Source organism: Crotalus tigris, unplaced genomic scaffold (genome assembly GCF_016545835.1).
Source record: "Crotalus tigris isolate CLP2741 ecotype Arizona unplaced genomic scaffold, ASM1654583v1 scf7180000018485.2372832, whole genome shotgun sequence".
NCBI classification, from domain to species: Eukaryota; Metazoa; Chordata; class Lepidosauria; order Squamata; family Viperidae; genus Crotalus; species Crotalus tigris.
In genome coordinates, this window is record NW_024097033.1 from 1,638,881 (window position 1) to 2,066,767 (window position 427,887).

At 38.4% G+C, this 427,887-nt stretch overlaps 6 protein-coding genes and 1 long non-coding RNA gene across 33 annotated transcripts; 2 read left to right on the forward strand and 5 right to left on the reverse strand.

Moving 5' to 3' along the window:
* Positions 1-8,654: 8,654 nt before the first annotated feature.
* On the forward strand, positions 8,655-193,867 carry UNC80 (unc-80 homolog, NALCN channel complex subunit). 14 transcript variants are annotated; one of them, XM_039352938.1, is made up of 66 exons: positions 8,655-9,036; positions 11,761-11,809; positions 21,006-21,162; positions 21,997-22,301; positions 24,641-24,764; positions 26,155-26,228; positions 27,656-27,786; positions 41,879-42,140; positions 42,492-42,626; positions 44,044-44,260; positions 45,497-45,616; positions 46,085-46,353; positions 49,812-50,225; positions 54,979-55,110; positions 55,791-55,938; positions 56,270-56,418; positions 56,901-57,070; positions 58,628-58,729; positions 59,230-59,438; positions 59,815-59,921; positions 61,625-61,781; positions 81,755-81,927; positions 86,933-87,145; positions 92,185-92,356; positions 104,055-104,188; positions 104,964-105,129; positions 118,269-118,472; positions 119,942-120,042; positions 121,975-122,172; positions 122,754-122,861; positions 123,857-123,995; positions 124,362-124,543; positions 128,400-128,531; positions 134,376-134,562; positions 135,337-135,468; positions 137,004-137,147; positions 138,528-138,628; positions 141,048-141,134; positions 145,364-145,547; positions 146,718-146,812; positions 147,391-147,480; positions 150,165-150,266; positions 151,841-152,021; positions 152,525-152,793; positions 153,012-153,146; positions 154,341-154,479; positions 155,695-155,791; positions 156,464-156,634; positions 157,814-157,906; positions 159,561-159,596; positions 159,931-160,149; positions 163,305-163,505; positions 166,624-166,747; positions 171,052-171,177; positions 172,489-172,612; positions 173,408-173,614; positions 173,786-173,970; positions 174,279-174,444; positions 174,973-175,152; positions 175,440-175,578; positions 177,619-177,675; positions 184,400-184,481; positions 184,691-184,802; positions 187,791-188,002; positions 189,345-189,413; positions 190,849-193,867. In XM_039352938.1, exons 1-66 carry the CDS (start codon positions 8,945-8,947, stop codon positions 191,119-191,121), a joined length of 10,164 nt encoding a protein of 3,387 aa, XP_039208872.1. In that variant the 5' UTR covers positions 8,655-8,944; the 3' UTR covers positions 191,122-193,867. The 14 variants fall into 14 exon arrangements, with proteins under 14 accessions (XP_039208872.1, XP_039208874.1, XP_039208873.1 ...); XM_039352940.1 differs by having other exon boundaries at positions 135,340-135,468; XM_039352939.1 differs by having other exon boundaries at positions 119,945-120,042.
* LOC120312333 lies at positions 21,066-118,356 on the reverse strand. Of its 2 annotated transcripts, none has more exons than XR_005557861.1 (5): positions 118,214-118,356; positions 118,044-118,123; positions 49,797-49,918; positions 45,592-45,667; positions 21,066-21,174 (listed from the first exon to the last, which is right to left on the reverse strand). It is a non-coding gene; the product is annotated as an uncharacterized LOC120312333 (long non-coding RNA). The 2 variants fall into 2 exon arrangements; XR_005557862.1 differs by lacking the exon at positions 21,066-21,174 and adding an exon at positions 44,665-44,945.
* A 3,673-nt stretch (positions 193,868-197,540) lies between the features above and the next one.
* RPE (ribulose-5-phosphate-3-epimerase) lies at positions 197,541-221,940 on the forward strand. Of its 4 annotated transcripts, none has more exons than XM_039352955.1 (6): positions 197,541-197,701; positions 206,163-206,242; positions 216,876-217,015; positions 219,321-219,455; positions 219,625-219,711; positions 220,062-221,940. In XM_039352955.1, exons 1-6 carry the CDS (start codon positions 197,580-197,582, stop codon positions 220,182-220,184), a joined length of 687 nt encoding a protein of 228 aa, XP_039208889.1. In that variant the 5' UTR covers positions 197,541-197,579; the 3' UTR covers positions 220,185-221,940. The 4 variants fall into 4 exon arrangements, with proteins under 4 accessions (XP_039208889.1, XP_039208890.1, XP_039208892.1 ...); XM_039352956.1 differs by having other exon boundaries at positions 197,559-197,690; positions 220,062-220,184; XM_039352958.1 differs by lacking the exons at positions 197,541-197,701; positions 206,163-206,242 and adding an exon at positions 206,265-209,032 and having other exon boundaries at positions 220,062-220,184.
* On the reverse strand, positions 220,666-281,054 carry KANSL1L (KAT8 regulatory NSL complex subunit 1 like). Of its 5 annotated transcripts, XR_005557864.1 has the most exons (18): positions 280,654-281,054; positions 276,641-276,945; positions 272,352-273,457; positions 260,385-260,526; positions 258,744-258,938; positions 257,609-257,730; positions 255,567-255,771; positions 248,808-248,958; positions 247,453-247,563; positions 246,729-246,866; positions 244,163-244,284; positions 242,081-242,205; positions 240,106-240,231; positions 239,474-239,528; positions 237,534-237,643; positions 225,059-225,224; positions 223,411-223,699; positions 220,666-223,299 (listed from the first exon to the last, which is right to left on the reverse strand). XR_005557864.1 is itself a non-coding variant. In XM_039352953.1 (16 exons), the coding sequence occupies exons 1-16, from the start codon at positions 280,441-280,443 to the stop codon at positions 223,466-223,468; spliced, it is 3,156 nt and encodes a 1,051-aa protein (XP_039208887.1). In that variant the 5' UTR covers positions 280,444-280,497; the 3' UTR covers positions 220,666-223,465. The 5 variants fall into 5 exon arrangements, 1 of the variants encoding a protein (XP_039208887.1); XR_005557865.1 differs by lacking the exon at positions 276,641-276,945; XR_005557863.1 differs by lacking the exons at positions 276,641-276,945; positions 280,654-281,054 and adding an exon at positions 280,396-280,497.
* Positions 281,055-287,207: 6,153 nt separating this feature from the next.
* Positions 287,208-312,079, reverse strand: ACADL (acyl-CoA dehydrogenase long chain). Of its 2 annotated transcripts, none has more exons than XM_039352959.1 (11): positions 311,741-312,079; positions 306,631-306,792; positions 304,379-304,516; positions 301,912-302,076; positions 300,695-300,761; positions 295,686-295,850; positions 294,926-295,027; positions 293,247-293,360; positions 291,166-291,293; positions 287,972-288,058; positions 287,208-287,490 (listed from the first exon to the last, which is right to left on the reverse strand). In XM_039352959.1, the coding sequence occupies exons 1-11, from the start codon at positions 311,875-311,877 to the stop codon at positions 287,397-287,399; spliced, it is 1,359 nt and encodes a 452-aa protein (XP_039208893.1). In that variant the 5' UTR covers positions 311,878-312,079; the 3' UTR covers positions 287,208-287,396. The 2 variants fall into 2 exon arrangements, with proteins under 2 accessions (XP_039208893.1, XP_039208895.1); XM_039352961.1 differs by having other exon boundaries at positions 306,631-306,742; positions 311,741-312,078.
* An 11,596-nt stretch (positions 312,080-323,675) lies between these two features.
* MYL1 (myosin light chain 1) lies at positions 323,676-350,826 on the reverse strand. Of its 3 annotated transcripts, none has more exons than XM_039352962.1 (7): positions 350,565-350,826; positions 334,264-334,291; positions 329,619-329,762; positions 328,170-328,343; positions 325,837-325,914; positions 324,764-324,818; positions 323,676-324,040 (listed from the first exon to the last, which is right to left on the reverse strand). In XM_039352962.1, exons 1-6 carry the CDS (start codon positions 350,688-350,690, stop codon positions 324,790-324,792), a joined length of 579 nt encoding a protein of 192 aa, XP_039208896.1. In that variant the 5' UTR covers positions 350,691-350,826; the 3' UTR covers positions 323,676-324,040; positions 324,764-324,789. The 3 variants fall into 3 exon arrangements, with proteins under 3 accessions (XP_039208896.1, XP_039208898.1, XP_039208897.1); XM_039352964.1 differs by lacking the exons at positions 334,264-334,291; positions 350,565-350,826 and adding exons at positions 334,522-334,546; positions 335,321-335,449; XM_039352963.1 differs by lacking the exons at positions 334,264-334,291; positions 350,565-350,826 and adding an exon at positions 334,522-334,552.
* Positions 350,827-370,511: 19,685 nt separating this feature from the next.
* Positions 370,512-401,417, reverse strand: LANCL1 (LanC like 1). 3 transcript variants are annotated; one of them, XM_039352967.1, is made up of 10 exons: positions 401,298-401,417; positions 400,781-400,874; positions 396,363-396,480; positions 386,396-386,603; positions 378,368-378,503; positions 375,359-375,505; positions 374,467-374,649; positions 373,957-374,133; positions 372,845-372,917; positions 370,512-371,780 (listed from the first exon to the last, which is right to left on the reverse strand). In XM_039352967.1, exons 2-10 carry the CDS (start codon positions 400,859-400,861, stop codon positions 371,704-371,706), a joined length of 1,200 nt encoding a protein of 399 aa, XP_039208901.1. In that variant the 5' UTR covers positions 400,862-400,874; positions 401,298-401,417; the 3' UTR covers positions 370,512-371,703. The 3 variants fall into 3 exon arrangements, with proteins under 3 accessions (XP_039208901.1, XP_039208900.1, XP_039208902.1); XM_039352966.1 differs by lacking the exon at positions 401,298-401,417 and adding an exon at positions 401,036-401,198; XM_039352968.1 differs by lacking the exon at positions 401,298-401,417 and adding an exon at positions 400,974-400,992.
* Between the last annotated feature and the right edge of the window lie 26,470 nt (positions 401,418-427,887).

Below are 427,887 nucleotides of genomic sequence, written 5' to 3' on the forward strand. Positions count from 1 at the left end.
TCTTTCCCCCTTTCTTCCTGCTTTCCTGCCTTCCTGCCCTCCCTTCTCTCTCCAAAACTGTAGTTTTGAATTTGATTATTTAAAAATATCATTTAGAATAATTATTTTGTCCTACCTTAAAAAACACTGAAGTACAAGTGATGTTTTTAAATTATTTATTTTTTCTTTTGCTAAAGTTGAAACTCCAAGAAACAACAGGGAGTCTTTTCAGAAGTGATTTCATTTTTACAAATTACATCTTTGCATTGATGTACTTGGGCACCTCAGTAGAACAAGGCTCTAGAGAGTTGCATTCATAACATATATTGATTCCTGATATGTAAGCTCCCTAGGTAGGATAACCAAGGTGATGGACTCATAATCTTCAGAAACAATATAAAAAGTATATGACAGTGTTTCTAATAAGAGAAAAGGCACTTAATTTGGAGTGTATGGGATTTCCAGCATTACTACATGGAAATTAAAAGGACACGCAAGATGGTTTGGTAATGTGATGCATAAGTGGACCACTGTCTACTCATGTAATATATGCTAGTTTTGACTACATGATAATTGTTACCTATTTTACCCTGCAGTTTTATGGCATTTTCCTTAAAATCACCTATATTACATTTGCATGTTCTCAAGCTGACCTGTATGTAAATGGTTCATTAGGATGGCTTTGTGTGTTGGAACCTGTTGGACAAGGGCTACCTCTTAAACATTTTAATTTACCTAGTATGTCTCAAGAATGATGCTTCAATTATTTTCAAAGAAAAACATCAACAATGCAAACAAACAAGAGGCTCATATCATTATAAAAGCTAACAAATGTATCACTGTGTACAATCTCATAAGATGCATGGAGCTGGCTCTCATTAGATCTATTTATTAGATGCAAAAATGTGGTTCTTTGCACTTCTCCAGAATTGTTTTGTAATAGCTATAGGGTTATATTGGATCCTAATTTTAAAATAGAGCCTTAATGTCAAGCTCTTATTTGTAAATGAATGGGAACAAGTAAATTTGTGTACTTGTTCAGATGATATAAGGATAGACTAATGCATAAACAGTCTGACAGGTTACATCTTAGAAGCTGCCTCATATTAAGAGCCTGCTGCTTATAATGCAGTCATGTAGGCTTTTTCGTTTAAAGTTAGCCTGCAGTTAAAAGGACTGTTTTACTCCATGATTGCTATGATATTTGGAATAACTGTATAAGTTCAAACACATCATTGATTACAGATATTAGAATACCCCTGCTGGATCAGAACAAGAGAGCCAATCTTGCTGTGGGCTCCATGCCATTGCTTTAAAGAAATTAAGTCAAAAAGAGCAGTATTTTTAATGAAATATTGTCACTCTGACTCTGTGCTGTTGGTTCTTACAGAAGCCTGAGTTTTTATGTCTTTTTTCCAATCTTAGAGCAAGAGAGCATCCAAGGCTCTACTGAATCTGAGGTGGACAATGCTAAGTGTCAGCCAGTCAGAACAGTGTTTAATCTGTGACTATTTTGTAATCTGCTTTTTTGAGATATAAACACATTCTAGATGATAAAGTTGCTTACCAAGCATATGTGTCCAAAGTCATTAATTCCACGTTGCAGTTGTATCTTACCTTGAAGCTAAGTGCTTGTAATCATAATTGTCTTTCCATAGAAAGAATAGCAAAAGCTGATGAACTTGTACAAGTTGAAGAGGCAGAAGAGGACCATGCTGTAATATAAGAAATGCATGTACTCTTGTTACAGGACTCTAGATTTTTACTGGGGACAAGGGCAGGCCTTGGCTGGCTAATAATCCCACTGAAACTTTAACTGCCAACTGTAGGTTTGATTTAAAAACTAACGGTACAATGTAAGCCCTGTAAGGGACATGGTCACACAAAACATTGGATCATCTCTACAGAAATTCTTCTTTGCTTGTTCCCTACTAAAGATAATTAAAGCTGTTAAGCCATGACACAATAACTTTGACTAGTAAGCTCTATGGTCAAGTATAATAATTTAATACACATTTAGCAATTCACAGCAAAGGTGAGGGAAAAGTCTATAATCAAAACTATGTACTAAAACTGTCCCATAAGAAGGCAGGATTCCCCTCTCCTCCCTGTCTACAATACTGTAGTGTTTATTTTTGTGTGAGCCTAGGCACGAAGGCAGTGGTGTGCTGTAGCTGGCTTGTACCAGTTTGCAAGAACAGATTGTTAAATTTTCTGGAATTTTGCAAGCCAGATAGGAGAGTAGCACTGCAATGCCTAATACACTGATCAGCTGTTTGGTAGCAGCTAGCAGAGCCAGTTGCAATACATTGATGAGCATCTCAGTGCATGAAGGGTACAGAAAAGTACAGAGGCTGTGCCTATCAACTCTGAACCAAGCCGGTAGTCACCTTGCTTACTGGATGGTACATAAGTGTAAATGTGTATGTGCATCTGCACACATACCCACACCTAGATGTTGTACATTTATAATTACAACTTCCCCTTCTTTCTGGCTGTTTGCAAATGAGTCTCTTTGCCAAAAAAAGTATCCAAGAAGGATCAATGTGTATTGTCACAACAGATATGCTAGGGGTCTTTCTATTTTACTAGGCACTAAAATTCCTTTAAATATATTAGATAGTGAAATAGTAAGCCAAATTATCAGCTAAATCCAGGCTTGTGATTTATGATAGACAACTGAATGCAATGCAACACATACAGAGTACCCTGAAGTTGCTGGGCCCCAGGAAGACCACTGTGTAAAGTTGGTTGGTCATCAACAACTTTATTTTAGATTTAAATAATTCTTGAAATGCAAAAGCAAATTGCCAAAAAACAAAAACAAAAAACAAATCCAGAAAATCATCAAGAGCACAATTTAAAGGAGACTGTATCCATCACTACTAATGGAATAATCAAGCAAAGTTCCTTATATAAAGAATTATTATTTTGCAAATCTGGTAAGGTCAAACCTAGCAATCACTTCAACTTTAGCAAAGAGAAATACAAAATCATTTTTGGAGTACTGGGAATTTTCCTTTCTCTCTCTTTCTCTTTTAAGATATACTGTGGGCTGTGAGAAAGCCTGTGGAATTCTTTCCTTTCCTGGTAATTCTAGAGCCTGTTATCATAAAAGAGGCATTTCTTGAATGACTGGTGGTAGGTAGTTCATGTTTTTCAATCCAACTTGCAGTTGTATTTGTTGCTGTATAGTGATTGTTTTGCAAAATAAAATCGCTTGTCATCAACTTGCTTGCATCCCAAGTTTCTGTTTCTCCATTATATCCTCTGCTGTTCCACATTGCAATATTAGGATAATTTAGCCTAAAGAAAGGAGTCTCCCATGTCTCCTCTGGAAAAGGATTGCTAGGGCAATTTCTATCTCCTAGGAAGTCAACCTGATAATATACCTTGCTGTGTTTATTTGCTTCTTGAACCTAGCAGGTTCCAATCCATCCAGCTGAGAGTTTGTGCTTAATACATGCCTGATGTTTCAGGGGCATGTATTAATTTCCTGGTGACATTCCAATGGTGATACAAGGTAGGAAGGTGGGAGTAGGGAGGAATGATGGTAAATGTATACAGTAATCATATGCCCCAAATATTAGAATGCATCTTATAGTTCTCCTTTGAGATTGTCTTTTGTACGTATATAAACAGCTTTCAACTGGTAATGAATAAATATACCTCCTGCTTCTGCCACATAAACAAGAATATCTGGTACTGCCAGGACTGTCTGCATTTTGGAATACAAAGTTTTCAGGTAAAATGAAGCCAGACTTGACATCTCAACTATTAGGTATTTCCCCAGAAACTGTAGTGCAACAGACCAGTAGTGTCTTGTCACCCTGACAGTACCTTGCTGGTAACACTGGACAACAATTTTTTTTCAGAAGTTTTGCTTCATCAAAACCTTTTGGTGATTATATTAGTAACCTTCAAACTGAAAGCAAGTTTAATTTAAGAATGACTTTATCATATAGGAATATTGAGAAATATGAAATTAAATTTTAATGACTATAATGTATTTAATTGCATAATGTATTCAACTTGCTGCATGAGCTCAACAAGACTAAAAGTATTTTGATTTTTATTTGTACTCAGTAACTGATGCATTTCACTGCGGTGTCCAAAAATAGCCACCATTGATGGATTCCAGTTTCCCTGATACCATTTTTTCCATTGTGTCAATGCCCTGGTGAAACCTTTCACCATGTTCATCACTGGATGACTAGATTTTCAGGAAAGAAGTCCAAGTATGAATGCAGAAAATGAATTTTCAGTGACATGTTGCACTTCATGGTCTTCTATACTAGAAAACCAGTTGAATGTAGTTTGGTGCTCTTTAGTTGCCAAGAAAATTCTTAACAATATTGAATGCTTTCCATGTGATTTTTTTCTGGCCCCGCTAACAGAGTTTTGAACGCTTGTTGCTGATGACTTTATCTGATCTGTGGACCAACAAAAATGCCTTCCAAGTGACTTCCAAGTTCCTCTGAGCCAAGCTTTAAGATCAACAGCACATCTTGCACAATAAATGTGAGGAGCACAGGCCTTGCCTTGATCACCAGTCCTACAACCAAAATACAGTCCATACATGTTGAGGCTGAAGAAGCTGCTTGGATGGGCAGTGAAGCATCTCAAAACAACAAGAATATAAGTCCAGTTGCCATGACTCAACTGCCAGACAATTCTACCTGGATGACTGGAAATCTTTGACATACAGTTCATACACTTTCTTAACAAGACCAATCATGGTGTGTCTTTGAGGTTTAAACATCTACTCACCACAAATATAACAGAATGTATCAACAATTGCATCAAAATACATGGAAATTGATATCAGCAAAATGAGTAGCATCTATGCATGCAAGCTGCTTTTACAGTATAGCCTTTCCAGGCAGCATCCATTCACAGCCTAAGCATGCCTAAGCATGCCGAAACTGTACTAATTTTACAAATGTTACACAATAGGCCCTGAGTGCATGCCTGGGTATGCATGAACTACACAAAACATAATGCAAGTGAAATTTAGTAAACAAAATTATAAGAAAAAAAAAGCAAAAACAGAAGGTTTCTATAAAATGGTACAAGATAGATTACTGGCTATTTTCATGATTAGCAGCCAAAAATTTATAAGATAAGACTTTTGTGTGTAAGTGCTCAGGAAGCAAACTCTTTGCTGTCCAGTGTAATTATTGTGCCTGGATCCAAAAATGACTATATGTAGAATTGGTGGAAATTTGAGATAGGGGAGCAATTGGAGTTATGGAGGGGTTCTTCTGATAACTCTTTCCTACCATTCCTCTTTATTGTATTCCAAACTGTATCAGAGAAGAAAAAGATAACCATCTTTTTTTATTTGGGAAAAGACCCCGCTTTCTTATGTCTAGGTGAAAACTGACAAGTGAGAAGGCCGGATTTAAATAGTCAAGTTACATTTTCTGCCTATGTCCATCATTCTCAGGTCCAGGGTGGGAGGGAGAGGGAATGAACCTTGTTGGAGGTAAATGGCTTTCATCGAGGGTCCATGAAAATTTGGCAGCTTTAATAAATTCAGTGGGTGGGAAGGGGGTTTGGGATGTCCATAAGATATGTCCTGTTCTGTATTGCTAACACAATTATTTCATAGCTAAATCAAATTCTTATTGAATTAAATAGGTACAAACATCCCTTTCAACAATTGCAAACAATTCCAAACTGGTTCTTTAATATGGAGCCTTTTACATCAATATGTTGTGTTTGTGTTAAGAGAAGAATGAGATGAACAAAAGAGGATGTTTTTGTAGAGAAAACTTTCATAGGCATACTTTACAGGTGCTGCAAAAATGCAAATGCCCACTAGATGATAGCCAAGAGGGTTTTCTGTATCCCTTTGGTGCCCTCTTGTGGTTGGCTGAATAATGCAACCAGGCATTTTGCCTCCATGAGATAATAGAAGTGGAGGGAGGGTATTCTTTTAGGAAAAGTGTTTTGCTAAAATGGCTACTTTTCAACAGACAAGCTGAGTAAATTTCTAAAAAACCCTTTTGTTTTCTTTTTAAGAGATATAACCTGACTCACTTCCTGAAAGTGCTGAAATTAACTGCTTCTTTGTTACAACACATTTTCTATTCCCTATTTTAAACATGTTTCTGGGAAGTTGGGTAGTGTATAATTTAAGCAACAACAGCATCACCATCCTATCACTTCTTTGGCATTTAGTGTAATGGGGGTAGGACTGTAGTTTTGAAGTAAGGATTTACAGTGGAAAAAAGCAAGACAAATTGCTGGTCTTTACCAGAGGTTTATTAACAATCCAAGGCTAGTAAAATAAAGGGATCTTCATATAGCCTGCCTCAGGACAAAATTATCCTCATGAAAGATCCGTGATCAGGATCTCTTGCTTCATTTCTTTTTCAATGTAAACATTTGTGTGCAGCTGCAAATTTGATTAAAATGGTGCTGACTAGGGTATGAATGTGTGTATTAATCCTTGTATTAATCTCTTCCCCCCCCCACTAACAGCAATGGGTGATTATGTTTGTGTGTGTGCATGTTTTAGAGAAGGTGAAAAGCACTCAGAAATTCAGCTTATTAATATCATTTCTTCAGTCTCTTTACCAGCTCTGTACAAACCTTTAGTCCATGGGTAGGCAACCTTGGCTCTTTTATGACTTGTGAACTTCAACTCCCAGAATTCCTGAGCCAGCCAAGCTAGCTCAGGAATTCTGGGAGTTGAAGTCCACAAAAGAGCCAAGGTTGCCTACCCCTGCTCTAGTCTAAACTCATGCAAACATCCAAATGTCTTCCCTCCAAAATGAAGAACTAAAAAAGACCCTTGATGCATTTTCAGAGTTGAAATGCATCTTGTTCTTGCCACATTTACTGCAAAGTAGATGTAATATGGAGTTTTAACCACTAGATGATGCTGTATACTGAATGGAGACCTCAGCTGTATAACTGATCTTAATAACTTCAAGCAATAAGGTGGGCCTACTCAGCATCCATTTTAAACTTGGCTTAGTTTCTAGGACAGCACCAGGATAGAGGATATTTTGATTTTTATAAAACATTATTTAGTGAAATAATAAAAATTGATTTTTTTTCCTGTAATTTTTTTGCATGTAGATAGGGATCTATCTAAGCCACAATTGTCTGACAGCAACTGCTTTCTGCAGAGGGAATTAAAAAATGATAAGATGGCAGCCTTGGAAACATGATCCAAACCATCCATTTTTTGTGGGTGTATCAATGTTGCATGCACAATACAAAGGGTTGGGCCTCTGATCATGTTGTTGCAACTACCATCTTGCCTTTTTGACAAACATACACACACATTGCAGATGCTGGTGATAACGTAGTCATGTTGGAGAATGCACAATCCAAATTCTTATGGAATATATTTCAAGTTATTTGTTTTATTTCAAAGAGGGTCTCTAACAGGGAATAGGCATCAGTAAAGTTGAGACTGGCCTCTGGCTGAGCATTTTTGCACGTGGGCCAAGGCTATCCTTTTTTGAAATGATTTGGTCTTCTCATATTAACTGATACTTCTAACTCTAGCTGAAAAAAAAAAAAACCACTTGCCAAGAAATAGGACTCTGAAGGCTTTTCCACTGAGATGATCTTGATACTGGGCTATGACCAAGCCATGCTTGCTTGGGGCAAAGGTAATGGACATGGCAGGCCAAAATTAGTAGGCCTTCTTGCCAGGAGACATACTTGCAAATAATCTGTTGTAAAATTAAAACCACCTCAATATCTCCAATTATATCACAATTCCTCATCTGCAGGGCCATTAACCTTAGCCCACGTGAATACTCTTCCTACCTGAGTCAGAGAAAGAAAAGAAAAGCTGCACGTAAGCAGATGCATCATACTGAAACTGTGCCCACCCCATTGCCAGCAATGGGGAAAAAGTTGCCATATGTCGCGCGACATCATGTGACGTTGCGCGTTTGACATGCCTACTCTAAACACTTATTCAAGGGATAAAACTCAAATGATAGAAAATTGAATTTTGTTTGAGTGAAACACATTTGTTTGTTTACTTTTTTGTTGGTTGGTTGTCTCTCATAGAATCCCATAGTCTTCCTGTGGATATATGGTGTTCCACAGAATACAGTTTGGAAAACTCTGCCCTATCTATGGGATGGGAGTGGGGACTAGGAAACCTTTTTCATCTGTGCCCTGGAGAGCTGCTGCCAGTCACTGCAGACAATACTCAGATGGACAGCAATAAGGCCAGGAAAGCTCTCTAAATGAGCAGCTGTCCTACTTCACAGGGTTGCTATGGGAATAAAATAGGAAGAGGAATGTTGTGTATGCTTCCTAGATCTGTTCCTGTGATTGTGATACTGGTTTGCTTCAATTTCAACAGATACTTTTGATTAAGGAGGAGTTTTCAGCATTTACTTTTCTCATCTTTTACCCTTCCGGAAATAGATTATCTGAGTCTATCAGCAAGTTCCTGTATGCCCCCCTCGAGACACGATTCGAAACATTACTGCATAACCACAAACTCAGTTTCTGAGTCCCTTGAAGGGGCCATTCTAGGGAATGAATTAATTAGAGTTTATGGCTGTGAAGGAGAGAGCTGGAAATTCGACAAGCCCTAGCTGCTCCCCAAACTTTCCACTTCAGATCGGGGAGTTTCTATCCGTGGGTGGCGCCACTCCTCCCCATCGTCGCCTCCCTCCCACCCCCGCATTGGTGTCCCCTTGACACATCACGCGCAGGTCCCTTCGCGCTGGTTGCTGTCCACAGAAGGAGGTTCTGAAGGAAGGGAGTCATGCGGGGCGGGGGGCGACTATCCTCTCGTCCTTGGCTGCTGCCGCCGCCGCCGCCGCCTCCTCCCCGCAAGCTGCGCTGATCTCTGCCCGCTTGACTGCGGCCGCTGTTTTTGCAGCCATTTTGCACCAGCGGAGCCGGAGGCAGAAAGGGCTGCTGCGGCGGACCAGAGACATGGGCTAAGAGCTGTTGCGGCACAGGAACTGGCACCATGGTGAAGAGGAAAAGCTCAGAAGGCCAGGACCAGGAGAGCGGCCGAGGGGTTCCGCTGCCTATCCAGACCTTCCTGTGGAGGCAAACCAGGTAAGGGAGAATAGGGGGCGCTGCCGGCTAAACCTCGCTGGGATTCGACGGCCGGGATTCAAGTAAGAATTGAGTGCTTTTCGCTCGGCTGTAGGTTCTCGATTCCAAGGGACCGAAGTCAGGGCGATGAGAAGCTACCTTTTTCTTTAAATAGTCCGCTCTGCTTTAGGGGGACAGTATTAGATAGCACCAGAGATACGGAAACCTCGGACTCTTTGCTGCCCTCTCCTGGTGGTCTCTATTTGGGGGCTCAGTTAAGATACATCTATGCTCTTTCCATTCCCTCAGCCTGCAGCCTGGTGTCTCTGCTGGCCATGTGCCAGTCCCGCAGGCCATGAAACCACTTCCTCAGTGACCTCTAATAAGTCAGGGTTGCAGCAGGTGTCGGGGGATGTTGTGCTATCAGAAAATGTCAGAAAATCCATTTTGCAACTGGAGTCAATTGCCAGCATTGCACAAGAAGATGCAGTCAAGCAAACTGTACCTGACCTCTGGAAAATCATCTCAAGTCCCATGAATAACCTCCTTCCTCCCATCTTACTCCCCAATTGGGTGTGCTTGGAATTGCAAATTCAGTTTCCCATCTTCACGAAGGTTGAGAAAAGCCATAAAGTAATAATTGCTAAAATGGTTCAGCAAAATAATAAATTAACTTTTTTTATTAGTTTTAACATTGTCTGTATATATGCATTGTCTATCTATGAACATGCCTTCTTTCCAGTTAAAAATGAACATTAACATCCTATAGAAATTTGCCCCCAACTATTAAAAACTATATTTACCAATAATAAAACATTAACAATGGCAAGAATGGATCACAACAGGTAATTCTACGTTTCTTAGAGATGTGATTTCCTAGTGTCTTTCAACTGACATAAATACAGTTCAATAAAAGATTTAGCTATTCATCTAATGTTTATGATAATGATTATGTATGTACAGTTTAAAGGATTTCTGGGAATAAAAGTCACTGTATAACAAGCACTTTATATTGCATAACAGAATACTCAGCTCATTCTTGCTGACAATTACTTTAGTAACATAAGATTAGTTATGTTATATATCATAGAAGATAATAAGGAGAATTAAGGATCTCATGACTCACCTCTTCAATAATTACAGGCTATACCTCCTCAGACTGTGGCCTGTGAACTGAACATTTCTTTGTTTCATGATTAGTAGGGATGGGGACACATTGGCATTATGTTATTGGAGGGTGGACAAGGATCATACTTTTGGTACCATCTAGTTTTGTCATTCCCCTCCTTGCATCAGACTTAATTCAGATGCTCATCATCATTTTCCAATGTTGGTGGGGTATTGGATTATTTCTTATTTGATGAAATTAAGTATTACACAAATTAGCTCAATTTAGGCCATTCTTTCTTTTTAAGGCATATGATAGACATCTTAGACAGCTGAATGATTATTCACTTCATGCTGTTGGCATTTTGGGGGACTTTTGCAGCCCCTGTCCTAATTCTTAAAAAAAATTAAGTGACTGCAGAAAAAACAAAATAGAAAAATTTAAAAAAGGCAAGCTCAGAGCTGGTGCTGAGGATCTTGGGGTCCTGACAATGAACAACCTTACCAGTTTGCCTTGACAATTTTGTGACGGGCTACATTTGTCATGACAACCATTTTGGGAGTGGGCAAGCACCATCCTATGGCAATCAGCTTACTTGAGCATGCAAAACACATGTTCAAAATCTCCAATGTGCCTACAGGCCAGAAAATCTGGGATACTACTATTCAATGATATCACTTGTTGCAGATCTATTAACGCTACTAATTCCTGCTCATATAGAACCTGGAGAACCCAAGGACTCAATTAGTACCTCTTACTGAATAGGACGTTTTTTGTTTTTCTTTAGCTTCAATCCCACCCCATATCTATCAGGATATATATCACGTACAGGGAATGGCATAGGGCAATGGTGTGCAACTTCCTTGTGGTAAGCAAGCAAGAAAAAAATGCCTTTCATTTTCAAAGGCACAGGGGATACAACTAGTAATGCCATTATAATTTGGACTGATTATAACATAAATATTTAGCCTTTGGAGGACGGGGTTCATGGGCCTAAACAGGTATAAACATTTTTCACTATTCAATTCCTCTATAGAAAAAATGGCTTTATTTTGGCTGATTTTTAAATGGTAAAATGATGCCTTTCTCAATCCTCTGCTATATTTAAGCCATCCTTTAGCATCTAACTTTTCCTTTGAGATCCTAAACTTTATTCAAAATGGATGCTGAAGGTCACATATCAGGTTCTGTACTTATGATGTACATTTGCTTGTTATAAGAATTGTATCTTGGAAAATGTTCTCCGTAGCAGTCACCTAAAGATATTTGCTAACTTTATAGCATTTCAAGAGCCCTGGTGGCACAGTGATTAGAATGCAGGAATGCTGGCTAACTCTGCCCACAGCCTGGAGTTTGATCCTGATGGGCTAAGGGTTGACAGCCTTCCATTCAGTGAAGGCCCAGATTGTTGGGGGCAATATGCTGACTCTATAAACCACCAAGAGAGTGCTGTAAAAAGCACGATGGGGTGGTATATGCTATTGCTATTTTGAAATGACACTATCTGACATCTATTGATTTAAACACACTTATACACTTACAGTATATAAACTAAATAACTGTGCCAATAAATCAAAATATTTAATTGTATACTATACTTAGAATCATATGTTAACAACATCTATGTCTTTTTTCAGTGCATTTTTGAGACCCAAACTGGGAAAGCAGTCTGAAGCTTCTTGTGTGGTATGTGATTTTTGATGTTCTTGATTTACTGATGTGCATGAATTGCTTGCTTGTAACATGAAACTCAGGAAGCTATGTTCAACTCAATAGGTCAAACATACTACTCGTTTCACTATCAATAGTTAAATGTTTGATTGAGGCAAGGCTGGATCCACATTTTCTCCTTTGAATTGTGTACTTTTTACTAAATGTAAATTTTAAGATTTTCACAACGATACTTGCAGGAAGAATACATATATGACAAACCTGATCAGACTGGATTTGTCCCAAAGAAATATATGAGAGACAACATTAGATATATATCAAATGTTATTGATAAAACAAATCCAACCAATCAAACAATGGTAGGATCTTTTTTGAGACAGAAAAAGATTTTGACAATCTAGAAAAGTCTTTTATGTTTGAAAAAGATGAGTTGTGGTTCTTACTTTTTAAATAGCTACAAAGCATTTTTAAAAGGAAAAATGCTAAGGTATTAATAAAATATTTTTATTAAATAAAATATTTAATACCATGCCAAAGGGGACAAATTAAAGTTGTCCCATCTCTTTTATTATTTTTACTAACAATGGAATCATTGGCAATGAAAATATATTGAGAACATAATATTTCAGAAATTAAACTTGTCTTTCTTATTGCTGCTATCACAAGGAATATTTTACCAAGACTTAACTTTCTTTTACAAAGGATTGAAAATAATAGATAATGAACGATTTGGATGAAGGGATAGATGGGGAACTCATCATATTTGCAGATGACATCAAGCTGGCAGGAATAGCCAACTCTCCAGAAGACAGGCTTAAGATACAGAAGGATCTGGACAGACTTGAACACTGGGCACTAACTAACAAAATGAAATTCAATGGTGAAAAAAGCAAGGTTCTACATTTAGGCAAGAAAAACCAAATGCAGAAGTACAGCATAGGTGGCACCATGCTCAATAGTAGTAACTGTGAGAGGGACCTCGGAGTCCTAGTAGACAATCACTTAAATATGAGCCAGCAGTGTGCTGCAGCTGCCAAAAAGGCCAACACAGTGCTAGGCTGCATTAACAGAGGGATAGAATCAAGATCACGTGAAGTATTAATACCACTCTTCAATGCCTTGGTAGGCCACACTTGGAATACTGCATCCAGTTTTGGTCACCACGATGTAAAAAAGATGTTGAGACTCTAGAAAGAGTACAGAGAAGAGCACCAAAGATGATTAGGGGACTGGAGGCTAAAACATATAAGGAACGGTTGCGAGAATTGGGTATGTCTAGTTTAACGAAGAGAAGGACAAGGGGGGACATGATAGCAGTATTCCAATATCTCAGGGGCTGCCATAAAGAAGAGGGAATTAAGCTATTTTCCAAAGCACCTGAAGGCAGGACAAGAAGAAACGGGTGGAAACTAATCAAGGAGAGAAGCAACCTAGAACTAAGGAGAAACTTCCTGACAGTGAGAACAATTAATCAGTGGAACAGCCTGCCTCCAGAAGCAGTAAATGCTCCAACACTGGAAGTTTTTAAGAAGAGACTGGGCAGCCACTTGTCCAAAATGGTGTAGGGTTTCCTGTCCGAGCAGGGGGTTGGACTAGATGACCTCCAAGGTCCCTTCCAACTTTATTACTATTACTATTACTAACTACATATACTCCAGCAAGACAAGATTATGTTTAAGATTTTACAAGATTGGAAATAGAGTTGAACAGGATTCAGTAGGATTGAAATAGCACAATAGTTGGTGGCTCTAAATTTTAAATTGTATTAAAATGCCTTTTGCTTAATATGAGCTATAGAGTGGATTGTATCTGCTGATGATCCAACAAGTTCTATGAAAGGGGCAGGACTTTCCTGTGTTCTGTCTAAATATCTTTTTGAGGCAGCCAGTTTCGTGTAGAGGTTAGGGTGGAAACCAGGAGACCAGGAGTTCTAGTTCTGCCTTAACTACAAAAGCCAGCCTGGTGACCTTGGGTTGGGCACTTCCTCTCAGCCCTGGGAAGGAGACTAGGGCAAACCACTTCTGAAAAAACCTCACCAAGAAAACTGCAGGGACTTCTCCAGCTGTTTGCCAAGATTCACCAATAACATACAAAACAACATAACAAAATCTAGACTGATACAAACAGAAATGAATAGTTTATAAGGTATTATGCAATAATACTGAGTAACTTGGTTAAATAAGACTTCCCCTCTCTCGCTTTGATATTAAATGATTATTTTTATTAAGAGGAAAACTCAAAGAAATTTGCTCATTGAAGAGATAACAATATGTTTACATTGTAAGATTAATAAGACAAAAGATAAAATCTTTAAGATTTTTTTTTCTCAATGACCTTATTATCTTTGAATATCATGTTTATCTCTCCTCACGTCTTCAGGCCAAAACTAACATGAAACTAACACAATTATTCATTCTAAATACAATTGGTCTTAATTATCCTTGATAATTAGAATAGCTAAGGGAGAGATGCTCTTCAGTATTGTATATGCTTCAGTCATAATCTCTTATATAATTTACAACAACAATAACAATAATAACAATTTATTAATTTATTATTAATAATAATTTATTATTAAACCCAGAGCTTTATATATTTTCTAGTATTTCCTTCTGCATCTTTCTGTGTCCTGCCCCTTCTTCTTGTACACCTACCTAACGGAGAAGAAATTTCTTGTATTCTTCATATTTTTATAAGCAGTTTATTGTTTAGTGTGAATTGTACAATGAAATCTTGTCTTGAATGCACTCATTCTTGAAGCCAATTTAATGTCTTGTATTAACTGGCTTATATATAAATGCTTCCTTTAAAGATATGATCCATCTCTTTCAAACATTCATTTGATTATTTTCATTTAATTGATAACCTCTAAGAGGATAAATAGATTCATTATTTTGCTCCTCATATTCTCTCTTTTTCTAATTTCTCAAAACTACTGTATTATACACTGGTAAAAATTGTAGAAAGTTACATAAAAATAAGCAAATATTGGACAAAAAGCATATTTGGGCTAAATTGTGTTTAAATATATAAGAGAGTAGGAAACAAATAAATATTTGAGGTATTGATATATTGTGAATAATTTGCAAATTTCAGAATAACATGTAAATTGTAAGAAAAGTCAGGCAAAATCCATATACCAGTTACTGGATTTTTGCTGATTTTTTTTAAAGCAAAAAATCATATAAACATCTTCCTCTTAAGATTTTGCTGGTCTCTTATATTATTGTTCTTTGAACAGTCCAGTAACACAGTTTCCCCAAGTTTATTTAGCTTTTGGCTATTGCCATATTTAGAATCAAGGTTTTTTTTTTTTCCAGGATTCATCTAATATAATTTAGCCAAGAACAAAAGGTCTAGGAGTAATTTGAAGGATTTAATTCCTTTGGACATGAACTCATACTCCAGTTACTGGATATAACCGTTATTTCATTTCTATTTCCAAATATGGAACCAGAAACATCTGCCATCCACTATAGATTCTTGGGTGTCTTTATCCCAGTGAAATGGGAGACAGTTTCGGGTACTATCTGAAAAAAGTCATGGAGGAGGAGATGTGAAAGCAATGGCTGGCCAATTGATAAGAGGACGAGGGCTGGGGACTAAAGGAAGGAGGATAGAGCAAACCTGTCAATTAAAAAGAAAAATCTCTGAGCAAAAAGCTCTGAGTTTCCACAATTGATCAAATTCTAGCAAGTCAGTGTCCACAAGGCTTTAAGCAAAGATCTCACTAGAGGAAACCTCAACAAGAATTCAATGAAAGTCCTCTGCAATTATAGAAAATGTGAAGATAGGAGGCAGAGAAAATTGGTATTTAATTTCTAGTTGTGAAGATTGACTGGTCTGAAATATCTGATCAGACCTGCTTCTGAACAGGTATTTAACAAGGCTGTGTAGCCTGAAAAATGAAGTTAATTGATTCAAATAAGATGATTCTTAAACCAGCATGCTCTTTTGGAGAAAAAAAGGGGGGATTAAATTTAATGAATAGCAGAGACATAAAACATGACTTTCTAGTTATTTTCAAATTGTCATCCCTTTGAGGTAGCCCAAGGCAGGAAATAGACTCCATATGAAATACTAGAACTGTACTTTATTGGTAAAGGCTATAATAACAAAATCTTGAAAAAAACTGATAGTGTGTTCCCTTTCCTTCCTCTTATACTAGAGTTAAGATAGAACCAAATTATTTTTCTTTCTAATATTCTCACGTTTTCTCAACCTTAAGCCATGTTTGGCTAACCATCTCCTTCCTTCCCAAGGTGATCTCTGCAATTATCTACAGAAAGTTTTATATCCCAGGGAGTCCACAGAGATTTGTTTATTATTTATTTATTTGCAATGTTTGTAACCTATCTTAACTTGAATATTCTGGATGATATATAAGAAGAAGAAATAAAAAGAACCGAAGATAACCCACCTCAAAACAATCCTAGACAACCAAACAGAAAATCAAGAACACATAGAATAACAGCTTTATAAAATGTCAGGTGTGTGTGTGTGTGGACGGGTGCTGTACAAGGGGAAGCAAAGTCCATGATGGTTTTTTGGATGATGAAATGTGGTCATTGTGCATTTTGTTGCATGATGTTGAGCCAATGGGGATGGTGGTGGCATTTAAGTCCTCAAATTCCTGAAAATAATTTTTATATTTACCCCAAATCTGCCTTTTCTGATGAAGTCAACCCATTACTAAAAGATTACCAGCTAGTTACTCAGGAAAATAAGTTATGATCCACAATCAAGATGGTTGCTGATCTGGAGAAAAAGGCAGAATAAAAATTTAGAGATTGACGAATACTGCAAGTTTTCAGCAAATGCAAAATATTATAGGAGTCATTTTTTCCATATTCTTATCCTTTTTCTTATTGTTATAGCTTTCTCCTATTTTGTCTTCTCATGGTTTGGGCCTGTCTCCTGGTCTCAACTTCTGTTGCATCTGCAGAGAGAAAGGTGCTGCTTTGTCATGGACATGACCATCGTATCAATATTAAGCCCCTTCAGGGTAGGTTAAGATGACCTGCCCTGTTTTCCAGGACTGTTGTTCTTGTAATTTTTCCAAGGCCAGGGAGAAATAACCATAAACAATGAGGATTACATCAGTTTTTAAAAAATTGAGTGTATCCTGTGTATTTTTATGAGTTGCCGAGCTAAAGCCACTGAAGTATGTGATGGTGCACTATTTTTAGAATATCCCTTTTCTATTTCTCATATTTGTCACTATACTTGCATCATTTAAAGGTCAACTGCACTTCCCCAGCAAGACAGGATACTGTTCAGAACTGCCAGTTGCAAGGACAGTGGCAGTAGACCAAGGGCTGTGTAATCTGGGCTGCAGCCCTCAGATCAGAAAATGATTAATTGAAGCTTTAGATAAAGGATTGTAGAGGGAACTGTATAAAAATATGAAATGGGCCTGCCTTTGTCTTAAAAAAATTGCAGTTAGCTAAATGGTCAGTTGTTTTTCTGTCATTATTTTCTGAAGAAGGGAATACAGATCTAACGTGATATATTTAATGCCCAAACCATTGCTAAGAGATTTTTCTGGAAAAAACATACAGTAGAAGATTGATGGCTTGCAGTTCCTATATTACTAAAACTTACAATCATCTGTTTCTACTCAATGATAACAAGTAGATAAAAAGGTATTCTCTTGCAGTAGATAGTCCTTCTACTAGTGAAGTAGTCATCACTTCTATGGCTTGCCTTCAGAATTGGGTGCTCCATCTCTGGAGGTTTTTTTAAAAACACTGGACAACTACTTGTCTGGAATGGTATAGAGTCACCTGCTTGAGCTGGGGATTGGACTAGAAGACCTCAAGGTCCCTACCAACTCTTTTATTTTGTTATCCCTGCACTGAATCCAACATGCACTAATTGGGAACACATTTAGTTAAGGGGAGTCCACTGTTTTCTGAGTAAATGGTTCTGCTGTTAAACTAAACAGGATTTTACCCCATCATTCAGTCAGAATTTGCCATCCTGTAATTTAAATCTCTTTCTACATATATTGATTCTTCATATTGGATAAGATAGAACAGAGTTTGATTTTCTTATGGGTGATAAGTTTTCTGGTATTTGAAGAATGCTATCAATACCTCCTCCGCATGTTGTTGTTGTTGTTTTCTCAAAGCTAAATACTTCAGTAGGCCTTTCTCAGAGAAAACATACCTACCCATTCCATCATTGTTTGTAGGACTTAGTTCTAGTTCCCTGGTCATATTAGTTTATTTTTGTGAACTTGATCTAGTTTCTTTGAATCCTTTATAAAATATGATGCCCAGAATTGAATACACTTCTTGATGTTGGAGGATCAAGTGGAACTATTGCTTCCTATGAGCTGGAAATTATATTTTTTAAAAAACATTTTTTTTGCATCTATATCATTTTGCTGGTTCATATTCAGTCCTATTCTACTATAGGACTACTCATAACTGCTCCAGTTTACTTGACTGGAGACCATTTTAACAGCTTCCTCATCCATCATTTTTTAAGTAAGTAGCTGTTTCTGAAAAATTATCAAATGCTGCCAAACTCCTACTGATTTTTTGCCTTCATAGGGTAACATGATTCCCCTACAACTTCATATTTCACTTAACACTTTTAAACTATCTATCAACTTGGAGTTGAGTGAAATAAGAGTAACTCAGTTGATCAGGAAGATAAAAGTAGATATCTTTGTGACAATGTAGGAAGGTTTGGTCCAATTACAATGGATTGGTTAGCAAATGCTCAATTGCTGTTAAGGAGTCATCTGTGTTAATTACAAGCCATGATGAGTCATTGAGATAGTAGTTAAGACATGTCTTAGGCATGAAGCCAGATGGATGTTCTTGGACTGTCACTCTCTCAGCTCTAGGAAGCAGGCAAGGGCAAATCACTTTGAAATTTTGCCATGAAAACTACAAGGACTAATCCAGGCAGTTGCCAGGAGTCAAAAATTGTCTCAAAGAAAAAAAAAATACATATCAACACATTAGAATATGGACACCAGTAAATAATAGCACCCTGCTGAAAGAATATGATTAATATTTGTGGGAAGATATGGAATTGTTTCTTAGAGTCCACTTGCCTATTTGCAAGCTCCTTTTTATATTCAAAGATACCATCAAAGAATATTTTGTAAAGGATTGCTTCATGCCAAGGATGAATAAAATGGTTAACACAATCTCTCCCAGTTCTATTTCAGTTCCATTGATTCCAATAGAAGACTTAAATGCATTTTAAATTCTGTTCCATTAGAGTTTCTTTTAAAGTTGACTAGACTATTGCCCTCCCAGTGTGATAGGAGGCTAAAACGTTTCATGGAAATAGTACAGCTTGACCTTCCTCAACCTGGTACAATCCAGATGTATAGGAAGGGTCTTAGTCATGCCCCCCTGGAAATGTTGGGATTGGTAATCTCAGCATTTCATGAGTTCATCAGCTTGGAGAGAACTGTTACAGTGTTAGAATGTTACTTTAAAATAATACTATGTTCTTTAATATTCTATTTTTTTTAAGTTTTATGATAGTATGATACAGTTACATAGCTTGAAATAACCTGCAAATCTTTTAACAGTTCAGTTTCTTGTTTAAAGATTCTACAAAACTGGAAACAGGTAAGATATTGACCATGTTCATACATCCTTGTCCATTTTTACTTTGGGAGAGAAACAGACAAGAAGTGATTCTTTTCATATGTTGAATGAAGAACATAAGGAAGTTCTTGCCCCACCCGTTGATGGCTGATTAGCTAGATGATACTTTTATAAGCCACTCAAGGTCATCCTTAAAGACTTTCCGTATCTCAGAGGTTTTCTGCCTAGGACATACCAATTACACTCCCCCCCCCCACAAATACATACACACTGTCCTTCAAACCCCTTGGTTGCAATTCCAAAAATTCTCTAACAGTTGTCACTAAATTGCCAGTTTCAATGGAATAAAGTAAGAAAATGATCAAATATTTCCAATTAAATGGGGGAATAAATATTGTAATTGTTTAATTACCATAATTTTAAATAAATTGAAATTAACAGATTGCCTATTGTCCCATGCCTACCATTTCTTTATCCTAGTCCCATCTGGTTATGGGAAATTACTCTTCCACATATGACCCACTCAGTCTGAAAATAGATGCAAAACCTGCATTGCAATTGAATGAATTGTCTTGCAGTTCCTGCCAATCATAGTTGTAACAGTGTCCAATAAATCTTTAAATAACTTTTGAAATTACTGTACAAAAAATATCCCCTGATAACAGGATTAGTTTGGAGGATTGCACAAAACCATACATATTATTAATGGCTTTAAGAACCTTTACCCAAGGTGAACCACTTCCTGTGTAGAAAAAGAAAAGCAAACATGCTTATATTGGAAAGATATGGAATCTGATGGATTAAATAAATGTGATCTAAAATGTGATCTGTTGTCCAAATAAGTCCTAAAACTAGGCAAGCAGAACCCAATTTAAAAAATGAGTCAAAACATTATATCTATTCAGTGGAACAGTTTGCCATCAGAAGCTGTGGGTTCTCCATCACTGGAGGTTTTTAAGAAGAGATTGGACAGTTATTTGTCTGGAATGGTATAGGTTCTCCAACTTCAGCATGGGCTGGACTAGAAGATCTCCAATGTTGCTTCCAACTCTGTTGTTCTGATTTATTGGGGGAAATATCCAAAGCTACATATTTGTTTATGGTAAAACATGTGATTCTTTAGGATTATCAGTGCATTTGAAGGGGAAAGCACCACCAGATTAATTTGTGAGTCCATAAGGGTAGCAATGCCACCATTAAAATCTTCACTGCTTACTTTATTCTTTAGAAATATCCTTGACCAAACAATAAAATCATGAATGCGAGCATAAGACAAAATTGAGCAAGTGTAATTGCTGGGATTATAAAACAAGCACTCAAGCAAGGATAATAAACATATGTACCATTTAACACATAGAGCCATGGGTCCAAAGCCATGATCCAATCAGTTCTCTGATATACCTACATAAAATTTAAAAGATAAATGCATCTGCTCTATTCTTTGCTGATATTTGCTGCAACAAACAACAGGGGGAAATGTCACATGAGAGATCTGCCTATAGTAGAAAGTACTTAATTCTTTTAGTATGTTTGTGTTTGGCCGAAAGCAGCAAAGTGCATAAAAAAGAGAATATAATAAAAGTTTCAAAAACCTAAACTAAGGTTTTTTTTCTTCTCTCATTTCATTTTAGTCCTTTGAAAGAGTTTTGGTTGAAAACAAGCTGCATGGCCTTTCACCAGCTCTTTCTGAAGCCATCCAGAGCATTTCACGCTGGGAATTGGTTCAAGCTGCCTTACCACATGTCCTTCACTGCACAGCCACTCTGCTTTCCAACCGGAACAAGTTAGGTCAGTGCACATCTGAAATTTTAAAAACAATTGTGGTTAGACATTACTGTATCTCATCAATTATTATCAAAACTGACTAAATAACAGTTCAGATTAAAGTTCTATGACTTGCATTTCAGTTCATGCACATTTGCTTCTGTGCAAATTATGACAGTAAATTGTGAGGGCAAGATTAACTAATGGTTATATAGGAAAGGGACTGCAATGATGAAAGGAGAAGAATAGTGTCTTGAAGGGTTTGATCATGGAGAGTCTTGTCATAGGAAGCAGCTTCTGGAACATGGGAGGATGCAGTCAATTGCAAAAATGTGATAGAAAGACAGCTGGATTTTAAAGCCTACGTGATAACACTAAAAATATTGTCAGCAGTAAAAGTCCTCAGGAAGCCAATAATTGCTTATATTTTCACAGGAGAGATTAAAATATAAGTAAAAGCATGTTTTCAATAGAAAGCACATGTCTTATCCATTCATCAATACAATGCAATGTAAATACAAGATAAAGTCCAAGAAACATTGTTTAGATAGATACCTTCTGAAATATTAACTGGGTTTATCAGAGCATAGAAAAAATTGAGATGTCTATGTTTTAGAAGTAGCTTTAGGAACGATTTAAAGTAGAACAGTTCATATATTACCATGTCAAAGAAAATGTAATAGCCAAGTACAATGCCTTTTTAGATGATCAACATGGGCAACAAATAAAGAGATTTATTTAGCTAACTGCTGGTTACGTACAGTAGCATGTCCTTGGCATTATGGTAAACAAGTTGAGCAGAGCTTCTTTTTGAGTTGCACCATCTAATCATAGTCCTCACAATCTTTTTTCATCTAGGCCATCAGGACAAACTTGGTGTTGCTGAGACAAAACTCCTTCACACTCTGCATTGGATGTTGCTAGAAGCACCTCAAGACTGCAGCCATGACCACTTTGGAGGATCAGGAGACAGAGGGTCAAGCTGGAGAGGAAGCAGCAGTGCCTTTATCCACCAGATTGAAAACCAAGGATCTCCAGGGCAATCAAGATGTGATAGTACCAATGAAGAAGAAGAAAACAGCAGAAGGAAGTTCTTTCAGAATTCAATGGCCACTGTTGAGCTTTTTGTGTTCTTGTTTGCTCCTCTGGTTCATAGGATTAAAGTGAGTGCCTAAAGTTTAACAAGTGGTTGTAAGGGGTGTAAGGGAGATGGAATATTTTGCTATCACAAGTAACAACTACAATTTTACACATCTGTTGTCTTGGTGTTTGATGGATATAATATATGGCATGCAAGAAACTCTTAGTCTGATTTTTTTCTACTATCATCTTTCCATCTGTGTTGTATTCATTAGGGAATTTATTTATTTATTTGATTTATATATGGAAGAGTGTGAGGTGGTTGAAAGATTTTTTTTCTTTTAGTGTAGTCAACTATCTAGCTTCAAACTCATCCAGCCTCCAGATTTTCTGCCTGCCATAAACAGAACATCTTTAGAAAAAAATGGTATCCTTTAGTCGTTGAGGCCACTTGGAATTGTGTCTGTGTCCTCAGGGTCACCTGAGTAGTGCAAATGGGTGTGGAGCCTTCTTGGAACTGCTGAAAGGACTGTGTTGTGGAGCTGTACTTTCTTCAGGATGTTTTCTGCCCTGTATCCCTTCACTGTGAACACACGTGCAGGCTGTGTTGTCTCCATCTCAAACTGAAACCATAGTGAAGGGACACAGGGCAGAAAACATCCTGCAGAAAACACAGCTCCAGAACATAGTCCTTTCAGCAGTTCCAAGAAGGCTCCACACCCATTTGCACTACTCAGGTGACCCTGAGGACACAGACACAATTCCAAATGGCCTCAATGATTCTCTGAAAGAATACAAATGACCAGCTGTCTGCAAGGAATATAAATACTTCCATTTCCCATCATCCAATCAGAGCTGAAGAAGCTTCTTGAATGAGAAATGAAATGTCGTCCAGTTGCCTCTTGAAAAAGCAGCTTTGGGACAAAAAGATATTGATATTACTGGACCTATGTTCTTGTTTTCCACAAACAGCATCTTGATATTCTTGCATTATCTCTACAACTGAGCTGTGACTATTGTTGCTTCTTCCTTATTATCGAAACTAGTGTGGGGCATTGAGAATCTGCTGCTTCTAGTGCCATCATCTTCATACAAGACCCTCCCCCCCCTTTTTTTTTTTTCTCTTTGGGCTCATTCATGCTATTCATATGGAGACTGGAACGTTTAAATTCAAGTGTTCAAAGCATGCTGACGATTATGAAAAAGCCACAAATTGTTCTCTGTTTTGCCTCTAAAGAGGACTCATTCTTTTTTCCACAGAGCCTTAGTCATAGTTGAGACATTTAAAGTGACAAAATACCCTTAGAGCAGTGGTTCTCAACCTTTTTAATGGCACGACCCCTAACCGGTCGTAAGTCGAGGACTACTCAACTGGTGCAGCACTGTTTGCAGAATGGGACTTTTGGCGGGCTCAGCAGGGCAGAGACAGCCTGGACAATTCCTATTGGCTTTTGAAAGCCAATAGAATTAGACTCTATTCAAGAGAGTCTATTCTATTGGCTTTCAAAAGCCAATAGAATAAAAGGGAGTAGCACAGCTAAGGAAAAGGGGAAAAAATGGCGGACTTGTTGTTTGGCGACCCCCGTGAAATGGTCATTCGACCCCAAATGGGGTCCTGACCCACAGGTTGAGAACCACTGCCTTAGAGCTTCTGATCATTTTTTCTGTTTCTGGTTTGGAGGATGAAGGCTATGCAACATAGCCTTGTTTACATGACACAATTAGCAGTGCCAGGATGTCCATAAACTCCCACATGCAATTAACTGATCCACTGATTACTCCTTAAGTAGTTTGTTTTAGTTCCAAACACACTGAGACTAAAATAAGGTCTTCCAAACTTCTCTGTCTTTTTTGAGTCCTAAAGTGGGTCTTGTATAGCTATTCTATCTCTGCTACTGTTCTGGCTTCCTCTCCTTCATTGGAGCTGCATAGGAGATCAAAATGGGCAGAAAAGACTGAGATGAGCACCACTTCCATGAAACTCTAGTGGCAGTAGTGGTCCCATGCCTGCTTTCATTTTTAATCAGTAAAAGTTTTGCCTTCCAGAGGATGCATTGCCTGTACTGAAAGACTTTGCCAAAATATGAGCATTACAGGATCCACAGATTTTTTTTTTTTAAACTGGACAATGTAACTAAAGTGGGGAGAGTGAGATGGTGGAGTAATCTTGCTTCATCTTAATGTTTAATTTTTGCTTAAATTTTAATTAATTACAGTAGGTTTTAGTTAGACTATCTAATGAAAAGGCTAGCTAATCTGGCCTTTTGCTAAAGTCAGATTAGCACTTTATCTGAATGCTAATTTGGAGCCATGTATAGTTTATATGTGAAAAAAAATTAATCAGTTTTAGAATTGGAAATATCTACATATATATCCTTTTTCCTTAGAATAATTCAACAATTTGCTGTATTCTTATTTTTAGGAATCTGATCTGACCTTTCGTCTTGCCAGTGGTCTTGTCATTTGGCAGCCAATGTGGGAACATAGACAGCCAGAAGTCACTGCCTTTACTGCCCTTGTTAAGCCCATCAGGAATATAATCACAGGTTTGTGTGTGCATACATGTTTGTGTATGTCTGTGCATGCATATATGAGTGCACACTAAATCAATATCTTTTCCATCTATATGTACACTGCAGTTATTATGACTGTTGAATCAGTAAAGATTTACAATATTATCTGCATTTTTTTAAATTGACAACAGTGAAGAGAGGCTTTCTATTGCCTACACTATTTTTACAAACAGAATTCCTAGCACTAATAGTCAAGCTATTTTGCCTCTCCATTTTTAATATATCATTTTCCTGGTAAGAAGAAAGAAGTCAAAATTGTTGAGAAAACTATCTCTCTAGATTTTTTTTAATAAGTCTAATGACAGAGGTGGGTTGCAATTAGAGGATAAACTTACGAGATTTTAAAATATAAGTGCCCTTATATGTTGCCCCATTCCTAGAATTTGACAGGGAACATGTTTACATTCTTTATGTACTCATACTGATGGCATGAGTATAGCTTTGCTGAAAACCTTGGCAGAGTGCAATACTGTATGGGAATTCATTTGACTTAAAGGTGTAGTGGAATAATTGTATTTCTTTAATTCATTGATTATAGCAGTAACACGGAGGTCTTTGGCCTGGCTACTCCATGAACTCCCAGAAATATAGGAGAGCATAAATACTCTCGTGGTTAGCTAATATTAATGTTGAAAATGAGTTAAAAGGGGCCCCCTCATTTCATATAATCAATGGGGTTTTCTTCAAATCCATTGCATGAGTAGGTAGCAGATGAGCTTAAAGGACATGGGGCAAGTTGAGGAGTACAAGTTCTGCCAAGCTCTTACATGCTGCAATATCTTCCATCCAAAGTAGCTATCTCATTTAGCCTAATGGTGGAGAAATATATGGAGGACCAAAAATGGGAAATACCAGGATGCTATCAGCTGCTGTCAGTGATCATGTCCCAGCATCTTAAGTATAGTATTAATAATGTAATGTAACTTGTAATCATAATAAAGGTGTTTCCTAGCTTCACCCAAAAAACAGAGACAAACTTCATATGCAGTGAACCAATGTTTATTTTTTATGGTAATATTAATAAGGCCCAGAACTTATATCTAACAACTCATCTCCTCAAAAATCCTAGTTACCATAAATCACTTCTTATAGATCTTAAAGAAGCTGAGAATGGCACTTTTACCAATTTTAACTCTGATCTCACCCACAATACTCTCTGTGCAATGTTTACAATAAAATGCAATTAGAATTAGAATCCATAATCCTAGATTCTCTGATATGTAGTTCTGTATTGATTAAAGAGAATAACTAGTTACTCATATATGATTAAGAAGTGTGGGTCATTTAAAGTATAGCCTGCTATCAGAATTGTTAAAGCTTGATTCATGAAGCTTCTGTACTAACAAGCTGTTGAATTTGCCAGCAAAGAGGAGTTCTCCAATCAAAAACCAGGGTCTTACATGCGAATCTCCTAATCTGGATGCTGAGCATACAGAGGTAATCACTGAGGCTATATTGTTTTAGGGGGAGTAATGGGAATAAATGGTGGGAGCAGGGTAAGCAGATAGAACAAGCTTCCAAACAGAAGTTGCCACCTGGGCTCTTGATTAAGTGTACATTAAAAATGGCAGTTCTATTGTAGCAATTGGCAGAAAATTCAATATAATGTCCCTGTATAAATATTTATTGAAAGTGGAACAGCAATATCTACCAAAAAGGAGGGCATTTGTTTATATGGCTCCTTGGCTTTTTCCATGAGCCAACTTTTGCTACTGGCTCACTGATAGGACAACACCAGGAACTATGAAATAAATTAAGCAAGTCAGTCCTCCCTGCTACCAAGAAATGAAGATTTAGGGAAAGTTGCACACATTTTATGTTGAGGTGCTGAAGGGCCCATAAGCAATTTCATTCAGTGCCTGATGGTTTCCAGGGCACCGAGTACTTGTTTTATTTTTGTTTTACCACTTGTGTTTTGTTGCACCTAGGATGGCAATTTTTCATCTAGGTTATATTATCTCAGAGTACAGGTAAAGGGCTTATAGCACAGAATGCCTTGCTGTCATAGTGGTAGGAAACCTGGCACTCATATGCACCAGTGACCCTGTAGAAATTCCTTTGAGGCTTCCAGGCTCTGTATCTGACATTAAAACAAACAGATAAATAAATGGGAAGCTGGAATGCTATAAAACACAGTAGCCGTCACTAGCATCATCTCAAGCATTCTTGGAAAATAAGAACGTTTAGTAATAAAAGAATGATTGACTGCACCCCAGTGGGTGGCATGCAAGTATTCCCACCTAGCCAGAAAAAAGGAACAAGTTAACCTGACTGTCAGAAAACATCTTGTGAGGGTGGAGGGGATGACAGGGGGCAAGCATAATACCTGGCCTTCCTGTAAGAATTTGTGACTGGTCATGCCTGCTGCCACTTTGTGAGTAGTTTGTCCTCCCCCATTATATGAGCATGTTTACAATATGTTCTCCAAAGAAAATGAGTAAGCGTTTGAATATTTTATTTAAAAATGGCTTTCTCTTGATGGTTTTGTTTTTTTAAGTGACATGTAATAATTATGCGCATTCAAAATACAACAAATTACATGAGCCTTCACCTGCTGTTGGAAGTGATAGAGCATAAGCGTGATTTAATAATCCCAGGGAGAACTGGGACTTGATGTACAGTACTTACCAATTCTTTTCTTTCCATGTCTCACCATGTCCATTTGTTTTCATTCTACAAGCTCTAAAAATAATTACAATTTACCTCTAAGGCTAGGAGATGCAATTTTTCTTCGATACTAACTTACAGAAACTTTCAAGACAATATCTGGTGGTTTTTTTCCTTGAATTAGTAGCACAATGGGGTTGATTTCATGATGTATCTACACAATCTACATTTTAACCTTGTCTCTTCCTGGCCTGCAGATAGTGTGTGAATCAACAGAACCAGACTCCATTCCACCAAGACGAGCCTTCCTGGGCTGCTACCATGGAAATTCCATTGATGGGAGCATCTCATCCCAAGCATCTCAAGAGAAAGGAACCCCCTGTCCTCGGTAGGCATTCTTCTACAAGGCTGAAATTAGTCAGTTTCAGTTCAATTGGTTCAATTAGTTACACAGAGTAAGTTATGAAATCAGAAAGATACTTCTGTTAAAGAGAACCAGTTTGGCATAATGGTTAAGGCACCAGGATAATTCTGTGCTCCTTTGCTTTCCTTTATTCTATATCATCTTTCTCTCCAAAAGTCCTACTGGAAACCCTAAGATTATAACGTGTTTAAAGTGCAGGTTTTTCACTGTCTTTTTTCATTTTGAGCACCGATTGGCTTAGTACAGTAATTCAGCTGTATTCAACCAAATGTCCTGCCAGGGGCATTGGACTATAATCCTTAGACACCTCAATTGCCTAATCGTTGTGGAATTGTAGTCTTGAACACCTTAGAACACTTTGTCACACTTCAAAAGCTGAACAGAAAACATTTTGTTCATAAAATACTTAAAAAAAATAAAGATAATGGTTTGTTTTGTATGAACTGGGGAAATGCTTTATATGGAGGCTGAAATGAAACACATCTAATGCTTACATTTCCTGCCTTTATCTATCCAGTGGATACCTTATTTGATAGGACAAATTTGTGACCAATCCTGTTTATTTGGTTCCAGGACCCATAGTTAACACAATGTTATTGATGAAATTGTGGAAATGTGGCACCTATCGTTTTCTAGTGAGAAGTCAAAAGACATATTCATTGTGCCTTACAAACTGTATATAGAAAGGAACAACATACACATGCCTGGACAGATGGTTAAAAAAAATCAGGAAATCAAATTGGTATTTTCTATGTTTTGGGTCCTTCCCCCCCCCCAAAAAAAATATGCAGGTTCAAAATACAGCAAGGCATTCAGTGTCTGAAACTGAAGTGGGTGGTCACTATGGCAATGAAGCTGCAGGCAGGGTCTCTAGCCTGCGTCATTAATTTCTCTTCATTTGCTGAACTCATTGATCACTCCAAACGGAACTGGAGAGGGTGTTGCCTAGCAACAAGCAGGAACAGAATAAATGTTGTTTGCTCTACTTACCGATCCAGCTTTTATACAATTATTTCTGTCCTTGAAGATAAAATTCAAACAATCATAACATTCTGGCCTTTGGGGAAAGTGTGCAATCATTGACTCAGTGAGCTTAGTGTGCAATTAAAATTAAGTAGAAAAAAATTGTACTTTTAAAAAATTGCTTTAAGAGGGAGGGGGGAAGAGAAACCAAAGTGGAAAAGCAGAGATTGAGGGAGCAAAAATAATTTAGGAAAAACCAACACCACTGACTCAAACCAAATGGCTTCCAGACCTACTTTGTTGTATTTAATGCAGGAGACAGAACAGAACTATTGCTAAAAATGAAGCCAAGACCCTTCCCATAATTTCAGAGGAATTACATAATAACTTACTACTTGTACTAACAAAGGTGTGTTACCAGATTGCTTGTGCCCCATAGAAAGAAGTCAAAACATATACCAATGATAAAGCTGCAAGTCAGGAAGATTAAAACTGTCATCATCATATAATTAATTTAGATAACTAAATTGTAGGAGTTTGTCCTTGCCCTATACAATTTCTTAATATCTTACATATCTCTTTGAAATAACATAAGGATAGAAATGCTGCTAAGTAAATTTAACAATGTTGAAGTAATATAAATATTTACCAAATGTATTTCTTCCAGTAATTCAGCTGAATTTTTATCCATCTGTTTATGCTAATTTTTCTTTGAGCTAAGAATCTGATATATTTACAAGAACACATAAAAAAAGTTTCACTGAAATAATTATTTGTAGATTTTAAAGAATTCAAGCAATAAGTGGGATACCTATTTTTATAAATTTCAGTAAACTTAATAGAGTTTGTAGGAAGCATAGAAATATATGACAAAGAATCATATATTGACAGTCCACTCGTTCATTGACTGTTCAAAGTTGCAACAGTACTGAACAAGGAGAATTTACGACCAGTCCTTAAAGTTCTGACCATTTCAGCAAACCTTCGGTCATGTGATTGTGATTCAGCCAATTAGCAACCGGCTCACATTTACAAGAGTTATAGCATCCTCCAGTCTCATGAGTACATTTGTGACCTTTCCTGCTGGCTTCACACAAGCAAAGTCCATGAAGAAGCCAGTAGGAGGTTGCAAAGACTCTCCAGCAATTTGGTCCTGCCGCTTTTCCTCCTGAGGGATCTCATACTCCATTGCAACCCCTACTTCCCTGCACTGTAATGCACACCTGCCTGCAGACCCACCTCCAGAGTGCCTGCACACACATCCCACACTCCTTGTATGGGACTCCTTTTGCTTAACAATCCACCCAGTTCTGGGGTTATGATGGCAATGGGGACTGCTGTGATTGCCATCACTAAGGAATGTAGTCATGTGACATTGCATTTTATGACCACATTGCTTAGCAGTAGACATTCTGGTTCCAATTGCCATTGTAACCCAAGTGCTAATATTGAATATTCTTGCTTTGACACCAAGGACTAAATGAGTTTGTCATGCTATTCAGTTAATTGAATACTCTCTTAAATTGCCAAATAGCTCTTATTTTCATAGATTTAATGTTATCTATTCTTTTTTTAAAGAGATGCCTAGTGGTGAATAAACAAGGCATTAGTCATAATGTTAGGAACAGTTATATTGCATAAAAACACATCAATTTCTTCAATATTGACTAAAATCATTATGTATTTTATCCTGCTAATCCTTAATAGTAAAAATAAGATGACATTGTTGTAATCTAGGTTTATCTAAGGTATGTAGGAAATAGGTATCCTTTTTTTAACATATTGCTATTACATGCATTTGCAATTTGTTTATTTGTATTGTGGACCACAAATTTGTAGTTGGCTTGGAAAACATTTTTTTTTCCTGCATAAGGCATGTCAGAAATTGGAACATTGAATGTAACTATTTCAACCAACAGTCATTTATCTGATCTTTCAACTTGCTCAAAAAGCCTTTGCTGTACAATTCATTAGGTATTCTGTTACAGGGGCATAACAGGAATCATTCTTATTTAGCACAGGAAGTAATTTGGAATGTCTGCCTAAAGATGCCTTAGCTTTCTTCTCCAAATAGTCTCACTGTTACATTTTTCTTACATTTTTGTTTCTCTGTGAAAGATAATATGACTGTATATTTATCTTACATTCTATTTATAAGGGGAAAAAATTTCAAATTTTCTTTCATCTGTTCATCAGTTTGTATCCGTTTCATAATGAATCATATATTATGCAGAAAAAAATGGAATGACTGTTTGTTACAATAGTCACAATGAATACTTAAATTTATTCATCTGTTCAATGTGTGAGATATGAATAAATAAGCTAGTTGAGCACAAGTTAGTTTCTAGAGTAGCTATCCAAGCTTTCATAGAATGGTGTGTTTAGGGCAAATTTGGGCTCTAGTTGCTTGTGACATACTGACTCAAATGTACCACACTGGCTAGTATTATCCATACCATTATCAGAGAATATTATAAAGGACATGGATACAACAAAGTTTGCCAACCTTCTTTGTAGTTTTTCTATCTTAGTAAAAAGTGTTGTGTGAAAGCTCTGATTGATCAAAACCATGAAGAGAGTGGAAGTCAAATCTATGTACTTAACTGGTGATAACTAAGCCTTACAGATTATTCAAACTTGGAATAAAAGAGTACATTGTAAATAGCATTAATTAATGAAATGAAAATAGAGAGATTGAGCATCTGTGAAACTAATAAAAAAGGAAAGGTGTAATAGATCTGAATGAAGTGACATTCGGAAATACATGCTAGGAAGTGAAGGTGTAGGTGTAATTATGGGGGGGAGTGTTAAAATTTATGTTAGGAAATACGAATTAATGCCATCTAATTTGTTATGGGAGCATATGAAAACAGGAATCCATATGTTGGTGATACTCGTGTGATATGCTGCAATGAATTGTGATAATAGAAGAACCAGAACTGAGCAGCAACATTGTGAGTGAACGTGTACATGGGGAAAATATATTGCTAGTGACATGAATGGATGGGCAGGATCAAGATGATAGCATTCAGAAAATATGAACAGGCCGTTTGAAGACACTCCAATGAATAAGAGTGGTAACTATTTGATGAGTTTCTATTTAGTTTCAAATACATGGCCTAAACATAACTTTATGTTTAAGTATACATAACAAAAATTGATATAAAACTAAAAAGCATTATTGCTTTAATTGTTTGTGATGAATGATTAAGAGAATTAATGAAGAATTCAAGCGTGCTGAGAGGTTTGGAATGTGTGTGAGACAATTTTATTGCAGTATTGAGAATAGATTTTGGAGGGAAATGAAAAATAAAGGAAAGGAAAAAACTGGAAGAAACCAAAGTGAAAGGAAGATATTTACAAGGATGGAGCTCCGTATGTTAGGTCTATGTTTACAACAATATAATTTTATATATTTGTATAAAAGTATTAAAAGATATATATATACCTGCACCCAGGCCCATGCATAACCAAAGACCTACATATATATATATATATACATATGTAGGTCTTTGTTTGTTCGGGTTTTCTCCTGCGTAAAATTGGAAGTGTCTTGGCGACGTTTCGACGAAGTCCCATTCGTCATCTTCAGGCTGGTGCTTTCAGCTTCGTGCACAAAGCTGAAAGCACCAGCCTGAAGATGACGAATGGGACTTCGTCGAAACGTCGCCAAGACACTTCCAATTTTACGCAGGAGAAAACCCAAACAAACAAAGACCTACATACAAACACCCGCGAAAACCTCAGAAAACACATATACATATACATATACATATACATACATACATACATACATACATACATACATACATATATATATATATATATATATATATATATATATATATATATGTTTTCTGAAGTTTTCGCAGGAATTTGTATGTAGGTCTTTGGTTGTTCGGGTTTTCTCCCGTGTAAAATTGGAAGTGTCTTGGCGACGTTTCGACGAAGTCCCATTCGTCAACTTCAGGCTGGTGCTTTCAGCTTTGTGCTTCAAGGAGCACGAAGTGGAAAGCACCAGCCTGAAGATGACGAATGGGACTTCGTCGAAACGTCACCAAACACTTCCAATTTTACGCGGGAGAAAACCCGAACAACCAAAGACCTATATATATATATATATATATATATATATATATATATATATATATATATATATATATATAAAAATTTGGATTGCTAGCAAAGAATTAAGGGAGAACTGGAATAGCTATTTTGAACTCTTTAGCTCTTTTCAACCAGACATACCCTTCTGAGATTCGAACCTGGGCTGTCTGCATGTTAGGCAGCTGTATTAAACTTCTAGGCCACAGGCTCTGTCTCACTTTTGCCAGCTGTGTTAGGGAGGGAAGAAACAGGGGAGGAGTTATCTAGAATGCTGTATGTTACACCCTGTTGCCCAAATATGGGAGAGAGAAATCTTTTGCTTTGTATCAGCTCAAACTAGAGCCATCCACAGGCAGCAGTCACAACTGTGACATCATATACATTTCTAAAATTTGGATTGCTAGCAAAGAATTAAGGGAGAACTGGAATAGCTATTTCGAACTCTTTAGCTCTTTTCAACCAGACATACCCTTCTGAGAGTCGAACCTGGGCTGTCTGCATGTTAGGCAGCTGTATTAAACCTCTAGGCCACAGGCTCTGTCTCACTTTTGCCAGCTGTGTTAGGGAGGGAAGAAACAGCGGAGGAGTTATCTATTTGGGCAACAGGGTGTAACATACAGCATTCTAGATAGCACAGCCAAACCCCTAACCAATCAGAATACACCTCCATCCAATCAAAACACAGCCAAGCTCCCACCCAGTTCATACCCCCACTGGCAGTTCAAAGGAAGAAACAGCTAAGACCACACATTGCTCCTCGAAGCACGAAGCTGAAAACACCAGCCTGAAGATGACGAATGGGACTTCGTCGAAACGTCGCCAAGACACTTCCAATTTTACGCGGGAGAAAACCCGAATAACCAAAGACCTACATACAAACACCCACGAAAACCTCAGAAAACACACACACACACACACACACACACACACACACACACACACAGGTAGGTCTTTGGTTATTCGGGTTTTCTCTCGCGTTAAATTGGAGGTGTCTTGGCGACGTTTCGACAAAGTCTCATTCGTCATCTTCAGGCTGGTGTTTTCAGCTTCTTGCTTCTAGGAGCAATGTGTGATCATAGCTGTTTCTTCCTTTTAACTGCTAGTGGGGGTATGAACTGATTGGATGGGAGCTTGGCTGTTTCTGATTGGGTGGAGTGTGTTCTGATTGGTTAGGGGCTTGGCTGTGCTCTGATTGGATGGGTGGTTGGCTGTGCTCTGATTGGAATGGGGAGTGTTCTGTTTGGGTGGTGGCTTTGCTGTGCTAGTCTGAGTTGCAGGGGGGTTTAAAATGGTAAGCTGCATTGCTCTTGTTTGGCTTCGCATTCGTGGTCGTGCCTCATCTTCATGGTGGGTGTCAGTTTGTTTCATGTATGGATTGGAGGGGTTTAAAGTGGCTAATGATGCAGCTGTGGTCTGGCTTCTGGTTTGTGGTCATGCCTCATCATCGGTGTGGGTTTGGGTTTGCTTTTTGCGTGGATGTGTGGTGGTGACATCATGTGTGATTTTCATGAGTGTGGGTCTGGTGTCATTCTTTGTGTTAGGGACTCGTTCGTCAATAAGGGTGGGTTTCCAAATGGCTGGTAGGTGTGGGCGTTTTTCTGTTTCGGTGGCTTCTCTGATTATTCTGTTATTAAAGTGTTCAGTTTTGGCGATAGTTCTGGTTTTTTTAAAGTCAATTTCATGTCCTGTGGCTTTAAGGTGTTGGACAAGGGAAGAAGTTGGTTCCTCTTTTTTGACTGAGTTCTTATGTTCTTCAATGCGTGCACTTATTCTTCTGTTGGTTTGTCCGATGTATGTGGTGGGAAAGCGGTGCATGGGATTTCATATACTCCTTGATTTTCTAACTCAATTTTGTCTTTGGGGTTTCTTAGGATGGTGGATATTTTTCTGTTTGTGCAGAATGCTGTCTTGATGTTGTGTTTGTTGAGGATGTTGCTGATTTTGTCTGTGGTGCCTTTTATGTATGGGAGGAGGGCTTTGCTGTTTTCTTGTTCTCTGTCTTGGATTTTAGTGGGGGTTTCTTTTGGATTAGTTTGGTAATCTTATTTCTTTGGAATCCATTGGATGTTAGTACATTAATTGGAGTGTGTACTAAGTGTTGTTTTTAAGTGTTGTTCATCAGCTAAGCATTTTGTTCTGGAGATGAGTGTCTTGGCTACGGAGTTGATCTGTGCTGGGTGGTGGTGTGAGAGAGCGTGCAGATAGTGGTTTGTGTGTGTTTTCTTCTGGTAGATGGTGTGTCCTAGGGAGTGTGTCCTAGGGAGCCATTGGATTTCTTGTAGACTAAGACATTCAGGAAGACACCTTCTAATGCTGAGATCCTGAGTGTTGTGTCCTGAGCCTGCTAAAGCATTCAGCAGGCTCAGAAATGTTGCAAATGGTCCCGGGCAGACCAAAAGCTGCCCGGGACCAGACTGGCTGTTGCCAGCCTTGCGCATATGAACAAGGCGCAAAAACAGCCGGATTTCTATTGGCTGACACTGTCCGGGTTTTGGACAGTATAAAAGGCCTGCGCGCCTTTTGCTGGTTGCTGGTTGTGAGAAGAGATCAATAAAGGAAGCTTGTTCACACAATGTGTCTCTGCTTAATGCCTGGACCCTGTAAATATAAAACTGGCAACGAAGGTGGGATTACTGCAGGCAAGAGAAAGATTTACAACAGAATTTAGGACTTAGAAGGTCTGGAAGCTTGGGAAGTCGGTGTCCAGCATAGCAACTCAGCCTGCCAGTACAGCATCGCTGGAGGTGAGCTCAGCAAATGGACCCCTTCCCCCAAGACAAGGCTTGCAGCGAAGACATTAATGAGACTGTAAGGCTTAAGATGTCTAAGATTGGCCAGTTATCTGATTTTGATGTGTCCCACCAGAGCACTGGAACTCATACGTGGCGCGGGTAGAGAATTACTTTAGGGTCAATCAGATAAGGGAAGACGGCCTTAAAGCGGTAACCCTGCTGTGTGTCTGTGGGCAAGAAATGTTTGACATAGCAGAGAATCTGGTGACCCTAGCGCTTTTGGAGTCAGTAATGTATGCTGACTTGAAGAAAATGCTTAAAGAACATTTCTGCCTAAACTTTCTATAATCACTTGGAGGCACGCATTCGAGCGGAGAGACCAGAGGCTGGGTGAGTCTGCTGCGGTCTTTATTGCTGCCTTAAGACAAGCGGCCAGGCCTTGTGAATTCAAGGATCTGGAAGAGAGGCTGCGGGATCGTTTCATTTGTGGCCTAAGGAGCCGGGAGCTGCAACAAAAGATCTTTGCCAAGGAAGAAGTTTCATTCCAAGATGCCTTGAGAGAGGTTGCAGCTGAAGAAGCAGCGGGCAGCGCTGTAAAAGCTTTGCATCTTGCCAGAAACCTTCCAGCCACTGTGACTGTCCATCAAGAGGTCGCTCAAGAAGATCCAGAACTGGATCCTGAAGAGGAGGTGGACAGGCTACACCAGCCAGCAGAGAGAAGGTCGAAGGAGTGTCCAGACAAGGCCTCAGCATTTCCTCAGTGCTTCAGGTGTGGAGGACGCCACAAGCGCACTGACTACAGATTCCACTCCACCATTTGCTGGGCATGTGGCAGACAATGCCACATTGCCTCCATCTGTTTGGGTCGCCAGAAGGTCCAACCTTGGGAAGAATTGCTTCAGAAAGGTACCAGGGTCCCCAGCCAACACAGGGTTGGTTTCTGCGCATCATGCAGGAGTATTCAGAGGACAGGGACACACAAGCCCCTTAAGAAAAAGTTTTGCATTGACATGAAGTTGCAAGGGGTTCCCTTATCAATGGAGTTGGAAACAGGGTCCGCTCTATCAATCATTTCACATGACACCTTCAAAAGGATTTGCAGCAGTAGTGGCCTTTGAGTCAAACTCGGGCCATCTAACTTAATTCTCACTGACTTTCAGAATTCTAGAGTCAGTGTGAAGGGGGAGGCTATGCTCAAAGTGCAGCGTAAGGCTTTTGAAGGCCTACTAGATGCGGTGGTAGTTGGGGGTGATCACACGAATTTCATTGAACTTAATTGGTTCGAGGCCCTTGGAATCTAAGTGACTGGGCTGCACAGCCTGCAAACACTAGGTCTTGCAGAAGTTTGCAAGGAGTTTGCTCATGTGTTTAGCTCAGAGCTTGGCTCCTACAAGGGGCCTCCCATTTCCTTACACTTAGACCCAACTATCACACCCATTAGGATTAAGCCTAGAAGGGTGCCTTTTGCTCTCAAAAGCAAAATTGATGCAGAGCTGGACAAGCTGCTCCAGCAGGGCATCCTAGAACCTGTAGACTCTAGTCCATGGGAAACCCCATTGTAACGCCTTTAAAGGCTAATGGAGAAGTCCGAATTTGTGTGGACTATAAGTGTACATTGAACAAAGCGCTGCAATAGCATGCACATCCAGTGCCTGTGGTAAGTCACATTCTGGCCTCCTTCAAGGGGGGGGCGGATCTTTGTGAAGCTTGATTTGGCACAGGCCTACCAACAGTTACCTGTTGATGAGGCAACAGCTAAGGCTTAAACGATTGTAACGCACAGAGGAGCCTTTAAAGTCAAAAGACTATAGTTTGGGGTTAATGTGGCCCCTGGTATCTTCCAAAGTGTAATGGAGCACATGCTCCATGGTATTTCTGGGGTCTGTCCCTACTTTGATGACGTCCTCATTGCTGGGGAGTCATCTCTAAACTTAGCTGAGAGACTAAGGGCTGTCTTGCTTCGTTTCCGCCAAGCGGGTCTGAAACAGAAGCAAGACAAGTGTAAAATTGGAGTTACATCGACTGAATTCTTAGGATTCAGAATTGATGCTCAAGGCATCCATCCTGCTGAATCCAAGCTTCAAGCAATTCAGCAGGCCCCAAGTCCCAAGTCCAAAAGCGAGCTGCAAACTTTCTTGGGATCTTAAATTTCTATCACACATTTCTTCCCCACAAGGCTGCAGTGGCAGAGCTGTTACACCAGCTCTTAGATAAACAAGCTCCATGGCAGTGGACTAAGGTCCATGACAGGAGTTTCAATGAGGTTAAGGCCTTGCTCTTTTCAAATGCTGTATTAGCATATTTTAATGAGCAATTGCCTGTATGCATCTCATGTGATGCATCCCCTTATGGGGTGGGAGCAGTACTTAGTTACCTGAAGGCTGATGGGACCCAAGTCCCTGTGGCCTACTATTCAAGGACTCTGTCATCTGCAGAGCGTAATTATGCTCAGATTGACAGAGAAGCCTTGGCCATAGTGACTGGCATAAAGAAATTTCATGATTTCTTATATGGCTGCCACTTCATGGTCTACACAGACCATAAGTCTGTGGGGTTTGTTTACTACAAACAAACAAACACCACACATTATTTCCCCACGTATGCTGAGATGGTTTATCTTCTTGTCAGCATATGACTACACTTTAATTCGCAAACCTGGAAAAGAAATGGGCCATGCAGATGGCCTCAGCAGATTACCTCTAAAACAGATAGAGGCAGCTCCTGCTCCTGCTACTAACATTCTCTCCATTCTGAATCTTCCCTCAATGCTAGGGATGTGGCTGCAGAGACTGCCACTGATCACACGCTTACACACGTGCTGACATGGGTGCTATCAGGATGGCCTGACACATGTCCAAATACTGAGTTTCAAAGCTTCTGGCAAAGGAAGCACGAGTGATGTGGTTCCGGATGATGAAACATTCCAAAGAACTTCCAGGCATTTATTTTCCTAAAAGTCTTTGATTGTTACAAAATGTCGGCACAGGCACAACAGAGGGATGCTAGGATCTAAATTCTCTTCCTCTGAGCAGTTAAATTATTAGCGTGTTCCCTCCCTAAATTAGCCGTCATATCTCACACTATCCAATTAGTGTGAAGGTCAAATGTTTTCTTCCTCTTTCTTTCCCGGGCTTTACCCCCAACACCCCTTCTGCTCTTTATTAACCCCATATTTATCAGACAATTCTGCATATTATCAAAAGCAAGAATATACAATATTTGCAGCATTGACAACGAGCTTTCCACTTTCAGAGGGTGCCTGTTATGGGGTAGTAGGGTAGTCATCCCAGCCTCATTAAGGTCTAGAATCTTGCTCTCTCTGCATGAGGGACATCCAGGCATAGTACAGATGAAAGCGCTTGTGTGCAGCCATCTCTGGTGGCCTGGACTCGATAAAGCCATTGAGGCCCAGGTGCATGGGTGCCAAGTGTGCCAACAGTCAAGGCCTGAAATGCCTCAGGCCCCAGTACATAGGTGGGAGGAAACACAAGCCCTTTGGTCACGGGTACATATAGATTATGCTGGGCCCTTTCAGGGGCAATTCTTCCTTCTCCTCGTTGACAGCCATTCCAAGTGGCTAGAGGTTGTTCCTGTTTCCTCCACTACTACTGCCAAGACCATCCAGGTGTTGAGAGGGATCTTTGCCTCACATGGACTTCCAGATGTCCTGGTTTCAGATAATGGCCCCCAATTTACCTCTTTTGAGTTCCAGGCTTTTCTTCAGGCCAACTTGATCTGGCATGCGACTTCTGCTCCATTTCATCCATCTTCCAATGGCTAAGCAGAGAGGATCGTGCACACTACCAAAGATGCTCTCAAAAAACTCACTTATGGCAGCTGGCATCACAGGTTGGCAGATTTCCTTCTTGCACACTGCACCAGTCCTTGCACAGCCACAGGAAAGAGCCCAGCAGAACTCCGCTGGGGTCGCTGCCTCATCACCAAACTAGACAAGTTGCACCCAGACCGGGTGGCTTCACAGGTGTCACAGCCGCGGGCACCTAGGAGACTACAGGTGGGCGATCCAGTCTGGGCAAGGAACTATGGTCCTGGACATCTCTAGGTCACAGCAGTGGTATGCAAGGTCTCTGGGCCGCTGTCATATGAAGTGGCCTTGGACGATGGATGTGTCATCCAATGACACATCAACCAACTGTGCTGGAGGCTACACAGCAACACGTCCGCTCCTGGCTCTGCTCTGGGGGGGGGGAGGAGGACCATAATCTTCATTCTGGACCACAGTCTCCCAGCTCCAGCGGGTTTTCACATGCTACCGCACATGTTTCTGTGGGGATATTCACAAGATTCAGTTATTGCTCCAGAATGGGGGTCATACCAGGCTTCCACAAGTGCTCCAAACAGGGAGTCTCCAAAAACGGGTTTTTTTGAGGTGGCTCCTGACTCTGGCACCTCCGGCCCATACACGGGGGCTATGGGGTACTGGGGCACTTCCGCCACTCAGGCCACTCCAGCTGCTGGTCTTGGGCTCGAGGGACAGTGCTCCCAAGAGGAGTCCATTGTGGATTTGGGGAATTCCACCCCTCCACTGGACTTGGGGAATTCCACCCCCCCAAGGAACTCTGGTTTGGATTCAGAGGATCCAGCCAGTCAGCAGCTGGGTGGGTCACCTGGGTCCTTGGGGCATCAAAGTCCTGGTCTGCCTAGCTTGGCAGGCGAGCTAGCGGCCAGGCACACTCACCGGCCATTAGAAGGTCACAGCGGGCCAAGGGCCCACCTAAACTTCTTTAGGACTATGTGAGGTTTCTGTCAATTCTAAGGGAACCTTACTAGTCCTTAAACAAGATGCAGAACAAACACTCAGTGAAGGAGTGTTATCTTCAGCTTATTATTTGTTCTATTTTCTTTCTGAATGATTGTATACAGTATGTAAGAGTGCTTGCCTGTGTGCAGGGTATTGTGATTTCCATTAACCCCCAGTCCCTTGAATACCTGTACCTGTGCTTGTTACATCATAAAGTATATAGTTTTATCTAGGGGGAGGGGTGTTGTGTCCTGAGCCTGCTGAAGCATTCAGCAGGCTCAGAAATGTTGCAAATGGTCCTGGGCAGACCAAAAGCTGCCCGGGACCAGATTGGCTGTCGCCAGCCTTCTGCACATGCGCAAGGTGCGAAAACAGCCGGATTTCTATTGGCTGACACTGTCCGGGTTTTGGACACTATAAAAGGCCTGCACGCCTTTTGCTGGTTGCTGGTTGTGAGAAGAGATCAATAAAGGAAGCTTGTTCACACAATGTGTCTCCGCTTAATGCCTCGACCCTGCAAACATAAAACTGAGTAACCAGTATAGAGGAATAGCCCTTTTCAGTGGTTGTCCTCCACCTCTGAAGTGATTCTCCCGGTATAATTGTGTTCTCTTTTTGGCACTAACCAAAGACACTTTTTGTTTGTCTGTATTTTACTCAATTATTGATTTAATTTTTAATTTTTGTATTGTTTAGAATTTTTAAAAATACGTCGGTGGCTGCTGCTTATATTATTTTATTGTTTCAGTGTAAAGTGTTTTAATTCTTGTGTTTTGTGCATTATACATTTTCAAAAATTATGAGTTTATGTTGTTATAAATATAGGAAGTATGATCATGTTTATATTCTATTTTATGAATCTTTTGCGGTGGGATTTTATCCCCAAAGAGTGGCCCATTGGAGTGTAGTCCTAAAAAGCCAACAATTCTTTGGCAAGCTAAGAAGAGTATATTCATGTGTAAATTTAAGACCAGTCCTTTGGTTGTGTTTGGGACCTTGGTTTTCAAGCATAATTTATAAGCTAGTACTTTCCAGAGTATCATGACGACCTGTTTGAAACTTAATTAATGTAATTATCACATACATCAAGGAGATCTGAAATGTGTGCCCAGTGGAGATGGCAGGAGAATTGGGCAGGTTTTCACGGAATCCAGAGAGGAGCTGTTTCTTCCTTCTGAAACTTTCCCAACAATGCTGAGTTCTTAAATTCATGCTCAGGATCAAGTGAGCCCCTTTCATTCTTCTTCACTCTCTTAAGTCTTGGAATAAAAGCTACATTTCATATTTAATAATTTGTGCTCCCTTTTTCAAAATAACGGGGTTTTGGTCACATAATATACCACATTTGGGGATCGTCTGTTAAGATCATGCTGATATTAACAACTCTATCCTGGATGAAGACACAGATTGTTATCTGGGGGCCCACATCTTGATTGTTGCTTGACTCCTCAGTTGGTTGGATTAATGTGCTTCTTTTTGCTCTTTGTAACAGGGTGTCTTTGGTGATTCCACCATGCCAAAAGTCTCGCTATGCCACTTACTTTGATGTTGCTGTATTACGATGCCTGCTTCAGCCACACTGGTCTGAGGAAGGCACACAATGGTCTTTGATGTATTATCTTCAGCGGCTGCGCCACATGTTAGAAGAAAAGCCAGAGAAATCATTTGACCCAGAACTCCCACCATTGCCAAGGCCACGCAGTAGTTCCATGGTGGCTGCTGCTCCCTCACTAGTCAATACTCACAAAACACAGGTAAGGCCACACCTGGATTACTGAATCCAGTTTTGGTCATCACATTACAAAAAAAATGTTGAGACTTTGGAAAAAGTGCAAAGAAGAGCAACTAAGATGATTAAAGACCTGGAGACTAAAACATATGAAGAATAGTTGCAGGATTTGGATTTGATTAGTCTAGAGCAGGAGTAGGCAACCTTGGCTCTTTTATGACTCGTGGACTTCAACAGTTCAAGCACTGCTACAAAGTTCCAATTCTCTATCATCCAAAGGAAACAAATGGTGACAGTGTTTACAAAAAGGAAAAAAAAAAAGTACCTGTTTTCCTAGTCAGGCTCACGTTTTTCTTGTCTCTCTTGGGGAGTGTAGGATCTCACAATGAAATGTAATGAGGAAGAAAAATCATTAAGCACCGAAGCTTTTGCCAAAGTATCCTTAACTAACCTGCGGAGACCAGCAGTTCCAGATCTCTCCTCTGATTTGGGAATGAATATATTTAAAAAGGTAAAATCATGATGTTTTAAAGTCCATGTGTGATCCCTTAATGAAACATCAACTCCATTTTACTAGAGGGAGATCTAATATTGCATCTGGATTTAGCCTTAAATTTGGGGTTGCTCCTTTCACAATGGGGCACAATTAAGATCTATGACCTAGTACAGTCTGTGGCCAAGAAAAGATGGCAGACCTCTGCCTAAAGATCAGTAAACACATTGCTTTTCATTTTGAAAAAAACCTATTGGGAAACGATGAAACAAACTCCCATCTAATGAAACAAACCAAACTAAAAGCAATTGCAAGGAAATTGTTATTTTTTCTAATCAAAGTTGCCTTCATGATGCCATCTCCTGCAGTTGATAGGAAGAACAACTTGGGGGGGGGGGAGGTTTTTTTAAATAGCAAAATGGTCTTCAGGGAGATCATTTTCTTGAGGCTGTTTTTCATTAAGAAAAAGTCAGGAGATTGTTAAGTGCAACTGCTGTATTTTCTCTAACTTGTCACACAGTCTTTTGAATATCCTCAAGTATATTTTGGTAATTGTTTGTCATAATGCAATGATGCCAAAATGAAACTGGATATTTAAGAGTGCTCCAGAGGACAACGTTACTTTGAGACATTGTGGAAGTATTCTTATGCTTCCATGCAATATAGAGAAAATCACAATATTTTCTTATGTGTTAAAAGTTCTGTGCACTAATTTCACAAATACATAATCAGTTCCAGTTCCAATTACTCAATCCAATTTCAGATGCACTTAACCTAATATTTTCCAGTCTTATTGGCACTAGCTCCATCTTATATACTAAGCACATATTCCACTTTAATGCCATGGTCACTTCTCTATTTCACGACATCATTTGCATCCCAAACCCACCCTCCATAAGTCTAAAACCCAACCATTTCTAATGAGCTAAAATTCACTTGTAATACTATTATTAATGCAACACACACCCTCTCATAGTTACTTTAAATCAGGATTGGGCGAATCATGGCTCAGAACTACCTGCAGCCCCATACTGTATGCCCTGATTACCATTGTATCCAGCCCTTCTGAAGTAGAAAAAACATGAAAATAGAATAGGCTTTTGTAATGACAAGTATCCACTCTCCAGAGAAACTGTGAGGTAATGTAGTTCTTTGGGAGCTTCAGCCTTCTGGGGAAAAAAAACTCTCTTTTGGACACCTAAATGTTGCCTGCCCCTACTGTAGTTAGATAAAACAATATAGGCCCAAAGAAAAAGCAAATGAATTCCAAGTTAGTTTCAAGAATCAGAGCCTCAGAGAAGAGATTTGTTGTTTGTTTATTACATTTATATGCCACCCATCTCACTGTTAAAGCAACTCTGAATTCTTGTTTTATGCTTTCTGCAATTCCCTTATGAGTTGTCCTGCATAGATTTCTTCTACATTTTCCCTGCAGTTCAAGAGCCGCAAGGAGGATCGTGAGCGCAAGGGCTCTATTCCTTTCCACCACACAGGGAAGAAAAGGCAGCGGCGGATGGGAGTGCCCTTTCTTCTCCAGGAAGACCATTTGGATGTATCACCTACTCGAAGCACATTTTCTTTTGGCAGCTTCTCTGGGATTGGTGAAGACAGGCGTGGCATTGAGAGAGGAGGGTGGCAAACCACTATTCTAGGTGAATGAGAGGCTATTACTGAGGACAAATCACTTTGCTGATAACCAGAGTTTTTTACTGGTTGTGGACATCAGTTACTTATAATCATGAAGTGTGCACAATGATGTCCATCTCCTGATAACGACATGAACAACAACAATGAATTCTTCTTTCCTATTTTACGGTTTGTGTTATTTGCACTGTTCACACATCCTCCAATCTCCTCTGGTGAATTAAGGGATCATCAGACCAGATTGGAGGAGAAATGAGGAATAAAGTCATGAAGGAGGTACAAGATTGAGGGAGAATCCATATACAACATTTAATGTAACACTTATGAACATTTTTCTTTTAATCTTACATATATGTTTTTTGCTTAGTCTGGATAATTATTCAACAATTATTTTCTGCCCACTAAAAGCAGATTGCTTCCAGCTCATTTATCCATTCTAATCGAATTCCTAATGCTCTTAATTCACTTAATGATCACTCTGCATTACAACTACAGATACTCATTTTCTTGTTCTCTTCACCTCACATGAAAGAAGAGGGGCATTTTCATTTCTTTATAGTACTTTCTCACTCATTTGTATCCATTGTAGTAAGAAATGTGATGGCTGTGTTCCTCACTGCAGTTTTGCTGCCGTTTCCAAGACCTCTCTGATCTGGAGATGCCCAGTCATTTCCAGCTTTTGAAGCTGCTCAACTTTTAAGAATCATGATCCATGAAAAGAAAATAAGGGATATAACTTTTCATGAAAACAAAATCGAACACTATGAGCCACAAAACTGATGCATTAGAATAATAATAAAAAAAGCTGGTGTTTGAGCAAGAATGGAAGGCCAAATAACCCTCCCTACACATCACCCCTACTCACTGGTTGGCAATGGACTGAACAAGGGAAAAATCCCATATTATTTATAACTGGCCCCTGTTGAACCCAGTTCAGAGTAAATGAGTTTGCCAATTTGGTTTAACCCATCACTTCAACCAAATGACTGTGCCTCATTCAAAGTCTCTTTAATTAGTGGACATTATAATGATCTGAAATTTATGTTGTGACAGTCCACAAAGGTACAGGTCCCTATGAATCCTAATCCTATTTTTTTTATTTTAAATATTATGCAGTTTGCAAATGATTCCTGGGTAAATGATAGAATATCAAGATGGGTGACAACAAAATAATAAAATAAAAATAAATTAAAATTGAAATGCAGCACTAATAGCACAATGCATGTCTTTTTTTTCTATTCCAGGGAGATTTACTAGGCGGGGCAGCTCCGATACAGCTACCGAAATGGAAAGTCTGAGTGCTCGGCATTCTCATTCCCACCATACTTTGGTTACTGACCTGCCAGACCACTCCAACAGCCACGGTGAGGTGATATTCAAGAGCACTGAGCAAGTGATTTTCCAGCACAGAGTTCCTGAAGAAACCCAGATGACAACTAGTTAGAATTAGAATATGGGTACATTAATTCACTTTTCTCCTATGAGAAATCACAAACCTTTGAGTTACCCAGGGTTTTTTCAAGACTATGTGTGTGTCTTCTTATTAAATCAGAAGAGGGCAGTGTTGCAGGAATTACTGTAGATAAAGATGATATATTGTTTGAACTCTTAACAGCTAATATTTTCCCAAATGTTGCTGATCTTGCAAGGGTACCAGAATAGACTAATAGATTCTCTTTCCTCTATTTAGTTCAGCTTCTAGTTATTATACACTTAATTAGTTATGAATAATCGTTGTAATGTTCCAGAATATTGTACTTAAATGAATCATCTTACACCTTCATATCAAGTGCTCTGTCCAATGAACTAATATCTGTAATGCTCTCTTGCAGTACGTTCCCAAATTTCAACCATCACAGTGGCCACCTTCAATACCACGCTGGCCTCTTTCAATGTGGGCTATGCTGACTTCTTCAGTGAGCACATGCGCAAGCTCTGCAACCAGGTGCCCATACCAGAAATGCCCCATGAGCCCCTGGCATGTGCCAATCTCCCTCGAAGTCTGACAGATTCTTGTATCAACTATAGTTGCCTGGAAGATACAGATCACATAGATGGGACCAGCAACTTTGTCCACAAGAATGGCATGCTAGATCTTTCGGTAATGATCAAGAAAAAGGAATATTCCTTTCTGTGCTAGTTATTGTATGATGGAAATCAAAATCTCTTAAATATGCAATCTTGTTCCATTTCAGCTCTGCATAAAGGTCATTCCACCAATTAATAGTAAAGTAAAATATAAAACCAATTCTTGGTGAAAAGAATTTAATACAGCATTATTAATAATTAATAATTTAATACAGCATACCAGGTTCCTATAGGAAGTTCTGGTTAAAAATGGAAATATTATATGGAAAACATGATCTTCTTTAGTGTGAGTCACATATTTTATTTTATCCTGTGTTATGCACTAAAATTTTTGTTACCCAGATTGTATTTATAGGATGGAGTAGGTTAAAAATGCAAATTGAGAAGTTCATTTTCCTATTTCTCAGTGAGTAGAAGTATACAGTTTAGTGCCACTGACTGACCGGCAGGCTTAAATCTTGTTGGGTTGTTTTCAAACTCCATAAAGTGCTCAAATAAAATTGCTGTCTTAGGGGGAGGGCTAATTTCTAAACTTCCATAAATTAAGAGCCTTTAATTACAGTGGAGGAATACATTTCGGTGAGAGAGACTTTATGTTAATTCATTGGTATCTTTTAGGTACCAGCTACACAATGCTAAGAATTGATCTTTTTCAGGGTATTGAAAGAGAAGGAGAGGCAAGATACTTAGGATAGAGACGAATATCTGTCAAACCTGGAGGATGTTAAGTATGCCAACATACTGTGTGTTCAGAGATAGACCTTTTAGCAACATCTTCATCTTTTGAAAATATTTTCCTTCAGAAGGTGGAGAAAAACATGAGTTTGACTTAATTGTAGAAATACAATAGTAGGAACATTTGGACAATTATGGAATGCTAGCATTCTTGATTTTAAGAGCACTAATTTGTCAGTTATCAAAACAATGATAACTAGATTCCTGCAGCAGAAGAAAATAATGGGAAAAGAAGCCAAAGACTAGTGGAACTTCCCAAAAAAGTATAGTAGCAAACAATTCCAGGTGGGGAAAAAGTGGAAGGCAGCAGAAGAAACCAACCAGTTGCACAATCAAGAGGAAAGACATATGAGGTGAAAAATGGGACAATCATCATGCAAACATACATAAAAGTAGCCCTGATTTGAAAAGATGATGCAACAAAATATATATATAATAAATCAAGGCTAATGAATTATGCTGAGAAAAAAATATTTTCCATGTAAGTTCACAATAAAAGAAGAATAAAAAGAAGAACAAAAGATAAAAACTAACAAAGAGAAAGTAGAACAATTCTATTTGGCATCAGTCTTCTTTCAGAACAGGATATGCATTCCATCAATTCATTATGAAGAGGTTGTTCAAAGAGCAGAATTTCAATTCAAGATTGATGGAGAAACCTAATCAGGGAATGGAAGCTTGTATGAGTTCAAATTTTATAAAGGTTTATAATGAGGTTGAAAGAACTGCTATTAGAGCTATGTGATGCTTTGGATCCAGCCTCCAGAAGGTACACCAGAGTGGATGAGAATACAAGTATAGCATCTATAGGTATGTGCTGCACTCTTTCCTGGCATGGCACCAATTGCAATTTTATGGAGATCCCAAGAAAAACAGCTGCTTTGAACTGTTGCTGACATGTGCTACATTGGTACTCCCATGTATTCTGAAGCACCTTTTGCAGACTGGATCCAAAGTCCTAATGGATATATTCAGCCTTGACTAAAGACAACCAGGTGGGAATATTTAGATGAGGGAATAGAAGGGGAACTCATCATATTTGCAGACACCAAGCTGGCAGGAATTGCCAAAACCTCAGAAGATAGCCTCAAGATCTCAACAGACTTGAACACTTGAAGCACAGGTTTTACACTTAGGCAAGAAAAATCAAATGTACAAGGACAGATTAGGTGAAATTTGGCTCGATGGCAGTAACTGCAAGAGGCATCTTGGAGTCCTAGTAGACAACACTTACATATGAGTCAACAGTATGCTGTAACCCTCAAAAAAGCCAATGCAATCCTAGGCTCCCTTAACAGAGCTATAGAATCAAGATCACATGAAGTGTTAGTTCCACTTTATAATGCCTTGGTAAGACCACACTTGGAATACTGCATTTTGGTCATCATGATATAAAAAAGATGTTGAGACTCTGGAAAGAGTATAGAAAAGAGCAACAAAGATGATTGGGGTGCTGGAGGCTAAAACATAAGAAAAATTATTGCAGGAATTGGGTTTGTCTAGTCTAGTAAAAAGAAGGAATAGGGGTGACGTTATAGCAGTATTCCAATATTTGAAGGCTGCCACAAAGAAGAGCGGGTTAACTTATTTTCCAAAGGCCCAGAAGACAGGGCAAGAAGGAATGGATGGAAACTAACTAAAGAGAAAAGCAACCTAGAACTAAGGAGACATTTCCTAACAGTGAGAACACTCAGCAATGGAACAGTTTGCTTTCAAAAGTTGTGGGTGCTCCATCATTGGAGGCTTTTAAGAAGAGATTGGACAGTCAATTATCTGAAATGGTATAGGATCTCCTGCTCAAGCACTGGACTAGAAGAGCTCCAAGGTCCCTTTCAATGCTGACATTCTATGAATATGAGAATAGTGTTCGAATATCTGAAAGGAGGTCTATTATCCCATAATGTATGCCCAAGAATAATATTTCCAAACATAGAAAGGCAAATACCGTAAGAGTTTGACAAAGGAAATACAGGTAATCCTCAACTTACAACACTTCACTTAGTGACTGTTTGAAGTTACAATGGTACCGAAAAAGCGACTTATGGCCATTTTTCACAATATGACTGTTGCAGCATCCTCATGGTCATGTGAGTTACATTCTGATGCTTGACAACTGACTCAATTTATGACAGATCCAGTGTTCTGGCGTCATGTGGCCACTTTTGCAACCTTCTGACTAGGAAAGTCAATTGGGAAGCCAGATTCACTTAATAACCATGATACTAATTTAACAGCTTCAGTGATTCACTTAACAAATATGGCAAGAAAAGTCATAAAATAGGGCACTTAACAAATTTCTGACTTAGCAACATAAATTTGGGGCTCAATTGTGATCATAAGTTGAGGACTACTGTAGTACTATAACTAAGGGAGTGGCAAGCTCCCTTGACTAGGTGTGTGCAGATAGCCATCTTTCAGACTAGGGACTTGAAAATCTATGATTTTATGAAACATTGTTTTTGTTTTATATTCTTTCAGCAATAAACTACTTTCTATCAAAGGCGGATTTGTTTTAGATCAGCTAAAAAAGCACTGCTACCAGAAAATTGACCTGGATTATGCTTAGGGTGGCTTATATATATTTTTGTTCACTTGCTATTATGCTATAATTGAAGATGTCACCTTGTTGTAGGATATCACTTTTGGACCATTTCTTTAGAAACCCATAGTCAGTTTTTTTGCAAACAATATGCAAATATAGTGCTGCCTGCAATATCTCACATTTCTTCTTTCAAGGTGGTTCTTAAAGCAGTTTACTTGGTCTTGAATCATGACATCAGCTCCCGAATCTGTGATGTGGCCCTCAACATTGTGGAATGTCTGCTTCAGCTTGGTGTGGTACCCTGTGTGGAGAAGATCAGAAGAAAAAGTGAGAACAAAGAGAATGAGACCAATGAAAAAAGACAAAGTGAAACTTCCTTTCAACTCAAGGGGGCTTTGACTACCTCAGCATCTGGATTTGGGACTACTCCAATCACTGGAGCAGGAGATGACAGTGGAGAAGGAGGAGGAGGAGGAGGAGTTGGAAGTGCTGCTGGAGGAGGAGGAGGAGGTGGTGGAGGAGATGGAGGAAGTGGTGGTGGTGGTGGAGGAGGAGGGGGAGAAGGTGGCGGAAGATCTTTTGAAAAAAATGATAAGAAAGAAGACAAGGTATGTTGAAGCTTTTATAGGCTCATTATTTGCCAATCAATACTATTATGTTAATGTTGAAAGGCATTTTTACAGAAGCTTCCATATTGATGTGATAGTCCATTGCCTAATTTAATTTCTGATATTGTGTTTTGAAAACTGTTAAAATTCCAGGGTATGAATTTATTTATTGTTATTAATTGCGAAGTCGTGTCCGACCCATCGCGACCCCATGGACAACATTCCTCCAGGTCTTCCTGTCCTCTACCATCTTCTGGAGTCCATTTAAATTCACACCTACTGCTTCAGTGACTCCATCCAGCCATCTCATTCTCTGTCGTCCCCTTCTTCTATTGCCCTCAATCTTTCCCAGCATTAGGCTCTTCTCCAGTGAATCCTTCCTTCTCATTAGGTGGCCAAAGTACTTGAGTTTCAACTTCAGGATCTGGCCTTCTAAAGAGCAGTCGGGGTTGATCTCTTCTAGGACTGACCGGTTTGAACGCCTTGCAGTCCAAGGGACTCGCAGGAGTCTTCTCCAGCACCATAGTTCAAAGGCCTCAATTCTTTTGCGCTCAGCCTTTCTTATGGTCCAACTTTCACAGCCATACATTGCAACTGGGAAAACCATGGCCGGACTATACGCACTTTTGTTGGCAGGGTGATGTCTCTGCTTTTTAGTATGCTGTCTAGATTTGCCATAGCTTTCCTCCCCAGGAGCAAGCGTCTTTTAATTTCTTGGCTGCAGTCCCCATCTGAGGTGATCTTGGAGCCCAGAAAAATAAAATCTGTCACTACCTCCATTTCTTCCCCATCTATTTGCCAGGAATTGAGAGGGCCGGATGCCATGATTTTGGTTTTCTTAATGTTGAGTTTCAAGCCTACTTTTACACTCTCCTTCTTCACCCGCATCAAGAGGCTCTTTAGTTCCTCTTCACTTTCTGCCATTAGAGTGGTATCATCTGCATATCTTAGGTTGTTGATATTTCTCCCGGCAATCTTAATTCCAACTTTTGATTCATCTAGCCCTGCCTTTCTCATGATGTGCTCTGCATATAAGTTAAATAGGCAGGGCGACAGTATACAGCCTTGCCGGACTCCTTTTCCAATTTTGAACCAATCAGTGGTTCCGTGTTCAGTTCTCACTGTTGCTTCTTGACCCGCATATAGGTTTCTCAAGAGACAAATGAGATGGTCTGGTACTCCCATCTCTTTAAGAACTTGCCACAATTTGTTGTGATCCACACAATCAAAGGCTTTTGCATAGTCAATGAAGCAGAAGTAGATGTTTTTCTGGAACTCCCTAGCTTTCTCCATGATCCAGCGTATGTTGGCAATTTGATCTCTGTTCCTCTGCCTCTTCGAAATCCTGCCTGTACTTCTGGTAGTTCTCGATCCACATACTGCTGGAGTCTAGCTTGTAGGATTTTAAGCATAACTTTACTAGCATGTGAAATGAGTGCAATGGTGCGATAGTTTGAACATTCTTTGGCATTGCCTTTCTTTGGAATTGGAATGTAAACTGACCTTTTCCAATCCTGTGGCCACTGTTGAGTTTTCCAAATTTGCTGGCAAATTGAGTGTAGCACTTTTACTGCATCGTCTTTTAAGATTTTGAATAGCTCAGCTGGAATACTGTCACCTCCACTAGCTTTGTTGTTGCTCAGATTTTCTAAGGCCCATTTCACTTCACATTCTAGGATGTCTGGTTCGAGGTCAATGACCATCTCATTGTGGTTATCTGGGATGTTAAGCTCATTCTTGTATAGTTCTTCTGTGTAGTTTTGCCATCTCTTCTTAATCTCTTCTGCCTCTGTTAGGTCTCTGCCATTTTGGTCCTTTATCATGCCCATCTTTGCATGAAACGTTCCCTTCATATCTCCAATTTTCTTGAAGAGATCTCTAGTCCTCCCTGTTCTGTTGTTTTCTTCTATTTCTTTGCACTGTTCATTTAAGAAGGCATTCTTATCTCTTCTAGCTACTCTCTGGAATTCTGCATTCAATTGGGTGTATCTTTCTCTTTCTCCTTTGCCTTTCGCTTCCCTTCTTTCCTCAGCTATTTGCAAAGCTTCCTCAGACAGCCATTTTGCTTTCTTGCATTTCTTTTTCTTTGGGATGGTTTTAGTTGCTACCTCTTGTACAATGTTGCGAACTTCCATCCATAGTTCTTCAGGCACTCTGTCTATCAGATCCAGTTCCTTAAATCTATTTGTCACCTCTACTGTATATTCATCAGGAATATGATTTAGTTCATACCTGAGTGGCCTAGTGCTTTTCCCTACTTTTTTCAATTTAAGCCTAAATTTTGCAACGAGAAGCTCATGATCTGAGCCACAGTCAGCTCCTGGTCTTGTTTTTACTGACTGTATAGAGCTTCTCCATCTTTGGCTGCAGAGCACATAGTCAATCTGATTTCTATGTTGACCGTCTGGTGATGTCCATGTGTAGAGCCGTCTCTTGGGTTGTTGGAAAAGAGTGTTTGTTATGACCATCGTATTCTCTTGACAAAATTCTATTAGCCTGTGCCCTGCTTCATTTTGTTCTCCAAGGCCAAACTTGCCTGTTATTCCGGTTATCTTTTGGCTTCCTACCTTAGCATTCCAATCCCCCATGATGATAAGGACATCATTTTTTGGTGTTAATTCTATAAGGTGCTGTAGGGCTTCATAGAACCGGTCAATTTCATCCTCTTCAGCACCAGTGGTTGGGGCATAGATTTGGACTACTGTGATATTGAATGGTTTGCCTTGGATTCGAATTGAGATCATTCTGTCATTTTGGGGATTGTATCCCAGTATTGCTTTTCCTATTCTTTTATTGACTATGAAGGCTACTCCATTTCTTCTGAGGGATTCTTGCCCACAGTAGTATACCTGATGGTCATCTGAGTTAAATTCACCCATTCCTGTCCATTTTAGTTCGCTGATTCCTAAGATGTCGATGTTCAGTCTTGTCATCTCTTTTTTGACTACGTCTAGCTTGCCTTGATTCATGGATCTTACATTCCAGGTTCCTATGGAGAAAAAATCTTTACAGCATCGGACTTTCCTTTCACCACCAGATATATCCACAGCTGAGCGTCCTTTCGGCTTTGGCCCAGTCGCTTCATTCTTTCTGGCGCTACTAGTACTAGCCCTCTGCTCTTCCCCAGTAGCATATTGGACACCTTCCGACCTGAGGGGCTCATCTTCCAGCGTCATATCTTTTTTCCTTTTAGTACTGTCCATGGGGTTTTCATGGCAAAGATACTGGAGTGGTTTGCCATTTCCTTCTCCAGTGGATCACATTTTGTCAGAACTCTCTGCTATAACCTGTCCGTCTTGGGTGGCCCTGCACGGCATAGCTTATTGCTTCATTGAGTTACGCAAGCCCCTTCGCCACGACAAGGCAGTAATCCATAAAGGGGGGTATGAATTAAGATTTGTTTTTATTTCTCAGTTTGCCTTCAGAGGTATTGTCATCTGATATCCCTGTTCAGATATTCACATGAATGTGTAAATATTGAAACTCAATATGGGATAGAGGAGCACATGGAAGAGTTATCCAAGTCATGTCAGTCTATGTGGCATGCAGTGTAAGATCTTGATCTTATTTCCAGAAGCAAAAATTAGAAGGATGTTCTTACACTCCCATCTTAATTTGAAGAATTTCTTCTAGTTAAATTTATATGCCTTTTGCAATAACAGTATTTTATTAGCATTAGCATGAGTAAAGTTGTAATACTTTACTGTGTTAGCTACAAGTAACAAATGCAAGAATACTTGCATTTGGAAAACTGCGTATTATTCTGAATTCTGCCAAATCAGCAATCGTACATAATAAAAGATTCAGAAAGTTGCAACTGGCTGATCAATTGTCCTCAATGTGTAGTCCTCAGAGGTTCTACATTTAAATGGAGCGTAGCATGCAGGTTTCACTGATTGACACCTGACTGGGAAAGATCTTGTGATGTGATGAACAAATGTCAACTTAATAAATAACTGCTACAAAGAAGACAAATTCAATGTTGGAATTCATTAGGAGCAGAACCGAAAATAAAGCTGTTTATATTATTGTACCCTTATAAAATCTAACATGCAGTCATATGTGGAATGTTATATTGCAGATTAAAGTACTAGAATCCAGAGTAAGCCAATTAAACTCAGGGTGAGAAAATCAGATTAGACTACATGAAACATGTGTGCATGTAGCACACTGTTACTCAATTTTCCAAGATGCCATAATGGCCAACAACATAGACAGCTTTAAGGGGGGATAAGAAAACATGGATAAGATCACCAGTAACAAAAGTACTTCCAGGATCAAAGGCAGTTTACCTTTTAGAACTGGCTTTTGTAGAAAATTGGTGTGCTTTGTGAGGTTACTATATTTATGTTCTCTTGGTGGTCTTCCCAAGGTCATCTGGTTGACATTTGTGAGAAGGGGATGCTGGATCTGGTAAACATTTATACTATGTGTTCTTACTTCTTCCAAGATTGTAAACAATAAAGAGAATTGCTTCTCTCTGTGTTTCAAAGTCCTTTGATCAGACCCAGGCAACCTATCCATCTAAATCTGATCTTTTTGTTTACCAGCATTAAAGCTGTCTCCTTTAAAGATACCTTTAAGACTTAATGGTCTCATGTTATCATTTGTAGAAGAAACTTCTGTGTAAGATTTATTCTGTTAATAGATAAACTGGCATGCACCAGTTTGATATTATTTTTCTGATTCTGATCATAAACTGAACAGCTTTCTCTCTGGTCTTTCTGGTTTCTACAAATGTTGTGCTGCTAAGGATGAAAATATTCCAGTAAGCACTCATAGGCTGGCTCTGACAATGCTGATAAAAATAGTGAAGTCTCTGGGCTGTGCATATGGCTGTGGAGAAGGTCACCGAGGACTCTCTGGGGATCGTCTGAGACATCAGGTATAAAACTTCAGAAGGATGGAAAAGAAGTTGGTTCCAAATCTCTCCCCTTTTAAATCCATACTGTTTGGATTTCAGTGCCTCTCCAGTTGTTAAGGGTACAGTGTTTGGTCATATACCAACATACTGATTGTTATGGTTTAGCTTCAAATCAACCATGAATGTTTAGAATAGTGTGAATAGTGATAGGGCAAAAGAGGGGCCCTTTAGATCTAGGAGAAAAGGCCAGGTTATCAAGGGGACCTGACACCACAAAGTTAAGTGAGAATTCCAGCACACTCTTATCAGACTCCTACTATAACAACGAAGTGGAACAAAAACTTGATTTTGTACTATAGCATCTGATCATTAAAAATATAGCAGCCTCACCTAGTTCCTTATATATTGCTAAATAACTGCCTATGTAATTGGCTTCTAAATTGTAGTGCACATGTATTAAATTTTAAATACTTGTATCTTATGTATTATCCCAAAATCTTTATTCCCCTAGAAGCTTTGGGTCCAGTAAGTCACTGTATTAACAAACATAGGAATTGTTTAAATCCTCTCCAATTATTTTATGAAGTTCGTTGGGTACTGTTTTTAACTATTCAGGAACTAACAGATTGAATTCACTGCAGTCCTCTGTGATTATCATCAGCAGAACCTAAGTTTGGTGTTCTTAAAACCTTTCTTAACAGGCTCAGAACTGCCTTACAAAATTATATAAACTGGATAAGATGCAGTTTCGTCAGACAATGAGAGATTATGTGAACAAAGATTCGTTGAATAACGTGGTGGATTTTTTACATGCTTTGCTAGGATTTTGTATGGAGCCAGTTACTGATAGTAAGTATAGATTGCCATCCTTAGTATTCAGCTTTCCTGCAGATGTGTGCCTGAATGTATTCATTTGAGTATGTGCAATGTGTGTGTGTTTAACTTTTTGTTTGTTTTAATTGAATGAGACATGGACTCTTTGTCTTCACTCCTTTTTTATACTGCTAGGCTCATTTTGGAGTACTCCTCCCCACCCTATGTGGTTGCCCAAAGTAACAAATCCTTCCTCTGGATAAAGAATGCTATTGCAGATCAGGAATTGCTGACTTCAGGTGTTACAATTATATATCTTACTGTTTTTCTGAAATTTAACCATGCAAATTTACTTTGCATTTTGTAGACAAGGCTGGTTTTGGAAATAACTTCACCACTGTGGACAACAAATCTACAGCCCAAAGTATTGAGGGCATTATTGTCAGTGCTATGTTCAAATTTCTAATCACCCGCTGTGCCTCTACTACGCATGAGCTCCATAGTCCTGAGAACCTGGTAAGGGCAACTTTCCTTTTCATTCAGTCATGACATAGGTTTTTAAGTATTATCTTTTCTATTCTCAATATAAATTGTTGAATTGTGCCACCTTCTTTAAAAAAGGGGTGGAAAGACAAAATATATATTGTTTAAAATTAATTTTTTAAATTAATAAATGTTGGCAGGTAAATTTTGGAAAATGTCATGCAGTTCAGTAAAACATGAGAGAACCAAATTTCCTTTGAATTTGCATCTAGCCATTAATTTGACTTGAAAAAGTCATCACTGTGTTGTTCAAGATGGCAACTCTTCAGCCTTTCCTTTCAACATTTCAGGCAGTTTCTGTTAAATTCATTACTGAAATTTATTTCATAGCAACAGAAGGCCGGAAACCTAGACTGATTTTCTTAAGAAAACAGAGAAAGAAAATGTTTGTATGTTGGAAGCCTAACAAACTGTTTTTCCTCCCTCCTACAAAAACGACATCCTGCTGACTTCAGGGTTTGTACTGTGACATCCGACAATTGGTACAGTTTATCAAGGAGGCTCATGGAAATGTTTTCAGAAGAGTAGCTCTTAGTGCTCTTTTGGACAGTGCAGAAAAGTTGATTCCAGGAAGAAAAACAGAAGAAAATACTGAACAGGAACCCAAACCACCAGGGAGTAAAAAGTATGTATCTGGACTGGAAAAGCCATTAAGATGATATGAATGATATAGTAAGGTCAGCCATATCCAGACTTGTCAGCTTCGCTTTTGGGAAGAAGATGAATCATGCTAATACTATTTGCTCTCAAAATCCTCCCTTCCCCGATGATGTCTTATGATATTCATATACAGTAGATTGCAGTGAAGTGTGCTTTAATTCCATACAAATGCACAGGATTAAAGCAGAGTTAAGAACTGTGTTTGGGTTACTCAGCTGAAAAGTTGTTCTAAAAAATATCATTCTTACACAACATAGGAGAATAAGATGCTGGATTAAGTACAGTAGCTATCTCTGTCATTTATCTGTGAGGTGGGATGATCTGCTTCAAGTCAATATGGCATCGATTCAGATTATGGATCCATATTCTGCATCATGGCTGTAATGCTGCTTCTAGCTTTGCATCGCATCTTGCCAGCCTGACATTTGCAATGTGGGGGAGGGGGGAAGGAAGAACTTGGAATGTGAGGGAAGGGGAGGGGGTTAGGAATGAAGCTGTGCTGGCCCTGACACAAGGTCAGCCAAAAGAAATGTGGAGATGGTGAACAGGCCATTTCCAAAACAATCTGAGAACGTCTAATTGGACATTGATAACAGGGGTTGGCCAGGGAAAAAGGAGAACTGAATTGCATTGTTCTTGTTCCAAGCCAACAGATTCCGCCTTGCAAAAATCTGTAATCACTTTGTTCTTAGTAAAGTATACTCTTGGAAAATAAAAATGTGCCAGGAATCTTTCTTTGCTAATTAATGCAAGTGGGATAGATAACATTCTCATTCCCCCCCCCCCTCAATTAAACGTGGAAGAAGTATTTTTTTTCTAACAACTACTTTTTCTGATATACCCATTATTGTATGGAATTAGCTCCAATACATACATACATACATACATACATACACCGGTATATATATATATAGGCTAATTCTATCTATCTATCTATCTATCTATCTATCTATCTATCTATCTATCTATCTATCTATCTATCTATCTATCTATAACTTCAAACAAATGTGTGTGTGTGTGTGTGTGTGTGTGTGTGTGTGTATTGTATTATATACAACTGTCCAAGGATATACTTTGGTAGACATTTTTAAGCCAAGGCGCATTTACAGCAGCATGCCCTTTTTATCATATATCTATCCATGTGTAGAGAAATTCCAATTTGATAGTATACACAATTTTTCTTGAAAAGAATCTTTCTGAAAATTTTTGTAACAGAATCCTATACATATTTACTCCCATATAATTACATGCTAATTAAGATCTATTTAATTTCATGAGAAACATTTCTGAATTTACATTAAATAGACTCGCTTACAAATTAGATTATCAATTTGGTATATTTTCATGTCCTTGACTGCTGTTACCATTCATGATTGATATATGAAGTACTGATGGGAGACTGCAAGAAGAAATTTACCTGTCTTTCTGTTTTGGAACTACTTTTAAAAATAATATTAGGAAGCTAAACAGGAATAAATACAATATGTTATTGTTTCTGTGACTAATAGCTTTGTCTTTGTAGATCCGAAGTAGGAAGTGTTGTTATTGATAAAGGACAGCTGTCTTCTGCTCCTGATGAATGTCGCAGCTATGTCTCAGGCCGTCCAATGCAAACTCCTGAGCAGTAAGTAAATTAATCAATACATTTTATTTTAATCAACAATCAGGTTGCTTACAAACATAATTTAAAAAGCAAAAGCAACACTGTTCAGACTTGAATCTGCTGGTTTCGTTTTCATTGTAGCAATGTAGAAGTTAGCTATCCTAGCTGAGAGAAAAAGGTTCACATAATTATGTGGAAGTTGTTTCTCAATAACTTCTGCTCTCTGCAGTGCTAGCAATATAGAATATTGTATTCTGCCTAGCCTTAGGCAAATCATATTCACCATCTCAACACCTTCCTAATTTACTACATAAAGATTATTATTTTATTGGAAATATTATATACTTTCCTCCTAGTGCTTTACAAGGGTTACAAATCCAATTATTGATATTTTTCAGTATATCATTTTTATGATGATAGGTTTATTGCTTAATCCCTCTTTTAAAATTAAAATGCTGCCCTATTTTTTCTTTCTTTTTTTCATTCTGCTAAATTTTACAAGCCATGTCATTCCTTCACAGTGATGAACAAATGCAAGGAGCAGCCTTAGGCCGCAAGGATTTCTGGCGGAAAATGTTTAAATCTCAGAGTGCAGCTAGCGATACCAGCAGCCAGTCGGAGCCAGACACTTCCGAATGCACAACTGCACACTCAGGAATGACCACAGAGAGGCGCTCCCGCTCCCGCTCCAGACGGATCTCCCTGAGAAAGAAACTCAAACTCCCACTAGGTCATTCAATTATTGGTTTGTTAGATGTTGTGCTTTTCTCCAGGAGCATGTAGGGATTTATCTTCCTTTTTAATCCCACAACATCAGCCATGAAAGCGATGGACATTGACCCAAAGTCATCCAGACAGATTCCACAGTTGAGGGCAGACTTGAACAGATGTCTCCACTGATTCTCTCCACACAGGAAGCTTTATACATGAAAATACTTTGCCATGCTATTCAGTGTCTTTGAATTTTTCCCCATCTTCCTTTATATGACTCCTAATATTTTGTTCAGATGTTAGGAATTGAGTCCTTTGTAGCAGTAATGAGAGATGTGCATTATTCAACTAGTAGTATCAGAAAGATATTCACACCTACTCTTTCTGTATTACAGGGAACTGGCTGAAACGTTCATCAATTTCTGGTTTGGCAGATGGTGTAGAAGATCTTCTGGATATTAGCTCTGTGGATCGTCTTTCTTTCATCAGGCAGAGCTCCAGGGTAAATATGCAACCCTTTCACACTTTAAAAAAAAAGCTATCTAATATTGAATGTGCATGTTTATTTTTCTGTGCATCCTTACCTATATCTTCAACATCTATATTACTTTCTTCCTGGACTGAAATTGTCACTGCATATTGTTTCTAAGTTTGTGCATTCTTCCAAGTATTATCAGTCTTCCATCTTAAAGAAATGATTGGGACCATGCATGCTTTTACTTTCATTTCTTGCTGCAGAGTCTCCTTTCACATACACATACACACTCATCAATACAATAAAGAGAGCAGAATCATTTCCAAACTTGTGTCGTACTCTCAGCAGATCTGCACAATACATTTCAACAAAGGGAAGAACACTTACTTCTGAAGGGGGAAAAATAACAACCAATTAGCCAACTGCAGACTTTCATTTTTAACAAACATACAGTATATACAAACCTATTAAGTGGCTAAGTGCAACAAAACAAAAACAAATAAGTGAAGAGATCAAGTCCTTGCCATCCCAATACCCAATGCTATATTAATTATCCTTTAAATGAGATTTGAAAAGCCACAGACTAAGAAATATATTTTCCAATGGAAAATAGAAAAGAGCAATAGGTTGCTATACATCTGTGATGTTTGCATGCAAATAAAAATTGGACCGTGGGGCTAAAATAGATTGGAAAGGGAAAATATATAGCCCAATTGATTATATACTCCAGAATAATATGGACACAAACAAGTTTGTCAGGTCTAATTAGAAAACACCGTGGGCACAAATTCAATGTTTCTGCTTTTAAATACCCATTTAAAATATGTGAAAGCCTTAGGTTATTGAGCATCAGAGAGCATATCACTCAATAGTGTGATGTCCAGGGGAAAAAAAAAACAAATATATGAAATTAACTGGACTTTAGAGTGCAGAGGTTTGACTCTTACTATAGGTTCTAGAGTTAAAAGAATTTGGTACAAGAACAAATACTTTTAATACAAAATTTCGCATCAAAACCAAACTAAGCTGAAGAAAATAACAGAAAGAGAAGGACTGAAAAAAGGAGAGGAGGGAGTGAAACCACTATATCTAAATATTTGTGCAGAAGACTTTAAACATGGCTAAATGGTTGGAATTGAGCTACAGCTTCAATTGCATTTCTCAAGCATTTTAATTTCCCATCATTATTCTCCACACTGCCAGCTTATTGGTAAACTGCAAGGAACCTAAATATGAAAGTATGGACTTTACAGGTTTTATTGTTTTATTGGAGCTAAACTTTGCTTTACTAGAAGCTAAAACTTTCTTTCTGAATGAGTGTTTTTCTGAACAAAGCAATAAAGTAATTCCAAAAAATAAATGGCACTCACAAAGTATTCCTACAGGCAGAGAAAATGAAGCCACTGACAAGCTTTCTTAGCCTTCTCTCTTAAGTGACTAGTTTTCTTTAGAAATCATGAGGTAGAAGAATAGCTATATTAAGCACTAAGGAGAGAGGAGGGAGGAAGGGAGGGAAGGAGAGGAAGGAAGGAAGGAAGGAAGGAAGGAAGGTTGTTTTGCTCCTGTTTCCTATCTATTCAACTGTGATTCCTTCAACATGGTTCTCTTTATGGAGGTATGGGCTTTAAAATGTTACTAATAAAGGAGAATATTTATTAAGGAGAATATTTAAAATGCTGTGTTTACTTCAGCAATGAAAACAATGAAATGATGCTTCTTTTAACATTTAGGTGAAATTTACTAGTGCAGTGAAGCTATCGGAAGGTGGGCCTGGAAGTGGCATGGAAAATGGGCATGAAGAAGAGGAGAATTTCTTCAAGCGTCTTGGTAAATGGCGCACCTGCCGAAGACATCCATCCAAGCTTCATCACACAGAAGAAAAAGATGGTTAGAAATCAGGGTTCTGTTTCTTCAGTCCTTTTTTAAAACTTTTATCTTTTTCTTTGTTCCTTCTTTTTTAGAAAAAATATTTTCTTTCTCTAATTCACCCTTTACCTTTAAAAACATATTTTCTAGACCTATTTTGTTTTCTATGGCTTTATATATTTTATAGCCATTACTTTTTTTCTTTTCTTCTTATGTCATTTTTTATTTTCATTCAGTTCTAGCCAAGAAGGAAAAGCATATATGGGCCAATGCATTTAGATAAGGCAAAATTGACCTTTCAAGAAATCAAATTCATCATTTGGAAAATACGAAATTTGGAAACAGATATCTGGGTTCAAACATAGTATGCTAATATTTCACTTGGGTCCTTGATGTGAAATGTTGGATGTGCCCACCAGCTTTTATTCCCCATTATTGATCATCTACATTTTCAGTAAAATTCAGCACTGATGAAATGGAAAACCCTGTACAAATGTGTTTTAATTATCTCTTTTCTTCTGTGTTTGCTTGTCTTGTGTCTTCATGCCATTTCTTATAGAGATGCTGTCCTTCATTCTTAGCAAAATTATAAATGATATTGAGAACAATTATATGACAAATATGATTGATTACTTTATTATTTTTAAGGAAACAAGTCTTTGCCTCTAAACAAGGCTAGGTTTTAACTGCTTTCAAATATTTCAGATATGCATATGTGAGCTTCTCGTTACCAAAGAAACAACCTTGCATCTTGTTATTTTCCTGTTTTTGCATTGAAAAAGGGACACAGCATCCCCTCTCAATGTATTTAGTTGCCTTTTCCACAAAACTTTACATGACCCAACGTTACATATTGCTTCATTAAACATGGAAGTGATGTTACTACCTCATTTAGCCATTGCTCCTTCATGAAATGCCTTTTTATATAAAGAGAATGATATTTCAGATGAAGACATATGACATATGATTATTGATATCTCTTACTATGGTAATACAAGTATTAATTGAAGTGTTAATTTCAAGTAGAAAAAAAATTATTTCAACATTCAATTTTTTAAATTGTACAAAATCTGTTTTTAAAATGGAATGGCTTATCCAATAGTGATGAAAATACCATTTTGTTTGGCTTTTGAGATCATTATGTGAAAATAGCAGCTAATGAATAGTTTTAGTTCATAATTCAGTAGCATGAAATATAAAGATCTTATTGATGTACTAAGGAGTAATTTGTTTTAAAATAAAATGCAGAGGCAATACATATAATATGCAAACGTTCTTAGGTTAGGTTCAGCGCAGCGTGGCAGAATATGAGTAACCTCAGGACTGCAGCCTTAATTATGTAATGCAATTAATCTTACTCAATCTTACTCAAATGTTAGCTCATAAGTACAGTATTTATGGTACAGAAAACTGAAACAAACCAAGTAACCCCAGCAATGAGTTGTCGCATCATTCATTGAGTGAGCAAGGGTAGAACTGATAGAAATGGAACTAAAATCGAATTGAAAAAAAAAGAAAAGAGTGAAACTATACGCTTTGAATCATTTTTTTGCTGAGCTGTGAGGAGTGAAAAAGTCATTTCCTGAATTACTGCCATTGTGGGTAATTGGTTGTCTTCTTCCTATTAAGTAAAAAGACTGTAGAGCAGAGGTTCTCAACCTGTGGGTCACGACCCCTTTGGGGGTCGAACGACCCTTTCACAGGGGTTGCCTAAGACCATCGGAAAACACATATTTCCAATGATCTTAGGAACCAATTGGCACGGCTCGAGCCCAATTTTTGAAAAGCACTCAAATCAAAGGCGGTGACATCACAAAAGCAAAGTTGGCGGGGGGCAGGAGAGGAAGAGTCAGCAAGCCCCAGCCAGCGAGTAAGCTGAGCCAGCCAGCCAGGCTGAAAAGAAAGAGGCGGGGTCTCCCAAACCCCAACTTTTTCTCCCTCCCCTCCCAGACCCCCAGACTGAAGCCGGGGAAGGCTGAAGAGCTTTACGCGGGGTCCCGATTCCCCTTTGCTCTACTACCAGTACTGCCGCCAGACCAGCTAGCTGCTGGGGAGAATTTCCCTTCCCCCCCTTCCCTCTCCCTCTTTTTTTAATGCCAAAAAAAAAAGTCCTAGTCTCTCTTTTTTTTCTTTTCTTTCCCTCTTCTCGGCTTTTTAAAAATAGCAGCCGGGGGATCTTCAAGCCAATAGTTGTTGCTGGGGCATTTAAAAAAATAAAAAGTCCTTCCCAGGTGGGGAATCTTTCTGCGTTTCTTCGGCTTTTTTGAGCCAGGGGAGGGGAGAGCTGATTGGGGGGGAGGTCCTAGGAAGAAGGCAAAGACCCACCAGAGAGGTTCAGCTGCTTTTCTGCTCAAGCAGCCAGCAAGGAAAAAGCCCGGAGGATTGGGTGTCCGGGTTTTTCAATCCCTTATTAAATAGGCAAAGGCTTGTCTGTTTAATAGTTTGCTCAAACTTTTTAACTCCTGGATTTATTACCTTCAAATATCAACGAATAAATGGCATATTAAAAAAAAGAAAGAAGTAAATCATAGGAAGAGCCTGTTTAGGAATGCGAGAGAAATAATATTCAAGAGGAGAAGATCAGGTGAATTTGATGCCCCCTAACAGAAGGTTGGGGAGAAAAGTTGGAGAGCGGCTTGTTTTATTTGCTCAAAATGCTTTTCAAAGGCTCCAAAGAAAGAAGGGGAAAAAAAAGAGATTTAGAGGCCTAGGACGGCTTTGCAGAAAGGAAATCTGATCACCTATATGCCATCGCCCTTAGTTACACATCTACAGGAAGCAGACAGAAAGTGCAGATCTGGTGGTTTTGATTGACAGCTCCTCGCATTGTTGGGCAGCTTTAATAGAATTTGTTCCCGGCCCCTCCAATATGCAAAAGAGGGGAGGGGGGTTGTCAAAAGAAGGAAGCATACCCAGACTTCTGCCAGATTCAGACTGTGTGATCCCCCTCGTTTTTTCCAGTCCAGGCTTTCCCCGCCTTACTTTTTCTACAGAGAAAAACCAAGCCTACTTTTTTTTAGAAAATAGTTTCTTTCCATCAGGAAGAGAATGTAAAATGAGAAAAAGATCTCATTTCAGGAAAAAAAAAACCTTTGGAGAGGTCTGAGGGTTTAAGATTGGGAGGCTTTTGTTGAAATTCCCTCTCCACACACCCCCAGCCAAATCTATCCCACCTGGAGACCTATACCTAAGGCAGAATCTCATTATCCTTGAGGATTCCCTGGTAAAAACTGTCTTTCACATTAACCCAATTGGTCTCCATCCGCGACAGGATCCTGCTGACTCTATTTGTGTTATTTGCTAAAGTTATTGGCCATCATTTTAGGCTTTGGGTTTTTTTTTCTTTTGCAGGGAGGGGATTAGATGCCTTGCAAAGCCAGCCCCCTCCCCTGCTTTAGTTTACTGCTGGATGCATTAAACCAGTGGTTCTCAACCTGTGGGTTGGCTTTTTATGCATACTGTCACAAAATGTAGCAATGTAGTTTACTGTTGTTATATTAAGACTGTTACCCATGCTACACCATGCTTCAAGACAAAATTTCATTTATTTGTAATTAGAAATAAATATTTCACAATATATAATTACATATTGTTTTTGTGATTAATCACTATGCTTTAATTATGTTCAATTTATAACAATGAAAATACATCCTGCATATCAGATATTTACATTATGATTCATAACAGTAGCAAAATTACCATTATGAAATAGCAACGAAAATAATTTTATGGTTGGGGGTCACCACAACATGAAGAACTGTGTTAAAGGGTCGCGGCATTAGGAAGGTTGAGAACCACTGCTGTAGAGGGAGTATAAGGCTGACTGATTTCAGAGAGTCAGCTGATTGAGGAAGTTAAGCTTGGGAGCAGGGCTGCAGACTATGGCCAAAATTCAAGATGTTCACCACAAATGTGCAATTGATGTTTTGCTTTTTTATGTGAGTTGCATGTACAAACTGGTGGAGCTTCCATTGCAACATTATGGCTGCCATCTTGACTATTTTGAGCTTACCCTGCCTACTCCCTTGTTAGGGAGTTTACTTAGAAGAGTTTGAGGTGGAGTCCCTAACAAATTTTCTGACAAATAAAGAATCAAGTTGAACTTGGCTAGCAGAAAAGGAAGGAAGGAAGGAAGGAAGGAAGGAAGGAAGGAAGGAAGGAAGGAAGGAAGGAAGGAAGGAAGGAAGGAAGGAAGGAAGGCGTTTACTCTAAGCTAAAGTAGGCAGGTTTGGTGCCATAAGTGGCCACACTAACTGAATGAATTGCTGATACTTTGGCCAAATCCAGTTCTGGAGAACTGATGAAGTGCTAGATGACAGAAGAAAAGTAAATGATGTCCACATTTTCACAAAGGGGGAGGGGAATATTATAAAACAATTTAACAGGAATGCCTGGGAACATTCTACAGCAGATCACTTCACTAGCATCTTGAAACCAATGCAGTAATTACTAGAAATAAGCAAGTTTGTCAAGAACAAATCTTGTCATACTAATTTTATCTCCTTTTAAAAAGAAATTAAGCAGATTCCTTAAAAGATTGTGGGAATCTATAGTTAAAATTTACTTTGTCTTCAGCGAAGCATTTGATAAAGCACCTGAGGATGTAACCACCTGAAGATGTATCACAGGGGTGTCAAACTGGCGGCCCGTGGGCCGGATGTGTCATGGGGAAACCATGCCCACCCCATTGCTGGCAATGGAAAAAAAGTCGTGATACATCACGACACGTCACATGATGTTGCAAGTTTTCACCCCTGATATATCACAAGCATGACCTGAATAAAATGACAATGACATGGATACATAGTTGTCTTGAAAACTGTACTCAAAGAGTATTCATCTATGGTTCTTTGTCAGATTAAAAAGTAATGAGCTGCTGCAAAGATCAATCCTCTACTTTTTATATTTTCATTAATGATTTGGATAAAGGAGAGGAAGCTTTTATTCTTTTATTTTATGTTCAAATAATATAAAATTGAAAGGAATTAACACTAAATCAGAGAATATGGATAAGTTAAAGAAATGGGCAACCAAGATGACCAGAGACTAGAAATTAAGCCACATGAAGAAAGATTGATGGAGTTGAGTATGTTTAACCTCAGGAAAAGATTATTGAGGGAGATATGATAGCATTCAGTGTTTTTAAGTAGAGAACAGCTATTTGCCTCGAATGCTTACATTTTTTTAATAAATATTTTATTGGTTTTTAACTATAACAATCTCCAGTGCCTGGTGTACACTGTGTTGTCTTGGTTTATATTTTATCAAGAAAAAAAGGAAAATAATAATTAACAATCAATAATGATTAAATTTAATAATTCCATAATTAATATATTAATTAATGATATATTTCTTTGATCTTCCCTTCTCCCATTTATATTCTCCTTCTTCAATCTTAACCAAAATATAATTCTTAATATTTTCAATATATAAATGATTAGTATTCTGACACAAACTTAAAGTGATCTCTTTTAAATGCTGTCAGATAGTTAACTCAAAAGAAACGATCTTATAATAAACAAAATATATTTTAATGAGAAAGATTACTTGCGTTCACGTTGTGATTGGTGCTGCTGGAAATACATCTTTGTTCATCTTTTAGATTGGCCATAGAGCTATATGGGCCAGAACACTCCCCGCTTGGAAATTTATATTTCCACTACTAAAATAGTAAAAACATAGCATCAAGGCATGCAATACTCATTGTGGTTAACTTGTAACTAAATAGGTAAAATAATGGTATCAAACATGCATAACTATAAGGTAAACATAAAACATGCACAATTATGAAAAAGGCAAGTGTTACATCAAACAATGCATAAGACAATACATAATTTGAGGTTTAATCTTCTGGTTCAGTCTTCATCAGCGATGGACCAAATCGGTGATCAGCCTGGTACAAGTGTCTTTGAGTCACGACCAGACTCACGTGGCTTCACGATCTGGATCTCAGCTGGGTAAACTAGTTCATCAAGTGGGTGGGCCCGGTGTGCAAGAACCGTGGGCCAATAGTTCTGGCATGCAGTCTTATCTCCCAATGAGACAAGGTCTTCTTCCTGTGAAGGAAACTGGAACCAAATCTGGAACAGAAAAAACTGGAACCCAAGCTTCTCGGGAATGAGGGGAACTGGATTCACAGGATACTCAGGAACTGAAAAATCTGGAAAGACATAAACAGCTGGATCTGGAAACTCAGGAACAGCTGGGGCTGAAGAATCAAGATCAGGAACATCAGGAAACTCAGGAACAGCTGGAGCTGGAAACTCAGGATCAGGAACATCTGGAAACTCAGGAACAGCCGGAGCTGGGAACAACAGCTGGGACTGAAGGGTCAGGAACAGCAGCTGGAAATGAAGAATCAGGAACAACAGCTTGAGCAGAAGACTCAGGATACTCAAGAACCGAAGGGTCTGGAGCCACCGGTGGAGTACTGAAGAGGGCTGCTACTGTTGTCGTCAGGGTGAGGACTTCATGTGTGGGTGTCAGTGTATTTAATGACATGGAGTCCATGAAAGGCAGTAAGTCTTTGCAGGCTTCTACAAGGCTAATTCTTGGGGTGCTGAGACAAATGATCAAGACGATCAAAACTATGCCTAACTTCAGTTGTCTCCGCTTAGACAGGGTTTTGAAGCGGATTGGTTGACGTTTACCGGGTGTCTTGGTTGAAGGTTGGCACTTTGATCTGAAGCTGGAAGTGCATAACGTTTTGGTCTATGTGGCATCTGTCTATTTGGACAGGCCAAGAGCTGAAGACTTTCTAGCCAGATCAGTTCTGTTATCTGTGTGGCAAGGTTGGGCCACTTTACTTGGTTGACAAAGTTCTTATTTGTTGGCACATGTTGCCATTGTTCAGGGCTTAAGGATGTTTCAATCCTTTTCTCTCTGTTGCTTACATGGACGTAGAAGTGTCCACTTTGTTTGCAGATGTAGCTTGACATCACCTTGCTGTCTGCGTAGAAGGTGGTGGGCTGTAGTTCAAGGCACAACGTCTTTGCTGTCAAGTTGGTCAGCTTTACAGCCAAAGTGGTGCCATATAGCTGTAACCTTGGTACGGTGTGGCCTTGTTGCATTGTTAGTCTTGCTTTTCCAAAGAAGACACCAAGACTGCAGCACTCCCCGCTGTAGACTCTGATACATCTTATGGTCACAAACAAGATAACGTAAGTGTGGCTCTCGCCGCTGTAGAGTGAGACGTATCTTAAGGCTGCAGACACCTTCGTAGACACATCTAAGGAAGCGTACAACTCTTTCTTCTGCACTGGGGCAGGTGAGCTGGAGACATACGTGTGCTGCACTTGCATGCTTTGGAGACATTTTGGGAGTACGCTCCATGACTCCCAGTCTTGGGGGCGTTGTTTGTCTTGTTTGTCCTTTATGGACAAAGCTAAATTGTAGTAAGTCTTACTTGTCTGGAACACGGTTGCTTCCAAAACAGGTTTGGTTGTTACAAACGTTCGATGCTCTAGGTGCGGTTGGAGCACTGTGTCAGAATCCAATTATATTTCATCTTTAATTATCAAACATAGAAACTCCCAATTCTGCCTTCTCTGGATTCTGCCATAAGAGGGAGAAAAGGGGGAGAGCAAAGGAGCTTTATGGCCCTCACTTCCTTCAGCACACTTCAAAGGACTGAATGTGTGTTTATTGTGGCCTCTAAGCTTTAACATATCAAAGAAGAGTAATTGCCTTTCATGTAGTTATCTGAAGTCTCCATCCAGACGGAAGAAGAAAGGGGATGGAATTGTGATACTTGAAACTATCACTGGAAGGGGGGTTGATTGGGTGGGACTACTGGGGAACCCCTTAAAACCTTGAATGGGAGAGCTTGAACCCCAAGTCCTGTCTAGCATGCCTGCAACCATTTTCTCTTAATAAAGGATTCCTGTTGGAAGAATTATTCCAAGAGTTCTGTCTTCTTAAGATGCAAAGTGGGGTGGGTCCTTACATTAGACAGGACTTGCAAAATTAATCCACCTGGAAGGAAGACCCTTGCCGGGGGATTTTGCAAAAATTTACCATGTCAGACAATGGAGCAAAGAGGGGGAAAACTCCCTGGAAAGAGAGCCGCTGACCCAGTTGGAACCTTGCCAGATGTTGGGATCCGAGAGGCCAGATTCCTCAGGAGAAGAAGTGGTGGAGACACAGGACCACAAGCCTCGCTGGTCGATGGGCGTTGGAAAGAAAAGTGAGTGGGGAAAGGAATCAAGAAAGGTGACCCTGAGACGGGGGACCAAGCAACCAGAATGGAAGCAGGAGATGGAGAAATCCCTGCACGCAAGTGAAGAGGGATAAAGCTGGGCACCGTACTCAGACTGGATCCTAGAGAAAGCTATTGACCTGATGAAGAGAACTCTCAGCTCCCTAGGAGAGGAGAATACTGAACCCTACGGCTGCCCCAGTTCCTGGAGCCGCAAAGGGAGAGACACCGAGGGGAACGTGGAACCTGCAACCCCAGGGACATCTACTGATCCAGGAGCTCCCACCCCCTACCGGACCACAGATGGCAATCTGGACGGAAGGCACTACCACCCACAACAGAGGCACCGATCCATTCCAAGACGTCCACCGTTGGAAGTGAAATTCAAAGGGGAGCCAACACGCTTGGGATTTTTCCTAACCCAAGTCCTCAGCTACATGGAGGAATATGGGCAGGACATTCCCAGCGACAAAGCCCGCATCCGGATCGTGCAATCTGCCCTGGATGGACCAGCTGCGGATTGGGTAGTGAACTTGCATGACTCCAATGCCCCAGAACTCAGTAACTTCAACCGTTTCATGTCCTCTTTGAGAAGACGATTTGAAGACCCCCTGGCTGATCGCAAAGCCCGTGAAAGAATAACAACGATGAGGCAGGGCAAACGCCCAGTGGCTGAGTATACACAAGAATTCCGGGCCATTGCCAGCAAACTGAATTGGCCAGAAGACATCCTCCTTGGCCATTTCAAAGACGGACTAAACTATGATCTATATGATGCTTGCCTGCCCCGAGGGGACCCACATCGACTTGAGGAATGGTACGTCTTGGCAGAGGAAGCAGAGATCGACATATTGAAGAGGCACCGCCGAGGAAAACAATGGAGCCGCCCCCCGCCTGAGCTGACACACCAACCGGTGAAATCATCGGATACAGCCAAGAAGCAAATGAGATGTTTCAAGTGCGGAAGAGAAGGGCATCGAGCTGTAGAATGCCGCTCAAAGGCCCCCCAGCACAACCCAGACAGATCCCCAATCAACAAACCCGGAAAGTATTCAGCTAAGCCAAAAGAAACGGCCATGAGAATGATGGAAATTGCAGAAACCCCCACCTCTGCTCACCAAAGGGAAAGGACTCCAGCCTACACCACAGGGCCGGTGGATGCCTCAGATGACAGCTCGGAGGGCGAACCCCTGGTAAGTGGATGCATCACACCCATCTTCAAAACAGTGACTATATTAATCCCCCCCATGCCCGAAGCTGTGAAGGTGAAAGCCTTAATAGACTCTGGCTGTACCCGCTGCCTCATTAGCCCAACACTAGTGGGGAATCTGGGCATCCCATCCAGGAGACTGGAACAACCAATCTCATTTGGCCAGCTAGATGGATCCATAGCAGGGGGGGTGCCAGCTACCCTAGCCACTCTGCCAATACACCTCTCCCTGGGCAACCATGAAGAGGACTTAACGTTTGTGGTGACCCCAGGTATGGAATGCCCAATGATTCTAGGGATGGAATGGTTGAAAAAATGGAACCCCTGGGTAAATTGGAGGACGACAGAAATCAAATTCCCGAAGGGGGACCCTATGGACTTAAAACCCCAAGGGAGGCTACCAGAATCAAGAATAGAAAAAGCATCCATAGGAGAGGAAAAAAGATTAACAGAAATACCAGAGGAATATAGAGACCTTGCTGAAGTCTTCAGTGAGGAGAGGGCGAATGAGCTTCCCCCCCACCGACCCACAGACTGTACCATTGAATTCAAGCCTGGGGCAAAACTCCCGAAGCCCAGATTATACTCCATGAGCCCAAAGGAGAAGGAGGAAATGGAAAGATTTATAAAAAAAAACCTGGAGAGAGGTTTCATTGAGCCAGCCAAGCCTAAAGTGGCTGCCCCGGTCCTTTTTAGAGAGAAGAAGGATGGCTCTTTACGTTTATGCGTGGATTATAGGGCCCTGAATACAATCAGTGAAAGCAACCTATACCCGCTGCCCCTCATGAAAGACATGCTGTCACACCTATCGAAAGGGAAATTTTTTTCTAAACTAGACTTAAGGGAAGCTTACTATCGAGTGAGAATCAAGGAAGGGGACGAATGGAAGACTGCATTTAACTGCCCCATGGGGTGCTATCAATTCAAAGTCTTGCCATTTGGATTACAAGGGGGCCCTGCAGTCTTTATGCAATTAATCAATGACGTTCTAAGGGAGCACCTGTTTAAGGGGGTCCTTGTTTACTTGGACGACATTCTTATCTTTACCGAAACAAAAGAAGAACACGTCAAACTTGTCAGAGCGGTTTTAAAGAAGCTGCGAGCCGCTCACCTATATGCCAAACTCTCAAAATGCGAATTCCACCAGGAAAGGATAGACTACCTAGGCTATCGCATATCCCCACAGGGCATTGAAATGGACCCAGAGAAGGTCAGAGCAGTATTAGAATGGGCACCACCCCGCACAAGAAAGCAACTACAAAGTTTCCTGGGCTTTGCAAATTTTTACCGCCAATTCATCCCCTCATTTGCACAGATAGCCTTGCCCCTCACTAACTTACTAAAAACGAAGGGAACATCCTCAGTAAAACCTAGCCAGCCACTAAAATGGACAATGGAGTGCCAAGCAGCGTTTGAGAGACTAAAGAGACTTTTTTCTGCCGAACCAGTACTAAGGCACCCAGACATGGACAAACCCTTCATAATACAGGCAGATGCAAGTGATGTGGCAGTGGGGGCTGTGCTATTACAAGAAAATGATGATGCAGTATTGCAACCCTGTGCATATACATCTAAGAAACTCACGGAAACAGAACAGCGCTGGCCCGTATGGGAGAAGGAGGCTTATGGGATACGTTGGGCATTACTCACGTGGCGACAGTTCCTGGAAGGCAACAAAATCCCCTTCCAGGTATGGACTGATCACAAAAATTTAGAAGCCCTGAAAACTTCCAGGAAACTCAATCCCAAACAAGCCCGCTGGTCCCAGCATTTTCACCAATTCCAATTTAAGCTCAAACATTTACCAGGAAGAAAGAACTTCCTGGCAGATGCACTATCTCGCATGCCCCAATATAACAGCGCACGAACCACAGACTCTAGACCAATAATGGCAGAGTCACAACTGGCAGCGCCAGTAACCACAAGAACCCAAGCCAAAATAAAACCACAACTGGACAGCCAAACTGGGATTGAATTCAGAAAAAGTTTGGAAACAGATGATTGGTTCCAGAAAAACAAACATGTGTGCACAATGAGAGACGGATTGCCTTGGGTAGGGGAAAAGTTATATATACCAACAACTCAAAGACTAACTTTCATGCAACTTTGCCATGACACAAAATCAGCAGGGCATTTTGGATTTGTAAAAACTTTACACTTAATTAAACGGCAATTTTGGTGGCCATCAATAAAAAAGGACATAGAAAGTTATGTTGCCAGCTGCCCAACCTGTGCATCAGCAAAGAGGTTGCAAGGGAAATCGCCAGGGCTGTTACAACCAGTGGCAAGTCCCTCAGCCCCCTGGAGGGAAATAGCCATGGATTTTATAGTGGAATTGCCTGAAAGCAATGGGAATACTGTTATCTGGACAGTCACGGACCTATTTTCCAAACAGGTGCACTTTATCCCTTGCCAAAAAATTCCCACTGCAAAGGCCTTAGCAAAACTTTTTATCCAGCACATTTACAGATTGCACGGGGCACCCCAACGCATCATCTCTGATAGGGGAGTGCAATTTACGTCTACATTTTGGAAGGAATTTTTATCCCTCTTAGGGACCACTCAGGGACTGACATCTAGCCATCACCCTCAGACAGATGGACAAGCGGAACGCTGCCAGTCGGTACTTGAGCAATATTTGAGATGTTTTTTAAATTTCCAACAGAGTGATTGGACGGACTTACTTCCTTTTGCAGAAGTTGCCTACAATAATGCAGTCCACTCCAGCACAGGCTACACTCCTTTTCAAATAGCCAACGGCCAAAGTTTCAACCCTATGCCAGAGTTAACCCCAAAAGAACCAACGATCCCTTCACTGAAAGAATGGATGGAAAACCTACAAAACACCTGGCCAATAGTCAGAAAATCACTAGATGAAGCTAGGCGGGCATACAAAGCACAAGCCGATAAAAAAAGGGTTGAGCCTACACCATTCATTATAGGAGAAATGGTGTACTTATCTACAAAATACCTAAAGTCCCTACAGCCCTGTAAAAAACTTGGACCAAAATATATAGGACCTTTTCCAATTAAAAGGATCATAAATCCAGTAACAGTAGAATTAGAATTACCCAAAAACCTCAGGCAAATACACCCAATTTTTCATTGCAGCTTGCTGAAAAGAGAGCATCAGTCACCTCTACGGCCAAAAATCCCCCCCCCACCACCTCCAATCATGGTGGAGGGGGAACAACACTTCGAAATAAAAGAGATCCTTGACTCTAGGAGATATCGTGGAACAACTCAGTACCTAGTTGCCTGGAAACACCTCCCTGCCTCACAAAATGAGTGGGTCCATAAACGTCACGTCAGAGCCCCGAAGCTATTGAAGAAGTTTCACACAGAGTATCCTAACAAGCCTAACTAAATTTTTTTACTTGTGTTTTCTTTCAGGTGGATCTCTCTTATTGTTAAGAGGGGCCGGATGTCAGAATCCAATTATATTTCATCTTTAATTATCAAACATAGAAACTCCCAATTCTGCCTTCTCTGGATTCTGCCATAAGAGGGAGAAAAGGGGGAGAGCAAAGGAGCTTTATGGCCCTCACTTCCTTCAGCACACTTCAAAGGACTGAATGTGTGTTTATTGTGGCCTCTAAGCTTTAACATATCAAAGAAGAGTAATTGCCTTTCATGTAGTTATCTGAAGTCTCCATCCAGACGGAAGAAGAAAGGGGATGGAATTGTGATACTTGAAACTATCACTGGAAGGGGGGTTGATTGGGTGGGACTACTGGGGAACCCCTTAAAACCTTGAATGGGAGAGCTTGAACCCCAAGTCCTGTCTAGCATGCCTGCAACCATTTTCTCTTAATAAAGGATTCCTGTTGGAAGAATTATTCCAAGAGTTCTGTCTTCTTAAGATGCAAAGTGGGGTGGGTCCTCACACACTGTTGCTACCAAAACAGGTTTGGTTGTCACAAGCGTGCAGTGTTGTTCCAGGCACGGTTGGAACACTGTTGCTACCAAAACAGGTTTGGTTGTCACAAGCATGCAGTGTTGTTCTAGGCGCGGTTGAAACACTGTTGCTACTAAAACAGGTTTGGTTGTCATAAGCATGCAGTGTTGTTCTAGGCGCGGTTGGAACACTGTTGCTACCAAAACAGGTTTGGTTGTGACAAGCATGCAGTATTGTAGGTGTGGTTTTATGGGGTTCAATGGGGTAATAATGGTGGAAAGATCTTGTGGCACTCCCCGCTGTGCAGTCATTGCCATCAGGTTCGATGTGGCAGCAACGGCAGGAGGATCTCGTGACCTAGGTGTCGTGTCATCAACTCTGTGGTTGACCAGCGAATCAGGTCATTGAGATTCCTCTGTTTGTCTACTCGGTCTTGGGGGGCTTGTGGCTGGCTGAGGTGCTCTCATCTGTGCATTCTGGAGTGCGCTTTGGTTGTCCACATAGGCCTGTACACGGCTGTGAGAACTTTCCCTTCCTAGACTTTCCAAATTGGGCGTTGACATGGCATCTTCTAACTCTCTCCGCAGGATCGCTTCTATTGCGGCTGCCTCTTTTGCTCTCTGTTGTCGCTAGAAAATCTCAAAGTTGGCCTGAGATTTGGCCAAGTCTTCTCTATGTAGCTTGTCGTCTACTGCTGCTTCTGCAGCAACGTTGGCCATTGCGGTATTGATCCGTGCTTCCCTGAGACGGGCGGCAATACTCTCTGCTCCTGAGGCTCGAGATGCATGGCTCTGGCGAGAAGATGCCTTTGAATGGTGGGAGGGTCCTGTGATATGCGAGTGTTGGGACACGCTGGCGTGTGCCTTGGACATGTGGCGAAAAGATGAGGCCTTTCCAGACACATGGGATGGATCTGCGTGCGACCATTGTGATGGTGCATGTGAATAGCGGGAAACTTCGGACTCGGCTCTGTTGACCGGTCTGCCTTTCTGGTGAGGTTCGGGCTGTGGGGAACCATGTGAGCTCACTAGAAGCTTTTTGCGTTCCTTGTTTAGTACCTTGAGGTTGTGCATCTTGCTATTGATTCTTGAGTCTCTTAATTGTTCCTGAATATCCTTTAGTTGCCATTCAGAGTCCATCCATTGCACATAGGCGTCTTCCTTATCTCCTTCTACTGCGTGTGCGCGTTCTGGGGAGAGTTCCTCCTTCTGTTCATGGTAGAGTTTGTACAATCTCTCCCAGCCTCTTTCATGGCGCTTGTAGATTGACTCCCATCTTTCCATCAGATGTGAGTGCATGGCTGCAGTGGGCTGGTTGGTATATCTCAGCTAGGCTGATAGGTTGAACCCCTTCTGCTAGACGCTCAGCTATGGCTAGGATAGGTTCAGTGTCCTTCTCAGCTATTTTGAAGAGAATTTGAAGAACTTCTCTCTTTGATCACTAGTGGTCGCTACTTGTAGATCAGCTTCTGAGGTGCTGTCTGTGGGTGGAGATCCCACTGGGTGCATTCTCCTGTGTTTGTGGGTACTTCAGTGCAGTTCACCCCTTCACCACTAGGGGTCACTTGCTGTGGGTCAGCTACCAGGGTGCTCTGCTTCGAGGTTCACCCTTTGTCCACTAGAGGGGCTTCTCTGGGTGCGGTTAAAGGCTTGCGTGTAGAGCTTCCTTTAACCACTAGGGGGCGTCTGGAGAAAGGCTAGCCAAATTCTTCCTATTGCCACGTTACTGCTAGTGAGCCACTGAGAGAATGTAGAGGTACAAACTCCCACCTGGCGAGTTTCAGGCTGGAACTCCGGGTCATCAGCTGTGATAATAGGCGAAGGCAATTGGCTCTTGCTTCCTTTCTCTCAAGCTGGAACAGCTTAGCCTTCAGCTTGAGTGAGTGAGTGAGTACTTTTGGTAAGTTCACTCTGTGCCCTCTAGGGGGTGTTAAAAAGGCTAGCCAAATTCTTCCTATTACCACATTACTGCTAGTGAGCCACTGAGAGAATGTAGAGGTACAAACTCCCACCTGGCAAGTTGCAGGCTGGAACTCCAGTTCATCAGCTGTGATAATAGGCGAAGGCGATTGGCTCTTGCTTCCTTTCTCTCAAGCTGGAACAGCTTAGCCTTCAGCTTGAGTGAGTGAGTGAGTACTTTTGGTAAGTTCACTCTGTGCCCTCTAGGGGGTGTTAAAAAGGCTAGCCAAATTCTTCCTATTACCACGTTACTGCTAGTGAGCCACTGAGAGAATGTAGAGGTACAAACTCCCACCTGGCGAGTTGCAGGCTGGAACTCTGGGTCATCAGCTGTGATAATAAGCAAAGAGACTTGGCTTTGATTTCTTCTGCCTAAGTTCCCTCAAGCTGGAACAGCTTAGTGCTCAGCTTGGGTGAGTGAGTGAATGCTTCTGGTAAGATCACTCTGTGCCCTCTGGGGGTGTTGGTAGCTTGGGATAACTTTAAGTAGCTTGCACTTTAACTAACAGATTTGCTCTGTTGTGTGCTGAATTAATTGTGGCTGTTGTGACTCAGCTAGAAAAAAAATTGCATGACCACCAGGGGGTGCTTCTGCGATGATTCCTCCTTATAACATTGGCTGAAATTCCGAGCATACCTAGGGCTGTCACTATGGCAACAGATGAGTTCATTGAAAGGCAATAAACCTTGCTTTTGTCTGAACTTTAGAGGCAGTCATTAAACAGTTCTTTGTTTCAGGCTGTGTGATTCACTGGCAAAGAGGGGAGGGGGGAAAGCCCAAGCTCCTTTTGGTGTTAAAATTCAAACTTTTCATGCAAGGAACAAAAGTGTAGATTTTTTGTTTTTCTTTCTCCCTGCTATAAACATTAATTTGAGAACAGGTCCAAGGTACTTTTTACTTTGAAGGTTAGCTAGCAAGCGAATTAGCATAACAAAACCTCTGAATCACTCCTTGAAAGCTGTTTTTTACACAGACACGCTGGCTTTGCTTTGCAGGCTTTTAAAGGCATCAAGAGAATTTTTACTTCCTTGAAGGTTAATGTAGAGAAAGGGCTAACCAATTTGATTCTCTTTCTTCAAACTGTTGCAGCTTTGAGAGGAGAATTAATCTTTGCCAATTTACTATTTGCTTTCAAAAGATGGCACAAATTATGAAAACACTTTCTTACTATTCTGACACAAACTTAAAGTGATCTCTTTTAAATCCTGTCAGATAGTTAACTCAAAAGAAACGATCTTATAATAAAGAAAATATATTTTAATGAGAAAGATTACTTGCGTTCACGTTGTGATTGGTGCTGCTGGAAATACATCTTTGTTCATCTTTTAGATCATCCCTTTAGGTAAGAAAGTGTTATTGCTCTTCACACCATCTTTATGCTTATAGGGAGACCTTCCATGGCCCATGCTTCTTACAGACAAAGTGATTCCCGTGTGGCTTGTGTCCAGGAAGTCTCCCAAAGACCTTTGGAACTCCTCCACTGACCCATCCACATACCTAGCATTTAACCCAATAACTGCCAGACACTCCAAAGTAGAGATGGGCCATAGAGCTATATGGGCCATAGAGCTATATGGGCCAAAACAATTAGATATAGGCATTTTTATATTTATACAAATAATAATAATGTCTATGTATAACATTTTTTTCAGCTTATATTATTCTTATAATCATCATCTCATTAGTTCAGCATGCATCCTATTTTTATATTTTTTGTTTACACTTAATATCCCTTATATTCAATCTAATTCTTATCAGTCATAATTTCTTCATATGTTAGTCATCTAACTGTCCAAATTTTCCCATTTAGGTACATCATCCCAATATTTTATGTCATGCATTATAAAAATACTATACTTTTTATCTATCTTATAATATCTAAATATAACATCCTTATTAATCAGTTTATATTTCACTTACATTAATTAAAGTTACATCAACCTGCTATTTTTACATTTTGTATATTATAGATCATACTATATTACTTAAATCTCTTATCCTTCTTGTTATAAGGGCCCTCTTATCCTTCTTGTTATAAGGGCCCTTTATGTTCAAATTTCTCTATTCTTTTAGCCATATACAAATGTTTATTCATGTAATAGTCCATCTGGAAGGGCGAGTCAAATCTCTTGTATCTGTCTCTGGTCCTCTTCTTTTACAAAATAGTTTTCCAAGTTGATGTAATCCGCTTACCCGGCGGTTCCTGTATTTTTACAAATGTTGTTGGGAATACAAAAGATGAAGTAAGTAAGATGAATACTTTCTGTCTCCAAACGTTGATAGTTCTCCTGGTAATTCTATAGTCCATTCCATTTTTCTTGTTGTATCAGAACGTTATAGATTTTTTTTCCTGTTTGTATTAAATTGTAATTCTTTTCATTTGTTATTTCATCAATTTGATCATACTCTTCTAATTTTTAGTCTGTTATCTGATTTATTTGTTCATTCATTGTTATTTCCTGGGTGTTTTTTAATTGTAGATTTAGATTGGAAATATGCTTATTTAAATCATCAAAGTTCTTTCAAATTTCCTCGTGGTTTGAATCTATTATTATTTGTATTTGTCCTAACATTACATATATTTCCTCCTGGAAAGTATTTATCTTGCCTTGAAGTATTACTTCTGGAGGCCCTTGATTTTCCAGGCTAAGTCCTTCAGGAGAAAATATTGAATGTAGCATCCTGTCATTTTTTGATACGTATGTGATATCCATGTTGTCTCCCCCCCTTCAAATAATCTTTCATCAATGTTTTAGTTCAAAAGTCAATTTATCAGTTAGTCAAAATTACAGTTCAGTATGTTAAGCCACTTTAAATCCTTCCTGTAGATTCTCCTCTAAAAGATTAGCCAAAAGCCAAGGTTTTTCTTTTCCATAAACAGTTCTTAGATTTAAGCAACACTCTAGGTGTTTTTTTTTCTTTCAGACACTTTTTAATCTTATATCTGGCTCTTCCTTTGTTCCCAGCTGTCTTCAAGGTATTTGCAATTCAAAGGAACAGCTTTTTCTTTGTTTCTAGGCATTCTGCCAATTTCTGAGTCCTTATTGTTAATATTCTATTCTCTGATTCCCCACTAGATGTCAGCAGTTATTTTTTTTTTCATTTTTTTTCAATCAAAAAGCTATTTTTGTTATATAGTTTTATAATTCCATCAAAAACTCTTTAGGGTATAATCCTGATAGTTTTTTAGTTCCTAGATTTATCCAGACTGTAGTATTTTAAATCAAATTTTAGTATATCTCTTTCCTCCTTAATATTAATTCGCCGCTTCCATCTGTAAGGGAATGGGGATATAGTCCCCTCCCTTCACTTCCAGAGGTTTTCTTGCTTTGGGAATCTTTATCAAGGATTCAATTAGTAGATAGAAGAAAGAAGATCAGTACTCTCACCAATTCCAAGCACGCTATTCACCGATGTTCAGGTTTGTGCTCTGGGACTTTGACTGCAAGTAGCTTGGGCCAGATGCTGATCTCATGCTAGCCTTTCTCCTGTCGGGTTCAGAGGGCTTCCCCTGGATCAAATGAAGCAATTGCTGTCGCTTCATGATCAATGGGGTGCCCCTCCTTCATGGTCACCTCGTCAGGGAGAATTTGGACCCATCTAGAGTCCCCCTGGCAGGACAAAACTACCCATGGGGAGCAGAGGTCTGCTTTCACACAGCCATGCACTACGGGCACAAAACTGGAAGTCTACATTTTGATTCCTGCATTGAACAGGAAGGTTGCCTCTTCCAGTTTTATGACTCTATGAATCAGTTATGCAGGAAATAACATAGAAAACAAGGCTTATCCAAGTTGAGTTCTTTTTATAGATTATAAATTTATTACAAATTCATAACTAAACATAGATATTAGCTTTTGTTAATATTTTTTCTTTTCTTTTTTATATGTGTGATGGTTTGTTGTGACTTGGTCTTATTCTCTCATGCTTCCTAAGATTGATATTTCTGTTTTAAAATGTTCTGACTGGTCAAAAAAGTTGAATTTAATAAATGCAAAGTTTTACACAAAGTGAAACTATTTTCTTAAGCATGAAATGATGCAGCAGGTTATTTCTCTTGTTATAATAATCAATCAGTTATGGTTGTGCCATCCAGAAATATTTATTAATTACGCATGTCTTCGGTTTTTCCATTAAGGATCTTAAGTTTGGTACATGTCATTCCTCATTTTAATACCAGTCATGCAATCTATCTTCAAAAGTCACTTATCACTTATCTTCAAAAGTGACATAATCATGACAATTCATAAATCCATAAAATATGGACTCAGGTTTCAAGCTAACTCCTGACCTCAATGTGTAACTTCTTTGAAATATCCCCATACCTCTTCTTGACAATCTGTGAACTTCCTGCACATTTAGCAGTGCTTCTTTCATTCCCTGTCCCAAGTGTAGACTAAGCATAATTCATTTATGGAAAGTTTTAAAATCAGTGTCTATACCCACTGTGATGAACTTTGATCCAATCCACTCTTGCATAAACCTTACCCATTTTCTCTGGTGCTAGGTGAGATGAAACATATCCTAAAGACTACATAGAGTTTGTTGTAGTCATAGATATTTTGAATATATGCCTCTCTCATTCTGTCACGGTTGATGCTCAAGGGCAGGACAGATCAATAGAAGACATTTACTTCAGAATTGTCAGTAGAGTCAACGAATGTTTAAACATTGGTGGGGGCTTTCTCTTTCCCCTCTCTGCCGCCCTCCCTTTTCGATTTTATTTTAAGGTTGTCAGACTTATGAAGATCATCTGGCTTCCAACCAAGAGGGAAACAAATCCAAGAATGTGGTGAATTTGGGAGCCATTCGGCAAGGCATGAAGCGGTTTCAATTTCTCTTAAATTGCTGTGAACCAGGAACAATCCCTGATGCTTCTATCCTTGCAGCTGCTCTTGATCTTGTAAGTACCTATGCACTTATTTAAGGGTTCTGTTTGTAATACTGAAAACTCTGTTTTGTGCTGAAGTATGGTAACTGCTGGAAAAGATGGGAATACTAATGCTAAGCACAATGACAAATAATTTTTTATCCATCTGTAATTATGTCTTTCATTTCATTTGGATTTATGCTATGCCTAATGAAAACAATTCTTTTCTTATTGAACCTTCACTTGTCACAACTCCACTTACTAAGCCTCTTATACAGATATGTCATTTATAACTCCGGCTACAGTAATTCCACAGAGTTCAGTTGATGTTATCAATAATTAGCGCATAGCTATGAGTCTCAAGTTGTTCTCTGGGAGGTAAAGGGATAGCGATTTGAGGAAGTCTTCACTGTATTCTGCTTTAGGAATTATTTATAGCCTGGGATTTGTGGATCCAAGGATTAAATAATCCATCTCCCGCATAGATTGGGATCCAAAGAATCATTGTGCAAGTTACTTTTTGCTTTTGTCTCATCTCATCCACCATTAATACGCCTCACCAATTGCTGATTTTACACTGATTGCCATTTAACATAGTGTTTTGATGTTTAAAACCTTTGGAGTTGCATGATATATTTTGGTAAGTAATTCTACCTATGCATACATGTTCCCAATCACTAGCATCCTCATGTCAGTAGTTCCTCAGAGATACTAATAGATACAAGTTCTATTAGGAAGTAGTTAGATTTACTTAATTTTGGAAGACACTGGAAAAATAAGGTACAAATTTTCTCTTTTGTTACCCTCATTCCTCCTGACTGTGCTTTTATTGCCTTCTGTGTAATTGTACCAGTAGTCTCACATCTCAAGACATTACAGTAAGTAGTGCAGAGGATGCTGTAGTATAGAGTAGTAATATAAACTACTCCCATAAACTACTCCCCCTCCCCCCTCCCATCCAGGCCATCTTAAATAGCAGCATGAAGGCTGGGCCTGAAGTTGAGGCCTAACACCACTATTGCCTCACAGTATTCTGGGAGCCAGTTTTGTCTGTGATTAAGGCACAGACTAGAAAATGTGAGACGGTGAATTCTAGTCCCACTTTAGACATGAAAGAAAGCTGGGTGACTTTGGGCGTTCAGTCTCTCTTAGCCCAACCCACCTCACAGAATGGTTGTTTAAGGAAAAGAGGAGGAGGGAGGAGTATTAGGTTTGTACCATGTCTTCAGTTGTTTAGAAAAATCTAAAGTTAGGATAATAAACAAACAAACAAACATCTTCCTGAGGCACAAGAGCCTTGAGCAATCTCCCTGAGGCACATGAGTCACAATTGTTCCTGTGACTCAGTGCTCCGCAGGATCTGCTGCAGACCACTTATCTTCAGGCAGTGTTCTCTTTCTGTTGACAAGCCTCTGTGGCCTATCTGAGGTGCCTCTAGGTCAAATGAGGCCTTTGTTCTTGAAGAGGATCTGTGCAATCTCCAAAAACTATATAAAAGCATGCCCTGTTCTCCTGCAATTTTCAGAAGCTCCAGAGATTGTGCAAGAGCACAGGCCATTTTCATGCAGCCTTCACAGCGTCCATCTTTGACACACTTGTCATAGATGGATATTTGTGTTTCAATCCCTTTGTTTGAGGACACAACTAGACTTTCCTCTGTCCCTCTTTCTTGGCCTTAATTTCATGTTGCCTTCTACATGTGGAGAGCCATGAAAAAAGGCATGCCCAATATCTATAGAAGAGTTTCCAGAAGATTCACTAAGGAAACCCTCTGCAAGTCTCCTAGTATGAAAAAAACCCACATTTCTGATTACTTAATATTTTTCTTAGAGAATACTTTTTTTGTGATTTACAACCTTGTTTTTCAGTGCCTAGGAGGTATACATCAATAGAAACCTCATTGGTGCAACTACCCAGTTGGTGCAACTATCCAGCAATTATATTTGAGGGGCAGGGGGAGATCAAGTACCCATATATCTAATCCCTCTCCTTGTATGTACAGTTGACATCTGTAGAGGGTTAGTGCTTAAATGAAATCACTATGAAGAACATGAGTTCCCACCACTTCTGGGATATTGATATCCCTGATCACATGATGTTTGTCCTTTCTTTCTGCAATGCAGAATAAGAGGTTCCACATCCTTCTGGCTTCTTGAGCATATACATAGGAAATGCCAGCAAGTGGAATTCAGACTCTCTGGCTTTAGGTTTTCAAGAGAACATATTACATAAGAAGGCAAAGATCTGTGTCCCAAAGTCCAAATCCTTGAGTTTCTATGGGATACCTATATCCACTCAGAACACTGCTTGTTTCATTCCGAGCTGATTCTCATTAGCTCCAATGAATGCTGCAATTCTCTCACAAACTATATAAATTCATATATTCTGAAGCATGAATTGCACATTAATCTTAACTAGTGACAATCAACTCTCCCTCCCCTCCCCAAATTCCGAACTTTTTATCTATCCTTTGATCTATGTGTTGAATTCATTATTCAGAAGCCTTTTGCCACTATATGAAACTGTCAAAGAAAATGGTGATTTTTGTTGTTGTTATTGTTTTCACCATCTTTAAACTACATTGTACAAATACTGTAATAGCAGCAGGACGCAGCTATATAAGCAAATTATGAGGAAAATGTGCATCTTATTTTGAATGTTGCAGCCATGTGTCGCTTTGTTTCTGTGGACAATGAAAGTGGTAACTTATGGTTCTTTTCAGCAATGCATCTTGTGGCTAATTCATTTCTCTTCATTTGTGATGTGTTTCTCTGTGGTGTGAATTCATCCTTATCCATTCTGTCAAACATCTTCATCTTTCTCTTGCTGCTTCTTCAGATTGCTCTGGGCATAAGGTAAGCTACTGCAATGCCTTTGCATAATGCTCTGAGATTCAGCATGTTGACTCAGTGCAATGTGGATAACATTTGTTTCATATGAAGTTGAGCCAACAGAAAGCTATATCATGGCTCCTCGGTTGAGATAAGGCTTGAGGCATTAGATGTAACTGAAATAGATCTTGCAATAAAGGTCCAAGGGCTGATGTTGCCAAGCAATTAACCCCTTTAGAGCTATAGAGACCAGCCAAGCATTCCAATCAAAACTATGTTCAACTGAACAGAGCTGCCTACCTCGCATTTGTTAGAAAAAGCAGATATGACTCCCTCACAGTCCACTTTGGATCTGTGGGAGATAGATTTGCATTCAGAGTTCAGATTTATTTTCTCCATTTAATTTTAAAATTCCATATTAAACTTTTAAGTGCATATACATTGATAGTTGCAGATTCGATTGGTGAGCTAATATGGCTGGCTCAACACAGAATTGTAGATATAATGCCCTCTTCTGGTTGTATAACATGATAGAAGAGTAAAACAATAATTAATTTTATATTTATAAAAATATAAACATTAAACTCACTTTTCATCTTACTGCAGCTAAGGAGGTATAAGAGAAAAGGAACTTGTATTTGACCTTGTTTACTCCAATGAAATTAGTTAACATGAAACAAGAAAAACACCTTCTCTGGGGGGGAGGGAATCAGCTTTTTGGGAGGCAAGAAGAAAATTCTTATGTCAATCAGGGAAGCCTAGTGAAAAAAAGAAATATAATGATTATTTACAATGTTAGTTCATGTATTAATTAAAGAATATTGATTTCCACTTGGTAATAGCTACATAAAAATTCAGGGGTCAGTTGAATATATGTATGAAAGCAGACAAATCCGGCATCGTGTTATTTGGATTAAGTAACAAAAAGCTACTGTACATGTATGAAATTGGATAATGTGATTGTTTGGTGTGATGTGAATAAACCTTAGATCCCTCTTCTCCCCATGTGTGCTGTGTAATTATATATTACCTTGTCTGTGCCATAGTTTGAACTGTGCTCCATCATTTGCCAATATAGATTTACTTGCAAATTCAATTTGTACAAATTTTGAAAAAAATATCTCTATGGATTATAGAGATTGGAGAAAAATTCTTCAGTTTACAATTTAATCTGAAGCTACCTAATTTGTATTTCCCAGAACTATACACAAATAGAATGTGTGATACGTTAATACCAACATTTTTCCAGATAGTTCTTTTTTGTTTTTGCTTTATGAACAGGAACAAAAAGTCATACTGAAATGTGCATAGTGATGGAATAATGTTCCAAAGCTAATTATAATTGAAGTATTATTTGAAAATGTATATATTTTGGAAAGTATGTACAAAAATGTATATACATACATATGAAAATGCAAATTAATTTTCAGGTTATTTTAATTAATAAATAAATACAGGCATGAGATATTACAAATTAACTTTCAGCAGACAGATTAGTCCCTCTGTAATAAAAGAAGGGAGGGGAGAGTAACCAAAGTACCTTTTGATGTACTGACAAATCATGAACTGGTATTACATTGGAATGAACTGATATTTCATTATCAAGGAAGTGGTAGCCCTGTGTTGAGTCTGAAGTACTACACTTATTAGAGCTAAATCCCTACAAAAAGTTTAGATGACTTAGGAATAGTTTATGAAATTCTCATTTTTATAGAAACTTATGTTTCTTACAGCCAAATGTATTAAAATTTGAAGAATTTATTTATTTTTACTCTTTTCCTTGATTTATTTTTAGCAATCTCATTTATATTTTGTGTAAAAATAGTGTAAAGATTTTAGTATATTTTTAGTATCCTATCCTTTAGTATCTCTTGGGATGCTAATTATTGTTTTAGAATAGTTTTTTCTTGAAAAAGTCTTGTCATGTTACACATTGTCTTTTTCAGTTTACATGAAGCCATTACTGTGAGCCTCATATCAAAAAATGTTGAAGCATTCCTCAAGTACCAAAAGAGCCTGCCCTCGTCAACTGATAAAAAGCCTGAGGTCCAAGCAATCTATGATATTTGCTTCATTTACATTTGCTTGAAACAGCATTGTACATTTTTTATTTTAAAAAATTGAAACCTGACCCCCTGAGTCTTTGACATTTTTTTTCAGCTTGCTAGTTTTCATCTTGTTAAGGACATTCTGGTAATGCATTTTAGGAGGCACCAGTAGTGGCGAGGGCGGCCCTTTTCTTGGAATGTGCTCGCTTTGTGCACCGCTGCAATCGGGGCAACTGGCCAGAATGGATGAAGGGGCATCATGTGAATATTACTAAGAAAGGCCTTTCTCGTGGGCGTTCTCCAATCGTGGGGAATAAACGAAACCAGAAGTTACAGTGGAATGCAGCCAAGCTCTTCTACCAGTGGGGGGAAGTAAGTTTCACTCCTTCCTCTCATCTTCCGTCCCTCGTTTTCTTACCAATCAACACCATCTAAGTTCTGTTCTGAATAATCCATTAGCTTTCTGATTTATACTATTCATGTAGTATTATTCATGTGGTATTATTCATGTAGTTTTGTTAGACACATATTTTAGGTAGCCTGAACAAGGTTACTTAAATGATTCCACTTTTCTGCAATAATTTAGTGATCAGTTAAGATCAGTGGCTCAGATTGTTTTCCAGGTTTTTTTACTATTAAAAAGAAACAAGATTTGTTCAGGGCTGATTTTGTGGTTCTAAATGTTTTTGCTTTTACTCCCTCTCCACAGCAATGAAACAAGCTCAATTTTCTGTTTTATTTAGTAAGTTATTCATAGATTTACAAGTTGCTGTCAAAAAAACCACTGATCAGAGTTAATTAAAAATGCAATACAAAAGTTTGGCCATTGCTTTTGCCTTAGGCAAGCCATTTTTCATTGGGGATAGTAACATTTATCCAATATACATGGCTGTGGAAAGAATTACAGAAAAATGCAGACTTCCAAGGAAGCAATGGCAGACTTAATATACCAGTAGCTCTGTAGAGAAAAAGCTAATGACCACAGTGGAACAAGGAGCCAGCAAATGGATCAACTCCTCAGAATCTCTCTCCAGATAAAGGAGAGAGATTGCCTACAAGTACTCCATATGGTGCCTCCCTGCAAGGAGACCATGATATAGCAGTCTTTGGCAGTGTCAAGCCCCTAGGCTTGCCATGAGCCGGTGGGACATGGGGAGGATGCAGCCAGCAGCTGGCCGATGTTCACAGGGGGGCCATGAGCACCACCCGACTCCCGACAGTCAGCTGGGAGTGGGTCGGCATCCAGGCGTCGGTGGGGAGCAGGCGGGTCCGCTACACACCACCCAGCTCCCAACAGCCAGCTGGGAGTCGGCCCAGCTGGGAGTCGGCAGCAGGCCGAGGACAGCTGACAGGCAGGTTTTAAAGCTCTGGCAGAAATCTTCAGAAAGGCAAATCTCATTATATTGGGTGCATTCCCTTCAATCCTGGTGAAAGAGGTTTTAAGCAAGGACTTATTTTTTTTTCTACTTTTGCAAATATTATTTTATAAAATAAAGAAAAAAGAAAAAGCAAACTAACATTTTCAAACACTAACAATAAAAAAACATGTGTATGAAATAAAAAATAACAAATATAACTGGTCTATAAATAATTAGAAAATACTATATTATATAAAAAGATGTCCCTGATGTGGAAATCTATTTATCTATCATTCAAATTGACCCACTGTAACTGTTCACTATATTAAAAAAGTAATTAACAGGTAACCCCAAAAGTAAAACTAATCTTCAAAGCCCTCTGTAAGCATCTGTTATTATATTTAACATGCAGAAAGTCCACAAATGGCTTCCAATCTCTTATAAACTTATCTAATCTATTGTCTCTAATCAAAGCAGTTAAATTCACCATTTCTGCCAGTTCAGTCAATTTTTAAATCCATTCAGTTGGTGTATAAACAATCCTTGGAACTATTACCATGTAGAGAAACAATGTCCCAAACTGTTTTTCTATTGATTTATCCATAATACCTAGAGGAAAGGCTTCCTTAGTAATTGTATTTTAAATATTTTCTTTTGTCATTATTAAATTTATCCAATATGATTTAGCATACTTACAAGACCACTATATATGAAAAAATGTATTTGAAGTTTGATTACATTTCCAGCACTTGTTGAGAATCCCTCTGTACATTTTTGCCAAAATATCCAGAATCAAATACTATGATAAATCATTTTATAAAAGTTTTCTTTTAAACTTAAATTCAAAGTAAAATTTAAATCATTGGTTCATACATTTTCCCACTGATCTAACATTATGTTACAACTAATTTTCATCTTAAATGACATTTTATAAATTTTAGTAATCAGATGGTCATCTCCAGAGCATACGTTCCTACTCAGTTAAGATTTATCTCCTACAAAAACACTTTTTATCAAATTTAAATCTTTAAAAAATTCTATAATAGTTAACTCAGTCACAATTAAATTTTTCACATACTAGATTTTCTCTTGTTTTTAATCTTAGGTCCCTCTTCTTCAAACATCAATAAATTACAATATGTCATCCATTTAGATTCCAGTAGTATCTCTTTTCTGTTGGGGAACTATATAGTCTGAAAAAGAAATAACATTCTAGGTAGTACATTCATATTGACTGAAATTCTTCCCATTCATGACAAATCTAATTTTTCTATGCAAGTCCAACATTATCTCATTTGATGTTTTAACATATTTTTTATATATCTAGAATTTTCATTAGTAAGAGTCACCCCAAATATTTTACCTTTTCATAGCTTTAAATCCTGTTTTTTATTTCCATTTTTTCTGGTCATCTTCATTCATATTCTTTGTCAATATTGTCGTCTTTTGTTTACTTATTTTCAAACCCGCTGCATCTCCAAATGTTTTAAACTTCCTCATAGCGTATTCAATATTCTTCAGTGGGTCTTGCAAAATCAAAATCAAGTCATCGGCAAAGGCATGAAGTTTATACATATGAGCTTTGATTTGTAATCCTTTTACTCTTGTCTTGTCTAATATCTGTGTTTAGCAATTCCAACACCAAGATAAATAATAAAGGAGATAAAGGACAACTGTGTCTTATTCCTTTCTGGATTTCACACAATTCTGTCAAATTTCCATTCACCATAATCTGAGCCTTCTAGAGTGCATAAATGGATTTCAAAAAATAAGTCCAAAATCCATCTTTTCAACTACTATAAACAGAAAATCCCAGATCAAATTGTCAAAAACTTTTTCTGCATCCCAAAAAAATTAATGAAACTTTTTTGTCACTGCGTTGTTGTAAATGTTCTATTATGTCCAAGACTATACTCACATTGTCCTTTAGTTATCTTCTGGGTAAAAAAACCACATTGATCTTCCTATATGTAATCTCATAATTTTTTTTAAGTCCTTCAGCTAAAATGGATGTAAATAATTTATAATCATCATTAAGAAGTGAAGTTGGTTTGTAATTTTTCACAGAAGCTAAGTCCTGCTCCTCTTTGGGTATCAAAGATATATGGCTTCTTTCCATGAACCAGGCATAGAGTTTCCTTGTAAAATAGAGTCCATTAAGTTCTTCATTGGAAGAAGTAGATGATCTTCAAATGCTCAAATCCACTTGATAGGCCATTCAGTCCTGGAGCTTTACCTGTCTTAACTCTTTTAATTGCCCATTTATATTTCAAATAAAAATCTTACAATCCATCCATTATAATAAAGAAGTTTCAGGTATTCCATTTCCACAACCTTGATCCATACCAGACTTCTTTTTGTCTTTTTTTAAAGGCCAACTTCTTATAGTAATTAATTCTTTGTCTTTTAAGAAATAATGCAATTATGATCTATACCTTTCCAGAAAAACTTGGCTGTGCTTTGGTGCCGAATTTAGTCTAAAGCATTGATTTCTAATTCGAATTTATCTCAGTGAAAAGTAATGTTGTTCTGCTTTAGAAGATCTGTCAGGAAGGAGTATTCTTTATTTTTCTTTAATATTGTAATTGGAATTTCTCTAAATATTTGCACCTTTTTCTCTGGAATCTCTGTTGGTAATGTTTCTGAATCATTTATTTTAAAGTAGATTTTACAAATTGAATCATGACATTTCTTGACAGCTGTCTTCTAATTGCATATACTTAATTTTACAAATGGACTAAAGGGCCAGGTCAATTTGAAATAAGATTTTGAAATTAAATATAAGACATCTTCCTGTGGGAAAATGCTGTTGATTAGAAAAGAATATGATGAGAGGACTTTGAACATTGGACACAAGGGGAAACCAGAAAGAACTAAATATTACAATTAAAAGAGAAGAGACCCAAAAATAAATAATGGAGCAAAATATTCTAACTTTGGAAGAATTTAAGGATATTTTTGGAACACTGTACTAAGAAATTACTCTTAGGTTTATCTGTTATTATAAAAATTGATTTAAAAGATGATATAGAAGAGGATAAAGTTTTTACAGATAAAACAGTGATGCTGATTCTAATGTGGATATAAAAATGACAGGAACAAGACAGATGTGGATTTATAAATGAAGCAGCTGATGTCTTAATATTCACTGGATTTATAAATGAAGCAGCTGATGTCTCAATAATTAAAAGGAATGCACAAATAAAAACCAGATTCGGATATTTATTGTAGATTTACAGAAGAGATGTGTTACACTTACAAAGGAATTTCTGAGAAGAGACAAAGAGAAAATAAAAGGACACTATTTAAAGAGATTAAAGATCAAGATCAAGATTCAAAGAGAAGGAATACAAATGTGGATGATTTGATCAGGGATAATATATATATTTTGTTTCTGGTAGCTTTTAAAGGAGGCTTTAAACATTTGTTTATAGATAAGATGTGGAAAAAAGAGAACTTGTATTTTCAGAAAATGTGATAAGTTACTGTGTTAAAAGCAAATGAATAAAAATTTGGTTTAACTTTTAATGATCTGTTGCTGATTACAACTGAGTGACAAAATTGTTTATAGGTAAGAGATGAGATATGGGAAGAGATCTTATATTGTTGTATCAGAGGTGATAAATTTCTGAAATTGTTTATCCATATATATATGTGTGTGTGTGTGTGTGTGTGTGTGTGTGTGTGTGTGTGTAGTTTCTTCATATATTTCTTTTTTCTTCCTTGCATTTTTTATTTTTCTCTTTACTTTTTATATCTTTCTTAATTAGTATTAATTTTTTATGTTTGGATCTGTACATTTTAATAAAAATTATTATATATAAAAAAAGAAAGGATTACAACAGGTTGCTAGATGTTGAGGTACTTTGAATGTTGTAAATTATTACATAAAAGCTCTACTTTGTTGTGGTATTTTTCCCAGATTTTTTTTAATGACATAATATAATCAACATGAATGCAAAAGAGGTCTTTATTTGCAAACTTCAACATTACAGTTGAGCTTTCTCCTTTAAGAAACCTTTATGACCCTTTGTTAATTCATACTTTTGGCAGGCAATTGGAGTCCGTCTCAACGAACTTTGCCATTGTGAGAGTGAGAGTCCGGCCAATCTGCTGGGCCTTATTTATGATGAGGAGACCAAGAGGAGGCTGAGAAAGGAGGATGAGGAAGAAGACTTTTTAGATGACAGTAAGGAGACTCCCTTTACTACAAGAACCCCCACTTGTAAGAACCTCTCCTTTAGGAACACTTATTCTTTTTTCTTTTTAAAAAATTATTTTTCTTTTTTTTTGTTCCCTTTCCACCCAGTGTTTCACCACATTTTCTCTTTTTTTTCTTCGTTGACTATCTGAATCTAGCTCTCATACATTATGTAATAGTAGATGCATTAAAAATTAGAGGAGGAAGAAATAATTAGATGTGCTATCTTTTATATAAAGTTTATATAAATAAAAATTTAGCCACCTGCAGAATCTTTTGGACCTATTTGGGTTCATCTTCTCATCTGCATCCAATAATTACTTCCAGTAGCTCAGTAATACCAAGGTAAACTTATAACTCAAATAGAGTAAACATCTACTTGAATCTGCACTGACTGTTTACTGGGGACTGAGAATGCAGATCTGAAATTTCAGTTTCCAATATGATCCATTACTGGTTTTTAAATTTATTTTTAAAAATTCTGTGCTCAGAGCAGTGTACACAGCAAAGCCTAAAGATTTAAAACAGTAGTAATAAAATATAAATTACAATAGTGTTGATCAAGATACTAAATTCTAACATCCCCCAAATAGTCTCTACTGGTACCCAATTTTTACTTCTTTATAAAATCTCATTAGGGAGAAGGTATTTTGTATATATGAGGACAAGATTTTCTGAAACAGAAACACCACCATGAAGAAGGCACTGCTATGGGCCTCCCTGGGGTGGAGGACTTACATTAGGACTCTTACCAGATTTACTTCTGGGTAGATGGTCTTAGAAATAACCAGGTCTTGAGACATGTGAGATTTTAAAGGTGATCGCAGCACTTGAATTGCACCTGGAAACTGAGTGTTTGCACTTAAGTGTTTGCACTGAGTGTTTGCACTTAAAGTGGTATATAAGTCTCATAAATAAATAAATAAATAAATAAATAAATAAAATATATGGGTTAGATTATATTGCATTAATCCAAATTGTGTAGAGGTGAGATTTCACAAAGCCTTAAACTACCCATTTTCTCACTTAAATGTTTTCCTGCCATGAGAAAATATGCCCCAGGTTTGTGAGGATTTCAGGTTTTTTAAAAAAGTGCTATGCATGACTTATGCTTCTGCTAGCCATCCTAGTGTCCTCTAACTCCAGTGGGTTGGTGAAAAGGAGGGTTCTTTTAGATGGTTCCTGTTATGTCCCGAGCCTTGCAAACGGCTCGGGCGTTTGCAGGCAGTCCCGGGCAGGTGCAAAGCTGCCCGGGACCAGACAGGCTGTCGCCAGCGCCGTGTGCATGCGCGGGTGCTGGCGCGGGAAAAGTAACCCATTTACCCGGGAGTTGCCTATATAAGAGGCTGCGAGGCGTTTGGGCGAGGCTGAAGCCATCTTCCTGTAAGCTGAACGCTGAATAAAAGAAACTGAGAACTCCAGCTGCTTCTCGTGTCTGTTTCCCGCCACGGACTCAACACTAGCGACGAAGGTGGGATGCCTTGCACTACCTGGAAAGGAAGAAGTGTAAGCTTACCCAAGGAGTCCTGAGCGGCGGAAGAGGAACGACGTCGACTCGGCAGCTGCCCGCCAATCCGGTGCGCATTCGGGGGTAGGCTGGCTGATAGACCCATCTCCTGAAGATCCGAAGATGGCGAAAATCGGAAGGATTTCAGAATTCGACGTCTCACATCCAGAGCTGTGGGAGTTCTACGTATCCAGAATGGAGAACTACTTCAAGGCAAACCAAGTGAGGGAAGATAGCTTGAAGGCTGCCACCCTGCTTTGCGTTTGCGGCCAAGACTCCTTCGAAATCGCAGAAAACCTTGCAGCACCTGTCCCAGTAGAGTCTGTAAGCTACGCAGACCTGAAGAAGCTGCTGAAGGAGCACTTCCACCCCAAGGTGTCCGTTATCTCATGGCGCCACACCTTCGAACAAAGGGATCAACGGTCCAGTGAGTCAGCCAAGGAATACATCGCCGCGTTACGGAAGGCCGCCAAGCCCTGCGAGTTCAAGGACCTCGAGGAACGACTGAGGGACCGATTCGTGTGCGGGTTAAGGCATCGAAAGCTACAACAGAGACTTTTCGCTAAGGAAGAATTATCCTTCCAAGACGCCTTAAGGGAAGTCACCGCAGAAGAAGCAGCAGGCGGCGCCGTCAAGAACATGCGGCCGATCAGAAGCAGTGCAGAGGGTGCGTCCGTGCACCAGGAAGACGTCCAACGAAACTCCGAGGAGGATCCGGATGAGGAAGTCGACCGTCTACACCCCGCGAAGGAAGAAAACCAGAAGGGAAGCTCTTCGGCTCCGCTCAAGTGCATCGGCTGTGGAGGTCGCCACAGGAGAACCGACTGCAAGTTCCGCTCCGCTACCTGCCGGGCATGCGGCAAACAAGGGCACATTGCAGCTGTGTGTCTGGGCCGACGAAAGGCACAACCCCAAGAAGAACGCCTGAAGGGTACCAGACTCCCCAGCCAGAATAGGGTAGGTTTTTGCGCTTCGCGAAGAAGCATCTGTAGGACAGGCACACACAAGCCCATGAAGAAAAAGCTGTCACTCAACGTGAAGCTACAAGGGGTTCCATTATCTATGGAACTAGACACAGGGTCTGCCCTTTCCATCATTTCATTGCATACATTTAGGAAGATTTGTTCCAGTAGTGGGACTAAGGCCAAGTTAAGGCCTTCTGATATTGTATTAACAGATTTTCAGAACTCAAGAGTGTGTGTTAAGGGGGAGGCCACCCTTAACGTGCAATACAAGAGTTTTGAAGGTCCACTAGACTTATTAGTAGTAGGGGGTGAACGAACGAGTCTCATAGGACTCGATTGGTTTGAGGCCCTGGGGATACACGTCACAGGACTCAACAGCTTACAAACACTCGACCTACAGGAAGTCTGCAAAGAATTTGCAGATGTTTTCAGCCCCCAGCTGGGCACATTCAAAGGACCACCTGTGTCCTTAAAGCTAGACCCCACTGTCACTCCCATTAGGATTAAAGCAAGAAGGGTCCCTTTTGCTTTAAAAAGTAAGATTGACACTGAATTAGACAAACTAATCCAACAGGGAATCCTAGAACCTGTTGATTCCAGCCCGTGGGAGACCCCCATTGTCACGCCTCTAAAGGCAAATGGGGACATTCGCATTTGTGCTGATTACAAATGCACACTCAATAAGGCATTGCAGCAACATGCCTATCCTGTTCCTGTGGTCAGTCACATCCTGGCCTCTCTCAAGGGGGGGCGTGTTTTTGCAAAGCTTGACCTAGCTCAAGCATATCAACAGCTGCCTGTTGATGATGATGCTGCTATAGCTCAGACCATTGTGACCCACAGGGGAGCCTTTAAGGTAAAAAGGCTACAGTTTGGAGTGAATGTCGCTCCTGGGATTTTCCAAAGCGTAATGGAAAACACACTACGAGGTATACCAGGGGTCTGCCCCTACTTTGACGATGTCTTGATTGCAGGAGACTCCACACACATTCTAGCTGAAAGGCTTAGGGCTGTCCTGTTAAGATTCAGGAAATCAGGCCTCAAGCTCAGAAAAGACAAATGCAAGATTGGGGTGCCTTCTACTGAATTTCTGGGATTCAAAATTGATGCTGCTGGGATTCATCCTGCTGAATCCAAACTAACTGCTATTTTAGAAGCACCCAGGCCAAAGTCTAAGGCCGAACTTCAGGCCTTCTTAGGCCTCCTGAATTTCTACAATTCTTTTCTTCCACATAAAGCTAGTGTAGCTGAGCCTCTTCACAGGCTACTAGACAAACAAGCTGTGTGGCTGTGGTCACAAGCACATGAGGCTTGCTTTAAAGAAGTCAAGGCCTTGCTCACTTCTAACAGTGTTCTTGCACATTTCAACGAGTCTCTTCCTGTGTGCATCGCTTGTGATGCGTCCCCCTACGGGGTTGGAGCTGTCCTGAGTCACCTCAGGTCTGATGGAACTCAGGTTCCTATTGCATACTACTCCAGAACACTGTCTTCTGCCGAGCGCAACTACGCTCAGATAGACAGGGAGGCTCTGGCTGTTGTTGCTGGAATTAAAAAATTCCACGATTTTCTATATGGCAGGCATTTCACGGTCTTCACTGACCATAAGCCTCTGCTGGGACTGTTTACCACACGTAAGCAGACTCCCCACATCATTTCCCCTAGAATGCTTAGGTGGTCTATTTTTTTGTCTGCATATGATTTTTCATTACTCCACAAGCCTGGGAAAGAAATGGGCCATGCTGATGGCCTCAGTAGGTTGCCTCTGCCAGTAGTAGAAGCTGACCCCGCGCCAGCTGTCAACATTCTATCAATCCAAGCCTTGCCCGAGCTCCCTCTTAGTGCCAGGGATGTTACCGCTGAAACGGGTACAGATCACACACTTTCACGTGTCCGCTCCTGGGTCCTGTCCGGGTGGCCTGAGCACTGCCCTAGTCCTGAGTTTCAGAGTTTCTGGTCCAAAAGGAACGAACTGTCCCTTTCTCAGGGTTGTCTGCTTTGGGGAAACAGAGTTGTCATTCCCACCTCAATGAGGACTAGGGTCTTAGAATCCCTCCACGAGGGTCATCCTGGCATTGTTCGTATGAAGGCTCTTGCACGCAGCCACTTGTGGTGGCCTGGTTTAGATAAAGGTATTGAGGCTAAGGTACACGCATGCCACCTGTGCCAACGATCTCGCCCAGAGATGCCCCAAGCTCCTGTGCATAGATGGGAGGAAACACAGTCCCCATGGTCTAGGGTGCACATTGACTACGCTGGGCCCTTTCAGGGCCAGTTCTTCTTGGTCCTTGTTGACAGCCATTCAAAATGGCTTGAGGTTGTGCCTGTCTCATCCACCACCACTGCAAAGACTATTCAGGTACTGAGGGGGATTTTTGCTGCACACGGGCTGCCAGATGTCATTGTGTCCGACAACGGCCCTCAATTCACCTCCTCCGAATTCCAAGCTTTCTTACAGGCAAACCTGATTCATCATGCCACGTCTGCGCCTTTTCACCCATCCACCAACGGTATGGCTGAACGCATGGTGCGCATCGCAAAGGACGCCTTGAAGAGACTCACCTACGGGGACTGGCATCACAGGTTGGCTGACTTTCTCCTTTCTTATCGCACCACACCGTCCACTTCTACAGGGAGAAGTCCAGCTGAACTTTGTTGGGGGCGCCAACTTACTACTAGACTTGACCGGTTGCATCCGGACAGACTGCCTTCATCTACCTCACATCCTAGGGCACCTAGACAACTACTTGTGGGTGCCCCGGTTTGGGCTCGCAATTACGGGCCTGGTCATACATGGGTCCCCGCTTCTGTGTCCAGGATCACAGGTCCTCTCTCCTACGAGGTTGCCCTGGACAACGGTCGTGTCCTGCGTCGGCACATCGACCAACTTCGCTCTAGGCGATACTTTTCTGATGAGACTCCTGGGTCTTTTCCAGGGGGGGGAGGGGGACCCTTTGGAGCAAAGGGAAGGGCAAGAGCTACTGCCCATCTCCACTGAGGGAGCCACAAACGGCCCATCCCAAGATTCCGCAATTGCTCCGAAAAGGAAGTCATGGAGCTTACCCACACGAGCCCGAGCACAGAATGGGGTTCAGGGAATGGACAGCCTCCTGACAGGTCTTGGACTGACCTAGGAGGTTCTACAGAGACGCCCAGCAGTGGCTATCACTTCAAGGGGCCTGAGGGTCTACAGCTAGGTAGGACAACCAGGTCACAAAGCAACAGAAGCCCTGGCCTGACGAGCCCGGTGGGCAAGCAAGCAGGCCAGGCATCGGGGCACAGTCCTTGGAAGACACCAGGGCACAATAGAGAGAACAGGCTCACGCCTCCCTCCAGTCAGGGAACTTATGCCAGTAACCCAGAGCTAAGAAGGTCACAGAGAGCAAAGAAATCTCCTAAGTACCTAGAAGATTACATAACATTGCTGGCAAGGCAAAAGCCAGTAAACAGTGGGAGCACTGGGGAGCAAATTGTCGTATAAAATAAATGTTGTATGTTGGTAGTAGTTTTAGCCCGGGGGAAAGGGGTGTTATGTCCCGAGCCTTGCAAACGGCTCGGGCGTTTGCAGGCAGTCCCGGGCAGGTGCAAAGCTGCCCGGGACCAGACAGGCTGTCGCCAGCGCCGTGCGCATGCGCGGGTGCTGGCGCGGGAAAAGTAACCCATTTACCCGGGAGTTGCCTATATAAGAGGCTGCGAGGCGTTTGGGCGAGGCTGAAGCTATCTTCCTGTAAGCTGAACGCTGAATAAAAGAAACTGAGAACTCCAGCTGCTTCTCGTGTCTGTTTCCCGCCACGGACTCAACAGTTCCCATCTGTTAAATGGAAAATTAGAAAGCAGGCTAAATGAAAAGATTTAAATTAGAGGTCAAATATTCATTGGTTGAAGTTTTTGAAATTTTTTTTATGGCAAACAGATTCTAGAAAAACCCTTCCCAACCATCTACACTTCAAATGGGGGACTACCACATTCAGAACTCACCATAAGTTACTAATACTTCTGTGTCAAAAGCATCAAAGTGCTTGCATGGTGAAAGGATTTGCTGGGGACATCTCCATTGCCCAGGGCATGCCCAGGTGGCAGCTCTTTTTGCATCCCTGTGAAGTTGCCCACCAAAGTGGTACCCATTTATATACTTGCAGAGTTGGAGCATGAGATGGGAGCTCATGGGTCTCGAACACAGGGCTGCCAATTGTCAGCCCAATGTTCCAACCTTGTAAGCTACCACATTCCTTAGTAAGGAATTAATTAATCTTGATTGGTAACCATGGGAGTTGTAGACGAACAATCTGCAGATCATGAGGTTAATCTATGCTTTAATATTATGCAATGTAGCAATTAGTATCATACCATTATTTTAAATGGCAAGAAGACTGTATGTTAATATGACACTTGTGTCAACAAAATGTAGGTCACTCTAACAGAACAAAATGTTTCAAAATACCATCTACATGTTTGTCTACTGTAATACATTGATTTATATTTATGTGTATTTGTAATGTTGTTTTTCTTCCCCTCTAAGCATGCTATCCATTAAAGTTTCTTGTAATTTTATTGGATTACTTATATAAATTTATATAAGTAATTTATAAATATAAATATAAGTTCTAAGGACATCTAAGCCACCTAAATTTGGATAGAACATATTGTGGGCATCTTATTTCAGTTACCAAGGCCTGGCAATATATTGGTTCTTAACCAGCTCATAAAGAGCCTGAACCTTTTTATCTCTGTCAGTTGTCTAGAATTATTCTGCTAATTGTGTGGCTAAATAAATAAATAAAAATGTATATGTATACATGTACATGTATAAGGACATACCTTTATACCTTGCTGCAGAGTAGAGTTAACGAGATTAGGAAAGTCTGCTTTTCAATGAAGAAATTAGAGAAAGAAGAATTTGTATATCAAAGAGGAACGGGACACCTCAGTGACTGTATTTTAACTCTCATTCAGAAGTTCGGTAACATTTCGTAAATTTATTTTGATAATTAAAGGGTATAGAGAATTAACTCACTTGCTATTAAGATATACATTGTCATCTTGTCCCATTGCACTTCTTATAAAGCAATGTGGCACACCGTTAGACTTATTAATTACTTATTAACAGTTTTAGTACATATTTTATCTAGAATGAATTCAGTGGTGGGATTCAAATACATGAACAACCGGTTCTCTGTGTGGATGCCGCTTCCTGGGCCTGGCCAACAAAAAATTAGCTACTGGTTCTGCCGAAGTGGTGCGAACAGGCTGAATCCCACCACTGGATGAATTATAGCTTCTCCTAGTTTCTTATACATTTCTAGGATGACTCTGAGAGAATGTTGAAGAAACTAAACTCTGTACTCTCTAGATGAGATATGAAGAATTTGCAATTCCCTCCCTTTCAATTCATGGTTTCAAACTTGAAATTAGCAAATTTGGTGAAACCTACTATGGTTACTTCCATTTATTATTTTTCTAAGGTGAAAATATTTACAGTAATAATAAGATGAACATAATAATTACAATGTAAAAGTGCATTTATTGAGGAAATAATAGTACGAAATACAGATATGTGCAACTAATCAGTTAAGCTAATCTTGATACTCTGTGTTGTGTCCTGGGCCTGATGAGGAAACTCAGCAGGCCCAGAATTGTTGCAAATGGTCCCGGGCATTCTAAAAGCTGCCCGGGACCAGACAAAGTGGCGCCAGCCTTGTGCGCATGCGCAAGGCGCGAAGAAAGAAGACATCTTATTGGTTCACTCTGTCTGGGGTTCAAGCCCTATAAAAAGGCCTGCGTGCCTTTTGCTTTTTGCTTGGAGTTGGAGTAGGAGAATAAAGCATCGATTAGTTGTCACCATGAGTCTTCATCATTCGCACGCGAATGGAGAATACAATACTGGTGACAAGGATGGGATCCTTTGCAAGCTGAAGAAAAAAAAGTTTTAAGGACTCACCCAGGAAGTCCTGAAGAGGGGAAGACAGCGTCTGAATCAGCGTCCCAGCCTGCTAGTATAGCCTCTGGTTCTGGTTTCAGATGTTCTGGTTTCAGATAATGGCCCTCAATTTACCTCTTCTGAGCTCCAGGCTTTTCTTCAGGTCAACCTGATCCGCCATGCAACTTCAGCTCCTTTCCATCCATCCTCCAACGGAATGGCAGAAAGGATGGTGTGCACCACCAAAGATGCCCTCAAGAAATTGACTTATGATAACTGGCATCACAGGTTAGCTGACTTTCTTCTTGCACACCGCACCACACCTTGCATGACCACAGGGAAGAGCCCAGCTGAACTTCGCTGGGGTTGCAGACTCATTACTAAATTGGACAGGCTGAACCCAGACTGGGTGGCTTCACAGGTGTCACATCTGCGGACACCAAGGAGACTCCAGTTGGGTGATCTGGTCTGGGCTAGGAACTACGCTCCTGATCATCTGTGGGTTCCTGCTGTCTTCTGTAAGATCTCTGGACCTCTATCATACGAAATGACCTTGGGAGATGGCCACATCCTGCGGTGTCACATCGATCAACACTGGCGGTTGTCCCCCGTAGATTCCGCCCCTGCCTCCGCTCTTGGGGGGGAGTGGGCCCAGGAATTAAGTCGCACTTCAGGTCAACTTCCTGAGACACAATCTCACACTTCAGGTAAACCTTATGAGACACAACCTCACTGTTCCTGGGACGTACCGCAGGTCGCTAGGGATTTCCCAGGGGAGGTGCAAGGATATCCTCAGAGTTCAGCTATTGTGCCAAACAGGGAGTCATGCGTATCTGCAAGAGCTCCAAACAGGAATTCACCTGAGATGGGGTTTGCCATTGAGGCGGCTCCTGACTCTGGCACCTCGGCCACAGGGGACTGGGAGTATTGGGGCACACCTGCAACGCAGGTCACTTCCGAGATTGGTTGCGGGCTCGAGGGACTAAGTTTCCTGGAGCCATCCAGAGTAGTTGGGAAATCCTCAGCCAATTCAGAGGGTTGGGGAATTTCGGCTGCTCTCACGGAGCCTGGGGAGAGCTCTGGCAATTCTGCCGGCACGCCTCAGCAGGGGTCATCTGCAAAACTTGTGCATAAAAGTCCTGGTCTGGTGAGCCCAACAGACGGGCCAGTAGGTCAGGCGCCCTTAAGAATAAGTCCTGGTCTGCCTAGCCAGGGAGGTCAGCTGACAGGCCAGGCACCTTCCCTAACCTTGCGTAAGTCACAATGGGCTAAGGCCCCTCCTAAGCATCTAGGAGAATATGTGAGGTTCTTGTCAGTACAAGGGACTTTACAGGTCTAGGTTGAGGAGATGGGACCTTTGTGGGGTAGAAGATAGACACGCGAAGTCCACATTAGAGAGTGGGTTGGTCGGCTAACTCTGTTAGTAGAAGAAGGGTGTCTGCATGTGAGCAGACTATTATTTTCTTTTGATTTATTTTATTATGATTGTAAAGAAATTGGAATTGTGTGTGTCCTGGGCCTGATGAGGAAACTCAGCAGGCCCAGAATTGTTGCAAATGGTCCCGGGCATTCTAAAAGCTGCCCAGGACCAGACAGAGCAGCGCCAGCCTTGTGCGCATGCGCAAGGCGCGAAGAAAGAAGACATCTTATTGGTTCACTCAGTCCGGGGTTCAAGCCCTACAAAAAGGCCTGCGTGTCTTTTGCTTTTTGCTTGGAGTTGGAGTAGGAGAATAAAGCATCGATTAGTTGTCACCATGCATCTTTATCATTCGCACGCGAACGAAGAACATAACACTCTGTACTCCAGCTTTTCCTCTTCTCTATTACTTAATCTATTTTCTAAAGAAATGTTTTCATCTAGCAACTGTACACTTTAGTGAGAAGCAATTTGGTAATAAATTCTATTTTGGTTCTATTTTCCTTTGGGGCTTCTGTAATACTTGGGTTGACATATTGAATTTAGACGCAGAGAGAAATTATAGAGCTTCTAAAACCAGGAAGAACAGCCCATCAGATTTGTAAAAAACCCACCTAACACACACTGATGGTCTCAATTTATTCTTCCAATCCAAGAGAAGTCCAGCACCCAGTGCAAGTCATTCCTATACTCCAGTTGAAAGCTTTACAGGAAAGGATTTAGATTATGTTTTCAATTGTGCAACTTTCATCTTCTTGATCCCTTTGTTATCAAGTTGTGTATCTGAAATTTGGAATTTGAGATTACACTGGGATTTGCTTAAATTCCTTCTTCTGTAGTCTAGCTTCTAGAGAAGACAACTGACACCATTAATGATGAAGAAAGAAAAGATGGAAATAAATGTAGATTAGGCCTCAGCTCAACTCATTTCTTTGGAAACAGCAGCAAATATTCTGGGAGAAATCATATGTGATCAGTTAAAATGCTTTCATGGCTATGATGCTGTTGTAAGCATGCTGCAGAACATGAGGATGAATACAGCATGCATGTGTGAGGGAAGCTATGAACCTTCAACACCTTTAGTACATAACCTTTCAAATATTAATATCATTCACCATGTGGTGTTCTATCCAATGTAGAATGAAATGGCTCTAAGCAAGGAAGATTATGGAGTGTGGGTGAACTGGATTACAGAATGGCAGGGCTGTTGCTTCAGCAATAACTGATATAATAATATGGCAAATGTACATAAATACATTACAATAATAAAAGTATGATGAAGTCTTTCTCTTTCATCTAAATTGACTGAAGTTTTGCTATTGTTTAATCAGTTCTTCAAATAAATATTCTGTAATTGCATCAAGTGTGTATCAAGGCCAAAACTAAATATGACATATAGCTTCACATGCTTTTTCCCTTATAATTTTTCAAACAAACAACAGTTGCTGTTTTTCTTTCATGTAGCAGAATTAATAATATAGAGAGCAGGAGGGGAAAGTTAGGATTAATCTGTCACCAATTAAAACACACTATTATTCCACTCAAACTGAATCTTTAGAGAGTGCATTGGTTAAAGGGGGAAATAATGGAACAATAATATAAGAGTGTGTCATTTATAAAACAGATCTGAATTATAAGGTGAAGAATTCCTAGAGAGATTTCATTCATAGGAATTATATCTATAAGATCATTGCAGTGGTACTGTTGTAGAAGTATCATAAATCACAGTGACTATGAAACAATAAGGTAGCTAAATGTGACTGTGACATCCCCCCCCAAACAGAATAATCATACAACATATTGTTCCATACACAGTTTGCATTATGTACTATGTCTGGTGGTGTCCATTATTTTAGAATGATCTTTTTTCTTTGCTGCTCTTTTTTTGTAACAGAACGTATGTATATTTTCTTTTTTAGGTACAGTAAATCCCACCAAATGTTGTTGTCCTTTTGCGTTGAAGATGGCAGCATGTCAGCTTCTTCTAGAGATCACCACTTTTCTTCGGGAGACCTTTCCCTACATGCCCAGGCCACGTACTGAACCTCTTGTGGTACGTGAGAGGAAGGAATGGATCTGGGATGTAAAAGAATAAAGTTGCAGAAGTAGAGGAAGGTCCGGGTAGGGCAGGGAACCAAAAACCAACTGTGTAGCTAAAGAATATATTGATGAGATAGAGTAAAAATATGCTTTCCAAAATGGCCAAAGGGTTAGTCATAGGTCTTGAAAAAAAAAAAAGATTTCTCAGGATGGATGGATGGCAATTTAGTCCAACCATTCTTGACATTCTGAGTTTAGTTTAGATACATAGAGGTCTCTTTAGGGGAAGTGAGTAGTGGCAAGCAAAATATAAAAGCAGCTTCTTACTGTTGCTCTGAAAGCTCTGCCTATTCCGCTGTGCTTTGTGAATATCTCGTGGTCATAAAAAAGAGGCAAAGCTTGTGCCACAATGATGTAATACTGTTTTTGTAATATTGGCAAAAGTTTTGGACCCTACTTGGTAATATTTATTCCAGCATAAAATCACTGAGAACAAATTAGTGGTTTTTTTTTGTTAGCTATTTCTATTTAATCTTTAGAGCACCTTCCCCTGAAAATATTTATAATAGAATTATAAGAGCAGCATATAGAAACCAGCTATAAAGTCAATTATTTTCAGTACAGTCTACTTCTTTCTTGGGTTCATTACAAAACAGTAGGATAAAATCTAATGCAACATTTACATTTCCCTTTCAGTTTGAACTCTTCTTGCTTCAGAAAAAACTTGAAGGCCTGTTTTATTTATATACTTGTTCTTCATACACTGTTATGTTTATATAATATTATAGGATCTGGAGAGTTGCAGGTTGCGTTTGGATCCTGAGATGGATCGACACAGGTATGAGAGGAAGATCAGCTTTGCTGGGGTTTTGGATGAAAATGAAGATTCAAAAGATTCCTTACACAGCAGCAGTCATACCTTGAAGTCTGACACAGGTTGTGAAGAGAAGAAAGGTTTGTTACCCACTGAAGCTTTTGTTTTATTGCAAATTCTAATGTCATTGTGCACAGCATGTCCTTGTTTTCCCCCAAATAATATTAGAGAATACTAAGCTGAATCAAATATGTTTTGTATTTAGAAGTATTTTTGGCACTTTAGTTTCAATGTTATCAGTTCCATATTTGAACAGTGGGTGGAATTGTTGTGCCTAGATATAGTCTATCAGACAAACATCTCCGCCTCCTCCTCCTCCTCCTCCTCCTCCTCCTCCTCCTCGTCTTTTAATTTTTAATTCTACAATGCAGATTTCTATAAAAGAGTCATTGCTATGAGATAGATCATTTAAATATAAATTAAATATCTCTGTCAGTTTTTGGAGTACTTAAAATCATATTTGTCTGCACTAGGTTATGGGCAAATTTAGTAAGTAGTAAATAGACATTACATCAATATTTTAATGTTTAAAGTACTTTAATTAAGTGCTTTAATGTTTTGTTTTATATATGAAACAGCCAGAGGCTCATGTATATGCATTTAAAAATAAATCAATAACTTGCTCCCTCTAAGTTAAACCAAAATTAAAATATGCTTAAAACTCATCTGCCATGTCACTCTTGTTTACTAATTCCAAATGTGATGTGTAATTTCAAAGCTTACATTTCCATATTTACTACAGGCACTAGAATATTTATCATTGTAATGCCATCTCATGCATAAAACAACCACTACAAATCTAATACTATTTTAATATTTAAGGTTTCAATCCAAAATAGAGCCAGTAGCTACTTAATTTATTATTACTTATTATAAATAATAGTCCAACCTATCAATATAACAGAGAATAACTCATAAAGTACACTGTTTTCTTTTTGTAGTTATAAAATAAATAACAGTAGTTTTAAAGAGATAAGGTACTATGATTTATGAAATTATAATAAACTATAAGTTAAATGATGAAGAAATTTTTCCTGGCTGATTCTATTTCATGGGAAATTGATAAAGAATTGATTTTTCATTTTTGGTATTGCGTTTGTTCCTTTTCTGAGTATTGAAGTTTAGATGCTTGATGTATAGGATTGTTTAAACAGTTGTATTTCCTGTGAGGAGATTGGACTTCACTTTGGATTATACAGCTGGTCCTAAATCCACTTCCTTAGCAGACAAAATGGGATATATTCAATGTTTGGACATTTAAGTTGCATAAGCCTGTCATAGCAGTACAATTCTCAATACAGTTATGTGAAAATAGGAATTAGTGGTATATGAAAATTGGTTGGGGAAGATTGGAAATATTTTCAGGAAGGTACTAATTTCATCAACAGAACTGGTAAGAATAATCTAAAGCTCTTCATATTGAATATTACTTTTTATTGATTAAATTTATCTCGCCATGCATCTTGCCATCAAGAGTGACTCTAGGCGGCATACAATGCATATCCTTCCTGGAAGTTGCTGTATAAGTAGTCCTAAACTTACAACATCAATTGGGACTGGAATTTCCAATGCTAAGTGATGTGGTTAAATGAGAATGTGCAAGAAGTGCCAGTTGAGAAGGGAATTCTACTTGTAACCACTATTCAGTGCCATTGTAACTTCAAACAGTTTCTTAATGAATGATTGTAAGTCAAGAACTGCCTGTAACATGTGACTTGGTACTTCCATACCAGGGAGATGCCTCTGGTGATGTGTATGTACATGGCAGCCCTTTTTTACTGGCTGTATCTATGCATTAGCAATGCCAAACAAATATGAAAAAGCTGCACCAAATGTTACTTCCTCCATTTAACTCTGTCCATATGAATTTATCTCTTGTTGCCCACTCTCAAGGATCAATTTAAATAAGATATGGTTTGCACAGAAAACTTATTGAAGTTTAAAAAAAGAATATTTTTAAGTATAATATGAACTCATCTCACTTTTAATTTATTGTTTTATGTTAATCTGTTTACTTGTTAGTGGTTTAAAAGTATGTTGTGTAAAGTTTTGGGCTGCCTTGCTATTTTTTTTGGCTTCACGTTCCTGGTCGTGCCTCATCTTCATGGTGGGTGTCAGTTTGCTTCATGTATGGAATGGAGGGGTTTAAAGTGGCTAATGATGCAGCTGTGGTCTCGCTTCTGGTTTGTGGTCATGCCTTATCATCGATGTGGCTTTGGGTTTGCTTTTTGCATGGATGTGTGGTGGTGACATCCTGTGTGGTTTTTGTGAGTGTGGGTCTGGTATCATTTTTTGTGTTAGGGAGTCGTTTGTCAATAAGGGCGGGTTTCCAAATGGCTGGTAGGCGGGAGGTATCATCTCGCTTGTTCATGCTGTGTGGGCGTTTTTCTATCTCAATGGCTTCTCTGATTATTCTGTTATTAAAATGTTCATTTTGGCAATAGTTCTGGTCTTTTTAAAGTCAATTTCATGTCCTGTGATTTTAAGGTGTTGGACCAGGGAAGAAGTTGGTTCCTCTTTTTTGACTGAGTTCTTATGTTCTTCAATGCGTGCACTTATTCTTCTGTTGGTTTGTCCGATGTATGTGGTGGGACAAGTGGTGCATGGGATTTCATATATTCCTTGATTTTCTAATTCAATTTTATCTTTGGGGTTTCTTAGGATGGTGGATATTTTTCTGTTTGGGCAGAATGCTGTCTTAATGTTGTGTTTGTGGAGGATCTTATTGATTCTGTCTGTGGTGCCTTTTATGTAAGGGAGGAGGGTTTTGCCATTTTCTTGTTCTCTGTCTTGGGTTTTAGTGGGGGTTTCTTTCTGGATTAGTTTGGTAATCTTATTTCGTTGGAATCCATTGGATGTAAGTACATTAGTGAGAGTGTGTAGTTCGGTTTTTAGGTGTTGTTCATCAGCTAAGCGTTTTGTTCTAGAGATGAGTGTCTTGGCTACGGAGTTGATCTGTGCTGGGTGGTGGTGTAAGAGAGCATGCAGATAGCGGTTTGTGTGTGTTTTCTTCTGGTAGATGGTGTGTCCTAGGGAGCCATTGGATTTCTTGTAGACTAAGACATCTAGGAAGGAAAGTTGGTTATTAGCTTCTGTTTCCATGGTGAACTGTATTTTGGGGTGTAGGCTGTTGAGGTGTGTGAGGAAGTTGTCCAGTTTTTCTTTCCCATGTGGCCAGATTATGAAGGTGTCGTCTACGTATCTGAGCCAGAGTTTGGGTTTGTGATCCGATTTTTCTAGAGCTTGGGTTTCAAAGTGTTCCATGTAGAGGTTGGCAATGACAGGTGAGAGGGGTGATCCCATGGGTGCTCCTTCTATTTGTTTGTATTTTTGTCCGTTATAGATAAAGTATGTGTTGGATAGACAATGGTTGGTCAGATCTAGGATGTGTTTTGGGGGGTTATATTTGTTTTGGATAGCTATCAAAGCTTCTTTGACTGGCACTTGGGTGAACAGGGATATGACATCGAAGCTCACAAGTAGGTCGCTGGGCTGTAAGTTTTGTTTCTTTATGATCTCTAAGAAATGGAATGAATTTTTTACGTGTGAGGTGATGGATTCTGCATAGGGCTGTAGTTGTTTGGTGAGAAATTTGGATAGGTTTTGTAGAGGTGAGCCTATGGAGCTGACTATGGGTCTAAGTGGGGTTCCTTCTTTGTGTATCTTGTGTATCTTTGTGTATCTTGGGGAGATAAATCCCCCTGCAACTGAGACTAACCTGAGCACAACAAAGCCCCCACCCAAACAGAACACTCCCCCAGCCAATCAGAGCACAGCCAACTCCCCAGCCAATCAGAGCACAGCCAAGCTCCTAACCAATCAGTTCATACCCCCACTGGCAGTTAAAAGGAAGAAACAGCTAAGACCACACATTGCTGCTTGAAGCACGAAGCTGAAAACACCAGCCTGAAGATGACGAATGGGACTTCGTCGAAACATCGCCAAGACACTTCCAATTTTACGTGGGAGAAAACCCGAACAACCAAAGACCTACATATATATATATATATATATGGAGGGGTTTAAATTGGCTAATGATGCAGCTGTGGTCTGGCTTCTGGTTTGTGGTCGTGCCTCATCATCGGTGTGGCTTTGGGTTTGTTTTTTGCGTGGATGTGTGGTGGTGACATCCTGTGTGGTTTTTGTGCATGTGGGTCTGGTATCATTTTTTGTGTTAGGGAGTCGTTTGTCAATAAGGGCGGGTTTCCAAATGGCTGGTAGGCAGGAGGTATCATCTCGCTTGTTCATGCTGTGTCTATCTTGGGGAGACCATAGAGTTTGGGGCATCTGGATGATTTCTCTCTGGGAATGATTCTTTGCTGGATCTCTTCGCTAATGGGAGAGGCTTTTATTTTGGATCTGGTGGTTTTTTCCAGGTAGGTGGTGGGATCTGTATTTAGGGGTTTGTATGTGGAGTCTTGGAGTAGATTGGTTAATTTGGTTTGGTAGTCAGATGTGTTCATAACCACCGTGGCGTTGCCCTTGTCTGCTGGTAGGATTATTATGCTGGTGTCTTCTTTCAGGTTACGTAGTGCTGTCTGTTCTTCTTTGGGTAAGTTGCTTTTGGGTGGCTTGCTGGTGCAGAGGATGTTGGTGATTTCGAGTCTGATTCTGTTAGCATCGTCGGGGTTGATTTTGGTCAGGCTGGTTTCAACTCCACATATAATGGTTTCAGTGGGGATGTGTTTGGGAGCGACTGCAAAGTTCCAGCAAAGAATCAGTCCCAGAGAGAAATCATCCAGATGCCCCAAACTCTATGGTCTCCCCAAGATACACAAAGAAGGAACCCCACTCAGACCTATAGTCAGCTCCATAGGCTCACCTCTACAAAACCTAGCCAAATTTCTCGCCAAACAACTACAGCCCTATGCAGAATCCATCACCTCACACGTAAAAAACTCATTCCAGTTTATAGAGATCATAAAGAAACAAAACTTACAGCCCAGCGACCTACTAGTGAGCTTCGATGTCATATCCCTCTTCACCCAAGTGCCTATCAAAGAAGCCTTGACAGCTATTCAAAACAAATATAACCCCCCCAAACACATCTTAGATCTGACCAACCACTGCCTATCCAACACATACTTCATCTATAATGGACAAAAATACAAACAAACAGAAGGAGCACCCATGGGATCACCCCTCTCACCTGTCATTGCCAACCTCTACATGGAACACTTTGAAACCCAAGCTCTAGAAAAATCGGATCACAAACCCAAACTCTGGCTCAGATACGTAGACGACACCTTCATAATCTGGCCACATGGGAAAGAAAAACTGGACAACTTCCTCACACACCTCAACAGCCTACACCCCAAAATACAGTTCACCATGGAAACAGAAGCTAACAACCAACTTCCCTTCCTGGATGTCTTAGTCTACAAGAAATCCAATGGCTCCCTAGGACACACCATCTACCAGAAGAAAACACACACAAACCGCTATCTGCACGCTCTCTCACACCACCACCCAGCACAGATCAACTCTGTAGCCAAGACACTCATCTCCAGAACAAAACGCTTAGCTGACAACAACACCTAAAACCCGAACTACACACTCTCACCAATGTACTAACATCCAATGGATTCCATAGAAATAAGATTACAAACCTAATCCAAAAAGAAACCCCCACTAAAATCCAAGACAAAGAACAAGAAAACGGCAAAGCCCTCCTCCCATACATAAAAGGCACCACAGACAGAATCAGTAAGATCCTCCATAAACACAACATCAAAACAGCATTCTGCACAAACAGAAAAATATCCACCATCCTTAGAAACCCCAAAGATAAAATTGAATTAGAAAATCAAGGAGTATACGAAATCCCATGCACCACTTGTCCCACCACATACATCGGACAAACCAACAGAAGAATAAGTGCACGCATTGAAGAACATAAGAACTCAGTCAAAAAAGAGGAACCAACATCTTCCCTGGTCCAACACCTTAAAGCCACAGGACATGAAATTGACTTTAAAAATACCAGAACCATTGCCAAAAGTGAACATTTTAATAACAGAATAATCAGAGAGGCCATTGAGATAGAAAAATGCCCACACAGCATGAACAAGCGAGATGATACCTCCCGCCTACCAGCCATTTGGAAACCCACCCTTATTGACAAACGACTCCCTAACACAAAAAATGATACCAGACCCACACGCACAAAAACCACACAGAAGGTCACCACCACACATCCACACAAAAAACAAACCCAAAGCCATACCGATGATGAGGCACGACCACAAACCAGAAGCCAGACCACAGCTGCATCATTAGCCAATTTAAACCCCTCCAATCCATACATGAAGCAAACTGACACCCTCCATGAAGAGGAGGCACGACCACGAACGCGAAGCCAAAAAATAGCAAGGCAGCCCAAAATCTTAAACCCCTCTGCAACTCAGACTAACCTGAGCACAACCAAACAGAACACTCCCCCAGCCAATCAGAGCACAGCCAACCCCCCAGCCAATCAGAGCACAGCCAAGCCCCTAACCAATCAGAACACACCTCCACCCAATCAGAACACAGCCAAGCTCCCACCCAATCAGTTCATACCCCCACTGGCAGTTAAAAGGAAGAAACAGCTAAGACCACACATTGCTGCTCGAAGCACGAAGCTGAAAACACCAGCCTGAAGATGACGAATGGGACTTCGTCGAAACGTCGCCAAGACACTTCCAATTTTACGTGGGAGAAAACCCGAACAACCAAAGACCTACATATATATATATATGTATATATTAAAAATTAACCTAAAAATTGAGGAACGTAGTCTCCTGGGTGTATACATATTCAAAAGATAAAAACGAGCACCAGGAGGTAAAACAATTAAATGTTTAATAAATAAATAACCTAGCTTTCGATGGCTATATTGCTGCCATCATCGTCAGGGTGTTAAAAGCCAGAGGGTGGGGGAGCTCGTTTATAAGCACAAACGCGCCTGCACACGGCTCATAGACCTCGTTATGGGGCCCAGTCGATTGATCCTTTCATCACTCATGTCAGAAGTATTTCTGAGTTCTAAGTTCTTGCAGCTGATTACTTCTCTGTTGCGTGCAGCTCCTAGGCTGGGAGGCGAGCATTCCATGTCACTACGCACTAGAGTAACATGTGTAACTGCAGACCGATCCTGCGAAGAAATCCCAGATCTGGCTATCTTCCTCCCCCGTGTCTGACGTGTCACTCTCAGGGGGCATGCTACCCCATGCGTGCTCCCATCTTCCCCTATAGCCCCCAACCCGCCGCCCTTCCGTGCGTGGGATGCACAGCAGTTCGTTGCGATCTCCGTTCCTGTTAGTTTGGCGTCCGATTCAACTCTCCCTTTGGAGGAAATTCCAACTGCGATCTTCGTGCGTGCGCCTTCACGTTTCCACCGTACTACTTGGGAACGCGTGATGGGACCCTTAATGGAGCGGTTGCAGTCAGTAGGTCGGACGCAATATCGAGGAGAGGGAGGGGGAAGGGGAGGAGTGTTCGGGGCATCCAGGGCACTAGGGGGTGGGTTGCTGTTGTCAACGAATTCTTCATTCATCAATGGGTGCGCGCAGGAATTGCTAATAGCCGGGGGCACTCCGGATGGTAGGATCGTCCTTACCTCGTTGTCTATCTCTTCGTTGGAACAATTGAGATTGCAAACAGTGGGGTGCTTCCTCCGTCTGGAACAAATGCGTGCCTCCCAAGTTTTCATGACCTGGTGTGCAGGATGTAACTCCACACATCGATTAATAGAGTTACAGTCTGAGAACCAAGCCTCTTTGAGGAGTCTGCCGCTCTTGGAGGCATCACTAGCAATAACCTGCACCCCATTGAAATCAAACTTGTGTCCAAGCTCTACCATGTGAGTGAGGATTTGTGAATAGTGCTCCCCTCTTTTTATTGCCAGCTTGTGTTCCTGTATTCTTGTCCTTACTCTTTTAGAGGTTTCTCCCACGTAATTACCTGGGCAATCTATACAATGGATTCTATAGATCACCCCAGATTTCTCAGTAACGGGGAGTGGATCTTTCAACCTCATGATACAGGAACGCAATGTGCAGTCTGGTCTATGTGCCACCCTTATTCCATAGGGTGACAATAGCCTAGCCGTGGCTTCAGAAACATTACTGACATAGGGGAGAGTAATACGTGTAGTCTGTGGAAGTAGCTCCCCAATAGGTGGGTTATGGGGAGGTCTGGATAGAGCACTGTGGCGCCTGATAAATTTATTGGGGTATCCATTACGTCTACAGGTGTGGAACAGGTATTTCCTTTCTTCAGCCTTAGCTTTGGCCGTGCTGCAGTGTGAGTCAGCTCTTTTAAACAGGGTTCTAATACAGCTGACCTTGTGGGCCACCGGATGGTTGCTGTTAAAATGCAAAATCCTATCGGTGTGCGTGGGCTTGCGGTAGACCCTAGTAGCAAGGGTCCTATCAGGCTGGCGATGGACCAAAACGTCAAGGAACGCCAGCCTGCCTTGATGTTCCTCCTCCTCCGTAAACTGCAAGTCCACACACACCGAATTAAGTATTCCCACAAAGTCAGCCTTCCGACTCTTTTTGATGACAACAAAGGTGTCATCAACGTAGCGGGCCCAGAATTTGGGACAATACTGAGCCATCGCTACTTGTTCTATCCACTGCAATACAGCCTCGGCAACAACGCTGGAAATGGGTGACCCCATGGGAGTACCCTTTATTTGTTCATAGGTGTTACCCTGAAACGTGAAGTAGGTCTTGAGGCATAAACCCAAAAGGTCCACAAGATCTTCCGGGTGACAGGTGGAAGTGCGGGTGAATCGCTAAACGCAACGGCCTGCCCATACATCAAAAGAAACATCATGGCTGGTCCGGAAAGGAGGAGAAGAACCCCCCATGCAGCCGGAACGATCAGCTCTAATGAAGACAAACCACGGGAGGTGGTCGACGAAGAACTCTCGCACGCCGCTATGGAGGAGGAGGGAAGATCGGAGAGCGGCAAGGTGCGGAAGATCGAGCCGTTACACCCCCTGCCTGACGATCCTGAGGACTCCCATAGAATACACGCGAATGCTTTTAATAACGTAAAAAAGGGGAGAACTGAGGAAGAGCGCTGCAACCAGGAGGGACGCGGCTTGACCGCTGTGCACACACCCCCTGGACTGAGTACTCGGAGTAGGACACGCGCAAGACAGCTGGGCATGATAACGGACAAGAGACGATCCCTCTGCCTTGCGGAACACCCCCCCATGCTGCACCAGACCCGTAGTAATTTACGAGATCATCAGGATGACGGACACATTAAAAACGAAAGTATTGAGACCGGAAATGAACGCGACCCTAGAAGTAACAACCAGACAAGATATGGTGGAGAAAGGAATGCAGAATGTGCACTACCACCTGAGCCTGAGGGGAGGTTAGAATATAAAGGCAACCGAAATAACTGGAATTGCCATCTAGCTAATTCGGAGTTGGGAGAATTGGAGACGGATGAAGATAAAAATGCAACCAAAAAGAGAAAAGAAGTACAGGTTAATTGCACACAGCTGAACCAATTAGGCCCGATGACAAGATCGAGGAGCCGGGCGCAGATCTCGACACGCCTATAAAAAGACCTTCTCATTCTCTGGCGCGCCAGCCCTGAGGATGCCGGCAGGTGACGGCGAAAGCTTGGCGCTTTTTAAAACTTTTATAGTTTTAATTTATTAAAAACTTTTAAAGTTTTTATTACCCTGGTGTTCATTTTATATCTTCACTATGAATATTCCCAGGGTTCATATTTTTAACCTTTTTAACCGTGTATATATATATATATATATATATATATATATATATATATATATATATATGTCTGTGTGTGTGTGTGTGTGTGTGTGTGTGTGTGTATATATATATTTCTTTTTCTGACAAAGAATTAAAGAATTAAATTGGGAGACTAAGATGGCCATTTCGAGCTCATTCTGCTCTCTTCAGTTAGCCACACCCTTTATGGGATTCGAACCTGGGCAGTTTACATACTAGGCAGTGATTTAACCATCAAGCCACAGGCTCTCCTCCCTCTTTGCCAGCTGAGTCAAGGGAGTATATTGACAGATGTCTAATATACTCCCTTGACTCAGCTGGCAAAGAGGGAGGAGAGCCTGTGGCTTGGTGGTTAAATATATATATATCACAACATTTAATTATTGATTATGGCTTATTATACCAATTAACTAAAAGTATCCAAGAAGATGTGCAACATTAAAATAACAGAAATAACAACAATTAAACTTTAAATAATAGAATAAAATAAATCAGCCAGTGAAAACATAATATAAATATATTAAAATTGCAGTAAAAGCAATATTAGTGATTTTGAAAAACACATTTTCCCTTATAAAAACTTTACTCAAAAGTTAATTCTATATTACATATGCCATAAGGTATTTTTCTGTTCAAGAATAGATTGCAAATGTTAGATTGCTGCTATGTCAGAAAGGCTATGGAATGTTACCAAAATGTTTTTTAATGAAATATATTTCCTTTTGGCAAAGGTCATTTTGGTTGGGATTTATTACTATTAAAACTACAGATATGAATACAAATATCATATAGTTTTATTTGTAACTTCTACAAAACTAATATCTGGTTTTCTAACAAGTTAGAAAATCAATTTGGAAACAATAAACATTCCCCCCTTTTATTTCTTTTCATTGTATTTAATAATAGGTTTTTAAAATTAACTGAACATTAGGCTGAAACAATTGATCAGAATTAAAATCTGTTATTGATTGCATACATTGTCTATTGTAGCTAAATACATCTTGAACTGCTGTGCTGAGTTTTAGCAGATCATGGAATTAAAATCCAGTATTCAGAAGACAGATTTCAATAGGTTAAATAATGAATTCCTTTTTATTGAAAACTATAACTGATTTCTGGTTAATCATATGCTAAAAGTGATCACTTGCAAAGTAAATTGTGCATTCACCATGATGGAGTGCAAATGTGTAAAAATCAGGATATTGCACCTGCATCTAAAATAGAGAAATGAATGTTCCTTAACAATGCCTAATTACTTATTATTGAGAAGAAGAAATCTTTGTGATACAGGACCAATACATAATTAAATTCAACAGTATAAAGCAGGTTACGTATACAGTATATAAAGAACAACTATAAAAAGAACAAAATTCAATAATTATATGTTACTGGAAATGTGCCAATGGAATTAATGTAGTGTTTGGCATTGTTTAAAACAGTGGTTCTCAACCTGTGGGTCGGGACCCCATTTGGGGTCGAACGACCATTTCACGGGGGTCGCCAAACAAGGCTGTCCGCCATTTCCCTCCCCCCTTTTCTTTGGCCACGCCCCTGGCACCCGGTGATGTATAAGTGGTTGGGGGTCACCACAACATGGGGGACTGTATTATGGGGTTGCGGCATTAGAAAGATTGAGAACCACTGGTTTAAAACAAGGTTTTCATTCTCTCTCTTTTCAGGAGGGGGGTCAGGAACAACAATAACAATGTATTTTAAGGAATTTTTAGAATGGATGAAATACAAATCTATAAACTCTTTAGTTCCTATTCAAAATTTTTGTACACTTCAGTGAAACCTCTACGGAATACAGCCTAATTGTTATTGTTGCTGTGTTACGTAATAATAAATTATTCTCCTTTCTTCTTTTCATTCTTCCTCTGTTCCTTTTTCCCCTTCCTCTCCTTTCAGCTTCTGTAACTGATTCCAGTACTGTAATATGTATTTTAGAAGTAGTTTTCTATTACAGGAATCCTTTGCCCGCAGTTAGGTTATAATTTAATCATAGAAACAACAACAACATGCTTGTAGCACATTAAAAATTACAAGATGCATTGAGGTGTAAGTTTTTTAATACCAAGTAGATTTTTAAAAAGTTACTCTTAATTCATGCATCAAATACTCTAGTCCCCAGAAGCTTATTCCACAATTTATCTCCTATCCTTTAAGAAACAGTGCAAAATCTTTCACTGATCTTGTCAGAGGAATAATATGATATTTCTCTGATAGTTTGTTACACAATATGCCACTTTCAGGCTCCTTGATAAAACTACAAAGCCAAGTAAATACAAATATGATTTCTGGTTAATCATATGCTAAAAGTGATCACTTGCAAAGTAAATTGTGCATTCACCATGATGGAGTGCAAATGTGTAAAAATCAGGATTTCCTCCCTCTCCAGCTGTTTAAAGCCTAGATCTTAACAAATTTAGATATTTCCTATTTCATCATTGCCCTTTCTTCTGGCCCCAAGCGACAACTATCATTTATTTGTATTGTGACTTGTGCTGTGTGTTCACTTTTAAATAGATGTACAGCTGAATGTTGCAACATTTGGACATGCATATTGCCCATGTACTACCTTAGAGCTGAGTGGAGAACAACATGCCAGTGACTGGTGCTTCAAACCATTCCATGTATTTGTGCTCATTACACACACACACACACGCACACACACATACACACACACAAACACACCCCCACACACATGCATACACTCAACATATACACAGATGTCTTTAATGCCTGAAAACCTCTGAACTATCTGAAGAGTGGGACCACATGTTGTTGCTTTTTCTGTAGAATTCTGGTGAAGTTTAATGTGCAAAGACGACGATTTATACAAAGGTAACATTCAGAGTGGATAAGCAAATGACATGCCTAGCTTAAGCAAGCAGGCCACCTACTATACTTACTACATGATGGAAAGTTATGATTCTATCACAAAATGTGATCAGCCTTGGGCTAGCTGGAAAACAGCTCTGTTCCAATGCCTTGATGGAACTTGCAGCTCAGTCATCGATAGCCAGTGACGAGTGTTCGATGGAACGGCAAAAGTCTTACCAGCAAACATGGAAAGATAACTATTCTATGTAAATAAGAGCAAATTGCTTGGCACTAAATATAGCTTTGTGATTCAGCTGTGGGGTTTCCAATAATGCTGATTGTAAAGTATTTGAATAACACTAATGGCTGGACTGAGGTGTAATACAATCTGAATAATAGATTTGTCTTACCTTTCACTAAGGCATCCCATAAGGGATGATTTCTAGAGCCATCTTGATGTTGCTTTGGAGGGAGCCTCTTGCTGGTCTTCCTTGAAAAAATGAAAAAAGGCATTGAAATGCAGGCGGAGGAGGGGGGAGGGTGAAAAGTATAATTTTATACAAAATATACATCATTATACTTTAAAATGGGGAAAAATAAGGGGGAAAAAGTCCTCTTTTATTCTTTTAATACAGTTCCCAGCAGGAAGATCAGGATAGGAGGCTCCCGCTTGCTCCAGATTAAAGGAACACGCAGTTTCCGGGTGAAGAGAGGGGGTTCCCTGTCCAGCATTCGCCGGGCCGGCAGCCTAAAGAGCACCAAGTTATCCCGTCAGGACTCAGAGTCTGAGAATGAGGAGCTGCAGCTGTCCCACAGCAGGGACACTGTCACTGACATAGGTAACACAGATGAGCTTGGTTAAAAAAAGGGAGAGGGATCTTGAGGTAGCAGCCTCCTTAGCTTAGGAGATCTAGGAAAGGGGCTTGGAGGCCAGGCAGACCTCCCATGGCCCAGGCTTGAATCAGGAATTCCCTTTCTTGCATGGACTTCACATTTGGCAAGGACAGAGCTTGAACCCTGCCAATACCTCCTGAAGTAGTCAGTGCTGCTCCACTCAGTGAATGCCAAATTTTAAAAATAGAAATGTTTGATGTGGACTCTGTACAGGCATTTTCCTGACTGCCAAACAAGTGCATGCCGGGATTAGGAAGGTATATATAAAAACAACATATATTATATATCAGTGGCATATATAATATATATGGTATTGTATATATACACTCACTCTCTCACACACATACACATCTCATTGCAATAGTATGTACTATGCATATACTTATATATACAATATGCATATATTTTGCTTTCTATGAGATAAATATATGTGTACTCGTCAATCTCCAAAATACTTGTTTCTAGAGATTTATTTTAGAGAAGAACTCAGAGACAGATACATCCTAAACCAATCTTTTTTTTTTCCGTTGTGGGTCTCAGTGGTATTGCCTGTGCTCTTTCTCTTCTGTGTAGACATCCAAGTCAATGCATATTTGCTTTAAGGGTGGGGGAAAGATGTAATTGGAAATACTGCCTTTTTTTAGCCTCAATACAATCCTATGCATATCTCCTGAGAAATTTCTCCCATTGAATTCAGTGGTGCTAACTCCCAAGCAAGTGGATATAGGATTGCAGCCATAATATCACAATACAGTAAACAAATTGTGTGCTAAAGTTCTGTCTGATTGGAAGGCCCATTGGCAATAAATGCATGCAGGAAACTCTGGGGTTTGAGAGAGCATTCTTCTGCCTTTTATTTTAAAATGTCCATCAGGATTTTTCTCTTTCTTCCCCCAGTGTTCCTTAACCCCTCGATGGGACCTAACAAGGCAGTAATTGTAACAAATTGCTGCCATTGCTGGAATATATGTATTATCTTTCTTTAACATGGAGCCCAGTCAATGCAGATCACTGAAACCAACAATTGGCAGAAGCATGATTATGCAAGAATTTAGTTTCTACTTACTCTCCCTCCCCTCTTCCAGAAAAGGGAACAATATTTATCCCTGATTAGTGGTCATTTCCATGGTGACTATAAATTATGCTTGTAATGATCAATCTAGCTAATTATTGGGACATGAAGAAAGGTTGGAGGTGACATTTTTAACTCACATTTCTTCCTGAATGTGAATGGCCTATTAAGAATTGTATGCTTCTGGCATATTATTCTGTTCTCTCTAAAAATATATATATAAGGGAGTAAAATCAATTGGTTTCATAACCCTGGTCTGGCTTACAAGCATATATATTAGATTCAAAATATTAGCATCAGAAGACAACTACTCTTGGATGTGTGTGTGTGTTTTTTTTTAAGAAGGAAGTCCTTGGAGTGCAAGTGAACCTAGTATAGAACCTGAAGTGCTCAGCAGCACTGGAACAGAAGATAACTATCACCGGAATATGACGTGGCTACATGTAAGTAGAGATTATTTTTGTTTCCCTAGAATTATATAACATTCACAGTTTGTCATCAGAGCAGAGGGGAATTAAAGTTGTTCCTTTTTATGAATAACAAAGTTTCAACTACTCAAGAATGTAATTGTCCTATTTCTAGAAATATTCAAAAGCGCCATTAAACAAAACTAGAAATAGAAGCTGCTATATTATTCAGTAGAATAATTTGCATTGGCCTTACTTTTGCCAAGACTCCCAGCACAAGGTATTTTAAGACTTAAGGAATCAACTGAGGCACTATAGCTGTTGAGTTTTACTGGTAGTCCTTGATCTATAACAATTTGTTTAGTTACCATTCAAAATTACAATGGCATTGAAAGTGACTTATGACCATTTTTCACACTTATGACTGTTGCAGCATCTCCATTGTTGTGTCGTGGGAACAGTGAGGCATTGAAGACACAGAGTTGAGATAACAGCTCTTTATTTAGTTCTCACAGAAGCAACTCTCGCAGCTGCTTGACTTATATTTATATGGACCGCCACTAGGCGGCGGCCAATCAATTTAAAGTACTCATTCCCGCCTAAAACAAAGGCTTAAAGTTATACAGACAGTCTATAATTCAAATAGAACAAGCAGTTAACCATTTTTTATAACAGACCTTATGAATTGCTTAATACATAACACCCATGGCCACATGATTTACATTTGGATGCTTGACAATTGGTTCATGTTTATGATGGTTGCAGTGTTCTAGAGTCAGGTGATCACCTTTTGCAACTTCTGACAAAGACAATGGGGAAGCCAGATTTACTTAACAACTGTATTACTAATTTAACAACTTCAGTGATTCACTTAACAAATGTGGCAAGAAAAGTCATTAAATGGGGCAAAGCTCACTTAACAAATTTCTCACTTAACAACATAATTTTTGAGCTCAGTTGTGGCCCTAAGCTGAGGACTGCTTGTATTTCCTAGAGCTATGTGAACGCAAAAAGTAGTATTTGATTAATTGCAGTTCAGTTGGCAGATCTTTCACTGGGATAATGTTTGGTGGACTTTGAAGATCAATCAGAATGGATAGATGAATGAATCAGAAAAAAAAGTGTAATTAAAATAATACATTTACAATGTGTCTAAATCCTATATCCTGAGCCAAATTAAGATGATTTAGAGAGATTCAGATGTCCCAAGTTAAAAGTGGATTTCTCTGATGCAATCTAAACTCTTTCAAGCTCTTATAGTTGTTTCCTAGATTAGTAATAACAGCATACCTCACAATCTTTCAAACATAAATCCAGAAGTCAAGGGGAGTAACATAGACAGATTTTTTAACTCCTGAAGCAAAGCACAATCCAGTCTAATCTAGCTATATTTACAAATCTCCATAATGCTATGGCCCTGATCTGTATTGGCTGTTTTTATTAAAGCTGTTTCTTGGCTCATCTGATGGCAGGGAGAGGGAAGGAGGATTCAGAATTGGCAAGCGTTCCTTCAATTCGAAATGTGTTTTGTGGTCAAGCAAATTGAGCCAATCAAATTTCAAGCTAAGCTTTTGCCATTTAAATAGCGAGTTGATATATTAGTAAAGAATACAATAAAATGTATTACAAAATGAAATGTGGAAAACTCTGCCATGGCCTTTGGAACAAAGGAAAAGGGTATTGTTTGATCTCACTTTGCACTGGAGCATTTCATTGATCAACTGCACAAATATGTTTAACTATTAAGGTTAATGAGTTGAGATATTTGCTTTATCTCTCATCCATGAGTTATTTGTCAAAGTTAGTGAAATATTAAATTGAAGAGAATGGGGAAGGAGACAAATAGTTTGAAAACATTTCAAAGATTTTGTTCTCTATGGTTTCTGATATCTAAAAAAGGAGGTTCACATAATTTTCTCTTGGCACAAGGACTGCAATTCTATAAACATTCATACTTCATGCTTCCAGGTGATGGTCTTGCTGTGCAACCAGCAGAGTTTCATTTGTACCCATATTGATTACTGCCACCCTCACTGCTACCTCCACCACAGTCGTTCGTGTGCACGTCTTGTTCGGGCCATCAAACTTTTGTATGGAGACACTGTGGATTTGCTTAAAGAAAATAACTTATTAAATGGTGTGGCCAGAGGCAAAAAACAAAAAGAGGTAAGAGGTAATGAATAAATTAATTAATTGCTCATTTTTCAGCTGCCTAGACATTTATTTCAGACTGTCACACTTGGCTGCTACTCTCTCACAGGTGAACAGATGTGAGAGGAGTTTCTAAGAACTATGTTTAATATAGGATCCTTCCCTTAGTGAAATAATTTATTTTTATTTATTAAATTTGTTTGCTGCCTATGTTGCTGTGATTGTTTTGGTACAGGGAGCAAAGGGGCAAATGAATGATGAAGCAAGCCTCATGGCATAGGCCCCATCCTTTTTGAGCATGTGTTATACAAATGTTGTGAGGGGTGGAGCTGACCTCATAATATTTGTTTCAACATTCTGATGAGACTGTTAGATCCTATGAAACCTGCATTATTTTGGATGATGCATCATTTTGGAAACAGGCCAAGAAGGAAATGTCAGCTTCTCTAATTATCAGTGGTTTCTGGTCAACAAGGGAAAGCTGCATTAGTTAAGTGTATTATTATCAGAGACAGAATTAGACCCCCCCCCCCAGCTTCCACTAATGACCTAACTTCTGAAAGCACTCAGAATTGTTTAGGTCAATTATCTTTCAGTGTTCAGACAAGTCATGCCTCAGAACACCGTCCCTGAAGAAAAGAGTGATGGATTCTAATCTCGAAGGAAAAAAAGACTCTGGAATGCTGAAATACATAAGGCATCAGGTAATGTGAATTTCATTTACTTACAGGAATAATTCACTAGTGTATATATATATATATATATATATATATATATATATATATATATATATATATATATATATATATATATATATTTCTCCTTTGACTTCTGTTTAATTATCTATGGTGTCTGGTAATACTGTACATGTGGTAGAATGTTGGCAATGCACAGTTTGCATTGCATGTAACATGTGATGGAAACATGATTCAGCTGCCCTACTGCCTTGCGCCTAGACACTATGTGCCTAGTAACATAGGTCTCTGTGAAGTCTCAGCACTATAGGACTGTCATATTCACTGTTGATAATTCAGATTATCTAATTTATCTATAGGTAGTCTTCAATTTACTACCATATTTTATCCTAGAATTACTATGATAACTCATGGTAGTTGTTAAATTGGTTACCACCTGACAGTGCTCAATTTTACAAGCTTTTTTTGTACTGCTTATTAAACAAAAACTGTAGTTGTTAAAAGAATGCCATTGTTAAGCAGACACTTAACAACCCATTTTCTTCAATGGCTGTTTTTTGCTAGAAATGGAAGTAAGCACCAGAAACCATCAAAAACCACTAAAAATCTCAGTCATGTGGGACATTGCAAATGGCCCTAAATGCAAGCCAGTTGCCGGTGCCCAAAATGTGATCAAATGCCCTCAGGGTATATGTATGTATGGCTACCGGAACTCCAGAACTAGGTTGAAAGTAATTCTGGGGAAGTCCATCATAACTTTGAAGAATCACTAAGTGAGGACTACCAGTACGGTAGAAGCTATCTAGATAAGTGTTCCCTAATTTTTACTTGCATTTTCTTCTCGGATCAGTTTTCTATAATCTCTTTAAATAATAGAGATCTCTGTGAAGAAGGCTCCAGTCTTCAGTACTCTTATTCTGTGTGCTACATTCCCCTCAGCAGAACATTAATATGTTTGTGAAGGCCCTATTTTATATTACTTAAGGCATGGTTTTCTTTTGCAGGTGATGAGCCTGTCACCAGCACCACTTTCACTGTTAATCAAGGCAGCTCCCATCCTCACAGAAGAGATGTATGGGGACATCCAGCCTGCAGCATGGGAGCTGTTGCTTAGTATGGATGAGCACATGGCTGGTGCAGCAGGTAAGAGGCTCCTCTCACATTCTAAGAATGCCCTCAAGAGTGCAAAAATCAAATCCTAAGGAATTGGAACTAACATAGTAGTTTTACCCAGCATTGGCTTCTGAGGATTTTCAATCTAATACCACAGAAATCTTCCTCTGCACTTCCTATGCAGCCTACATTTATATGCATTGCCACCTTGTCTTCTCTTCATGATATTTCTCCCCTTGAAATTCTTAGACAATTACCTTCTCCTTTTGTTATCAAGTCTGCTTATCAGCTTAATAAACAGACCTTCCACCTCCCAGCCTCAGGTACATCAGTAAAATAATAATGCTCCAGACTGTAGAAAAAAAAGATGTTTCATGGAATATTTGCTTTCTGCAGCTGCCATGTTCCTTCTATGTGCTGTGAAAGTACCAGAGGCAGTTTCAGATATGCTGATGTCTGAATTTCATCACTCGGAGGCAGTGCAGAGATTGAATGCCATTCTCAAGTTCCACACTCTCTGGAGATTTAGATATCAAGTATGGCCTCGCATGGAGGAAGGAGCTCAACAAATCTTTAAGGTGAACAATGTACCACCTGATATATTTCCATATAGTAAGTATTATCACTACAGTACTTGAGTTAAGTGACACTTAGGTCAGGTAATAGATATGTGTTGGAACCTAAACTTTCATAATATATTATGCTAATTCAAAATTTATAAAACAGCATGCTGGCTTTCAAGTTTTCAAGAACCTTTTATCAAGTTTAGTCAAGTAAAATGACTAAACAAATAACAACAATTACAAAAACTCTGTCAACAATTATGAACAGAACCAAAAGGACAAGAGATGAAAATTTAAACTCTGGTGTCTTGAATCAACTTCCACAGAATGAGGGAATATAGCTCCTTTGAGCTATAAAATGATATTAGCCTGTATCAAGGATTCACATAGCAATGCTCTTAATTTTTTTCGCGCCAAATATAAATGGTCTAATGTTCTATCTCCTTAGATTGAAATCCTTATGAAAAAAGGTTTATAAAATCTTTATGATTTTATCCTAAACTACGTGATTCAAAATCTGCCAAATTCAACTTACAGTCAATATTACCAATAGAGGAGAATATTTGTAGTTCAGAGTTGAACTGTGGGGTTCTTGCTACTGTCTGAGCTTGGTAATAATCTAGGTAACATCATCAATGCTAGAAGGGAACGAGGTTTGCTCTCTACTTATATACTAGAGACTTGCCCTGTCAGTGTTGATGGGAGTGTTCTTTGTGGTTATTTGATTAGGTTGTTGTTTACTGTTGTTTGTCTGAGTTTGTAGTTCCTTGATTGGAGTATTGTTTATTTTTTGATTGCTGGTCTAATATTAATCTTCATGTTAATGTCTGCTTATTTGGAGGTCGATTGCTGTGAGGACGTGTTTTGGTCTTTTTGTTTCATTTTTAGCTTTTTCATTTTCTCTTTTGAATGGTATGTAGATGTTATTTATTTCTATGAGCCTGTTGATGACTGATTTGCCTGAATGGCAGGCTTCCAGGAATTCTCTAGCATTTTTTAATTTGGCTTGTCCTAGGATGCTTTCCAGTTGAAGCTGTGATTATGTCTCTTCATGTGTTGTGAAATTAAGGAGTTTTCATCATATCCTCTGACTGCCAGATGGTGTTCATGATGTGCCCTGCTAGTCTTCTGTCTGCTTGATCTACATAGTGACTGTTACAGTCTTTACACTGCGTATCGTAGATGACTCCTGTTTTTTTTCTTCTGGGGCTGCTGGGTCTTTGTGTTTACTTAGGATATTTTAGAGCAAGGGTATCAAATTGCCGGCCCACGGGCCAGATGCATCATAGTGAAACCATGCCCACCCCATTGCTGGCAATGGCAAAAAAGTCATGATACATCGCGACACGTCACGTGACGTTGTGAGTTTGACACCCCTGTTTTAGAGGGCTTTAGTTGGTTTGCATGCTATGATGATGCCATGTGGTCGTAATAGTCTATTGGTGGTTTCTGAGATGTTTTTGTTGTATGGCAGTGTTATCCTTTTCACAGCTTGTGTTGGTTGTAGTGGGATGAGTGATCATGCACTTTTTAATAAAATTTCATGGGTATCGATTATGTTGAAAGATGTTGTATAGATGATCTGTTTCCTTTTCCTGATGTTCATGGTTGCTGCAGTGTGTTTATGTTTGTCTAGTATTATTATGGAGCTTCTCTTGTGGCAGGTTGGGTAGTTAATTTTGTAGTGGAGTATTTGGTTTGTTTGGGCAGATTTAAGATAGACTTGTGTTTCAAATTTGCCATCATTGCCTCTGCTGATTAAGATATCCAAGAAGGGTAGCATGTTGTTATTTTCTTCTTCCCTTGTGAATTTTATTCCTTTGATGATGTTGATAGTTTCATGTGTCTTCTCTAATTGTTTCTTTTTTATTATAACAAAGGTGTCATCAATGTCCTGGATCCATATTTTGGGTTCTATGCATGGGAATCTCATAGATTCTAGGTGTTTCATCATGGTCTCTGTTATGAGTCATGAAAGCAATAGCACTTAGACTGAGACTTATATTCTGCTCCATAGTGCTTTACGGCACTCTCTGAGTGCTTTATAAATATCAGCATAATGACTCCAACAATTTTACTCATTTCAGAAGGATGGAGTCTGAGTAAACATTGAGTCCCATTAGGATCAAATTCCAAGTTGTGGGCAGAGTTTGCTTGTAATACTGCATTCTAATCACTGTGCCACCAATTTTTCCATCAACTCTGAATAGAGTTTGATCTAATTGAGTACCATAGACCACACCTGTGATAAGGTCGTTTTAGATCACAGGTATCAAACTCGCCAAGTCCCATGACGTGTCATGACACATAATGACTTTTTTTGCATTGCTGGAGCTGGGGTGGGTGTAGCCTTCGTATGATGCAACCGGCCTGCAGGCCAGCAGTGAGACACCCCTGTTTTAGATTCTCCGTTCTCCTTCTTGATTCTTCTGATGACTGATTTCACTCTGCTTTTGCCTTTGTAGAAACGTAGAACTAAACTTTCCCTGGATAATAATGCTAAAATTATAAATAATCAATTGTACTCTTGCTCAATTGGTGGGAAAGATAAAGCAGTGGTTTGTAAGCTGTGGAAAACACTAGAAAAAAACATTGTAGAGAATAAATCTTCGGAGGTGGAGTTTTAAGAGATTTTATCAGAAGCCTTAACTATTAAAAAACAGTCAATTGTTTAAAGCAGTTTCTAACATAGTGGATCATACAAATTCTCTATTAACTATGCCATATTGAGTTTCTGAGAAGATTTAATCTAGTTGGAGCTGATAGGCAAGTTCTAGTTTTTGGAAGCACTGAGAGTGAAATTCTAGTATACATTTTTAAAGAATGCTATGAAGTAAACTGCACATTGTAATCCCAAAATAGCCTGGTTCCTTATAGTTGTTAAAGTGTAAATGAAATCATTTAGAGGGTCTTGTCATAGCCCTTTGAGGTAGGCAAAGTCTCAAAAAACAGGAAGACACAACATGGAGTCTAAGGAATGAGCAAGGTATTTAACAGGGGAATTTTAGAAAAGATGACTCAGCCCAGAAAAAGCAGAAAGGGTGAGAAGGAAACTCAAAATATTCCCACCTTGATTTTCTTTGGTATAAGAAAAGAATAAAGAATATTGTACAGAGAAACTCTGACAGACTTTCAAGATTGTGATATTTCATCCCAACATGGATTCCAAGAGTCATCTTTTCTAAAAATTCCCCTGTTAAACACCTTGCTCATTCCTTCTCCCTCCCCAAGGCCAAGTCCATATTCCTTCACATTTGCAGATCTATTGTTCTCCCATGTGAATAGCTATTTTAACCCTATACTTTATAGATGAAAGGAAATAATATATTAGTATTATGCTTGTCAAGAGATATGGTAAGATGATATAATGAAAGAAAAATGACCAAATTCATTGGCCTTCAAATCTCCATTTCCTAATACTAGTACTTTTTCTGGATGCTCTATATTGAGAAAAAAAGAAAAACAGTACAGAACTTTTGGAATATATACCAATGCCGATGAACACTGACTTCCCTCCTTGATCAAAGCTAATTTTTTTATTATTTCAAGCAGTTCTTATAGTGCTTGGAAAATGCTTGTTTGCCTAGATAAGAAAAAGTTTGCTTTGCATTTTATTTATGTATTATAATTAAGTTTTAAAAAAATAAAGGAATCCTAACTTAACCACTCAAAAATTTCAAGAAGGAATTACTTGCTTTTCCATTGTATTGTGTGAGGAAAAATTGTATTTTCTAATTCTTCTTTATCTCAGGATAGAATTAAATAAATTGACATATTTTGACATTTCCTTGTTCCTGGAAAAATGCATTTTCAGGAGAGATATACAAGAGAGATTATTATTATACTGAATCTTCTGGGCTTATTTTTACAGATTCCTCCACCAAGTATTAACTTCACCCTGCCCTCTCCAGTGCTTGGAATGCCGTCTGTCCCTATGTTTGACCCTCCATGGGGTCCCCAGTGCAGTGGGAGTGTGCAGGACCCCATCAATGAAGATCAGTCTGTAAGTAGGACATTCTTTGGAATGGGCACCTGTATTTTAGAAATGAAAAGCTAACTGTGGTAGAGGGTGAAGCCAGGAAGAAAAATATATACCGGTAAGACAGCTTAATAAATCCTCAAGGCATCTTTCCTCAGGCATCTTTTAGAAATAGGATTGGTTTATTCATGCTTAGTCTTTTGTTTCTTAATATGCAGTTTAATAAGTTCTAATTATATCCTTTTGGAACTGTTTTTGTTATCAGCCTTATACAGCTATTCTTTTTTATGTATTGTTTTATCATAAAGAATAAAACACAAAACAATAAAACAAACAAGCAAAATGAAACAAAACAAAAGCTTACATTCAACCCTAACAACAAAAAAGAAAAAAAATCATGTACAAAAGAAAAAGTGGTCAATTAAATTTAACATTTAACATGTAGGTTCCGCCCTGGCTGGGTGCTAAGGTGAGCACCAGGGTGATAAAACTATAAAAGTTTAATTTAATTTAAAAACGCCAAGCTTTCGCCGTCACCTGCCGGCATCCTCAGGGCTTAAAGCGCCAGGGAGTGAGAGAGTCTCTTATAAGCAAGCCAAAGTCTGCGCCCGGCTCCTCGATCTTGTCATCGGACCTAATTGGTTAGATTGTGCTCCGGTGACTCGTTTCTCCCTGCACCCCTTTTTTTCGCGTGTGTCCTCATTTGCCTTCTTTTCTTTGAGCTCTAAAGTAGGTGGAGCAGCCTCTGTTCTCTGTTCTCTCCCTCAGGTTTATCTAGTGGTTTGCATTTCTCCTTCTCCTTCTCCCAATCCACATTTGCACGACTATTCTCTCTCTGAATGTTTTCCCTTTCATCCCTAGTACCTCCCCCTTGTGCCCAACTGCTGTCAAGATGGTCACATGTACCACTCTGGGTTAACTTGGGTGTAGTAGTAAGCTGGGATGATTCAATAAGTTGTTTGTCTATGCAGCCAGTCTCGTAGATGCGGTCAAACCCATTTAACATGCTCCCCCCCTTTTCTTTCGTCTCCTGCACTCTTTTTCCCCGCGTTATAAACGGTGGTCTCGGTCTGGGGGGAGGTGGGGTTACGATCTTTCCGAACATCACAGCATTCCTCTTCCATCCTCCTCCTCGCTCCGTTGCCTCTCATTCTTGCGTGCCTGTGACAAGGATCTTTGGAGTCGATGGGTGCTGTTGATGTGAGGCGCGGTAGGCTGATCCTGCAAGCTCCGCCCTCTTGCGCATTCCTCCATCCGGGTTCGCTCTTCTCTCCGCTCTCCAGAGTGTCCATCGACTCGCAGTCGCTCCTAGAGCTATCCCACACCCCATACATCCCCAATTCGGTTGGCATTATAGAACGGAGGGGTTGTCCCATCTTCTTCGGATCGATCATCCTATTCCTCTCAAGCCGTAGATGAGGTGTTGGTTTTAACAATCCCCCCCCATCTCCGTCTATATTGCCTTCTGCCGTATCAATTGGAAAGTCCCTGGTGTTCATAGTATGGGGATTCTGGGTTTTAGTTTTTATCGCCCTCCTGGTCTTTAGGGAGCACGTCAACATTGTGCGGGTGGTGGGGGTTCTCAGACGTTGTTCTTCATCCTCTGGGTTGTCCACGACTAGTCGGGGGGTTGGCATGTTCTCCTTGGTTTTTCCACTAGGTCTGCCGTCGGGCCGTCAGTAACGGGACGGGTAATTGGCTGCACTCCATGCTCTTAATGTCAAGTGTGCAGAGCAGAGGTCAATGTGTCGATTAATGGAGTTACTATTGGAAAGCCATGCCTCTTTGAGGAGGTGGCCTCCCTTTGTGCTGTCACTTGCCAAGACGCATACCTCATTAAAATTAAAGCGGTGGCCCAATTCCGCCATATGAACCCATATCTGGGAGTGCTGCTCGCCCCTTTTCACTGCTAGTCTGTGCTCATGGACCCTAGTCTTCACTCGTTTTGAAGTCTCCCCAACATAGTTGCATGGGCAGTCCATACAATCGATCCTATATATGGCTGCCGATCTTTCCATGCTGGGGAGCGGGTCCTTGGGGCGCATGATGGCGGCCCGTAGCGTTTGGTTGGGTCTATGTGCTACCTTTATGTTATACGGCGCCAAAAGTCTCGCAGTAGCCTCTGAGACATTGCAGATATAGGGGAGGGTGACACGTGTTGTCTGTGGCACTAGTTCACGAGGTGGTGGGTTGCTCCGAGATTCCGATGGTATACTAAACCGATTAATGAATCTTACCGGGTACCCATTGCGCCTACATACTTGAAAAAGATGGTTTCTTTCCTCTTTCTTTGCTTTGGCAGTACTGCAATGTGACTCTACTCGTTTGAATAGAGTTCTGACACAACTGACCTTATGGGCTGTCGGATGGTTACTCTCAAAATGGAGAATCCTGTCCGTACAAGTTGCTTTTCGGTATACCTTGGTGGTCAAAGATCCAGTTGGCGTTGGACCAATACATCTAAGAATGCCAATACGCCCTGATTTTCCTCCTCCATGGTGAACTGGATGTCTGGGTATACCGAATTCAAAATACCCATAAAGTCAGTCTTGTGCTGCTTCTTGATGACTACAAACGTGTCGTCCACATGACGGGCCCAAAATTTTGGTTGGTACTGGGCCATCGCTATGTGTTCCAAACGTTGGAGCACCCCCTCTGCTATTACACTGGAGATCGGAGACCCCATTGGTGTTCCCTTAATTTGTTCAAATATAGTTCCCTGAAAGGTGAAGTAGGTCTTTAAGCAGACTCCCACCAGTTTAATAAGATCCTCCATCTGGAGGGAGTCCTGATGTTGTTCTTGGTCTCCCTGATTCAACCGGTCTTTAAGGACCGTGACCGCAAGGTCCTGCGGGATGGAAGTGAACAGGGAGACCACATCAAAAGAGACCATGAGTTCATCTTCTTCCACCCTCAGGGCTCTAATTCTATTCAGAAATTCATCAGCCGATCTCACAGTGGTGTTATTATTACTGGCCAAGTGGCAGATACGTACGCTCAGCCACTTGGAGGTATATATAAACAAGGCACTTGAATTGCTCAATGACAATACTGCATATAGAGTAGTGAATAAAGACCCCACCACTACTCTTAGAAGCTTCTTGATGACTTAAAACGGAATAGGAGGATGGGGGAGGATGTGCTGAGAAAGGTACGCCCTGGCGACTCGGCTCTTGCCAGGTTCTATGGGCTGCCCAAGATACACAAACCCAGCGTCCCCCTCCGCCCTATTGTTGCATTCAGGGGCACCCCTACCTCGGAATTGGCCAAGTGGCTGAGCGTACGTATCTGCCACTTGGCCAGTAATAATAACACCAGTGTGAGATCGGCAGACGAATTTCTGAATAGAATTAGAGCCCTGAGGGTGGAAGAAGACGAACTCATGGTCTCTTTTGATGTGGTCTCCCTGTTCACAAGACTGACTTTATGGGTATTTTGAATTCGGTATACCCAGACATCCAGTTCACCATGGAGGAGGAAAATCAGGGCGTATTGGCATTCTTAGATGTATTGGTCCAACGCCAACTGGATGGATCTTTGACGACCAAGGTATACCGAAAAGCAACTTGTACGGACAGGATTCTCCATTTTGAGAGTAACCATCCGACAGCCCATAAGGTCAGTTGTGTCAGAACTCTATTCAAACGAGTAGAGTCACATTGCAGTACTGCCAAAGCAAAGAAAGAGGAAAGAAACCATCTTTTTCAAGTATGTAGGCGCAATGGGTACCCGGTAAGATTCATTAATCGGTTTAGTATACCATCGGAATCTCGGAGCAACCCACCACCTCGTGAACTAGTGCCACAGACAACACGTGTCACCCTCCCCTATATCTGCAATGTCTCAGAGGCTACTGCGAGAATTTTGGCGCCGTATAACATAAAGGTAGCACATAGACCCAACCAAACGCTACGGGCCGCCATCATGCGCCCCAAGGACCCGCTCCCCAGCATGGAAAGATCGGCAGCCATATATAGGATCGATTGTATGGACTGCCCATGTAACTATGTTGGGGAGACTTCAAAACGAGTGAAGACTAGGGTCCATGAGCACAGACTAGCAGTGAAAAGGGGCGAGCAGCACTCCCAGATATGGGTTCATATGGCGGAATTGGGCCACCGCTTTAATTTTAATGAGGTATGCGTCTTGGCAAGTGACAGCACAAAGGGAGGCCGCCTCCTCAAAGAGGCATGGCTTTCCAATAGTAACTCCATTAATCGACACATTGACCTCTGCTCTGCACACTTGACATTAAGAGCATGGAGTGCGGCCAGTTACCCGTCCCGTTACTGACGGCCCGATGGCAGACCTAGTGGAAAAACCAAGGAGAACATGCCAACCCCCCGACTAGTCGTGGACAACCCAGAGGATGAAGAACAACGTCTGAGAACCCCCACCACCCCCACAATGTTGACGCGCTCCCAAAAGACCAGGAGGGCGATAAAAACTAAAACCCAGAATCCCCATACTATGAACACCAGGGACTTTCCAATTGATACAGCAGAAGGCAATATAGACGGAGATGGGGGGGGGATTGTTAAAACCAACACCTCATCTACGGCTCGAGAGGAATAGGATGATCGATCCGAAGAAGATGGGACGACCCCTCCGTTCTATAATGCCGACTGAATTGGGGATGTATGGGGTGTGGGATAGCTCTAGGAGCGACTGCGAGTCGATGGACACTCTGGAGAGCGGAGAGAAGAGCGAACCCGGATGGAGGAATGCGCGAGAGGGCAGAGCTTGCGGGATCAGCCTACCGCGCCTCACATCAACAGCACCCATCGACTCCAAAGATCCTTGTCACAGGCACGCAAGAATGAGAGGCAATGGAACGAGGAGGGGGATGGAAGAGGAATGCTGGGACATTCGGAAGGATCGTAACCCCACCTCCCCCCAGACCGAGACCTTTGTTTATAACGCGGGGAAAAAGAGCGCAGGAGACGAAAGAAAAGGGGGGGAAGCATATTAACTGGGTTTGGCCGCATCTACGAGACTGGCTGCATAGACAAACAACTTATTGAATCATCCCAGTTTACTACCACACCCCAGTTAACCCAGAGTGGTACATGTGACCATCTTGACAGCAGTTGGGCACAAGGGGGAGGTACTAGGGATGAAAGGGAAAACATTCAGAGAGAGAATAGTCATGCAAATGTGGATTGGGAGAAGGAGAAGGAGAAATGCAAACCACTAGATAAACCTGAGGGAGAGAACAGAGGCTGCTCCACCTACTTTAGAGCTCAAAGAAAAGAAGGCAAATGAGGACACACGCGAAAAAAAGGGGTGCAGGAAGAAACGAGTCACCGGAGCACAATCCAACCAATTAGGTCCGATGACGAGATCGAGGAGCCGGGCACAGACTTTGGCTTGCTTATAAGAGACTCTCTCACTCCCTGGCATTTTAAGCCCTGAGGATGCCAGCAGGTGATGGCGAAAGCTTGGCGTTTTCAAATTAAATTAAACTTTTATAGTTTTATCACCCTGGTGCTCACCTTATTTTAAATATGAATATTCCCAGGGTTCATATTTTTAGTGTTATTAACCATATATATATATATATATGTAGGTCTTTGGTTGTTCGGGTTTTCTCCCGCGTAAAATTGGAAGTGTCTTGGCGACGTTTCGACGAAGTCCCATTCGACAACTTCAGGCTGGTGTTTTCAGCTTCGTGCTTCGAGCAGAAGCGGGAGAAAACCCGAACAACCAAAGACCTATATACAAACACCCGCGAAAACCTCAGAAAACAAATATATATATATATATATTCTGAGTTGAGTTTGGTGAAGTAGTATTCAAGTATGCAAGTGTCTTTATAAAAAACAGGGCGATTTTTTTTCAATTGCTTTTTTATTGGTTTGATTGCAGAAGTCGTTTTCAGCCAGGGCAGTATCACGTTCTCATCAACGAGCAGAACACATTCTGAAGAACCTGCAACAGGAAGAGGAGAAGAAACGTCTGGGCAGAGAAGCTAGTCTCATCACTGCCATACCTATCACCCAGGAAGCTTGCTATGAACCTAGCTGTTCCCCAAGCTCAGAGCAGGAGGAAGAAGGTGCACTCACTTTGTACTCTGGAATGGGTTTTTTGGGATAGCAAGGGTTAAAGTCATCACATGAAGACATACACCACATAAGAAAGGCAGATTTTTTCTATATTTATATTATCAGTTATTTCTACTTTCAAGAGCTGCAAAGAGCCATTACTGGTTAACATCACCAGAAGATGCAGAGCTGCAATCTTTGTTCCTAGTTTTGTTTTGTTTTGTTCTTTCTTTCTTTCTTTCTTTCTTTCTTTCTTTCTTTCTTTCTTTCTTTCTTTCTTTCTTTCTTTCTTTCTTTCTTGGAAGCAGCTTTATATATGGTACCTATTTTCTATGTAGAAAAAAGAATAAACTATACTACTGAAATTTAACAGTGTGATTTGGAGGCAGTGAGGTTAAGGCAGCAAAAATAAGGCACCTGCAGACTACAGGAAATGCCTATCCCTATCTTAAATCATTGGTGGTATGATTGCTTCGGACTTCCTTAACTGGTTTCTGCTACTGAAATGCCATAGGACATATGAAATTGTTCTGTTACATGTAAGTCCAGGAAGAGCTTCAAGGGCCTCTACAAATTTGTTATACAAACGATTCTGCTGTTGGCAGAATTCCTGAAAATGGATCTGAGAAGAACTGATACAAAATCTTTTCATATCCCTATATAGATACAATAAAATACAATTAAGTTTATTATTCATTATTATATAATAAAATGGATTTCATTGTTGCAGTTAATCAGCAGACTACATAAATAAAAAAATAAACATCTTCTATTGATTTTATCAGTAGAAGAAGTCACCAACTTGGCATCACGCCGTCTGTCTGTGAGTCCATCATGTACTTCCAGCACATCACATAGAAACTATTCTTTTCGACGTGGGTCAGTTTGGTCAGTGCGTTCAGCAGTCAGTGCTGAAGGTAAGGGAACATTAGATTGTGGGGTTGTCTTATGAATGACTCTTAATTTTATTTCTGTGTTAAAATGTCTTGGAAAAGATGCTACCAGACTCCTGGGGTTTTTTTGCCACTATAGACTGACACAGCTATCTTCCTACAATATTTAAAATACGTTTATATAATCTTCAATGCGAGATGTCCTAATTCTCATCATGATAATAACTTTATTATCCAGGGAGTAATCTCAAGTTAAATCAACAATTTTAATGTGGATATTATTTAAAATCCAGTCTGGGTTGGTCACTGAGACCAGAGGTTTACTCTTCTGAGTTTTTGGACTCACACTGGAGCCATCTTCAGGGAACTTCTCTCTAACGGAATGTGTTAGACCAGTGATGGCGAACCTTTTAGAGACCGAGCACCCAAACTGCCACCCAAAACCCACTTATGCATCGTCGGGTGCCGGGTGGGTGTGGCCCATTGGGTGGGCGTGGCTGTGGTGGTAACAGCAGACTGGGTGGGACTAAAAAGTTCAATCAATCAATTCCAACTTTGCAAGATCTTTTTTTTTCCTGCGAGAAGTTGAAATTGACTGATTGATTGAACCTTTTTTTTTTGTACACGGTGGTGGAGGCCTAAAGCGAAAAGGTTTTATAAAACCCAGCTGAAGGCCTAGGACTGGAGTGATGGCGCGCATGCCCACAGAGAGGGCTCTGAGTGCTGCCTCTGGCACCCGTGCCATAAATTTGCCACCACTGTGTTAGACATTCCATTCTTTCTAGTATTCCGTTAGAGAGAAATTCCTGAGGATGGGCTCCAATGCAAATCTAAAAGCTCAGAACCTCTGGTCCAGACTGGATCTTAAAATAATATCCACATTAAAAATTACTGATCCAGATTGGATCTTGTATCATTATCCTGGACATGTACAGTGATGAGATTCAAATATGTGAACAACCGATTCTCTGTATGGATGCTGCTTCCAGAAGTCCACTCTGGGCCTGGGCAACAAAAAATTAGCTATCGGCTCTGCCGAAGTGGTGCAAAGTGGCTGAATCCCACCACTGGACATGTATATTTGCCTTCATTCATGATATTATTTTAGACCCTATTATTTTGTGTGCTATTTAATGTGGCAGATGTCTTTACATTAAAACAGTGTCTGCATCGCTTGTGCCAAATCTGCTCACATGATTAATTTTGTTCATTTTCAATTGGCTTCTTTCACACAGATAAACTTGAGAAAGTCCATATATGCATCTTATATAGGCAGCTAATAACATAGAAGAGTTTCTGGTTCTAGTAGCAAGCACCCCTTAAGCATAATATATGAATCAAACATTACAAAAAGTGACTTGTGCTTTGAAACAAAAGTTTTACATTGTTTTGTCAGTAGATGCAAAAATGGTATTCATTTGATGAGTGGACTTGAGTTAATTTATCTCTTATTCAGGATGGGGTTTCTTACAACCAGATAGTAGTTATATAGATAAACAGGAATAACTATAGATGAAATGTCAGAAATATTTTGGACTTTACTTCCACATCATTTTTAGATGAAGAGCATACAGCAGAGCACACACCAAATCATCATGTACCACAACCCCCACAGGCAGTGTTTCCTGCATGCATTTGTGCAGCTGTACTTCCAATAGTTCACTTGATGGAAGATGGAGAAGTACGGGAAGATGGAGTAGCAGGTACTCTTTTAGTTTAAAGTTTTGGAAAGCAATTGAAAATATCTGTACTTCTTTTAACAGCAAGTAGTGTCAGCTAATAAAGAAATATTTGTCTTATACACATAAACACATACCCTACTTAGGTTTCAGATTCCATTCGAAAATGGTGCTTCAGAGCATTTTTCAGCAATTCTTTGAAGCAACTGTGTCTTTTCTTGGGATCACATAGCAGGGGAGATGCAACATTCACATGATTGCACAGAATGAAATATCTTTCCCAAATTATTCTACACATGCTGCACAGTCCTTATGTACATAGACAATGTGTATGCATAGAAGCATACACAGTCAGTATAATATAGTGTATGTGAGAGAATACATATGACTGATAAAATTGTTAAGAAAAATTTGATGTGGATTTTTTTTTTACCATTGTCTCTCTTCAGTCTAAAGTTCTATTCAAATTTTTATTTCCATTTACATTGCCTGATAGTCTAGTAAAAATTAAAATCATTTAATATTCTCCAACAAGCTTTAGTGTGGTTTTTGATCTGCTTCAATATTCTACATAAGCTTTACCTTTAACTGTAAAACTCTACGTAGTTTACCCCTTTTCCAGATATGGATTCTGACAGAATTTGACACTGAAGTATGGAATGGCTTGATTGGAGTAAGTGTTGGAGGTGATAGTGGAAAGCATTGAATTCTATCAAAAATTGCAGATACTGGTTTGTTCAGGGTAATCTCTTTTTTTCTTCTGAAGCAGTTTTTCCATGAATGTGGAATTTCACATTGTTTTTTGATCAGAGATTCTAGCTGAGTCTTTACTGTCACTTGAATAAAATTCAGGGTCAGAAGGCGGCTGCAATGGAAGAGCTGGCAGAAGCAAAAGATCTGAATTCAGTATCTCATTAGCATCTTTTGGTGAAGGGGAATCCATAGATATTTTATCTTAAAGGACAGAAGGGCTGTGCTTTGCTTGCTCTGTGTTCCAGTGATGTATTCCTTGAAGATGTTTGTGCCCTTTCCCTTTTTTAGACAAAGGGGTAGACAAAAATATCCCCCACAATAAGCAAATGTGAATTTATAGTCAGTTATGCTTTCCATCATAACTCAGTTCTCTCTTCCCATTTCTATTGAGAAAAATACACTAAGATCATACCCTGTTCTAAGCCATAAAATGGCATGCTTGAATTTGATTAAGTGTCCACTGTAAACAGTTTCTTTCTACATCAAATACTACTACTAACTTTAATAGGAGTTTAGGACCAAATTGGATACAGTTGGCATTACCAAATGATGTTGTGTCAAATTCAGGCCAACAGTATACAGGTACAGTATATGGTATAGGGTTTGCCAAGAACAGATGAAAACTCTTTTCAATCCTTTTGTCTCATATAGTGAGTGCAGTGGCTCAACAAGTCTTGTGGAACTGTCTCATTGAAGATCCATCCACTGTTCTTCGACATTTCCTGGAGAAACTCACTATCAGTAATCGGCAGGTAGAGGTTCTACTTTCCATAGACATATGTGCTGTATAAGAACTCAGTCGAAACTCTCTTCCAGGGGGAGTAGCTTGTGGTCCCGGGATACTGTTTGTTTGTTTGTTTGTTTGTTTGTTTGTTTGACATATACCCCAGTCACAAACTAATGACTATCAGTTTTTTCTTTAGTATGTAATATAACAATAAAAACATCCATGATATATCTCAAAGATAACATAAAACAAAAAATAAAAGTAACAGTTACAAATGAAAACATGAAAATAAGTAAAAGATGGCATACTTTTTAGATTAGAAAAAATAGTTCCTTTCTTCCAACATCTCCCTAAAGGTCAACAAGAATTGCTCAGTCTAATATCCACAGGGAGGCTATTTCAAAACAGTTTCTTCTACTTTGCCCTCCCTCACTTCTCAGAAGTGTGGGACCAAAATAGTTTCTTCCTAAAGGAACTAATGGGTTAGATTTATTATAACAGGAGCAGGCAATCTTGAAGATACCAAGGTGCCAGGCCATAAATAGACAACACCAGAATTTTAAATTGCACCCAAAAACCAAATGGTAACCAATGCAGAGTTGAAGAATCTGTATTATATTGTATGCTTGCAGTATCAAGAGCCAGTGAGTACATTTGCCACTGTTTTTTGCACAATTGGCAATTTCTGAGTAGTTCAGAAATTGAGGATAGTTCATTCAAAATACTGCATACTGCAGTAGTCCATCTGGGTAGTAATGAAGATGAGTCCTTCTGAACCACACAGGATTGCAATTGGTGCACCAGCCAAAGCTGAGCAAAACTTCCACCTTTTGTTTAAGCAGGAGTCCAGAAGGATTCCTGTATTATTAATCAGCTCCTTCACCTGCTTCTTAGTGAATGCCCATACAGAGATAATGCTGGTATTGACAGAAAACCCTGATGTACATACAGCAACTTCATCTTATTTGGATAGAAGAAAATAGTTTCAGTCTGTTCTTTTCCATCCAGATCCTCACAGCCTCTAGACAGTCAATCAGAGGAGAGCTGGAAGGGACCTTGGAGGTCTTCTAGTCCAGCCTACTGCTCAAGCAGGAAACCCTATACCATTTCAGATAGATGGCTGTCCAGTTTTTTCTTTAAAACCTCCAGTGATGAAGCACCCACAACTTCTGAGAGCAAGCTGTTCCACTGGTTAATTTTCTTCATTGTTAGGAAGTTTCTCCTTAATTCCAGGTTGCTTCTCTCCTTGATTAGTTTCCATTCATTATTTCTAGTCTTGCCTTCTGGTGCTTTGGAAAATAAGTTGATTCCCTTCTTCTTTGTGGCAGCCCCTCAAATACTGGAATACTGCTATCATATCACCCCTAATCCTTCTTTTCTCTAAACTGGTCATACCCAATTCCTGGACACCAAGACAGGACATTGACAGCATCTCTCTCGCAACACAGTGGCAATATAAAGTTGGATATTATAGTTGTTAAAGTGGTAGTTGGGAGAGGATGGAACTATGTGACACCCGCAATGCAAACACCCCCCCCCCCGGTATTTGTGTGTGTATATCTTTACAAAGTCCTAGAGACCTCTCAGAAGTTGTTACCCAGTTGTAATGTTTAATGTAACAAATGGGGAAAATATTAAAAAGAGAAAAAGTAACCCTATACTAAATAAGTTGCACTCAGATCAAATTTTATCCTTACCCTGTCCATATTGAAGCATGGCTTCTAACAGGTGGAGCAAAAATGAAATCTGGCCTTTGGCTGAATCCACCCCCCAGGTGTTCCTGTCCTAGTTGGAACGAATGATAAAATGTAATTTATTAAGGCATAAATAGGTCTCAGATGTGTGCTCTCTCCTTTCCTTCTGCTTCCTTCCTCTGCATAGTTGCAAGGAAAAGATGAGGAAAATATGTCTGAAATTCACTTCAGATTAACTTAACTGAATCCAAATAAATAGCAGTGAATCTTTACTATGTTTTACTGAAATAACCCAGCTTTAAATTTATGACTTATTTTAATAAATCATGTTTAAGGCTAACCAGATACAACGGAGAGATTGGTATTAGAATTCAGTGCATTCAATTTAAAATGAGGGCAACAATCTCTAGTCTCCTGCCAATGCTAGAGAAAGGTGCTCAAGGTTCATTCAAGTTAGAGATAAACTAGTTAGCATCTAATACAATCAAATAACATAAGGAGTTCAAACATTTGAAGATAAGACTAAACTTTTATCAGACTAGGGTTTTGTTCAAATGTTCTGATTAAGTTTTACAGCTCTCCTGTAAGAAAAAACTCTCCCAGGTTATTTATGGGGAAGCATTCATAATACTGCAACTTGTAAGGATTTTAATTGTATGTTACCTTAGAGTATAATAATTGATCCCTGTGCAAGTAGTGAAATTGACTGCTATGCTATAACAAGATTGAAAATTTCTGCTCTAACTGCAGGATGAATTGATGTATATGCTGAGGAAACTTTTGCTGAACATCGGAGACTTTCCTGCTCAGACATCCCATATCCTCTTCAATTACTTGGTAGGTTCTTCTGAGTCCTGGGCAGAACCCAGACTGTAAGCATTAATGATGCCCCTATCCAAAGTACAGACAACTGTGAATTTTGAATTAGTCACAATTAGTGTCACATTCAAGAAAGAAGTCCACCTCCTATACAGTTTTTCTTATAGTCAATATGTTTTCTAGGTATTTAGCTTTGATTTTCTGAAGATCAAAAACATAGTTGAATTTCTCTAGTGTATACGTTGAACTTCAGGCATTTATATTTTGAACCATTAATTCTCAGCTCCATCCAGTCACCCAGACTCTACTCCAAATAGGGATTATAGGGCTGTAAAAAGGAAGGTTTTTTTAAAAAAAATTCAGCCATTTCTTTTTGCTGAAGAAGTTACTCCTTGTGGCAATCACATCTGTGATGTGTATTTCAGAGTTAGTAAAATCATCTATGTACCTTTCCAAAAGATTAAAATTTTGTGTGCTGTCACTCTAATTTCATTCTTATAGTTAAGATCAAATTTGAAATGCCCAAAAGCATATAATAATTTTTTTATCCTAACTTCTTCACAGAATTTGGAGCTCAAATTAGATGTACAGAAAACTTTGAAATCTGTATAAAACATACTGCCTTCTTCTGGTTTACTCCCTCTATTTGTTTCATGGAATTATAGAATTGGGAAGCTGGAAAGTAACATAAGGATCCAGCTCTCTGCAATGCATAGGAAAACCAATGAAACTATCTTTTAGCAGCATCTGCCCATCTCTCCTTTGAAACAGTGAGATGGGCAGTGTTGTGTCCTGAGCCTGTGAAGGCAGGCTCGGGACATTGCAACAGTCCCGGGCAGTTGCAAGCTGCCCGGGACCAGACTGGCTGGCGCCGGCACTCGCACGCATGCGCAAAGTGCAAGCACGCCAAATGTTGCCGTTTGGCCCGGGGATCGTCTTTAAAAGGAGCAGAGGAACTTGGGCATTGTCGGCATTGTAACCAGTATGCTGTATTCCAATAAAGAGGCTCCTGAGAACTACCAACTGCTTCATGAGTTATTTGCCATTCGCTGAGGACTTAACAGGCAGCATGTACATTTAATAAATAAATAAATAAATAAATAAAATAGCTGTAATATTTTGATGTGGCACAGTAATGTATATACTCCTTTTTTAGTAGAATGCAATAGTTTTACAATCATCGTATGACCTATCTTGCTTTCTTCACTCTTGTTTGAAAAATTAGCACTAGACACTGTAGAATTGGGGAAGATTCCTACTCATCATGGAGTTCTGTTTGATTGATAAAAATATTAATTTTCTCATTCTGCTGGGAGCCAAACAAAATGGCTTTTCACAAACATTTATGCAGAGACTACTGAGAGGAGGCTTTGAAGCAGCTTCATTAACCTAGAAAAAGATGTAGTTGTGTCAGTAATTTGAAGACAGCTGCTTTGTTCCCGTGTATAGCAGAGCATATGTTGCAAAGGATTTGCACAAGCCTTAATGTTAACCTTGCCATAACATTTTCTAGCACCTTTTTCAGTGGGTTTTCTTCAATTTAACTTTATGAAGAAGATAAAAGTGAGGTTGATAATATAGATGTCTTCTAAATTTTTTTATTCCATTGTGGTATTTTAAGTAAGTTTATAAATTATTCCATATTTTCCCTTGGTAGGAATAGCCACCCAGATTTTCAATGTACAAACTACAATTATTGACAGAGAAAGACTAACTCAATCTTACACATGTTCATATTTATCACTGGCCATCTACTTAGCTTCTGCTGTAAATTGGAATAAAAATTGTGTACTTTGTGGAGACTTCTGGTTTTGATCATAGCAAAACGGCCAAGGGATTGTGGAGCTCCACACCCCATGGCTGGTTTTGCCCTGCCTGGGGACCCTAAATGGGTCTAAAGTCGCTCCAGAGAGACGACAAAGAAGGAGGAGCCCTCCGGAAAGACGGTGGTCTCGACTTATGACTGCAATTAGAACAGGAATTTCCATTGCTAAGCAAGGTTAATAATAATAATAGTAAAGGGACCGTGAAGGTCATCTAGTCCAACCCCCTGCTCAGGCAGGAAACCCTATACCATTTTGGACAAATGGCTGTCCAGTCTCTTCTTAAAAATTTCCAGTGTTGGAGCATTCACCGCTTCTGGAGGCAGGTTGTTCCACTGGTTAATTGTTCTCACTGTCAGGAAGTTTCTCCTTAGTTCTAGGTTGCTTCTCTCCTTGATTAGTTTCCACCCGTTGCTTCTTGTCCTGCCTTCAGGTGCTTTGGAGAATAGCTTGACTCCCTCTTCTTTGTGGCAGCCCCTGAGATATTGGAACACTGCTAAAATGTCCCCCCTCATCCTTCTCTTCATTAAACTAGACATAACCAATTCTAGCAACTGTTCCTTATATGTTTTAGCCTCCAGTCCCTGACAGTGAGAACAATTAATCAGTGGAACAGCCTGCCTCCAGAAGCAGTAAATGCTCCAACACTGGAAGTTTTTAAGAAGAGACTGGACAGCCATTTGTCCAAAATGGTGTAGGGTTTCCTGCCTGAGCAGGAGGTTGGACTACATGACCTCCAAGGTCCCTTCCAACTTTACTACTATTACTATTACAATTGTTATGAAAACTGCTGACCTTCTTGGATTATAAACACTTACTGAGCTGTAATATTTAAGTTAAGAATCGTCTGCAGAGAAAGAAAAACTTTGACTTTTTGGCTATTCTTCTAGGGGGGAAATTACTGGATTGTTTTTAAGTGATTGAACATTTTGGACTGTTTATAAAGATAACAGACATATAAGTCTATAGTGTTTGGAATTTAAGACTGGTTGGTTTGATGAAAATGGAGGTTGCATATACAACTAAAAGTGGTAAGAAACCACATGCAATATTCTTTTCTAAAATCCCCAGTCTGGAACATCAGAGATCTGCAGGAGAAATACTTCAAGACAAGACAAATATTTTCCAGGAGGAAATGTATGCTATGTTGCAACTAATTCAAACAACAATTGCTTCAAATCATAATGAGATTAAAAATAATTTTCATGATATAAATGAGCACATCCTTGATTTAAGCTCACAGTTAAAACATTCTCAAAAAATGGTGACAAAGAATGAACAAATTAATCAAATAACAGAACAAAAATAGAGGAAAGTGACCCAAAGATGGAGGCTACAAATGAAGAAAATTACAGCTTAACACAGAGAAAGAAAATTCTGCAAGATTTTGCTATAATATTGGGAATGGAAAAGACATTTTATCTTTCAGAACTTCAAAACAAACCTGAAGATAAAAAAGAAGATTTTATAAAAATGGACAGTAGAGCTGTCAGGAGACTCATCAGAGTTTGGGAGACAAAAATAAAAAGAGAAATCAAGGGAGAAGAAAAGTAGAAGCTTCTTAATAAATATAAATGGGCAAAACTCCCCCTCAAAAGCACCTTGCTCAATTTGTCTTTCCCATTCTTAACAATATTTATAAAAATACAGGAAGAATCCCATGGTAAGCTAAATACACTGACTTGGAAAGCCACTAGGCAAAATAAGAAGGCGAGAGCCAGATTCAAGAGAGATCATTTGACCTACCAGATGGAGTACTATATGACTAAATATTTGTTTGAGTATGATTAAAAGAATAGTTAAATTTTGGATACGAATGGGTTCTATAGTAAGAGAGATGTGAATTATAAGTAGTATTGTATTGTTTTATGATATGGGAAATGTAAAAACAATGGGATGATTTAAATGTATGAAATATTTTGGATATTTAAATGTAATCAATTTTGAGAAAACTATAACTGACAAGAAATGTTTTGAATACTGAGGGGAAACTAAGCTTAAATAAGAGTTGTGAAAACAGAGCCTATAGTGATTTACATAAGATGATTTTTTGCAAATGCAACTGTAAAATAAGCTGATTAGAAAAGACATTACATACTGATGTTATTGTTAAGTACTAGAAAAATGTTTATATTCAACTTCATATGTATTGATAGTATTAAGAACTATATTTGCTCAATGTTGATAAAAGGAGAATACTATTGGAAGAAGATAAGACCAAGGAAAGATATTTCTAGTTAGTATGTTGATTATGAAAGCATAGAAACTATTATTGACTGTTAAATATATGAACCCAGACAACACATTTTTTTCTGAGCATTAAAGACTCTTATTTTAAAAAAATCAATTTTATATATATATATATATATATATATATATATATATATATATATATATATATATTGTGTACTTTATGATTCATAGGTGGGACTGATCATGTATTTTGTGCGCACACCATGTGAATGGGGCATGGATGCCATTTCAGCCACTCTGACCTTTCTTTGGGAAGTGGTGGGTTATGTAGAAGGACTGTTCTTCAAGGATCTCAAACAAACTATGAAGAAGGAACAATGTGAGGTGAAGCTTCTGGTTACTGCCTCAATGCCTGGTATGGAAAGCATTATTTTTATTTGCCTGGGGCTTTTGCTGGCATTTGGTCTTTATTTTGTAACTATAATAGTGATATATTTCTGCCCAATCATTTTCTAAATTCATTAACATAGCCTGAGTTAAAGGGGAGAGGGGTTGTAAATCTTAGGCTCAGTATATATATTTTTACCAGTCATTGACATTCCCATATGAAAGGGAATGTCTGAAAGAGATTTTTAAATGTAAAATCTTTGTTTAAATAAGAATCTTGTTTTATTTTTGGCTTTTTGCCTTTACATCAGCAGGGTAAACTCTTAGATAAAGCTTAAACTACCTTTAGGAAATCTACTCTAGTAACTAAAATATTCATGAAATATTTGGTGATAAAATGATGGTCAACTTCTTTGGCTGTCCTTTACTCTTTCTCCAATTCTATTGGGCAAATAGACTGTATCGGCTGTAATATACTGTGATCTGTGCTTATATAAGGAATTGACATTATAGTTCACCATCCTGTGTGATAGCCTTTTAGCCTTAATGAGACACCAATAGTTTAGGAAAATGGTTTGTGTTAATGGATATAATTTTGTAATTAGACAGACTATAAGTGCTGGATGGGTTTCACATAAAAAGCTCCGTGAGTTGCAATACATATCTTGTATAGATTCCATAGAATAGACAAAAGAAAACTGATACAAAGTCTTTTAAAGGAGCAAGCCAAACAACCAACCGATGTTCTTGAAAATCATATTCTGCATTAAGTCCCCATGGTTATTTTTAAAATCCCTTCTATATTGTTAACAATAGTGTTATAAATATAGCAATTACAGCCTGAATTGGATTACCTTCTCCTTCTAGCTATATCCACATGCTTGAAAAAAAGCTCTGCACATGCATGAAAGCCAGGATTGCATAATATTATAATACTGGACATGGTAAGAGAGAAGGAGAAATTCTCAGTGAGGCATGGAGGCTTCTCTGAATATTCCTGTACAAAACAGTCACTCTTTCTTTTTCAACTGCACTGTATTGTACAGAAGCAAAAATGATAACAGAATAAGAATCATCTAAAATGTTCTGAACAACTCAGAGGAAGACTAAGACATACAGTAATTTATGTTTATTTATCCAGGATTCCAAAAGTATATTTTTTGTAAACAAACATTTTATTATATTATTGCTTTTAAAGGTACCAAGACCTTAGTAGTTCATGGGCAGAATGAATGTGATATCCCAACCCAGCTACCAGTCCATGAAGACACCCAGTTTGAAGCTCTTTTAAAGGTTTGCAAATTATTAAAATAATTTTGAAAAAAAAGTTTTGGCTGTATTTTCCAGTCTTCCTGTATTAAAGCTCCTTCATTAACCTTATTAGGTTGTGGGATAAAGATTGATTTGGAATAATATACAGATCTTTAGAAGGAGAAAATTATCTGTTAAAAGCCTGATTTAGCAGCTTCTTTACATCTCATGTGAAAAGGTCATCATACATGTATTTCTCCTATAATATTCATCTTACAAATTACCTCAGATACACAGCATCTGCATATTCAGCTCATTTCCATAGGCCTACTATATGAAGTAAGCATATCACTTTCAGTTGTGATTTTGGAAATTCAAGATGACAGTGGCTTTTAAAAACTCTGTTACAGTCATAAGTGGTATCACTAACTAAGAGCTATTTTAGTAGCCGTGCAAGGCTTGATAGCTTATTTTTTTTATTAAGATTCCATCTTTATAGGCAGGGAATAGAGATATAGCCACAATTATCTGAGGAGAATACTTTTAAAATCAATAACTTTCTAAATTGAAGAACATATGATCAACCAATATTACCTTATGGTTATGTCTTTATGTGCTAGGAATGTCTGGAATTTTTTAACATACCTGAATCCCAGTCTTCCAACTATTTTTTAATGGATAAGCGGTGGAATCTTATTCATTATAATAAGGTGAGATAATTTTATATTATAATGTTACTTCTTAACTGTAATTGAAAATCTCATCAGCGAGTGACTTTTTGGATACACTAATATGAAAGTTTAATACAATCTAATAATAATATGTATAGGCCCTTAAGTGTGTGTGCCAACCCTGGAAATTTTTAAAAAGAGATTGGATAATCATTTGTCTGAAATGGTATAGGGATTTCTGTCTGAGCGGGGGGTTGGACTAGAAGACCTCCAAGGTCCCTTCCAAATCTGTTATTCGGTTCTGTTCTGTCTACTGGAAGCTCCATTGGACTCACTTGTGGTTATGTCTGACAATGCATAAAACACTCTGAAAATATACTTATTTAATTTATTTTCATGTATTTTCAAAATTTGTGTGTTGTTTCAAGCATAGACTCTAAGTGGCTTACAAGTACAACAATAATGCAACCACAGTAGAATAAGAAACAATGACGACCAAACTAGCAAATTAGTTATTAATATTAGAAAAGGTAACAATGTAACATAAACTCTTTGATAAAAACTTATGGGTGGCCTACTTATATCTTGGAAATAACACTTATTTCCCAAGTACTTGTGGAATATCAGTGTTTCAATTGTCCTTCCAAATATTGTAAGGGAGTGAGCTCTTCCAATTTCAAGAGTGGGGGTAGAGAAGGATTACCACAGAAATGCTCATTTCTAACTCCAGAAATGTGCACAGACTTGCAACATGTCATCTCTTTTGGTTTGTATTGGATGAGCATATTCTGTATGGGATTTTGAAAATATCCAAGCCCAAATCATATATGTGTTTATAGGTAAACAATTAATATAACCTTCCATCTCATAGCAGTGACCCTGATGGACCCAGAAGGCTTCTGGGACAATTTTAATAGACCTTTCTTCTGTGCAGAATTAGTTACTAGAAACTGATCCCTCAGTGACAAAGAACTGCTAGGAATTCCTCGCTCTATCACATCAAATGCTAATTGCTTGATCCATGGAGTAGAGCCCGTGATGATCTGAGAGTAAGCCTATGGCTGTCATGGCAGCTATGAAATTCTAGGTCAACTGTTAACTCTCTGGTCATCTGGGCTGGATGGACAGAGCAGATTTTATATATTCCTATTATGTTTCTACTTACCCTCTTTTATTCCAAGCTAAAAAAAGCTCAGATTGCTACATTCTTTCTGGTATGAAAGTTGTTCCAGACCCCTGATTATTTTGATTGCATCTTTTATAGCTTTATAATATCTTTAAGATATGATGACCCAAACCCTACACAATAGTTTGAATATGATCTCACCACAGGTTTATATAAGGGCATTATTATATTTGCAGTTCTATTTTCAATTGCTTTCCTAATGGTTCCAAGCATGAAACCGTCTTTTTTAAATATCCCTTTCCTTATCAATCACTAGCAATTCAGATCCCATTCATATTTCAATGAAGCTTGGATATTTTGGGTTAATGTGCATTATTTTACACTGAATTGTCTTTCATTTTGAAGCTCATTGCCTCAGTCTGGAGAGGTTCAGTATTATCAACTGCTCAGCTCTAACTTTTTATACCATTTCTATATAAGGGGAAAAAGACCCCCATAGATTAAACCATAGAAGACCTTGGAGGTCTTCCAGTCCAGCCCTTTGCTTGAGCAGGAGACCCTATACTATTTCAGGCAAATGGCCATCCAGTCTGTTCTTAAAAGATCCCAGTGATGGAGCACCCACAACTTCTGAAGGCAAGCCATTCCATTAATTAATTGTCCTCACAGTTAGGAAATTTCTCCTTAGTTTTAGGTTGCTTCTCTCCGTTTTTAGTTTCCATCCATTGTTTCTTGTCTTGCCTTTTGGTGCTTTGAAAAATAGGCTGACCTGCTCTTCTTTGTGGCAGTCCCTCAAATATTGAAACACTTCTATCATGTCTCCCCTACTCCTTCTTTTCACTACACTAAATATACCCAATTCTTGCAACCATTCTTCATAAGTTTTAGATTCCAGGCCCCTAATCATTTTTGTTGCTCATCTCTGCACTCTTTCCAGAATCTCAACATCTTTTTATATAGTGGTGACCAATACTGGACACAGTATTCCAAGTGTGGTCTTTATAAAGCAGTACTAATATTTCACGAGATGTTGATTCTATTTCTGTACTAATGCAGCCTAGGCTTGCATTGACTTTTTTGATGGCTGCTGCATATTGCTGGCTCATATTTAAGTGATTGTGATTGATCCCTCTCACAGTTACTGCTGTTGAGCCAGGTTTCACCTAATCTTGTACAGTTTGTTGACCCTGCCTCTTCTTTTTCTTGCCTAAATGTAAAATCTTGCTTACACTGAATTTCATTTTGTTAGATAAGGCCCAGTTTTCAAGTCTGTCAAGATCCATATAGATTTTGAGCCTATATTCTGAGGTATTGGCTATTACTGCCAGCTTAGTCGCATCAGTCCCAATATTGATCCCTGGGAGTTCACACTATGCATATATCACCAGTATCAAAGTTGCCCATTTATTATTATTCTCTTTCCTGTTTCTTAACCAGTTATCAACTTACGTAAAAAGGAAGCCCAGAAATGAGAGATTTTTCTCCTCCACTACACCATTATGACTGAAAAGTATTATGATTTCCAAAAATGCAATTGCTAATGTGCTAGAAGTACAATTCATTTATAAAATACAGGCTTTTTAAAATTATCCCACAGACCTATGTCCGTGACATTTACCCATTTCGTAGATCCGTATCTCCACAACTGAATCTGGTACACATGCATCCAGAAAGGGGGCAAGAACTCATTCAAAAACAGGTATGTTTATAGTAAACAGAACAATGATGCATCCTCACCAGATTATCACATTGCTATATGATTTGGAATGATCCGGAAGATATTTTGTGGTGCAGAAGTCACAAGCTTACTCATTTCTATATTTTTGGTGCAAGATCAGGGCTTTTTTTTGTCATAGAACGCCCAGAACGGAGTTCCGGCACCTTTTTTGGATGGAACCTTGTAGGGTAGGCAAGGCGGGTTATATGATGTGTGTGAGTTCTGGCACCTTTTTTTTTTTTTTTTTTACAAAAAAAGCACTGTGCAAGATACTGTATATACATTTTATGTCTTAATAGCTAAGAATTACAAAAGCTTTGAATTGAATAAGGTATTGTCTTTTCATGAAACTAGGATTCTTAGACCTAGATTCCTAGGACAGTCTCTTGGATTTGTGGATACATAATTTTTAGTAGCTCAAAGCAATTTCGGAATGCACTGGTCCATTTACCTATTAATTTTCGCTTGTTCCATTCAAAAATGTGCTTAGAGTTCCACCATGGATAGATAGGATTGTGCCTGATGAGTCATTCCCATCACAATATGGAAATATTGCTTGGCTATATGTTTTGTGCTAGCCCAAAGCTCTTTGTGAGATGTAATATTTTTGATCCTGTTGCTGCAAGTTATATATTTGATACATATATTCATATTCAAATAGTCTATTTTCCAAAATACATATAAATTACATTAATTAAAACATGTGACACTGTAAATTGGATTAATTAAATTACATCAACATATTGCATCTACCTATGATAATTTCTCCATTCTTTTTTCCACTCCATATTATTTGCTTCAGATCCCTTTTCTGGATGTAGAATAGTTATTACTATTTATTTATTTATTCTGATAGTTCTTAGTGGTGGCTGGTAAAGCATGGAACTAAAATTGGTTACCTATTCCTAGTTCTCAATTCCTTATTACAGGCATGGTGACTCAGTGGTTTAATGACACTGGAGATGGTTCTGCTCCAGCAGTTCACATCCTAGCACCGCATGGAAGGATGAGCTCCTAACATTCTCCTCAGCTTCTATCCACATGACAGTTTGAAAGCATGTTCTATGCAAGTAGATAGATAGGTACCACTTCAGTGGGGAGACCAATTGATGCTCTGTACAGGCAGTCAGATTCCTGACAGTGCTGAACCTTCCCCATCGTGACGTCCACTGGAGAGGCAGCTCTGAGAAGGGAGAGGGCCTTGGGTGACACTGCAGGAAGAGCCACTCATCTTTCTCTCTGATGTGAAGCCAGCTTGCCTTCCTATGGTACACTTGGGAAGCATGCAAGTGTGCCCTATAACAGGGCTGGTACTTTGGCAGGCCAAACTACTACAATGCAATTGCATTGTGGTCTCCTGGGTACTGTAACAATGCCATATGCTAATAATAATAATAATAATTCCTTATTCCTCCAGTTTGTGTCTCTCCGATATCTTTGTACTTTGGACACTCTCCCACCTCATAAACAACTGTTGAGCACAATGCATGATCACTTGATAACAATTATTTTTTTGGATCAACAATTATTCTAATCATTGTCTGGCTGTTTTTTAGGTATTTACCCGTAAATTAGAAGAAGTGGGTCGAGTGCTGTTTCTCATTTCTCTGACTCAGAAGATTCCTGTGGCTCACAAGCAGTCCCATGTGTCTTTGCTGCAAGAAGACCTTCTTCGCTTGCCTTCATTTCCCCGTAGTGCCATTGATACAGAATTCTCACTCTTCAATGATCCACAAGGTACCAATAAGTCTCCCTAAAGCTGAGCTTGACTTCAGGTAGCTAAATAGATATTTTTTGACAATAGTATGGAATTGGTTTGCCATTATCCTCTTTTAAGATGTTTTTATTTTACTTTCCAATCTAGGCTACTAGGATTTCCTATCTTCATCCCCTACAAATACTAATCAGGTCTAACTATATGGAAAACATTTTTATTGATACTCTGTTGAACCACCAAAATGAGACAGCAACTTTGTTGTTAGATACAATTAAATCTCCATAGATAGCATCATCATAATTGTTTAGTAGTACTGAATGAGTGTAATATGAGCTCAGCAAAATAGAACAAGAATCTATGATCTCTTTGAATAACCAAAGTTAATTAATGAGGTAAACCTTATTTTTAATACGTTGGTGTATGGATTCCTCTGGAGATTTTTTTTAAAGGAAGCTCTGTTATTTCTCTTTAAAATAATAAGCTATTGCATTTTAATATGACATTGCTCTCATTGTTCTCCTAGCTGGCAAGGAACTCTTTGGTCTGGATACACTTCAGAAAAGCCTATGGATTAAATTGCTAGAAGAGATGTTCCTGGGAATGCCCAGTGAATTCCCCTGGGGGGATGAAATCATGCTGTTCCTGAATGTATTTAATGGGGCCCTGATCCTACACCCAGAGGACAGTGCATTGTTGAGGCAGTATGCTGCTACTGTAATCAACACAGCTGTACATTTCAACCACCTCTTCTCTCTCAGTGGTTACCAGTGGATCCTTCCCACTATGCTGCAGGTAAGCTTCTTAAACAGAGAAAACTGAAAGGCCTAAAGCTGTCATTAGACTATCTTGCCAGGACAAAATTTCCAAAGGATGCATTGTTGATCTTATTTCCCATTGCTCCCTTTTAATTCTTTATCATGACTGCCTTGAGTCACAGTGCAATTTTTGAAGATGACCCTTCAGCCTCTTGTTAGCAAATCAAAACTCCTAAGGGTTTTCTTGTTTCCCAGGTATACGCTGACTATGAGAGTAATCCACAGCTCCGTCAAGCAATTGAGTTTGCCTGTCGTCAGTTTTACATTCTACATCGTAAGCCTTTTGTGCTGCAATTGTTTGCTAGTGTTGCTCCACTTCTCAAATTTCCTGTGAGTATCAGCCAACTGCTGTATGAAAATTGTTTTCATTGTTTTCTGATGGTATAAACCATTTATACTGGTTTATCCCACATCAATTCTGCATGCTCTTTTTCCACTGACTCTCTTATGCAGAGAAGCTTTAGCTTTCCTTTTCTAAGCCTATTTTATTTTATTCCTTGAAGGCTTGCTCACATTTTCAGCAATTCTGGTCTCCTGTCTAGAAAATTCTCTCTTCCAAGGCTGACATTCTCCCATCAACAAAACATTGATATTTCCTGCATATTCAACTTTTTGTGTCTACTGTACAAGGAGAGACACATCTATGCATAAGTTAAATAGTGTTAAATATATAAATAAATAAAAATCTGCTAATCCTGTGATTTTTGCCTAAGCATGCGCTAGTTAAAGTGAATATTTGGACATGACAGAAAAGGCATGGTTCTGGGTAAGTGGGAATGGTGAGCCTTCATCTTCAGCTTCACACCTCAGTTCTGATATTTAGAAATATATGGGCCATGAAGATTGTGTTGTACATGTTAAATGGGAATTAAAATGTGAACATTCTTTTGAAGATATTCATTTCTTCTTGCAATGTATAGATGTTTTAGAATTTTTAAAATTTCCTGTTGGCCTTCTTAAACCATCAGCATTAATAATGTTTCTGAAACCATTAAAACTCTTAATGAAAGCCATCATAGGGAAATCCTCTGTGATGGGAAGTAAACTGACTTTGACACCAATAATAGCTTCATTTATACAGCAAAGAATATCTTCAGGGCACAGTCTCTAGGACTGTATCTGGCAAAATAAATAAAATAACATTAAAAAAATACAAAATGCAATAATTTGTTTCATACACCATCAAGATTGTCCATTCATCACCTTGATTTTACATAGCTCATTTGACAAAATCAGACCACCTTGGGATTTCTTAGATTTTGCTAAATAACCCTCTGTACATAAAGACTAAAGTTTGCAACTCTTGTATAAAATTCTCACATATTCAAAACTAGTGTTGCTTACCTCAATTGACATAAACGTATGACTGGTTTTCACTGGGTGTCAATGTTCCTATTTTAAAAAAACATTGTGCATCCTTTTAAAAATTGTAAGCCAGCCAGGGTCTTTTTGGGTTAGGGCAGCCTTGAAATCCAATAGATAAACAAACAAGTAAATAGAACAACATTGCTTTCTTCACTGCAGGATGCTGCATACAATGGACCCAGCAAGGGAGTGTCTGCTCAGTGCCTGTTTGATCTCCTGCAGTCCTTAGAAGGAGATACTTCTGACAATCTGGATATTCTAGAATTGGTAAAAGCAGAGAAGCCCCTAAAATCACTAGGTATTTTCAGTTTTTTTAAATGCCATTTTTCTTGTGAAATAAATATATTTCTGCTTTCATTATTCCTATAAACCTAAACACTGAAATGTTAAATAAAAAACCAAATTAAAAAAAAGAGTTTTTTTAAAAATGATCAGGATCATACTACATTACTTAGACTATGCAGGATCTTCTGGTCTGCCACTATTCAGTAAATGATTAGCCAATCATTTTTGTTTTAAACCCTATGATTTTCCTCCACAAAGAAATACATTTTACAGGTAGTCCTCAACTTACAACAGTTCATTTAGTGATCATTCAAAGTTACAACGGACTGAAAAAGTGACTTATAACTGTTTTTCACACTTATGAACCATTGCAGTATCTCCATGGTCACGTGATCAAAATTCAGATGCTTGGCAACTGACTCGTATTTTTGGTGGGTTGCAGCGTCCCGGGGTCACACGATCCCCTTTTGCGACTTTCTGATAAGCAAAGTCAATGGGGAAGCCAGATTCACTTAACAGCTATGTCACTAACTTAACTGCAGTAATTCACTTAACAACTGTGGCAAGAAAGATTGTAACATGGTGCAAAATTCACCTAACAAATGCCTCACTTAGCAACAGAAAATCTGAGCTCAATTGTGGTCGTAAGCTGAGGACTACCTTTTTATTTTTAAAGAAACAAAATTCTAAAGAGGTCTAAACTGGCTTACAATTGTATTGTATAAATTGTTTCTACCTGTATTCTTGGCCTTTATATTCTTTACTTTATATTCTTGTACTGTATCTTGTTCTCTCTCTATATTTTCTAATGTTAAAAATTTTCTTTTCTCACTTATGTTTTAATGAATTTTCCTAATAAATTTTACTGTGCAGTCACATAATAACAAACCAAGTCTTCAGTGGAGTTAAGTGCCAGATAAATGGTAATAGGATTGCAGCCTGATCAGGTAATCCCACCCATGCTTATTTAGAACTGCTGCTAACTTTTTTTAGATGAATGTCTATGCCTTAAATTCTAAAGTGAAAGGAATCTTAACAGAATTTATGAATTATGACTAATGATCAATTCTACTTTGATACAATGTACAGGCATTGTATAAATGTACAGAGACTGAACATGAATTAGTTGCCTAAAGCAAAAGACATAGATATTTTTTGATTTTATCTCTCATGACACAATATTTCCATATTGTAGATACTCTGTTATGTTCTATTTTGTATATTTCAGATTTCTGTTATGGCAATGAGGATCTGACATTTTCAATCAGTGAAGCCATCAAGTTATGTGTAACAGTTGTGGCATATGCACCTGAGTCTTTCAGAAGGTAACAACTATTTCTTGGTTAATTCCCAATTGCATTTTCAAACAAGTATGATAACAATCTGTTATTCAAATTTATAGATTTTAAATTTGCACAATGCATATATTACTTAAACCATTTAAAACTTTTCTCTTCATTCAAGGATTATTCAAGGATTTTTATTTTTATTTTATTAATTCTTTCCCTGACATTCAAGATGTTTGTCTCTGTGTCTAATGATTGGAAGAATGTTATTACTGTTTCCAAGTACAAAGATTATTCTATCTGGCCTTTCAACTTCTACCTATCTTCATTGTCTCCTCAAGCTTAGCCATAGAACCTAGTTAGATGATGCTTGGCTCTCTGATTAACAGGGAAAAATCACTTATTGCTGGTTGCTTCAACCACACCACACTGGAAACAAACATCTTCCTCTTTTTGCCTTCTCAAACTGTCTTGTCCTTTAACATTTTTTTAGTTACTTGCTGTTTCATTTTATTACATTTTTGGGAAGATATTGTTATTCTTAATAAAAAAAACAAGATTTTTTTTGCAGGTCCAAATTTGTTCTGGCAGTGATGGTGTCCTATATTCAAAAGAACTAGTATGCAAAGTCCCTTTTCCTGCAGACAAAAATAGGTTTCTCCTGAACTGAGGGGTATTGATAGCATCGTTATATGATCTACCTTGTTTCAGTCTTCAGATGCTGATGGTCCTTGAAGCTCTAGTGCCCTGTTACTTGCAGAAACTTAAGAGGCAAACCTCTCAAGTGGAAACTGTGACAGCTGCTCGAGAAGAGATTGCTGCTACAGCTGCTCTTGCGACATCCTTGCAAGCGCTTTTGTACAGTGTGGAAGTTCTTACTCGGTGAGCTACACCTCTTACTAGCTTATGACCTTTCAGGGCCCAAGGAGAAAAAAAGATGAGAATTTTATGTTCCTGCCCATGGTGAAAACAATTGTATGCCATTATATGTTTGTATAATGTATGTATGTATGTATGTATGCATGCATGCACAAGAACAAGAATTAAAATGAGTACTATTCAAATCTGCATTATAAAATATAGAAGGTTGCATTTATCCGTTTCAAAATTAAATCCCCCGACATCTATTTCACTGAAAATGAGGTTGGGTGTGTATGTGTGTCAAAGTAGGATCTATCTGATGGATTTTAATCACAGATTAATTAATGCAGATTCAGCATTTGCCATCCAGAATTTCTTTTCCTCCTTTTCCAGAAAGTAATACAATGACATTTAATAAAGATAAACAGTTTCTTAGGTTGAGCTTGACTCTTGGGACATGTATGCATTTTGTCATTTTGGAATTGCCTATTTATGGCATAGTTATTCATTTGTTTGTTTACTTATTTAGTTCAAACAATGTCCTGTTATCTCCACTGTTTCCTGGAGTTCTCCTTTCCAAGTCTGCCCCTTTCAAGATCAGCCAAAAATACTACTATAACACAAAAAGTCTAATGATAGTGGAGCGACAAAACACAGTTTCCACATCAAAAGAAATAATAATTCTACTTTATTATTTCATTTATATAGTCGGACTGTATTGTGAGTTCTGTTTTGATTCCAGAGGCCTCACATAGAAGGAAGGAGAGCATTAATAATTAAGGCCTATGAAGAGAGATTGAAGGAACTGAGTGTTCAGTTTGGGAAAATAGAGAATAAGGACCTGATCGTGCTCTTTGAATACCTTAAAAAAAGATTACATTGAAAAGACCTGTTTTCTGTTGTTTCTGAAGGCAGGACATTGACTAATAGATTTAAGATATAGGTTGGCTAATTCCAGTTGAATCTTAGAATAATTTCCCAACTCTAAAAATAATCTGGCAGTGAGGTCATTTGATGAGCAAGGTGGTGATCTCTTTGCTGGATGTGTTAAGTTGAGGCTCGACAAGTTGAAGCTTTAATTTGAATTTAAGCAGAGGGCTGAACTTGGTGTCCCAAATAGCTTTTCCAGCACTAAGATTCTTCTATTACTGCTACTTCTACTAATTACTGCACTGCTACTACTACTACTGCCATTAACAGGCCAATGACTGCACCTCAGATGAGTCGCTGTGATCAAGGCCATAAAGGAACCACTACTGCTAACCATACTATGTCAGCTGGAACAAATACCAGGTATTTAACAGAGGCTGCCCTGCAACTTATTATTTAAACCTTACTAATACTAATGTTTTTACATAGTCTTTATACTGTACAATATTGAATAAGAAAATGAATGTTGGGACAGATAGGGACAGAATATGAAACTTACCTTATTAAATCAAACCACCAAATGATTATGGGTTTTGTTTTTGTTTTTAACAGAAGCCAGTGCAAAACTCACAAGAATTTGACACATAATACATAATAGAGAAGACAGTCGTATGTCAAAATTTATTTCTATCATTTAGTAACCTCAAGTACAATTCCTATGAAGATATCTCCCCATGAAAACATGCTTATATCCAGAGTTCAGTAATCTTACTGCCTTGGGGTGAGAAGAATCAGACTACTATGCAGTATGACAAATGAAGTTAGTCTGAAACTGGAATTGATGTTGGAGCTTGCAGCTGCCTGAGGAATGGTCTGAGTCCTTCTCATTGCACTTCATGACATACTAAGCTGAGGCAGAAGACTGAAGTAGGGGAACTTTAGAATATTAGATGTGATGGCAGAATACATTTCTCTACATCTTCCATAAAGGATGAAGATGGAACCATTTTATCTCACCTTCACCCCTCTAGTTCTGAGTGGCTAGAGTAGTAGCTTCTCAATTGACCTTGTGATCTGGCAATACCAAACTTTGGGTCATCCACCCGGGTCTGTCCTAGAATGTCAATAGTTGCACATAGAGTTGTTCTCCATTGAGCGTAGATTGTTTGATCTTGTAGAATATGGGAAAAATTCTTTTTTATTATTCTATCACAAGCTTTTGCTCTAAGCTGAAATAGATGATGGAACTCCACAGGAAGGAATATGTGAAAATTCTCTCCTCCATTCAGCCTACTGAAAATTGGAAAATATATGGAAATTTTCACCAGTTTAATCAATATATCATAACTGGATAACACTGATGAACTACAATACTTTTTTGAGTTACAGTGGTTGAAAAGCCACTGCTAGACTTTATTCTTTATGATTTTGTCTAGACTTTTAATAATTTTTGCCTAACTTGGTAGCTAATGAAAATTTATGTATATGAGACAATCAATTTAATAATCTTTATATAGTAATCTTAAATGTAGCACCTGAAGGAAAGCCCTCACACCTTTTCTTCTGCTAAAAATTTACTTATTCCAAGTATGTGTGCTTCAGTGATATGCTACTGTTTGTATAGAAATATTTTCCCATTAGAAAGCAAAACTCTTTTCTTCTGGTGAACAGATTGAGACACTGTTTTCCTCTGTGCTTGCTAGACATGTCTATATCTAGCTAGTCATTGGCAAATATAATACAACATAGAGCTATGTGTGTATTAAGTCCAAAATATGTGGGCCTAAACAGAGTTATTGCTATCTCAAAGAAATGTGCAAAACAGCCATCTAGCATGGGGTTGGTGCATTGGATTTCATGCACATACAACACCACATCCAAATATGACTCTTGGGCAAGACGAAGTTGCTTCATATACAAAAAAGGTGTTAGTATGAGAGTGGACATGAAGAGGAAAGCACCCCCTCATTTCTCCATTGGTACTACATGTATTATGAGTATTTGATCTAGACCAAAGTGTACCTCGCCTTATGGTTTTTGAATTCCTCTGTCCTTGTTTCTGTCTTCTATATTCTAGGTACCCAGAGCAAGGAGCCAAACTGCATTTTATCAGGTACTGGAATATAGCCGCTAGCTTCTTTCCTTAGAATTTGTAATACATTCCTTTAATACAATCTTCCTACTCTCTACCCCAAACTGAGCTTTATTTTGAGTGATTTTATACCAGAGATTCCATACCAGGAGAAAACAGCCAAAAGTCCCTTAAGTAACAGCTTCTGCCTTCTTTGGCTGCTTCTTTTATAGGAGAAATATCAAGCAATGATTTCCCTGCCAAAGTAAAGATACACTCCTTCAGCAGGCAGGTTTCATGACAATGATTTCACATATCAGCCCATTCTTGTCTCTTGATTTCCATATTCTGCATTTCCCCTGTTTGTTATATTCAGAGAAAATCTTCATTTGCTAGAGGAAGGCCAAGGCATCCAGCGGGAGGAGCTGGATGAACGTATTGCTAGAGAAGAGTTTCGGCGACCTCGTGAGTCCCTATTGAATATATGCACTGAGTTCTACAAACACTGTGGCCCCCGACTGAAGATTTTACAGAACCTGGCTGGAGAGCCCAGGGTGACTTCTTTAGAGCTGCTGGATGTTAAGTCTCATATGAGGTATTATTTTTGAATGTCCGTAAATATTCGACTGTCCATTAGCAATAAGTGTGTATGACAAATATGCACTACAATATACAAAACAGAACTTTAAGTTTCTTTTAATTGTAAGTAGAATAGGATTTTTTCTTTTCCAAATCATTTCCAGGTAATATCATAAAAAGGGAAAGGGAAATCTGATCTAAACATTTCAAATACTGTAGATACCAAGAAATACAGTAAAATCACAACAGTGGAAAAACTGTTTTGGTGCAAACACCTGCAGTGTCATCCATTAGTTGAAATTTATAATTACAAATCTTGTCATTTCTGTGTGTAAAACTCAGCTAAGTATATTTTCAGGAAATAATTCAGCATGTATTTTTTTGTTATTGCAACGTCAGCTTGGTTGGCATTTATATTTATGATTTTTCTTATCCTTGAAGACAGATTGCTGGAAGGTTGTTAGGAACATATAATCTGCCACTCTGAGATATAGATAATATATTTTTGCAGAAATATATTTAGATATAGAGATGTTTGTTGAAAAAAATAAATAAAGTCAATATGGTTTTCATTTCTACTGTGTTGATCCTTTTCTTTTCTTTCATAGTTGTAGAAAATAAGTTCCATCAGTCTTGATTCTACCTTCTGGGAAAACTGAGGCTTCTTATCAGTTTCAGAACTCTTTTGCTGATTAAAAATAAAGGGGGTTATTTCTTTCCTTGATTCCATCCATCTTCAGGTTATGCATCTTTAGTCAGCCCTATCTCTGAGTGGAGCTTTCAGTAGCAGTGAACTCTGCATCAGATGAATCTTATTTACAGCATCCCTTAAAAAGCCAGGAGTCCAGGAGGCCACCAAGATCTTAGGTGACTACTCTCTTGTTGGTAAGAAACCTTCAGGCACACAATCCTGCCCTCCTCCAGGTAGACCTTAATTTTAGAGAGCTGAGAAATCAAAGAACATGAATATTTCTGGTGGCAATGCATCCAGTGATCCAAATACATGGAACATCCAGCTTCTTCCATCCACCATTTTGCAGCATGGGTCTGCCATTCTTTCTGTAAAAGAATAAGAGCTGACCTTGGGGAAGGAAGAAATGAGCTTTTAAGGGAAGACTTGGAGAAGAGATGAGATAGTCCAGAAATTAAAGGAAGTATGAGACACTCAGTGTAACTCTGCCTACTTTTGTTTGGTATAAAATGTGACAGAGAGAATCTCTAGCTCAGGGGTTCTCAACCTTGGCAACTTTAAGACTTGTGGACTTCAACTCCCAGAATTCCTCAGCCAGCAAAGCTCTAGTGGGTTTTCAAGATTTTCTTATTATAGTCTACAACAATCAAGTAGCATCCTAAAATGACTGTGGTGTTTGTTTCTTGACCTTGCCTAAGTTTTCCATTTGCTCCTATCTCCCATGGAAAAATGAGAACCTCCTCCCTCTCTTTTAGACCAGAGGGAGCAGTCCCAAAGATATTTTTTTTCAATCTGCTAAGAAAACTCCTGTCCAACAATACAGACAAGAAGGGACCAAACACATTTTGAAAATAAAGAGAAGTGACTATTGCTAGGCCTGAAATTTAGGTTCTTCCCCATTGCTATATTTATTCCTTCTCTTCATCCTCTTCTTCCTTCTACTCTTGATTCCAGCCAGAGGAATAAGATTAGCAAATTGTGCCATGACCAAAAGAGCAAAAAAAATACGAGGATAAAGAGAAAGCCAAAACTTATTCCTTATAGTAATAATGTCCATAGGCAATCTCTCTCTACAGTTGCCACTGCCTCTTCGTATTCCAAAGAGAGACATTGCCTCTGTTTTCCCCAAAAGGGGAAAAGAAGATCCTGGGAAAAGGCTGTCATTGATACTTCAGAAGATTATACTGTCGAGTAGTTATAATGCATATGCATTTCTATTATTAGAATAAGCTTTCTTGAATTGGATAATAGTAGAATGTTGCAAGATATACTGTATGCTCTGATTAAAATTAACTTTGTGATTCCTTCAGTTTTCCTAAGGGGCAAAAATTCTTCTTTTTTTATTAACAGATTAGTGGATAACATTGATTTTGTCTTCTAATACTCAATATATCAGAAATGTCTGAAAATTAGACAAATAGATTTAATTATGTTTAAGATAATACTAAATCACATGTATATCATTAAACAATGCAATATAATAAAGCTAGTAAATAGGGATCAAGACAACCGCAACACATTAACACTCTTCTTTAAAACTTGGTGCCATTACACTGCTCTAGTATTTTTCCCCTCCTTTAAATAATAATTTTATACAGTATTGCATGCAATACATAAAGCTAAGAAATGAATACAGGTAGTCTTCAACTTCTAACCATTCACTTAATGACGTTTGAACTTATTTGAAATTACAACAGCACTGAAAAAAGAGTAATTTATGACCATTTTTCACACTTACAACTATTGCAGCATCCCCCGTGGTCACAAGATCAAAATGTGGATGCTTGGCAACCACATGTGTTTATGACAGTTGCCCTATCTCAGGGTCATGTGATCACCTTCCGACAAGCAAAGTAAATAGAGAAGCCAGTTTCATTTCAGTGTTACTAACTTAACAACTACAGTGATTCACTTAACAACAGTGGCAAAAAAAGGTCATACGGCAAAACTCATTTAACAACTATCTTGCTTAGCAACAGAAATGTTGGGCTCATTTATGGTTGTAAGTGGAGGACTACCTATAATATAATATGATTCCTCTGCCTAATAACTCTACCATGTAACAAAATTATTAAGAATGCAGTATGGATATAAGAAATAGCATTATTTACTTAAGCTATTATATTATTATGTACATATATGCATGATTCATTTAAATAGTTTTACAATTCAGATAAATACTTAATACAGAAAAATATTTAATAATGTTAAATATTTAATGCCAGACTTCCTTAGCCCGTTGTGTCCTCCTGATATGTTGGATATCAAATTCCTATAGTATTTTGCTATCATAGCCTTTAGGTTGCCACATCTCCAGAGTGCATCAGAATGAAAAGGCTGCATCAGACAGTGTGATGATCAGTTATCTTTTTTGGACTATGTAACATTTTATTTAATGAAAGTGAGTTTTCCGTTAAACAATCTCAAAAGAGCTCCTGTGACAAAATCCAGATTTTCCTCTTAATGAGCAATGGTTTTAGATTGGCAGAGATTGCACATTCCCTTTTGAAGCTGGCACCTTATGATACCCAGACAATGGAGAGCCGAGGGCTCCGACGGTACATCATGGAAATGCTGCCCATCACTGACTGGACTGCTGAAGCAGTGAGGCCTGCCCTTATCCTCATCTTGAAAAGACTGGATCGTATGTTCAATAAAATTCACAAGATGCCTACTTTGAGGTAAGTGTGTTTGTCAGAAAACTATGGGATTTGTTTCTGAATTTGCAAGCCATGAAGGAAGGGTACTACTATTATTATTACTATTATTATTATTGCTTTTATTATTATTGCTATTATTATTATCAGTGTTCACTACACTGAATTCTTACAGTAAATAATTAAAAATATATTCTTCTATTGACATATAGCCCTATGATCATAATAGAAAAATGTGGTAGCAGAAATGCACCTTTTGTGAAGAGTCACAAGAATCTAATGTAGATTGTTTTTGCTTCAGTAAATTTTAAAATTATATCAAATGATCCACTGTGATTTTAATTAATATATATATATATATACAATATATCATGAAACCTTTTTCATAAAGACATATGTGTGTACAGATGACAGCTAGGAAACTGTTGTTTATAATAATGTTTCCTGCAGTCTACTTCTATCTCCATAAAACAAGCTTTAAATGAATAATTTTGCTTCCAAAATAATTCTTAAAGGTGTTATGGATAGATGTTTTTATACCATACTGCTCAATTGAGGCCCGTATCCATGAGGAGTACAATCAGTAGCCTTCCTTGTAGTTAATTATGTGATCCAAATTCCTAACATGTTTGAGCTATATTAGCTTACTTTCATCTCAGATTCTGCAAAAACACTGGCAAGTTCTTTAGACAGTTCCTACAAAAATATATAGCAGATATATGCTAGAATGACAAACAATTTGGAACAGGTCCCAAAGGTGCTTTTTCAAGAGGCAACTGTACTTTCTTGTTTTTCTTTGAAGATGTTTCGTTTCTCATCCAAGAAGCTTCTTCAGCTCTGATGCAGAACTCTGATGCAGAGCTGAAGAAGCTTCTTGGATGAGAAGCGAAACATCTTCAAAGAAAAACAAGAAAATCCAGTTGCCTTTTGAAAAAGCATCTTTGGGACAACCATGACCTGGGTAACTGAGAACCTCCATAGACAACTTGGAACAGGCTATGTAAAATTTAAGGTAGCCTTTGAAATTTGTTTGATGAGATTGAACTAGGCCTATGGAAATGTGCATCACTATATACTTTTTAGACTTTAATGGCTTAGAATCCTGTTTGATGCTGTCTAGGTTTCTTAATTAATTACTGCTTGTAAGCAAATATGAAGAGAATGCATTCTTTGATCTTTATATATTAAGTAAAATAAACAACCTTTTTTTCTCATTTTATTTCCTGAAAACCTTTTCATAGGTCAAAATAATCTGTCAACCGAAATAGTTGTATATTCTTGCTTGCTGTCTGTCTAATTCTAAATCAGTTTTCCAACCTTTGGAAATTTTAAAATTGTTCATTTCCTCTCTACTTTTAGAAAGTGCTGTCTCATTAGCAGGACAAACCTAATTTATAATTGCCAATTCAGCAAATCTGCTGTAATTATTTTTTTTTAACATAGGAAAAGACTGAGATATACAAATATTGGCTGGGTGCAGGTCCTGGCTTCATAAAATAAGGCTTAAAAATAAGCATCAGGGGCTGAGTCTTCCTTTTCTCCAGCCTACACAAATTTAAATATGTATGAAATCTGAGCTCTCTGTGCTTTGGCCAGGATAATCTTGTTTGCAATTTCTTATCACTATTACTTTTCATGGTCAATTCCACATTAATGTTTCTATGAAAGATCCTTGGAGAATGTTAAATTTGTCTGTATTTCCAAGTCTATTAGCAAAACTTTGGCTTTTCCCTATGATCAGCTTGATCTCAGAATGGTAGTTACATGAATGAATTCTGGAAGAAATAAATAGATTTTTGGTACTTCAAATTTCCTGACTTCTTTTTAAGCATTGATATGAGAAAGAATTCAACTATTGGTGAATAGGGCTAGAATTGCAATATAAAAGCAAGTGTAATTATGTTTTCTCTTCATATGAAACAGCAATATTGTTTTGACATTTACCAAATGGAGGGATATTAATTTCTTTGTAGAATATCACAAATACCACATTAATCTCTAAAATTTAAGAATGTTTCCAGAAATGTCCTATGGAGTTACCACATTATCATCCCTGAAGAAAAGTATTTTGCACCACAATTATACAGTATTCTCTGTCTACTTTCCACTCTAAAATTACCCTGTAGGGTGAACGCATTTTATGATTTTTCATCCAGTTATATTCCCATACTCTTGTCTAATCTAGCCTATTGATTATCTGTACCCAATATACAGGTAGCAAAGAATTTGCTGAATTTTAAGGTAAATATTTCAGAAGTCCATAGGATATTTGTTATCCTTCTCTGGATAGGCAAAATTCATCATTATTTTTTTTTCCAAAGGGAAAAGAATTTAGATCTATGTTTCAGAAATCTAATAGAGATAAAGCGCTTAAGAGCTGGACCAATGATTGTAAGTTCATTTTCATATACTGCTTCTCTGCAAATTCTCTGCTAATGTTTAAAAAGGTTGAATTTGATAAAGCAAAAATAAATCATGGATCATTCAGCCAAGGTGTCTGTCAGCATTTAATGAAGAACCCATTGTTTTCTCTTGGGTGACCTAAAGAGATGGAAGTGAAAGATCAGCTATATAACCGCATGCAACCACTGAGCCCAGCGGTCTTTGGTAGCATGCAAGTAATTCAAACAAAACATAAAGAATGTCCTTCTATGGTCAAATGAGGAAGTCTGTTCTGAGTCTCAAAGAGCTTTATTTAGCAAGTACTGGAGTTCAATTATTTATTATAAAAATGATATTGTTGAGAGAATAATCCTGTACACCTAGAATCGAATTTCTCAGAATATTCAGAGCTTTTTTCAGTACAGAAGGGCTGATTGTAAATACCTATCTCCTAGACGTTAGGAATTTGCTTCATTTGCAAGGTTTTATCTTTATAAAAGTAAGGAATACAATATGCCCATGCTCATTTTTTCCTCACTCATTTATGTTTTGTTGGTTAATTGAGCATTTTACAGGGTCACTTTTTTCTACAACGTTTTTTATTCCACTATCCTTCTGAATAACAGGTAAAATGATCACACTGAGATACAGGTTATTGCCATCTGAGATCTCCTTTATCTTGAACTTTCCTTGGTGTTCCTATCTCTCAGTCATGTTTTTGTGGGCTAATCATCTAATGCCACCTACCGTTGTGTTCTAGGAGACAGGTTGAATGGGAGCCTGCCAGCAATTTGATTGAAGGGGTTTGTTTGACACTTCAGAGGCAGCCAATCATATCCTTCCTGCCTCATCTTAGGTCACTGATCAATGTCTGTGTCAATCTGGTGAGTAAATAAAATGGCAGTCTCCTGCATATTTGCCAAGCTCCCTTCTACAATACAAACTCCCTGTTCAGCACTTTTAGAAAGAACTTCCTTGAATAACACTAGACATAATGAAATACATTTTCAAAGTGGTGCATGGGGAGAGAATGAAAAGGAAACCCATAGTCTAATGACTGGTTTGGGCTACTTTCCACACACCACTCTGAAAATCTACTTCTGCATGTTGCGCTGAGAGTTGAGGGCTGCAAGTTGGAGAGTGGGGTGGTGGATACTGCACACACCTGCACACACCTGGCAGAGGAGTTGGAAAGAAGTGTGGGACCCTGGAGACATTATTCAGCCTCACCTTGTAAAAAATAATGCCAAAGGACATTAACTATTAACTCAACAAATTACTAGAATAAATTTGTTTTGCTATTTGTAACATTCATAGTTTAAAGAAAGTTTGGGGTGTCTTTGTATGATGTTCAGATGCTTCTGATTCTTTAACATGGATGTTTCTAGATTGCATTAAGGAACATCAGTTTGACTTGGTGTGCCCTTGACATGCATAAAACTGCTATAATTATAGCTGACTTGAAAGACAATTCAACAATAGATAAATCCTTCACAGGTGTAATATTTCTTCAATTAAAAAAATGAAAGAAGCTAGAATACTTACTGTGACAGTAAATGTCATTTAAGTAGGAACTCAAGTAAATGGATAAAAATATAGAGTTTTTATACGGTTAAAATGAAAACTAATAAACTGGGATAATTTCCTATATATAGCACTGGTTTAAATTTGTTGGCATTTTCAGTGATCTTTTGAAAAGATATTGATTACAACCTGGAGAATTGTAGAATGTAGGAAATTCAGGAAACTCAGCCGAAGTCAGACAAACAGTAAAAACGTTGAACTATACTGACTTTTGGTCTGATACACCAGGAGCTTTAATATCAGCTTTATTAATTTTCATCAGCTAAAGGACCATACTGGGATTTGTGGCACATATCAAGAACAAAATTCAAGAACTGGAGGAATGCTGTGGATATAATTTACTTGGACTTCAGTAAGGCATTTGATAAAGTAGATCACAACCTACTATTCGATAAAATAGAAAAATGTGGGTTAGACAGCATCACCACCAAATGGATTCATAGCTGGCTGACCGGCCATACTCAGCTTGTAGTCCTCAATGGAACTGCATCTACATGGAGGGAAGTGTGTAGTGGGGTGTCCCAGGGCTCTGTTCTAGGCCCAGTGCTCTTCAACATCTTCATCAATGATTTGGATGAGAGGATAGATGGGGAACTCATCAAATTTGCGGATGACACCAAGCTGGCAGGAATAGCCAATACTCCAGAAGACAAGCTTAAGATACAGGAGGACCTGGACAGATTTGAACACTGGGCGCTATCTAACAAAATGAAATTCAATGGTGAAAAAAGTAAGGTTCTACATTTAGGCAAGAAAAACCAAATGTACAGGTATAGTATAGGGGGTACCTTGCTCAATAGTAGTAACTGTGAGAGGGATCTCGGAGTCCTAGTGGACAATCACTTAAATATGAGCCAGCAATGTGCTGCAGCTGCCAAAAAAGCCAACACAGTGCTGGGTTGCATTAACAGAAGGATAGAATCAAGATCACATGAAGTATTAATACCACTTTATAATATCTTAGTAAGCCACACCTGGAATAGTGCATCCAGTTTTGGTCACCACGATGTAAAAAAGATGCTGAGATTCTAGAAAGAGTACAGAGAAGAGCAACAAAGATGATTAGGGGACTGGAGGCTAAAACATATAAGGAACGGTTGCTGGAATTGGGTATGTCTAGTTTAACAAAGAGAAGGACGAGGAGGACATGATAGCAGTGTTCCAATATCTCAGGGGCTGCCACAAAGAAGAGGGAGTCAAGCTATTCTCCAAAGCGCCTGAGGCAGGACAAGAAGCAATGGATGGAAACTAATCAAGGAGAGAAGCAACCTAGAACTAAGGAGAAACTTCCTGACAGTTAGAACAATTAACCAGTGGATCAACCTGCCTTCAGAAGCGGTGAATGCTCCAACACTGGAAGTTTTTAAGAAGAGACTGGACAGCCATTTGTCTGAAATGGTATAGGGTTTCCTGTCAGAGCAGGGGGTTGGACTCGATGACTTCCAAGGTCCCTTCCAACTTTATTATTATATTATTATTATTATTATTATTATTATTATTATTATTATTATCGATCATCACACAGTCAGCCAGATGTTCAGACTGGATTTGGCATTTTGTCTACCTATCGAGTCCTTACCCAGGACCTGGGATAGGCAGATGTGGATGTTTGATGGTATTACAGATATCGTCGCAGGATGGAAGCAGTTCCTAATAAGGTCGATAAGAAAGACAAAAAAGTCTGGATAGTGGACGTGGCAGTGCCTGGAGATAGCAGAATAGAAGATAAAGAACTGGAGAAGATAACAAAATACAAAGACCTACAAATAGAAATAGAAAGACTGTGGCAAAAGCAAGCAAGGGTAGTACCAATAGTCATAGGTGCCTTGGGTGCAATCCCAAAACAACTGGAGCACCACTTGAATACAATTGGCATTTACAAATTCGCTATTAGTCAATTGCAAAAGGCGCCTTAATTATTATTATTATTATTATTATTATTATTATTATTATTATTATTATCATTATCATTATTAACTGAATGTCTCAAGATCCAAGTTGGGGAATCTTAGGGATGAAATGATGTGTTAAAAGGTGCAAGGATTGTTTCCCATTTTAAGCCTTAATTAATCCAAGTTTCTAAATAAATCAGTTCAGCTTTTCCAACTCCACCCATTGTGGGGTCTGCAAAAGAAGATGTTGATAAGGCACATATCTTGGAGTCCTACTCTAAATAGTTGAGAGTTATCACAAGATGCCTGTCTGCTGGAATAAGATTCCCCCTGAAATATGATTGCCCATATCCCTGCTAGTGTTTTGAAGACCTAACTTGGTGAGTGTGATTGAAGCCCCCTTTTAGGTTGTGTGGGTTTGTTATTTCTCCTGCCCACCTGACTATCTTTTATTCCTTTGTTCTTGTTTGTTCTTGTATTGTTTTATTTATTCTTATATTGTTACTTGTTATTCTTTGCCCAGAATTGTTAGGAAGTTGGGCGGTATACAAACCTAATAAATAATAATTAAAAAAGAAAATTAGTGAATATCCACTCCTTCAAAATGGAAGAATACTATTTTCTTTTCTAAGATCTTCCTTTGTAAGATTTGGTTACTGAAATACAAACAAAACTGATGGAAAACAGACTGGAAGAAATGAGTACTTCAATATTCCTCCAAACAATATTTAATAACTATTAATCCAGCATTTAAAAGTTACCAGAACAAGATGCTTGTGCTAGCTGAGGTCTTGGATGGGGAGGTGTCAAAAAGTGCCCAGGATCTTGTAGTTGTGCCAAAATGATGCCCATAATCATGTAACTGAAGTCCTGACCATTTTTACCTGTCATATGCATATGATTCATGTGAAAAAGAATCAGAAACCTTTCCCCTTCCCTGCATATCTATGTTCTAGCCAAAAATATAAGAAATCTATAACAAATTATGTAAAAAACCCATACACTTCCACTAAGCAGGTAGGTCTCAATATACAGTAAGTTTCAATTGTTTTGAGTAGCCATTGCAGCATTTGATAGTAGAGTATGTATTTTTGTTTTTTGTTTTGAGAGGCCCTTTGTCATAGCTTGAAACTACCCTTGGCATAAATTCTATGTTAAAATTTTATGTACAGTACATACATTGAAATCCTCCCTCTATCCCCATGCAAGTTTAATTCTTATACAAAAGAAGAATCTGAACATTATATGAACAATCATACAAGGGAATCTGAATATTGTGTTAAACCCAATCTGGATCAGACTCAGGACATTACCCTGACATAAGGAGATAATAACTAGTACATTGTGATTTCAAGTACATGTTTCCATTGAGTACAGTAACTACATGGCATACCCTCCAACCCCATCTATTCTACCAGTACAGTGCTGGTTATTCAGGCTAGTACTGGGTACATTATTAACTGTGCTGGTTTTCCTTGTGCCTTCCATCCAGTCCTTCTGCTAACCCTGTAGTAGCACGTTTTCCTTCCCATCCATCTCCTGCTAGAACCACTTCATTCCCTTCTTGACCCCAGCTACCGCAAGGCATGTGGAGGGCCCTGAGCATCCCAGTCTTGCGCTATCTGAAGTGTGTACCTCATTAACATTGGAGGATATGGCATGGATGGAATTGAAATCGTTGGTCAAGGTGATGTGCTGTGTTTATATTGCAGGTGATGGGAGTAGTAGGACCTTCCAGTGTGGCCGATGGATTACCCCTTCTTCATCTCAGCCCTTATCTCTCGCCACCTCTACCCTTCAGCACAGCTGTTGTCCGGCTTGTAGCATTGCAGATTCAGGTGTGACTGCCTTGCCTGTTAGACAGGCTTTGCTTCTTATGTGGTTGAGCCACCAGTCCACTGGTGCTCTTTCGTTTTCTGCGAAAGCTGGGCAAAAACTGTGAGGCAAAGTTCATACTTCCCCATACTTATGCTGAAGTTTCGTAATTCAGCATTTAGCAACTCTCCAAGTCTTTGGTAGGTGTCAATTTAGCATAATTCCATTGAGTCACATTGGAATTGTGCAGATTGAAGCCAACCAAAGACCTGACATGAGCGACAACTATATTTCCTGACAATGTAGGCTAGCATTATTTATTTTTGCTTCTTAGTTGAAGAATAAGAGCTACAAAAGTGCTGAAGCAATAAATATTTTGTAGGTTGTAAACTTGAAAGCTAAAGCTAATTTCATGGAAATGCTTTACATAAATCTGAAGATCAGGTATTTTTACATTCTGCCCTCTGAAGTTTCTATATAATTTCAAGTTTGCATACCCATTTATTAATTCTAGAAGATATTGCTTATCAGTTAACTATCCCAGATTTCCAGAAGTTAATTGTCAACTTTTCTTTCTTTCTCTTTCTCTCTCTTTCTCTCCCTCTCTCTCCCCCCTCTTTTATCCTTTCAACTACTTAAATATTAATTATTTCTATCAGATAGATGGAGATAATCTGAGACTTATATCTGTTAATGGTTTTTAAAATTGTTCATGTATACTCTTTTAATAACTAAATAACTTAAACTCTGTGGAGTAACTTGGGATGCTACACTGCACTGTTCCTACTTTGGAAAATGCAAATTTTCTGTTTTGTTTGTGGGTAGGGGTTAGCTCTCCATTGATGCTAAAATAAGGTGAGAAGGAAGAAGATATGACATTTTTTTCCAGATGTAGGTTTTCTGCTCCGGTTCTCTATCTGTCCAATCTTTGGCATTTGGCAGAATCAGGATCAAAACAAAATGATAGGTATGGTCTTTCAAATGTACATTTTCAGAGAGATGTAGTGAAATCTTAAAAATGACTAAAATGCTTTCCCTTGCATTTTTTTCTAGATTTTTTAAAATTTCAGAACATTTGGTTTGAGTTAGCATAGGTAATTATCAGTACAGTATACTATCTTCATTATTTTGCACTAAAACAAATAGGTCAATGAGCCCCAAATCTTAAAAGTTTAATCAATTGATTATGTTGAAGCTAAAAATCTAAGGTGGTGAACCTGTCCTGTAATGCATTGCGTGAACCAAGTATTTGTGGATCCAATTTTTTAAAATTTTGCTGTTTTAACCTACCAGTTTTAATTAATATTTGATCTTTTTTTATTATCACTGCACAGGCTTTAAAAGAAGATTTTCCCTTAAGCCATGTGATCTCCCCATTCACCAATCAGGAGAGAAGGGAAGGAATGCTTTTAAATCTACTGATTCCATTTGTGCTCACAGTAGGATCAGGAAGCAAAGGTCTGATTAACAGAAAGAATATTTTGTTTTCCCCTCCTGCCTGCCTCTCTGAAACAGCAATTTTGTGCATTGTTATATACCTTCATGTTTCTTTTGACACAAGCATTCTTTCTGGTGTTTTGTCTGTAGGGTTTGTTGAGGACTTGGAGGAGAACATTAGTGTATTGTAGTGTCCTTCTTTCATTTCAGCTGTGTTTTCTGAATTAAATCTTTGACAGAGCAACTCCCCTTTTTGAAATCAGGACAATGACAGAGCAGGCCGGACAAAGCAAACATTCACCTATATGTAAGAAAAAAATGGAGACAAACAAGAAAAACACACATCTTCTATATAAGCTCCTCTTCCTGTTTAAATTCTCTTATTTAGCATGACCATATCTGCAATGCATCTGATTTTGTTCCAAAGGGTTCATTCACATTAGGCTAGGCTCTGATCTGCCACCTGAGAATGATTGTGGAAGGGTACAGTTTAGTCCTTAGCTGTTCAAAGTCCTGTGTACGTCTGTTTGGTTAGCAAGCCCAAAGAGAATATGGTGAAGTTTAGAATGAGCCTCAATTCTTAAAAAATCAAAACCAAATATAATATAGTGTAGGAATACCAAGTAAGAGCATGATTCCTTTGTCTTGTCTTGTTGTGTTTGTTCTTGAATAACTTTGTCTTTTGCTTACAGAAGGGAAAGGTAAGGAAACATATTGTGGTTTACCGAATGTTCATGTGTCATCAAGTATGTTTGAATCTTTTATAGGAATCAAAGCCTGATCTGCTCTTTGTCTTTTCCTTTTGATATCATGCAGACAGCCCTTGGCTGGAGCAGCCTGAAGTTCTCCTGCTGCTCCAGACAGTCATTAACATTTTACTGCCACCTCGCATTATTAGCACTTCACGTAGTAAGAACTTCATGCTGGAGAGCTCCCCTGCTCACTGTTCCACACCAGGAGATGCAGGAAAGGACCTGCGTAAGGAAGGGCTAGCTGAATCCACTAGTCAAGCAGCCTACTTGGGTGAGTGAGACTTTCTATCTGGCAGTGAATTTTGAGATCAAACTGATAGGATGACAATGTTTTCCTCCCAAAAATAGTCTATTCCAAATCTTGAATGTGCAAACATGCATGGGTTGTTATCACTATACTGTTCTTTAATATTTTTTGGACTTATTTGTCTCATTTTTTTAGCTTTGAAGGTGATCCTTGTTTGTTTTGAGCGGCAGCTTGGTAGCCAATGGTATTGGCTGAGTCTGCAAGTCAAAGAAATGGCTTTGCGAAAAGTTGGAGGGCTGGCCCTATGGGATTTCCTGGATTTTATTGTACGCACTCGAATTCCTATTTTTGTACTTCTTCGCCCCTTTATTCAATGCAAGGTAATTCACTATTGATATTAGTCAGAATTTCTTTCTGAAGTGACATTGCAAACAGGATTTATTATTGTTCCGATAGGGACAAGACATGTCTTTGCGATGAGGTGCTTTTGCAAGTAGGAGCAATACCCCTCAAATCCAGAAATTCAGTTTCAAAAGTATTGATTTGGAAATTAATATGCCTGATTCACTCTGGGTTTGTAAAAGACAGGCCTCGTGATAATGTCTGAGAATAGTTGTTCTGTATGTGCATTAATAGCAAGTAAAATTTCCCAGTCTTCATGGCTGTCCGCTGCCATTGTTATCCTCAGTTGCTAGCCCAGCCAGCTGAGAATCACGAGGAACTGACTGCCCGACAACACATTGCTGACCAGCTGGAGCGGCGCTTCATCCCCCGCCCTCTGTGTAAGAGCTCTCTCATTGCAGAATTCAATAATGAACTGAAGATCCTCAAGGAGGCTGTGCATAGTGGATCAGGTGAGGACCCTGGTGGGAAAGGGAGGCTGAAAATGAGGAAACAGGAAAGGTTTGATCAAAAAGAACATCAATGCCAGCATCACACCAAACCCCAGGTGTTTTTTCTCCTCATCAAATTCATATTATAGAATGACAATTCTAAATCTGGATAAAGAATGTAAGAATCCTCATTCAAAATTATAAGCAGTTGTAAACTTGACTTGTGATGGTGATTGAAAGGTTATTTACTAAAAATTAAAGTTTAATTTAGGACACTGGGAGAAAAACATTGTGTGATGGTTACTGATGGTTATAATTTCTGATGAGGCATTCTTAAGGATGGTGAGATGTACCTTGCTATTTCATAGGAGCATGAAATTAAACTAAGTACATTTCAAAAGAAAGCTGCTCCTTTCTTTACCCACAGTGTTCATCCTTCATACTCTTCAACTGATGGCTCAGAATCATATGCCTCTCCTTTTGCTTTGGTAACATTATTCTTTGCCACTAGCATAGTTATCATTCCCTCATCCCCAATTCGTGTTTTAGCTTACCAAGGGAAGACCTCCATTAGCACTGTGGGAACCTCCACCTCTGCTTATCGACTGAGCCTTGCCACTATGTCCCGCTCCAATACTGGCACTGGAACCGTTTGGGAACAGGATAGTGAGCCTTCTCAGCAAGCCTCCCAGGATACTTTAAGCAGGACAGATGAAGAAGATGAGGAAAGTAAGTATTCACCAACCTAGACATGGTATTTATGTATGTATGTATGTATGTATGTATGTATGTATGTATGTATGTATGTATTTATGTAGTTGCCCATCTCCTTCAAACTGACTCTGATACAGGTAGTCCTCAACTTGCTAAATAAATGGCAAGTTATAAGAGAGGTGGAGAGTCCCTCTTGAGTCTTGGCAGCCATGACAGGCCCGGCATTGCTAGCCAAAGAAACACCTATAGAAGAAGTTATCATCCCAAGAGGCCTTTCATTCTTCCCTCTGAATTCCTTTCAGATGATTCAGTGAGCATGCCCAGTGTGGTAAGTGAACAGGAAGCATACCTTATGGGTACCATTGGGAGGAGGCGATTCTCCAGCCATCTCTCCACCATATCTGCACCTCAGCCTGAAGTGGGCATGTTACCCAGTCAAAGGTAACAAAATGGACTATTTTTCATTTCCTGATATGTTTCACAAGAACAGAAATTACAAAGATGTAATATAGCTTGTAAGTCAGAAATGTTGGGGTGAAGACCAGACAAAATAAAGCAGATCCAGTCCTGGCTTTTTACAAGTGTTTGCAAAAGAAATATATTTCATTATCATTCTTATTATAAACAGTCAGGCTTTCTTAGGTACTTCTCACCAGCTGCAAAAAGAGGTGTAATTAGTTAATACTGTTTTTCATGACTTATCAGGTTCAAAAGCCTAGTGCTAAAATGTTTCTTTGTCTGAAATGTTTGCAAATGCACCATTAAAAACCAAAAGCAGACATATTTGGCTCAGAGGAGAGATCTATGGATGGCTGAACTATTTCTATAATTCCACATTGAACAAGTAAATTTATTCTTGTAATAAATCTTTGAAAATAGGCAGAGGCAAACAGAAAGGGAGGAATACAGGAATAGTTATACACCAACTAGTAAAGCAACAGCTTTGGATTGCAATAATTTATATTCACAATCATTTTGCAAGTATTAGAGACCCCTGTATTCCCCCTCCCCACCCCTAAGGTAACTAACTAGCATGGATTTAATCTGGTGATATATACCTAACAGTGTTTAGGTAGATTATAGTTCTGGACAGTGAAAACACAACACAAGGAAATGAAACTTTATAAGCCTAGACTATCAATTGGAAAACAAATTGGTCTGAATTCACTCTGTGGGCTCTTGTGATTGCTTTTTTCATTGCTTAAAAGCAATTTTATTAGGGTTTTTAAAATATCACAGAAGAGCCAAAGATCTTCTGTGCTTCATCTCCTTTGGAAACAGATATGGTTACTTTAATTAGTCACAGATAGCTGCTCCCTGCATTCTGGAGGCCTCTTCCATGTCAAATCTGCTAGCAGTTGTCAGTTTTTTCAAAGAACTTTGGCTTTAATACAAAAAAAAAAAATCACACTTATGTTGCCTTTAATATTTAAAAAAATCAGTAATGTTCTGCTATATATTCTACTTATAATCTGAAAAAACATTTTTCCTGAACATATTTTGGGGGGGAAATCAATAGAATTAGAAGTATTTATCAGTTTAATTAAAGTATTTTTGATTTCCAACAACTGAGAAGTGAAATAGATAAGGTTTGAACATTTTTCTTGTAAGGAGAAACTACTTTAGCTGCAATGTGCTATCGTATTACAAACCAGAAAAAAAAAGATAGCATTGCACTTTGGGGCATAACATTCCCAAATGCTACATGAATAGTGCTATGAAATAGTGCTATGAAATCTTGTTTAGATAGCTGGATGGCTCAAAGATCCCTTCATCACAAGAGAGCATAGACTTGTCTGCTGCTGAGGATATTTTAATTATCTTTCCAAATATGCAATTGGGAGATCAAAGGACTGGAGGTTCTTCTAAGCCCTAGAGTTGGATAAGTGTCATACTCCATATATCCTCTCCAAAAAAATCTTTTGGGCATCTCCCACCTCAGTAGTTCAGTTCAGTGGCTGGGAAGTAGAGGAAATTCGGAAGCTCAAATCAGTGATGGGATTCAAATATGTGAACAACCGGTTCTCTGTGTGGATGCTGCTTCCGGAAATCCATTCAGGGCCTGGGCAACAAAAAATTAGCTACCAGTTCTGCCGAAGTGGTGCGAACTGGCTGAATTCCACCATTGGCTTAAATGCCTGTCTACTGTTTATGCCTATGAAAACAAAGATGGTTTTAATATCGTGAACTGTATTTTTCACTGAGACTAGAGGGAAGTTAGCATCTAAATGTATTATATAAATGTAGAGATTCATTGCTTCACATCTTCTCTATGCAGGAAGCTCTTTAGACTATAGGAAAATTCGTCTTTCAGTTTTTTTAGTTGCTTCTCTTCAGGGAATTAGTGTTGAGGCCAATTTGCTCTCCTTTATTTTCTCTACTATCCTTTTGATACTTATTTTCTTTGAACACAGAGACAATTGCATGCTTTAAAAACATATTTTCTTCCTTAAATGCTTCACCTCCTTGCCCATCCTGCAGTGAACCCAATGTCCTCGATGACTCCCAGGGCCTGGCCGCTGAGGGCAGCCTCTCTAGGTACCGTGTTTACCCTACTGTATGTCAGTGTCTGTGCTGGGAACAAATTTGCTCCCTATCTTCACTGTCTTTCTTCCATCCCAATTCTCTTTTCCTCCATTTCAGTTTCTTGTTCTTCACTGATGGTTAGGCCTGCAAGACAAAAGTTTAGCAACCTGAGTAAGCTGTGAGCTCTGGCTCCATCAATCTTTATTGGCAAAATAGAATTCAAAAAGCAGTGTGGAGCAAAGCTGCCAAACCATCTAGATTATCTGTTGGAGTAATTCTCTTCTTCTCTCATTCCCATTGTATTTTTAACCATAGGAATATATGAAACATTTATCACCCATTACTAACAAATATATTTCTGGAACATGCTGGAGGGTTTTAAAAATAAAAGCTCCTTCTATTTGTTCATACTATTAACTACTATGTTAATCTTTTATAAGCATTAGCTTAGTGTCCATATAGATCAGGGGTCTTCAAACTTGGTCCTTTTATGACTTGTGGACTTCAACTCCCAGAATTCCTCAGCCAGGCATGCTGGCTAAGGAATTCTGGGAGTTGAAGTCCACAAGTCATAAAAGACCCCTGATATAGATTAATCATAAAGATATGGCTTGCAGAGTTAGCAGCTTGTGCTTATAAGAATTACATCAGCAATTTTTGTAAATGGCTTGTTTATAATGCTCTTTATATTACAGGTAGTCCTCAACCCACTACCACTTCCGACAGTCCTATCTTGGGGTTACTTACAACCCAAATTCAAAGTTCCAATGGTTGGCCAGCCACAGACACATGACCGAGCTTCAGGCATTTGGCAACATGGCTCATTTACAGCCATTTCCAGGGTCCCATGGTCACATGACCACAAGTTAGGACAATTATATTGAAAACTGCCATTTATTTCCAGTTTTCAACAAAACTACATCCATAACAAACCACTGTTTTGCTTAATGACCACAGTGTTTGCTTAACTGCAGTGTTCATTTATTGACTATCATGACCATGATGGGCAGTTTCCATTACAATTGTAAATTGAGGACTACCTGTATGAAAGTGGATTGATTATATGGATTTTACTTTCACCTTCTAAAGAAGATAACTATTTATTCTCAAGAAAGTGAAGAAAAAAACTCCCAAGAAGAACCTTATTTTCAGTTCTTTTTTTGCCTGTAACTAGTTATAAATGCTTCTGGCTACTAAAGGGAGATGGTAGAAATAAACGGATGTAATTGGTTAGTGGAATATCCTAGTTGTGATTACAGCTTCAAGCATTAATCAAACCTTAACCCATTTCGCTAATGAAATAAAAGAACATGCTTTCTTGAAATCTGACATCTGGTAATGTTTTCTTTGAAAATAAAATATCCTCTTTGTGCAAGAAGTAAAATAGACACAGTGCCTTTAAAGTTTATTACTTTTAAGATATAATGGGATGACTGCCCGTTTAACACTCAGCTTGGTCATTTGAATCATTGTTACTGTACTGCCTCTCAACTGACTCACTATAGCTAGGAAGACTCCTATTTTTCCCCCAGGTGTCTGTGCCTCGTAGAAAACCATCATAGAAAACTATATCGGTTGTGCGAAGACTGCTTCCCTTTTTAACACTTGATCAGTCAGGCAATATTAAGTGGGATTATTGGGAATTGCCTCTTTTTATTTTTTCATTGTTTTTAGATATAAAAAACAGGAGATTATGTATCACTGGGTGTGTCACATTAATCATTCTCATAATTCACAAAAATATTTGTTTATGTTAATTTTCCCCAGCCACATGAATCAATCTTATTGGTCAGGATGTGAAAACATATGTGGGAGAGAAGAATACACTTTTGTGTACAGAAAGTAGGAATTTAAAAGATGAATCAAACATCCTGATGTGTCTGTAAGCAATAAATAAGGAAATGAAATAAAATAAACTTATCTGAAGCCCCATTGACTTCAGTAGCATAACTTTCTGGACAGATATATAGGGTGTTCCAGAAATAATAGGGCTGTCAAAATTTGGGAATAAATCTGAAAAAAATATTTTTATTAGTAGGTTTGTGCAGGAGATGATGATAATGAATTTATTTAGTTTGTAACAGCTGTATTATTTCTGTGAAATCCAATAGATAGGATTTCATCTGAAGAAATTTTTTTCCAAAGGCAACTTAACTCAAAATAAATATGAACCACATTTTCTATATAGTGGATGATATACATAGGATTAATTAGAATGGAAATGTTGTTACCATCAGCGAATAGTAGGCATTGTATAGATGACCAATTAATAAAATATATTTAGTACTTATAAATTAGTATAATTTTATTGTATTATTAAGTCAGTATGCTTAGGAATAGCACTCCTCCTTATATGGAGGGTAATCATTTACTAGGTTGCTTATGTTTACATTCCATCTTTCAATTTTTAAAATGAAATAATCTGATGAGAATTTAAAAACATTAATATTGAAATATTAAATGAAGGAGAGTAATAGATGACAAAAAAGCATTAAAATGTTTCATCTGAATTTAGGTTAGCCATGGGAATTTTTTTTCTAGACACAAATCTACTCCCTCCAAACTTGTTCGAAAGTTGATAATGCTAGGAAAATAAAAAAGACAATATAAAAAGACCTCTAGATTTCCATTGAATGACTTATGTATAGAGCAGCATCTAAGGATATATTCAACTGAGCATCCTTGTATTAGTTATTCTTAGGATCACTCATTATACCATTATCTGATTAAATTCAATTTAAAAAGAAAACAACGCAATGGCTTGCAAAACCACTCAGTGACTGAATCTGAATAAGTAGCTGAAGGTATGACTCTACTATATAACACTAGTTTGATTGCCTCCTATAAGAATAGTTGTGTGGGATTGTTCACAATTGGATGCCTGACTATGAAACCTCTCTCTTATAAATAACTTGTTTTCCTCTAAGCTTCCTCTATCTTCCCCTAAGCTGGGGAAAATACCAAATGATAGTTGTCTGCCCTGTGTAATCATAAATATCATAAAGAGAAGTTATTAATCTGGTTAAGAATGGAACAGGAGCACCTTTCCGCTATTCATGGCTGGTTTTCGGGTTCAGCTCTGGTGTAGAAAAAGGACCATACCATTTAGCCAGTTTATGTAGTAAATTCTTCACATTTCAAGTTCATTCAAATTCAAATCATGACAATCATCAGGCATAACAATATCAGTATGAGCCCCAACGTTTCCCCATTCCCACCATCTGTGGAATTGCAGGCAGCATTGGAATTAGTCAGAAGAGCTAATAATGCTAAAATCAACCATCAGACTCTTCCTTTAGTTTCCATTCCATCAATGTCCCAAATTAGAAGTGCAAACCGTATCAAAATTAAGATGTTATCCAGTTTTATATATATTCCACACACACACACACACACACACACACACACATATGGAATAAGAATACAGCTGACCAGAAAACAGAGCTAAAAACAAAAGGGGCTCAGCTACCACTCTAACCCAAGACCTGGAGAACAACCAGGTTTTTAAAGGTGGAGTAGTACAGATCCCCAGGGGAGGTATCATTCTACAGGACAGAAGCCATCACACCTCTCTCTTTCATTAACTCTATATTTGTTTCATCATAAATAAGCACATCAATCTTGCATTTCAGTTTAGAGTCATTGTTTTTTATGCATGCATAGACTTAACCACATATTCAAAACAGACCTTTTATAAAGCAAATAAGCATCAATACTCATTCTAACTTTTTTCTCTTCAAATGGGTCAATCATTTTTTCTGTATTCCCTTGTTCCTATTCATTTATTTCAATTAACTATAATTTGGAGGGCATTCATTCAAATTGTTGCACATTTTCTCTAAATTTATCCCTGGTTCTTCCATTATCACCATTCAACTGAGCACAGTATATAACCGCCGATAATCTATAGATTCATATTGTAATAACTGCAATAACCTAGATGACTCCAAGTTGTACTTTCTGATACAATATTTTAGCCTTTCCTCTTTTCTTTTCCTAAACCTACACCTACCTTCATTTTGTAGCATATAATCTTCAACCCCCTCTACAAGATCAGAATACCTTTATTCAAATCTACTACATTTTTCCTGTTTCCCTCAAATTTCACAGATCAGTTTGACTTTTTCTGGTTTCATTTTTGATTTATGCTCTTATTATATTCTAAGTCATAGTCTTGCATATGGCATAATAATCAGCAGATGGTTTCAGAGATATTTATCACCACCATCCACCTTGATTTTGGTCAAACAAGATTCTCATGTAACACTTTTTAATGTTTAGACCAGTGGTTCTCAACCTTTCTAATGCCGTGACCCCATAATATAGTTCCCCATGTTGTGGTGACCCCCAACCATTTATACATCACCGGGTGCCAGGGGCGTGGCCAGAGAAAAGGGGAAAAAAATGGCAGACAGCCTTGTTTGGCGACCCCTGTGAAATGGTCGTTCGACCCCAAATTGGGTCCTGATCCACAGGTTGAGAACCACTGGTTTAGACTATCAAAAATAGCACTGACAATTCATATTACCATTTCAAATTAGCTCATAAAATAATTCATAATGATGACAGTGATAGCTGATCTATATTTTTCAAATATTAGTTCCATTACAGTTGCTTTTAGAAATAGAGAAATAAAATGTGTGTAGAATAGTGGATAATAGTCTGAGTTTGCGATTGTACTGCAGGGGCCATTTCATTAAATGAAATGAGTAAAGCATCATAGGGTGATATTATGGAAACAATCCACAGTGCTTTGGAGACTTTTATTTTTAGTTGAGTAATAAGTGAAAACATCTGTACATCTTGCTTGCAATCAGGTAAAACAAAAGATAGCTCTGTGAAATGCATAAAGAGAATGGCCTTGAAAGTCAGAAGAATCTGCTATTAAGTCAATGATCAAATAAAAAAAAATCTGACCCAGGCCAAGAAAGTAATTTGGGATAATACTTCAGACACAAACAGCCCCCCCCCCAATTCTCATGAAAGTAAAAGAGGGAGGACAGGCAGCATTCAGTCTTGCAAGATTGGTGGTAGCCATAATAGGTATACCAGACTAAGAAACAGACACCTTGCTGATCTAAGCTACCTTTATTACTGCTTTATTACTTTTATTATAACAGCTATAGTATCATAATTCTGCAGCTTTGGTCAGGTATCTAATATCTGTACAATTTTTCCATGCAGTATTACTACTGTGCATTTTAATCATAGATATTATTTTCAATTAGCATAGGTATTTTTAGCTGGCTACTACTAGAGAATTTTAAAATCTTGGAAAAATTTATATCAGTTTGGATCAGTTTGTATGTTCTGATACACATTTGTCTGTCATAATAGTCTTTTTTTCAAGTTTTCATATTGCTATTTTGTAAGTTGAATAAATATGGCCCATCTGATTAATTTTGCTCTAAGACTATCTGTCACATCCAGCCCAGATTTCTCTTAGGCTTGATTAACACTTATTAATTAGTGTTCACCTGGAGAGGATGTCTATCTTAAAGCAAGGGGAATATATTTAGAACTCCTCATCTGCCCTTGACTAACCATGGAAGGTTTATGGAACAGATATTGCAAAATGGTGGCATTTTATATTTATATTTTACACCAGTCAATCTCTCTCAGCCCACGCACATGACATTGGCTGAGTCATAAGGTATCATTCTCCACATTCATACTTCTATTGCTTATTGAACTTATACATTACAAATAGGGTGAGATAGTTTATGAGTAACTAAAGAGGCCAAAAGCATAAAATTAATGAATGCCATCACGTGAATTTGTTGTGAAGAATATTAAATTGTATATAGGCTTACTAATGGCATATGTAAAGCTTGAATGAAATGCATTTAGCCACTAAAAAGCAGTCTTCTGATTTACAATCACAATAGGAATTGGTTCCATTAAAATGCTGGCAAGAAAGCAAATAGATTAAGGGATATAGTTTTTAATATACAGAAAGTTTAAAAATAATTGCTGCAGTAAGATATGCCTGCCTACTTTATTACGAAAGTATGCAGACTCCTTTGATAATTTGTTAAATCCATTTTTTAAAGAATCCATATATGCCAATTGCTTTTTGTGTCTAATTTGTGTTGGTATTGATTGTGAAAGCTCTATATAATTTAGGACCTAACTGCTTTGATTCCTTCACAAAGTTTAAAAGTGGGATATAAATAAGATGATAAATAAATAAATCCCAATTACTTTTCCTGAGGTGTGCTTATTTAATGCTAACTTGAAACTGCAAATATATGTTCAGTGTGGTAACTTTTTCCATAAGTCCTGTGCCAATGCTGTGAGTTAAACCTTTGTCAATTGTGTTCATCATTCATTTTAATCTGTATTGAACTCCAATTATTCAAAATTATGAGATCTATCAAAACTAATTGCAAAGAAAAATGTTTTGATTTAATATTTAACATTTGTATACTGTTTAAAGCTAAGGCTTTAAAATGGCATCCTCATTATTATCCTCCCTTGATCTGTTATGTCAAAGAAGGGAGAACATTGTGGAATGGAAGGCATTATTCCTTGACTAAAAATAGACTAAAGAATGATAGGATCCTCAGTGCCATTACTCTTTCTATACAACCTAAATAAATAGTCTCTCATAACCTTCAAAGATGGTACTGTATCTTTGAAGTGACTGTGTCATTACTGTTTAACAACATTTGCAAAGAAATTCTCTAGTCTGTGTTATTCTGTGGTCATGCTCATATTCTTGACACTTACACAGGGTAGCGAGTGTGCAGAGTGAACCTGGACACCACAATCTTCTTGTTCAGCAACCATTAGGCAGGAAAAGAGGTCTAAGACAGGTGAGTTCAGAACTGTTGATTGGATGAATGTAACTTGTTAAGGGAATTTGTTAAGAGTTTTTACCTTGAGGAATTTCGTGGACCTTTCTGAAACAAGAATGATTTCTGATTTAGAGCATGATATGAACAGATGGGAGGAAAATACTGATCTGAGTATTTGTAAATCTTGGGATTTCCTTATCTAATTCAATTGCATCCACACTTTCTAGCTAAGGAGGCCTCTTTTATCACGTCAGAAAACCCAAACTGAACCTCACAGCCATCACGGAGCACGACTTTCAACAACACGTAGAAGCATACAGTCCAAAACAAAACCAGCTGGTGAGGAAACATTTATAGTATTCTAAGCTTTAAAAAATTACTGGTTTCTACATATATTAGTGTATCAGTCAATCAATTAATTAATGGCTATGCAATATCTTTGTTAGCATGATTCTAATACTGATGATTTCAGCAAAACAAGAACATCATCGATATCAAAAATCATACATTCATTATATCACAAAAATACTTTACACTAGAAAGGAAAGCCTTCTCTGTTTTGAGTTAACATATAACAAAATTCAGAGCACTTTATTTATTCATGAAGAGCCAGTAGGTTCCCCACATCCATATTAAGCCTCTAGGTCTAGGAGAACTAATTTTCTACAGGTAGTTCTCACAACAAAGAGCTGATCTGCACAAGCTTGACCCAACAAAAGTATAGGCTATTGGGAGTATCTCAAAGCAGAAATGTGTACTTTTGTACTCTTCCTGCACCCAGTCGAACAGGGAGGCAACCTCTGCCTGTTTTTTTTTTTTTTTTCCCCCTGCTCTGAGTCAAAAGTATCTTTCTGACTTATGTCACTTCAAATGATGCTATCAGGTTCACCTTCTGGGCCTTTTTTTTTCTTTTTTTCTTTACAAACTCACTGATGGAACAGTGAAACCATGAACCTATCTTTGTTTCCAAGTTGTTTTAAACAAGTGACATTAACAAGAATTCTGTCACTTTCTTCTTCTACTCGAGTGACAGAAAAATGGGTAAAACTGTAGTGTTTTCTTTTTTTTTTCCTTTAATTTTTCCAGGATAGGTAAAGAAACAGAAGAATCCACCAACAACAGCTATGGTAACTATTATCTAGATCAGCGTTTCTCAACGTTTGTGTGACGGTGACCCGTCACACGAACGTGCTGCGCATGCGCGGCACGGCACACATGTGCGGCGGCCCCCCATGCGTGGCCCCATGCGCGGCGGAGCCCCCATGCGTGGCGGCACCCCCAGGTGCAGCCCCATGCGCGGCGGCGCCCCCTGAGGGGGGGAAATGGCGGATCGCATTGTTTGGTGACCCCCGTAAAATGGCCGATCGACCCCAAATGGGGTCGCGACCCATAGGTTGAGAACCGCTGATCTAGATAGACTACTAGGCCATTCCTAGGTCTAAATGAAGTAAGAGGATGAAATCTGAGAAGGGATTTCTGAAGTTGGCAACATTTCTAGTTGGCTTATGCACAGGAGACAAGCAGCTTCAAGGCTGCAGTGCAGAAATGCCCAAAGAGAGGGATCTATCTCACGTGTGATTTATATATCTCACCCTCCCATCATTTTTGCAAATGAAATAAACCTTTCTCTATATGAATTGTAAATTTCCCAGCATTACCAGCTTCAGATAGTGTTCTGCACCTTTTACAAATCAGAAGAGCTCAGATTCCACTAGTGGCCAGCACAATATTTACTGGAAATTTTGTGAGGATTTTGAGGATATTTATTTACATATTTTAGAGTTCATGTTGCTTTTTGTCATAATATGTGGATTTTATAAATCACCATACAAAAATAAATGGGTTATAGGGAACTAGCAATGTATTTTATTTGGATGAAAAACATAATGCAGTTATTTTTTTGTTGTGGCTATTTTGACTGGTAGATCCTCCAGGGCAGGGTGCACCCCTATTATCCAGTTCTATAAGAGAAAGAGCAATCCCTTATTGGCTGGCAGCATTTTGTGAAAGCTGTAAACTCAAAATGTATAGACATACAAATGCTAAGAGTATTTTAATGTTCACATAGATCAGCAGTATGGAAGATAATCTGGAAAATTAAATTTGCTTACAGTGTGTTGTGGAAATTGCATGACAGAAAAGTTGGCAGCCTGAATCTTCTGTTATTTTATCTGCAAGTATGGAAAGTGGCATATGCATAGAAATATGATTTTAAGGATGGTCTATTAAATGGGAGAACGTCTCTTAGACTTTAGTCCTGCAGGACCTCTTGTCCTTAATCTTTCTTTTGAACTTTTGCCTTTTCCTAATGGCCTGTCTTTAGCCTTACTGTTGCTATTTTTCCTCCACTCTTCTTTTAAATCTGATTTGGCTGTAGCCCATGTAATTCCTTGGGCCCTGTCAGCCCTCTCAATTTTTTTAAAAAAGCAATATGATGAAATGAAAATGTCTGTGTCATAAAACAAAGAGATACAATGACAATCAAAAAATGTAACATAGTAACAAAACATCAGTTTCAGCTTTTTTCAAGCATCTCTTTGCTCCCTGCTCTCTTTTTCACAATCTTCTTGTTATTCTTCATTGCTGTTACTAGTTTTCCACAGTTACATCTTATCAGAGCATTTTTATTTTATTTGGTTTCAATTTTATCTCACTGGAAATTCACAGAATCACCATCTCTCACAGCTTCTCCTTTCTGAGAATATTTTTTGGGTATTTTTTTAAAAAGGGGAAAATTCCAAAAGATTTGTTAAAAATGAAGATGGACAAAAAAACCTGACAGGTGCCAAGCGGATTATTCCTGGTTATTTGTTTCTTTGATTATATTTCTGTTTATAATTTCTGCTCATGCTCTCTGTGTGGGTGTGTGTGTATTTTAAATATGTTCCTACAATAGATTGCATTCCAGCCATAAATATTTCCCCAGTGGTTTTAAATATATACATAGCCATGCATAAATAGAAAACATAGCAGCAGCAGATAGTGGCAGTGCTATATGTACTTCTGTACCCTGGCCTTCTAGACCACTGAGTTCAAGCAATTGTAAAGGGAAGATACATAGAGACTTGTTGCTGTGAACAGGGCTGGTCCTTAAAGTTCTGTGAAGTCCAAAATATGCCAACCTCTGTTCTAAATGTACATATTAGTTTCAAGGAAGTTTCTGGTATCACAGAAGTTTCAATTGGGAAGGGAGGTTTGATGTAAATTTATTTAGGCAGTAGTTTCAGGATCTCCCTTTTAAGATTAGCAACTATTTTTGTTAATATAATGACACATATTCAGATTTTTTTTGATCCTTATGTATCTATTGCTGCTTATTACTTGCAGTGGATCAAAAACGATCTGTCACCTTCACTGAAGCTCAATCAGAGGCATCATCTTCAAAATCTGATCCTACACCTATTGCAGCCCAGCAGCAACAATGCAGCAAAAGGAACAGCCCTGCAGAAGGTAGCAAGCAAGCAAGCAATAAATCTGTTGTGAAATCATCATCTACCATTATTGTGGCAGATCTCCATAGTCAAATCTCTTCTCACCAGGTAATTTAATAAAGCAGAAAAATATGCTTGCTATTTTCAATGGAATGTGCCCACTAATGGTTGCAACTACAGTTAGTGTTATTCTTTGGGTGTTAGCCTTTGGTTTCTCATATTAAGGACAGTGTATCTTTTTAATCTCTTATTCCAACTGTAGATAACTTGATACTATCTGGAGTTCTATCTTATGGTTCCCACAATTCCATTGCTTTATGGAGACTCATGAGAATTGAATTGTAATCTGAAACTCTGGTAGCACTTTAGAGTTTCTATTCCACAAATAACTGGATGTGTAGACTTATTTGTTAGTTGGGACAAATTGGGAGAGCTGCTGCTGTACTGGTCTCCCTGCTGTACAGTGGTAGCAGTTACTCAGCTTCATTTCTGGATCAACAGTGGATTTCCCCAGGCTTATGGTGGGGGGAAATTTAACATGTTTTTATTGGGAATGGGATCAGAGATGGCCTGGAAGTTCATAGCCACCACAACAATCATGAACCTGTACCTGATATTCTAGGGCCAATTCACACAGGAGGCTATATGCTAGATCTAGTTTCTGGCTCAAGACACATGTAATGTGAGCTGAGGTTTAGACTTTGCAATCTGTCTCCTGTCATGGTCAGATCACTCTGTGCTGTGTCCAGGGTTACCAAACTCTGCAGGGAGGATGTGTCTGTTCAACTGGTCCATCAAATAGGATAGCTATTCTTGGCTTCCAGAGATACTTGCAATGTTGCGTGGGCTGTGATGAGAGTTCTACAGACATACAATTTGCCTACTAGACTAGGAAGAAACAATGGTTTTGGTCAGAATTGAGCAACCTTTTCTAGTTCAGAATGTAGAGGAGTTCTGGGAGATGAAGTAAACTAGGAAATGCCTAGAGCAGAGTGAATCAGGCTGAAAATGTACAAGAACTCATATTCTAGCCCAGTGCTTCCCAAATCTGGCTGAATTATCCCAAATTGGGTAAAAGTGTGTTTTTCTTTGAGTAACAGAATAAATGATGCTGGAAAGTATAGAAAGTAAATCTCATTTTACTAATTTGTGAGCATTTTACTAATATCTAATCTGAAGGTTGTTTTGGTGCGGATATAATAAACTTATTGTATGTATTGGATGTAATTTGGTGTCTATGCATACCAAAGCAGATGTATGAAAACAAAATTTCTCTATCTCCTACCAATATTTACATGACATAACGTTACCATACTGCAGATTTCCTTTCTTTTGAAATATAAGGAGTCATTTTCTTATATGGAATAAAGAAGGGAAAATTCAAGTAGAATTATTTTGTATTAAATGTTGAATGTGCCTTGATTGACTGAATGATTGATTATATTTATAGCCCACCTTTTCTTCAGGAGCTCAAGGCAGTATACGTGGCTCCATCTTATCAGCACAACAGCCCTGTGAGGTAAGTTACTGTGGACTGGGGAGTTGAATCTATGTCTCTCAGGATAGTTAGTTTAAAAAAATGCATAAGCATGAGAAAAATGTACAAAGTGTATAAAGCCAATTTTTTTCTATTGGCCGAGGTAAAAGAATGGGGATTTTTTTAATAAAAAAAATCAAAACAGGTTGGAATTTACAGAATATCAGAACATTTTTCATAAAGCAGCTTGCTAAATATTATATAAAATGGTAAAAGATGTTTTGAATTATATATCTTTAAAATCTGTTTCATAAAGTGACTATAACTCCTTTTGCTTTTTACCATAAAAGATTTGTTGGAAGGTTAGATGACTATTAAGTGATAAATATGTCAAATTTAAAGAAAATCGGAGAGGGTACACCTTTATTTCTTATTCACTTTTAAAGTTTGATGTTATTAGAAATATCTTACATTTGACATTCTGTAAAATAAAACATTCTGCTTTGGAGATAATGACATTTGTGGCAAAAATTGTTCATCTAATGAGAAATATTTGTGATAAATTTTGGGCAGATAGGGTTTTATGCAAAATGAAGAGATGGTAGTAACAAATAATGGAGTGGTTGAAGGCAGGAGAAAGTGTATTTTTAAGCCAGTCAGGGAAACAAGTGAAGATAATTTTAATATTGGGAAATGGGAAATAGCAAAGTGAGCTAATGAAAGGATTCTCTTTCATGTACTTTCTACTGCATTCCCTTCTTTCAAAAATATTTTTATTAAAGATTTTTTTAAAAAGAAAAAATAATACAAACTAATATAAAGTCAGAAAAATAAAAGAAAAAGAATATATCAAATAGAAAGCTTAAAGTGAAAGAAAAATAGAAAAGAAGAAAGATATAAAGACAACATCTTCTTTTAAGTAGAATCATAAATTTACCTCTTACTCTAATTACAACATAACTCTCTTCTTTCTATAGTCTATACTTCCTAGTCATCAAATCTATAAATCACAAGTTCATTTTTTTCTGTTTCACACAAAAAGTCTGCAAGTGTTTTCCAATTAGCAATAAATGTAGTTGTTGTCTTATCTCTGATCAGAGTTAATTTAGTCATCTTGGCAGATAGTCCCAAATCTTTCCATCTTTGTGCATACAATAATCTCACTGTAGTTATTATGTAGAAAAACAATCTTCCACTATTTTTTACAACTGTTTATCCAACAATTCCTCCCTACACCTCTGGTTTCAATGGTATACAGTATTTATCTTTACAATTCTCTGAATCAGTATATGCACTTGAATCCAATTTTCTAGCTTTTTTACACATCCACCAAACATGATAAAACATCCCCTTTTCTTCACATGTAAAACATAATTTTGAGATGTCTTTATACTTTTTAGACAGAGTTCCCCTGTGGTAGGATGGTGGCCAATACATTTAATAAATAAATAAATACATCTACTTCTATTCATTGCAGACTGAGACACTTGTTACTGGAAAAGATACAAAAAAGGAGGCGGATTCAGAGCAAAACCCAGCACTTGCTCATAGTACCTCTCCAACTGCACAGCTTTCTGATGCTGAGGACTTCACGGGCTTAGAAACAACCAGCTTATTGCAGCATGAAGATACTGTGCTTCATATAAGTGAAGACAATGGGATGGAGAATCCCCTTCTTTCCAGCCAGTTTAACTTCACACAAGTTGAGATGGGGCAAACTGATGTTGTCCAGGATGAATCACATGTTTGATTGAAAGAAATAGAATACAATAGAAGAAGCAGAGGCTTTCTTCTAATCTTCCTAGCTCTCTATAAGTAATGTTAGTAAAGAAAGAGCACTTTATAAACAATGAGAGATATCTCATATCCTGTTGGCGGGTTAATATATTTCATAATTCATAAGTTATGCCTTTGGAAGATCTAGTTAGACTCAGGACACACTGTAAGATTGAAGAATAACTGGGAATGTTCTTAGACACAGAACTTAATCATGACATAGGAATCTTCTGCTTCTCAGACTCTCCAATAAAATATTACATTAAACATTACAGGCAGAACATGAGAATGATCTTTTGGAAGGCAGCCCACCTTAACATAATACCTAAAGTTTATTTTTGTAATCTCAGAAGGGAGACAGATACTGTACACAGAGTATATTTATTGCAAACATCATTAATAGCAATCACGCTACAGGAAAACATAACTATATGTTTCAATTAGCATAGGACACAAAGTTTATTTTCACACACTATATAAGTTTTCAGGTGTTTGTGAATCTGTGAAAAAAACATAACATATATCCATTATGTCTCTGTTTGAACTCTGTATCCAATGGATGATTTGCAATCTAAATGAAATATGAATGTAATCATTAATGTACAAGTAAATAACCTTTATATTCTGATGTCAGTTGCTATAAATTAATAATTTTATTTAGCTAATGTTTAAAGGTTTCTAAATTGGATGTAGTGTCAGCCATACATATAAGCCTATCATAAGAAGCAAAACTTTAATATATATATTTCGTAATTAGCTGGGGGTGGTCTTTTGAAGCTATGCAGCAAAAAGATTTGGCAAAATTAAAGTGTATGTTACTGTTCTCATTAACTCCCATTGCTTTAAACCAATCTAACCTCTACATGCTGGGGGCGTGCTGCTTTCATTGTTGTTATTGTTAAAGTTAATATAACTGTATACCACTTTTTAAATGTTGCTTGATTTACTTGTATGATGGGGTTCTCATTGGTTAAGGAAGATTGAAGAATCATCTATTCAGAAAACATACTTCCTTTTGTAAATTTATATACCTTATATTTACTGAATGGTTGTATATAAAGTGAATAAGGGTATGATGGTAGTCAAAAAGTATTTTATGTATGTATGTATGTGTGTATGTATGTATAGGTGTGTGTGTGTGTGTGTGTGTGTGTATGATTTAATGCAGCCTTTCCTAACTTGGGTCCATATAAAGATATTGGGACAATTCCCAGATTTCCCAGTCCATGAAACACCACTGGATTGGGGAAGGCTGGCTTAAATATGTTCACATGATAATAGAATGAAATCAATTCAATACTTTTTCTTATCTCAAACTCACAACAGTACTTTCTGCTTACAATAGAAGTATGTTGGATTTACTTGTCCCTTTGGAAACTTGTGTGAATACATACATACATATATATATACACACACACACACACACATATGTTAAAGGATACAACTTAATTTTTTTGTTTGTTTCAGTTTCTGGTTTTCTGCCTGTGGCGAAGGTTTCAGATTAATTGGTGGACATTGAATATCTATAATAAGGATATGACACTGCAGCTACCAAGTGTATATGTGTACTAACATTTTACATAAATGCTTTTCAGTAACTACTTACTATTTGAAGAAAATAAGCATTTATTACTATATGTGCATTTATACATGTTGATATAGCTAAATACAGTTCATGTTGAAAACGTCTAGAATTGAGGGAGAAGTTTTTTAGATAGGGCATGCATTATCTAGCATGCATGCTCCAAATTTGTTTCTTTGTCCTCTTTGAAATGACCTTGAAAATAGATAATAGAATAACAAGAGTTTGAAAGGACTTTGGAGGTCTTTTAGTCCAGATAAAGTGACATAAGCAAAAATAATTCCGTCCATCAAATGTGTGAGGTCCATCAGTCCAGCTATGTGTTTAGGACTAGGGATGAAAAAAAAAAAAACATGCTGAGAGGAGGGAGCTCTTTCAGTTCTGGGAGAGGGAAATTTTGATGTTGTGGCTACTATACCTTTTTTGACAATTTCTGACAATAATAATATCCTTTCTAAATTATGTTCTGAAAACAAGCTAAACAAAGAGGATGTGTGTCCTGACAGCACATTTAACATACTTAGAATGTATATTACCTCAGATTTAATTTGAAACACACAGAGGCATCAATGCATGGGATCATTAATATCGCACTGTCTGTGCTTCATTAAAGCGGCTGCATTTTTTTGGTAAAAACAACTACATGGCTGCTTTAATAGACAGATGCCATAATTACATTCTTACATATTCTGAAATACCTTTCCTATACTGAATCTGAAGCTCCACACAGCCTTAGTATTTTTTTAAATAGTGCTCTGAACAGCATATATCCTGCTATATGAAAGAATGAAAAATGTCATGATCCAATATAATGGGCTTTTTCCCTACCTTTTCAAATAATTGATTTTCACTAGGAAAAATGGAACATACTGTATTAAATGAAAACTAAGGAGATGAATGTTGATTCTACTATAAAACATTCAAAAGGAAATGGGCAGAGTCTATACAATATAGGAATAAACACACTAAAACACTTTTCCCCGAAACATCCTCTAAAACTCTAGAAATCTCTTTTTTTTGCAACAATCTTTTTTATTAATTTTTTCCCATCAACATATGTTAATTTTTCCAATCAAACAAGTTGTCTGGTGTTTCATAGCTAATACATGTTCACTTCCTAATCCTTCATTCTTTTCTCTAACCAAGAATAAAATAAATTCCAAATTTTATAATAGTCCGCATCTTCTTTGTCTTTCAGCCTCATAGTTAATCTGTCCATCTCTGCACATTCCAATATTTTTGTGATTATTTCTTCTTCTGATGGCAATCCTTCATTCTTCCAGTACTGTGCAAAAATTATTCTTGCTGCTGTGGTAATATGTAGAATTAAATATAATTTCTGCTCATTAATCTTTTCAGACATAATGCCTAGTAAAAAACGTTCAGGTTTAAAATCCACTTGTTCGCCCAATATTTTTCCTAACCACATATGTATGCTTTTTCAATAGGCCTTTGCCTTCCCACATCTCCACCAAATATGATAATACGTGCCTATATTATGTTTACATTTCCAACATCTATCTGATATATTTTTAAACATTTTTGCTAATCTTGCTGGTGGAAGGTGCCATCTATAAAACATTTTATACAAATTTTCTTTGTATGAAGTTGACATTGTTAATTTATAGTTTCTCTCCCATAACATTTGCCATTTTTCTAATTCTATATCATAACCAAATTTTTTTGCCCATCTTATCATTGTTTCTTTCACGTTCACTTTCCATATCTAAAATTAACAAAAAATTATACATTTTCTTAATTAATTTCTCATCTGAAACACATTTTGATCCTTGTAAAATCCATACATTTTTACATCTTTTTCATATCTACTTTGTATCTGCAAATGTGCCCACCAGGACAAATTTATTCCTAAATTTTCCAATTCTTGTTTAGATTTTAATTTCCCATCAATATCTAAAATATCTTTATATGTCCATATTTTTTTCAAAGTCTACCAGGTTCGGATGTATAAATGTCTCCATCGTTGATAACCACCCTGGAATTTTTGAATATATTTTAATTTTTTCCCATACTGTTAATAAGGCATTTCTTATAAAATGTTTTTGAAAGTACTTATGAACTCTGTTTTTCCCATACCATAAAAAAGCATGCTACCCCAATTGTAAATCATGTCCCTCTAAATACAATAACCTTTTATTTCTGAGTGTTAGCCACTCTTTCACCCATGATAACACAGATGCTTGATAATACAATGTCCATTCCGGCAACCCAAAACCTCCATTTTCCTTAGCATCTTGTAATGTTTTCATCTTAATTCTAGCTTTTTCCCCCTGCCAAATAAAGTTCAAAACCAATGAATTTAAGTTTTGAAAGAATTTTCTCTCAAGCTTTATCGGGATTGTTTGAAATAAAAATAAAATCTTTGGCAACACATTCATTTTTACTGTAGCAATTCTTCCTAATATTGACAATTTGAGATTTTTCCATCTTTCCAAATCTAGCTTCATTTGCTTCAATAATTTTATATAATTGTCTTCTTTTATTGATGAACATTTAGCTGAAAGATGAATACCTAAATATTTAACTTTTTTCACTATTTGTACCTGTTTTCTCTAGTATTTGCCTTTTTTGTTTATCTGTGAGGTTCTTTACTATTACTTTAGTTTTAGGAAATAGGCAGAGTCTATACAATATAGGAATAAACTCACTAAAACACTTTTACCCAAAACATCCTCCAAAACTCTAGAAATCTCTCTTTTGGCTACTGTATAAGCTGTATCTTATATATGTATGAATGCACAGAACACAAATAAGACCCATTGAAAATCACGTTTTAGGAACAATGACTGTGAATCTTTATGTCAAAGTCAGTTATTACATTTCATTTTTAATGTGACTCAGAGTAAAGTACTGAATCCATTTTAGCAAGCCATAATAAAACCTTAAAAATATGACTATTGTAATTTTATGTTGTGATTTAAAATTACATGTTATTTTTTTTAAAAAAAAACTTCAGTCTGGCAGCCTAAAATAGCTATGACTGCTCAATTTACTGTGATGCAAGCATGTGTTTTTCTTGTGTATTTCTTTTAGTTGCATTGTACTAACTAAAGGCACATAGAATAGTACTCTAACAAGAATTTATTGCTTTCTTCCAGTATACTGATAAGTGATAAGTATGTATCTGCTGTGAAGAAACTTAATTTTGCTTAGTGTTAGAGGCCTTATGTATGAAGTGTTGTTTTTTTTAAAAAATGTCAGTGTTGCTTTAGATTTTTATATTAATATATTATTGGCATTATTAAAATGATATAATGTCCCTTTCTAAAAGACCTGCGATACCAAGTTATGAAATTACAGCCATACTCCCAAGTTTCCTGTAAGTTTCTCCTTCAACATGTGCCTCCCAATATTTTTTCAGGCAGTACCCAATCCTTGTCCAGTTTCACAGAAAGGGTACATCATTGTCTTGTTAATCTATATGATCTCAACATATATGTGTGTTTCTCTTAATGTGACCATAGCTATACTGAATGTTGCAGTATTCATGTTTATATGTACATGCATAAGAATGCCATCAGATATGTTTGAAGAATGCTGCTGTACGATTCCCAAGAAATATCAAAGCTTGATTTGATTAAAACGTCTGTAGAATTTTAGTTTTAAAAGAAAAAATTGGCGTTCAAAAGTATAAATTAGTACTGTCTTTAGAAACAAATCACTCTAAATTTTCAAAATGGCTTTTTCTGCAAAGATTTCAATGTAATGAATACTTTGATTGCCAAAGAAAATCTGTATTTCAAAATATTTATCAAGGGATAAGGTATAAAATGTTTCAATTATTTATAGCAGCAATGAATATGGTTAATAAATGATCTCAGGATAATTAGAGGAATGTTATCTTTGCATTGATATATGCTATATTTAAGAAATGAAAGAAGGGCTATTTTGCCATATTAACTATTGAAAAAAATATATTGAAATTTAGAAAATGTTTATTTATATGAACCTTAAAATCAATCTGTACACATTAAAGCTAATTTTTAATTAAAAATGGAAATGAAAACCCACTTAAAAGTTAAAATAAAACTATATTTAAAACTATGAGATCAAAATATAAAGAATTAAAATGTTAATAGATCTGTAATGTGCAACAGATGACCAAAGATGAAGGGTAAAATAAACTATAGAAATATCTGAATTATGTTTATGAAAGAGTAATGTTTGTAAATGCATAAATAAATTGTCTACAAATACATCTTATGCCTGAAAATATTTGTGTTCTTAAGATGATGTTGATAAATAATTTTAAGACTAAGTTTTATGTGACTTCCATGTATGGGACTTTACACGATCCTGATTCTGCTTAAGGGAAGGTACAATTCAGACAGTTCCTATTTTATTGGACTAATTCATAAAAAATAAATTTTAACATGCCATAAGCCTAAGAGAACAAAACAGAATGAACAAAAGGCAGAAGGAAAAATAGAACATAAATAAAAATTGTGAAGAATTTAGTAACGACAGACAGATACATAGATAGATATATAGATAGGGAAAGAACCAGTTCCTTTGTCCTCCCTTCGTCGGGAGCTTCCCGAGGTCTAAACAGTTTGAAAGGCCAAGCAATAACTGGCTCCACATAAGATACTGACCCACAAATCGAGGTTGTTAATTTTCGGGATTCCCCAGTCGAATCAAAGTAGACTAATTAACAGTTAACGTTTGCCAGGTTACCTCCCTTGGCGCCCAGGCGCCCATTTTTAAAGCTACACCTTCCAGGACCAGGAAAACTACATTTCCCACAAAACTCTTTTCTGCGGACTGGCGAAGCCAGAGTTGCTTCCGGGTCGGAATGAGTACCGCTTCTGGGCCTCCGAGAAATAGTTATGGCGTCGGGGTGCCGTATAGGTCCTTCCATTCTGAACAGCGACCTGGCGGCTCTGGGAGCCGAATGCAGGCGCATGGTGGACTGCGGCGCAGACTACCTGCACCTGGATGTAATGGACGGGTAACTCGCACGAGCGCGTGAGACAGGGTCCCTTCCTGGCGGGGGCGGCCGACGCCTGTCATTCGGCTCTCTACCGGAGTACGGTAGATGACGGTTGTGGTGGGCGGGAGGAAAGGGCAAAGAAGTCGCCCTTCTGATTGGCTCTGGGCGGCTTTCCTATTTCTAAATGAACCTTTCCTGGAATAGAACGGAAGGAGGAAAGTGCGGTGTTCTTGTGCAATATTTAACAGCAATAGCGATTAGACTTGTATACCGCTCCATAATACTTTACAGCATTTCAATCAGTCAAACATTATTTATGCTATTTTGTGACTCAAAAAACAAATTCGTGGCATGTTTGAGTGCCAGCAGGTTTATGCTGGGATGGATGGGTGGGGGGGCTGCCTGTACTGTAGCAGCCCTTAGTCACAAGAAGAGCTGCGGAGAGGAGGGGGATCTTGCCAACTGGCCGTTAGTCATGACAGTCGATACTATCATCACTTTATTAGACTTTGACTACTTTGTTTCTAGGAAAGCAGTATTTTGTTAGCAGTGCTTTGTTATGGTGCCTGGAATTTGAGGGAGGATAATGCAAAAAGTACTTCCTGGAAGCATTTTTGCCTTAGAAATACAGGTAGTCCTCACGTTACAAGCTCTTATTCAGCATCTATTCAAAATTATGACAACATTGAGCAAGCAGGACTTAATGAACAGCCTACAAAATTGCAGCCATTGCAGCAATCTGCAGTCACGAGGTCATTATTTGCAACCTTCCTTGCTGGCTTGCCACAGACAGTTGGTAAAGAAGTTGGCAGGATGTTGCAAGTTGCTTCGCCTGCTTTTTCATCCACCCACTCCCTAGTGCCTGCCCACGGCACTCATCCACAGCTCTCACCTACTGGATTACTTTCCTGGGATTCCTGCCTCTTCCCATGTCATGGTCATGTGAAGTCCTTGGTTAACAATCTGCATGGTCCTGGGTTATGATGGCAAGCAGGACTGCTGGATTGCTGTGGCTAAATGAAATAATCATGTGATATTTCACTTTATGACCACCTGCAGCTGGCATACAAAAATTGAAATGCCAACCCTTGCTAAGTCATGTTAACCAATCACAGGAAAGATAGTATGAAAATAGGGCTACAGGTCATCTTTGTATTCAAATGAACTAGTATAAAACAGAAGAACTTTTATTTTTGAAATACCTAGAAAACAAGTTGAATTATTTCATTTTTCATCTAATTTTTTTTAATATATTTTATTGATTTTTTAAAAATAGCAGTCTTTAGTGCTTAGTAAATGTGTTGTCTGGGTTCATATATTTAACAACAGTGGATAGTAATTAATTTCTATACTTTCATAATCAACATATTAACTAGAAATACCTATAGGTCCTGTTTTCGGAACTCTTATTTAAGCTTAGTTTCCCCTCAGTAGCCAAAACATTTATTGTCAGTTATAGTTTTCTAAAAATTGATTACATTTAAGTATCCAAAATATTTCATACATTTAAATCATCCCAGTATTTTTATATTTCCCATATCATCAGGAAAAAAATACTATACTACTTATAAATCTCATTTTTCTTACTGTAAAACCCCTTATTTCCAAAATTTAACTATTCTTTTAACCATATTTAGACAAATGTTTGGTCATATGATATTCCATCTGGTATGTCAAGCCACTTCTCTTAAATCTAGTTCTCACCTGTTCTTATTTAAGCTTAGGGTTTCCTTCAGTATTCAGAACATTTCTTATCACTTATAATTTTCTCCAAGTTGATTACAATTGAATATCCAAAACATTTCATACATTTAAATAATCTCATTATTTTTTACATTTCCCTTAACATAAAACAATACTATACTACTTATAATTCACATCTCTCTTACTATAGAACAGTGGTTCTCAACCTTTCTAATGCCGCGACCCCATAATACAGTTCTCCATGTTGTGGTGACCCCCAACCACTTATACATCACCGGGTGCCAGGGGCGTGGCCAAAGAAAAGGGGGAAAAAAATGGCGGACAGCCTTGTTTGGCGACCCCCGTGAAATGGTCGTTCGACCCCAAATGGGGTCCCGACCCACAGATTGAGAACCACTGCTATAGAACCCATTCGTATCCAAAATGTATTCTTTTAACCATATTCAAACAAGTGTTTAGTCATGTAGATAAGTCAAATCAACTTTCTTGAGCCTGGCTCTTGCCTTCTTCTCTTGTCTAGCAGCTTTCCAAGTCAGTGTGTTCAGCTTGCCATATAATTCTTCCTGTATTTTTATAGGTGTTGTTAAGAATGGAAAAACACATTGAGTAGGGTGCTCTTGAGGAGGAGTTTCGCCCATTTATACTTGTTAAGACGCTTCCACTTTTCTTCTCTCTCAATTTCTCTTTCCATTTTTTGTCTCCCAGACTCTAGTGGTTCTCCTGACAGCTCTATTGTCCATTTTGTCAAATCTTCTTTCTTGTCTTCAGGTTTGTTTTGGTGTTCTGAAAAATGAAATGTCTTTTCTGTTTCCAATAGTATAGCAAGATATTGTAAATTTTTCTTTGTCTTTGTTAAGTTGTGGTTTTCTTCATTTGTAGCCTCCATCTTTGAATCATTTTTCTCTGGTTTTTGTTCTATTATCTGATTTATTTGTTCATTCTTTATCATCATTTTCTGAGAATGTTTTGTGAGCTTAGGTCAAAGATGTGTTCATTTATATCATCAAAATTATTTTTAATCTCTTTATGATTTGAATCCATTGTCGTTTGAATTAGCTGCAACATATTGTACATTTCCTCCTGGAAAATATTTGTTTTATCTTGAAATATTTCTCCTGCAGATCTCTGATGTCCCAGACTGGGGATTTTAGAAAAGAATATTGCATGTGGTTTCTTGCCACTTTTAGTTGTATATGCAACCTCCATTTTCATCAAACCAACCAGTCTTAAATTCCAAACACTATAGTCTTATATATCTCTTATCTTTATAAACAATCCACAATGTTCAGTCATTTAAAAACCATGTAGTAATTTCACTTCTAGGAGAATAGCCAAAAGGTCAGAGTTTTTCTTTCTCTGCAGACTATTCTTAAACTTAAATATCACAGCTCAGTAAGTATTTATAATCAAAGAAGGTCAGCAGTTTTCATAAAGAATTGTATTTCTCATTCTATAATAGATAGCCCAGTATGTTTTCTTTCTTCTATTCCCAGCTGTTCTCTGTTTGGCTAAGAGTCCTTGAGGATCAAAGGGATAAATTGTGCTCTGTTTCTGGGCATCTTGCCAGTTTCTGAGGCAAGACAGCTATAATTCTATACTCTGTTCTACCACTAGATGTCAGTGTCTGTTTATTTTCCAACTTTTAAAATGAAACAATTATTTTCTTGTAATTCTGTCAATATTCTTTTAAGTAGAAAATCTTAACAATTTCCATAATTTTCAGTTTTATCCAAGTTATAGCTTTACCTTGGTCCATTTTCATGTATTTCTGTCCCCTATAAAAATTAAATCGCCGCTTCTGTCTATGGAAGGGTGGAGTTATAGTCCCTTTTCACTTTCAGAGGATTTTTTGCTTCTTGGGGATCTTTTCCAGGAAATCAGTTTCAAAATAGAGAAGATCAATATTCTCACTCAGCTCCAACATGCTGTTCACAGTTGTTCTTAGTTGGTGCTTTTGGACTTCGGATGGCAGTAGCTTGGGCTAGTCACCGGAGTGCAGCTAGCCTTTCTCCTGTTGGGTTGGAGAGCTTCCCCCAGATCAAATGGATCGACTGCCATCGCTCTGTGATCATCGGGGTGCTCCTCCTTCGTCGCTTCTGTGGGACAACATTAGACCCATTAAAGGTCCCCAGGCAGGGCGAAACCAGCTGTGGGGTGCAGAGCTCTGCAATCCTTCGGGCGAGTCGCTACGATGCAAAACTGGAAGTCCTAATATTTTTTATTATTGTATTATATAAAGTCTATAGCTCAGGGAAAATCTACATTATTTTAATTTAGTTTTTAAAAGTTTCCAAACAAAGTAATAAATTAATGTATCTTTATTAGTCAAATATTTTGCTATGTCCCATGCTTAGTAATTTCATACATTGATAAAAGTCCAAATTGTTATACAATTCAAATTCATATCTTTGAATCATATTACTCTTCCCAGAACCATGTCAATAAATTTATGGATATTAAACCAAAACTGGCAATAGAGGCTAAACTCCTATCATATGTTATCACCTCCATCATTTTACATTTTCAATCTAATGGAGTTGACAGCCAACAGTCTTTGTAATGTCCAATAACCAGGAAGAATATTGTGTTCAATTATTCTGTCTGTAAAAAACACAATAACCTTAGGACCCATAACCAGTCTTTCATTTAATAATATGTTATATTATTACAGCTCTTTATTTCAAATAACTATAATATGGTGCCCCCTCTGCTGAGTGTGTAGACAGAAGTGGAGGGGGGGCCGGATGTACTTCCTGGCTCGATTTGAATGTGAGATGTGGCCTGCCGGGAGGGGGGGATGGTGGGAGGGAGACCTGCAGGGTGGGTGGGGAGTTTTCGGGGGTGGAGGTGGGCCGGAACATCCCAGTTATCGTAGGGGGAGGTAGATATGGCGGGAGCCAAGGGGTGGGCCATCTTCGGGGAACAAGGACTTGCTGCATTAGAGCGATTACCTGTTCCGACCCCTTGGACTCTTCTCCAATACCTGGAGAGAGGGGTGTTCAGGACCTGGCCTCAGGTTGCTGCTTCTTAATGCCAGGTCGGTTATTAATAAAGCCCCCCTCATCCGGGGCTTGATACTAGATGAGGAGGCCGACCTGGCATGTATTACTGAGACCTGGCTGGGCCAAGAGGGAGGTGTTCCTCTCTCAGAGATGGGCCCAGACGGGTTTCAGATAATGCACCAACCGTGACTCCAGGGAAGGGGTGGGGGAGTGGAGATTCTTGTCCGAGAATCCCTGAGACCTCGCAGGATCCCAGCCCCAGAGGTTGTTGGGTGTGAGTCCCTTCTCTTGAGGTTGGATTCAAGGGTTCAGTTGGACTTGTTGTTGACATACCTGCCTCCCAGCTATGTGACAACAGCCCTGCCTGAGCTGCTGGAGGGGGTAGCCGGGTTGGCAGTGGAATTCCCCAGGCTTATGGTGCTGGGGGATTTCAATTTGCCGTCACTCGGCGAATCCTCTGGTGTGACTCAGGAGTTCATGGCTTCCATGACAACCATGGACCTGACCCAGATAATTCAGGGTCCGACCCATAGGGGAGGACACACGCTCGACTTGGTATTCCTCTCGGGGCAGTGGAGACGTGATTTCGATTTAAGGGGTATAGTTACTTCTCCCTTGTCATGGTCGGATCACTTCCTGTTGAGGTTAGATTTCTTGGTCCTACTCCCCCACCGCAGGGAGGCAGAACCGATTAGGTGGTTCCACCCCAGGCGTTTAATGGACCCGGAGGGGTTCCAAATAGCGCTTGGGGCTTTTCCTGATTCCCTCCTCCACGAACCGGCTGAGTCCTTGGTTGCTGCTTGGAATAAGGCGGCATCAGGGGCGTTAGACCGGATCGCGCCTTTGCGACCTCTCCGTGATTGTGGATCCCAGAGGGCACCTTGGTTTACCGAGGAGCTACGGGAGATGAAGTGTCAGAAGAAACGTCTAGAGCGACGCTGGAGGGCTAGTAACTCCGAATCCAACCGGACACTAAGAGCCTATATTAGGACTTATTTAGTGGCGATACGAGCGGCAAAATGTTCGCATTTTTCCGCACTTATTGCGTCTGCAGAATCTTGCCCTGCCGCCCTGTTTAGGGTGACCCGTTCCCTACTTAATGTTTGGGAAGCTGGGGAGCCCTTACAGGGTAGAGCGGAGGAATTTGTGCAATTCCTATCAGACAAAATCGCTCGAATTCGGACAGACCTAGACTCCGATTGGGCAGGGCCTTCTGAGATGACTGGGGCAGGTCTTAGCTCAGTTTTATGGGATGAATTTGAGTCTGTGACCGCTGAGGATGTTGACAGAGCGGTGGGAGCAATGAGCACCTCCACTTGTTTATTGGACCCGTGTCCTTCCTGGTTGGTCTCGGCTGCCAAGGAGGTGACACGAGGCTGGCTCCAGGTGTTGATCAACGCTTCGTTGAGGGAGGGGTCTTTCCCGCAATCCCTGAAGGAGGCGGTTGTGAGGCCCCTGCTCAAGAAGCCTACCCTGGACTCGGCTGATTTAAATAACTTCCGTCCAGTCTTCAATCTTCCCTTTGTGGGGAAGGTTGTAGAGAGAGTGGTGGCGCTCCAGCTCCGACGGTCTCTGGATGAAACGGATTATCTAGACCCTTTTCAATCTGGCTTCAGGCCCGGCTTCAGCACAGAAACCGCTTTGGTCGCGCTGATGGATGATCTCTGGCGGGCCCAAGACAGGGGTTATTCCTCTGTCTTGGTGCTACTTGACCTCTCAGCGGCTTTTGATACCATCGATCATGGTATCCTTTTGCGACGACTCGAAGGGGTGGGAGTGGGAGGCACCGTTTTACGGTGGTTCTCCTCCTACCTCTCTGGCCGGTCGCAATCGGTATTGGTGGGAGGGCAGAGGTCAATCCCGAGGCCCCTTGAATGCGGCGTGCAACAGGGGTCGGTCCTCTCTCCCCTCCTATTTAACATTTATATGAAGACGCTGGGTGAGATCATCAGACAGCACGGGGTAAGATTTCATCAGTATGCTGATGATACCCAGTTATATATCTCCTCCCCGAGCGTTCTCAGTGAAGCGGCCGATGTGATGGGCCGTTGCCTCGAAGCCGTGAGGGTCTGGATGGGGGTTAACAGACTCAGGCTCAATCCTGACAAGACCAAGTGGCTTTGGATGTTGCCTCCCAAGGATTATGTCGACTGTCCAGTGTTGACTCTTGCGGGGGAAAATATACCCCCTTCGGAGCGGGTTCGCAACTTGGGTGTCCTCCTTGATCCACAGCTGAATTTGGAATATCAATTGACGGCTGTGGCTGGGAGGACCTTTGCACAAGTTCGCCTGTTGCACCAGTTGCGACCCTACCTGGACCGGGAGGCTCTCCTTACAGTCACTCACGCCCTTGTCACCTCACGTCTGGACTACTGCAACACGCTCTACATGGGGCTACCCTTGAAAAGTATTTGGAGACTACAGTTGGTCCACAATGCAGCCGCGCGAGTGATAGTGGGTTCTCCTCGATACACCCACATTACACCTATCCTCTGTGAGCTGCACTGGTTGTCTATTGGTCTTTGGGTCCAATTCAAGGTGTTGGTCATTACCTTTAAAGCCCTATATGGTTCAGGGCCAGGCTATTTGTGAGACCGCCTACTACCTCATAGTTCCCTACGTCCGGTTAGATCCCACAGGCTGGGCCTCCTTCAGGCCCTGTCGGCCAACCAGTGCCATTTGGCAGGGCCGCGGAGGAGGGCCTTCTCTGTGATGGCGCCCACGCTTTGGAACCAGCTCCCCCCGGAGATTAGGACCGCTCCCACCCTGTTGGTCTTCCGTAAGTACTTAAGACCTGGCTTTTCCGGCAGGCCTGGGGTTTATAAAACCTGACCCCTGGATGACTGTCTTTGCATTGTTTATTTTGTTATGTTTTATGTGTTTTTTATTGTTAGCCGCCCAGAGTCCTTTGGGAGTGGGGCGGCTTATAAATTTTAAAAATAAAATAAAAATAAATAAAATATTCTAATTGCCTGGTAAAAATATTGTCTATTTAGAGTCAATCAAAATGTATTTCAGTACTGATACTTTCTTAGTTTTAGATGCTGCTGATGCATCCAAATTAAACTATGGAATCAGAAGACTTTTTAAATGCGTGTACTGCCTTTCCTCAGTTTAGAGGAAAGATTTCTCTTGCAATAACTTAAATAGTTAAAAATGTAATTGGCAAAAAACTGATGTAAAATATTGATAACCGTTAGCCATGGATTACAAAGGAGAGAGATCTACTATATGTATCTTACAAACAAGTTGCAAAATAATTCCATTAAAAAATCAATGGAATATGAGACTGATGATATATAGAATTAAAATTGTAGATTGTAGCTATATAATATTGTGGACCACTGAAAATAGAAGCAGGGAGTTGCATTTGCAAACTTGTTTGTCAATATGTATTTTAGAATAAAATTCAAACATAGATCTCATTCTGTATGCCCAATCCCATAGGGCGATTGCAGTGGCTTGCAATTCTTCAGTGGTATTCTGCAGGGGGCAATGCAAGGACTCTAAGCTTGCCTCCCCCTCCCCTAGTAACACTTTCCTCCAGTCTAACTGGGATTCCACCACAAGTCCTGGTATGAACAAACGGTTGCCATTGGCTGAAGCTCCTTTCAGTACTAAAGGTCTTTGCTCTCCTGTCATTACAGGCATTTTAGTAATATTTAATCAGTAAATTAAATGCTAGTTAATTATTTAAAATTGTGCATATACTGAAATACTCCAGCAAATATTGTTTCACAACGGATTTATTACTTTTTTCCCCATTTGGATAGGCATTTTGTTCCAAACATAACTTTTGGCCATCCTGTTGTAGAGAGTCTTCGGAAGCAGCTGGGTCAGCAGGCCTTTTTTGGTAAGCTGTTATTCTTTATTAATTTTAGGTTAATTTTAGGCTTGGAATGAATTACATTTGAATTATCCTCTTCTTACTTCAGCATTGTTTTGAGCTGTGGAATTGTGCCTAAGCTGTGGAAGAAAATGCCATCTGAGGGTGTTTAAAGCTTCCAAAAGAATGTGTTAGCATAGCTTCAAGGCCTTACAGGAGCCATGTTATTTGGAAGACTTGGAGGTTGCCTCTGCCTTTTTCTGTATATGGCTTTGCTTCATGAGAACCCAGGGGCTCTTCCCCATGTAGTCACACAAGCAGAAATAGATGAGTCAAAGAAGCTACCTAACCCTTGCAGCAGATGGGCCTCCTTTTGGTAATTTAAGAATAGGTGATTCACTCTCTCTAGCACCCCTTTGAATGTTTTGCAGGTAAGTAAAATAGTACAATCTATTCCTTTGGAACATTAGTGTATATTAGAGATCTCAGCTAATATGTGCTATTGTTATGTATTTAATTTAAAACTGGTGGACGTATTAAGAATTTTCTATGTTACTGTGAAATTTTACACAAGAAAGAGAAGGGCTCAAACAATGCAAATTGTTCTTAAGGTGAAGGGGTTGCAAAAAAGCTAAATTATTTCTATTTAGGAGTCTGCTGTTTATAATCAATATTGTATTTAATATTTTGTTTATTCTGTTAAATATTAATCCAAGGTAAAAAGTATGGTACCAGTCGGCACAACAATCATGAGTGCCCATTTTTAAACCTACCAAGACTTCTTGCCCCTTATTTATTTACACACGCACGTACATATGTATACTTTTTTTAAAACAGATTTTAGGAAAGCAGTATTGCTGCAGCTTCTGACATTCCAGTCTTTCTCTTTCGTAGACTCCATTTTAGAACAGACTTAAAGGAGGGGCAAGTAACCTTTTTTCAAGGAGTAGAATTTTACTATTTTAAAAAAACTTCTGTGCTGCTTTCAGCTGTTTTGATTTTCCATGGATGTGCAGAAATTAAATGATACTAATATGGTGGTTAAAGCTCAGCCTTTCCTTACTTAATGAATAGTGATTACAGCATGATTGATGATATAATTATTTGTTTAAAGTCCATACATTAAAACAGAACAGGAATCAATGGCAAGAAGCTGCTACATTATTGTCTCTACTACCATCATAAACCAATATAGCTATAGAACTGTTTCTTCCTGTTTTTCAGTATCTAAGTTTTAGAAAATGAAACTTTAGACAAGTATTGAAGAACCAAAAATAATTTATTTTTGAATGAGATAGAGATCATGGAATCAACTTAAAAGATAGCATTTTGCTGAGATAGACCACATACAATTTCCTTTGTACATTTTGTTACTTCTGAATTCTACATGTGCTTGTGTGTGTCTCAGTCCTGCTATTGATGATTATGCGAGCAGTATTTTGTCTGGAATCATGCTATGATTCTTAAGAATTGTAATGTTTAGATATTCCAGCTATTATATACTCTGATAGATAAATCTGGATTTCTTCTAGCAAAGAAATTCCCAGCCATCATTACATGAATTTCTCTTCTGTAGAATGAGATTGGAATTTTCCGAGATGTTGACACTGACCTTTTTCATAAAGTTCTTATTTGGTATTACAGCATCTACCTTTATTAAGACAAATTAATATAGTATTGACAATCTTACTTGTTCAAGACAGTTTCTGTCTTAGATTTTTTTTACCTTTTTATTTATTACCCGTTTCTATGCAGCTTTTGCTTGTAATCCATTAACATCATTTTCCCTTTTGTTGATGTGCAATGTTGTCTCTCTTGGTTTTTTTGTAACTTTTATTCTGAATTACCTACCTCCCCAGCTTCAACTTCAATACTAACCTACTTATGGTTATGATAGTATCATAGATGACTTTTACGTAAATAGCACCACCAATATTTTTTACTGTCCTAACATTGTCTGGAAGTATCAGTTTTATTTTTCCTTGTATCTATCATCTATCCTTCTATCATGTCTATCACATCTGTCCGTCTGTCTGTCTATCATCTAGCTGTCTAATTTAGGAACTGCCCATCTCCCTCACAGAAGAACAATATACTGGGCAGTGTACAAATAAAATATTAAAAGCATAACAGGTATATGAAACGTAAAAGAGGCAAGGATTTAAAAGGCGGGGGGGAGGGCTTTCAGGGCACTAAGCAGCCCCATATCTGGAAGGCCACAGAACTGTGTTTTTAATGCCTTTCCAGAAAGCCAGGAGGGTAGAGGCCTACTTCATCTCTGGGGAGGGGGGAGTGTTCCACAGGGCAGGGTCAATGGCAAGAAGACTCTCTGCATTGACCTCACCAGTGGGAGTTCTTTGGCTGACAGGTTCTGCAATATGTCTTCCCTGCTTGACTAAGCGAGACAGGCTGATATAATGGCATGAAGATGGTTCCGCACATAATCTGGTCCCAAATATCTTTGGAAGTTTTTTTCATTGTCTTCCCTGGATGCCACAATGGATGAGCAATCTTTTCCTTCATTGATGGAAAATAATACAATTTTCCATGCTAGAATAATTGAAAATGAAAATTTGATATTCTCTGCTGTTAATTGAAAGTCATTTTCCAGTTTATACAAACTAAGTCATCTTTCCCAATCATCTCAATGCTTCTAGTGTTATTACAGAAGTCTAAACACAGCTGGGAAAAATTCTTATATGTGCTTCTCATTCTGAAGAGACTACAAAATTAATCCAGAAGATTGTACATTAATATTTCAAGAAAAAGGTCCTGAGTTTTGCTATAAATTTAAAACATATGACATTACACGATAAGGTAGGTATCTGGGATCACTGTGCTGAAAAATGTATTTCAACTCAGCTTTTTTTTTGCTGAAGTGTTTCAGAATAAACCAGAGATTCTCTAGCATGACGAGTGGAGAATCCACCAATGGGTTAACTTCATCTTCTGCCCATAGACTAGTCGTCCAATTTTGCTCCGCCTTTCCTTCTGGGACCTCCCTTCCCCAGTCTCGACTAGTCTTGAGCCCGATTAAACTGAATTTCATTGACTCCTGAAGATAAGGTCGTATCTCTTGATTTTCTTGATATACTGACTAATTTGGGGGGGGAATCGCTAGAAAATGAATGGCTGTTCGCTTTCCTTTTCTGCTGTCTGATCGGCTGATTGCAGCACAGCCACAAGGTTGGCTTAAGTCCAGCCGATAGCTGGACAAAGAGCAGACGCCATTTTCCGGTCACCAAGTGTGACCCTGGGCAAAAGGGGGAAGCATTCCTCCTCCTCCTTCCATTTCACCCCTCCCGCAGGGATTTCCAGCCACAAGAGGAGAGCTTCCCACTAGCCAGCTGATCCGCGGGTAAATTTAAACCTCCCGCAGTTCTTACGGCAGCCTGTGAGCCGCGGAGGGCTAACTGAGCACTTGCAAGCTTTCCTTCTGAAACTCGCCGAATCACCCGAGGATCAGCTGGTCTGCAGAGAGCCTTTAAACTCTGCGACTCTCTCCCGAAGATCAGCTGGTCCGTGGAGAGTTGCAGCTTTGTGGCTTAATTGAAGCTCCTCCATCCGGTAGAGAGCTAGTTTTCAAACGTTACCTGATTTGGCTCTGTTTTCAGACGCAAATGCAAACGGAGTTTAGCAGCCTCCAGGGAGCCCGGCAGAGCTGCAAAGGCAGAATAGCTAACTCCATGTGGCCTGAGGCCAGGGAATCGGAGCCCTGCTGAGCTGCACAGGCAGAATACACAAACGGAGTTCAGCAGCCTCCAGGGAGCTCAGCTGAGCTGCACAGGCAGAATAGCTACCTCCACGTGGTCTGAGGCCAGGGAATCGGAGTCAGACTTCCTTCTTCCTAGCCATACCAATTATCTTCATCTTCATCATCATCATCATCATCATAAACTGATAAAGACTTAAATCAGTTATCAATTAATCTTGAATTAGGCTGAACTGAGAATCCCCTTCAGCCTTATAAATGGCAGATACAAACACAGCCCAAACAGTGCAGGAACCTTCCATCAGCAGCCCTCCTGCTTGTAAGAGACAGAGATCCTCCAAACAGGAAGTGGCTGGCAAGATCAAAGCCAAGGTAATCTCTGCAAAAAGGCCTTCCAAAGCTGCGGATAGAGAGGCTAAGCGACGACACCAGGCCCTAGAGCAGTGGTTCTCAACCTGTGGGTCGGGACCCCATTTGGGGTCGAATGACCATTTCATGGGGGTCACCAAACCATGCTGTCTGCCATTTTTTCCCTTTTCCCTAGCTGTCCTCCCTCTTATTGGTGGCCACACCCACTTGGGGGTCACCACAACATGGGGAACTATATTATGGGGTCACGGCATTAGAAAGGTTGAGAATCACTGCCCTAGAGAAACAATTTTCTCGAGCTGAAAGGAGGCAAAATTCCACTGAAGACGAATTAGAGCCACCCAATTACAGGGAGGAGGAAATATTTGGCCCAAGGAAGCCTAGTCAGGACCATCTGGAAGCAGAGGCCGATATGGAACAAGGGAATGGATCTCCCCTAAGCGAGGGGCCTGGAGATCTGGGTTCAGAATCAGGCACCCATCGCTCAGACATTCATGGAGCAATGTCTTCAGAGCACCTACAATCCCTGATATCTCAGGCTGTCGTACAGGCCATGGCCTCCTCAATGCACCATTGTTCCAGAACAGGGTCTGTGGCTTCAAGGGGCGGTTCCCTTTCCCAAGAGGAGGCCTCTGTATACCAAGACTCTTATTTTCTCCTCTAGGTCCTCCAGAGGCAGGAGGGCTCCTGTGGAGGACTACAAGCTGACAGACCAGAAGCTGTCCAATGAAGAGGATATATCTCCAGATCCTCCTTCATTTGTGGGCCTCTTTAACCCATCCTTATTCAAGACACTGCTGCACAAGGCCAGCAGCACCGCAAAGATTGAGAGGCCTCCGATTCCGCAGAAAGGACCTTCCACTGGTCTCTCAACCAGTAAGGTCACAAACAACAAGGTGTTCTTACAGCCCACTTATACCCAACATTTTGTTCCCTGCCCACCTCTCTTCTTTGATTCTGTTCAAAACAATATGGGGGCACCGGGTTCCTTCCTCCCAATGGGGGGGGGGGCAGACAAGAAAATGTTCAACATAGACCCGGCGCTATCAGAGATAATAGAAGTGCCGACAGTAGATGAACCCATTGCAACCCTTTTTTCTCCACCCTCGATAGCCGGGGATGCAGCGGAGGCCCTGAAATCAGAGGACAAGATGGACCTCATCTTCCGCAAGGCACACCAGGCCTCAGCGTGGGCAATCAAGGCAGACATCACTACGTCCTTTTTTGCCAGGACATCTCTTCTTTGGCTGCGCCAACTCCAGTCGAGTATTCCCCTAGTGGCGGAGAAAACTCACCAGAATTTAAGAAGGTTAGTGGCGGCAGTGGAGCTCATGTCGATTCCTTCTTACACGCAACCAATTTCTCTGCCAGAGCAATAGCGTACAACACTGGTGCACGCAGATTGCTATGGCTCAAACATTGGAGAGCGGACATGAAGGCTAAGTAGCATTTAGCGGCGGCACCTATAAGGGCGGCTGGCTCTTTGGCGTGGCGCTTGACCCTTATCTAATTGAAAATAAGGACAAACACAAGATCCTGGCCCACCTGACAAAGAGGACAGAGAGGAGAGCTCCCTCCTATTCCTGCAGACCGTCCTTCCGACCTGATGCAGGCATGGATCAAGGGGCCTTTTCCCATCCTTATCGACCTAGATCGGACTGTCAAGGTGAGAAACAATAACAGGGACAGGTTCAGACAACAGGCCCAAGCAAGGTGGCCCTTTCGAGGAGCTGGGGGGCGTCCCTACCGGAGATCCAAGTGACGGCCCGGGGGGCTCCCCCATTGGTGGCGGGCTATCCCTTTTTGCTCACAAATGGTAAGCCATCACCACGGACCTCTGGGTCCTAAATACCATCAGATTCGGCCTATCTCTAGAATTCCTCTTGATACCCCCCGAACCAGTTCGTTCCTTGCCCATTTCCAAAAGATCTGGTCAAGAAGAACCTCACCAAGGAGACCATCCAACACCTCCTGGACATTCAGGCTATAGAACTGGTAGAAAGAGGTCAGTGGGGACAAGGATTCTATTCCATCCTATTCATAGTCCCAAAGAATTCGGTGTGTGTGTGTGTGTGTGTGTGTGTGTGTGTGTAGAGCAACACTAGACCTAAAGAGTCTGAACAGACACCTGGAGTACAAAAAATTCAAAATGTAAACCTTTCACTCGATATTAGCAAGCATCAGGAAGGGGGACCTTCTGACGTCCATAGATCTGACGGAGGCCTACCTTCACATTCCCATACTTCCGGACCACCGGAGGTTCCTCAGGTTCTACCACACGGGTCAACACTTCCTATACAGGGCCCTACCTTTTGGACTTTCTTCAGCTCCCAGGGTGTTCAGAAAGATATTGGCAACAATCGCCATGCACTTGAGAACAATTCCGGTGCACATCCAATGCTATCTGGACGACATTCTCATCCAATCCTCCTCGGTCCAGACAGCACAGTCAGACCTGGCACTGACTCTGAAAACCGTTCAAGACCACGGGTTCTCAGTAAATTTTCAGAAGAGTCAGACTGTTTCCTTACTGTCTTCTTCATCTGGGAGCGGTCATAGACACACAAAAATGCACAGTCCATCTCTCTCAGGACCGTCAACGCAGCATTCGAATCCTGGTCAGGCTTATCTGAAGGAAGCGATCCTCAATGCTGGCTACACTCTCACAGCTGCTAGCAAAGATAGTGTCATGCCTCACAATCGTACCTTGGGCAAGGCTACACTCCAGAGAGCTCCAGTGGTTCCTACTTCCGTTTCAAAGAGTGGGAATAGGCTCGTTAAACCGAAGAGTGAAGGTGCCACCAAAGTCCTGAGGTCGCTCCAGTGGTGGTCCTCCCCAGCGATGGGGAAGGGACACTTGTTCAGGGAAGCCAACCGAGTCACCCTTACACCCTGTTCGGCTGGGGAGCACACCTGCAATCACAGCTAGCACAGGGTCAATGGTCAAAGAAAGACCTAAAGCACAACATAAACTGGCTAGAACTCAGAGCCATACACCTGGCCCTCTGTCACTTCCGCAGCACAGTGGCACATCGACACGTGCTCATACTCACGGACGTGGCGGCCAAAGCGCATGTCAACCAACGAGGCACGCGATCCAGGGCCCTCATGAACGAAGCACAAGCGCTGGGAACCTGGGCAGAAAACAACCTAGCCTCCATCAAGGCTGAGCACATTTCAGGAGATGCCAATCGCCAGGCAGACTTCCTGAGCAGGACAACGATAGACCACTCAGAGTGGAGCTTGCACCCTGCTCTCTTCAGAGAGGCAGCAGAGATATTCAGCAATCCAGTGTTGGACCTATTTGTCAGTCCAAAGAATACTCAGCTTCCGAGGTTCTTCTCTCGTTTTTCGACACCAGGAGCAGAGAGAGCGGATGCACTCTGAGGCCACTGGCCGAAAGGACTGCTGTATACATTCCCACCTCTTCCTCTGATACAAGCAACCATCAGGAAGATATTGCAGGAACAGGCGGAGGTGATACTCATTGCACCGCACTGGCCAAGACAGCCATGGTTTGCTGATCTCGTAAACCTATCTACATCTCCACCGTGGAGGATTCCACACGACCAAATTTCCCTCAGCCAGGGGTCCCTGCTACATCCAGACCCACAGTGGCTCCAATTGACCGCCTGGCGCTTGAGCGGAGTCTCCTAGAGAGAGACAACTTCTCACAAAGAGTCATTAGGACTGTCCAAGCCTCTAGAAGGCCTACAACTAACAGGATCTATGATTCCACTTGGAAAAATTATTGCAGTTGGTTCAACAGGCAACAACTAGACCCATGTAACATCTCTATCCCAGATATCTTAAGACTACTTAGCAGAGTGTCTGGATAGGGGGTTAGCACCCAATACAATTCGTAGACAGGTGACTGCCCTATCAACCATTCTTACCTACAGCAACTCCGAAACTCTAGCCAGATACCCAGTGGTGCAATCCTTTGTAAAGGGCACATCTAACAGTAGGCCACCTGTAGTACACAGATACCCCTCCTGGGATCTACCTAAGGTCCTACAGGCCATAACCTTACCTCCATTTGAGCCTGTCAGGATCTGTGACCTATAGTACCTGACCCTTAAGGTCGCCTTCTTAGTCACTGTTACCTCAGCAAGACGCATCTAGCAACTAGCAGCCCTGTCAGTGAGGGAGGACCTTTGTACCTTCCACACGGACAGGATGGTGTTACGTTTGGACCCCTCCTTCATTCCAAAGGTCAATTCCCTATTCCACAGAGCACAGGAGGTGGTGCTACCAAACTTTTGCCCCGAACCATCCCATGAACTGGAGCGCAAGTGGCACACCTTAGATGTTTGCAGAGCTTTAAAGCACTACATCAAGCGAACGGTACCCTTCCATAAATTGTAAGCACTGTTTGTCTCCTTCCATTCACACACAAGAGGTCGGAGGGTCACTGCATCCACAATCGGTAGATGGATTAGAAGGTGTATAGTGGAGGCATACAGGGGACAGTCCTTGACGGTCCCCAGACAAATCATCATACATTCCACACGCAGTGCTGCAACCTCAGCAGCATGGGCAACTCAGGCTTCGATTGAAGAAATATGTAGAGCGGCGACGTGGACATCGCCTTCCCCTTTTATAAGACACTACAAATTAGACAGATTCGCATCTGCGGAAGCCTCCTTTGGCAGGAGGGTACTCCAGTGCATAGTATCAGAGAGTGGGACACCGGCCCAGACTGCATCCCACCACAAGGACAGTGAGGCTTTGGTATGTCCCATTGGTGAATTCTCCACTTGTCATGCTGGAGAAGGGGTGTTGGTCTTACCTGAACGCCTTTTCTCAGCATGACGATGGAGAATCCACTCCCACCCTTGAGGCCAGTCAGGTCCTGTGAGGGGAGAGGATGGAGTCAACCCAAGAAAACATAGCCAAACAGCTTTCACCTCGTCGAGACTGGGGAAGGGAGGTCCCAGGAGGAAAGGCGGAGCAAAATTAGACGACTAGTCTATGGGCAGATGACAAAGTTAACCCATTGGTGGATTCTTCATTGTCATGCTGAGAAAAGGCGTTCAGGTAAGACCATTGTGCACATTCTATCACAGAACTTTTCAACCCTTTATATTTTAAATCTGTCAAATTACTCTGGAAAAATCACTGGTTCCTACAGTATGAAATCAGTGTGGTTAATTATTTTAATTGTTTTGATAGCTTTTTGTGGTCTTTGTTTTTAGTTAATTACATGATTTTTTAAATTTTAATTTCATGACTCACCCAGTTATATGTGTAGGATAGGTGGTTGTATAATTGAAATAAATAAATTAAAATCTTCTCTTTGTGTTCCATAGATTTACAGAACTTCTGTTACTGTATTTAAAACTCAATGTATCAATTTAATAATATTAAATACAAGTAATTTTATTATGATGGCAAAATAATAAAGGCTAAGACTGAATAGTGTTTTCCACAATGGCAAAAGTTGTCTTCTAAGTCCAGACCAAAAATGAGATGCATCCAAACATTTCATACATGTTACACTATGCCCCATCTCTAACGTTATCCATATGAGGATATTCTTCACAATAGAGCTTCTGCCTTGTAAATAGTCTGATACTGAACCATGATGAAAAGCATGATGGTCAAAGTAATCTGGCAGTAAAGTGTTTACTATTGGAAAATGGAAGAAGACCATCTATGTAGATCTGGTAACAGAAGAGCCACTTTTTGCTTGATACCAACTGTCCTGCTATAGGACTGTCACTTCCCATCAGGCTGTGCCTCTATGATCAGTTATTGTTTGGCTGTCAGAATGAATGAATGAAATGTGAAATATTGTCTTGTGAACAAAGTAACATTAGGAGTCCACAAGGCAACAGTAAGCGGCTGCCATGACCTGTGAAGGTAGTGCCTCCTGCCAGAACCCAACCAGACTATATGCTTGCTACTGCCTGAGCACTGCAAGCTGGAAGCCAGGGTTGGGGGGGGAGCTAGAAAAAAACAGAGGAGAGGACTTGCTTCAACGGTAAGCCCACCTCCACTTCTTAGGAGAGCCAGCCTTATTGCTCTAGTGAGTACTGGGGTTTTTGCTGGTCAGGACTGCTTGGACAAGAGGAAGAAGCCATCAGTTGATGTGGTAAGGGATTCCTCTCACTAAATGGCATGCCAGTGGCACAAGCAAGGGTTGTGAGCAGCTTCAGTAGCAACAAAACAGGGTACCAGGTGAACAACTGCTTTGAGGGTCAATGTGATACAGTCAAGGCTAATCATTGCCCTGTCAGAAACTTCTCATGAATAAGACAGCAACACTTGAAAGGATAGGTGAAAAGCATATTAACAAGGTTTTTCTTGAATTTAAGGTATTACCATAGTCATGCGGTATAATCCCCTAAACAGATTGAAATGTTAGTATTTGAGGGAAAGAGCCTACTAGATATGTATTTGGGTACCGAGTGCTAAAAGCTTACCTCTGGGTCCTATCCTTATATCTTTTATATCCTAAAACCAAGCCAGACAATGTTTTATAAATTGGGACTGTCCTCGGGTTTAGTGATTTGGAAAATATGCAGTCCAGTATTTTGTGCTTCTGATTTTTTTTTTTTTTTTTGTTCTTTCTAGATATGCATATGATGGTTGCTAAACCAGAACAGTGGGTAAAACCTATGGCTGTAGCTGGTGCAAATCAGTATACCTTTCATATAGAAGCTACCGACAATGCAGGAGCCCTCATCAAAGATATAAGAGAAAATGGAATGAAGGTGAGAGGTTTGGAATTGATAGAATTTAGTAATTCCTCTTTTCAACTAATGGTTAGCACCCGCTTGGGGTTAGGTAGGGGTCAATGGAGTTCAAGGGAAGGGGGGGGGTGGACTTAGTTCTGTTGTAGTTACACACAGATTCTAAGGTGATCCTTATTTTAATTCCACTCCCAGATTCTGCTACTCTTTCTCCTACATTGTATCTCTTATTCCTTTAAAATACCAAAGAAATGTACAAAGTATTACAGAAATCTGATTTTTTTTCCTTCTGTTCAGTTGTATCCAATTCTGGAGACAGCTTGGACAAGTCCCTGCAGTTTTCTTGGCAATATTTTTCAGAAGTGGTTTTCCATTGCCTTCTTCCTAAGAAAGTAATGGCTCAAGGTCACCCAAAGTGACTGGTTTTGTGCCCAAGACAAAACTAGAACTCATAGTCTCCTGATTTCTCATCTGATGTCTTAACCACTATAACAAATTGGCTATTAAGGTGTTACAGTTCAGTAAAATAATCCTTAACCTCACATATCTCTGTATGTCACATTAGATCTTCTATATTCTAGGACAGTGTTTCCTGTATTGTGGCTGATAGCCACACTTTATTTTTCTAATTGCCTTCATTACGTTAATGTGGGAAATACTGTTCTAAATATTTTCTAATTGATAGGAATTAAAGCTCAGACTAGAAACCATGCAGAAAAAAGAATACTACACTCTACCCCAAGAAAGTAATTCAGCATTTTTGTATTTGATGTGATTGAGTTCTTAGATATATCTAATGGCAAACATGGGGCAGAATAACTTGAATCTTAGAGGCTGTGCTTAGAAAGAGACACGGCAGAGCTATGATGTTGGATGCTTTGTACTGACAGGTGCTTTCAAATATTTTTTTGGTAACACAGTAGGAATTATTATGTTACATTGTTTAAAAAGTATTGTAAAGAATATATTTAGGATTATAGTTTAGGATATGGGCAACCATAGTCATATGTATGCATATGGGGTTATATACCCATATATACCCTAGACCTGTTCCCCTACTTCTAAACTATCAGCTCAACTAAATTTGATAAGGTAGATTATTTCCTATATTCATTGTGCTATTTACTTGTTTCTGACTTGCTAATGTTTTGTTCTCTTTGGAACAAAAGAGCTCCATTCAAAATGTTCATTGGACAGTTTTAACTACCAGTTTTCCTGCAGAAACTTCCTCAAAACATTTTGAGTGTTTTCTGTTTGAATGGAATAAACACTTGAAACTTTTCAATGTCCCATCATTTGCAGTAACTCAAGCCTTTTACTTTTCTCCCCAGTTGCACAAATGTAAATGAACAGTGTAGTCTCTGCTTATTGCTATTTACCATCTGACTTATAAAAAGTTGGAAGACAGTGATTTTGCATATCTCATTAACAGCCACAGAATTAAATCCAACAGAGCAGACAGCATTAGAATCACTTTAACTCAACTCATAACTTAGCAACTGCAACAAAACACTTCTCTATCTGTGAAAAATATACATCAGTATAATTTTGCATATGTACCCTCACAGCAGTACCTGTAACACATATACGTTATATATTGTATACTTTGGAATCTGAATTTTTGAAAAAGGAATCTCAACAGAGTATTCTAGAATGTTACACCTGCTTATACAAAACATCTCACCCTGATTCCTATTCTCCTCTTAGCTAACTCCAGCCCATAGGAGCAAAGATGAAGCTAATTTACTCCATGTCTGTATGGTCTGAAAAGTTTAGAAGGAACTCCCACCGTTACAAATGTCAAGACACTCAAAGCAACATATACTGATCCTCTCCCCCATTTTGTCTTAAACTTAAAACAGTGGATTTTTTCTTTGAGCTCAAACACTAAAATACTTTGAAATTAGACACTTTGCACATACATACCAATCACTATAATGGGTGCTTAATGAATGCTGTTTAATCACAACTTTAAGACCAATGCATCCATACGCATATTAAGCAAACATTAGCTTAGTACAGGGGTATCAAACTGCCGGCCTGTGGGCCGGACGCGTCATCCAGAAGCCACGCCCACCTCGTTGGCGGCAATGGCAAAAATGTCCCGATACGACTCACAACATCACGTGACGTCGCGAGTTTGACATGTCTGGCTTAGTGGATTTACATTGTAAGTAATCTTTTTCTTCACCATTGAAAAATGTTTATTTGGCAGAACTTTTTTACTAATATCTGGTGGGAATCAATTTGAATCTTTTTGTTTCTTTTCTAAAAGAAAGATTCAGGATACAAGTTGTTTTAATATTTTGGTCCTTTTCTTCTTTAGGTTGGTTTGGCTATCAAACCAGGAACCACAGTAGATTTTTTAGCACCATGGGCCAATCAGATAGATATGGCTTTAGTTATGACAGTGGAACCTGGTTTTGGTGGACAAACGTTCATGGAAGATATGATGCCAAAGGTAAGTTTGCAAATTATTTCAAAAATCCCAGTATTATGAAAAAGTAATGGGAACAAACATTTTAACTGAGAATCTTCATACTATACATTGATGTCTAATTTTGCATATTTTGAGAAAAATAATTACTGCTCCTATTAATTGAAGTTGTTCTTTCTGCATTGCTAACTAGGTTCACTGGCTGAGAACCCAGTTTCCTTCTTTGGATATTGAAGTAGATGGTGGTGTAGGGCCAGACACTATACATAAATGCGCAGAGGTAAGACTAAGAGACAGTCCACGTTAAATGAAAAATTGTAATCATTGGAATTTGTTATGCCTAGGTAATCCAGTTTTTTAAATCTCAGTTTAATATTTTTTTTTCATTCTGATTAAATATAGAAGTAAGTTTTTCGAAAAACATTTGAGTATTTATTTGGTACTTTTGACAGCCCTTGATGTTTCTTGCTAATTAGGAGTAACAAGAAAAGTATAATTAAAGGTGCTGATCTGGCTAACTGCTGTTTGTTTCTGTTAGAATGTATACATTATATTTCACAATTTTCTATAATTAATTGTTGCATGTTTATTTTAAAAATTCTAATGCAGTGTCATGGGATTTGCTTTTAGGCAGGTGCAAATATGATTGTATCTGGGAGTGCTATAATGAAGAGTGACGACCCTAGAGCTGTGATTAACCTTCTGAGGAATGTCTGTTGTGAAGCTGCTCAAAAGCGTTCTCTTGATCGGTAAAATCGGGTGGCAACCGAATGGGTTGCATTTTATTGTTCTTGTGGGTGGGTTGGAATACCATTGTGAAATAAAACAGGACATCAAGTTTGAAGTCTCATTTTATGCCCAAAAAACTAAGCACAATACATAGTAAGAGTGTCTTGTAATCTTGGAGAAAACGTTTCTTGTTTGCTCCTTTATTTCATGCAACAGTTTGTCATTGAAAAGCTTTTTAAAATTTTTTTAAATACAAATGTGGTAATTCCTTAAAATAAAATGCTAGATAATAAGCCCTTGAATTGGAAAAGTTGAAGGGTGACTTGGCCTTGATAAACAATTATAGCTCCAATCCACTTTAAGAATAAAAATGGGAGGATAAATATGAGAAATGGAAATAATGGAGCAGGAAATCTGCTTCAATGTTCTGAATATGAAAATAACAGCAAAAGTTGCAAACTGTTAAAAAAATAAGATCATGGATATAAAATCTGTAAAACTTTTAAAAATTGTCATCAATTGTAACTGTTACAATGACAGAAGGAAAAACTATTAAATACTTGGAAAGTAATTTACATTAAATGTAGTTATCTTCTTGGAATCCACCCAATTCTTGGTTGTACCCTCAGCCTGAAAAAAAATGCATATCTGGGCTTTGAAGCAATGTTAATTATCATTCAGCTTGTATAAGTTACTTGCAAATTGAAAATAATTTGTTTCTTCTATATATGCACATATGCACATTCTTTTTGATACCCAATTTATACAGATGTTTCAGAAATTTCATTGTAGATGTATAGTTCATACTATAAAAGTAGTTAAGGAAATTTTATGATTTGGTGCCTGTCAAATGCCTTTTGAATGAAAAACAGTCTTCCAGTCAAAATTGGCACATCAAATTACAACATTTCTATCATTTTCTTAAGACAAATAGGATAATGAAGACAAATATTGCAATTCTCTTTTCAGTGGAATGTTTGACATTAATTTTTTTAATTGGCTTTATTGAAAATATGTTTTGAAATTTAAAAAAAAAACTTGGTCTATTTCCTGCCCTTTTCATGCTGAAAAAACAGAGGGAGACAATATTAAAGAACAGGGATGTACAGATCTTTTTTTTAAAAAAACAAAATGTTGATAACTGTATCTCCATTTGCATGAAGAATAAGCTGAAGAGTATAAAAACAAGAAAATATATAGAGCCTTTTTCTGTTGTCCAATTGTATTAAAATAAATATTTTTTACTCCAGGTCTGGGCAGATAAGGTGGTTAAATGCATACTTTTTGCTGTTTTGGGAATTGATAGCAAACTTTTAGGGGTTCTGGCTCTGTTTATCTAATCTGCAAAGGCTGCAATCTTTTGGCTAAGATTTGACTAAGAGTAAGCCCTATTGAATTCAACAGAATATTTAATAAAACAATAAATTTGACTAAGAAATTTTGCGGATGTTAAGAATAATACAATATAATTGTTTACATAGATCTTTAAATTCATTTAAAATAACTAAGTAGAAGTTAGCAGACATACAACAGGCATCTATAATAGACCAAAGCAATATATGTATGAATTGCATCTCCTTCACTTGTCATCAACTGTAAGAATAGATATTCACAAGAAATTTATTACTATGAAAAAAGTAACTTACCAGAAAAAAGAATTTCATCTTTCAAATGATCAAAGCCCACCATTTAGCTCATTGTAATAAAGATGTAAGTCATAATAAGCTCTGTTTTAAGAGTGAAAATCAAATCAATAAAATAAAAATCCTTTTTTAAAGAATGCATGTTTTCATTTTTCACATTCTGGCTGGACACTCATATATTAGAAGTCACTGTAATTTATATATTAAAAAGAAATGTAAGATGATAAACCAGAAATAAGGTTGACCAACAAAAATACAGACTTCAGTTTTGGAAAGCAAATCAGAGGGGAAAAAATGTCGTTTCATATTCATCACAATTATGTAAAACATTTGATGCCAAGCCAACAGTATCTCCCAATCATGATTTGTCATAATTAAATACAAAATACTAAAGGGATATTATATTTATGTTCATTTTTTGTTACACAATTCAATCCATTAACATCACACTGTAGTATAGAGAAATAACTTTTAATTTTAAAACCTTGCATTGAAAATTGGTATATCAGGCAAGATTCAAAGTTAATTTTCTGGACAAAATATTTAAAAAACTAAAACCAAAATATACAGGAAACTACAATCTAACATAGGCTGTAGTGTGAAAATGCAACTTAACATTTTTATATTAGCCAGTGTACTTCTAATCTGCTGGGACAATGGGACACTAAAATTTGGCCATCTATCCATTAAAGCTAACTTTGGGAAATGATAGTTTTAAAAAGCATACTTAAAATCATATGTTAATAAAAACCATCAATAGTTCCTCACAGAAGAGCTATCTTGAATTGTTATCAGTAAATGCACACAACAATCCTGTGCAATATCTATTCACCTAGCATCCCTGGTGGATACATGTAACATTGTAATGCAGCATTTTGAAATTTGAATGAGAACTTTTTCATCTGTCTTCTCATTACCTAAAACAGCTATTTTGTCTTGCTCATAATGCTTATATTTAAATGTCCTTTTTTCCATATATATTTAAAGTTTCTAAGATACAAAAATGGATGCTCATAATCCGCTGATTGTAACACATACATAGTATTTGTAGGGATACAAAAAGAGTTAAATAAGTATAAATACTGCTAAATGCAATAAAATATTAGATTCCCTTACTTCAAAAATCTGAATTTCTCAGATACTTCTATTACTTACCTTTAAAATAATGGCGGTGAGGGAGAAATCCATTGAAGTAGAGAAAATTAAATCATTTAAGCTGACTTTATCTCATCTGTAGTTTTAACTTGTCTAGCCTAATGAATTCAAATATATGATCTATTAATAAATTTATAAATTTTTTTACCACTTGCTAAATGCAAAGATATATTTTGCTGCACTGCAATAACTAGACACTTTGCATATTTGATCAAGATGGGACGGTGATTTGAGGTTACAGTTTAAGAGCATCCATTTTTCACATCAAGTATGTTAGTCTACCGGACAAAAAACATTCTTGGAATTCAGATAAATAAATAGCTCTTGCATTCTCATCCTGCCTGTAAAAAAAGTAAAAAAATATATTGTAATTATTATTATGACGAAAATTATTGCTTGCATGGAATATATGAAAAATTATTGCTTGCATGAAATATATGAAAATATATTACCTTACATCTTCCTTCAGTTTGATTTACTGTCCTAAATAAGCAACTTTACTCTCTGTCACGTCTGTTTTCTTCCCAAGTAAATTTGGTGGTTTTCCACTTCAGAGATAGAACTCTCCTTTTGTGACTGGTTATCATTCAGAAAACTAAAGGCAGTGTATGGGTTATGGTCAGAGTCTCTAAGAACAGACATATTTGAACATTCTTGATGAGCTGCTAGCTGACGCTGGGGTATTAAAGTTTCTACTTCTTCATTTTTTAGTGGAAAAGCCCGACGTTCCCAGAGAAGAGTCTGGCAGAGATGAAGGATAAAATAAAAGGCATTGAAAACAAACTTTTATCAAAGCATGTGTCTTACCACTATTTTTAAGATTAGTCACCCCCCCTCCGGATAGGAAGAGGGAATCCTCTTAATTTTTCAACAGATGTTGGAAAGGAAAGAGTAAGAAATGCAAATGGCTGCAGATATTACTGCTGTACTAACTGGATGCCCTGGAAAAAAAAAGAAACTACTATGGTGAGGCTGCCTGTAAGCCTTTTATAATGCTTAAGTAAGTTATTATAAAATAATAACTTGACTCTTCTTCCCTATCCTAATCTTGCTGGATGGGTGGGATATAAATTTGATAAAGTTGTGGTTATTAACCAATTGCTTCTTCCCCTTTCCTATCTGTATCCAATTTTGTTTCCTCCCCCTCTCTTCCCTACCCTTCATCTCATCATCCCCTTTTCATTCCGTTATCCCCACCTCACCTCCTTTTTCTGTATCTGCCAGAATGGAAAGGAAGATGTGCTTGTGTATGTAAAAGAAAGAGGAAAAATATGGCTACATACACTGGAGATCAATTCATTTTTATAAGTGGTATTTTTTCTACAGGCATCAATTTAATTAGAAACAAACTGTGATTCTCTCATTAGTTGTAGGAAGTTGTTTCAAGACCACATTCATATTCAAGTTTTTTACATATGCACATTATGAAGGAAGAAAGGAATCTCCAAAAATGATTTCAACTGAAATTAGTAACTAGGTGACAAGGAAGAAAGCTGGGCACTGAGGAGTTTTTACTTTTAAGCAGTAAAATTTCAAGTTTAGTTTTGGAGTAAATATGCTATATATGTTGTACAAAATATTTGAAACAATTCTTAATTCTGATACTGGAAGCTCTAAAGCTCTAAAATCACATCATTCACATCAACAGAAAAATTTACACAATGACAAAATAGGCCAGTTTTATTTAGAAAGTTTAATTAAACAGATTGGGGAAGCCTCATGCAATATAGTCTTACACACTACACCCAAATAAATAAATTATTGCAATGAAACAAATATGTATTGAATTGCACTTCTTCAATGCAATACTGTCTACTGAAAATTAATCTCACTGCGTTCACCTGGATGGTGTGTGTATGTGTGTATATTTTTCCAACTAAGTCTTATAGCTAAAAAAAAAGCATTATTAGGAGGTTTACATAAAACAAAGTATTCGGGTATATTAAAAATGCTTTAATGAACGACAACAAAACACTTTATAACAAATGATCTAAGCAGGATTGCTAAGTAGCTCAGTTTGGTCCTTTTAACTGCTCTTCAGTAAACTCAATAATTAAATCCTTATATTTAAATTGTGTATTCATTAATTGTGTGCATTACCATTGATTGATTTTTCCCCGAAGACTCTGATGTTCCCAAGTACTGAGAATTGTAGACTTCTGAAGTTATGCCTGCAGTGTTTTCCGAAATATAAGCTGTTAAATTAGAATTTGCTTGTTTTTCTTTCAGTGATGCATCTTGTTCCTCAAAATTTCTGCTATATGATCTATAATGAAATAAAATAAACTCTAGTTTCTTTCATTAGAAATGATCTGATGAACAATAAGATGATGGAGGAGAATCTATAAAATCTCTTAACAAATTTAATTTAAAGGAAACTTAGGAACAAAAACATACTCTTTCCACTGTATACAAAGTTTTTTATATTTTTAATCAGTCTTGTTAATGTTTCATTTATGGAACAATACATAATCTTTCTGTGATTCTATCTGTCCTACATCTTTTAAAAATAAGATCACCTTAATAGTAAAGGATGAATGTGAAAAGAGATTGCTGCAACTGATGAAAGAGAAGATAGCAAAGATTGTATTCTTTTTAATTTCTTGGAATCACAATATAAGAAAGGTGCCAAAAAATCCTGTATTATAGAGTTAATACCCATGTGATCAAGTCTATGGAGCATATTTTTCTAGGTTATATCTTTTCCATTTGATTTGATTTTATTCTATTGACGATATTACTGCTAAAAGTATATGGAGCTCCGTTATAACATCAAAGACATGACTGGAATACATCATAAACGGCTCCTATGCAAGCTTCAAGTTAAACTAAAGAAGAAGAAAGCCAGTCAATTTATATGATGTAATCTTGAATATATATCCACCATTTTAAAGAAGAACATTGGGAATAGCTTTCCTGAACCTCATTAATACAGAATTATGAAATAAAGAAATTGTTAAGGATAACAATTTATGAAAGGAAACTGCTGTAAATGAAGTAAGAGAAGAAAGCAAATTGGATGTTAGAATAAATTAGAAATTGGCAAGAACAGAAGAGAAGCCAAAGCCAGGAAACAGAAAAAAAATCTCAGAAAAGAATTAAACTAAAGAGCTTTTAGAAAAGACAAAAAGCAGTATTACAACATCTGAAAACGTGGGGGAAAAAAGGAAAACTTGAAATACTGAATATACTATATAGTAGAGATATCAGCATATAAGGTATCTTAGGATCTATTTCTTATAAGAACCTCTGGTAGTAGAATATGAAATCAGATCAGCATTCCAATCATTACCAAGTTGAGAATTTATAGGAACTGATGGAATACCCATAATGAAATATGGCAACCAAAAGAACATAAACTAGTCAGTTCTAACCAAGCTATGACAGCAAATCTGGAGAAAGACATGGAGACTAACCAACTGGAAGAAGTCAATCTAGTTTCCAACACTAAAAGAAAAACTGCAAGCAGACTGTGCAAACCATACAATGTCCTTAATTTCACATGCTAACATTAGTTTAAGATCATCCAACACAGATCTTTTCTAGGAAAACAAATGCCAGAGGTTTAAACTGACTTTAGAAAAGGCCAAAAAACATGAGACATTACTGCCAATGTATGCTGAATAATTGAAAAGCCCCCTCCCAAAAGGAGTCAGTATGTGCTTCATTAATTATAGAAAAGTCTGTTGGGGAGAATTTATTTGATAAAAACGTTTTGCCAAGAATGATGTTTTTGTTTCAGGCAATACCTCTTTTGACCACAGACATACAATGCCACAAAGACATATCTAAATTTTTATGGCAAAGGAAATGCCACAAATTAAAGTTAGGCATGCAAAGGAAAGAGAAAGATTAGGTTTACCAAATTTGAAATTATAATTTGCTGCTGGTTGCTTGGTCTGGATGAAAGAATGGATGTTGCTGAGAAAACAAGAGACTTTTACAGTTAGAAAGGTTCAGATGGTATGGATATTTATGGTATAATAAAGTTAAAATTGATGTGGATTTTAAAAATCATTTTATTAGGCATGCCATATTCAGAATATGGAATAGACATAAACCCAGGTTGTGTTTGAAAATATCTTTATATCTCAGTTCAAGAAACATATTATAGAAGAGAATTGCCAGAGAAAGATAAATGGCTGATGTACTAGGATTTACTGGAAAACTATCAAGTGGAATTTAAAATCAAATCAAGAGCAATTAATAGCAGAAGGATATAGAGTAGTTGCTCATGTTCCCATTTACAGTTATTTGAAAAATTTTAAACGTATAAAAGACTTATGGTATGGAACAAAATAAGTCAGAGTTTGAAATACAATTATTTACTGATGAATATGTAATTGCTAAAATGTAAGTTTGTTGAAGTTTCAAACAGGAAGAACAGATTAAAGAATGTATGATAAAGGAGACTAAGATTTTTAGTTATTTCGATGGAATAATGGGAAAATATGTGGTCAAAAGGGCTGAACTTTCCATGGTATGATTCAAAAGAGAATTTTTATAAAATGACATTAGCATGGCATCAGAGAAATTATCTAGAATGTATAAAAGCCTTTCAAATATTTCAAAATGTGAACAAAATTGGATTAAATACATACTTTGATACAGAGATTTTTTAAAAAATCAGTGTTCAATTAAAGCCAGAACTTTTCCTTTTAGGATTAATGGATAAACAGTTAGAAAAAAGCCATGGAAGAGTACTTCAAAATATGATTACTGCATCAAGATTACTATATGCACAGAGATGGAAAGAGTAGGCACTATGCATTGTGGAGGAGTGACTGAAGTTGACAATTTTTGCTGAAATGATTAAATTGACTCTTTTGATTAGAGAAAAGACATTATTTTTATTGAAGACTGAGTCCAGGTTAGTGAAGGAGTCCGACAAGGCTGCATACCTTCTTATTTACTCATTCCATGCATGGAAGGGAAGGGAAGCTGGATTGGAAGATGAATGTAGTTTTAAAATTGGAGGAAGAAATATACTGCACTATGCTGACGATACTATCTTAATAGCTGAAAATGCAAAGGATATGCAAATCAAAATGCAAAGTCAAAGGGCACAGTACAAAAATGGGAATAAAATATAAACAAGGCCAAATTAATGGTAACAGGTAGAACAACCAGCATTAGAATTGACAACGAAGATATTGAAGTGGGGGACAACTTTGGCTTTTTAGGATGAACCATCAACAGTAAAGGAACAAGCAATCAAGAAATAATCTGGAGACTAGTATCTGACAGAACAGTTATGAAAGCCTTGGAAAAGATATTCATGGGCTATGATGTATCTATAACTACAAAGATCAAAATCGTACTAGCCACGATATTTCCTATGACACATTATGGAAGCAGAAGTTGGACTTTAAAGAAACAGGATAGAATTGAGGCTTTTGAACTTAGTGTTGGCGAAGACTCCTGGGAATATTTTGGACAGTCAAGAAAGAAGCTGATGGATCATTGACTAAATAGACCCAGAGTTCTCACTCAAGGCACAAATGACCAGGCTCAATGCATCCAACTTTGGACACATTATGCTAAAAACTGGCTCTCGTGAAAAGGCTTTAATGTCGGGAAAGATAGAAATTGCCTCCTTTTAATAAAGATTTGAATTATTATATTGGATTTCTGGTCATCAACCATAATCAATTTTTTTATTTGGTTTGTCCTGCAGAGCTCCACATCAGAATTTCAATTATTCAGGATTTTTGATGAAAAGATCACCCAGTCTACATGTTCTTGGTGTGGTTTCTGCCTGCACCCTCACTTTTATAAGACTACTGTACTAACACAGCCCTTGGATTATTCTTTTGTTTAGTTTTGATAAAAGAGATTCAATTTCCCAGGCTTGGGTTTCTTCCTAAATAACCCTGGCTCTAGCATTGGATACCGACCTGCTTGGAAGAGGGTATCCACACTGTTAATCAGCTAAGGAAGATCAGTTGATTTCTTCACACTCAGAATATTCTTATTTGGAAGTTATTTGACTGCAAGTAATATTCAGTTTCAATGTTTCTTGATGCTAAATTGTTGACAACTGAAATTTTCAATTCATTTATTATGGGGCATATTCCTTGTTTCCTTCTTTGATTCCTCCTGTAAATAATCCTTTTCGTTTTCCTGATTTTCAGCCCAATTTAAGAAATGCTAGGAACTAAACCAAAAGCAAACTCTCCGGACTTGGCTTGAATTGTAGTCAGCATCTCAATTTTGGTTAACATAATGTAAAATTCCTGAGTTTTTACTACAGGTAGCCCATGATTTATAACAGTTCGTTTAGTGACCATTCAAAGTTACAACGGTACTGACCGTTTTTCAAACAACCGTTGTGACATCCCCATGGTCACGTGATCAAAAGTCAGATGCTTGGCATATTTATGACAACTGCAGTGTCCTGGGGTCATGTGATCATCTTTTGTGACATTCTGATAAGCAAAGTCAATGGGGAAGCCAGATTCACTTAACAGCCATGTTACTAACTTAACAACTGCAGTGATTCACTTAACATGTGGCAAGAAAAATCTTAAAATGGTGCAAAACTAACTTAACAAATGTCTCATTTAGCAACATAAATTTTGGATTCAATTGTGGTTTTAAGTCAAGGACTACCTGTATTCACTTTGTGACTGATCAAAGTTATAATAGCGGTGAAAAAAAGGGACTTATGACTGTCTTTCATATTTACAACCATTGCAGCTTCCCCATGGTGAGGGGTTCACAATTTGGATGCTTGGCAATTTGTATTTATGACCGTTGCACTGTCCTGGGTCATGTGATTACCATTTGTAACTTTCCCAGAAAGGTTCGGACAAGCAAATGCAATAGAGGGAGGAAGCTGGATTCACTTAAAAACTGTATGATTCACTTAACGATGGCAGTGATTCCATTAACAACGGTGGCAAGAGATTGTAAAATGGGGCAAAACTCATTTAACAACTGCCTGGCTTAGCAATGGAAATTTTAGGCTCAATTGTGATCATATGTTGAGGACTACCTGTGTTTTACCAAGATTATATTATTGAGTTCACTGCCAAATTTCCTTTGGGACTCATCCATCGTTGCTCTACAACTTCTATGCTGTGAACTAATCATTTAGAACTTGACCAAAAAGATGCAATAGTACCAGTCCCCTCACACTATGCTGTTAAGGATTTTATTCTAAACATTTCTATGGAAATGAGAAAAGGTGAGCCTTATTTTAGATGACACAGTTTGAAAGAGAGAAGCAACCTGGAATTAAGGAGAAACTTCCTGACAGTGAGGATAATTAACCAGTGGAACAGTTCACCAGAAATCACGGGCACTCCATCCCTGGTGGTTTTTAAGAAGAGACTGGACAGTCACTTGTCTGAGATGGTATAGGTTCACCTGTTTGAGCAGGAGGCTGCACTAGGAGACCTCCAAGGTCCTTTCTATTTCTATTCTATTCTATTCTATTCTATTCTATTCTATTCTATTCTATTCTATTCTATTCTATTCTAATTCTAATTCTATTCCTACTCCTATTCTATTCATTATGGCCAGGAGATTCTATATGAAGGCCCTTTAGAATATTTCACTTTAACAAGTAACATAGTCATATTTAAGAACCCCAATCAAGAAAATGGCAAAGAGCCATTAGTAAACAGCCCAACTAAAGGATCCCTAAGACTGCCCCCACCCACACAGTCAAGACACCAGAATATATACTGACAGCAAACAGGACTCCTTACTAGCACTGATGATGTTACCTAGTTAGGGTAATGAAATGTCTGCAAGAAAACAAATAAGCTCAGAGAGTACCAAGGACCACTCATTTCAATCCTGAGCTACAAATATTCTCCTTCATTAGATTCATATTCATTGGTTTGCAAGATACTTACACTCTCCCCTTAAGCAATCTGTTTCTTAAAACAGAAGAGAAATGGTTGCTAAGTGAACGTTTGTGTGATGGTGTGTGTGTGTGTGTGAGGGAGAGAGGGAGGTGCTACAAAGATTGTTGTCTCATAGTTACAGTGTTGACTCTCATCTTAGTATACATATGTGCACGTAAGTGTTGACTCTCATCTTAGTGTTGACTCTCATCTTACTATACATATGTGCACATAAGTGTTGACTTTCATCTTAGTGTTGACTCTCAGCTTAGTATACATATGTGCACGTAAGTGTTGACTCTCATCTTACTGTTGACTCTCATCTTAGTATACATATGTGCACATAAGTGTGCACATTGGTTGGAAAATGACCTTTTTAAATTACTGTTGTATTTGTGAATGGTTGCAAAATGAGGTAGCCACTAAACGAGGAATGGCTATACTTCTTCGTTGCAGTTAATGGTGCAGAAGAACTTGAAGAACTAGATTTTGACAGGGAGAAGTGTGAATCAGGTATTGCACATCAGTCATGCAAGAATAGAAAGGCTCCCAAAAAGAGAAGCTACCTTCTGGTAGGTGATTCAATTATAAGGGATGTAAATTTAGGAAAGGACACAGAGGCTTTGAAAGAGGTCAGGTGTCTTCCAGGTGCTACTGCCAGTAGGGACAAGAAGCGTGTTTCTAAAATAATCAAGGCAAGGACTGTGATGTGGAGGCTATTGTACATTTTGGCACTAATGATCTGTCCCAAAAAGATGTACTCTCTGTGCAGAATGATTTCCAAAGCTTGGGGAAAGAACTTAGCAGAATAGGCTGTAGGCTTACTTTCTCAGAGGTTTTACCAGTGTATAAGGAGCAAAACGGAAAAGGCCAGCGCATAGCACAATTCAATATGTGGCTAAAGGAGTGGTGTAAAGGGGAAGGCTTTGGATATATTAGTCACGATGTCAGTAGCTGGTCCAATCAAAAGATGTACAAAAGAGATGGTTTGCATCCATCAAAAAAAGGGACTGAGTTACTCGGCTATAAATTCACAGATTTTCTGGAGGGAAATTTAAACTAAACAGCGGGGACAGGGAGTTAATTGATACGGAACAACCCTGTCCCCGGCAATTTAAAAACTATAGGGCTATCAGTGCATGTAGCATAGATGTGTGTGTGGACAAGAATACCAACCTTGCTATCAAGCAAAATGAAGCCTCTAATAGCGAGTGCCACATAAAGTGCACTAACCAAATAGGTGGTAAGACAATAGGGGAACTCAGGCACCACACAGGTTATGTAGAAAGGAAACACAGGGCCACTCACAAAGGACTCAAATGTTTATACACCAATGCACAGAGTATGAACAGCAAACAGGGTGAACTAGAAATTCAGGTTAATGAGGGCAGATACGATATTGTTGCCATTACGGAAACATGGTGGGATGAAACCCACACATGGAACACACAGCTAGAGGGATTTAAATTATTTAAAAGAAACAGACCAAATAAAAGAGGAGATGGAGTTGCTCTCTATATAAGAAATAACTACATCTCCACAGAAATAGAGCACAACAATGATAAAAACTGTCTTGAATGCATTTGGGTCAATATAAAAGGGGGGGAAAATGACATTGCCATAGGTGTATACTACAGACCACCCAACCAAACAGAGGAAATAGATGAACTTTTTGCTAGTCAGCTAACTAAGGTATGTAGGAAGCACATCACAATAGTAATGGGGGACTTTAACTACCCTGAGACATCAACTGGGAGACAAACTCCGCACCAAGTGGAAGATCAAACAGGTTCCTGGCAAACCTAGCAGACAACTTTGTCTTCCAAAAAGTAGAGAAGGGAACTAGGGGATTAGCCATTTTGGATCTAATTCTCACTAACAGAGATGAAATGATAGAAGGTGTTGAAGCCATAGGAACCCTGGGAGGAAGTGATCATGCAATATTAGAATTCAACATTATAGAAGCACAAGCAATAGAACACAGTCAAACTAGAGTCTTGGACTTCAAGAGAGCTAATTTCAATAAACTTAGAGAGGGCTTGGGAAGGATTCCATGGATGAGAATCCTCAAGGGGAAAACAACTCAAGAAGCTTGGGAAATTTTGAAAAATGAGATAATAAAAGCACAGTCTAGCACAATACCAACAAAGAGGAAAAACAACAGCTCTCAAAAGAAACCAGCATGGCTGCATAAAGAACTCTCTGACAAATTGAAAGATAAAAAGGACAAGTATAGAAAGTGGAAAGAGGGGAACATAACTAAGTCAGAATATCAGCAAATAGCCCGAGCCTGCAAAGATGAAGTGAAGAAAGCCAAGGCTCAAAATGAACTAAGGCTTGCGACCAAAGTCAAAAATAACAAAAAAAGCTTCTTTCAACATGTAAAAAACAAGAAAAAAGTGAAGGAAATGATTGGTCCATTAGTGGGTGGAAGTGGCAAGAAGGTGACAAGCAACAGGGAGAAAGCAGAACTATTTAACTCATTTTTTGCATCTGTCTTTACACAAAGGGAAAAAACAGACCAACCTATCAAAAATAGTGCCATAAAAAACAAAACAGAAACACAAGTTAAGATAGGCAAGAAAATGGTTAGGGAGCACCTGTCCAGCCTAGATGAGTTCAAATCGCTCAAGGACCAGATGGATTACACCCCAGAGTTCTCAAGGAACTGGCAGATGTGATATCGGAGCCTGAACTATATTTTTCAAAGATCCTGGAACACAGGGGAACTACCAGAGGACTGGAAAAGAGCTGATGTAGTTCCCATCCTCAAAAAAGGAAAAAAAATGGATCCAGGAAATTACAGACCTATCAGCCTGACCTCAATACCTGGGAAGATCCTGGAAAAGATAATCAAACAACGAATCAACGAACACCTAGAGGCAAACAAAGTCATTACTAAAAGCCAACATGGGTTTGTCAAAAATAGATCATGCCAGACAAATCTTATTGCATTCTTTGACCAAGTGACAAAATTAGTGGATCAGAGGAATGCTGTGGACATAATTTACTTGGACTTCAGTAAGGCATTTGATAAAGTAGATCACAACCTACTACTTGACAAGATAGAAAAATGTGGGGTAGACAGAACCACCACCAGATGGATCCGTAGCTGGCTGACCGGCCGTACTCAGCGAGTGGTCCTCATGGAACTGCATGGAGGGAAGTGTGTAGTGGGGTGCCCCAGGGCTCTGTTCTGGGCCCAGTACTCTTCAACATCAATGATTTGGATGAAGGGATAGATGGGGAACTCATCAAATTTGCAGACGACACCAAGCTGGCAGGAATAGCCAACACTCCAGAAGACTGGCTTAAGATACAGAAGGATCTGGACAGACTTGAACACTGGGCACTAACAAAATGAAATTCAATGGTGAAAAAAGCAAGGTTCTACATTAGGCAAGAAAAACCAAATGCACAAGTACAGCATAGCTGGCACCATGCTCAATAGTAGTAACTGTGAGAGGAACCCCGGAGTCCTAGTAGACAATCACCTAAATATGAGCCAGCAGTGTGCTGCAGCTGCCAAAAAGGCCAACACAGTGCTAGGCTGCATTAACAGAAGGATAGAATCAAGATCACATGAAGTATTAATACCACTCTTCAATGCCTTGGTAAGGCCACACTTGGAATACTGCATCCAGTTTTGGTCACCACGATGTAAAAAAGATGTTGAGACTCTAGAAAGAGTACAGAGAAGAGCAACAAAGATGATTAGGGGACTGGAGGCTAAAACATATAAGGAACGGTTGCTAGAATTGGGTATGTCTAGTTTAACGAAGAGAAGGACAAGGGGGGACATGATAGCAGTATTCCAATATCTCAGGGGCTGCCATAAAGAAGAGGGAATTAAGCTATTTTCCAAAGCACCTGAAGGCAGGACAAGAAGCAACGGGTGGAAACTAATCAAGGAGAGAAGCAACCTAGAACTAAGGAGAAACTTCCTGACAGTGAGAACAATTAATCAGTGGAACAGCCTGCCTCCAGAAGCAGTAAATGCTCCAACACTGGAAGTTTTTAAGAAGAGACTGGACAGCCACTTGTCCGAAATGGTGTAGGGTTTCCTGCCTGAGCAGGGGGTTGGACTAGATGACCTCCAAGGTCCCTTCCAACTTTACTACTACTACTATTATTATATAACAATATTTCAGCTATTATACTAAACCAGGGTAGGCGACCTTGGCTCTTTCATGACTTGTGGACTTAAAAGAGCCAAGGTTGCCTACCCCTGCACTATACCAAGAGCTTTTACAACATATACAACAGTTCTCATGTGTGTGTGTGTGCATACGCATATTGAAATCCATATATGGATTTCAGATTGGTGGCTACTAATTTTTCCACCTTTCGGGTTATGTCCATGATATTCTTTATTTGTTCAGGTTACCTGGCCTTGTGGTCAAGCTGCAGAGGCTCACTTATAGGCTTCAAATATCCTGCCTATGGTAACAACTCCTTTGAATTCCTACCAGGCCAAGTTGTATGCCTTGCATGGCTAGCTAGAGAAATTCAAGTCTAAAGTTGCATTTCCTTGTTCATCACATACAAACTATTCCATCTTCTATATTTTCCTCACTCTTTGCAATTGCCTCTTTTGGAAAGAAAGACATTTGTAGCTGTTTGTCTTTTCCAAAATATCTACAATGACCTTCAGAAATCATTCTTAGTTGAAAATGCATAATACCACAGTGACAATAGCAGAAACAGAATCAGAGTGGGCAGGGAGCTTGGAGATCTTCTAGTCCTAGACCCTACTCAAGGAAGGACACCTTGTACATCCTGTCAAATGGTTGTCCAGTCTATTCTTGAAAGCAATGGGTTCCTAGGTGATGTTTTTGTTCATGCTCAGGACAGGTGCTTTTATTATGTTTTCACTGCAGGATGACCAACCCTAAATATATGTTTATAAGTATAAAAAGAATGTTTAACCCATTAACCCATTGTGTACGACTTGCAATTTTACTTATGACTTTTCCACTGACTCTGCTTAGCAAAATCTGGCTGTGAAACATGCAAGTACAGTAGGAATCATATGATTGTGGGACACTGCAACAGTTGCAAATGTGTGCAGGTTGCAAAGCACCCAAATGCCAATTGTGACTGTGGGGACACGGCAATGGTGTAAATGCGAGAACTGTCCATAAAGTTATTACTTCAATGCTGTCGTAACTTCAAATGGTCAGTAAACAAGGCAGTCATTAAGCAAGGTCTACTTTTATCACAAAATCCCAAGAGAGATGTCAATATCCTCTCTGTGCTCTACAAAACTGTTTTACCAACTGATCAACAAGGAATGGCTATGGAGATTCTTAGTCATCCAGGTCATGGTTGTGATCACATCTTTCTTTGAGCCTTCCTGACAGTCTCCCTGTCTGACACTGGCAAAACAATTTAATTACAGTCTTTTACTTTTACCAAATATTACTTACTAGATGTCAAGAGATGGACAGATAAATTATCATTCATTTGTGGACTTGTTTCCTCTAGCACTTAAATAAGATTGTCATTCATTCATTCGTGCAAGTATTACATAGAGAACTCCTAGAAGATGGGTTTATCTGTGCATTCACACAACTAGTCAAAACATTTGGCAAAATTGTGCCTTTAACTTTACAGAAATGTCTGGTATTGCTTTCATCCCTTGATCGCTCCAAAACCACTTTTCATTTACAAAAGGCAAGACATGGGGAAATCACACCCAAAAACATGCATGTTGGAGAGGGGTGATTTGTTTTTTTAAAAAAAATCCTTCACAGTTCTTGAAGTTTCTGACATGGAGCTCTGCCCAAGAACATCAACCTTTGGAGGAAGCACAGATGGCCCATCCATTAATCACTTGAACAAATAATCAGCCTATTAATCACATTGTTAAAGCTTTATTCACACATACTGGCGAGCCTGTAATGTTCCAGAACTTACATTTAATAGGAGGCTTGCCCCTTCCCTTCAGTATGGCTCAGTTTCAGCTAATCCTACTTGATTGCCAGCATTAGCTCACTGAGAATTTCTGAGTTTTTCCTAGTGTATTTTATTGTGCTTTGTGTTTATATATTAAAATTTTAAATTACCACATAATACTATCTCATCATATATCTTTATTTTCAGAAAGCAAAGAACTTAGTTTTATAATAACAGGATTGCAGTGGTTGTGTGAATGTTGCACTTTTTTTCCTGAAATAGTTCTTGGGTTATTTTCTCACTTAAATTCCTTCAAACATCAGTTCCCAATTAAAACAAATATTTTGCTATACAAAATGGAAGCATGTTGTAGAAAAATAAGTCAACTGAGAATGAAAATTACAGTTCTGCGGATTTTAAAAACCCATTTTTTAATATTTCTTTTCAGATGCCACTAAAGCAATAAATTAAACCACCGATACATTCAGTGTTAAAAATATTCATGTTTTTTCAAAATGAAAATTTTGAATACATTTGCATAAGTGAAGGTTTTGTAATTATGCAAGAAAATCAAGACATACTTCTTTATTCATGTGCAGCTATACAGTATTATGTCAAACATCTGGTCTGTGTAAGAATTAAGTGCAAATGCTGACAACAAGCATTATATTTGCAATAGTAAATTTTCATTTGAACATTAGTAAAGTAAGGTTTAGATAGCTCCCATAACGTAACTAATTTTGTAAGAGAAACCTGGTTGAAGAATTTGAAATTATTAGCAATAAACAAAAATGTAATTCCATCTTTTAATTTCAACCTGCCTATTCCTTCTAGGACATCGACACTTTTCCCACAGTGACCACCGTGCTTTTTCTTTGCCTTCATATTTTGAATGACGTGCAGCGTAGATATCATCAGACAGATCTTCTGCCTAAGTATTAGAATACTCATATTGTAAATCTTATTTAATGAATGAGAAGTTTTCTCACAAAACATTGTTATGGATTCAGCATTCCAAAATATACTGAGCATTGGTGGGAATCTGGGCCAAAATACAAGAGCGAGCAATACATACTTTGTCTTATCTTCTTCCCCATTTACCACCACAGCCTTTCTTTTCAGATACTCTACCAGTTTACATGAATGAATACATATCTAGCTTGCTCCATTCTTGTTTTTAAAGACCTAAATGGACTGGAGCTTTTTCTCTTACTTTGATAAGGTGGCAAAATAAAAATAATAAAATGTTGCTGTTTCTCTTCCATGGAGATGGGAAATTTGCCCCGCTCACCTATTAATTTGATGGCGGCCATTGCCATGACCGTAATATCCTTCTGGACTGATGGCAAGAGTGGAGAGTTGGAGGTATTATGGAGGTTCCACATGGTAATTGGGGGAGGGAGGACTCTAATATGGTGTATCGTGAGCTCAGGGATTACCCCTATGTTATTCAATATTTACATGAAACATGATACAATCAAAATTGCCCTAAACTCAATAAAGGAAGGGTTTATGATTTAAGGATCTTTCTGGGGTCTAAGCTCCTGCTCACAGGATAAGCAGAAATCAAGGTCTCTGCCCAGCTCTTGAGGGTGAACCAGAATGCCGTGGTGATGGAACCCTCATCTGCTACTACACATTTGGACTATTTCATCACAGTATGTGAGACCCCAGGTGCAAGTTACTTAACAACCGCCTTGCATAGCAATGGAAATTCTGGTCACAATTGTGGTTGTAAGTCGACAATTACCTGTATGCATTTGGGCCTTTTTGATTATGGGCAGTCATCATAGGAAATCTAGGCATGCTGATATTTGGCCTTTTTATTGTGTAGTTGATTTATACACATACATACTGTCCTTCACAATTTGGATAGGCTACAAATATCGTTAACAAGCAAACAACAATAGGGACTACTGAAAAGTAAGTTCTTGTCAGCCAGTTGATCCTGGTCAATAGATTTGTGAAGACCTGTCCAAACCAATGCTATCAATTGATCCCATTTTAGTAAAAACTCTCAAAATACTCTTTCGCAATCTGTCCCAGAACAAGAATAATTTCAATCTCTCTTCTGCCGTGTGTGTGTGCCTTCAAATCATGCTGACTCCTGCAAGTCTCTGCATTTCTCCTGGCAGTATTTCTGGAAGTATTTTGCCACTGTTTTTTTCCCTAGAGCTGAGGGAGAGGGTCTGACCCAAAGTAACCCAGTTGGCTCTGTGTTAAGGTAGGACTAGAACTCATGCTTTCCCAGTTTCTATCCTGATGCCTTAATTACAATACCAAACTGACTCTCCTCTATAGTTTTAGATAAAAAAATACTCAAAGTATTTATAATTTTATTATGCCTTTTATAATAAAAGTATTTTTATTATAAAATTTATTTTACTTTACATATACAGTAAGTTGTACAACAGGTAGTAGCATGAAGGAAACATTATTCCTTGAAATGTAAAAGTAATTATATCCTTTGAAAGACTTTTGTAGTAGCTTCAAAGAATGTTCCCAGGTCTCTGAACATGCAGTTGTGCATATATAACTGCTTCATTTCACTTGTGGTTCCAGTATTGTGTGTTAATAACTGAAGCAGCCACCTAAACCTCCCAAAGGATATATCTACTTTCAGATTTCAAGAATGCTTTGCTCCTATTGACATGCTTTCATTTCAATGCTTTCACAATTCTGATATATAATAAATTTATCTGTGAGTAGAAATATAAAATTCCTCACTGCAAAACAACAGTTGAACATAAATAGATCTTACCTTCTCTTCATCCTCATGCAGTTTTTCTAAAGGTTTTAGGCTAATTATTCTCCAGCTGTTAATAAAAAAGATTCTTCCTTGAAAATTGTTCATATAAAACTGAAATCTAATTCATTATGAAAAATAATTTCTACTCTAAACACTGCAAACACACCTGCCGATTCAATTACATAATTGAATTTTCTTATAGTTAATGTTTATCTGTTTCAAAGTCATTGGCTTTGACATAATTTAAATTAAGATTTCTCTTTTTATCTTATGAAATCATTTGTGCAAATGGACCAATGTACTGTGTTTATTTGAACATAAGATCATGTGTTCCCATGTAATTTTAAAATTGGAGGGTCAACCCATATTCGGTAAGATTATGGTTAAGGGAGGCCAATAACTTTTTTTTAATAATCTTTTGTTTATGGAAAAGACTATCTTAAATTAAAAGTACGGTAACCTTGCTTTGAGTGAAGATAGTATCTGCTTTTATGCAATTCTTTGTAGTGTTACATGGCTACAAATTTATTAATGGCTTGTACAAATGGGCAATATATTCCCGTTTTAAACCAATATTTCTCATCTGTGTTTTCTACTTTCTTGGTATATTTCCATCAGAAATCTTATATTAACCAAAGAGTTACCTTTGTAATTGGTTCATTTTCTTTCCTCTTTCTAAGGTAGCTAAGGTAGCAATGTCCTGATAGACTAGATACTGTTTCACTGACTTGCAATGAACATCAGTAATGACAAACAAATGTTGTGAATGTCTGAAAGCAGAGACACACTGGTTGCTTCTGACAGCTGCTTAAATGTAGTCATCACAATTCACTGTTATATGGCTGAAAAGTGGGGAAATATCTACAGTTGCATGAAAAGGTTTAGGCATTTCTGGTCAAATTGTATGTTTAATAAACCACTAAATGAACAGGTGTGGCTTGTTTTTTGTTTATTACAAATGCTTCATCCTTTCTCTTCCAGATGTATTGTGTAGTTGTAACCAATTAGTTTAATTTTGGTTTCATTAATCCGAAGTATTTTGTTCCAAAATGTTTCAAGCTTATTAATATGTACTAAGGTTATGACTACTGAAACTATGTCAGATAAAAGATTTCCTTCTGATAACTGTGGACCACTGTTGGAAAAGTAATGTTATACAATGGACCTGTAACCAAGTATTCCTGTGTTGGTTTACCTTTTCAGGAAGATATTTGGGATTTATACAGATGCAGTTTAGCAAGTTTGAATAGCTTTTCCATTCCATTTAATTTCCATTTCTTAATAATGTTTCTTTCAGTTGAAATAAGTATAAGTGTTTAGATATTTTATAGCCCTCACTAGCTTTTCAAAAGTAAATTATTTTTATTTTTAAATAGTCAGAGATCTGCTTAAAAGAGCCCATGATTGTTGAATTTATTTATTTATTTATTTATTTTATTTATATGCCGCCCAATCCCAAAGGACTCAGGGCGGCGTACAAAATTAAAACAATCATCTAACAATAAAACAATAAAATAATACAATCATACCGCAAGTCCGATCATATCCCCCCCCCGGGGACATCAGCCCCAGGCCTGCCGGAACAGGAGAGTTTTAACAGCTTTCTTAAAGGCTGGCAGGGTGGGAGTTGTTCGAACCTCGGGGGGAAGTTGATTCCACCAGGTCAGAGCCACCACAGAAAAGGCCCTTCCCCGAGGGCCCGCCAGCCGACATTGTCTGGCCGACGGGACCTGAAGGAGGCCCAATCTATGGGACCTCACCGGTCTCTGGGAACTCTGCGGCAGTATGCGGTCCTGAAAATATTTAATTATTTCCCCTAGGCAATTATAGATCTGATTCATTCACCATTAGTAACTTAATACTACTAACAACTTTACAGAAAAGGAGGACAACAGCTGAATCAACTTGAAGGATGTTCAAATTTTTGCATTTGCCATAATTATATAGAAGTGTATCAGCTTCTGTTCACTTGGGGATTTGTCAAACGTTTTACAAGGAATGACTAAACTTTTACATGCAACTGTACTTTCAAGCATTTATAACATTAATATAACATATGAATATATGTAGTATGATAGTGGATTTATATAGTAACAATGAAACAAACATTTTATTTTAAACATTTAAGAATTTTCATATAAAGCAAGTAACTTAATATTTTCTGTCTACTGCAATATTATATACACAGAAAATACATTAATTGCACTGAACTCTGTTCATTCATTTGAATATTGTATGACTTGATCAAAAATAAACAGGATGAGTTTATATCTTTAACAGTACAAATCCTACAACTTTTCTGAATTAGCTCTGCTATTAATCCATGGGGTAAAAGTCTGTAATATATTTGTTTTACAAGAAAGAAATTTAGATTTATAGAAACTTGTGATATTCTATTAACCAACATAAGACATCTATAGCAAGAATCAGACCCAATAATTATTGAAAGCATTAAGAACAAATCCCAAGAGCAGTGTTATAGACACTATATCCATTTCCCTAATAAGTAGTATGATTAGATCTTTCCACAATATTGTCAATTATATACAATATGCTTTCTATCAGAACAAAGTTTTATATAATTTATTTATATATAAGATTCAATAAAATTTCAAATACCTTGGGGTAAGAATTTCTTTATACTGAAGTTTCTCCAGTTTTGATGGTGCAATTAATGACATAGGAATAACAATATTATCTATGTCATAGGAACACTCACTTCTCAGTCTCCGCCTTGAATTGAACTGTTTAAAAATGGTTTTATTTGACATTACAAAGCTATATGAAAACCAAATAAATTTCAGTGCATGTACTAGTAATAATACTGAGTTTTCAAACTCAAGATAAATACAATAAGTTTCTACATAATATTTTCTTTTGAAGCTGGCAATGTTTCTTGTCGGTATTATAAAGTTATGCTTATTTCGAATGTATAAAATTGTGGAGAAATAATGTTGAATTGTTGAAATTGTAATTATTTAGACAGTAAATTTGATACTAAACTTGTACCTAGTTTAAACCACTAAAAATGAAATTACACAAAATGATAAAAATCAAAAGCATTTTTAAAAATATGATTATGATTGCTTGGATCAGCGGTCCCCAATCCTTGCAGCTTGGTGGCCCGGCAGGGAGAAAGTGACCGGGCTGCACAAGTGTTGGTTGACGTGTGCCCACACAAGCAGCTCCATTCAAGAAGCTTTTGAGGCATGGTTTCACACTCCTTCAGGCTTCTCTGCGCCAAAAGCTTTTGCAAAGGGACGGAAGACCGGAAGTCACAAGAGATCACTCCCCTGAAACCTTTCCTTCGTTTGCACAAGCTTTTGGTACAGAGAAGAGAAGCTTTTGGGAGAGCAGTCTCGTGCTCCTTCAGACTCACCAGGGCTGCCTAACGTTCCAAAAGCGGATTGGGTGGTCCTGACAGGAAGCCTTGGTGAGTCAGCAAAACTGAGCAAGGTACGCTCGTCCCACTCAAGCTCTGCTCTCACTACTCCGCTTTGGGAGCACTGGGAATAGGCGGCTTGGCAGCCCAGCTGGGGGGGGGGAGAGGGGAACCAGGCTCCATGAGTGATGAGCTACTGCTTGCACGCACACAGTTCCACTTGCACAGGAAAGAAAAGAAGCCTTTGGGGTGTTGGTCATACAAATGGAGCTGCATGCGCACACTGGCCCACCTCTCGCACGGCCCAGTTCCGAATAGGCCATGGCCTGGTAGTGGGCCATGGCTCGGGGGTTGGGAAGCCTTGTTTAGATAATAGATAAAAGATAAGTGCTGAGATAATCACTTCTAATCACTATAATGCCCATAGCCTGGCAAACTTCCCTTAGGTGATCATCATACTGAACTTGCAATCCCTTCAGGGCAAAGCAAAGGCTTCTAGCTATAGTATCTTTATTTTTCCCTAGAGATAATAAGAAAGGTAATACTATAAAGTGTTATCTAACAGGTGACTAAGGTTTTTCTCTGGTAAATAGCAAGGCTAAAGCACTGCAAAAAGAAGAATTATTTTTTTCCCCCATTTCTTGATAAAGAATTGGTGGGAGAGCTATGAAGAGGCTGGATTAGGAAAACAAAAACACAGTTTCAGAAGACCATGCAGAGAAGACTTGGAAAGAGATATAGACAGGAAATGAAAAATAGAAAAATGGAGAAAAGCAGGCAGGCAGAGAATGCTGGGTTGGTTTTAAAGAAAAAAGAGGCAGAAAGTTTTTTGCGTTATTACAAAGATCCGTACTAAAGTTTTCAACATTTTGTGGCATTGGGAAGATGCCTTAGAACAATGCTCAGAGCACTGTTTAAAGGATTATAGACTGCTTTTATAGTTCAAGGCCAAGATTCAGCTTCTGAATCAGACTCGGTTTCTATATATTCTGTTATAAAGGCCTTAGGAACAAAAACAAATTGTAATTTGTCTTGCTATTAAATGATAATGTGATGTAATTTTAACAGTCACCTGAGCAGATACATTCAGAAATCCATCCTATATTTAATAATATTTTACTTCTGAGAAGTATGTTGAAGCATGAGATATGATTTAAAATTCATTAAAGAGAAATAGTAAACTTCAGCTCCTAAAAACTAAACATCGCCTTAAAATTCATCATTGCAGACAAATGCCACTGCCCCATAGAAGCTGTTTAAAAGAGTTACCCATTTATTATTTTTTTGAAAAAATAGACAATGTGATATTATCATCATACCTGTGAAGAGATACTGTGACTTGATCTAGATAACATGTCAACATTGGATACTGCTGTAAAATTACTGTAAGACTCCTGTCCTTCATGCTGAAAAGTCAATGCTTCACAACTATTATTTTCTCCTGTAATGAAAAGATAAAAAACATCAATTAATGAACAAAATTCTAAATAACGCACATACAACATAGATACTTCACAGGAAATTGAGAAAGCATATCCAGAGTAGAAACTAGGCTAGCAATGCAATTATTATATGAGTTTTTCACCCCAAATCACGGAACAAAATAACAGAGTTGGAAGGGACCTTAGAGGTGTTCTAGTCCAACCCCCTGCTCAAGGAGGAGACCCTATACCATTCCAGACAAGTGGCTGTCTAGTCTCTTCTTAAAAACCTCCAGTGATGGACCCCCATAACTTCTGAATGCAATCTGATTTATTGTTCTGTTAGGAAATTTCTCCTTAGTTCTAGGTTGCTTCTCTCCTTGATTAATTTCCATCCATTATCTAGTCTTGCCTTCTGATGCTTTGAAAAATAGGTCAGCCCTCAAATATTGGAATACTGTTATCATGTCACGCCTGGTTCTTCTTTTCACTAGACTAGACATACCCAATTCCTATCGAGCCAGCTTTCACGCAATCTGTACCAGTACATTTCATTTTTCTTGCCTAAGTGTAAACCTTACTTTTCTCTACACTGAATTTCATTTTATAAGATAGGGTACATTGGATGCATAAATATGGAAATATTACACTTGTTACTACAGAATTTGTTGTCCATACTACCATCAGTTTTAATGCTTGAGTCATACACTGTACTAAAAGAAACATCTTTTTAATTAACTTACTTAGCTAAGTTAAGTAATGTTTATTTTTTACTTTTTTAAGCAACCTAGAACTAAGGAGAAATTTCCTAACAGTGAGAACAATAAGCCAGTGGAACAGCTTGCCTTCAGAAGTTCTGGGTGCTCCATCATTGAAGGCTTTCAAGAAGAGATTGGATAACCACCTACCTTAAATGATATAAGGTCTCCTGGCTTGACCTTCAAGATCCCTTCCAGCTCTGTTCTATTCCATTGATAACAATTTTATGCAGATCCTATAAAAAAGAGACAGTTCCAATAGACAGTATAGCTAAATTGTTCAATTGTTTTCTTTAATTTCTTTAATTAAATACTATATTTAGTTCAATGTGTTCTTTATTACTGATTTAGAAAACTAGTGAAACAGCATTTTTCTGAACTTAATAAATTGAAAGTATGTTTTTCATACTTTTTCATATGTTTTTATGTGCTTTCACATGAAATTCTGTCCAGTACCTTTCATCTTTGGACGAGTTCAGGAAGGTTAGGAATACTAACCTTGCCACCCTACAACTAGCTTTTACATGTAAAACAATGAGTAAATATGAGATCTTCTGCTCATTCCATTCTCATTCTTGAGCCTCATGTACACTCAAATTTAGAGATATTAGCCAGAAGTGAATTCACAGACCACCTTGCTTCTTGAAAAATGACAAGCAACAATCTTCTATATAATACTAAAACCAATACTACCGTATTTTCCGGCTTATAAGGTGACCCGGTGTATAAGACGACCCCCGACTTCGGCGCCAAGTCGCATACTTAGAAAGTCATCTTATATGCCGGAAACTACCGTTATTTCCAGCGTATAAGACGACTCGGCATATAAGACGACCCCTGACTTCGGCGCCGATTTCAACGCTTTCTAAAGTCATCTTATACGCCGGAAAGTACGGTAGTAGTTTATTAAACCTGTATACTGCTTCTTAACAACTTTTTAATGGGATCCTGTTAATGGAAGCTTAGGAAGTTTAAGTAGCAGAAACCATCAGTATCACAGAAAAGTGAGTGAAGAATGCTTTGGAGTTCAAATAGAGAATTATTATTTCAACCTATTGATTTGCAATCGTGGCTTCTTGTTAAAGTTTTTATTAATTTATTTTAATAGTGAAGACACATTTCCCCTACCGGAATAAGTCTAATCCAAATTCCTCTATGCAGGGTTTTAGGTCTCCAATATGCCTTATTGTTTTGAATCAGATATGAAAGTAGAGATCAGAGTCTGGCTCTTAATGTTTATACATTGGTTAAAAAATGTGTCCTTACCACAAGATCTTACCCTCTTGAGGATGTCAGGTAACTGTCACTAAAAGAGTTCCCTTATAACCAAATTATAGACAATTTTCTTCCACAAAATATATTGTAATAAAAGGGGGCTATGATCAAGAGATGTTGCTCATTAACAATGAGATGTTTCTCATTATGAATGTAGAGTGCCAAATTGATCTAGTTCTTAAATTATCTGTGGACTACTGAATAGGGTATCTTCTAAAATGAGCCTCATACCTCAAGGATTATTCAGGATACAGAATATCTCATAACCTGGCAAGGTGCGGTGCTCTTTTTTCGGTGGTGCTGGCAGGTACATATAAAAAAACCCCTATCCAATATAATTGTATGCCTTTTCCATAACATTGTTTATCCCTAGAAGGAATAGTGTCATGAGTACTATGTATGTGTATATGTGTGCGTATGTGTGTACTTACCAGACAATGTCTCGCTTAAATGTCTTTTCTTCCTTCCCTCTGGAAACTGTTCAGATACTTTTGCCATAGTTTGATGTTTAGAAGTGGATTCATATCCACGGCTCAACTGTTGAAGAGGAGCTTTAATTTGACTAAAAACTGGGATAAAAACAAACATAACTTCACTGTGATTCTTTCTCTATGTTTACGTTCTAGCAATATACTTTTAAGACATTGAATTACTTAAAGCCAAAAATATATCAAAAGTGGTCAATGATTTCAGTCATAATTATATATGGGCACAATTTATATATATTTTCCTTGCTGTAAAATTTACTAGATACAGAGGGGCATGTAGGGTAGATTTATTTTAAATCAAACTGATTTAAGTAACTACACATTATCAATTTATATATTTAAAAGATGATTCGTTCACTAATCAGGAAAATTATTTAATAATTTCTAATAAAGAAAAATCTGGTTTGATATATTCATTAGTATAGAGTAAGCGCAAAACATAGATGGATAAATTCCATTTTCAGAAAGTGCATACGATATAAAATATTTGTCAGATGTTTTTCAGGTGAATTTTCACTACAAAAATGGAATGATGGTCTCAGTTTTGAGGAAACATATATATTTTTTGCAATCATATTAAATATTAGTTATCAATCAAAAATATAAAAACACTGGAAAACAAACTATTGAGAACTGGAATAAAAATATATTTTTTAATACTGCATACCGTTTAATGGAGATATTTTGTACTCTAAACCAAGAGCAGCACCTTCAAAAGCATCACCTTTGAGTTCATATTTCTTGAGTAAAGTTTTAAAATGAACATGTAAAGGAACATCTGCAAAAAATATTTAAATAGATAACTTCATTTATTTATTTAAAATATTTACTGTACATAGCTGTCTATCTTATTTCTAACTCTGGGTGGCTCCAATTAGCTATTAAATAATATCAATCATAAAACAACATGATACATAAATATATTAAAAATACAAACATTAAAAAACCTGGCACCAAATTTTCACTTATGAGCTTTGTTATTAATTGCATCTCTGCTTATCTAAAACAAGTATCATATTGTTCATCTTTAAGAGAGGGTTTAACAGAGTTAAACACAAAGCAGAAACAAGAGATAGAACATTGTCATATTATGTACATTTCAGCAGTTTTATATAGATGTTAAAATTTACAGGAGCTGTGATGGAAATCTACAATACCACATAAATAAATAAAGGCCATAGCCATCCTCTAGCACTTCCTCAAAACACTGTTTCTCCAAGGGCAGAATTAAGATAGTACTGGTCTAATTTCTTTATAATTGCTTTTACCAATGCTTTATCTGTCTAAGTGGATAAGCCAAGAATCAACTAACATTGTTGAAATTGATCAAACATTGTTCAGTAAGTATGATTTTTGCTTGATACATCAGAATTATGTTTTTATCTCACAGAATGGAATTCATAAAGTACAATTGCTAGTCATCACTTATTTATAAAATTATGGCCAGTTCTTATGCACTGGGTTCAGATCAACTGATCAACAGGTTCAAATAATAACAGTAAGAATGCCAAAACCTATGCAAAGAAATTGTGGAAACTGTTCGGTTTTGAGAAGACTGGGGATACAACAGCATTATTCTGAGGTAACATCCAGACTTTGACACACATTCTCTATCATCCCAGTGACTGAGACTACAAAATAAGGTATAAAAAGTGAAATTTGCTTTGAACATTAGGAAAAAGAATTAACAATGAAAACAATTCTATAATGGAACCAATTAACTAAAAAATGACATGAGTCCTTATATTGGATGTGTTCAAATATAGACCATGCAAACTATGAACATATCAAAACCATTACTTTGGATTCCTGAATGGAATAAGCAACTGCATTCCTACTCTTTATTTCTTATATATCACTAATATTTGTTGATTGATTTATGACTTTACAGTACATGGACAAAGCTAATTAGAGACTTGATTATCATAACAATCAGCTTAAAGAAAATATTATTTCATGATTTTTATATTATATTAAGATTCTTAGAATAATTACCCATGCAATAGTAGGTAACTTACTTACCTGAAGGAAATGATAAAACAGGATGGAATGATGTGTCCAGTTCCAACATGAGTTGCTTGCATATACTAGAATTGATGCTAAACTTGTAATTATTTCTTTTGCTGCTTGCAATCTCTTCTGTATTATACAAGGTACTGCCCTGATGCAAAGCCTATAAAATGGCATATAGATTTGAACAAATGGAATAATCTGATCAATCCTAAAACTGAGCTAAAACTGAAATCAAATCCAAACAAAATAAATTACTTTTTCAGTGACAGGGTCCTATTAGATTTTAATGGGCTATATTCCCCTTAAAAAATGAACAGTTCATTGTTTGAGTTAATTTGTGCTCAGCTTTTTTCTTAAATAATGACATTACAATGAAATTAAACTGTGCTAATTGTATTTCTTTTCTAATGACAATGGATCTAGCCACAATTAGGAAGCAACACATTTAAACTGAATTAATATAATACAATTATTAACTTTTTGTGACTATACAAACATACAAGTTTTAATAAGTCATATTACATGTAATAAATGTTTTAATAATGTTACTGAAACTTTAAATTTACCACCTTATATGTTGTGATCCTGCTGAACCAAAAGAACTATTTTTATTGTTTAATTAATATGCTCAAACTGTGCCTGTCTCTTCTCCAGAAATTCCTAACAGCTGATCATAGAATCATAGGTTTTTTTATTGGCCAAGTGTGATTGGACACACAAGGAATTGATCTCCAGTGCATAAGCTCCCAGTGTACATATAAATAGTAAATAATAGATTATAGATCATAATAAACAACAGTCGATAAATAATAAGAAACCAACAGCAGAAGATAGTAAGAAACATGAAAGGATGAGAAAAGATAAAAAATGAGACAGTGTTGTGGGAATTAAGTGTTCAGCAGAGTGATGGCACGGGAGAAAAAAAATCTTTTAGGTAGTAGTTTTGGCATGCAATGCCCTATAGTGGCATCCTGAGCAGAGAAGTTGAAATACATTATGTCCAGGATGTGAGGGGTTTGTAGATATTTTCTCAGCCCTCTTTCTGGCTGATTAGATTGTTTTTTCTGCACTCCTAACTATCCATTGAAGTCTGTATCTGCCCTGTTTGATTGCAGTGCCAAACCAGTCAGTTACTGAGGTACAAATGACAGACTCAACAATTCCTTTGCAGAATTGCATCAGCAGATCTTTGGGCAATCTAAGCTTTCTGAATTGACGCAGGAAGGACATGTAGATACTAGAAACTACAGCTAGTAGAAGTGAGAATTTTTAACCACAGAAACACAATACAAAGGGCTCATTATCACTTCTTAAATATTATAATGCCTTAAACAATTAATGCATTGATTAGTCATTTGACCATATTAAAAAACTATAAAAGGTACTAAGATAAAAGTAGAATGCCTTCATAATATATTGTTGCCTCTGCAATCAACCCAAATCTGTTCTACATGATCCATCCTTTTAATATAAAAGACACAGTCTTCCTTATGCAAGATCATTCTCTATAAAAAATACAATTTATTTGGACTGTTCTAGGATGGCTTAGATTATTAAAAAGGCTTAGGCAATTAATTCTTGCTACAGAGTAACAGCAGCACCTTGAATAGCAGGACCACCACAAATATATGATCTTTTTGAAAAACATAAGATCTTTCTGCAAAAATGTAAGATGTTTCTGCAAAAAGTACTCCAGGAAATCTCTCATACTTTACCATAGAATTGCGTGGTTCAAATTATGTCTAGAGAAAGGTCTTCTAAGGTGCTGAGGCATGTCAATTATTAAATGCTTTCTACCTGGAAATATGGCTTATGTTGTGCCAGCCTCTTCAAAGACTTGGTACATTTAAGATATGCTGTGTCATCATGGAAAGTGAAATCCAGGAGCTTTTGAAACTTTAACTAGCTCTCAGGTCTGTTTGAACTGGGAAGTGAACAGAAAACCCCTATTGTGAAACAATATGACAAGCACAAGTGCAAGAGAACTGTTGAAAATTTGCTCTTCAAAAGACAGTTTTTATAGTCTGAGTCCATTGACGGATTCTGCAACCAGCAATTAAATAATTGTTAAATGACTCTGTATTGGGGGTATTTCCAGCTCAGCCTTCACTGCAAAGATGGATAGCCTAAAACCTAAATATTTTAGGAACTCTGTCTTTCTAGATGAACCTACTAATCACCAGAAAACACTGAAATAGGTCCTTCCACATGTCATCATCAGATCTCAAATAGCAGAAATAGGAAAAGGCTTTATCCAAAGTAGGATCCATTTTAAAGACCAATTTTACTCCTACCAAGATCAAGTTTTGATTCCATTTGATTTCTTCTATTCTGGCAAGGCAAAAAATTAACTAATACCTGATGTGCCTTTCCCTCTATTTCTTCCTTGCAATAGGTGCTGTATACCTAAAAAAGGAATCTACTCATTAAAGTTCATGTGACTCTTTAAGAAGGGGCATCTTTTTTCTTGCTTACAAAGAAGTCTGAAAAAATATTTAACAAATAGTAGAGAGCTATGATTGCATGAGGTGAGTATCTGAGTCATTTTAAACTATTAGACTTAATATTTTTTTTCTATTGCAACACACCACAGAAGGGTGGTAATGTTAATTTATATTTGGGAAAAAAATTGGCTATTAATTCATAAATGTAAATATAGTGGTGGATAACTTTTGTTATAAAAGCAATTCAATCAACACACACACACACACACACAGAGAGAGAGAGAGAGAGAGAGAGAGAGAGAGAGAGAGAGAGAGAGAGAGAGAGAGAGAGAGAGAATATATAAATGCAGCAACCGAATCAAGCGATTGATTGTTTATTAGAACTTACAACACAGTATGGGAATGTCTCTGGTTTTAAAGTTAATAATTATAAGACTAAGATATTATCTAAGAATATGTTAGTTAAGGATAGGGAAAGTTTGGTCAAAGCCACAGGTTTTCAGATGGTAAAAAAGGTTAAATATTTGGGAGTATATTTAACCGCTTCAAATGGAAAATTGTATAAGAATAATTATGAACCATTATGGGGAAAAGTACAAAAGGACTTAAAAGACTGGAAAAAACTGCAATTGTCATTGTTGGGGAGAATTTCAGCTGTAAAAATGAATGTTCTACCAAAGTTTCTTTTTTTGTTTCAGATGATACCTATTTTAAAAAAAGAGGCAAATTTGGATGAATGGCAAAGGGGTATCAACAATTTTATATGGGCCGGAAAGAAACCAAGGGTTAAGTTTAAGATTTTACAGGATGCTCGAGAAAGAGGAGGACTTAAGGCACCCAACTTGAAATTATATTATGATGCAGCCGCTTTAACTTGGTTAAGCGACTGGCTCAACTTAACAAATAAGGATATTTTGTTTTTGGAAGGTTGGGACTAAATATATGGTTGGCATGCATACCTGATTTTCAATAAGAAAGTTGATCGGATTTTTAAATTACATATTTTGAGGAATGCCTTACTTCGTGTTTGGAAAAAGTATTATTTTAGATTGAATTATAAAATACCTATCTGGGGGATCCCCAGACATGCAATTGAGGGAATTTCTAAGGGGACAAATTTTGATAAAATCTCGTATAAAGAATTGTTAATTTGGTCTGGTTCGAATTGGCATTTGAAATCCCTAGATGTATTAAGGCAAGAAAATACTCTACAGTCATGGTTTCAATACTTACAAATAGTGGATAGATGGACTGTAGATAAGAAAGAGGGAATAACATTAGAAGATAAACAATTGGTTATTCAGATTAAAAATCAGAGTCAGGCCCATATAAAAAGAATTTACAATGTTTTATTAGAGTTAGACTCGGAAACAGAATTAGTTAAAGACTGTATGATTAAATGGGCTCAAAATATACAGGAACCGATTTCATTGGATTTATGGGAGACAATTTGGACTAGAAATGTTAAATTTACACAAGCTCAAAATTTGAGAGAAAATTTTTATAAAATGTTTTACAGATGGCACTTAGATCCTAAAAAATTATCTTGTATGTATCCTAACATACAGCCCAAATGTTGGAGATGTGGTAATAAAGATGCGACATATTTTCATATTTGGTGGAATTGTAAAAAGGTAAAGGCATTTTGGATTATGATTTGGTGGAACATTCAAAAGATTTTTAGAAGGAAGATAAAGTTTACTCCTCAACTATTTTTATTGGGTATCTTTGTGGATTTAAATGATAAAGAAACTATTTTGATGTTGAATTTATTAACTGCCGCAAGGTTATTAATAGGTTTATATTGGAAGAAAGATTCTTTGCCTACTTTAGAAGAATGGGTATTTAAAGTATCTAGTTTTGCAGAGATGGCAAAAATTTCTGCCTATTTAAAGGATCATACACAAGAAAGATATATTACTGTATGGAGAAGATGGATAGATTATATTCAGAAAAAGTATGGAACTAAAAAGTTTCACTTATTTTATGAATGAATATTATAGTAAATATTACAGAGAATTGTCTTATAGGCTATTGGAGTTAAAGGTCAAGTATGATAATTTTTTTCCCCTTTTTTATTATTATTTTTTCTTTTTTTCTTTTTTTTTTTTTTCTTTTTCTTTTCTTTTTTCTTATTATTATAAATTCTTTTAATTATTAACCCTGTATTCTGCTCTGGGAAGTGAAGGGAGGGGGGTTGGGGGTGGGAGGGAGGAAATGTGGGGGGGGGGTAAGTGTAATATAGATAATGGTTGCTTATAGGGGTGCGGCCTGGGCACTCCCCTTATGCTGCGTTCATGGGTTTGATAGGGATGAGAGGTGGGCAAGTGTAGAGAGGAAGTAGGGTAGTGAGAGGAGAAGGGGAGGGGAAGAGAGTAGGATGGGAGGTGAGAAAGAGGAGGGAAGTAGGGAATGTTTTAAGAGAGGGTGGACGCGGCCTGGGGGGAGTGCGCAGGTCGTAATAATGTTTATTTTATCTTAAAATTGTATTGTATACTGTTTTTTTTATAATGTTTATATGGAAAAAAAAATAAAAAACTTTCATTGAAAAAAAAATGCAGCAAAAGGAGTTTTGTTAAAATAGTTTCTTTTCATATAAAGCAGAAACTGAATATAGAGTAGAAATTGAAGCTACATGTTAACAATACAAACTTTTTGTGGATTCTAGAGGCTAAAGTTTAGGATATATGATTATTTTGAAAGGAATTACATTGTCCTTAAAAGAACAGGTTAAAAATGTGTCGGTCTGGATCTGGTTTAATGATCACATTTCATCTGGGGCAAAAAGGGCCTTCAGCTTTGAATAATAAACCAATTTTGTCCATATTTCGAGAACAAAGATTTGGAATTGGTGGCACACATCGTGATAACCTCAAGATTAGATTACTGCAATTAGTTTTTTCTAAGTCAAATGCTTATTGTCTTTACAAAAGGTTTTTAGATGGTGAACCAAAAGGACTACTTAGAACTTTTCCTTACGTATGAGTCTTTTCTGAGAGTGCATCATGGCTCCCTCATCATTGTAGCAGCTCCCTTACAAAGATAGTATACATGAATTTGCTGTTAAACTTAATGAAGCCCATGTTCTTATATCTACTTATATGGGGCTAAACATGTACTATTTTTACAACAAACACATTCATGTCCCTTGAGTACATTGGATATGGCTAAAAGGACTCTAAAAACTATCATGGTTAAAGCTGAGTTGGGAATATACTGTATATGTTTTGTATTGACTTAAAACTTAAAGGATATAAAACTTGGTGGAAAATTACTTTTACGAAGATTGATATTCTCAAAAATTATACCGTTAGAATAAATTTCAATTAGTATTTATAACTAACAAGTTGTATTAGAAGCCGTGGACTTTCTATCTCCCGTTTAGCTGGACAAATTAAGAAAACTGATGCACAAAGATGCTCAGTAAGGTTGATATGCCAAGATGGTTGAGCTGCCACAAGTATAATTTTGAAATCGAAAAATATGTAATTACAAAAATGCCATAGGACCCGTATCTCAGAACATATTTTATGTGCAGACAGAATACTGATATTACAAATAAAATAGCCCCATTTTTGAATAAAACAGTGCAACTGAGAGCCACACATGTCAATATAATTCAGGTAACCTGTAAAGTAATCAGAACACATGAATCAAATTTTTGTTTTTAGTTGTTTTGTTATGGATAGACTTATTCAATTTTTCTACATTGTGATATGGCCTTATGGCTAATCAATAAAATGTTGTTATGGGTAGATTTTTGTGTTTCATGCATGACAATCATCCTAAGAACTAAGCAGTTTCTAAAAAAGTTAAACAGAATCTGACAAATGATAAAATACTTCCAAACTGATAAATAAGATTACTTAAAGAACTTATGAAGAAGTAAATTATTTTTGTTCTTACTTTTGATTTAAAAAAATGAAACCAAAAGTTAGGAACGTTGACTGCAAAACAGCAGATGGTTTCTGAGACCATCTTTATTTATAACAATTTAAATATTCTTTTGACAGAATTGCATGTACTCTTCTGCAATACATGCCTAATTTTGGTTTTGCATTTTGATTTTTACTTTAAGGCAGAACAGAATAATATGAATAATATTTGTTCTTTCATTGAAGCTAATTAAAATATGACATTTGCAAGATATAGTATATGAAAGTCTTGTGTATAGCCAGCCTCACATTTATCCTACATATTCAAGGTTCTCACAAAAACAGAAATAATATATATACATACAAACATACTGGGACTGACATATTGATGTATATATTGGCTGGAATCTTTACACTATATTAAAGAAAAGGGAAAAAAACATCTGTACCTGGTTATTCAAAGTAAAAGCTGTATTCATTCTATATGGCTTTCTCCTCTGGAAACTCAGAAGTGGTCTAGTGCGAGCAGATGTGCTCATCAGAGCAACAGTAGGTGTTTTCAGTTTCATCTTTTCTTTCCTTCTTCTCTTTAGATGTTGTTGATCAGCCAGGCAACTACTAGAAGATGAAATTTCTTCTTTGTTCTCTGATTCACTGAAATATATCTATTATTATCCCAGGTTGTCGAGAATATTAAAAAAACTTACACTACATATTAACTTACAATTAATATTAAACATATTAATTTAAAAAATCATAATTGTATCAGAATTAAGTAACTGATTTTTATGAATTATAGCACCAGATATATTAAAGTAATATAAAGAAGAGAGTGGTCTTGTTTTCTTTTGTCCTGAAGACAGAACAAGAAAAAATGCACTGAAACAACAGGTAAGTAGATTCAGCTTGGGAATTAATAGCAATTTCCTGATAGTAGTTATCAGTCACTTTTATAGTTTGCCTCATTAATTGTTAAATTCCTCTTCACAGGAAGTCTTCAAATAACTGTTGAATAACATTTTAGCAGATGCATTGAGCAAACTGTTGGACTACATGAGATAAATTCCAGCTCTAAGGATCTATAATAGTTGTTCTTTGGTTCATACATTCTTCTTTCTTATATTTAATATATGCATAAATAATATTCAGATATATTGTGTGACATTCCAGCATGAATTGTAAATAATGAGATTTTGAATCTTTTGGTATGGAACAGATTCCAGTGCCTCTAGTTTCCTTTTCCCATGAAAAAATCATCCACCTTCTACACACTGTGGGTATCTCCACAATGTACTTGCATTTGGTCCTAATTCCCCTAGCTGAGTCACATGGCTCAAAGTGACTTCCCACTCCCCACAGTTCTTGGCACCAAAAAGGTCCCTCTCCTTAAGTTGTGAAAAAGCCACCAAAGTAAAGAAGCTTCTTTGAGCTTCTCTGCAGTGTGAATGAGGTGACTCCACCTCCAGGTCAGCAAGTTGCTTTGCAGGTGAGGAAGATCCATTGTGACTGAGGGAGGGGAGAATGAACAAATGTAAATCCATTGCAAGATTATCTAAATTTTAAACATACATACATATACATACACATACAAGGGCAATTCAGAAATAAACCTCCGTTTAGCATGTGCGAAAAATAGGCGGGGATAGCGACGCCCATCCTATGGCACCGTGCGCAGTAGTTCAGTAGGGAGTGAGGAGTGGAAGGAGAAGGTTGTGTTTCAGTTGGCTCATCCACTAGATCAATTGTATTACTGCACGCACTTCACATAGAAAATCCTGCTAAATGTGAAGCGTGTGGAGTAATACAATTCCTGTGTGCAAAAAAACTTTCGGCAGCTGTGATTCATCAAACTGTAATGTTTACAGACCAAATGTGATGAGTGAAGGTGTCATACATCAATGGTGTCGCATGCTTAAAGATGGACAAACTGACATGCACGATGAGGCAAGAAGTGGCTGCCCATCTGTAGTCAGCAATGAACTCGTGCAGGAAATTGACAAAAGGTCCATGAAGTCTGTCAGTTCACAATATTTGCACTTTTTTTACACTTTCCCTAAATTTCTCTGTTTTGCATGAGGTAGTGACAGAAAATTTGGTATACCACAAGTTCTGTGCTTGTTGGGTACCAAACTATTTTCTGAGGAGCACAAAACAGACTGAATGGGTTCTGCTTTGGACTTTCTCAAGCGTTATGCTGAGGAAAGAGAGCAATTTCTTAACAGAATTGTGACCGGCGATGAGACCTGGGTGTTGTACGTGAACCCCAAAAACGAACAGCAATCAATGGTGTGATGTCATACACAGTCACCAAAGAAACCCCAAAAAGCTTGGCAAACATTGTCTTCTAGAAAAGTTATGGCAACAGTGTTCTGGGATGCCAAAGAAGTACTGCTAGTGAAATTCATGAAGCGTGGTTCGACCATCAATTCAGAAGTCTACTGTGAAACGTTACGAAAACTCAGACAAGCCATCCATAACAAATGACACCTACCGTAAAGAGATGCCATTAACCAATTCATTCTGTTTACAGATTTTTGAAGAAAATGAGGATGATGTTGGAGATAGATTAAGGGGAGCAATCAGACTGCTTATTATTTCACTCAGCTGAGCACTCTGAATGGTAGAGGGAGAAAAAAAATACATTCAATTTATATACTACAAATGCTTAACTAAAGAAATCAGTTGTGTCCATATTTTACCTAAACTCCATGCTTCATAACTGAACTATACCAATATTAAGTGAAGAGTTAATTTGAATTTTTAAAATGCCCTGCAAAATAATAAAGACCATATCAAATTCAAATCCTAAAGAGATTTATGAAAATCTAGAAGACATTGATATATGCAAAAACCAAAACAAATTACAACTGTGTTGTGCATATTCCTTATTGAGAAATAATCACTCAGATCTTGAGGGCTCTATTATGGCTGCTAACATATGATTGACTTAAGGTAATTTTTTGATAGAAGCATATTTGAACAGTTGCTAATCTTAAATTGAATACTACCTGTAAAGTTCAAGGAAAAGCCAGGTCAAGGATTGTAATTCTCTTTCTCTATAAATCTGAAATATTTCTCTTTTTGCACTGATAAGTATTTTACCAATAAAGACCTTCAACATGGTATAAGCAGAAGTTATACCATGGTGGCGCAGTGGTTAGAATGCAGTCCTGCAGGCTACTTCTGCCAACTCCTTGCTGCCTGCAGTTTGATCCAGACCAGCTCAAGATTGACTCAGCCTTCCATCCTTCCGAGATCGATCGGTAAAATGAGGACCCAGATTGTTGGGGGCAATATGCTGACTTGTAAACCGTTTAGTGAGGGCTGTAAAGCACTGTGAATTGGTATATAAGACTAAGTGCTATTGCTAAGCACTATTATATTTCATCCTTACAGAAAATTAATGAAGATATAAAGAGACAAGTACAATTTAAATCTAGAATTTCCTTAAACTCCCCTCCTACTAAGTAAACATAATACATTGCCTGCTAACTATATTGCCACCACTTTTTCATCTGGGAGAAATATTTAGAAAAATATTATTTTTATGGATTATGAGTTAAAACATAAATTAATTTTAAAATATATTAACTATTGTGTACATTGTGTTAGTTTCATTTAATTACCTGTTTTTCAATATTACGAAGAAGCAAAGTTGGACTGCTGGGTGACATTTCAAAATCATGTTCTGGCCAAACATCCTGCCTTTGTAGGAAAGCTTGTGAATTCCCTGTAGAATTCAATGCCTCTTGATCTGGTAATTGTGTACGTTTCTTCAAGATGTCTTTTGGGACTGAACATTCTTCTAAAATCACCATTCCCTAAACAATAGTAAATTAGCACAATCAGACTGATAATCAGAGTCACCTCGTAGGGGAGAGAGGAAGCATAAAAATTAATTAAAATAAATAAAAATAAAAAACTGAAATGTAACACGTAAACTCCCCAAATATTAATTGAAAGTTCCACAGAAAAACTGGGACATTGCTGGGGGCAGAAGAATGATACCAAATAGCTTTTTATTTAATTATATTAACTAAAAATAGCAGGAAATAATTATAATGTACTCCCTATCAATTGCATTAATCAATTTTATTAAATACGTATCTTAGTTCTAAAGTTCAAACTTCAAAAACAATCAGTTTTCAATATGGACCTTAAGGGACTTAATCAAACAACCTTACATAGGTGTCTTATTATATTCTAAATTATTTTGCATAGGACTGCCTATATTTAAAATATAAGAGAATTGCCTTTCTCACTGATTTACAGGCATATTTATACCTCTTTTTATTGCCACTAGCCTTAGTGATCAGTATACATGCATTCAGGATAAGCTTTTGTCACTGCACCTTTTTCCTGGGACAATTTAAGCTGGAAAAGTGATGCTGAAACAGCCCTGCAGCAAGATTAATTGGGCAATCAAACAATTCTAGTAAAAAGCAGAGCCTTTCAGTATATAGCGGCTAATAAACACTGGAATGTCTCACCAAAGAACTAATCAGGCCTGAACCTCCTTTTGCCTTCTAAGCCAGATAAAGTCAGCCAGGCAAGGACATACTATTCTATCTGGGATTTGTTTTATTTTTTGGTTTTGGTTTTCTGATATACAGTAATATTCAAACTTCTTCTCCCACTAGCAAGAAAAAGATGGAAATCCTGGCAAGAAAACATGCTCCTTAGTTCTCCTCTGGACAAAGATTAATATGCATAGTAGTTTATAAAAATATTGATTATAAGTATCAGGAATTAAATGTTTTTTTTTTTAAAAAAATCCTTCCATATATTAAGTTACACTAAATTAAAAATTGAAAATCTAAATTTACTGTAAGTAAAAGTTAGGAAGCAAAAAATAATGGAAGATGTTTTGGCTTACTGCAATCAATCTGCTAAGTATATAAAGCTGTGTTTTTGTTCCTCCATGTTTATGTATTATCCATTATTTCCTATCAAGTACTCCAGAAAAAAATATAACCAGTGTAATTATAGCAACTAAATATGAAATTAAAATTTTTTATCTTTTCAAGGATCACATTTCTATACACGTTGTCCCTTATTTAGGCTATAGGAATGTACCCAAGGATTTCCATTAACCTTTGAATAGGAGGGGAGATTGTGAATAATGTTTACCACTATCAGACAACCCTTTCATTTGCCATTTAAGATTTCTCAAAAGATTTCTGTATAGAATTCATGGATTGCATAGAAAATATCTATCAAAACTTTAACATGTTTTTAAATAAATATATTTAATTAATTCATAATACCTTGGTGGCACGGATCTGTCTGTGAAGGTCAGTAAGTTGTTGAATTTTGTATTCCAGCTCAGAAATCTGATCCTGAAGCCATGTCCACTGATAGCCAACTTTAGCTCTTTCTACCAACCATTTCCAATCAGATCTACAGTTACTAAGATAGAACATTGATTAGTCAACAATGATCATCTCTGCTCATTTTATAAAAAATAATTTATATATTCTGAATTTTTATTTAAAAATCACGTTTTAATAAATTAACTGAGCCAGATTATTTTTAAAACTTCTGTAAGACGCATGAGTTTTCACATTTAAGAGTAACACATCTTTTTTTAAATATAAATATAATAGAAGGTTTATACTACTGTAGTCTAGACTTGAGGCTGCATACATATTCTGCATTACTATTTTGATGTATATCCCATTTTTCAAACACTAGTGCATTCATAAGTGCTTATCTCTGGCTAAAATTTTAGATGGTAGGCAATAAATTAGCATGAATCAAGATGATAAGGGGGTCTGGAGGCTAAACTGTACATTGAACAGTTGACAGAACTAGGTATGTGTAGTCTAACAAAGAGGACTAGGGATGACATGATAAGCAGTCTTCTAGTACTTGAGGGGCTCTCATAGAGAAGAGGAGGTTGACCTATTCTCCAAAGCATCTAACAGCAGGGCAAGAAATAATGGATGGAAGATCATTAAAGAGAAATCCAATCTAGAAATAAGAAGAAATTACCTGATAGTGAACACAATTAATTAATTAGAGAGGCTTGCCTCCAAAAATTGTGGGTTCTCCAACACTGGAGATTTTCATAAAAAGATTGGACAACCATTTGTTCAGAACGGTGTAAGGTCTCCTGCTTGTAATTCTATGTTCTATGTTGGTATTCTATGTTTTTATTAAAGGTAAATTAACATTTGTGATATAATTCTAGATCAGTTAAATATGAGCAGTTGATAACCTTAGTACTGATTTCTACTAAACAATTCTTCAGGATATTATTCATTGTATTTGGTTTTCTGCATTAGATAACTTCTTTTCATTCATTTAATGTTTTATTATTGTTCAAGCAATACATTTCTATTTTTCTTAAGCAAAGCAGATTTAAGAATACCAACTAGAAGTCAAAAGACATGATGAGAACTGTTTAATCTCACAACACATTGACAGACTCAACATAGTTTTAGCTGGGAAGCTATGAGCATTCTAGACCAGATTAAATCCAAAAAACAGGAATCGCTGGAAGCTTGGCATTCAGACAAATCAGCCATTAGTGGACACCTAAACTAGTTTATACACCATTCAAAAGAGCTAATAAAAAAAGTAAACAAAAAGACCACAATACATCCTTTCCTGCAGTCAACACCCAGCTAAACAGGGATTACCAGCACACAAACAAGTAAGCAAGCAGAAAACAATGCCCTAATCAAGGAATTACCAAGCAGAAAACCCCCAACCCCACCAACACAGACAAAACAAGCTATTGTATGTAAACAGGATTCTATAGTATAATCCTCAGACTGACTGTCTGTCTATCTTCTCTTCTGTTGGAATTATTGTTTAAAACAAATGTTTAATAATAGAAAAAATATTCTACAATTAATGTAATAATTATCATTTAGAAAGCATTTTAGAATTTATTACAAACAGATTCCAAATATATCATTTGGGGAGAAAACGATACATTGGAGCTAAAATGATATAGGGGCTAAAATCCATCAATAAAAACATTCAATTCTAATCCATCCTCAGTTATCGAAGCTCATGGAGTGGTATTGACTTCAGTGAAACCTACCTCATAGATATGTTTGTTGTTGTGTGATAAAGTAGGACAGAATACAATATAGCCTGAGTTGTTATATAAAAGTGGGATATAATTCTAATAAACAAATTTAAGAAATAAGCTTGTTACTTGAATATTAATGAGCAACGTGCTAGAATTTAAATCTCACATGTTCCTGAAAGCCAAAACATTAAACCAAAAAAGCCTTGAAAATATATGACTTTATCCTTATTGCTAAGATGACAAGTTGAAAGTGTATAGATAGCAGTAAAGAGAATGTGGACTCAGAAAAAAACAAATATATTCCAGGCTGCGAAATGTAATGCCTCATATGGTTCTAAATTCTGCTGTATATAGTTATAGCTCAAACCTTAAAAGAGTTCTAGCCCAAGACAAAAAAATTTTTTAAATAAAGCAAAACATCAAATTGAGGAAAAACAATAGAATATCCAAGTTAGCCCATATGCAGCCTCCCAAACATCTGGCTTTAAAAAGAAATTACCAAATTGTAATTTTTGGGCACTGAAGAATATTATTAAATATATGGCTTGAAGAATAATTACATTAATCGTATTTAATTTCAACTATTGTGATTATTGTCCCAATCATATTATGAAATCAACATTTTATTTCTATTTGGAATAAAACATAGCCTGCAGCACATTAATAAAAGACAATCTAAACAGGGGCCCCCAACCCCCCCCCCGGTCCGCAGCATGCTAGCAACCAGGCCTCACAAACAAGCAAAGTCCAATTCACGAGATGCAGGCAGCATACAAAACCACGCACTCTCTGGTCCGTGGAAAAACCTCTATCCATGGAACCGGTCCCCGGTGCCCAAAAAGTTGGGGATCTCTGGTCTAAAACAGTAGATTATTCATAGTATAGGCCATAATATTTAGGAGCTGAAGAATGTATTAAATTGCAGAATAGAATATGTAACAATTTAACAGTCCTCAAACCATTAAGTTAATGATTTTCATGCAGTTCTTTGGCTTTGGTATGCATGGCAAGGTGCCTGAGCTGGCAGCTGCAGGAAAATCATTTTTCTGTGCACTAATGGAAAAAGTATTGCTTTGGTAGAACATGTGATACAGATCCTAATCCTGGACAAACTCACTTTAACTATTGGTGGTAATACACACAAGGTATTGACTTTATATCTAACAATGATTGGAATCATCTCACATGATAAAGCAAAAAAGAGCGTTGTCTTACCTGAACGCTTTTTCTCAGCAGGATGGTGTAGACTCCACTGATTGGGTAATTTAATCCCACCTGCTCAGACTAAGACAAAAAAACTCTGCCACGCCTCCTTCTGGGTGTGACTTCCCAGTTTTTGTCGAGGCGAAGCTACCGGACGCAAGGCTCCAAACAAAAAAGGAAGACACAGGCCTAGACTAACACTAACAGGGTGGGTGTGGAGTCTACACCATCCTGCTGAGAAAAAGCGTTCAGGTAAGACAACGCTCTTTTCTCCATCAGGATGGATGTAGACTCCACTGATTGGGACATACCAAAGCTGCTCATGTCCCTATAGGGAGGGAGTCTAGGCTTGTGACCCCTGAGAACCCACTATTTGCTGTAGGACTCTCCTACCGAAAGCAGCCTCAGCTGCTGCAAATTGATCTATCCTATAATGTTTTATGAATGAGGAAGGAGAGGACCATGTCGCAGCCCTGCAAATCTCCTCGAGTGATGCCTGGGTAGACCAAGCCGCTGAGACAGCAGCACTACGTGTAGAGTGAGCAGTAATATGTGAAGGTACTGGAAGGGACTGGGAAATATAAGCCCTGGAAATACACATCCTTATCCACCGACCAATGGTGGAAGAAGAGACCTTCCGACCCATAGTTGAGGGTTGAAAGGACACGAATAATGCCTCGGACTTCCTGAAGGTCGAGGTTCGTTTAATGTAATGGCGCAGAGCCCTGCGCACATCCAACATATGCCACCGTCTCTCCAGATGATGGGAAGGGTTAGGACAGAAGTTAGGAAGGACTAGTTCCTGCGAGCGGTGAAACCCTGTATTGATCTTTGGAACAAATGCAGGATCCAACCTGAGGACCACTCTATCCTCATGGAACATGCACAAGTCCTCCCTGACCGACAGGGCCGCCAATTCTGAAATCCTCCTGGCCGACGTGATGGCCACTAGGAAGGCTACCTTCAATGTAAGGAAGTGAAGGGAGCAAACTTTCAGAGGTTCAAATGGAGAGGACGTTAAAGCCTGTAACACCTTAGAGAGGTCCCAGGATGGATAACGATGAACCGTGGGGGGCCCTACATTGGCCGCACCCTTGAGAAAGGCACTGACTGCTGGGTGTTGGGACAGGGAAACCTGGTTGTCACAGGTGAGAACTGTCGACAAGGCTGCTATCTGCCTACGTATGGTGCTGGTTGACAGACCTCTAGTTAACCCCTCAAGTAAGTAATCTAATATGTCTGGGATGGAGACAGCAAGCGGTGAAAGCCGCTTTTTGGTACACCAAGAGCAAAAACTTCTCCAAGTGGCGTCATAGATTCTGTTGGTCGAGGGACGCCTCGAGGCCTGGATGACGGAAATAACCCCAGAGGAGAAAGACTGTTTGGTCAGACTCTCCCGCTCAAGTGCCAAGCGGCTAATTGGAGCCACTGTGGATCCGGATGTTGGAGGTTCCCCTGGCTGAGAGCTACTCGGTCCGGGGGAATCTTCCATGGAGGTGAAATTGACAGGTCCACCAGGTCGGCAAACCACGGGCGTCTTGGCCAAAATGGAGCCACTAAGATTAGCTCTGACTGTTCCTGGATGAGCTTGCGAATGGTCGCTTGTATTAGTGGAAGAGGAGGGAATGCATAAAGTACGCCCTCCGGCCATCTGCTCCGGAGGGCGTCCGTTCCCTCCGCCCCCCTCGCCGGAAACCTGGTAAAAAATCTGGGGAGCTGTGCATTGATCGGAGAGGCAAAGAGATCTAGGATGGGCTGTCTGAACCTGCGTGATATTTCCTGGAATAGGATTGAGTCTAGCTTCCACTCTGAGTGATCCACTGTGACCCTGCTCAGGGAGTCTGCCTGTTGATTCGCCTCCCCCGATATGTGCTCTGCCCTGATGGACCTCAGGTTGGACTCTGCCCACAGCTCTATGGCCTGGGCTTCCTGCATGAGTGTCCAAGAGTGGGTGCCCCCTTGTTTGTTTACGTGAGCTTTGGCCGCAATGTTGTCTGTCAGGATTAATACGTGTTTCCCTGATACCAGGGGGGAGAATCTTTGGAGAGCCAGGTGGATGGCCCTGAGCTCCAGCCAATTTATATTGTGAGCCAGGTCTGAACTGGACCACTGACCCTGGGCTAAGTGGTTCAGAATATGACCGCCCCAACCGAACAGACTGGCGTCTGTGGTGAGGGTGATCCTGGTGGGTTCCTTGAACAGAGTGCCCTTGGACAAGGCGGACGAGGTCCACCATAGGAGGGAGGACAGAGTGTGATGGGGAACCCTGACCTTCCTGTTGGAGGCGCTGATGTTGCGTTTCTGAAAAGGAAGAAGGAACCACTGGAGGTTCCTGGAGTGCAGTCTGGCCCAAGGAACGATGCCCAGGCAAGAGACCATCTTCCCCAGGAGTTGGGATAATTGTACCAGGGGTACTCTTTTTTCCCCTCGGATCTGCAGTGTCAGCTTCCGGATGCTGACTTGTCGCTCCTGGGAGAGATATACCTTGCATAGGCTGGAATCTATCAGAGCTCCTAGATGGAGCAGACGTCTTGTAGGTGTGATGTGACTCTTTTTGAAATTCACGGAGAACCCGTGATCCTGAAGTGTTTGAATAGTGATTGCCAGGTCCGACTGCCCTGATTGGAAAGATTTGGACTGTATCAGTATGTCGTCCAGGTAGCACTGTACCCGTACGGGTATCATCCTTAGATGAGCCGCCAGCACGGCCAAGATTTTTGTGAAGACCCTCGGGGCCGAGGATAGGCCGAAGGGAAGAGCCCGGTACTGGTAGTGTTTGTGTGCGTAACAGAACCGCAGGAACCTGCGGTGTTCCTGGATGATAGGAATGTGTAAGTAAGCCTCTGTCAGGTCGATGGAGGAAAGGAAATCCCCCTTCCTGATACTTGCCAAGATGGACTTTAGGGTCTGCATCTTGAACCTCCTGTAAATGAGGAAGTAATTTAGACCCTTTAGGTCCAGTATCGCCCTCCAACCGCCTGAGGCTTTGGGAACTACAAACAGGATGGAGTAGAACCCTTCCCCGATCTGTTCCTGAGGAACCCTTTCTATGGCTCTGATCTCTAATAAATGAGCGATGGCTGTTGTGATTAGTTGTGTTTTTGATGTATTGTTTGAAACCGGGCACTGTATAAAACGATCTGGGGGAGAAGATCGAAACTCTAGGGAGAGACCCTGTCTTATGGTCTCTCTGACCCAGGCGTCTGTGGTTGTGTTTTCCCAAACGTCGTAAAACAGTGCCAGTCGACCCCCAATGGGGTAGTCCTCCTTGGCGTCACTTGGACCGCCTGTAAGGACGACTGCCTGATCCCCTGAAGGGACGCTTGGTCTGGAACTGACCCCTGGCTGCACTACTCTGGCGGTCCTGTTGCCGATCCTGTCTGAAAGAATAGGATTGCGAGCCTCTGGGCCAATCCCAGGACTGCCCTGCCCGAAAGGGCTGTCTCCAATCCCAGGAACCGCTGGGACGAAATGATGGCCTACGGAAGTCCTGTTGGGGCCGCCTTGCGCTTGTCCTTGCCCTCAATGATATGAGGCTCTAGGACCGGACCAAAAAGGTGGGTGCCACTGTACCTAGATGTTGCTAAGCGCCACTTTGCCTTTAAATCCGTGCGCCATTGCTTCAACCAGAGCAGCCTACGTGACGCCACTGAGGCTGCAATGGATCTGGCTGAACATCTAGCCGAGTGTAAGGATGCATCCGCAATGTATTCGGATGCTGCCACTATTTTCCCTATTGTTTGGTGCGCTCTGACCTGATCCGGCGGAATGAGCGTCTGGAGTTCCTGCAACCACATAATTGCCGAGCGTGCAAAGAAGGAGGATGAGGTTGCCGCCCTTATGGCCCAAGCCGAAGATTGGTGAGCTCTACGAAAAGAGAACTCGAACTTTTTGTCCTCTGCCTTCAAGAATTCAGCCATGTCCCCCGGGACGGCGGTATTGGAGAACAGAGAGGTCAGCGGAGCGTCTACAGATGGGACTTCTAGAAGAGAAGCGAAAGAAGAAGAGACATTGTAAAGTTTCTTGTCTAAACTGCTCTGTGAAGGAGTGGTAGCAAGGGATGCCCACTGCTTTTCCACCGTAGACCTGAAGACTAGTGGGCATGGAATCTGCGGTTCCTCCTTGACCTTTTCCGCAAACAGAGGGTTAGCTTCCCGGTTGGATGAGGAAGAAGGAGTCTCCTCCTGGGCTGAGGTAAGTTTTACCATGTCAATAGCCCTTACGAGGAGTGACCGAAAAATGGCCGGATCGAAAAGCCCGGAAGAGGTCACCTGTTCAGGAGCTGGATCCCCCTCCTCAGACAAGGGAGTGTCTGCAACTCCCAGTTCCACTGATCCCTCCTCCCCTAATTGTGAGGATGTCTCCGAAACAGCAGAGCTAGGTCTAGTATCACGCTCCACCAGAGGTGGGGGAATAGATGCGGGAGGAGTAGGATGGGACTGCACCTGGCTACTCTCAGTTGATGACATAAACTGCCTGAATGCTTGGTGCATGAAGGCCTGGAATTGAGCCTGGGACCACATTTCCCCTTGGTCCCTGGAACTGACCCCAACCTCCGTTGAGGCACACCTGGTCTCAGGTGGTTGGTGTGCTGATGAAGGAGAGGAGCGAGGAGGACCTACCTGCTCGGTTTCCCCCCGAGGAGACCAAGGTCTTGGGGCATCCTGAGATGATTCAAATTGAGGTTCTGTCAAAGGAGTATCCAGTGGGGCGGGGGAAACCGTTTCAGTCCCACTGGATCTGAGCCTTTGTGCCTTGGAGAATTCTCTCTCCAATGCTAAGTGTCTCCTTGTGGCCTCTCGCCCGGCTGATTTGGAAGTATCTTTGGAAGACAGATGTTTGGTTTTAGCTTTTTTCTTCCCCCCCCCCCATGTCCAATTCTTCAGATCTGCGCTTTGCTTGAGCGGGGGGGACACTAGATTGAGAAGCCTGGGGCGAGGATCTGTCTGCCATTGCTGTCTAGGTATTCCTGGACAGTAGTACCTAGAAATGGGGGGAGGAACCCAACACGCAGATCACAGTCAGAGATGGAAAACCGATCCTCGCTCTGAACAGAAGTCAATGGCAAGAACAGCCAGACAGTGTTCTAATGCTGTCTGTACAGGCCTTGTGACAAAAAGTCACGGGCTAAACTGAGAAACAGGTGGACAATAAAAGAATCTCTTCGCTCTTCTCTTCTAGGCCTTAGGACCAGTTAATAACACCTTGGTCTGCTCAAATGCAGCCAAGGCCCACACCTGGAGTAGCCCCCTCAAGTTTGACCACAACTCCTGTGGATACAAAAATATCTTCCCCCCTGAACAGGTCTGCTCACAGACCAAGTGACACAGGCAACAACTATGCGTCCGCAATAATGCAGGAATAACTGCCAATGATTATGCAAAAATTTCAATTAGGCCTCCAAAATGGCGTCCGCCACGTGGGACCTCTAGAAGCAGCCGCGCTAGACCATGCGGTCAAAATGGCGGCCGCCAGGCCTTAAGGCCTGGAGAAGCAAAACCCTGTCGTATTTTAAACAGGAGAATCAATTACACAGCAGGGGAATACAAGGCTGATTTGGGATTCCTCCCCCAGTCCCCAAGCACTTGCGATTAGTAGCGCAGCCCCTGCTGCGATCCAGATAAAGCTGCAGTCAGGAATTCTCCCTCAAGGCCTCGAGGCAAGTAAATCACTCAGGAGGTCTCCCAGTTGAAAAGCCGACCTCCGCTACCCAGCTGAATTGGCGGAATCGCAAAGAGGCTACAGATCGTCGGAACGGGAGCTCCCTAACGAACGAAGCCTGCAGCCTCCTTTTCAAAGCCCAAAGGGCTGCAGGGGAGGGAGGACAGAGTCCCTATCCCCCCCAACGCAATCCTCTTAATTTGGAAGTGAAGCCGAATTAATCTAATTGTTAATCAATTTGAATTTAAAGTATCCAATTTTAATTTGAATAGCCTAAAAGAAAAAAGGAAAGAATCAAACTTAGCTAGGAGCCTTCTGAAAAGCGTCTTGCTGAGCACGAGACTAAGACAAAAACTGGGAAGTCACACCCAGAAGGAGGCGTGGCAGAGTTTTTTTGTCTTAGTCTGAGCAGGTGGGATTAAATTACCCAATCAGTGGAGTCTACATCCATCCTGATGGAGAAAAGAATGGTTTCTGTTGTTTATTTTACTTCCTCTATTTCAAGATCTGGAGAAAGTGTCATTCTGATAGATGCTATATTTTGCTCTTTGAGTATTTGTACTTGCAAAATATTTGCCATATACTTTGTTACCTCCACTAGTAAATCATGAAGTGGAAGACACTACAGCATTCTTGTGTGTGGCAATGGGCAAACTGATACTATAATGTGATTTTTCTATTATAATGTGTGTATTCTCCTTTATATATAGCTCGTATAAGTTATCAGCATATTATAGGCCGTATCTAGTATGTGTTGTAGGATTTTTTTTTTCAAATAATGCTTTTAAACACTTGCATTATAGTTACATCTAATTTTTATCATATTTGCATAAAATGCCAAAATGTCTAAAGAATCTTACAATTAGAGTATGATTAGTCACAACTTGTATAATTTTTGGAAGGAGTGTGTTATTAATGTATGTGTTATTAATATGCCTCCAAAGAACTCAAGACATTTTTTACATAGTAATAACTTCTAATTACCATCTATTTTAGTTCTATCTGTTACAGTGTTCAACTTTCTGTTGGGTATTTAGGTTTTCAAAAATTGAAAACAGTCATTATTATCTCTTTGTTTTAGAAAGTCTTATTGTAGCCTGAAACTCTTGTTGTAGCCTGAAATGTTTGGCACAGAACAAATTACAGTGAAACTTCGGTACTCACTGTAATTGGTTCCAGGAGGCGCAATGAGTACCAAATAAAATTTTCCCATAAGGGATAATGCTGATATCGACACATCTAGCTTGTGTGGTAAGTATCAAACAAGCAATCATTACTGGGACAAAATGCTCGCATCAAAATGTGTTGAGTACAAAATTTGATGAGTTTCAAAGCAGATACCACTGTAATTCTATGAAACAATTGGATAATTTAGGAAGCAATAATGCCATGTCCTGAATTTTTCTTTCTCTATTTTGGAAATTCTTCTCCAGATGATACTGAATATTAATTTCTATAATTCCTGGGTATATGCCATCAATGTAAAAGAAAAGGAATGCATAGCTGAAGAGTCACAAATTCTGCATCCCATACTTCAGTCTTTCTGATACTCACTGGTATTAAAAAATGGCTAACAAAACTAATCCCTGCAGTTTTCTTAGCAAGATATATAGTTTGTCATTGCCTTCTTCCTAGAGCTGAGACAGAATGATTGGCTCAAACTCATCCAGCTGGTTTCATGCCTAAAGCAGGACTAGAAGCCATAGTCTCCTGGTTTTTGACTTGGTGCCTTAACCACTACATCAAACTGGCTCTCAAAATAAAAATATAAAATGCCTTTTGAGAGTTAAGTATATACTAATTTGAACAGCTAGTACAAAATTAGGTGATTGGATCAACTATATACATGTTCACATAAAATCAGAACCAAGTTGTGTACAAAATACCTATTTACTGGACAAATACTTACCTAACAGAAAATTTTGACATTCCCAACATAATACATATTGGGCATTTTTTTTTACATTAAAGCACTTTAATAGCTATGTAAACACAGCTTAGAGAATTGGCAACTGTACTTCGCTTTCCATGATATGCTTAATGCTTAAAATTTAGAAAACATAGTTGTTTTACTTACACAATAGACCAGGCATGTCAAACTTGCAACGTCACGTGACGTCGTGCGACGTATCGCGACTTTTTCCCCATTGCCGGCAATAGGAGGCAGTTTCGTTGTGACGCATCCAGCCCATGGGCCAGCAGTTTGACATGCCTGCAATAGACTATGTAACACTAAACTAACTTCTTTTTTTAGCAGTCCCCTAGCTCGTATCCTCGCATCTTCTTTTTTTAGCAGTCCCCTAGCTCGCATCCTCGCATCTTCTTTTTTTAGCAGTCCCCTAGCTCGCATCCTCGCATCTATCTATCTATCTATCTATCTATCTATCTATCTATCTATCTATCTATCTATCTATCTATCTCAGAATTAGTCTGAAAGGGACAATTTACAAGTCTAACTATACAGAAATCAAAGTATCCCCTACAGCTGGTCCAGGCTTTACTCGAACACTCCCACAACAGAGGAGCTTTTTATTTCTTAGGATGTTTTTCTATAATTTAAATACATTATTTCATATCCTATGCTCAGAAACAATGGAAATTAGATCTCGATAATCTTGTGTGTATTATCTTTCTAGTATCTGAAGAATGCTATTACTTTTCCCTTAAGTCTCCTTTTCTCAAAGCTAAACAATTCTTATCCTGTGGGTCTGAAGTTTCTGGTCTCTTGATCATCCTTTTTTTTTTTTTTTCCTGAATCTGTTTCAGTTGTTTGACTCCTTAATATAGCATGCCCTGGTTTAATTCTTACGATTTTCTGTAATATAACTTAACAAAATCATTGCCAGCATGTTAGCTCAACACTTTTTCCCCAGTTGTTCTTCTAAAACCATCTGGGAGCATGACCTAGCAAAAGTTATTTGTACTCTGTGTGGATTCTTCTAAAGGGAAAATATATTTTCCATTACAGCTGGAGTGTGGGGGAAAAATGGGTAGCTGAGAAAAATAAGTTATATGAAGGCTAAACAATGAAACTCAATTAAACAGAACCACAAAATCCCTCCATTCAGTATAAGATATTTACCCATTTTCCCCATTGAGAATGACTGATACAAGCAGTCTTCCAGGTTTTCAGTCACTGGGTATACGTAAATTTACCATTTAGTAAAACTGGCTCAAAAGATCTGCAGATCTTGGCTTTGAGTTTATCATTAACATAATAATTTATCTTTAATGCAAATATTTAAGTATGGGCATTGAATTTTTAAGTATATAAAACTGTTAGCAGATCTGTAGCACTGATATTTTAAAAAGCTTTAATGCTTACATTGGCACAATTGTTTTGGAAATCTGTTCATCATCATCTTCACTAGAACTGCTACAAGTTGCTTCAGAATCCAAACTTCCTTCCACTTGAGACAGCAGTTCTGCTGTAGAACAAGCAAACAGCTTGATTTCATCAGATGCAGTACCCAAATTAGACCATGTGTCTTTACTCCTATTAGCTTCTAGGCTGTTTTCAACTTTAACCGTAGTACATTTTTCATAGTTTCCATCCAAAGGATTGTTTGTATCATGAAAAGCTTTCACTCTCTGCAGCTGATGTTTCACAAAGCATTTCATCTGCTGGTCACAATGTTTGACAATATGCTTTGCCAACAAAATTTGCAAGTGTTTCTGACTTCTTTTGGCCTGGTTTAACAAAGCCTGTTGCTTGTTTACACACTGAAGTAAGCGAAAATTTAATTCCTGTTCTTTGCTGCCAGGATTGCAATTTACTGTTACTTCTGGGGCATCATGGAACATCTGATGGAACAGGTCTCCTTTTTTTGTATCAGGATTAACAAATAAAGCCTTGCCACAAAAGCCATTTCTCCGATACCACTTACAGTTTGGAAACTGCTTTTCTTCTGTGTTCTTCAATTCACTTAAGTGTAAATCCAGTAATTTCTCTGTTTCCAGAAAGCTTTTCTTTGTTCCTGATAAAACATCCCTTCTCATCTGTTCTCCAGATTCTGAATTAATACTCTGATTGAAATGTGTATTAGTGCTGTTACATACAGGATTTCTCAACTTGGAGCAATTATGCTCTTCTAAGTTCTTCTGGATACAATTACTGTTTACACTGAATGTTAAATTAGGACTCATTAATAAAGAACAATGTTTAGACGACTGGGGATCAAAGTATTTTAAATTAAAGCAATCAATATTGTGGTTGACTTGAGAAGCAGGAAACCCCAAAATAGAACAAGAAAAACTTGTAGTAGAACCATCATTTATCTTCTCTTTTACTGGTCTAGTACTTTCCATTGCTAGTGTTTCACTAGACTCCATCTCTCTTGAAGGTAAAGAAGATATATAGACACTATGACTTTTCATTGCTTTCTCTTGGACAGCAGGTGTCATAGCTGTTGTAAATTGCTTACAGCAAACCTGTAATAAAAGGAAACAATGAATAAGACTGTCAAATAAAACTGGTGGAAGTAAGTCCATAACCAAACAAAAAACAAAAAAAAAACCTCAAGATGAATAACATCAGATAGAAGTTCAACAAATCCAGCTTTTGCCAACTTGGGCACCCTCTATATTTTGGGACTTCCATAATTATCAGCAATAGCCATGTCGATTAACTAATTCTGGGAAATTAAAGGCTCATTTCCAGAGAGTATTTTGTAGGAGCAAGCCTAACAAATGTTTCTTCCATTACATATTCTGATATTCACTTTTCTATTGATTTCCTTCTGATATACTAATAAGGACTAGAGTTGCACACATTTGCACACTGAATTATATATTATCCAAAATCGAATGCCGTTGACCATGAACAGTCAAAATTATTTAATCTTAATACTTTGCAATCCTAAACACACTTAATGACATGAATGTATTCCAAAGTAAACTTGAATATAATTGCACTGTAACTATAATATTAAACTTATTTAACTGAAATAACTTTTCTTAGTAAATTTGGATGAGATTACAAAATAATCTATAATATTCTGTGACATTCTACAAAATGTTTTAAGATAATGATGCTGCTAACACAAAACATATTTGTAAATTGTAAGCATATATTTTAAAAGGATAAACCAAAAAGATGGCAACAACATTTCATGTAGTCACTTTGACTGTATTAAGAACTCTAATTTTGTGTGTGTTTACAAAATACCAGCTTGTGGCAAAGAATACAAAGAAAGGGGAGAAAGGAAACCATTGGCATTCCCTATCCCCATGAAAACTTATTATAAGACTAGTCACTTTTTCACTAGAACTCTTCAAAATACATTGATTTCAGTGAGACAATCTTAGAATTTTAAAAACTATAAGATATCTTATTTAGAAGACTACTTCAGCTTACAATATTTTTAAAGCTCCACTTTCATAATCAGAATGGTACTGATTATAATATTGTTGGCATACCTTGGTAAGGTGGTAACACCTAGCTCAGTGGTGGCGAACCTATGGTATGGGTGCCAGAGGTGGCACTTGGAGCCCTCTTTGTGGGCACACGTGCGTTGCCCCAGCCTTGCCTCCCCCTGCGAACTCTTCTCCAGCAGCCCCCTTGAAGGAGAGTCGCCCTTGAACGTGGCCCACACGGAGCAGCACAGCCAAGGACATGGCAGCCAGGCAGTGTAGACAAGACTCTCTCCTCACACCCCATTATGCAGTTGAAGCTGCAAGACACGGGGAGAGGGTGTGACCACCATAGTGCTGCTGGGCTGCCTGGGTGATCTGCGGCAGGCCCTGGAGGCGGTGAGTGGTCCTGTGGGCAGGCGGGGCGGGGGGGGGGGGCAGAACGGGGGTGGAGCAGGGAGGTGGAGCAGAGGCAGGGCCAGTTTTTGGGCACTTGGTCTCTAAAAGGTTCGCCATCACTGACCTAGCTGATTTACCTTGAAAGCTAATTATGATAAATTATGGTCATTATTTGGATGATATACTGATCAGGAAATTAAAAGAAACATTTGAGAAAAATCAAGTTTATTTAAGAGCATTTTAATATTTTTACTCTTTGCATAGTCTTGGTTATTATGACAGGGAGACGAAACAACGAAAGATGTAAAATAGGATTCTCTGTCAATGGATGAGAAAAACACTGCCTAAAGCTTGGAAATTTGACGTATCTTTCATGCAGTATCATTGTGATGCTTAGCAGTCTGTCAGTTTGCAAATATGTCTACAGACATATTTCTAACCAATTAAAAAGAATACAGGCATACCTGAGTGGAAATTTCAGTCATACTGGCATATAATAACCTTTTTGCAACAATCCAAGCATGATATATCTAAAATTCTTCATTAATAAATTCCAAATTCCATAGCAACAAAGGGAGATAGTAGTTCCAACACTCAGCACCAATGGCTCAAAACAAGCAGGGCAACCTGGTGCATACTTTTGACACACATGCAAAATGACAGATGGACATGCATAAAAGTGTCCTTCAGATTTAACAAACATTAAACCCTCTTCTTGTAAAATATAAATTTTAAGCTTTCATATTCATAAACCTGGGGTACCTGCAGAAGTGTACATATTGGTGAAGTTTAGCATTTTTATCTAAAGATGACTAGTCTATTAGAGCATATATACTCAACAAATATATATATATATATATATATTTCTGTAAGTTATACATTTACACCTTGCCCACTTTTATGAAATCGCTAGTTTTATTCATAAAAGAGGTCTCACAAATTCATTATTTTAGATATCACAAACTTTGAGTAGTCCCATGGGAAATCATTAATTTAACATCAAATTATTGCTTATGTGTTCTTATAACAATAAGGAACAGTTAGCTAACGTTGTGATTCTCAAACTGTGTGTTCACATGGGATATTTTAAATTGTTGAGGGAAACTCATCAATACTAGACATCTCTTCCACACATAGAAGGGAGCTGACATCCTTTGGAAGGCTGCTCATTCAGCCAGCCACTAGAGCAGGGGTGTCAAACTGCCAGTCTGCGAGCCGGATGCGTCATGCCAAAACCGTGCCACCCCGTTGCAGGCAATGGAAAAAAAGTCACAATATGTCATGGCACGTCACGTGACGTTGCAAGTTTGACACCCCTGCACTAGAGACAAAAGGGAGCTGAAATTTAAAAAAAAAGGAATTTCAGCTTTTGAGAGGAGACAGTAAAGGATGCCTCAGATGGGTGGGAAGGCCCAATGCAAGCCATGCACAAGTGTCTTTTCACTCAGGAATTGAAAATCCTGCTTGGGTTTTGACAGAGAGGACTTTCAACTCCTGAATGGAGAGACAATGTAGTAAGAAGTGTGTGATGCCTCAAGGGGTGGGAGAGCCCCTGGGATGTCCAGCGCAGGCAGCACATGACCGTCTTTCCCTTAAGGACTGAAAATCCTGCTTGGATTTTGGCAGAAAGGATTTTTAGCTCCTGAATGGAACTTTCCAGGGACTCCCCCTTCTGAGAGGCACCCACATTCCTTACCTGGGATCCTGCCTGCTTAATAACCTGCATGATTGCTTAATGACTGCAACCAGAAGTGTCAGGATTGCCATCACTAAGTGAAGTAGTCACGTGACATCTAGCATAATTACTGTTTTGCTCAATAATCACGATTCTAGTCCCAATTGTGGTTGTTAAGCGAGGACTACCTGTATCATGAACTTGGATCACAGCCAGCATCTGTTTTTAAGTTTTCTTTGGTTCTTTCTCCACCATTCAAACTATCCTTCTATTCAATCTGGAGTCAATTTTTCTCTTGCGCCCACATCCAGGGAGGTTACCTAGGATCCTGTGGACTTTAAACTTCTTGATATTAGCAAGCTTGGTCACAGATACATGAAGGTCTTTAGGGAACATTTTATAGCCTTTACCTTTACCATACTCGGCTATTACCTTCTTCCTTTCCTCCTCAGGCAACTCTTTGTTTTTCTTTCTCTTGTCCATGTTCACTATGCTGCACACAATGATACAAAATGCTCAAGTGAGCACATCACAAAACTAAGTTATAATCTCTGCCATTACCAGTATCTATTTGGTGTCAATGATCTAAAAGATCTATTGAAATGGGATTAACTTGCTTTCAATTAACTGGGTCACAAGAAAATTAATAAGAAACCTGTACTTTGAAAGACTAATAAAAATAATTTTAACAAAGTGGATGGTACATATTTTTTTTTTAATTTTCAGGGATCAGAAGTTTCACTCAAATAATTTTTTTTAAATGTAGGTAACTATTAGTTCAAGGTTTTTCAAATCATATTTTGTGAAACCCTACTATTCTTTCCTGTGCATCTTTGGTCAGGAGTGAAAATCTGTTTGGATTTCTCTCCCTTTTGTCTCTAGTGGCTGGCTGAAAAAGCAGCCTCCTGAAGGATGTCAGCTTCCTTTCATGGACCCAAACTAGATTTCAGAGCCTAAAAAAGTTTGACAATCCCTGCACTACCTGACACACAATTTTTGAATATGTTGAATCATAAATTACAATACCTCAATCAAGACCAAAGTCTGATGAGATTATGATTCATTCTTGCAAGAATATTCAGATGGTATCACAAACAACAAACAATATGGTGGCCATTATAAACTTATCTGATTATTTCAACATTTATGAAAATAATATCAATATTACAATTTATTACTATTCTATCTTAGTTGGATTTAACTGTTAATTAATATATTCCAGAATAGGGATGTAAGCATCCCCCTATGTCTGTCACCTTTACCTTCAAAATAATTTTTATTTTTTAGAAGACAAAACTGAGATACAAAGTAGAAACATATATAGGTAGTCCACAACTTACAACTATTCATTTAGTAACCATTCAAAGTTACAATGGCACTGAAAAAAGTGACTTATGACCAGTTTTGACACTTATGACCATTGTAGTATCCCCATGGTAATGTGATCAAAATTTGGATGCTTGGCAATTGGCATGTATGTATGACAGTTGCACTGTCCCAGGGTCATTTGATCACCATTTGTGATCATCTTTCCAGCCAGCTTCCAACAAGGAAGGTCAATGAGGGAAGCATCCATATTCATTTAATGACTGCAAGATTCCTTTAAAGACTGTAATGATTCACTTAACAATTGTGGGAAAAAAGTTCGTTAAATGGGGCAAAACTCACTTAACTATTGCCTTGCTTAGCAATGGAAATTTTGAGCTCAATTGTGGTCATATGTCAAGGACTATCCATAAATCAAATACAATTAGTTTACAGTTATAACTGTTATATTATTTTAACATATATTGGCAAACACCACCTGATATGTTAAAGGCAGGTTGAAGACAAACATTTGTCAGATTAAGCTATGAAATTTCTACTTAAGGATGTTGGGTAGTAAGTTGATAAGATATCTATTTTAACCCTTGGAGGAATGCTGACATTCAGCACATATACATAAATAAAAATACTAGTTCAAGACAACATTATCGCATTGGATAATTAACAAGTCCCATATTTTAAGGTAAATTCAAGTCACATATCCAGTAAGTTACCTACTGAAATAGAATAACACATAGGCAAATCAATTCATTCAACAAATAATCACATTTTAGTACATAATATATGCTATTATTATTTTCACTGTATTTGCTAAATTTCCATAAACTGTATGGAAATTCAATTTTCCAGAATAATAGAATTTCCTTTTTGGGGGAAGAATATAAAAGCTGAAATTTGAACCTAAGAGATATTGTGTTATTAGCAATATGACTCTAACAAATTAAAAAAATCCAGTTGAACACTGATTTACTCCAGGAAAATTAATATTTTTTTTCTTCTTACACATTTTTAGATTTATTGTCTTTTTCAGAATATTTGTCACTTTTAATCTTACTTGGCTAAGTTTGTTTTCAGATACACACTTAGAGAACAATGTCAGTCAATATTTCATGTCAATATACTGAAAATACACATAAACACAAAACATATTTTTCTCATCCTAGGAATTTTCAAATTCTTCAGAAAAATTATATACCGAAATCATTCTATCCTTTCCCATGGTAAAATAAACAGTAAACAGGGAGAGAGGAAGAGAAGAAAGGGAGGGAGGAAGAGAGAAATAGGAAGGGAGGGAGAGAAGGAGGAAAGCGAATAAAGAAGAAAGGAGAAAAGACAGACATTTCTGACACTGGCTGCCAGTTTCAATGGTGAAGCTGGCAGGAAGTCCAAAAGTACCCCCCCCAGCTCGCAATGCTTTTTCTTTTTGCCCACTTATAGTCATTCTGTTTCTGTTTATGCAAGAAAATATCTCTGAAATAATAACCAAAGTCATGGGTTATCTAGTTTAAATTAAATGTGAATTGTCATTTTTAGAATATTCACAGGCTACATGTACATATCTATCCATGCCCCAGATATGCAACAGCAATCTCTTTTTTTCTGCTTTGTCTTCATCTCCCAGTCTATGCCTAAAGAAGCCTTAAAACATCCTTAAAAGTAGCCCCCCCCCACCTTGACATTAGTTTGGCTCTTATTCTGGCATACTTCATCAATCATTGTTAATGACAAGTCATGTGATATTTTGGGGGTGAGATCAGCACTTGTTAGTCAATAAGGTTGGTTCAGAAATACCCTCTCTTTTGATCCTTGGTGTTATGTTCCAAAACCACTGTTTGAACACTAGGACAGCCTTGTTCTTTCAAACTGGGTTCTCTCCCTATAGCCACAGGGACCCTGAGCCAATCTCCAGTTTGGAAGGCTAGACGGGTCCAAGTAGGAAGCTGGTCAGCAATGGTGACAGAGAGACTACAGTGTGTAAGGAGAGTAGTCTTCTTTTTGCTGTTTCATGGGGCAACTCTTTCTGCACACTAAACCAACAACCAAAAGGAACCTATCAGATGATAGGCTCCCTTTCAACCTAACTCACTGGAACAAATCTAAATTTTTAACAGTTAATCAACCATTTTAGCCATCTTTCAAACCTTACCTCCCTTGCCAACCCCAGCTCAATCTCATATCAAGGAGATGGGATGCAGGATATTTTCCCACGAGTTGGTGATATTTGGTGGAGGGGGACAAAACTGGGAGGAAATTCTTGTCCATAAATGAGGGCAACGTGCATACAAGCAGGGCAGAATATTATACGCAAGTATTTTGTTAGCCGAAAAGCTGGTGGATAGCTCTTTAATTAGGCTGTGTTTAAGAGTCCGCTGAATCTATTTTCAAACAGCAGCAAAACATCCAATTTTATACATCCCCTGTTACTACGGTACTTATGAAGACAGATAACTTCAGTCAAACAGAAATAAGCTTCGGCCGACCATCACCTGAACTTGTTAAGTTCCCTCTTTCCCGTAGCCAAGATCAAGTTGAATCAGGTCTGACCCACCCCCCACACACACACACACCCGCCCTGTAGACTCTTCCAAATTACGAGAATTAACATTGCTTCCCGAACCTGAGGTGCATTCTTGGCAAGCTGTCCCCACATCTCATTCTGCCTCATCGTAAAAAAACGGCCCCCCTCCCTCGCGCTCCCGCATCACGGCTCTTCCTCCGCCCCGCCTCCATCCAACCCCAGGGCGCCAGGCTGCAGCCCTCCTCCTCCTCCCCCATCGGACCTTTCTCCGCCCACATTCCTTGGGCGCCGTCACGCCCTCACCCCCGCCCACACCCCGGCCGGCGTCCACCCCAATCCCGCCTCCCGCCCCCTTACCGCCTCCGTCGTCTCTTCCCTTCGGTGCCGTTAGGGCGCTGCTCAGAACTCTCCGGCTGCCCCGGGGATCGTTTGAGCTTGCCCTCGCGCGTCTCAGCGGAGGGGGGGGGAAGGAGAATGCCGCCGGGAATCAACCGTCTCTTCCCAAATTCCTGAGGCAACCGTGAAAAGCAAGTCTCCGCCTGCACCTCTCCCCAAGCACCGACTTGACTGCCAACTCCGTCTGTTGGCGGGTTGCTTCTCTTCCTCCTGTTGCCTCAGTTTCGCACAGAGTCCAGTTCACTTCCCCAAAACAAAAGCGGCGGCACCGCCTCCCTCGTCCCTCCCATCCCACTTGGCTCGGCTCCGCTCCGCTCAATTCCCGCTCTTCCAAACAGCCGCTCCGCTCCAAGTAAGTTGCCTCAGCAGCAAACGAGCAGGAGCGGGCGGGCGTTTGGGCGGGGCAACCGAGGCCTTCGTTTGGACTCGGCCCCTAAGCCAGCCAATGAAAAGCCAAGGAAGGCGGCCCTATGCAAAGCACACTGCGGTGGGTCTTCAGGATTCTGTCTGGGAACCCAGCCGATCTCTTCTGAGTCAGTTTCGAACTTGAGCCTTCAGTCCCGTCCGGCGCTTCGCCCGACTGCTGGCTTCTCGGTTTGATTATGCGCTGGAGCTGCGCATTCGTGGGTTAGGGTACTGAACGGACATTGTTAAACGCTTAACATCGTAGCCAAATCTATCCCAAGTACGGGGTAGAGATAGCATTGGTCCGTTGCTCTTCCGTTGTTTCAAACTTAAGGACATCCTGAAATGCTACTGACTGAACACTTTTCTGGCTCCTTCAAAAACGCTGGAGGGGTAATAGTGATGAAAACTCCACGACCGACTTTTTTAATCAACAGCTTTGACAGCAATGTGCAGTTCTGGAGCATCTAGATCAGGGGTAGGCAACCTCGGCTCTTTTATGACTCATGGACTTCAACTCCCAGAATTCCCGAGTCTTTCTGGGAGTTGAAGTCCATGAGTCATAAAAGAGCGGAGGTTGCCTACCCCTGACCTAGATTGTAGCACCACCATTTCTAGATAGAATATTCTTGAATATTGAACTTAACCTGTAAAGAACAGAGATAGCATCCCAGCTATTTGATAAAATAGAAAGAGGGGATATGGTAGTTCCCTGCTGATAAAGAAATAATTGCAGAATTGTAGGAATAGTATTAGGAAACACACTAACAAATGATGTCATTGAAAGCACTAGTCCTGGGGCATTTTTAAATCTGAAAAATCCATGATGATATCCATAAAAACGTATGCCACATTAACGTGGTCTTGTAAGTGCTAATGTGAGTGTATGATGCATCTTTCAAAGAGGCATTAAATTCCGCTGCAAAATTTTAGCTATCCTGATATATTTTCAGAAAACAACTCTATTAGGCATGGTTTTTATACAAGCTCCCAACTTGGCAATTTTCTTCAGAGCACAGAGGAAAGCACAAGGGAATGAGCTTAGTTGACGATGCGAAAGTAATGGGCATTTTGGAAGACAGTAATTCTGGAGGTCTTGATTTTGAGGGAATCTAAAACAGTATCATATGCTGTACTTTTAAAAAATGAAACTTAATTAAACTTAAGCAATAAGGCTAGAGACATGTACAGCTCAGTCAATAAAATCAAAATGGTGGTCAAAACTAGGCACCATCCTTTGTTATGTTCATGCTATGTTTGTGATTAAATTGTGATTAAACATTAAATTGCCCAGTTGCGCTTGCTATTTTTTGACTTTGTTGACCATCTCTACAGAAATCCCTAAAAAAACAAAAGTAGATCCCATGACATAGGAACATAATGGGAAAAAAATATATAGATGAGATAAATGATAATTCCTAACAAAGGAGGTTTATAAGTTCAATGAGATGAGAAAGGGACAACAGAAGACACCAATGTGACAATCCAAAACAGCTTAATGAAAATCTTGACATAAAAAGGACTCATACACAAAATAGAAATAATATCAGATTACAAGGGAAGAGAACAGAGAGGTTAAAAAAGGATGCTAAACCTAATCAAAATGGCTTCTTTGGATATTGTATGTTCAGAATAAAAGGAATCTGTATACCAGCTACTCAGTGAAGACAATAAACTGCTAACATGTAATAAAATACAAGATTACTCAACTCCTAATTTTGTCAGTCTTCCCTCCTCCAAAATGTTTATGTTCCAACAGAAAATTATGAACAGGGTAGGATTGACATCCAAGACTGACAGAAGCAGGAAATATTACTTTACTGTTTTTTCAGATTGAAATGAATTGCATTCCAGACTGTCTAAGGCAGCGGTTCTCAACCTGTGGGTCGCAACCCCATTTGGGATCGAACAACCATTTCACGAGGGTCACCAAACAATGCAGTCCGCCATTTTTTTTCCCTTTTTCCTTAGCTGTGCTACTCCCTTTTATTCTATTGGCTTTTGAAAGCCAATAGAATAGACTCTCTTGAATAGAGTCTAATTCTATTGGCTTTCAAAAGCCAATAGGAATTGTCCAGGCTGTCTCTGCCCTGCTGAGCCCGCCAAAAGTCCCATTCTGCAAACGGTGCTGCAAGTTGTCTGCAGTGAAGGCGAGCTGTCTGGAAGCTTCCACCTCTCCCTGCTGAGCAACTACTAAAAATGTAAGTAAAAGAGGGCCAGGGGTGGGAGGTGGGAGGCCGGCGGGCGCAGGGAGGGTTGCTGGCGCGCGTGGAGCCCACCGGGTGCCTTACCTCCCTTGGGCTGGGCCAGCTGGTGGCCCAGCCAGTGGTCACCCTGCGCTGTCGCTGCCCCTTGCCAGCTACGCCTCAGCCAGCGCAGGGGGCGGCACCACGCATGTGCGGCGCTCCCGGGCAGGGAAAGTCCTCGACTTACGATTGATTGGGTAGTCCTCGACTTACGACCGGTTGGGGTTGCGGCATTAGAAAGGTTGAGAACCACTGGTCTAAGGTATGGCTCAGCCCCTAAATATTATCTTTGAGAAATTCTAAACTGAAATACCAAACAATGGAGAACAAATTTTCCTTTCCAATTTCTATTGGGAGGCATGTCACCTGCAAGTGGGAAGTGATGCTGTTTTCAAAATTAGTTGTCCTTGCCATACCTATCATCCATTAGCTTATCTAATCGCCTTTAAAGCCTAATATGTTAGTGGCTTTGGCATGTTTTGTGACAATTAAATATACATACTAATTATAGTTTTTTGGGGTTTCCTCCAATCAGCTTCACTGGATGACCCCTTTTCTTTCAATTTTCAGATAATAAAAACTTCTGCCCACTTTCCTCAAACCATGCACAATTTTATACACTTTATCTGTATAAAATACTGAAGGTTTTTAAGGAGGTTGGACAACCATTTGTCTGAAATGGTATAGGGCAGGGGTGTCAAACAGCCGGCCTGTGGGCAAGATGCATCATAGCAAAACTGCGTCCACCCCATTTCTGGCAATAGAAAAAAAGTCGCGATACGTCGTTGACATGTGACGTTGCGAGTTTGACTCCCCTGGTATGAGCAGGGGGTTGGACTAGAAGACCTCCAAGGTCCCTTCCAACTGTTATTCTGTTGTTTTTATTTTTTTGAAGTAAGATGAGTTTTAGCATCTCATCACAGATACGCTACAGCAGGGCTTTCAACCCGTGGTACGCGTACCACTAGTGGTACGCTGGCACCTGGCAGGTGCACACGTAGGACGGGTTGAACAGCACTGTAAAAGAATGTTTTAAAAAAGTGTAAAAGTGGATGAGGTGAAGCGGCAGCAGCACTGCACAGGTTTGTGAAAAAGTCAGCTACAACTGCACGTTGCCCGTGTCCTACTGAGAGCCCAGGATCAAAGCGTGCAGCTCCAGTGATTGGTGGCAGCCTTGGGGGGATAGCAGGCAGCTACATGCAGTTTTCAGGTTAAGATTCAGCTGGAGCTGCGCGAAGCATCGCCTGGGTCCGTGGTAGCGAACACCTGTTGAAGCCGCGCAGGGTAAGGTTGCCGCCCCCGCCTCCACCCAGATGCCCTCGTCTCACCCAAGCATTTTTTTACTAACCTGCTTTCAGCTGCATTCCGTTTCTCCATTCACTTTTCAGCCTTCGCCGCATGTTTGTGAGACAAAAAAAAAGTTCCATGAGACTTTCTAACTTCTCGCGGATCTCACAAAAAGTTAGAAAGTCTCATGGAACTTTTTTTTTCTTTTTTACCAATAGTCCCACAAACACATGGTGAAGTCTCAGAAGCAGAGAAATGGAATGCAGCTGAAAGCAGGTTGGTAAAAAAATTGCTTGGGGGAAGCAAGGGCATCTGGGCGGGGGGGGCAACTTTACACTGCAACTTTACACTGGGGAGCTGCATGGTGGCGGGAGGGTTAACAGAGGGCGAGGGAGCCCGGGAGGAACTGCGTAAAGCAGGCCGAGGGGAGGCCTGGCAGATTGCGGGTGCCGGCAGCACGGAGGCTGATCACACATGCGAGTGGGAGAGCTGCACAAGGCAGAGATGCTGCCCGGGACCAGAGGGGAGGCCTGGCAGATTGCAGGCACCGGCGCCCTGCCCCCTGGGAGAAGGGTAGCCAGGAAGTCCCTTTCCCGGACTGTCCCTGTCCGAGGCACACATGGCTGGGGAGCTGCATGGGACAGCCCCAGGATCCCCCCTGGGAGCGGCCCGTTGGAGCCACCGTTGAGCAGACCAGCCCTCCCACAAGCCGCGGCCCCGAGGGAGCACAGCCCCTGCGGTCCCCAGCCAGCACTACTGTTGCCCCGCTGGCCGGGAAGGCGTGCCAGAGTCCTGGCTGCCGGAAGGTGATCAGCCCGCTTCTCTCCCATTGCCCACTCTGCCTGGCTCGAGCCTTCCTGGGGCAGCATTGGTACTTCCAAAGGTAGCTGCTTCAAGGTCACATGAGCGGCCCTCAGCCGCTCCCCTCCCCTCTGCGCCTCCAAATCGATCCCAGGGCTGGCTGGCCAGGTGAGCAGAAGATCGGAGAGAGACAGGGAGGGAAAGAGAGGGGGGAGAGGGAGGTGGGAGAGAGAAAAATAGAGAGGGAGGGAGAGGGGGAGGGAGAGAGAAAAGGAGAGAAAGAGGGAGAGAGAAAAAGAAAGGGAGAGGGAGAGAAAAAGAGAGAGGGAGAGAGAGGGGAGGGAGAGAGAGAAAGATAGGGAGAGAGAGAGGGAGAGAGGGAGAGAGAGATATTAAGTTAGTAATATGGTTAAGTGAATTTGGTTTCCCCACTAACTTTGCTTGTCAGAAGGTTGCAAAAGGCAATCACATGACTCTAGAACAATGTGACCATCATAAATATGAATCGGTTGCCAAGCATCTGAATGTAAATCACATGATCCTGGGGATGCTGCAACGGTCAAATGTGTGAAAAATGGTCATAAGTCACTTTTTCAGTGCTGTTGTAACTTTGAACAATCACTAAGCGAACTGTTATATGTCAAGGACTAAATGTATTTTATCATTTTTTTCCGTTTTTTTTTTTTTTTGTCATCAAGTTTTTGACACCTTGCTAGGTGACTGGTGGTACTCGAATGTTGCCATATTCTAAAAGTGGTACAATCAGTGAAAAGGTTGAAAAGCCCTGCGCTACAGAACTTTAACATCCATTAAAAATGCCTTCTCTATTTTCAATCAGCTTTTTTAAAATCACTGAAATGTCCTCCATCCAACTAAAGAGTAACAAACATTTTAGCATATTCTTATAAATATTTCTGACCCTCTCCCAATCATTTAGTTTATACTCCTCTGCATCTTTGTACCTTTATTATAGCTTATTTTTCAAATCTGGACACTAGATCTGTACATAATATTCCATATTCAGAGACATCATACATTTGTACAAAGACATTAGAATTTTGGCAGTTTTATTTTCATTTCCTTTCTTAATGATTCCTAGCTGGACATTTGTCATTTTCACAATTGTGAAAATAACTTCAATACATTCTTGGTACAGACCTCTTGGATCCTGTCAGTGTAAATATGGTATTTTTTGCCTCATACATCTTGAACTTAATTATTTAATATAATTATCAAAACTGCTATAAGAAAAAATTGGATGGGATAACTAATACTAAGAATACTAAGATAAAATATAAAATGATTCTAATAGAATAAAAGTAACAGCATGAATGCAAAGTGCTTTGCTTACGAAATGCAAATCAACTATGTGGGTATAGTACACAAGGATATCTGGTTTGGTGATAGTATTTATGAAAAACAGTATTAGAATAGCAGTTGATTGCCAGCTAATTATGAATCAGCAGCACATTCTGGCTACTGAAAAAGTAAACACAATTTTTTTGGCTTCATCAATAGAACTATAATTATATTTTGTATCAGTTCAGAAATAAATCTGTAAGATTATAATATATGCAATATTTTAAAAAGAAAATGTAAATTCACATTCTATTATTTTGAAAAAATCCATTATATAAGTTTCTACAGTTGGCATTTCCTCTGGCACCCAAAATTTCTCTAATAGGTAGCGTGTTAATTTTGAATGTAAGGTCACAGTACATTGCATCCAGAGTAACTTCAGAAGTTTGAGAATTGTTAAAAATACAACATAGTGTCTTGCATTGTTCAATATGAATTTATATCATCAGTGATTTAATACTGAACATTCAAGGTCAACCTGAGAAACAGTTTTTGTTATTCATACTTTACAACTTTTAAAAGATTATGCCATTTCTTCCATTAGTCATATGCTGGGATTTTGTTTTCGTGAAATTTAGTTTTCTATCAGATAAAATAGAACTGCATCTAATTGTTGCTTACAATATCTCTTGCAATGAGCTCTTTCATTATTTCATTGGTACCACCATAAATTGGCTGAACACGAGAATCCACAAAAGATCTGGGGAAAAAAAGATAATGAAGCATAAGAATTAAGCATACCAATACTAATAAACAGAAATATCTATGTCACAGGATATACTGTATCTTTTCCTACCAAGATATACTCTTAATGATGACCTTGTTAATGGTGATTGGTAGCTTTTAAGATAATGTGAAATGCACATTTTAAAATTTCTGCAAACTTGTTTTCCAGAATATTTCTAAAATCTATATGACCCAAAGCTTCTTGGGAATAAAGATGACAAGTATAATTATTAAAGCTCATGGAGAAAAAAGAAAGGAAGCAAGATTCACATTTGCTGATTAGTAAAAAGGCAAAATGTAAAGGGAAGTTCATACTACCTGAAAACTTAACCCTAATAAAAACCTGAGCTTGCTGCTCACACTGTATGAGGTAAGTTGACTGGAAAATTAAAAAAATTATGCTCCGTTTGTTCAACTAAACTGCATGACTAACAAAACAAAAAAGAGTAACTTACTTTGCAATTGGGTATTCCCACATATATCCCCATCCTCCATGAAGCTGCAGACACTGAGTAGCCACATTGTTTTGGAGATCAGAAGCCCTTAAAGCATAGACAGATAAATCTATTTCAAAACTATTTGAATTGTTATACTCCATAAACTAGTTGACATTATCACTTCTATTTATCTAGCTGCCAAGTTTTAACAAAAACTTGAACTGGTTTATTTTCTACTAAAAATGTTTTCTACATCAGTTTAAAATATGGAAAAATTATCTATACCAAGAGAATTTTCTATTCAGTAATAAAATCTCCATAGCACTATATGATATATAGCTAAAATTAAATTCAAAAGAGAAACAACTTTAAGAAAGATTCTTTAAAGATTACATTGGAGAGCAAGATAAGCATGTCATGAATGGCAATATCCAAAATGTATATAGGTACAACCATAAATAAGCATTCTGCATATTGCTGGAAGTACAATTAAATAAGTATGTAAAACTGCAGCAAGACGAATGATTTCCTTTTAAATTAAATATAATTGCTTTTCTATCAGGTGCTTCAGTGCAATATTAATTTATATTACTGGATATTTCTCATCTGGACTTTAATCTTTGGGTTATTTTACTAATTTGTGTAAGAGACAAAAATCTCAAGAAAAAGTGTTCTGCTCTTTCTCTTAATCTTACATCTCACTTCCATGTAGTTAATTTAATCTGGCATCAGTACATAGTATTTTCTTGTATGTTTTCATTTTGATGAAACATATGTTAATATGTAACAGCAAAACATTCCAATAGCTGTTTCTGGCTAATGAAAAATGGAACTGTAAGGAATCTAGGTAAAGCTGTCTTATGTAACCATGGACTGCTTTTCCAGTCAGATTTAAGAAAAAAAATCTATGTGTGTATGTGTGCAATGTGTGTAAGTGTGTTTTATATATATAAAAGTTTTGGAGCTTCAGCTTGAACACAACAATGTATAAAAACCACTGCCCCTACTCATATGGTTAGCAATTTTTTTCTTAATATTACATGGGAATATACAAACATGTAACTTAAATCCATTAATTCATGCTAAGCCATCTTAATCTATAAACAACAGGCTCTGGCCTTTCCTATATGACACCTGTTCAGATTTCCAAATTATGTTATCAGTTTCTTCTTCCTTAAGGCTAAGCATCCCCTACTCCTTCAGCCTGTATTAACAGAACCAAGTTTCTAGGCCTCAAGTCATCATTGTTGTTTAGAATAAGTTTTTTGTGATAGCCATATTGCTTGTTTCTCTTTTCTTGAATTGTCTTCCCAGTTCTTCAAAGTTAACAGGCTGGTCCTATTCTTTCCAGTATCGTCTTATGAATTAGCAGAAAGGAATAATTGCCAGTGGATTTGATATATTATTCTGTGACATCCCTAATCTGTGCTCCTGGCAGACAGTAAATTTCGGAAGCCAGTGGATTGAATCAGCACATTTCCACAAGAGGCACAGCACAGGTTAGGGAGCTATGTGAGTGCAAGGAAGAAATCACAGGTCAGCGGGGGTCTGCAAGGGAGTGCGCAAGAGGCATAGTGCAGGGAGGGTGAGCAAGGGTTGAATAAGTGAATGGGAGGTGCAGTGTGGGAAGTTACATGAGTGTGCAGTTGAGTTTGCTGATCAAGTGTGAGGAAGTACGCAAGAGGCACTGTGTGGATCAGAGAGGGGCTGTGCAGGGACGATACCGAGGGGTATGTGGGAAGCACGGCAAGAGTCAAGAAATGTGCACAGAGTTGTTGGATGAAAGTGCACAGGTGGATGAGTTATTTACTCCAGCAACTTGCAACCTTCCCTGCCAGCTACCCCATTGATTTTTCTGGGGAAGCCAGCAGGAAAGATTGTAATCATGTTATCATGGGGCACTTGGCAACCAGTTGTCAGAGCAAATGGATTGCCAAGCGCCCAGATTGCAATCACAAGACTGTGGGATGCTGGAACAACCAGAATTCCAGGGACAACTGTAACTACCATTCACGTAGCACCATTGTAACTTTGAACTGTCACTGAATGAATGGTCATGTCAAGGACTACCTCTATTCCAAAGAACTTGATGCACTTCAGTGTTCAGTTGAAAGTGATTTGTGTGTGTTTCTAATTATTTCCCACCTGTTGACCAATGCTGGGTGTCTTCTTTAGCCATACCTATCTGGAAAGCAAGGAGGGCTTACTAAATTCATGAGCCTCAACAGTCTAGGAGTGTGTATGTGAGAGACCTTTGGCCAAACCTGCATGTTAATAAACTCCACTTAGAATGTCATGTGTGTCCATGTCAGCAAATCTATGTTTTTATGTTCTGTTTCCTTATTAATGGGAGAACTTTTCAACTTTTACAAAGGTATCAAATAAAACATGGGTTAGGACTGAGATACAGCTGCTAAAAAGATGCTATGTTGGGATGCATAAACAGATCACCAAGTTTGATCAACTGCCCTGATCAGACCCTTTTGGAGTACTGAGTGCAGTTCTGGATACCATAATTTTAAAAGGATAATGACAAATTGGAACAGGTTCAGATGAGGGCTACAAAGAAGGTGAAAAGTCTGGAAACCAAACCCAGTCCAAAAGTCTGGAAAACAAACTGAGAGTCAGTTCAATAATCTGGATATATTTCATCTATAGAATAGACAGCCAAGGGAGATATGAAAGCAATCTTCAAATGGCTGAAGTGTCAACTTACAGAAAAGGGAGTGGATTTGTTTTCCATTGCCCCAGTGGGCCAGACCAGAACCAATAGCTAAAAACAAAGAAGGAATTTCACACTAGACATCGGAAAGAAATTCTTCAGTGAACAAGTTGTCAGCCAGTGAAAGAAGCTGTCACACAATATAGTGATTTCTCATTCACTAGAGTTCTTCCACAGAGGCTGAGTGGGCATCTACTGGAGATGCTCCGATGGATTTTGTATTGTGCAGGGAATTGACTGGATTATTTCTATAGTTCCTTCCAGCTATGATTCTAATGAAATCCTGTTTAAAGCAAAACTAAGAGTGCTCAGTTAAAACCCCTTATACATACTGTTCAGAGTGAAAGCAACAAAGTAGAACTGAAAATAGGGTAAACCATTTGAATTTTCTGAAGAAAGTATTTGTCTCTATAATTCTTGAGTACAATATGAGATTATATTTATTGTCACTATTCAGATTTAGAGCACATATGTATGACAATAGACATACCAGTATTTGGCCATTGAAGCAGTAGCAGAATCCAGGCATTTCCGTGAATGAAGATCAATACAATTATCCAAAAATGTCCGACCAACACAAATCTGTGTTTTCAATTCTGCTAACTTGTGTTGCACAGTCTTTCAATTGAAAAGGAAAAGATACAATGTATTATCTTCCGATACTTGCAACACATTATGAACAGTCCAATTATATCTCCATAATAGTTGGCAATATTTTGCAAAAAATATTATTTTATGTTCAAAGACAGTGTCCATAGAAATTCTTTAAAATTTAAAATATATTAACTGTCTCAAAGCAAACTAACACTTTAATCATATTGAAACTATTGTATGCAAAAAACATTTAAGCCTTATTATTTAGAGGTAGTCCTCGACAATTACGCCCAAAAGTTTCATTGCTAAGCAAGACAGTTAAGTGAGTTTGGCCTATTTTACCACCTGTTAAGTGAATCACTGAAGTTGTTAAATTAGTAACACAATGTTAAGTGAATCTGGCTTCCCCATTGACTTTGCTTGTCATAGAAGTTGATCACATGACCCTGGGACACTGCAACTGTCATAAATTGCCAAGCATCTGAATTTTGATTACATGACCACGGAGATACTGCCAAGGTTGTAAGTTTGAAAAACAGTCATAAATCATTTTTTCAGTGCTGCTGTAACTTCTATCAGTCACTAAATGAATGGTTGTAAGTCAAGGATTACCTGTATTTGGTGGGGAATGGAACCCCACCACAATTCTTTCTGAATTTAATAGATACAGTATTAGTTATATATTAGATTATGGAAGGATGTTATCTCTATGAAGACTGTTGTATTGTTCACTATCACCAACGGTAATAATAAATAATGCACCTTTTTCAAAATCCTAGCTTAACTTTAGTTTAAAAACACAAAACTTTTACAAGTATAAATTTTAGCCAGGTCAGTAAAACTGATCACGAACAGAGGCATTTTATATCTAATTAATCTTGATAGTACAGCGGCTTTGTACCTAAAAAGAACATCAGTGTTTATTTTTTTTTCTATTATACTCAGAAAATTGAATTAATTTCATATGAAGGGCAATTTCAGTTAATTTCCCCCCCCATCTCTGCTTTTGTCTACCATCCAACTCCCCTCTAGCACTGTTTTCTCATGCTACTCTCTGCTCAGTCCCATCTCCTCTCCCAAGTTGTCCTGACAGCAATTCTCCTTGTCTCTCAATCTATTTCCTATTTAATATGCATTCTTCCCTCCAGCAAGTTCACCAAAAAGTAGTAATCCATTTTTCTTCTGAAAAATATTTTTACTGAGTATGTTTCAAAAGGAAGTGCAGCTGCCTCCCATATTCATTTCCCTAAAGAATACTCAGGAGTGTCTGAAAACTACTAATTATTTCTGAAATTGGATTTTTTTTCTGCTTTTCCAAGCCAGGAATTTGTAAAAGAAAGCAAGTCCATTGCTTGATATTATAACTGATATTATATGTTGATGTTATAAACTGGATTAAAGTCTTTCCCCCATCCTTAAGAAATCTAGAAATGTACATTTTATTATACAGAATTATAAATACCGAATTCTACCCTCAGCAATTACAATAACCTGCACCAGGATGTATTTAAGACATGCTTGCAAAGAAAGGATATAATTCTGGCTTTCAACCTCCTTTAAAAATATCAGCAATCAATCTATTCATTTTTTTTAACTGTTAGCCTAAAGCTTAAGGATCAGATACAGCAATGCACTTCATAGGAACATTTCTGTTTTTAAGGGATAAACTGAGAAAGCCTCCAAGTCACTTTCTAAAAGAACAAAAAGCTGGATATAATCTGCATACCTGGGACAAAAAAAAGTCCCAGGAGTCCTAGAAATCATAAGGCCAAATAGCAGCCCTCTGCTAGAAATCAAAAGAAAGATTTACAGCCACACAATCCTTCTAAGCAAATGTTTCAGAAATATACAAGTTTTGGATATAGATTGTTCATCAGATGATCAGGCAACCAGGTCTGCATCCCAAATGGAAAAAAAAACAAAAGGATTTTAAATTAAAAAATATTACTGAAGAAACAAATATTTTCAAGTTCTGACCTGTAAATGTGAAATTGTTTTCCCAAAAGCTTTTCGTTGTTTAACATAGTTTCTTGTTTCTTCAAACATGAATTCACAGCTAGAAATTGCTATATCACCAATCACGAGCCTTTCCTTGAGAGTTATGGGGGGAAAAGATATTCTCAGACGTATTCATTATTAAATGGAAAAAATATCATTATTTCTCTATACATTTTTCTTTTAGATACCTCCTTTTTGTTCTTGCATTTCTGGCTTTAAAAACCTTTCTAGTTTATAAAGATGTAAATAGGTCTAAATCAGCCTTGTACTTACATTAACTGTAGATCTTAATTTCTGCTTTGAGTACACTTTTGTGTCTGGTATATTAAATGTAAGACTGTGGAAAGAAAAGCTCTCAAATAATTTGACTTATCCCAGATGCAATTGTAATATTTAATATTCTGGCCTGTAATATCAACATACATTTTATGCAGGGTCAAAATAGGTAGTCTTTATGCATGGTGGAAAAATTCAAAATTACTCTTAACTGGTACTACTCTTTTAAGATACCAGTCTGATATTCTGTCTGTTTGTAGGACATATTTTGAATAGGTCCTAAAATATTTGAGAGATGACTCTGTGATTATGGTATGCAGAAGTTTTGATCAGCATATGGAAGTCAGGGGTGAGGAGCCAACAGACTTGAGGGGTACATAATAAGTTTCAGCGTTGTGCTTTGACTCTCTACCAAGTGCTACTGTGTAAAGGTATATGAACTGCTTGAACTGTTGAATATGCTTAGTATTCTACATAAAAACATAAATCATATTCAGAAAATAATACTTCCAAATAGTATAGAAATATTCCAGTATTATACTCCTCCCCTAGAAAAATTTTGAGAGAGGAAAACAAAAACAGAATGTAGACAAATGCCTACCTAAATAGAACTGAGTTAAGTGAAATCTTTTGAAGAATTAATTCTATTTTTGTGGATGGTGAGTGGAAAAAGGCCCTTCTTAACTGTTTTCAATAACTTGGTATTTTAAACTGGTGTCAGAAATTGTGACCTGGAGCAGGCGGGGGGGGGGGGACATTCTACAGGATAAAAAAATGCTAAAACAAATCAGCATCTCCTTTGGAGCTTTAAAAGAATGCTTTATTAGGAGCAAAATATGCCTTGCTTTGGACTCAAGAAAGGCTCAGCTGCAGTCTCCTAAACCTTCAATTTCCTCCTCCCTGAAAGCGAATGACAGGGAAATAGCTTTTCCTGACATTACGCAGACTTCATGTTTCCATTACGAAAGTCCACAAAGAGAGCACTAAGGCAGTGATTCACATAGAAGGCCCTAGTAAAAATGTTTTTGCTTCTAAAAGTATCTGTACAATATTTATAGAACAGGAGTGAGATCTAATACTACATATAGTAATATTACAATATTAACATTACTAAGTATATTCCCCAAATCTTTCCCTCACATATTACAATGTGTTATATAAAAACTCAAGCCTTAAAAGCTCAAGAGAAAATAACAGTGCAATTCTGGGTGCAAGATTTCCACCCTGAAATCAATAGGTGATAGCTGTTAACATCTTGCATAGAAGATCAAATGTCACCCAGCATAATCTGTTGCTGGCAGATACCTGCAACGACAAATAATGCCTTTGTGCTATTCTTCAGTGTGATTTTATATCTCAGTATGGTTTCATGTCTGTCTTACCTGAGGAAGCTCTGACATTAGATAATAGAAGCCTTTATTCTCCTGGCCAAGTAGCGCACTGGCAGGCAAGCGGACATCTTCAAAAAATAGCTCAGCCGTGTCCTAATTTTAAATAACAAAGTCACATATTTGTCAGTGTTCCTTAAACCCTGTATTACAATGCTTCTCTCTTAAAGAACTGTGGGCCCACAGATAAGTTAAAATGAATGGAGGATACTATTTATCAAAGTGACTACTTACCATAGCCAAATTCCAAGGCCTAAGTAACATATAATAATGGAAATAAATGTTTGTTCCACCTTATATTTATTCTGTTGACTTGTAATGAAGGGTGGAAAAAAAGTCTCATTTTATCATAGATAGGACATAGAAGATATGAGGCAATTATTTCTGCAGCTCTACTTTATTTTCCCAGAAGCCCAAGCCCTTGCCCTCCACCTTTGAGTGATATAATATTCTGCACTTTTTTATGCGTGCACTCACTCTCTACTGTCTTTTCTGTATTTAAATGTGGCAAAGCCAACACTTCCTGCCACTGGATCCAGCTGTGAAGTCCTATTGGGTTTCATAGCTTATCAAAAGAAAGTTCACAGGCATTGAGTAGGTGAAAACACTGTTATGGGAACTGTAAGATTAGGTTACAGATTTCTGCAGCCAACTGCCAAATATATCTAGCTTGCTATCTAATGCAATGATAACTGAAATATATTTCCATTGAGTTTACTACACATACTTATTAGAGCAATTACCTAGGACTCACCTGTGCTTTAAGTCCTATTTTTTCAAGCTTACGTCCTTTGACAAAGCCTTTCATACCGTTTTCTACTAGGAAAAGGCTAATTCCATGAGCAGGGGAACGGGACTCACGGTTTGTAACAGCCACAACAATAACCAAATCAGACATCCAGCCATTTGTAATAAATACCTGCATTAAACCAGAGAGATATACTAGAATTGTTTTATTGTAATTTGCTTTTTTGCCTTAGTCCCTTAAAGCCAGCCATTCCTTATTAGTTCTTGCACTCATTTCTTATCTTGAGGGATGTTTTCCAGTTTAAATAATCACCTTTTGAAGTCATAGAAAGACAGAATCTCAAAGACACTCAAAGATAACCTAAAAGATACTCTCCACCTACTTTTAGGTAGAACTCTTACAAAATTATCTGGTTGCCACAGATAACTATGCTGTAGAAGCCAAAGTAATTGTACATAATTATGGTGTTTTGAATGCTTTTTAGTAAAAACATACAAAAAAAGTGTGGCAAATTGAGTACAATTGAAGTAAACTAGTATCACAGTCAACAAGATTGCTTCTCAGAATACTTACAAATTAGGCTGGCAATGCAAAACAGCCACACTACATCAGTCAAAAGTATGGACTACCACAATAGATTTTAGTCAACCAATTAATAAATAACAATATAAAACAATAATTAAGCAAAAAAAACCCTTTTCATATCAAGCATCCACTCTTATTCTTCCGGATGAAATTTAACTTATATTCAAAAATCTCATAATTTGATTCTGCTTTAGTTATGCAATTAACTACAACAATTAATAACAACCAGACACATTTAGATTTTTTAAACTCCATTGTCAAAATGCATTGGGGCATACATCCTCCTGAGATTTTAGCAACCAAAATTTTATTTAAATAATTGTCTGAAGAAAAAATGTCTTTCTACTGATACACAATCTTATTACATGTTCCAACAAAACAAAACATTCATTTATTTACAGTATATCGCACATTTCTATTCTCAAGGCAGCATATGTGGTACTCCTCCTCCCATTCTCCCCCCCCCCCACAACACTGCTGCTTTGAGGAAGACTGGGCCTAAGAGAGCAAAGGGCTCAAAGTCATCCAGGGAGTTTCTGGGCTGAGGGTAGAGAAGAACCAGGTTCTCTGCACTCATAGTCCAAAACCTTAACCACTACAGGTTACAACCTTAGATATATTCATTTATTTATTTTGATGCCTTAGAGTCAGTCTTGATTTCTGGTGCCTGCCTGGACTAGTCCCTGCAGTTTTCTTGGCAAATTTTCTGAAGTGATTTGCCCTTACCTGCTTCCTAACACTGAGAAAGAATGACCTACACAAGGTCACCCAGTGGCTTTGTGCCAAAGGCAGGACTAGAATTCATGGCCTCCTGATTTGTATCATGGTACCTTATCCATTCCACCAAACTGGCTCAACAAGCTTAGCACATATTCATCCAATCAAATCATTAACTTTTCTGTATCACAGATTAACTGTTTTCCAGGGCATTCCAAATGACACAGAAATCAAAGGCAACTGATTTTAGATGGGTGAGGTGCGCTTCAATTCCTGTATCAGTATTTGACACATATTTATCAACAGAAAACACCAACTTCTCTTCTAAACTTGAGAACATCAACATTGTCTCTAGACTGGTAGTAGTTTCAAGGATGTTGCTCCTGGGGGATTTCAACCTCCATACTCAGGGGAGGGTTGCAGCATAAGTTTGTGATCTCCATGCTTATCATAGGTAGTTGTGGCCTTGATGCTTATGGTTGGGCACACACCAGGCCTGGTCTTTAGTTTAGTGCAGATGAGACATGATCTGAACATGTTTGGATGGCTAATTGCTCTTTACCATGGTCAGACAACTTCCTTGTCAAAGTACAAATCACAGCTGCCTTGAATCTCAGAAAGAGTGGCAGGCCCATTACTTTGGATCGTCAAGGCATTTAATGGATTCAGATGGTTTCCAGAGATCTCTGAGGGGGGATTCCCAACAATTTGGTGGGCAATTTTGTCTCATGCCTGGTCAACCTGTGAAATCTGAAGATGTCTGGAGCACTTAGTACAATTGCCCAGTATAGCATCATTCCAGTTATCAATCCCAGTGAGTGTCAGCCCCACCATACAGAGCAAACCAGGAAATTGACTCTGGAGGAAGGCTAAAAGAATGTTTATTGAGATTTGGTATTCTATAGTCTTGAAAGTCTGGTTGAGCTGCACTTCTTTCCCTTTCTTATATCCCAGTGAATTAGGCAGGCATTAACCTGGGTTGCTTCCTCTGGGCTTATAAAATGTTTCAGCCTTTTGCCTAGGTAACAGTTTATGCATGTTTCCAGCAAGGTCATCGTCCTTATTCGCTACAGTGAATAGTTTAATGATGAGCTAAGGGAAATGAAGAGATTCCTGGAATGATGCTGGCATAAAACCAGATGCGGACAGAAATGAGAACTGATAAAAGCTCATGTTTAAGCTTACACAGTGCTAATAAGAATGCAAAACATTAATTCTTCCCAAAGTTTATTCGGTTCACAGATTTCCAACAAGCAGAAAAAGAAAAATGGAAAAAGAATCCCCCCCTTCATCCCTACCAAACACAATCAACGTTAACAACTTATCATTATTTCTTAAAATGCAACCAAACATCTCTTCATTCCAAACCTTACTCCAACTTCTATATACCCATCTCTAGGACCCCATCTCTCTCTATTAAGCAGTAAAAGTCCAGTAAGGATTATTAGAAATAATATAAATATTAAAAAATAATATAAATATTACAAATTATATCTATTACACCCAATCTGAATCCTTCCTTTCCATTTAAAAAAAAAACAGTTTTCCTCTCTTCAAGTAATGAAAGAGTTAGTCCCACTCAAAAAACAATTAAGCGTTACCAGCATTAACCATTATCACCCACTTCTAATGAAGAAGCCGTTAAATATCCTCCCAAATAGCAACCCATTATCTTAACCCTGATCAAATAAATGAGGGCCTTTCCTCAATTTTGGCTACTATGATAGTTATGCACCTGTCCGGAAATAGTGTCTCATGCCCTATTCATTATATATGTACACTACTTTGGGAATCATTCAGAAGCTACAACTAATTCAACATGTACTGGCAAGGCTCCTGACAAGACAATCTCATTACAGTAGAATTGCATCTACCCTGGAATTGTTTTCCTGGCTGCTTATTAACTTTTGAGTCCAACTGAAGTGCTGGTGACCACTTTGAATTAAAGCCCTTAACAGTACCAGATTATGTTGTACAAACCATGCCAGAATAGAACCTGCTCAAAGGGGGCCAACTGGAGGTTCCCCATACTCTGCAAGGTCTATGGTGAGTGGATCAGACAATAGGCCTTCTCAGTGTTGTCCCCTAGTCTTCGGAACATCCTCCCCCAGAAAAAGGAAGATATCTCCCTCTTTGCATTTAGGAGGCAAATTAAAATTAGGTTATCCCAGTGGGTATGTAGCCTTTAGTCTATCCTGGTGCTTCTTGAATATTTAATTTTAATTTGCTTGGGCATTATATTATGTCTTTAACTGTATATACTAGTTGTGTGGTTCACTGCTCAGAATTGATTTGGGTAGAATATAAATTACAGTAAATAAATAAATCATACAATATTTATGTCAAGCATTTTTCTCAAGGTATAAAAAACTAAGGTGGATTTATTTAGTAAAAATCACATTTCCTTATTTTGGGAATATTTGCAGTGCCTTCTTTATCACTCTGTTCTCACTTGCAGAGGTCTGCTTAGCTAAGAAGCAGATAGGAATGTGTGTTGAAATGTAATGTTTTCAATGTTCCTTCCTTATACTGAATCCACTAAAACCTTCTCTGCCCCTCTCTCCACCTGCAGTTCTGCATTATGTAGCTCATACTTTTACTTTGAATTGATGGAAGAAATCATTATGAAAAAAAATGAGTGAAACAATTACAGAATTTATTAATTTTAAAATTGGATATGATAGGAAACTGAGATTGGAGATGAGTCCTTGTTTCATTATTTTTTTTACTTGTGTTAAATGACTCATGAAAAGTCAACCTGCTTTTATTCCTCTTTCTAGCCATTCTAAATTAATGTAGGTGGAAAGATGACATGACATACGATCCAAATTAAATATTTTTATCCCATTTTGTGTGACTTGAATGGAAATTTGTAAACTTTTGCAAAAACCTTTATGTTGTAAAAAAAGTAAACATTTTACAAAAGTCAGAGACAGCCACAGACTACAAACTGCTACAATTTATCATATGAAAATATACATATATGATTGTGTCCTATCAGCTTTCAGTCTGAATCTCAAATACATAAGGCAATCTATTTTATTTTCACAATATTCTTGTAAAATTGGTAATTTTCAATTGTGCTACCAATTGGTAATAACAATTTTACCATCAATTGGTAGACAATTTTCCTTCTTGGTCTCCTGAGCAATCTTATCAAAGAAAAATAAAAGCGATTTTAACAAAACTATCCAGTAATTGTAAGCAACAACAACCAGATTGCATTTGGCAGTATCCATTTTGACATTTTCTCTGAATCCTAAACAATACACTCACCAGGAGAAGTCATTTTTTTCTCTTTTATATATGCCACTACAATCGAGTTTTTATCTGCCTCTTTGGTCTCTCCAGGCAATTTCATATCAGGGAGGCGATTCTCCTGCCAACTCTTTTAAGCTGTGAAATATCTGAGCATTGGTTACCCTTTGCAGACTAGCCATGTTATAGCATTAAAAGGCCAAATTCTTCCGATGTTTTTTATAACGTTTCCCCAACAAAAGAAGGACAAAAAAGCACCTGCTAAGTTGATTGAGTTTTCGAGTCGTCAGCTGCAGTCACCATGTTACTCTGGCAGCAGGAGTCCTCGTCCAAAATAGAAAAGGTTATGACCTGGCATTGCTTGACTGGAAAATTGTAGAAAGCCAACCCCATAATTCTCAGCACTATTGGCTGCACAATACATTTACCAAAATTAAAAGAATGTTATCACATACCTTACTGCCATTTAGAATCCAATCACTGCCATCCTTTTTTGCAAATGTTTTCACACCCTGCAAATCACTAAGAAGAAAATAGTTCTTACTAATACAACATAGCAAAAACATAATGATTAAAGTCTCCCAGCCTAGAGGAACAGCGAATGATCTCCCACAGTGATTCTAAACTTCTTTTATGCAAGCCTTTACACTGCTATTGAAAAATTCTGAAGACAATCACATAACTCAGCGACTGACCACACAGTGCCTGTGGCCGCCGTATGGCACCTGCAAATATCCAGAATTAAACAAAAAAAAACATATATATTTGACAAATTGTAATTTGAGCTCATCAAATCTTTTAAAATGTTGGCATCCTCAGTTGAAATGTTGCAAAATTTTCAAGAACACCAACACACACACCCCAAGAAATTATTTTTGGGTGATTGTGGATAGAATGCATACATAAGAACAAGAAACTACCAAGCTTGGGATTGAATTTAACATATAAAGGTGTCCATTTGATTCCATGTGGCTACATTTACCAGGGACAAATTTGGGCTCTGTCCAATGTTTCTACTGTGAAAATAAGAAATTTGAAAAAATGCTATCTTCCTGGTTCATAGATCCATCCAGGCCTTTGTTCTGACCAAAATGTCCACGAATTTTAGATTCTATGTAGGAAGGGAAGGCAATATTTTTCAGTTCCTCATCTTCCAGTGTCACAATAACATAGTAGGAAGCCGGCTGCTAACATCTCTAGAGAAGGTGGAACCCAAGAAAGTTGGTCCGATTGTTTTAAATTGTTGACAGTTCAGAGGGTTTTAGGGCTGGAAATGACATACATTTGGCCTTGTATTGGCTTAATACACCCATCTCCAGCATAAATTTGCATTTTTGTGCCAGGAGTTATACCCCTGAAAGCAGCCAGTTTGTTGCAAAATTTGGGAGTCTATTCTTGGCTCATTCACAGGCTATGGAGGGTTAAAGGAGATAAATGGAAGTATAGTTCCATACATTTTTGGTGTTTTGCATTTATAATCCATCACTTTATAATCTTGAGTTGCTCTGGAGATTGCTATGTGGCGGTGGGAAGGGGCACAAGTGACCCATAACATGTGCACTCTGCTAGGCGCATATATATTAGGGATGTTATTAATGCCCACAGGTCTGCCCTAGTGAGAATAACTAAAAATGTATGCAAAAGACTGCATTCCTAAAAAGAGCATGCTTACCTTCCAGCCCCAGGTTCTGTCATAGCTATTGCACCAATACATCTGCCTGCTGCCATTTCTGGAATGAACCTTTTAATCTGCTCTTTTGAGCCATAGTTTGCTATATAAGGCATGACAATATCAGAATGAAGACTAAATCCTGGGCCTGTACAATTAGCATACATCCTGGAAAGGGAAGAAATTAAAAACCAAAGATTTGTACACGAGTTCTTCAACTACAAAGAAGAAAATTATTATCATATTACTCTAAAATGTCATATTTTAGATCAGCTTTTTTCAACCTTTTATTCGGGAGGAACTCTTGAAATAATGTTTAGATTTTAGAAAACTTTCACATAAAATTTTCAAGAAGTACAATTCACTTCTAATCTATACAATGCATGTCTTATATTGTCTAAAACAGCAAACCATCAGGCTGGCATGGCAGCTGAATCATAGTGTATATAAATTCTCACCACTGTAAGTTCTAGCATTGCATACAGTGCAAAGTTCAGAAAATGGCATTTTTTTTTCAATGACAATCTTACTCAGAAGCTCATGTAGCCTCTCATAGAACCCCAAGAAAGGCTGTTTTTGTTAGGTACATATTGGGGGGAATTAATAAAAAAAGAGGCTTAAGTTGCTCATTCAGAAATATTCTTATTAAGAAGTTTTAATTCAAAATAGATCCTCCCACTGGCTAATAAGAATATTATTATTATTAATATTATTTTGCTCTTCTCAGCATATTGAAGGCAGGATATTCTGCTTCAGTTATTATAGCTCAGAAGCAGTATGTATGCACAGGGGGTTCCAAGCCCTATTATTACTAAGAAGGAAACATGAGATCACAGATGGCAGAAACAATCAAAGGCTCATTTCTACATACAGTAAACTAAGACATAAGAGAAAATAAAGATCCTAGCTTTCTCCCCCCTCTCCGAAACCCAAATGCTGGTATCTACTTCACCGTGGTGGTGAAAAGGGGAGTAAGTGCCTGGTAGGGATGAATAAAGAATGCTAGGAGTGTATGCCAAGAGTATATAATTAAAGGATGAAAGTTAAAGATATTATAAATATATATATTTTAAAAAATAAAGGAAAATAAAACAGATTAAAAAATAGGGGAAAAAAACATACCAGTAACCTCCCCCTCCCTCTCGTTTTCCCAGACACTAGCTTTCCCAAACATATAAACACTATTTAGAGTTTAAATATTTTTATATTACATTTCGGACATCTGCGATTATCCATTTTTATTTGGATCTTTTCGCTTATTCTTGAAACAGTTCTTTTTTCTTCAGAAATCATATCCTAAGTAACTCAGCTTGCACTCACATAGCTTGCCTTGCTATGTGATATGTTGTATATAATGGAAGCATTTGATTTGCTTAGGTTACTGCAGTGAATATACAGTCCATTTTTCCATTGCCACGTATTCTTCCATTTTAATCTCCCAATCACTGAACTTAGTGATTTCATAATTGCACTGTATCACCAACGTAACCTTTCATTGTGGGTTCCTCTCCATGAATTTTGATCCTGCTTATCTGCTTACCATTTTGGATCTTGTTGGATAAGACTTTCAGAGCAATTACAAATAATAAAGGGAGAATGAACATCCTTGCCTTCAGCCTTTGCAAATTTAAGTGTTCCATTCACTGTGATCTTTGCTCTTTGCTGTTACTATATCATCTCTGCTCAGGTTTTGCATTCTATTCCAAGGCTTCTTTTTGTTTAAGGCTTCTAAAAAAATGGATTTAGTGAGAAAAATATCTTCAGCTAAGTTTATTCTTTTAAGGATTTAAGATTGGAAGGAAAAGAATAAAAAATCTAGTTATTGCTTTGGCTTGGAAAAGAAAGGGAGACAAACAAGGGTGGAGTCAAACACCCAATGCCTTTTATGACCATCCAGTCTTTCTTATCCAATAACACTTGCTTTTGTTTATTAAACCAATCTTATCTTACTTTGAAACCCATACTTCGTGCCTATATCTCTCTCTATAATGCAAGATGATCTCCTCTTCTAGTTGTTGTTGCCAGCAGACCAATATGGATTGCAAAAGGGAGCGATGAGTGAAGGAGTTCAGCTGCTTATGGCAGAATGAAGGGACTGATGCCAAGACAAGGAGAGGGACATTTGCTCTGGGACCACTTTGAGATCTTGCATTCGAATGTAACATAGGAAGGAGATCCTGATCCAACAGAAGGAGAGATGAAAGGCAGCAGCAGAAGTCTGTGTAAAGTGGCAACAGTGACTATAGCAGAGAAATATACAGAAGAATTCTCTAGATAGTACTCAATGAATTTATCACCATGAAAATTCTTATCCATGCTGGGTTTTACCTATACTCAAAATATACCTTTGTTGTCTATGAATTCTGTCACTATGAAGACCAAATTTTAAGATATAGCTATCAGAGGAAATAAGGAGGAAAAAGTAGTAATTATAGAAAAATCTTCTAAAGGAAAGAAAAGAAAAACGTACTGCTCTTCCCAAACAATGGCTGAAGAGAACAGATCCCCTCCGATGCCTCCATTTTCTTCTGATATATTGATACCAAGCAACCCCTGCTGTCCGGCTTTTTCCCAGAGCTCTCTGCTTACTTGACCAGCTTTTTCCCATCTACAAAACAAAAAGTAAAATCATGGAATTCTCACAGAAACATAAATGGATTCTAAATAATTTACTTAGTAAAAATGCAAGCTTGATTATTTGGGGGAAAATATTTAGAATACCCCATACATAAAAAGACTATATACATTGGACAGAGGGATAGTATCAAGATCACGTGAAGTGTTAGTACCATTTTATAACGCCTTAGTAAGACCACACTTGAAATATTGCATCCAGTTTTGGTTGTCACAATATAAAAAAAGATGTTAAAACTCTAGAAAGAGTGCAGAAAACAAAGATGATTAGGGGATTGGAGACTAAAATATATGAAGAAAAGTTGCAGTCACTGGTGCTAGGGGCGACTTGATAGCAAGGCAGCCCCTATATCTAAGGGGCTGCCACAAAGTAGAGGGGGTCAATCTATTCTCCAAAACACTGAAGGCAGGACAAGAAGCAATGGATGGAAATAATTAAGGAAGGAACTAACCTACAGCTAAGGAGAAATTTCCTTACAGCTAGAATAATTAATCAGTGGAATGACTTGCCTCCAGATGTTGTGTGTGCTCCAACACTAGTGGTTTTTAAGAAGAGTTTGGGCAATCATTTACCTGAAATGGTACAGGGTTTGCTGCTTGAGCAGGAAGTTGGACTAGAAGATTTCCAAGGTGCCTTCCAACTCTGTTATTCTGTTCTGTTCTGTTCATGTGATCATAATTTGCAACCTTCCCACAAGCAAAGCCAATGGGGAGCTGGCAAGAAGTCAGGAATCCTTAATGATCTGCACAGTCCTTGCTTGGCACTAGCACTGATTTACACACCACTTCATAGTGCTTTACAACACACTCTGGGTGGTTTACAATTTCAGAATATTACCCCCAACAATCTGGGTCGTTTTATCAACCTCAGACAGATGGAAGGCTGAGTCAATCTTAAGCCCCCGTCAGGATTGAACTCCAGACTGTGGGCAGAGTTTGCTTGCAATACTAATTCTAACCACTGTGTAATAATGGAAACCAAGGACTGCTGGTACTGCAATAGCTAAGCAGTGCAGTCATATGATATTGCGCTTTATGACCACATCATTTAGCAATAGCTAAATTTAGCATAGCTAAACAACCCTAATAACTGTTAAAGAAGGACTACCTCCAATATAAACAGGTGATGTAAAACATAGTAGATTTTTAAAACCATCCACTATGATGACCACTCTGTTCACATTAGCAGAAACACCTGTTTGCAGCTAAAGGATGTCCCACTTGCACAGTCACTTTACTTTACTGATCTTAAACCATTGGGAATATGGTTTAATTCCACCAATCAGGCCTTACCTCCAGCTGAGCAAAAGATCAATGAAAACAAGATAAGGAAAGTCTTCTGAAATTATTTCAACCACTTTTATCAGCATTGCCCATTGGAAGCATTATAGAAAAGTTTCCAAATTCCTGCTGATCAATCACTGGAGAAGCAGAATGTGCTTTTGTGCACCATTATCTCTCAATCCATATTGAAAAACAGTTGGTAAGAAGCACAATCTTGATCAAATGGTACAATGGCAGTCATAAAAAGTAATAGGAAAGCAGATGTCTAATCAGTGATTTGGACTTTTACCCCAAAGCATGTTCCACTGAGCAAACTGGACTCTATTCCCAGGGAAGAACATTGCAATTTGTTAGTAAATAAAATAATCTATCATTTATTAAGGCCAACAATAGTACAAACTATTTTTTTAAAAAATCAGTGCAGCTCTAGTTTAGATGTCTTCTGAGATACATAAACTGTTAATTCAATGAGGCTCATGTAATTGAGAAGACTAGTTAACTTGAATTATATCATCTAATTAAATCTGATACAGAATTAAATGTGAATGTATTTACCATTCCCTCCTCCATTTTCAAGACAGCAGACACAATGTGAAGGAATTAGGTCTGCAGTGCCTGGGTGTATGCATAGAGAAAAATCTTTTCTTTCAATGAAAACCACTAGTAGCTCCAAAGCTGTTAACCCTATAGAAACACTTACATTACTGTTAATTATGTCCACCTGGGCAAGCAGCATAAAATCTAGGATTATTTCAAACATGAGAAAGAGAAAATGAGAAACGGGATTTTGTGCATTTAACTTACTCTGCATGATATGGTACCACAGCTTCCTGGAAGAATTTTTTCACACTTTGCCGGAAGATGTCATGGTCGGAAGAAAAGATCCTTCTAATTCCTATGTCCATTAATGTTTTAGCTGAGGAGGGTTCAAGACGTGTTGAATCATTATTTTCTGTCTGAAAGTTTCTTTAAAAAAATTAAATTAAACATACTTCTTAAAAAAGTCATAGTTTTGTTTAAATTCTATCTACTAAATTTATATATACTTTCAAACTATAAACATTTTAAAATTTGCTTTTGTGGGTTTTTTTAATGTTTTGAGGGTTTTTACCTTTTCATTCTTTTTATTTTTATGTTTTGGTAAGGCACTACCAAAAAAATGTTGCAAGCTATGGTTGACAAACCTGTTCCTTTTCAGATTTCCTCCACCACCTATCACAGGACAAAAGTATAGTCTTGCATAGCAAATGTTTAAAAAAAATAAAATAAAAAAATAAAGTTGTAAGATAGGAGTAGAGCTGAACACTGATAGAAATAACTCCTATTTTATCATCATATTACTGTACTATTTAGAACAGTGGTTCTCAACCTGTGGGTCGGGACCCCATTTGGGGTCGAACGACCATTTCACGTGGGTCGCCAAACAACGCAGTCCGCCATTTCCCCCCCTTTTCCTTAGCTGTGCTACTCCCTTTTATTCTATTGGCTTTTGAAAGCCAATAGAATAGACTCTCTTGAATAGAGTCTAATTCTATTGGCTTTCAAAAGCCAATAGGAATTGTCCAGGCTATCTCTGCCCTGCTGAGCCCGCCAAAAGTCCTATTCTGCAAAAGGTGCTGCACCAGTTGAGTAGTCCTCGACTTACGACTGGTTGAGTAGTCCTCGACTTACGACCGGTTGGGGGTCGCGGCATTAAAAAGGTTGAGAACCACTGATTTAGAATGTTCGAACAGGAGAACTCAGATCAACTTAAACTGTTCAGAAGATTTTGCTACTTTTCATTTTTTAAAACAAACAAACAAACATCTGTATTATTCACACATCCAGTGACAGGAAGTGTACTGTACAAAAGGTTATACCCTAATAAAAGTTGTTATATAATCCTCAGTTAACAACAGTTATTCAGCTGCTGTCATTCAGCAAGAATTTGAAGTTACAGTGGCACTGAACGAGCAATATGTATGGCCAGTCCTTAAAGTTTTCGCATTCCCAGTCACATCTGAACATTGGCAACCAGCTCACCCTTATGATGGTTGCAGTGCTCCGCAGTCATGTGATAGCAATTTATGTCCTTCCCTGCCAGCTTCCTACAAGCAAAGTCAATATGGAAGCGAACGAACAATAAAAGTTGCAGGTTGTTTGGATAAATCTCTGCCACTCTGCAGCAGCCACCTCAAGCCCTGCCACACTTGCCCCATGCCAACTCCTCCCACCTCCTGCAGCAGCCACCCCAAGTTTTCTTAGTGATAGCAGAGGAAGTGCCAGAATTGCCATTGCTAAGCAATGTAGTCATGTAATGTCATGGTTTACAACCGCATTGCTTAGTATTGAAAGATAAATCTTCACCAGGGTCCAGTCCAAGCTGGGAATAAACAAAATGGAGACTGCTTTAGAAAGAAGGTTGTATTTATTGAACCCTCTACAGCAGAAGGTAATAATGAAAATTCTAAGAAAATATATAATCTATCATCCTCCTAAATGAGCACTGATATAGAATAAACCTAATACAATTGTTTTGATTTATAAACTTCTATTAGATGTTTCTCCACAACAATTAATCTTCATCTTGAATCCAAATTAATGTTTGTAATAAAAATGGGAGAAATAAATCAGATAGCTTTCAATAGTAGATCAGAGATAGGGTTGTGATAGCTGATCAGTCTCTTAAAAGACATAATCTTTCTGAACTGCAGGCTCACCTTTGGTAGCACTGAGAAAACCTGAACAATAAAAGACTTACTTGATATAATGTATTTTGGTGTAGTATGCAACTGTACCTTAATCTTATTTCATTACCTCATATATCACACATAAGATCAGTGAATCAACCAACACACCAATATAAGCATTACTCAAGCTATGTTTGCGCAAAGTAGGCTAAACTATAACTGGCTATTTTGTAATTTGGTATGTCATAAGTCTATTGTTGGAATTATTTTATTGTTAAATTTCTATGCCATTCATCTTGTCGAGGTGACTGTGGGTAGTTCACAGTCATATAATTAAAATATGATGCCTTAAAATAATAAATAAAACCCATATATTTCTTAAACTCAATTAATCAAGATGGAAGGACGTGTACATGGGGAGGACTAATCCTTTAACTACCTCCAAGACGCCTCTCCCCCAATGAAGCCCAGACCAACTGGCTGAGCCAAGTCTTCAAGACTTTCAGAAGGCCAGAAGGGTGGAGGCAGATTTAATCTGGAGGGCAGGATGTTTCAGAGGGCTAGTGCCACAACTAAAAAAGTCTTCTCCTGGATCCTGCTGACTGAATTTCCTTGGCTGACAAGGTTGGGCATGTCTGTTGTTGCTGGCACAGGTGGGGTGGGCTAATCCAATTGAGATGAGCTGGTTCGTCAGCTCCCAAGGATCTCCATCTCCCCTCAACTTTGTTTTGTAGCATGCTGTCTCTATTGCTAATATCTTTCACTTTTGATAATCATTTTTTCTAAAAAGGCTGTTTACTTCAATAGCAGTGCCTTCTCTAGAACATTCTAATAGTCAGGAATTCTCCAACTTTTCAGGACCATGACAACTTAAAATGATTAATAAAATTGTATGATGGCTTCCCATGAATAAAATTACTTTGTTTGGACTACGATTGGGCATTAAATATTACACTTATTTTAATGATTCAAATTTGATCCATGTATCACACAGATCCTCAGATTTTTGTGGTACTGTAACCTCCCACTGAGACTTGCACAAGCCAAACAAGAAGCAAAGCTTGGAGCAAGGTTTAACAACTCATCTGTTTTGCAAATCAGGAGTGCTGACAAAACTCACTCCTACTTTGCTTAGATGAGCCCACAATTGACTTGCACAAGCAACATGGAAAGTAAAACTCAGGGTAGATGCTCCCATGTAGCATACAGCATGGCAAATATAAATACTTACCGTTTGGCTTCTAAGATTCTAACTATCTAGTATTTATAATTAGTTATAACTATGAACTATGTAATGTTTAAAACTATTGTAAACTAGCAAGACACAAAATGAGAAGGAAGGAAGGAAGGGAGGGAGGGAGGGAGGGACAGTTCTGATATTGCTTCTGCAAACTTGATTTTTAAAAACTATGACTCCCAGTTGCTTGTGGCCCCATAGCGGGATCTGAACCACAGTTTGGGCACTCCAAACCTAACCTTTTTAAATTTTTGGATACAATTTTTTCCTCCCCAATTTTTCTCAAGCTGTTTCCTACTCAATTCGTCTTCTGCACTACTTTTTCTCTTCCTCTCTGATCTTCCATGAAAGGACTTCTGAGCCATCACAATAGTTCGTTTGAGTTTACTACTACTACTAAAATGGTACTGGCTTCAAAGAAATAGGTTCATTAACAGGCTGCAAAATAACAAAAAGCCCTCTACGAAACATGCCATATAAGAAAACATAACATCTGTATTTTATTTATGATCTAATATTATTATTAGTATCACTCATAAAGAGACACAATCCGCTCCTAATTGTAATCGGATCATGAAGAGGCCAATTCCAATGGACCAGCCCTATCACACTCCAATTACTATCTAAAAACCATTATACAATATTCACAGCTGGCAAATTTCCCATATTTTAAGGTGACCAACTTTTTTACAATGAAAAGGAGGACACAAATAAATTGAAGAAAAAATATTGTAAATAAAATTGCGCTCAGCAGCAATTCCTATTGGCTTTAAAAACCCAATAGGGCAGTGGTTCTCAACCTTTTTAATGCCGCGATCTCCAACCAGTCGTAAGTCGAGGACTACTCAACCAGTCGTAAATCGAGGACTACTCAACTGGTGCAGCACTGTTTGCAGAATGGGACTTTTGGCGGGCTCAGCAGGGCAGAGACAGCCTGGACAATTCCTATTGGCTTTTGAAAGCCAATAGAATTAGACTCTATTCAAGAGAGTCTATTCTATTGGCTTTCAAAAGCCAATAGAATAAAAGAGAATAGCACAGCTAAGGAAAAGGGGGGAAAATGGCAGACTGCGGTGTTTGGCAGTGAAATGGTTGTTCGACCCCAAATGGTGTCCCAACCCACAGGTTGAGAACCACTGCAATAGGGGGAGTAGCACAGCTCATGCAAAAGTTGAAAAAAAAAACATAAAAAAAACCTGTGTCAAACGCAGATCTGAGCGTTCTATGAGAAAAAAAAAAGCCCTGCAGATTAGTCTTCAAATATCAAAAAGGAGAACCTATAGGAGGACACTTTTCAAGGGAGGTCAGAACTTACAAAAGGAGGACTGTCGTCCCTAAAAGAGGACGGTTGGTCACCTTATTAATATTTACATGAAATAGTTTCATTATTAATATGAAAAAGGACAGGCTTTACATTGCCATATTGATCATCAGCTATATAATAAAAGTCGCTAGTGATAAAATAACCAAAGTCCATAAACATATCCAAATCTAAGATCCCTAACAAAAGCTGTGAATGTCAAATGATGAGAATTTCCTCCAGGTCAATTTATTTTACAAAGCACATGGGCAAATATTGAGGTTACCTACTCCAGGCTGCAAGAATACGGCCGACTATAAACTGACAGTAGAGAATTAAATTAGGGGTAAATTAGGGGTATCTCTCTGTTGCCTTGTAATGGTCGTCCGGAATCTTGCAGCGCACCTACTCTATTCTTATATTCGGTCCGCGGCCACAGATTTTTAAAAACTTCCTTTCTTCTTACTACCGGTAACTCTGCCGTTATATTTTAGGAAGAGAGGGGGGCAGAGGGGGAAATGTCAGGCCTATCACTACAATCGGGGCAGTCTTAAGTGTTAGAAAATGTTAGTTAAACGTACTGAAAGATTGGGTGGCTCTTTCGCTTGGAAGGAACTTTTCAGTGGGACTGTCACCCGTTCAGCCTTTTTAATGTTATTGCCCTTGCCACGCTTGTGGAGCTGTTCCCAGGCGACAAAGAGTCCTTACCTGACCAGGATCCTCCTTCCTCCGGGAGAGCAGAAAGATCTCAACACTTGGCTGACCAGCACCTTGCAGACGGACGCGGCCATGTTGCCTTTAATTGCTTCCTTGAAGCAATAACCTGGAGCCTCATAACAAGCCATGAGAGCCCCCAAACGGGCAAGCGACTCTTTGCAGTTTTTACGGATGGGAGGAGAGATGAAGTTGACAAAAGGGACAATTTCTCAGAAAACAATGCGTAAAGAATTTATTTCTATAGCTCTGAAAAAAAAACAGTCAAGCATAAATAAGAGACGAGTAATACTGCTACGGAGAGTATACTTTGCTATCGCGTTGCTCGTTGTTGCTCTTCCCGAGCTAAAACCAAGCTTACTCAACTGAATAAATAGTTCAGCGTTGCAACGGGGGTGTGGGAAAGAAATACTTCAGCAATTTACTATCACGGTCATGTTCCAGTAAAAGCTGTTTCCATAGAAAATCGGAAACCAGAAATAATTGCACTGGCACTAGATCTCAAAACACTTCTCTGATCAGGTTCTGCAATTGCAATATACGGTGCCTTCAAAGGCCCAGAAGCCCTAGCCTTGAGAAGAACTATCAATCATTCTGATAGAGGCTACTTCTAGAGCAGTTCATAGAAATCAGTTTAGGTCCCAGCACAAACCTACATGTCTAAATCTGACAACTCTCAAATGGGAAAACACAGAATAAAAATAGGAATGCTTGTGCACAGTGTTAATCAAAACTCTTACCATGAATCGGAGGTTGTATGGAGTTCCCTGAATTTTAATTTGCACAAAAAAGCTTCTGTAATTCCTTTGTCAGTGTCACAATGAACTCCTTGAAACGTCTCTTGTGTTATTCTAAACAAAAGCTATAAAAATAATGCAAATCAAAGCCTTCTTATGATAAGTAGTCATTTAGTTATAGCCAGGGAAAAATGATATTGTCATAAATTAGACTAGTATGTCCATTTGTTGTTTTTCAGGTGCTGAGTCTAGGCAAGTTGTACCAAGTGCAAGTCAATTCAGCTGGGACTGAAGAACCAGAATAAAGACAACCTGAGCAAGAATTTAATACATTTTTCTGCAGATGAGCCTCCTTGTACCTTGAACTTGTTTTGTTGTATTCCCAGTCCCAGGCTGGGAATACCAACAAAATAAAAAGTAAGTGGCCTTGCCTACCAATGATCGGTCCTTAGAGGGTTTGTCTTGCAGGGTCATGATTAAGAAATGCATTATTTGTCACTGATTGGGTGCACATGTTGGAATGAGCTAACCCAACATTGTGCTCCCCAGCCCATGCTTTATGATTTAGCTGTATGTGTCTCCATCAGTCTGATTTCTCTAGCCACCATCACTTGCACTTGGGCAGTTTATAAAGATTAAAACAGAAGATTAACAATTTAAAACAACATAAAAATGACCTGGTTGAGGGGGAAGGATGAGAAAACATGACAATTAATCATCACATAAATTCCAGAGGGGGTTCATTAATAAGTTCATTAACAAATGCGCTCACCATTTCTGCAGCCCAGTTGCAAACACCTCAAGACCCACTAGTGAGCTGTGGCTCAGAGGATGGGGACCCCTGGTTTACACTGATAAAGGAGAATATTTGTAGCTCTGGGTTGAAATGAGGGGTCCTTGATGCTCTTTGAGCTTGGTTGTTTTCTTGAAGATGTTGTAGAGCATTGATGATGTTACCTAGTTTGGGTAATGAAATGTCTATAAGAAAACAACTAAGCTCAGAGAGCATCAAGGACCCCTTCACGTTGACTACATTTATTGAGAACCTGTTTGGTTTAATGGTTAACACACCCTGCTTGAATCCAGGGAACAGTGAGTTGTAGTTCCACTAGAAAAGGAATAGGAATAGGATAGTTGGAAGGGACCTTGTAGATCATCTAGTCCAACCCCCTGCCCAAGCAGGAATCCCTACACCATTTCTGACAGATGGCAGTCCAGTCTCTTCTTGAAAGCCTCAGTGATGAAGCATCAACAACATCTGAAGGCAGTCTGTTCCATTGGTTGATTGTTCTCATTGTCAGGAAATTTCTCCTTATTTCCAGGTTGAAACTCTCCTTGATCAGTTTCCATCCATTATTCCTTGCCTGGCCTTCAAGTTCTTTGGAAAATAGGATGGTACCCTCCTCTCTGTGATAGCCCCTCAAATATTGGAACATTGCTATCATGTCTCCCCTGGTCCTTCTCTTCACTAGACTAGCCATGCCCAGTTCCTATAGCCATTCTTCATATGTTTTAGCCTTCAGTCCCCTAGTCACCTTTGTTGCTCTTCTTTGCACTCTCTCCAGAATCTTAACATCTTTTTTATAATGTGGAGACCAAAACTGATTGCAGTATTCTAGGTGTGGCCATACTAAGGTTTTATAGAGTTGTATTAGTACTTCATGTGATCTTGATTGAATCCCTCTGTTAATGCAACTTAGAATTGCATTGGCTTTTTTGGCTGCCACTGCATACTTTTAGCTCATATTTAATTAAGACAAGATCCCTCTCATAGTTGCTGCTATTAAGCCTGGTTTCACCCAATGTATATTTGTACTTTTGTTTTTTCTTGCCTAAGTGTAAGACTTTACTTTTCTCTACATTGAATTTCATTTTGTTAGATAAGGCCCAATGTTCAAGTCTGTCAAGATCCCTCTGGATCCTAAGCCTATTCCTGCCAGCTTAGTGTCATCTGCAACTTTGATAAGTTCCCCTTCTATTCCCTCCTCTAGGTCAGTTATGAAGATGTTGAAGAGTACTGGGCCTAGGACAGAACCTTATGGTACCCCACTGCTTACTTCTGTCCATGTAGATATAGTACCATTAATGACTACTCTTTGAGTGCGGTTTGTCAGCCACTTAAAAATCCATCTGATGTTGATGCTTTTTTTAAGCTTTTCAAGAAGTAGGTTGTGGTCTACTTTGTCGAATGCCTTGCTGAAGTCCAAATATACCATGTCTACAATTTAGTCACTTGATCAAAGAATGAAATAAGATTGGTTTGGTATGATCTTTTTTAACAAACCCATGCTGCCTTTTAGTTATAACTTTGTTTCTAGATTTTCGCTGATCTGTTTTTTTATTATCTTTTGCAGTATCTTCCAAGGTATTGATGTTAGATTGATTGTTCTGTAATTTCCTGGGTCTGGTTTTTCCCCCCTTTTTTGAAGATGAGAATCACATCAACTCTTTTCCAATCCTATGGTAGTTTCCTGGTGCTCCGGGATTTTTGGAAGATATGTTGCAGTGGTTCTGAGATGACATCTGCCAGCTTCTTCAGAACTCAGGTGTAGTCTGTCAGGTTCTGGTGATATGTTCATCAAGAACATAAAGAAATGGAAACTGACTGGGTGACTTTGGGCCAGTCACTCTCTCAGCCCAATAACATCAGGCTCAGTTGGTCAATTTCTGTCACAACCAATGAATCAAAAACCTCCCACATAAAATGGATCCTGTACTTATGGAAAAACACTATGAAGAAAAAAATGAAAAGAAAAAATGTTGCCTAAACATCCAGAGTGACTTGCTCAACGAAGCAGAATTAAAGCAAATTATGATTTGGATTTTTTCTCAAAATGCTCAGTAAGCTAAAATGTATTTAGCTTGTTCCACCAGCCCAGTCAGGATAGTTTATTAGTGATTACTAATTCTAATTCTAGCATCTCTTTTTTAGTCTAGACAAATGAACCACCAGATGGCAGTGAAGGAATACATATTGCAATATAAATTATTGAAAATTGAAGCCTAAGACGAACATTCGCATGTTTGAAATTATATATATATAATATATATATATATGTTTTCTGAGGTTTTCGCGGGTATTTGTATGTAGGTCTTTGGTTGTTCGGGTTTTCTCCCGCGTAAAATTGGAAGTGTCTTGGCGACGTTTCGACGAAGTCCCATTCGTTATCTTCAGGCTGGTGTTTTCAGCTTCGTGCTTTGAGCAGCAAAGCAGCTTTTGCTCAAAGCATGAAGCTGAAAACACCAGCCTGAAGATGACGAATGGGACTTCGTCGAAACGTCGCCAAGACACTTCCAATTTTACGCGGGAGAAAACCCGAACAACCAAAGACCTACATATATATATATATATATATATATATATATATATATATATATAATAAAATAATCTGAACACCAGGATAATACATGATCTTAGATCGTAGAGTTTGATCATGCACACGAAAGATTCACTCCCCAACGAAGAAAAATCTGCAATAATTTATAAGATCAAGTGTAAGGACTGTTCCTGTAACTATGTTGGGGAGATCACAAAAAGATTAAAAACTAGGGTGCATGAGCATGCACTAGCGGTTAGAAAAAAGGAACAGCACTCACAGATTTGGACCCACATGAACAATCATGGGCATGAATTTGACCTTAATAGTGCACAGCCCATATCTAGGGACACTACCAAGGGGGGCCGTCTACTTAAAGAAGCCTGGCTATCTGATGGCGACTCTATCAATTGCCATATAGAGCTTTGCCCAGCATACCAAACATTTAAGGTATGGGAACAATAACATCTGAATTCACAACAAAGACAATTGGCACATCCCTCACGAAATCAGAAGGAAGGAAGAATAGAGGAGATAACCCATCTCTCCTCCCCTCTTTGTCAGCCAAAGAGGACAAATGAGACTGAAATAGCTATACTAGTCTCCCACTTAAATCTTTAACTCTTGTCAGAAAAAAAAAGAAATCTGAATTTGTAATGTATTGCAGTTGCGACTTGAGCTTGCTTAACGCCCCTAGTTGGGGGGCTGCAAGGCAAAAGAGATTATTAAAAAAAAGTAGAACTGCAGTATAGCAGTCAAAATGCCAAGGTGCAATCAATCAGACCGGTCTGTCTGGAAAACTTTATATATATATATATATATATATGTAGGTCTTTGGTTGTTCGGGTTTTCTCCCACGTAAAGTTGGAAGTGTCTTGGCGACGTTTCGACGAAGTCCCATTCGTCATCTTCAGGCTGGTGCTTTCAGCTTCGTGCCTCGAGCAGCAATGTGTGGTCTTAGCTGTTTCTTCCTTTTAACTGCCAGTGGGGGTATGAACTGATTGGGTGGGAGCTTGGCTGTGTTCTGATTGGGTGGAGGTGTGTTCTGATTGGTTAGGGGCGTGGCTGTGCTCTGATTGGCTGGGGGGTTGGCTGTGCTCTGATTGGCTGGGGGGTTGGCTGTGCTCTGATTGGCTGGGGGAGTGTTCTGTTTGGTTGTGCTCAGGTTAGTCTGAGTTGCAGAGGGATTCAAGATTTTGGGCTGCCCTGCCATTCCTTGGCTTCGCGTTCGTGGTCGTGCTTCCTCTTCATGGAGGGTGTCAGTTTGCTTCATGTATGGATTGGGGGGGTTTAAAGTGGCTAATGATGCAGCTGTGGTCTGGCTTCTGGTTTGTGGTCGTGCCTCATAGTCAGTGTGGCTTTGGGTTTGTTTTTTGCGTGGATGTTTGGTGGTGACCTCCTGTGTGGTTTTTGTGAGTGTGGGTCTGGTATCATTTTTTGTGTTAGGGAGTCGTTTGTCAATGAGGGCGGGTTTCCAAATGGCTGGTAGGCGGGAGGTATCATCTCGCTTGTTCATGCTGTGTGGGCGTTTTTCTATCTCGATGGCTTCTCTGATTATTATGTTATTAAAATGTTCACTTTTGGCAATGGTTCTGGTATTTTTAAAGTCAATTTCATGTCCTGTAGCTTTAAGGTGTTGGACCAGGGAAGATGTTGGTTCCTCTTTTTTGATTGAGTTCTTATGTTCTTCAATGCGTGCACTTATTCTTCTGTTGGTTTGTCCGATGTATGTGGTGGGACAAGTGGTGCATGGGATTTCGTATACTCCTTGATTTTCTAATTCAATTTTATCTTTGGGGTTTCTAAGGATGGTGGATATTTTTCTGTTTGTGCAGAATGCTGTTTTGATGTTGTGTTTATGGAGGATCTTACTGATTCTGTCTGTGGTGCCTTTTATGTATGGGAGGAGGGCTTTGCCGTTTTCTTGTTCTTTGTCTTGGATTTTAGTGGGGGTTTCTTTTTGGATTAGGTTTGTAATCTTATTTCTATGGAATCCATTGGATGTTAGTACATTGGTGAGAGTGTGTAGTTCGGGTTTTAGGTGTTGTTCGTCAGCTAAGCGTTTTGTTCTGGAGATGAGTGTCTTGGCTACAGAGTTGATCTGTGCTGGGTGGTGGTGTGAGAGAGCGTGCAGATAGCGGTTTGTGTGTGTTTTCTTCTGGTAGATGGTGTGTCCTAGGGAGCCATTGGATTTCTTGTAGACTAAGACATCCAGGAAGGGAAGTTGGTTGTTAGTTTCTGTTTCCATTGTGCATTCTGCACAAACAGAAAAATATCCACCATCCTTAGAAACCCCAAAGATAAAATTGAATTAGAAAATCAAGGAGTATACGAAATCCCATGCACCACTTGTCCCACCACATACATCGGACAAACCAACAGAAGAATAAGTGCACGCATTGAAGAACATAAGAACTCAGTCAAAAAAGAGGAACCAACATCTTCCCTGGTCCAACACCTTAAAGCCACAGGACATGAAATTGACTTTAAAAATACCAGAACCATTGCCAAAAGTGAACATTTTAATAACAGAATAATCAGAGAAGCCATCGAGATAGAAAAACGCCCACACAGCATGAACAAGCGAGATGATACCTCCCGCCTACCAGCCATTTGGAAACCCGCCCTTATTGACAAACGACTCCCTAACACAAAAAATGATACCAGACCCACACTCACAAAAACCACACAGGAGGTCACCACCAAACACCCACGCAAAAAACAAACCCAAAGCCACACTGACTATGAGGCACGACCACAAACCAGAAGCCAGACCACAGCTGCATCATTAGCCACTTTAAACCCCCCCAATCCATACATGAAGCAAACTGACACCCTCCATGAAGAGGAAGCACGACCACGAACGCGAAGCCAAGGAATGGCAGGGCAGCCCAAAATCTTGAATCCCTCTGCAACTCAGACTAACCTGAGCACAACCAAACAGAACACTCCCCCAGCCAATCAGAGCACAGCCAACCCCCCAGCCAATCAGAGCACAGCCAACCCCCCAGCCAATCAGAGCACAGCCAAGCCCCTAACCAATCAGAACACACCTCCACCCAATCAGAACACAGCCAAGCTCCCACCCAATCAGTTCATACCCCCACTGGCAGTTAAAAGGAAGAAACAGCTAAGACCACACATTGCTGCTCGAAGCACGAAGCTGAAAACACCAGCCTGAAGATGACGAATGGGACTTCGTCGAAACGTCGCCAAGACACTTCCAACTTTACGTGGGAGAAAACCCGAACAACCAAAGACCTACATACAAATACCCGCGAAAACCTCAGAAAACATATATATATATATATATATATATATATGTATGTATGTATGTATGTATGTATGTATGTGTGTATGTATGTATGTGTATATATATATATATGTTTTCTGAGGTTATATATATACATATTCACACACACACACATACACACACACACACACACACACAGCGCTTTAGAACAGAAAATTACTGTTGCAGCTTTTAGTTTCTGTCGAAAACCTTGTACACCATGTTTGACCTAAAATGACATAACACACTGAAACACAAACTGCCCAAGTGTACTTTAGCCAAGCATATTGTAGGAATCCATGCCATCTGCTTAGCTTATGTCAGTATGTCATAAATCCAGCAAACCAGGTTAATACTGAATATTACCTTTTTCATTTTTGTTCCTTTTTATATATTTCTTGGTTTGTATTAGTTTCTTATCTTTGTGTTTTTAAATTTTAATACATTTTATACACACACATGTGCATGTAGTCTGTGTGTGTGTGTGTGTGTGTGTGTGAAGAATCTTGCAACCATATACCCTGAATAATTACACCATAAATTTTGAAACAGGACACGTAGTGTCACTGTGATTGAATTCTTTGTGTATTCCCAAGGTGATTTGGTCATCTTTCATCTAAGGGGCTAAGGACTGTACAGATTTTAATATCTTTATAAATGAACTATTATTTAACAATAAAAGAGGATAACCAATATCCAAAGCTTACCTGCAATCTCTTGTATTCATTCTGCTACAATTCTTCAAAACAAGCCTCTTTTTCTTTTTTTGAGGTTTCCTTGAATGGAAACTTTCTCTTTTCTATTTTGCAAATGTGACAATTTATTTATTTACTTTTATTTATTTATATCCCATCTTTATTATTTTTATAAATATCTCAAAGTGGCAAACATATCTAAACACACCTTCCTCCTATTTTTTCCACAATAACCTTGTGAGGTAAGTTGGAATGAGAATGAATGATTGCCCCAGGGTACTCAGCTGGTTTCATGGTTAAGGTGGAACTAGAACTCACTATCTCCCAGTTTAGCATTTAAAACACCACTGGCAGCAGTACATGCACTATCCTTGCATTAACTGAATTTTGGCTTGCATTAAATGCGAAATAGTATCAATTTATAATTCTCACTAAATTGAATATCACGCTATTTGAAATTGCACTAATTGCAACATGTCTGTACAGTTTCTCCCACTTTCCATTTCTCTCTTATAATAACAATGTGATTGGGAGAGCCATCTTACTACTCTTACTCACTCTCACTCACTGACTTTAGGCCAGTTAACCTCTTTTGATTTAAACTCCCTAAGCTTTTACTAAGTTGTATTACGTAATCTATTTGCACAGAACATTGAGCAATAATCATTTTATCAATATTCAGTTTTGTATGCCAACCAGCAGTTTGTTAGGGCTGAAATTTTTATGTAACAGTTATTAGGGAATATTATTTACAGTTTATACTAATGGATCAAATGTTTGTCTATTATGTACTTATCTTACAGAATTTGCACCCATCACACACCCATTACCTGATCTCATTATCCTTTGACTAAACAACTGGTTGACTTTAGGCCAATCATTCTCTCTTAGCCCAACTCACAGGGCTTTTATTCAAGGGAAATAGGAGGAGGAAGGAGTATTATCTATGTTTGCCACCTTTAATTACTTATAAAGTAATGAAGGTGGGATAAAAATAAATAAATAAACAAGCAATCATCATTGGCAGCAGCAGCATCTCTCCTTAAAGATCCTGGCTGGCATATACAAAAGAATGTACTATAAAACTTTATTTTAAAGTAGTGTGCTTTTAAGGCAGAGCAATTGTCATAATGTGCAAGTGAAAACAAAGCCTAGTTTTACTCAAAGCATGCTCACAGAAATCATAACATGTCATTTGTTAAACTAAAATAACTTGCATTAAAGTTACTTGTATTAAACTGTGAAATAGCTATTCCCACTCAATAACTGTATTAACTTACTTGTATTAAAACTGTGAAATAGCTATTCCCACTCATTATGAATCACTGTGGCATTCAGTTAAAATATAAATTATTTTGAAGGGTTTCTTTCAAAAAGATTTTTTTTACAAAAAAAAAAAATTGAAAATGAAGTTAGGACCAGAGATGAACTTAGAGTAAATTACTAGCAGAAATAAATAAGTCGTAACGCACACGAACAGTTTGGAAGGAGGACACCAAAAGTAATATTTCTCTGGAGAGCACAATGGAGGATGCCACTTTCTGCTGGTTTCTGCTGAATCTGGATATAATGGCCAAATATGGTGCAGCTAGGTCCTCACAAATAAGGTTCTATTTACTTAGCATAGTAAACCAATTCATTGATAACCTCAGTGTTTTTTCCTCTGATTGTGAGTCAGACTGGGGGAGATTGGGGAGACTTTTTAGCAGAATCTTCCCTCCTCTCCCCTCCCCTCCCCTCCCCCTTTTTTTATATTGATACAAGTGTGCAATGTTAAATAGGGATACAAAGGGAATGGAAAAACTAAGCCTTCCCATACTTTTCTCAACTCTCGTGGTTGGGTTCCGGCAGCTATCTGAACAAACCACAGCCTTGTTTGAAGAGGAAGCAAGCCCAAAGTGTTCTGAAGCTAAGAAAACAAACAGTTTATTTTTTTATTTCAAGCTAGCTTGAGAAGGTTTGCCTTTTCTTCCACTCACAGAATATTTAAATTGTTGGCAGACTGTCTGAGAAAAAGACAGATGCAGAGATGAATCTGTATCTGTCTGACCACCTGCCAGGGTTATAAATAGGAGCAGGGGTGGGCTCCTTATGGCAGAGAAAGACATGGAAACCGGATGCCTGTCCAATCTCTAGGACTCACATATAAGGATTATCATCATTTCTCAAACCCCACTTGCCTTTGCACCTGCCAGCACTTGAGTTATGGCCATTTCATATGAAGATATTAAATAAGGTTAAGTCAGGCTGGTGGAGAACAAATTGATTCTTGACTAGGGAATTAAGGCAGTTTTATTATGTACCCATTGGAGGAAAGAAGAGTTATTACAGAGATCATGTGAACACCAATAATTATATAGTCTTATTTTAATTATTCTATTGATTAGATCTAAGGCGGATCTGCACAAGCATCTTGATATCTTTGACTCCCCATGTCTAATATCTTATGTTCTCCAGTGCTTTAATATTCATGCCTTTTCTGTTCTACTTTTGTCACTTGCTTTTTGATAATTGTTTATTTCTATTCAGTTGTGTCTTTTCATAACACCTATTGCCAAGAGTGTTCTGGAAGAATATTACGGTATCTGGAAGAGCAATCATCAGCAAGAAGGCCTTAGCATAATTTCTTCTTATATGACTGTTGCATCCATTCCTGGATCAGAGGGGCCTGCTTATGGTTACTCATGTTCTGGTGATCTCCCATTTGGCATATGGCAATGCACTGTACGAAGGACTAGAAGTTGCAACTGATCCGGAATGCAGTGACAAAACTAGTTATGGGCACATCTTGGTAACATTACTGCTTTGCAAGCTAGACTTTGCAAATAAGACATTCAGGGGATGTCTTATTTATTCCACTGTCTCACCTCACAGTGGCGGCACCAACAGACCTGTTCATCAGAGCCCGCATGGCTGCCACTGGCCCATTTCTTCTACAGCTGCTTGCCGCCAATAGCATATGTCGCCCCCCGGGCTCCATTTCGCCAGCAGAAGCCTTCAGAAAAGGCCTCTGCAGCTGAGAACAGAGTGCCAGGTTAATGCATGCCTGAAGGCCTCTGCTGGCAAAATGGAGCCCAGGGGTGACACACGTGTCAACCTGGGGCTCTGTTCTTGGCTGCAGTGGCCTTTCCTGAAGGCCTCTGTCGATGAAACAGAGCCTGGGGGTGACATGCACAAGCGGCAGTGAGCAGCTGCAGAAGAAGTGGGCCAGCGGTGGCCATGCGGGGTCCTGCTGGATGGGGCTGTTGGTGCTACCACCTGAGGCAAGGCAGGTATTAGGGCATGGGTGGGTGTGGGAGGCCTGACTGTGGGGGCCCTGAGGTAAGGTTTGGGGTGCGTGGGGCAGCTCCACCCCTCCCCATCTGCCTCACCTTACCTTGAGGCAGTGACACCATGAACAACAAGAAGAATGGGTGGGCAGCCAGATACGCAGGCTCTTAACTAGGGCTTATTTTGGGGGTAGGGCTTCTATTAGGTGCCTGCATAAAAATCAAGCTAGGGTTTATTTTCAGGTTAGGTCTTATTTTTGGGAAACATGGTTATTTTTTCTGATTTTTATAATTCTCATCGGTAGGAACAGTTTTCTGTGGAATTGTTTTCCTCTCTCATTTCTGTGAACCAAAGAAACCTATGCTTATTCTAAAAAGAAATTTTAATTGCTGTTCTTCAGTTGACAGCCACCTGCCCTTCCATGATGACTGAAGACAGATCATACTTCAGAAGCATTCTTGGATAAGAATTCAGTATTTCCAAATGGGAAATTGAAACCATCGTACTATAAAAAAAAAATGTTCCAGAAATCCCATTTTGATTCACATTCATCAAACTATTCAGGATAATTTTTCTCATAAAACTTTATTGTATGGAATAAAACATAGAGAAAATAAATTAAGACTTCAATTATGTTTTAATTGGGATTTACAGAACTGAAAATTTCCAGCCATACACTGACCACAGGGATTTATTATTAGATTTCCCCTCCCAAAAGAATGCATGCCGCCTTCATGGCAGACAATATGGAAAAAAGATTATTGGGCTTGACAGTTGGTGGTGAAGTCCTTCGCAGTTGCCTTGGCAAGTGTTTAATTGGTCAAGTGTAACAACTTCGGGATTCAGCAGGTTTTCTTGCTGATGATTTCAAAAGCGAAGGTCAAGAGGCATAAATTATAGTCCATTTAAGTTCCAGGGTGACATTATTGAATGGAACAATGGTTTCCTAGATACACAGATTTCAAGTGCCTGATGATCTTGTTCTGTCAAAAAGTAAAAATGAGTTATAAACATAATTATAGACAGGACAAAGGCAGAATTTGTATTTTTAACAGTAAAGAAAATAATTGTGTTTTTGCTCCTCTCTCTAATTCTTTGTTAGCTCTTTTAAAGGTGTAGGAACTGAGGCTGATAATAACTTATTCAAGGCCACTTATAATAAGGTTGGAATCATCAAGGTGTCCATGAAGTAAAGAAATGCATAATGAATTAAAGCTGTAGCATTTGTATCATAAGAAGCTATTCACAATAAGTATATATTGCCTGGCAGCCATTATTTCAGGAATAGAGGAGATGGTTTCCTGCTGTAGGAACAACTTCTATTGTTTCCTTTCCCTGAACCCACCAGTTTTCATAAGAATGTGGTAACTGATACCTATGTTTGATTTTCCTCCCCACCTCATCCTGTTTCATGTTATCTCTCTTAGCCTGTAAATCCAAGGAAAGGATTCTCTTGATCCTTATTGACTTGTCAGCCTCTTTGAAAGCATTCTCAGCTGAAGAATAGAGTGAAAAGAGTACCAGAGACTGAATATAAGATACTTTACCTCATCTTGACTTTAGTGAGAGACTTAAGAACTGCTATCAGTGGAACATTACCTTGGTCACCTTGTGACCTGTTCATATACTTGTTGCATTTCTGTTACACCTTTCCCCCCAAAATCATCACCTTATCCAAGAACAGCATGCTCAGAAAAAGGACTTACTGGATTATGTGTCTTGAAAAATCCATTTAGATAGACATGATGTGCCTCACAAATGCTGTAGAATAATACAGAATTAGTATACTATTAGAGAAGTCTCTGTAATAAAAATGGGCATGGATTGACTATTCTGCTCTGTTTTCTTCTTGGTTTTCATTTTTCTCAATGCTCCCCACACTCATTAGGAGTTCTGTCCTGAGACATTGTGGGATGTATTTGGGTTGTTATATCACTTTCTTTAATACATAACGGAAAACTTTGAGAATCCTCCTTGCCTATCTCCTGTGCATTAATAAAATTGCTGTCACTACTTTATTATCTGTGATAAACCAGAACTAGATGGATCAGAACAATTTGAACTAACAACACTCACTCCATTAATGATCCGCCAATATTTTAGAATAATAAGGCTACCCAGGTAAAAAGATGTGTTGATCCCAATTATCAAACTGTATGATGGTATATGAAGCTTGGTGTTTGGGATATTTTTTTAATCTAGGGGGAAAAAGGACAATCATAGCCATCTCTCCAGGAATCTGAATGCTCTTATAGTTGTATAGAAATGCCAGCAAAAGATTTACCAATGTTCTGGGTACTTTATTCATGTAGGTTCTAGTCAACTCCATTCATTGTACATCTTCATCTCACTCATTAAAAACCTTTGATGGCATTTGTCCAAATCAGTTGTCCTTCCCGAACATTTTTTTCTCCTTCCAATAATCTGACCTGTTTCCATAGCTATGTTGACCTTCCTCCACTCTGTTTTAGTTATACTATAGAGTCTCTGATCGTATTACCTATGCTGGAGAAGATGTTTCACTTCTTTTGCCCAGCTCCACAAGTAAAATCATCTTACCTTACCTTCCCATCTCTCAATCTCAATCTCCCCCCCCCCACATATAATACGTACAAATTAGCTGCTGAGTGCTACCTATCTTCCATGGCCCTAATAGAACACATCATGATAACTTTGGGAAGGCCTTTTCTTGAAAGCAGAAGAAAATTGAATATTTCTTCAGGAAGCCCCACTGGTCTCTTCCAAGCACATGCATCTATCTTTCCATAGTTACCCTTACCTTCATAGTTGATGCAGCCGTTGGAGTCTTCCTGCCCTTTCATCAGTTCTTCTACTTCTTCTTCCTTCATCTTTTCACCTAAATATGCAGATAAAAGAGTATTAATAATACAGCTTCTCTTTCAGCTCATAATATTTCCCTTTGCTCACAAAAATAATATAATTAAGTAGATGACCTTTCCTCTGTTCCTTGTATAATAAAATGAGTCCGTTTTTAGCATCTGGAATAAAATGGTAGGAGAAACATTGTGGTCTTAAAAGGCCATCATTACTGCCTATTTCTCCACTGTCTTCAAGTCTCCACATTGACCATGGTCTTATTCACTATAGTGATGTAAAGGGCATCTTGAAGAGAGATGTAGGAAGAAACAACCAGATAGTCTAAGCATGGAGAGATGTAACTATGTGAGATAGAGCTGGAAGGTTAACCAATAGAGAAATGCTTGCATTAAATCTCAAGCAAGTATTTGTTGCCAGCAAACAACAGTTTTCATTCTTGCTTCAAATTCAAAGAACCACATGGCTTCACTACTCACTGGGTGAAAGGCTGCCTACCAACATCCATCCCTGTCTCTGTTGATCACACCTCTGCCCCCTGACAAGCTTGGGAAGAGGAGAGGATATCCCTGATGTTGCTGCCCAGAAAAATTAACAATTGAAGATCAGAATTCTTCTTTTAAAGATATATTTTGTATCTCTTACTCTGAACTGAGTTACCATTTTCCTGATAGGGACATTGATTGACCTGGCCAATTTCACATCAGCAATTATTGGAGTAATTTGAGGTCCTCATTTAGGGAAGTAATAGCCATGCTGTAAGTTAGCCTCAATTTAGAGATATTATCCTACATTTAAGGCAAGCACAGAAACACACAGAGTAGGTGGGGAACTGAATTTTCCAAAAGCAGCATTCTAATTATGTTCGCCTCTTCCTAAACAACTTGAGTTTTTGCTAAACTCAGAAATCAATTCCATTTGTATCCCTAAGGCAGTTACAAGTACTTGTGTAGTGAATCTATTTTCACAAAACTAAGCAAATATCCTTTTTTTTCTCATTGAAAATAATAGTTGGTGCAGGAAAAGGACTGGCAGAGCCAGGGAGAAGTACCTGTATTTTAAAGAGGGATCAGTTTAGAGTCATTAGATAGCCACAAGTGAATTATGTTCAACCCCCCCTTGACTGCCATTGAGCTTTATCTAAGTCTAACCAGGTGCTGACCGGTAGAGAAGATTCCTGTGCATAGGCTTTGAGCAATAAATCAGTTAATTTGAACCTTCATATGTGGACCTTGTTTTTCATGCCTGACATTTGGACAGTAATCAAATGCACCAGTCTGCTGTTCTCTTAGGTTAATGATTTGCACTAGTCTGCTGTTCTCTTAGGTTAATGATTTTCCCTGCAGCAAATGACAGGCAAAAATTGCAGCTATCCCATTTTTTCAGGAACACCTGGACAGATTGGTATCCCAGCTTTCTTTGCACCTGTTGGGTTTTGTATTTGTTTGGCATTACCAAAATATGATGTATTGTTTATTTATTTATTTCCACAACAGCCTGCTTTGGGTTAGAGCCTCTAGGCATGGATTGTGAAAAGAAAATGGAAAAACTAAATTCATAGAAAATGCATGCCTGAAGCCAGGCTGCTCTTTAGCCTCTCATGTTTGTGCCCCATCTGAAAGGGAAATGTTAGCCCTCCTTTTTGAATTCAGAGGGCTCAGTCTAACCCAGTTAAGGTCAAATATCTGAAATAGAATTCACTCAATACTTTAGGGGAGGGGAATGTGTTCTGCTCTGATCCCAACTTGGAAATGTTTCACACAACTCTCTGGCAGCTTTCTAGGTTCACCAGACCAGAGACATGGCCAGATGAGCTAATTCTAATGTAGAAAGCCACATTAACAGAATCTTGCAAGTCTGAAACTACAAATCTCCCAGTGTCTCCTTTACAGCCTGAGAAGATAGGGAGGGTCCCTTCTGAGCCTCTTTCTCCACCCTTATGCCTCTGTGGACTATGCCCTCTTTTATCTAACTGTTCCCTTAGCAGCATCTCTTCACTCTATTTCTCAAGGTCTTTCTCATATACCAGTATACACCCTATTTTTTTTCAACTGATTAAACATGTTATATAAATAAACCATTAGGTTAAAATTGGAGGGGCAGTTTAATTTCTTTTTTTTTCTATTAGTCTTACCCTTCATTAGAAAACTTTTTATTTTTATTCTGCTCTTGACTTAGTTAGGATCTTTTTTTTAATTTAATGAAAGCTATGATATTTAATTTTTAATTAAATTAATCTACAGTTCTCTTACGTATAATTCCTCTCCCAGTACTTACCAAGAGTGGCGAGGACATGGCGGAGTTCAGCCCCCATGACTGTTCCATTGCCCTCCTTGTCAAAGACACGAAGACCTTCAACAAAGTCTTCAAAGCCACCTTGATCTTTATTATTGGCAGCTGCCTGCAACATGGGCAGGAACTCTTCAAACCCAATTTTTTTTGCATTCATCTCTGTAGAGAAACAGCATCGTTACTGTGTTGGAAAGTGCATTTTATGGTATGTCTAGAACTCTTCTTACGAAGTACCAAGTAGAGATTTACAGTAGATTTGTCCCACCGGCAGCAGTATTATCCTGCTTTTGAAAATTAATTCAATTCAGAACACCAAAGTTCTTGAGAAAAGAGAAACATCTAAGTATTTGCTCATGGCTGTGTCTATCACCTCAGAAAGCTACTTTCACAGGAAGAAGACAAGTTTGTACTCAATTAAAGTAGATATTTGTTTTACAAAATTCTTAATTTCATGGTTGTCACCCACAGCTCTGTCTCCAGGTAAATAAAATAGACAACAATTGCATTGCTAGCACAGAGGATATGTAAGTTGATTGAAATACACTGCAGAGAGGAGTGAGTTAAATAGGACAAGTAGTGGGTATTTTATTTGATTAATATGTACTCAGCAGATCTGTGCTGGGGCTGTGTATTTTCTTCTCTTTTTGTATTTTTGTACAGCACTGTCAAGCAGGTAAAACCATAGCTTCTGGTATGTCACTGACTCTTTCATAGTGATATTCTTATTTACTTGTGTTAATAGTTCATGGAATGTATTTCTTTTATGTTATCTTTGTAACCTTCTTGGGACTCAAAATGCAGAAGATTGTTAGATTATCTCCTACCCAACTATTGCTCAAACTCTGACCTAATTAATCTAAAAAAGGCAACTCTATCTTGTGTCTTAAGCTTCTACCTTTGTCAGATGTTTCACTTTTCATCATTAAAGGTATGCAAATGAAAAGGGTGCAAATCTAGCTGGATAATGTTCACTTAGTGATGGTTGAAGGTAGGAGATAGACTTGTTGAGTTAAAGAAGTTACAGCAATGTGTATGTCCTTCAGCATAAATAACTAATAAGAAAATAATCATTTATGTATTGTTTAAATGGTAATTTAAGTATGTAAAAACCCAACACTGCAGTACTTTTAAATATCAATTGATTGCATTTCAAGTCTGTTTCACTAAGAGGAATATAGAGGAATTCAGCTCTAATTTTTAGATTACTGAATACAGGAAATATCTCTAAGTTTTCTAAGTTTTTTAGTTCCCTAGTTTAGAGGGACAGAAAGAGTAGATAGCTGAATGCAAAGATACAAGTGTGTATGTGTGTATTTGCTTGTGTGATCAATCTAGTCTTTCAGAAATCAGTATACCAAATTTGAGACATTCATTTAACAGGAAAAACATTGGGAGGATATATTTTGATTAGGGTGGATCACAAAGAAGATTTACCCTCATTGCTGGGGTTGCCCAGGATCTTCTTGACTTCAGCATTTGTTGGGTTCTGTCCAAGAGCGCGGATGACATCTCCAACCTGGCTTAGGGTGATTTTGCTTTCCCCGGTCCTGTCAAACAGGAGGAATGCCTCCTTAAAGTCTACAGAGAATAGAATGTAGGAGTTATTAGATACAAACACTGAATCCATAAAGTAACTATAAGCAAGTACTTGTAAAAAAAAAAATCCAGATTCTCTACCACCATATCCAACAGCACCGTATTTCAAGAATTTTACCTGAAATTTTAATGTTTTGTTTTGTGGGGTATTTTTTTCATTCTCTCTCTCTTCCCCCTCCCTTCTCCTTTTTTCCCCCCTTTAGGAGCTAAAGCTTTAGCTGAGACAAGAAAATGAAAACAAGAATGTTGTCATTTTCAAAAAAAGTGGCTTGAATGTTTGAACTAATATTGCCAGTAAATCATTAAATGACAGCATATGCATGGTAATCTATACTAGTTCTTCTGTAAACATTTTCCTTGCTGCTCTCTATAAGCAACTCTGTGATTTGGTATCCTTTTGAAGTCATAAAGTAATATTAAAGTAATTTCACACATACCGTCAATTGATTAAATTAATTAAGCACTACTGATATTGCTTTATCAATAGGTATCTGAGAGTTTTAGACCAATGCAACTATAAAGCTTTAAACGCTGTGGGAAACTTCCTTGGTGTGGAAATGCTATATACTCATGTAAATAATATTAAGAGCTAAATTCTAGAACAAAATGTCAAAAAGAGCATTCAGGATTTGATTTATGGATATTTCTGAGAAGTATTTGCTCTGTAAAGAATTGTTTCTATGTTGAAGACTTTGGGTATTGATTTTTTTTCAAAAAAAGATCTAAAATGCTGTCTTTTACATCTCCTTTATAATGACTTCCTTAACCTAGAAACTAAATCCATAGATCGGGGGTGTCAAACTGCTGGTCCACAGGCCGGTTGCATCATGCAGAGGACACGCCCACCCCAGCTCCGGCAATGGGAGAAAAGTCGCGATATGTCGCAACATGTTATGTGTTGCGGGGAGTTTGACATCTGTGCCATAGATGATTCAAGGTTTGAACACAATTATGAGTAACCATAATCATCATTTCCCCATCAACTAAGTTCCTGTCACTCTCATCAGCAATACTCCAGCTATCAGTTTGTGTTAAATTCACTTATCTTAATGATAAACTTCCCAAGGTTCAGTTTTATAAATTCTAGACTACTAAAGTGAGTGCAGGTAGTCCTCGACTTACGACCACAGTGGAGCCCCAAATTTCCATTGCTAAGCAAGGCAGTTGATAAGTGGATTTTGCCTCATTTCATGACCTTTCTCGCCACAGTTGTTAAAGTGAATCGCTGCAGTTGTTAAATTAGTAACACGGTTGTTAAGTGAATCTGGCTTCCTCATTGACTTTGCTTGTCAGCAGGTCACACAAAGTGATCACATGACGCTGGGATGCCGCAACAGTCATAAATACATGACAGTTGCCAAATATCCAAATTTTGATCATGTGACCATAGCGATGCTGAAACAGTCATAAGTATGATAAATGGTTATAAGTCACTTTTTTAGTACTGTTGTAACTTCAAACAGTCACTAAATGAATGATTTTAAGTTGAGGACTACCTGTACAGTATTTGATTTTGGGGGGATATTATAATTATCTTTAGGTATTAACAATGCCATAGTTGCATAAGCATTATTTTTCATATTGGCTAACATTTTTGTAAATTCACTGTAAAACTGAATATAATTCCCATTATCTTTAAACATTAGAGTGCTTCCATGTTAAAATATAAAATCGTTTGTATCTGCTCCAATTCTGAATGACATGGTAAATGGCAAATCTCAGTAGAAGTATATAATGAGAGTTGCTTTTCACACAGTTGCATTTTAAGGCTTGCAAACCAAGTTTTGCTATTAGTATGTTATGTGGACTCAGCCAATGATTTTCAACTGCAGTGGTGCATATATTTATTAGATTTTAAATAGAAATATATTAAAACACATTTTAAATCACATGTGTCTTAAGGAAGGAAAGAGAGGATTATTGATGTAATGGAATCAAAATAAAATGAGATACGAGTATATCCTTGTCATTCACAAATTTAAACACTGATTGTTTTCCAATGTGAATGTTATCTGTTAGAGATGTGAGAAATTGATGTGAAGCAGCTGCTTTGCCAAAGTCACATTTGAGCTAGGACATCCACTTTGACATCTGATTCCTAGAAGAGTAGTCATTTTCCCACCTCCTTTTTCTAAAGGAGAGGAACTTCTGAACTGAATTCCAGAAAAATAGGCATGGCTATGGCCAGGTATCTAGCCCTCCCACATGTGCCTGAAGCAGCTTCTCCCATGAATTTCATTAGAATCTTCCCAATCTGGTGCCAGATAACTCATTCAATTATTCAAACAGTTAATAGCTTGTTATACAATTGCCAGCTGGAAATGCCAGGCACAGAATATTGATAGTAAAATAGAACGAATCAGTGACACAAAGGTATAGGATTAATATTGATTCAGTTGGATTAGTTTAGTCATATGATCAAGTATACAGTCCTCATTAATTTTTCATAGATGCTTTGTGCTGCTGTCCTATTTTAGGGTTTACTCCAGCCCTTCTTATTACACTGTGCAAAGGAGCTTCTTTGCCTTCTTCTAAATTGCTGAGACAGGACATACGGCTCATAGACTGTAACTCAATATATTTGATATTAATCCCATCACTATCTGATGTGTGGGACTTATGAAGTCTCTTGTTGCCAGATTCTCTCTTCTTACAGCCTAAAAAATGTTGGCCTTTTAGAGATGTAGAAGGAAAGTGCTACATACTTCAAGATTTATACAGTAGTTCTTTGCTGGATACCAAGAACAGAACAACCTTCATTACCATCACTGGAAAATCACCAGTATCTCTCTGTCTAGCAAATGTAAACACCATTGTAATACTATTAACAATAGCTAGTAAATATATATAGTGAGAAACAAATTTGAAAATGTCTTATTGTGCATTTAGTGGGTAGTTACTGTGTAGCAGACAGAATAAAAGATGTTTAAACATATTCTTAAATTTTAAAAATGTTTTTGCTATTATTGTAGTTTGATATCAGAATAATCATCACAGCAAAACAGGTGGCCATTGACAAAATTTTTGTCTAATGTTTTTTCTCTGCTTTACATAAAGATATTGCAACAGAGGTTTACTCTCCACGGAGCTTAGTCTCCATGAAGCTAAAATATTGCTTTTACAGGAGACAGAATAAATGTTGCTTAGAAACAGAATTAAATTTTAAATTTTCAGCAATAAAAACAAAAGTGGTCTATAAGTAAATATTCTTAGTGTTTCTCCACTTTTTTAATATATAATTTTTCTTAAGCTAAGAAATTTATCACAAAAATGGCAACTTATCGTTTATATTACTGTAATCTGAATAGGGATAGTAATCTATTATAAATGCTCACTTACTGAATTATGTTCCTAAAATCCTTCTAATTCATCATACTTCACTTGATATTGACTTAAAAATTAATACAAATTGGTATAGTAAGTTCATGTTAATAAATTAAAAGAGAGTTTTTCAACTGAGTATACTTTGTAGCCAGTACAGACTTCCCATCAACTTACAGATGAAACAAATGCATATGTGTATATTAACTGTAATAAAGGCATATGAAATCATTAGTTTTACAACAGCAACATGACTTCAAACATGATATATAGAAATTAGTAATGAATCTATATATATGCCTGTTGCTGTTAAATTGAAAGCTGCAAAAACCACTTATTATTATTATTATTATTATTATTATTATTATTATTATTATTATTATTATTATTATTATATCTAAGCATTATGTTTGACAACACAATTTATTTGGCAAAGCATTTCTACAAAGGTACTTTTGATGGAAGAATAATGTTGCAATATTACATTGAAAGGTACCTTTTTGGACAAAAATTCTTAGGAGGCCAGCATTAATGGTACAAAGATGTTTTGTTTTTCACTGAATATTATATGCATGAATTGAAATAAATCTACTCTAGAGCTAGTGATTAAAATTAAGCTTTAAAGCAAATGTTTCATAAAACAGAACAAAATTGTTATTTTGAAAAAAAAAAAGAATTACCAGAGTTAGACAACTATGCAACAGTTCTGCTACATGAATGAAAAAAACACCCCAAATCAGTTACATCTTAAAAATTAGATGGAGGGAAGTTATACTTTTTCTCCAGTAATATACATTGTTCTCTTCTAACTATTCACAAGTAAGAAATTATGTTTAGTACATTGTTCATATATTTAATAGATAACATGTTAAAAAATGTTTGCCTTTCTTGGCTTGGATGACTTTAAATTTTATTCCCTCCACTATCTCTTCTTGGGAAGAAGTATGAGCGAGAGTCAAATGCCAGATGTTTGGTGAGCTTTGCTTCAAGGATTGAATAGCAAAACTTAAATATATTAAGAAAGTACTTGGAATCCTTTTACATGTATGTAATTGAATTCAAATCAATAAAACTTCCCTATTTATATCAATGCACACTTTCTAACAGTACTTTATGTGAAAATGCCTCTGCCTGTGTTTATGCATTTTTCCTGAAAACTCACCATCCTGTTGATCCTTGGAGAATTCGATCTGTTAGAAAAAAATCAATCATATAACAAAATACTTTTTGGAATTCACAGCATCCTGCTTGCTCCATGAAACTTCTTTCCAAGATGCAAAGAAAGGGACAGGTATTTTTCTTACAATATCGGAGATGCTACTAAACTGCTAATGAAATAATATATCCATAAACCAATGAACATGCAACATTTGTTATCACAATAGTAAATTGCAATAATATTCAGTAATGTTCCACTTACCAGCAATTTGATCAGCACTGAAAGACTGCATTTGGCAACAAGAAGAAGAGGGAAAAAAAGGAAAATACTGGTATTGTTGGAAAAAATTGCACTGACAGACAAAAACTATACATATCCTATAGCTAATGGCTACATTCAAGAATTAGCGGGCCAAGGGTGCACTCTACTAATGATAAAAAGATCAGTGTTATATCTTTCTATATGCAGTGAGAAATATGGAAAAGTAATATCAGTATGGTATGATACATATTACAAATCAAATAAATTGCTGCTTTTCATTAGTGAACACAAGGTAAGAAGCAGCAGCATTAAATTTAAAAGAGCTATGAAAGTAGACTTAGGGAGGTACAAACTTACACTTACTTATAGGAACAAGTCCCATTTAATTAAATGAGATTTACTTTCGTGCAGACGTGCACAAGACTTTTTAGATAAAGATTTATCTGCCCTTTCAGTTCTATACAAAATAACTTGCTTTTATGATGGGTCACTGCACACAATAATTTTAATAACTTGAGTTATTAATAGCAACTTGCTATAAGGTTGTGGGAAATGTGCAAGCTAATGAATGAATCAAGAATTCCTAAGTAACCCCAATACATAAATGTAACTGTAATGTACACATAATTTGTATGTTACACATCTACAAATTTCAGCCTGATTTTGCTGGGCATTGCCCCATTAAAAATCTCACTAAATTGGTTTCTGGACTGCCTTATTATAACTAACACAATGTTGGAAATTATAATGTTACATTAAGTCACTAGCTAAGCAGAACGTAATTTTCTTGGAAACCCACCATGACTGAGAAAGCTGGAAGGACAGAGGAGGAGCAGGAGCAGGAGCAGCAAGGCCGACAGACTTAGCCGCGAGGCGTCTGAATCCCTGGGAGTGGTCCTTACTCCCTGCTCTTAGATCTTTTTATTGAACTGAAGACAGTGACATCAGTGGCAGGATTGGGTGCCAAACTGGAGCAGCCACTCCCCCTGGGAGAGTTCTTTAGCTTTCTTAGGGCAAAGAGAAGGAAGGATCCATTTCTTGATGGATCTCTGGCATAGACTATTTTTAGGACACTGCAGAGAAGATAGGGTGCTGTTCACTGTTTCGCAGGGCTGGAATCTTGTCAGCATTTTATCACTCCTCAACTTAAATGTGGAACACTTCTTAAGTAGTCTACCTGTTTATTTAAAGGACTACTGAGTGAACCGGAGAGATAATCGGTCAGCAGTTTGGTTTGGCTTTTAATATTTTCACTCAAGTTTGAACTGGATATATTTATTTTGGAGAACTGAAAGATTGACCAGGGCTATAACAGCACTCTTTGATGCCCAAAGGGCTGTGACTTAATAGTTTCCTGCTTCCTTAGAAGACTGTGGCTAGTGCATTTAAAGGAATGAATATGAGGAACCATGTTTAGAAAGGAGCAATTTGATAGTGGACACTATTTCCTTGATTGCTCCTACTCTTCCTCATACTGAAGGTCTGTCAGTCCTCCCTTAAATGGACTTGAGCTATGTGTGTAGGGCCTTATAAAGACTTCCCCAAGTCTCATTGCCTTCCCTCTCACCCTCATCCCCAAATGGGAAACAGAATGCCAGGGGACAACAAGACCACACCTCTAGAAAGCACGGGAGGTTTCCTGGTGGACTAATCTAAAGACTGGTCATTGTGATTGGAGATCTGGGACAAAACCCGGTATGTTCTCAGGCCTTCTGTTTAGAAACATGAAGTTGAATTTCTGGGCTAAATTTGAACACGATAGGAGTACTGCATGCTTATTTTATCAATCAAGTGGGATGGAGGCTCTTATGAGTGACAAGAGCTGGTATTTACTCCCAAAACAAACCCTAGTATTCAAGAGTTTGTCCTAGTATAGTAAAAATCATGTCAAATAAGGTTTTGTTCAAAATATATTACAGATGGATGCATTTTATTGATGCACAGCTTAATTTTAATTATAAGTGGTTAAATTTACAGGTAATGGATCTAATCTAATCTTTGGTTTGCTGGATTAGAAAAGCAACATGAGAAAACAATTGGTTCCTAGTGTATTAGGCCACATTAGAAGCACCATGTGTAAAGTAACAAATCTAATCCTCACTGTAAGCCCTTTTGTTTCAAAAACAAACTTTCCACATATTTACAGGGACTAGGCAAAAAAGAAACAGCACTTTGCTTCATCATTTCTACATCCCATTCCTATATCTGAATAGATTCATGGGATGTTAATCATTGACTAAATACACATTCTTATTTGGACATAATGCCAAGCTTCAGTATCAGTGATAAACATAGAGCAAATGCTGGTTATATATTGCATTTAGCTCCCTGTATTTAATCCTTTCTTACCCAAAGGCAGTGCTTTTTTTGTAAAAAAAAAAAAAAAAAAAAAGTGCCAGAACTCACACACGTCATACAACCTGCCTTGCCTACCCTACAAGGTTCAATCCAAAAAAGGTGCTGGAACTCCGTTCTGGGCATTCTATGAGAAAAAAAGCCCTGCCCAGATGTGTCTGAATGTATACACAGTGCCTGGCATTAACTAGGAAACTACAGCGTGACTTACCATGTAATATGAATATGCCTATATGTATGGGATTATTTATGTATATCCCCAAGCAATGCAAAAATTGGGTTAATGGGCTTAAATTAAAGCTCCCTATTTTTTCAAGGATCAGGTTCTAAAAATACCCATTAATGGTATTTATGCTATCTATAAAATCAAAGATGCAAATTGAAATAATTATTTCCAGTTACAAAATAGATAATTCTAGACCTAGGTAAGCAAACCTAAGTGATATGCTTCCGATTTGGCAAGCTTTGGAGTTCCACAAAATGAAACAGGTTCTGGACAAAGAAACCAAAATCAAATCAAGAGCATCATGACACCCCAAGAGCATTTTGGTGACAGGTAGGAGCTGTATCTGCAGCTTTGAATTGTATCTCAAGTTTTGAATTCTCCAAGATAGGTTTGGGAGGAATATGATAGGTGATTGACAAATCTATCTTCCTAATTCCAACAGTGTCAAAAATTAAACTCAAACGGGCACAGACTCTTTAAAAATTAATTATTAAGTCTTCTACTTATTTTTCTAACACTGATGAAGATTCATTGAGATTTACTGAGCCTCCAGACTTCAATTCTTTCCATGAAAATTAAACACACTTTTGATCGTTTCCCAAGCTCATCATTAGGAGTCTGAAATTCTTCATTTCTTAGATCTGACATATGTCATGCAAAAATTTGGAACTGACATGTATCATTTAAAGTAAAAGTTCAAAGATAAACAGAAGCAGTAACAAAGATTGTCTGATTTTCTAGGCACAGGGTCTTTCAATACAAATATTGTATTTTGAAACAAGGTAACTCCATTCAACTATTTGTCATACTTTTCTTGCAGATTCTGCCACATGTGATTTGGTATTCTTATGGCTCCAAGTATTCTGCCAGAAAGAAATCAGGGATAGGAACTAGAAGCAGAATATTTCCTTTTTAACAATTTATTCACATTGCTTTTGTCATTCTTGAAAATTTCCAGAAGCTATAAATTAATAACTTGTATGCCTAGTACTTAAACATGGAGAGGCAGATCAAGCATTAAAGAAAGCGATTTTCACTAATGTTCTATTTTATTAATAATCCTTTAAAAGCATGCTCAGAATTGATTTAGAAGAAACAAACCTTAGCTTAAACAGATTCATTTATTTTTTTAAAGATCATTTTGGTTGTCATAGTAACAGGGGTAACAGAATGTTAAATAGAAACTGTTTAAAAATAAACCAAGAAGGCCTTTGCTTTTTCTAATGCACAGTGATTTATAATCATAAAATGTCACATTTATAGAGGAAGAATAGAATGTTCATCCCTATTCTGGCTAACACATTTTATATTACAATTTTCATTTTATTCTATCATGAGTTAATTAATGAATTCAGCAACAAAAACGCTATTAATGAATGAGTGTGGAGAATTCTGTGCCACGGAAATAATTGATTAGGAAGTTTTTTTACTTGCTGAGTCACAGAAGAAGATCTCCATCTTATGAAAGAAAGGTGGAAAGACTTTGAAGTGAATGCTATTGAAACGGTAAATGTCTATGGAGATTCTCAGTCATCCAGGTCATGATTTTCCCACAGGTGCTTTGTTTTGAAATGGTGTCACTGCACAGAGTGGCTCTGAAGAAAGAGCATTGCACCATCAGGCCACCGCCGTAAAAAACAGCCTCTCCCATTGCCTCAAGAAGACTGTGGTTAAGCCTCAGCAGATTGAAAGGCATGATACTGGCTGAAAAGCTGCAGGGAATATTCGGCTGAGTTGCCTTTAAAGGAGACCATATTGACCTCTGCTGGCCATAACAGCCGGTTGCAGGCAGATCTTGCTGTCTGCAGGTCCAGTTTTGAATCGCAGAGGAAAAGCGAGCGCTTGTTGGAGATGACTCTTAGGAGCAAGTTAATCATCATCAGATCAAGACTTCCGAAATTCATAAAAGGGAATCAACTTTGAGCCTGGGCTGTTTTAAAGGGAAAAGGGTGTGCTTCCTTTCATTGTGTTTACAGTAGCAGTTGGGAGTGAACCGTGATGCATATGACTCAGGTTCTTTCTCAAGTAAAGTTGCTTATTAGGCAATAAATGAACAGTCAACTATGCTAACTTCCTATTTATGGTTGCTATGTTTATCTCTAACATGGGCTGCATTTGCATGGCACACTAGTTGGCAAGGGTCATGTGACATATAGAACCATCTATTAACTATACTGGCCAGGTTTCCATAATACATGAAGTACCCAAACTAATAGAGTCCTTTCTAATCTACAAGGAGGATGAGGGATACCATGATATGATGGCTATCAAAACTGACATGTTAGTACAATTGCTACTGCCTCATGCCACTTAAAACAAAACTTTTGTTCAATATTCAGTTATAAAGCCAAATATTACACCTAGGAACATATCTGAAGTTAAGTATGTTCTTATTCTAAGGTTAGCAACAGAGGCAGCAGCATCTATTACTGGCCTGTACTGGGCTGCTCTGAGCTGGGCAAGTTTTACAAAAGGAAAGAGAAAGATCCACTTTTTTTCTGACCAAAATTTCCCGACTTGAATATTCACACAGTTGCCACTGAAAATGGAGACTTGATTGTAGTAGATTTGCTAATATCACAAAAATATAGCATGGGTTTTTATTAGGAGCCGGTGTCAAAATATGGGTAACTACTTCAAAAACTATGCAGTCATAAGAATCCCTGTATACAAGAAAATAATTTTGGGGTGACCACTACCACTGTGAATATTAGACATTTCCTACAATTAGCCATCCATACTGATAGAATGAATGCAAATGTTTTATCTTCTAATGGTTTGTATATTTTCAGTAGCTCAGCCCACAGTCAAGTAGCACAGTAAAATCTAGAGTATTCTACTTACTGGCAATAGTTGTACACCAGTAAAATAGATCTTAAACTAATATCCATTTAATACTATATATAAAAGGATCCCACATACCTATATCTTCCTGGACTCTTAGAAACTTCAGTGTCAAGCATCAGAGATGCAAACATATTGTCATTATTAGCTTGAGAGAAAAACTGATTAAGTTCTGTAGTCCCCACAGCTTATTTAGGATTTGTGATCAGACTTCAGTTGTAAAGAAGTGTTATTGAATCTTCAGATCAGTTTCACCAGTCTTGGATTAAATAGCAGCTTCAAATGCTACTCAGGTTAGGAAACTTCAGCTTCTTCTCATTCTCTTTCTCAGATAAATACAAGAGCACAATGTCTGATCTTTGATGCCACCAAAATGATATGATATTATATTCAGTAATGATGTTGCAATCTTATGGTGTTAGTATTATGTGAATTAATAATTCATACACTAATCAACTAAATACAGAGAATCAATACTTATATATTATATTCTGGAAGACTTTATTCTAATTACTTGAATATATTTTTGTATAACTTAGCATGATAGGGTTTTCAGGACTGGAAATATTTTATTGTTAGACTATCTATTTTATCTTTTTTGCTATTATGAATTGTCTGTCAGTACAATTTATTTCCTTACCTTGTCTCCTTATGCCATTTGCTATTCATTCAGCAATAACCTGGCTGAGTCATAAATGAAACAATTAAGAAAATGATTAAAATAAGCAAAGATCCATTGGTACAATTGCATGCATAAATACTATTCTGCTTCAATCCATACAGATTATAAAATACCGTGCAAAAGCTAATGCAGTCTTTAGAAGAGACTTTCCTAACCAAGTTGTCTCAGTTTATATGATGGACATGAGTTTAGGAAGATTACTTAAAATTGTGCAGGTACTTATGTGCTAAAAGTCATTGAGAACAGCCTTCTCCTGTCCAGTGCTTTCTGATATTAGACTATAATGTCCATATTCTACAAGCAACCTGCTGTTAGCTGAAATCAATGAATTGTAGGCCAATATATGTGAAGGCTGCTAGATTGGAACAGCTGACTTAGAGATTCAATTGTGGGCTTTCTCATTAATAATGTACAACCAGATGTTATTTTATCTAATGTGTTTGGAGAGAAAAATGCCCTCAAAGACTACTTCTTGGTTTTATTCATTTACAGTATGCATGGCATGCTTATTTTAACAATAGATCTCACAATAACTTTATAAATATGTTCCAAGGGACAAATGTGACCTAACACAATAACCCAAAGCAATCTCATTTTTCAGGACTTAAAAAGTGTACTTTCTATGTCACTTTATCTGCTTTCTGGAACAACATCCACCAGGCTTCATCCTGATGAAGTTCAAAAAATCACTGAAAACCTGGCTATTCTCCCAGGCCTTGGAAAAAGTTGGGGTGCTAAAATCCTGTTGGATTGTTTTAATCTATTATATACCTATTTTTTTGGGGGGGGACCTATATATTCTATGCTCTTCTTACTGTTGATTCTTGCCATACCTTCTTTTGATGTGTGGGCATTTGCATCCTGTTTTTATCCCACCAAGGAAATTGAGTGACATACAGTGGTTTGCTCAAAGGGATCTGATAAGTTCACAGCTGAACTGAATTCTGAAATTTGAACTTTCAGTCCATCCCACTGGCCCTGTTAGCAAAGCATATCTCAATTCCCAAGTGAAGTATCTATGGCTTAGTGTTGATTCACTTTGAATGTCTTTCAAAAATATCAAGCTACTTCGTGGATTCAACAGGAAGTATGAACTATTACCCGTTACTAGTCTTAGGTCACATATCCTTAGAGCAACCTGGGTATATTAAAAATTCTTTCTGAATTATGTTGATTTGTCTTTGGTCTCAATTTTTTTAGGGATGGAGAAGAGAAGACAAAGTTCAGGAAAAGATAGCATCTAAAACCAACTATTTAATTATTTATATTGATTTATATTTTCCTCTATGAATCATGGTCTTAATGTTATATGGTCTCTATGAAGATGCTTTTTGACTTTTTTTGTGTGGATATCATGCATCTGATGAGGAACAGGATACAATATCTACCATTAGAAGGCATGGCTCCTGTGCTCCTACAGTCTGATTAAATATTTAATGATATCAGTACTGTCATATTTTATTATGCTTTAAGGTTTTTAGGACCTTCTAGTATTATCATCTTGTTAAGTTATTAAAACTCTATAGTCTGTGAGTTGTTTCTCCAGTGAAATATCTGTATATGTTGATATCTTCAAACCAAAGTCTGTTTATTGTCAACAGACTTTGGTTTGAAGATGTCTGTTCATTATTGTGGTTCTCCCCCCAACTTGCTCTCTTCACCTTCAGGTGATCTTAGAAGTCCAAATCCTGATCTGAATACTAGAGATGTATGGGTCAGTGAGGCCCAGGAGTAAGCCTTGCATATAAAGATGTTTTTAGGGACCAAGGCTTCCATGATGTGAATGGGACAACTTGTTATGGCCCACCCAACCCCGCCCACTCGCCACGGCCAACATGCTGCGACCAACTCACGGGACAACTCATCATGGCTAACTCACCATGGGACAACTCACTGCAGGACAATTCAACAATTCAATCTAATTATTTAAAATAATTAAAAAATATTTTAGTTTTTGTCATTTACATTTCATTTTGTCCCTCCTTTTGCATCTGTTCTTTAATGATTCTATCCCACCATTTCTTCGCTATTAGTGTAACTCTTGTCCCGCGATGAGTTGTTCCATGGCAAATTGGATGCGGCAAGATGGTGATGGCAAGTTGGCTGTAGCGAGTTGGCCTGTTAATTCCCAAATATTATTTTACTTAAAGTTTTGCTGAATGATTTGATCATTTCAGTTCAATTAAGTTCAATAATCTTGGTTTAAAAAATAATAAACTAAGATATTTCCTTTATTTGGTTAAATTCTGTTAAATACTTCTTGCTATGTTTTGTATCTGTCCTAAAATACTTTTTTTCCTGGGTGTGTTTGGATTTTATTTGTTTATAGCTTAACATTTCCTGGAATGCAATATTTTTGCAGCAGCAGTTTCAAGGTACAGAATTATTCCATGCATATAACTTGTACACATAATTTAAAATCAAATAGATGACCACAGAAAATTGCAAAGCTTTATACAAACTGTACCTGCAACACTTTTTATGCTTTTTTTTTTTACCACTGGCAGATATATAGATTTTTTGCAGTGGAAAAAGCCCCCCCCCCCGAACTGCTTAAAACTGCTTCTAAGAAAACATTTATAGCAAGCTGAATTGTTTCTGAGTGGAGGGAGAAGAAACAGTCAGGAACCTGTGGCCCAGTAAACCAAATTGTTTGTATTCATTGACCATATCTCACAGACAGTATGACTAGCAGGCTGACCTAGTAGGAAGGGATAAATAAATAATAATGTCACACAGATGAGTGTATCTAAAACATTTTAATGTCGTGCTGTAATTTAAACTGCCTTTTTTTTTTTTTTGCAATATAGTGGGCAAATATAGTATTTTGTTCAGGGCTGTTCAGCAAGGTGTCTTGTATTTTGCTAGTAAGCCCATATATGCTGTTTGCATGCTAATAGTATTATGTTATATCTTCAAAGTGATTTGGCAAACCAGATTTTGACCACAACACATTCAACAGGTGTCCTCACGAGCATCCACAAAGAGGTGTAAAGGAGACACTATCATAATTCTCAGGTTCCCAAGACTTATTTTTTTAAAAAGAATTAGTTTCCTGCCTTTCTACAGAAAGAGATATAAAGCAAAATATGTAACCACTTTTGTATAAAAATCTGTTCTTTTCAATTATTTAGCCCAGTGTTTCTCAACTTGGGCTACTTGCAGTACTTTTACTGCACATTTTTTATCCTCTGACTTCCTGGGTAGACTCTCTTACAGAAAGCAATTTGTAAAAAAACAAATGCCTTTATCAAAAAGAGACCGAATCTCTTACATATTACTAAGAAAGCCAAACAGGGTAAATTGCAATTATATTACTTAGCAGTTCCTTGATCTGTCTTTTCAGTGATCAGAAATATATTTTTTAATCTTCTTTTTTTGTATGTTTGTTTGTGTGTTTGTGAGTGTGTGCACACATGCCTTCAAGTTCTTGGTGACTGCCTGGACTAGTCCCTGCAGTTTTCTTGGCAAAATTTTTCAGAAGTGGGTTGCCCTTGCCTGCTTCCTAGGACTGAGAGAAATTGACTAGCTCAAGGTCACCCAGCTGGCTTTGTGCCTAAGGCAGGACTACAACTCATGTCTCCCCTTTTCTAGCCTGATGCCTTAACCACGACACCAAACTGGTTTTCATTTAATCTATATTAAGCAAGAATTTGTTTATTCGCATTTAGTCCAGGAGTTTTCAAACACTGCACTTCTGTGACGCTTCTTCTTTCCCTATCCCAAATGATTACTCCTCCACTAACGAGCAGCTCCATTCCAAGCTACAATGGATGTCCCTGGGGCTTCGTAGTCCTGAATTCAAGGCTCCAACGGCTGGATTCCGCCCCCCCCCCCGCAGTCTCAGGATTGCATTTGGAGCACTCAGCAACTGAATCACAGTTAAACTGTTTGCAGCATCCTTTGGTCAGGTGACTGCAATTTACAGTGTTGTTTTGCTGGAAACCAATGTTTACTTCAGTTTCCAGCAGAAAATGTCCATTGTGGACACTGGATTTGCTTCATGATAGCAATGTTTGCTTAACAACTGTATTTTTTTCTGTACGACTCTGGCATTTGCTTAATAACCACTGCAAAAAAGGTCATAAAATCAGGAACAGCCACATGATGACCAGCTTAATAACCAGCATGACAATAATTTTGGGCTCAATTATGTTGTAAGTTGAGGTCTACCTGTATTTCACCAGTGTTAGAATTGGACAAGGACTAAGAAACTTCTAGATTGTAATAATTAAATTTGAAACTATATATTAAATAAAACAATTATAGAATTTATTATAAAATAAAAAGAACACTGAGCTTCATTATCATATATATTTCTATCAACTCTCTAAAGAATATGGATATATTTTAGCACACAGTCACTATTGCTGGCAGAAATGCCAGAGGCAAAATAACATTTCCAAGAATGGCTGAGTCCAATTCATAATAATCAGTGTCAATGGATTACCAATATCCAATTAGTTTGTACCATAATCAATAGATGTTACTTGTTGCAGAAATTAGGGATTAGAGCCATTTCAATTGTGTTAAAAAGCACAATGTGAGAAGCAGATGAAAAATTCTTATCCAACTTCTAAGTTTCTTGTGATACACTTTGAACCCTGACTTAATCCATGATTGACATCAAATATTGTTTTAGGATTTAAATAGTTTCTTTGATAAAGCTGGTTAAAACAGATTGTCAGAAGCCCAAGTTCACCAATTGTGAGGAAAGTGGGAGAGTAGACGTAGCACACTGATTTCTCAAATTTAAACCTATTCAACTTGTCCAGGTTTCCTGGATGATTAGAAATAAAGGAAGAAGTAGACCTCTTCTATACTCTAATAGATAATGAAGGTTGTCGTCATCGCTATCATCGCATGAACAACTATTCATAAAGTTGAAGAACCAGAACTTTATGAGCAACTATTCATAAAGTTGAAGAACCAGGAATATTGGTAGCCCTTGACTTACAACCATAATTGAGCTCAGGATTATGGTCATAAATTGTGGAGGTTGTTAAGAGGGTCACCACATGATTGCATCTGATTTCAAAACCTTTTGTGCATGGTCATTAAGTCAATGCATTGCATCCAATGGGTATTTTTTGTCTGAAATTGGAAGTAAATGTTGGTAAATTGTAGTGGCATAACTAAGAAATGCTGCAAATGGCCATAAATGTTGCCCAGTTGCCCCAAGCACCCAAAATGCAACCATGTGATTATGGGGGCAGCTGTCAAAACTTTGAAACCAAGTTGTATGTAGCTCTGGGGAGGTCCATTGTAACTTTGAATGATCCCTAAGTGACCTTCTTAAGTCGAGGAATGCCTGTATATATTTTCAGGGGTATTAGTGGTATATAATATTCAAGCAGTGCAAACACTGTATTATGTTATTTATTAATAAAGTGAGAGGCCAGAGAGTTAGATTCTGAGCAAATATAGCCTTCTGTCTCTGTCCACTGCCAAAGCCATTCCTCACAAACTCTATTGCTCCAAGGTTTCTAAGATGAAAAGAAAGGCTGTTCTCAGGACAGAACCTGTGTCTTGCAAGTTGGAGGTTCTTGATTTAGTTCCTCCACAAAAACCCAAGCAGGACTTATGTTTAAACAGTAAACAAGAAAGATTCCTGCTCAGAAAACTCATAGTATCCACTGGTTGACAGCAAAGGGTTAGTGTATCCCTCTGTTGCCATGTGAATTTTGGGAGCCCAGATCTGGTGATCCTAATTCTTATATGGATCTATGTCACTACTGCACTGAGCTGCATCTCAGGTCTGCTTGAGTTTTGGATGTATTCATTATCACTACTATGGGGTACCCTTGAAAGCGTCTCCATAGACATATAATTAAACATTCCTAAGGTTTAAGATCAGGAAAATGTGTAATATGAAATGATCATCAATTTTATCCAGCAGGTGGTACTAGAAAGAAGCACCATTCAGAAAAAAACCTGTAAGTAACAAAATGCCTGCTAAACTAAATTAAACTAAAGCATAAGAAGGTGTTAAGTATTTTGTATAAAAATTAAAATAATTTAAACAATTTGAATTTTTTTTTCTTATGTAACATTTTATTGTGTCTATTTATTACCTTCATACTGTATGACTTCTTTTTAAAGCGTGAGCTGAAATTAATCTAATTTTGCTCATGTCTTTTCTAAGAAAAAGTTAAATCTTTTAGAAATTAATCATTACACTTTCTAGTGAAATAACATTAACTGTTTATTTGCAGTCCATAGAATCAACAAGCTGTAGAGTTGGCAGGGACCACAAGGAGCATCTAAACCCAACCTCCTATACTTTGCGTATAGAAAAACCACCAAAAATGCAGAACTCATAACCTCTGTAAGTAGAATATGGAACAGACTGCAGTATAAAGAATAACAGAGTTGGAAGGGACCTTAGAGATCTTCTAGTCCAACCCTCTGCTCAAGTTAGAGACCCTATACCATTCTGTTAGAAAGTACACTATTCTGTTGTGCAGATATTACCATTATTATATGAAATATAATATCTAAAAAACACAAGGATCACTTACCTAAAGAAAAGCTGCAGAAACAGAGTAAAATACTGTAAAAGTTCAGCTAGATCCATCATATCAAGTACAAACCTCTGGCAAACGCTATATTCTCAGCTTTCAAAACTAGGATCCGTGAGAATGAGATAGCGACTTTAGTCTGACCACCTTCGGCCTGAATGGAAAGGTCCCTAGAATTCTCCTCATCTGATTTAACCTCAGCCAAACCCTTTACTTGTAGTCTTGCTCTGAGTAATGTAAGTAATGAAAGTGACAAGCATTTTATTCATCTGAGATGGTTCTTGGGTTTGAAAGCAGGCCTCAGATTTAAGCCTTGGAATTGCAATCATCTCAGGAGGTGACCTTGGCACAGGGAGCAGGCTGAAACTCCAGTTTCAGGAATAAGAGTACTCATCTAACTCACAGAGGTATTGTGAGGATAGGATATGAGCTACATACACAGGAAATTACAGCTTGCAACACAGAAACTATGATCAAAACGCAGGTGGATTGGCTGGGACCAATGACGAGGTCAAGAAGCCGGGCGCAAAGAACGCCACACTTATAAATAGTTTCTCCCATCGACTGGAGACTACCCTGATGATGCTGGCAGATGCCAGCGAAAGCTTGGTTTTATTCTGGTTTTATTAAAACTTTTTATAGTTTTATAACTTCCTGGTGTTCGTATATTTTATTGTTTAATATGAGTCTACCCAGGAATCACTGTTTTGTTTTTAATATTCTTAATTATATATATATATATATATATATATATATATATATATATATATATATATATATATATAGAGAGAGAGAGAGAGAGAGAGAGAGAGAGAGAGAGAGGGAGGGAGGGAGGGAGGGAGGGAGGGAGGGAGGGAGAGAGAGAGAGAGAGAGAGAGACTATACTGTGATACATGAGCAGGATGTTGGAAACCATCCTGAATTGTTTCCAAAGAACTATAGTATGAATTCAGTTGATCTGTAAATGAAAAATCCATGTTTTTCATATCTAGTTTTATTGGAAGCTAATATCCATGTAAATATTTAAGCCTGACTCTTTAAAAAGAAGAGTGTTCATAGTTTATATAGGCTTTTTGTTTTGTAAATGGGGTTGGAAATTTGGAATATGTGGACTTTTGCTTGGAAAAGAGATGATTTTAGGTAAGTAATTTTCTTCCTGTCTCAGCACCACTCTTCCTTGTATATATAAAAGAGAAAGGTAGTAGCAATTACTCATTTACAGAGTTGTCATGTTCCTGAGAAAATGTGCACGAAGTACTTCCATCACTTGAAACAATATATAAATACCACATTGTACAAAATGTTTGCTTAGTTTGTTTTGATGCAGCTACCCTCCCTCAACGTAAATAAGAATATGCTTTTTGTAAGCATGTGTGCATGCTCATGCAAAGTAATTTGGTAGAAAGTAAATCTTTCTTGTTCCTGTCACTGTGAATTCACCTACTGTATGCCTCTAGAAAAATTCACTTGAATTAGAAAAGTACTGTCCAATTTAACAAAAAAGATCTGTTGGGGATGCAGTAAGATTGAAATAATAGCATTCCATTTTTCAGATCATAAATATACTACTAGGAATATTTCTGTAAAGCTAAATTAGCCAGAGTCACTAGAACTGAAAATTTTATTTCATTCTAATGCATTAACACATACAACTATTAAACTAATGTAAATTACTTTTGCAAGAGATCAAGTCTTCATTCTTCTTCATAATCTAGTATGCAAGAGCTAATCCAATTGTAAACAAAGAAAAATTGCCTTATTTGGGCCAGTTGAAATTCTGCATGTTTTCAGTTCAATTTTAGTGTTTTCCCATTATTCAGGATACTGCTTACAAGTCCTATGTGCTTAGAGCTCAAAGCATTGTTAGAGACCTATACATACTTCACGATCTGTTTCTGTTGCTCTCCTCTGAGAGGAGGTTTTGAAGTATTTCTAGCAGGACTACTGGATTCTGTAACAGCTTTGTTCCTTATGCCACCTGTCTTTTAAATTCACAGGATTCTTCTTTTTCACCATGCATATGTATACATCCAAACTAGACTGTGTTGTTTCTCTGTGTCATATATGTGCGTGTATGTGGGTATATGCCTAATAGTATTTTTTTGAGAGCTGAATGCAATGAAATTTCATTTTAATGTATGCTGATTAGTGTACATTTAAAGTGACAATAAACTTTCTATTCTATTCTATTCTATTCTATTCTATCATTACATCTGAAAACCTTTTGGAAAAATTAATTTGCATTTAAGATTGCAATTTTAATCATGGAATCTATGAATGCTTATTTTCAAGTAAACACATAGGAATGTAATTATAAAACTTATCTATCCATTTAAATGTGCTAGAATTTATTAAACAGATAAAAAGGTTCATATGAGAACCTAAGAAAATTCTGGTTACCCTTTCCATCATTTCCCAATCTACAGGTTTCCATATTAGGTTAGATTTCTTAGGTAGAGTGTCCTAAATTGGAGTCTGATAAAATCAAAATGCCATTCAATGGAGAATGACTCTGGACTCAGGGTCACTCAAGGAATCTATCCAGCTAGGCTCCCTCTGGCTCCTTTCCAAAGGCAGACCTTCTTGCTCTTCAAACATCGCAAGACATGCTAGACTGTGGTACATCAGATAATAACTACACTATATAAAGATTTATTTCACCATGCAAAGTCCCAAAGATAATACGTGCTAACCTTGAAAACAAAGAACGTACACAGAAATATTAGTTAACCACTTCAAAGCAAGATGCAAATTGTGAACAAAAGTAAAAGTTGTAGTCACTGAAACATTTCACTGTATATCCAATTAGTGATGAGCATCCAAGTTTCTCCCAATATAAGTATGAAAACTATTAAATTGGGTTGCTGTTTTTCTTATGGAAAAACATTAAATATGTCCAGAAATAATGAATGATAAGTTGCTCATTATTGTATATAAAATGAGCTCAGGATGAATTTAATGAACAATAAATATTCATTAGATTTAATTTTATTGATTAAAAAGCCTGTGAATTTTCTTGGTAACATAGGTTTTAATCTACAGTGTAGGCTCATGGATACTTAACTGAGAAAAGAGTAAATGAGAGGTCAAATTGAAATGGTATAAATAGCAGTATTTGTAAAAAATAATAATACTGTAATTGGCCACTAATATCAATTTTCTGTACACTTAAGTAAGCTACTGAAATATGGCATTTTATTGTAGCTTACAAAACAAAACAAATCTAAATATTTCAGTGGTGTGTGTGTGTTCCTGCAAAAGAGAGGGAGAAAGGGTCTTTTCCCCACCAAATCAGCTCCTTAATGACCGCAAGCAATAAATAAGCATCTCCCGGATCTGAATTTGGGCTGCTGTTATTCTCTTTGCTCTTTGATGGTGGATGCTTTTCAGTGACCACCCAAGTTGATCTGTTTACCTTGATGCTGGAGAGATCAATTGCTGGTTCTTTAGGTGGTGCTGCTGCTGGTGCTGGGGCAGGGGCTGGTGCAGGAGCAGCTGCTGCGGGGGCAGCTGGTTTCTTAACATCTTTCTTTGGTGCCATTTTCTTTCTTTTTCCTTTTTAAATTAAAAAAAAAAAGGTCCCACCCCAAAAGCCTGGAAGAGATTCCTGGGTGAGGAGCAGTGAGTGGTCAGGATGACTCCAGCCCAATGACTTGGAGGTAGACCCAGCGGGTTAAGCACCATAAGGGCATATATATATATTTCACTTAGAGCCTAATACAATCTTACACTTGCAGCTGGATTGGACAGCTTGCTAGTCAAGGGGGATGTCATTCTGAGACAGGCTATAAATGGAAGATAAGGGGGTCAGCGCTTCATGAGATTCAAGAGAACTTCAGTGCCCTTTAAAAAAAAAAACCTCCTGTGCATTTTTGCAATAGATGGAAAGGAGGGGGAATATGACAAAAACAGTTCCATCTCCCTGGGACTTTGACTGACATGTTTTTAATATTGGAATGACAGTTTTGCTGCTATTAATCTTATTTTTCATGTCTCTGTGTCATTGTGAGTAGGATTGAGTTTCCAGATGGAATGTTGGCTTTAAGGTTGGGAAATGATCACAGGTTTCTATCTTCCTTCCCCATCTCCCACCCCTCATTTTCTTCACATCATACCCCACCTCTCTCCTTTACTCCTCCTCTATTTCTTTCCTTTGCAGGAAGAAAGTGTTGATCCAGCAAAGAGCTAGAGGGAGTGTTTAAAAATAAAAGTAGACGTATAAGGAAAGTCTGTTTTGGTTTAGCCACAGTGTCTTTGCTTCACCAGCCCATGATTCTTCCATCTGTTCTTATTCTTCACATATTCATCGCACAGGCTTGACAGTTAAGCTTGATCTAAAAGCCAAAAGCTCTTCCTTTTTATCCAATGTCGGGTGTTATTGGCTGACATAACCAAATCCAATCTATAAAAGCAGCAGTAGGCTATCTGTTATTCCAGAAAAGACTGGAGATATTTTTTCTTAGCTGTAAAGCAAACTAACGCTCAGTCAAGAGCAGTCTTCCTTTTTATCTCTGATTTAACTGCCAGTCTTCCACCTCCTATTTATCTTTTCTCATTTCCAGTTTCACAGAGACATTTCCTCTTCTTTTCCTGAGTAGATGAGTCTTTAAACTTTGATTAATCACCTCTACAGTATTTTATTCAGAAAAGGAGCCTGAATCCTATTTTCAGTGAATTAACTGCTAGATCCAGCATATTTCTGAAATCCATAGCCACCCATATGTTCATTTTATATCTTATGCTGAAAATCATTTAGACAGATTTTACAAACCCAGCATACATTTAGATGATACATGATAATAAAGGTATTAAAAATGTAAAGGTATATAAAATTATTTATATCTTTGTATATTATAGGTTGGAATATAGTCAACAAAGAATTCATTCCAGGCTCAGATTATCCTACATATTATGTGAAGACTTAGCTTTCTGGAGAATGCTCTAATTCTGGAAAGGTGGAAGGAAAGAAAAGAAGCAAGATTCATGGACTCAGTTACGGTTGCAATAAATGAATCCTTGGAAATCCTGAAAGATCAGGTATGGGCAGTGCTTTTTTTGTAAAAAAAAAAAAAAAAGGTGCCGGAACTCACACACATCATAAAACCTGCCTTGCCTACCCTACAAGGTTCCATTCAAACAAGGTGCTGGAACTCCGTTCTGGGCGTTCTATGACAAAAAAAAAGCCCTGGGTATGGGACAGAACATCATGGAGAAAGTCTGTCAGTGTGGTTGCTAAGAGCCAGAACCAACTTGATGAAACATATGAATCAATCAATCTATCAATCACAACACATCCAAATTGTAAATAATATCAAAACATCTTCCCTTCAAACAATTAATTTCTCCTCATTCAACACCACCCTCCCCACATAGTTGTTATGTGTTTGATCTTCTCATGGGCCTGTGTAAAACATTTTAAGGAACAAGAAAAGTGAAATATCATGCAAATGACAAAATAGGAGTTGTCTGTACACACAGACTGAATAAAATCTTACTGCAATCTTTTCAGTCATCAGCTGACTCCTGACAGCTCATTCCAAAGGTCACATGAATAGAAACCTCCCATATGAATGGTAATGAAAGTGGTGGGTTGTCTGAGAGATCAATGAAGGGCAAAATCTGGAGTTCTAACCTGGATGACATAGCATGATGTATGAATTTAATGCTGGATTATTCCACAAATTATGATTAAATAAATAGTGGAAAAGAAGGATAAGTGAATCTAGCTATAACTATCTCTGTGTTTCCATTCCCAACGACTAATGTTCAGCTATCAATCTGTAGTGCTCAGTCAGAGCAATGTTTTTCTAACTTGCCAACTTTAAGATATGTGGACTTCAAGCCCCAGAATTCCCCAGCCAGCATCTTGTTGCCAAGTTTGAAAAACAATATCCTGGTAATCTGTGATTGACAACATTTTGGATGTAGACAGAGCCTGAAGCAGATGCAGATAACTTGCTAAGATGCTGAAGTATTTTATCTGCCTATAGCAATTCAAAATTCCTATTTATTTCTCTGGCAGACTGTAAATAACTGCACTACAAATTATGCACTGGATATTCTTTCAAAGCAAACATTGCATTGAGAAAGGATAATATTGCATTTAGTGACTGACTCTCTTCATGATCCAATGTACGTCATTTTGCCAGAATTGTCTGTCAATAACTTCTTGCGTTTTTGCAAGCTCATACTTGTGTCATCAGTAGAAATAGCCACCTTGTCTTTCACTAGCCTCTTTTTAAAATACCTTCAATATCCCCAAATATCAGGGTCTTCTCCAGTGATTTTTTGCCTTCACATTATATAATCAGAATATTTATGCTTTATTAGTGCTTTTAGTGAACAGTTCAGTTTCACTTCATTTAGAATTGAAAGAACTTCTTGTGGCCAAAGTGAGTTTCAATATTTTTTTTAAAATTAGAGTGACCTTGTAATCAGATCACCATTGTTTTCTCCATTTACAGTATATTGTCCTATAAGGAGTAGATACAGTATTGCGGGAAAGAGCCCTTCATTTTCTTCTTTCCCTGATAATCAGCTCTACAGCATTTAGAAAGGAGCATTATAATTTCTTATGGCCACCATTTCCTTTGCTCAAAATGTATGAATGTCTGAAATTTGCCACAGTTGTTTTTCACATAAGATATATTATATATATAATACAGATTTCAATATCTGTTTTCCAATAGCAAAAACTAAAAAAAAAAAAGTTTAAAGAAATATGCAAGCCCCATGCAGTAATTTCTTATGTGTTTCATCCACACATTTTGAGGAAAAGCAATTTCCTCATATTGGGTTTTGCCAATGCCAAGCAATAGGAGTGCAGAACTCCAGAAGCAGGGAATGATAGGCATTAACTAACCAGAGAACCTCCAGAGTGGATCTGATCATTTATAGAGCTCCAGTTGAAAGCAGATTGTGTTAGTTTTGAGAAGGAAAGTCAAAGAATCATAATAGGAGGTGTTCTTTACAAGTTAGGCATCCATAGGACTATTAAGAACCAATATGAACCAATAATTATGAATGGCTAAAATAATTGGCTGCAGGTAAAGAATCAGCTGAATGAAGAGTAAAAGAACCAAAATGGAACTTGCAACAATAGATTTAAACGTATATGTTTAGAACAAGCTGGCTTGGTTAAGGCACAATACTAGAAAGTGGGTGACCATGAGTTCTAGTCCCACCTATGGCATGAAGCCAGCTGGGTGACCTTGGGCCAGTCACTATCTGTCAACCCTAGGAAACCAAGGGTTTTCTCTGCAATCTTGCAGAGAAAACTGCAAGTTCTGGCAGTCTCCAGGAATTTACACTGCCTTTTTCTCACTCTCTCACACACAGTTTAGGCAAGAATTTAACAAACAAGAGAAAGGTTTTTTTTAAAAAAAACCAAAACATTTGTGCATTCAGTATGGAACAGTTTCCAAGCTCTGTTGAAACACATAGCGTAGAGTATGTGGGTGAAGGACCTGTGCTCATTTTGCCAAGTGAAGGGACACCAACTGCTGTGCTGCTTATAGCCAAGGGCTGACTTTGCAGTTGTGCCTCATTGCCCTCTCCCTCAAGGTTTTCTAATTCTGTCTCTAAGGAGTAACAGTATCTCTAGGTGATCATCTGAGAGGAATGCAAATTATTCCTTCCAGACTTCTGAAGTAGCCTCTCAGCCTTTCTCAAGGGAGAAAGTTTTAGAGTTCTGGCAGTTGTTTTATATTGTAGAATGAAGAGTTCAGTCCAATGCCAAGATTCAGGAACAAAGGACTAAGTTTCTACTGAACAAAATTAACAACTTTAACGATGATTTTGCTAGTGGACAGTATCTGACACATTTCCAGTGATAAGTTTAGAGATTTATTTTAGTAGTACAGTTCAAGTCCTTTTTCAGACACCAGCTTAAATACTAGCCTTTTATGAAAAGAATAAACCTATGTATCATTTCTAAAGAAACACAGACTTCTTGAGAGCCAAAAGGGTTGGTTTGCTTACTTTTCAACAATTATTTCCCTTTTTTTTTCTTAAATCATTTTAGCGGAATTTTTTTATTAAGGTTTCTATTAAGTAGACAAAACAAATACAAAAACCTAATGTGAAAATACAATAAAAAAAGAAAAAAGGAAAGAATATTTAGAAAGTACAATTCCCCCTCCAAAGAATCCTATTTCTTAATATAACCAAATACCTCTTCATTCCATGTCTCACCCCATCTCTGAATCTTCAGCTTTTCTTATTAATCAGCAAAGATCCAGCAAAATTAATAAAATTACCTAATAACATTATATTCTTCCTTTAATTTAGTCTGAATTACCTTCGTCCCTCTCTTAACAATTAAACATTGCAACAAAAGAATTAAAAACTATCAAACATTACCAGAAATAATAACCCCTTATGTAGAGACCAAAAATTAATCCATCACACTATTAGCCATTTGCCAAACCTTTCAACAGTACTGAAGTCCCATAAATAAAAATCTAACTCTTGTTTTCTTCAAATATTTTTACCACATCTCTCAAAATCATTACCATTTGTAATTTCCCTGAAGTGAGTCCAGGAAATCTCTTATATTTTGACTTAAAAAGGTAGTGTATAACCTCTTTTTCATTTTTTAAGCAATCATCCAATTGCATTTATAAATTCAGTACTTCCATCTTTTTTATAAGTTGTCATTTTAAAAATCTACCTTAGAATCCATCTCTGTTACCTTTATAATATTTGATCATCTTCAATAATAACATTTAGTTCCAGTAAAGAATTAAAACATTCAAGCACTTCACAGGCCACAAAATCAAACATTTCCTTTAAAGTAGCCATCTTGGGCTTTAGTAATCAACCTTCAAAGTCTTGTTTCGTGATTGATATGTAAACACGACATATTTTTTTTCTACAGAAGAGGCTCTTTCTAATTAACATCAATGTCTTTCTTCAAGTGAATTTCACAAAGACTTAGCATTTATAAAACCTTCCAGAAACAACTCTGAAACCATCTCTTTACCATATATTGCAAGAACGTACAGAAAATAAGGACTTACAAAGCTGAAAATACTGATTTTCTTTCTTTTTAAACAAACTGAAGAGAATCTCATCCAGCAACTGGTAGGATTGTGATTCCAAAGGATTTTAAATCTTAAATAAGCAATAAAAAAGTAAAACTCTAAGGTGATTAAAAATATGAGGTTTTGTAAAGGCTGCATTTATGTTTCAGAACATGATGAAACCCATTCCATCTGATCAAAAGTGGCTGAAAAAACAAGTTTCTGCTGTTTGTTTACAAAAGTCAGTTGTCTCAAGTACATATGGGCAATAATCAGAACTCTCTTCCAGAGAGAATTTTGGCAGTCCAGATCCCACATCCAGATCCCACATCCATAATGTCCCACAAGAAATGTATGCATTGCTTTTCCTCACCTCAGTGAAAATTATTTCCCTCTTTTTTTTCCAAATTTCAATTAAAATTATCCAGATCTTCAAATCACAATTTATTTGTAGTATGGATATGGCTGGGCAATATTTATTTATTTGCCATTACTGTAGGTCACCACACTCCAATTAGATTCCTGATAGTTTATAATACAACAAATAAAACCATAACTCCATGGGGTCAATCAACCGGTCACAGTAATTAAAAGTTGTCTGGAAAAAAACTTCTCTTAACTCTCTCTCTCTGAATGTCTTAATGAAGAATCTATATAGATAGATGGCGGCAGCATCAAAATAACATTTCTATTTGTCCCATCCCAGACACACATGGGAGGGAGATTAACTTCCCACATGGTATTTCAACCTGGCTGACTAAGAGCCACCTGGAGTTAAATCTTAATAAAATCAAACTGCTGATGTTAGGTAGACAGAGGTTTCTGGGGAAATAATTGCAGGAGATTGGTGATGTTTACCTGGCTGAGGGTTGTATCCAAAGATTGAAATATGGATGTCAACTCAGACCAATCACTTATTATAGCTTGGCTAACGAATCTCAGTGGAAAGTGATACAATAAAGGAAATTGAATGGCACGCTAAATGTGGCTGGCAGGCATTCAGCAAGCTAAGTATAATTTTCAAGAACAACCTCCCCCTATGCCTGAAGAGAAAAGTTTTCGATGTAACAACCTCCCTCTATGCCTGAAGAGAAAAGCTTTCGATGTAACAAAAGTTTTCAGTGAAACATGGACACTAACCTCATAATCGATACAAAAACTACGAGTAGTGCAGAGAGCCATGGAAAGATGCATGCTCGGCATTGCAAGACAAGATGGAAAGACCTGCACATGGATTAGAGAACAAACAAAAGTACACGGTATTATCAAGAGAGTGAAAGAACTGAAATGGAAATGGGCTGGTCACATAGTAAGAACTGAGGGCAGGTGGACCAAGGCAGTCATAGAATGGATCCTACTTGATAAAAAGTGTCCACGAAAGAGACCTAAAACAAGATGTATCAACGTCATCCAAATCTACATCCACTTAGCAAATCTGCACATTGACAGAATTTCCATCTATCAATTACAAAAGGCCACAATGCTTGGATCTGCACCTATAACACCCTAGATTCTTGGGAAGAACTTGTGATTATGAGAGCCAACACCAGCTAAAGAATTGATTTCATATTGTTCTGTAGATAATAAGTCTGGCTTGAACAATAGGGAAAATTAGTGAAAACTGAAGAAATCAAGATGCCCTATGGAAATAACATGAAGAATCTGGATGAAGATGATCTCTATGATGAGTGTGGTAGTGATTGACATTACGTATCTCTCAAGCTAACAACATCAAGCACAGTGAATTCAAGTAGAAGATTAAAAGTGAATACATTGTAAGAGTGAAGAAGGTCTTAAAGTCTAAATTCAATGGAGAAAATATCATCAAAGCAAATATCACCATATCCGTCATTAGATACATGACTGGAATTGTGGACTGGACTCAGACAGATCTAAAAGTCCTGGATAGGAAGACCAGAAAAATAATGAAATGAATCATGCCCGTCATCCAGGCAGCAATATTGAGAGGCTGTGCTTACCAAGGAAACTAGTGGGTGTGGAATATTTCAAGTACACCAGAGAGTTGATGGGGGGAAAAAGGGGAGGGGCATTGGAAGAATATCTGAAGGATAGTGAAGACCATGAACTGAAGCTAGCATACCATGAAGGTTTATTGAGTATTAGAGAGACCAAAGTGGCCCACAAAAAAGATCAAATGAAGAACAGAAAAAGAGCAAAGGCAAAATATTATATGATCAATATGTAAAATAGCCAGCAATGCTAAAATGCTAAAAGCAGGAAAATTGAAGAAAATTGAAGAAAATTGAAGAAAGAGACAGAAGTCTCACTGCACAAGTCCAGGCCTTAATAACAAATGTATACAAAACTAGAATTGAGAAAACAGCAATAGGCAGCAAATGCCTCATCTACAAAGAAGCTGAAGAAACAGTGGAGCATTTAATTAGCTGCTTCAAGAAGATTTCACAGATTGACTACAAATAATGGCAGGACAAAGTAGCAACAATGTTGTATTGAAATATCTGTAAGAAATATTTGCTGGCAAGCAAGAATGGGGACCACAAAGTAGATAAAGTAATAGAAAATGAAGAAGCTAAAGCATTCCGGGACTTTAGAATTCAAACATACACAAAATACCACAGCAATAACAATTGTTGATAAGAAAGACAAAGTTTGGATAGTGAACATGGCAGAGCTTGGAGACAGCAGAATCGAAAATAACTAACTGCCCAAAAATCACAAAATACAAAGATCTGCAAATAGAAGAACTGGCAAAAGAAAGCAACAATAATATATAGTAATAGGTGTCTTGAGTACACCTATAGTAATAGGTGTCTTGAGTACAATCCCAAAACAACTATTGCACTATTTGAACATCATCATCAACAACAAAGTCACCATCAATTAACTGCAAAAAGCAGATTTACTTGAACATCTACCTATTCCAGGTCTTTAGTAAGGACTCAAAAGATGGATAAAAGTACCAAATCCAGTCTAAACATCTGGCTGACTATGTGACAAACCATAATAATTCATCTCATGCCTATTTACATTTTGGGGCAGATCAACAGTGAACAATACGTTTGTGTGTGTGTTTGTAATTCTCATTTTGCTGAACTCTTCAAAGAGAAAAAGGGTTAAATTGATAGGCCTCATGAAATAGTTCTCACCGTCTGATTTAAAATCTGAAGATTACCATGCATAATGCTAATTCTGGTAAATTTTCCCTTTCTATATGTTTAAAAATAACTATCCCTTTTGTAATTCTTCCAGCAGTTCAGATTCTTGGAACTGCAATGCTCCACAGTCCATGCATTTGCTATAGAGCTTCCCTACTAGACTACTTCCCCACCAAATACAACTGAGACGTAGTAAAAACTATTTTAAACCAGCCCTCTATCATCAACAGTTTGCAGTTAATAAATTTCATAGGGCTTTTATGTAATTATAACTTAAATGTTGACATCCATTTTATTAGAGGGCAGATTCCAGAGACTGGAACACATATATTCATCATTAATTTGTGAGTGGAATGAAATGAAATGAAATGTTACTTACATGTTTTTATATCACTGTTCTGAACTGTGTTGTATATTTCTAAGACTTTTAGTGGTAATATTATTGCTATTTGCTCTTTTATGCCTTAATAAGGAAAATGTTTTAAATGATGCACAAATTTAGAAACTGAAATCTAAATTAAATAGCAAGAGTAAGCAGCAAGATTCTGCACCTTCTCCTCCAGATGGCAGTGAGCATATGTGAGGTGGGAATGAGTACAAGATCTCATTGCTTTAACAGATCACTTTTGAAAACAGTTGAAAAGGTAACCATTGAAAAGGTAACAAAGACTTGGTCCCTGAAGTTTACATTCTGTGCTTTGAAGAAAGAAGCACTTAGTCCCATGTTCCTAAGGAAAATACAGGATGGGAAGGAATCCTTGCTTCCCCCAACAGTTCTGACAGATGGAAGGTGCCTTAAGTACTTCCCTGAATTGGGTGGGGGTTAGTTCTTCTCATTAGTTTATCAATGATTCCTGACATTTTCTGGAAGACACAGGAAATATATAAGCTGAGTAGCTTAACGGATTTTTTAAAATTCTTTTGGAAGCTAGCTTCATGTCTTTAGTCCTATTGCATGGCTTGTTGAAATGCCTTCTCGAAATGCCCATCCCAAACACCTTATTTAGCAGTGGAGTCCAAAGGCATGTGCCTTAAGAATGTCATTCTGCTTCTCGTGTATCTTATGAATTCTGAAGTCATCAGTAGAAGATGTACATTAGCTAAGACTGAGACTATAAATCTTAGATATTTAAGCAGTACTCAAAATAGGATGAAGACAGCCTCTGCAGACTGGGTCAAAGAGTTTTAAAACACACACACAAACACACACATACACAAACATAATGAGGCTAAAAAACACAGAAGATAACATGTTAAATAATTTAAAGTTGAGAAACTTCCACACATACAAAAATATCTTGGCATATGTATGAAACCCTCACAGGAGACCATTGCAATTTTCATCCCATTTTCATCCACTGCTTCTTGAGGTATCTTTTTCTTAGTGATCTGGATTTTGTAATCCATTAATATTTTTCAGCCTTAAGGCTATTATTATAATAATGCCAACCATAGATTGCCCATAATAACAAATTGTCATGCCGAATCAGATTATATCTAACTTTGTATTTTTATACAATTCTGTACAAATGTATTAGCTAGTGTTGCAAATTAAAGAAAAAAATTCTTTGATAAGCATGGGTAGTGAGATAATAGCAGCAAAACCATATTCAAAACCACTTTTGACAAGCTTTTTACTTCTCAGAAAACCCTGTCCAATTCAGAAAACATATAACAGTATACCTATACAACTGGGACTCATTGAAGAGATTATCTAACCCTCTAACTATACATATTAATTTCATACTGGGAACAACTGAGGTCACACTGGCTTTTCCAGGCTCATAAAACTTCTGAGCAGGTTGTTCGTCTCAAGAGTCTGATACAACTTAATTTATAGAAAGAGAATATAGCAAGAGTTCTAGGAGGTCTGGAACAAGTATCCCTTAAACATTTTGCCCACAATCTTAAAAGTATGGACATTAGCTGTTACTAGACCTAGCACTATAGGTACTTTTTGATTGATTCTATTAGCATATTGCTGAATCAACACAGACTCACGTGGTTTATAAAACAATCAACAAAACCAACTGTGACATTAAAAATATCTCCAATAAATACATTAAAACTACCAATAACTCAACAAAGTTACAATAATGTTTTTTCTTCCTAACATTTTCTCTCAAGTACGGGATTCATTTTGGGGGGGGGTATCAGTGGAGTATTGATTCATTGATTGAAGCAGGAATTGACCAATCAGTCTGTCACTTGAGCCTAATGTCATGGGTTGAGAGAAAACGACTGTCTCAAATTCACCCAGTTGGCTTTCATGCATAAAGTAGAATTAGACCAGACCAGGAAATGAATTCCATAGGAAGATTAAGACTACTTGTATTGAGATTATAGTAACAGAATCTTGTAAATACCCCCTTGTTGTAAAACTCTCCTCTGCCACTTCTTATAAACTAAAGTAAATTAAATTAAAACTGGAAGGGAAGGGAGACCAACCTTTAGGACATAGTCCCAAGCAAAAACCCCAGGACAACTAATCAAACAAGGAGGTAGGGAGGGGTGGAAACTCAAATACAAAACAGGAGATGTAGGAAGCAAACCCAGGATTAGCCATAAAGCTCTCAGATGCCTATAAACTAATGCTCAAGGTTTGGGGAATAATCAAAGAGAACATGAAGTACTGGTATATGAGGGCAGGTATGATGTAGTTGCCATTATTGAAACTTGGTGGGATGAAACTCATGACTGGAATATACTATTGGAAGGATATCAACTCTCTGAAAGAAACAGTCCTAACAAAAGAGGAGGTGCAGGTTGCATTATATGTAAGAGATCACTACATATTTACAGAAATACACAACACCAAGGACGAAAGCCTTCTTGAATGCATTTGGGTGAAAATTAGAGGAAAAATAAATAACATTGCTATCAAGAAGAGGAAATAGATGAACTTTTTTCCAATCTAAGGTATGCAGTGAACACTCCATTGAGGGTGTTTTTAATTGGGGGGGATTTTTAATTACCATATCAACTGGGAGACAAACACTGCAGCATGTAGGAGATCAAATTGGTTCCTTATGAGCCTAGTTGACAACTTGGTATTCCAAAAGCTAGAGGAGGAAATTAAGATAGACAACTACACTGGATTTAATTCTTACTAATAGGGATGAAATGATAGAAAGGTTAGAAGTTGTAAGAACTTTGGGAAAGAATGACAATACCATACTAACAGAATAACAGAGAAGGGATCTTGGAAGTCTTCTAATCCAACCCCCTGCTCAAGCAGGAGACCCTATACCATTTCAGACAAATGGCTGTCCAGTCTCGTCTTAAAAGTGTCTAGTGATGGAGTACCCACAACTTCTGAAGTCAAGCCATTTCACTTGTTTATTGTTTTAACTGTCAGGAAATTTCTTCTTAGTTCTAGGTTGCTTCTCTCCTTGGTTAAATTTCCAACCATTGCTTCCTGTCTTGCTGTCTCGTGCTTTGAAAAATAGGATGACCTCCTCTTCTTGTGGCAGCCCCTCAAATATTGGAATACTGCTATCATATTGTCCCTAGTCCTTCTTTTCACTAGATTAGACATACCCAATTCCTGTAACTGTTCTTCATATGTTTTAGCCTCCAGCTCCCTAATCATCTTTGTTGCTCTTCTCTGCACACTTTCCAGAATCTCAACCTCTTTTTTTATATTGTGATGACCAAAACTGGATGCAGCATTCCAAATGTGATCTTATCAAGGTGTCAACAGTCCCATTTGGAACATCCCCAAAAAGAAACTCCTGGCATGTAGAAACTAACAAGAGTAAAACTTTATTGAAAAATCCATTTAGGCACAGCAGAAGCAAAGTCAACTCTGAGGTTTTCCTGCAGAACCCCACATACGTAAACCCCCCTTTTCACTTCTGAGCTGCCCACAGTTCATTGTCCACCAATTACACTCAGTACTTTTGTTTTGGGAAAACAATCTGTGCTGGCTGGTAGCTCTGAGAACTTGCTTCTCCAGCACCAGAAGGCTCTCCTTTGCCTCCCCCACCCTAGTAATTTACCAACCCCCCCTCACATTTTTGTTTGTCAAACTGCGAGCTGGAAGTTGATGCAGGCAACAAATAAAGCGAGGCCTTATAAACTGGTACTAACACTCACATGATCTTGATTCTATCCCTCTGTTAATGGATTGCATTGGCTTTTTTGGTCACTGCAGCACATTGCTGGCTCATATTTAAGTGATTGTCCACCAGGACTCCAAAATTCCTCTTACAGTTATTGTTATTAAGCCAAGTTTCTCCTAATCTGTACCTGTACATTTGTTTTTTCTTGCCTAAGTGTAAAACCTTACTTACTCTACACCAGGAGTATCAAATTGCCAGCCCACAGGCTGGACATGTCATACAGAAGCCACACCCACCCCATTGCCGGAAATGGCAAAACAATCCCGATATGTTGCGTGATGTCACATGACGTCACGAGTTTGACATGTCTACACTGAATTTCATTTTGTTAGATATGGCCCAGTATACAAGTCTCTCAAGATCCATCTGGATCGAGCCTATCTTCCAGAGTGTTGGCTATTCCTGCCAGATTGGTGTTATATGCATATGACTTCCCCTTCAATTGCCTCATCTAAATTGTTTATAAAGTTATTGAAGAGTACTGAACCTAAAACAAAATCTTTGGGTACCCCACTGCTTACTGCCCTTCACATAGATGTAGTTCCATTAAGGACTACACGTTAAGTACAATTTGTCAGCCAGTTATGAATTCATCTGGTGGTGATGCTGGCTTTTTAGCTTACCTAGAACTAGGTTGTGGACTACTTTGTCAAATGTCTTACTGAAATCCAAATATACTATGTCCATGGTGTTTTGCTGGTCCACCAATTTAATCACTTTGTTAAAAACAAGAATGAAATAAGATTTGTTTGGCATGATCTGTTTTTGACAAACTCATATTGTCTTATTTAGAATAGAATATGGCTGGAAGGGACCTTGGTGATCTTCTAGTCCAGCCCCCCACTCAAGCAGGAGAACCTATACTACCTATACTATCTCTTCTGCCTCTATGTGTTCACAGATCTGTTGCTTGATATCTTTTCCAGGATCTTCCCAAGTATTGAAGTCAGGCTGATTCAATGTTAAATTCATTGGTAAGGAAAGTAAGGTCCTGCATTTAGGCAGGAAAAAACAAATACACAGGTATAGAATACATGGCTCAATAGTAATAACTGTGAGAGTCCTCTGAATGTCTTAGCAGACCATCAATTATTTATGAGCCAGCAATGTGCTGAAGCAGGAGTCTTAGGGTTGCATCAACAGAAGGAGATTATCAAGATCATGAGAAGTGGTAGTACCACTTTATTCTGCACTTATGGGACCACTTATGAGATGTAATACTGTATCCAATTCTGGTTGCTAAGATACAAAAAAGATACTGAGACCCTAGAAAGAGTGCAAATAAGAGCAACAAAGAAGATAAGAGGTCTATAGACTAAACCATATAGTGAACAATTAAGGTTTTAGACTAGGTATCTCTAGCCTAACAAAGTCAAGGTTTAGGGGGGACATGGTAACCTCCTTCAAGTACTGGAGGGAAGTCACTGGGAAGAGGGGATTGACTTGTTCTCCAAAGCACCTGAGGGCAGGACAAGAAGCAAGGTTGGAAGATCCAGCCTGGAACTAAGGAGACATTTCCTGACAATGAGAACAATTAATCAATGGAACAGCTTGCCTCAGGGAGTTGTGGGTGCTCCATCACTGTAGGTTTTCAAGAAAAGGTTGGACAGACATTTGCCCGTAATGATATAAGGTCTCCTGCCTTAGGCAGAGGGTTGGACTAGACTTCTGAAGTCCCTTCTAGCCCTAAGATTCTACATTCTATGTTACAATCAGGCAGTGCCTGAGTTTCTTTTTTCTTTCTTCCTTTTTCCCCATCACAGCTTAAAAATGTATCAGTCCCCTTGGCCTCAATAATGATTATTGCAATTGGTTCCAAACAGAATCTGGACAATCTCCTCTCCCTTGCTCATGGCTTCTATCTGCCCATTCAGTAATAGCTATGTAGTAGTAGTAGTCTAAGAATATTCTCAGGTCATGGATCTATCACTCCAAATACCAGTCAATATTGGTACTGACTGTGAAACCTGCTAGACACACAGCAACTCCACCTTTCTTGAGTTCGGTCTCAACCTGTTTTATTCCAATCTAGAACTTTGAGATATAAGAAAAAGACATCTATCAGATCTTTGGTATAGGCCATGGCAATGTATAGCTGGGTATCATTAGCATATTTAAAACACAGTGGCAAATAAGTTCTCCCAAAGATTTTGTGAGATGCTAAGGAGTGGAGGGAATTACACTATATGTATGAAGGGCCACAAGGTTGATGTTTTCTCCCTGATCACTACCAACTGGATCACCTGCTAAGGTAGTAGTAGAACTGCTTCAAGTCCCTCAGAGGCACTCCAGGATTCCATGGTCAGTGATGTCAAAAGTAATTGAATAGTCTTTTGGGACTAGAAGACTCCAAGCTTCCAAAAAAGCTCATTGATCCGCACAACCAAGTCTGTTTCTGTTCTATGTCAAGGCCTCAATTCTGTTTGAAAGTGGTACAGATGATTTCTTCAGGATACTTTGTCATTGTTTGCCTACCACACTTTCAGTAACCTTACTCCAAAAGGAAAGCTTAAAAATTGGATAATGGTTGTCAAATAAGGCTGGATTTGTATGTGTTTCTTTCTTAGAGGGGGCACACCATAGCTTCTTTCAAGGTTGGAGATATCACAGTTCTTATAAACATCCAGCCAACGTTGTTTCCATTTTTTTTCCTGAAAGGAGCCAGAAAGGAAGGGGTCCAGAGGTGGTAGTTATACAAAAGAAAACTCTGCTCATTTCATCAGAGTTCATAGGCCAAAAGGAATTACAGATGTCACAACTTACTTCATAACGATCCCCATGAACAATCAAGATGTTGGTGAATATGAACAATTTTGTTGGCAAAATGGTGAATGTGAACAGAAAAGCTAGGCTGGGATCTACTTGTTCATCCCTCTCTAACAGGGGGTTGTATTCTTAAGGAAGACTGAGAGTCCTCTGATGCAATGAGAAAGAACCAGAGATGCTTCCACCACAGTGAAGGCCCAAACCTGAACATATACTGTATGTAGACTCAGATTTACTTCTCTTTCATCACCAGCACTCTGGTATCATTATTATGGCTTCATACTTGTTTGGTTTTCAGGTTTTCAGTATGCAAGGGACTAAAGTTGGTGTGCAGAGGTCATGCAGGGGCAATCATGTTGAGAATCTGGGCTGCTTCTTGTTACCAATTACTTTTTGCTAGTGATTGCCAGCAATCCATCCATATCCTTGAGAGGCATGGGGAAGATTAACTGAATTGGTCTATTCACCCTGCAGAGGTTGTAGTCAACCTCGTATAGACCAGGAAACTGACCATGGGAAAGGGTTAAAGGCTATGTCCTCATTTTCAGATCACACAACCATTGTGAGGCAAAAACATTGCTCAACATACAGCTATCTAGTTTTAGTTTCCTGATCTGAGCATTAGTGAGAGCTCAGAAAGGATTAATATAACAAATGAGAAGGAAAATAACCACAAACTCAGTTAAATGAATCTATCCAGTAGAATTCAGAGTTATTTTGGAGCAAGAATCTATGCTACACAAATACTGATTTTCCCCTCCATTCAAAACTACCCAAACCTGCTGAAGGGAAGGGTGTGAACTATTTTAAAATAAAGACAAATGTTGGAAATATGATAGACTGAATCTGATTGTGCCCAATAGTCCCTACAAGAAGCATTTGTCCCAGTTGTGCATTCTGTTGCATGCTGAACAGCAACTATTTATGGGCCTGGCTCCAACTAGATTTGTTGATGAAGTGGAGAAACAGTCCAGCATGGTTTTAGTTACAGTCACTGTAAAAACTGTGACAAATTGTGGCTGCTGTGAACAACACAGACCCTGCCCAATCAGAACTTGAACCACTTGCTGGAAATTACTGAGGCTTGATGAAATGCTTTTCAAGAAATGCCAGGGCTTATTTATTTGCTCTGTTCAATCCCAGATTCTTTTCATCCAAAGTCCCCTATGTTATCACCCATATTCCTTTCTAGTGTTTTTGAGATGATTGAAGATCAGTATAGGCATTCATTCTTGGGAAATTAATTCAGTAACTTTTTAAAGAGTAAATGACTATAAGCCTCTGGCTCATGAGATGTGGCATGGCAAATATTTGTGCAGACCATGCAATGTATCTTCTACTGTGTTCTAATTATACATATATAAATATATTGATACAGACACAGAAACCAATCTCTATAAATATGTGCAATTATGAGGTAAAAGGTCAAATATCATATTTGTATCGTTTTTGGGCAAAGACTCACCTATGTGGATTTCTCTCAGCTGCTTCATACATTACCCCAGTAAATATACTTTTGTGAAGTATAGATTTAGTTGCTCTAGAACATATAAGAACTTTGACAGAACTTTTTCTTCAAGTAGAATTCCTTAAAGGAAATCTATACACATCTTCAATAGATTCAGCAGCATCCCCCAAAGAGAGATTGATTGTTCTTGTTCCAGTTCCTTTATCAGTTACACGGACATTTAACCAAGAAAGATTCCAAAAGAACTCTGAATTCTACTGGGTAGATTCATTTAACTGAGTTTCCATTTCACTATACTCCTATATCCCAGTTTACTGTTAAAAAGAACTGGGATGTGTTCAAAAGTGACAATAATAAATGATAAAGGATCAAGCAATTCTGGATGCAACAGAAGTATTTTGCCATCGAAAGATGAATCAATGCATTTTGTCTAATTACTGAAGAGATTCAGTAATTTGTATAAAATTTAATATAACAGGCAAATATGTTAACATCTGACAATATATTTAATTATCTTTCAACAATATCCTAGTGACCATCCACAACACCTGAATTACCAGCAAAACTTTAAAATAGAAGTATAATTAAAATTAATTAAAACACCTTTTGATTTTGCAGTAATAACTTACTAATTAATATAAGTTAACATAACTTCTTAATAGTTAAGGGTTTTAAAGAACATTTAAAACAGTGTTTCTCAACCTTGACAATTTTAAGGCATGTGGACTTCAACTCCCAGAATTCCACAGCTAGCATTGCTGGCTGTGGAATTCTGGGAGTTGAAGTCCACATGCCTTAAAATTGTCAAGGTTGAGAAACACTGATTTAAAATGTTCCTTATTATCTTAAAGTGAGACTAATTTCATACATTTTAAAATATGACACTTCAGAGAATATTTTAAAAGCTTAGTCTCATGCCAAGTAAAAAATGATAGAAGCAACATTCACATATGATGCTGTTTTCCTGTTTAATATCCGTTTATTGATATCCTTTGAACAAGGGTAGTATGATTTAAAGATATATGATTTGAGGTTATAAATAAAAAAATTGAATTTATCAATATCCCTTTGCTGAGTGAAAGGAACAGCAGAAATTACTGTTTTATAATAAAAGACAATTAAAGGTGACTAGTTTTCACCTTTGGAATAAAAACTTTTATCAACATAATGATCAATATCATTCCATATGATTAAGGTTTAATATGGTTTTTAATGGTTATTTTAAAATGTAAGTACTTTGTCTTTTTTATCTTTACCTCTTTTTATCAGCATATTAGTAAAAAAATTGAACTATACTGCCATCTGTTGGCAGTGGAAACATACAATTAGCACATAAATATTTGAGCAAGGGATTAAAATTGCCTATGTAATGCATAACTTCTGTGTAAAACTTTTATACATTTACGTTAGATTTCATGTTATTAGGCTATAGGCACACTGAGAATATAAAATCTACACAGCTGTTAAATCAAAACATGCTATTTACTTTTATCAGTTACCTTAAGAGCATTCACTATGTTATAATAAATTATATTATATTGTAATAAATATATTTCCACCTTTTGGGGGATTTTTTAAAGATGCCAATAACATAATTATTGCCCCAGAAGAGACCAAGGTAGGGATCAAAGGAATTGATTTTCTCAAGTCTCACAACTTAAAGCAATAATTATCTCTGCCTATAGTTTTCAAGGTCTTCAAATTATCTGCTGCCATAAATGTTCTAAATGAGATATTTTTTTTCTAAAAAGCAGTTTTCATTCTGTTAGCCTCCCAGAGTCATAGATATGAGATGGATGGTCATATACATTTATGACATGAATGAATGAATGAATATGCTGAACCTGCCATAATTAGCCCCCTGGGATAAAAAGCTGTAGCTGAAGACACACAGATTATGGCAACTCCCTGATCAAAGGTGGCAGATTGATTCCAGCACAGTTGCTCTCAAGGCAGTGGGAGATGCATCTTTCTCCTTTCCCTCTCAGTCACTTGGCTAATTGCCTCAAGATTCCTTAGGTACAAAACAGCAAGGCCTACTCTTCTGGCCCATTGCTTTGCTCCTTTTTGACCCCATGAGGGCAGCCTGATGATCCCAGCTGCTTGGGCCATGCTTTCCTTCTCTTTATGCATCTCATTTATGGATCACATTCTTATACTCCCAGCAATTCCCCCACTGCCCCATTACTACTTTCTAGTTCCACAATCATGTATGAGCAATCTTGTTTCTACGTTCAAAGCTTGATTAAAATGTATTCAAGGGTGCCTCCCTTGCAGCTTGTTATTCTAATTCCATCTTTTTTTCTCAAAGATAAAGTTACCTTGGTTTTTTTCACAGATGGCAATTCCATGTTCTGTGATCTTATCTACTTTTGCATGGCTGCACAGAAAACAAGATGAGCATAGCCTCCCAGTCAAGAGTCAAGTTTGATACAAGAAAAACTTAGGGTAGCAACATTTAACCAACTTGGCTTACCTCAGAAAAACAGAAATAGGCCACAGTTGCTTGTATCTATAAGTGCGACATCTTATTGCTTATCCCCAAAGGGAATAGTGGGATGTATATGTACATATGTTTGTATTCACAAATGGCAATAACAAACCATGTTATTGCTGCAAAAAAACCTTATACAACTAAGTCCATATGGTTATCAAAAATTGCAGTTGACTTAGGTGATTCTTTACTTGTGTAGTTCATCTTTAATTTATATAGCACAGTTGTATTCTGACCATTTGTAGAATTTCCTTCCTTCAAAGAGCTATTATATTTTCTCGCTCTCCTTCCTCTCTCTCTGGGTGCATATATATACAGTATTTGACATTTACAAAGAACATAAAACAAGGTATTTGTCCAAAACAGCTTTAATTCAATGAACCTTAGCAACAAAGCAGGGTAGAGTATGTTCCAAAGACTTCAAACTAGTTATCCACATAAACAGAGCTTATACTGTACCTAAAAGTCAAATGAAGAAGATACTTGTATTAAGATAATATTCAACATACTGAATACTATTGTCTGAAAGTTATGATGAACATCCAGGTAACAATGTCTTTTTTTTCCAGTTCATATTGGTAACTATTGCAACCTCAAAGTCATTTATGCCACTCTTAAGATGCAAGAACTACAGAACAGTCTCTTATAATCATTTGGAGATGCAAAGCAGTCAGCTACCTCTCTTTTATATTAAATGCATATTTCAGTACTTGCCTCGCAAGATCAGCCAGGTGCTAATTTAACAAAGCGAGAAGAATCATTTCAGCCTTTTTTTAAAGCTGAAGTACAGTTGACATTTTACCTTAACGCAAGCTAATACTGGGCTACTGGTAAATTCTTTTTTTATATAATAGATTTATTAGTTTACAAGCTCCTGATAAATACTGAGTAATATGTGCTGTTCACAAAAAGATTTCAGACAGGTCCTATAAGCCAAATTATTCTAATCTGTTACAGATAAGAAAAATGCTACAGTAAATATATCCAAACATATTCAATTCCTGTTGAAAGTGTGCTATAAACAGCTTTAAAGCATTCATTGAAGACAGGGACATTCATCCAAGAGTTATACACTTGGTGACAAGTTACTGATAAAAGCAGTACATTTGTTTTAACAACAAACGTGCATAGAAATCAGAAAGATATATGTTTCAGAAAGGGCTCTGATAAATTTTTGTGTTAGCCATAGCCTTTGCTGTGTCATGGAGTCCCAACACTAGGAATATTTCTTGCCAGATAATAATTTCAAGATTTGTCCTATAGCTAACAAACAAGGCAAAATAATTGATTGCCAAATATATTATGCTTTTTATCTTCCAGAAAACATTAGTCAAATTGGAAACCCCCTTCAATAAAACCTAAAATGCTTAGAAAAAAGACTAATAGTTTTTGAAAGTAGATCAGACATAGAATGTAAATATTAATACTCCTCCCCTTAGGGTTTGAATTTTCTAGCCAAGAAATGAGACAATAGCCTATTTAATCTGCCTTTTCCAAAGAACTGAAGTTCTTGTCAGTATTTAGTATTGGCTGAGAAGGAATTTATAGTTCAAAAGCTGGGAATCTAGCTCTGGTTGGTATCAGAAGATCTGCAAGAAAATATATTGTTCCAGCCATTCCTGTAAAAACAACAGACAACAATAATTATGCTTAAACAGATACCTGGCCTTCAATTTCCAGAACTATTAGCAAGTATCAATAGTAGCTAAAGAAATCTGGGAATTTAAGTTCAAGATCTCTGCAGGGTACCTAGGTTGGAAGAAGACTGGTTTAGAACACGGGTGTCAAACTTGTGAGTCATGTGACGTGTTGCAACGTTATCACAACTTTGGGGTGTGGTTTTGGTGTGACACATCTGGCCTGCGGGCCGGCAATTTGACACCCCTGCTTTAGAAGAACAGATAACATGTATTTTTCAATGATTTACTTATGGTAATAGTGAAATAGCAAACGTCTAGATGTAATAAACATTTCTAAATAAAGAACGAACTGAAAGTGTTGCACAGTGACTGTTAGACGGAAGGGTGAAACAGGAAAGTTTCTGAACAATTAATTTCAGGTGTGCCATTAACTAGCCAAAATCCTTATGGAGGGACACTTTCTCTCAGTATCTGCAATACAACAGTATCTGATAATACAAAATATTTCCAATATTATATAAGTGTTGGTGCTGATTATAATAGTAGTATGATCAATTCCAATATGATATGGAAGAGGGATAGAGAAGTCCATATTATATTTTTAATTACTTTTCGTCAGTTTGACTTTGAGATCCTCAAATGCTTTTTCTTTCTGTTTCAGTTTGTTATAGATAAGCAAAAGAAGCAGCTGAATCCATTTTAGTAAAATCAGAGATTTCTCCCCCCCCCCCAAAAAAAACAGAAACAACCCATTTGTCTGCTCTAACAAAAGCCTCATTTAACCAAGAACACTTTTAGATGGGTTGGGGTAACTATATACCAGCATTCTCAACTAATAAATAATCCTTACACATCTGGAGGGCAACAGATGCAAGAAGCTACATATAGAAATGTAATATTCAGCTGCAAATAATTTGATTTGGTCCACATGTATTTGGTCCACATTATTAACTTATTAAGACATTTGAGCCTATGAGACAATATTTCAGTTATCCAAGCCCAATTGTTACTATCATTCAGTCAAAAAGGAAAGTGACTATTACCTTCAAAAAGGGAAAAAGGAGTGTCTGGTGTTCGACATCCATGTTGCCCATAACTTAAACACCATTCTGCAAACTAAAAAAAAATACACTTTTATCTAGTATAAGTAATTTTTTGTAGGGATCTTACAGCCATTAATGCAATTCACAAGATATGTCTCAAGATATGCTAATACTGAAAATCAATCAATCTGGACATATAGAATATTCAAGAACTTTACCTGCTGCTAACAATATATTTGCAGCTGTTTTGTAAGTCTTTTCTAAGTATTTTGCAAACATTGACTGGCAAAAAAAGAAAATCAGGCTGGGCTTGGGAAGGAAGCGCCACCTTTTGGCGCAAATCAAGGCCAAAAGCTGAATAGAAGCACGACATACGGGACAAGAAAGCTTAGGGTAGGCAGATTAGACAAGAAGGCTGAGGGAATTCTTCACATTCAGGCTCCTAATCCTGATTGTTCTTGAGCTTTAAGATGGGTGGACTTCAAGCCTTAGAATTTTGGCTGGGGAACTTGGGAATTTAAGTTCAATTACCTTAGAATAGCTAAAATTGAGAAACACTGTACTAGAAGATCTCATATCCTCCAGAGCAGGTTTTTATTTAAGATTGAAAGGGCTGTAGAAAATAGGGTAAATGATAAAAAGTAACTTTTTTCTCCTACAAAAGCATGGAATATTGACAATAAACTTCAATTACAATTATCACCAAAATTCAAAGCCTGTGACTATATAAGGGAAAAGAAAAGAAAAACAGGTAATTTCACTTTAAGCTCTGTGACTAATAGGGGAATGATAGGTTAACAAAAGTGGCTTCTGTGTACGAAATTTGCAATATCAACAACCATGTTTTGCATATTTGCCAAAAAAAGTAAAAAAGGTAGCAGTTCAGAAGTTCTGCAGATCTAAATCCCAAGCAACTTGCTACCTTTTTCCCCCAACAGTTTGAGGGTTTTTTAAAAATCCAGATAAATAAAGTCAGAATAAGACAGTCCATTTTCCAGTCTTTCAAGGCAGATAATCAAAGTTATGTGAAGTAGTCATCTACATTTTGTCTGTCTGGTTAATTTTTCTGCAGGCCAAGCTAGACATTTTGTCCCATATAAACATGTGCTCACCTTGCAAGCTCTGTAGAGGTATTTCATGTCTTGAGTAAGGTTGTACAGTGCCAGGAAGGCATATGCGTTGCCTGCAGTACCATGGCACAGCCCGTACCCTTTCTTCAGCAACCCCCACTGCCATATCACATCGGCACATTGCAAGGCATCACTGAAATACTTCTGTTCCCCAAACACCTGAGAAAACAAGCAGCATTTTGTTCTCTTCCTTATTATTGGCAGCTTCTTCCATCATTCAAGGATGAAACAGAAAAGGGTCAACATAGTCTTGCTAATTAGTGGCTATTCACTCTCTCTGGGACAAGAACAGAAAGACTTTGTCATTTTCCTTGAAAAGATCTCTTGAGCGATAAATGGAAGGAATGTCACTACCAGCTGTCGCTATTACAGTAAGACCATCAAAATGCATGGCAGAGACATCTAATATCCATTTTAGTTAGAGCAGAAATATTAAACAATCTGACAGGAAGGGATAAAATCTTGTTCCATTGTCTAATTGTTGCTACCTACCTTATAGGCCTGAAGGAGCATATAGATAACACCGGGTGCACCATGGCACCAATGGACCAGCAAATCTCTATTGTCTCCGATGCAGGGGGGGTAATTGCCAGAGACAAACTTTAACTGGCAGACGTAATCCACACTTGGCTTGACCATGTTATGCAACTTTGCTTGACTCACACCAAGACCAGGCTGAGTAAGAAAATACACATGATCTTAAATCAATTATAAGATGCAACTTCATCTTAGTTTATGCGTGGCCTTAAAAATATAAAAGATGTAACTGCCCCTAAATTGTCTGACTCCGAAGGGGACTGTAAAATATTCCAGACATTAAATATAATATATGCATGCCCAAGTTCTTAATCTCTAATAGCAAATTAAAGATTTGTTAACAGCAAGATTTAATTTACCTTATTAAAAAGGAGTATCATAATTCAGAAGAGTACTATTAAGTCATATTAAAAGCAGAAGAAAAAGGTATCATCATTTACCAATTATTTGAAAAAGCTAGCAGAAGTGGAACCAAAGCAAACTGCTCTATGACAGCCTTTTTATTTTTTCAGGTTTTAATCTAAAAAAAAATTCAGTTAAACTATTGAGTTTATTATGTTTTCATAATAAGGTCTTATGTTTCATGTACTGCTATTTAAAACTTTAAAATACCTTAGTTATATTTTTGGCTTACGGTTGTAACAATCAGTGGACTCTATTTTGCACAGAGGATATAAATTTCTGTGGAAAAAGAATATTTGCCCCATTTACAAACTCAGAGTTTTATTTTATTTTACAACTTGGGCCACCATTAATGGTGATGAAGTCTCTGGCCATGCCTAAACCATTACATGAATGGCATTACACTTCTAAACAGAGCTTTTCCTTACTGCAGGATGCCTCTCACCTGCAGCAGGTAGTAATAAATTCCTGCTAGACCATGGGCTGCTCCTACATAATACTCCTGGTACCATTCGTACATGAGTGGGCTCTTAGCTGTGAACTTCCGCTTCTGGGCCAAATTCTCACCGGATGCCATAACTGCCTCACAGACCTACAGGAGAAATCAGAAATAATGATTCAAAATTTTATTGCTGGCATAAATAAAAGGGGAAAAGTATAACAATAATCTATTTTAAGTATTTTAGATAGCACGATGGACTTGAACTTTTAAATATTCCAGTATCGCTCCATGAAGTTTGCTAAGAAACTGCCTCATAGGAGTTTCCCAGATAAAATGATTATGTAATCTACACCTCTGTCTGTTCACAGCCAAGTGCAATTTGAATAAATAATTTTCTTAACCTACAACTATCATGCTAGTTGGTATTTAAGGAACAGTGTTGTATTTTTAAATAAATAAATATTTAAATATTTCCAGGCACACACCCCCCCCCAAAAAAAAGAAAAGAAAAAAAACCAGACCTTTCCATATTTCAGGAGATTTTGTAATTATACTCTTCAAATCTTGTGGAATTTGCTAATCATGTGAGATCTAGAAATTTTACGAAATTTTGGCCATTTTTTTAAAATGGGGTTAGCATTATTAACCATGGAAGGAGTTTCTAGATACAAGTAGTCCTCGGCTTACAACCATTAGTTTATGACTGTTTTCTCTCTCTCTCTCTCTCTCTCTCTCTCTCTCTCTCTCTCTCTCTCTATATATATATATATATAATATATATATATATATATATATATATTATATCTGAGGTTTTCGTGGGTATTTGTATGTAGGTCTTTGGTTGTTCGGGTTTTCTCCCGCGTAAAATTGGAAGTGTCTTGGCAACGTTTCGACGAAGTCCCATTCGTCATCTTCAGGCTGGTGTTTTCAGCTTCGTGCTTTGAGCAGCAAGCACGAAGCTGAAAACACCAGCCTGAAGATGACGAATGGGACTTCGTCGAAACGTCGCCAAGACACTTCCAATTTTACCCGGGAGAAAACCCGAACAACCAAAGACCTACATATATATATATATATATATATATATATATATATATATATATATATATATATATATGACTCTTTGTAGCACAGTGCAAAATAACATTATAACCTCAACTTTTTACTTTTACACATTAGTATGTAACAAGCCATTTCTATAACAAATCTATCTAATCGGCAAAACCAAAGCCAAAGTTTCATTTTTTATATCATAAGCACAAAGTCCAGAAGTGACATCCAAATAAAAAACATAATTAAATATATTCTCCTCTTTGAATAATCAATTTAATCGTTTCTGCTTTATCTTCCTTGCTGTGGAGATAATATGTATTTCTATTTGCACTTAACAGTCTTTATAAACTATCACCATTTATATTAACCAAATTCACTGTACTCTTTCAGATTCTATAACCTTAAAGAGAAAAATACTTTTTTTTATCCATTTAAAACACTAAAATTTTCTTTAAAAACATTTCTAAAATCAAAACTTTTTAATACATCTTTTTTTAACTTCCTCTTAACATACATATTATAGTTCACTATTAAATTTAGATCACTCCTTCTAAGCTACCCTCACAGAATATTTTTTTTCTTCTTGTATACATCTTTTTTAAAACTCTAAACTTTTCTTTAAACTAATACATCTTTTTCTTTAACTTTCTCTTAACATACTCTCAAATACACTTTCAATAATATTTACAAACTTTAGGAATTATTTAAGCATTATTTCTCCCCAGCTCTCCAGCCCGCCAACTCTGGGCGCAATAACCTTGGATTCCCATGGCTGAGTTATTATTGTTATGACTAACTGGACTCTCATCCACATTCCCCCTCTCAGCATCAACTAACTCTAAAAGCAAAAGAGTAAAATGGTTGCATTTCCATCTGTTGTCAATGCGAGAACATCCGATGTTAGCAGCGTTGACATCTCTCTTTTTCTCAAGGATTTCTCAATCTTATAAATATCTATGACAGTGGTTCTCAACCTGTGGGTCGGGACCCATTTGGGGTCGAACGACCATTTCACAGGGGTCGCCAAACAATGCAGTCCGCCATTTTTTTCCTCTTTTCCTTAGCTGTGCTACTCCCTTTTATTCTATTGGCTTTTGAAAGCCAATAGAATAGATTCTCTTGAATAGAGTCTAATTCTATTGGTTTCAAAAGCCAATAGGAATTGTCCAGGCTGCCTCTGCCCTGCTGAGCCCACCAAAAGTCCCATTCTGCAAACGGTGCTGCACCAGTTGAGTAGTCCTTGACTTACGACCAGTTGAATAGTCCTCGACTTACGACTGGTTGGGGGTCGCGGCATTAAAAAGGTTGAGAACCACTGATCTATTTTTATGTAAATATTTTTCAAATATATCACTAATAATTTGCTACTCCATCTTCTTAACTCCTTCTTTAGTCAAAGAATAACTTTTTTGTAAGTCACTTAAGAATTGCTGGGCAATCAGGAATCATGAAAATCAGAAAGTTTTAACCACCCACAGCAAAGCAGACCAAGCTACAAATTATTAAAAATAATAAATTAAAACCACAACTTTCTGCTCTTATATTTCTCCATCAACTTTTTTTAAAAAAGATATTCATTTAGTAATTGTTCACAAAGTGCCTTGTAATTATTTTTCACACTGCTGCAGCATCCCATTGATTACATGATCAGAATTCAGATGCTTGGCAACTGGCATGTATTTAAGATGGTTGCAGTGTCCCGGGGTCATGTGATCACCTTTCTGACTAGTAAAGTCAACGGGGAAGCCAGATTCAGTTAGCAACCATGTTACTAACTTAACAACTGCTGTGATTCACTTAACAATTATAGTGAGAAAGGTTGTGAAATGGGGCAATACTGACTTAACAATTCTCTTGCTTAGCAATGAAAGTTTTGGGTTCACTGTGGTTGTACGTCAAGGACTACCTCTACCGAAGTAGCACAAGATACCAAAAAAAAAAAAAAAAAGGATAAAGTACCTGTTGGATATGATTTTGAGGGATCTTTTCCTCTCCAAAATGTTTGTTCACAAACAGCAGAGCAGATAAATACCCCATACGTCCATAAAGCATTTCATCAGGGATTCGTGGATCTGGTTTGGGTAGATGCAACAAGCTTGGGGGGGAAAAAGATTTTATAAATCAATGGCATGAAAAGTTCCCCCTACTCCCAAGCTGAGAAGGCTTTCTAAACATGTTTAAATTGTGCTATAGTTTATTTTGCAATGATATATGATATGATATTACATTACATTACAGGCAGTCCTCGACTTATGACTACAATTGACCAAAATTTCTATTGCTAAGTGAGACATTTGTTAAGTGAGTTTTGCCCCATTTCTCGCCACCGTTGTTAAATGAATCACTGCATTTGTTAAATTAGTAACATGATTGTTAAGTGAATCTGGATTCCATATTGACTTTGCTTGTCAAAAAGTCACAAAAGGGATCACATTATCCCAGGACACTGCAACTGTCATAAATATGAGTAAATTGCCAAGCATCTGAATTTTGATCACATGACCATGGGAATGCTGTAATGACTGTAAATGTGAAAAATGCTCATAAGTCATCTTTTTCAGTGATTTTGTAACTTGTCATTAAATGAACTGTTGTTAAGTCGAGGACTATGTATACATTACATTATCCTTAATTAGCTCTCTTCAAAAATATGTATATTATTTTCCATGAAGATCACTCTGTGATTTTTAAGTCTTTATTCTTAATTGTTTCTTCCTCTACATTTTTCCTCACAGTGCACCTAATATCTTTTTCAACCTTATTTTCTGCAATGATTTCTTTTACTTATCAAGCATCCATTTTCATAATCCCCATATTAATTGACAGGTTGAATTTATACTCTTCTGTGGTCAGGATAAATTCTCAGTAATTTACACTATAACAACATATAATAGAATCAAGGGCAAAAACAAGACAAATACAGAGAACCATCATACCTATCTCAAATCACTAACAGCAAACCTTAGGCTTCAAATGCCCAGTGAAAGAGGGCCTTTTCTTTCAGAAAGATGCCAAGGTAGGTGCTACATGAACCTTTGAGATTTGTGGGAGACTGCTGCACAAGATGGAGATTACCACAGAAAAAGGTCCCCATCCCTCCTATTTCATGAATGGAGTAAACCGTAAACATCCCCATCTAGGAGGAATGCACCATAAACATTAGTTTTACACAGAAAAGGATGTCCTGAAGATACCTGGGAACCATGTCATTCCCAGAGCAGGCTGCTGGATTTTGAACTATTTGCCATGTGTAACAAACTCCAAAGGCAGCCCCATGTGCAATGCATTGCAATAATCCACACTAGTAGCAGATAAGCATGCAAACCATTGTAAAGATCATCTTACTCCCTGTATGGTTGTAACTGGTACATTAGCCAAAACTGGGCAAAGGCTCTTCTGGCCATGATTCCAACAATTGTTATCCAAGTATTTTTTAATTCAAGTTTTTAAGAAAATATTTGGCATATTAGTCAAGGTAGAGCTCCTCAGCTTTCAAGGACAATTATTTTACAATTTCATGCTTTATTCCAATAATACCATTGGAAGGCACTATTTGATTAGATTGAATTCTCACTCTGAGAACAGGAGTTAAGTGTGGAAGAAACAAAAGAAAAAATTCCCAAATGAAACAAATAGAACTACATTTATATGAATACAGTTCTTTTTTTAATAATATTTTATTACTTTCTTAATTTTACATTTAGGTATTTAAAAAGCAATGTGGTGGCTGGGTTAATCAATAGTTCAATAACATACAAAAATCTTTAGTATAAATCTCAAGTTACAACATCAAATATTTCCTCTCTGTTTCCCTTAATATCTACTATCTCGTATTCAAGCTAATACAGTTCTTATTGTATCAACTAAGTAAAAACATCATTATTACGTTTATCAATAAATTTTAGCTTATACATTTTAATTGCTTTACATTCAATCTTTATAGAAAATCAATGTCCTGTTATTGATTTATTCCCAATTTTTAGTTTCCCATCAACATTCATATTTAACATTTGATATTTAAAATTTTCCAGGCTTTAGATAACCAAAGTTTCCCTTATCTCAATTCATAACAGAATCTAATATTCAAAATACACGTCTTATCTATTTGAGTATAGTCTTGTTCTATTTCCTAAAAGTTATCTATTTCCCACCAATTAAATCATCTAATTAATAATATAGCATCCCCTTTAATAAATCAAAACCATTATATATATTTTCTGGGTTAATCAATAAATCAAACATAGTCATATTTTTTTTCTTTTGGGTCTAATTTTTAAATATTAAACAAATCCTTATTTTCAACTAATTTCCAAATATTTTAAATTTAATGACCAAAATTCTCCTTATCTCAACTTCTCCCTTTAGCCCTCTAATTAGTAATATGAAATCCCCTCTAATAAATCAAACCCCCAATTTTCTTCAGCCTTATTCAGGCTTTCTTCTTTTGCCAACTAGCCTTCCATGTCAGTGCTTTTAAGTCATCAAATAGATCTCCCTCTATTATTATATATATTATTTGAAATAAGAGAGACCATTTAATTGCAATATTTTTGGAAGGGCTAGGCCATTTGTATTCATTAGATCGTCTCCCTGTTATTCCAATTCCCATGATTGTCCTGAAATGTTTATCTTCCATTCAATCTGTTCTTCTTCTTTCTCCTCAAATTTCTTCTGATTTATATAGAAAGTCTTTTCCATTTTCCATTGTCACTCCTTTTTCTGGATTTCCCATTAACTGTATTTGTTGGTCAGTTGAATCCTCTGTCAGTATTTGATTGTTCCATTTCTTCTGTTATCTTCTATGTTGTTAGTTCTTGGGTTATAGTCAAAATTTGGGTTTGTGTATCTAAGCTGGCATCTTGTTCTTTTATGTTGGGTCTTATTTTGTCAGAAGCTGAAAGAATGGTTTCATGTATTGCTTTCAACATGGAAAGGATCTTTTCCTGGTCTTCATCCATATTCTCTTAATAATGTGTTGAGGACTTTAAAATCAGACATTAAAAATAATTTTATAACTAGGCATGGGACCTCTATATCACGTGTTTATAGGTAGTCTTTATAGTAGAAGTTGTTTGTCAAGTAAGATTTTATAGTCCAAGGTGTTTCATCATCTCATATAACAGTGATGGCGAACCTTTTAGAGACCAAGTGCCCAAAAACTGTCCTGTCCCGCCTCACCCCGCCCCCCCATCCCACTGCCTCTGCTCCGCCTACCCACAGGGACACCCACTGCTTCCACGGCCTGCCGCAGATCACCCAGGTGGCCTAGTAGCGCCATGGCGGCCATGCCCTCCACCCACACCATCATTTGCCGTGATGGGGCGCAAGGGTGGAGTCTTGTCTCTGCTGCCCGGCTGCCATGTCCTTGGCTGCACTGCTCTATGCGGGCCGCACCTGGGGGCGACTCTCCAGGGGGCTGCTGGTGAGGAGGGGGCCACAGGGGTAGGCGGGGCTGGGGTGACATTTCGCGTGCCCACAGAGAGGGCTCTGAGTGCCGCCTTTGGTACCCGTGCCATAAGTTCGCCACCACTGTCATATAATAACCAATGTTCCTAAGTTAAAGAAATAGGAAAGCAATTCCCCACATATAACTCTGAAAGTCAGTAAAGGTTTACATTCATAGTTCAAGCAGGCCAGTTATGCCGCCCAGAAGTTCTCTTTACAGCTGAGTTTCTCACAGGTGGTCTCTATCAAGGTTAAAAAAGTTTTATCTGAAGTCTGGGCTTCAAACCAAGTCTCTTTTAGGCAATAACAAATTGTAATACCAAACTTCACCACAAGATTTTTATGTATATAAATTGAGTGTGAATGTGTATTGAGTGTTTGGGGTATGAGAATGGTGGAGTCGGGGGCGGAGCCTGGTACTCCTCTGCTGAGTGCAATAGCAAAAGTGGGGGGGCAGGACTTACCCTTGGGCTTGGTTTGTATGGAAAGCTAGTCCGGTCAGGAAGGGAGAAGGCTGGTGAGGGTGGGGGTACTCCAGGGAGGGGAGAAGGTCGGAGCATCCCGGTTATGACTGGGATGGGCAGATATGGCGGGAGCCGAGGGGCAGGCCATCTTTGGGGAATAAGGACTCGCTATGTTAGAGCGATTCCTTGCTCCGGCCCCTCAAAAGGCTCATCCTGTAGTACTGGTGACAGGGGAGTATAAGGCCCTAATTGTAGGCTGCTGTTGCTTAATGCCAGGTCCGTTGTCAGCAAAGCCCCCCTTGTCCGTGATTTAATATTGGACAGCGGGGCAGACCTGGCATGTATAACTGAAACCTGGCTGGGCCCTGAGGGGGGTGTTTCCCTCTCGGAGATGTGCCCGGACGGGTTTGTGGTGCTTCATCAGCCTCGACATCAGGGCAGGGGTGGGGGAGTGGCAGTCATCGCTCGGAAGTCCTTGAGTCCTCGTGGGATTCCTGCCCCGGAGGTTGTTGGGTGTGAGTCCCTCCTATTGAAGTTGGGTTCACGGGTTCAGTTGGGCTTGCTGCTGACGTACCTACCTCCCAGCTGCGTTGCAACCCTGCCTGAGTTGCTGGAGTCAGTAGCCGGGTTGGCGGTGGAGTTCCCCAGACTTATAGTACTGGGGGACTTTAACCTACCATCACTCGGCGATCGCTCAGAGGCAGCGCAGGAGTTCATGGCTTCCATGGCAACCATGGACCTGACCCAGGTAATTCAGGATCCGACTCATAGGGGTGGTCACACACTCGATCTTGTGTTTCTCTTGGGGCAATGGAGACATGATCTGGAATAAAGGGGAATAGAGATCTCGCCCTTGTCATGGACAGATCATTTCCTATTGAGGCTGGTCTTCAGAGCATCACTCCCCCATCGCAGGGAGAGGGAGCCGACTAGGTGGTTCCACCCCAGGCGCCTAATGGACCCAGATCGGTTCCAGGAGGAGCTTGGGGAAATACCTGACTCCCTTGTCCACAACTCGTCCGGGTCCCTGGTTGCGGCCTGGAATGAGGCGGCGTCCGGGGCCCTGGATCGAATTGCGCCTTTGCGACCTCTCTGTGGTGGTGGTCCCCGGAGGGCGCCTTGGTTTACTGAGGAGCTCCGGGAGATGAAGCGCCACAAGAGACGTCTAGAGCGACGTTGGAGGGCCAGTAACTCTGAATCTGACTGATCACTATTAAGAGCCTATCTTAGGACTTATTTAGTGGCGATAAGGGCGGCAAAGCGTGTTCACTTTTCCGCACTTATTGCGTCCGCAGAATCTCGCCCGGCCGCCTTGTTTAGGGTGACCCGCTCCCTTCTTAAAGTGGAGGAGGCGGAGGAACCCTTGCGGGGGAGAGCTGAGGAGTTTGTTCAGTTTCTTTCGGACAAAATCGCTCAGATTCAGAGAGACCTGGACTCCGACTGGGCAGTGCCAGCCGAGTTGCCAGGGGCTGGTCTTAGTCATGTTATCTGGAGTGAGTTTGAGCCTGTGACCCCTGTTGAAGTGGACAAGGCCGTGAGGGCAATGAATGCCGCCACCTGTTTATTGGACCCGTGCCCCTCCTGGCTGGTTTCTGCCAGTAGGGAGGTGACACGAGGCTGGCTCCAGGCGATAATCAACGACTCCTTGATGGAGGGGTCTTTCCCGCAACCTTTAAAGGAAGCGGTGGTGAGGCCCCTCCTCAAGAAGCCTTCCCTGGACCCAGCTGTTTTGAAGAACTTTCCTCCCGTCTCCAACTTCCCCTTTGTGGGGAAGGTTGTAGAGGAGGTGGTGGCATCCCAACTCTTGCGATCCTTGGATGAAACTAATTATCTGGACCCTTTTCAAATACAAGATGTTACCAATACCGTTTAAAGTTTTTTAAGTCCAAAATTTTTATAATCCTTTTTCCAGTTTTATTTCTTTTTTATAGATAAAAACAAAAGTCTCCAGTAAAAATGAGAAAACTTTTGGTCCCCAAGTTTCAGAAACACATAAATCCAATTAGATTAAAATTGTTCTTTTAGTGCTTTAACTCCCCTGGGTAGTCAGTCGCCGCTATTCTTAGAGGGTAGGGCAGAAATTCCCTTCCCTCTCTCCTCACGGGGGGGAAAATACACTTTGGGCAGCTTTTGCAGGAAAAGAAAATACTTAGGATCTTAAAGAGAAGATCAGATCTCACCCAGTTTTATCCGTGTTACTTTAGAAGTGCTTGATGGTAAGTTTGACTTTGGCTGTCTGCAGCTTAGTGACAAGCCATATTGCTATGGCCGGTCTTTCCTCTGCTGGTTTGGAGGGCTGTCCTGGATCAAGAGGAAGGGCTGCTGCCCTCCCGCAATCAAGCGGGGATCCCCTTCTTGCTCGTCGCCCCTACAGGGTCCCCCTCGTCCCTAACCAGGGTCCCCCAGTGGAACAAAATCGAATGCGTTAGACACAGCTCGCCTCACAGCTGTGGCGGCTGCAATGGCAAACCGGAAGTCTATATGAATACAGTTCTGATGGAGAATGTGTATCTTTCTCCAGTTCTGTTTATAACAAGAACTGAGTCACATAAGACTATGCTAGCATTGTGTACAAACATTTGCACAGTGTATGGGCTAGAGCAGGGGTAGGCAACCTTGGCCCTTTTATGACTCGTGGACTTCAGCTCCCAGAATTCCTGAGCCAGCATGGCTGGCTCAGGAATTCTGGGAGCTGAAGTCCACGAGTCATAAAAAAACCAAGATTGCCTACCTCTGGGCTAGAGTCTCCAAAGTCCAGATAGGAGATTCCACAGAAGGTGATGGAGAATAAGAGGGCTAAGATCCTGTGGGACTGATCCAGAATGATAGGCAGGTACTAGCCAATAAACCACACACTGTGGTCGTAGACAAGGACCAGAAGACAGTGGTGATGTTAGATGTAGCAGTCCCAAGTGACAGCAACACCAGGAAGAAGGAGTAGAAGCTGGACAAATAACAGGGCCTGAAGGAGGAACTAGAGAATATGTGGAAATTAAAGGCCAAAATGGTAACAGTAATAGCATTTAGCAATAGCACTTAGACTTATATACCGCTTTACCGCCCTCTCTAAGCGGTTTACAGAGTCAGCATATTGCCCTTAATAATCTGGGTCCTCATTTTACCGACTTCAGAAAGATGGAAGGCTGAGTTAACCTTGAGCTGGTGATATTCGAACTGCTGAACTGCTAGGCAGCCTGCATTCAGCAGAAGTAGCTTGCAATACTGCATTCTAACCACTGCACCAGTAGGCTAGAAACAGTCAGGCCTGTGACTTCAAAGCTGGAAGAGTAGATCCCAGGAACATTAGAGCTGTCTACAAGAGTGCAGTGCTAGGAACAGCTAAGATGCTATGCAAAACCCTGCTAGAAGACCCAAGATTAAGGAACCCATAGGGTGAGAATGGAAGTTTTTATACATAGACATAAACACACATACAACAGAGAGTATTCAAATCTTCCTGGAAAACTGTAGTACAAGAAATATAAAAATAATGTACAATATCCTTTCTACATTGAAATCAATTTAAAGTAGCATCAGGATTTCATTACAGACATAAAACGAATCTTACTTATGATTGGCACAATGCATAAAGTGTGTATGTAGACATTTTCATACCAATGTCTTTTATATAAGGTCAAATAAAATGAAGTTGCATCGTGTATCTCAGTCAAAATATCACTGTTCATATATCATTGCTTTAAACAATAGAGACTTGAATATTTTAGCAGAATATAAATAGGAAATACAAATTTGGATGAAAAACAATTAGCAATGAAACTTTAAATTCAGATTATTGTTCAAGAAAAACCTATGCAATTTACCAATGTTTTCTCTATCTAGTCTAGTCTGTCAAAATTAATCATTATAAAAACGAATGTACTTCCCTTCCTAAATATTATAATTTAGTTAAGAATGACAATTTTATTCATCGTCCTATTATGTCTGAAATAATAGATGTTGCACTCCAAAGATCAACCTTCTGGTGGAAACAGCTTTCTCTCCCCATAAGTAAGGCAATATATATCATGGAGAGTTTAAGGTGTCACTGAGCATTTACTCAAATATTTTGAGACATTACCGAGCAATGCAATCTTCTGCCTGCTTGTCATTGTGTAGTTTATGATATACAACTGCAGCCATGGCCAAAGGTCCAGCATCACCACATAAAAAAGTGATTGATCGCTTTGTCAAGCAACTAAGACTCTTCTTTATATATTCTTGAGCCATCTGAAGATAGGATGGGTCTCCATATACCTCATATAGATGAAAATATAGCAAAGCAATGCCTGAAAAAATATTACAAATAGCACTATTATTATTTAACCATTAGCAACTAATAATAATTTCATTTTATTAATTGTAATTGCCTTAACTTACAATGGCAACTGGAACTGGAATTTTGGTCATACGTTGTGATGGTCATAAGTCAAGACCAGATGTAATATTATGACCATTTTTACAGCATTAAACCATGTGTTAAACAAATCACATGGTCCTAAGTCTAAATCCATTCTCCTGAATTCACTTTTTACCAAAAAACAGCAAAAGAAACAAAAAACAGCAAAAAAACAGCCAACTTAATCATGTGATTATATGATGCTGCAATCGTTGTAAATGAGCCAGTTACCAAGTGCCCAAAGTGTAATTATGTGACTGTGCAGGAGGGGAAGGGTACAGTTTATGATGGCATAAAAAAGCACCCTTTTTAATGCCATTGTAACTCTGGAAAATCATTAAACAGCAGTCATAAGCCAAAGATTACTATAAAATTATACTGTCTATTAAGACAAAGCCTTTTCAATTGTGCAGTAATACAAAACAGAAAATCATGAAATTACAGTGCTAGTATTTTTATGATAATCCCAAACCATAAAATATTTCCAAAAATAGGGAAATACGTTAAAGTTACATTAAATGTACTATCTGCAGTCTAACCATAAATATCCATTGTCATATATTTAAAGATACTTTCTAGATAATTTTGGGTTAATACTCTTAGAGATGGACAACAATCCTGACAATCAGGGTTACTATGTACATAACACTCTTGTGAAGATCTTATTGACAGAAACTTGTACTTGATGCATTTTCATCTCAGATGCTAATGCCATTAATAGATTTAATTTTTAAACCTAAAGTTTTAATCTTTAATACCCTGGACGACTTTGATCATATCACATTTCTAAGTCCATTCATCATAGAATGACCTAGGTCAGGAGTAGGCAACCTTGGCTCTTTTATGACTTGTGGACTTCAACTCCCAGAATTCCTCAGCCAGGAGGATATATAAGATCTAGGGATATATAAGATCAGTGTGGCCAATGTGAAATAGTATAATGCAAAAACAAAACAGAAAACAACCAAACCCTAAATTATGTAAGACAAAGAAAAAAAAGAAGAATGTGACCATGATCCACTGGGAAAAAGTCAATAGAAGGACTTCACACAGAAATAAGGAGCTGCTTCTTTTTTTAAAAAAGAAATCCACACCCAAGTTTAACAATAACAGCAAAAAATCATTATTCAGCATTTCTCATTGAGAGCTTGAATATTTGATGCATAACACAAGTTATGCCAAAAGGTGATGCCTTTGTTTTATGATTTTACCATTTCCAATATCATGATTTAGTTATGTCAACTAATTTTTAGAGGCCAAAATAGATCTAGGTTTATATTCAAATACTGACAAAGACTTGGAGGCTTTGGAATAATGACCTTTCAGTGTAGCCAGATAATCCTTTATCGGAAAAACACTAACAGAATCAAGAATGATCAGCAGGAAATAGGAATTATAAACCTAGCAAGTCATAAAATGCCAAGGTCAAAAAAGGAACAATGATCTACTGAAAACAGGACATCAGAAAATGTGGATTATTTCCAGTAAAGAGGAAAAGTTAGTAAATGTATTAAATACAAATAGAAACATTAAGTCTGAAGTCTTCAAGGAAATAGTATGCATTGTAGAGGCATCTTCAGAAATAAGTACTGAAGGAAAGAGTGACACAGTTAATTTCAGATTTTTCATTTTTTCAATTTATAGTGTACTTTCAAACTCATTAACCATTGCTAAGAGGATGCAGACCTCTGTACTTAAGCTTATATTAAAAATAAATAAATAAAGGGAAAGAAGAGCAGCTTCCAAAATTACTTTCTCCTGCTCATCGGATTTTTTAAATTTAGATCATTTTCTCATTCTGCATAGGTAATCTCCCAAGCGTCATACCACAGCCAATTCAATTATGCATGTATATTAAGGACAAATCTCCATTTCCTGCTGAAGTTAATAACCTTGTCCACTTGCTAGACAGTTTCTGTGATAGTACTATCAATGAAGACCGTAAAAAGGTATTTTATCGTAAGTCTCACCTGAAACTATTTTTAAGAAGAAAATGCCTTATTCTGGATATCACCATATTTCTATGAGCTAATTAAGTCATAGCACAGTATCAAAATTTTAACAGTAGCATGGAATAAGCAATATTTCCACATTTCAATTTGTATGATAGAGAGTTGCAGACTTTAGGGTTAAATGTAACTTTTGGTTGAAGTTTGCAGATGAAATAAAAAATGGGTTCACAGAGAAAACTAGGTAAGGAAAATATATTATACAGGCCTGTGAGAATAATTAATACTCCAATACTTAAAACCTAGCATTATCCAGATTTTTGCCTTTTTCTGAGTCTGAAAGTAAAAACCTTTTCTTTTAGAATCATTAAGAATTTACATCTTTTAATTTTTAAAGAATGGCTGACATGTTTATGATTCTGCAGAATGTACTCAATGTTTCGTGACAGTTAAACCACTATGGTTATGGTCAAATCTTACACTCATTATTGTAATTACCTCTGATGGTACTGATATGACACTATGTATTTCTTTAATAGTCCCTCCAATCTTATCTATAAAAGTTTTCTTTTTTTTCTTAAGTGGCTAATTTCTCCTGAACTGGTATACAGTAGTACAATGTAGCAGTTTGCGCTGCTCCCCCACCATAATTGGTTTACAAAAGAACCAAAAATCCCTTTCTTGTGCATTTGTTTACAGAGAGCTTAAACCAAATGAAGAAAGCACTAGCAGTATATACAAAATATAATTTACACTACAGTATATATTTTGCAAAGAGGAACTAATAGAAATATCCACTAAAAACCACTGAAGATGCAAATAGGAATGGCCTTCTACAGTTTTTGGAGTTGGCAATATAGAAGAAACCAGTTTATATCTAAATATTTAGATTTCTACCCCAAAGCATACATTTAATTTGCTGTTTTTTAGATATAAAGTAGAGACAGAAACTAATCACAATTTTGTTCAGGGCTCAATTTAGAAAAAAGATAACTGCAACTGAACCAAACTGTCAGAATCCAATTATATTTCATCTTTAATCATCAAATATAGAAAACCCCAATTCTGCCTTCTCTGGATTCTGCCATAAGAGGGAGAGAAGGGGGAGAACAAAGGGGCTTTATGGCCCTCACTTCCTTCAGTACACTTCAAAGAGCTGAATGTTGTTTATTGTAACCAAAGTGTTAGCATACCAAAGAAGGGTATTTGCCTTTCATGTAGTTATCTGAAGTCTCCATCCAGACGGAAGAAAGAATCACTGGAAGGGGGGTTGATTGGGTGGGACTACTGGGGAACCCCTTAAAACCTTGAATGGGAGAGCTTGAACCCCAAGTCCTGTCTAGCACGCCTGCAACCATTTTCTCTTAATAAAGGATTCCTGTTGGAAGAATTATTCCAAGAGTTCTGTCTTCTTAAGATGCAAAGTGGGGTGGGTCCTTACACAAACTGTAATCTGAACTTAAGTTTCTGACATCTTACTGGTTTCATTTCCCTAACAGATAACATTCAAACTTTGTAATTAAAAAAACAGATACAATTTGCAGAGCGAATATATGCTTCTAAAAGGATAATTTTTAAAAATCTGATTTTTTTTTAGAAGTCCTTTTTATAAAATTTTGGAACTAACAAAATGATGCTTGCTGGCATAGTGGCAGAGACACGGGGAAAGAGCGAAGTTAACACAATTACTGGAATGGGACCTTTAGGCACAGACTCTTTCGCCTCCCACCTCAGCCCATTTACAGCCAGCTTTCCTTCTCCGCTGCTCCTCCCCCAGTCATTCTCCGTGGCCAATAGGCCCCTGGCCCTCTGCCTTACATCATTCTTCCTGGCCCATTCGCTGAGGCATCCTTTGTCTTGGGTCTTTAGCTGCAAGGGACAAATAGACACCAGCCAATCGGGGCAGCGTGCAATGGGTGATCACAGGGGCTGTAGGGGGGGCAATGTATGTTGCAAGATTTTTTTAAAGAGTGCTGCAGCTGTTCCAAAAGTTTTGGGACCTTGCAGCTCTGTCACCAAGACTGGAAGAAGGGGGAGTGGTGGCAGAGGTAGCAGCCACCGAGGCCACTGGGAAGAGCAGACAGGCGAAGATGTGTTGGGGGACCAGGAAGGGACAGAGGGGTGCCTCAAGGGTGCTTCAGAAAGACAGCTTGACTCACAACACAAACAAAAACAAAAGAATGGAGGAGGAGCAAGGCTAGTGCGGATTCTGGCATTGTGGGGAGGCTCAGCAGGCAAACAGCAGAGGGTCGGGGGGAGTGCAGGCGAACAGTAGGGCCAGGACACCGTCTGTGATTGCAGAGAGGTGGAGGGGGGGTGCGCAGAGGAATGGCAGGGCCAGAGTGGCGATTGAAGGGGGGGCAGTTTCAGGCTGGCCATTTGCCTGGTGCCCACCCCACCCCGTGCCAGCGTGACATCAAATGGGTGGTTGCCTGCCGCCATCCCCCTCAGAAGCTATGGCTTTACTTGCACACACCCATCCCCCTGTAATTACAAACGCCACGCCAGCCCTGTCGTTTGCCTGTGGACCCCCCACACCTCCTACAATCGCAGATGCCGCACTGGCCCTGCTGTGCCTCCCTCCTCAATGCTCCTCCTTACTCCTCCTCCTACTTTGTTTGAGTTGCGAGCCAAGCTGTCTTTGTGAAGGTCCCTTGAGGTGCCCCTCCGTCCCTTCCTGGTCCCAACATACCCTCGCCTGTCTGCCCTCCTCAGTGGCCCCAGCGGTTGCTACTCCTGGTGACAGAGCTGCAAGGCCCCCAAAACTTGCGGAGCAGCCACAACACTTTTTTTTAAAAAAAAAATTGCATTGCACACTGTCCCCCCACAGCCCTTGCGATTGTCCATCGCATGCTGCCTCGGCAGCACCATGGCTTCTGCCTGCCACCCGATTGGCTGGTGGCTATTTGTCCCATGCAGTCAAAGGCCCAGGACAAAGGGTGTCGAGGCTAAGGGTGGAGGGCCAGGGGCCCATTGGCCAGGGAGAATGGCTGGGGGAGAACCAGGGGAGATGGAAAGCTGGCTGTAAATGGGCTGAGGTGGGAGGCAAAGGAGGAGTGGCCAAGGGTCCATGCCTAAAGGTCCTAAACCCGTTATTATTGTATCAAGGTAAAACCAGGCTGATCTGCACAGATCATGTTCCAGCCTTTCCTGTTTGTTGGCACAGAGTTCTATCCATTTATAGAATTCTAGCATGACATGTCTTTACGCTTTTATTGATACTATAAAACTGTTCATTTAACAAAACTGTTTTACAGAAAATAAGCAAAGCCTTATACTGCTGACACTGCAACTCCTCTAACCCAGAGGCCCCTCTTTTGGGCACCAGGGACCAGTTCCGTGGAGAGAGGTTTTTCCACAGACCAGAAGGGACATGGTTTCATGTACTGTCTGCAACCCGCCGATGGGGCTTTGCTTGTTTGCACAGACCAGTTTCTGGCATGCCATAGCCTGGTGCGGGTCCACGAACTGGGGGTTGGGGACTCCTGCTCTAACTCCTCTAGCGTAGGGGTAGAACTTTCAAAGATAAGAGCCACGCACAGGATTTTAAGGCGGGGTAGGCAACAGAGGAGGGCTACAAAATAGGTAATGTGATATCATCTCTGGGCAGGCCAAGATTTGGGAATAACTTTTGGGGAGTTTCTTACTTTAAAAAAATCCACATGATACGGTTTGATACACTACAATTCTCAACAGTCCTCAATCTCAGAATGGAAGGAAACATGCTGATCATTTTCAGCAATCATAATCAGAGGATATTCCAAGGGCTACAAAATGAAAGTCTGCAGGTTGCCCACACAACCTGTGATGAGGAAGAAACAGCACCTTTTTAATGTGCAGTATGCAAGGGGACTGAGGACATCGTTAGATGAGTGAGAAATACTTTGCCCTTCAGGGAATCTTTGAAGTTAATGGAAAATACCATGGCTTCTTTTCAAAAGGTAGTTCTATGCAATTTTGGCAGTTTTAATGAAGTTTAAATAGATGCCTACTGCTTGGTGACAGTAACATGGGAGGAAATGTGGAGTTAAATTTGCTATTAAACCTCAGTCCCAGCATATGTCTAAATGGCATCAACCTCTACAACAGATAAAGTATGATTGGAAGGGCTGGGGAAGGTCTCTCCCAGAATTATTTATTAGCAGTCATATACGTGTCAATTGTTTTCAGGTTGCCAGGGAAAAAATATTCAACAAGCCTTTCTTACAGAGGCAGTTAAGAAAGAACACTTTGATCCAATTCATTTCTTATAATCTGAAATCATACTGAATATCTTAGTAAATTCAAAATCTTGGAAGGCATTGGGTATAAAAAAATGAAGGAAAATACATCCTATGGTAAAAACACATTTCATTTCATTGGAAATGGCCAGGTTTGCAAAGAAAAATCTGTAAGCAGAAAATAGATTTGACTGGTGGAATCTAGGAAGGCCTTTTTGGCTGCTGTCCCTGCATTGTGTAACATCTTGCTGTCAGAGGTGAAGAAAGCCCCCAATATCTTGGCCTTCCACAAAGGGATCAAAACTTGCCTGTGTAGCCTTGCGGGGAGCGGGCAGGGGCGGGGAAGAACACATTATTTTGATTTTAATGTTTAATTTGATTCAATTGTACACCACCGAGAGACCCTCTTCGAGAGATAGGTGGTTAAGAATTATAAAATATAAATAAATAAATAAATGAAACAGAAGTACTGAGATTCTAAAATTAGATTCTAAAAGCCCCATCTACTACAATACCACCGAGAATAAAAAATTAGAGACTGTAGACAAAACCAGCATGGCTTCATAAAGAACCCTCTAATTAACTGAGAGACAAAAGGGACAAGTATAAAAAATAGAAAGAGGAACACAAAACTAAAACCGAATACCAGCAAACAGCTTGAATCTGCAAGGATGGAGTCAGGAAACTTAGAATGAACCAAGACTAGCAACAAATGTCAAAAATAATAATAAAGGGTTCTTTCAACATATAAAAAACAAAATAGTCAAGGAAACAATTGGTCCACTTATGGGAGAAGATGGGAAGGAGGTGATAGATGGCAGGGAAAGTGGAACTGCTTAATTAATTCTTTGCATCTGTCGTTATGCAAAAGAAAAAAATAATCCAACCTATCAAAAGCAGTACTGTGGGAGACAAAGTAGGAATACAAGTCAAAATAGGTGTGAACTAGTCTTCTAATATTTGATGGGCTGTCACAGGGAAGAGGGAGTCAACCTATTCTCCAAAGCACCTGAAGACAGGACAAGGAAGATGGGAGGTGTAAGATTAAAGAGAGATCAAACCTAGAAATATAGAGAAATTTCCTTACAATGAGAACAAATCAGTGGAACCATTTGCCTCCAGAAGTTGTGGGTGCTTCATCACTGGAGGTTTTCAAAAGAAGATTGAATTTGTCCTGAATTACACAGATCTCCTATTTGAGAAGGGGCTGGACTAGAAGACCTCCAAGGTGCCTTCCAATCCTGTTATTCTGTTCTATGAGACAATTCTATCCTTAACATAAATTTAACATAAATCATTTAAGATTTTGCATGTCATGTATATGACGTGTCATGTATATGACATAAAACATGTGTTGTGTATATGACATGTTTGTATGCTAGATTTTGTATGTCAAAACAAATACTGTAATAAATTCCTCCATTTCACCAGCTGTATTCAAAAAACACAAATTCTCCTTAACCCCCCCCCACTTAACTTGTTTAAATGTAGATTTTTGTTATTTGCATAACAAATAACTTTAATCCACTTTAAACTAAACATTATGATTTATTGATTAGCCATTTGAACTGGTTAAAAGTGTGACTGATTAACAAGAGAATGTGCCCCCTCCTCATGATCTGAGCAGACATTTTTAGAAACTTGATTTTCAATAAATGTTCTTGCAAATGCTTCCTCCCGCTGTCTCTATATGGGCTTATTTACAGTGGAAATTTATAGAGGTATTGGCTATGATTTCTTTAAACAAGCAATCATCAAAATTCATGTTTTATTAGCACTACAATATGAATGCAGAATATTGTTTCAAGGAATATACATGGGCACATATGAGTGTGAGAATCCAAAATAACACTTTAGCATTTTCTATAATATAAAGTTTCTCAGAATATCCCCACTCCTCAACAGACAACTACAGTAATCTGTACTGCTAGTAAGAATGTGGGACCAATCCTGACTGAAACTATGCAAAGGGGCGAATGTGGTTTAAACATCACTCTTTGCTCACTTGGTTTGCAAAATGTTCCTCAGTCTAATCAAGTACTTTAGAAAAAAGGAAAAAAGAACAGAATTGATAATTTAGTATTTGTTTAAGACTTTGCCAAAGCTGTTATTTAAAATGTAATGTTTTATTCAAGTGTTAATCATTTAAGAAGAGTTTTCCCTGAATTTGAACAATTAGCTTAAAAGCCTAAGGAAGTTTCACTGAATGAAGCATATCCTAGAAAGTAAAGGTTGCAAACATATTGGGCCTTTATGTTCCTTAATATCTATGGCAGTGCTTCTCAATCCTGGCAACTTTTAAGATACGTGGACTTCAACTCACAGAATTACCCAGCCAGCATGCCAGTCTAAGGAAATGCTCATGCCACCAATAGAATGAAACCAAAGTTGTGCCACCAACTCAGGAGAACTGAGAATGTTTTTTGTCTGAGAAGAAGACATAAAGGACAGTAGCCTAAAAGAGAAAGAACTTAATGTATTGATCTGAGTCAAATATTGTTACAAAGTGGTATACATTAAAACAAAAATCAACTAAAACAGCTTCAGAGCTCAATAAAAATAAAACCATTAGACATATACATCCATGCTGAAGCTCCCAAATGCTTCCTGCTTGCAATGTGTGGGGGAGCAACCTGGTCTTGATGGTCTAGTAATGAAAGGCCTAGGGATTGTGTTATTTCAGGGGGAGGCTGTCCAAGGAGCTGGTGCCATGACAATGAAGGCATATTTCCAGGGACCTGCTAAATGGCATGATTGTATTGATAGTACCAGCAGCATACCCACTGTGCCAGATCTAGTGGGGCAGGCAGAAACCACTGTAGAGAGGCAGTCCCTGGTCTCCACCATGTGGGGCTTTAAAGTGACCAGCACCTTGAATTGCACCCAGAAGCCTACTGTGAATCATTGCAGCTCACATAGCTCTCAAATGAATCAAGTGACAAGATTGTACAGCATATGGTTTAGTTTTTCTAAAACTCAAGTCCACAATAGTTTATTCATTAATCATGGTTAAGTGTGATAGGTGCAAACACACTCCTAATATATTTCAAAAGAATAGTGAGAAACTGGCTTATCAAAAAGCAAAGTAACAGTAAACTAGATTTGAATTCCAGTATAGCAACACAGAGACATCTCTGATAAAGTAGAAAGGATGGCAGCCATTATCAATCAGCTGCAACAACAGCAAAAGGAGGAAACCTAATTCTTTTTTTTTTTTTTTTTTTATTTCTCAGTCCAAATAATTACTATCACATTCGGGAATACTTTGGAAATTCAGGAGATAATCCATCCTGAAAAAAATCAAATACCTTACACATCCCTTGATAAATAACATTTGAGGATTCCCCAAGTCTTTCCTTCTTCAAGACAAATTCAATCCCAGCAGTATAGTAAGACCATATGTCCTCCAGCCACTCTTTAAATATCCAGAGTTTAAAATGTGCCATTTAACATTCACATTTTGCAGGTCTCCCATCCTACCTGCCCAGCCAGTATAACAAGTACAGTCCCTGGGGTCAGCAGATTTCAGACCTCTTTCCATGTGTTGAAGAAGCTCCTTGACTTTATTATTCAGATGCTGAGTGAATTCAGGAGTGAGCTGTAGATGTTAATAAAAACACAGCAGTTATGTCTCAGCAGACAGATTGTCACTTATCAAGATGTGCCAAACTAAGTCCTTTGAAAGGCTCTACACTTTTAAGAGAACCACGTTTTTAGAAATAAAAAGGAAATAAACAGCTGCCAGACTGGAAGCAGTAATTTAAAAAGGGAAAGAATCCAAATTCATTTTTATAGCAAATCCTACGTCTTCAGGCACACTTTCTTCCAAGTAACTATTAATTAAAAACTGAACCTTAAATATTTAAAACTGTATTTCTCTCCCCTGGTGATACTGTACAGTGGCTATCCATGCCTATTACCCTGAGGTTATTGGAGTGCTGTACTTTCCCCTGAGGGGGTCTTGAAGGCTACTCAAATTTTTAAGAGTAGATTCTGCTAGATGATTGCCATTAGACAAAGAGGACAGAAATAGTATCATACAATATTACTTGACAGTCTGTGCTGACTCACCACAATTCTACCGCATGGAAGCTTTTGTACAGGATACTATAGATTAACCAGCATTTGCTAGGGTAAGCATAAAAAGCTTGAAGGAGATATCCATTTCTTAACACAGTCCGGTATTATCAAGGCTCTAAGCCTAAAAACCCTTTCAGGTTTGAAACTTTGCGATGAACACTGGCAGCATATAGAAATACATGCATAACATAAAGGTTGAAAGGGAAATTATGCATGAGTCCATTACTATAGGAGATCCCTGACGTGGAGATCCATCCTGTTTAAAGACCTCTAGTAAATCAAGGAATTGTGCCTCATAAAGGACCAAATTCTGCCCCCTTGTAAACCCATTATTTCTTGACCTGTACTCTGGTACAATTCTGAAGGCTTCTGTCACCCACCATTTCAAAAATAAATGGTTATTTCTCTTTGATATTCTATTTATGTTGATGCAGCCTAGGATTGCAATTATTTATAGCTGCATCCCATTGTTGGTTCATATAGTTTGTGATCATCAAAGCAGCCAGAACTTTTTTGTTAGTACTTCTGCCCAGCAATTCCCTCCCACCATTTGAAAGTCCATAACCAAATATAGGACTTTGCATTTATCCTTGTTGAAATTCATTCATCTGGTTTTTATACATTGTCAAAATTCCCCTGAACCCTGATACTGTCCTCCAAAGTATCTGCTACTACCTCCCTATGTTGTCTGAATATTTGGTAACCATATTTTGTAACCCTCAGCCAAATAATGAATGTATTAAATAGCCAGAGGATAGAACAGAAATCTACAGTATATCACTTGACACTTCCAGCTGGGCACCAAATCACTACATACTCATTGTGGGGCAATTGTTTAAGCTGCTCTGTCTCCATTTATGGATTATGTGTGATATATAATAAATTGCACTAATACAATTCATGTTGAAAAGAGCCCCTACAGATTAAATAAGCCTGCATTAGATAGTTAGGGTATCCATATTTTATTCTTCCTCTGATTATTTTGCCTCATTAAAAAAGTTTGAGGAGGAATTATTTTTGATATTCTAAAGCAGTGGTTCTCAACATTTCTAATGCTGTGACCCCATAATACAGTTCCCCATGTTGTGGTGACCACCCCAACCACCGGGTGCCAGGGGCGTGGCCAAAGAAAAGGGGGGGGGAAATGGCGGACAGCCTTGTTTGGCGACCCCCGTGAAATGGTCGTTCGACCCCAAATGGGGTCCTGACCCACAGGTTGAGAACCACTGTTCTAAAGGCCATACTAGAGAATCAAGCCTTCTTTGCTTTGCTTGAAGCATTATTTCTTCTTGAGGTATACCAAACCAATCTGATTTATATATTTATTTCTGACATTGGAACCATAAAGTGCTTGAAACTCTCCACCCCAACTCCTGAACCACATCCCTTTCATTATTTAGGATATAAATAAATATAGTTACCTGTGACAAGAAGAACACTAGTTATGTGTTATGTAAACACAGAAAGAAGTCCAATTATGTCTAAATATGATAGGCCACTTTACATTCCAGTTGACTAAAACAAGTGTCAACACATTTTTTTTCTCTATGTTTTCTGTTTTATTTTGTTAAGTTCCAAGAATTGGTTATCCTATTACAAAATGTGTTAATTCCCCTGTACAGAAACATTTAAATTGCTTTTCAGAAAATGCACAAGCGTCATAATGATGTTGACAGCAGGAAAAAAATAGGTTCTGGTGAAACCTCTTCAGACCATTCTGGATATGTCCTTTAATCTGTTCCTAAAGAAATACTTCAAAATATTTTTAGTTAGACTGTACAGATTTGCCAAAGATAAAGTACAGAGTTGTCAATTAGACGTCTTTGTGATGGGTTTATTGGTGCAGCGCTTTGTCCCATGCTCTTTAGGCACCCGAGCTAAGATTTCTAAAGATTGGTAGGTAACAGTTATGCCTTCAATGGCCTCCAGAATGTACAGTCTCACAATACCTAGGCATTGTCAGCTATTACAAGTAAAAAAAATAAATGCTGTACTGTGTTGTCTGAAAAGGGCTCAGATACATGCGTATTATAGAGTCAAACTCAACTAGAATGACTTGAAAATAAGTTTTGACTGAAATATACAGATAGCAAGTTTAGCAAGTGCATTGTTAATGACCATTTGCAATTACAATGATGATGAAAAATTAACTTTCCGGCCAATCCTCATAAGTCTATAAAGCACAGGAAGGCTGAAGTAAGATCATAAACACAGTTGTGGTTTCACTTAGCTTTGTTTAATAACTAAATTGCTAGCCCAATTGTGGTTGCTAAATGAGGACCATCCATAGACAGCTAAAAACAAATGCAATGTAACTGACACGTCTGCTTGTAACTGATGTTTAACCTGAAGCAGAATACATTTTTCATAAAGTGTTAGGTATATAAAATCTTAATAAAAAAACAACTGGAACCATTTAAATGTAAATATACACATCCATGTATAATAGCCAATATCCATAAAAGGAAGACTTGGGTAAAGATGCATCTCTAGGAGGCATCTGAAACAGGTCCTAGCAGTTGCTGCCAAAGGGCAATCTAAACCAACAAAAAAGGATTCTCTTGAATGTTGTGATTTTTTGGAAAGAAACTGGTACAATACCCAGAGTCTTTTCCCAAATTCATACTTAGATGTTTCACTCAGCATTTATTGGTTCTCTTTTGATACTCTTCCACCTAAATTGCCTGACATTTTTTATGATTTCAGAGATGTGGCAAACACTATGTTTAACACACCTGGGTTTATACACTCATATTTGTGGATAGCACAGCACGTATTTCTCCACAATATATTAGACACTTTATGCTCTAGCCAAAAATCTTATTGTGAATGTGTAGATTATCTTCTGAAGAAGTAAAGCTGTTGCCAAATATTTTGCCTAAGGGTACTGACAGAGTAATTACAGTTCAGAGTTCCTGGCTTTCCTAGGGATAGTCTCATGCCACACCTTTCTCTAAAAATGTCAGTTGTATTCAGTGAGCAGCAGCCGCAAAAACATGTTTTAATCTGAGTTTCATAATCAAGACAATCTCAATATTTAGAAGGCTTCCTTAATTGGAGTTTGAAAGAATTCACTGGGGAAATGCCATGGTTTTGATTCTATGCTTTCCACATACAAATGTATGAGAGTGAATCTTCTGTTTCTTCGTAAAATCATAGGTGATGCACTTAAGAAAAAGAATTCCACTATCCTGCTCCCAATCAATTTAACACAATTAAACTAATTTTGTCATTACCTCACAACTGACATGACCTATTAATATAGCTAAGTCAATGAGCACCCTTTAAAAATAGTTCCCCCCCAATTCCCACTACCAGTCATTAAATATTACTGAACTGTATTTCTCCACTACAGGACATGACACTAAAATTTATCTTCATTTATCCAAAACATACCCATGTTGCCTGATTTTGGGGGGCAATGTCTTTACAGAGCTTCCTTAAAAACTAAGAATTTCCACCTGTACAAACACCTTCAGGATGCTGTACAAAGGTGGCATTACAGGAACAGGAACCAGTGCTGTAAAAAAACGCATATAATTTTTGTCAAACTTTGTCCTTGAATTCAAAGTAAGATTAATGACATGGAATCTGGCAAACGATGTGTAAAAAGGTCTTTATGAAGTCAAGACTGAAAAAATAAAAATAGCAGCTTATTTACATTTATTTTCCAGATTACAGCCGCCAGGCGTTATGAAGAGAAAAAAGCCCAAATGCTTTCTTCTTCCCTCGCGGCTGCCACCAAAATTCACTGTATTTTTCAGGGAAAGAACCGCTTAAAAGGAGCAGCAAGCAGAAGCCAAAATCCAAGCACTCACCCTCCCTGAAGAATCAAAGTATCCTGCGGCCAAGGATTTGTCATAGTCTGCAAAGGGATTCGGAAAAGCCCTCTCAGCCATGGTGGCACCAGGCCTGCCGGGGAAAAAGAAAGAGCCGCTTACTCAACACCCACCTACCCCCACCCACCCCTCACCCAGAGACAGACTGCTCCGGCCTCAATCAAAAGCCTACTGCTGCACCCCTTCCAAACACCGTTCCCCGCCGCCCCCTAACAGCAGTAGCTGCTCCTCCACCTGCCAGGAGAAGAAAAAGGGGCGGCGGACGGTCCCGAGCCTGCGCCCGAACCGCAGCACGAGCCCTCCTTTGACTTCCGGTCCACGCCGCCCAATCGGCACCTCGGGCCTCTACTCCACGCTGCCGGTTTCTTAAAGGGGCTGGCCCCCTTTCAGTCTGACGGCCTCGCGAACTGACTGGGTTAACGGGCCTTCCTGGTCCTCGGCGCGAGACCTGGGCAGCGCCCCCATCGGATCCCCTCGGTTGTCCCTCGGACCGTACCCGCCCTATTGTATTTGGAAGAACTTCTCTCTCAGGGGACTTCTTCGACTCCGATTGAAAGCCTGCAGCTCCTTCTCCTTCGTCCCCACCCCCCGCTCCCAGGTCACGGAGGCTGCAAACTTCCTGGGAGATAGGAAGCTCAGGGTTTTTTTCTACGATGTCTAGCATCGTGCAGAGTGACCAATATTAATCATGAATTCATATTATGGGCGTTTATTAAAGTACAAACGCTAATATTGATCGTTACTGCGTTTTAATTTTTTGCAAACGCTTTTTGTTTTTACTTTTTAGATGCGCGGGGACATTTATTTGAGAATCCATTAAATGCTGAAATCATCTGTAAAAAAGATTTAAATAGCTTACCTATGGATTCACATCATACTAAGCGTTGATTTGTTACAAAAACTGCAATTGGTCCATTTTGCTGAACATGCTGAACAAAATCAAACGGTATTAGCATTTGATTCAGTTTCTCCTTTTGCCTCACTTCAGTTTCACTTCAGACCATTTCATGGCGTTCATTTTTAATAATTATGCTCGCTCCTTAGATGCTCCTTATTTATCCTTTAATCACTGAATACCAAAGCATGAAAAGAAGTTTGCATTTCTCTGCTTTGTTTGACTACAGGTGGACCTCCATGTATAACCAAAGTTATGATGGCCTTAGAATTTTCTGACCCATTCTTGCACTTAATGACTGCCACACTACCTCCATAATTATTCATTTATTTTATTTAGTATGTGGCATCTACAGGGGTCACTACCCCCATAATTATTCATTTATTTTATTTAGTATGTGCAATCTACAGGGGTCATGCAATCACTTGATACACAAATTTAATTTATATATATATATACATATACATATATATATATATATATATATATATATATATATATATATATATATATAGACAATATATATATATGGACAATACAATATAGGAGATAAAATATTAAATTAAGATGAAACCATAATAAAATCACCATAATATGGAGCAATAGAATTGCAATGGGATGGATGTCAATTCAATATCTAAAGAACAAACCATCTAACTGCTTCTGGTGTGGCTGCCTTGAAATTTCTTGAGAGTACATTCTTAAACTATATGTATTAGAGCAGTGGTTCCCAAACTTTTCTATTACCCCACACCCCTAGAACGCTTCTGATATATTCTCACACTCCTTACAAAAGTTTGAAACAACAGCAACAAATTATGCATATACACTATAATTTTGAAAACCAAATTGTTTGCGCACCCTGGAATATCGACTCGCACCCCAGGGGGTGCGAGCACCCCTGGTTGGGAACTCCTGTGTTAGAGTCTGTTCCGGAGCAGAACAGTCACATTGCAGGCTGTCAGCCATCACCACTTAAAGAGCTTTGGCTTAGTTCTTGCATGCTCTGCCTTAGTTCTGGCATGCTCTATCTTGATTCTATTCAGGTGGCTCTATATTTTGGTGGGCAACTTTTTTTTTTACGACCCTTGATCCCTTTATTCTGGGTGGAGTTGAGGTGACTGAATGGACTTCCAGTAAATACTCAGCTTCATTTAGTCACCCTGACTCCATCCCCGTAAAAAAGAAAAAAAACTTTATGCCTACCCTAAAACCATGATTGTGTGTGAGTTACAGCAAGTCAAGTCTGGTTGTTATGAAAATAAAATGGAAGGAGACAATCCCTCCCCCAAGGTAAGCTGCCTTAATCATCTTCCTCTTCTTCCTAAAATTATCATCAATAGTATTCTATTCCTATGTTAGAATGCAGGTATGTTAAGTAACCATTTTTTCCTGTAATAACCTGAAATGGTCTCTTATTTAAATCTGTAAAACAAATATATCACACTTGAAGGTAAATTCTTAGGTAAGTATTATCAAATTCAAATATTATTTGAATTTGAGAGGCGTTTTTACTTATCTTGTTTCACTTTATGTGTAAGCTTAAGTCAGCCTTTGAGATAATGATTCCCCACATTAAAAATGAGAAAAGTCTATTCCCCAAATTAGAAAAATATTTTTTGGGAAGTCTGTGTGCATACCACATTTTTCAGAAAAAAACCCATTCTCATACTGGCCTATAGTTTTAGATACAAACACATATCTATCCATATGCTCATCCAAAGAGGACTGCAACACATTACAAGGTTGGAGTACTTTTGACAGACTCAAATATGAGTTTAACTACAGATAAATCCCTGATTTAATGGGTTACAGGATCGTTGCTGTAATCTATGAATTTATTGTGTTATATTATTGTTGTACAATTTTGTTTTGTTGTTCTGATCATTTATCAAATAAATCATAAGTAAAAGGCTGATGCACTAGCCCTAGTACCAAAAATTGTTATATTTTTTCTAGCTCTTTGATATCATTGGCTATTATCACACTGTGGCAGCTCATTCCAAAGATTAATGGATAGAATGAAATCAGTGAAAAATATATTTTGGAAATGTATTTTGAAAATAACCAGAGCACATTTTTCCTTCCTCATAACAAGCAACGCAAAGGAGAAGATAAAATATGATTTCTTATATAAACCACAGGGACACGCCAAGTTTGGTAGTGTGGGTGTATTTACTACTCTTAATGCCAACTTGTTATGGGTATATAAGGAAAGAAGTATACGGATGTTTAAACAAAATATCAAGGGGAAAAATATAATGTAGGGGTAGTGGGGAATTTGTGAAATGACTTTAAAATAATATATTTTAAATTCACATTCTCTACCAAATCTCTATCATAACCAACCAACACTTGACAATACATTTTAATTGGCTAGTCTAAAGTTGCAATGAAAAATCAGAACCAAAATCTCGAATCCTTCAAAGTAAACAACACAAAGGTTAAAAAAAGACATCAGTTCTCCTCTTGGTCATATATTTATATATAACTTCCAACTATTTCTCAAAAATATGATATTTGCAATGCTTAATAGTTTTGTTTTGATGCAGTCAATTTGGTCAACTAGATGAATACCTCCCTGGATTCTCTTTCCTTAGCAGAATCAGTCTAACCTAAAAGTTGTTAGTTGTGATTCTGCCTTGAAGTTTGTCTTTGATGTGTTTCAATCTGTTATAAATAAACTCAGATTTGATGTTTCCACAAAGTGTGTAGTTTTGTTCTCACAAACCTACATGTATTTGATAAAGCTACCGGATCAGAGCTGCAGACATCCAGATCATATAACCCCTAGATGGCAGCAAAGAGATTCAGCAGACTTCACTGCTATATTTTGGTTATCCAATCAGATAACCCAGATCTGGTTGTTCTCCTTGACAATTGGCTTTATATTGTCATATTAAGTCATGAAATGATTTGTTAGGTTTTTGTTCTGTATGCTTCTGAATCTAGTTGCTGCAGTTTGTAAACCTTTGTTTATAGCTTGTTAAAAAAAGGATAGTTGAAACAAATCATAACTTATTTTATTCTTTTTTTCCTTCTTCCCTGATTTTCATTAGTGGATTTGTCTTATTGAACAATGTATATTATAAAGATTGTTCTAATATAAAATATAAAAAGATACTGAAAGTGCAAAGAATTATGATATTCTGTACACAATTGATTAAGGGATAATTAATCTGAATTATCGCAGCATTAGTAATAGATTTTATTACGATCATTGACCAAACATACAAAGAAAAGAAGTTCTGATATGAATAAAAATCATACTAAAATTTAATTATAAAACAAAAATGGTCAAAATATGATGGTACAAACACAAAGTAAAACTTAGCTAAATACATAGAAATAAAATAACATTGAATATTGATCAGACAGTAATGACGGTAAATAAAAGATATCTGGGTGGCTGGGATATTTGGATGGGGAGTTATTAATTGCACTTGGCCACTTTTTTAATAAGGGCAATAATTTGGAAAAACTAATGTTTTGGGGCTAATGGGCAAATGTTTCACTGCAAGAACAAAGTCTTTGCATGAATGGAATGCCCCCAAAATTTCCCCTCTAAAACAGCTTTTGGAAGCTCAGTTTTAAAAGCATTATTTAGCTTAAATGTCTAGGCCAGTTGAAAAAAAAAAGCAATTAGGTAGTTATGGGTTCTTTGAAGCAGAGGTATTAGTGAGCTTCCCAAATGAACTTCCTTGAGGTGTCAGTTGAAACGCACCCACTTTCAGCATGCATTATTTCTTATTTAAAAATGCAATCTTAACAGCTGGCAACTCAGCTCAGTCTATTATTTGGGCTGTTACCAGCATACCTTGCAAAATTAATAAAATTCTCAGTAAACTGAGAATGAGAAGGCTGGATTTGATATCATGATAGGGAGAATTCCATATTTTGATACCCTTCCTGTTAAATTGTTAGCTCTTTGCTATAACATTGTAGTTTCAGGAAAAGAAAAACCTATGGACATTTTGCCTTTTCTTATTTCTTTGAGTGACAAGCTTTCTGTCTCCTAAATCTGTATCTCCCAAGGCCATATCAGTGAACTCCAGGTTTTTCCTTGGATAATTTGTACTAAAATATACATGCTTTACACTGGCTAGAAATGATGCACATTGGCTTAGTGCAATTCTTGTAATTAATTATAGTATTAAAATCCCTCATTCTCTCAACCATTCAAAGTTTGCAAAAATGGTATCAATGCTCACTTATAAGTTTTTAATATCATAAAATATTTAGATTGACTAAATTATACACTGGATAATTTGATTGGTGTGTGATTTGATTTGCTGTATGAATCTAACCTTAATGGGTTTCTGCAGCATGTAAAATCAGCTCTAAAGATATCAGAGATTAAAAAGAGTTTATTTCTATTGAATTAGTAAGAAATAATATGCCACCCAAACAGAATAGCCTGATTGTGAGATGGGCAGCTATATAAATATGATTTATAAATAAATAAAATAAGTATGCAAAATAAAGATAACCAGGTTTGATTTGGTTTTAAACTGGCTATTATTTATTTTTATCAAATAACTACACACATACAGTGTAAGAAAAAAGATGAAAAACCACAGAAGTATTTTAACATCTTAAAACAGAAAATTAGCAACACTCCTACACCACCATGACTTTCATCTCCTAAGGCATTCAGAGGCAATATGTTGATCATCTGTGATTATCCTCTAACCTGCTGACCTTGTAATATTAAAGCATAATGGGATGCCTTTAGGTTCTGTGCATCAGCCAGTTCTATCCCACCCATACAAAGAAAAGGAAGAACTTCTGTGAAGTTTAGGACAGGACAAAAAAGGATATTTAAATGTAACAAAAATGCTGCCATCTCTCCACTCTTTGTTCTCTAGCTGCCTTTTACAGTTCAGGTGGCAATTTCTGCAGACATTTCTTCTACAATGTGATAAATCAATACTGTTGGGTTTCATGGAAAGCTCAGCTCCACTAGCCTGGGATTTATAGGACTTTAACTTTTGGTTCACTGCAACTAGTTTCTGTACTTTTTTATTCTTTGGTTCTACATATACTAATCCAGAGGCTGGCTATCTTTTTCAGGTGCTAGATACCACCATGTGATTGCTCACACTGTGCCCAAACACTGCTTATGAAAGTGGCTGAAATCTTGTAATGTAGCCAAATCTTTTAAGACATTGGCATTCTGGCTGAAAATCCAGCAAGATTTTTTTCGTTCTTTCTTGAAATCAATGATAAGAGCAACTGTCTCATAATATTTGATGTTCTCAAGACAGTTGAGCTGTTTATAAAATGTTATATATGTTTATTTAATTTGGAGGACTCACAGTTGGAATGGGAGATACCATGTAAGGCAGCGGTCTTCAAACTTGGCCCTTTAATGACTTGTGGACTTCAACTCCCAGAATTCCTCAGCCAGTGGGAGTTGAAGTCCACAAGTCATAAAAGGGCCAAGTTTGAAGACTCCTGATGTAGGGCATATGGGTATCCAATTTTTGGCTTTTGTGGGTCACACTGAGTGAAAAGGATTGTCTTGGATTGCTTATAAAACATGTAATATAGTTAATCACATAATGATATAAAAGTTTATGATCCTGTGGGGCCACATTACTAGCTTTCCAGGGCCACATGTTGGACATGCCTGATGTAAAACATAGAACTAAGGATTTGAATGGGTCCCTATTTTATTCCCCTTAATCTTAATTCTTGTTTTAGCTTGGCCTGGTGAGCTTGCTATAGCTTGATTCTGACTTACAGGGCTGTGTGAGCACAGTCATATACTGATGAGGTCCATTCTTTTTCCACAGGAGCCAAGGAGATAATTTCACTCCTTTCCTACAAGCAGCCCTTCGAAGTTTTGTCAGTGGAGGGCAGTGTAGGTCTATGTCTGAAATGATCTGGTAGTAATAACCCTGTATTTGGAAGGAGCACATGAGAATCACATGAATTTCCTAACATGCAAGGTTGCTTTATCTACTAAGTTACAATTCCTCAGTGGGAGGACACAGATAAATTTGCTAAAAAATTGCAGCAAACATTTCAGCTGAGTTAGTAGATTTGTTACATTTCCCCCCCAAGAGAACATTTTACCAGTCAATCAAAATTTGCCCCCCTTCCCAGTAAACAGCATATTATATGTTGTCCCATTTAAACAGTTGTCTATTGCCTAAGGCACATCTCTGCCTATCCTGTATTTATGTATAAGTTAAACCAACAGACTGCATGGATTTATTTTATTGTGAACCACAGCTGCAGCTTGTTGTCAGGCTTATCTGGGGCAAGAAAAGAAAGCAAACAAAATGTTGCCCTTTTTTTCTCCATCAGAACATGGGAAAGGAAACATAGGTTGTTGTTGTTAGTTGCGAAGTCGTGTCGACCCATCGCAACCCCATGGACAACGTTCCTCCAGGCCTTCCTATCCTCTACCATCTTCTGGAGTCCTTTAAGCTCACGCCTACTGCTTCAGTGACTCCATCCAGCCACCTCATTCTCTGTCGTCCCCTTCTTCTGTTGCCTTCAATCTTTCCCAGCATTAGGCTCATCTCCAGTGAGTCCTTCCTTCTCATTAGGTGGCCAAAGTACTTGAGAAACATAGTTAGTCCTTGACTTACAACCACAACTGAGCCCAAATTTTCTGTTGCTAAGCAAGACAGTTATTAAGTGAGCTTTGCCCCATTTTACGACCTTTCTTGCCACAGTTGTTAAGTGAATCACTGCAGTTGTTAAGTTAGCAACACAGCTGTAAAGTGAATCGGGCTTCCCCATTGACTTTGATTGTCAGAAGATGGCAAAAGGTGATCACGTGATCCCAGGAGATTGCAAGTGTCATAAATACGTGCCAGTTGCCAAGCATCTGAATTTTGATGACTTGACCGTGTGGGATGCTGCAGCAGTCATAAGTGTGAAAAACAATCATAAGTCACTTTTTTCAGTGCCGTTGTAACTTTGAATGGTCACTATACGAATGGTTGTAAATTACGGAAGACCTGTACTGTGTAGAATGATAATCGAGCCACTGTTTTATTTCTACAGAGTCCAGAAGGCTATTGTAAATATGGAGGTGAAATAGTCAACTCTCAATCTGCTGTCATCCCACAATATTGGGCTTCATAGAGATGTGTCGTGTGCAGATGTACCCACAAATCATGCAATAACTGCTATTTCATAGCCATCCATCTCTCACAGTGCATAATTTTCTTAGGAGGCACGATTAGCTACACTCGGGTGATGTTCAGCCAACTCTCAAGCTAGGACTTAGTGATTTTGATCTGACATGTGGCAGACCATCATAGGGTTTACTGTTTTTGGAAAAAAGATCCAGTAGTGGTTTGAGCAAACATCTGGAGAAAAGGCAGGCACTTAGTATGAACTTACACTATTATGTTTTATAGTCATTTGATTAAGAAATTAATCAATGTTTATTTATTTAACAAATTTATATGACCTCCCAACTCATATATAGATGAGTCCAGGTGGCTTACAACATTAAAAATTCCTAACATAAAAACCTCAGCTCACCCCCACTCCTGTGGCAGCAGCAGCACAATCAATCACTTGATCAGCTCCATCTCCATTTGTGGTTCTCAGGCATACTGACAAAACCATATCTTCAGGGCATTTTAGAAAAGCAACAAGATGGGCCAACTGTATCTTGGAGAGAATGATGTTCTATGGGGAAGGGGTCACCACCAAGAAGGCTCTTTTTTGTGAACTTACCAGATGCACATCTTTAATCAATGAGACCCATAACATATCCTGACTTCCCATCTTGGTGAGCTGGGTGGATATAATGTGGGGTAATGTTACCTTTGTTCCTAGACTCATAAATGCCAACATAAGCAAGCTACTACTCCAATACACACAGATAAATATACCAGAGAAAGTAGGCATTTTCTTTAATTGTCCCAACAAAGTAAAGATCACCGTCAAGTGAAGCTCCATACATGATGATTTCATGCACTCATTCATGCAGATTTAATGCTAAGCAAACATTGCATTAACTGTAATGAATAAATGAAACAGTGACATTTATTATGGTTCATGAAAACTAACAGAAAGGTAGTGTGCTTGTCCAACTCTGAAACACTGCTTATTTATTTTCAAAATGTACAAAGTTCTGAGAACATATGGTTTAAAATACCTTGTGCCCCTTCTCTGGGAATTCAAGGGGGGCTCCAAAAATCATCAAAATGAAGGCCACAATCACATGAGCGAGTCTTACCCCTTGACTCTTGACTCCCCTCCTCCCCTCTCTATACTTCTTTAAAAGATTTGTTCAGATGAATAGTTTATCTTTTTTATTTGCTTTTTCTCTCTGGAGAACCTCTTATCCAGAGAATGAAATCTAGTGGAAGAAAATGTTTGGTGACTTTCCATAATGTTTCCTCATCAGGTGTCTTTGTAGATATGCTGGCTGACATGATTGAACTATTGACAACCATTGCCCATGTATTTACGGTGTAGTCAAGGTGAGGATTGTAAATGCTTCTAGATAGAACAGCAAACAAATGGAGGGAATTCTTCATTGAAGCCTTTTAAGTGCTTAACACCCCGGCTTAAGAAAAGAAAGAGAATAGTACAAACCTTGAGCAAGATGTGGGAAGGACACATTATTCTTAAACTGTCAAAAGAAATGTGTAGCTTCAGGGCAGACATATTTTTAAAAAAAGGCCTTCTGCATACAAAATGCTTCCAACCTCTGGATTTCTTAGGTGAGCAAAGTCCTTGTTTCTAAGATAAGTCAGTATCAGGAGGAGAGGATCATTAAAACAAAAGGCATTTTTGTTTAAATTAGTTGGTATTGCAAATTGTAATTGGGTTTATTGTGTTTATCTGTTTCTTGTCTATCTGGAAGAAATTATATCTTAACACAATTTTTATTGAAGCCTTAAAAAAAAAGTTAAAAACCAATTCAAACTAATATAAAGGGAGAAAAAAGAAAAAAGGAAAAAATCAAAGACAAATAAAAAAGTACAAGAAAAGAAAAAAGTTTAAGGAAAATAGAAAAGAAATATACAGGTAGCCCTCAATTTACAACAGTTCACTTAGTGATTGTTTGAAGATACAATGGGACTGAAAAAAGTAACTTATGACCATTTTTCACATTTATGATTGTTGCAACATCCCCATGGTCTTTGTATAGGACTACCTGTACAAAGATGTAGCTTCCAATATTCTTTACAGCAGTTATACACACAATTATATTTTAACAGAATAACAGAGTGGAAGGGAGGTCTTCTAGTCCAGAGGTCCCCAACCTTTTGAGCACCAGGGACCGGTTCCATGGACAGATGTTTTTCTGCGGACCGGAGGGGGTGTGGTTTCATGTACTGCCTGCATCCCGCAGATGGAGTTTTGCTTATTTGCACGGACCAGTTTCTGGTATGCTGCGGCCTGGTGCTGATCCACGGACCGGGGCTTGGGGACCCCTGTTCTAGTCCACCCTCCTGTGTAAGGCAGGAGACCCTGTACCATTTCAGACAAATGGCCGTCCAATCTCTTCTTTAAAATCTCCTGTGATGGAGCACCCATAACTTCTGAAGGCAAGCTATTTCCCCTGTTCATTGTCCTACCTGTCAGGAAATTTCCCCTTAGTTCTAGGTTGAATCTCTCCTTGAGCCAACCTTTTATTTTAACCTTTCTTTCTGAAATTACAGCATAATATTCTTCTTTCTATAATCTATCCTGTCTAGCTGGAAAAATTATTCAAGGAAGTACAGGGTGGGAGTGGGTGGAAAATGAAGGTAACATGAAGCTCCTATAAGCTCCACTGGTTCAGAGGTAAGAGTGTTGGCGCAAAGTCATAACCTTATCACCATTTATGAAGCTGATGTAGCAAGCAGCTTTTGTCTCCATGCAACAGAGTGCATTTCAACACAAATTCATTTGACTTAATTACATTTGACTAAAATTTTCTTAGATTTCAGAAAATATTATCGCTCACTTTAAAAGCATTTTAATTTCTCTTATTTTGCATAATACTGTAATTTTTGTATGGGTGTGTGTGTGTGTGTGCCTTTCAGGCAACTATCTGGACTGGTCCCTGCAGTTTTCTTGGCAAGGAAGGGGCTTGTCATTGCCTGCTTCCTAGGGCTGAGAGAGAGGAACCAGTCTAAGGTCACCAGCTGGCTTCATGTCTAAGGGAGGTCTAGAATTCACAGTCTCTGTGTTGTTGGCCTGATGCCTTCACCAGTGCACCAAACTGGCTCTCTGGCTATCATTACTTAATTCCTATTTTTAACAGTTTAAGGCAGTGTTTCTCAACCTTGACAATTTTAAGGCATGTGGACTTCAACTCCCAGAATTCCACAGCCAGCAATGCTGGCTGTGGAATTCTGGGAGTTGAAGTCCACATGCCTTAAAATTGTCAAGGTTGAGAAACACTGGTTTAAGGGCAACAGAGAAAAGATTTTAAAAGACGGAAACAGGTTGGAGCACAGGGCTAAAATAAGTAGGATGAAATTAAATAGGCAAAAATATACAGGTCTGTATCTGGGTATTTGTATCTGAGGCTTTTAAGAAGAGACTGGACAGCCACTGTCTGAAATGATATAGGGTCTCCTGCTTAAACAGGGGGCTGGACTAGAAGACCTCCAGTGTCCCTTCCAGCTCTGTTCTGACTTCTGAAGTCTGAGTAGGACAATGAAAGGCATACCTATAGGATGAGGGAGATCTAGTTTGGTGGTAGGAGGGTGAAAAGGCTCTGGGTATCTTGGTTAAACACACTTAAATATGTGCCAGCAGTATGATATAGCTGCTAAAAAGGTGAATGAGAAGTACAGGTAGTCCTCGACTTACAACAGTTCATTTAGTGACCGTTCAAAGTTACAACAACACTAAAGATGTGACTTATGATCATTTTTCACAGTTATGACCGTTGCAGCATCCCTATGATCACATGATCAAAATTCAGATGTTTGGCAATTGGTTCATGTTTATGACCATTGCTATGTCCCAAGGCCATGTGATCCCCTTTTGTGAACTTCTGACAAGCAAAGTCAAAGGGGGAAGCCAGATTCACTTAACAACTGGATTACTAACTTATCAACTGAAGTGATTCACTTAAACAACTGTGGCAAGAAAGGTCGTAAAATGGGACAAAACTCACTTAACAAATGTCTCACTTAACAATATAAATTTTAGGGTCATTTGTGCTCATAAATCGAGGGTTACCTGTATTAACAGGAGCATAGAATCAAGAGACATAATTTTTCTGCTCTATCCAGTCCCCGTCAGACACCATTTGAAATGTTCTGGGCACCACAATTTAAAAAATGTAGGAATAATTTGGAGCCAAATCAAAGGGGAGCTACTAAGAAGCTAAAGAGTCTGGAAAATAAATTCTCTCAGGGAACTCTGAAGGAAGGGATTTGGCTATGTTTAGCCTACAAAAGTGATAGCTTAAGGAAATATGATATCATCACATGCAACTCATCCACATAACTGTTTTCCTTCCTTCCTGAAGCCAGGAGAAGATAATATTGACATTAATCACATAATCCTGACACTTTATTCTCAATGTGCCTCTGACTCTATGGTTTCCCTGTATGACACTAGAAAGGCAGTGATTGGTAGTTTTCCCAAGTTGAAATTTGAATGTTATCAGCTACAAATCACCATACAGAACATGTGCAGGGATAGTGGTAAGAGCTGGGCAATCATTTTTTTTTACCATTTTTTTTACTGTTGACCTATCAACCTGATGATCAGTGGATGGCAGCAAAGAGATAGCCCAGATTTGTGCAGCCTGATAAAGAAAAAGGATTTTGAGATGGAAATACACTAATCAGTTATGGGAGATTCTAAGATCTATATAATTTTTTCCAAAATGATTATTGTATTTCAATATTTTGACTAGTAGCAGCAGAGTTAGAACTTGGGGCTGGACTTAATTGGGACAGTTCTGAGTTTTTGGTGAAGGAAGTTGTGGGGAAATATTAATAAACCCACAAAACCACAGTTACATACATTATGTGTGAGCGGGACAGCACACCAGGGAATGGATGGAAGGGGCAGTTCCACAGCAAACTGTCAACATGCCACAGATTGTCTAACTTTCCAACTCCTCTTATTTTAGGGAAGGAGATCCCTGCCCCTGACCACTTCCCCTCAAGTGTCTTCCTCCTTGAATCACAGATTGCCTGGATGGGAAATACTACTTCCATGGCAGAATATCCTCAAAGAACTTTAAGTTGTCTCAACCAGGTGGATGATGTATTATGCGGATATGCCCTTGATAAATGATGAGTGGGGCATCTTCATGTTGCAGTAAGCAGACTGTGTGTAGATCAGACATATAAGAGAGAGCTCTGCTTTGCTGGAAGTTTTTAAGCTGAGTCTGGACAGTCCTGTGACATAGATGCTATCTATGCTGTGCAAGAGCTTAGACTAGATGACATTAATGGTGAATTCCAAGTCTATGAACCCACCATCCTTTTAATATGTGGCAATGTAGATAAGAAAATATCTTTGCAGGTGTTTTAATTTTATATAAAGACTAGATGGAATCTTGGGCTACAAAGCTGGGTGCAAAATTTTTGGGAGTCTTTATTTCCCCAATTGCCCGGTGAATGCTCTGAAAGGGCATATGGCTTTACTCATGTCATACTATATCATTTGGCATCATCAAAATAGCATGGATGGAAAAAGGCCAGATACAAGAAATGTGGACATGTGGGAAAAGTGTTGCTTACTTTTCATTCAATATTACAATATTTCCTTCTCCTAGGTTATTTATATGTTAAGTATTCATTCATTAATTAAATCAATGAAAATGGCTGCCCATCTTGCAGATTTGACTCTGGATGTCTAACAACAACAAGAAAAAAATAATGACAAAAACAATAAAACCTGTGACAGTTGTTGAGATCAAATATTCAAAAGGCACAATATACCGCGGCCATCTAACCTCCCAACTCCTAGCCCTGGAGCACGTCCAAGTCTTTAACCCTTTTCAGAAGGTCAGCACTGTCAGGGCCAATCTAACTTCTAGAGGGCAGGAGCTGCAACAGAAATACATGCCAATATGGTCACACTGATAGCTCAAGTTGAATGGAAAAACTTTAAGTAATAAACATTGTTTTTAAATAAGAATGTCTGATTAACCCCTTTCTAAATCAACCCACGCAAGAGTACTTTAGTGTTAAAGTGCTTATTTCCTGTGTCAGCTGATTCCACTAATCCTATTGTCAATGGAGTTTGACCAATACATCGGTTCATTTTCTTCTGCTGAAGATAACAGAAGGACCTTATCTTTCTTACACCAGGAAGGAATATTGCTCCCATGTCCAGGGAAGAACAATTAGCTACTAGTGACCAAAAAATATATATTTGAACATGGATTTTATTTTACTAACCTGAAAAGGAAACAGCACATAATGAACATAGCTAGGACATTTCCAAGGAAGTGGTTGATTATGTCAAGTTACCTATTAAATGATTATTTGCTTCATAGTTACAAAAACAGTTTTTGCCTTTTGTTCTGTATATGCAAATAGGAATATGTTCAGTTGTTCTGGAAGTGGGTGGGTAATTACACTTGGTAGAGAAAGGGGATACTGTGTGTACATAAGCTACAACTGGCTGAAATTTTCAAAAATGTTTCAATGATATGTTCATGTACAAAATTTGTATGAAATAGTGAGGACATACTGGAAATGTATATGAGTTTTTATACTTTAACATTGGAGAGTTGGTGATGAGTAAGGAAAATACAGTCTGAGATTTGGAATGATGATATAGGAGTACCTCACCTCTTACAGATTTTTAATGTTTGAACACATGTTTTGAAGTGTTATTATGATTTTGTTAGTTGATGTATCCTACCTGAGTTATGTATACTTATTTAGAAATAGTAACATTTGGTTATTTAAGAGAATTATGCATGTATTAAGAATATAAAATCAGCAAAGCATGGGTTATTGCTGTCTTGCTTGAAAATAATGATTATTTGCAATAGTGGCGAATATCTGTAGCTTGGGTGTAGGATGAGGGTGAAGGTTCATTCTCTGAGCTTGTGGGTTGGTTTCCGAACATTTTGTTACTAGGCTAAGTAACATCTTCAGGGGCATTTAGAATGATTATTTTCTGAGAATTTAGAATGATTGTTTTCTGAGTAAAGCTAGCAAATATGAAAAATTTGTACCTGGCCTGAAGGCAGATGCCTTTAATTCCAAATTTCATGGAAATTATTTTCAATTGCTAAGTACACACTATAGTATATGTGGACTAAAAATAGGAATATTGGATCAATTATTTATTTGTTGGTTTCTTACTATAGCTTTTTAATCATTTTTAGCATGCTTTTCACTAAAAGTATAAAATTGGAAAATTATCCTACTTTGGACACTTAATGTGAAAAGACCTAGTTTTCTGGCAAAAGCTCTAATGCTAAGAAAGGTGGAAAGGAGGAGGAGAGGGCAGCCAGCAGAAAGGTTATAGTATCAATAGGTGCAAGAAGACCTGAAGGACTATGTTAGAGTGAGATCATCATGGACAAAATCTATGTATGTGGTTGCTAAGAATCAATACCAGCTTGATAGCACATAATCAATGTATTTGGAAAAGGCTATTTAGGCAACTGAATTCAACATTGCTCAGATAGGTGTGTGTGTGTGTGTGTGTGTGTGTGTGTGTGTGTGTGTGTGTAGAAAACATTTGTTATTTTCTAATTACTATGTCCATACAGTTTTCTTGGCATCATTACAGAGGGGTTTTTCATTATCTTTCTTTGTTTTTTGGCTTTTTGACTCTAGTCTTGCCAACAACTCTAGAATTTCCAGATAGTTTCTCACTTACTAACCAGTGCAGGAATCCAAATTAAATGTTCTCTAAGAGATGGCTATCAGGCTTTCACCTGAACACATCCAGTGAAGATAAATGTAACACTTTTCCCTCTGCAGTTGGTTCCTCTACTGACCTGCTCTCTTTTGGCTAGGAAAAGCGCTTTTTGCCTAATATTCAGTGATACCTCTTCTGACATTCAGTTCAATGTGACATCCTTTCTAAAAGTATTATGATTACCACTCTTGATCTTATCTTTGCAAGGCTAAATTTTCCCAGCCCCTTCAAACTCTCTTCAGAAGACCATTCTCTAGGCATTTTTGCTTTCTCTAAATGTATACCAGTTTGTCTGAAGGAGGTGTTCAGAACTGTGCGTACACATGCAGAGCAAAGTGAAACTATTACTTTCTGTGATTTGATGTATTGTAGTCTAAAATTGCATTTTTTATTTTTTCTTTCTTTCTTTTTTTGGCAGAGAAATCATATTACTGACTCATGCATTTTGTAATCAATACAGCTCCAAGATATTTTTCAAGAGAACTATGCCCAAGCTGGGAGAACTTTGTCTCTGTTAAAATTCATTATATTATTTTCAACCCAATTCTCTAACTTGTCAAAGTCATTCTGAATTTTATTTCAGTTTTCTACGGTATTAACTATATCATTTAATTTTGGGTTATTTGCAAGTTTTATAAGCATTGTCATCCATATCCAAGACATCAATAAAGATATTGAAAAATAAAGGGTCTAGGATTTAACTCTGCTACATCCCACTCAGTATCTATTTATTTAAAACTTTTACTTAGCTTCCCATCTTATGCCAAACTCTAGGCATCTCCCAATCAACAATTAAAACATCGTCATTAACAATGATGTAACATGATTCTATTAAAACTATTAATCTATTAAGCATTGAAAAATTGGCACTGAAGTTAAACTTCCAACGTCCTTATTAAATCTTTTCAACCACCTCCACCTAGCATTCCCGGTACTTAGGGAAAAAGCCAAGTTTTCAATGTTTTATTGAATGCTAGGAGGGTAGAGGCCTGCCAAACAACAAGAGGAAGGGAGTTCCACAAGTCAGGGGCTGCTACAGATCCTTAGATCCCATAAGATGGCAATGTTTAAGAAAAGAGACTAGGAGTCTCTAATATTGTGGGTCTAAGTATGGCCTTTTGAGAAGGGGGGGGGTGTACCACTACCTCCTTCAGGGCAGGCAGTACCACTCCATCTACAAAGAGGCAATAATCACCACTTGGACTCAGAATAACAGAGTTGGAAGGAACCTTGGAAGTCTTCTAGTCCAACCACATAACACCTCCCTGGAGGATTTAACTGCTGTTTCAACAGTTATCCCCAACAGTGTGCAATAAAACCATATAACATACATGATCACAGCAGTTAAAACTAAATAGCAGGGCCATAATGACACTAATAGCAAAAGCATATGATCAAACCAAAGCCAGGAAAACAGGCAGGTCTTTAGCTTATGCTGAAAGCCAACTAAACCCTACAATTTAGAAACATATTTTAAGGACAGCCTCCTGAGGATTATATCACAACATATCTTTGCAAGTGATTTGCAAGAATACCTGATCTTAGCTGCTAAACAGATAGTGAATATTCAGGACTTTGTATGTCAGTATAAGCACAGTGATTATTTACTTAGTACAATTTATTACTGTTTGTTTGCCATTCCAACCAGTCCCAAGCAATGTCCAGAGGACAGAAAATTAAAAACAGTGAGGTCAAATTATAGCATCACAATGGTGGTGCCATCCACTAGAAGCAAGCCCAAACTCAATTGCCTCCATATGTTCTATCAAGGAGCCACTTTTTCATAGCTTGTGGAAACTCACCAGAGAGCTGATGTTCTGAATGCACTGTGGGTAAACCGTTCCATAGTATTTAGCTGGTTGGCAACATATAGCTATATGGAGAGAATAAAAAAGATGCTCTTGACAGATACAGCTATTGTCCCTAGGCAAAAAAGCCTAAAGCATTTTTAAAGTCCATAATGCCCAGATAATGCTTAGAAGTGGTAACACCTCTCTAAATTTTAAGTAGTAGGAGAAGGTACAACATAATCCATACTTGCAAGATTCTACTATTACAGACAATTTCAATAGAATTAGTTTTAGACATCCTATGGGATTGATTTCATAATCTGGTTTACCAAAAGGGGTGGACAGTAGTGCAGTGCTTTCAGAAACAGCCTTAATGTCCATGGATGTTTCCTATTCCAACAATGAATCTGTGGCATTTTGCATAAACTGCAATTTACATATCAACTTCAAAGGCAGTTCTGTGTAGAACTTTTCAGTAAACCAACATAGAGACAAACACTTCATAAACCCCTGTGGTAAAATTATTCCTGTGAAGAAACAAGTCACACTGATAAAACAGCCAAAGTTGAGAAAAACACTCCTAGCTGTGAGAGCTATTTGCACCCCCATTAATAAATGTGGATCTAGGATTACCCTGGATTATGTGGTTGCTTCATCTGTTTATGTGGGCAGATGAAGCAACCACATAATCCAGGTTGCTTCATTCATGCATGCAATGTTATCTAGAGCAAGAAAACTCCTTAATTCATGGACAAAGGAGCCATATATCCAAAGTGCTTCTTTTAAATGTTTTGATTTAAGGTCTGCTAATCTTGGGCCCAAATATAAATCAGTGGATCAGATGATGGGACTATCTACAATGACACAGCGACTATAGCATGCTGTGCAAACACTTGAAATCCAGAGACCTTTGCTGAACTACTGCAAACTATCCATCTTGCTATCAGTAGATACAATCAATATTGTTCCTGTTCTAATCTCAAAGGTCACTCAGTGTGCAGTATGTATCTCTTAAGAGAAGTTATATTGAAATTGTGGGGCTAAAGGGGAAACCTTTCTCTTCATCACAAAAATTCTATAGACTTCATACAAGTAGCTTATTAAAAGGCTATTCATGTTATCTGTCAACCGTTATCAGATATTTTTTAAAGAGAGAAATTAGTAAAGAATTAGAAATGATTAGTACTAAGAATATTTTGCATGCAGAAAGTGATCTCTGTGGTGGAGGAAGAAAAGTTTATGTTGCATATCCACCATCCTATTATAACATCCCAATGATGGACTATAGACGTTTCCAGCGTCTTCCTAACACTATCATTGCAGGCCTCTTCTTTTTTGCCCTTTTCAATGGCATTCCCTGAAGTAAAAAGATGAAATAAATGGAAAATATGGGAGAGTGCTAAAGGAAAATAATAATGTATGTGTTGTGTCCTGAGCCTGCAAAGGCAGGCTTGGGACATCGCAACAGTCCCAGGCAGTTGCAAGCTGCCCGGGACCAGACTGGCTGGCGCCGGCACTCGCATGCATGCATGAGTGTGAAGCGCGCCAAATGTTGCCGTTTGGCCCGGGGATTGCCTTTAAGAGAAGCAGAGAGGCTTGTGTGCCTCGGCGTTGTAACAGGGCTACTGAACAACAATAAAGAGGCTCCTGAAACTACCAAAGGCTTCGTGACGTTATTGCCATTCGCTGAGGACTCAACACTGGCGACAAAGGTGGGATGCCTTACAATTTACTCAAACAATTGTAAGCTTACCCTGGAGTCCTGAAGCAGCAGGAAACGGCGTTAAACTCAGCAACTGCCTGCCAATATAGCAAGCGTTGGAGGTAAGCTGGCTGATAGACCCTTCCTGTACTACTGGAAAATGGCAAAGATAGGAAGACTTTCCGAGTTCGATGTTACGCATCCGGAAAGATGGGAGTCTTATGTGGCCAGAGTAGAGAATTATCTCAAGGTAAATCAAGTGAGAGAAGATGGTTTAAAGGCCGCCACCCTGCTGTGTGTTTGTGGTCAAGATGCATTTGAGATCACTGAAAATCTAGCAGCACCTGCACCTCTAGAATCTGTTACCTACACAGATTTAAAGAAATTGCTAAAGGAACATTTCCAGCCCAAGTTGTCTGTCATTGCTTGGTGCCATACTTTTGAACAGAGGGATCAACGGGCTGGTGAATCAGCTAAAGAGTACATTGCTGCATTGAGAAGAGCAGCTAAGCCTTGTGAGTTTAAAGACTTAGAAGAAAGGCTGAGAGACAGATTTGTATGTGGACTGAGACACAGAGACTTGCAACAAAGACTTTTTGCCAAAGAAGACTTATCATTCCAAGATGCCTTGAGAGAGGTTACTGCAGAAGAGGCAGCAGGTGGGGCAATCAAGAATATGAGGCCTATCAGAAGTACTCCAGAAGCTGTGTCCGTGCACCAGGAGGGAGTCCAAGGGAGCTCGGAAGAGGATCCTGATGAAGAAGTAGACCGTCTCTACCCAACAAAGGAAGGCAAAGAAAAGTCTTCAGCTGTCCCCAAGTGCTTCGGGTGTGGAGGTCGCCACAAGAGGACCGATTGCAGGTTTCGCTCTGCTATCTGTAGAGCATGTGGAAAGCAAGGCCACATTGCAGCTGTGTGTCTGGGCCGTCAGAAGGTACAACCCCGAGAAGAATTGCGCCTGAAAGGTACCAGGGTCCCCAGCCAAAACAGGGTGGATTTCTGTGCTTCATGAAGAAGCATTTATACGACAGACACACAGAAGCCTATCAAGAAGAAACTGTCACTTAAGGTGAAGTTGCAAGGAGTTCCATTGGTCATGGAACTAGACACTGGGTCTGTACTCTCAATCATTTCCATACACACATTCAGAAAGATTTGTTCTGGTAGTGGATTTCAGGCCAAGCTTAGGCCTTCTGATATAGTGTTAACAGACTTTCAAAACTACAGAGTGTGTGTTAAGGGGGAGGCCACCCTTAACGTACAGTATAAGGATTTTGAAGGTCCATTAGATGTATTGATAGTGGGGGGTGAGCGTATGAGTTTCATAGGATTCGATTGGTTTGAGGCCTTGGGAATACATGTTACAGGGCTCAATAGTTTGCAAACAGTAGATCTACAGGAAGTCTGCAAAGAATTTGCAGATGTTTTCAGCCCACAGCTGGGCACATACAAAGGGCCCCCTGTGTCCTTAAAACTAGACCCCACTGTCACTCCTATCAGAGTAAAAGCAAGAAGGGTTCCTTTTGCTTTAAAAGGGAAAATTGATGCTGAATTGGACAAATTGATTCAGCAAGGAGTCTTAGAACCTGTTGATTCCAGTCCTTGGGAGACCCCCATAGTCACGCCTCTTAAGGCTAATGGGAACATTCGCATCTGTGCAGATTACAAATGCACTCTAAATAAGGCATTGCAACAACATGCCTATCCTGTACCTGTAGTCAGTCATATTCTGGCCTCCCTCAAGGGGGGGCATATTTTTGCAAAGCTTGACCTAGCTCAGGCTTATCAACAGTTGCCTGTTGATGAAGCTGCTGCTGTAGCACAAACCATTGTAACCCACAGGGGGGCATTCAAAGTAAAAAGGCTACAGTTTGGAGTAAATGTGGCTCCTGGAATTTTCCAAAGCATAATGGAAAATACACTGAGGGGTATACCAGGGGTTTGCCCCTATTTTGATGATGTCTTAATTGCTGGAGATTCCACTCAAAATTTAGCTGAGAGATTGAGGGCTGTTCTGCTGCGGTTCCGGAAAACGGGCCTCAAACTCTAGAAGGACAAATGTAAAATTGGGGTGCCTTCTACAGATTTTCTGGGATTCAAAATTGATGCCAATGGGATTCATCCTGCTGAGTCCAAATTAAAGGCTATCATGCATGCTCCTAGGCCTAAGTCCAAGGCTGAACTACAAGCTTTTCTGGGCCTTTTGAATTTCTATAATTCATTCATTCCTAACAAGGCTAATGTAGCTGAACCACTTCATAGGCTTCTGGACAAACAGGCAGTGTGGCAGTGGTCACAAACATATGAAGCAAGCTTCAATGAGGTTAAGGCCTTACTCACATCTAACAATGTGCTTGCACATTTTAATGAAACTCTTCCTGTGTGCATTGCTTGTGATGCTTCTCCTTATGGGGTGGGAGCAGTACTCAGCCACCTTAGGCCGGATGGAACTCAGGTTCCTGTTGCATATTACTCCAGAACCTTGTCTTCTGCTGAGCGAAACTACGCCCAGATAGACAGGAAGGCTTTAGCTGTTGTTGCTGGAATTAAAAAATTCCATGATTTTTTTGTATGGCAGACATTTCACGGTCTTTACTGACCATAAGCCTTTATTGGGGCTGTTTACCACAAACAAACAAACTCCCCATATCATCTCCCCCAGAATGCTGCGATGGTCAATCTTTCTGTCAGCCTATGATTTTTCTCTAATTCACAAACCTGGGAAAGAAATGGGCCATGCTGATGGCCTCAGTAGATTACCCCTGCAAGTAGTAGAGGCTGATCCTGCCCCTGCCATCAACATCCTTTTAATTCAGGCATTGCCTGAGTCACGGTTAAATGCCAGGGATGTGGCTGCTGAATCTGCCACAGATCTCACACTCTCCCGTGTCTTATCTTGGGTTTTGTCTGGATGGCCAGAGAATTGTCCTGGCGCTGAGTTTCAGAGTTTCTGGCTTAAGAGGAACGAGTTATCCACTTTCCAGGGTTGTCTGCTGTGGGGCAGCAGAGTTGTCATTCCTACCTCAATGAGGTCTAGGGTCTTAGGTTCCCTTCACGAGAGTCATCCTGGCATTGTACGCATGAAGGCGCTTGCGTGCAGCCATTTGTGGTGGCCTGGGTTAGACAAGGAAATTGAAGCTAAGGTGCACGCATGCCACCTTTGTCAGCGCTCACGCCCAGAAATGCCCCAGGCTCCTGTGCATAGATGGGAGGAAACACAGTCTCCATGGTCTAGGGTGCACATTGATTATGTTGGGCCCTTTCAGGGTCAATTCTTCTTGGTCCTGGTTGATAGCCATTCAAAATGGCTTGAGGTTGTACCTGTCTCTTCCACCACCACTGCAAAGACTATTCAAGTACTGAGGGGGATTTTTGCTGCACATGGGCTTCCGGATGTTTTGGTGTCTGACAATGGCCCTCAATTCACTTCTTCCGAATTCCAAGCTTTCTTACAGGCCAACATGATTCGTCATGCCACCTCTGCACCCTTCCACCCTTCCACCAACGGTATGGCTGAACAGATGGTCCGCATCACCAAGGATGCTTTAAAGAGACTGACATATGGGGACTGGCATCACAGATTGGCAGACTTTCTACTTGCTTACTGCACCACACCTTCAACTTCTACTGGGAGAAGTCCGGCTGAACTTCGCTGGGGGTGCAAACTGACTACTAAGCTTGACCGGTTGCATCCAGACAGACTGCCTTCTAAGTTTACACAACCCAGGGCACCAAGGCAATTGCTAGTGGGTGCCCCAGTATGGACCCGTAATTATGGGCCAGGTCACTTGTGGGTCCCTGCTATAGTATGCAAGGTTACAGGTCCCTTGTCTTACGAGGTTTCCCTGGATGACGGTCGTATCCTGCGACGGCATATCGACCAGCTGCGTACGAGAATGGACTCACCTTCAGAGACTCCTGGGTCTTTTCCAGGGGGGAGGGGGACCTCTATGGCAAAGGGAAGGGTGTGGGCAGCAGCCAGACACCAACAGAGAGGCCATCGACGGCCTATTTCAAGATTCCACGAGTGCTCTGAACACCAGTGCCTACTCCAGCCAGGGAGTCACCCCGGGGGCATAATCATTACACACCAGCACCATTCAGCACTCCAGTCAGGGAGAATAACCGGGAGCATCCTAATAACTCACACATTGCAAGAGAGCTGGCACACACTCCGTCTAGTTGGCCCAACACTGCCACTGTTCCCAGGAAGGGGCATTCACATAGGGAGGTGGTCGGAGGGCCGAATCCCAATTCTGACACCTCCGGCATAACAGAGGGGGCAACTGAGTTTTGGGACAGTACTGAGATCCCAGACAGCCCTGCTATGGAACTGGGGAGTGGAGGAAAGCAGCCTCATGATAGGTCTAGGGTAGACCTGGGAGGTTCTACAGAGTTGCCCAACAGTGGCAGCCTTCTAGAAGGGCCAGAAAGCCTGCAACTAGGCAGGTCAACCAGGTTATGGAGAGAACAAAGTCCTGGCCTGACGAGCCCGGTGGGCAAGCAAGCAGGCCAGGCAACGGGGCACGGTCCATGGGGACCACCAGGGTCAAAGAAAGGGGGCGAACACATAGCACCCCCTCCAAGATGTGCTTGGAGGTTCTCAGGGAATTCGGAGATCACAGAGAGCTAAAAGATCTCCTAAATATCTTGAAGATTTTGTAATTCTGCTGGCAAAGCAGAAACAGTAAGAGGGTATTCCTGTGAAAGGTTGGAAATAAGGAACACTGGGAAATGAAGCCCAAAAGTACAGTTTGGTATCAAGGAGCTAGTGTGGCTCCCACGCTCGTGTTAAGGTCGCGTGTAACTATTCATGTAGTTGTAGTTTTAGCCGGGGGGAAGGGGTGTTGTGTCCTGAGCCTGCAAAGGCAGGCTTGGGACATCACAACAGTCCCAGGCAGTTGCAAGCTGCCCGGGACCAGACTGGCTGGCGCCGGTACTCGCGCGCATGCGTGAGTGCGAAGCGCGCCAAATGTTGCCGTTTGGCCCGAGGATTGCCTTTAAGAGAAGCAGAGAGGCTTGTGTGCCTCGGCGTTGTAACGGGGCTACTGAACAACAATAAAGAGGCTCCTGAAACTACCAAAGGCTTCGTGACGTTATTGCCATTCGCTGAGGACTCAACAGTATGGATCTCCCATAAAACTGTGAATCAGGAATTGATATGATAGGAGAAAAAAGTGTGTGGAAATGCTCTATAGCTTGAGCATTGAACAGAAGAATGAATTCCTAAAAACTAAGATAGGCCTTGCTCCGGATTTCAACTATAGTGTAGATTGTTGGAAAAGCTAATCAAGATGGCTAAACCATAATGTGCTTTGTTTGGTTTTAGATTAGCATAGCGTGTTATTTCAACCACTGTGTTTTATTAACAATGGTTTGTACCATATAAATGAACTATAATGGGAGTGCTTTTTGTGAAGGGTTTTTCACTCAGCTGTTGTGAAAGGGCTCAGCTGGTTGATCAATCCTATAAGAATTGCTCTCTTTCTTTCTGAAAAGGCTCTGTTTGTCTTGAGCAATGTCTCTGAATAGTCCAGAGTTTCACAAATTCTTTAGTTCAGGGATCCCCATCATGAAATTTCAGATTGTTCATCAATCCCCAAACATTTATTATATGAAAATACGTTAATAAGTACTACTTTAACAATGTTAAACAATGTTACTGGTTTGAGGCTGTGTAAAAATGACCCAGGTGCTACTGGAAAAACAGCAGAATTCACAGGGGGAGAATTTAATTGATTATGCCTATAACGTATTTCTTAAGTTCTATATGCTTGCTTTAGAACAGTGATAATTTTTCTTCTTCTGGAAACTGACCATTTGATATATGCAGATAATCCAACCTCATGATCCACCATCATGCCCATCCCTTCCTAATTCATTTGCTGTGGGTCATGTGCCTTCCTAAAGATAGTGATATCAATTAGATTATAGATATTACACAAAACCTGCTGATAGTGATTCAAAATAGAACTGGAAAAATGAAGTTTTGTACATTTCGTCATTGATAATGAAAACAGATGATGCCCCTTAAAATACTAATTTCCTTATAGTAGAATATACAATGTGGGTAGCCAAATCTATTGGAAACTTTTTTAAAGCACTCTTTAGAGATGGGTCTGCTCTAGTTCAATTTCTTTATGATCCTTCCTTCCTTCCTTCCTTCCTTCCTTCCTTCCTTCCTCCCTCCCTTCCTTCCTTTCTTCTTCTATAGCAGTGGTTCTCAACCTGTGGGTCGGGACCCCATTTGGGGTCGAATGACCATTTCACGGGGGTCGCCAAGCAACGCAGTCCGCCATTTTTTTCCCCTTTTCCTTAGCTGTGCTACTCCCTTTTATTCTATTGGCTTTTGAAAGCCAATAGAATAGACTCTCTTGAATAGAGTCTAATTCTATTGGCTTTCAAAAGCCAATAGGAATTGTCCAGACTGTCTCTGCCCTGCTGAGCCCGCCAAAAGTCCCATTCTGCAAACAGTGCTGCACCAGTTGAGTAGTCCTCGACTTACGACCGGTTGAGTAGTCCTCGACTTACAACTGGTTGGGGGTCGCAGCATTAAAAATGTTGAGAACCACTGTTCTATAGCCATTCATCTCAGTCAATAACTCTTAGGCTGCTTACAATTAAATAAAATATACTACAATAAAAAACTATTGTTTTTTTAAAAATAAAAACAATTATTTAACTTAACACTATAAAAATGAAGTGGTAAACATTATTTATAATTTGTTTCTAATGACCTCCCTAACTTGCAAAACGTATATTTGAAGTGTAGCACTCACTGTGACTTGATTTCTAAAGTTTAATGGTATTCTTCTGAGCCAGGAGAGGATGTGGAGGTGCATGGCTTAATGATTCTCGAACTGGCAGCCAGAAATGATCTGCACTTCAATTCAAGCTCAGCTCCATGAGATGGAATGAGCTCCCATTGTTTGATTCTAGCTCCTGCCCACCCAGCAATTCAAAAGCATGCAATATTGTGAGTAGATAAATAGGTACCACTTTGGTTGGAAAAACCTAGCTGCATTTGTGTGTGCAGAGTGGAAGCCGGCGCTGGACCTGGCCTGACGTGAGGCATCACGATTCAAGGCAAGGCTAAACCAGCCAAGGAGCCTGGAAGAACCAGCAACCTGAACCAGCTAATTGGTATAAAGATAGTTCATCCCCTGTGATGCACCAAAGATAGGCATGCAAGCACTGAAAAGAATGAACTAGCAATTTATGGTGTCAGAACTTCATGATGTTGAGCATGTGAGATTTCCATGATATTGTATACCATATGCTAAATAAATAAATCTATGTGCCAGGTTTTGGTAAAAGTGAATCTTACTCAGCATTTCCTTTTTTCTTCAGTTATTTCACTATTTTTAATGCTTTTTTTAACATGGAGATTATATTTGAAATACTTTTTAAATTCTCTGGTAAATATTCCTTGAATAACTGTTTGGCAATTTTTATTTTTACATTGTCAAGTGATTTAATCTTGGATATTCCTACAAATAACTTATTCCTGTATAAATAATGTTTCTTGCAGAGACAATCAACATTTTGTTCCCACCACTACTGTAAAGTTTCATTTCAGGATTTGACAGAATCTTTAAAACCACTATAAGAGCTTACAAGACTATAAGAGTAAGCATTTAGTTGCTAAGCTATCACTGGACCATTTTCTTTAATTTGTGAGAATTCTGAGGGTCAAATTGATCCTGCACAGAGAAACCCATCTGCCAAAGACTCTTGAATACAAGCAGTTCGGAGTTATGAGCTAAAGGCAAATGGTGAAGAAGGGCTACACTACAAGAGGAGAGCCCTTGGAAGTGTGTCTGCTTAGACGTTGATCCTTCCTGCTTAATAGTTCTGTGCTTTAAGCAGC

Excerpts from the sequence above, each read along its gene's own strand:
- UNC80 (XM_039352938.1), top strand. The coding sequence starts at position 8,945 with ATGGTGAAGAGGAAAAGCTCAGAAGGCCAGGACCAGGAGAGCGGCCGA. Across the intron at positions 92,357-104,054 it reads TACTACAAGAACCCCCACTT|GTACAGTAAATCCCACCAAA; the intron begins GTAAGAACCTCT and ends TTTCTTTTTTAG. Across the intron at positions 137,148-138,527 it reads ACGGGAAGATGGAGTAGCAG|TGAGTGCAGTGGCTCAACAA; the intron begins GTACTCTTTTAG and ends TGTCTCATATAG.
- RPE (XM_039352955.1), top strand. The coding sequence starts at position 197,580 with ATGGCGTCGGGGTGCCGTATAGGTCCTTCCATTCTGAACAGCGACCTG. Across the intron at positions 217,016-219,320 it reads TAAGAGAAAATGGAATGAAG|GTTGGTTTGGCTATCAAACC; the intron begins GTGAGAGGTTTG and ends TTTCTTCTTTAG. Across the intron at positions 219,456-219,624 it reads TGGAAGATATGATGCCAAAG|GTTCACTGGCTGAGAACCCA; the intron begins GTAAGTTTGCAA and ends ATTGCTAACTAG.
- KANSL1L (XM_039352953.1), bottom strand. The coding sequence starts at position 280,443 with ATGAGGCAGAATGAGATGTGGGGACAGCTTGCCAAGAATGCACCTCAG. Across the intron at positions 239,529-240,105 it reads AAAATGAACCAATTACAAAG|CTGGAGAATAATTAGCCTAA; the intron begins GTAACTCTTTGG and ends TTTTATTAACAG. Across the intron at positions 223,700-225,058 it reads CGGGGAAAAATCAATCAATG|ACTCTTCTCTGGGAACGTCG; the intron begins GTAATGCACACA and ends CATCTCTGCCAG.
- ACADL (XM_039352959.1), bottom strand. The coding sequence starts at position 311,877 with ATGGCTTGTTATGAGGCTCCAGGTTATTGCTTCAAGGAAGCAATTAAA. Across the intron at positions 302,077-304,378 it reads GCCATTGTTTGGGAAGAGCA|GATGTATGCTAATTGTACAG; the intron begins GTACGTTTTTCT and ends TTCCCTTTCCAG. Across the intron at positions 291,294-293,246 it reads AAACAATTTCACATTTACAG|ACTGTGCAACACAAGTTAGC; the intron begins GTCAGAACTTGA and ends TTCAATTGAAAG.
- MYL1 (XM_039352962.1), bottom strand. The coding sequence starts at position 350,690 with ATGGCACCAAAGAAAGATGTTAAGAAACCAGCTGCCCCCGCAGCAGCT. Across the intron at positions 334,292-350,564 it reads TTGATCTCTCCAGCATCAAG|ATCGAATTCTCCAAGGATCA; the intron begins GTAAACAGATCA and ends TTTTTCTAACAG. Across the intron at positions 328,344-329,618 it reads GGGCAACCCCAGCAATGAGG|AGATGAATGCAAAAAAAATT; the intron begins GTAAATCTTCTT and ends GTTTCTCTACAG.
- LANCL1 (XM_039352967.1), bottom strand. The coding sequence starts at position 400,861 with ATGGCTGAGAGGGCTTTTCCGAATCCCTTTGCAGACTATGACAAATCC. Across the intron at positions 378,504-386,395 it reads GCAGAAGATTGCATTGCTCG|CTTGTTGCATCTACCCAAAC; the intron begins GTAATGTCTCAA and ends TTCCCCCCCAAG. Across the intron at positions 372,918-373,956 it reads ACCTCTACAGAGCTTGCAAG|TTTGCAGAATGGTGTTTAAG; the intron begins GTGAGCACATGT and ends ATTTTTTTTTAG.